We start from the raw sequence: 514,309 nt of genomic DNA, 5'->3' as shown, positions 1-514,309 counted from the left end.
AGAAAAAAAGTTATAAAATAAACCCATTGTATGGCCGTGAAATAAAAACAGGTTTTTTAGGTTTAGAGTTCTGGCACTCGACCAGGACTCAAGCTTTGCATTGATGAACCTGGAAAAGTCACAGAAGGACTCTGTGGCTGCCTTCCTGCTCCTCATTCACTGGACTCCCACCCAGCCCAGCCCTCCCTGGAGGTCCAGCCCTCGCTGGAATGGCCTTCTGCCACATTCCTGCTAGGTGAGCCCCCACCTCCTCCTGGGCTCCATGCAAGCATCTCCTGCACCAGAAGACTTTTCTAACCCTTCCTTTTTTTTAATTTTTAAAAATGTTTTTTTAAATCATGTTTTATTGTTATTCTGTTACAGTTGTTCCTAAAAATATATTTATGATTTTAGAGAGAGAGGAAGAGAGAGACATCGATATGAGAAACATTGATTGGTTGCCTCCTGTGTGTTCCCGGAACTGAACCTGTAACATTTTGGTGTACAGGATGACTCTCCAACCAACTGAACCACCTGGGCAGGGCTGACCCTTCCTTTTAAAAAGCCTCTACCCCCATAAGTTCTGGCCAAGATAGAGATGTAGGTAGACCCTTAGTTTCCTTGCAGAACCAAAAAGAGAAAAAACAACCAATCTAAAGTCAATAGACAACCAGAAGTGCCAGAAAATCAAACTGCATGGAACTCCATCAACCACGGAATTAAAGAAAAAAATCAACCAGAACAGTAAGGCAGTGGACAGAGGGAAACCATTGTGAGGACTGTGGGGACAGGGCTGGCTGCAGCAAGGTGGCAGGCTGCATGGGAGGGGCTGACTTAAGGGGAAGCTGAGACTCCAAGCTGACTGTGGACTACAGCAGTTCTGTGGTGGGAGAAACTCCCAGTCTCACAGAGAGTTCCTTGAAAAGTGCGCTAGAGCTGAGCAGGCGAGCTGCACTGTTCCCTCTCTGGCCCCTCCCCCACAGGCAGAGGGCAGCGCAGCAAGGAGGGCTGCCCTGCCTAAGGCAGGGTGAATACCTAAGACCTCACCCCCTGACAACTTATCAGGGACCTGGAGCAAAGAAATAGCGCCAAATGAAAGAACAGCAAAACCTCAGAGAGCTAAGCGAGGAGGATATAGCCAACCTATCTGATGGAGAATTTAAAGCCCTGGTAACAAAAATGCTCTCAGAACTGATTGAGCTTGGTCAAAAAATGAAAGAACAAATGAAAGATACCCAAAATGAAATAAAGCAAAATATTCTGGGAATCACCAGTGACAGGAAGGAAACCAGGATTCAAAGCAATGATTTGGAGTAAAGGGAAGAAATAAACATCCAACTAGAACAGAACAAAAAAACAAGAATCCAAAAAAATGAAGAGAGGCTGAGGAATATCTGGGACAACCTGAAATCTTCTAATATCCAGATTATATGGGTGCCTGAAGAAGAAGAGGAACAACAAGAAATTGAAAACTTATTTGACAAATAATGAAGGAAATCTTCCCCAACCTGGCAAAGGAAATAGACTTCCAGGAAGTCCAGGAAGCCCAGAGAGTCCCAAAGAAATTGAACCCAAAGAGGAACACACCAAGGCACATCATCATTAAGATACCCAAGACTACAGATGAGGAGAGAATCTTAAAAGCAGCAGGAGGGAAGGAAAGAATTATCTACGAAAGAGTGCCATCTGGTAAGGCTATCAGCTGATTTCTCAAAAGAAACTTTACAGGCAAGAAGGGGCTGTAAAGAAGTATTCCAAGTTATGGAAGGCAAGAACCTACATCCAAGATTGTTCTATCCAGCAAAGCTTTCATTTAGAATGGAAGAGCAGATAAAGTGTTTCCCAGATAAGGTCAAGTTAAAGGAGTTCATCATCACCCAGACTTTATTTTATGAAATGTTAAAGGGATTTATCTAAGAAAAGGAAGATCAAAAATATGAACAGTGAAATGACAACAAACTCACAACTATCAACAAATAAACCTAAAAAAAAAAACAATGAAAACAAAAAGTAAGCAAACAACTACAACAGGAACAGAATCAGAGAAATGGGGATCATGTGGAGGGTTTTCAATGGGGAGGGGAGGGGAGGGGAGGGGGGGAATGGGGGGAAAGGTCAGGAAAGAAGAAACATAATTGGTAGGCATGAAGTAGAAAGGGAGAGGTAAAAAATGGTATGGGGAACAGAGAACTCAAAGAACTTCCATGTACAACCTATGGACATGAACTAAGAGGGGGAAATGCTGAAGGTTTGGGAGGTGTAGGGTGGAGGGAAAATAAAGGAAAAATTGCAAAAACTGTAATAGCATAATAAAATATAATTTAAAAAAATTAAAAGCCCCTACCCAGCTCAATTTTTCTCCACAGCATCGATGACTGTCGGACAGGCTGCGCATTTTACATCTCCCTCTGGTTTTGTCTGCCCGCACTAGAATGCAAGCGTTATAATTTTGGTCTCTATCCCCAGTTTTCAGAACGGTGCCTTAGCTCACAATAAATATTTGTTGAATGCATGAATGAGTAGTTGAACAAATCACTGTACCTCAGTTTGTTCACTATTAAAATAGGATAAACAATATCTGTGAAATACAAATGTCAGTGGAAAACCCAGGATCTCAATGTGCTGGTCTAGCTCCAGAGTCCTCTAGTTACTGACGACTGCTTTGGCGCCAGGCATCAGCCAGAAACTGCTGAGGTGGAAACAGTGGGCAGACCAACTCTTGTCTTCACTCACACATGGAACGAGAGACACAAGGGTGCAGATACAAAGCTATGGGAATTCAGAGATTACATCCAGCATGGGGTAAGGGCCTCATTTGTACCCTTCCCTCTTCCCTGCCCACCCTACAGCAGGGCAGGACTGTGATCCCTGTTCCGTATGTTCCATGTGCTCCAATGACCTGGTCTTAATAGTGCCAATGTCTCCTGATTTGGGTGCAAGGCTACATCTCTCCATAATCTAGAAATGATCATGTCTAGAAATGAAGCATCATAAAACAGTGTGTAGGATTTTAGGGCCAAAGAAACTTTTCAATTCTCCTGGTGATTCTTAGAAGGCACCTGCTACTGTGTCCTCACCTGGTTGTCACCCAGGGCTGACCACTTTCTCAGGGATTGGAAAGGGTCCTCTCGGAGGCTGTCCTCAGTAACAGGAGAGAGCAAGGCAGGTGGAAAGAAGCAAGTTGACTTTAAAGATGTTGTTTCTATGATTTTTTTAAAAAAGGAAATGCATGCTGTACACATGAGAGACTCTGAGGCTGAGAGATGCTGTGGCAGTTGAGGTGCACCTGGGAGCTCCTAACTGCTCCCGGCCTCTGCTCTGAGGGGCGCCTGGGCAGCCATCGCACACAGCCCTCCAAGCGGGGCAGCCAGTCAAATCTCGGTGCTTGAGCCTCGTCTCCTCCCCCACAAGGGCCCTTCTTCCTCTCTTGGCAGAGGCTTTTCTGGTCTGTGGTATCTCCTCTGCCCTTCCCACCCCAGGACTGGGCCAGGTGCCCCAATTTGGTGTTTGCTGTACTCCTGCCTTGAAGGCACAATTGTGTGTGGACCTGCCACCCCTGACCAGGCTGACTTCCCGGTAGGTAGAGAGACATCTATTCCCATGGCCCCACATCGTCTTTTCTGTTTTGTGTATCTCAAGGTCCAGCCTCTATCCTTGTGCTCTCTCTGGAGCTCAGGAGCGGACCAACCACACTCCATTTACAAAAACTTTTAAAACCTTTTGGTGCACCAACAAATGTTTGTCTCTCCAGCTTCCTTGCTCCCAGATAAACTTCTGGCCAGGCTTAGGTCTCTGAGTCACATTCCTCCCCCCTCCCCACCCCCCAAGCCAGGCTGAGCTGCCACCAGAACTGCAAAAGCAAACTTAAGGGGAGGAAGTGGAAAACCAAACAATGGGGAGTCATGGCATAAAGCATCAATTTATAAATACCAAGAAAAATGACATACATTTCACCCTGAGTAAGTTTGAGTCAATTCAAAGACCAAGGCCAGGTCCAGCTCTGCCCTTTTCTGGCAAATGGCCTTCCAGCTGTGTTCTTTGGAGGGACGTTACTGGCCAGCAGCCCCCTGGACAGTGCTGGAATTTGAGTAATCACAGGACCAAGTGGTGCATGTGGGTCAGTGCATTGTTTGGTCTGGCTCACAGCCCTTGACACTCTGTAGCTATTTTAAACAGATCCTGCAGCCTTTCGTTTGCTTCACTAATTTCTCTAAAATAGAATTGTTTATCTGTGGGTCAAAATTAAAGAAGCTTGTTGTTCATCACCAAACCGCTCTTGGGCAAGACCAGCGACGGCACATGTACCCAAGCCCAGAAGGGTTTGGCACCTCCGGAGTGCTCAATCAGTTAGATAACAGAGAAATCGTGCATTGCCCCTCTGAACCCCCAGAACTCGTGGAGGCCACTCCGTAAAGAGCTACCGGTTTGAATATTTCTTCTCCTGCCCTAACTTCTCATCTGCACTACAGTCCTGTATTTCCACTGTCTACATGACATTTCCACATAAATGTGTTGTTTGAGGGGATGGCGTGACAGTGTTCCCTGATTTCTGCCAGTGGTGGGACTTGTCCGAGCTTTTGTTATTATCGTCACATATCCTGAAATCTCAGTGACTTACGTCCTTTCTCACTCATGCTACATGTCCATCAAAAGTTGGGGGCTGCTCTACTCTACATTGTTTTTGCTCCAGGGCCCAGACTGATGTGCACTGCTGATCATTGTAGCAGAGGGGAAAGCCAGACACCGAGTAACACGCTGGCTCCAAAGAACCAGACGTCACTTCAGGCACATTTCATTGGCTGATGTGCATCACATAACTAAGACTCCAGGGAGAGGGGACGAATATTTGGAAACATAGTACTAAACTTTGTGCCAACAACTATTCTAAGTACACTTTTAAATTACAGTTTAATTGTGATATAATTCACAACAAAATTCAGCCTTCTAAAATATACGATTATATCATTCTTAGTATATGCACAGAATTGTGTAGCCATCACCATTAGTGATAATGGTTCACACCATTCACATCAACATCATATTATTTTCATCCCCCTCAAAAAAAAAAAACAACCCTGTATCCGTCAGCAGTCACTCTCTCTCCCCATGCCCTCACTATGACTAGGCAACTACTTAATCTACCTTGTTTCTATGGATTTGCCCATTCGGGACATTTCCTATAAATGGGATTATATGACCTGTTATCCTTGTGTGTGTTTCACTTAGCATAACGTTTTTGAGACTCATTCACATTGTGGCATGTATTACTACTTCATTCCTTTATTTGCCTGAATAATATTCCAATATATGGGTATTCCACATTTTGTTTATCCATTCCTCAATTGGTAAACATTTCAGTTGATACTAGTTTTTTGCTGTTGAAAATGATACTGCTATGAGCACTCATGTACACATCTCTATGTGGACATAGGTTTTCATTTCTATTGGGTGTATACTTAGGGGCAGAATTTCATATGGTAAACTATCAAACTGTTTTAAGTGTCTGCAGTATTTTACAGCCCTACCAACAATATACGAGAGTTCTAGTTTCTCCATACTCTTCTCAACATTTATTGTCTTTTTTGTTTTAGTCATTTTAGTAGGTGTGAAGTGGTATTTCACTGTGGTTTTGCATTTCATAATGACTAATGATATTGACCATCTTTTCTGTGCTTACTGACCCTTTGTATATCTTCCTTGGAAATGTCTATTTAAATATTTGTCAATTCTTTAAAGACTTTTATGTATTTCTTCTTAGAGAGAGAGGAAAGGGGGAGGGAAAAGAGGGAAGAGAAAACCAGTGTGTGAGAGATACATCAATTGGTTGTTTCTCACATGCTCCCAACTGAGGACCTGACCCACAACCCAGGCATATCCCCTGACTGGGAATCGAACCTGCAACCTTTTGGTTTGCAGGCTGGGACTCAATCCTCTGAGCCACACCAGCCAGGGAAATACTTTGTCCATTTTTAATTGTTTTGTTTTTATGGTGAATTGTGAGAATCTTTATGTATTCTGCATAGAAGTCCCTTATCAGATAGATGATCCGCAAATATTTTCCCTATTCTATTAGCTATCTTTTCATTACTTAATGGTGTCCTTTGGAGCACAAAAGCGTTTAATTTTAAGTCCATTTTGTCTATTTTTCCTTTGGATGCTTGTGCATTTGGTATTACATCCAAGAACGCATTGCTTAATTCAGTGTCGCTGGTTTTCTTCTATGAGTTTCATAATTTTAACTTTTACATTTAAGTTTATATTCCATTTTTAACATGGTGTAAGGTAGGGGCAAAGTACATTATAAATCTTTTATTTTGGAATGATTTTAGATTTACAGAAAAGTTGCAAAGGCTGTACAGTTTCCATGAGTCCTTTTGCTTAGCTCCCCTAATGTCTAATGTAACTATAGTATACTTGTCAAAACAAGAAATTATTAATAGTACTATAGTTTTAACTAAACTACAGACTTTATTCAGATCCCACCAGTTTTTCCACTAATTTATTCTAGGATCTATTCATATGTAAACAATCAAACTGTTTTAAGTGTCTGCAGGATATATCCAGGATACCACATTGCTTTTAGCTAAGTACTTCTTATGTATTAAATCATTCAATCCTCAAACAATATAATGTCTTTCCTTTACAGATGAGGAAATTAAGGCACTGGAGAGTTAAGTAACTTGCCAAAGGTCATATAGCCAGTAAGTTGTAGAATTGCCCTTATCTCATCATTAGTCCCAAATTCTTGGTGAATTCCAGTACATCCTCTGGTTGCCTGCCAAGGAGGATCCAAGGGAGCTAAATACTGTGATATGTTGGTAGTCTGAAATGGTTTTACTTCTGTTTTACTGGTAGTTTGGACACTATGGCAGAGACTTCCTGATGCCCTCCAGTATCTTTGACTTCTGAAATCTCACAGTGGTCCCTTCATAGGCCTTTTTCTACTCACTGGGTTGGCTTTCCTGGATCTTTCAATAAGGAGATTTATGTCCTTTAGGTTTGGAAATATTTTTCTTATTTCTGTGATAATTTCCTTTCTCATTCTGTTAGTGAAGTGGTGGGGTCCCTGGATTTTTGTGCCTGTAATTTTTTTGTCTTTTTCTCTCCTGTTTATAATTTTTTAATTGATTAATTGATTTGAAAGAGAGAGTCACTGGCCTGTTGCTCCCACCCAGACTTGCCCTCACTGGTTGGTTCCTGCCACGCGCCCCCAACCGGGGCGAACCGCAGTCCAGAGGCATCTTGGTGATGCTCCAACCAGCGAGACACCCTTGCCCGAGCTCTCCTGTTTCTATTATTTGCTTATTTATGTAGCTTTCAAGTTGGGGATATATGCACACATTGTTGTGTGGCCTGCTTTTCTGAACTTACCCTTTTTTACATATTTCAATGGCAGTACATTAAATGAGCATTCTTTAATATAGTTAACCAGTATTCCACTGTCAGGACATACCTTCCCTATCATTGCCTTGAACCTGCATAAGGTTAAGTTGTGGCACACACCTTTATTTCCTTGTGATATATTACTAAAAGTAGAATTCCCAGATCAGAGGGTACATATATTTTAAATACTTTTTCTGATACCTATTGCTAATACACCCTCCACAAATTAACGATCTCACTAGTAATATAAAAGACTGTTCTTTTTCCTATAGAACATACTCTTGGAAACAAATAATCTAAACCAAACATGTATTTCATTAAACATGGGAACTTGAGATATAAAATACACAGGGGGAGTTTCCCTCTCTAATCTGAGCAATAGCTTCAGATATTATCACATTCATGCATATCATTCATATATTTTTGCTATTATGCCTCAACCATCCTTAGAATGAATAGTCTGGCATATGTGTGGAGTTATATTTCTCTGACTTACCTGAGGGCATCCCTGTCCTAAAGCCACAAACATAGGAATTAGATTAGGGAGGTCAGGGCACTCAAAACAGTAGGGTGGCTGAGGGCTTTCAACACCTGGTGACTTAGCATTTGCTGACATTAAATAAGCCTGCTTTAAATGTAGAAAACTCAACCAGTTTTCCATGAAAATGAAGGTATCACCTTCTTAATACATGATTTGTCAAGGACTATTGGGTAGCCAAGAAGACCTTAGTAGGGTTAATGCAAAAACAAAATTTGGAATGGCCACCTAGCACTTATAAAATTTAAAATCTTTTATAATTTTTATTTTTCTCAAAAGCTGTTGCTAAGAATAGTCCTTATTCTTTCCAGAGATATCCTGAAATATTTATAAAAGAAATGATGTGATATTTGGGATTTTGTTCAAAATAGTCAGGTGGAGGAGGGGAGTAGTGAATGGAGAGGTAAATGAAAGTTTAGCCACAGATTTACTGTTGAAGCTGGGTGATGGGTACATGGGGTACAGTTTACTATTCTATTTGCGTAAGTTTGATATTTTCCAGGAAAACAAAACAAAAACAATAAATCTCTGTTGCTGTGTGATGTGGACCCCAGCTGTGGGGTCCGTCCGTGTGTTGTGGATGTGGCGAACAAATTCACACGGACTGCAGAAGTTCTGTGGAGAAAAAGGATGGCATGGCCACTCTCTGAGAGAGAGAGAGGGCCCCGACCCCCTGCCTGGGACAGGCTTTTATTGCTTTTCTGGGTACAGTACATTCAGGATGGTCCTCATTTACTATGCACAGTTTCTCCCCCCCTCCCAAATTCTGTCTTTTATTCCTTTTTTAAAATTGTTTGTTCAAGTACTATGCCCAGTTTCAATGTAGGTGATTACCTTTTACAGATAACAAAGGAAAGAATATTGCTAATTACTTCAAAGAGGAGTATGTTGCAGATCAAGGGGAAAATGGTTGAACTGGTTACACTCTATACTTGGGAGGTTTTGCACAGATTTTAGGAAGTTACTTTAAAGATATGCAGTAAATATCTGCTGCCTCAATTCAGGGTGAGGGAGTTTTAGCAAAAAGCTAGTGTCATAGCAGCCTAGGTACAATGGCAGGCCTGGTTCCCCATGGGAAAACCGATCCATGGGCATGGGTCCTGTGTGCCAACTCACTCCCCAAGAGTTTTCCGAGTCAGGGGCTGGGCTACATTCACCATGCCACACAGATAGGTTCCCTATAGCTGTGAACTTCTGGAAAAATGGAGTCTGACCATTAGATTTGGTGATTTGAAGAGTCTGCAAGGCCAGATAACATCCCAGATGGGAGTTGGCACATCTGAGGCTCACTTAACCTTACAAACTATGGTCAATGGCCTAGATTTTTGTAGCTTCCAACCCAACTTCTAACCTAAGCAACTAATTCAAAAATATGAATTCAATCAAGCACCTGGAGTGCCAGGAATATTCTAGATCTTGACTTGGGTGCATATCTATCAAAATATTAACCAAGATATACTATTAAAATGTATGCACCTTTACTGTAACTATATAAATTATATATCAATGCAAGTTTATAAAAGAATAACATATCCAAGACATTATGTCTACAGCTGTTATAAGAATTGTCATGAATTAAATTAAGTCCAGCCAAGATGGAGTTAATTTATTTATTAATTAACTTCGCTTCCTCTGACAACCAGAAGAAGGATATGCTTCACTTCCTTGCATAACCAAAAGAAGGTTAACAACCAATCTAAAAACAAAAAACGAGAACTGCCAGAAAATTGAACTGTATGGAAGTCTGACAACCAAGAAGTTAAAGAAGTAACATCCACCCAGACTGGTAGGAGGGGCAGAGATGGGCAGCTGGGGTGGAAAAGATGTGTGGTGAGATAGTGGCTGGTGGTCTGGATGGTTCCACATTCACGTGCAGATAAAAACCAGGAGAGAGCAATCCCTGCCCCAGACAGACCATGCCACCCAGGGTTCCAGCACCAGGAAAATAAAGCCTCGGACCTCTTGGCTGTAAAAACCTGTGGCAGTTGTGCCTCACAGGAGAGTCCATTTGAGGGGACCACAGAATCCTAGAACATAAGCAAGCACACTCACTTGGGGAATCAGCACCAGGGCAGCAACTGGAAGGGCACCAGTTAGTTGTGGGAGGTGGGGGAAGTGACTGAAAGCAGGGTGAGAGCTGGGCAAGTGGCATTGTTGTCTCTCTGACCCTTCCCATACATACAGCACCACAGTGCAGTGAAGCAGGTTGCCCCACCTTGGCGAATACCTGAGGTTCCACCCCTTATAATGTAACAGGTGCACAGACAAATTGAAGAAACAAGGAAATATGACCCAAATGAAAGAACATGATTTTCTGGACTCCCAAAAGTCTAGAAAAACAACTAAGTGACAAGGAGATAGCCAACCTATCAGATGCAGAGTTCAAAACACTGGTGATCAGGATACTCACAGAAATGATTGAGTATGACCACAAAATAAAGGAGAAAGTGAAGGCTATACAAAGTGAAATAAATAAAAATATACAGGAAACCAACAGTGAAGGTAAGGAAACCGGGACTCAAATCAATGATTTGGAGCAGAAGGAAGAAATAAACATTCAACTGAAACAGAAAGAAAAAACAAGAATTCAAAAAATGAGGAGAGGCTTAGGAACCTCTGGAACAACTTTAAACATTCCAACATCCGCATCATAGGGGTGCCAGAAGGAGAAGAGGAAGAGCAAGAAACCGAAAACTTATTTGAACAAATAATGAAAGAAAAATTTCCCAATTTGGCAAAGGAAATAGACATACAATTCAGGAAGCTCAGAGAGTCCCAAACAAGTTGGACCCAAAGAGGAACACATGAAGACACAGCATAAGTAAAATGCCAAAGTTTAAAGATAAAGAGAGAATCTTAAAAGCAGCAAGAGAAGAGAAAAGAATAGAGTTACCTACAAAGAAGTCCCCATAAGATTATTGGCTAATTCTCAAAAGAAAAAAGAAACCTTGCAGACAAGAAAGGGCTGGAAAGGAGTATTCGAAAAGATTCAAAGCAAGGACCTGCATCCAAGATTACTCTATCAAAGCTAACATTTAGAACTGAAGGGCAAATAAAGTGCCTCCCAAACAAGGTAAAGCTAAAGGAGTTAATCATCTCCTTTATAAGGAGATGATGGTTCTCCTATAAGAAAAGCCAAGTCCTTATATTATATGAAAGGTTAAAGGGACTTATCTAAGAAAAAGAAGATGATCCAAACTGTGTACAGTAAAATGACAACAAACTCACAACTATCAACAACTGGACCTAAAAAAAAACACCCCAAAACTAAGCAAACAACTAGAACAGAAAGAGAATCACAGAAATGGAGATCACATGGAGGGTTGTCAGTGGGGGAGTGGGAGGGGGAGTGAGGGGAAAAAGACAATAAGCATAAATGTTAGATACAAAATAGACAGAGGGAGGTTAAGGATAGTATAGGAAATGGAGAAGCCAAAGAACTTACATGTACAACCCATGGACATAAACTAAGAGGGGAGGGGGGCTTGTTGGAGGAAATGGAGGTACTGGGAAAAGGGGAGCAAAGGGGAGAAAAAAATGGGACAACTGTAATAGCAAAATCAATAAAATATACTTAAAAAAAGAACTGCATATTACGAGCTCTGGTTGTTATAAACAAGAGCCTTTGTTGGCTTGTTTCCTCTACAGGCATGACTACACCTGGCAGAAGAGTGGCCTCCCGCTCATCCCAGCCTGAGTTAAAGACCATCTGGTGTCTTTGCTTATTGCAGGGGACAGTGTAACCAAAGAGTTAAGAGTCTGAGCTTTATTGTCAAATCCGCTTAGGTTTGAATCCCATTAACAGACTGTGTGACTTTGGGCAAAAGTAATGTCTCTAAGTCTCAGTTTCCTCATCCATAAAATAGGAATAATAATAATGATAATAATAACAACAATAACAACACAGCCTACCTCATAAGATTGTGGTGTTCAATGAAATAATGTGGGAAAAGGTCTTGGCACCATCTCATTATCAACAACAAATAAAAATTAGTTATTCACTGATTGACAAATTTCAAGCCTGGTTTCGGGCTAATATTGTATACAAGGAAGGAATAGACAGACTTTAGACATGACTTGTCGAGTATATGCCGGCATTACACTTTTCATTGCTTTGAAATTCCTCAACCTTAAGGTGTTTAGGCAGGAGAAGAGTACAGGCCAACTGCACAAGTTCAAGACGTATGAGAGGGGACCCCCAAAACAGAATTTATTTATAAAAAATTGTGTATGTATTCTTAATGTTTAAATTTCAGTCACCTTCAAAGTATTCTCCATCTGATGCAATACACCAATTGAGACTTTTTTCCCACTGCTCAAAACAGTTTTGAACTCATGATTTTGATGCCTTTTAGTGTTTCTGCTGTATTTTGTTTCATTGCTTTCACATTGGCAAAACACTTCCCTTTGAGGACTTTTTCATCTGGGGAAACAAAAAACTGTCACTCGTGGTGAGATCAGGTGAGTAAGGAGGGTGGGGAGTGGGGGTCATGCCATTTTTTTGTCGAAAATTGCTGGACACTCAGCACAGTGTGGGCAGATGCACTCGTAAATCTTCCATCATGAAATGAGCAAATGTGTTGAAACTTAAAAAAAATAAATAATCACTGCAACCTAATGCAGCCTCTCGCAACAGCAGCTGGTACACTGATACAGGTGGGTCCCTAGAACACTCACTTAGTAGAGGAAGCCTGTACTACAAAGGTCTCACCCTCCAGAATATAATTCTGGTTTTCTTGAGGTCCCCCCTTGTACACTCTATTCTGCTGCCCCCATTAATGCTTATATTAAATCTTTAAAAACCTAGGAGAGAAAATAATTTTCATAGATGAGTGAGACTACCCCTTTCTGTTGGGGGAAAAAAACAGAAAAGGAAGCACTATTCCATATGCATATAACATGGTTCTTTTATCTCAAACTAAGAACATCTAGATAAAACACTCTTGGCTAATCATTTGGCAGAAAGGTACAGCTATTGTTGTGTTGGTCTTTGTCATTTTTTCTTTAAATTTGACAGTCTAAGGGAAAAGAGTTCAGTGTCACCAACTAGTCAAATATTGCATGTTTTAAAATTTTTTTTTGCAGCGCACTGGCTGAAAAAATCACTGCTGTAGAGTGTGGCAGGAAGTAGTACTGCTCAAAGTTATGACTTCCGGGGTGTTAAGATTTTATTTTGATGTTCATATTTTAAAACTTTATGTTAAGGTTATGTTGATGCTGAATCTAGGTGGAATTATTTAGGTGTTCATTGTACTATTCTTTAAACTTTTCTGTATTGAAAATATAAAGTTGGAAAAAGTATTTTGTCCATGTTCTATATAAATATGACCTTTTAGGGTCTCATGTGTGTGCAACACAGACTCAAAACAATTTCTTCAGGGAAAGCTTACACCTGACTTTGGTTTTCCCTTGTAGATGAGAAAAGCTTTTCACATAGCCAGCTGTCCTTAGGTTCCTCAGCTTTCATAATAGGTCAAATTCTACCCTTGAATTGTCTATTAATAATGGCATATGGGTCTGAATTCAGACAACTCAGAGTAGCTGCATTCCAGGATTTGGCCAGGAGTATAATCTTATCCTGTCCACCGATATTGATTTGTAAACACTCAGCAGGGAGAAGCAATTTTCAGGGATGATTATTTGAAGCGTACATCAGCTTACACACTTTGCAGGCAGTCTAGTCGGAAACATCCATGGATTAAACCAGATCCCTAGACAGCTGGTACCTTACAGGCAGTGCCAGTTCCCAAAGTATAATTTTTAGCAAATTGCATTTTATATGAATGTCAACAATGTATACTGAGTGTTATGAGAAACATCAACTTTTGCATTTATTTTAAGGATGCATGAAAAAATTGTTCTTTTCTCTGACACAATACCACTTTTTAGGATCCCAGAGAGAAAGACTATATCTAATCTTGGTACCAATAATATTTAATAGTAATAGTTAATCTCAACTTTGTGATAAGAAAGAAAGGCAGAAAGGCAGACAGAGAGGATGAGAAAAGAAGGGAGGGAGGGAAGGAAGAAGGGAGGAAAGGAGGGAGGGAGGGAGGGAAGGAAGGAGGGAGGGAGGACATATCCATCTACCATCCCTGACTCCTTTTTCAGAGAATCCTAAGCAAAACAGAATTTTTCATTAGAAAAGGATGATGGAATATCCCCAAATAAAATGTCTTTCTTCAATCTAAGCTGCAAAATGATTCCCAAACCAGAAGCAAAAATGTCCTTGTACAAAAAGCAGACCACATCTGAAATTGGTAGAGTATATTGATACTCCAAAATCCTACCCCCAGACTCATATTACATGAATTTCAGATGCGTAGAGGAAAGTGTGCCGACTGGTTGTATCAGTCAGGGTTCTCCGGGGAAACAGAACCAGTAGGGTGCAGATGCACAGGGTCCGGCAGAAGTAAGGCCTGCCTGAGTGTGGTTGGTGGGGTAATAACATGGGTGTAATAATTTATAGTCTTAATTTGAACATTCACCCAAAATGTCGTATGGTGTGCTTGAGTGTGATATTGTTATGTTACAGAATTGCATGCTTATGAGTTTGTAATAAAAGACTTTGTAATAAAAAAGGGTGCATTATTTGTGCCAGACCCTATATATAAGAGGGAGGTTTATGAGAGGAATTGGTTTATGTGGTCGTGGAGGCCAAAAGGCGCCACCATCTGCAAGCTGGAGAACAAGGAAACCGGTGGTATAATCCAGTCTGTGCCATGTGAGGGTAGGGCAAGTGGTGATGGGGGAGGGGTGTCCACATGCCTGAGAACCAGTTGTTTCAATGTCCACAAGCAAGAAAGAACATGGACAACCCAGATCGAGATGAGTGGTGGGAGATATGAATTCACCCTTCCTCCTCCTTTGGTTCTATTAAAGCTTCAATGGAGTGGCTGATGCCAGCACACGTGAGTGAGGGTGGATCTTCTTTACTTAGTCTACTGATTCAAATGCAAATGGTTTCTGGAAATACCCTCACAAACACACCCGGAAAAAATGTTTTCCCAGCTATCAGGACATGCCTTCCCAGTCAAGTTGACACATAAAATTAACCCTCACACTGTTCAAAAGAAAAGTCCCCGTATGCCAGGCCAGGTGGCATCTCAGAGGCCTGGGATAGGAGAAAAGTGTTCTTCCTTCATTATTTGTCTCCTTTATTGACCTTCCCTGTTGTATTCATTCCTTGGTGGGATGAAGGAAAGCAGACACCCCTATATCCACCTCTGTACCCTACATGTAGCATAGCATATGACATTCAACCAGGGTTCAGTAAATATTGGTTGAAATGAAATGAATCGTACAACTGAGTCCACAAGCCTCTTCCTCCTCCTGTGGGACCAATGTGCCAGCGCCTGGCTGTGGCATCCTTCCAGCCTCAGTGGCTGTTTTTGACCTCAGCCTCCACACTGGTCACCAGGTTACTGTCTGAGGCAGAGTTCACCCTGGTGCTCTCCCTTGCATTTGCTTGTTGCCACCAAAACATTCATTCTCCCACTAGTGAGCAACAAGACTGTGAGGTGCACAAGCGAGTCCCTGATTTGCACAGAGCCCTCTTCATTTTTTCCTCAGATAGGGATTGAGGGTTTTCTGTAGGAATGTGTGTGTGAGCTTTATTTTTTAAATTATATTTTATTGATTATGCTATTACGATTGTCCAGATTTCTCTTCCTTTGCCCTCCACCCAGCACCCCCTACTGCCTCAGGAAATTACCACACCATTGTTCATGCCCATGGGTCACGCATATAAGTTCTTTGGCTACTCCATTTCCTATACTGCACTTTACATCCCCATGGCTTTTCTGTAACTACCTGTTTGTCCTTCTTAATCCCCTCACCCTCTTCACCCATTCCCCTACACCGCCCTCTCACAGAGCAGCCATCAAAACACTCTCCGTATCCATAATTCTGTCTCTGTTCTTGTTTGCCTAGTTTGTTTTTTTAGATTCAATTGTTAATAGATATGTATTTATTGCCATTTTATTGCTCATAGTTTTGATCTTCTTTTTCCCAAATAAGTCCCTTCAACATTTCAGAAAATAATGGTTTAGTGATGACAAACTCCTTTAGTTTTTTCTTGTCTGGGAAGCTATTTATCTGCCCTTTGATTCTAAATGTTAGCTTTGCTGGGCATAGCAATCTTAGCTGTAGATCCCTGCTTTTCATGACTTTGAATATGTCTTGCTAGTCCCTTCTAGCCTGCAAAGTTTCTTTTGAGAAATCAGCTAACAGTCTTGTGGAAATTCCCCTGTAGGTAACTAACTTATTTTCTCTTGCTGCTTTTAAGATTCTCTCTGTCTTTAACCTTTGGCATTTTAATCATGATGTGTCTTGGAGTGGGCCTGTTTGCCTCCATCTTGTCTGGTACTCTCTGTGCTTCTTGGACTTGCACGTCTATTTCCTTCACCAAGTTAGGGAAGCTTTCTTTCATTGTTTTATTTTTCAGATAGATTTCCAATTTCTTGCTCTTTCTATTCTCCTTCTGGCACCCCTATGATGCTAATGTTGCAATGCCTGAAGTTGTCCTAGAGACTGCTTATACTATCCTCATTTTTTTTTGGAGTCTTTTTTCTTCTTGTTGTTCTGATTACTTGTTTTTTTTCTTCCTTATGTTCCAAATCATTGATTTGATTCTCAGCTTCATCCACTCTACTGTTGTTTCCCTGTATATAGTTCTCTATTTTAATTAGTGTATCCTTTGTTTCTGACTGGATCTTTTTTATGCTGTTGAAGTCCTCACTAAGTTCCTTGAGCATCCTTATAACCAGTGTTTTGAACTCTGCATCTAAAATGGAGATTGCTTATGTCCATTTCATTTAGCTATTTTTCTGGAGTTTTGATGTGCAAAAACTGGTAGAGCTGCTTTGATTCCATGTTTTGATAGTATGTCCTAATGTAGTGGGTGTCCTGTAGGGTCCAGTGGCACAGCTTCCCCTATCACCCAAGCTGAAGTGTGCCCTTCATTTTGGACTGAGTACACCCTCCTCTTATAGTTGAGACTTGATTGCTGTTGGCATGTCAATGGGAGGGCTTTACCAAGGCCAGTCAGTTGCAAGGATTGGCTGTGACTGCTGACCACCACCTTCTGCCCTCTATGGAGGGTCAGCTGCGCATGGGCAGGATGGTAGTGCTCTGACGTGGTCTGTATCTGCCCACTGGGTGTGCTGGCCCTGGGGTTTCCAGGGTGGTGCAGACTAAGGTCAGCCCCTACCTGTGTTTTGCTTGGGGCCACCCTGCCTGAGCTGTAAAACAATCTGAGATGGCTGCTACTTGTGCCTGGGTAGAGATTCCCAGGTGAAGCCAAGCTGTGAATCTAGGCTGGCTGCTGCTAGTGTGGGACCTGGGGCTCACTGAGGTCAGCTGTTGCTTGTTTGAATTTAGTACCTTGGACAGCATGAGCCAGGATCAGTCATTCATAGGGAAGAGCAGCTTGGGTTATCCCATAAGTGGGGTGGAGCAGAGTCTCTGGGGATCTCCAGGGTGGGTCAAACAGTGTTAACCAGGTTGATGGGATCTCAGATATGGCACCAGCTTGCTGGCTCTGAGGGGGGAGGGTTTAGAAAAGGGACAATGGATTCTGCTCGCCTGGATGCCAGACACTTCAGTTCCTCCCTTTATGCCACTGGTGCCTTTTAAGCTGCTACCTCAGTGCTGGAGCTCAAAGGGAATGAGTTTGAGGAGGTGAGTACATGTGTGGGTTTTTAAAGAGAAACTGCTTGGGGCTCCAGCAGTTTCTTCTACTGACTCAGTTCTGGCTGGGTTTTGTAGCCAGAAGTTTTGGGGACTTATCTTCCTGACACTGGAACCCTGGCCTTGGGGGCCTGGTGTGAGGCTGGGACTCCTCTCTCCTAAGATATCCCTCCCAAATCCAACATACATGAATGTGTGACCAGCCCATTCCACATCTGCACCCCTCCTACCGGTCTGGATGGACTTGGTTTCTTTAATTGTGTACATGTCCAGCGTCCATTCAACTCAATTTCTTATGGTTCTGAGTGATGATTGTGTTATATTTTATTTGTAATTTTGATATGGTTGAGTGAAGAGGTGAGCCTATGCCACCATCTTGACCGGAAGTCTAGTGTGTTTTAATTAAAACTCAAATGAAAGCTCACCGTGGCTCCTACCACTAAATTGGCCCTTACCTGATAACAGGAACAGTTTAGAATATTTTAGGAACCGGCAATGATCCTTTGGCACTTGTCCATCAGCCTCAGCCTCAGCGATCTGCTTCACTTAATGGGGACATAGTCTGTGAAGCTGGAAGTGATTTTGGAAAGCCCAGAACCCAAGGCCTTCTGTGGTAGATGAGGTCTGTGAGCCAGGGAAAGGAGCCTGAGTTTCTCAGGTGGTTGGTCTTATGGGGAATGTCAGAAATTTACATTAATGTGCTTCTTGGCAAGTCATAGGCACTGCCAGAGTGCGTAAACTACTGCTCACACATCCAGGCCTACCTCCTGGACGCTGCCTAGGGTTTGCAGCCAGGCTGGCCTAGGTTTGAATCTCGACTCTGTCCAATTCTATCCTCTCTGGCAGTGTGATCTGAAGAAAGCCGTCTATTTTCACGGGCTTTTTATTGGGATGGTTCTAGACAATGTATGAAAGGGCCATGAAGTGTGCTTGGAGTATAGATAACAGTAAATGCCTACTCTGTGCTTCACACCTACTAACTTCTTGAATCAGTGCAGTGCAATAACCTGACATGGGTGCTAATGTTGTAACTATGTTTACAGATAAAGAAATTGAGGTACAGAGAAGGTAAAGAACTTGTCTAAGAATAATAAATGACAGAGCCAGAATTTCCAGACTATGATCATCTGGCTCGGAGGCAATGCATTTTTTTTTTTCTAGACAAAGGGGAAGGGAGGCAGGAGAGGGAGAGAAACATCAATGTGTGGCCTCCTCTCACATGCCCCACTGAGGACCTGGTCCACAACCCAGGCATGTGCCCCAACTGGGAACCAAATCGGTGATCCCTTGGTTTGCAGGCCAGCACTCAATCCACTGAACTACACCAGCCCGAGCTGAGAGGCTGTGCTTTTAATTACTACATTCAGCTCCTCCTCATTATTATGGTATTCAAAATTTTCCTTGGCAGGGGTGTAATTATTACACTCATTTGGGAAAATGGTTTGTCAACATGTGTTCATAAACTTTAAAATGTCCTTACACTTAAAAAAATGTTCTTACCTTTTGATACACTAATTCTACTTCTGGCAATCAATCCTAAAGAAAGAATTATACATACATAAAATCCCAAAAGCAGTTGCCCTGCCAGTGTGGCTCGGTTGGTTGGAACATGGTCCCAAACATCTAAATGTTGCAGGCTCAACCCCTGGTCAGGGCATGGACAGGAGGTAACCAATCGATGTTTCTCTCTCACATCAATTTTTTTTCTGTCTCTCTCCCTTTCTTTCTCTCTCTCTCACTTTCCTTCTCCCTTCCTCTTTCTAAAAGCAATAAAAAAATGTCCGTGGGTGAGGATAAAAAAAAGCCTTAAAGAAATAAATGCAGTTTTTTAAAAATTACAGCATCATTATATCAGGCAAGAAAACAATCCGAGTGTCCAGTAAAAGGTGGATAAAAAAATCATAACATATCACCTAAATGGACAATTATATGACCAAAGTATGCAAAAATATACATCTAAACTCTTTTTAAAAATTGGAAAAACACACTCCAAAATAGTACTAGTGGTTAGACTGGTTAAACTAAGGTGGCAGGTTATGGAAGTGTGTTTTAATACTTTCTTTCATCTACTTTCCAAATGTCCTATCATGTGGTGGTACTGCATTCAGCAGCTTATTCATTGAGTTGTTTTTTGTCCTTGTGATAATGCCAGAGAGCCTCGCCCTGCTGGGGCGATGGTTAGAAGCCTGCAGCAAGGGTGAGGATGTATGTTTGTCCGGTCCACCCAGGCAATGTCTCTGAAGGAAAGCTTGGGGTGCTCCCATGGGCTGATTCTCCGAGGCTCACGGTGGCCAGAGGTTTCCAGGAGCCTCAATCCCTATCTTACCTATAGGCATAGGGTCAGACATTCCCTGTAGGGGAGCTGTATTTTGTAATTTTTAAAAGTTACAATGTACAGACTTTACTGTTTTAAAGTGAAGTGTTTCATCTGGAGCAGAGTAAAATGATCACCAAACATCCTGGAAGAAATGATGAAAAACTTAAAAGAATAATAATTTTACATTTTCTCTCTTGTTACTTTTTCCATTCACCAAGTAAAATCTACTCCTTTTTTTTTTTTCCATAAAAGTTCACGCCGGGTGTGTTTCTATGAAGAGTCATCTCATGCTGCCCACACATAAGATGACACTTTATTCAGTCAATCTGTTCTTAGGAACAATGTAAAAATACATATGTAGTGAGGTTACCAATTTTTTTATTTGAACTCTAAACATGAAAGCTAACAGCACCCCTCTTCTTCAGATGTTTGAAATCCTTTATGTGAAGTTTAATTTACAATTTTTATAGTAATAGAGTATATTTTATAATGCATTGAAATTTAAATATACTGGTTCCAAAATGTTTTCTGAAAAAAAAATAGAGTTTTTCTTCATGTTTGAAAAGGTTCTGAATATTGTAATGAAATTGGGTCTTCCTCGTAGCATAAGTCTTATATTAATTTGCTTATCTCCAAATCTCTCCTTTACCCAATTTCCCAATGTTTGCATGTGTTGGTAAAAAAGTATTACCCACTTTCCGTAAGTGATGATATCACCAAATCTTATTCTGACTTATAATGTCATTTGAATTTTATTTTGATAGCCTGCTACTTGTAAGAGTAGAAAAAAGACCACTATATTACCTATTTAATATTTGAGTTAAGTCATGGCACAATTATCACTCTGCGTTTACTTTCCTTGAATTCATACAATTTACCAAAAACATGCAACTCATTTCTAACTATTCCCACAAAGATAGCTAATCCAAAGACAAAAATGAAATAATTTTTTTGACATGGTGGGGACCAAACCATGGCAGTATGACAGGGTGTGGTCACCATCTGACAAACCCTTCCTGTGCATGACATGAAGCCTGGTTTTATGCCTGGTCTTTAATGAAAATGTGACTTTTCATCATTGATTTTTATAACCTTTTCATTGTTTTTTAAGGGATATGAATTCTTTTGGCTTATGCTGTCTAAAACACTTTTTCTGGTATGTATCAAAGACCTTGAAAATATTCACTGTTGGATCCAGAAATTCCACCCCTAAAAATATGTCCTAAAGAAGCAGTTTAAAATGTGGACAAAGTGATACCCAGAAAATTTTTTATTGCATTATTTAAAATAGTGAAAAGTAAAAACAAGCTAAATACTAAGGCAAGGCAGTTGAGTAAATTGTAGTAATCCAGTTGATAGAACCCTTTTTATAGCAATAGAGAATAATGAGAGACGACATTGGATCAGGGAAGATGACTGCCTGCATATTTACTGAAGTGAGCGTTACTATAGAATAGCCTTGTTCAACTGAAGAAAATTTGAAAAATAAAGAAAGTAGGAAGAACTATTATTGTAATATTCAGTGAAATAAAGCAGAACACACATTTGTACCTATATGACTACAATTATGTTGTTGTTGTTGTTGTTTTTTAAGAAGCAGGGCAATGGACAAAAACTAGGGGGAGGGTGGTAATGGGAGGGAAGTGGGGAGGGTTGGGTGGGTGGGCTGGATTGGGAGTAAAAGGGAGAAAACTGTACTTGAACAATGATTAAAATAAAATTTAAAAAATTTTTAAAAAGCAGCAGAGCAAAGATACTGGAAAGCTGTTTTAGTAGACTTCCCACTTTTTCTTTATCAGATTATACCTAATATGATTTATGATGAAAAATACATTAAAAAATAAAACACCTCCTTTACATAGACAAAATCTCTTGTCTGACTTACAGGAGGGCTCCGTGCCCAGTCCCATCCTGTGATTTTTTTTCTTTTTACTGTATTTATTAAACACTGATTTTACTTACACAGTGTCTCCCACAGCTACTCGTGGGCCAGTAGTTCATGGTATTTGACACACAGAAGGCATTTCTCATTTAAAGAAGGTAAACTAAGTCCTAAAACAAGATATTTATTTAATTTCCCCCAAATAAATCCATAGAATATCTAGAAATGAAAACAGACCCTTAGTTCATTTTCTCTGATCTTTGATTTAAAAAAATAAAATCCAGTCCCTGTGAGTTGCTGTAACGAGGATAATCGAAGCAGGACATGGACTAAGGAGGTGAAACCTAGAACCCCCTCACTGGGAGCATTCTTCCGTTCTCAGTGCCCTGAGGCACCTGTGAAGACTGGAAGTTCAAGGACTGCTCCATGGTCTTGCGAGGTGGGGAGGTACTCTTACTTTATGGGTGAGACGATGAGGCTGGGAGAGCTGTGCTGACTTGCTCGGTGTCACAGGGGTAGTGGCTGGCAGCACAGGCATTGATGCCCACAAACGACTGTCTAAGAAAAAGCACAGGCTCTTTCCCCTCCCGGTAACACTGCTGAGAGGATCACATGAGGCAAACATTACAGAAATATGTGCCACAAATGGGGGCATCGCCCCTCTTTGTGGTTTCTGATCACCTACCTACCCTTCCTATGCCTCTCCTAAATAGAATAGAGATGTTAACTGTACAGCTCTGTGAAAAAAAAATAGACAAAACAAATACCATATCATTTCGCTGATATATGGAATCTAATGAACAAACCAGACTAACAAGCAAAATAGAGACAGGTTCATAGACAGAACAGGGTAAGAGCTATGGGGGTGGGGGAGGTTAGGGGGTGAAGGGATAGAGCAAAAAGGACTCATGGACATGGGCCACAGTGTGGCAATTGCAGTGGGGAGGGGGTATAAGGGAGTTAAATGCCAATGGAAAAAATACAATAACTGTTAAAAAGAAACTCTCAATATCCTGTTAGGATTTTCTTCTTTTTTAAAATTATTTTATTTTATTTTTAAAATATATTTATTTGTGAGTGAGGTTTATTTGAGAGTGAGGTGAAGAGAGGGAGAAACATTGACTGATGGTCTCTCACACACCCTCTACTGGGGACCTGGCCTGCAACCCAGCTATGTGCCCCTGACTGGGAATTGAACCTGCCATCTTTTAGTTTGCAGGCCAGCGTTCACTCCACTGAGCCACACCACCCAGGGCTCTTTCTTTTCTTTCTTTCTTTTTTTATTTCTTCCGTGTCTCAGATCTTTTATTGTAGGGAAATTCTGATCTATGAAATGCCTGCTTGAAATAAATGGTCCCTTGGCCAGAGCTTGGAAATGTTTGCCATTTGAAGAAGGCCATTTATTATTTAGCATCTACAGATATATTATTATTGTTATTTAATAGCAATTAGTAAGTTACTGATAAAAAATCAGTACATTTAACATCCTTTTCAGTGTAAATCAGTAATTATAGAAAATTATGCTCCAAACCTACATTCTTCTCATGATTAGATTTATTTCAGTTCCAAAGGAACATATGGGCGTAGGGATTTTTTCTAGCTTTTAAAAATTTGCACTGGGTGAGGGTGTCTTATTCTCTTTACTCTCAGGTTAGTAACAAATGAGAGGTAGCTTGGGGTAGTAGGAAGTCAGGTTCATTCTTTTTTTTTTTAATTGATTTGAGAGAGAGAGATCACTGTGTTCATCACTTTGTTATTCCACTCACTCATGCATTCATTTGTTGTTTCTCATAAGTGCCCTGATCGGGGATGGAACCCACACCCGTGGCATATCAGGATGATGCTCTAACCAAATAAGCCAGCCTGCCAGGGCTCAGGTTCATTCTATCATCATTTCCAGTCTAGGCTCCTGGTTGCTCTTTTGGCAAGTTTCTTAACCTCTCTGAGTGTCCCTCTTCTTACTTTTCTCTTCTGCTCTCCCTAAGTGTGGAAATAACATTTTAACACTATACAACTGGAAAATGACCTGATCTTGCTAGTTTAATATTTTTGATGTGTATTTATTTATTTATTTGAATTGGTAATAAAAGGGGGGATTTGGTGTCATCTCCCTCCCACCTGCTTCTCTCTGGTTGTTTCCCAGTCCCCAGTTTTATTTTAAAAACTCAGAGACTGGAATGGCCAAACAAAACAAGCCAATTACGTTTAATCTGAGTGAAATGGATTCATTCTAAGGTGCTATGCAAGGTGATTATTTGTCCCCATGTCTTCTGAGACCTTAAACAGCAACACTGAACTAAACTACTAAATAGTCACAGTGCCTTTTCAAGAAATTTTAACTTTGAACTTGCTAATGTGCAGAGGAAATGGTTCAAGCATTTCTCTAGAACTTGATTGATAAATTTTCTTTTGTCCCATTGATCATTCTCTTTTGAAGTTTTGCCCTTTTCTGCTTTACATAGGAAGGAAGGCATAAGGGAAAGATTTGGTTTGGACTGCTTTAAGATTTTTAGACCTTAGGCCAAGACAAAGCACACAAGAAATAAAAATTTAGCAAACTGTACTTAATCTCCTTTCAGCTAATTCAATTTATTTGTAATCATTCTGCCTGAGGTTGGTTACCTCTGCATTTACTTATAAAGGGTGTGCTGTACAGATGAACAGTAGTATGAAGAGGACAGCTAGGCACACAATTTAAGATGTGTGTCTAGTCAGTACCTGGCACATAGTAGGTGTACAGCCTTTGCTATATAAAACATTATTTATGAAAGCATGCTTGAAGCACTGTTGTGATAACCAAATATTTTCTGCAAATCTTCAGGTTTACAGTGCAAATTAGAAATCATTTTTAAAAAACATCCTCTCAGAAAAGGGCTCCAAGAGACTTCTTTTTTTCCATGACAACTTTGAGTTAATCTAGGACAGGATAGTTATTTTGCAAGAATTGAGGCGCACCACTCCCTTCTCCCCGTATCTGACACTGGAGACTCATTGTGCATGAAGTAGTGACCAAAATCTAAGTCAATTCATTTAGGAAAGCAATATAATTACGATGATGTCCACCCCTGTCAGGGGAGAGTTCAGGTTTAAATATATATACACGGAAGGCCACACTAGGGATCATGACATACAGCCTAGCGTTGGAGGTTGCTGCATTTGTTCAATTTATGGGTGAGATCTTAACTTTTCCAGTTCTATTAATAGAATTAATTAGTGACATTTATTCATTTACTCCATCCATACATTTGTTAAGAGACCACCAGGGACATAATGCTCTAGATCCGGTTGCTCACCCTCACGGAACACACTATGCCAGCGAAGATTTGCTTTTCAATAATCATCAGGGTATTGCTTGTATGGCGCTCTGCTGCTTCCCTTAAACCCAGGTGGTTTTTAAGGAAGAGTTTTAGGAGCCCGCCCTGAGCGAGATACGGCTCTCCCTCCCCAGCCCCGGCTGGGCGGGGTCAGCCGAGCAGCCACTGTCGCTGCACCCCCCTGCCCCCCTGCACGCTCGCTCCTCCTCTGTCTTTAATTTCGCAGCTCAGACCACCGGAAATTAGCCGCAGGCGCAGCGGACTGGCAGCCCCAGGCTGAGCGTGCGGTGGGGAAGGCGCGCCCGCCAGCCCCGCCGGGCGCCCTGGAGACGCGCCGCGAGCGTCCGCTCCACTGGGGGCTCGGCGCTCGCCCACCTCTTCCAAATTTAACCATTACCTAAATCCAAAGGGAAATGAGCAAACCTCTCGGATTGGGTGTCAAGGTATTTTCAGCCTCGCTGGGCGTATTTATCCCGAAGTGTTTCCACAACAAGCTATTTCGGGGCCGCGGGGCAGGTTTCGCTCTGCGGACACCGTGGACACTCTCCGGGCTCCAGGCGGGCGGCCGGCGGGCGGGTGATTCACGGCATAGAGCCGGGGGCGTTGTGGACCCAGCAGGAGGCGGGGTTGGTGGTGGCGGTGGAGGGGTCCGGGCCAGACGGGCGGGGAGACCTCCTCTGAGCTGGGCGCTTCCACTCCCGGAGCTCCAGTCAATCTGTGTCCTGAATCTGTGACTTCTTCTTGCTGCGGAAGTCTCCCAGGAGTCAAGAATAGTTCATTTTCTTTCTAGTCATTTCTAGTGTCTGGGTGCTCCGGGTCTCCCCACCCCCGCTGTCCCACAGAGAAACAACGGGGAAGGCCGGGGCTTCCGTCCACCTAGCCCCCAGCACAGGAGGAGCACGCCCCGCCGCCCGACTTGGGGGTGGCAGGTCTGAGAGGGCTAAGCGAGCTGCTCCTTAACGCTCAGGAAGTGAAGCTTGTGGTTTTGGGGGCTGAGCTCGGAAGGAGATTAAAAAAGAGAGAGAGAGAGAGAGAGACAGCGCGGTCTGTCCCGAAAGCAACTCAATTTGAAAACTCTCGGAGCGCGGTGCCCGCGCCCTGACCCCGCAGGTAGGTCCGCTGCGCCTGTTTTGCACCTCCTTCCCTGGCGGGGGCGACCACGAAAACCGGAGGACTTGGGCACTGCGGGGGGCAAACAGCCGGGCTGCTAAGTTCCCACCTGCCGTAGGCAGCTGTGCGGGAGCACAGAGAACTCTTTCAGCTGCGGCCTGGCGCGACCCGCAAGGTGGGACTGGGGATCTGGAGCCGGGACTTCCGGTGGATTTGCAGGGGAGAGAGATCCACCCGTGAAGAAAACATCTGGTGGGGAGGCGGAGGCAACTGGGTTCTGGAGGCTGCCCCTCTTGTGCCTCCAGCTCCCGCCTTCCCAGGCCCGGACCGTGAACAGCGGGCCGCGCTCACAGAGGGCCGCCCAGCCCCCGCTGCCAGCTGCTGAGCTAGGTTGCCTTCCCACGCACTGCCACTGCGCTGGGCCCTACCACCCCCTACTCACTCCACCCTCCCAGAAACCCGCAGAACCAGCCAGGGTGCAAGACAGGCATGCGGCTATGTTCCCGGTGGGGAGGCAGCCTCCAGTCCGATCCTGCACGGCCCCATAGAGTCCAGACCGAGTGGACGCGACAGCTCAACCCCTGCCCCCGCCAACCGCGGTTCGACTGCGCGCCACTGGGTACCCAAGGCGCAGCAGGCCCTAGGACCATTTCACCTCGTTTTCCTTTAACACTGAGTTTCATTGTTGTTTAAGGAATTGGTTTTCGCCTTCATAGTGTCTTATTATACGGCCGAAGCAGCGGCTCACACCGGGGCTCAGGGAAACCGAAGCAGCAGACCTGTGCCGCCTTAGGTCAGCCTAGCACCCCAAAGCCTCCTGAAGCTGCGACCTTTGGGGCTGACGGGGGCGGGCAACACCCTCATCCCTAGGAGGAACCTGGTGTTTAGGACGCGGGAAATGTCGTTTGGGGCTCTGCTACAAGTCCCAACTGTCTTTTCTTCCAAGCCTGTCCGCACTCCCCTCCCGGAGAAGGGAACACAGTGAGAGTGGAATGCTCTCGAGGGAAGCAGTCCTCTAGAAGTCTTTTTGAGCCCGGAGCGTTAATGGGCTGACCTAGACCGTGCCCTGCATCCAGCCCTGGGAGCCGTGCGGACTTGGCAGTCTAAGCCTCGCAAAGTCCAGGGACAGGGGGTCCTGCCCCGGCCCAGTATCCCCGGCACCCTTGTTTCTGAGCTAGCCACGGCCGCAGAGAGCTGCGGTGCTCGAAGAGCCTACAGCACTCAAGTGACCCAGCTCCCTTCGTCTTCACCCGGGGAGGGAGGCAGATTCATTTTCCCCAGATCTCCTAGCCTTCCTAGTTCCGCCCCCTCCCCCTCCCCCAGAGACCCAGCAGAGCTGAAGGCTCTACCCCGCCTCCCGCGAGGCTCAGGTTTCCACCCTGGGATTAGGTGAACTGATTGGGGGGTTAATGACAGGGGCGCATCCGGCATTTCGCTCTCTCACAGGCGTCCGCTGAACTGTTAGTTCTCCGCGGACTCCTGGACTCCGCGCGCTTCCGAGCCAGTGCGTGTGCCTCGGGGCTCGACTTCCACAAGACAAGGTTTTTGGTGAGCAGAGTGGAAAGTGGTTTTTGCTGGGACTTGGTTTTCAAGCTCAGGTCTCCATGGTCTGCGTATCTGGCCCCAGACCCTGTCTGCTCCCGCCGCAACCACGTCTCCAGGTCAACTTTTTCCCCCGAGGGGCAAGAGTGTGGAAGGAGTAAGATCACTGGGATTCGAGTTCCTCCCATGGCCAGGGTTGGCCCTCTGCCACTGCCCCTGCCTCACCTGTTTGTCCCTCTGCTCTCCTGCCGTCTTTCTCCAGCCCCTACTGCCCCTAGCCGGGTGCTGAGATACACCCCCGGCCCCGCCCCCCGTCTGCCCGCCGCGCTCCCTCTGCGCTCCCGTCTGTAGCCCGCTCTTCAAGGGCTTGGCAAGCCTCTTCCGGTCCGGACCGCCGACACATCCCCCAGCCCTTAACGTGTCCTTCGTCCCAGCCCTCTTCCCCAGCCGGAGAGCAGAACACAGTGGGCAGTGAATCGTCGAGTTGGAATAAGTGGCCCCTTCGGTACTGCAGCTCTTCCGAGAGTCTGCTTGCCGGAGCGAGTTTTGGTAGAGGAGGGGCGGGGCGGAGGGGCGTGTGCAAGGCAGAAGGAAGAGGCCTGAGCCCGGCCCGGGACGGGTTATACCGCTGAGCTGTGGCGGCGACGGCGGCAGGATCGCACCACCTGTCCGAGTGCCACCTGGTGAGCGTGGCGCAGCGGGGCCAAGCCCCTCCTCCCGCGGGCCTTTCTCGCTCCTCCCCGGCCCGAGTTCTGTCTCCGCCCGGCTGCCCATTCCCGGCCCGGAGCATACTGACCCGTGTTACCACCTGGTTCTCCTCTCGCAGGTCTCGCCTAGTTGGGGCTGAACAAAAACACTCGGGTGACAGTTTGGTGACAGAGGCTCCAGGGACCCTGGGAACAGCGTGGTGAGCGCGCCCGACCATCATGCCACGTTCGTTCCTCGTTAAGAGCAAGAAGGCTCACAGTTACCACCAGCCGCGTTCCCCCGGACCCGACTACTCCCTTCAGCAGGAGATCGTACAGGCGCCAGGCAAAGCAGGTGCGGAGCGCGCGCGCGCGGGCCGGGTGGGGCTGTTCTCAGGGACTTAGACTCTGAGCCCCGCCACTCCATCCCCCAGGAACTGGAGAGGGAAGCCCGATGGCCCTTTTGCTGCGTGTTTTGTTTCTTACAGTCTGGTCCCAAATCCCCCCCGCCCCCCTAATCCCGGGTCATCACGCAGGTGCCACGGCCTCTCTGCTCTCGCCCTCAGAGCCGGGAGCGTTCCGGCCAGGTGGGGGAGAGAGGGGGTCGCCCGGGTGCCAAGGTCTGGGGAGCGCCACTTCAGAACCGTGAGGCCCAGTCGGGCCCAACCTGAACCCCTATCCTCCCTCCTTTCCACAGACAGTACTTCGGACACATTGGAGGCAAAAGCAGAGCCCCGGGGCCGTTTGTCCCCCGAGTCGCAGCTGACCGAGGCCCCTGATAGAGCCTCCGTGTCCCCCGGCAGCTGTGAGGGCAGTGTCTGCGATCGGAGCTCGGAATTTGAGGACCTCTGGAGGCCTCCGTCGCCCTCTGTGTCTCCAGGTGGGAGTTCGGGGGCGCGGGCGGCAGGCACCTGTGGGCGAGGAAGGAACCCGCGCGGCTTTGGGCGCAGAAATGCTAAATGTATGGTGAACAGCCTTTTCCAGAGGAGCGTGTTCTTGCTGTGTAGGGTCCCACGGGAGGGCGTGCGGCTTCCCTGGGGCTGTGATGGCGTGCTTGCGGGGTCTGCTGCGGGGTCTGAGGTGGTGGGGCCTGAGCTGTTCATCCCACCTCATTTGTTTGCGCGGAGCGGGTGAGCGAGAGAAAAATAAATGGGTCGTCTCTACCGACAGCAATGTCGACGTTTCGTTTTCTGGCCAGAGTGGATTGTTTAGAAAGTTGGGCTGCCAGAATCCAGATCCCCCCCCTCCCCAGCCCCAAACAAATGGAGACCTGGGCAGTGTGAGCGGAAGGTGCCGGTACCGTTAAAAACTCCTCTCTCGCGGTGTGGGTCCTGGCAGAGCTGAGCGCCAAACGGGAGGGACCCATTCCAGAAGAAAATCTCGGCTCCCCTCTGGGTTTTAGCAGGCGCGGATTGGGGGCCCATTTTATTTTTTCGTTCTGCCTGGTCGGTCCAGTTCTGGGGACCGGCAGGCTGGTTTCATTTCCAACCAGCAGCCGAGTTTCGAGTAAACTGAGAGCACCTTGGGTGGGGCGTGCCTAAGTTTGGGCCGGGGGAAGGAGTGCGCAGAGCAGCCGGATCTGCCGAGGGCTGGCTATTTACAGACTGCATTTACTAGTTTTAAAATACACCCCCAATCCCGTTCCGCACTCAGTGCGTTCACTTGGGTAAAGCTCCGGCGAGTGTGTCTGGGAGGCAGAGACCCGAGGGTTCCTTTTGACTGTGCATGACACCACCCCGTGAGGACTGGGCGCCGCCGGCATCTCTCTGACGGAAACTCGGGGTGCAGCCTCTCTCAGCAGCGGCTAGCTTGGATTGCAGCCTGCAGTGTGTGAACAGATTTGTAAATCCGTATGTACTTAGAGAAAGTGTATGTTGGGAATCTGGTTTTAGCAAAATTCACGTTAGTTGGGGAGTGCAGAAAGCTGCGAACTGGGAAAGCTATTTCCCTTACAGTTGGGGCCAAACCTTAATTGTAAATTATTTCCTAAGAAATTTGGGTGGTTTTATTTCTGTCAAACTTGATGGGAGTGGGTAGTAATTGGCAGACAGTTCCAGCCCCAAGACCCCTTCCCGCTGTTCCTTTGTTACCTGCACTGGGTGGATACTTAATAACATAAGGAATGATAACGCCTTCCCGGTGTTTTTGTTTTGTTTCGTTTTGTTTCGTTTTTTTCTGTTTGTTTTCCAGGCAGATGCGTCTTGGGTAGGCTGGGCCACATTTCATTGGTCCTCTCCTTCCCTCCTTATTGATCCCGGAAAGAAAAGGGACAGGGTGGGAACACATAGGGGCTGGAGAGCGCCGGTTCTGGGCACTCTGCCCACGAGTGCTGTCCAGGGCCCCAATAGTGGCCGCCTTCTCCTCCCTCGCAGCTCAGCTCAGAGCATTTATTCAGCACAGACAGCGTGGCGCGCCTGTCTCTGTGGGACCACTTGGGACCACAAGGTGCGCTGGTCGAGCCAGGAAACACCCTCTAAACGTCATGAGCCTCCGCTGTCCTGTCGCAGGATTTACCTACCTCCTCACCCGAAGTCATTTAAATGATCTGTTCACTCTCTTGCTTGCAGTGGTCCTCGAGGCCCCAGGGGCCCAGCCTGTATTTTATTCTGGGGGAGTTCCTGGCGCAGAGCGTGGCATCCGGCGCACAGAGCGCTCCGGAAACGCTGAGTGCGTAGCAGCCCGTTTGAAGCCTGACCCGACGCCCTCTTGTGTCTCCGCAGCCTCAGAGAAGTCTGTGTGCCCATCGCTGGACGACACTCAGCCCTTTCCCCTGCCCTTCAAGCCATACTCGTGGAGCGGCCTGGCGAGTTCTGACCTGCGAAATTTGGTGCAGAGCTACCGGCCATGCACGGCCCTGGAGCGTGGCGCTGGCCTGGGCCTCTTCTGTGAGCGCACCCCGGAGCCAGGCCACCCCGCAGCACTGTACGGCCCAGAGCGGACAGCGGGCGGCGCGGGGGCCGGGGCGCCCGGGGGAGGTAGCGCAGGAGGCAGCGCGGGCCTGGGGCTCTACGGCGACTTCGGTCCGGCTGCGGCAGGGCTATACGATCGGACGACGGCGGCAGCAGGCGGGCTGTACCCAGAGCGTGGCCACGGGCTGCACGCGGACAAGGGCGCTGGTGTCAAGGTGGAGTCGGAGCTGCTGTGCACCCGCTTGCTGCTGGGCGGCGGCTCCTACAAGTGCATCAAATGCAGCAAGGTGAGGCTCCCACGCGCCCGGCTTGACCTACCCAGCGCCCGCGCCCCCAGTCCGCGCCCAGCCCCCGCCCGCCCCCCCAGGCCCCTCTCAGCGGCCTTCTCCCCGGCCCCACCCGCCTCAGGTGTTCTCCACGCCGCACGGGCTCGAGGTGCACGTGCGCAGGTCTCACAGCGGCACGAGACCCTTTGCGTGTGAGATATGCGGCAAGACCTTTGGGCACGCGGTGAGCCTGGAGCAGCACAAAGCCGTGCACTCGCAGGTAAGCGGGGATGGGGGGAGGGGTGCGCACGGCCTCACACGGCCCAGCTTAGGCTTTCGCCTTCTGGGATCATCTGCTTCTCTGTGCCGCTCTGGCCGCTCTCCACCCGGCGGCTTTCTCCTTGGACTTCCCCGGACTGCCCCCACTGTCCTCAGCCGTGTCCCCTAGCCTAGATGTAGGCGTGTAGGAAAGGGTGGGTGGTGGCCGGCTCAGTGCTCGAGTTTGGTGTCACGTCACTGTGAGCCTTCAGAGTGTGATTCTGATCATTACTTTGGGTTTGAGGAAAGTTTGGATGCACTCTTGCTGCTGATATATCATATTTACTAGCTCTGTTTCTTTCCCTCAGCTACTGCTGCTTTTTTTTTTTTTAACCAAATGCTGTCATTTAATTGACCCCTCCCGACTGCAAAGGAGAGCTCTTAGGTCGTTTAGAGCATCCAGTAGCATATTTGTCCTGCTATGCTTTCGTTCATTCGTTTAAAATATTTGTTGCCCAGCTTCCGGGTGGTAGACCCATGCGAATATTTTAACATACCGGGTCCCTGACAGGATGCCCCCACTGAGATCACAGTTTAGCTAACAGAAGGAAGATAAGCAAATCAGAACACAAGTAATTATTACAGGACAATGTTTATTCACAGATGCTTATTTACTAATAAGAGCATTTTCTCATCTCTCTCAACACCCATACTGGCGGGAGGGAGGGGGCATCTCAAGTGACTGAGGTCTAAGCCTCCTGTTGAGGAGGGTGGAGAAGTTATTGTAAATGGGTGTCAAAAAAGCAGGGTGGGGATACGTTTTTGCCATGGGGTGTGGAGGGTTGTGGGTGAAAAGTGTTTGGGTAGAAAAAATGTTAAAGGGGAAGAGGATCAGGGTGGGGAGGGTAGAGGTTGGAAGTACAGGGAGGAGAGAAAATAATGGGGCAGGCTGTTTGGAAAGGGAGTCTGACAGAAAGGGAAGCCCTGGCTTTGTCAGGCTCGTGGCAGGGAGAGCGGCAGCCTGCAGGGCTGCAATAGGAATGCCACATTTTTCTCTCTACAGGAACGGAGCTTTGACTGTAAGATTTGTGGCAAGAGTTTCAAGAGGTCATCGACGTTGTCCACACACCTCCTCATCCACTCTGACACCCGGCCCTACCCCTGTCAGTACTGTGGCAAGAGGTTCCACCAGAAGTCAGACATGAAAAAACACACCTTCATTCACACTGGTGAGCTGAAGGCCCTCAGCTTGTGGGAAACTGACAGTGAGGGATGGGGGGCAAGGGGCATGTTCTTTCCCCTGAGGCCAATATAATTCACCTTCTCTGTAATATTCTGGCCCCAAATGAGTGGGAAATGAGGCCTAATCACTGCAGTGTGTAAAAGAAAGTGAGGTCGATTCTCTTAGGTTCATTTACATACGTGGTGCTCCACAGAGGGGACTTGATTTGGGATTGTATCTGAAGAACACATCAGCTGCAGGTTCCCTATCCTTGCAAGGATATTTTGCTCTATTTTAGCAGCTGCTCCAATGCTGCCTGCTCTGGATGAAATATGAAGCTCTCAGAGTTTTTGCCGTAAATGCTTACCTAGAGATTGAGGACTTTCTCTTGGGCTCCCACCCAGCTTGTTGGAGGAGTGGTCTCTTGGCTGCATTTTTAGGAGTCTGAGAGGTTCTTCAGAGTGAGGGGGAAAAACAATGGTAAATGTTGTTAAGTTCTCTGCTAAGTACTTGGTAAATGCATTATCTCACTTAATGCTCACAGCAGTTCTGGAAGATAGAGACTTTTCCTGATTCCCATTTTAGAGATAAGGAAAGTAAGGTCCAGAAGGGTTAGGTAACATGTCCAGGGTCACATTGCCAGGATTTCATTTCAGTTCTGTCTGACCTCAAGTGTCTATGCCCTTGACCACTGTTTATTGTATTCTATTCTCAGAGTCATGGGGGCTGGTAGATATAAAAAGCTTCTATTCACTTACTGCCCTTGTAAAAATGTCAGCAAGTTCATAATAATGGTAATTCTTTACTTATCATAATGCCTTATAATTTCTGAAGTGCTTTCAAGTCCATCACTTTATTTGCTTCTTACTGCTGTCCTGTCCAAGGAGAAGGAGCTGACATTACCATCCTGAAACTCAGAGAGATGGAATGATTTACCAGCGGTCATGGGGCTGTGGAATGCTCTGGCTTCCAATTCTGTACTTGTTCCCTAATGTTTTGACTGTGTATAGGTGGCAGTTTTAATGCCAGGAGCACTGTCTTTAATAATCAACAAGACATTAGAACCAGAAATCTGACTTTTCTTCCAGAACATGAATGCCCATTTGAAATAAATTGCAGTGTTCCAATTAGCACTACAAACATACCCTTATTGTTTATAAATATGCCTGTATTGTGTAGATGCCCCTATCAGAAAACCCAGAAAAATAATCCTACTTTAATCATGCCCCGGTGCCTGAAATTTCCATGTAACACTCCTTTTCGTAGAGGTATTCAAGACATTTATCAAAATGCAACTAGGATCTTGACTGAATGAAACATTAAGCCCTTATCAAACATTTACATTATAGCTAGAATTCGTTTCTCAGATTTGTTTGACCCTAAAGAGATAGGATAAGTTTTGATGGGTGGTTCCTTATCAAGGAAATCTGAAGCATGCAGACAGAAAGGGGTGCAGTAGGAGGGGTGGAAGATTCCTCAAAAACAAACTTCATCTGTTTTGCATTTTTTCCAAGGTCAAGCCCTGACTATAATGCCATGCTGAGGCTATTTGGAAATCCATGCTATTTCCCCAAATGTTAAAACAGCTCATGAACTGGGGGAAAAGACAAAACATTTTTCAACCTGTCATTTATTCATCTGTGTTAAAGAGTTAACTTCTGATGAACCTCATAAAAAGAAAGTAAAATCAAGATAGAAAGGGATCAGCTAACTTAAATAATTCGTGGCTCAAATGTGGGTTTTTAAAAGTAAGACTCTGAAAAATGTCCATACTTCAGAGGCATTCTATTGCCCTCCCAGAGTAAGGAAGAAGATGGGCTCACTGTTCCATACACAGCTCCCTGCCCCCAGCTTGGAAACTCAGATTTGAAAACTTCCTCTGAAGTAGAACAGTCACATGGTTTGAAGGACAACCCCCACCCCCACCCTCACCCGCACCCCTTGTGTTGAACATCTGCTGTGGGAGCTCTCTGCTTCTAAAGTCAGGGGAGTCCTCCCAGGGTGGATTCAGCTGCGAGCCTGGGGAGGGCACGTGGTCTTTGCTGTGTTTCCTGTTAACAGGAAACGGTTTGAGGCCTTTGGCTGGGAACCCCCACTCAGAAAGTCTCCCTTTCACCTGGTGCACCCACGGCTTCTCAGGATTGTGTTGCAACACATCACCCTCCAAGTTACTTGAAGGCCTTAGACTGTGGTGCAGCCAGCTGCCACCAAGAGCATGTGGGTCACAGTGAGTCCCCTCTAGCTTCATCATAGACTCATACTTCCTCCCCTCACCCCCTCTGTTTCTGCAGGTGAGAAGCCCCACAAGTGCCAGGTGTGCGGCAAGGCATTCAGCCAGAGCTCCAACCTCATCACCCACAGCCGCAAGCACACTGGCTTCAAGCCCTTTGGCTGCGACTTGTGTGGGAAGGGCTTCCAGAGGAAGGTGGACCTCAGGCGGCACCGGGAGACGCAGCATGGGCTCAAGTGAGTGCCCTGGCTGGCCACAAGCAGCTGTAACACAACACTAGGGAGCACAGCCTCCCCACTTGCCACCACCCACCTCTGACTTCTCAGGCCCCCCAGTCCAGGCTGCAGATCGCAGCAGGTGATCCTTCTTCGCCTTACTTCCCAGAGCTGCTGGAGGGAATACGTTACCTTTTCAAAGTTCGCCCTGGAGTCGGAACCAAATGACTTACTGTACTTTGGACACGAAGAATGGGCTCCTCTACACCTGAAGACTCAAAGTCAAGAGGGGCTCAAATAAAATCTTGGGCCCCTCAGTCCTTCCTATTCCCAGCTGTGCTCCAAAATCAGGAGGGTCATTCCAGTTTCTTCCCTCCTCTTTCTGATCCACCCCAGATACTGGTGTGGAAGAAGAAGAATCACCTTTACAAGGTAGACAGACGCTAATTTTTAAAAATATAGAATGAAGAATGAGTGTTATTTTTCTTTTTTCCTTCTGGGGAGTCAGTTGACCCCTTTCTGTTGGGTGCTGCCTATAAATCTTGGAGGAATCATTTCTGCCACTGGAAGACTGGCTCAGAAACTGACTTGGGGAAGTAGTTTCATACTTCTGAAATTACAAGATACACTGTAGGGCCTGTCCCAAGAAAGAGCTGAAGAAAAGTGGGCCTGGTGTTGAGAAGAGATTAGAGGCCTCCAAGCTTGTGAAGGCTTCATCGGAGGAGGTGGAAGCACAGAGCAGCGGCCTTTGGACACAGTATCATCCATTCACAGCAAATATTTGTTGACCACTGGTTACCATGGTACCTGGCCCTATGCTAGGTACTGTGGAGCCAGAGATTAAGGTCTCAGCCTCTGCCCCCTGCATTTCAAAAACTAACATTCGCACCTCCAAGTGGCTGGATCTGTTCTTTCCGTCCAAAGGAATTCTGAGAAGGCAAAATAGTCTTGAACCTTCTCTTTTGACCCATTTGGCTTTTGTCAAGCATAAGAAAAAATAGCTGAACAAATACTTCAAAGATTTGTGTGTATATTCAGTTTTTTTATTGTTAAGCTGATTTTTTAAAGATGTCTAAGCTAGCAGGCATGTGGGAGTGAAGGCTCTGTCTTCCACCCTTCCCCCTTCTATGTGTACCGCAGAGAAGTGGTAATTTCCTTTCATGAAGTTTATAAATGTTTTTTAGGTCTTCTGAAATGCATTATGTTAATACGTATTTATTAGAGTGATGTTTTAAGTTAATAAAGTATTAAGACTCTTACATACTGCTTTTTCATGTGTGCAGGGGATTTGAGAAAGACCCTTGTTTTAGTCTGCAGGGGGAGTTGGCACTGAAGAAACTACAGAAGTAGCGCAGAGGAGCCAACATCCAGACGAGAGTAACATCCAGTTGCTCTGGTTTTCCTGTGCTTTTTTATTTTCTTCTATTCCTCAGAGATCCTTATTTCTTAATAGGAAATTTAGGAGCTCCACACTAAGCTCCAGCCTAGGAGACTCCCTGATGGTCCCATATGTGCACGGGCTCTTCTGTGTGTTTCAGGGCTGTTTTTTTTTAATAGGCCAGAAGGCTCTGGCATGAGTAAAGAAATCACAAGCCTTGGGTCCAGAGATCGAATCTTAGTCACAGCTCTACCACCAGTACCTCACGTAACTTGGTCAAATCCTTTGACCTCCCTGACACTGGTTTCCTTGATTTTAACCTTTAGACACGGATGTATCATCCCACTACAACCCTGACCACTTTGGTTCTGTGGAGAGTAGCAAGGAAAGATAGTATCTGAGATTGGTTAGCTGCCTCACCTGAGGTAAGTGGGCAATCTAAAGACACGTGAGGGGCAGTAAAATTGGGATCTGGGTTATTTCTGGCTCTATCCCACCTGTGGGAATTTCTTGCACAAATCAATCCCTTAAACTGGAATAAGGTCCTGGCCTAAACCCCAACTACCTGTGCTTTTTCTAACATTTCCCAGCCAGGGTATGAATGGCCCATGACGACCACCGGCAGACTGTCCATGTCTATTCCAATCAACCTCACACATTGATTGAACACCTGGTGTGTGCCTGGACTGTTCTCAGTTCTGGGATACAGCAGTGGCCACAATGTCCTGTGGAGTTCTATTTATTTGGTACTGCTGAACCTTCTAGAACCTGGCACACAGTAGAGATCAATAAATATTTGGTGAGGTCTTAAGTGACTAAGCAGACAAAATAAACTCCTGCTTGATCCTGGCTGCTCTGCACAGCACAAAGGGAAGAGAAATTGCTCGAAGGCCCAGGAAACAAACAGAACCTCGAGGACAGGGAGCTGGGGGTCCTGGGGCTTTGGCATTGCTTCTTTCCAGGTTCTCCAAAAATCTCAGTCCTTGGCTGTCCTCACTTAGTTTTCACGTCTTTCCATGTCTGTTTATTCTTGTTCAAAATTTAAACTTATGTGCTCCGTAATGCAATCTTAAGATAATTTTTCAGAACTGATGGGCGAACAGTTACAGGATCCAGGAACCTCTTTCTAGTGTTCTGGGAAGCAAAGTTCCCGGTGAATAAAGATCACAGACTTCCTTCCCACAGAATTCACCCCGCACACGGGTTGATTATTTCCTCCCTGGTTTGAAAAGTGGAGAAGTTGCGTGGAGGGGTAAGTAAAACTGATTGGAATATACTTGTTGGTCCTGTCCTGTTCTCCCCTTGTGACATTTAGAACTTTCGGTCCATTTTCATAATCCCTGTTTATGCTGTGCATGAGGAGTTTTAATTTTTATGTTCACGGTTTGCCTTTTTTGGAAGACAAAATGAACAAACAAACAAAAACCGTTTATCCCCAGTACAGAATCAAAACAAATTACTGCGCCTGTTACCGTGTGAAATTTGAAGATTGCAAATATCTCTCTTATTACTTGACTCCATTAAAAATAGATGGTGAATATTCCATGTCACATTATTCATGAGGCAGGCCCTATGCCTTTTGTCTGCCGGGGTAACAGGAGAAAGGGTAACAAGAGACGCTAGAGCACACCTTTGTTTCTTTCACTAAATTTTTAATAACATCTCCAGCTAGCCAGTTGGTGAAGCTCAGCTCTTGCATAAAAGTGGAAAAGCACAGCTATCTCTGAGAAGACCAACTCTTTCAGTAGCTAATTTGAGTTTGAGTTCATGTACACCAGAGATGATTAAATTACCTATCGAGTGTGCTGAGCTATCAGGATTCAGGCCACGTAAAAGGTGAATTTCATCTGATTGATTTGAGACACGAATGGAACAATTAAGTCTTAAAAGCCCCACCTTAATTAAAGGTACAGCAAAGTAGCTCTCCTAGGCGAGTTCTTGACTGCAATTACCCTTGAAAATTGGGTGGCAATAGTGATTTGACCCAAGTCATCTTGTCGTGCACCTATTTGTTTAACCGGATCGTTTTGCCGAAAGACAAAGTCAGTGGAAGGCCCAAAAGGACTTGTCTACTCTTTGCTCTGCATTTCTAGAGCTTTATTTGTTTCAATCTCTGCTGCTGTGTTATTCCTTCAGTAAACACTTTTCAGGAAGTACATGATACATTTATTTTAATAATATTTCATTCATTGAGTCAAATTTTAAAAATTAAATAGTTTGTGTGTTTGTGTGTGTTCCTTTCCAATTTTTACCCACCTGTGCACAGGCACATTTTTTATTTTTCTCCTGTCATCAGGGTATTTACAGTTTGTTTCTGGATAGCTTTCTTATTTGTATTAAGGACACACACCTCAAATGGAAATCCAGGGTGGGCAAAAGTAGCTTTACAGTTGTTCATATGGAAACTAATACAGTAATTAATAAGTAATAATATAAGAATAAACTGTTTCATGTAACCATAACTGTAAACTTACTTTTGCCAACCTTTATATTTCACAATGAGAGTTCTGACAATTTTTATGGTTAAATTTTAATGAAATCTGAGTATTTCTTAGGAATTTTATCAGTCATTAAGATAGTCTTTTCTGACGTTTTACCTTAAAGTTATTCACTTTTTAAATAAAACATTTCAATCATATGGGAAGTTACAGAGAATAATACAATAAAATTAGTATGCCATATTTACTTCTGATTTTATTTTTAAAATAAAATATTACAGGCATAGTTTAATATCTTCTGGAAAATGGTTTTCCCTCACCCCAGTCCCTTCCTGTCTCCACAGAGGCATCCACTCTACCAAAACTGGCACATATCATCACCATGAATATTTTTATACCTTTACTTTATACACATCCATATAAACAACATATAATACTGTTCAGCATATTTTAACTTAATACAAGTGTTATCACAGTGTATATATCTTTATGCACCTTGCATTTTAATTTTTCTTTGCTCAACACTTTGTTTCTGAGATGTATCCATGTTGGCATATGCATATTTGTTCATTTATTTTAACTGCTGTATATAGAATTCCATCACATGAATACTTGGTGACTATTTATGTATTTTGTTGGAAGAGTGTGGTTATTTCCAATTTTCCCTCTCACAAACAGTTCCAAAGTGAGCAACCTTTTACATATCTCCTTGTGAAGAGCTTCTTTTAGGGTATATTCCTGGAAATGCTGGATATTACCAAAGTGTTCTCCAAAGTGATTCTATCAGTTTACATTTCTACCAGTAGTGTAGGACTATTCCTGTTGCCCCACATCTTACCAACACTTGGTACTGTCGGATTTTAAAATGTGTGCCAATCAGATGGATGCAAAATGTTACTGCTGTTTGCATTTTCTTATTGCTAGTGAGGTTGACTAACTTTTCATGTTTATTGGCCTAATAGGTTTTCTTTCCTGTGAGATGCCTGTTTGTGTACTTTGTCTACTTTTTGGTTGAGTTGCTTCCTTTTTATTAATTTATTTTTTAAAATGTATTTTAAGTACTTACTGTTTTGTTGGTTAAATGTGTTGACACATCTCCTAGTCTGTCTCTTGCCTTTTCACTTAGGTTGAAGGGAGAATTTGTTTGTTTTGCTTTTGTGTTATTGTAGTCAAATGTATCAGTCTTTTCCTTTGTGTTTTATGCTTTTTATGTCTTAAGAAAACCTTCCTTTATTGGTGGTCATAAGCTCACCCCTGATTTTCTTCTAAAAGTGTTAAAACACTTGCTTATAATATTAGCTTTTTAATCTACTTTTGTCTATATGGTGTGAAATGGGATCTAATTTTTTTAAATTTCCCACATAGATAATAATTACTCCAACATTATCTATTGCAAATTACATTTTCCCCCTCAGTTTGTACTGGTGCCTCTGTCATAGGTCAAGTTTCTGTTTCTGTACGATTCTGTCTCTGAGCTTCCTGATCTAGTCCACAAGTCCTTTTGTCCATCTCTATGCAAATATCATATTGTTTCAATTAAACTTATGATAAAATCTTAGTTTTGAGTTGGGAAGGCTTCCTTCTAACTTGTTCCCACCTCTTCAGCAATATCTTGGCTACTTCAGGCCCTTTGCTCTGGCTTGAGAAAAACTCTGTTGGAATTTTCATTTGTGCCACATTTACTATTTAATGGGGAGAATTGAAATCATTTTGATATTGATTCTTCTCATCTTTAAATATGGTATATTGTTACATTTTTTAGGTCTTTTCTCTTTCAATGACATTTTATAATTTTGGCATAATTTTTTCTTTTCTTTTTTTCTTTCTTTTTTTTTCTTTGTTTACTACTCTCATAGTTCTATCTGCTGCTGTAGTGTGGAAACAAAATGATCAATTTTTTGTATGTTGATTTTGTATCCTGCAACTTTATCAAAACTTCTTAGTTTATGCAAATTATTTTAGATCTCCTATGTAAGATAATCATGTAATATGCAAAAAACTGCAGCTCCATTTTGCTGTTTCCAGTGTACTCTTCCTGACCTACTGTACTAGCCAAGGCTATAGTGAATAGGGAGTAAAAGCAGGCATCCTTGTCTTATTCCTAACTTCCAGGGAAATGCTTTTAATTTTTCATAGTTTAGTGTGATATTTTTGGGTACGTTTGGTAGATAACCTTTTAAAGATAAGATTAAGAATTTTTGTTTCTATTTGGTAAGAATTTCTGTTTGTGTGCATGGTTTTTATTTTTATTGTATGATTTTGGGGCATCTGTTGAGGAAGTGTGTTATTTAGTTTCTAAATCTTATGGCTTCAATTATTTAACTTGTGAATATGGCAAATGACATTTGTAGATTTTCTGATGTTAGATTATCCTTGTATTCTGGAGGGAACAAGCCCCAACTTGGTCATTTCAAAAAACTACATTGCTGACTTGGTTTGCTGAACTTTACTGAAGGTTTTTGTGTTCATGCTTATCAGCGAAATTGGCTTATAATCTTCCTTATACTGTCCACATGTGGCTTTTATGTCAAGGTTTAACTCATTTCAAAATGAATAGGCCAATACTTTCTTTTTCTCTGTTTCCTGGAACAGTTTGTGAACTTTTGGGATTATATGTTCTCTGGGTGTTTGATAGAGCTCATCTGGGCCTCTTGTTTTGGTAAAAAGAAGACAAGGGGAAGGGTATATCTTAAGCTGTAGTGACTATAGGTCTATTTATGTTTTCACTTTCTTTATAAAACCAGCTATAATAGATTGTATATTTTAGGAAATGTTCTGTTTCTTCTAAGTTTTCAAATTAATTGCCATAGTACTTAAAAATTAGTGAAAATAGTATAAAGTACAATGAAAAAATCATAGTATTCTCTGATTTAAAAAATATCTCTACTGTCTCTAAAATTATGTTCAATATTGTAATATTGTTTGTTTGTACTTTTTCTTATTAATTTTGCCAGAGGTCTCTATTTATTTGTTTTTGCAGTATGTTTACATTATATTTATTTCTGTGTCTTATTTAATAAGATGTCTTAGTTTTCAGATATATTTGAGTACATTTAACATTTTTAATCATTTTCAAGTAATTATTATTAAGGAGTTATAATTTAATTAAAGTTTGATTGGAGAATATGAACTGCATGAGATTGATTCTGTGATATTGGTTGAGGTTTATTTTGTAGCCTTGTCCATGGTCAGTTTTCACAGAGAATGTGTGCTTGAAAAGAATGCATGTATTCTAATTGCCAATAATAACAGCAATTCCCAGTTTTCTGTGGTTGTTTTTTACATAGTATTTTTTCTATCCTTTCATCTTAAATCTTTCTATGTCCTTATGTTTCAAGTATCTTTGTAAACAGCATCAACTAAATATTATTTACCTTTTTAAAGTCCTTCAAACATAACTAAAATATATTTTCCAACTGCAACTTTAATTTCTGATACCATTTGAGAGAGAGAAAGAGAGAGAGAGAGAGAGAGCGTGTGTGTGTGTGTGTGTTAAAACCCCTGGCCTTTTGATTACACACACAGGAGAGAAAAGTATTCAATTACTTTGGCCAAAAGAGTAAGATACCCCTTTCCTCAGCTAGTTCATTTTCTGGTATTTGAGGAAGGATCCTAATTTGCAAGGTTGGTTAGGCTTGAATTTGTTGTAACTGTAGAGGAGAAACAAAAGCAGGAAGTTAGATTGTCTTCTTGATGTTAAGTTTTATAAACTTAATTGAGGATTTTTTATTTTTGGTAAATTAGGAAGCGTAGTTTCAATTCTGCCTTTTAACATGAATTAGACAATTTCCTAGGTCACCCTTTCTGAGAAGTAGAACTGACTGGCATGACTCTATAAGATTTTGCTGCACTGGTGGTTCAGTAGTTGTTCTTAGGGTAAGGAAGGCCAACTGGATATCACCTATGCCTCTTTGGAAGAGCCAGGGACCATCCTTTCATTACCTGTTCATAGACTTGCCCACGTATCACCTCTTGGACATACCTTCCCAGAGATTTCACACAAACTCAACTTCCTCTTTCCTTGTTCTGCAACTACAGTTCAAGGGTCTCTAACAGTCAAGAGTAACAAGTTCTTAACTGAACTGAGGGAGTCCCACCACGGTATCATATTTTGGTATGTCCTCTCTCTTACTTATCTTTGCATGGTTATTGGTTACATCATGTGCTTAGGCACCATATGAAAAACATATAAAATAAAAAATTTTAAATAAAGATAAAATCAGATGAACTCTATTTTTTCCAGTCTGAAGGTTCTCTCATTTTAAGTCCTTCCTTTTTTTTCTGAGAGTTTACAATCTAAACTGAAAACTCTAGAGACATGTGCAAGTGTGTCTTCACTCAGAAGAGAGTTAACATTAGGCAGTTATGGGGGAAAAATCCAGATTATTCCATTTCACCTACTGCCCAAGCAGAAGCTTTGTGACTAGCTATTCCATCTAGAAATCTATCTTTTCATCTGTGATTCAGAGAGGACAGGAGTAATCAGTTGTAGTCAATAGATGCTTATAAGTTTGTGTCAGTGGACTGTGGTTTTATGTTTATATCACATATAAACTAGAACATTTAAAAAATCAGTCAGACCATAGCAAAGTCACAGAACACTAAAATTTAACTTTTATTTAATGATTTACAACTCAAACCTGAGCCTGAGGTCATTATTAGGTATGTAGAGGCACTGATGGAGACAGAGTCCTCTGGCTGACAGACAGCTGGACACATATATGCTGTTGCCAGGCACAAGGAATGAGGGTAGTAGACTGGGAGACACATTGCAGTCCAAGCAGCAGAGCTGAGGTTTAGCCAATTCCCCAGACACCCTCAAACTTACACTTCGAGTGTCAGTAAGAATCCCCTGGTGTCCACATGGAGATTTCTCTTTCAGTGCCCACTGTTGGTCCAAGACTGGGAAGTTCCAGGTATGGAAAGTAGGTATGAAGTTTCCTAAAGAATCTTCTATTAGCTTGGTGAAATAGAATAGTGAAAAAGATCATTGAATTGGGAGTCAGGAGCTCTGATACATAGTCTCCATGTTAGGGTTCTCCAGAGAAATGACCAATATGACATCTATCTGTTTATTTGTTTGTTTATGAGAACTTGGCTCGTGTGATATCATGGAGGCTGGGAAGTTCTAAGATCAGCAGTCAGCAAGCTGGAGGCCCAGGAAGGAGAGCCTGTGGTGTATGTAGTTCCAGTCTGATTCCAAACGCCTGAGAACCAGGAAAGCTAATTGTATAAGTCCTAGTCTAAGAGCCTAAAAAATAAATGACCCACCTCATTAGTCAGGCAACGTTTCCTTATAGCCTTTTGATTCTATTCAATTGGTTTGGTTTTTAATTGGTTAGGTGAGACCCACATACATTAGGAAGGAAAATGTGCTTTCCTCAGTCTACCAATTCAAATGTTAGTCTCACCCATAAAGAGCCTCACAGACAACCTAGAATTATGTTTGACTAAATGTCAGACTACCCTGTGACGTAGTTGACACAAATAAAATTAATTGTTACAGTCTCTAAACTGCCAGTGTATGTATCAGAGTAAATAAAAAGCACTAGTTGCTGTAACAAATAACTCTGAAGTTTCAGTGGCTTACAAAATAGTTTGTTATACATGTCACAATTGGTTTGAGTGTGATTGGGTTGCTGCTTTCATAAGCGATTGAGAGATCTCAGCACCTTCTATCTTGTGGTTGGTTGGTTGTGGTGTTGCCATTTTCCAGAGATTTTCTGGACTCACCCACTGGATGATCTGCAGTAAGCTGGCTAATGAATGAAGATAGTTGGTGATTAGAGAATCATATGAGACTTTTATAAAGACAGACTGGGCAATGGGTAAGTGACTTCTCTTCACATTTCATTGGCCAGAACACCAACAGATGGTCCCAATCTAACTGCGAAGGAGACTGAGAAATGTAATTTTCCTTTGTGTCAAGCAAGAAAAAAATGGGATCAGTGAGCATTTAGCCAGTCTTTTCAGAACCCTAACCAGCTTTTAAACTTGGGCTTATTCTCTCTCTGAGCTTGTTTCTTTCTTTATAAAGAGAGGAGGATGGACTACATGCTCTCTAAGGGATTTTCCAGCTCTGACCATCTAAATTCTATTACTGTCGAAACCCTGGCTGGACCCTGAAAACACCCATCTTAGACGTGATCTCTCCCAGTCCAAGAGGGAAGAACAGTAATCAGGGCTCCCCCAAGGATTTTCTAGCCCACACTTGTTTATACCTGCAAGATGAGGTTTATCCCTCTGGGAAGTTTATTTATTTCCTGAAGTTACCAAGAATCAAGATGACTGCCTTTCCCAGGGTGTAGTCTTACCCTAGGTCACGGTGCCAACAACCCAACCCACATACTGGGTGTGTGTGCAAATGCTCATGTGGCCATGAGACTTCCTCCTATCTCCTCTTCCAATTCTCATGCTGTGACGTCCTGTTGGGCTCCTTCCCTAAGGTTCTAGGCTACCAACAGGGAGGGGCCAAGGGTATGCACACCTCAGACCCAGGTAGCCTCAAAGAGGACTTTCCAAAAGGCTGGGCTGTGTCAGAATGATTGTGTTCACAAGTTACCTTCTTTTCTGTATTTTCTGATGATTTGTAGTTTACTTGTTTATTTTCTTGTTTATTATGTGACTCCCCATTGGTTATTAGCTTTATGATGAACAATCATGTTTGCTTTATTCAGTGCTGCATCTCCAGGGTCTATAACAGTGTCTGGCATAAAGTAGTTATTTTTTAATTAATATGATTTAAAATTGTTTAATTCAGTCTAAGTTCAGGGCAATAGAGTTTCTTGGGGGAAGGATGTTAATAAATGCATCCATATATTTACCTATTTAGTAATGTTTTCATTCAGTCTACTGTTGACACTAGGAAACTCAGTATAACAAACCAGAGGCCAATAACAGACCTCATGGTTTAACCTAAGCTGAGGGCCCAAGGAGGTTAAAACTGAGAATGCAAGTGCTGTTCATCCAGGCCAGGAAGCATCTGCTGTCAACGTTCAGTTGAGCTGTACTTTCTCCACATCATCGCAGTAGAGAATGTGCCAAACTGTACTTACGTGGACAATGGTCAGCTTCAGAGTATGAGCGGGCATTTCTAGACTAGAGAGTAGCTGTCTCTTTGGAGTGTTGGAATTGGCTTTACTCCTTATTTGTATATTAAATAAAATCTGAATGCCCTGAAGCACTTCTTTTCCTTGAAAAAGGTTGTGATTGATCTCTCTTTAGTTTATGCTTTCAGTTTCACTGTGATCATTGTCTCTTTAAAAAGTCTGATTTCCTTTACTCACCACCCTTCTTACAAATTAAACATAATTTGTAAGATAAATCTGCAGCAAAAAAAAAACAAACAAACAAAGGAAGCAAACACATATCACATATGTCAAAAGCCTGGTGCAGAGTAGGCACTCAATAAGTAGCCCTACCATTGTTAATATTTTTATTATTATCTTCTTATATTAGTAACTGCTACTTATTAAGATTTTCCCCTGTGCTAAGAACTGTGCTAAGTGCTCTGCATACATTTCCTCACCTGCTCCTAACAGTATTCCTATAAAATATCAAATTTCTCTTTCCAGAGGAAGAACCAGGCAGGCTGGCTCTCAAGTCTGATCTCAGATTCGTTGCATCCTTCTTTGGGGGCAGCTCATGACATTGGTTGATTTTATTTCTCAATTAGGTTATGACAAATTTTTATTCTGGAAACCAGATAATCTTACTATTGAATCACATTCATTGAATTAAGAGAAGTACATTTCTTTTCTAAAACAATCACAAGCATATTTAAGAAAGTAGCCATTCATCGCTGAGGGCTACAGTTTACAGTCCACCTCTCCCGAGCCTGAAACTGTTCCGTTCTCGGTGCCCTGGGACACCGAGTTGTTGTGTTGTCTGGTGGAGACCAGGCTTCTCTGGGTCCCGGAGTAAGTGCAGTTGTATGAAACATCTGATCTAGCAACTCACTGATGTCCAGGCAAAGCTACAATCTCTTCGTTCACCAACGTGCTGATTTGAAAATCAGAAGTGCAAATATGTTTGTTGGCAGCACTTGGGATGTGAGATTACATATGCCGGTTTTGTAGACAGAATCTCATTGCAGATCTCGAGTGGTCTCATTTTTATTGCTGGAACTCATGGAGCAATTTCCACTTCACTTAAAAAATTTGTACTATGTAACATTTGTTATATAAAGAATATATGTAGCCCTGGCTGGCATAGCTCAGTGGATTGAGCGCGGGCTGCGGACCAAAGCATCGCAGGTTCAATTCCCAGTCAGGGCACATGCCTGGGTTGCAGGCCACGGCCCCCAGCAACCGCACATTGATGTTTCCCTCTCTCTCCCTCCCTTCCCTCTCTAAAAATAAATAAATAAAATCTTTAAAAAATATATATGTAATGAAAACTGTAAGTTGTGAGTATAATAATGAATAACCATGACTGCAGCCCAAACTAAAAGCTAGAATTTTATTAATATCATTGATACTACCATATACCACCCTAGCCCATTTCCCTCAGCATCACTCTTAATTACTTCTTTTATTTGCATACTTTTTTGATACGACAATGAAGGCCTAAAATATTTTTGACTAAGAATAAGAAAAAAATCAGTTGTAGTTCTCTCCACAAACTTGGAAATAATAAGCATAATCTCCATGGCAGGCGCTCCCCTCCCCGAACCCTTGCTTCCCGTACCCTTAAATATAGGCTACAATTATTACTTCTCTATTTAGAGATTATTGTGGTTTCAGTCTTCATTGTGTCCTTGTGGGTTTTTCTGTTTTGGCTGCCATTATAAATGTCTCTTTTATTCCCCCATGTGGTCACTTTCTTAAATACCTTGTTTAGCACATCCTCAATGGAGTGTGGTTTGACTGCATGTCTGCCAGCCTCAGGGATATTCAGACACTTTTGTTCCTTTCCAAGTATAGAAAACATAATGATAATCTAGGCTCTGTGAACTGCGGGAGAAGGAAAGGGAACATTTATCTCTTAAACTCCTATAATGTGTCAAGTTTTTTGGCCTGTATTTTTCCAATTCACAATTCCTATTAGGAATTGCGGGGTCACACAGGCACTAAGTGGTGGAGCCAAGATTTGAATCCTGGTCTTCTGTAAGTATGATGGGAAGGGAGACAGATCAGCCTAATGAGTCAGGTGGTCTCACCCCTTGATATTTGACCCCACCCCCTGTTGGAAATGGTAATGCCAACCCTCTTCATTCACTTCACAGGGCCTTTGTGGGGCTTAGTAACACTGGCAGAGGATATACTATAACCACCAGGAGCACTGTTTATGTTATTCTCTGGTGCTCAGCCAGGCAGTGAGTGAACATATCATTCTGGATCATCCTTTTGTGTGGACACTGGCAAAGCAGAACTAATTCAGACCTGATCGCAAAGCTCAGGCCACGCCCGTGCTCACCCATTTCCATTTACCAAATCTGCTCACACAGACTCTGACTTGTGTATTTGTCCCTCTCCTACCCCCTGAAGTCCTCCACCAAAATGGTACAAAGACAGGACCCTGGGGAAGAAGGCTCCGAAACAAGACTCCTAGCACACAAACTCAATGCCATTCCTGACTCTTTTTTTCTTTTGGTCAAAGGATCTGAATATCTAAAAATGATTCTTCTCCACCTTCTCTCTGGTATTGGTTTTCTTCAACAACCTGCTGACTGGTCATGGCACTGAGAAACAGTGTGTGCGTGTTAGCATTCTGAAGGTGGTTTGGAGATTTACTCCCACTGAGTTGATGAACTTCCTCCTTCTTAACGGTTTTCTAGATGTCAATCCTAATCATCGCCTTCTTTCCAAATTCTCCATGTATGTTGCTCAGGAAGCACAAGTAGTTGTAAACCACAGAGATTTGTTCTTACCAACTGCTGGATTCAACCTGTAGAAAGCTGAACAAAGCACAGCCAGCCCTTTCAGGAGCCCAGAGCAGCTCCAAAGTCAAGAAAGTGAACTCAATTTATATTGTGTAAATTGTACCCCTGAACAGTCTCAGGAAGTATCACAGCTTCCTGATTGCAAACCCAGATAAAGTCAAAGGCCTCAGCTGCTAAGGACAAAAGCCACCAACCCCAAAAATGAAGAAAAAAACGACATCTCAAGGCTGCAGTTGCAAGAAAGTGTCATTAGGTACATTAGAGTCTGAAAGAGAATTCAGATGAAGGAATTAACTGTTTTTGTGTCTCATGCAAATAAAGATCACCTGCAGCTTTGGAAGTAGTAGGGAAACAGGAAGATCCTGGGGTTCTGACTACTGATGTTAGGAAGTCAGTTTCCACCTGACTGCCTCACTGCAGAGCATTTCAAATCTGATGAAGAACCCTGTCAGGGATATGGGTTGAGGTGATGGGAGCCTACATGTCGGGACACAGATGTGGAAGACCTTACCCCTTTGCCACTTTCAGTGCCTGCTGGTAAATACGAAAGTCAGTGTGTACGCTCAATATTGAGAAAAAAGACTCTTGAGTTTGAAAAGGAAGATCAGGATTGTTTGCAAAGAGCAGAGTTCATATTCCTTTGCTGACTACTTGTATGACTTTGAACAATTTAATCCTAGTTGCTTTATGTATTAAATGAAAAGAATAACACCTGCTTGTAGGGTTATTATGAGGATCAGAGATTGTACAATCAAAATGCCTGAAGAGGCATTGGAGATATAATAGTTATATTACTGTTAATCAGTGGCTCTGAAAGTTATTAACCAGCACCCAATTTGAAATTTAACAGGGCTGAAACTTATATTTCTTTTTTTAAAGTATATTTTATTGATTAGGCTATTACAATTTTCCCAATCCCCTCCCCTTATCCACTCTCAGCCCTGTACCTCCCAACCCTCCAGCATTCCCCCCCTTAGTTCATGTCCATGGGTTGTACGTGTAAGTTCTTTGAGTCCTCTGTTTCCTATACCATTCTTAACCTCCCCCTGTCTATTTCATGCCTACCAATTATGCTTCTTGTTCCCTGTACCTTTCCCTGCAATTCTCCCCCTCCCCACTGAAATCCCTCCATGTGATATCCATTTCTCTGATTCTGTTCCTGTTCTAGTTGTTTGCTTAGTTTTTGTTTTCATTTTTTTAGGCTCAGTTGTTGACAATTGTGAGTTGGTTTTCATTTAACTACTCACAGTTTTTGGTCTTCTTCTATTCCTTAAATAAATCCTTTTAGCATTTCATATAATAAGAGCTTGGTGATGACAAACTCCTTTAACTTTAACTTATCTGGGAAGCACTTTATCTGCCCTTCCATTCTAAATGATAGCTTTGCTGGAGAGAATAATCTTGGAAGTAAGTCCTTGCCTTTCCTGACTTGGAATACTTCTTGCCAGCTTCTTTTTGCCTGCAAGGTTTCTTTTGAGAAATCAGCTGATAATCTTCTGGGAACTCCTTTGTAGGTAACTGTCTTCTTTTCTCTTGCTGTTTTTAAGATTGTCTCTTTATCTTTAATCTTGGGTAACTTAATGATGATGTGCCTTGGTGTGTTCCTCTTTGGGAGTCTCTGGGCTCCCTGGACTTCCTGGAAGTCTACTTCCTTCACCAGATTGGGGAAGTTTTCCTTCATTATTTGTTCAAATAAGTTTTCAATTTCTTGCTCTTCCTCTTCTCCTTCTGGCACCCCTATGATTTGGATGTTGGAATGTTTGAAGTTGTCCCAAAGGATCCTAAGCCTCTCCTCATATTTTTGAATTCTTGTTTCTTCATTCTGTTCTGGTTGAATGTTTATATATTCCTTCTCCTCCAAATTGTTGATTTGAGTCCCAGTTTCCTCCCCTTCACTGCTGGTTCCCTGTACATTTTTCTTTATTTTGCTTTTCATAGCCTTCACTTTTTCTTCTGTTTTGTGTCCATACTCAACCATTTTTGTGAGCATCCTGATTACCAGTATTTTGAACTGTGCATCTGATAGGTTGGCTATCTCTTTATTGCTTAGTTGTTTTTCTGGAGCTTTGATTTGTTCTTTCATTTGGACCATATTTCTGTGTCTTGGTGCACTTGTCACATTGTAAGGGGTGGAGCCTTAGGTATTTGTCAGGGTGAGACAACCCACATTGCTGCACTGTGGTGCTGTATGTGGGGGGGGGCGGTCAGAGAGGGAACAATGCCACTTGCCTGGCTCTTGGACAGCTTTCATTCACTTTCCCCGCTACCCACAAACAAACTGGGCCCTTCTGGTGCTGATTCACATGTGGGTGGGTTTGTATACATTCTAGCACTCTGTGGGTATCTCCAGTGAACTCTCCTGTGAGGCTGGGAGTTTCTCCTGCCACTGAAACCCGCACAGGTTATTATAGCCAGAGGTTTTGAGGCTGTATTTCTCTGCACTGGAACCCTGGGTTGTGTAGTGTGTCTCACTCCCCATTTGTTCCTCCTTGATGAGGATCCCAGCTCCTGGGGTACTCGGCATTATGGATGAGATGAGACAAATTCACATGGACTACTGAGTCCTGTGGAGGAAAAGGGATGGTGTTGCTTCTCTCTCAAGAAGAGAAAAAGCCTCAAGCACCGTGGCCACCCTCTTAAGAGGAGAACACCTTGGCCCTTGCCTTGACAAGCTTTTATCAGGTTCAATTTGCACAGGAATACAATGTGTATATGTAAAGCTCATCAATCATTGTCAGGCAGGAATGATTAAATAATAGATAACATTCAAAGAACTCTGAGGACTTACTCTGAGTCAGGGTCAGATAGTTAAAGAGCCATAAAACTTTGGAGAACAAACTCACTTCCTGCTTGGACCCTCATCATTTAAATTGAGAGTACTAGCAAAGTAGGTTTCATAGGATTTTATGCATTCTTTCTAAGACCTGATTGCCCTAAGGAAACCACCCTTTGCAGCACAGGGTGGCATCCACCTCCAGTATTGTTTTGGGCTTAAGGCATTGTTTCAGGCTTAAGTCAGGCAGGGGAAGTAAGGCAGCCAAGAGATTAGGAGACTTCTTGCAGACAGAATGAGGACTTAGGCTATGTTAAAGCTGAGGGTTGAAGGTCCATCACCCCCTTTTTCTATAGCCCTCCCAAGTCCTTCCCTGAGGGCTCCTTCATGACTGTGCCTGTCTTAGATCGTCCCTCTTTTGAGGAATCTTACCTGTCATTGGCTAACCAGTCGTCTGCCCGGGACCAAGTAAGGTAAAGTAAAAGGGGGCAGAGGTGGTGCCCCTACTAGGAAGATAAGATTTGTCTCCTTAGTGGCTTATGGTCCCAAGGTCTTTCTACTCAGCCTTAGCCATGAGGGATTACAGCTTCTGAAACCAGGCAGGGTGGTTCCCAACACCTCTGGTTTATCCCACAGGCAAATGTGGGATCTCTAGTCACTGCTTTGCTATAGGTCCTCTCCACCCTGGCTGCCCATCTCCGCCCCTCCTACTAGTCTGGATAAATGTTTCTTCTTTAACTCCTTGGGTGTCAGACTTCCATACAGTTCTATTTTCTGGCAGTTCTGGTTGATTTAAAAAAAAGATGTTGTTGTCCTTTTGGTTGTGTGAAGAGGCAAAGTGTATCTACCGATGCCTCCATCTTGGACAGAAGTCTAAGCTAAAATTGTAACCTATTGTCTAGCACTCCAGGCAATTGAAAGAAAAAAATGCAAATTTCACTGGAGGGATTTAACTTTAATTCAGAGCTCAAAGAATTCATAAAGGTTGAATTCCAAGGAAAACGGGCAGCACATGAAGAGACTCTCAGTGTCATTAGTCATTAGGTAAATGCAAACTAAAACCACAATATAATACAACTACATATCTACTAGAATGGCTACAAGTAAAAAGCCTTATACTGCTACACGCTGGGGAGACAGAGCAACTGGAACTCTCAATCACTGCTGGTAGGAATGTAAAATGGTACAACCACTTTGGAAAACTTTTTGGTAGTATCTTTTTTTAAACAATTTTTAAAAGATTTTGTTTATTTTTAGAGAGGAAAGGGAGGAAGAGAGAGAGAAAGAGAAACATCAATATGCGGTTTCTGGGGGCCGTAGCCTGCAGCCCAGGCTTGTGCCCTGACTGGGAATCAAACCTGCGATGGTTTGGTCCACAGCCTGCACTCAGTCCACTGAGCTACTCCAGCCAGGGCTGGTAGTGTCTTTAAAAAAAAAGTTAAATATTCCATATTTAAAAAGTTAAACATATGCCTACCATATAATTTAACTATTCCATACCTAAATATTTACCCAAGAAAAATAAAGCACATGTTCATAACAAGATGTACATGAATGTTTATAGCAATTTATTTGTAATAGCTAAGAACTGGAAATGTCCAACAAGTGAGAAGATAAGCAAACTATGGTATGTCCATATAATGGAATATTACTCAGCAATAAAATAAATGGACAATTGATAGATCTAACAACATGGATGAACTTCAGAATAATTTTATTGAGTGAAAAAATCAGATAAAAAAGAAACATTATAATTCCTTATGTATGAAATTATAGAAAATGCAAATTAATCTATAATGACAGAAACAAATCACTGGTTGTTTGATAAGAGGTAGTAGTAGGGAGGCCATTGTGAAGGAGCATAAGGAAACTTTTGGGGATGAAGGATTTGCTTATTATCTTGGTTGTGGCAATGGTTTCATGAATGTGTACATATGTCAAATTTAGCAAAGTGTACACTTTAAATATGTGCAGTTTATTATGTTATTGATTACACCTCCATAAAGCTGTATAAAAAACCTCAGTGCATTCAAAAGAAACTAGACATAGCTGAAGAAAGAATTAGAAAACTGGATTTGAAGACATTATTCTTATACATTAGAGTGAGATGAAAAGGGGGACGTGTGATAAAGACACTAGAGTGTGAAGGTCCAACAAACATAGTTCCGAAGGATGTGTGAGGAGATAGAAAAGAGCCAGTATTTCTTGGGTCCAGGAAACCCCGTGAATCCCAAACATTATACATGAAAAGAAACTCTCCCCTAGACATATTATGATGAAACAGCAGGATACATATATATATATAGAGAGAGAGAGAAAATTTTAAATTAGCCAGAGAGAAAAGAAAAAAATAACAAAAAACTGGGCAATTCCACTGACAATTTGTAAGAGCAACTAAGAAAGAGAATACAGCTATCTAAACCTAAAATCCCACATCCAAGGAAGCTGCATCGCAAAGAAAAGGGATTATATGAGGACTATTTCCAGGCAAACAAAACAGAAAGTCAATGAAAACAACCTCTCCCCATCAATAACCCGAGAGAATGTGTCACCCAAGGACATCCACTAAAGGACATCCTAAAGGATGTACTTCAGCAGAATAAGAAATGAAAAGCCTGTGATGCAAGAAGGAATGCTGAGCAAGCATGTTGATCTGTATGAAGACGTGTCTCAGCTAACTCTGACTAGGGAACAACTACCACAGCCCTCCGATTTCGGAGGGAAATAGACTAGAATTGGTACTGGGCTTATCCTGGCATTGTAATTGTCCCAGGTTCTGATTACTTAGGAATAAGGTAAAGATACTATCTTCAGACTTTATGTTAAGTCTGTATGCTAAACTACTTAGTTTAATCCCTGAAGTAATAAACATAGTTCATATAATTTCTCTACAGTTAGAGGGACATGAAATTAGAAAAAGGAAAAAAAAATCAAGAGAAGGCAAAACTGGAAAGTGAAAAAAGTAACAGTACCAGGATCTGGAGCATTTAAAACAGTGCCTGGCGTATTATCATTATGTTATAAACTTATTTATAATATAATAATGTATTATTACAACTGCCATTTCTCTTTTGAGAAATCTCTCTGTAGCATTCATGACAAGGACCCTTATCAGGCAAGTTCCGACTAGTTCTGACAGTTCCTTGATAGGAACAAGTTGATAATGCTTATTAAAAGACAGGCGGTAATCTGGGGGAAACAATCTGGCCTTTGTTTCCTCCTCTGTAAAATGAGGGAGTTGAAGGGGTTTGTAGGAGAAGTTTGAATTGGAAGGTTCTGTCTTTCTAAATCCTCATTAACCAAATGAAAGAGGAAACGTGTTGACTCAGGCCACAAAAAAACCCAGATCAGAAATGGTTTGTCTGGGTGCACAGCCATCTCCCCGCAGGCACTGGCAAGTTCTCTTCCCGCCCAGCAGGAAGCTGTGGCTCTGCGCACTCCTAGCAGAGCCCGAGAAGCTTGGAGGTCACTGGGCCGGGACTAAGCAAAGACCCACTTGTCAGAGGCACTTTTCCCTTGGCAGGACGGAAGGCGTTCTGCAGGCTCGCGAGACAGCTGGCAGACTCAGAGCTCAGCACCGCAGCACTGGAGGTGGGCTGCCAGGCGATGGGAAGATCGCAGACGATCCGGCTCTCCCTTCCTCTAACTACACAAAGACTTTTTAAATGCACCTCCCTCCGCTGAACGTTTTAAATGTTGAATTTCTTGAATCCCCCTACCTGCCTTCCCGTGGTGACATGATAATGCCTTCCACATCCAGGCGTTGCAGAGGGAGCTGGGGACAGAAGGGGAGTGGCTCAGCTTCCAGGTACATGTCTGGCCTGTGGCGGCTGCTGAGGAGCAGGGCAGAGAGCCCCTTGGGAAGTTCCCTTGAATTTGGTGGTGATGTGATTTCCTTCTGTTCCCAAGTGTGGTTTTATCTAATCTGCCTTGAAACTGCTCTGTTGACTGACTGTTTTATCACTAAAAAAAAATCTGCTGAGCTCAAGTTCCTCCTCTGCAGCTTTTGAAGATGAGGTCTATCTAGTCTGGAAGCAGCATCATAAGCAAGAGGCTACGTGTACAAGGGTGTTCACCAGAGAGTTGTCTGAAACTGGAATATCAGCAAAGACCCTTCAGCAGAAAGGTTTTCAGCAGAAAAGTCATGGGCACATCTGTATATCATAACACAAGGGACTTGACATGTCACAAAGCAAGTCACTGAGTGGTATATAGAATATGATCCCATTCTGGTAAAGATTGATAGTAATAATAATAATATAGGTATATGTAGGGAGAAAAACTGGAGGAACACGCACCAAAATGTTATCAATGATTACTCGGGGATGGGGTGAAGTAGGATGGAATTTGGGAGACTTCACTGTATGGGTTATATCCACAATGTTTAAAGTTTATACGAGGGAGGACACCTCCCCCCCAAAAAACCCCCAGGATTATCTTCTGGAGGGTGGGCCCCTTGTAGTACAGTCTTCCCCACCTTGGAGAGTGTTCTAGGAGCCCTGTATCAATGTGCCTGCTGGTGTTGTGAGAGGCTGCTTTTGGCTTTGCTTTTGCCCATTTCATGATGGGTGATTTACGAGTGCACCTGTCCACACAGTGCTGAGTGTTCAACAGTTTTTGACCAAAAAAACAGAATGACCCCCATGCCGCGCCTTCCCTATTCACCTGACCTTGCTGTCCCAAGTGTCTTTTTTTATTGTTTCCCCAGAAGAAAAGAGTCCTCAAAGAGAAACACTTTGCCAACGTGGAAACAGTGAAACAAAAAACAACAGAAGTGCTGAAAGACATCCAAATCGATGAGCTGAAAAACTATTTGAGCAGTGGGAAAAAAAATCTCAATAGATGTATTGCATCAAATGGAGAGTACTTTGAAGGTGACTGAAGTTTACACGTGTCACAAATAAATACACAATTTTTAAATAAAAAATTCCTTTTTTTTGGAGAGTGTTCTAGGAGCACTCATGACTTTGTGTTGCTTTTGGATCAGAAGCAAAGGAAGAGGGGAGGAAGAAAAGAAAGAAAGGCGGTGTTAGAAACACTTCTTCATTCTCTGGCCCCTGGTCTTGATGTTGTAACCGCTCATTGGCCAACATGGGGATTTGGTTTGAGTTGCTTTCATGGTCAAATGCTTTTTTCCCCAAGACAGACACTTTCTCTCCACAGCTGCAAACCTTACCCTGCAGCACCCCCAGCAGCGGATTGCTGCCTTTTAGTTGCAATGGCTCTGTTCTCATCAGGACATGTGATGCCTGTGGGCATTTATGTATTAAAACATTTGAGATAGTTCACTGTGGTATTGGGCCATTGAATTTGAAATGTATTTATATATAATTTTAGTTAAATTAATAAAAGGTCATATTTTTATATCTTCAAGTTTAATTTTTTCAGCACTCAATATGTGAGGGTATCTATTGCAACAGAAAGAATGAAGAATTTTAAGGTGCTGAGATTCAAATCTGTTCTGGACTACTCCCTTAAAAATTAAAGATCCCCATGGCTCTTTAAATTTTAAACATGAGTACCCACATATAATTGGAAATTTTGACACCAAATTTTGACATCAAATATTGCCTCAGTTTTCTGGATGTTTCCAGGGAGGGTATGTTTTATTATTTATTATTATTACTTTTTAATCCCCACCAGGGGATATGTTTATTGATTCTAGAGAGAAAGGAGGGGAGAAAGGGGAGAGAGAGAAACATCAGTGTGAAAGAGAAACATCAATCAGTTGCCTCCAATATGTGCCCCGACTGGGGATCGAACCCACAACCCAGGTATGTGCCCTGACTGGGAAAGTAACCCACAGACTTTTTGGTGTGTGGGATGATGCTCCAACCAACTGAGCCATGTGGCCAGGTTTTTCCTTTTATTTTATATCTAGGAACCCAGCCTTACAAAACTGGGCATATTTTAATAGGTTGTTTGGGTTTTAATTTATTTCATTAATCCACTCATTTAATAAATATTATTATCATCATTAGTATTAAAAATAACTCACATTTAATAGCTATTACTATGTGCTGACAGTTAATATCAGCTAACATTGAATTCCCACTTATGACCTGCTTGTTGCTCTTTAATTAAATACTTTGTCTTTTCTTTCTTTCCTTTTTTTTTTTCTTCATCCTGGCATTGAGAAGGATACAAACATGACCTGGACCCCAAAGGTATATAAATAATCCAATATGGCTCTGGCTCTGAGCTCAAAAGGAGGGTGAGGTAATAGGTTATGTAGTTCCTAGACTAAATAAATGACTTCCCACCAAAGAAACTGAGAAAGCTTCAGGAGGGAGTTGGTATTACATCTGAGTCTTTAGGAAAAAATTTTGGCTATCTGAAGCAGGAGGAGGGACATTTCTCATAAAGACACAGGTAGGAATGTGCAGGGCATGTGCAAAATACTGGACGTACTGGGGCTGGAGCATGTGGTACGTGGAGGGAAGACATGAAAGAAGGCAAAATTGTTCCAGTTATAAGGGCCAGTGAGTCATTCATCCCAACACCCTCATTTTATGGATGAAGGCACTAAAGTCCACAAAGGCGGGGGTATAATTAGACCTCAAGCTCTCCTGGCTGCCACTCTTGAGCTTCCAGTTAGGCTGCGGCAGAGCAAGGAGTGCCTAGAAGGCTAGGCTAGAGCTCGGTGCTCACCTCAAAGCACAGGGGAGTCCCTGAAATTTTTGAGCAGGACGTGAGTAGCAAAGGTGAGGCAGGGCTGAGGTAATTATGAAGGTTTCTAGGCTAAGTGGCTTGGGAACTGGAGGTTATATTTTGGTAACCCTAACTTCGTATCACATGGTGTCTGTTAACACAAAATCGAATCTGCAAAACTAATGATTAGCTCAATTAACAAGTTGTTCTCAAATAACTATTTGATTGAATATGACCTCTTTTTTTAGTATCATTTAAAATTTTTTTTTATTTTAATCTTTGTTCAAGTACAGTTTTCTCCCTTTTACTCCCATTCCAGCCCACCCACCCAAGCCTCCCCACTTCCCTCCCATTACCACCCTCCCCCTAGTTTTTGTCCATGTGTCCTTTAAATTTGTTCTTGTAGACCCTACCCATTCTCCCCTGAAATTCCCTCTTCTCTCCCCTCTGGTCACTGTCAGTCTGTCCTCTATTAAGAATATGACCTCTTTTAAAGAGCCATATCTTTGGACACAGACTCTAGTTCAAAAGTACACTGAAGAAGGTTGGAGAAAGTGGGCGCATTCCGTAAAGGGTATCAGGTGCTCAGTTTGACACTCTGAGTCTTTGTTTCTGAACTTCCGGAGATGAAGACTCTGTCACTTCAGGTCACGTCCCCATATACCTTTTATTCTCTTTACACTTGACAAAGAGATTAAATACTGATTCCTTTTTTTTTTTTTTTAAGTTCTCTCCTAGGAACTTATTTTAGCTACATTTATTTTTAGTCTTACTTTCCTCAAAAATAGTATCTCCCAGCACCAGGTATGATAACAGGAATCAACAAAAAAAGGTCACCTTTGAACACACGCACTCAAAGCCTCCCAGTGAGTTGTATGAAGCTCTTTCCCCTCACCTGTAGAATTGCAGGCCAAAGCTGCACCTTACAATCACCTGAGCTCCTGACAGGAGGCGAAGACCAGAGAGAACGGTTCCAATCCCGGCTCTGCCACTCAAGAGTGGTAAAAGGGTGTGCCATACATTTCTGAAGCTGATTCTCATCTGTAAAATAAAGCCAGCTGACTTTCTTCCTGCGTTTGCACTGGTTGTTAGGATTGCTAGACGAAGGGCCAAGAGAGCTGACCTGAGCGCCAGGTGAGCGCCAGGTTCAATGCTCATTATGACTCGACCAACCCGACCAACCCGTACCTCGGGACTGACAGACAGCTCAGGAGCAGCTGCATTTTTGAGAGTTGTCAGTCCCCAAGAAACGGGTGTCTTATTTTAGATGACTTACAGAACTAAGGATGTAACAGAGCCACCGCACAGTGTATTTCTCAAGAGTCAATTGTTTTTGAGAGATTACTAAGAGCCTTTAAGGAAGACGTGTATTTCCACATCTCTGATTTATGGAAAACTCTCCACCCCAAACCGGAGCAGACCCTCTCTCCCCCGCAGCCGGGCCTGCCTCCCAGCTGTTCACAGGCCCTCCGGGCTGTTAGCAGCTCGGCTCGCAGCGCGGGAGCCGACGAGAGCAAACAGCTCGGCCAGGCAGGCACCCCACCCACCGTTTTATTTTCCTAAATCACTCCTTTAGCTAATATTTCAGCGACAGACACGCGACGCATCTGGCTCCAACCAAATATTTTCAGTCACTCGGATCCCAAAGCAAATATTTGCCAATTTGATGGCAGTAACAATGGCAGCGTGAATCAGGGGCCCATTTATCAAATTTCAGTGCCGGCCCGCACGCCCGCCCGCTCCGGAGTCTCGGCCCCGCCCACGTCCCGTGAAACCCCCACCCCGCACCCACCCCGCACCCGCCCCGCGCCCACCAGCCGCCTCTGCGGTTCAGTCTCGGTTTCAGGGTTTGGGGGTCTGCGTTTATCTGAGCCCATCAGGGCGAAGCCCGGGGGAAGAAAGGCCGCGCGGGGTTGCGAGTTGCTCCCTGTCAGGAGATCAGTTCAACAGGTGTCGCCTTTCCTTGGGCTCTGCGACTGGCCTGAGGGCTGCGTCCAGGGAGGGTTAGGAAGTCCCCAAGGAGGACTCGGGGCGACGGCGTGTTTTGAGGTGGAAGGACCAGGGAGATGCCCCCTAAAGCCTGTCCTATCACATAAATTGCCGCCTTAAGAAGCTCTTGACATTGGCCCAAGGTTTTGAGCTACAATGAAGCAACAGGGCCTTGGGCTTTGTGTCTTAAGTTATTTGCACTTCAATGAGAAAGAGTGTTATGAGCCTTTCTCTTCAAGAGGAACATTTTCAGCCCTGGCTGGCATAGCTCAGTGGATTGAGCGTGGGCTGTGAATCAAAATGTCGCAGGTTTGATTCCCAGTCAGGGTACATTCCTGGGTTGCAGGCCATAACCCCCAGCAACCCCACACTGATGTCTCTCTCTCTATCTCCCTCCCTTCACTCTCCAAAAATAAATAAGTAAAATCTTTTTTTTAAAAAAGAGGCACATTTTCTGTAGGAAGAATAATAAAGGGGATGAGGACTAGGAAAATCAGGGGGTAAGGTGAGCATGTATTAGAAGCAAATATCCTGTCTCATTCTGTGGCAGGGTTTCTTCACTTTTCCGGTGTCCTTTTGAGATTCTGTGAAAACTAAGGACCGTTTATTTCCCTGGGGAAAGATTTGTGAGCACAGTATTTTGTCCATAATCTGAGGAGATTCGTGGATCCCCGGAACCCATATGCAGACTCCCTTGGGGGAGCCATGGCCCCCAGTTTAGGAATGTAGGTACAGGACGTCCTGGTGCAGGACTGATGTGAGGAAATGCAGCACTTGCCCTGGGCAGAGTGTACAGGGGCATCCAAAAGTTCAGAAGTCAAGATAAGTAATGTACTGATGCAACATTCTAATCAATCAAATCTGGGAACTACTGCTATGGTTTGTCACCTATTGTAAGCACAACTTTATTCTAACCAGGGTCAGGGTGAGGATGACATGGGTGAGGGAGGGCTGCTCAAGCGCAGGGCCAGATTCTGTCTTTATTTTAAATGTAGATGTTTTATCACGATTTTTCGAATTTGTAAAATAGTGCATTAAGACATTATGTTTTGAATACTGAATTTTTGTGTTCCCCCTGCCCTTTAATTTTGTGCTGGATACTAATACCCTCTTTGCCTTACACTTGCCCAAGCTTGTGTCCAGGATGCTGTTCAATTAAAAACCACATGGAAGTGATCACTTGCTGTGTGCTGGGCCCTAAGCAGCCCCCCCCCCCCATTTCAAGACAGCACTGGTAGTGGGGGAAATGCTGGCTGCTCAAGACCATGGAAGTCTAGCCTCTGTCATGTCCTGTTGGATGGCCTCTGCTAGGTTATTTGACTTTTCTGAGCCTCTTCTTCCCTGCAGAATGAGAGGGTGAGACAGTACTTTCCAGTGCTGCCAATCTACGCTTTTGTGACTTTGAAAGATGCAACTAAGCCAGATTGTCCCTCATAGAACAGAGCCCTCAGTAAGCACCTAGTTCCACACCCCAGCTGTCTAAAGATTTCCTGCAATTGCTTCCTTGATGGAGAGGCTTTGTATACTACCGCCTATCTTTTGTCTTAGAGTGAGGGCCCTGACCATCAAGTATCTCCTGAACTTGAGTAGTGATTGCTCCAGTCAAAGATTTTGATAGGTGATGAGTAAAATGCATAGAAACAACTTTGTTTTAAGGATAATGAGGCTCAGGTGATGAGAGTTAGCTGAAACAGCACAATGTCAGATTCAGAACTAAAACCCCAGTCTCTGAGTGCCATCCAGCTTTCTTTCCACCTCACCACAATGAGAGATGATGCTTGCCTTCCTACTTCCTTCCAGAGAATTTCCCAAAAGTACTTTGCATTCTCTCTCTTAATGGGAGTCTCCCCAGCTCCTGTGTTTTGCTAGTTTCCTCATTAGGATGCTGCCTGCAACTCTGGAGCTTACCTAGTTCTGAGGGATTGGGAGCCAGAATTCTTTATCAGTCTTATCTTCAAAACCCTCTCTCTCCCAACCTCATCTTGGATTATTACATTTCTTTGGGGATTTATTTTTAAGTTGTGTGGACTTTGAGAAGGATATCTCTGCCAAGAAGAATTTCTCATGGTTAACTGGGCACAATTTGGAACCAGGAATCATGCAGCCATTGCCAACAGAAGCCTCTCACACACTCTGCATTTCAGGGAAAAGCCACAGAGCTTCCAGACTCCTGCACTGTGCTCCTGCTGACCGAGTCAACCCTTAAGAGTGAGGTCCTGGTACCAACTATCAACCAATAGGCTGACACCTACCCCATCCAATGTGGGTAGCTAGATCCTCATTTGCAGCTATATGGACCAATCAGAGTGACTCCTTAACATCCAATCAGAGCAGGTGAAGCCAATCAAGACAGTGATATTTTGACTAATCAGATGTGCAAATCTGGATCCCTTATTTACACAAAAAAGGACCAACCTGGAACCAGGGCTGGGATTTCTGTATAAAATCCGGCCTCCCCTTTGTCGTGAGGGAGTATACTTTTGGCTTCTACCAGAGCCTGAGTTTCCCTAGTTTGCAAACTGTTCTCTTGAATAAAGTTTCTCTTCTTTCCGCATCCCTGATTTGGGGCTTTTGTTGACATTAGATAGGTGGCAGTGAACTCTTCGTCAGCAACAGTGACAAGGTATATAATCTTAGAAAGCTCATTTCCCCCTTGTTTCTTTTGAAAGATATTTTTAACCATGGGGAGAACAAGTAATGCATAACAACTCTCTGAGGTAGGTACTGTTATTATTATTATTTTACTGATGAAGAAACTGAGGAACAAAAAAGCTAAGTAACTTGCCCCAGTTCTCTCAGCCAAGAATCAGAATCAGGATTCAAATCTGGGCATTTTGACTCCAGGATCCGAGGTTTTGACCTGCACACTGGCCTCTTCTGTAGACTCTTTGCCTCAGCTTCAACAGCTCCAGTGATGGGAGGCTGTTTCAGGAGACCCTTCTGTCGGCGGGCAGCTTTATCGGTTAGAATGCTTCTTTTCATTTGTTGGTACAAGCCATAGACAGTTGTCCAAAAATGGTTTCCTATTATTTAAATAAAAAGAAAAGGAGAGTGAAGAACACAAAAATAAAATCCGTGAGTCTGCCCTGCCCCCATCAAACATTCCTGACCTGCTTCCAGTTCTGTGGGTTTCCTGGAAAGACAACTGGAGGTTCCCTCTTCCAGTGGTGACTTTTGAAAGTAAAATCACCACCCTATGTGTTTATTTCTTGTTCCAGGAAAGATTTAATGCGCCCCAAATGGATTATAAAATTGATGAAGTAGCATAAATTGAAAGTATGTGGCCATGATCCAACAACTTTACTTTTAGGTATTTGTCCTTCAGAAAGAACACATTTTGCCATGTATAATGTGCACCCATGTTTTTGGCCCAAACTTTCAGGAAAAAACCTTTCATTTTAAATTTTAATTCAATTATTTATTTATTTATATTTAGAAACAAAACCTATCATCACATTCCAGGGTATTATTTTGCACAAGGATATAGCTATTGCTTTCTAGAGCTACACATTTAATGCATGAGCCTAAATAAAAGAGTTTAAAAAATTCACACACACGTGGAATTAGTACTACCAATGTAATGTGCATCCTTATTTTTCCTGCAAAAATTTGGGCAAGAAAGTATGCATTATATACAGCAAAATACGGTAGTTACAGGAGCTTACGAGGATAAATGTTCAAAGGTTTTTACTGTATTATTTTTGTAATTGTACAAAAAATTGTGGGCAATTTAAATGTACATCAATAAGAAAATGGCTAAATAAATAATAAATAATACAGAAACTTTACTTTGAAATATTCTATAACTGTGAAAAGGTAGCTTTTAATGCAGTAACATGGAAAAGATGTCAGTAACAGTGTAGAATTTAAAAAGTAATTTTTGTAACTATTTGTAAAAATAATACTTTTATATGGTGTACATTGAAACAGGTTTGGAAGCATATACTCCGCATTATTAACAATGGCTACCCCTGGGGTGGAAGTGATGATAGAAAAGGGTGAGAGGACTTCCAGGAGGTCAAGATCACCCCATTACATTTCAGGCTCAAATGCCTGGATTTCCTGAGCACCACAGCTCAGCTCCTACACCTCCTGAATGTTCAACTACTGTTTGTTGAATTGATTGGGAAGCTGGATCATATCTTCATCATGCACTGGTAACTTAAAGTTTATTACTGGTACTGTAAAGAGTCATGTTTAAAAAAAAATCTCTTCCAAGCCAGCCTCCCCCTAAAAAGTATCAGTGTTGCTTCTCTGCTATTTAGACTACTTTTAACTGTTTTCAGTGCATAGTATTCAGATAAAGTCCATACTTACTCTGAAGAAATCATTAACATTTTAAAAATTGGTGTTCAGTGACCTATTGTCACTTCCATTGTCATTCCAAGTGGAGATACAACAATCTAAAAAAAAAAAAACTACTTAAAAAACCTTCCAAACTTCATTGAAGAAAATGTGGAAAATAAAAGTGTAAAGAAGAAAACAAAAAACCTGTAATTTCATACTGTAGAGAACCTTTATGTGTCCTTTCCCCCATCTTTTCTTTCTATGTGCAGCACTTTTTTTAGTAGATTTTAAATTGTGATGACTATACATAACATAAAATTTACCATTTTAACCATTTTTGACTTTTAAAAAGTGAGGCAAAGTGTGTGTAATATTACATTAGTTTCAGGTGTACAACACCAAGATCCAACCCTTGTCTACACTGCAAAGGGACTACCATGTGTCTGGTTACTATCCATTACCACACAGTTGGTCCCCTTCACTCATGTGGTTTAGCCCCAGCCCCCTACAGTCAGATAACCACCTATCTGTTCTCTGGGTCTGTGAGTTTGGTTTTGTTTATTCTTTTGTTTTTTAGATTCCACGTATAAGTAAAATTATATTAGATTTGTCTTTCTCTGACTTATTTCGCTTAGCATAATACTCGTACAGTTCATGCTCGTTGTTGCAAATGGCAAGATTTCCTTCTTTTTTGTGGCTGAGTAGTATTCCATTCTCTTTGTGTATGTGTGTACAAAGTCTATCCAGAAAGCATCCAGCCATTGTTAATATAACAAGAACTGTTTGTGTAACAACACTGTAACCTGGCAGTCAAGAAGAGTGGACTGGAATGCACATGCATGAACAATGACAACTTTACTGTACTAGTCAGTGGGGGCGGTAGATGCCATCGAATGAGCATGTGACAGAGTGGCCATTGCGTTCAAAATGACTGAGCAAGGAGAGCAATGAATCAGCATCAAATTTTGCATTAAGCTTGAACACTCCTCTGCGGAAACTATTCAGATGATTCAGAGGGCTTCTGGGGACAATGCAATGAATGCAATGCAAATAAAAGTGTGGCACAAATGCCTCAAAGATGGTCAAGAATCTATTGAAAGTGATCCACATACTGGAAGGCCTGCAACAAGCAGAACACCTGAGAATGTTGAATGTGTATGGGCTACAATCAACAAAGATTGGCCACTGACAGTGTGAGAACTAGAAGCTGATCTGGGGGTTCCAAAAACTACAGTGTCTGAGATTTTGATGAAGGATCTTGGCATAAAATGTGTCATGGCAAAATTCATTCCACGGCTTCTGCTACCAGAGCAGAAGGAACATTGTGCTGCAGTTGCTAATGACTTGATTCAAACCTCTCCCAATGAACCAGATTTCCTCAAGAAGGTCATAACTGGAGATGAATCGTGGGCCTATGGCTGTGATTGGAAATGAAGTCCCAGTTGTCCCAATGGAAGTCTCCTGGTTCTCCATGAGCAAAGAAGGCATGGCAAAATCAAGACCATGTTTTGAACAGTGGAAGAGATGCTGGGAGAACTGTGTGAGGTCCCAAGTGGCCCACTTTGAAGGGGACTGAGGTGTCATTGTCCTATGTACAATGTTTCTTGTATCTTCTTCAATAAATGTCTCTATTTTTCATACTATGCAGCTGCATACTTTCTGGACAGACCTCAGTACAAGTGCATATGATCATCTTTCTCCACCCATTGATGGACATTTAGGTTGTTGTTAGATCTTGACTATGGTAAATTATGCTGCAGTGAACATAGGTGTGCATCTATATCTTTTCAAATTAGTGTTTTTGTTTTATTCAGGTAAGTACCCATAAGTGGAATAGTTGGATCAGACGGTAGTTCTAGCTTTAGTTTTCTGAGGAACTCCCATACTGTTTCCCACAGTGGCTGCACCAACTTACATTCCCACCAGCAGCGCATCAGGGTTCCCTTTTCCACATCCTCTCCCACACTTGTTACTTTTTGTTTTTTTGATAATAGCCCTTCTCACATGTGTGAAGTGGTATCTCATTGTGGTTTTGGTTCATATTTCCCTGATAATTAGTGATGTTGAAAGTTGTTTCATGTACCTGTTGGCCATCGTATATCTTCTTTAGGAAACTGTTGCAAGTGGCTGTCCAGTTTTCCCAACACCATTTATTTATTTTAATTTTTATTGAATTTATTGGCGTGACATTGGTTAATAAAATTGTATAGGTTGAAGGTATATAATTCCATAGTACATCATCTGTGTATTATGTTGTGTGTTCACCACCCCAAGTCAAGTCTCCTTCTGACACCATTTATTGAAGAGACTTTTCCCCCTCATTATGTATTCTTGGCTCCTTTGTCATAAATCAAGTGACCATATATGTGTGTGGATTTATTTCTGGGCTCTCTGTTCTTTTCCATTATCTATATATCTTTTTATGTGAATATCATACTATTTTGATTACTATAGCTTTAATATAGTTTGATATCAGGGAGTGTAATGCCTTTGCTTTCTGTCTCAAGATTGCTTTGGCTCTTTGTGGTTTGTAGTGGTCCCATACACATTTTAGAGTTGTTTGTTCTTTTTCTGTGAAAAATGCCATTGGAATTTTGATAGGGATTGCATCGAATCTGTAGATTGTTTTGGATAGTATGGATATTTTTAAGATGTTAATTCTTTTTTAAAACTAATTTCTTCAGTTACAGTTGACATACAATATTATATTAGTTTCAGGTGTATAACATAGTGATTAGACACTTATGTAACTTATGAAGTGATCACCCCAATCAATGTTCTTTTTAATTAACCCTTCAAGGGGAATTGTAATGATTATATTGGTCACATAGGAACGTCTGATACTATTTATTTATGAGACAGGAGTACATTGTAATCATGTACTTGCAAAGCCAAAGCAGAGACTGATTATTATCAGACACTAGGAGATGATTGTGAGACCATCTACAGTCACTCATTTATGAAAAAACAGTATCAGAAGCCGAGGAAACATCTGACTATGTATTTTGGTCCAATATGTTAGGGCTATTTTAAAACTCCATCGTTTTGGCTGATGAAATGTCATTTCCCTAATCCCTTTTTCATTTTACTACCTTTGCCCATCTTCTTTACTGATTTTTTTAAAAAGTAATGATACCGTGAAGACGTACAACTGCCCGAGGGGAAACTAGAAAAGACAAGTAGGGCTTAAACTTTAGTTAATACATTGGTATAGTTCTTAGTGATTGTAGTTATTCTAGGCTACATTTTCTGGATATTATTTAAATGCGTATTGCATGCATTCAAGCCACACATTTCCTCTTTGGCCAGTTAATAAATTAACTGGCAGTGGGATCAAGTCCTCGTCCACGGTGGCAGCTGGGCCCTTCCTTGGAGCCTCTCTACAATCCCTTCATTTACTGCTAATTGACTTCCTAATTCCCCATAGCAGCTGCTGTCAACCTTTTCTGTTTTCCTCCATCCCCTTAATCTTCTCCCTGCTCTCCACACACTGAGTGGCAGGTGATTCTCTTCCCACTGCCCTTCGGTCCTCTGCCACCCTCCCCTTGTCTCCTGGGGCCTCCATCCTCAGGAACCCCTTAGGGCCTCGCTCCGTCATTTACTCCCTTTCTCTCAGCTTCAATCTCTCCTTTTCCCCTCACCCATGAACAAGCTCAAATCCCCCTCAACCTATAGAAGCCCGACCACATTTCCCTTGAAGATAATTCCTTTCTTCAAGGGACTGAAGTTTTTCAATCCCTGGCAAGTTTTTATTTTTTTTCCTTATAATTCTGTAATATTGTAGTAGAAAAATTGGGAAATACAAATAATCCAACATGTTTCAAACACCCATAATCACACTTTGAGAAGTAACCAGCAATGTTAACATTCTGGTCTATCTCCTTCCATCTTACTTCTAATCACATATAAGATTAATTCGACGTTGAGAACATTCTGTTTTGTAACCTAACACTTTCTGTGTCAGTGGTAAGTGTTCTTTTACAACATGGTTTTTAATCATTGCATTAAAGTTTTCAACATATGGATGCACTGTAATTTTTTTAGCCATTTTAGGCCATAATCATGAGGTTAGTTCTGATTATTTGCTATAATTAACAATATAGTATAATCTTTGTTAATAAATCTTTGTATATATTCTTCATTATTTCTTTAGTACAAATTACTGATCAGAACTACCTGAGTGCATATTTTAAGTATTTGGATACATGTTTTATTGCAAAATAGAATCATCTTGGAAGAGCAGCCTACTAACATCACTTCAACTTTAACTCTCATTCATTAAATTCCAAGCAACCCTGGCTCTTCCACCACCTGAAGCCGCTCTGTCAAGAGGTCAATGTCAACATCAATGACTAATCACATGTCTTTGAGGCCTTTTCCTCCCCAGTCTCTTTGCAGCTGCAGCCACTTTGTCTTCTTGCTTTAAAGTACCTTTTCCCTCTGTTTACCTGGTTCCTTCTAGCTCTCTGGTAACACATTTTCAGGCTCTTGCTGGTTTCTTGTCTTCTGCCTGATCTTTTCCTTATTTTCTACTCTGACTCTAGATTTTCAGCTATTGAATTAATGCCAATGCCACATAGATCTCAGCACAAATCTGACTCAGTCCAGGGTCTGCTGCCTCTCCAGCCCCACACCTCACCTCGAGGCTCTGACGGCTGCCCTTCTCCCCAGCTCTGTGCTTTGTGCTTCAGTCATTCTGAACTGCTTGTGTTCCCCATGCCTTTGGTTATGCAGTGCTCTGTGCTTGGAAATTCCCCTCCCCTTCTTGCCTTGATAAAGCTTTACTTAGCCTTCAAGATTCACCTCTTTTGGGGAACTCCATGACAACCCTCCACTCTCACTTTTACACCTCTCTGCCCCTTAGCCTGGCTGAGTAGGGTGGCCCTCCTCTGGGCTCTCATGTTCATGCTCTTGCCTTGTGCTGTATTACAACCGTTTGTCTTCTTCTCTAGGCCGTGAGCTCCTGGAGGGCAGCAATTGTGACTTTGAGGGGTATGTCCCCAGAGTGTAGCATGGTACTTGTCATTCAGTAGACACTTGTAGTGCATGTCTTTCATCTCTTGGTCAAATCATATTCTGATTTGTCCTCTGCCTTACTCTAGAGTCATAGGTTTGGGTGGGACCGACTTAAACCCACCCTAATCCTGCAGGGGTACGTCCTTACTGGCCATGTTACCAATTACAGCAAATGACGAAAAAATTTTTTTGTTTTTTTGAAGAAAAGCATTCTTGCTGTTCTGTGACAGCTATAAGAAGAGACATATTTCTCTTTCCCTACATGATGCAATACAGAGATTTAAGGTAGAATTGTCTATCCGTTTTGCTAGCACAAAGGGGTGCCTGCCTGGAACTGCCTGAGAGCTGGTGGAAGATACAATCAGTGTCCTGGGAGACAGAGTGGAGACACTGTGCAAATCAGCGAACGCCTATGTGCGTGTATTATGTGATTAACAATCACGTGTGAGACTTCCGGCAAGATGGAGGCATAGGTGGACGCACTGTACCTCCACCCACAACCAAGATTGGAACAACAACAATTTAGAGGCAGAATAACTCCCAGAACTGACAGAGAATTTATCTGAATGGAAGTCGGACAGCCAAGAAGTAGAAATAGACCCGTTTATCCAGACCGGTAGGAGGGGCGGAGAGGAGCAGCCCGGTGCGGGTCGCCGTGTGGAGAACAGGGAGAATTGGGCTCTTAAGGCAACCGGGAGCTCATAAGGCATCTGGGGTGCGCCAGATCACAGTGGGTGGACCCTGAGTATGCAAGCGGCAGCTGGCAGACCCAGTGAGGCAGCGATTGTGGTCCAGGGCAGAGCGCGCAACCAAGGATCCCAGGAAAGGGACTGAGGTCCCACGGAGAACGGAACTACTGCCATTGTTCCCTCTTGACCCCGCCCTCACATACAACATCACAATCTAGCGCCTGGGGTGCCCAGCCCTGGTGAACACCCAAGGCTCCACCCCTCACTGTATAACAGGAGCGACCAGACCCCTCCCCCCCCAAAAAAGGCTCAAACAGAAGAACAAATCAGTGCCCCAGAAATCATCCTTCTGAGTGACCAAGAGATAGCTAACCTATCAGATGCACAGTTCAAGAGACTGGTAATCAGGAAGCTCACAGAATTTGTTGATTTTGGTCACAAATTAGATGAAAAAGTGCAGGTTACCATAAAAGAAATGAAGGAAAATGCGTAGAGAACCAATAGTGATGGGAAGGAAACTGGGGCTCAGAACAATAGAGTGGACCAGAAGGAAGAAAGAAACAACCAAACAGGAAAGAATGGAGAAATAAGAATTCAAAAAAACAAGGAGAAGCTTAGGAACCTCCATGACATCTTTAAACTTTCCAACATCTGAATTATAGGGGTACCAGAAGGGGAAGAGGTAGAGCAACAGATTGAAAACGTATTTGAACAAATAATAAAGGAGAACTTCCCCATTCTGGCAAAGGAAATAGACTTCCAGGAAGTACAGGGAGCTCAGAGAGTCCCAAAGAAGTTGGATCCAAGATGAAACACATCAAAGCACATCATAATTACATTAGCCAAGATTAAAATGAAGGAGAGAATCCTAGAAGCAGTAAGAGATAAGGGGACAGTCACCTACAAAGGAGTTCCCATCAGACTGTCAGCTGATTTCTCAAAAGAGACCTTACAGGCAAGAAGGGGCTGGAAAGAAGTATTCCAAGTCATGAAAGACAAGGATCTATATCCCAGATTACTCTATCCAGCAAAGCTTTCATTTAGAATGGAAGGGCAGATCAAGTGCTTCTCAGATAAGGTCAAGTTAAAGGAGTTCATCATCACCAAGCCCTTATTTTATGAAATGCTAAAGGGACTTATCTAAGAAAAGAAGATTAAAAAAAATCGTGTATAGTAAAAGGACAGCAAACTCACAATTATTAACAACCACACCTAAAACAAAACCAAAAGAAACGAAGCAAACAACTAGAACAGGAACAGAACTACAGAAATGGAGATCACATGGAGGGTTAGCAACAGGGGAGTGGGAGGAGGAGAGAGGGGGAAAAGGTATAGAGAATAAGTAGCATAGATTGTAGGTTGAAATAGATAGGGGGAAGATAAGAATAGTATGAGAAATGTAGAAGCTGAAGAACTTATAAGCATGACACATGAACATGAACTAAAGGGGGGAAGTGGGTGGGAGAGGGTGTACAGGTAGAGGGGAGTGAAGGGGGGAAATGGGACAACTGTAATAGCATAATCAATAAAATATATTAAAAAAACAATTATGTGTGTTATGTTTCTCATGAGCCAGGTGCTGTTATGTGCTTTATAAATATTAACTCATTTAATCATTATATCAGTCCTACGAAGTAGATACTATTATCATTCCTATTTTATGGAAGAGAAAAGCAATCCACAGAAAAGGCTAAATAACTTGCCCGAGGTCACAACGCTCACATATGGGAATTTGAAGCTGGCTTAGTCACCGATCTTATGCTGTCTGTCATTGGACAGGCGCACAGAAAGGGCTCGAAGAGCAGGGCTTTTTCTGAAGTTGCACATCGACTCAGCCTGCTACCCTTTCCCACCATGTTCGGGATCTGGGAGACCACAGGTCCTGCTCCTGGATGCGGAGTGTGGGAGTCACGGGCAGGCCTTAAGCTTTCTAGCCCATGGCTAATTAACACAGGCCTGTGATCTCCGAGAGAGATTTTTTTTTCCACACCTGAACGTTGGATTTACAAATTCCTCCTGCTCAGAAGAATCTAGGCAGGAGTCTGCCTCTCCATGTGGTTTATTGGATCATGGGACATGGTGAGGGCTGAAAGAGGCCCTTAGGAATGACCCCTCTGACTTTGTAAGTTGCTAATGGGAAAACAGAGGCCCACTGAGGAACTGCGGCTTGCTCAGGGTCAAAGAGAGAATGAGAGGTGCGCCACAACTGGTACCTTTCCCAGGATGCCGTGGTGTAGTATTTTTGCTGAACTGGTGGTTTGTAGCCTTTTCCCTTTGAGGAGACTTTCTAAAACTCAGTACGTTCCAGACCAGGCTGAGAGAATATAGTGACAGTTTTGGTCCTGCACCACTGGGCTCAGGAAGGGGCGCAGCTCAGCTCAGATGTAGCCATAAGCAGGACAGAGCCTCCGTTGTTTAACCCTCTTACCTAGCATTGTCGTGAGTGACACCTCCCAGGAAGCTCAGAGAGCTTGATGAGGGTGTTATGGTCACTTTTCAGTCTTCATCTTTCTTGACATCACAGAAATATTGGGTTGGCTGAAAAGTTCATTCGGTACCCCCATAAGATGGCTCAAATAGTGCTTAGTTGTCTTTAACATCATTCGAAATGATTTTGTTAGATTATATTGTGACAGCTGGCATATCAGCGTGAACTTAAAAAAGTTATCAAATTGGTGAATTTTTGTGTAGCTATTTTAATATTGAAGATGGAAGAGAATATGCAACATTTTTGGCATATTGTGCTTTATCATTTCAAGAAGGGTGAAAATGCAACTGAAATCTCCCCCAAAAGATTTATACAGTGTATGGAGAAGGTGCTGTGACTGATCGAACATGTCAAAAGTGGTTTTTGAAGTTTTGTGCTGGAGATTTCTCACTGGATGATGCTCCACAGTCAGGTAGACCAGTTGAAGTTGATAGTGATCAAATCAAGACATTATTTGAGAACAATCAATGTTATACCACCCAGGAGATAGCTGGCACACTCAAAATTATCCAAATCAATAAAGTTATAGGTGAAAATGAAAAGTGTGTCGTATTTTATGGAAAAAATCTAAGCAGACTCTCTGGCCAACCCAGTACTTGACACTGTTTTTCATCCTCTTCCAAACTGCTTTCCTCCCTGGCACTGTGACCTCCTGGTTTCCTTCCCGTTCCTCTCACTGCTCCCTCTCTGACACCTTTGTGACTTGTTTGCTCTCCACTGGACGGCTATGTTCATTCCAGACCCTCTCTCTGTTTCTCTTGCTCTATTCTTCCTGAGGATAGAGAGATGTCACCTGTCCTCGTGGTTTTAATGACTTGCATGCTGGTATTTCTCAAATTCATATCTCCTAACTGTTCATACCACATATGCCTGCAACCAGCTGGGTGGCCCCACACAGGTATCCCCTGGGCGCCTGAGCACCCACATATACAACACAGCTTGCATCGTCTCTCTCCCTCTTCTGCCCTCATGGTCTCTGTCTCAGTAAAGTTGCCACCATTCACACAGCTCTGCAGTCTTCTTCTTCTTTTTTTTTCATTTGTATTGAATTTATTGCAATGATGTTGGTTAATAAAATTATATAGGTTTCAAGTGTACAATCTATCACATATCATCTGTACACTGTATTGTGTGCTCACCACCCCAAGTCAAGTCTCCTGCCATCACCATTTATCCCCCCTTCACCCTCTTCTCCTCCCCCTACCCCTTGTGTAGTTACCATACTGTTGTCTGTGCCTGTGAGTTTTGGGGGTTTTTTTTGTTTCTTGTTTTTGCTTAATTCCTTCATCTTTTTCATTCCGCCTCCCAAACACCCTCCACTCTGACAGCTGTCAGTCTTTTCTCTGTATTTATGAGTCTGTTTTTATTTTGTTTATTTTGTTCATCAGATTCCACATATATGTGAAATCATATGGTATTTGTCTGTCTCTGACTGGCTTATGTCACTTAGCACAATACTCTCCAGGTTCATACGTGCTGTCGCCGAAGGTAAGATCTCCTTCTCTTTCAGTTCTACAGTCTTGCCACTCGACTTTTCCTTCTCTGCATCCCCACAGCCACTTACCTGGCTCAGGACTTCGTTGCCTGCGGTAGCCTTGTAACTGGTCTGCTTTAGACTCACCGCGTACCACCTTGTTCTACTCATTATAACCAAAATTAGCTTTTAAACATATTTTCAATAAAGTGTACTTTTTAATTACAAAATTGTTACGTACTTGTAAAAAATTTCAAACAATATAGTAGAATATAAAGTAAAAATTGAAAGTCTCCTCCCCCCATATTTCCGGCCTCAGTGTAAGTGACCAGTTTGGTGTGTTTTCTATCAGACTCTTCCCTTGCACACCAGGCAGATATTCACCAGGCATCTACTACAGCTCATTGCCACTTTATTTTCTAACAATCCAGAACTGCCATTTCTTTGCTCATGCCAGGATCTAGGTTCACTCCTTGACTTTGCTCTTTTCCTTTGCTCTTCCCTCACCATCCTTCCTCCAGCCATCCTTTAAGACTCTTCTCATGTGTCATCTCCTCCCTGCCAGCCCCCAACTCGGTGGGATATGGGGGGTAGATCCCCCTTCACCACTGGCACTGCATTTTCATGCTCCATCATTCTGTGCTCTTGTGTGCTGTTTTCTCCCACTGGGGTGGAACTTCTCAAGAAAGAAACTGTCCCTTATGTTCCATAGCATCCCCCACAATTAGCATAAGACCTGGCACAGTGTTTAATTCACATGACTGAGTGAATGTAACTCTTACTAGTGCCTGAGTGCCCTGAAGTGCAAGTGCATGGGTTGGGGAGGGTGATGTTCCAAGTGGAAGGGCCTATGAAGCTTCCCACAGTTCACAGCAAGAATAGGAGACACAACCAGAAAGGGGCTAAGAACAAAAGGGAGGATCCGGGAGTGGAGAAAAGTGCCTAGTGGCATCAAAGGAATGAAAGGAACTAGTATTTTTTAAAAGATTTTATTTATTTATTTTTAGGGAGGGAGGGGGAGAGAGAGAGAGAGAGAGAGAGAAATATCAATGTGTGGTTGCTGGGAGTTATGGCCTGCAACCCAGGAATGTACCTGGGTTGATTCCCAGCCCGCACTCCATCCACTGAGCTACGCCAGCCAGGGTGGTAGGAATTAGTATTTATAAAGGATTTTCACATTTACCACTATGTGTGTATCATCTCATTTAATCCTCTCAATAGTAGCACCCCCATTTTACAGGTGAGAATATTGAGGATCAGGAAACTTTGCTCAAGATCACACAGTGAGCAGCAGAGCTAAGGCCAAACCCAGTTCTGTGTGAGCTCAAATTGCAAGCTCTTCCTCACTGTGCACACTGGTGGTCAGGTAGGGATGGCATGGTGGGCACCTGCTATTTCCCTCGACCCTTCAGGGGTACCTGAAAAAAGTTTGTGTCCAGCAGCTTCTGCACAGAGACACGTAAAAGCCTTCAGCCTCTGGGGACACCGTGCTAGACACATCTGGATCTTCAGACACCGTGAGCCCTGAAAAGAGTGCTAAGGCTCAGGTTTATGCTGAAGGGAGTGGGTCTCCCAGGCTTCTGGCAGTGGCTGTCAAAGGCTTTGAGACCTCTTGCCCAGCCCAGCCTCCCCCAGATCCCTCTCAGGCCACCAGGACTCTCCTTAGTCTCCTCCTGGCCTGTCCCCAGCCCAGATCAGCCCTCGCTGCTGCGTCATTTCAGGCCCTGCTGGCCCGAACACAACTGTGGGGCAGAATCATCTCTGGAGGCCCAGCAGTCTGGGGCATCAGCCCTTTGCTGAGCTTTGGGTACTTCTTGGCATTTGAGCACCTTGAAATGGGGGAGGGCACCATGGACCAGGGCTGGGGGCTCAGGGACTGTTAGAATAAGGAGCTGTGTCCAGGGTGAGACCGACTCACAGGGGTTGCTAGTCCTTCAGCCCACAGATATTCACTGATGCTATGTAGGTATTGTTTGGTCTCTGGTCTTTGTGATCAGTTCAGGACTGCGGGGATACTCAGAAACAATAAACCAAGGAGAATCTAGAGGTGTTAAGAGTTACCAGAAGAGTCACCTTCTTTTCTATGATATGGAATGAGGAAAGGTGTAGATATACATTCCTGGCTATGAGCAACCTAGAATTTTGGAGAGAGGCAATGACAATAATAAGAGCTACTCTTTACCCAGATCATCCTTATGTCAGAGCCCGTAAAAACGTGCTGTCACTTCATCCTCCAATAACTCTGAGAGAGCTATTAAATAGCTGCATTTTATAGATTAGACAGTAAAAAACAAAACAACAACAACAACAACAACAACAAAACTCTTAGGAATTCAGAGAGGTTGCCCATAACCACTGAGGGAGCTGGAATTTGAACCCAATCCCAGATCTGTTTATCTCAAGCCTGCTAAACTGCCTAGGAACATAAATTCCATGCCCACCATTAAAGAGCTCACGGTCCTTGTCTGCTCTCTGCCCAGCCATTCAACATCGTCTCTCGTCATTGTGCATCCCACTCTGCTCCAGGTGTGCGAAACGCCGGCAGCTCCCGCATGCATCCTGTTATCTCTTATCTCCAGAGCTTTACACGTGCTGTTTGCTCTGCCCAGAATGTCTTCTACCCCTCCTTTCCTCTGCAAACTCCTTTCGATTCATCTCCTCTCCGGCTGCATGTCACCTGGCTGTCCAAGGCTGGGGCCTCACGCTTCCCTTCCATGGGGTCATTTGCTGGTTAGCTCTGCACTTCCATTTCCCCCCTTCTCTTGCAGGAAGTTCTTGGACTCCCCAGTTTGAGAAATTAACTCCCCCATAGTTAGCCTCCTAGTTGATGTGAGTGACGCTTCCCGCCCCCCAGCTCCAGGCGGGGGTCTGGTTGGTTAAGCCAATCAGCATGTCTCATTCTGCTTGTCACTCTGATCAGTGCAGGGCTAGGGGTATGCTCAGAAACAATAAACCAAGGAGAATCTTGATTTTTAAGAATTACCAGAAGAGTCACTTCCTTTTCTATGACATTGGATGAGGAAGGATGCGGGTACACAGCCTGGCCACGAGCAGCCCAGGATTTTAGAGAGGAGAGGGTCAACGCTGGCGGCCTGGAGGACTGTGGGAGAGGGCACTTGGCCTCCATCGTGAAAAACAGGCTGTTTTGTCCCCCATATTTATTCTTTGTTTACTTTCAGTTTTCAGAACCTTGGAGAAGAAGACGGGTGTTATTCGTGGAGACCCCTTGGAGACCCAACATAATCTTTGCAGACACACATGCACACACACACGCGGTCTCGGGACATTTAATACAATATACCCTGGATCATACTCACCTACCTTTTGAATAGAGATTACCTCTTAAAGTCTCGATTACAAACATTTTCCCAGATATTTTATTTCCCTGTAGCCTTTGTTTATAATACAAAAGTTGTGAACATTTTTATATAGTCAAATATTTTATCTTTCATCTTTCTTAGAGCCTTCAAGTTTCCAGTCTTTGTTAGGAAGTTCTCCCCTAGTCTCAGTTTGCATTGTAGCCTCCAAAATTTTCCAGCAATATTTTTTTCACTGTTTTACTTTTTACTTTTGTGTATTTTTTATTCATTTGGAAGTATATCCATTTGGAATTGTGTGTTCAGGGCACTGCGTTGATAGGGGTCGATCTCAATGGGAGCAGCTGCCACAGAGACCGAAAAACCAGTGGGTTAAACAGGATGACATTTGTCTTTACACAAAGGAAGTCTATTGCAGGCAATCCAGCTGCTATAGTCCTCAGGAACTCGGGCGCTTTTAGCTTTATGTTCTGTTACCCTTCAGATGTGGCCCTCATCATTGTGGCCCAAGGTCAACTCCAGGCGTCACATCCATGTTCCAAGCAGGAGGATGGAAGGAGGTGAAGGTGAGACAAAGAGGCCTGGTATAGCTTACAGAAATTTCCCAGAATCTGCCATGCAATAATACCCCTCTGCCCCTTGGCCATGACTGCGTTTATGGCCATGTCTGGCTCCAGGAGATTCTGGGAAATATTTTCATTCAAGATCAAAATTCTCAAGCATATAAAGATTTGTATTCCAAATCAAGATTCTAAGACAGTGATAATGGACACGGCGGGATTAGCAATGAGCCGTCTGGGGTGCAGGCACACTTGTGGGCTGGTGAGGGTACTCGATTTTCTTCTGTAGCTCTCAGCTACCAGGGCTGAAAGGAGACAGAGAAGGTGAACAGCACATGCAGGGAATCTGAGGGCGGGGGAAGAATAGGACACCAGGCTTGGAGGGTGCAGGCAGGTGAGCTGTGTGAGCTTGACTGGAAAGAAGATTGTTTGGAGGATGAAGGACCAAGAGAAAGAGGAGGGATCAAGGGATTAGTGGGCTCAGAGAGACCAAGAAAACATACAGAGCTAGAGGGTGGCAAGGCTGTGTTAAAGAATGGCGTATTAGACAGTGAGTGAGGGCGTGGAGAGAGCAGCAGTGGCTGGTGGGTGTGGAAAGGAGGTCAGGGTCACTCCGTGTAAGGAAGGTAAGGCCGGCGTGGGAGGGCTGCCTGTACACCGAACTGCTCCAGCAGAGCCTTGGAGGCAGGAGTAGGGGCAGAGGACACAGGGAAGCCGGTGAGCCATGTAGTGTGTGCGCCAAGGGAGTTACAGGGGCGGGAGGAAGTCATGGCCTTGAGGCACGCGGGAGTGTGAGGACACTGATGCCATCTACTGGCTTCATCCGCTGACCCAGGTAGACACAGGAGTGAGAGAACAAACAGGCATCCCTGAGGATGGCTGCAGGAGTTGGCTGTGATCAGGGATGACCATGTCTCGGGGGTCCAAGAAGAGGAAGCTTTCTGCGGGGAGGTGACACATGTGGGGAGGGGTTGCTTTTCCATGGAATGAGGAAAAGCTTAAGAGGGAAGAGGAGCAGCTGAGATTTGGGAGGAGAGACATGGAATAGTCTCTATGGGGCTGACAATGACAGAGAATGAATGAGAAGGCTTACGTTTTGGACAACGACTTGTCTACAATATGTAACGTCTGGGCATGGAGGGGCCACACGGGCACTGGGGTGAGGTCGTCTTGGGGGACCCAAGCTGTGACTCCAGAGTGAGCGGGGCTGCTGGCTGTGGGCCCACACCACGGATGTCCAAAGACTTAGATGTAGAACAGCACAGGACGAAAACAGATCCTTTCCTCCCTTGGAAGCCTCGTTGCTGGGCCCCTCTGGCTTCCAGAATAAAGCCTGAACCCGAATCCACGATCGCTCGCCCTGTCAGCTGCTAGAGACAATCCCGGCTGCCCAGCAGCGGCAGGAATCATGCTCTTCTAACATCCATTTTGATTTCAAATCTTTTATGTTTGAGATGGACTTTTCTCTGTTGACAATGGACTGGGTTTGGCCTGTTCATTAGGTGTGGTGCTCCCAGCTTGTGGTAAATCCTGATTCGAAAATGATATAAACACATCCTGGTAAATGTATAGATATATATGGATGTTGGTTGTTCCCCTCCCCACCACCAACATACACGGTAGAAGCAATTGGAAGCAATTTAGATGTGCTCAGCATCTGGCCCTCATAAAAGACCTTGGGTGAGTCATGATTTTGCACCGACAGCGAGGGCTTGTCCTGCTTGTGCAGAGAATTGTATTTACTTCCCATGGCGCCTGTGACCCTGTCTATTGCTTTATGATGATCAGTCTGATTTGTATGTAAAGGAAAATGATGAGGTCAGAATTTGGGGAGGGGAGCAAGAAGAGGAGAAAGACCCAGGCAGCTGTGTATTTAAGGCAAACCCACCAGTTTTAGAGAGAATGACCTATTTTTGCTTTTGAGAAGTCAGAAAAAAAAAGGGAAGATCCTCATTTTGTGACTTAGCAGAAGGCCTCTGCTACTCGCTGTTGGTCCTCAGTCTCCTGGCACCTCAGTTTGCCCATCTGAGCAGTGGGACCAGAGACGGCCGCCCTACACAATTGAGAGTGGAAAGCGGAGCTCTTGCTTTGAGAGCACGGTTGTGTGCCAGCTGTGGGCTGAGCTTAAAATGCCATCTCATTTAATGCCCAAGACACCCCATGAGGGAAGTGGCATCAAACCATTCCTCAGCCGAAGGAACTGAGACATGGAGAGGCTAAGTGGCTTGTCCAGGGTCACAAAACTTATCAGGACTCAAACCCACATTTCTCTGGCTCCAAATCCTGTGTGTGGCCCATTACTTCAGGCTAATATGAGGTCAACAGACATATTCCAGTCTCCCCCTGGGGAGGGGAAAAGCACAGGGTGGTCCCCCTGCTCCAAGGCCTGAGGTGTCTCTGTGTCCTTGGTCCCCACAGGAAGTCCAGCCAAGCCCAGTTCTATTTCCTCAGAGCCCTGCTCTCTGCTGTGGGAGCAGGTGGGTTGTTAATCTGATAAACGGCTTCCTGCTGAGGTGGGAGGGCAAGCTGAAGAGCTGCTGAATTGCCCTTCAGAGTGGCAGGTGGGAGACTCCAGTGTCTTCACCCATGGGATGGCGGTAGGACTATGTGATCTGGACGGATGAGGCCATTGGGGTCTGTCAGCCCTGGGTGGGCATCCTGGGTCTGCTTCTGGCTAGCATGTGACTTCCACTTGTCTTCAGTAAAATATAGAGAAGAATGCTCACCTGAGTTGTAAATATTAAATGAGATAATGTGGGAAATGCCCCTAGCATCCTGCGTCATGCATACATTACACACGACCAAGGAAGACGCAGCCGGTGTTCCCATGGAAGGACCTCCAGGGAAGCGTTTTAGGCACTGAGTCCCATCCCCTAAACCCACATCATAGTTGATCATAGTTTTCTATTTTTTTCAGAAAATGTGTTCAAACCACTGTGTGTCAGCTTCTGGGAAAAATCAGCTATGAGGCCAGCAGTGTCCTTGTCCTTATAGAGCTTACAGCTGAGCTGGAAGCAGGCGGCAGGGGAGTACCTGGCACGGTCAAAGGGAGCAGGGGCTGGGGAGCTAAGCCTGACCACCCCAATGCGGTCTGTTAGACAGTCTGGCATTTTCAAATCCTGGCCTCCCTTTAGGTGCTAATGGGGGTCTTCCTATGCAGTTGTGGGGCACACCCCTTCCTTAGTGGAGATGGGAAAGGCTGGGCTAACAGACTGCTGAGAAAAGGAGGAGGCAGAGTTCTGGGGGTGCATGGTCTCCAGGGCAGTTCTGGGGGTGCTTCCCAGCTTGTGCTGATGTAAACCCACCACCTTTGCCAGAGACAGACGGATGCCTCTAGCTCAGAGTTTATGAGATAATTTACTTGTTATCTGAGGCATTTATAGAGTGGTAGGTGTTGCCGTATCTACCATGGGTGGTAAATATTTCAGGGACCTGTTCTCACTCCAGCCCACTGACTTGCAGGTCACCTTGATGTTGGACAGACCAGCGAGCCCTCCTAGGAGGCAGTGTGATGGGTGCTTGCGTCCAGGCATGGACTCTGGAGAAAAGGCTCATTGCGGTCTTCTTGGTAGGAAGCCCAAGGTAGAGGTGTCCTGGTGATTGGGTAGTGGGGAGGCACAGAGTTGACACTTCTGGATTTTCCAGCTCTCCCATGATCCAGCCCATTCCTACCCCACTCTATCCCTTTGTCTTCCTTGTTTCTCAACAACCAACACGTACACCAAGCCAGCAGGCAATTCTTCATCAGGCCCCAAACACGTGGAAGCTCACTCCCATCATTGATTTTGTTTGCAATCGGTTGCAGTATGTTTCACTTTTTAGCCATAATAGCTCATCTCTCAAGCCCAGCCCTCATTCTGCCTCCTTCAGAAAGATTTTAAGTTCTGTAGCACATGCTGAGCTTTCCCCTCTCACATCTCTCCATTTCAGTGATTATGCATTAATTATCTCATTCATTAATTCATTCAATGTACTGGCAAGTCATACCTATTCTGTATGAAAACTAATTTGCAAATCCATCCATACCTCTCCATTTCTACTGCTTCTGGCCTAGTTACCTCTTGCTTGGATGACTAAGTATCCTTGTAACTGGTCTTGCTCTCACTCTGCTGCTTCTCTCCAGCCCCTCCATTATCTGTTAAGCATCCAGTGATCTGCGATAGAGGTAAATTAGCTCTGTCACTTCCCTGCTTACAACCTTCAGTAGTGTCCAAAACTCACTGCGGCTCTGCTAATTGGGCACTTGGGTGCCTTCTCAGTCTCTTTTCATCCCATCATTCCTCTTGCTCATTTTGCTTCAAGCACCTTAACCTTTCTATTCATCCAAAAAGTCAAACCATTACCACTGTCTCAACTCCTTTGCCCTTGTTGGGCCTTCTGCCTACAATGGCCTTAATGCTTACCCCCTCCTCATCACTCAGCGTTCTGTTCAGCTGCAACCTCCTCAGTGAGATCTTCCCTGAGCACCTGATCTAAAGTCACATGTTATATCATTACACTAGTTCCTTTATATTATTAACGTTTTCTGGATATTTTCTTTGTATTGTCTGCTGCTTTCTGTTAGAGAATTGCCTCCAGAGTAGAAATAGTAACTGTCTTGTTCACTGCTATTATCCTTAGAGTTTAGAATAGTGTTAACATATGTGAAACCAAAAAATATTGCTTAATAATTTATTATGTGGGTATTAAGTGTCTTCTATGCATGAAGCATCGAAAATCAGTAATTATGCCCATTGATTAGAGATACAAGTGCTTTTTCTTGGGACAGGCTTTCTCAGAGGTGGCCCCTGAAACCCTGGTGATCTAGGAAGGGGCTCAAAAGTGGTTTGATGGTTTTAGAAGAAAAACTGATGCAATGGTTTTTAACTAATTTAAAATGTAAGATTAATGAAGATTTCCATAGAAATTCTATTACCTTCTTAATAATTATTTTATGAAATTCACTCAAGGACACATCGGTCAGTTCATCATAGCTAATTTCAGTGATCAATTACGGATTATTTTGGATAATGCAATTCACATCATGATAGTGCTAAAATTCTTAATTATAAAAATATACAATTTGTCATTACTGTTATGTTGCTTAAATCTCTCAAGACTCAAAAATGGTTTACTGATGAGTAAAATTAATATTTTCAATCATGCAATACAGAGTAATTCTGTCAGTATAAATATTGAAGAGGGCTACAATATGAACATAAACCATGAGTCTATATGAGCTAGGACAAAAAATCTATACAAGTGTTGGTTTAACACAGTAGCTGAAAAAGAGCAGCTGCAGTTTAAGTGGGAAATATAGTGCTGGATGTTTGAAAGTTGGGGTTTATTGGTTGTAATGGTCCACAAGGACCTTGTTTCTTGTCCTTAGTGGACAAAGTCATCCCATTTTGATGCAACGATCAAAGTATGGTTACCTCTCTGGTAAGTCAAGTGATATTTCCAGAGTAAGTGTAGGAAACTGGTTGATTTTGTCAGTAAAGGTAGAAAAGAGACCAACACAACAGAGGGACTGTTCAAAGTTGTATCCCTCAGAGCAAAATCACATATAAGTCACATTACGGTGAAGATGCTTCAATTATCAGCTTAAGCAAAGTTAATTATAAGTATGGGGCTTGGAGAGAAAGCAGAATAAGCTTTTGTCACAATTTTTAAAATATATTTTATTGATTATGCTATTATAGTTGTCCCATGTTTTTCTCCCTTTTATTCCCCCTGCCCTGTACTGCCTCTGCCCGCCCAGCATTCCCCAACCTTAGTTCACGTCCATGGGTCATACATGTAAGTTCTTTGGCTTCTCCATTTCCCATACTATTATTAACCTCTCCCTGTCTATTTTGTACCTACCATTTAGGCTTCTTATTCCCTGTACCTTTGCCCCCATTCTCCCTTGTCCCCCTCCCCGCTGATAACCCTCCATGTGATCTCCATTTCTGGGATTCTGTTCCTGTTCTAGTTGTTTGCTTAGTTCATTTTTGTTTTCGTATTTTTAGTTTTGGTTGTTGGCAGTTGTGAGTTTATTGTCACTTTACTGTTTGTATTTTTGATCTTCTTTTTCTTAGATAAGTCTCTTTAACATTTCATATAATAAGGGCTTGGTAATGATGAACTCCTTTAACTCGACCTTATCTGGGAAGCACTTTATATGCCCTTCCCTTCTAAATGAAAGCTTTGCTGGCTAGAGTAATCTTGGATGTAGGTCCTTGCCTTTCATGACTGTGAATACTTCTTTCTATCTCCTTATTGCCTGTAAGGTTTCTTTTGAGAAATCAGTTGATAGTCTAATGGAAACTCCCTTGTAGGTAACCTGTGTCCTTTCCTCTTGCTGCTTTTAAGATTCTTTCCTTATCTTTAATCTTGGGTAATGTAATTATGATGTGCCTTGGTGTGTGCTTCCTTGGGTCCAACTTTTTTTGGACTCTCTGAGCTTCCTGGACTTCCTGGATGTTGATTTCCTTTGCCAGATTAGGGAAGTTCTCCTTCATTATGTTTTCAAATAAGTTTTCAAGTTCTTGCTTTTCCTCTTATCCTTCTGGCACCCTTATGATTTGGATGTTGGAACATTTAGAGTTGTCCTGGAGGTTCCTAAGCCTCTCCTCATTTTTTTTAATTCTTGTTTCTTCATTCTGTTCTGGTTGAATGTTTATTTCTTCCTCCTGCTCCAAATTGTTGATTTGCGTCCTGGTTTCCTTCCCTTCACTGTTGGTTCCTGTACATTTTTCTTTATTTCACTTTTCATAGCCTTCACTTTTCCCTCTATTTTGTAACCATACTCAACCATTTCTGTGAGCATCTTGCTTACCAGTGTTTTGAACTGTGCATCTGATAGGTTGGCTATCTCTTCAACGCTTAGTTGTATTTTTTTTCTGGAGCTTTGATTTGTTCTTTCATTTGGACCATATTTTTTTGTTTCTGCACACTTGTTACATAGGAAGGGGCAGAGCCTTAGATTTTGGCCAGGGTGGGGCCACCCACTTTGTTACATTGTGGCATTGTATGTCAGGGAGGGGTCCGAGAGAGAACAATACCACTTAATCAGCTCTCAGCCAGCTTTCAGTCACTTCCCCTGCTACCCATAAGCAAACTGGGTCCTTCTGGTGCTGACTCCTGGGTGGGTGGGCTTGTGTACACTCTAGGACCCTGTGGGTCTCTCCAACGAACTCTCCTGTGAGACTGGGAGTTTCTCTCACTGCTGCCTCAATTCCCACAGGTTTTTCCAGTCAGAGGTTTTGAGGCTTTATTTCCCTGTGCTGGAACCCTGGGTTGTGCAGCCTGTCTCGCTCCCCAGTTATTCCTCCTAGGTTATCTGCATGCAAATCTGGGACCACCCACTCTGCCAGCTGCTGCCTTGCCCGCCCCGGTCCTCCAGCCACAGCTTTGCTGCGTGTCTTCTCCAGCCAGCTGCCTGTCTCCACCCCTCCTACTGGTCTAGATGAATATTTCTTTTTCAACTCCTTGGTTGTCGACTTCCATACAGTTCAATTTTCTGGTAGTCCTGGTTATTTTTTGTTTTTAAATTTGTTGTCCTTCTTTTGGTTGTGCGAGGATGCAGAGTGTATCTGCTTATGCCTCCATCTTGGCCAGAAGTCTTGTTACAAGTTTCTAATCAAAAGGTCCTGCTGAAAGGAAATAAAGGAAGCAACTAGATGTGGAATCTGACTTATAGCTCAAGCTAATCCTCACTGAGCTGACTACAGTGTGACCTCGGGTAAGTCACAGCCTCTCTGTGCCTCAGTTACATCATTTGTTGAAAATTGGTGTAATAATTTACTTTCCTCAGAGGGTTGTTGCTAGGGTAAGCTAATTTTATCTATGTAAAATACTTGGAATAGTGCCTCTTTCATACAAAGAAATCAGTATGTGTTACTGTTATAATTACATACACAAGCATTACTTTGAAGCATATTAAAATAAAAATAAAAATTGTGCTGAATCTTGAAAGAGCTTTAACCTACTATTGGTGGTCTTTATGTCTTTATGTCCCATTAAATAACCTAGTGAAGAGTATACTTTATTATTCTCCATTTTCAAGTAAAGAAGCTGAGGCTCAGAGCAGTTAGCCACCTGGCGGAGATCAAGCAGCTAGTTATTGCCAATTGCCCCAATGTTAGCATTTCAATGGGGTGAATCTGGTCATGAATCCCAGCCATTTCCTATTTTGCCTTCCTGTGCAATGGCTACTGAATATTTTTATAAGCCCAAGGTAAACCATAAGTTCCTGTGGGGAGTGAGGAAGTACGCAGTGTGTCTCTCACTCTCTATGTGCCTCATAGAGAGACTGCATGGAGCACCATGGAAGGCCCTCACTTAGTGCATTGTCCTGGGTGGGAAGGCCTGGTGCATGGTAGGCGCTCAATAAACATTTGTCGAATGAATGAGTGAATGTGGGTGCTTGGTTCTGAAGCTCTGGGCAGATGTTAGGAAGTTCCTCAGGAATGCAGGTTGTGTATGGGGGTGGGGAGATGCTAAAACCTCTGCGCATGCTGCTTAGAGTCTATAAACACCTCAGGCTGCCCTGTCAGGCCTGCCACCCTCCAACCTTCCCCAGCCCAGCCCTCGTCCCAGGACTTGGAGGTAAACAAGATGAAGACTGAGTGTGACTGCATTTATTTGGCCAGTAAATTCCATATATTCCTGAAAAGTGATCTAGAAACCTTCGCAGACCCTCATATTAATGCTCATTTTATCACTCCCACTGCTTCAGAACCCTACTTCTATAGACCTATTACTCTCACAAGCAAGCCATCTTTCTTGGTGTGTGTGTCACATTCTACCAGACTCAAGGCTTTCATCACAGACAGAACAAAGTTGTGATAGGTGCGTTTGCTGGTTTTATGGAACCTCACCTCACAGAAGTGGGTGAGAAAGGTCTTCAGCAATAGCTTCCTCTCCCTTAGTAAATATTGCCAGAGGCTTTTCCTGAGAAACTCCTAATGATACGGAGTTGTTTTCCCAAACTGAAAAGGCAGGGCTGCTCAGAGGCTCCGCAGTTTCTCAATCTCTAACCAAACCTGGAGGCTCTTACCAAAGTTTCTGTGCCTTAGTTTCTGTGCCTTAAAACCAAATTTTACTCTGACTGAAACCAGACCCCCATCCACAAGTGCAGCTCTCCCTGAGGCAACCAGCCTGTCCTGCGACGGAAGTGGGGGTGGAGGTGGGGAATCTCAGTTTCGCTCACCCAGACAGGGTGGCTGCCCCAGTCCCAGGTGGGTTTTGATTGAAAGAGTCCCATTTTGAGCTCCTTCTCTCTCATCAAAGCTCACTGGGCTTTTCTGTTGCCATAGGTTAAAGAGTTTGATACTTGGTCTCGAGCAATGGCTCTGCTACAAGTGGTGGTCCTTGTGTCAGGTAAGCCTCTCGGTCTCAGTCAGTGCTGTTTGGAAGTAAGACATTTAGACCAGCTCGGTGATCTTCCAACTCTTTTCCCCAAGTAGCAGGACACTGTACAAAGGGACTCTGTCAGGATGGCCAATAGAGAAAAGAGGTGGGGCCACTCTGCTCTGCTGGACTTCGTAGGGGGGGACTCCTCATGTGTGGCCAGGCTGCATGTGGCTCTAAAATTCTGTGTTTAAATCCCCCTCCCAAGGTGGATAATATGTTAATAGGACAATGGGAAACGATAAGAAAAAGGGTGTGGGAGGGAGTGAGTTAACGGATCATGGGCTACGCTTCTCCATTAAAAATGTGGACATGTAAGATATTAGAAGTAAATTTTCTCTGAACTGCCTTAGAAGCTATGACATGAAATTACATTAAGTTGTATGTGCACTAACTTCAAAAGAATAACATTTTAGTACCTTAAATGGATACTGTCTTGGCCATATGGCCTTTGCAGGTAAGGGGTCAGCTGGGCACCGAGGGCTCTGGCTTTTCCTGCTCATTTGAATAATAAAAGCTTTCACTGCTGCAACTTCATCTTATTACTTTATTTCTGTCACAGGCCCTGTGAGCTTGGGTGGGTCAAGGGTTACCCAGAAAATAACCAGCTTCCACTTTCTTTAATTATGCAAACTACAGCTAGGTGACTGAGATCTTGCCTTTAGTCTGCAAGAGAGGGAGTTTTGTAAGCCCCAGGGGAGTGCAGAATTTCCTGAAGATGTTGCAAGGTGGCTGGCCTTCTTCTGAAGTCATAGAATATTCTCCTTCGGTTTAGTTATGACTGCAGAGGTGTGAGGAAGCAAACTGAAAACTAGCACCTTGGAGTGGGCTTCTTGATCAGCCCCAGAGGTGAGAGGCCAGCGTGTGTAGAGAGGAAGGAGGGAAAGGTACTGAGGCACGTGCACCTAAAGGGGGTTTGATCCAAGGCCATGGTAACCCATTTGCAAAAAGGTGCTTTTGCTGAGGGAAGGACACATGAAAGGCTTGGAAATTGATAGAGCAGATAGCTGGATGGACCGAGTTTTACAGAAGTTCCTATTTTGCTAGTTTAATTTGGAAAAGGATACAGGAATTCCCATAGAAAAGGAGTTTTATTGAGAAAGAAAAAGTTTTGTCAGGGTATTTCATCAGCAACCACATAGGCCATCTGTGTGCAGTCACTGCCCCATACCTCTTAGCCTCCAGGCTGGGCTGCTGGGGTGGAGGGTGTGGACGGCCAGCGCCAGCCCTGCTCAGGAACTCCCTCCGCAGAGGCGGGCTTCTAAACCTCTTCACTCTTCTTTTCTTCCCAGGGCTTATGATGTGAGGCTATTAGACATTTTCAAATTTCAGAATGGCATCACTTTTCCTGGGTTGAGGTAAATCTTTAGAGAATTGATCCTGTTCTGTAATGAGTAGGATCACCTGGTTTTTGGATATGACTATATTTGCAGAAGGTGCTAAATAACACCTTAGAGAGACTCCACTAAGTATGAGTGTATTAAGTCAGGCTGGGTTTTTAAGTGTTTGAAAGTCTTGTGTGGAATTATTCAAAGGACAAGGTGTGTGTTTTTTTAAGTCACATTCTCTGAATATAACAGCATATAAACTAGTTGTTTCTGAAGTATTTAAGTAGAAAGTGAAACTGAATCACACTGTTTACTTTTCATAGTAAAAGCTACTTAGAATTCAAGTCTTCTTCCCTGAAAGAGCAACAGGGTTTTCGTTCAACAGTGCCTCCCATTCTTTGAAATTTGGAGTTCACAAGAAAACCTGGGGGCTATGCCTTACTGAACGTGACATTTATTCAGTAATGAAGAATGCCACACAGGGGTCAGGGAGTGGTGTTCTGGAGAGGAGACAGTGTAGGCTGAGTCAGCAGAGCACATGACTGAACCACAGATTGGATCAGATACCCAAGACATAGGGAAGCAAGGATCTTTCTCAAGAAAATTGAATTCAGCCCTGGCTGGGTGGCTTCATTGGTTAGAGCATCACCCTGATATGTCAAGGTTCCAGGTTTGATCCCCAGTCAGGGCACATACAAAGAGCAACCAATGAATGCATAAATAAGTGGAACAACAGATTGATGTTTTTCTCTCTCTCCCTCTAAAATCAATATTATAAATTAACAACAAAAAAATTGAATTCATAGGTTTTTCATTTGTATGGTAGTGTAGTCACTTTCCCTATTTTCTGCTTGAAAATACATTACTGCTCCAGTAGAGTTCTGGTCCTTTTAGCCTGTTGAAACCCTAAGTTGACTCCATCTTCTTACTCATGTTTGTCACTTTTCTCAGAGTTTTCTCCAACTTCAGGCTTGTCTTAAAAGAACTCACCCTGGGTCTTACCTGCCCCTGGGCCTTTCCTCATGGGGCGCCCCTGCCTGGGCCAAACCTCTCCCTCCCACGCCCCTGACTCTCCCCACGTCAGCATCCCCCATCTCTGACCACACAGCACATTCCCTGTGCCTTTTAGGTGATGTGACCATGTAATGTAATGTCCAAATCTGAATACTTTTGAAAGTAAAAGCTTGTGATTAATAACAATGCTTTGCCAACAGGTGTAAACTAGGGACTGTCCCAGGCAAACCAGGACAGATGTGACTTTTCAGGGTGTCTGTCCTTAGCTGTGCCTCCTTCCCACGGGCAGGCTGAAGAGTGAGACCGGTGACTGTCTTGTCTTTGCACCCCTGCCTGTGTCTAGCCAGTAATTTTTTGAAACAAACTTTTTATTTTGAAAAAAGAAACCTTTAGATTTATAGAAAGTTGCGACGATAGTCCACAGTTCCTGTACACCCCTCACCCCATTTCCCCCATTGTTCATATTTTGTATTTCCACAGTACTTTTGTTAAAACTAAGAAACTGCGTTAGCTTATTATGACTGACTAAACTCCAGACTTTATTGGATTTCCCCAGCTTCTCCATTAATGTCCTTTTTCTTTTACGATCCAGACCAGGGCACCATCCTGCATTAGTTACACATCTCCCCTGGTCTGTGACAATTTTTCAGCCTGTCTGTTTTTCATGACTTTGAGTCTTGAGGGGTGCTGGCCGGGTTTCCTGCAGAAATATCTCCCCAACTGGATTCGTCTGTTTTCTCATGATTAGACTGAGGTTATGGTTTGTGGAAGAACACCACAGAGGTGAAGTGCCCTTCTCATCACACGTCAGGGGCCACATGACATGCACACGACACCACTGGGCCTGTGCACCTTTGTCACTTGAAGGTGGGGTTTTCCACTTCCCCATCCTTTGGGAGCAAGCCACCAAATTTAACCCTCCTGGACTAAGCTCCACTTCCTGGAAGGGACAGCGTCTATATATAGTGTTTATTCATTTACTTATGTTAAAACTGATATTTATTTCCACTTGCTGTTTAAGAGCCTATGGAAAAGCAACTTAAGACCGCCCTGCAGTTTTTCCTACCCAGTGAGCGGTCTGAGCAGTGGGAGCTGCAGCTGAGTCTTCAGCAGCAGGCACTCGCTTCCTTTCTGATACCACAAGATCTCCAGGCTCATCTTGTACTTTCCCTGTCCCAGCCTTTAGACTAGCTGTTTTCCCAAGAAGCCTTGGTTCCTTTTATTGGAAAATGGCATTGAGAAACCAAGATCTAGCACAGTGCTTTGAGCTGAACTGAATTCTGCTCTAGGCCTTGCAAGCTAACAGAAACCTGACAGGAGTGTGTGGGAGGCAGATACAGCACCCAAAAAAAGCTGCTGGCCCAGCTGTGACCTGGTGGCAGAGGTGGCAGAGGTGGCAGTGGTCTGTTTGGCTTCCTGGTGTTTCTACAGTGAGCTACTGGCCCCTCACCCGAGGGCCCCAGACCTGTGGAGTGTGGGAAATTCCTAGAGGTGTCTCTGGGCACAGAGGGGAGAATGGGACACAGCAGCTCCTTCTGTTCTTTACCTGGGGGAATTGTTATTCATAGGTCAGAGGGAGGGGCCCTGTCATTGTTTATGATTTTTTAAATTTTATTTTGAATTATTTGAGGTATAATTAACATATACCATGTTTCAGGTATACAACATAATAGTTCGATATTTGTATATATTGTGAAATGATCATCACACCAAGTCTAGTTGACATGTCACTATATATAGCCTTAAAATGTTATGATGGGAAGGTTTAAGATTTACTGTCTTAGCAACTTTCAAATATGCAATGCAGTATTAACTATAGTCATCATGTTATACATTACATCTCCACAATGTATGTGTTTATAACTGGAAGTTTGTACCTTTTGATCACCTTCACCCATTCTGCCAACTCCCCACCTCTGGCAACTACCAGTCTGTTCTGTGTATCTATGAACTTGGGATTTTTTGTTAATTAATTTTTAGAATCCACACATAAGTGTGAGCATATGGTATTTGTCCTTCTGTTTGACTTACTTCACTTAGCATAATGCCCCCAAGGACCATCAATATTTTTGAAAATGACAAGTTTCATCCCCATTAATGGCTAAATAGTATTTCATCGTATTCTTTATCCATTCATCCACTGATGGACACTTAGATTGCCTCCATGTCTTGACTATTGTAAATAATGCTGCAAGGAACATGGGAGTACGTATCTTTTCAAGTTAGTGTTTTTGTTTCCTTTGGGTAACTACCCAGGAGTGTAATTGCGGGATCATATCGTTCTATTTTTAATTTAAAAAAGATTTATTTTTAGAGAAAGGGAAGGGAAGGGAAGCAGAGAGGGAAACATTGATGTGAGGTAAGGCGGACTGCGGCCAGCAGTGTCCGCGGTGTTGTGGATGGGACGAACAAATTCACACGGACTGCAGAAGTCCTGTGGAGGAAGGGGGACAGCAAGGCCACTCTCTGAGAGAGAGAGGGCCTCAACCCTTGTCTGGACAGGCTTTTATTGGCTTTCTAATAGCATACATCAAAGAAGGTTCTCATTCATTATGCTCAGGTTTGCTTTAGGTTATTTTTACAGATAACAAAGGAAAGGATGTTACTGATTACTTCTCACAGATGAACAAGGAAAAAACGTTGCAAATGCGAGGGAACAATTAGAGTGATTGGTCTGGTTAAACTCCGCCCTTGGGAGAATTAGCACAGACTTCAGGAAGTTACTTTAAAGATATGCAGTAAGCATTTGCAGCTTCAACTAGGGTGAGGGAGTTTTAGCAAAAGGAAGCCTCAAAGCAGCCTAGGTACAATGCAGGCCTGGTTTCCCACGGGAAAGCTGATCCGTGGGTTTGGCTTCCTGTGTGCCAACTCATGCCTATCGGTTTTCCAATAGGGCTGGGCTACATTTGCCATTCCACTCGGATTGGTTCCCTATAGTGAGGGAAACATTGATCGGTTGCCTGTTGTACACGCCTTGACCAGTGATCGAACCTGCAACCAAGGCATATGCCCTGACCAGGATTGAACTGGAGACCTTTCCCTTTGTGGGATGATGCCGAACCAACTGAGCCACACCGCCCAGGACTATTTTTAATTTTTTGAGGAACTTTCATACTGTTTCCTATAATTGCTGTACCAATTTACAATCCCACCAGTACACAAGGGTTCCTTTTTCCACTTCCTTTCCAACACTTACTTCTTGTCTTTTTGATAATAGCCATTCTAACAGTTGTGAGGTCATATCCCATTGTGGTTTTGATTAGCATTTCCCTAAGAATGATATTGAGCATTTTTCCATGTACCTGTTGGCCATTTGTATGTCTTTGAAAAAATGTCTATTCAGATTATCTGCCTATTTTTTAATTGGATTGTTCTTCTTTTAGCTATTGAGTTGTATAATTTCTTTATATATTTTGGATATTAACCACTTGTCAGATACATGATTTGCAAATACCTTTTCCCACTCCATAGTTGCCTTTTTATTTGGTTGATTTCCTTTGATGTGCTGAAGTTCTTACGTTCAAGACTTTAATACATTTTAATTGTTGTGTATGATTGAAGAGGTCCGGTTTCATCTTTTTTGCATGTGGCTGCCCAGTTTCCCCAATGTCATTTATTCAAGAAACTATCCTTTCCCCATGTATATTCTGGTTCTGATGTTATAAATTGACCATATATGTGTGGGTTTACTTCTGGGCTCTGTATTCCGTTCCATTGATCTATGTCTTTTTTTTATGCCTATAATGTGCTGTTTTGATTACTATAGCCCTAATATAGTTTGAAATCAGGGAGCATGATGCCTCTGGCTCTGTTCTTCTCTCTCAAGACTGCTTTGGCTATTTGGGGTCTTTTGTGGTTCCTTACAAATTTTAGGATTGTTTATTCTATCTCTGTGAAAAATGCCATTGGGATTTTGATAGAAATTATATTGAAGCTGTAGATTATTTAGGGTAATATGGACATCGCTTATAACTTTTAGCAACTTTATTAAGACAATCTATATACATAAAATTCACCTGTTTTAAGCACATTAATCATTTAAAAAGTTTACTAAGTTGTACCCAAATCACAATTTAGTTTTAGAACATTTCATCACCCCAGAGAGATCCCTTGTGCCCATTAGCAGACAATTCCTGTTTCCACCACTGCCCATGCAACCACCAATCCAGTATGTTTTAGAGATTTTCCTTCTTTGATGTTTCATAAAATGGAATCATACCTCATATGGTTTATTGTGTCAGACTTTATTTCACTTAGCATAATGTTTCTGAGGTTCATCTGTTACAGCATATATCAGTATTCCACTGTATGGATTTTTGTTTGTCCATGTACCAGTCAATGGTCATTTGGGTTGTTTCCGTATATGGACAACACTGCTATGAATATTTGCCTGTACTTGTGAACATGTTTTCATTTCTTTTGGGATGGAGCACCAAGTGGAATTTTTTCTTATTGTTTATTCTATTAGTTATCTCATTTTCTTTCTTTTGCCCCCTCTCTACCCAGCCCACTCTTCTCATCTACAGTAAATAGCCTCTCCCTTGTCCATGAGTCATTCACACGCATTCTTTGACTAGTCCCTTCCCCTTCCTTCCACCATTTTCCCCCTATCCCCACCTACAGCTTTCAGTCTGTTCCATGTTTCTATGTCTCTGGTTCTATTTTTCTTGTTAGTTTATTGTGTTCCTTAGATTTCAGTTATAAGTCGGGTCATATGGTATTTGTCTTTCACTGCCTGGCTTATTTCACTTAGGATAATAGTCTCCAGTTCCACCCATGGTGTCACAAAAGGTAGGACTGACTTCTTTCTGCTGCATAGTATTCCATTGCATAAATGTACCAGTTTTTTAATCCACTCATTTACTGATGGGCACTTGGGCTGTTTACAACTCTTAGCTATTGTAAATGGCACTGCTATGAACATAGGGGTCCACAGGTTCTTTTGAATTGGGGTTTCAGGATTCTTAGGGTATATTCCCAGCAGTGGAATTGCTGGATCAAAAGGCAGTTCCATTTTTAGTTTTTTAAGGAAATTCCATACTGTTTTTCACTGTAGCTTCATCAGTCTGCATTTTGACCAACAGTGCACTAGGGTTCCCTTTTCTCCACATCCTTCCTAGCACTTGTTGTTTGTTAATTTATCAATGATAGCCATGCTGACAGGTGAGGTGATATCTCATCGTGGTTTTAATTTGCATCTCTCTAATGGCTAGTGATGTTGAGCATCCTTTCATATGCCTATGGGCCCTCTGTCCCCCTTGGAGAATTATGTATCCAGGTCCTTTGCTCATTTTTAAATTGGGTTGTTTGTCTTCCTGGTGTTGAGTCATATGAGTTATTTGTATACTTTGGAGATTAAACCCTTGTTCCACTTATCATTGGCAAATGTTCTTCAGTGCAGTTGGCCCACTTTTCATTTTGATGATGGTTCCTTTAGCCATGCAGAAACATCTTAATTTGATGTAGTTCCATTTGTTTATTTTTTCCTTTACTTCCCTTGCCCTAGATAGGGGTGTCCAACCTGTGGCCCATGGGCCACATGTGGCTTAGGATGGGTATGAATGCAGCCCAACACAAAATTGTATATTTACTTAAAACACTGAGATTTTTTTGTGATCACATGTCGCAATGTATTTAATGTGTGGTCCAAGATGACTCATCTTCTTCCAGTGTGGCTGAGACACCAAAAGGTTGCACACCCTTGCTAGGATATATATAGGCAAAAATATTGCTACATGGGATGTCTGAAATTTTACTGCCTATGTTTTCTGCTAGGACTTTTATGGTATCACAACTTACTTATGTCTTTTATCCATTTTGTGTTTATTCTGGTGTATGGTGAAAACTGGTGGCCTAGTTTCATTTTTTTGCATGTACCAGTTCAGACCTCCCAGTACCATTTATCAAAGAGACTGTTTTTACTCCACTGTATGCTCGTGCCCCCTTTGTTGAATATTAATTGGTCATAGAGACATGACTTTATTTCTGGGCTCTCTATTCTGTTTCATTGATCTATGTGTCTGTTCCTACGCCACTACCAGACTGTCTTGATTATGGTGGCCTTGTGGTATATTTTAATATCAGGTATTGTGATCCCTCCAAGTTCATTCTTTTCAGGATTGCTGAAGCTAGTTGGGGTCTTTTTTGGCTGCATATAAATTAGTATGGGCATTTTAATAATGTTAATTCTTCCAATCCATGAACACGGTATACGCTCCCATTTATTTCTATCTTCCTCACTTTCTCTCTTCAGTGTTCTACAGTTTTCCAAGTACAAGTCTTTTACCTCCTCAGTTAATTTTATTCCTATGTACTCCATTTTCTTCTTACTATAGTAAATGGGATGATGTTTTATTAAGTTTCTGATAATTCATTGTTGGTGTACAAGAATGCCATCAATCTCTCTGAATGTTGACTTTGTATCCCATTAATTTGTTGAATTCACTTATTAGATTGAGTCAAGTGGAAATTCTAGATCATGTGGTAAACTTATATTTAACTTAGGAAACCTCCACTGTTTTCCAAAGTAGCTGCACCATTTTATATTCCCACCAGCAATGCATTAGGGTTCCAGTTTCTCCAAATCTCACCAACATTATCTGTCCTTTTTATTATATTCATCCTAGTGGGTGTGAAGAGGTATCTAATTTTGGTTTTAACTTGCATTCCCTAATGACTAGTGATGGTGAGGATCTTTACATATTTGTGTATCTTCTTTGCTGAAATGTCTATTCAAATTTTGGCATTTTAAAACTCGAGTTGTCTCTTAAGAATTCTTAATACATGCATATTCTGGATTTGTCCTTCATAAAATGTGATTTGAAAATATTTTCTCGGTCTGTGGTTTATCATTTTCTGAATGATTTTTTAAGCGTACAAGTTTTAAATTTTGATAAAGTCCAACTTATTAATATTTTATTTTATGGATTGTGCTTTTTGGATCTTATCTAAAACTCTTTTCCTAAACCAAGGCCATGTAGGTTTTTTCCTGTTCTAAAAGTTTTATAGTTTCAGCTCTTATATTTAGGTCTCTGATCCACTTTGAATTTATTTTTGCACATGGTAGGTGTTAAGGTCTTACATTCATCTTTTTTGCTTCTGACACCCAAAGTCCCAGCACCTTAGTAAAAAAGTCAATTGACCATAAATATGAAGGCTTACTTCTAGACTCTCAGATTTTATTCCACTGATCTTTATGTCTGTATTTATATCAATATCACAGTGTCTTGATTACTGTAGCTGTGCAGTAAGTTTTTGAAATCAGGAACTGTTCCTCATTTTTAGAACTGTTTTGGCTATTCTGGATCCCTTGCCAATCCCTAGAAATTTTAGAATCAGCTTGCCAATTTTTCAAAAAAGTTTGCTGGGGTCTTGACAGGGTTTGCATCGATCTATAGGTCAATTTGGGGACAACTGCCATCTTAACAATATTGACGTTCTAATTCGTGAACATGAAATATCTCTACTTATATCTTTAATTTCTCTGTGTTCTAGTTTTCATTGTACAAGTCTTGTACATCCTTTGTTAAATTTATTCGTATGTATTTAATTCTTTTGGTGATATTGTGGATGAAATTGTTTTCTTCATTTCATTTTTGGATTTTTCCTTGCTAGTATACAAAAATCTACAATTGGTTTTTATATAGTGATGTTGTAACCTGTGACCTCACAGAGCTTTTGGATTCCTGTTTGTTGAGCTGCTCACTGTAGCAGGCTGCTTTCTGGCCTTCTTCTGTGGCTGGGACACTGGAAGTAGCTGTCATTTCTTCCAGTGTCCAAGAGTATAGATGTGATTGTTTTGTTTTTGTTCCTGCACTAAAGCTGCCCAAATTGTCTGAGGTCCCCTTAAACATCCAGGAGGCTCTGCTAACTTGCATGTTTCAATATACATGTTGAAGAAGCAGTGTAAATTCTAGAGATTCTTTTAAAAAAATTTCCTTGAGTCCAGAAAGTTCTGGGAAACTCCTGTTTTGGACTTGTGAGGTTAAACACAATACACCACAGTCAGCTTCTTTAAAAGAATGACTAGACTTCCAAAGGGCTTCATCTTTGATTGTACTTATTGACCTCTTTACTATTCTTTAGAATCTAGAGTTTAGTCTATGAGGCCAAAATAGAACTTTTCAAAATTTTTTGTCGAGTGATGTGATAGCTGGAATCATGTAGAAAAAAAATAAAAAGTCATTATATTTTCTTGAATATTCATATAAGACTTCAATTTTTATTTTCAAATAAAAATACTATGTCTTACAGCCAGGAATACAAGGAGTTGGTTATCCTTGTTGGAATAATGATTCTCCTCTATCTGGGAAATCACTCTGTACAGTTAGGGACCAGGAGGCAGGGAGCTGACATCTAAGAAGGTACAGGTTTTGCTCAGAATAAAGCTAGTTGTCAGTTACCAACAGACCATTACTGTGGCTAGAGTTCCAGAAATGGTGTACAGAAATTCATTTTCTATTCATTCTTCATGGATCATACCTGTGAAGTGAAAAAGGACAGTCTGAATAAGCACCTAAAGTATTTTACCAGCTCTTGGAAATATTGATTTTTCCCAAAATGCAGTCCATTTTTTTCTCACTATGTAGCAATAATGGTTTGGATAGAATAGACCCACATTCACATACAGCTTGAGGGGTAGGCTTTGATGGGTCAGCTCACAGCATTCCTGTAGCCATGTGGATTGGTTCAGGGATGCCCTGAATTAGTGTGAAGTTCAAGACTCTCAACTTGGATAGTGTCATATGCTATATTATACAGAATGAGGCAAAAGTATTTACAGTTGTGATTATGCAAAACAGTTTATTCTTGCATTACTTATTAATTATTGCATTATTTTCCATACGAACAACTAAACTACTTTTGCCCCATCCTGTATAAAGCTGGGACCTACTGTAGACTTACCGCCTACAGTAGACAGCTTCTAAAATGGCACCTAATGATATTGACTCTTGGTATTCATGCTCTTATACAATCCTCTCACCATAAGTGTGGGCTAGACCTAGAGTTCAGTTTATAACTAGTCATGGAATGCAGTAAAAGTGATGGGATGTCACTTTTGAGATTAGTCACAAAAAGAGTGTTTCCATCTTGGGTACTGTCTCACTTGCTCACTCTGAGGGAAGCCACAGGCCAAGTTGTAAGGTGCACTATGGAGAGACCCATAGCAAGGAGCTGTAAGAGGTCTCTAGAAAATGGTCAGTGAGAAACTGAAGCCCTGAGTTCAACAACCTGTAGGAACTAAAACCATCAACAACCAATGAATGAGCTTGGAGAATGGGATCTTTTGCCAGTTGGGCCTTTAGATGACATCATAGCCCTGGCAGAAAGCTTAACTACAACCTCATGAGGGACTCTGAGCAGGAGGCCCCAAGCTAAACTACGTCTAGATTCCTGACTCAGAAAAAAGGAGATAAAAAAATGCTTGTTGTTTTAAGCCACTGAGTTTTAAGAGTAACCTGTTAAGTAACAAAAGACTAATATATCACCACAAGAAAAAATAGTTTGAGCTGGATTTTTTTCCCTGCTATTAGCAACTGAAAGCATATTCATACACTAGCTAGTAGTAATTTAATCTTGAAAAGGTTATTAAACATTAAAACCTTTATATTCAAATGAACTTATAGGTTAAAAGGGCCATGCAAACAGAAAAAATCCATCCACCTACTCACAACCATCTCCATTCCTTGTATGAAAAATAAGGCAATAAGATCTCATTCACTCAGAAGAGAGTGGCCTGATATATTTGAAATGTTGAAAGAAAGTAACCTAGAATACTACTCCCAGCAAGGTGCTCATTCAGAATTGAAGGACAGTTTCCAAAACAAGCAAAAATGAATGGAATTCATCACTACTAACCCAGTTTTATAAGAAATGTTAAAGGATCTTCTTTAAGCAGAAAACAAAGGCCATAACAAGAAAAAAATTCATGAAAGAAAAAATTTCATGGGCAAAAGTAAAAATATAATAGACGCAGCAAATCAACCATTTAAAAAGTTAATAGGAAGACAAAAATAGCAAAATTAACTATAATAAATAGGGAATACACAAAACAGAAAGATCTAAAACACAACATCAAAAACATAGATCTTGGAGGGGAGAATAAAAATATTGTGTTTTCACACAACTCCATACCAGGAAGGCAAACAATGCAATTAAAAAAACAGGAATAGGACTTGAACAGTCACTTCTCCAAGGAGGATATACAGAGGGCTCAGAGACACATGAAAAGATGCTCAGTATCACTAGCCATCAGAGAGATGCAAATTAAAACCACAATGAGATATCACTTCATACCAGTCAGAATGGCCATCATAAACAAATCAACAAACAACAAGTGCTGGTGAGGTTGTAGAGAAAAGGGAACCCTAGTGCACTGTTGGTGAGAATGCAGACTGGTGCAGCCATTGTGAAAAACAGTATGGAATTTCCTCAAAAAACTAAAGATGGAACTGCCTTTTGATCTAGCAGTTCCACTGTTGGGATTATACCTTAAGAATCCTGAAACACCAATTCAAAAGAACCTATGCACCTTTATGTTCATAGCAGTGTTATTTACAATGGCTAAGTGCTGGAAGCAGCCTAAGTGCCCATTAGTAAATGAGTGGATTAAAAAACTGTGTATATTTACACAATGGAATACTACACCGCAGAAAGAAAGAACTCCTACCCTTCACAGCAGCATGGACGGAACTGGAGAGTATTATGCTAAGTGAAATAAGCCAGTGGTGAAAGACAAATACCATATGATCTCACCTATAAGTGGAATATAATCAACAAAACAAACCAACAAGCAAAAAACAACCAGACACATGGAAATAAAAAACAAACTGACAGGAGCCAGAGGAGAGGTAGGAGGGGGATAACAGGAGAAGAAAGGGAACATGTACAAAGGACCCAGGGACAAAGATAATGGCGTGGAGATCGTCTTTGGGAGCAGGAGTTGGATGGGGCATGAGAGAGCAATAGGGGAAAAACTGGGGGTTGGGGGGTGGACAGCTGTAACTGAAAAACAAAAAATAAAACAATAGTTTTTAGAATGCATTTGAACATAAATGCTTATCAGTTTAAAATAGACTGTTACAGATATAGGTGGATATATATGAACCTAATAGTAACCACAAAACAAAAAACTAGAAAAAGTAGGTTTCTCTATTTGTGTGTGTGTGTGTGTGTGTGTGTGTGTGTAAACAAAATGCTAAAAAGACAGCAAGCTATAAGGGAAGAGATTGAGAAAAGAACAGGAGAACTACAGAAACAATCACAAACAATAAAACAGCAACAAGTACATACCAATCTATAATTACTTTAAACAGTGGACTAAATGCTCCAATCAAAAGACTGGATTAGTTTTTAGAAGGATGTTATCAGTATAACTAGGGGAGCTAAAAGGATGAAAAAACAAACCCTAACTATATGCTGCTATAAGAAACTCACTTCAAATTGAAAGACACCTAGAGACTGAAAGTGAATGGATGGAAAAAGATATTCCACGCAAACAGAAATGAAAAGAAAGCTGAGGTAGCAATACTCATATGAGACAAAATAGTTTAAAACAAAGACTGTAAAAAGAAACAAACAAGGGCATTATATGAAGGGCCATTCCAACAACAGGATAGTAAAAATTGTAGACATCTATGCACCCAACATAAGAGCACCTACATACATACAGCAAATATAAGAGATATAAAGGGAGAAATGGACAGTGATACAACAGTAGGCGGGAACTTGAACATCCTACTTATATCAATGGTATGTCACTCAGGCAGAAATTCAATAAGGAAACAGTGGCCTTAAACATCACATTAGACCAGATCTACGTAATAGATATTTCTAGAACATTTCACCCCCAAAATGCACAATATACATGCTTTTCAAATGTACACAGAACATCTTCCAAGACTGTTCACATATTAGGTCACAAAGCAAGTCTCAATAAATTCAAGAAGACAGGCCAACACAAGCCTATTTTCCTACTACAACAGTGTGAAAGTAGAAATCAATTATAAACGTAAAACTGGAAAAAACAAAAACATGGGGAGACTAAAAAACATGCTACTAAACAACCAGTGACCAAATAAAAATCAAACAGGAAATCAAAAAATACCTTCAGCTAGATGAAAATGAAAACACAACTTTCCAAAATCAATGGGATGGAGCAAAAGAAGTTCTAAGAGGGAAGCTCACAGCTACACAGACCTATCTCAAGAAATAATAATTCCAAATAAACAACCTAACATTATACCTGAAGGAACCAGACAAATAAGAATGAATAGAAAAGACCAAAAAAGCTAAGTGCTTATTATTTGAAAGGATAAACAAAATTGGCAAACCTTTATCCAGACTCATTGAGAAAAGAAAAAGAGGGCCCAAATAAATAAAATCAGAAATGAAAATGGAGAAGTGACAACTGATACTACAGAAATACAAAGGTGATCATTCAAGAATACTATGAACAATATATGCTAACAAATTGGAGAACCTAGGAGAAAGGGATAAATTTTTAGAAACATATAATCTTCTGAGACGGAACCAGGAAGAAACAGGAAATCTGACTAGACCAACTACTAACTTCCAACAAACCAAGTCCAGAGCCAGATGACAGGTGAATTCTATAAAAAATTTCAAGAAGAATTAATACCTATCCTTCTCAAACTATTCTAAAAAAATTGAAGAGGAAGGAACACTTCCAAACTCATTGTATGAAGCCAAAATTACCCTAGTAACAAAATCAGAAAAAGATACTTTTGCAAAAAAAAAATCACAGGCCTAAATATACCTGAGGAACATAGATGCAGAAAGTCTCAACAAAATGTTAGCAAAATGAACTCAAAATACACTAAAAAGATCATACACCATAAAGTGGGATTTATTCTAGGGGTGTAAGGCTGATTCAACATCTCCAAGTCAATCAACGCAATACACCACATCAACAAAACCAGAGATAAAAATCATATGATCATTTCAAAGATGCAAAAAAACCATTTGACAAAACTCAACATCCATTTATGATAAACACTTTCAACAAAGTGGGTAGAGAGGGAACATATGTCAACATAATAAAGGCTACATGTGACAAACCTATAGCTAACATCATACTTAATGGTAAAAAGCTGAAAACTTTTTCTCTAAGATCAGGAACAAGACAAGGATGCCACTCTCACCACTTTTATTCAATATAGTATTGGAAGTCCTAGCCACAGCAACCAGGCAAGAAAAAGAAAGAAAAGGCATCCATTTGGAAAGGAAGAAGTAAACTGTCACTATTAGCAGATGACATAATACCCTAAAGATTCCACCAAATATCTATTGAAACTAATAAATAAATTGAGTAAAGTAGCAGGATATAAAATTAGTATACATAAATCTATTACATTTCTATAGACTTAATAACAATCAGGAGAAATTAAGAAAACAATCTCATTTACAACTGCATCAGAAATAGTAAGATACCAAAGAATAAAATTAACCAAGGAGGTAAAAGACTGTACACTGAAAACTACAAAATTTTGAAGAAATTGAAGAGGACACACACAAAAAATGGAAGGATATACCAGGCTCAGGGATTGGAAGGATTAATATCATTAAAATGTCCATACTGCCCAAAGGACTCTACTGATTCAATGCAGTCTCTATCAAAATACCAATGGCATTTTTTTCAGGACTAGAACAATAATCCTAAAATTTAAATAGAACCATAAAAGACCCCAAATAGCCAAAACAATCTTGGGAAAGAAGAACAAAGTTGAACTATCCTACTCCCTGATTTCAAACTATATTACAAAGCTGTAGTTACAAAAACATTGTAACACTGGCACAAAAACAGACCCACAGATCAATGGAACAGAATACAGAGCCCAGAAATAAACCCTCACTTATATGATTAATTAATCTATGACAAAGAAGGCAAAAATATAAAATGGAGAATGACAGTCTCTTTAATAAATGCTGTTACGAAAACTTGACAGACATATGCAAAAAAAGTAAAACTGGACCACTCTCCTATACCATACACAAAAATAAACTTAAAATATAGACTTAACTGTAAGATGCAAATCCAGAAAACTCCCAGAAGAAAACACAGGTAGTAAGCTGTTTGACAGCAGTCTTAGTAGTATCTTTTTGGCTATGTCTCCTCAGTCAAGGGAAACAAAACAAAAATAAATAGGACCTCATCAAACTAAAAACTTCTGAGCAGTGAAGGAAACCAATAAAATGAAAAGATAACTTACTGAATGGGAGAAGATATTCACAAATGATATGTACAATATAATTAATATCCAAAATATATAAGGAACTCATACAACTCAACATCAAAAAACCCCCCAAAACAACCAACCTGATTTAAAAAAACAAAATATCTGAACAGACATTTCTCCAAAGAGGACATACTGATTACCAGCAGAAATATAAAAAGGTGCTCAACATCAATAATTACCAGGGAAATACAAATCAAAACCACAGTGAGATTCCACCTCACACCCATCAGAATGACTGTCATCAAAAAGTCAACAAATAACAAGTGTTGCAAAGGATGTGGAGAAAAGGGAACCCTTGTGCACTATTGGTGGTATTGTAAACTGGTGCAGGCACTGTGAAACACAGTATGGAAATTTTCCTCAAAAAATTAGAAATAGAACTGCCACCCAAGCCAACAATTTCACTTATAGGTATTTATCTGGAAAAAAAAATCCCAAAATACTAATTTGAAAAGATATCATCACCCTTATGATCATTATAGCACTATTTACAATAGCCAAGGAAGCAACCTAGGTGTCAACTGATAGATGAATGGATATGGATAAAGGCGGTGTGGCGTAGATATGCAATGTAATATTACTTGGCCATTAAAAAGAATGAAATCTTGACATTTGCAACAACATGGATGGACTTAGAGAATACCACACTAAGTGAAATAAGTCAGATAGAAAAAGACAAATACTATATGATTTCCCTTACATGTGGAATCTAAAAAGCAAAATAAAGGAATAAACAAAACAAAAACCAGACTTGTAGATATGGAGAATAAGCTGATGGTGCCAGAGGGGAGCAGGTAGGGGAATTTGTAAAAACTGTGAAGGGAAATAAGAGATACAAACTTCCAGTCATAAAATAACTACACTACAGCCCTGAGTGGTGTTGCTCCGCGGGCTGAGCATTGCCCTGCAAACCGAAAGGCTGCCAGTTTGATTCCTCATCGGGGCACGTGTCTAAGCTGCTGGCTGGGGGCATGTGAGAGGCAACTGATGGATGTTTCTCTCTACTTCTCCCTCTCTTCCCCTCTATCTAAAAATAAATAAAATCTTTTAAAAATTATTAAAATAAGCAAGTTACAGAGATGTAGTATACAGCACAGGGAATACAGTCATGATGTTGTAATAACCTGGCATGGTGATAGATGGCTACTAGACATAGCGTGGTGATTACATCTGAAGGGATATAAATGTTCAGTCATTATGTTGTACACCCTAAACTAATACATTATTGTATGCCAACTCAACTTCGATAGAACATTTTAAAAAATTATCTGACCACTTGAGAGTATGTGAAATAAGCAGCAAGGAGAGGAAGAGATGAAGAGTTACAATTAAAACAGGATGGGGGATACATTCTGAAGGGCAGTTCTGAAAGAGTTAAGAACTTGGGGTAGTAGGGCATGGCTATGCACCTGGGAGCAGGGTTTGGATTCAACAGGGCCAGACTTGCAAACTGAACCTGCTTATCTGTATGGAAATTAACAGGGTATTGGCTGGGTTGGGGGTGATTTCCTTGAAGAGGGAAGTAGGATGAGAATGTTCTCCATGGATCATTGCAGTAGTTGGGTGGAAGTTACTTGCTACTTCCTGGGAAGAAGCTTATCAGATGGGACATGGGGGATGGTCTAAGTTTGAGTATGAAGGTAATAGTGGCAGTTTCCTGGATTGCAAGAAACAGAATTAATGAACTGTGGTACACCTACACAGGAGGAATGGTAGCAGGTATGGGGCGCAACGCAACAAGACTGGACAGGAGGCGAGTGGGGTAGCTGAGAACTAAGGGACACCATGTTCTCCCTTAGCAAGTTGAGGGCATTTTGAGGTCTGTACTTGATTTTTTAAATTTCCAAAATAAAAAAAAGAATTAAAACAGGCAGCAAATGAGAAACAAAGAAAAACACAATCCAACTCACCTCTCTGGTTAACAGCTGGTTTAAATATGATGGTTACATTTTCAAGGTCTTCATTCTTTAAATGCAATTCTTCAAGCAGGGTGGATATAAACTGTGTAAATACTGTATTTTCCTGAGAATGTTTCTCAATGCCAAGAATCGGGGTCAGTCTGAAACAACCAAAAATATAAATACATATCCATGAAATGGGAAGGACTAAGGGGCTTCTGTCTTCAACAAGCACAGGGGTTTTTTGTCATGACAGAGAGATGAAGTCTCTCTGATTTAAACAACATGCCCAGAGAGAGGCTTTACTAATAAAAGCAGAAGAGAAAAAAATGGAAAGATCAAGCATACTGTTAAGTGTAGAAAAAAGCCTAAAAACCTGAATCTGTAACATGTTCTTCATCATGCCAGCAAAAACTACCAAAATTCCACTCATAAAATTAATGAAGTCTTTCCCCTTGGGGAAAGGAGGTTGTGGAGAGAAGCTTAGAGCTCAGGGTTGCTTTAAAAACACAATATATATTGAATGTTTGAATTATATCACCTGAAAAAAAAACCCAATAAAAAAAAACAAGATTACTTTTTAGATGAAACCTTAACATTTTTATTATATTAAAATTATATCTTATAAGGCACTTAATGTAAACAAACCTTATTAGGAACACTCTGCTTTTTTCTCTAACCATTTCCAGTGTGTATTTAAAGACTGACTGCATAGAATAGATTCTTAAAAGTAATTTACATTGAAATGTGATTAGTAAGCATGATTTTTTAAAAAGTGACTAATCAGAAAGAGTAAAGACCATTAATTTCCATAAATATTTTTATCTCCAGAGATCAGGCTTTATAGAACCTCTGAATGTTACATTCCTGGAAAGCTTTTTGGGAGGAAATTCTTTTTCCCCAAATAGTCTTACATCTTGCATGAAACTCTTCCAGATGCTTATTTAATCTTGGTCATTGCCACTGGATACATCAAAATATAAACAAAATAACTCTGATTTAAATCAATAAAGGTAAAGAAATCAGAGCAGTGCAATTCTGCAGTAGTGTGTGTGGAATGGGAAATGCTTTCTGAGAGGCAGGTTTCATCCTGGCTTAGCCATTTCACACAGAAAGCAAAATTAAAAATTTGTCAGAATTGTCCAGAAATGGTCAGGACTTTGAGGAGATGGTAAATTCTCCAGTTACAGTATAGTGAAATCCAAAGAGTTCTAAATGAAAAACCACTGTAATGTATTCTTTTCCCATCTCTCTTGCAATTCTTTACAGTTAGAGGATGGAACACCAGGTTCTGACACTTCATGAGCTTTGTCTGTGGTTACTTCCCAAAGGTAGTTCATACTGGGAAATTGCGCTACCCAAGCCTTCCAAAGCCAAGCCCAACAAGGGCACTTGGCTGAATGTAGGCAGTTGTGGCCGGCTTTTTACTGAGGCTTCCTCCTGCAGAGAAGGTGGACTCCAGAAATCAGCTCTGGCTTTTCCCACACTTAGGTAACATTGACATTTAAAACATCAAGTTGCTGCTTCCTCATAATAAGACCAAAGATACTGGGGATGGGATAACATTGGCTAAAATAAAACCAAAAAGTCAGCAGAGGCAGATCAGATATATCAACTCCACAGAAATCTGGTTTCTGTGTGTACTTAAAATGAATTTATGGGACACATCTTAGAAAATCTTGGTTTCAGGGAGATCAATATTTGGTTCATATATGAAAGCAAAGTTTTCTCAATTATTTCTCTAAGTGTCATTAGGATGTTTTAAAACAACCCTCAAATTAGAAATGGTGACTACTAGAATTTTCTACCTGTGTGCTCATGAGAGCAGAAAACTGAGAAGAGTTATGGAGAAGCAGCTTATAAGAGAATTGTTCCATCAATTGCCCTAGTGGGAAACTATTTCAGAAATAGTAATACTTCTCTAGCAAACTTACAAGGGTATATTTACTCGATAAATTAGTAAGTTCATTATAAGATGTATTCATATTTACCTAATACTTTTGTTTATAAAGAAAACTAAGGTTAATAGAAAACTTGAGCTAGGAGTTAAAAAAAAAAAAAGCAACAAGGCAATCCTTCTCCATGCTCCTGAGCCCATGGCAAATACCGCTATTCAATCGGGCATTCTTTTCTTGATGAGCTCAGACTTGCTGGAGAATCCTCTGAGCAACCACTTTGACTATTTTAGAGCTGACTCCTGAGATGAAACCTATTCACTTCTCAGTCTAACTGCAAGCACCAGGAGAACTGTTTCTACACAGCTCTAATTCATGATTTGCCCAAATGGTTGTTATGATTTTGGGTAAGTTGGACATCAAAACCTTAGGATCTATATATAACATGGGACTATAAAAGTTATTATTGTAGCCCTGACCAGTGGCTCAGTTAGTTGGAGTGTCATCCTGTAAACCAAAAGGTCACAGGTTCGATTCCGGTCAGGCACATCCCTAAGTTGTGGATTCAGTCCCTATTCGAGAGTGTTCAGGAGGCAACCTATTATTGTTTCTCCCTCACGTTGTTGTTTCTCTCTCTCCCTCTCTCCCCCGTCTCTAGAACTGGTGAGCATTGTCCTTGGGTGAGGATAAAAAAACAGTTACTGCAAAATCCATGTAGGATACTGTAGATGAACAGGTTTTCAAAAAATTAGTATGATAGCCTTTCTGGCGCTGATACCTCCCCATAACAACACGCCTCTCACTAAGGATCTCCTTCATCCCTCTCCAGAAGAGAAGAAACACAAGAAAAAGCTCCTGGTGCAGAGCCCCAATTCCTACTCCATGGGTGTGAAATGCCCACAATGCTATAAAACCACCACTGTCTTTAGCCATGCACAGACGGTAGTTTTATGTGTTGGCTGCTCCACCGTCTTCTGTCAGCCTACAGGAGGAAAAGCAAGGCTGACAGAAGGCTGCTCCTTCAGATAGGAGCAGCACTAAAAGCACCCTGAATCAAGATGAGTGGGGAACCATCCCAATGAACACATTTTGGAGTAAAAAAAAAAAAACCAGTTATGGTAACAAACATCAACTAACATTTACCATCTGCTACCTATAATTACTATGTACATGTTCTAAGCATGAATTATTGCCTTTAACCGTGCAGTGATACTGAGGGAGTGTAGTTTTTGCTCCAATTTTTTGGATGAGGAAATGAAGGCACAAAAAGTTCTGAAGTACCTTCCTCCAGGTCACAAAGATAATAAGTAAGTGGAACGTCGGCTTTGCACCCAGGCAGTTTTCCTCAAAAGCCCATGCTCCTGGCTAATATGCCAGCTTTCATTCTTCGTAGGCTACAGAGCACTCTCTGTTTAATCTTTATGTTACCTGGCTGAGCTCTGAATGAATATGCAGAAGGAACAGAATGTTTTAAATCTGCTTTAGAGGACTAAGGACAACAAATATGAAAATGACAAGTAACTGGTAGGAAGTGCAGAGAGAGAAACCCCACAGGTTTGGTGTCTGTTGGCAGAGGGGAATATCTGCCTGGGGGACAGAGACTTCTGCAGCAAGTCGGCAAGCGGATAAACAGCAATACCGAGGCATCTGGAGCCAGGATTTCAAAGATGCACAAAGCTCTTCCAGATTTGTGGGCCAAATTGAGTTTGCTGCTTATTTTTGTAAATAAAGTTTTGTTGAAAAACAGCCACATCCACTTACGTATATATTCTATGGCTGCTTTTGCACTACTATAGTACAGTTGAGTAGTTGGAACTATAGGGGCAGCAAAGCTGAAATATTGACAATCTGGCCCTTTATAAGAAGTTTGCTAATCCTTATACTAGAAGACTATTGTGCACCAATTTTAATTTAAAACACTACTATGATGCTTTACATATTATTGTTCTGATGATGAGAACAAATAAAGCAGGAGATGAGAAGTCCAAAGGAACCATCTGGCTCTAGAATATTTTGTGTCTGGTCTGAGAAAGTATGGAAGATGCTTAAAGAAACCAAAAATATTTCATAAAATCTTCCACCTGGAGAGAGAACTTTCCCTGGCTTACTCCACTATAATCAAATTGACCAGCCTTGCCTCAGTTATGTCAAAGTTTAGTCTGTTCCCACTTCAGGAACTGGTGTTCTTTCTTGAGGATGCTCTTCCCCCAGATCTCTTCATGGTAGGCTCCTTCATGTGACTCACTTTTGTTTAAATGTCACCAACTGAAATTGATCCTCACTCTTACCCCCTACTTATTTTGCTTTATCTGTCTACATAGTTCCCACTCTTGTCTAATTCTATTACTAGTTTGCTGGTTTACTGTCTATCTCTGATCTAAAAGGTGACTTTCATGAGGACCATAACTTGTTCACTGTATCACTCATGCCTGGCACACTGCAGATGATCAATATTTACTTGCTGAACAAAGAAACAGCTTAAGCCCTGGCTAGGTGGCTCAGGTGGTTGGAGCATCATTCTGTACACCAAGAGGTTGTGGGTTCGATCCTTGTTGGGATGTATATGGAAGAAAACAGATCAATGTTTTTTACAATGATGTCTCTCTCTTAAATCAATAAATATATCCTCGAGTGAGGATTAAAAAAAAAAACAAGAGGCCACTTATTTATTGTACTTGCTAAAATGTTGTTTTTTTTTTTCCACAGAATTTTCCTCCTTTCCTTTTTATAGATCGGAAGGGAAGACATTTTCTTGACTCCTCCTCCTTGCACATAGTGGCACCTTCCTGCCAGAGTGTTTCAGAACATCTGTCCGTGAGGTGAGATGAGCCTCAAATTCATCAGGAAGACCAAGCATTAAATCAAAACTACCACTTGTTCCTGCATTTTCCTCCTCACTTCCACTTGTCCTGGAACTCAGTGTTGTCAGGGAAGTGCTAAGATTGGTCAAGAGTGAGTAGTGCTGTGCTAAGAGCCTCTGAACTGGCTCAGTTTACAGCTTAATTCACTTCCAGTCCCACAGAGGAAACTGTGGAGCAAGGGGTTGGCCCTGGAGTGGGTGCTTGGTATGTTCCTCACGAACAAAAATACTGTAGCCTCACAGGTGAAAACATAAAAGGAGAGGAAATTCTTTTCACTCTAAATGAGATACTTACTTGGCTAAAAGAAAGAACAATTTAGGATATCTATAACACACTAATATAGGTCTTTATTTCTGTGTATTTCCGGTTGTTTCTACTGTTCCTGAATGGGTGTATTCTTATTCTTTTTTAGGTCAATGAAAGTAGCAGAATGTAGCCACAAAAACAAGAACTCAGCTGTTTTTGGAATCTATACTTCCTTTCAGTTTCCTCCCATTAACAGTTAAATGATCTAAGAAAGATTCTAGATCCTTTCTTATGTAGTGATTTGGTTCCTTTACACAGACTGCAAATAAACTACTTCCCATAAACTTTAACACACATTTTCTTTTTTTTTAAAGATTTTATTTATTTATTTTTAGAGAGGGAAGGGAGGGAGAAAGAGAGAGAGAGAGAAACATCAATGTGCAAGTTGCTGGGGGCTGTGGCCTGCAACCCAGGCATGTGCCCTGACTGGGAATCGAACCTGCGACACTTTGGTTCGCAGCCCGTGCTCAATCCCTGAGCTACGTCAGCCAGGGGTTACTTCCCATAAACTTTAAATTCCAGACATGGTCTTATATATAATCTAATATCTCTTGCAGAATTTTATTTTCTCCTTCATAGAATTTTTTCAGGGGCAAGCTCATGATAGTTACTCCTTTGTAGTCTTGAAAATGGTTCTGAATTAATTCTAAGTCCTTTTAATCTTTCCTTGTAGATGTCATCTGACTACTCCTTATTCTGATTGGTATTCTTCCCTATACTCCCTTCCTAAAATGTAGTGCCCCAGAATATAAATATTGTCCAAAATCATTATCTGAAAACATAAAATGTATCTCCCACCCCACAGAAAAATATGACATAAAACCTGGCATGTCTAAGTGATTTTTGAAGTAAAATCTCAGGATCTTATCTGACATGCCCTGTCTTTTGTTAAATGGACTCTCCAGGCTCCTCCTTTCCCTGTAAACGTTTATCTGTACACTATTAATTATGATATATTAATCACTTAACAGTTTAACCTTTTCACTAAACAACTCCCACCCAATTATGTATTGAAAAAGACTCTAGCTTCTATTCCAGTCCTGCATCTTCTAATAGTGTGTATCAAAGAAACCACCATAAACTGGGCCCAAATAACTACTTCTATTTAAAAATAATTTACCACAGCTGGCATTTAACAATGTGTTTTATGTAGCAAATACCTTTAAAACAGTAGAAAATGTGATTGGCCATGAGTAAAAACAAAAGATTTTTATGTTTCAATTTATTTTCTTCAAGTTGTTTTAAGAATGAATACAATCTATAAGGGTGACACGGAAAAGACAGCTCACCACAAACAGTCTGTGTGCTGGAGAACAGAATTTGAAAAACAAAACAACATAACTTGCAATGTATAAATCACGAACGAGACAGGCAACTTTTCACAAAAACGCCACTGATTCACATCTCCAATCTGACAAGACAGGCAGCCTTCTAAAACTAGTTCTTTACCATATGGTAAATGGCATAGCAACAAAAGGAAAAAGCCAGTGTCAACTGTATCTCAATGATAAGACCTTTATTTAGCTGACTGCTCCACATATGCTGCACATCAAAAAGAGAGAATGCAAGGTCAGGTTAGGACAAGCACCCTCCATTTGTTATTACGGAGCTATCAAACAACATCTGGTTAACAGGAATTATACACAGTAAGAGGAGTTTCAAAGTTTGACAACTGAAACAAGAGAGGTTTTTAATTTACAAGTGGCATTTAAAAAAAAATCCTACATCCAAGGATTTAGAGCTGTTCAAACTCTTGATTAAGCCTCATAGTAAGTTACCTGTAATTTTGTGAGTCACTGGTTTGAATCTTATCAACAGAGAAAGCAATATAAAGAGTTAAAGTTGTGGTGTACTGAGCAAGCAGAGTTGAACAACTGATGGAATTCTGTTATCCATCTCCCAAATGAAAAATTAGTAATGAACTTGGATTTTTAAGTGGCCTTCCCAATAACTGTCCTTATTGTTTTGCGTACTGCCCTCATTCCCACTGGGGAATACACAAGGTGGCTCCAGAAACACTGGAAATCACAGCACAGTATGAATTATTCTTTCCTGAATAATCTGTGTGAAACATGTGGAGATCACACTTCCCTGAAATGACAGAGTGCAGACATCCTCTACCCTGACTCTCAAACTAAGAGAAGCAAAACTCTTGAGTTTCTGGAGAGTCCTTACTAATTTTCAAGCTTGCAGAATCAAACTGGTAGGGCTGTTGTAAAATGACAACGAACGACCACTCCTCATACTCAGTCTTAGGGAAGAAAAAGCTGTGAGAATGTTTAGGGGAATAAATGTCACCAGAAAGCATGCTTCTCTATGGTTTGGGGTTGGAGGAAGGGACAGGAAGTGAAAAGCCACACAGTTTCTGTACCTATCAGATTTGAGAAATTACTGGGTTCACACAGAGTTCTGTTGCAGGAGGAAAACCTGTTCTGCTGATTACCATGCATAAAGGTGATGAACATGCAGAGACTGCTAAAAGATATGTCGGACTTAAAAGAATTGTAACACTTACTTCATCCCTCAGAAGTTAGGGCTGGGAAGAAAGTAAGAGGAGTATTTCGTTAAACAAAAATACCTTCAATGTTTACATGCACAGGCACTATGCTTGTCCATTTATCAAATAAAATAAAACAGATAATACAATACCTGACCCTTTGGGGGCTTAGAAATCAAACAGATCTTCTGGGACGATGAGGTACCTTTATTAATAATAGCCTGGGTAAATGAAGAATCTAAAAGATGAGGTTTAACTGCATAACTTTATTTTTATGAGGCTATACTACCACTTAATTTCCTCAAGGGTGACTCGGTTTCAACCTAGCTAGTTTCCTTTCGACAGCTGAAGTAAATGAGGCTTTGGACAGTGCATGGGACTCATTGTCCAGGGTCGCAATGGTTGAGAACAGCGCTAAAATGGACATGTGCATCACAAAGTCATCTCGCTTACCTACCAAGTATCTCTATTCACTTCTTCCTGCATGACAGTGACAATCATCACTTTAGCCGTATTTTTGTCTTCTTGTAAAAAATGAGTTGGGATTTTCCTTCCTTCTCTACAGGGACAAGTGCTAAATGGTAAAGGATCAAACCAGAACACCTCTGCACAAACATACACTCAAAATTGAAACAAAGAGCTGTGACCAATAAGTAACACAAGGGTCAAAATGTCATCTTATTTTCAGAAATGTGAGGGCCCACACAAATCTAAGACATTTTGCAAAAATGCCTCTCTCAGATATTAAACAAATTCTAGTATAAACTTTCAAAGAAATTTTATCTGTATATTCAGAGCTTTTCACCACATACGTAGTTTGGATTCATATTTAACATAACTTTCTTTTCTGTCTCTTTGTTCTTACTAGGGAGAAGGCAGAAGAAGATTCAACTCTGTCAGCGACCCTATAAAAACATTTGTCTATCTGTGGCCCCTGGCTTCCTCTCTGAAGTAACAGAGAGGCACAAGGAAAGAAACAAAAAAGTCACCCTCCACTGTGGAAGAGCTTTCTTGTTCCATAAAATAGCATGGACTGGGCCATGTGCAGCAGTGACTACTTCATGACACTTTTCTAAGCTGCTGTGAATTTCGTTTTTAAGTAAACAGTAAACATGGCTTTACGACTGACAAGGAAACAAATGCTAGGTGGTCAGAGCTGAGTTTAAAAGTCAGATACTTCAAAATGCATGGTGGGTGGATCTCTAAATTAAAGGAAATTACTTTGTTTCCTTTGAAGAATGCCATTCTTTTCCTAGTCCCTTTGTGGCAAGATCTCAATCACTAAGTGAAATGTAAGAAGCATCAGTGATTTCCAAGTTTGCACAAAGATTTTTTTCTTTATGAAACTAACTTGTTGGTCTTCAACCTTTATGTGAAGTTGCAGCAAGTGTTAACTCCGCAGTGAGGTTCAAGTGACGTTCTTAAGGTCACGTAGTCAGCAAGAGATGAGCAAATAAGCCCCGAAGCACTCCCCACCAGTCTACACTTCTAACCACTATACCACACCAGCTCATGTCTGATTCATCTCCAGAAATGAGTATACTTTATGATTTCAAATGCTAACTTGTATATGTTCTTCAAATAATTTTTGAAATCTAGCACTACAAAATAAATTGTGCTGATGAAAACTGACAATTCTATTGTTTCTAATTCATCCTTTTCTCCTGACATCCAAGAAGCACCTTCCACACACCATTAACTAAATGAAGACTTAGGGGTGTCCAATCTTTTGGCATCTCTGGGCCACACTGGAAGAAGAGTTGTCTTGGGCCACATATTAAATACATAATACTAATGAAAACCAAACAAAATCTCATAATGTTTTAAGTAAATTTATAATTTTGTGTTGGGCTGTATGCATAGCCATCCTAAGCCACATGAAGCCCACAGGCCACAGGTTAAACACCTCTGCAAGAAGTGCCTCTAAGCAAGCAAGTTCTGGCAGACATAGCTACATGAACTGATTTAGCATACCTCTACCTGGCACACTAATACTTGCACTACAGTTAAGGATGGTAGTTTCTCAACTGTGTCTGCACAATTATAATCACCTGGGGAATTTAAAAAATACCTACGTCCAGGCTCTACCTCAGGCCAATGCATCAAAATCTTTGGATCAGGTATTGGTCTTTTCTAAAAGCTCCCTACATGGCCCTAGCTGGTGTGGCTCAGTGGATTGAGTGCTGGCCTCTAAACCAAAGGGTCACCGGTTCGATTCCCAGTCAGGGCACATGCCTGGGTTGTGGGTCAGGTCTCCATTAGGGGGTATGTGAGAGGCAACCACATTCTCCCTCTTTCTCCCTCCCTTCCCCTCTCTAAAATAAATAAATCTAAAATATAAAAGCTCCCTATGTGATTCTAATATACAACCACTATCAAAGTTTTGAAGTGGACTTCCAGTCAAGATGGAAGAGTAGGTAAACACAGCTTGCCTCCTCACACAACCACAGCAAAAATTACAACTAGAATACAAAACAAATTATCACCCAGAATCATCAGAACATCGATCGAGCTATATGGAAGTCTGACAACCAAGGAATTAAAGAAGTCACAGTTTTCCAGATGGGTAGCAGGGGTGGAGATGTGGAGATGTGGAATGGGCAGGCCCATACCCATGTGTGGTGGATAAAAATCGGGAGGGATACCTCAGGAGCGAGGGATCCTAGCCTCACACTAGACCACCCAGCCCAGGGCTCCAGTGCCAGAAGATAAGTCCCCATAACTTCTGGCTGTAAAAATCTATGGGAGTTAGGATGGCAGAAGAAACTGTGGGGTTCTTAGGAGTCTCCTCTTAAAGGGTCCATAACAGACTTAGGACTTATGCAAACTCATTCCCTTTGGGCTTCAACACCAAGGCAGCAAATGGAAGGTCACAAGTGGCATACAAGTGCCAGGGGACAGCTTCCTCCCAGACAAAACTTCAGAGGCCAGGCAGTAGCACTGTCTCTGTTCTGAGCCTTCCCCCATGCAAAGCCACAGAGTGGTAACACCCTATTGGAGACTCTATCAATCTGGTTCACACGGGTTGCACCGCCCTGGCAATTACCTAAAGCTCAGCCCTATCCAACTTACGGGTGCAGTTTTCTACTATAGGCCATGCCACTAAGATGGAGTCAAAACAGCTCTACCTAATATGTAGAAACAAACACAAGGAGGCTGACAAAATGAGGAGACAAAGCAATATGGTCCAAATAAAAGAACACAACAAAACCCCAGAAAAAGAATTAAACAAAATGGAGGAAAGCATTTTATCAGATGCAGAGTTCAAAATACTGGTTATTAGTGGAGTGGGTGAAACTGAGAATCAGATCAATGATTTGGAACATAAGGAAGAAAAAATTTCAATTCAAACAGCAAGAGAAAAGAATCCAAAACAACAAGGATAGGCTAAAGAGCAGTCTGGGAAGAAACTGAAATTCGAATCACAGGGGGTGCCAGAGAGAGGAAAGAGAAAGAGCAAAAAAATTAAAACCTTATTTGAAAAAGCAATGAAAGAAAACTTCCCAAATTTGGTGAAAGAATAGACATATACGTCCAAGAAGCAAAGATAGTCCCAAACAAGACAGACACAAAGAAGACCATACCAGACTCATCATACTTAGCCTGCCAATGGTTACAGATAAAGAGAGAATCTTAAAAATAGCAATAGAGAAGCAGATATCTACCTATAAAGGCGTTCCCATAAGACTGTCAGCTGATTTCTCAAAAGAAAACTTGCAGGCTAGAAGGGACTGGCAAGAAGTATTCAAAGTGATGAAAAGCAAGGACCTACAACTTTAGATTACCCTATCCGGCCAAGCTATCATTTAGAAGGGAAGGGCAGATAAAGTGCTTCCTATCACTATAGGAGTTCATTATCACCAAGCTATTATTACATGAAATGTTAAAGTTACTTATTTAAGAAAAAGAAGATCAAAACCATGAACATTAAAATGACAATAAATTCACAATAAGAACAAGTGAATCTAAAAAAACAATCTAAGCAAATAGGCAGAACGTAAAAAGAATCATAGATATGGAGATCATTTTTGAGGATTATCAGTTGGGGGGGTGGAGAATGGGGGAAAAGGTGTAGGGATTAAAAAATACAAATTGGTAGGTACAGAATAGACAGGGGGATATTACCAGTACAGAAAATGGAGAAGCCAAAGAACTTATATGCATGACCCATGGACATGAACTAGGTGGGGGACTGCTGGAGGGAATGGAGGGTACCAGGTAGAAAGGGGGAAGGGGGGAAAAATTGGGACAACTCTTATAGCATAATCAATAAAATACATTAAACTTTTTGAAGTGGACAAATATGTGCAGTTCTGATCATTTATTATACTTGTTAATTACACTGTTGGAAGAAAATGAAAGCAAAAGAAATGAGATCTTTACATAAATACCTATGTAACAAAGCAGAAGGTAATACAGTCCAAAAGAAAGGTCTCCTCTAAAGGAATTTATACAAGGAACATAATATTTCAGCTGCTAGGCAGTTAAAGGCTTCTAAGGAGACAGTAACATCTGAACATTTGACATTTGAGGACTAGGACTGGTGCACAATGCTAACAAAGATGCTTGTAGGGGAAACAGTGGACACAATATAAGGACACAAAAGTGAAATACTTTGGATAGGCATGATGGGGCCACTTTAGGAGGGTCTTAAATTCCAAGCAAAATGACATGATAGAAACTGGGCTATCACTAGGTTTCTGAACAAAGGCTGACCCTGATTAGAATTAAGCTTTAGTGAGCTTAATCTTGTGGCTGGAGGAAGGATGGACTAGTTGATGGCAGAAAGGAGCCTCGTTTTAAAAGGCTGCAACTGCAGCAGTCTAAGCAAGTAAGGAAAGCCTTATGAGGGCTTAGTAGCATTGGAAAGGTGAAACACAACTGGATAAGAGAAGTTAAAAAGGCAGGACTCAACAACTGAACAGATATGGAAGAAAAGGGCAACAGAAGCACCAAAGACAAAACAGATTTCAATTCTGGATAATCAGGAAGATGGAAATGTCACCAGAGAAGAAGAGACATTTGAAAGAGAAGATAAGCTCACTTTTCAGTTTGTGAGTTTGAACTGACTGACAGACATCCAAATGGAGATGCCCAGGGTGGGGGAAAAGGCCTTCAAACCTAGGAGAGATGTCAGAACTAAATATATTGTACAACTCTGGGGGAGGATACAAGATATATTTGACTGGGAAGACCAATTTTTTCTCTAAGAGAACTCCATCATTCTGTAACCAAGTGTGTCTATACTGATTTCTTGAACTAATTTCTTTCACCACCACTCTTCTGAATCTCTTGCATCCTTCTCTTAGCTTTCCTATTCATCAAAACTACAACTGGAGATTAATGCTATGACCTGCTTTCTTCACACCTACAACAGGACAGAGCAGAACTACTGAGGGGTGGGGAGTGGGAGAAAAAATGGACTCTGAAGATTGGTACCACTACAAATCCATGATCTTTGGCCTCATCTGGGCACTTGGTGTTAATTTTCTCTGGTCTTTGGCTAGTTACGTGTCCAGATCCTCTCACTGACTACTCTGTTACCACTACTTACACTGTCTACCCAACCACCACCTCTTTACTCTTAGAACACAACCTCATATCCTACATACTCCCTTGAACCGTGAGGTCAGGCATTTTAAAATCTCTTCCTTTAACTTACATATTTACCTATAACCACACAGTCTTCATTTTTTTCTTCCTGTCTCAGAAGGCGTGGTATTTCTCTCCTGTTCAAGCTATTCCATCTGCCTGTGACCAGGATTCCATTTCTTTGTGCCTCCTCTGGGACTCTGTCTCACTACGCATATCTACAATGCTGCACCCCTCACCCCACCACCTCCGCTTCACACTATTTCTTTACTGTCTCCCTCTCCATATCCTATCAACATGCTTAAGTCTCTCTTATCCAAAACAAAATGTTACAGTTCAATCTCTCTCCTTATCAAATTTCTAAAAAGAAATCTATATTCGCTGACTCTACTTCCTCATCTCAATCTGGGATATTAGGGTTCATATATTCCTTCAAATTACATAAATTTTTTCCAAATGTGTACTTTTTCCCCCTTGAGGAAAGAATAGATATCTTTATTCCTACCTTCAATATATAACTATATATCTCAATGTATAACCTTAGCTGCAGAGAACTTGTTAGTGACATTTAATTTTATAGTTTGGGGAATTTCAGAGCATGTGTAAGTATTAGTGTTTCTGGTAAGCAATGTCTTTCTGTGCACTGAAATCACAGGAATACTAGTTACAACCTGGTTGCTTTATTCTTTCAAAATATTTTTGCAGTGCAGCTGATTTGTCAGTCGCTGCACTGAAAAACCTCTATGTGATGAACAACATCATAATGTGGGGGCTGAAAAACTTATCAGAAAAAAAAAATCAGTAAATAACAAAACTGTGCAATAGCACAGACAATCCGGTTACTGTAATGTGATTTCCCCTCCACAGAAGCTGCAGGTATTCACCAGGCAGTTTGCAGCAGTTGAGCACAGCTGTCCCCCTGGAATACTGACATTAGTCTTGTGTGTTGTGACACGTCCTGTCTTTTCAGGCAGAGTATACCTGAGCTGCACTAAAATAAGCAGCCAATTCTCAAACTCCTCATTCAGAGTGAAGAGTGGGATAACACCAACACCCACAGTGAGACCCGGATAATATCAAGCCTCACTTTACCCTTTTGCCTTCATCAGTTGTTCTAAACCTCTGTAAAAATATTTAAACACTGAGTAAAATGGTAGCATTTGAATTTTGCTTATAAGAATCATATGACTTTATTGTTAACTAGAACTACCAGAATGAGAAGAGTCAGATGCAGGAAGAATATTTAAAAAGGTGTTAAGTCTCTATAATACACAATTTAAATGGGAGTATTTAAAGACAACAGAGAAAAGGACAACACTAGGAGCTTGAATTTAATAAGTACTCAATACATCTGAAAATAATCACTTTTTTCTCTTTGTACCTTTCAAGTTTGCAAGACTAGTTAGTATAATACAATCAGTAAAACTAGTTAAAAGAAGAGCTGGCCTCTAGAGTAAAATTTTCCATTAGGATCCATTAATATTTGATAAATGCTTCCAATTCAATGGACAAATACCAGCAAGTTTAAAGAATTCTACAGGACTGTATCTGTGATGCATCAGATAAAAGATTTAGTGCCATATCTACACACTTGGTGATTAACTGTTTATCAATCTACAGAAGATAAAAGAGTATAAGTCCATGGAAGACAAAAGAAAAGTAGTATTTGGAATAAAGTTTTTAAATCAAAGAAATGTTTTAAAAATTAATTGTTCACTAAATTTATGAGTTAAAAGATAATTTCACATTGACATCTAGCTTTGTTTGTTTTTTTGTTACTTTTATTAAAGATTTTACAAACTATATTTGCAAAAAAGCAATGCTACATTTGTTTAAAAGTGGCAATTCTTTTTAGCTCAGACATATTCCTTAGATCATACCCACCCTGGAAAACATGAATCATTAAAAAGACACAGGGTCATTCTCCCTCCTTTCATTCATAATAGTAAGCAACTAGTTTTGTTTTTCCCTGCATAATGAAATTTTTTAGAAAAGATTTTATTTATGTTTTAGAGAGAGTGCAAGGGAGGGAGAAGGAGAGAGGGAGAAACATCGATTGTTTGGCTCTCATAGGCACCCCGATCGGGGACTGAACCCACAACCTAGGCTTGTTGCCTGAATGGGAACTGAACCAGCAACCTTTTGGTTTGTGGACATCACCCAACCAACTGAGCCACACCAGTCAGGGCCGTCATACAGTGAAATTTTACCAATGCTACCAATTCTATATTTAGGTCCATAACATCAACAAAAATTTATCCACATTTTCCTGTCAGTTCATTCATTTGATTTATTCTACAATTATTAACGGAGTACTTATGAAACGTCAGATCGAGTGCTTGGCACTAGGGAGGCAAAAGTAATCTGGACAATGTCCTTGGCTGCATGGAGATCATGTTTTGGTAAGAAATCAGCTTCAAATTCACTTCACTTAATGTAGACATCTTTCCTGATTTAGTACTGTTCACACGTTGTCCAAACACAATTTTTTGACAAATGGAAAGTCTCTTATTCTCCCATAAAAATGTGTGTGTGTATTTTGTGAAGTATATGTAGTCGTCCCAAACACTGATTTGTAGGTTATAAAAGATGAGAGGGCAGAGAAGGTAAAAACCATACATACCAAAAAAAAAAAAGTCACCAGAATTCAACATAGTGGCTATATAAGTCAAATGCTGCCCTAAAGTAATTCTCCTAGGGTAGATCACTGACCTGTGGTAGAGGAAGTTAAGAAACAATCAGAGCAAGTAATGAAACAGTAATACTAATATGGATTTTCAGAAGGAGGAACATAAAAGATTTGGTTCATTCACTTCTGAAATTAATAGGCAAAATGTTACGAAATAACACCCACTTTCTAGGAAGAAACAGTGGGAAAGGGGGTGGGTGATGGGGATTAGGGAAGAAAAAAGGAAACCCAAAGTGTGGCCTGTGACAAAGTTTCTTCACAGGCCACAGTCGTCAGTCAGTCACCCTATGTCTTGTTAGCAATTCCAGCCCTGCCTAACACCGCCTTTCCCTGTGCTTCCAAGATGCTTAAGCCTCCACTATCCTGAGAAGTCTTCTGAAGATCTGCCATGTTAGATCTTTCTCCTTTTCTTTTCTGCCAACTCTATGAACATAAAGAGTGGTCAACATTTGCTACATGTAGTATCTTTACAACTGTTTACTACAGGAGACCAGATGGTCTCTACTCCTGTCCTTCTATAGGAACCGCTTTCATAAAGGTCACCTACAACCACCTAATTGCCAAAACCACAGCCTGTTTTCAGTCCTTGTTCGGCAGAGAAGAACTACTGCTTCTCAGAAAGGTAGTTGCCACCTTTCTTGAACTTCAGATTCCTTGGTAGTGTTTCGGTTGCATACATGCCTTCCTGAGGCACACTATGCACTGGAAAGTGCAAGCATTTTTGCCTTGGACAAAGTGCTTATCTTCCCAGAGTCTACCTACTTCCTTCCTCTGCAAGTGGGACATGACCACTGACCTCACTAATGTGAAGGTCAAATGAAACAGATTATACAAAGAGTCTAACACAGTATTTACACATCGTTGATATTCAGAAAATGACCATTTTCCCCCTTTCTCTTTGTCCTCAGGCATCCTTGGCATGGGTGTGGATGACTCCGCATTTAACACCCTTTACCTAGGCCATCCCACCTATCACCATGCCCCAAATCTAGCCCTCTGATTTTCCTTACCGTCCTTCAGCTCCAATTCCACATTTTTACTACCTACTAGGGAATCCACCCAACTGGATAACCTGTCTTAATATTGTGAAATCATGTTTGACTCTCCCCCACTCCACTGTTAAACTGTATAGATTCTGGAGCTACAATCTCTCTCAACAGGGTCTCTAACATTTCACTTCCATTACAATCATTTTAATTCACTGCCTCAGTGCTCGTTGGTTAACTAGACTGTTACTTGCAGAGGCTTTGAGAAAATTCATTCCATAAATTGTGTGGACAAGAGCCAGAATGTAAGGGACTAATGAAAAGCACTACAATCATGGACAATAGACTAGCTCTTCAAGAAGTTTGCTTAAGTGAACGGGTGGTAGTTTGAGAGTCAGTGAGATTAAGAATAAAGGATAGATGTTTTGTTGTTGTTGTTTGTTTTTGTTTTTATTTTAAAGATGAATAAGCACTTGCAGGCATTAGAAAAGGTGTCAACGAAGAGCAAGAAATGATTGCTTTCTAATTAATTTCATTCATTTATTCATTCTCTGCCAGATATTTATTGTAAATCTATGATATTCTAGGCACAATGCAAAGGGCTGAGTATATAATGTTGAATAAAATCAGTTATAGAACCAACCCCTAAAATCTTCAAGTTCAATGAGGGAGATAGATATTAATCAAGTAATCACACAAGTAAATATAAAACTGAAAATAGGACAAGTGCTAGAAAGGTAAGTGGTCTGGTAATTATAAGTTCTATTTATAAGGATATTTAATCTAGTCAGGGAAGTCGGGAAAGTTTCTTGAGGAAGAAACACTTCCTCAATTTCTGAAAGATGAAGGTAAATGAACCAAAGAAAATAAGGAGGGAAGAACATTCAGGCCAGAGGGGAACGACCTGTGTATTACGGTTGGAGAGAGTATGATGAGAAAGGGTGCAAGAAGGTGAGAGTGGCAGGAATGGGGAGAACAAGATAGGGTGATGTGAGATAAGGAGTCTGGAGAAGTGGCTGCACCATGCAGGGCCATCTGTGCAGGCCACCATAGAGTTGTTTCTTAAAGAGCCAGGAAGCCTTTGAAGGAACTGGTAGAAGGCGGAAGGCAGGATCAGATCTGACTTTGCAATGGACTGACCTTCCTGATGAAGACTGACAGGCTTCATGATGGTACTGTGTGTTCAAAACTTAAATGACTTTCACTGTCCACTGAAATAGGTTTACTTGCCATTAGAGGATCAATCTCTACAACAAACCCAACTTCCTAATCACTCTTTTCAGTTATCTTGTACTTTTACGTACAGCTCTTTTTTCTTTTTTCATACTATAATTCCTAGACTTGTCCCATCCTTTCATTTCTATTTTTTAAAACTCCTTCTCTCTTTTGGGCCCATCACAAATCCTACTTCTCTGCAACCTTTTTTTGATATTCCTAGCAGAGATCTTTGCTTCTTTGAATCCCCACAACAGTATGTACTTTTTTTTTTTTTTTGCCATTTAACACATTCAGCTTTTTATTGTAGTCACATGTGCACATGTGGATCTCCTCTTTTCTCAAGCTCCAGCAGGCTGTGCAGTGTTTGAGGGCAGGGGCTTTGTTTAACTTTTGTATCCCCTGCAGGGCCTAAGACACAGTCTTACCCACAGCAGTTGCTCAATAAATATTTGTGAGTGTATTTTGAGTCACATTTCTAAGTATTTGGAAACTTGGCCATTATTGTGTAGACATCAGGTTCTACACTGATTTCTAGTTATGATGCTATAGCAAAGTAGGAGTCTCAGCTTTTCTGGTTTACGTGGGCGCTACTTATGATGGTTTTCATGGCATGATATTAAAGACAAAAAAAAAATCCAAACAAACTCTTCAGAAAAAAAAATCAGGGTTGCAAGTAAGGTACTTATTAATCTGTTAATTAACAATTAGACAGTACTATCCCAGAGAAGAAACTCAAGTTACTCTCCTATACTTAGTTCAAAGAAGATGTACTAATGAATATTTGGGATCTTTTCATCATGAGAAAATAAAATGGAGGAAGCAACAAAGGGAAAACATTATCCTAGAATTACTTTTAAAATTTCCTTAAATGTGATCTGAACACAGAGTCAGAAACTCACATAAGTAATGTTTTAGATATCCCTATTCATTGATAAGACTTTTATTTCCAGAATAAAATATAAAAAATAATGTGGAAGGGAGGAAAAAAAGGCTCATAATTCTGGTGAGAATTCTGTAAGCAAAATATTTTCAAGTATATTTTTACATTAAAAAAATGAACTTACATACTTCATTTTGCTCTTTACCACCTTTAGTATAATGCTGGGGTACTAAACCACACCACTGCTTCCTTCTGCATCCAGGGAAGATTCCTCATCTTTGATGTGTAAAGCAATAAAATGTCAGCTAAGTCTGTAGTAGAGAGTAAAGGAGTCCCTGGGTGTTCCTCCCATTCACCTGCATGAGTACTCTGTAACCCTTCCACAGAAAGTGACTAGCCATATCATTCCAAGCGTGTCTCTGTTAAGCTTAATAATGACCAAGACATCTAACAAAGTAATATTTGGGCAGTGTCACCACGGCTCTCTTAGCACAATTCAATTGTTTCCTATGCTAAATGTATTCATCTTCATTGTCTCTTTCAATAGTCCCAAATTTGAAAACCAGGAGGCATGTGAGGATATTACTGTTAAGAAATTCTAAGAAAAATAAAGAAAGCAGACATGAGAACATAACACGAAGGAATATGTCATAGCCTTCTATTTCAGAACTACTATCTAGAAACTTGAGATAAAAACTTTGATTATACAAGACTATGACAGCCAAGTAAAATAAAAAGTTTTTCTTATAACAGATGGTTTATACCCTGATAATATTTGCATTTAATGCTTTAGGATTACCTATTAATAAGGAAGCAGGGATGCTTTCCATTGATATTTCCAATTCAAAAGAAATGAGTTCTTTGTAATTCACTTTGTAGTGATATATTACACACAGGTTTGTTTAAAGGGCTGGGCTGTAGTGATTAAAACTTTATATCTAAATCCTGTTTGTGACAGATCTACAGAGGAGCTTTGTAGATGAGTGCTGGAAAGCTTTTTGTCGTAACTTTTGCTATGTAACAATTCTCTCAGAATAGTGGCTCCAACTTTTTTTCAATGCCTTAAGATTGAAAAAATGCTCATACTCTTACAGTGCAGAACTCTGAGGCTGGAGAGAATAATGCCCTTAAGCCTCATGCTTCCAAGCCTTCCCTGCCTTGTCCCTTCAGTGAGCTCAGTCAGGATGTGATGATGTCATAGGTAGATATGGAGACCGACTCCTTAAGTCAAGGCTGTGACTTGCAAGAACAAGTATTACTTGCTATTGTACTTAGTGTTGCCATTGCCACTGCCACCGCTTGGGATGCACTTCTTCTTCTTTTTTTTTTTTTTTTTTTGCTGAGAAGCCTTGGTAACTTTAATATTTACTGTGGCCAGAGGTTGAGGACTCTCAGCCACTTATGGATTAAAACAAACAAAAAACCCCTAATATTATAAAATTGGCAAAAATATGGAGATTTCTGAGGGAAAAATTTTTTAAAGATTTTACTTACATATTTTTAGAGAGAGGGGTGGAAAGGAGAAAGAAAGGGAGAGAAACATCGATTCATTGCCTCTTGTACACCCTTCACCTGGGACCGAACCTGCATGTGTGCCCTGACCAAGAATTGAACCAGCAACTTTTAACTTTGAGGGACAAGACCACCAACTGAACCACATCAATCAGGGCACTGAGGGAAAAATTTTAAACAGTTACTATTTTTTCTTTAGAAAATATCTGGATTCTCACATAGTCCTGGTAGCTGAGGGTAAAGTTACTTCCATTAAAAATATTTATTTTTTAAAACATAGACTCTCAGCAATGAGTACAGGGAGGTTGAAAATAGTTTCAGTACTGTTTAATCCTCAGTAAATAGGTAAATAGGTAAACTTCACAATGACAAGGTGCTGTGATAGTAAACACTGTAAGATAAATCCAACATTTACACAAACAAGAAAAACAAACAAAAGGAATGCTATAGATGTAGAAGAATCCAAAATAAATACCACCAATTGTGGTTTAGGCATTTAATTTATGTGGTCTCATATTCAACACTATTATCTTTTTTTCCAGTGTGTGGGGGTTGCCCATAGGTACTCATTTGGCATATGTAGTAGGAATTCCCAGAACATAAGAATTTACTATCACAAGTCCATGAAAGTCTAAAATTAATTAGAATAGGCATATTTAAGTTTTAAAAAGTTGCAAATATAAGCCTCTAAAATGACTACTGGGTATGAGGCAAAAAGAGATGACCTTTGAAGTTCAGTCTATGGAGCCCTATACATTGCCAGTGGAAATTACAAACAGTGTAGCACTTCCTCAAAAGGTTAATCATAGTTACCATATGACCCAGTAATTCCGCTCCTAGGTACATATCCCAGAGAACTGAAAACATGTTCATACAAAAACTTATACATAAATATTCATAATAGCCAAAGTAGAAAAAAACTGAGCAATCAATAAATCAAATGCTGTATTACCCATAAAATGGAATATTACTCAGCCATAAAAAGTAATAAAGTACTGTTGTGTAGCAACAATATGAATGAACCTTGATGTCAAGCGAAAGAAGCCAAACACAAAACACTGCAAATTATATGATTCCAGCTATATGAGTTGTTCAGAAGAGATAAATTCACAGACATAGATTAGTGGTGGTCGGGGGATTCAGGAAGGGGAAATCGAGGATACACTAACAGATCTGAGGTTTCTTTTTGGAGTGACAGAAATGTTTTGAAATTCAATTAGGGTCATAGTTGTATAATATAGTGAATATATTAAAAACTAGTAAATTGTACACTTTAAAATGGTGACTTTTATATGAACTATATTTCAATAAAAATTCACCTAAGTACAATTCCCTAATTATAAGGAAACATTTTTTCCCAATGACCTATTATTGTCCCAAATACTCAGAACAAAATTGGGAATATTAAGAGAAAGGCTTTGGAATGCTTCTGAGAACCAATAAATTTCTAAGGAACCATCCCTTCATTTCTTCATTGTACGCTCACATATTTCTCTAAGGAAATTAGCGATGGGTGGGCTATCAAAAACAATAAGCTGAGGCAAAAAGCCTTAGTAACATCTTTCCATTCATGCCTGGTACCCGAGGGAAGTGACTCTCCTAAGCGTCTATCTCTATGATGGTTACCTAAAGTGGCTGCCCATGTCCAGTGAAGGCTTTTGTTGAGTGATCATGCTTAAGTTGAGCTTGTTTAAATACCATTTCCCAGGACTTACATGCTACTCCCTGAACGATGGGAATACTCAAAGCTTTTAGGAGGAATAAACTATTGCATGGTCTTTGCCTAGGAAGTGGGCCACAGATCACTGCAGACAGACAGTTCGGATAAATAAAATGAAAGCAGACATTTTTGGAGATGATCTTAAAAGCTTTCCATTTAAAAACAGCAAGGGCATAAAACTAGGAAACAGCATGTATCCATGTTAGACTATCACAAGTCACTCTCTACCCACTATTCTTTCTAATACAAAATATTCATCTCCTTCATTAGATAACCAAATCATTTCCATGGAACACAACACATATCTCTCTCCCTGGCTACCCACTAAGAGACATTTGACTCCTGTCTACAATTAACCATAGGAATCAACACAATACAATGTAGTGGCCTATTTACAAAGGTTCCATATTAAACGTGGATGGAAAAGTTACATTTTAAATATAAGAAGTCTTTGAGGAAACACATTCCCATTTCTGATATGTGGGCTGCACATAAAGAAAGACAGGTTTGGTCAACTTGCTTCTTGGTTGCCAAGAAGCTTGCTTCAAGGTTGTCAGCCTTGGTCTAGACCAGGGGTGTCAAACTCATTTTCACTGGGGGCCACATCAGCCTCACAGTTGCCTTCAAAGGGCCAAATATAGAGCTCCTTGCCCCTAGTTAAGGAGTAGTTACATTTATATAGTCCTAAAATTACATTCGGCCCTTTGAAGGTAACTGCAAGGCTGATGTGGGACCCGGTGAAAATGAGTTTGACGCCCCTGGTCTAGATTGTTCCCTAGAATCCTCAGCTTTAGATCAGCACCCCCGCAGTCCCTTCTTGTGTTATAGGCTCAAGTATAATGACAAAGTTCAAAGAAGACTAAAAACATTAAGAGCAAAGAGAAGAGTAGAAAGAAAAGGGATTGAGCTGAGGGAAGTGTCCTATAGCTATACATAAAATCTTCTCAAAAATACCAGTCAAAAATCTTTTGAAAAAAAAATGTTCTGAATACAGTGACCATGATGACAACTGATTTTTCAATTTTTGTTTTCCTGTATTAAGGGTAAGATGAAAATTATGAGGAATATAAAACCAAATATATGATATAATATGAAGAGGAATCATGAAATTCACTTGAGTGTAACTAATTATTATACTTTCTAATTTGGTATATAAACATGTCAAAATATATAAAGACATTAACTAGCTTTACACAATAGAGTATATAGTTACTAGAGTATTTATAGCAAACTATCTATACTTACAAACATTTTCATGAAAATCATGCATCAAGACTGTGAAAAGAGACTAATATCTCACTAGAGCATACTTATGTAGGAAAATCAGATTCAGCTTTGTATTATTTCAACATACAGTATGTAATACATAAAGTCTGATAAAGTTCAATTAAGATATAAAACTGCTATAACCACGTGCTTGAGCAATAATACCAATTACGAGATTAGTTTATTGCATTTGTAATCAATTATTTAAAAAAAACTGCGTCAATTATCACTATTATAGATATTCTATGGGTAAGTTCATAAGAGTCTTTGTTAATTATAACATTAAATAAAAATTAGAAAACTAAAGGAACATTCATTCCTTCACTATTAAGTAAATGTATACTACTTAAGCTCTGCTTTTAAAAGGGCTTTCCCCAGTATGGAGATACTTCAAAAAATTAGAAACAGATCTGCCTTTTGATCCAGCAATCCCACTTCTGGGAATATATCCACAGGAATCCAACACATTAATTCGAAAGAACATAAGCACCCCTATGTTCATTGCAGCATTATTTACAATCACCAAATATGGACGCAGGCAAAGTGTCCCTCAATAGATGAGTGGATAAAACAACTATGGGACATTTATACAATGGAATTCAACTCAGCTACAAAAAAGAGGAAAATTTTACCCTTTGCAACATTGGAGATAGACCTGGAGGACATTATGCTAAGTGCAATAAGCCAGCCAGAGAAAGACCAATACCATATGATTTCATTCATATGTGGAAGAATCTAATGAATGGATTGAACTAACAAGGAAAATGGGGACAGACTCATAGATGGAGAGCAGGATGACGGCTAGTGGTGGGAGGGAGGTGAGGGGATGGAGGAATTGAACAAAAAGGAAAAAGAACTCATGGACATGGTCAACAGTGCAGTGATTGCTGGGGGTGGGGGGTATAAGGGGACTAAAAGGTAATGTAAAAAAATACAATAAAGATTAATCTTTTTTTTTTTAAAAAAAGGTCTTTCCTTATGCTCTTGGTAACTATTTAGGACCTGAATACATAATATAAATATCAAAAAATGTTGCAGCCCCACTGGCCAGTCAAGTCCTATGAAAGTAGTGAGAAATCTAAATGAAGTGGGAATGGATCATGATGTCTTCTCACATACAGATGCATTTCATTGACTGTGCACAGCTCAAATGTAGCAATTTGATTTGATCAATTTCCTTCTTAGATTTTATGGGTATAACATTCTTATCAGAATACACTGATAAATTACACATTGTAGTTCCAATTTTTTAATGTTAACACATCTATGAAAGTACAAGGGAAGTTACCAGGAAAAGATGATTTGCTACAGAAACATCTTATTTACTTTTAAGAATACAGATGTAAGCCCTGGCTGGCATAGATCAGTGGATTGAGCACAGACTGCGAACCAGACATTGCAGTTTCGATTTCTCTCTTTCTCTCTCTCTCTCTCTCTCCCCTTCCCTTCCCTCTCTAAAAATAAATAAATAAAAAATCTTAAAAAAAAAAGAATACAGATGTGAGAATTCAAGACCCAGTTTTCATTCTACTGAACTATCATGTTTTGCTCAAAATGTTGACTTTTTTCCTCTAATAAGAATTAGATGTGAGCCAGTATAGCAACATACTAATAAAATTATGTAAGTGTATACAATGTGGGGCAAAAGTAGGTTTATGGTTTTTTGTATGGAAAATAATACAATAATTAATAAATAATACAAGAATAAACTGTTTTTGCATACTCACCTGTAAACCTACTTTTGCCTTACCTTGTATGTACCTTTTTCTAAGTTCTCATGAAGAATTTTGAAAACAGCTTTCATGCATTAAACAAACACTAATACAAATACTTTGCAATTTCATATACAAAGAATAGCATTGTTATAATACTGAACATATTATCTTATTACATTCATTTCAATGACTACAACCGCCATCCAGAATCTTTTTCCTGCCTATAAAAACTTTGAAGAAGTTAATTTTTTAACATAAATTCCACAAATGTCTACAAATAATGACTAAAAAAATTCCTTTGAAAATCTGAGAGTAGATGTGAAGGTTTTCTGAATCATAAGTATTTTAAAAGAAGATACTCCCATGTATGCCTATGTTCAAACCTACTGGCAAAAAGTTAAAAGGCTGAATGGTTGGGTTACTACTCCTAATCAAGTATGGACAATCCATACACAAATATATATGAGTGTGTTACCTCCTTTCTCTATATATGCATGTCTCTTTGGGTGTCTAAAATTTCCATATTGGCCCTGGCTGGGTACCTCAGTTGATTAGAGCATCACCCCGATACACCAAGGTTGAGGGTTCAATCCTCGGTGAGGATACAGACAAGAAGCAACCAATGAATGCATAAATAAGTGGTGCAATAAATCAATGTTTTCTCTCTCTGTCTCTCTTACTTTCTCCATCCCTCTTTTCTTTCTCTCTAAAATCAATGAATCAAAATTAAAGGAAAAAATCTCCATATTTTCACTGCATTAAAAGTTCTTTATGCAATGCTAGACCTCATGCCTAAATTTTCTTTTTCCAATGACAAAGGGCCTTCTTAAGTAATGGTGAACTCTAAGTGGGAAGAAAGAGGTACAAATATAAAGTATAATTCTACTTTATAGAAATCAATGGGATTAATTTTAACATGATGAACATGTATTTTAATTTTATCCCCATTTCATATAGTGACATTTATACTAAGAGGGTAATAAAAGGATAAAGCTGAGATTGAAAGGGGTTTCACTTGAGCCACAGATTCCTGTGGTGGGGTGGTGGCAGGGGTAGAAATATGAAAAGCCAAAGGGGACTTTCTGAGAAAAGAGGAAATAAGAAAATAATATGGGGGCAAGACACAGTAGTCTTAGGAGCTGATAACCAAAAAATGAGGAGATTCAGCTAGTGAAGATACCAGAATGCAAATGCAGAATGGAAATAATCAGTGACAACTTATAAGAAGGGCCAATGGCAAAAGCCAGAATTGTAAGAAAACAAGAGTTGAAAGACAAAAACCAAGTGCCATCTGACCTGGTGTCTATAGTGACTGAAGTTTTTAAAAGATTTTATTTATTCTTTTTAGAGAGGAAAAGGGAAGGAGAAAGGAGGGAGAGAAACATCAACATGTGGTGCCTCTGTGTGTCCTCAACTGGGGACCTGGTCTGCAACCCAGGCATGTGCCCTGATTGGGAATCGAACTGACAACCCTTTTGGTTCAGAGGCCGGCGCTCAATCCACTGAGCAACACCAACTAGGGCTGGAAGATTTTTTTAAAGCCAAAGGAAGGTTGGGGTGCGGGGAAGCAAAAAGGGTTCTAACTAGAAAGAATTTCAGTTGTCCTAGGTATCAAAAGGACCAAGGACTAGGAAAGATGGGTAGATCTAGCTGTAGGGGTTAGTGAGTAATGAAAGGATTCAAGGCAAATGACAAAAGGAAAGTTGGGTTTGCCTGCTAAACCTCAAGACCGATTGCACAATGTGAAACATGCAACACATCTAAGATGTGTGCAGCTCCTTTCTGGAATTGAATTAAGTTACTATTTTTATGGGTCACTGACCCTTGAAATAAGGTTCCCTACATTACATTTGAAGTTAGGAAAGTCAAATACTGCATAAAAGGACTAGGAAAGCTTTCAGTATTTTTTGCCACAGGGGTGCCTCTACCAAAATCAAACACTAGAGGTTTATTTTTATATGGAAAAATCATATGAAATTTTATGATAGCCTTTATTATTTCATTTTGCACACTTTATCTGATCCTTTCTATACCTTCTGGAGATGTGTGGAAAGAATTTGATACAAAAAAACAAGTAGGACCTAACATGTGTTCTTAGTAAGCAGCTGCTCATTAAGATAATACTTCCAGTTACTGGCTTAGAAAGCAAGATTCTGAGATTACTGCTGGACTTAGGCTTCTGACTTGTCAACCAAAAATGTTACTTCCTCTTTAGTATAATGAATTGCAGAAGTACAGTTAAACAGTTATCTGTGAGGGTTTATTAAAAGGCATAGGATATGGTGGGTGAGCAGATACTGATTTTTTTTCTTGCCATGACCAAAATATTTACGAATTTCATAAAGTGGAAAGAACTTTCTAAAAAATTAATAAGATCTGTTTCACAAATAACCAATTCAACTGGAACATTGAATAGTACAAATGATAAAAGATTTGTTCTTTTGGTTGATAAAAAATTCATATCAGGGCATTCAAGTAAAGTTATTTTCTGTGTTCTGATTTAATGAATCATGTGAGTGGTATCTGGCTGGGTGACATGAATGCCAGCTCAGTGAAGCCTACTCTAATGTCTCCCAGCACAGCCTTCCGGGGGACAGGAAAGCCAGAACATGTCAGACTAAAGTAGTATCAAAGGAAGAGAAAGCAGGGCTGGAGACACTGGGAGGCTGACTCATAACACTTCTTGACCTGTGAGTGTCCGGTATGTATTCAATGTCCTATGGGCTTCAATAACCTAACAAGCACCAAGTAGCAATGATAATGAAATAATGCATGGTCCTCCAAAAATACTTTTGCAATTCAAGCTGAAAAACACTACATTCAACTAGATGGTTTTGACCCTATTGAAAGACACCCTTAGAAACCACTAGTGATTTCTTAAAAGGTGAATGAGCATTAAATGTTTTACATATGCTTGTGTAGTATTTAGTTCTGTTAAATCTATTTTAAAGATATACATTAATTTGGAAAATGAAACTTTTCTGATGTTATCAATGATAAAATACGTTGAAGAAAAATGAAATAGCATTAGATATGTTGATAAAAATACAGACTTAAAATAATGAGGCCCATTTAATGTTAATAAAATGCACTCTTAAAAATAAAACTAAAGGACTATTCTATATATATTCCACATGGGGATGATGTTCTTGTGTTTTAAAAGATAATATTTGTGATGAAAAGGGCCCTCCAGAAAAAAGATGGTAAAAAAATATAGAGAATGATTAAAGCTTATCAAAATATAGCTTATCACTTTATATAAATTATTTATTGTAAGGGGAAAAATAAGGCACAAAACAGAGGAACAACATTTTCTAAGGATGTCTATAAAATCAATGAACAATTCTGTTTTTCCCTAGTCAAAATTCTTCATATTTAGTCGAGTTAAAATCTGAAAGAGTACTTACAATGACAGCAACACCACAGCAATTAAGGTCCATTCTGCAGGTTTGTGTATAATATTTCTATTTGTTAATCTGAAAGACAGTAAGGTAAAATTTACCAAAGGATTGTTACATTCTTCTATTTATAGAAAAGTTAGATTATTGACATCATATGTCAAGCACTATTTTATTCTTGTTATATATGATAGGAAAGTCAATAGCATAATAATGTGGCTTGATATTCAGTATCTGATAATGACCATCTCAAAAGTGCTCCAGTCCCAATTTTATATATTTATAACAATACTACTATTAGACAAAATGGAAAGCAACATGAGAACCTAAATTGCATGGTTTATTGAAATATACCTATGTAAATACCTCCTTAAAATCATATGCTCTATGTTTTCATCAATTGAATGTTTTATTAAACCTAACAAGGTAAGCAATCTCTGATTTTAATTTCAATTCATCTTTCGCACCTTTCCATATCGCACTAGGTTGGCAATAGGCAAGTGAGGGATGTCATAATCCGTAATTAACAGAAATGAGCATTTACTTAATAAAGTTTAAGACTAGGTTTTCATCAAGAAAATTTAAATTAAAAAAAAATCAGTAGTAAATTGAGAGCCTTCCAGTCAAGATGGAGATACAGGTACATGGCTTGCCTCCTTGCATAACCACATCAAAATTACAATGAAACTATAGAACAGCCATCACTCAGAACCATCAGAAACTGAATTGCATGGAAGTTCAACAATTTAAAGAAACCATATTAATCCAGGCAGGAGATGTGGAAATGTGGAGGCACTGAATGGGCTGGTCCCACATTCATGTGTGGTGGATAAAAATTCGGGAGGGATATCTCGGGAGTGAGGAGTCCCAGCCCCACACCAGGCTCCCCAGCCCAGGGTTCCAGTGCTAGGAAGGTAAGTCCCCATAATTCTGGCTGCAAACCCAGCAGAGATTATGCCAGTGGAAGACACTGATGGAGTCCCAAGCAGTTCCTCTGAAAGAACGCACACACAGACTTACACAGATTTACTCCCTCTGTATTCCAGCACCAGGGTAGCAGCTTGAAAGACACCACTGGTATATGGGGATGGGGACTGAAGTTCCTGGCATTAAGGCAAGAGCTGGGGGACAGCTTTCTCTCAGATAGAAAGGGGGGCAGGGGCCATTGTTACTTTTCTGAAACTTCCCCCCACAGAACCAGAGCTGGCAGTCAGGACATATTTGAGACTCCATCAACCTGGCTAACACTGTTTGCCTTACCTTGGAGATCCCCTGGGCCTTGCCCCACCCAAATTTTAGCTAACAGTGGCTTTTCCATATAAAAGGCTGGTCTTGGCTCATGCTTCACAACTTCCTAAATTCTCTCAGACAAGCAACAGCCAGCCTCAGTGAGCTGCCAGCCCTGGTACCTCTTGCTAACTGGCCCCAGGCCTGGCACTAACAGCAGAGAATCTAGATTCATAGTTTGGCTTCACCTGGAACCTCGAAGCCCAGCAAAAGTAGCAGCCATTTGTAGACTGCTTTTGTAGATCATGTAAGGTGGCCCCAGGAAGAACACAGGAGAGGGGTGACCTTGGCCTACACCACCTGGGAAACCTCAGGGCTTGTGCAGCCAGTGGACAGCTATAGACCACACTCAAGCACCAACACCCTGTCCCTGCATAGCTGATCATCCATAGAGGGTGGAAGTGGGTGGTCAGGAGTCAAACCAGTCCTTGCAGCTGACTGTCCTGGGTATATCCCTTCCACTGACCTGTCAACAGCAATCAAGGCTCAACAACAAGAGGAGGTGTACTCAGCCCACATGAAGGGCACACTTCAAGTACCCAGCTTGGATGATAGGGGAGGCTGTGCCACTGGATCCTATAGGACTCATACTACACTAGGCCACACTACCAAGATAGGCACTCATAGCAGCTCTATCTAACACATAGAAATAAACACAAGGAGGCTGCCAAAATGAGGAGACAAAGAAATATGGCCCAAATGAAAGAACAGATCAAAACTCCAGAAAAAGAGCTAAACAAAATGGATATAAGCTATCTACCAGATGTAGAGTTCAAAACACTGGTTATAAGGATGCTCAAGGAATTTAGTGAGGACCGCAACAACATAAAACGGATCCAGTCAGAAATGAAGGATACACTAATTGAATAAAGAAGAATTCACAGAGAAACAACAGTACAGTGGATGAAGCCAAGAATCAAATCAATGATTTGAAACATAAGAAAGCAAAAACAACCAGTCAGAACAACAAGAAAAAAAAATCTCCAAAAAAAGAAAAAGAAAAGAAAAAATAAAAGCCCAACCTGAGGACAGCATAAGGAACCTCTGGGACAACTTCAAGCATTTCAACATTTGCATCACAGGGGTACCAGAAGGAGAAGAGAAAAAGTAAAAAACTGGATATCTACTGAAAAATAATGAAAGAAAACTTCCCTAATTTAGTGAAGGAAATAGACATGAAAGTCCAGGAAGCACAGATTCCTAAACAAGATAGATGTAAATAGACCCATTCTAAGACACATCATAATTAAAATGAAGAAGATTAAAGATAAAAGAGAATCTTAAAAGCAGCAAGAGAGAAGTTAGTTGCCTACAACTGAGTTCCCATAAGACTGTCAGCTGATTTCTCAAAAGAAAATTTGCAGGCTAGAAGGGACTGACAAGAAATATTCAAAGTCATCAAAAGCAGGGACCTAGAGCCAAGACTGTTCTACCCAGCAAAGCTATCATTTAGAATCGAAGGGCAAATAAAGAGCTTCCCAGACAAGAAAAATTAAAGGAGTTTATCACCACTAAGCCATTATTATATGAAATGTTAAAGGGACTTATATAAGAAAAAGACCACAACGATATATAATAAAATGGCAATAAATACATATCTATCAACAATTAAATCTAAAAACAAAATAAGCGAACAAGAAGAACAGAGGCAGAATCATGGATATAGGCAGTGTTTTAATGACTGCTAGATGAGGGGTGGTTTGGGGGAATGGGTGAAGAGGTGAGGGGGTTAAGGAGTACACATTGGTAGTCACAGAATAGCCATTTGGATGTAAAGTACAGTATAGGAAATGGAGTAGCCAAAGAACTTGACCCATGGACATGAACAATGGTGTAGGGATTGCTGGAAGGAGTGGGGGATGCTGTGTGAAAGGAGCAAAGGAGGAAAAATTGGGACAACTCTAATAGCATAATCAATAAAATATAATTTAAAAAATCAGTAGTAAATTCTATCACTTATTCTGAGAAAATATGTTGTCATCAACTTAGTTTCCTGGAAAGCATTTAGAAAGATTGCTCTAAATAAAAAATAGTATCAATAAGAAAAAAAATAGCCAATTATATATGATAAAGGGCTGTTATCCAAAATATACAAAGAACTGTTAAAAATTTAATAGGAAAACAAACAGCATAACTAAAAAATGGGCCAAACATCTTAATAGACACCTCATTAAAGAAAAACAAGTGACATATAAGCAAATGAAAAGATGTTCTTTAAGTCATCTGAGAAGTGCAATTTAAAACAAGATACCAAGCAAAATTTTTAGGACAGGGAAAATACTCTATGATATTATAAAATGATGGATATATGTCATTATACATTTGTCCAAACCCATAGAATATACAAGCCCAAGAGTGAACTCTAATGTAAACCACGGACTCTAGTTGATAATGTTGTCAATGTACAGTCATCAACTGTAGTGAATGTATACTCTGGTGGGGAATGTTGATAATGAGGCAGGCGATATATGTGTGGGGGCAGAAGGAATATGGGAAATCTCTGTACCTTTATCTTAATGTTGCTATGAACTAAAACTGTTCTAAAAAATAAAGTCCTTAATAAAAACAGCCAATAAATAAATGGGCAAAGGATGTGAGCAGGCAATTTACAGAGGAGGAAAACTGAATTCAGTAAACATTTGAAAAAGAACTCAATCGCACTCAAATAGTAATCTGGGAAATTTAATATAAAAACAATAACTCACTCCATCTTATTGGTAAAAATAAAATATTGGCAATACCAAGCGTTGTTGAGAACAAGAGGAAGGAGCACTTCCAACATAGTGTTGATGTGAGCAATCAAACAATTTGGCGATATCTAATAAAACTAAAAAGGCACATAAATAGCTTAGTTATTCATACACATAAACTCTATAAACAAATTCTCTCACTTCTGCATAAGGAAATGTACATGCAGATAGTGTGACACTGCTTGTAATAAGAAAAAAATAGTAAGTTGTGGCACTTTTAAGGAATGCTAAATAGCTGTCAAAATGAATAAACTAGACTTACATATTTTGTTCATCATAATTTTAATGAAAGGCATCAAGTACGATAGCACATTATTTATATAAATCAAGAACAGACAATACTCAATATTATTTATGTACACATATATGCAGTAAAAATATAAAAACAAAGACTGGAAAGATACACATCAAATTCATATATCGGGCTTCTGGGGATGAAAGGACAATGGATAGGGGAAGGGGAGAAAGGGGACTTGTGCACTGGCTATTTCATCTGCCAGCAACCTTTCCCCAGACAAGTTTCTTTTGCATTGAGGCCCATCTGGACCACCCTATTAAAAAGTAAAAACTTCTCTCCACCTCCAAGCCCCAAATTTCTGACTTCCTTTCCCTGCTATATATTTTCCTTATTTCCCTGTACCACTTATCACCTTCTAACATACAATTATTGTTTATTATCTGTTTTCCCTGAGGGCAGGAATCTGTGCTCTTCACCTATTTATTCCAAATGCCCAGAACAAATGCCTCACAGTCAGTAGGCATTTAATTTTCTGTAAGCAAATGAATTAACCTAAAATATTTTATTTCTTTTATTTAAACATATATCTAAATATAAAATATTAAAACCTATTAATTCTGAGTAGAGTATGTGTATTTTTGTTAATCTGAATTTTTTCCATAGCTAACTGTTTTACAAAATTTTAGATTCTAGATGATATAAAAAGGAAGTATGTATAGTGGTTAAAAGTTTGACAGACCCGGATTCAGTACTCAGATCTGTTATTTAGTAGTGTTTCATCTTGGGCACATTCAATAGCTATAAAACTTTGTTCCAATTTAGTAAAACAGGAACAATAGTACTACCTACCTCACAGGGTTCTTGTGAGGATAAAACGTACAAAAGACATCCATGTTGCCCAATTCAATTTACATCTCTCAGTCTTCATCTTAATCTATCAGCAACATTTGACACAGTTGATCACTCCCTTTTCCTTGGAACACATTCTTCACTTGCCTCATTTCCCTCCCTCTCACCAGCATTCCTGCCCAGATCTTTTAATTTTGGATTGTCCCAGGATCTTTGCCCTTGGGTCTCTCATCTCCTCTATATATGATCACTGCTTTGATGTCATCCAATCTCACTGCTTTAAATATTAGGTACTATGTGCTGACAATTCCCAAATTTATTATCTCTAGCCTTGACCTCTTCCTTGAATTCTAGAGTTCTATAATTACCTACTTGACATTTCCACTTGAATGTAAAATAGGCTTCTCAAAACACAGTACAACAAAAGCTGAGCTCCTCATCTTTCCCCCACAAACCAGTACTCCTGCAGATAGCTACATCTCAGTAAATGGCTCCCTAATCCTTCCAGAATCCAGCTGCGCAAGCCAAAAGTCCTGAGGTTAACATGGTTCTCTTCATGTCCCGTGTCTAACAAACCAAGTCCTGATGGCTCTTTCTTCAAAAAAGAATCTGATTACTTATTACTTCCACTGCTTTCACCTTGGTCCACATCATTTCTTGCCTAGATTACCCAAACAACATCCTAAAACATCTTCCTCCCTCTGCCCATCTATTATACTTCTCAAATCACCAGCCAGAGCGATGCTGTTAAAAATCTGTCAGGTCTGTCATTCCCCTGTTCAAAATCCAACTGCTCTCCATCTCAGAGTAAAAGTCAAAGAATGACCATGGCTACAAGTCCTACATAGTCTATACAACACTGACTCCCTACCCTATACCTGTCTGACCATATCTCTTTGTACCTTTATCTCTGCTCAGTTTTCCACCCTCACCAACATCCTTAATGTTCTGTGAATACACCAGGCCTGCTCCTGCTCCACAGCCTTTGCACCTGCTGTTTCTGGTCTGATACATTTTAACAGATAACATGGCTTTCTCTCTTGCCAACTTTTATTTATTTATTTATTTATTTAATATATTTTATTGATTATGCTATTACAGTTGTCCCATTTCCCCCTTCACTCCCCTCCACCCTGTACCCTCTCTCCCACCCATGTTCCCCCCCCTTTAGTCCATGTCCATATGTCATACTTATGAGTTCTTTAGCTTCTACATTTCCCGTACTATTCTTGCCCTCCCCCTATCTATTTTCAACCTACATTCTATGCTACTTATTCTCTATACCTTTTCCCCCTCTCTCCTCCCTCCCACGCCTACTGCTAGCCCCCCATGTGCCCTCCATTTCTGTGGTTCTGTTCCTATTCTAGTTGTTTGCTTAGTTTCTTTTGGTTTTGCTTTAGGTGTGGTTGTTAATAATTGTGAGTTTGCTGCCCTTTTACTACACATGTCTTTTCTTTATCTTCTTTTCTTAGATAAGTCCCTTTAGCATTTCATAAAGTAAGGGCTTGGTGATGATGAACTCCTTTAATTTGACCTTATCTGAAAAGCACTTTATCTTCTCTTCCATTCTAAATGAGAGCTTTGCTGGATAGAGCAATCTGGGATGTAGGTCCTTGTCTTTCATGACTTGGAATATTTCTTTCCAGCCCCTTCTTGCCTGTAAGGTCTCTTTTGAAAAATCAGCTGACAGTCTGATGGGAACTCCTTTGTAGGTGACTGTCCCCTTATCTCTTGCTGCTTCTAGGATTCTCTCCTTCGTTTTTACCTTGGCTAAAGTAATTATGATGTGCCTTGGTGTGTTTCTTTTTGGGTCCAACTTCTTTGGGGCTCTCTGCGCTCCTTGGATTTCTTGGAAGACTGTTCCCTTTGCCAGTTTGGGGAAGTTCTCCTTTATTATTTGTTTAAATAACTTTTCCACTTGTTGGTCCTCCCCTTCTGATACCCCTATAATTCGGATGTTGGAACGTTTAAAGGTGTCCTCGATGGTCTTAAGCTTTTCTTTGATTTTTTGAATTCTTATTTCATCATGCTTTCCTGCTTGGTTGATTCTATCTTCCTTCTGGTCCACTGTGTTGTTTTGAGACTCAGATTCCTTCCTTTCACTATTGGCTCTCCTCCATATATGTTCCTGCATCCCTTTTATGGTAATCTGCATTTTTTCATGTAATTTGGATCCAAAATCCACCAGTTCCGTGAGCTTCCTGATCACCAGTGTTTTGAACTGTGCATCTGATAGATTGGCTATTTCTTGGTCACTCAAAAGGATGAGTCCTGGAGGACTGATCTGTTTTGCTGGAAACATGTCTTCTGTCTTTCCCTGTCTCTCCTATTATTTTATTTATTTATTTATTTTTTCTCCAGTCTGGTCGCTCTTGTTATGGTGGGGGGTGGAGTCTTAGGTGTTCACCGGGGCTGGGCGCCCCAGTCATTAGATTGTGACTTTATATGTGGGGGCAGGGGCGGGAACGGGGACAGGAGGGATCAATGGCGACCGTTCCATACTCCTGGAGCCAGACACTTCCCTGGGCTTCTGGGCCGTGAGCTCTGCCCTGGTCCACAATCGCTGCCCCACTGATTCCCCCAGCCGCTGCTTGCGTACTCAGGGATCACCACTGCACCGCTGCGCTCCCGCGCCCCGGATTGCTGTTGCGCCGACTCTGCGCCAAATTTCCCCCGACCTACACGCGCCTGCGACTCGTGCCAGCCCCGCGCCCGCTCGGCTCGCCATCCCCTACCGGTCTGGATGTACGGGTCTACTTCAACTTCTTGGCTGTCCAACTTCCATTTAGATAAATCCTCTGACAGTTCTGATATTATGACTGCAAATCATTGTTGTAAATTATTGTTGTTCTGTTCTTGGTTGTGCGAGGACGTACGGTGCGTCCACCTATTCCTCCATCTTGCCCTCTTGCCAACTTTTAAATCTTTATACAAATGGCATCTTCTCAATGTGGTATTCCCTGGCTAGCCTATTTAAAAAGACAACGTCCTCCCTCCTCAGTACCATCCCCATATGTTCCCTGCATCTGGGGAGAAAACGGGGAGGATGAACTGGGAAGGGCATAGCACCACATAATAATACATGCATTGTTTTATTAGACTAGTTCCATGAGAGAAGGAATTTTTGTGTTTTGTTCACTGCTCTGTCTGTAGCAAAACAGAATCTAGCACATAACCAAAAAAAGTCAAAGAATAAGCATTTAAGAGGAAAAATGACAGTCAAGTAGAAATTTCCTTTTTTATTGTATTCAAATCCTCCAAAGTTAAGACGAACTTAAGATTTAATTAATTTCTTATTTAACACCAATGCACCATGTGACTGCTCTATTTACACCACTGTCCCAGGCACTGAGAAAAATTTGGCCCGTGACAGACTTGCAAAATTTTACTCGCTTTCACATTTTCCTTCTGCTGAGTCAAAATAATTTCAAGCATAGATGCTAAATGAATTACACTGTTGTCTGAGTGATAATACATAAATGAAAACAGAAATATTTGAAAGCATTTAGGACTTCCGGCAAGATGGAGGAATAGGTGGACGCACCGTACCTCCTCGCACAACCAAGAACAGAACCACAATAATTTACAACAACGATTTGTAGTCATAATATCAGAACTGTCAGAGGATTTATCTAAATGGAAGTCGGACAGCCAAGAAGTTGAAGAAGACCCGTACATCCAGACTGGTAGGGGACGATGAGCTGAGCGAGCGGGCGCGGGGCTGGCGCCGGTCGCAGGCGCGTGTAGGTCGGGGGAAATTTGGTGCAGAATTGGCGCGACAGCGATCCGGGGCGCGGGAGTGCAGCGGTGCAGTGGTGATCCCTGAGTACGCAAGCAGCGGCTGGGGAAATCAGTGGGGCAGTGATTGTGGACCAGGGCAGAGCTCACGGCCCAGAAACCCAGGGAAGTGTCTGACTCCAGGAGAACGGAAGGGTCGCCATTGATCCCTCTTGTCCCCGCTCCCGCCCCTGCCCCCATATAGAACGTCACAATCTAGCGACTGGGGCGCCCAGCCCTGGTGAACACCTAAGGCTCCGCCCCCCACCATAACAAGAGCGACCAGACTGGAGAAAAAATAAATAAATAAATAAAATAATAGGAGAGACAGGGAAAGACAGAAGACATGTTTCCAGCAGAACAGATCAGTCCTCCAGGACTCATCCTTTTGAGTGACCAAGAAATAGCCAATCTATCAGATGCACAGTTCAAAACACTGGTGATCAGGAAGCTCACGGAACTGGTGGATTTTGGATCCAAATTACATGAAAAAATGCAGATTACCATAAAAGGGATGCAGGAAGACACGCGGAGGAGAGCCAATTGTGAAAGGAAGGAATCTGAGTCTCAAAACAACACAGTGGAACAGAAGGAAGATAGAATCAACCAAGCAGGAAAGCATGATGAAATAAGAATTCAAAAAATCGAAGAAAAGCTTAAGACCATCGAGGACACCTTTAAACGTTCCAACATCCGAATTATAGGGGTACCAGAAGGGGAAGACCAACAAGTGGAAAAGTTATTTGAACAAATAATAAAGGAGAACTTCCCCAAACTGGCAAAGGGAACAGTCTTCCAAGAAATCCAAGGAGCGCAGAGAGCCCCAAAGAAGTTGGACCCAAGAAGAAACACACCAAGGCACATCATAATTACATTAGCCAAGGTAAAAACGAAGGAGAGAATCCTAGAAGCAGCAAGAGATAAGGGGACAGTCACCTACAAAGGAGTTCCCATCAGACTGTCAGCTGATTTCTCCAAAGAGACCTTACAGGCAAGAAGGGGCTGGAAAGAAATATTCCAAGTCATGAAAGACAAGGACCTACATCCCAGATTGCTCTATCCAGCAAAGCTCTCATTTAGAATGGAAGAGAAGATAAAGTGCTTTTCAGATAAGGTCAAATTAAAGGAGTTCATCATCACCAAGCCCTTACTTTATGAAATGCTAAAGGGACTTATCTAAGAAAAGAAGATAAAGAAAAGACATGTATAGTAAAAGGACAGCAAATTCACAATTATTAACAACCACACCTAAAGCAAAACCAAAAGAAACTAAGTAAACAACTAGAATAGGAACAGAACCACAGAAATGGAGGGCACATGGGGGGGGGGGCTAGCAATAGGGGTGGGAGGAGGAGAGAGGGGGAAAAGGTATAGAGAATAAGTAGCATGGAATGTAGGTTGAAAATAGATAGGGGGAGGGCAAGAATAGTACGGGAAATGTAGAAGCTAAAGAACTCATAAGTATGACACATGGACATGGACTAAAGGGGGGGAACGTGGGTGGGAGAGGGGGCACAGGGTGGAGGGGAGTGAAGGGGGAAAATGGGACAACTGTAATAGCATAATCAATAAAATATATTAAAAAAAAAAGAAAGCATTTAAAAGCAGTTTTGAAATATAATTTGAAATTCAATACGGATATAGGGAAAAAGTCTGATTTATCACTGAAGAAATTTGAAAAGAACTTTGTGTCAAAACATAATTTCAATTCAAATCAGATTTAGAGAAGTATCTTGAGTCAACACTGAGGGCAGTGAATTATTACCAGGAAACTTCTGATGGAATCACTACGCCAGGGAAGTCAATGGACCATCCTGGATAAATGACTGTGGTACAATTCAGTGGGAAGGACAGCTCTAGTCACAGGGGAAAGATTCTTCAAAGAGCTGAAAAAGCTGCTTGGTAAGTTTTAAGTTCTCACAGGCTTTCCACTTTGGCTGCACATAAGAATTACCTTGGGAGCTGTTTAAAAATACTAATGTCTGAGCCCAACCACAATCAAAAGAGCCTCAACCTGCAGGGTTACAGCCAGGTACCTGCAGTTGTTAAAAGATCCCTGGGTAACTGTGATGCACAACTGGCTTGAGAATCACTGTCCTACAAGTTATTATTATTGATTACCATTTCAAAGAGAAGGATATGGTTATTTTTTGTCAACTCTTTTCCACTGACAGTATTGACTGAAATGATATCTCAACCCTAGTCACCGTCATCAATACGGTATTTTTTACTTATACTCCCTAGCCAACAAATAGTCACATACTGGTTGAAGTTGTCCTGCCATATATCTTTAGACCCCAAATGAGATATCATATCAAAGGTCATTCTGTACTTTTAACTAATCAACATTTTTCTAAAAAGCAGCAAAGTCAATTTAAGCAATTTTTATTAAAGCTAAAGATTTGACCTGCAGGTACTAAAAAGTAATGCTTTGAACAATAAATTAACATCAAGGGTTTTATAACATCTCCTATACCAAAGTAATACTTTGGTGGCTTATTTCCCCCCATGTTTTTGTTAAATATAAACACACATAAAAGTAGAGAGAATATAAAGTAAACTCCCATGTGGGGGAGCTTTGCCCACACAGCCCCCCATCTGCTCTGGATGAGAATAAGTCTACCAAGACATGATCTGCTTAGGGAGGAAGGGTGACCGAAACCTCAAAGGAGAAGGGCCAGGAGCCTTTTCAATGGGCTTTTACTGGGTTCAATTTGCACAGGAATACAGATAAAGTTCATTATTCATATCAGGCAGTAAGGATCAAACAATAGATAACATACAAAGAACTAAGAGGGCTTATTCTGAGTCAGGGTCAGTTAGGTAAAGGGCAATAAAACTTTGAGAAACAAACTCATTTCATGTTTGGACACTTATCAGAAAATGGAGAGCATTCTTAGCAAACAGGTTTCACAGGATTTTATGTATTCTTTCTTAGGCCTGATCTCCTTAGGGAACTGCCAATCCCTACCTAGGGCTGCACCACCCTGCAGCATTGTTTTAGGCTTAAGTCAGGCAAGGGAAGTAAGGCAGCCAAGAGATTAGGAGATTTCTTGCAGACAGAATGAGGACTCAGGCTATGTCAAAGCTGAGGGGTGAGGGTCCATCACCTCCCTTTCTATAGCCCCCCAAGTCCTTCCCTGAGGGGCCCCTTCATGACCATGCCTGTCTTATGTTGTCTCCCCCTTGAGGAATCTTATCAGTCATTGGGTAACCAGTCATCCACTGGGGGATAAACAGGGTGAAGTAAAAGGAGGAAGAGGCGGTGCCCCTGCCAGGGAGATAAACTTTGCCTCCTTAGTGGCTTATTGTCCCAACGTTTCTCACTCAGCCTTAGCCATAGGTGGGCAGGGGTGGGGGGGCGAGGGTTAGAGCTTCTGAAACCAGGCAAGGTGGTGGTTCCCAACACTCCCACAAATGCATCACTACTTCACTACTTTGGGAATTATTAATTCCTGACCAATCATGTTTTGTTGTTTAAAAAAAATCTTCACCCAAGGATATGTTTTATGGATTTTAGAGAGGAATGCATGCAGGCAGGAAAGAAAGAGAGAGGGAGAGAAACATCACCATGAGAAACATTGGTCAGTTGCCTCCTGTATACACCCTGACAGGGAATTGAACCCACAACCTTTTGGTGTACCAGATGATGCTCCAACCAACTGAGCCACCTGGCCAGGGCAAGCCAATCCCGTTTTATCTATATAGCCCCATATTCAACATCCCCGAATCTGGATAATTTTAAAGCAAGTCTCAGACATCATATCGTTTCAGCAAGGCTTTATTTTAATGCAAATAATGCAGAATGTAACTGAAAAGAACTTATACAACAAAAATGACAGGAAAAGTGATAAAATAATAGTTTATGACTATAAAAGGAAAATGACATTTGAAAGTCTCTTCATACCTCTAGCCTGTTAGCTACCTCTTAAGGATTGACAAACCCTGTGCCTTTGGTCTGGGCTAGCTGAGGTGTCACAGAAGGCTTAGTTTTATAGGTAATAAAACCTTCTTAAGTAGTGTTCTTGTTGGGGGTGTAGAGGGATGATAAATGAAATCACTTAAAAAAAAATCTTGATTCTAATGGATACCGAGACAACAAATGGCAGATTTCAAATTTTTTTCCAGTTTCACTGAGGTATAAATGGTGCATAGTAATTATATATATTTAAGGTATACAAGTTGATGTTGATATATGTATATATATAGTGAGATTATTTTTATGGTCCAGCTAATTAACATGTCTATCACCTCACAACCTCACAGATAGTTCCCCCTTTTTTGGGGGTGGGGGTGAGAATACTCAATATCTATCCTTTTCACTTAGACTTAGGGTTTAAAACCCAACTCTTAGTTGGGTGACTTGAGAGAGATTCCTGAAATTTCTCATCCATCATCTGTAAAATGGGATAATACCACTATTTTTTCGATATTGAATGAGATAAAATATGTAATATGCCAAGAATAACCTGGCACATACCAAGTATGGTAATGACTACATGTATTGACACGTTCAAACATTATTTTTTTTAAAGGATATTATTTTTAGACAGAGGGGAGGGGAGGGAGGAGAGGGAGATAAACATCAATGTGTGGTTGCCTCTCACACGCCCCCTACTGGGAACCTGGCCTGCAACCCAGGCATGTGCCCTGACTGGGAACTGAACCAGTGACCCTTTGGTTCATAGGCCAGTGCTCAATCCACTGAGCCACACCAGCCATGGTGACATGATCAAACATTATTAGCGAAAGACCAAAAATAACATGCTAGACAATAGTTTCTAACCTGAAATACCTAAATTCCTATAGCATATAAAAGTAATAATGGAGCAATCTTGCAGTTGTAGCCTAACACATTTTTCCAATGGGTTTCTACTAAGTTCTGAGAATTTCAAAGTAGTTTAAAAATACAAGCTAGCCTTGCCCTGGCTGGTGTGGCTCAGTGAACTGAGTGCTGGGCTGCAAAGCAAAGGGTCATCAGTTTCCTGGGTTATGGGCCAGGTCCCCAGTAGGGGGCATGTGAGAGGCAATCACAAACTAATGTTTCTCTCCCTTTCTTTTTCCCTCCCTTCTCTTCTCTCTAAAAATAAATAAGTAAAATCTTTAAAGAAAAAACCAGCTATCCAGTAGATCTATATAAAGGTAGATCTAGAAAATAGTCAAAGTAAATTAAATTGCTTGTTAATCTATTCTAAGTGGGTGAAATAAAAATGAAATACAAAATTTGCATTTGTAGTCCAAGATCAAAGGTCCTATTTTAATAATTCTTCTGAGATGTCTTCAGTGCCTTTACCAATTTGCTCAGAATGATGATTAAATAAACATTGTCTGCAAGAAACTGTATGGGAGGTCCTTTAAAAATCAATGAAACAGGGCACCTAGTCTTCAACTTCCCTCAATAACCTTTCTGTTAATATGATACTCACTTCCTGAAAAATCTTGAACAAATCCTAAATTTCAGTGCCTCCACATTGTATATATCTATTCAGACTTTATCATCAGTGTAGACAGTTGAAAAACTCATTTTTTTCCCCTTCTGGATGCATGGTTTTGTGATAGGCATGAGAATGGATCTAAAAAACAGACATCTCTCTTTTCATCACTAAGAGGGATACAGAGAAGTTTTACTTTGGTCTTAGTATTTGGCCCAAATCCTCTTTTTGATAAAGCTTTTAGTTAAGTCTTCAAAAGGCCTAGGTCAATTTGAGCATCACTTGTGGCATTCCTAAACTTGTATGTGATTAATGATCTTGTGATTGCATAGCTTCCATGATATTTAATGAGTGTAACAATCTCAGTAATTAGAACAATGTCATTCAGATTTACTGTTATGAACTGAACATTCACTTTCAGATATGAACATTATCTGAAGTGAAGTGAAAGTAGCCTTACGTGTTTATCAGTCAATAGCAGAATAAAATGCTGCAGTAATGAATGTTTGTGAAAATGGTTGATTTTATGTGTAAAATAGTAAAAACAGTCAATTATTTAGCAAAATAGATTGACAACACTACTAATATATTTAATAAGTTACTTTCTCAAGAACATTGTATCTTAGAAAAAAGTTTGTAAAAATTCAAATAATGTAAGAGAACAATGATGATTCGATTTTATAATTCAATCTTTGCAGAACTATATTGTATACTAGCATATATATTACAGAAAACAACATTTAAGAGTTGTATTTAAATTTTAATTAGTTATTTCCATTTAAGTCATAAGTCTTTCAAGAAGAAATCCTGTTGGGGAAGCCTTCACATCTTGTGATGATGAATTAAAAACAAGTCCCCTCAAAATATCAAGAGTTAGAAAAACATACAGATTATGTAAACAACAGATATGCAATGATGAAAATATGATCTCTATTCAAATAATAAAAAATGTTAAGACAAACTGTTGGAGAAGATTGAGGTACCTCAAAACATATTTTCTTTAGTCAAACCTTACAATAAAGACTCTACAAGAACCTGTTAAGACAACTCATATAGTCCTTGAGTCTATGATGGCTAAACATTTAAAATATAAAATGTTATACACAATCCTTTTCTGCCCCTGACAGAAAAAATTTCAAGATTTACCTAAATTATGAATCCTAGTTCCTTCTAGTAAATACCTTATTGAAAAATACCTTAGTGATATTATTAAGTGTGCTAGTTGAAAGTTAATGTATATTTGTTTTTTCTGATAACAGCAAGCAAAATCTACCAACTCAAGTGTGAAGAATTGTTTATGTACTATAATCTTAAACTTTTAAAATCTTTCTACCACTGTTGATAACAATAAACTGTAATAATAATTTTTGGGGTGAAATGATTCATCTACCCTAGAAGTTCATTCTATGTTAGTGCTATCTTGTTTTAGCCATAGGCAAATATTGATCTTAATATCTAGTCACTGGCATTTAGCCAAAATATATACCGGGTACACTTCTACTAATAGAGATTTAGAAGCCTATCCCTATGTTTCTCTGTAGAGAATCTAGTCCTTAGCCTGGTTGAATATTTTCACCACGATAGTTTTAGAAAAACCCCAACTGCTCTACTTCACAATTAATATCCTTTTTTTCTTTGTTCAACAATTAATATGCTCTATTCTTCCCTTCTTTGTACTTATCACTTCAAATCTGTTCCACACAATTCAGTATTAAATTATCCACCGTTGTGTACTGTTCACTGTGCTCACCTTACCTTCTCACAGGAAAGTCCTTCCTTGAGGGTATGGATGTAATTTAATATCGCACAATGCTTCTTTTTTTTTGTATTGTCCATGGTGCCTAGCACAGTGCTGGTCATTTGATATGTGTTTACTAGTCACTAAGATCCAAGATGTTTCTGGCTAACCATCTTTGTGTCTTAATATCATTTTCCTTCATAGTTTTAGGTTATTCTATAAATAAAGTACCCTAAGCTAAATATGTCAAGGTTTGAACAAATAAGGGATTGCATTTTAATAAAAGTCAAGTAATATTGTTTAGTGGTGGAGAAAATAGATGCTGTATTTAGATCTCAGGTACTGCAGCTAAGTCACTTTCTTCATGCCTTAGTCTCCCTATTGATTTTGCCAAGGCAACCACATTAAAGTTAAAATAACTGAAAAGAAAAATTGTAATATTAACACCAACCTGAAAGTTCGGACAAGGTTTTTAAGTTGTGGGTAAATATCTCCTAATGTAATCTGAAGAGGCCCCAAAAGTCCAGGCAATCTGAAATAAAAAATTACATTAAAAAAAAATATATATATATACTTTAATTACATAGATTATTTTTTAGGGGGAGAGGGTCTTGCCTAAGTCTGGATTTTCCACAGGTAATAATGGCACTTAGGTGGGAAGCAGTGAAGCGAGGTTATGACTGGTGAGAAGTCCATGAGAAAACAGTTCATAACAACCCCATACTCCACTTTGTGGTCTCTGCTTCAGTGTGAGGCACTGAAATTTAAAAATATTATTTGGCTGCTATCTATATTATCTGTGGTTTTCTTACGTCTTTACTTTCCAAATATTAGACCAAACAGAAAGCATATGAGGCCAGAGAAATTGCCCTCCAAATGCTCAATCTGGGAATGTGGTGTATTTCTCATTATTAAATCCTTATAGCACGAATAAAAATGGGTATATTCCAGAGAGTAAGTTGACAATATACGGTACATTTTAAATGTGTATATCCCTTGACCCACTAGCTCTTTAAAAAAAAAAAAATTACCCTACAGAAGTCATCACATAAACATTAAAAAGCTGCTTGTTGCAGAAATATTTTTAGTAGTGAAAAAAACTGAACAGTGTCATCAAGATGAACTAGTCAAATAAATTATGATACCTATGGTAATGGAATATAATAAAACCTTTAAATGATAATGTGAATCTATTTTTTAATGTGGAAAGATACTCATGGTTAAATGTTAAGTGAAAAAATGCACAGAGTATTGTCCCATTTTTAAAAAACATAAATATTATACAGTGCTATTGTAAAGAAGACATAGTTATGTCAGAAAAATGGTTCATTTCTTCCAGGTTTACACTACAATAGAAGGAGACAAAAAGGAATGACTATACATATTCACATATACACATATATTGCATGTATATCAAGTATAAAAATCAAATATTAACTGTGGTTATTGTTGAGTTGTGGGATAACAGGCAATTTTTAAGTTCCTTCTTTATATCATTTTTTGAAATGCTTAAATCTTCTGCAATAAGTATGTACTGTTTTTCTTTTTAAAACTTATGAAGTTTTAAAACAGGTCCAAAATACAGAAAATAGCAGAAATAACCCCACATATGTTTTCAGATTCAACTTCCAGTAATTTGTTACATATACTTACCTCATTTTTTCTTCCTTCCGTGGTTTTTGCTGTATATTTTAAAGTGAATCCCTGACCTCATGTCACAAGACCCTAAGTATTTCCTTTGGTATCTCTAATATGGAGGTATTTTCTTATACAACCACAGTAAAAGTATCATCATCATAATGAATAATTATTCACTATTCCAAATTAATATTCCTCATATCATCTAATACCCAGTTCCTGTTTCATTTCTTTGATTATCTAAAAAAATGCCCTTTTGCAACTGTCCCAATCAGAAAACAAAAAGTCTTAATTTTATGAGAAAAACTCATACTGCTTTTATAAACAACCAACTGACCAACCAAAAAAACCCCTATGTCATCATAATTACTTTGTTTTCAGTGTTCTTTGTGCTTTTAAGTTATTCACGTCTTCTCAAATTTAGTCTTGTGTTAACATCAAGAGACTTGGTTGTCTAGCAGGGTCCCTTGTTGATATCTTCGTTGTAGCCAAAATCCGAGGAACAAAAAAAACTCCTTCAATGACATGTCTGTGTGGTCTTAAATTTAAATTTGGGTACTTTTGTTAACTAAAATTCTGGAAAAACTATTTCAGATAAATCTCTATCTACTCATTATATACAGTATAGATAATCATCCCAACTTTTGAAAAACAATGTAACTAAAGTCAAGTCTTCTTCTAGGAATCAGAGAGATGATGCCTTATACTGTTTTCTAACCTAACATTTAACAGAAATAAATGTATATGTATTAGGAATACATAAAAGGCAAAATAACAGATTTACCATGTATGAAGAACCTAACATATAAAGACAATATTAAAGAGTTATTTAAAATGTAAATCTTAGAGGAATTAAGCTGCTCAAAATTTATGGCTTCCAAAAAGTGAGTTTTTGTTCTTTTTGAACTACAAAATTAAGACTTTTCCACATGCACAACACCTTAAGCAATGACTGAAAGAAAATGCAGGTTGAAAAGTTCAAACAGCTCTCACACCTCTGGAAAAAAGATTTTTAAGATTCTTTTCAAAGAGAAACCAAGACTGTAATTTTTAAATGTCATTTATAACTGGGTTAATTACAAGAACAGTAATTTCCACCACGGGAAGCTTAAAAGTAAAGTGCAAAGTTGAGTTTGAACAAAAACTCAAGTTGCTGAGTGTGAAATTATTTTATGAATATGTATGCAGAGTGAGTTAATAGACCGTTTAAAACTTTTATGTCTTATTCACATGTGAAACTGATGTGACACATTTACCACAAATCAGTATTTAAATGGGTCTAGCTTTGATATTTTTTCCCTTACTTCACTGGATTATTAAATTGAAGTGAGGCAGTTTGGTTTTCTACTCTCATAATCTCAAACTTCCTCTTTACTATGTGCCTCCTGTACACAAAACTTAAATTCAGTATTTCCTTGGTAGGATATCTTAAAAATCTAAATTCCTCAGGGGAAGAAATCCATGTAAACTTTTCATATTATACTTCACTGTGCAAAAATCAATAATTGCATCTATAATTATAAACCCATAATACGAAGTTAATTTAAAAACATTGTAAAAGTGGAATGACAATTACATACTTACACTTTACTCAATTTTTCAAGTACGATGCGTTTTCTAATCTGGTTCTGAGAACTTGAATCTATCAGTGGAAAGGTGGGATCATGCTGAATCACATTTTTAAACAAAACAAAATGAAATCATGAATTTACGTTCTTTATTTGATGAGAACAATTAACATTTAAACACAGAAGTTAATACTTGTGGTATGGTAGAATAAAAACTAAACTTGAAAATTATAAGATTTAAATTTAAGTAGCAGTTCACTCATTAGGCTGATGTGAACTTGCTCCAGTCATTTGCCTTCCTTCAAGACTGTTTTCACATCTATATAAAAGGAATACTAAGTGTATACAAAAAGACTTTGTAAACTGCTAAATGCTACATAATATAGGAAAGTAAAGATTAAAATTAGCAAATACTATAAATATATTGTGGGGAATTCCACTTCTAGAAATGGCAGACAAGATAATTTAAACCACCCCTCCTGCAGAGAACTGAAAAAGCTGGGAAAAAAAAACAACCCACATTTGTTTGAAAGAATCAGATTGCTAACAAGGCAGTAAAGAATTATGGCCTGAGATTCAGGAGAAGGTAAATTCCAGAGAGGCCACTGACTAACTTCAAAAGAGGCAATTTAGATACTGAGAGCCCAAGCATTGCTTTTCAACAAACACCAGAATTTGGGGCATGCCATGAAGGAAGAGGCAACGGCAACCCCCCCATGTTTGAGAACAGAACTTAGAAGGATCATGCTCTAGGAGTAGGAATGAATAGGAAAACAGACTGGATCTTATAGAGACTGAAGCTCAGCTTCAAATCATCTTAATTCCTGACTGGATTAATGTGATGTGGGACTGCCACAAATTATGGGCCAGAAGCAAAGGTAAATCCATTCTAGAGAAAGATAACATCAGCCTGGGTCTCAAGTCATCTCAGGAATGTTCAATATACAATGTTTGCCACATAATGAAAAATAAGACAATACAATCAAAATCTGAAACATCAGCCCATAGAATCAACCCTCAGGAAATCCAGACAATGAAGTTATCAGCTTTAAAATAACTGCATTAAATATACTTTTAAAAAAAATGACAAGAAAATTTCAGCAGAGAACTCAAAACTATATAAGAGAACCAAATAAAAATCCTAAAACGGAAAAATACAGTATTTAAAAGAACTCAAGGACAGATTTAACTGAAGAGAGAATGCTGACTTGGAAAATCCCAGAATGAAGCACAGTCACACCTATCACCCCTTCCCCTCCACATAATGCAAGCACAGAAAATATGAGACAAAGAAGATTACAGTGAAAAAGTCTAACATATCTATAACTGGAGTACCTGATAATATTTGAAAATATTCCATTAAGTCATAAATTCAAGTATTACTACAGCCAAAAAAACAAATATAATCACTATGCAAAGCATTTTAAAACTGAGGGTAACTAAAGAAAAAAGTCTTAAAAGTAGCTAAAGGAAGAGAAACACAGTATTTGTTTGTTTGTTTTTTTAAAGCAGCAATAAGAATATATAGAAGCCAAAGACAAGGAAATATTTTCAATGGGCTGATAGAAAATAATTGCTAATCTATAATTCAATATCTAGGAAAATATCTTTCAAAGTAAAAGTAAATAAAAATTTTTGTTACAGATAAAACTAAATCCTGACTAGTGTGGGTCAGTGGACTGAATGCTGGCCTACAAACCAAGGGGTCACCAGTTTAATTTCTGGTCAGGGCACATGCCTGGGTTGCAGGCCATAGCCCCCAGCAACCACACATTGATGTTTCTCTCCCTCTTTCTCCCTCCCTTCCTCTCTCTCTCCCTAAAAAGAAATAATAAATCTTTTTTAAAAAAGCTGAGAAAATTTATCACTAGTGAACTGGCACCAACAGAAACAAACGATATTCTTCTTTTTTCTTTTTTTTTTAACTGTTGTTTAAGTACAGTTGTCTCCATTGCCCCCCCAACCCCAGCCATCCTCCCCTCCCACTCTCAATCCCATCCCCCTTTGGCTTTGTCCATGTGTCCAGAAACAAAGGATATTCTTTAGGCCCAAGGTGAATGATCCCAGATGGAAGAATGGAGATGTAAGAAATGAAAAACAATGAAAGAGTAATTAACTACACAAATCCAACTGAATATTGATTATAAATCTTGTAGGAATTAAAATGTAGAGAGAACAAAAGCACACACAAGAGCACATAAGTAAAGAGAGGGTAAATGAAGGTAAAGTTCTGAAGTTCTAACTGTCCAGGAAGCAATAAAAGTATTAAGTTACATTAAACATTAATAAGACAAAGTTTCATGTTTTAATCTTTAGGGTAATAACGTAACAATTAGCAAAAAAATGTAAAAGAAGTTAATAGAGAGTAAAAAATGGAATAATTGTATTCAATACAAAAAAGTGAAAAAGGAAAGAAAGGGGAATACAGAACCGGTAGAATGCAGAAAGCAATAATGAGTGAGATGGTAAATTTAAATCCAATTATATCAATTATGACATTAAATGTAAATGGACTAAATCCTCCACATAAAGGAGAGAGATTATAACCCCAGATTTAAAAAGAAGATAGTCCTTGAAAATACTAATAAAGAATTGTACTGTCAGTGAAGCAGACTCTTAAGGGGAAAAATCAATGTAGAGAAAGGTTACTCCATAATGCTAAAGATTCAATTTTCAAGGAAGACTTACAATCTCAGATTTGTACCCAATAACATGGTCTCAAAGTATTAAAAGTAAAATTCATACAACTAAAAGGAGAAATAACAAATCCATAATTGTGGTAAGAGACTTTGACCTGCCTCTTCCACCTCTAATGGAGTGAGCAAACAAATAAAAATCAATAATGCTTCTCAAGCTCTGATGTATACCCATTTCCCAAAAGGAAAACGATGAAATCTGACCTATATTCCTCACAATAAACAAAAATCAATCACAACTGAACTTCAGGTATCAATGTGAAAGGAAAACAACAAAACTTCTAGAAAATTAAATAACCTGGGCTACGCAAATATTCAAGTCACTAGCCTGAAGACCCAGAATGAGAGTGAATGGGCAGTGAAAAGGCAAGTCTCAGAGTGAAAGATGGTATTCACAATAGACATAACTAAAAATGAACTTGAATCCTAAACAGATAAAAAATTCCTACAGATCAGTAAGAAAAAAAATACCTAGATATATTCAACAGGTAAATGGAAAAAAGATTTAGGCACTTCACAAAAGAGACTATCCAAATGGTCAGTAAGCAAAAAGTGCTCAATGGGAATTCTCAGACTGTGGTAGTAGAATATAAACTGCCACAACCATTTTGGAAAACCATTTGTCATTATGTATTATAGGTGCATATACCATACATTATGACCCAGAAATTCCAGTCTTAGATACATACCCAACAGAAATGCATGTACATTAGGAAAGAAATACAGGGTCTGGCACAAATAATGCCCCTATTTTATTACAAAATCACAGGCATGTAATTCTGTAACATAACAAAATCACACTTAAGCACACCATGTGACAATTTAGGTGAAATGTTCAAATTAAGATTATAAATTATTACACCCATAATTATCACTCTACCAACCACACTCATGCAGGCATTACTTCTGCCAGACCCTGTATACGAGGAAGTTCTTAACAGTAGTTCATAATAGCCCCAAAGTGAAACAGCCTAAAGGCTCATTAATATACATAAATTGTGGTGCATTTCTATAATGGAATGCTATGCAGCAATAAAGAAATAAAACTAGAGTTATAGGCAATAACACAAATGGTTCATGAACATAATGTTACATGAACTAAACTGGACACCAAAGAATATATACTGTGTGAACCCATTTACATATAGTTCAAAATGGCAAAACTTATTTGTGCTATTATAATAATCATTTTGGAAAGAGGTAATGACTAGTTGGAGAAATAGTGGGGCTCTGGTTCACCCAAATTTCTGTTTGGATACTGTCATTTGTGATAATTCAATGAGCTGTACACTTATTATTTGCACTATACCTCAATGAAAAGTTATATAACATTGTGCTGTTTTGGCTGGTGTGGCTCAGTGGATTGAATGTAGGCCTGCGAACTAAAGGGTTGCTGGTTCGATTCCCAGTCAGGGCACATGCCTGGGGTGCGGGCCGGGTCCCCAGTGGGGGTACATGAGAGGCAACTACACACTGATGTTTCTCTCCCTCCCTTCTCCTCTCTAAAATAAATAAAATATTTTAAAAAAACATACACAAATAGAGAGGTATCATTTAAAAAGTTATATAATGCTGTGCAACAGAGGAGCAGTCAAATTTCAGGGGTTAATTTTTCCTTCTTAAGGCTTATAAGCAAAGAAATGATTGAAACAACTTATGTACTAAGGTAAGCTTATGCAGTTGACAGAAATCAATGTTTCTCCAAACTTAATATAAAAGTTATGGATGCTAATAATACAATTGAAGTGATTCAAATACAGTACTGATTTAGGCAACATACTGTAGAAATACAGGAAATTCCTAAATTTTTACTATTTCCACTTTTACCTTCTTTATAATCTCAAATGTATTATTAAATTTAGAGCCACATTTACTCAGAAATCTTTAGTTAACAAAGTTTTGTGGTAAAAACCAGGATACTGCCTGCTCTTCTTCATGTCAAATGACTTAATTTCCCAAACTATACATCAACCAAAACTGGGTATTAGAAATACTGAAAAATCTCCCTAAATCTCAGTGGCATAAACTCAGTCTCTACATATAACTACTATTTACTGAGTACCAATTATATGTAAAGCACTGCAATAAATTATTTACATATATTATCTTTAAAATTCATAACAACTGAGCAAGGAAAGCTATTTATAGTCCCATTTATGGATATGCACTCAAACTCAAGAAACTATCTTTTCATAGAACTAGTAAATGACAGCAAATAGTCAAATATAGGTCTTACCTGAATATGTTCTTTCCATTTCCTCTCTATTATTTCCCAAGAGTCTCCTCTAATATATTATTTTCTTTTAAAACATTTTTAATATATTAAAATATATCTAAATATAGTTAATCTGTTTACATTTTAAATATATTATATAAATATATAAATATATATTATATAAATGCTTATTTAAATATTTTATTTATATATTTTAAAAGATATATTTTAAAATATAAGCTATATTAAATATATTTGATATAATTTTATATTAAGATATAATATTTTATTATATTCCCCATCCAGTGGGCATGTTTGTCAAATATTATACAAATGAATATTTCAACATTCAACTAGCAAATCTACTCCACTGTATACAGTCCCACTGGAAATAAAACACAAAGATACACACCCCATGAAGAAATCTGAAAGAATACATACCAATGAAGAGAATACAAGCCTCTTCAGAGGTTCTACTTATTATATAAAGAGCTAGGTTTAAAGAAAACTCTGTCCCATAATTCTAGGCTATATCTACATTAGAGAAAATTGTTCTACATGGATGAAAATTTTCAGGGGCAAACTTCAACTTATTTGTAAAATAGTAATGCCTATACTGGAGATGGTATTTTAAACCAAAAGACTGACTAAAGAAGCCTTCTGAAAATTTAACAATTATTTCTTCAGTATTTTACTTCCTGCTCCAAGATTTCCTTATGTTAGCAACATGGAAAACTAATTATCATTAACACATACCTCTTCTGAGTCTTGTGATTTGGTGGTTTCTTCATTTAAAATGTATCGCCCTCTATAAAACTCTCTGATCCTTAGGTTTAATGTTTCAGTTTCTTTTTTCAAGCTCTCATAACTTGGCAGTGGTTTAATGGCTGTATCTGAGGCCCTAAAAGGCAAAGACTCATCCAAGCTGTCCTGAGATTCCTGTAAGGCAGGCGAATGACTATCTGGGTCAGAGTTTACATCATCTTCATCAAATTCTTCTTTGACCAGAGGGGCAGAAGCATAATTCTGGCCATTCAAAAACCTCAAAGTTTCTTCGGTCCTCCACTCAATCAAAGTCTCCTTCAGAACTCTAAGTAAGTTTGCCTTTGCAACTTCAGGACACACCTGCAATGAACTAGAAGCTGACCTAGAAACTTGGTTTGATTTGGCAAATTTCTGCTTAAAATGCTCAGCACTTTTCTTACTTATGCCCACTAGAGTTATTTCTGAACTATTGTATTTATTTTCAGAAATTTCTGAAGCCTCTAATTTTTGTTGCAAAGGACTATTTGAAGAAATCTGACGATTTACTTTCTGTAAAGGAAGTTCACAAGCAGCAGCTTTTTCTTCATTATCTAATCTGCAATTGCCTAACTGCTCCGAGACATCTATTACTGTCTGTTCTTTGTGTTCTTGCTTGAAGTTAGCTTTTTGACCAGCTTTCTTTTTCATTATGCTTTTTTTGTGCAGCTGTGGCCTTATACCCGTTGCATTTGGTCTGTTTCCTGGTAGAATGGAGGAAACAAAGTCTTGTTCATTATCACTGCTACTATCACTATGAGTGCTAGAAGAACTAGATTCATACTGCTTCTCAAAATGGCTGGGATTGTCAATATCTGATGTTTTAATGGCTTTATTGCATAACTGTACTTCTTCTCCAGAATGGCCACTGTAGAAGAAAAGAAACAAAATAACTGTAACAGAAAAACAGAATGTCCTGCAGAATTCATACTTTGTACCATTCAAGGCAGAAATTTGTATTCCCTATGCAAAGCCTTATCCATAGGCTTATATTTATACAAGCCTGTACACATACACACACACTTCAGAAGAAAGCTCTAATTCTGTAATTTCTATATACCTTATTTATTTGATATAATTCTCTTCTTACCTTGTCCTTTTCCCCCATTTACTTTAATTTTTTTATCCTCACCCAAGGACATATTTCCATTGCTTTTTTAGAAAGAGAGGAAGGGGGTGGGAGAGAGAGACAGAGAGAAACATCAATAACAGAGAGAAACATCCACTGGTTGCCTCTCATAGATTCCCTGACTGGGGATTGAACCCACAACCTAGGTATGTGCCCTGACCAGGAATTGAACCCTCAACCTTGCAGTACATGGGACAATGCTCCAACCAACAGAGCCACACAGGCCCAGCCTCCCCATTTATTTTAAAAGTGTTAAAACAGAACAAGAAAAAGAAAAAAGGAAACATTTTTTAAAAGATTTTATTTATTTATTTTTAGAGAGAGGGGGAGGGAGATAGAGAGAGAGAGAGAGAGAAACATCAATGTGCAGTTGCTGAGGGTCATGGCCTGCAACCCAGGCATGTACCCTGACTGGGAATTGAACCTGCGACATGGGTTTGCAGCCCGTGCTCAATCCACTGAGCTGTACCAGCCAGGGCTTAAAAACAAAGAAACATCTGATAATGTCAACCTACTGAATTATTTTTGATTTTGGCCTGCTCCATTTCTGTGGCTGTTTCATATATCCCTTTTTTAAAAAAGGGTTTTTTTCTTTTGAAAACTTCATTAATGTTTTCTCAAACACATAAATACATGTATGTATACATACATGCACACATACTATAGAAACTATGTTTAGGCTTTGAAAGATAAAAAGAGATGTTTAAACATTTACCAATTCTGGTTGATAGTTATACAGAAAATTCCAAAGAATTAAAAATATAAAAAAATCAGTCACAGCAGAAAATAAAGTTGGCAAATCAACATTTATCAATGAAAGATATTTATATTCGAAAGTCCAGAATTACAATATAATGCTAAAATAAAAGACAACAGTTTTCCCTTTGACTATATTCCTTCAATTTTCAGGTTTGAAAAAGATTAAGAATTCTGAAAGAGTGAAGGCAAAGAGTAACTCTGTTAAGCAAACTTGAGGTAAAGAAGGATGGGTGAGCAGTTACTCTTAAGCAAATGCATATATCAGAACCATGAAGGATGTAGATGAAGAGGATTCTGGGTGAAGAAGTACATAATGGGCAGTCAGAGAGAGTATGGGAACTCTCTCCTTTTCATGCAATTTTTCTGTAAACTGAAAATTGCTCTCCCCCAAAAGGCTATTACATTTTTAGAAATGATTGTTTAAAATAAAATGAAATAAAAAATGGGGCAATTAAAAAAATGCTGGGTGGGGAGGTTGGGAGGGTATGTAAAAGAAAAAAACTAAGAGTTGAAAGTAAAATTGAGGATGGGAATGGAGAAAGTTTACTTTAGTATTAGATACGATTTTTTAGTTAGAATCTAGCCTACACTGTTATGGGACTTGCCTTTTGTTAAGTATAATTTCAAAAAAAGAGGAAAGAACAATTAAACTTTCATGTATTTCATACTTTCCCTTGAAATTTTATGGTATTATATTTTCTAAATTTTTAAAAATCCTCACCTGAGGATATGTTCATTGATTTTTAGAGAGAGAGGGGGGGTTGGGAAGAGAGCAGGGGAATAGGGGAGAGAGGGGGGAGGGGAGAGAAAGAGAGGACAGGGAGGGAGGGGGGAGGGAAGGAGAGAGAGAGAGGAGACAGACAGACATCAGTATTTGAGAGGAACTTGATCAGTTGCCTCCCATAAGCACCCAGACTAGAGACTGAACCCACAACCTAGGTATATGCCCTGACCAGGAATTGAACCCACAACCTTTTGATGTATGGGGCCATGCTCCAATCAACTAAGCCACCTAGTCAGGGCTGAAGGTATTATATTTTCTATACTACTTTCTAGAAATTAGACATACATAAATGAATAAATATCTCTCACTTGTGCTCAAGTCCATGTAACTAAGGTAATGACTAATAACCAGGACAATTTATTCTGGGAGGATAAAAGGACATGTTTTGAAAGATGATTATGGTTAGGCAAACAACACCATGAGGGGAGTTTAGAAAAAAAAATCAACAACTCAGGATTTTTATTAATGCTTTAGACACTCAACTAATTAAATAATTGATACACTAATATTTTGAAATCCTATAAAAATACAACTATAAAAACTTTTCAACAAGTGTAATTGGCACAATGTAGTTGACAAAGCAGCACAGTATCTCAGATGGAAGCTGGTTTGTGTCATATTTCAACAGGTTCAATTAGACTTTCTTGGTAGAAACAGCTGCACAATAAATCATACAGAGCAAACACATCATCTTACCATCACAAAGGAAAAAGCTGTACAAGGCAAATATTTCTTTGTGTGGGCTAGAATAGGCACTTACATAATGCATCAGCACAGGAAGTCCAAGAGCTCATACCACCTGGTTTACTCTTAATGTTTCTATTAACATAAATATAAAGAAGGTAAGTGACACTGATTCACCATACCTCTGTCCTTCCTGTAGCAGTTGAAATCAGGATGCCTGTGACAAAAACACAAATAAAAAACTGAAGGTAACTGATATGTCAAATACTTTGAGGTGTTTACAAATCAAGTAGACAGAAAATATAATTTAAAAACCAACGGTATATTTCACTAATCTAGAACAAATACTCCGAAAATTTACATGGAACCAAAAAAGACCCCAAATAGCCTCAGCAATCTTGAGAAAGAAGAACAAAGTTGGCGTGCTCACAATACCTGATATAAAACTAAACTATAAGGCCACTGTAATCAAAACAGCCTGGTACTGGCATAAGAACAGACACATAGATCAATGGAACAAAATAGAGTGCCCAGAAATAAATCTATGTCTCTATAGTCAATTAATATTTGACAAAGGGAGCATGAGCATACAATGGAGTAAAAATAGTCTCTCAATAAATGATGTTGGGAGAACTGGACTGGCACATGCAAAAAAAGAAAAAAAAAAAAAAGAAAAGAAACTAGACCACCATCTTACATCATATACCAGAATAAAACTCTAAATGGATAAAAAACTTTAAATAAAACTCCTAGCAAAAAACATAGGCAGTAAAATTTTAGATATCCACATAGCAATATTTTTGCCAATATATCTTTCTAGGGTAAGGGAAATAAAAAATAAATAGGACTACATCAAATTAAAAAGCTTCTACACAGCTAAAGAAACCATCATCGAAATGAAAAGGGAGCCAACCCTGTGGGAAAACATGTTTGTCAATGATACCTTGGACAAGAGTTTAATCTCCAAAATATATAAAGAACTCATACGATTCATCACCAGGAAGACAATAATCCAATTAAAAAAATGATCACAGAGGGCCCATAGACAGATGAAAAGATGCTCAACATCACTAGCCATCAGAGAGATGCAAATTAAAACCACAATGAGATATCACTTCATACTGTTAAAATCATTATCATTAACAAATCAACAAACAAGTGCTGACGAGGATGTGGAGAAAAAGGAACCCTAGCACACTTTGGTGGGACTGTAGACTGGTGTAGCCACTACGCAAAACAGTATGGAACTTCCTCATAAAATAAAAAATGGAACTGCCTTTTGACCCAGCAATTCCACTGCTGAGATTATACCCTAAAAATCCCAAAACACCAATTCAGAAGAACTAATGCACCCTTATGTTCACAGCAGCACTATTTATAATAACCAAGTACTGCAAACAGCCTAAGTACCAGTCAGTAAATGAGTGAGTCAAAAAACTGGTATATTTACACAATGGAATACTGCACAGCAGAAAGAAAGAAGGAGCTCCTACCCCTCATGACAGCATGGATGGAACTGGAGAATATTATGCTAAGTGAAATAAGCTGATAGTCGGTGATAGACAAATATACCATGTGATCTCACTTATAACAGGAATCTAATGAACAAAATAAACTAATGAGCAAAACAGAACCAGAGGCATGTTAACATGGAAGAGACTGACAGCAGCCAGAGGGGATGGGGGACGGGGATAAGGGTGGAAAGACGGAGAAGGGACTAAAGAACGTGTGAATGACCCATGTACATGGACAATAGTGTGGGGATGGACTGTGGGAGGGGGGTGGGTTGGGTGGAAGAGGACAAAAGGGAAAAAAATGGGACAACTATAATAGAATAACAATTAAAAAAAGAAGATATAATTAAAGGGATATAGCTCATATAAAGATTTTTTAAGAAAATCATGGGACAAAATATTATGAAATTCATCTCTAAGAAATAAGGATTAATATTTCTATCCAAAATTTACTATTTCAGAACTAAGTTCATATTCCATGAGGCAAATAGTTTTCCCTAACCTGTTGATGTAAATCACTCCCTTCTCTAAATTCCAAAGTATGTACAATTAATATATATTAATCAAGTACTCTAATTTATTATTAGATAATAAATCTAGATAATACTAAATTATCTAAATGTCTTACTTTTCATGTTTAATTCTGATTTCTTAAATAGAACACAAGCACTCTGAGAGCAGAAATTACATAAACTTTTGTATTTCCTTTATATGCTTAGTAAGGCTTTTTGCTCTAATTTCTGAGAAAGAAGTTGTATTGTAGTATGGATGTGAACTACGTAGAGAGGTGGTTTAATTTAATTCTAGAGATAATTCTGCTATGCAATATCAGAAATCACATTTAGCTGGGCATTATGATATTAAAAAGGGGGTAGGAAAAGCTCTCAGAAAGATAGCTATAAAAAAGGAGAAAATAAAATAGCAAATGAATTCAAGTATTTTACAAGAAGACTCTGTAAAAACTTCTGAAGTGACTCAGAAAAAATGTCTTTTAGAGACTATAAAATGGATTAAATGAAAGTATAAGAGAACTAAATGGAGTGATATTCTATGTTCATCAATAAGAAAACAATATTGTCAAGATGTCAGTTCATCTCAACTTGATGTACAGTCGATGCAATCCAACCATAATCTCAGGAAATTATTTTATGGATGTCGACAAACTGATTCTAAAGTTTTTATGGAGAGGCAAATACCCACATTAGTTAACACACTACTGAGGGAGAAGAACAAAGTTGAAGAACTGACATTACCTTTCTTGAAGACTTACTATTAATATAAAGCAACAGTACTGAAGACAGTGTGGTACTGGAGAGAAGAACACACAAACAGATAATTAGAATAGAACAGAAAGTCCTAGAAACAGACCTACATGATTATAGTCAACTTATCTCTGACAAAGGAGCAAAGGTGATACAACAGAAAAAAGATAGTCTTTTCAACAAGTGGTGCTGGAATGACTGAACATCCCACATGCGAAAAAAATGAATCTGTTCACAGACCTTACACCCTTCACACACACAAAAAATAACAAATAAATGAATAACTTCAAAATAGATCACTAACCTAAACATAAAATGTGAAAGTAAAAGCCACTAGAAGATCTCATAGGAGTAAACCTCCATGACTTTTAAGACATGACACCAAAGGCATGATCCATGAAAGAATCAATAAGCCAGACCACTGAAATTAAAAATTTCTGCTCTGCACAAGATAATGTCAAGAGAATGAGACAAGCAACAGACTAAGAGAAAAATAATTGCACAAGACATACCTGATAAAGAACTGTTATCCAAATATGAAAGAACTCTAAACCACAGCAAGAGAAAAAAACACTCAATTAAAAAATGACACCAAGGCGCTAGACAGGTGGCTCAGTTGGTTGGAGCATCATCCTGTACACCAGAAAGGTGGCTGGTTCAATTCCTAATCAAGGCACATAGCTAGGCTGCAGGTTCAGTCCACTTGGGGTTGGTATGGGAGGTAACCAATTGACGTCTCTCTCTCTCTCTCTCCCTGCCTTTCTGCCCTCCCTCCCCACCTTCCTCTCTCTAAAATCAATAAACATATCCTCGTGTGAGGATTAAAAAAAAAAAAGGACTGAAGACCTTAACAGATAACTCACCAATGAAGATACATAGAAAAAGAAAAAAAAAAGACATACAGATGGCAAATAAGCATATGTAAAGATGCTCTACATCATGTTACATATGTTATCAGGGAAATGCAAAATAAAATGATAAGAAACCACTATACACCTATTAGAATAGCTCAAATTCAGTACAGTGAATTTGATCCAAGGGTCTGTATGTTTTTGTCCACCGTGCCCACCCTCCACCCCCCACCCCAACTGATGTATTAAATCCTAATGCCCAATGTGATGGCATGAAGAGGTGGGCACTTTGGGGGGCGATTAGGTCATGCTGGCAAAGCCATCAATGGGATAAGTGCCCTTTATAAGAAACAATAGAAAGATCCTTCCCATTCCACAATGTAAGGACAAACTTAAGCCAGACAGGACAAACCCAGAAGAAGGGTCATTAACCAATGATACGACATCTTAATCTCAGACTTCCAGTATCCGTAACAATGAGTAGAAATTCCCATCGTTTCTAAGTCACCCAGTCTGCAATATTTTGTTACAGCAGCCTGAAGAGATTAAGACATGTACCAAAGGCATCTTCACCAAGAAGATATACATATGGTAGATAAGCATATGAAAAGATGCTCCACTTCAAATGCTATCAGAGAAATGCAAATTAAAATAAAAATGAGATACTACTACAAACCTGTTAAAACAGCCAAACTCCGGAACGCTGACATCAAATACTGATGAGGATATGAGGATGAACTGCTGGTGGAAATGCAAAATGGTACAGCCACTTTGGAAGACAGGATGATGACTTTTTTTTTAACTTTCACATATTTTAAAACATATTTTATTGATTATGCTATTACAGTTGTCCCATTTTTCTCCTCTTTATTTCCCTCCATTCTGCAACCCCCCCTCCTACCATCATTCCCCCACTTTAGCTCAAGTCCATGGGTCACACATATAAGTTCTTTGGCTTTTCCATTTCCCACACTATTCTTAACCTCCCCATGTCTATTTTGTGCCTACCATTTATGTTTATTCCCTGTACCTTTTCCCCCATTCTCCCCCACCCTCCCTGCTGATTACCCTCCATGTGATCTCTATTTCTGTGAATCTGTTCCTGTTCTAGTTGTTTGCTTTTTGTTGTTGTTGTTTTTTAGGTTTGGTTGTTAATAGTTGTGAGTTTGTTGTCATTTTACTGTTCTTAGTTTTGATCATCTTCTTTTTCTTAGATAAGTCCCTTTAACATTTCATATAATGAGGGCTTGGTGATGATGAACTCCTTTAACTTGACCTTATCTGGGAAGCACTTTATCTGCCCTTCCATTTTGAATGATAGCTTTGATGGACAGAGTAATCTTAGATTTAGGGCTTGCCTTTCATGACTTTGAATACCTCTTTCCAGTCCCTTCTTGCCTGCAAAGTTTCTTTGGAGAAATCACCTAACAGTCTTATGGGAACTCCTTTGTAGGTAACTGTCTCCTTTTCTCTTGCTGCTTTTAAGATTCCCTCCTTTACTTTCATCTTGGGTAATGGAATTATGATGTGCCTTGGTATACGTTTCCTTGTGTCCAACTTCTTTGGGACTCTGCTCTTGCTGGAAGTCTGTTTCCTTTGCCAGATTGGGGAAGTTCTCCTTCATTATTTTTTCAAGTTAAGTTTTCAATTTCGTGCTCTTCTACTTCTCCTCCTGGCACCCCAATGATTCGGATGTTGGAACGTTTAAAGTTGTACTGAGGTTCCTAAGCCTCTCCTCATTTTTTTGAATTCTTGTTTCTTCATTCTGTTCTGGTTGAATGTTTACTTCTTCCTTCTGGTCCAAACGTTGGTTTAAGTCCCAGTTTCCTTCTCTTCACTGTTGGTTCTCTGTACGTTTTCCTTTATTTCACTTTTCATAGCCTTCACTTCTTCCTCTATTTTGCAACCATAATTAACCATTTCTGAGAGCATCCCGATTACCAGTGTTTGAACTGTGAATCTAATAGGTTGGCTATTTGTTCATCGTTTAGTTGTGTTTTTCTGGAGTTTTGATCTGTTCTTTCACTTGGGCCGTATTTTTTGTACTGGCACACCTGTTAGGTTGTAAGGGGCAGAGCCTTAGGCATATGTCAGCGGGGGGCCACACTCTTGGCTGCGTTGTGGTGCTGTATGTAGGGGAGGGCCTAAGAGGGAACAATGCCACTTGCTCAGCTCTCAATGGACTTTCAGTCATTTTCCCTGCTACACACCAGCAAATTGGGCCCTTCTGGTACTGATTCCTGGGTGAGTGGTTTTTTTTTGTACATTCTAGGACCCTGTGGTGTCTCTCCAAGGAACTCTCCTGTGAGGCTGGGAGTTTCTTTGCGGCCTCAACCCCCACAGGTCTTTTCATTCAGAGATTTTGAGGCTTTACTTCCCTGCACGGAACCCTGGGTTAAGTGGTCTGCCTTGCTCCCTGTTGTTCCTCCCAGTTTATCTGCACCCAAATGTGGGCCTACCTGGTCCACCAGCTGCCACCTCGCCCAGTCTGCAAGCCACTGCCTACCCACCATAGTCCTTCAGCTGCTGCCTTGCCCAAGAGTCCTCTGTGCCTGGCTGCCCATCTGGATGAATGATTCTTCTTTAACTCCTTGGTAGTCAGACTTCCTACAGTTTGATTTCCTGGCAGTTCTGGTTGTTTTCTGTTTTTAATTTATTGTTGTCATTCTTTTGGTTGTGTAAGGAGGGCAACGTGTATCTATCTCCACCTCCGCCTTGGTCAGAAGTTCACCTTCACATGGTGGTGACTTCTTACAAAACTAAACAACTCTTACCATACAATCCACAAATCATGCAACCTTGGTTATTTATCCAAAAGAGTTGAAAACCTATTGTCCACACAAAAACCTACGCATGGATATTTGTAGCAGCTCTATTCATAGCTGCCAAAACTTGAAAGCAACTGGGATACCCTTCAGTAGGTGAACAGATAAACTGTGGTATAACCAGGCAATGGAATATTATTCAGCACTGAAAGAAATGAGTCATCAAGCTATGAAAAGACATAGAGGAAACTTAAGTGCATATTACTAAATAGAAGAAGCTAGTCTAAAAGGCTACATACTGTTAATAATTCCAACTATATAATATTCTGAAAAAGGTAAATATCAGGAGTTGTGGGGGAAGGAGAGCAGGGTGGAGAGAAAGGATTAGGTTGAGCACAGAGGATTCTTAGGGCATGATATTCCAAATGGTAGATACAAGTCATTACTCATTTGTCCAAACCCACAGAATGTACAATACCAAGAATTAACCCTAACGTAAACCATGGACTTTGGGTGATAATAACATACTGATGTAGGCTCATCAAATGTAATAAATGTACCACTTTGGAAGAGATGTTGCTAATAGGGGAGACTATGATTTGTGTGGGGGCAGCAGGCACATAGGAAATCTCTGTACCTTCTCCATTTTTGCTGTGAACCAAAAATTGCTCTAAAAAGTGAATTAATAGGAAAAAAGTAAATATAAGGTAGTAGGTGTGTATCAAAGAGAAGGCACTGAGCATAAATCCCACTTAAAGGGCAGAACAGGGCTGCAACGAAGGCCATGTTACAAAACACCGTCAATTAAAAAAAGTCAAGCTAAATGGACAGATAAAAGCAGAAGTCACTTGAGTTATGATATTTAAAGACTGCTAGTGAAAAATGTCAGAGTTATAAATATTTCCCTATACAAGTAATATCATAGCATCAATCATATAACTATTACCTAGATAATCTATTCATCTTTTGTTCAGTCTCCAGCACAGGAGGCCCTGCAGAGAACAGGCTCTCTCAGTGATCCTCTTAGTTATTGAAGACACTGCTAACTGACAAGGCATTCTTCCACTACACTCCTTTTCAGTCCCACACACCAGGCGGCATACAATATGAAACCAATATTGCCATCCTTGCTGTAGAGATTCCCTTGCAGTTCAGGAATTTCCCAAGATAGACGCTAAAAAAAATTTAGAGGGAAAAGGCAAAATAAGGCAATGGCAGTGAGTTGCCTGAGAGTAAAAATTTAATCTATTTTTTCTTCTTCCTTAGTCTCTCAGCCAATTGAGGTGTATCATTTCCCAATCATCCAAATTGTTCTGTTTACTCTACTTCTTCCCACTCACTAAAACTGTAGTCATAGAAGCTACGATGGTTTGCTATTGCTCAAAGAAAACAAATGACACTGCTTGGGTGGTGATTGGCCTTGAATGCTCCAGGGACACTTATAACTACCATTAAGATGTTTTTTGGCCTAAAAAATATGGTAATGCTTACAATAGAGTGTTTTATTACCTACTGACTATTTGCTCCCACTTTCGCTTATAGTTCTCTCACTTTTCCTATCCCATCTCCTGGCCCAAGTCTTCCTGCCTAAAATTATGAAGCTTCAGTATTATGCAGCTGTCTGGCATTTGGTCCTAAACTAGGGTTTGAGTATCACTGTAGGAAAGAAAGTATGTGTAGACACAGAGATTCTCAATTGGATTCTTACACTAAATGGCTAACCTGCAAATAGAATATATTCTATCATTCAGCAAATTCCTTCACTAATAAAATTATGAACTACTATATGCATGGACTATGCTAGGTGTGGTAATACAAAGAATAGGTTCCTATTCCTAAGGACCTTACAATTTTGTAAAAGGAATATGCATGTTCTAAGAGCTTTATAAATATTAATCCTTATAAGAATCATGTACCTTCTACTATCATCCCCACGACACAGATAAAAAGACTGAGTATCAAAAGAAGAAGTATTTGCTGAAAGTCACACAGCTTGTAAGTGGTAGAGCCAAGAATCAAATCCTGGCAGCATGGCTCATAGAACTAAACTGTTGCATTATGTAATTCAAGAGAGTATTTGATAAGTACCAGAAGAGATGTATGAGCTGTCACAGGAAATTAGAGAATTCTGAAACACTTCTTGCTGAGCCAATGAATTCAGAAAAGCTCAGATTCAGCTAGATCTATAAAAACAGATATAGTTTGTATATAAAGGCATTTGAGGCTAATTGTATGATTTCAGTTTGATGCTTTACTCCACAAGCCTCTCCCTTTTTTGTATATTTCTTTCTTTTTGTATATTTTCCTTTAGTAAATGTATCCTATCTCTTTAGACTCTGTCCTTCAATCATACAGCCCAGCTGCCTTTCACTGTAAGCCTTCTTTAAAGAAGTCTGCACTCATCATTTTCAATTCCTATTCAGCCATCAACTTTGCCTCCTGGAATCTCTAGGCATTACTCTACTGAAATAACTTGATAACATCACCAAATACTATAGGACTGCTAAATTAATGGTTATTTTTCAGGATTTTTTCCTTTTTAAAGTAGAAGAAAAAGAATCAATATAAAAAGAGCATGAAAGAGGAAGAAAATAAGAGTAAATCATAAAGCAAACCTTGGTGAGAGAACAGAATCAGTAACATAGAGGATACTCTATTAGCAATGAGGAGGGAGAGAAATGAGAGACCACATAAAAAAAAATGTTGAAGGAGACTGTCTTCAATCGTTTCAGTTAAGTGGTAGGTTAAATTATGTACTCAGAGTTGAGGGTCAGGTTCAAAGTTTAAGGAAAAGAAAAGGGTCTGAATGTATCAGAGTCAATAAAAAACAAAGGGAAAAAAAACCATGAGCACAAGGTGGAGAGGAGACAGGATGAACTGGAAACAGGGTCAAAGGAATGCAAAAAGAGCAGGCTTTGGGACAGACAAATCTAGGTTTAAATCCGAAATTGACAGATACGAGGTGATATATAGATGTGAGTCACTACACTTTTAGGGTGAGTCACTAAATTTTTCTGAGCCTCAGTTCCAGCATCAATAAAATGGATAGGAATACTTCCCCAGAGATATTGTAAGAGCTGAGTTAAATGAGATGGCTTGTCTAAAGTGCTAAGGTCTTATCTGAGAACTTTACCCAATAATGTTCAGCAACCTAGGCACAGAAGAAAAGAATGACATGTGAAAGCACACATGGTAGAAGGTTAAGGGAGAAAGAATCTGGGGTTATTTTAGAGAACAAGACTGTATAACTGATGACAGTAGAGCTCAAGGAAACAAATTTAATGAGGGTCTGCCAACCTAGAAGAATAGAGCTGAGCAGAGACAGGAGGTCAAAACGAGGTCACAAAGCACACTCAAGAGTGATATCTGTAGATGAGATAGAGGTTGTGGTCAGAGACGGAAAGCTCTCATTTCAAGATCTTGGAGGCTAATAGTTCCAAATAAGAATGAGGTTCAAGTATGGCTGAATCAAAGGGTAATCAAAATGCAGACATTATTCTAAATCATGCATACAATTTAAGATAGGTTGAGAAATCTCCAGTTATACAACTTGTTTTGTTTTTTTTTGAGAAAAACACTGAGTTAAAAGAAAATTCAATCTCTAAAGACAAGGAGAAAATTAGAATATAGTTAAGTGTCCACTACACAGTAGGTGCATTTTTTTTATTTGATAAAACACGTAAAAAATTTGTCCTTTTAACCCATTTTAAGTGTACAGTTCAGTGGCATTGAGTACATTCATATTGTTCTGCAACCATACCCAGCATCCATCTCCAGAACTTTTTTATTTTCCCACATTTTCTGCTAGATGGTTTTGTATATCATTTCATTTAATCTTTACATAACTTACATAACATTTATAAGGGAAAAAACTGAAATGAAGCTTTGGGAGATTAACTGACTTCCTAAGGTCAATATAGCTAACAAGTGGTAAATGTAGGATTTGAATTGAGGTGTTTTCAAAGTCCTAAGCTCTTTCTACAACATGCCACCTCTAACCAAAGTCAGAAAAGACCCAAGAAAATTGTGAGGATACCACCTTTGCTGAACCCCTCTCAAAAAACTCAATACAGTTTACAAGCTATTTTCTTCGCCTTTGTTTCATTTTTCCTATAGGTAAACTATAGGTAAACAAACAAAAAAACCTACACTAACATTGTTTCTAGATATTTATGAGTGACCTTAATACACTCCCTGATTCCTAATCTATAAAATGAAAATGGCACTCAAACACTAAATAAATTTAAATTTAATTAGGTCTTGGATAAATGTTCAGTATAAAACTGTTGTTTTTGCTATGAGCCGTTTTAAAAATGAGGCACCAAGTTAAGTTGCTCTTCTCTTCTATCATTTCTTAGATGAAATTCAAAAGCTATTTGTTCATTAAAAGTGTCACTTCAGGCCCTGGCTGTTATGGCTCAGCGGATTGAGTGCTGGCCTGTGAAACAAAAGTGTTACTTCTCTTCTAAGTATCATCTATTCCTTTCAAAATTTATGTTGCCCTGGAAATAATTCTTTACTTAATTGAGATAAGCTCAAATCAAAAACCAAAATAAGTAATCATGTTAAAGAATACCCTCAAGCTTGTTCTTCATAAATGTTTTCATGTTACTTTCACTAAAGTATAAATTAGATAATTATAACCTCAGCAAAGTAATTCTAAAACTAGAAATAATATACCAAAAAACCCTTTGTATGTATGTATGTATGTATGTATGTTAATTACTAAGAACACATATACTATAATGTAAACCAACAGAAGCAGCAGGCTACAGTTTCCCCTTGTAGTGGGTATTTTTCAAATGCGACTTGAGACATATTAAAACCTGGTTTAGATAAAAGTTTTTATTCTGTATACCAAGCAACAGAGTTGGCTGTTAAGGAAGAGGTTATAGAAGTTGTTCTGCAGAGGTTTTTGGCTTCCGCACCTCTGAGATTACACTATGTTTATTGCCAAGAAGTGTGTGTGAAAATCCCCTATTCTGAGCCACATGATGGCGCTTTTAGCTCTGTCAGCATTAACCATTCACTCCTATTTGATCTTTTAAATCATAATTTGATTGTCAACGTTCATCCTTCTTAGATTTAACTCCTGGTATTTTAGGTTACAATTCAAGAAACTTCCCTCCTTCAAAGACTTGTCAGACTAGTCAACCAAAGAGAATTTATAAATGCACCTACAGACTATCTAAATGAGCACACTGTCTCAGAGGAACAAAACTGTATGTGGTCTGTTTCTGGCCACCAAGTGGTAAAAAATTTCTAACTCACAACATGAGAAGCATCATACTGCATCATGACCCAGCCATCTAGGTCAATGTTTTGTCTTTCACAGGGCATCAGGAGACATTTTGTGAGAAGCACTACTGCTCTCCATGACATTAAGGATATACCACAGATATTTTTTTCATACCTTCATAATAAAAATGTGGGTCTAGAAAGCCTCTAAGACCCTTATGACTCCAAAGCCTCAATAAAAATACGGAGCTAGAATTCATAAGTTTGCCTAAATGTTTCTTAAATATATTTATACATTTTTTTTATCAGTGAGATAGTGAGCCTATTATGGTTATAAAACAATCTTCAGCATTGGAAGAGAAAAATATAGGTTTTAGTATTTTAGAACCTGGTAAAAAAGTATATATTTGCTTTCACTGTAATGTAAGAAAAACCGAATTGTGTCAAATTCAGTATTCTATTTCCAAATGGTGTGTTAAGATCATGTGTTTCACCTGGCTGGCGTAGCTCAGAGGATTGAGGGTGGGCTGCGAACCAAGTGTTGCAGGTTCAATTCCCAGTTAGGGTACATGCCTGGGTTGCAGGCCATGACCCCCAGCAACCGCACATTGATGTTTCTTTCTCTCTCTCTCTCTCTCTCTCCCTCCCTTCCTTCTCTAAAAATAAATAAATAAAATCTTAAAAAAAAAAAAAAAAAAAAGAATGCCTGTGCCAGCCTCAGGCAGAGGACTAAATATATTTTTTTAAATATTTTATTTATTTATTTTTAGAGAGGGAAGGGGGGAGAGAGAGAGAGAGAAAGAGAGAGAGAAACATCAATGTGCGGTTGCTGGGGGTTATGGACTACAACCTAGGAATGTACCCTGGCTGGAAATCGAACCCGGGACACTTTGGTTCCCAGCCCGCACTCAATCCACTGAGCTACGCCAGCCAGGGCTCCAGGACTAAATATATTTAAAAAAAAAAAAAAAAAAAAAAAAAAGATCATGTGTTTCTGCAGAAGTCAACTTAAAGTTGTTCTGGACATGGTATAAAGCATCCCTGCTTTTTCTTCATAATTTAACAACTTTGATCCAATCCTTTATGAGCCTTCATTTTTACAGACTGAAGAGTTAAAAATTATTTAAGTCAGTAACTTTTAGTCTAAATTCTTAAAGGTGACAGACTTCCTCACAATGACAAGGTAGGATAAGTTTCCTAGTCTTATGCTAATAATTTTTATCATTTTTATAAATAAGACATTCCCTGATCTAGTAAACTTTCACTATAACAGCAGATGGACTAAGAACTATAAAACATTAAAACTAAAGGGAACTAAGACCTTAAATGCAACTTTCTACTTTACAAATGAGGAAACTGAGGCTTAGTGCTGGTGGCAGTCTTTTCCATAGTGAAACAAAAAAACCTAATCTAGATCCAACAAAGCAGTGCTCTTAAAACTGCTAATCAAGATAACCAATTCAGTTGGTTGCTACCAGCATTTTAAAAAAGCAACAGTAAAGTACAAAATATCAGAGGCTTTTCATATAGTGAGGATAAGTATTGTTTCATAAAAACTTTGTTATATGTATGTGATGAATAATAATGTAACGTGTATTTATTATAGTAAAAAATGTTGGAAGTCACTGCAATAAAATTTAACTATTCGAGTACATTTTAAAATGTACTCTTATTTTAAAATTATGATTATTAAATAAGTACTCAATAATTAATAAAATATTAGTAATAAGATAACTACCATTAAATTACTGGGATGATGTGATTTACTTATTACGATTCAGTTTAAATTAATAAAAATACCTCCATATTAAATACTAAATGCAACCATTTGAAAGAAGCCTTTTTTCCCGCTTTGAAAGAAAATAGGTTCTGAATGTTATATACCCCATTTCATATTTGAACAGACTTTCTTTAAAATATCACATTTCTGTTGAGTTTGTTAAATGTGCAATAACTAGACAAACTTTTTAAAATACTGAATTCTAGAATTCTGATCATCAGCAAACATAAAATTATCAAACATTCTCTGTGAAAACACAGTGACATCTAGTGGATTCATTAAATAAACTGACATAATCTTTGCCCATAGAATTTAGAAATTAAGGTAACACTGATGCTGATATGGTTATATACTGGCAAGTATTATACATATTACACAAATTAGAGCTGCAGTTACAAGGGGGGACCCAAAAGAAACCTGGAATTATCTGCTGGAGAGTGGGCCCCTTGTAGTACACACTTCCCCACTAAGTGAGTGTTCTAGGAACCCACCAGTATCAGTGGATCAGCTGGCATTACGGTGACAGGCTGCATTTGGCTTCACTGAATTTTTTTGAAGACTCTTTCAATAGGTTTGCCATATCATGATGGGTGATTTACAAGTGCATCTGCACACACCAGCACTGAGCATTCAACAGTTTTTGACCAAAAAATGGCATGACCTCCATGACCCAACCTCCCTATTCATCCAATCTCTCCCCAGGTGACTTTTGTTTCCCTGGATAAAAAACATCCTCACAGAAATGTTTTGCAAATGTAGAAGAGGTGATATAAAAAACTGGAGAGCTCTAAAAGGCATCAAAGTCAGTGAGTTCAAAAACTGTTTTGAGTAGTAGAAAAAAATCTCAGTGGGTGTACTGTATCAAATGGAGAGTACTTTGAAAGTGACTGAAGTTTAAACATGTAAGAATACATAATTTTTAACAAATAAATTCCAGGTTTTTGGGGGGTCACTCCTCATATACTATGCGCAATGTGACAATTGTGTATTACAGACTCTATCAATAGCTTAAGAAATACTCTTACTCTTTCTGAGCTTGTTTGATAGAAGTTGGATTAAATTATCTCCAAGGACCCTTTTGGCTATTTAATTATGATCCTTTCTTCAATTCATGTATGCCAATGCCAGATTAAATTCGTTTAAAAACATTTGATGGCTCCTCAGTGCTTGAGGATGTACCAAACTCAGTTGGTCTCTTGTTATACATCATTATCTTCTATTTCTTCCCCCAAACATACCTTTTATTTCAAGTGAGCTAATGTCCTTATTACCTACTTCCAACACCCCAACTCACCCCTACAAGTTTATTTTCTCATATCTGCTTACAGTTTCTCATTGTCAAATATTTTATTCTCACTACTTACATAACAGGTCCCCATTAAAATAGGTACAAATTTGTTGTACTTGCACGTTTTTGCCGTCCCAATGAGATTTAAATTTAAACTCACAGAATGGGCTTCATTTATGTGTGTAACCTTGCAGGAACTAAGCACATACTACACATTTTAAATGTAAACTCAATTGATTAGCTTACATTAGGGAAACCAAGGCATTTTCATCTTTCTTTTTTAGTGAGATAGGGAGTGGCATACATATATATACATATATATATATATATATATATATATATAAGAACCACAAATATAAAGTGACAGAGCTTCATATTTTAGGAAAAAGTAGTCATTCTAAACATAAGATGGTAAGATTTAGAAAAACGTCGGAGGGACGATCGACTTTAAATTAGCTAAAGGAGTAACAATAACTATTTGAAGAACACGGAGATGACGGGAAAGGTGGTTTGGTAAATGGTTTTGCAGTGGCCAAAGCAGATATGATGACTGGCTAAATGAAAGGGCTAGGTTTAAGAAGTAGAGAAGATATGTTTGGAAGCAAAGTTAAGGAGAACGTCAGAAGACACTGGCTTTAACAGTGTAAAATGGGAAATGTTGCTAATGCAGGGCTAAGGAGGCAAAGGGCAGCTCTGGTAAAAGAAATATTAAGAAAGGAGAAATAGAATAATAGTTTAAAAGGTGCTTCATTGTCCAGTCGGACAATGCTACAATCTTTTATCCTCTAAATGAGAATGTCAAATAGAAGACATGAACAATTTAGTTGCTTTTATATTTAATTCAAATAACAAAAGCCATATATAGTTTACATATTCTAAACCACACAGGAATAAATCATCAGGCAAAGGTGTCTGCCAACAGAGATACTTCCATCAGTACAACTGATGTTAGGTGAATATATAGTAGTGTCATACTACACTGTGTATCAGATAAGACTAAGAACTGTTTTGTTTTTATAGGCAAAGACCTTTCATCAACTTGCATCTCAGTATACTTATGTCATTGACTTTATTTAGTACAGGTCCTATTTTACTACAAATAATATTGCCTTGTGTTGTTATATTCTCTACCAAACATGACTTATTTGCACATTACCTTATTAGTTTAAGCCTTTGTTTGGAATTTCTAGACAATATAGTTTAATTATATAACAATGATTTTTGTTACTGTTTTTACAAGATTATGCCATTTATTTGCCCTGCAATAGTAATTTTTTTCTCAAATTTGGCAACTACTAAAATGTTGTAAATGTTCAAATATTTTGCCAAGGCAAAATCCCAAGAATGTCCATAAACTTTTTCTTTTTTGCTAAAAGTGACTCTCAATTGGGATTCTTGAAATTATAAAACATTGTACTGATTTTTAATAAAGATTGAACAAATTAGTAATCTAAACTTTTTAATCTTAGTACACAGTTTCCTAACAAAAAAGTCTGTTAAGTTGGATCCCAAGATCCAGTATCTTCTGAAAAAATTTAACGTTCTTACTCCAGAACTACTATATTAATACAAATATTAAAAGAAATAACTGGCTGAGAGCACTCTTCTGTTCACTAGATGTGATGATGCTTGATTCATGAATCACTGAATACAATCAACTAAATCTTTAAAAAAAGAGAAGTAACTGCTCTAACAGGAAGCAAAGCTCAGGTTTGTGATTAAAACTAAAACAAAAACGAATAATATCTATATGAATTTCCTGAGTATAAAATCCTTTAAGTATAAAATCCTTAATAGCTATGCTTAAAATATAACCATTTCCCCACAATTAAAATGTATACAGTGGTAATATTCCAAAGTGGCTAGACCTATTCTCTGCATACCTCAAAAAGCAGAAAGAAATTTTTAGAATATGTGAATGAACGTATACATAATGATTTAAATTACCTTTCTTCTTCTCGAACCCACACTGGAGATTTAGGAATTTGTGCTTCAAAGAACTTAGATGCTTTGTAACAAAAATTGCTGCAGAAACACTGAAAAAAAATTTAAAACTAATTAGGATTTTTTAAAATTGTAAAACAGAACATGTATACAGAAAAGAGTATAAAACATAAATATGTAGTTCAAAGAAAATAATGAAACCCCTGAATCTACCACCCAGTGTAAGGAATAAGGTGTGGTAACTGTTGAAGGCCACTATGTCACGCTCCCGGATGGCATCACGCTCCACATTCCCAAGAGGTAATCGCTATCATACATTTTGTCACTCATGTCCTTGCTTTATTTTAGTTTTGCTACCTACATATGAGGTCTGTCCAGAAGGTATGCAGCCATGTAATATAAAAAACAGAGACATTTATTGAAGAAGATACAAGATACAAGAAACACTGTACCACAACACAATGATGCCTCAAAGTAGGCACCTTGGGACCTTACAAAGTTCTCCTAATCACCATTAGCTGCCCCGTCATATCTTCCTGAATCTCACTGATAATCTGAAATCTCTCCCCTTTCAAAGGTGATCTTAGCTTTGGGAAAAGCTAGAAGTTGCAGGGCACCAAATGTGGGCTGGAGGAGGGTTGAGTGACCCGGGTGATTTGATGTTTCACCAAAAAACTCTGCACAAGACATGATGTGTGAGCAGTCACGTTGTTGTGATGAAACTGCCAACCACCAGTTTCCCATAGCTGAGGTGTTCTGAATCATCCAAATATTTTCCACAGAGGAATGTCCAAGCTTAACTCAAAATCTGATGCAGAGTCACTGCTCTACTCTCTCAGTCATTTTGAATGTGATGGCCACACAGTACACATGCTCATTCAACAGTGTCTACCATCCCAGCTGACAAGTACAGTGAAGTCCTCATTGGTCATACATGTGCATTCCAGTCCACTCTCCTAGGCTGCTAGATTATATCAATGCCATGCAAACCATTCTTGTTATATTAACAATGACTGGACTTTTTCCAAACAGGCCTCATATAGTCTTATAAAATTTGTCACTCATATTTGCTTTTTAAACTCTGCCTGAATGGAATCATATTATTAATATATTCTTGTTGTTTCTTGTTCTACATTATGTTTTTTTTAGATTAATTCACAAAGCTGTAGCTTATTCATTTACATTGTGTCTTACATTACTCTGTGTAAGTACCCTACCCTTTATTTAATGTTTATGGACATTAGAGTTGTTTCTAATTTTGTTGCAATCACTACAGTGTTACCATGAACTCTTTTTTTTACAATTATTAAATTTTTTTAAAATGTGGTAAAATATGCAAAATTTACCATCTCAATCATTTTAAAGTGTATGGTTCAATGGCATTAGGTATCCTCTCACTGTTCTGCAACCATCACCACCAATCACCAGAACTCTCTTCATCTTGCAAAACTGAAACTCTACACCAACTAAACAGTAACTCTCCATATCTCTGCCTTCTCTGACAACCATTATTCTACTTTCTGTGTCATGAATTTGACTACTCTGGTTACCTCAGATAAATGGAAGCGTGTATTTGTCCTTTTGTGTTGGCTTGCTTCACTTACAACGTCTTTAAATTTCATCCATGTTGTAGCAAGTATCAGAATTTCCTACTTTTTAAGTTTTTAGGGGAAAATAAGATCCTATTTATGCATGTACAATATTTTATTTATCTAAGAACATTCATATACATATGTACTTGAGCACACAAGCAAGAATTTCCTTTGGATGTATACCAAAGAACAGAAAGGCTTGGTCACACAGAATATGCAAATTTGGCTTTACTAGATAATGCCAGTTTTTCAAAGAGGTTGTACCAATTTTCATTTGACCAGCAGTATACACAGTTACTAATACCAACAGATTTTATAATTTGGTTAATTTAGGGACTGTGAAAACAACTCAAATGTGTTTTTATTTGCTATTTTCCTGATTAAGGTTGAGTACGTTTTCATATGTTCATTAGTCATTCAAGTTGCTTTTATAAAATTTTTGTTAGGTTATTTACTTTTTTCTTATAGACTATATTTTTTGGTTATGAATCTGTGGTCAGATATGATAGTAATATAACTCCTTATTTGGAACTTATCTTTTCACTCTTTTTTTGGAAACCTCTAAGAAGCAAACATTAATTTTAGTGTACAAAAATTTATCAGCTTTTCCTCTACAGTCTGTAATTTCTTATTTAAGAAATTCTCTCTAGTACAAGTTTATAAAGATATTCTCCCATATTATCTTTGAAAAGGTTTGTCTTTTACACTTAGGTCCTTCATTAACCTAAAATTGGCCTCTTTGAGTGTACATTGAAATAGAGGTGAATTTTTGTTTTTTACATATGGATAACTAATTGTGTCAGTACTATTTATGGAGTAATACACCCTTTCCTGCTGTCATAATACTCCTGCTGTCATATATCAAGTGTCCACGTATGTGGAGAGTCTGTTTCTTCTTCTCTATTCAGTTCCATGATTTACTTACCTGAATTTGTGCCAATAAACACTTAATTTTTAAAAGTTCAAGAATTAATTAAAGCATCATAAGCAAAGAATGTTTTAAAATACCTTGAATAAAATATCTACAAATAAAAGTTTTTAATGTGACTATTTTCTAAAAGGCAAGACTTTAAAGTTATTTTTAGAATTTCATTTAGTTTAATATTAAAAATTAACTGCCAAATTGAAAACGTACTTTAAACTTACCTTTCTTTCAGTAATATCATAGACTTTGTTGGTTTTGGTAGAAATTTTATATTTCTGTTTTGGTACCTAAAGAGTAGAAAGTATAGCTTACAAAAGAATTCAAGTAATAAATTTAAACTTATATTACAAGTTATTTATGTATCATATCATTAATTCATGACCTCAGTTTCACTTCTTGTTCTTTCTACAAAGTATTTTGATATATATAAAAATTAAAAATCTCTTTCTATATAAATTACTTACAATTCCTAGCTTGTTGTGACATAAGGGATAACCACAGAGCTTAATAATAGAACGTTCATCCACAACATCGCTATAGTGAGCAGGTGTGATGAACTTCCCCTGTAATGACATAAAAGGGACACCCCCGCCCAGATTATTAGAAGGATTTCATTTAGCTCTCATCTGAAAACACAGCAATAATAGTACCTACCTCATAGGTTTGATGTTAGAATCAGAGGAGAAAAATATAGAAAAAGAACTTAGAAAAGTGGTCTTGATACAAAGAACTCAAAAATGTTAACAATTATTTAAAAAGAACAAAAATTAAAAACTTCTGCCACAGTAGACTATGCATCGTTGTAGATTATACAGTTCATAATTCTGGGCAGAAGGAAGCTATGGTGCAATACTGATGGTATCATTTTACTTTTAAAAAGTATTATTCAAAAAATAAACCACATAAAATAATAAGATATAATTTTACCTATTTTTAAAGCACAATCTTAAAAAACAAAGTATAACAAAGGTCACTGTAACTCCTATACAAATTTTTGTGCAAAATCTTCCAGCTTCTGTAAAAACTATACAGGAGGAAAGTGAAGTGATAGTTAATAAGCTAGTATCAAATTTTTCTCTATTGACATCTTCCTGTTCAAATAATGTCACTTCCTGACATTATTTTTGAAGGGACTGAAAACTTTTTATTCCAAGTGCTATAAGGTACCTTTTTCCAATGAAGCATTTCTGGTTTGTGTTTATCTTTAGAGTCATTATGAAGATTCTGATGCAGTTACCTATATCAATTTAAATGCTATATTTATATTCTTCTTGTTTAAAAAAATCTCTGAGACACACTAAGAATCACTTTTGCAATAGAAGCCCTGAGTTTTAATTGTTTTCTCTAAACAATTAAGAATATATAATAGAAATTCCCATTCAAAATTATACTGCAATAGAGCCATTTAGGAGAAAAAATACAGATTGTAATTTTCTTGTTATTTGTTAAGTCATAAAGGCTCTATATTTGAGGTTTTTAAAATATCCAGCCCTGGTCAGGTAACTCAGTTGCTTAGAGCATCGTCCTGATACACCAAGGTTGTGGGTTTGATATCTGGTCAGGGTACATATAAGAATCAAGCAATGAATACATAAATAAGTGGAACAACATATTAATGTTTCTCTCTCTCTTCTCCCCTTCCCTCCTTCTCTCTCTAAAATCAATAAATTAAAAAACTTTTTGCCCTAGTTCGTGTGACTCAGTGGACTGAGTGCCAGCCTGCAAACCAAAGGGTTGCTGGTTCAATTCCCAGTCAGGGCACAAGCCTGGGTTGCAGGTCAAGTTCCCAGTAGGGATGCGAGAGAGACAACCACACATTGATGTTTCCCTCCCTCTCTTCTCCTTTCTCCTCTGTCTAAAAATAAATAAAATCTTTTTTAAAAATTCAAATTAATGGAATTACATTAACAAAAATAATCTTCTGTTACTAAAATAGGACAACATACAGAATACAGAAAATAACAATGGGATCATTAGTGTACATGATGAAAATCAAGTGAGATTAGCAGACTGGTTAAAACAACTACTACTAAGGCATGTAATTTGTCATTAGTGCATTTCAAATCATTGTACAAAATGCAAAAATGATAATTTTAAAGTGCATGAATTATACCGCATGTTACCTGTACGTGGTGACTGAGAACAGATTCAAAGATTTCAATAAGCAGGTAAGTTTCATGTTGCACAGATTTAAAGATTTTCTACTATGATGAAAGTAATAATTTGTCAATACATACACACTCCTTTAAGAATTCTTCTGTAATATTTTCTTCTAAAAGCTGTTCAACAATATGTAGAGCTTTTCTCTCAAACTTAATCTTCCTTCTCACAATCTCCTCTAGTTCTGCTTTCCTAAAATTAAAAAAGAATTATTAAAATATACAAGGTATTGTACTTATAAGTTTTATCATAGCCAATTTTCTGTTTTTAAATACAACACTAACAACTTACTCTTTTGCTACTTAAATTTATATTTTTCATGCTGCTACTTTTGATCCAATATTTTTCAAAAAGGAAACAAGCTACTTGTTGCACTGTGCACATAGGAAGTCAGCCACAATAGGTAGATTATTTGATTTCCAGAACCCAGAGCACAAAAAAAAAAAAATAACTTGAGAGATTCCTACAGAAAAAAAAAGAACAAAAACAAGGTGAAATCTTTTTTTCAGTTAGAGTTTATTACTTTTGTGTGTACCTGAAAAGGGAGATTTTCCTCCAAAATCCTTATAAATAAGAGATCAGAGAGGAAAAATATAATTTTGGCTGTTTCTTATAAGCAAAAATTTATTTGTGTTGTCTCAAAAGTTAACAGATGGCCCAGACTGACAGGACAGAATCATGATTGCAAAGAAGGGTTTATTTTTTGTTGTACAGTCTTATTAAATAACTATACTGACATAACTATAGTTTAGGAAAACAGCAATCATCCTAGGAAGTCTGGTCCTTCCTAGGGAAGGACCAATGGGATTCTGGTCCCATTGTCCTGGCACCAATGGGACTCGTCAGCCTTTGCCTGCCCCACACATTATTGGAACAGAAAAGCACAGGCTATTGGATCCAACAACAGCTCTAGGGCAGTGGTTTTTAATCCTAGCTGATTGTTAGAATCATTTGAAGAGATTTTTTTTCAAAATGATACTATGCCCAGGTCCCACTACAGGCTCATTAAAACAGAATCTCTGAGGATGGGGATTGGTTGTTGGTGTTTTCTTAAAAGTGCTCTAAATACTAGTGTGCACCAGGGTTGAGGATCACTGCCATATGATCAAAGATACCAACTATCCTGGTGATGTATTTGCTCCTTTCCTGCACTTGCCTACTAGAACAACCTTTGCTGGCCTCCAGGACCTTGACGTGGCTCTCATATCTGGACCTGGAAAGCACTCCACTTTTCTCCCTAGCTTTAAAACTTTAGACTTCAATTTCTTGCCCGGAGCAATAGTTTTACAAAACAATTTGTAGCACTGACATGGGATAGCCAACCAGTAACAAATAAGGACATCAAAACAAGAATAAATTTACAGCTAACACCCATTTTCCCATCATTTCATAAAGGCCATAAGTAGATCAAATAAGTCTAAAAGACAGGAACACAGATTAAAAGGCAGTTCTTTATACTGACTATATTTAGCTTTATGAAAAATATTATTTTATTTTTCTTTTTCTGCTGCCAGTAAGAGCTATGTCATGTACTAAGACCAGTACATAACCTACATTAGGAATTGCCGATTTAATCGTTTACTATTTCAACCTGCATTAACAGCTACACTTCTCTTAATTAACGGATACCTACAGCTGCTTCCCACGGATAGCCAGGTCTCACAGTTGCCCTCTATCAGAAGTAATGACAGGTAGTGTGGTATACAGCAGTGGTTCTCAAACTTTTTGGTCTCAGCATTCCTTTACAGTCTTAAAATTAGAGCTTTTTGTTTATGTAAATTACATCTGCCAATAGTTACATATTAAGATCAAAAGTTAGAAAATTTTAAAGCATCTATTTATCAATAATATACCATTACATGTTAACATGTTTTTAAATTAAAAATTTAGTATTAAGAGTGGACTTTTTATACTTTTGCAGAGTTCTTTAATTTCTGGCTTAAAAGTATTCACCTGGACTGAATGTAGAAGTATTTTGCAGTTGGAATAAATTTATAAAGGACCACTCCCCTCAACAACTATTTGGTTACTCACATGCATGTTTAATTATTTCATCATCTTGTATGATCTACTAAAATTACATTTCAGCTTATCTATATTCCACAAATTGTAGTGCTCAAAATAAAATATAATCTCCTTAGGTTTGCAGTCAGATCCGTGCTGAAGAGAGTCGCAATATTACTCAAAGAGAAGTCAATATAATCATGCTGCTCCACAGGGAAATACAGGCATTCCTCGTTTCATTGCATTTCTCGTCATTGCACTTGGCAGGTACTGCATATTTTTTTTTTTTTTTTTTACAAATTGAAGTCAAAGGCCCTCCACCAGTAAAACGATGACAACTCGCTTTATTGTGGTGGTCAGAAACCGAACCTGTGATATCTCTTAGATATACCTGTATTTTCCAAAAACAGATCTCAAATCTATACAATTTCTCCATCCCAGGCGATCACCATCCTTAACACCTTAAGACTTTTAAAACTTAAATCCCATTACTTTATTAAAGTTTCCCCATTTGCATGTAGAAGATCTACATTTCTCACCATAGCCAGGTACTGTATAAATGGAATCCTGCCTTTCTAACCTTGCCCTATGCGCCTTTCTTCCCTGGGTCAGAATGCTACACACCACCCTTTGCATCTCATGTGCCTTTTCTTAAATGACCAAACCTTGTCACACATACTGCCATTTCTAGCTGGAGTTCTCCCTCTCCTCACTACTGTCTGGTTAATGCCTACTTTAGCCTCAGGTCTCAGCTTAATTACTTTCTGAGAAGCCCTTCCTTGAAAACCCGCCACCCTTCCTGCCAATGTCCAGCTAAATTAGACTCTGTTACGAGTTCCTCCTCATTTATAACACTTAACACAATTTGTAATTATGAATTTACTTGTGATAATACAATTGGTATTTCTGTTGCACTAGATAGGAATTGTGTCTATTTCTCTTCAAAATTACATCCTCAGGGCCTAACAGGTCTGGCATATCTTACACTAAGTAAACAATTTTTTTAAAAAATGAATAATTTAAGGCCAAAGTCTGTATTTCATAAAATATCATAGATACATGTTATTTTACTCATACTCATGGACAAGTCCTATTCTAGAAACCTTTTGTGACAAGCGGTAATTCTTGCCCTTTTAGGAAAAGCCAAGAGGCAGTACAAGACAACTTTCTTCTGAAAATATAGACATAATATAAACAAAAAACATAAAAGGTTTCTTGTAGTCTCTGGCGTATAAAGCAAAAAAAAAAAAAAGTCTCCAAAAAGGCAGCAAAGGAATATGTGGTTATTTCAGGAATGTTTATTCCCATAGACACCTTTCTACATATACTCATACCTTCATCAGCAATCTAAAAGTGTCTGACTTTGGTTTTCTTAAACCATGGAGTAGGGGCATGTAACAGTGTATGTGAGAATTTATAGTGCTTCCCAGATCTTCCCCTTCTGATAATAATTTTCTTTAAGGTAGCACCCATTACTGTTTTTAAATATGGTTCAATTAATAGGGGACAAACAGCCAAGCAAATGCAGTTGTCCAAATAGTTCCCCTACCTTTTAGAAGCATCTTCTTGTTTCAAGGTACTTGTCTGTTTAGTACCTAAAATTAAAAGAAAAAACAGCAGATCAAGTTTTACCCAAATACACTAGGTTACAGGCCATATTTCTTTCCAAACTATACCATCTTTTCTTCTTTCCCACATATTCCAATACTGTGTACAAATTATGTGAAATGGAATGGGAACCCAATTTGCTTTTGTAAATTAATGATTCCGAAGTATTCCTGGGCAACATGTTCCTCTTTCTAGGTTAGTTTTCTCTTGAAACATAGTTGCAGAGTTAAGCACTCCTGAAAATCTGAGATGTGGTTACTTTTAGGGGTACTTTCTCTCCGTCCCCCAAATATTCATTCCAGGGTAAGAGGGAAGGAAGTTCTCCCATACCTCGGGGAACCGGGGCGCCGAAGCAGCTGTACGAGTGGAAGGAGGACCTGCGCTAGCTAGTTCCAAGTGCAGGAGCACACAACCTGCCGACGCTGCCCTGGTCACTGGCTCACTCCGGCGACCCCAGCTCTAGGCTCCCAGGGCCTCTACAGCCCTTTCCCGCAGAGGCTGGAGTACAGCCCATTCCGAGGACAATCCTAGAATGCTAGAGTAAAGAGCTGGGGGTCCGACCGCAGGCCTTTCCCAGACCGCTCGAGGATGGCGGCGAGGCCCTTTCGGCCTTCTCTGCCTCGAAGACCTCCTCCCCTGCGGCAGCCTTTCAGGAGCGACTCGCGTGCCTCAGTCTGGAACTGTGTAGAGGCTCGTTCTCAGGGTCCAAACGTGAGAAGAGGCCCTTTTGCCTACCTGCAGCCTTTCGGGAAGCACGGGAGTCCCGAGACTTCTGGCGGGTCGAGGGCAGCCTGGCAGATTCAGCCATGGTGCCCGGTAGTCAGAACGCCAGGACCAAACCTGGCGTCTCCCTCCGAGGCTCCGCCTCCCCTAGCGTAGCGCGAGGCGGGGCCGGCAAGGGGCGGGGCCGACAGGGGCGGGGCCCGGAGAGCGGCCTGCGCGGCTGGAGGAGGTGGAGGTCGACGCTGAAGTGGCCACAGGCCAGGTAGTAAGTAGATGGCAAGGGAGGTCTCGGGCTTCTGGGGCTCGCAGCGGACCTGGAGCCGCGGAGATGCGGAGCCGCGGGCAGATTAGGCCCGGCGAGGCGGTGGGGCCTGAACGCCTAGGCGAACCCAAATCGGGAGAAATGGCTTCCTTGGGATGCCGCCCGCACTCTGTGTTTTATCCGCTCTGAAGCGCGCTGCGGTGAGGACCCGGCGGACCCGCGCTGGGACTGCTGGGCTAGGCGGCGGACCTGCGCTGGGACTGCTGGGCTAGGCTCGGGCTTACAGGCGGAAAGGATGGGCTGCGGGAACGGGAATCAGTTCCTCTGAAGGCCCCTGGTTGAGTTCACTGACGGGATTATTTTGGGGACTGCATCTCAAGGGAAATGCCCAGGTCACACTTGGGGTGGAGGGCATTGAACTTCCACTACTCCTGGTGAGTAGTGTTGACTTCAATTTTGTCAAGTCGGACATTAAAATATAAAAAAACTCCCTATTGATTATAGCTGATTTCAGGCTCACCTTTTGGAAAGGTTCTCAGAAATGAAATACTTTGCCTTTTTAATGTGCTTTGTTTTTGTTTAGTCCATGTTTGCAGTCTTCTTGGGAGTGCTCTAGAGGATTTCTCTTTTTCAATTATATCTTTCAGAACTACAGTAAGCAAAACTATGCTTAGAAAACCTAAAAGACACAGTTTTTTTTAAAGATTTTTCTTTTCTTAGGCTAACACACTAAGTTTCAATAAAAACATTGCAGCTTTAAAACTTTTTTCTTTACTGAATTTACTAATAATTCCTCAGAATGAAATATAACAATACTTAAATGTAATATTTCTGACAGTTAACAGTGTGCATTGTATTAGTATATTTCAGCATCAAAACTTAAAAATAAAGAAGAATGGCTGTGGAAGAACTTCAATCCATAATAAAGAGATGTGTAAGTAATTTTTCCCTTTTTTTGTTAACGTTAAATACCTTTCAAAATATGGGGAGGGCACAGATTATTTTTAATTACATTTGTGATCACTCAAATTGTTTATCTTTTTTAATCCTTGCTTTCTTTTGGACCTATGAATAAACAACATGAGGACAGGGAAGCAAATTGGGTTATTTTCCATGTGACATACACATCTAAATAGCCTTTAAAATTTTTGATACTGATCCTAACAGATTTCTTTGACACAGTGGTTTTCAAGATCATTCACTAAAGTACTTATTAGGCTAATCCTAATTTTCATGCATATACTAACCTAGGTGCACTAGGTGCAACTCACCTAGAATTTAAACACATTTAATAAATCAAGTAGTTCTGGAATTTTTATTTGCCTAAACATGTTTGTTTTTGTTTATTTTGTTTTGCCAGCAAATTCTAGAAGAGCAAGACTTTAAAGAAGAAGATTTTGGCCTATTTCAGTTAGCAGGCCAAAGGTGCATAGATGAAGGGTACATAGACCAGTTATTAGAAATTATTCAAAACGAAAAGAATAAGGTAAGTATGATCTTTGTGTGTGCTTTTCAGTCTTTACTAGGAAGAGAATATCCACATGATACTATTATCCATCTTTTCATTTACTCATCAAACATTTAAGAGTCAACTTAAATTTTCACAGTAGGGAACTGGAAAACAAAAGGAATTAGGACTACTCGTATACTTTAAGGTACTTATAGTCTGGTGGAAGAGAAAAACATGTAAACAACTAGCAGTAAAGAGGCAGAATAACTGAAATAAGTGCTATAATTGAAGTATAATTAAAGTGCTTTAGAAGAGCAGGGATTACTTCTGGTTAAGCACCAAAAATGACATTTGGATCATTAATTGCACTGAGAAACATAAATATCAGACAGACTAGATATTCACCTTTGGTGATCAGCACATTCTGTTCCTCCAGCCAGATTTATATAGTAAACAAATATCAAGTAAGATGATATTATGATGAGGATGGCTGACCAGTATCATATGGCTACAATTAATCTAGGAACTCATTCTCTACAATAGGAAAGGATCTTTTTGGGGTCGGAAATGACTTTTTCTCCGACACAGTGTTGGCAACATTGGACTTCATACACAAGGAATACCGTATTTTTTTCCATTTTTTTCATTTAGAATGCTTTTTCATTTATAATGCTGTTTATTTATACAGAAGTTTTCTTTGTTGCTATAACAATCTAGTCATGCTGCTGACCTCTGATTATATCCAGGGCACCTTGATTGTATTTGAAAGATTCCTAAAACTTTTTAATCATGTTATTATAGAACCTCTTAGTAGTTTAAAGGACTTACTTACCCTTTTTTAATAAAAATATTTTTTTTGAAAATTAGGACATTTTACTTAAAACATTTCTTTTTGATGTGCTTACAGTACCATTGTAGCCCAAAATAAAGTATATTTAATGTTTTCTTTAAGTCCTTGATTTTCCCCAATTGCATTCTGAGAGGATAACCTTCAAAAGTACTTTACTTTTAGCTAATAATAATAAAATTAACAGTAGCTGATATTTATTGAGTATCTAATGTGTGTCACATGCTGTCTTAAGTGCTTTACTTCTGTTAACTCATTTAGTCTCTCCAGAATCCCATAATGTACTACTATTAAATTCATTTTGTAGTTGAGGAAACAGTTGCTGAAAGGTAAATGACTTGCCCAAAAGTAACTGAGCTTTTATGTGAAATCCAGGATTCAGAGCTGTGCAGCCTGGTTTCAGAGGTCTTATGACTCTGCTCTGCCTCTCGGTTAGCACCATGTAGCTCTTACAAAGAAGCTTTAGGGTAGACTAGAGGGGACTCATTGATTGTAAGGGTGAGAGAGAGTGAAGTGAAAAAGATGGCTGGGTTTCTAAGAAGCCCCTGAGAGGACAGTATATCCCAAACAGAAAAGGGCAACCTAAAAAGAAGAGAAAGTTTCCTGAAGGGAAACAAGTAAGTTTATTTTAGAAATGCTGCTCTGTGATACAGCAGGCAGTTGAAAAGTGGTTCGGAGCTCAGGAGAAAAATAGGAGATTAAAATGTAGATTTGTGCATGACTAAGATTAGGTGATTGTAATAGATGTAAGCATAGTGAGGCTTACTTAGTCCTTATAGCTTGAGAATCTCCTTTGAAATGTATGGTCTGCTAAATTCAAAGGTTCAGATATTGATATTGATATTGATCAGATATTGAATAGAATGCAAGCAGTCTATTGATAAGACTGTTTAAAACTGACTTCAACTTAATTTTCTTGCCAGGTGATATAGTCAAGATTGATCAAGATTTACTATTAATTTGCTTTATGTAAAATATGTTTTTTAAATAAAGCCATATAAAGTTTGTCCTAAGACACTGTAGTGCAGGGTTTCTCATCATTGGCCCTATTGGTGTTTTATAGCAATTCTGACCCCCTTAATGATGATCAAACATGTCTCCAGACATTGCTGCATATTCCCTGATAGATATGGAACAAAATTGCCCCCATTGAAAACCATGAGTATAGTGGGAAAAAACATGGGCATTGGAGCTAGACAGACATATGCAAATCCTGGCTCTAGCACGTGTTAGTTGTTGGACATTGAGCATGTCAGTAATCTCTCAACTTTGGCATTCTCATCTGTCAATTCAGAATAATAATCTCACCCTGTAAGGTTGTTAGTATTAAACTAAACAAGTTGTAGCTTATGGGTAGCCAGTACTTATTTCCCTTCCTCATAACTATTCACTGTTTACCTAATGACTGGATACCTTGTAGCTGAGATTATATTTGTAAAATACTTTATCAAAATTATTTTTTAGCTCAGATATACAAAATCATATTCAAATCTTATAGTTAATTATTCTCAGAGACTCACCTATAGGGTAGAAAGGGAAAGAAGTGCTTAGTTGGAAAAGTAGTCTCACAGGAACTAGTTAAGTCTTCAAAAGTGAGTATAGGCTTATTTAATAAGTAGTAATGGAATAGAGATTTAATAATTTTGAAAAAAACTAACTGCATAACAGAAATGCCTGATGAGTAAAGACCTGATTATTAAAATTCAGGCCACACAAAAATGGAACAAATATCAAATCAGTGAATATCAAATATACTTAAAAGTAACAGACATCTTTCAACCTGTATTTATGAAATACCTATTTTGTGACAGGCTCTACTCCAGATGCTGGAAGCAAAAATCATTGCCCCTATGGATCTTAAATGTTAAGGAAGACAGGATGTATACATGATAAATAAATTATATAGTATGTTAGAAACTGATAAATACAATCGAGAAAAATAAAGCACAGTTGGGGGTTGGACTGTGATGGGTGAAATTACTTAGAGATTTGAAGGAAACGGGTATACTCATAAACTGTGGGACTATCTGGGAGAAGAGTGTGCCAGGCAGAAGAAATAACTAGTAGGAGAGAGAGAGATCAGTTGAATCAGTTGAACTGTTTACCCTGTTAGGTAAAAAGGTTATTTTGTTATTAGTTTTTTAAAGTCAATTTAAGTCTTCATTTTATGTCGTATTTCCAACATAATTCTTATGAATAAAAAGAAAGGTTAAACATCTTTTTTAGAAAAACTTAAATGAATGTTTATAAATCTAAAGGAGAAAATTTATTTTAGATCCCAAAGCAGAAAAGGGACCACCAAAAAAAAAAAAATCAATGTATTTTGCTGTGTAAAAATGACAACCAAAAACCCAAATAATTATTTGTCATAAATGCGCCTAAGTGAATATCAACATATAGGGAGCTCATGCAGATTGATAAAACAATTTTTTAGTGGCGGCATCCAGTTAATAAATGAGGAAAGATGTAAACAGTGTTTCCTCTCTTGTGAACTATGTGTTCATGTATTCTAGTGTATTCTGTTTGTTCTCTAGGACATGTTAAGTCTGATACCTTTACACATTGCTGTTATAGAGCCTTTAATGTATTTCCCACTTACTCTAGCTCTGACAAACTTTTGTTTCTGTAACAAGTCTTAGCTAAGCCATTGCCTCTTCTGGAAAACCTCTCTTGCCTTTCCAGATGGAACTGACTCTTCTGCTATATGTTATACTCTAGTGTTATTACTTTATAATTAGGGTCACAGAGAGGGTATCGTACCTATTTGTCTTCTTCCTACATGTGGTTTATTTTTTAAACAAATGAACTAGAATGTAAATTCTTTAAAGAGAGTTACTACCTGATATGTTCCTTGTTTTATTTTTGGCACCTAGAATATTCCAGAGACTTGGCATAGTACATGCTTGATAAACATTGTTGAGTTAAAATAGAATGCAAGACAGAGAAGTGTAGTGTATTATAGTTTTGAAAATCAGTACTTTTGATAATGAATGTGAATCACTAATTATAAAGATAAACGTACGTAGTAAGCATTCTAAAATGTCTTTGAAAATAGAAGCAACTTATATGAGGGGAGAGAAAATTAACAAAATGGCACCCTCTCTTTTTACCTAAGTTACATGATTTTAATATATTTAGAGATTGTCCAAGGAACCTTAAAAGATTTATGATCATTCAGCCCTGGCTGGCGTAGCTCAGTGGATTGAGCGTGGGCTGGGAACCAAAGTGTCCCAGGTTCGATTCCCAGCCAGGGTACATTCCTGGGTTGCAGGCCATAACCCCCAGCAACCGCACATTGATGTTTCTCTCTCTCTCTCTCTCTCTCTCTCTCTCTCTCTCTCTCTCTCTCTCTCTCTTCTCTCCCTCTCCCTCCCTCCCTCCCTCCCTTCCCTCTCTAAAAACAAATAAATAAAGTCTTTAAAAAAAAAAGATTTATGATCATTCCTGGATTTCTTTATGAATCAAGGGAGTAAAATTCTCCATGAAAATTTAAATACTTGCTCATGGTTAGCAAATTAAGTTTCTTGTTGGAAATAGAGCATTTATTTAAATCTTGGGAAAAACCAATTTACCTGATTAAAAGTGAAGTCTCGTTTGCCTTTTCTCAGTGAAAGTATTAAAAACACTATCTTAAAATATTAATATCTGTTAGCATAGGAAGTCAATGGTGACATGCTGTAGGTCTTGTTGCTTCATCTGTTCTATTTAGAGGAAATTCTAAGCTCCTCCAGGAAACCTCACTGTGAGAGTCCTATAGGTGGCAGAATTTGCTTCATTCTGAAAATGTTATTATAGGTCATCATCAAGAGTATGGGCTGGAATCTTGTTGGTCCTGTTGTTCGATGCCTTTTATGGAATGATAAGGAAGATGATAAAAGAAAATATTTTCTGATGCTTGATTTATTGATAAAGGTAAGTTAACAAAACTGACATTTTCTGTCACAATACACATTAATATTTTATAATTTCCTTTTATATTTAATGCTTGTTTTGTTTTTGATGAGGAAGCTGTTTGTTCATGAAAATAAAGGAGGGAACTCTTCGAAGAATGGTGCAAAGTGATTAGATGGGCAAGTCCATGTCAGTTTCCCCATATTTTCTGGATATAAGAATTGTCTAACCTCATCACAGACCCACTAATTCCGATCTCTGAGGGGAGACCTAATAAGCTTTATTTTTAATATTTTACAGGAGCTTATTGATGTGGAATTCAAAGTCTATAGATGTAGATCAAGGCCACACTGATCTTTTGGCAATGTAGGAAGTAAAATCAAATCTCAGTACACTTTACTCTGTGGTATATTCCCTAAAAGAATATGAAAAACCTAAAATGAAAGTGATCACAGTGAAAATAGGAATAGCGAGTAGATTAGTTGTGACTGGCAACTTTAGAAAGCAACTCTTGGTGAAAGGTTAATGGTATTATAAGTAGAAAGATAAATCTGAGAAAAATTACATTATAAGAATTTATTTAGGATTTCTAGTCAAGATGGTGGCATAGGTAAACACGGCTCACCTCCTCAAACACATCAAAACTACAACTAAATCATAGAACAACCATCACTCAGAACTGGCAGAAATCAAGTTGAATGAAAGTCTGACAACAGCAGATTAAAGAAACCACAACCATCCAGACTGCTAGGAGGGGCAGAGATGCAAAACAGGCTGATTCCACATCCACTCATGGATAAAACTTCGGGGGGAATATCTCGGGAGTGAGGAGTCCCAGGCCCCCCAGCCTAGGGTACCAGTGCCAGGAATATAAGTCCCCTTAACTTCTGCCTGGAAAAACCAGCAGGAATTGAGTCAGTGGAAGAAACATCTGGAGTCCCAAGCAGTTCCCTTAGAGAACCCACATATGAACTTGCTCAGACTCACTCCCTTTGGGCTCTAGCACCAGGGTAGCAGCTTGAAAGGCACCAACAGCATACAGGGAGGAACTGAAGTGTCTGGCACCAAGGCAGGAGTTAGGGGACAGCTTTCTCCAGATAGGAAGGTGAGCAGAGCCACAGAGCTGGCAAGCAGTGCCGTATGTGCGACTCCATCCACCTTGCTAACATTGTTTTTTTCTGCTTTGGAGATCCTCTGAGGCTCTGAAGCACCCAACTACCAGCTGTTAACAGTAGCTTTTCCATATGAATGGCTGCTCTTGGCTCAAGTTTCATAACTTCCTTAAATCTTCAAACAAGTAACAGCTGGCCTCAGTGAGCCTCCATCCCCTTTACCACTTGCTAAGCAGCCCTAGGCCCAGCACTAGCAGCAGCCAGCCTAGATTCACAGTTTGGCTGTGCCTAGGCATCTCCAAGCCCAGCACAAGTAGCAGCCAGCTCAAATTGCTCTATAGCTCAGGCAGGGTGGCCCCAGGCAAAACACAGGTGGCGGCTGACCTTGGCCTCTACCACCCAGGAAACCCCAGGTCCAGTGCACCTAGTGGACAGCTACAGACCACACTGGAGCACCACCACTCTTCTGATGCACAGCTGATCCTCCCCAGAGGGCAGAGGTTGGTGGTAGGTGGTCACAGCCAATCCTTGCAATTGACTGTCCTGTGTAAATCCCTCCCATTGACCTGCCAACAGCAACCTCGAGCTGCCAAGGCTCAACTACAAGAGGAGGATGTACTCAGACCACAAAATGGGGTGCACCTTGAGTATCCAGCTTAGGTGATAAGTGGGGCTGTGCCATTGGACTGTACAGGACCGTAACCTACTATGTTAGGCCACACTACTAAGACACAGACTAAAAGCAGCTCTACCTAATATATAGGAACAAATGGAGGCTGCCAAAATGAGGAGACAAAGAAACATGGCCCTCAAAAAAGAACAGATCAGAGCTGCAGAAAAAGAACTAAACAAAACGGAGATAAGCAATCTATCAGATGCAGAGTTCAAAACGCTGGCTATAAGGATGCTTAAGGAACTTAGTGAGGACCTCAACAGCAATCAGAACAAAGGATACACTAATTGAAATAAAGAACAATTTACAAGGAAACAACAATAGACTGGATAAAGCTGAGAATCAAAGCAATGATTTGGGTCATAAGGAAGCAAAAAACAACCAAAACAGAACCATAAGAAGAAGAAAGAACCCCCAAAATGAGGATAGTAGAACCAGCCTCTGTGACTTCAAGCATTCAAACATTCACATTATAGGGGTGCCAGAAGGAGAAGAGAAAGAGTAAGAAATTGGAAATCTATTTGAAAAAATAATGAAAACTTCTCTAAATAGACAATGTCCAGGAAGCACAGAGAATCTCAAACAAGATGAAAGCAAAGAGGCCCACTCCAAGTCACATCGTAATTAAAATGCCAAAGGTTAAAGTTAAAAAGAGATTTTAAAAGCAAGAGAAAAGAAGTTATCTACAGGTGAGTTCCCATAAGACCGTCAGTTGATTTCTCAAAAGAAACTTTGCAGGCTAGAAGGGACTGGCAAGAAATAAAAGTCATGAAAAGAAGGGACCTACAACCAAGATTGCTCCACCCAAAGATATCATTTAGAATCAAAGGGCAGATAGCAAGCTTCCCAGATAAGAAAAAACTAAGAGTTCATTGTCACTAAACCATTATTTTATGAAATGTTAAACATATTTAAGAAAAGATAAAAACAATGAACAATAAAATGGCAATAAATACATATCAATCAACAATTGAATCTAAAAATCAAACTAAGCACATAAGAACAGAGGCAAAATCATGGATACAGAGAGCGTTTTGATGGTTCCCAGGTGGGAGGGGAGTGTTGGAGAATTGCTGGAGAGGTGAGGGGATTAAGAAGTATAAATAGGCAGTTAAAGAATAGCTGTGGGGATGTAAAGTACATTACAGGAAATGGAGTAGCCATCGAACCTATATGCACAACCCATGGACATGACCAACGGGGTGGGGATTGCCTGAGGGAGTGGGGCGGGGGGCTAGGTAGAGGGGGACAATCGGGGAAAAATCAGGACAATTGTAATAGTATAATAAAATATATAAAATGATAAATGTAGAGATCAATGCAAATATATTTGGAAAAAGAGAACACTGCCTACATAGTAGTTATTAAGTATGAATGCTTTTTGAAAAACAAGGCATGAGGTGATAACATGGGCATTTAGAAAGCACTGCAAAGTTTCATTTGCTCAGGAAGGACAAAAGGGACTGCATTTATCTAAATATCATGACAATGTGAAATAAAAAGGTCCCCTTGCTGGGAACTCTGAGAACCCCAAACAGCCTTTAGAGGAGACAGACAAAGCTCAAAGGAAACCTCGGCTCTAGTGAGCAGACTCTCCTTTCCATTTCTGTAACTTTTTATATTTTTTTATCCTCTCCCAAGGAGATGCTTATTGATTTTAGGAGAGGGAAAGGGAAGGAGAGAGAGGGAGAGAAACCAATTGGTTGCCTCTCCAATATGCACCAACCAGGGACTGAACCCACAATGTAGGCATGTGCCTTGACTGGGAATCAAATCCACCACCTTTTGGTTTATGGAGTGATGCTCTAACCAACTGAGCCACACTGGCCAGTATGCTTCTTTTTAGTTTTACAGTGATTTGACAATCATGAATTCTATTCTGCTATTTTATGTAAATATATGTGTATTTCTTGTAAAACTGGGCCATTTTAATGTTCTTTACAATAAAATAAATCTCTTGATGGCTATAGACATGTAAACTGTTCTGATATTGTAGTATGGAGAAACATCACAGACTGGCTTGCCTGATTGGGGCATAGACTTCAATAATTACTAGGAGTTACTTGTATGAAACTACTGTCAAACCAGTAAGACTGCATCTATGTATCCATCGTGTTCAAGTTTATTGGTAACCTGGGCATGTTTTCCCCCAAATAACCTTGTCTCCTTATGTCACAAGTCCTGACTTGCTTACATTTACCTCAGTGACAGTACCTTTGGTAGTAACACCCAAAATTGTATAAAGTAGGAATGAGGGATTCTTCTTTGCACCACGTATTGGCAGGCAAAAGGTGGCTTTCAGTTCAGGATGCGTTATATGAGCCTTCTTGAAACAAGCCCATTGGCCTAATGAATCTCATGTTTAGTTGGTTTTTGAGTACAGCCATCTGCAACACAGCAGACTTTAGTAACCATCCTCTTTCATGCTTCTTTCTTTCTCTTTCCTGTTCAAATAACTTTTCATATCTCTGTTTCTCCCTGGGCATGAACTTTGCACAGAGGGACTTCCCATTTTCTCGCCTTCTCTTTTCATTTTTGTTTAGTCATATTGGAAAGTACTTTAGTTAGGGACTGTCCTTTTCTGTCTAGTAGATGGACAAGTACAGCTCCTTGTGGAGTCTTTCCGTTATTCTTTTGTTTGGTGTTTCTATTTCATGCCTCTTGATAGTCTTTTTCATTTGTATTTTCTCAGCATGGCACTGTTTATGGTAGAGCTTATCCTTCAGACCAGTCATCTTTTTTGCCTTCTTTGACCATTCATGAGCCTCTTGACCTACTTTCTCTTTTTCTCATGGTAATCTACACGAAATCCATAGCACTTACGGTGTAACTTAATATGCTCATTTTGTGGCATGGTTATGGCTGGGGTGCAGTCCTCCATGCATGAAGAAGCTTTCAACTTTTGGGTCTCAGAGACCCATAAACCAGCTCCATGCAACTTGTAGCAGGGAAGACTATTATATTTTTTAACAATTGTATGAGGTGCTTTACTGTTAAGCAAAAATAATTATATTTTCTCAGTATATACTCATTTTTTTAAAAAAATAGTAATCATGTGGCTTTAAATACAACTTGTATTAAACAGGTTCAATTGTGAATATTTTTATAGTTATGTAATCCAAAAGAATTATTGTTGGGTTTGCTTGAACTGATTGAAGAACCCTCTGGAAAACAGATATCCCAAATTATTCTTCTTTTACTTCAGCCATTACAAACAGGTAATGATTATTTTGATACCTAAATGTTTTTTATTCTCTGTGTAACTGCCTTGATATTACCCCCAAATATCAACAATATACCAAAGTAAAGTTTATGACTAATTATTGAGTACTCTGCTTAAACTGATAATAGCAGTGCCAATTTGAATCCTGCTGCTCATAGAAAGATAACAATACCTGAGACAAGGTGGGTACCTAGTAAATGTTTTGTTGAATGTCATGCTGTTTTTCATGTGCTGTGTTGTAACTGATAGCTTTTTGCCTAACCTCCGTATCTGCAACTTACATTCTAGAATTTATTCTATAATATATTTAAAAGATTACCTCTATGCTGTCTGCAATACTCAGTGTGATAGCATTGTGGTAGTCCTGTATCTTGGTTAAGGACAGTATTGGACAGGGCACTGCTCATCCTCAGCTTTGGGAGGTTAGAATTGAGAACAGTAAAAGTACTGCTGAAGAATGAAATAATAGGTATGGAAAGAAAAGGCTTCATGATTAGGTGTTGTAACAGTATTGTTAAGTAATAGACATTAGCAACCAAGGCAGACAGTATTTATCCATGGAAAGAGACTGCTTTTTAATTTTATGACCTACATGTAACTTTGGAGTGTGATATAAGAGCCCATAATCAAACTAGAGAAAATTTGTTTTAAATGTGAATGCCCAGCAGCTTTATACACCTTGACGTATTCAGTCTCCTCTATTTTTATAGTGCTTGATAGTTCACAAGACACTTGTTCTTATTTTATACTTAAACAACCAACCTATATGGAAAAAAGTGTTTCTGTCTTAAGTATGTACCTTTGTGAGCCTACCTAAGCAAGATTTCATGGTGTCTATTGTAAAGTGCCATAATTGTAAGATGCTCCATTATTTCATGCACCACTAAGAAAGGGGGGAAATACTGCACTGCCAATTAAGCTATCATATGTCATCCTGATTCCAGAGCTGTTAAAATATGAAAAAAGTTATAATTCTACATTAACTGAACTTCTTGTCTTATGTTTAGTGTGCTTGATGAGGCTACCTCAAGTAACAACTTGGTGTCTTTTAGTGATACGGAAACTTCACAGCAACAAGGCATATTCAGTTGGATTAGCATTGTCTACCATTTGGAGTCAGCTATCTCTTCTTCCTGTTCCATACTCAAAAGAACAAATACAGACAGATGACTATGGCCTTTGTCAATGTTGCAAGGCCTTAATAGAGTTTACTAAGCCTTTTGTGGAAGAAATCATTGATGACAAAGAAAACTCACTGGAAAATGAAAAGTTAAAGGATGAATTACTGAAATTGTAAGTATATTTTTAAGAGCAATTCACAATGGACCAAAGTATTGGTAGTTCAGTTATTTTATGTTTCTTTGTTTATTTGTTTGCAGTGGAAATACAAAATCTAGTTTCAAATTTTGAATTTTCAAAGACTATAGGGTTCAGTTAATGTAACAAGGACATTTTATAAGGTATTGATATTTTTAAAATTAAATGCCAAAATCCATTTGTTTACTTTACTTTTTATAATTACCTTCACTCATATTAGTAAATGAATAATAGAAGCTGGGAAAATAGGTAGTGTAGCTCAAAGGATCCAGTCTTGCTGTGGGGGAATTATGTTTTAACTCTTCCTTTGAAAGCAGAAGAAACACCAGACAGCTAAACATCTACCTTGACTGCAAAAAACAGTAGTGGAGTGCCTGATAGCATTCACTCCACTGTGCGGTATGGCTTTTGTTGACACATGGCTAATCCAAATTAAGATGTGCTCTAAGTGGAAAATACACTTGGAATTTGAAGACTTGTTATAAAAAAAACTCAATAATTTTACACTGATAAATTATTGAAATGATAATATTTTAGATGTATTAGGTTAATAAAATAAATTTAAATTATTCTTTTATTTCTTACTACTTTTTACATGTAAATGCTAAAAATTTTAAATTATGTATGGAGCTTGCATTATATTTCTGTTGAACAGTGCTGAATTAGAGTATTGAATTACATGGACCAGTAATTTTATTTTTTAATTTTTATTTACTTATTTTTTAGAGAGGGGAAAGGAGGTAGAAAGAGGAAAACATCAAAATGTGGATGCCTCTCATGCACCCCCACTGGGGATCTATGAAAGATATGTAAAGAAACAAGAAAAGCTTAATCAAAAAATAGTTTGGTTTTCTAAATAAAACAAATACAGCTTTATGAAAAAATTACTACATTGTCCCAATTTTTCCTTGAGCTAACAAAAATTACATCATGGACTAGCACTGGTCCTCAGACAAACATTCAGTATCCATTGGAATGGTCCAGAAACAGAACTGAAGCTTACCATATTGGGTCTAGCAAGGTGTTCTCATGCTCTTCCCATTGCTAGTAAGAAGGATTCTTACGTCACCAGTTTGACAGACCACTGAGTTATTGGTGCTATGTAATTTTCCATGTACAATTAACTTAGATATGTGTATAGAACTAGGCGCTTTATAGTCAGGAAGTGCTATATTCATAGTTACCCATTTCTTATACCTTAGTTGCTTCAAAAGCTTGAAATGCCCTTTGCTGACAGCACAATTCCCTGAACAGTCTGAAGAAGCTGAAAATGATCCTTTAAGGTGTTTTGCATCTGAAATAATAGTAAGTACAGCTAATTTAATCTGTATAAAATCTTCTAAAATGTAAAATGTTGTCCTGCTGTTTCTCATGTACTGCATGTGAGCATTTAAGTTGATAACATTTATTAATAAAGCAGTATGTATTTTTTGTAGAATATAAACAAAAGTAAAATAAATAGCAAGAATTTCATTACCCAAATATAAATAATATTAACACCGTCCAGATGTTTTTGGTTTTTATAGTCATAAATAAACACAACATAATATACAATGTTTTTCAAAAATTCTGTCATATTTGTCAACCACTTTTTTGTAATCTATTTTTGTTTCTCTTAGCATATTATGAACATTTCTCCACTGGTGAAATAGTATTTCACTGTGTAGATTTTGCATAATGTATTTAACCTGGGCCATGTGAGTTCAACATGTTGATTTTTAAAAATTTTCATTATTGTAAAATATACTAACTTTCTTTTTTTAACTAAATCTGTGATAAGAATCCCCTTAACCAAATCTTTGCATATTTCTTTTCTTTTTTTTACTTGACATGGCTTCTTTGCCTATTTCTCTAATTGTTAAATTACTAGAAGTAGGATTTCTATGCCAAAGAATATCCTTATTTTTAAGGATCATGATAAATATTTTCAAAACAACTAAAGAAAAAAGTACATTTTATTTTACTGATTGATTGAGAAGGAGAAATATTGATTTGTTTTTCCACTTATATATGCATTCATTGGCTGATTCATGTGTATACCCTGACTGGGGATTGAACCCACAACATTGGCCTATTGGGACAACACTCTTAACCACCTGAGCTACCTTGTCAGAGCAGTAAATTTTATTTGAAAAGCAACTTGTCTTTATGCATCAAGAGTATTTTAAATGTGCTAGGATTTTATATTAGGGAACTAATCTGAAATATAGAAGAATTGGTACTTGAGATTGATAGTCATGAATTTCAAGTTAGAGCTGTAATTATGGCTGCTGGTTTTCATTACCACATTCATCTGCCCAAATGCAGGTATAGTGTAGGTGGAAAATTGGATTTAATTAGGTCAGAGTTTTGAGAACTGTGTGAGTTCTATAGTACAAATCAAGGCATTGAGCATGCCATGCAGGGGAATACCTAATGATGGACCATAGCGTTTAAGCTCAGTAAGGCAGGAAGTTAGGATACACTAAATGTGAGACACTGAAAAGATGATAGGATCACTAGATTGTTGGTCCTGGCCTGAGTCACAAAGTGTTGGAGTTAGGTTACTGAAAGGAGTGAGCTGAAAACATCAGCATTGAAAAAACAGGATGCCTGAAATTTTCTTTAGGGGCCTCTGAAGGATGAGATACACATAAATGGCAGGAAAGCCATTCTGTGGGCTCCATGAGCACAAGAACTTTGTCTTAGTCACCTGGGGTATCCTTTACACCATGGAAATACACCTGGGTATATCCCTCCCATTGACCTGCTAACAGCAATCAAGGCTAAACTACAAGAGGAAGGTATACTCAGACCACATGGAGGGCGCACCTCAAGTACCCAGCTTGGATGATAGGGAAGGCTGTGCCACTGAACCCTACAGGACACCTACTACATTAGGCCACACTGCCAAGACACAGAGTCAAAGCAGCTCTACCTAATACATAGGAACAAACACAGAGAGGCTGCCAAAATGAGGAGACAAAGAAGCATGACCCCACAAAAAGAACATATCAGAACTCCAGAAAAAGAACTAAACAAAATGGAAATAAGCAATCTATCAGATGCAGGGTTCAAAACGCTGGCTATAAGGATGCTTAAGGAACTTAGTGAGGACCTCAACAGCATAAAAGGAATCCAGTCAGAAATGAAGGATACACTAACTAAAATAAGGAACAATTTACAAGGAAACAACAATAGACTGGATAAAGCTGAGAATCAAAGCAATGATTTGGGTCATAAGGAAGCAAAAAACAACCAATCAGAACAACAAGAAAAAAGAATCCAAAAAATGAAAGTAGAAGCAGCCTCTGTTACAACTTCAAGCATTATAACATTCACATCATAGGGGTGCCTGAAAGAAAAGAGAAAGAGCAACAAATGGGTCTACTTGAAAGAACAATGAAAGAAAACTTCCCTAATTTGGTGAAGGAAATAGACATGAAAGTCGAGGAAACACAGAGACTCCAAAACACAATGGATGCAAAGAGGCCCACTCCAAGACAAATCATAATTAAAATGCCAATGGTTACAGATAGAGAATCTTAAAAGCAGCAATGGAAAGATAGTTGCCTAGGGGAGTGCTGATAAGACTGTCAGCTGAGTTTTCAAAAGAAACTTTGAAAGCTAGAAGGGATTGGTGAGAAATATTCAAAGTCATCAAAAGCAGGGACCTACAGCCAAAATTGCTCTACCTAGAAAAGGTATTATTTAGAATGGAAGGGCAGATAATAAGCTTCCCAGACAAGAAAAAAACTAAAGGAGTTCATCATTACCAAACCACTGTTATATGAAATGTTAAAGGGACTTATTTAAGAAAGGAAGGTCAAAACTATGAACAATGAAATAGCAGTGAATACATATCTATCAACAATTGAATCTAAAAAATCAAACTAAGTAAACAAGAACAAGAGGCAGAATCGTGGATACAGAGAGCCTTTTGATGGTTGCCAGATGAGAGGAAGGTGTGGGGGAATGGTGAAGAGGTCATAGGATTAAGAGGTACAATAGGTAGTTACAGAATAGCCACAGGGATATAAACTACAGTATAAGAAATGGAATAGCCACCTGGCTGGTGTAGCTCAGTGGATTGAGCACGAAGCACAGGTTGCGAACCAAAGGGTCACCAGTTCGATTCCCAGTCAGGACACATGCCTGGGTTGTGAGCCAGGTCCCCAGTAGGGGGCATGCAGGAAGCAGCCACACATTGATGTTTCTCTCCCTCTTTCTCCTTCCCTTCATCTCTCTCTAAAAAAATAAATAAATAACATCTTTAAAATAAAGTTAATAAAAAAGAAATGGAGTAACCAAAGAACTTATACAAGACCCATAGACATGAACAATGGTGTGAGGATTGCCTGAGGGAGTCGGGGGTGCTGGGTGGAGGTGGGCACGGGGGAAAATCAGGACAACTGTAATATCATAATCAATGAAATATAATTTAAACAATGAAAGAGTATAGGCCTCTTCGTTGTTACTAATGCTAGAGTACAGTATAATCTAGATACAGTATAAACACCATCATTCATATGTACCCTATTTTGAGAGATAGAATGAAAGTTGGAAACAGTTAAAGGGTTTTAAGCCTGGCGGTAACATAATCAAATTGTGTTTTGGATTCATCACTTTAATGGAGGATGAACTTAACTGAGATAAGATTGGAAGTAGGGAGACCAGTTAGGTGTCTTTGGAGTTAAATAAGAATGATGAAAGCCTGAGTATGGAAAACGTGGTGGAGAGAAAGAGGAGCAGGACAATTTGAGAACTTTATTGTAGGTAAAATTTTAAAAATTTGGTTAATTTGATTTAGAAGCATAGTAAAAAGATTGGGTCATGGGTAAGTATTTGCATGGGAAGCTGGGCAGATGAAGATGTCGATAATTGAAATAGAGAATACAGAGCTAGGAGCAGGGGGATTTTGTACTTTAAAAATATGTTTTGTATTATGGACATTTTAAAACATTCAGAAAAGTAGAAAGAAGAGTAATGTACCCTCATGCACCCTTTACCCAACTTTAGCAACCATTGACATTTTGCCCGTCTTGTTTTGTCCCTGCTCTTTTTTGCTATAGTATTATTTTAAAGATTTTATTTACCAATTTTTAGAGCAAGGGGAAGGGAGGTAGAAAGAGAGGGAGAGAAACATTGATGTGAAAGAGAAACATTGATCAGTTGTGTCTTGCATGCGCCCCCACCTGAGACTGAACCTGCAACCCAGGATTTTGCCCTGACCTGGCATCAAACTGGTGACCTTTCTGCTGTGCAGGACACTGCCCAACCAGCTGAGCTACACCAGTCAGGGCCTGCTGTAGTATTTTATAGCAAGTCTTAGATTTATTATATCCATAGGTCTTTAAGTATGCTTCTCTAATTGGTAAGGACTTTAAAAAAAAAACTACAATGTCATTATGACACCTAACAAGATTAACAATAATTTTTCAATATGTAATACCCAGGGAGAGCAGGTTTTTAAGGAATACATTTTTAATTTATTTTTTATTTTTTTAAATTTTTATTTAAGGAATAAATTTTGATTAAGAGGGGGTGAGATCACCTAAAGAGATCACTGTGAGAAGAGAAAAGGGCTCAGGACTGAACTCTGCAGCACTTAAGAAGAGCCCACCAAAGAGACTAGGGAAGAAGAGTAGTAGACATATAACAGAAACTGGGGTAGCAGTGTTTCAGGAAGAGAAAAGTGATTGATATTGTTAAGTGCAGTAGAGAGAGCCTGTAAAGTAAGAGTTGAAAAGTATCCATTGGAGGTAGGAAGTAAGATCACATTGGTAATCTCAGCAAGAACAATTTGAATGGAGTATTAGAAACAAAAATATTGGAGTGGATAAAGGAGTGCATGAAAAATGAGAAAAAGGAGATGGCTAGTATAGGCTATTCTTTCAAAGAGTTCAGAAGTATAAGGAAGAAGAGAAGCAACAGCTATGGGCTTGGGGTAGGAAGGTAACCGGGGAGGTAGGGAGGATTGAGCATGCTTATCGCCTGAAAGGGTGAAAGACTTGTTCGGGGATAACTGAAATAATGTGGCTTGAGGAGAGCAGACAGCTGGGCGTAGGATCAAGGACACCTGGAGAGAAGGTCAGAATGGGCACGTGTGTAGAGAAATTTGTAGTAGGAATGTAATATTATAATTGAGGGGAATCAGACCCACTAGCCTCAGATTTCTAGGTAAAGAAGATTTCTTAAGAATGAAGAGGTAGAAATGGGGATTGAATAAGGAGCTTCAGGAAACTGGTAAAGGTTTGGAATACTGAGGGGAAAAGAGAGATGGTAGAAGATGATGGAAACTTGGCTGGTTGGAGACCACAACTGTGGTAATAACAATCTGTAATTTTGTGTGATTTTCTACATTTAGCTACCTGGGTGTGGAAGTGGAAAAGGTAGAGGACAGCTATTTTTTCAAGGCTAGTATTTTATTGGGTAGATGCAGCTAAAGGAAATACAGGGTACAGATAGCTCAAATGACCAATAGTGTATTGGTGGATAGGGAAGAAAGGGGAATCAGGAGGGGACATAAGGATAGATTAAAATGAAGGGACTACAGGACTGGGAAGTCAGAGGTAGAAAAGCAGGTTGGTAGGAGAGAAGGGATTAGAGGTAGTGGTCAGAAAATGAGATGATGGAGTTAGGTGCCAAAATGGATTAGAAGTTAAGGTCACTAGAATCTGGAAAGCAAGAATCATGAGGCTGGCCTGTTAGAAGAGTTATCTACATGAACATTCAACTTTCCCAGAGTTATAGCAGGAATTGGATAGAGATAATGATTGTGAGCAGGTACCACAGTCTTTAGTGAATGTTGAGAAATAAGGACAGATGAAAGGCAGTATGATAGCTGCCTCAAAGGAAAAATATGCTTTTCTTTGAGAGTGCTGAAAGAACCAAAATAATACTAAGCCTCTACCGATACCACCCTTCCCCACTGCTGCCTTCCTGGCTGTACACTGTAAGAGGTATGAGGGTATGAGCAGTTCCCACCAGAAATCAGTCAGACGTAATTCAGTCAGTGAGATAGAGCAAGCATCTTGTGTAGAGGTTGAAGGTGTGGGGGAGAGTTTCTAAGATCACAGTGGAAGGAAGGAGCATTACAAGTAGAAAGAGCCAGCAGTGAGGAAGCGCGAAGCAGTCAAGAATGAGAGGTGAAATCAGGGTGAGAGAGGAAGTGAGGAGGTGCCTTCTGTTTTATGCTCAGCTAACTGGCATGCTAGAGTTTGATGGCCTCAGCTATCCCTCCTTTGGCACAAGTTATTTTGGTGGAGAACTGTTGGAATGTCTGATAGGCTGCGGCCTAGAAACATTTCTGAAAGGGCGGAGGCTGCCGTGAAAAATTGTAGAGTGGCAGATATATCCTGGGTCTGAGCAAGACTGCTGGATGGTGTGTGGATAGTGAAGGCCGTGGTTTAGAACAGCACTGTAGAATGTGGTTAATTAGGATGATTTTTAAACAGGCCGACCGTACTCTGGGTGGGCGGGGACACATGTAGCATTGACTGAATGAAGAAATGGAGCTTCGTGGTTAAGAGGATATTTGGAATCTGAGCATAGGAAACTTGGTGTTACAACTATAACAAGAATGTATAGCTTTGAAAATCAGTACAGCTGTATATATATTTAGCCTCTCCCCGATGAATAGCAGTCTCCTGTAACTGAGGGTGATTTTCCATTCTTCCTTTTTGTGTTCTGAAATGACTTATGAAGCCATCTGGAATCAGCAGGTTTTAAAGTTTTATTTGGTTTTATAATTCCCAACTGTGTCTGGCCCAGTATGTAGTACTCAAGCATTTATTGAATAAATAAGTGAATAAATCAGAAGGTATTCATCCTGATTTAGCCATTTTGATTATTCCCTTTTATTATTTTTATTTTTAACTTTTAATTGAATCTATTAGGGTAACATTGGTTAATAAAATTATATAGGTTTCAAGTGTACAGTTCTATAATAACATCATTTGTATATTGTATTGTGCGTTCACTATATCATCCCTTTTTGATTCCTGCGTAGTAGTTTGTTGTGACCCTAACTTTCTTGTACTTTTTTTGTGAAGCTTCTTAATACTTGACATATTAAGAAGCTTCTGTCATTTTCTATATATGGATACTGAGAGAAGTTAGGTAACTCATCCAGTGTCTCACAGCTAATAAGTGGTGGAACCAAAATTCAAATAAACTCCACTGGATTCTGAAGGTCAGGTGCTTTCTAGTAGTATACCAAAAGTAGAAATAGAATAAGAGGCATGGGAGTGACCTTATACTTTGAACCTGTTTTTTCCTCTTTTTCTTTCCTTAATAAAAAGATAAAACTGTAATCTTATCCACTCATGCAGGAATGCTTCTCTCTTTGATGTCTCAAGAGCCCATAGAATCTGAGATACCAGCAATGTTTCCTTAACCTTTGCTGCCATTGAGCAGTGTTCCTCCTGCCCACTCTGTATCTAGGTGGACAGTGGTCATTGGAGCATTGCAGTAGAGTATTCTTCACCTGAGTCATTAACTGTTAGTTCATGATATTTGTATGTCTCACATATGTAGATTGCTCCCAAAAATCTCTGAGGCACTTTGGTTTAAAAAAATGTAATAAAATATACATGACAAAATTTACCATTTTAACTGTTTTTAAGTATACAGTTCAGTGGCATTAAGTACATTCACAATTGCTCTGCAACCATCACCACCATCCATCTCCAGAACTTTTTCATCTTCCTACTCAGTTCTTTCAGGTTGTGGGCACAATTTATTTTCTTGAAGCTACAGAATTGAAGTCCCCATTTTCTTGCTGACTGTTGGCCAGGGACCACTTTCAGCTCCTAGAGGCTGCCTGTAGTTCCTTGCCACACAGCCTTTTCCAGAGGCTCTCTCATGACATAGCAGCTTAGTTCTTCAAAGTCAGCAGTGGTGGGTTTCTGACTCTCAAGGAAGGCCTGGACCCTCTTTTTAAAACCCACCTAGTTAAGGCAGGCTCACCAAAAAATGTCTCCCTTTTCAGTAACTCAGACTCAACTGACTTGGGACCTTAATTAACATCTGCAAAAATTCCTTCACTTCTCTCAGGTAACATAATCTGATAGAGGGAAGCATCTTGCAGGTTCTTTTGGTTAAAAGCAACTCTCACAAGTCCCACCACACTCAAGGGGAGGGGATTATACAGGGTGTGCATATGGAGGGGCACACCAGAGTCTGTCTGCTACAGCTTCCTTTTTTTATCCATTTCACAGGGTTTTTTATCAGCAATTGGATACCCTTTCCCCAAAATGATTTTTAATCATGGAAGGAAAAAGAGGACTTGGGATTATCTTGAATTTGAAGAAGAAGAAGAAAAACAATTAGCAGACTCTCTGGCTTCTCTGGCATATCTAGTATTTGTGCAGGGCATCAGCATTGATCAGCTGCCAATGGTCTTAAGGTAGGAGATGGTGTTTAGTTTATTCATATATCGTAAAGGGACAATCATCAAGCTCATTTATCTAATCCAATATATGTTCATTACCAAACTAATGTATTTTAAATGAAGTATAAACAAAAGCGCTCTTTAAGTAATACTGCCTGTAATTCATTAAAGCCAGTAGTTAAGTATTGAAAAGGGGTCGGGGTGGTGATGACAGAGACAGGAGGGAGTGACCGAGACAAGAGAGAGAAAGTGTTAAATTGGGCGTGGTGTTGAAGCTGTTGGGACCACCCTGTACTGTAAGGGGGGTGCTGGCCAGTTACCCATGGGGTAGTCTGAATCACCATCATCTTTTCTCCGGATTCTTGATGTAATCCTGAGTAGGTATTTATCAGTCCCTTAATGAAAACCCTTCAGTGGCTTCTTTCTGCTCTGAGAGTGAAGTCTCAGTGCCTTCACATGAGACAAGCTTATGAATAACCTCATGTTTGGTTGTTCTGGTTCACCCACACCACCATTTTTCTTGTTTATTATGCTCCAATAACAGACCTTCTTTTGGTTTCTTGTTCTCATATATCATGAACTTTCCTTGCTGTAGGACCTTTGTATATGCTTAGAACCATCTTTATCCTTAAATGTCACTTTCTGAGGAAAAAGCTGCCTTTCATCACCTTGTTTAGGTTGGATCTTCCTGTTAATATTAACTTGACCTTTTCCTTTTCCCATAAAGTATATAAAAAAATTTTAAATAAATATATAATTTTTATAATACAATACTTTTTGGGTTTTAAGGTCCTCAGTAAGGGTTATGTACATGTCTTCCAGGCCTTGAGTGTATTCCTTTGTGTACATTTGTATGTTTGTGTAAGAAATACCTGGGATATGTTTGTACGTAAATACTACAGTAATGGCTAGCACTTGCATGCTCACCATGTTTTAAACACTATGCTAACAGTTTTATATGCACTACCTAATATGAATTATCTCATTTTATAGAGGAGAATAACAGACTTAAACAAGTTAAGACACCACCTAAGACCACACAACTAATTAGTGGAATCAGTGGAATTTAAACAGTTCCGTCTGACCCAGAGCCTGTACTCTTCAGCACATTGTGCCACCAGAGTGACTTCAATACGTATATTAGTTTGCTGGGGCCACCATAACAAAGTACCACAAACTGGGTAGCTTGAAATAACAAAAATATATTGTTTCACAGTTCTGGAGGCTAGAAGTTTGAGGGGTCAAGAACAGGATTGGTTCCTTCTGAGGTCTGGTGAAGGAGAATCTGTTACATGTCTCCTGGCCTTGCTTCTGATGGTTTGCTGGCAATCCTTGATGTTCCCTGGCTTGTAGATGCAACACTCCCTTCTCTGCTTTTGTGTTCCTAGGTGCTCTCCCTGTATGCATATCTCTGTCAGCGTTTCCTTTTTTCATTTTGTAAGCATACCATTCATATTGGATTAGGACTCACACTAATTATCTCAGTTTAACTTAATTACCTCCAGGGTAGGGGGTTCGTGCTCTGCCCCCACCCATTCCTTTCCCAATTGAAAAAAAAAAGACCTTATCTCTAAATAAGGTCATATGCTGAGGTAGAGGTGGTAGAGGTTTGACTCGGAGACCAGCCTGCAGTGGTGTTATGGATGAGACAAAATAAATTCACACAGACTACCGAGTCCTGTGGAGGAAAAGGGATGGCATGACTTCTCTCTCAAGGGGAGAGCAAGCCTTGGAGTGCCTCGGCCACCCTCTCGCGGAGAGCCCCGGACCCTGGCCTTGAAAAGCTTTTACTGGATTCAGTTTGCATAGGATACAGGGTGTATACGTAAAGCTCATGATTAATGAGCTTTACGTAATGGCAGTAAGGATCAAACAATAGATAACATACAAAAAACTCTAAGGGCCTATTTTTAGTCAGGGTCAGATAGCTACATGGCCATTAGACTTTGTGGAAAAAACTCACTTCCTGCTTGGACCCTTATTTAATTGAGAACATTCTAAACAAAGCAGGTTTCACAGGATTTTATGCATTCTTTCTTAGGCCTGATCACCCTAGGGAACCTGCCCTTTCCAGCACAGGGCTGCATCTACCACTGGCATTGTTTCAGGCTCAAGTCATTGTTTTAGGCTTGAATCAGGCAGGGGAAGTAAGGCAGCCAAGAGATTAGGAGACTTCTTGCAGACAGAATGAAGGCTCAGGCTATGTCAAAGCCAAGGGGCGAGGGCCCATCACCCGTTTTCTGTAGTCCTCAAGTCCTTCCCAGGGGGCCCCTGTGATCGTGCCTGTCTTAGATCATATCTCCCTTGAGGAATCTTACTCATCATTGACTAACTGATCAAGCATTGGGGGCCAGGCAGGGTGAAGTAAAAGAGGCAGAGGTGGTGCCCCTGCCGGGAGATAAACTTTGTCTCCTCAGTGGCTTATGGTTGGAAGGTCACTCACTCAGCCTCAGTCATGTGGGGGGGGCGGGGGGCGGTTACAGCTCCTGAAACCAGGCAGGGCAGTTCCCAACAGAGGTTAGGATTCCACTGTATCTTTTTTTGAGGGAGACAATTCAACTCATAACTTTATGTATATCAAATTTCTAAAAATACATACATATGTGTATTTTTCTTCTATTTTAGCCCATCATACCTTTTGCGATTTAATATGGGGCATATTGAAGTCTTTTTGCAAAGGTAAGATCATTTACATGGCATATCAGAATTAAGTAATATTGAAATAGTCCTTGTCAAGATCAGGGGCAACTACCTTCTATTTTCTAGGCCTTAATTCTTTGGTTATTTTTATAAAACAATGAAGCACATATGTACAACAAAGACAGAAGTGAGTCAAAAATTTTTCATATCAAAATCTCTTTTATATAAGGGGATCTCCAGTCTTCAACTTCTGGGGTTTCTTCCCTTATTTCAGAAGTTGGTAAATTAAAACACCTCTATTCCCCTGTAGCTCCTCTAAGGAGGGGTGGTCAGTTAAAACAATTAATTTGTGTTTTTGCTTCTTGGATACAACCTGTGCATCAAAAGGAAGGAGGTGTCTTGAATCCAACTGTTAAAACTTAGATTGACAAAAACTTAGTGATATCATTCAACAATTTTTTCAAAAGCAAGACTTTCTCTTTTTAAAAAATTACAAAGTAACTTTAAGAATTTTGCAAACCTATATGTTGTGTTTTCTTTTCCTATAACACGTATAAATTATCTCGAGATCAGTCAGGGCCTTTCAGTACTCTCTAGGAACACTAGTGATCGTTTATCAATCCTACCTCTTCCCAGGTGAAGCAAAATTTTTAACGGCAAATGTCCGAAGCCTCAGCCTACAAGGCAGAAGTTTCTAAGGGTCTCCTGGCACAAGTAGTTATTAACTCTTAAATTTACTGTATTTGTATGTCTTAATGATTTTACATTCTTTTTATTTAGTTTCTGTTACACTCATACAATGAGAGTGTGTATTGACTTGAATCTTAAGTTCTACTATATTCTTCAGATTTCCAAACTGTTTAGTCATTGAGCCGAAAACAACACTTTTAACTCCTTGCATGGTTAGAAAAAGAACCTAAAGCCTAACGTAATATTTTCTTGCCAATCTTAAATATTTAGTTAACAATGATTATAAACCTTTAAAAATATTATTACAAATGGAAACCATTTAATCTTTTTATATAAAAAGAATTGAGAAGATTTTTCAGATTAATCAACTGGAATACTCGGTACTATATTGGGTATAATCACTTCTTAGCACTTGCTGTGTGAAGATCTGTTGGTTTGATACCATGAAACAGGCCTGTATGAGCTGATTTTCATCATATTTGGATGTCATTAGCCAAAGCAAAAAATCACCAATGTAAGAATTTTGACTAAGTTCTTTAACAGAATTTCTCCTTAATGATACATGTTTCAAGTCTTTAAATTTCAATTTTTAGTTTCTATTTCCTAAAACAAAGAGTCAATCTAAAGAAATTTAAAAAGTCATGTCAGTAAATTTTAATATTCTCTTCCAGAACAGAAGAATCAGTTTTGTCCAAAGGACTGGTAAGATTTGTTTTCACCCATTATATTTTAATTTCATAGTCATGCCAACAAATACAACTGTTGACTTTACCATGTATGTATTTCTGCATATGTTTTAATCTGTAGGATCTGTTGGAGAACGGTTTGTTGAGAATAGAAGACAATAGTCTACTTCACCAGTACTTAGAAATCAAGAGTTTTCTGACTGTACCTCAGGTAAGTAAAATACTGATTCTAATCTTAAAAATAACCCCTTTCCTATTCTGAATTTAAGTAAAGGAGTGGTCTTTTGAGGCCCCTCTCCCACTGTGTTCTCCATATCCTTTGAAAACTTCAGTGCCATGCTGACCAGCAGGACTCTCTGGTGTGAAAGTGTCCTGTTACCTGTAAGGTACAGTATGGAAGCCACTAGCCACACTGAGCGCTGGAAATGTGGCTGGTGTGACTAAGGAGCTGAATTTTTAATTTAATGTAATTTAAATTAATTAAACTTAAATTAGCTATATGTGGTTAGTGGCTACCATAGTTGACAGCATTAGCTTCTAATGGAAAATAAAACTTTCTTCTTTAACATTTTGTTTCTCTAGGAGCCTTGGAAAATGAAGCTCCTTTACTTTTATTATAATTGAAGTCCTTAAAGCTTCATCAAGGCATACATTGTCCTTTCTAGAAAGACATTTTGTTTTTCCCCCTAAAGATAGACTTTGCCTAGTACTGTCTGTTATCATAGCCAAGTAGGTCCTTAGCTGTCTCCCTCGAGACTTGTTCTTCCACTATTTAAATAGAAAAACATGGCTTTTGTTAGTATATTAAGTCTAAATATTTTTAATGATGGGTTATATTTCTGCATGTTTGGTACCATTTTTGGCCACTCTTCCTATAATTAAAAATTAGCATTCACCTCTAAGCTTACAATTTTGCAGGACCACACTCAGTATCACAAAAAGGACTGTGCTTAGCTTCCTGTAGACATATATATAATGGAATGAAAGGTTTTGGGGAAAATTATTTCATTTTTATATCACTTCTCTGAATTTTTAGTATCTACCATTGATGATATACTTGTTTCTTTGAAGTCAGAATGAGCTATTCACATCTGAATTATAAAAATCTTTTTATTTCCAGAGCTTAGTCAAAGTAATGACACTCTGCCCTGTTGAGACATTGGTATGTAAATGTTTTGACTAAATTAATGAGTTACACTGAGAAATTTTAATAGAAAATTTAATCTTTATTCAGTTTATATAACTATTATTTCTTCCATTTTAGAGGAAAAAGGGTTTGGCTATGCTTCAGCTGTATATTAACAAGTTGGATGCTCAAGGCAAATACACGTTATTTAGGTATGTATCATGAATGGTTAGTTGCGAAGTGTATGGTTGATTTAAAAACCAAATTAATACTATTTAATTTTTCCAGGTTATATTATGTCATTATGTTTTAAATGCAATTATGGCTCTACTTAGAAGCCATATTATAATGAATTCTGTCCTCCGTGATGGATCGAGAAGGGTTAATCAGATATTACAAATACATATAGACGCACATATATACGACATGAATAATAGTATATATTTTCTTCAGTTAATTGAGATACTGTAAAACTAAAAAAAGACTTAAAAGATTAAGCGGATTGTTAAGGGTCCTGCTAGAACTTTACATATGTCAATAATTTCCATTGTTCACAGTTTGAAATTAATGGCTCTGGAGTCATTAGAGACTATTTGCTTTAAGTTTATAGTTGAGCTTATTAATAATGGTATTTGAGGAGAAAAGTAACACTGAGTTAAAGAAGAGCCAAGTTTCTATAAAAGGCCAAATAGTAACTGTAGGCTTTATGGGCTAGTCTCTGTTGCAGCTGCTCAATTTTGTCTTTGTAGTGAGGGTAGGTGTGTTCCAAGAAAACAAACCACAGGCTGAATTTGCCCTGAAGATCTTACTTTGTTGACATTTAGGTGATAAAAATTAGTTAAAAACAGATTTGGGCATCATTAAAGTGTTAAGAAGTCATCTTTGGGATTGTCCAGAATGAATACTCTTGATCCTATCTTTTCTTCATTTCTGTTGATAGAGTCAGAGCAGGTATATGAAATCTCAGTTTTGTGCTTCAGTTTGATGCCTCTGTGCTCTACCTGGATTCCTCAGATTGGTTTTCCTTTCTTTGTAATTAAGTTAGTCAACCAGGCCCTGGCTGGCGTAGCTCAGTGGAATGAGCGTGGGCTGTGAACCAAAGTGTCACAGGTTTGATTCCCAGTCAGGGTACATGCCTGGGTTGCAGGCCATGGCCCCCAGCAACCGCTCATTGATGTTTCTCTCTCTCTCTCTTTCTCCCTCCCTTCCCTCTCTAAAAATAAATAAATAAAATCTTAAAAAATAAAAAAAGAAAAGTTACATTTAAACAAAAAAAGTCAAACAGATTAGTCTACTTTCATAGGAAATAATTTGGGGAGTTTTTAGGTGATTATACTAGTTCCCATTCTTGCCATATTAAATCATTGCAACGATATGCATAAAAAGATTCAAATTTGATTTGAGCCAGTTAAAATAAAATTTGCTAGCTAGAGCAATAACCATAATAGGTGGCTTTATAGTTGGTTAACACCTTGCTAATTGTCTCTACTGGTTTTTGTATTCCTAGAAATAGAACATGACCCATTTGAATTTGTAAAATCTGTATCATTATTATAATGCAGTCCAGGATAATTTCAAATATATTTTTATTTTGCTTTCAAGGTGCTTATTGAATACAAGTAATCACTCCGGTGTGGAGGCCTTCGTTATTCAAAATATCAAAAATCAAATCGACATATCATTAAAGGTAAGAGCATAGCTAAGGTATCAGTTATCAATTTATTTTATTTTTGTAGGATTTATTTATTTGTGGAATACATTAATACGGATTTTTACCCTATGGATTTTTTTTTCTATTTCTATCATTAGGGTATATATTTTTTCTATTTCTTTTTTAAAAACCTGAATTTTGAAACTTTCTTAATTATAGATTTAAATTATATTCTTTGTGCTGATAACATGACTTCTTTTTGTTTTGCTGCACACTTCTGAAATATTAGTGGAAACTGAAATCTAATCTGTTTGTGAATAGTCAGTAATTGCATTTAGAAAAGAGAGAGAAAAAGAATGCCCCAGTGTCCACACACTGGCAGAGTTTGTGCCAGGTGTCTGGAAATAGTAAATGACAGAGTGGAAATTAAAGATAGATAGATAGATAGATAGATGATATGTGTGTGTAATAGTGTATTTTTATATTGTCAAGGTATTATAAAACATATTTATGAAACTATTATTTAAAGCCTTTCTCGCCCTGGCTGGTGTAGCTCAGTGGATTGAGCGCGGGCTGGGAACCAAAGTGTCCCAGGTTTGATTCCCAGCCAGGGTACATGCCTGGGTTGCAGGCCTTAACCCCCAGCAACCGCACATTGACGTTTCTCTCTCTCTCTCTCTCTCTATCTCCTTCCCTTCCCTCTCTAAAAATAAGTAAATAAAATCTTAAAAAAAAAAAAAAGAAATATAGATTAAAAAAAAAAAAGCCTTTCTCAGTTTTTCTTTTGCTTTACAGAGAACACATAACAACAAATGGTTTACAGGACCACAGCTAATTTCCCTTCTAGATTTGGTACTCTTTCTCCCAGAGGGTGCTGAAACAGATCTACTGCAAAACTCAGATAGGTGAGGTGATCACTACTAAGGTTCACAAAGTAAATAGAGAATAAAGTGGGAAACGTAAAGTAATAAACCGTATTTTCCTGATTTTACGTGATCTGTGGTTAATTCATAGAAGTACTAAAGATTTTCATATGTAAGTAGTTAGGTACTATGTAAAAATATAATAAAAAACCCTTCTTTCCAGACATATGACCAGCAGTATGATTTTGTACCTTTAACATGCCCAGCATTCCCGTATAGCTCATAGAGATCTGCAGCCTCAGTGACTAAAAACTAAGGATCTCATGTGTATAATTCATGCAAAGCGTTTGTGTTTAGGTTTTATTTTTTTGTTTTCTAGGACATCATGTTTTTTTCATATAGAACATGTCATTTCACTTTAATTATGCTGTTGTAGAATGGTTATTGAGAAATGGTCATATGTATTTATAAAAGGAACCTTAAAATTCAGGAAACAACCAGCGATATACTCAAATATTAAGGATAACAAGGCTTGCTTGGGAGGAAAAACAATAGTGTTTTTAGTATTTTGTGAAGTTGGAGAACAAGAATGATAAGTTATTACTACTTCAAAAGATATGTTAAAGGGAATACACAGTTACACACAGATTTTCAGCTGCATAGTTTGGCACCTCTAACCATTGCTCAAGGGTCACTTGTACATTTAAGGGTAAACATAATTATAAAAATATACTCTAGGTTTTAGCTTACTTTATTCATTGAAGTTGCTGTTGATTTTATAAAACTGTGCTGTAAGTAACAAATTATATATTTTTTAATTAACAGGATAATGGCTTCATTAAATTTATTGAGATATTTGGTTATCAAAGATAATGAAAATGACAATCAAGTAAGTTTTTTGTGAGTATATTCATAATGCATAAGAAGTGTTTCAGATTTTCTTATCAATATCTACCTAAGCCCAGTATTTCATATCTTACTTAGCTACAAAGGCTGGAAGAAGTGCCAACAATTATTCTGAAACCTGAAGTTAATTCCCAGAAGCCCTTACCACCCCACATCCAGCTTCCCTTTCCTTTTCTTGTTGTACCTCTGCTCTCTCGCTATAAGCATTGCTGAGACCTGGTAGGTAGGGAGGTTAGAGGTCCTAAGTCATCTAACCTTTTGAGACTCAACATACATTTGGGTGTCTTCTTCAGTTGCCTCACACTTATTAGTTAGTCATGACTTCAATCTGAGCTATGAATAATAAAACCATCTGATAATTGGATGTCCCCTCATCAGACATGACAGATTGAAGCATTTTCAGCACTAAAATCTGTTAATAGCACCTTTTGGATAATGTGTAGGAAGTTTGATTTATTTTTGATAGTGTATCATTAGAAGTGTTCAATAAATAGAAAACTATTTGAGGGAGTTTTGTCATACAGTAAAATTACATTTGCTTTTTATCATCTCTCTTTCCACCTACTCTATTCTAATAGTTGCTTTCCCTATGTGTCATATCTATTAAGTTTAACTACCTGAATCACATGTGCTGTTAATCTGTTTCTTGTTTTAGAAAGTAATAAAAGAAAGTAATTGACTTTTATACAGATGCCAAAGAGATTTTTTTTTAAGTAAATCATGATTTGGAATAAAGAGTTTATGAAAAAAGTAGCAGTTTGCTTCCCTCTCGATTAAATCTAGTCCACTCAGTGATTTCACCTATTCATAGTCCCTCTTCTGCCAAAAACAGTTATTTGCTATCATTGACTAGTGTTCAGTCTGTGCCTTGATGTCTTGTTCTTTTCTAACTTTGTATTGTGAAATTTTTCAAACATACAGCCAAGTTGAAAGGGTGTTACAGTGATCACTATTTCCTCTTTTTTTTCGTACTCTTATCATGTATCCACCCATCAGTCTCTTAAATTTTTTGACACATTTCAAGGTAAACTGCAAACATTAGCATACTTCCCCCTAAATATTTCAGCATGTATTTCATTGAGTTAAATATCTGTGTGTAGTTATTCTTTGAATTAAAATTTACATAAAATGAAATGCACAGATTTTAAGTGTATATTCACGGAGTTTTAACAAATGCATAGATCTATATTTTCCAAATCCATATTAAATATAGAATATTACTGTCATCACATGAAGTTCCCTGTTTCCCAACCTAGTTAATTTTGACCTCATCACTCCACACCCTTCCCTCCCCCCTGCCAGTGGCAACCACCGTTCTGGCCAGGTGCTGTAATATATCATTTATTCTTCACAATGCTGTACTCTTTTTTACTTTTCATAGGTGACATAGGTTCAGAAAGGATTTTTAATTTGCACAAGGACACACCTAGTGTCCAGAACCTTTGAATCACAAACTAGTAAATCCTAATGCCTAAAGGGGTTTCTGATAAAAGTAGAAAAGATAACAAGTAAAGTTCAACATCAGGGAAGGCCCTTTTTCAGGAAGGTGTCCTTAGGGTGAGGTTAGAGTGTTTACTTTTCTAGTAATCCAGAAAGGCCTTGCCTATAGATGATCTGATTTGCTTGATAGGAAGACAAAGCATATTCTTGGTTAAGAGTTACAGATTTATCAGGTGTGGAGCACCGTGTACTATAGGGGCAGCAATGGGCCTCTGCCTGGAGAGGGAAGACAGTGCAGTTTAGCGTTATGTGATGTCAGCTATGGTATTCACCGCTAATGCTTCACTTTTATTTGGCTTGAACATTATATGGTGAAGAAAAGGATATAACCAGCTTATAAGATTTTCTTATTTAAATGTTTTTAAAATTTGTTCTTAGGGATCAAATATTCCAAAGTATGGCCATGCAAGTTAGCGTAAGAATTATAGTACCAAGGAAATTGGCAAAAAACCCAGGCCAAGATGGCAACTTGTATCTTTTCAGGCAACTTAAGAGCCTTTTCTTCATGGAAGCATTTCTCCCAAGTGCAGTAGGTCATGTGTATAAATGAGAGGCAGATCTGCTTGCTGTGTTTAATAAAAAAAAAACGACAGCTTCTACGTTTTAGAAATTTTTATTAAAGGGGAAATAAGATACCCTGGTAATTATGAATTGTGGGCAGTTGTATTCAAAAGAACTACCAGTACCCATTTTTGAGCAGTTAAGTGTGCTGAGAGTATAACTACTCAGATGAAAAGCTGAATAGCAGCCCTGGCTGTGTGGCTCAATGGATGGAGCGCCAACCTGAGAACCAAAGGGTTGCCAGTTGGATTCCAAGTCAGAACACATCCCTGAGTTTCAGGCCAGGTCCCCAGTAGGGGGCATGCGAGAGGCAACCACATGATATTTCTCTCCCTTCCTTTCTTTGTCCCTTCCCCTTTCTCTAAAAATAAATAAATAAATAATCTTATTTTTTACAAAAGCTGAAAAGCAATTCAGAAAGTTGTATAGGAAAATTAAATAAAAACCAGAGTCTTTCAATACAAAATAAAGTGATTCATAATTGAATAATAATCCATTTCTTTTCCTGCTATTGTGGGTGTCTGTCAGATGGCTTATTCTTTTCATAAGTCATTCCCCTCCTTATCCTACTGTTTCATGCCTCTTTATTTCTGTGCATAAGTTAGAGGCATCTTCTCCCGCACTTCATTTTCATATAACTTTTCTTGAACTTTGAACTTCATTTTACTAGTAAAACCAACTTAGCTTTTATACCTGATGTTCTCTATCATTTGGCAGGTATCTTTAAATGTGGGTTAGTTGTTTTGAATTTTAATGATATTCTAATACTAATTGTATCTATTACCACTGTACTTTCTATTTATATCCTTTCCCATCCGCCCGCTTACACCCATTCTTTTTCTTAAGTCGTGATTGTAATATGTAGAATGAAAGCAAAATCAAGGGAAGCAATGTGAGATTGTAAAGGCCACAAGTATCGGGAATTTTTAGAAACTGTATTATGTAATTATGAATATGTGCTTTTTATTTAGGAAAAATCTATAAATATCTGGCATATATACACATATAATTCTATATAATCCATTTGGGGTTCTATTTCTTTCTCCAAGATTACACATGCCCCTTATGTGTCATTTGCAGAACCAGATGACTTAGTGATAAACATTACTTAATAGTCAAATGATAGAAGTTCTACAATATTACTTCATAAGTAAAAGTCATACGGATTAGCAGAAAGGGATAAACTAGTTATGCATTTTCTTTTTATTTGTTCATTTATATGGTTGACTATGTCCTTTGTAAGGTCCCTGTTTGTTCTGGTAATAAATTTTATTGTGGCGTGGAACTACCTAGTCTTCCTTTTGTGAGCATATGTTGCAGTGAATTTTGCAATGTTCGTTAAGCTTTAGAACTGAAAAAGTTTCAGAACTATTTCGTCAGTGAGACTACTTGTATTGAAAGCAAGCATTTGTGAACATTTCAAATTTTTATCTTTATAACCGTTTTTTAGAACATTAAGTTCCTTTTTGTAGATATTCAAGATAAATCTTAAAATTACTTTCTTTGTAATTTTTAAAAAGCTCTAGTAACCTTAATGTTAGTTGTGAAGCTAAATATAACACTTTCTATAAAATTGTCAAGTTTTGTAATCAGATTATATTGATAATCTTTGTATTTTAAAAATGAATTTTATTGAGGGAGATATTTTTTCCTCAGATTCATGGCAATTACAAAACTTTCATCTAGCATGTATAAAATTGTATTCAAAAATTTTTAATTGAATTTATTGGGGTGACATTGATTAATAAAATTATATAGGTTCCAGTGTACAATTTTATAACACATCATCTGTACACTGTATTGTGTGCTCACCACCCCAAGTCAAGTCTCCTTCCATCACCATTTATCCCCCCTTCCCCTCTGGTAATCATTATATTGTTGTCTGCATCTATGAGGGTGTTTTGTTTTGTTTTTTGCTTAATCCGTTCAGGTTTTTTCACCCAGTCCTACAACTTGCCTCCCCTCTGACAGCTGTCAATCTGTTCTCTACCTATGAGTCTGTTTCTATTATGTTTGTTAGTTTATTTTGTTCGTTAGATTCTACATATGAGTGAAATCATATAGTACTCATTTTTTTTTTGACTGGTTCATTTCACTTAGCAATAATGCTCTCTAGGTCCATCCATACTGTTGCAAAGTGTAAGATTTCCTTCTTTTTAATAACTGAGTGTATTTCATTGTGTAAACATACCACAGCAGTGCCCTGGCTGCTGTAGCTCAGTGGATTGAGCGCAGGCTGGGAACCAAAGTGTCCAGGTTCGATTCCCAGCCAAGGTACATGCCTGGGTTGCAGGCCATAACCCCCAGCAACCGCCGCACATTGATGTTTCTCTCTATCTCCCTCCCTTCCCTCTCTAGAAATAAATAAATAAAATCTTAAAAAAAAAAAAAAAAAGAAAGAAAAACATACCACAGCCTTTTATCCATGCATCTACTGATGGACATTTGGGCTGCTTCCAAATCTTGGTGATTTTAAATAACAGAGCATTGAACATAGGGGTCCATCTATTCTTTTAAATGAGTGTTTCAGGTTTCTTTAGATGTATTCCCAGATCAAAATCTTTTTTATAGAAGAAAAATAATATAAAAATACAAAACCATGTTCAAGTTCAACTAGTGATCTGAAACTTTAAATAGTGACAATATTCAGAAATATATTGACTCTCTAATTAGTAAACTTTGACTTTGAGCCACATTTTAGAAAGCGCAAGACTTTAAAGTTAGAATTATGTAAAATACAATTTCATCAAAACTAAATGTCTAATGAAAATGATAGACTAACATGTTGTAAGTTTGCCAGTACTTACTGAATTGGAAGTAAACTATGGGTCTTTAAAATGTAAAAGTGGGAGTTTTTGACAAGAGTGACAAGTGACAGCGGAAGTCTAGCAGTTATCTTTTCATCAAAAACACTACCAGAGTTGTTTGAAATCAGTGTAATTCATTTTGGAAAGCATTGGTATCTAAGGAAATCCCTCTAGAGCTTACATATTGTAAAGGTGGTGAAAATTATTAATTTTAAAAGTTCACCAAGTAGCCACTATTAAAACTTTTTCAGTGATCAGAGCTAAGCATGACCACTGTATCGTATCAAAGTTCATTTATTGTTCCTTTGGAAAGTTCTAGGTAGGACATGTGAACTCAGGAATAATATATTTTTCTAATAGAAAAGCAATTATCATTTGGCAAATATTTTCAAAAACCGAGTAGGAAAGTTGACATATATGTCTGATTTTCTGGCATGCATAAGAAATGAAATTTGAAACTAGAGGGAAACATGATATTTCCATATGTTAAACTTATTTATGGGTTGCAAAGGACTTTATTATTATAGAGGCTAGGCTTAAATGTAATTGCTTTAAGTACTATATGTTCCTGGCATTAAAGAATAGAGTATTAATAATGAATATAGTCTGAATATAGTAAAATTAGATAGATTGTTACATCTCATTTCTCATAAACTTTTAATCATTGCTTTCTAAGGGAGAAATTTAAAACATTTAAGAAAAATGTTTGATAACAGACAGATATGTTTGCTTTTTAAAATCCTGTATCAGTGAGTAAATAGGGTAAACTTGGCTGAAGAGAATTGATGAAGTTTAGTTCTTCATTTACACCAAAGATTGACTGTAAAGCATTAACTTTATCATCATTTTGGGAGTAAGATCTCAGAGAATTTCTGTAACTAATTAAAAGTGAATGGGTGAAAGAAAAAATTTCAACTTAGAGCAGTTTTTAGAAAAGGAAACCTTCTCCTGTCCTTAATAGGTATGGTTTTGTAAATATTTTCTTCCAAAGAGAAGCAGTTTTTAATTCGATGTAATCCAGTATATCAATTTTATTGTTTTATATGGTTTATACTATTTAGGTTCTGTGAAATCTTTGCTTAACCCAAGGTCACAAAAAAATTTTAACAGTATTTCCTTTTTTTATTTTAAATTTTACTTTTCAATTACAGTTTCCATTCACTATTCTTTTGTATTAGTTTCAGGTGTACAGCATAGTGGTTAGACAATCACATACTTTATGAAGTGTTCCCCCTGATTTTTCCAGTATACATAGTTATTACAATATTATTTTTAGAAGGTTTTATTTATTTGGTTTTTAGAGAGATGGGAAGGGAGGTAGAGAGGGAGAGAAATATCAGTGTGTGGTTGTCTCTCAAGTGCCCCCTACTGGGGACCTGGCCCTCAACCTAGGCATGTTTTCTGACTGGGAATCCAGTCTGTAACCCTTTGGTTTGCAGGCACCCAATCCACTGAACCACACCATCCAGGGCTCAATAGTTCGCCTTTTTTAAGTGAACGCAGTAAATGTTTACATTTGACAAAACTAGGTGTGAGTAAAAGGGTGTTTTCTCTATACTCTGTTTTATTTGAATGTGCTTTGATTTGTAGGTGGTCATCAGTAACCTTTGTAGCCTTGAAAGCCTTCAGTGATACTGGTTAGTAATAGCGTATTGTACCTGTGAGCTTAGAGGGAAGAAGAAGATTAAAGGGTGTGGGGCGATGGAGAAAGGTGAAAGACCAGAGATAGGGACGAACAGAGAACTGAGAGCAGTGGCTGTGTGCGGTAATGTGCCCAATATCCTGTGTGATAGCACTGGTTGAAGAAGTGCCTGCCACACTACCACATACCCCGTGTTTTCCATGGGAGGACAAGAAAACTTTGTATCATGGAGATGAGAGTTTAAAAACAAAATTTAAAATGTTTTTAAAAGTATACAGTTAAAACAGGTTCCTTGTTTAAAAATCAAGTTAAATAAAGCAAAAAAGAAAATCCTACAGTCAATCTTTATAAATATCTTTGTAAACATCTCTGCTATGGAGTCATTACAACATACATTTTAGAAAAGATCTGATTTATTTTTAGAGGGAGGGGAAAGGAGGGAATAGAGAAGGAAACATGATGTGTGCGAGAAACAGTTATCGGTTGCCCCTCTCAAACCCCCAGCTGGGGACCTGGCCTGCAACCCAGCATGTGTCCTGACTGGGAAATGAACCAGCAACCTTTCTGTCCACAGGCCAGCTCTCAATCCACTGAGCCACACTAGCCAGGGCACAACATACATTTTTAAATACTTCCCCAGGATAAGTTCATAGATGCTGAGTGAAAATGTATGCATATCTTTGAAGTTATAGGTTCTCGATAGTTCCTCTCAAGAACTTCATGTTTCCTACATTGTAAGAGTAATGAGAAAGGACAGATTTAAAAGAATATGTGTGACAGTCACTGAAGTTATCAATTAGTCAACATAGATATGGAGAGATTTTATCTGGAGGACTATATAGAAAATGTCAGTACTTGGATCAAAAGAAGTTCATTACAAAATAGGTTTTCAAGTAGTCTAATTCTAGTTAAGGATCAGTGGTTTCCTAAATTTCCTTTCTTTTTTTATTTTACTTTCATTTTTTATTTTTCAATTAAAATTGACATACAATATTATATTAGTTTTAGGTGTGCGACCCAGTGATTAGACATTGTATAACTTACTAAATTATCACCCCTGTAAATCTGGTACCCATCTGATATCAGGGGTGTCAAACTCATTTTCACTGGGGGCCACATCAGCCTTACAGTTGCTTCAAAGGGCTGAAATAATTTTAGGACTGTATAAATGTAACTACTCCTTAACTGCTAAGGAGTTGAAATTACATTCAGCCCTTTGAAGGTGACTGCAAGGCTCGCGTGGCCCCCGTGAAAATGGGTTTGACACCCCCGCCATACATTGTTACTACAATATTATTGACTGTATTCCCTATTCTGTACATTACATCCCCATGACTATTCTTTAACTACTATTCTGTAATTTATTTCTTAATCGCTTCACCTTTTTTACCCAATCCCCTAAGCCTTCCTTCCATTTTAAAGAAGACCCTTTAACTTTTCTTGTAATTCTGGTTTGGTGGTGATGAACTCTTTCAGCTTTTTCTTATCTAGGAAACCCTTTATTTGTCCTTTGAATTTAAATAATAGCTTTGCTGGGTAATCTTGGTTGTAGATCTGTGCTTTTCTTTTTTTTTTTTTAAAGGGAACTTTCCTTTTTTTTAAGGTTTTATTTATTTATTTTATTTTTAGGGAGGGAGGGAAGGAAGGGGGAGGGGGAGAGAGACAGACAGACAGACAGACAGACAGACATCAATGTGCGGTTGCTGGGGGTTCTGGCCTGCAACCCAGGAATGTACCCTGGCTGGGAATCGAACCTGGGACACTTTGGTTCCCAGCCCGCACTCAATCCACTGAGCTACGCCAGCCAGGGCTAGATCTGTGCTTTTCATCAAGTTGAATATTTTTTGCCACTCCCTTGTGGCCTACAAAGTTCCTGTTGAGAAACCAGCTGGCAGTCTTACGGGATCTCCCTTGTAGGAATTTCTTTTTTCTTGGTTGGTAACTTCTTTTCTCTTGCTGCTTTTAAGATTCTCTCTTTGTCTTCAACCTTTTGTATTTTATTTATAATGTGTCTTGGTGTGGGCCTCTTTGGGTTCATCTTGTTTGGGACTCTGCACTTCCTGGACTTGTATGTATATTTCCTTCACCAGGTTATGGAAGTTTTCTGTGATTATTTTTCACATAGGTTTTCAATTCCTTGCTTTCTCTTCACCTTTTGGTAACCCCATGATGTGAGTGGTGGTATGCCTGAAGTTGTCCCAGGGGTTCCTTATAGTATCTTCTTTGGGGGTGGGGAGGGGTGGATTCTTTTTTAGTTTTGCTGTTCTGATGGGGTGTGCTTTGCTTCATCTTCCAAATTGCTTCATCTACACCACTGTTGATTCCCTGTAATGTATTCATTTCAGTTAGTGTATCTTTCATTTCTGACTAGAGCTTTTTTATGGTTTCTAGTTCTGTTTTTAGGTTTCCTATCTCTATTGATCTCACTAAGTTCATCTGCTCTTCCCCTAAGTTCACTGAGCATCCTTATAACTAGTGTTTTGAACTCTGCATCTGATAGATTACATGGCTCCACTCAGTATAGTTCTTTTTCTGTGGTCTGTTCTTAAATTTAAATTTGGGACACATTTCTTTGCCTCCTCACTTTGGCTGCCTCCCTGTGTTTGTTTCTATGTATTAGATAGAGCTGCTGCATCTCCTGGGCTTGGTAGAAGGACCTTATGTAGTGGGTGTCCTGTAGGGCGCAGTGTCACACCCTCCCCAGTTACCCAGGCTAGGCACTCCAGGTGTGCCCCCTTTGTGGGCTATATACACCTTTCTGTTGTAGTTGAGCCTTGATTGCTGTTGGCGTATCAGTGGGAGTAGTTTACCCCAGACAGATCAGCTGCAAGGACTGGTTGTGACCACCATGGAGATCATCTATGCAGGGGCCTACCCCATGGAACAGGACTTCAGCAGGACTCGGGTGCCCACGGAGTCTGCCCCTTGAGTGTGTCACTTGTGGAGGTGGCTCTGGGAGTCACAGGAGATGCAGACCAAGGCCAGTGGTTACCTGTGTTCTGCCCGGGGCCACTCAACATGAGCTATAAAGCAATTTGCAGATAGCTGCTACTTGCACTGAGCTTGGAGGTGCCCAGGAGAGGTCAAGCTACTAAGCCAAGTTGCTGTCACTGGGGCCACTTAGCAAGAGATATGGGGCATGCTGAGGCCAGATGCTGCTTGTTTGAGAGATTTTAGGAAAATCTGAAGCATGAGCCAAGACAGGCAGTTAGTATGGAAAAGCTACTGGAAACAGTTTGTGTGGGGTCCACAAATTGGGTGGAGTGGGGTTTCCAAATCACCAGGGCAGGGTGAACTAATAGTCAGGTTCATAAGATGCCTACCTGTCCACTCTCTAGGAGAAGGACTCAGAAAAGGAATAGTGGCCTCTGCCTGCACTTTTGAGAGAAGGCTGCCCCCTCGCCCTCATTTTGATGCCACTCAGTTTCTTCCTGTATGTCCCTGGTGCCTTTCGAGCTCCTGCAGCACTACTGGGGCTCAGAATGAGTCCAAATGCATGTGCTAGTCCTTTAAGAGGAACACTTGGAGCTCCAGCAGCCCTCCTGTCTCAGCCACAATCCCTGCTGATTTTTGTAGCAAGATGTTATGGGGACTTCTCTTCCTGGCATGGGAAGCCTGGGCTAGGGGCCTGCTTTTGGTATGGGAACGCTCACTACTCGGGGTAGCTCTGCAGCCAAGGTATCCCTCCTGATTGTAAACTACCACAGGTGGGTGTGGGACTAGTGCACATCTATTCTCGTACCAGTCTCAATGTGGTTTCTTTATAACCTTAGTTGTAGGACTTCTGTTCAGCTAGATTACAGTCAGTTCTGAATGGTGGTTCTATAGTTTAGTGTAATTTTTGATGTGGTTGTGAAAGGAATCGAGCACCAAATTACCTACGCCAACATCTTGACCAGAACTTCCTAAGTTTCCTCTTTTATATCTAAAATATTTTCCTTTGTAAAGAATACCTGGAAACTTAGTAATATCAATGAACTTGATTATTCTTTTTTTTAAAATTCAGACTGTATGACTCCCTCCTTTAGTACCATGGGAAGAAATACTCTTGGAATAAAAATGTCTAATATGTATGACCAAATAAACCTAAGTTGTCCCAGGCAGTTAAAATCTCCATTTACATTTATCACCAAGAAAGTCCATTGATCAGCTTTGTGTTAGAAAAGTTTCCATCAAAAGGGAAGGAAAAGAATCCTCTAGAACTAGATCTGTGAGAAGGGTATCCTGGAAAGATCGAGAGTGGAAGGGATATATAAGGTAGAGTCACTGTGGGAGTGTTTCCAGGGAAAGAGAAACGGCGTAGACCATGTGTATTATCTCCAAATAACTTTCTCCTGGCTGAAACTTGTAAGTTACAGATCTCAAAACTAGGAGCTGCCAACATGGCACAGCTATAAGTGTAGTGACCAGAATAAATTTTTGTTTTGTTTGGTATTCACATAAAATAACTAGATGTAGTAATGAATGTATTATTAAATAGTAAATTCTACCTTACAAGGCAAGGATCCTGTCTTAATTCTTGTTTCTCCAACTCTTAAACAAATGTTTAGTAATAGGTAATCAATAAATGTTATACCAAGTAATTTTTTCATTAATTCTTCTGAACAGACTGGATTATGGACAGAACTTGGAAAAATTGAGAATAATTACTTAAAGCCACTCCATACAGGACTTAATATGTCAAAAGCACATTATGAAGCAGAAATTAAAAATAGCCAAGAAAATAGCCAAGGTTGGTAATGTGCAATTTCATTTTTGCTTAAGTCTAAAAATCAGCCAAGTTTTAAAACTATATTCAGAATAAAGAACTTCTTTTTTCTTGTACTTGTCTAACAGCAAACAAGGAACTATGACAGTAGTCATTTTATTTATAATATAAATTATTCTTAGCAGGTCTATAAGCCAGTTAACACTGAAATTGGATTAACAAAGATTTAAACCAATTGGAACATATTCTGGTTTAAAAATCTGAAGTCCTAATTAGGAATCTAACTATTACAGGTATTTGTTTTGGATATCACTGTGTTGCTGTGGTGTTGTTTGGGCCAGTCCTCCACCCCACCCTCAAGTAAATCTGTACAAATTATGAAAAAGAATCTTAGGTCCAGAATTACTTTTTAAAGTCAGTAGTTCTACAATAATTTTTTATCTTTTCCGTATAGCTATGGTAATATTTCTATAGGCATTACTAGAAATTCTTTTTTAGTATAATGTGTATAATTCTGATTACAAACTGAAGAAAAAAGTTTATAAATTTTCATTCATCCTGTACATGCCAAAATGATGCCAGCTACTTAAAGAAACATTAATTCACATGTTACAAATTTTGATGTTTTTATTTGCTAATAGCTTGATTTAAGCATACCCTGAGCTATTAAACACTAAGACAAGTTTACACAAATAATGGACATGTTTTTTTAAAGGAATGATGAAAGTCGCTTTCAAATTTATTTTTGAAATCTGAGAGTTGTTTTAATGGTTAAGCGTGACATGTGACTTTTTTTTTCTTCTCTTTCAGAATTCCAGAATTCTAAAGGCTTTTGTTCTGTAACTGTAGGTGGAGAAGAGATCCCTAATATGCCTCCTGAAATGCAGCTTAAGGTAGATCTGAAATTTCCTAAGCTACACAGACCTGAAGTATTTTATTTTTTGCTTTGTTTTATTTTGAAATTCAAACTTAATAACACTAATTTTATTGGCTTTGTAGGTCCTACATTCAGCACTTTACACATTTGATTTGATTGAAAGTGTTCTGGCTCGAGTAGAAGAACTCATCGAAATAAAAACAAAGTCTACCTCTGGAGAAAATACTGGGATAAAGTGAAAGCTCTGTTTCCTAAAAAGAAGTTAGTAAAATACTATATTTTCCAATATGATTTAATACCTTTACAAAAAACTTTTCTGTAAAACACTGATATAAAAATAAATGTAGCTTTTCTTATCTGTTTCTGTAATGACACATTATGTATGAGTAGTATTCTGTGGATTTAAAAAGATAATCTAATAAATAATACCCATATATAATAAATACTGTTAATTTCATAAAATATAGTTGCATTGCCTTTATGCAATCATATCGTTTAATGAGTTTATTAAAATACTGATATATTTTTTGTTCCAGTTAGATGCTATGTTATAGTTAGAACTCCTAGTGTTAAATTGGGTATCACACCTTTTTTTCCTAAACATTGTTAAAGGAATTATTCAACAAAACTTCTAAAAATAAAATGACTTTTAATTGTATGTATTTTATTATTTTAAATTTTAAAAAGCTTTAACCTATATATTTGAACATTATAATTCAACCAGTCTAATTATTTTAATATTCTTCCAAAAGAACTTTTATAATTGATACTCTAATTTGGGTTAAATGAATCACTGAGATTTATCTTTTGAAGAGTTTTCCAAACAGGACTGTGCTCAATGATGTAAGCTTTAGTTGCTATCATTCTGTAGCAGATGTTGTCTATGTATGGCTTGGAAGTGATCTGGAAAAAGATAAAAACATGCAATGTTATTTATAGAAATAAGGTCTTTTTACAGAGTCAAATAAAAAAATCCTAACTTTTGCCCTGGCCAGGTGGCTACTTTGGTTGGAGCATCGTCCATTATACCAAAAGGTTGTGGGTTTGAGTCCCAGTCAGGGCACATACCTATGTTTTCAGGTTCAAGCCCCAGTCATCACACATACAGGAGGCAACCAATTGATGTTTCCCCCTCTCCTTCCCCCTTCCTCTCTCTAAAATCAATAAAACATATCCTTGGGCAAGGATTTGAAAAACACCTACCTTTCAATTATAAGAATTTCAAACATGAAAACCAAAAAGTAGAATTCTGTAAGAGCTGCTTTAATGGAGACCTATTCCAAATTTGAATAAGGGACATGTGGTGGCCTAGGGAAGTCAGGGCACAGGAAGATAAGCGTGAAAAGAAAGTGGACAGCTGGTAGAGTGCCTTCCCTAAAACTGTATGTTTGTACTCGACAGTTGATGACTACAGCCTGACCAATATTTATACTTTAGAATTTTGAAGTAAGATTTAAGTAACCAATAGGGCCAACATAATATATATATGACCAAATGCTCTTTTAGCTGAAATGAGTCGTTCTGGTAGTGGCTACCAGAAATAAATCGAGAAGACTTGAGAGGCTGAGTTCAGGCTTAGGAGAGAATCACGGTACATGCTGAAATAGCAACTTCGTTCAGGGGAACTGAAGCAGAGTATTTGTCAGCCCTCCGCAAGAAGGTTTGCATTTTGGAGTGTGTGAGTGTGTGTTTATGTGTCATTTTCCATAGGTGACTCACCTTTGCTATAGTGCACATAAGATTAACAGCATTTACTGTGTTGTGTACTGGAAGTATCCGTAATTTACTACCCAGGAATCTGAAAAAACAATTCATAAGTTAAACAGATCATATGATTTATTAACATCTTCTATCTTAAGTAAGTGAATAAAGAGACAAACCTCTTATTGCTTGTTTTTTTTGTTTGTTTTTAATTCATTCATGCCCTGCCTTATTTCACAGAGGAATTGATAATGGTTTTGTAGTCAGAACTTAAATGAATAAAATTGTTCACTTTTGGTTTGGTCTTGAAGGAGAATCCCAGAAGTCAGCATGAACTTTGAAATTGTCACTCTGATTCACAGAATAGCCATTTGGCCTGCACTTTATTAAATATGACAGGTTAACATTATAAAGGTTATCTTTTGGGAAAATACAACTCATCTGCCTAAAAACAATTAAGAACTGAAGTAAACACAATATAATTTAGGAAAAATAAATCCTAGTGCTCTTCCCTACCTCTGCTGAATCCTGAACATCAGTTTCCATTCCTCAAGCCCGTGGAAGGCAGCAGATACAATCAAAAAACTATTTTGGTGAATGTTAATAAACTTCTCAATTTTGGCTAGAAATATTTCTTCAGCTGACAAAAAGCATTCTTTAGCATCCATCAATAAAAATGCAACTCCTAGGAAAGATGAATGTAATATAAAACATCACTTCATCATGAAAATCAAATTTTTTATAAACTCACTAAAATCAATAAAAGTAGATGTAAGTACAGCATAGCTTTAGGTGTCCAGGCCCTAAACCTATAAGGAGTAGCAATTAACGAAATTCGTATACAGCAATATAATTTAGGTAGTTCTTTGAAGTGCTCTGTGGAAAAGGATGATTTATTCTAAATATGTAAGGGAAAAAAACTTTGTTGGTCAGTAACCATTTTCTTTTTCAGACTAAGGCACAATGAAGGGAAATGCCTAATTTTACATAAAAGCTAACTTTCCATGTTATGATTTTTAAAAGCTAAACTAAATCAACTAAACAAAGGTAGTCTTAAGCAAGCCTTTATTTCTTGAAAAAACCTTTGTACTAGAACACAAACTATTATATAAATTAATACACTCAGTAAGCAGATACCTAGAATCTCTGAAATAGTATCAGGCTTATAAGAATTGTCCAGAAGGGAAACTTGATCTAATTAGCTCTTTAAAAGGTGATAAAGTTAGTTCTTTAAAAGATATCATCTGCCCTGGCTGGCGTAGCTCAGTGGATTGAGCTCGGGCTGGGAACCAAAGTGTCCCAGGTTCGATTCCCAGCCAGGGTACATTCCTGGGTTGCAGGCCATAACCCCCAGCAACCGCACATTGATGTCTGTCTGTCTGTCTGTCTGTCTCTCTCCCTCCCTCCCCCCCCCCCCCCCGCCTTTCTTCCCTAAAAATAAATAAATAAAATCTTTAAAAAAAAAAAAAAAAAGATATCATCTAGTCCTGGCTGGTGTAGCTCAGTCCATTGAGCACTGGCCTGTGAAGCAAAGTGTCGCTGGTTCAATTCCCAGAGCCACATGCCTGGGCTGCAGGCCAGGATCCCAGTGCGGGGTACGCACGAGAGGCAACCACACACTGATGTTTCTCTCCTCTTTCTCCCTCTCTTCCCCTTGCTCTAAAAAGTAAATAAATAAAATCTTAAAAAAAAGATACAAGGAAATTGACTGTAATTATATGCTAACTAAGGAACTTGGGCAATTTATATAACCTCTCTGAACCTAAGTCACCTCATCTGTAAGACGGGAATAATAATAATTCTTAAATAGGTTTGCTGAAAGGATTAAAGATTAGATAATGTATATAAAGTGGTGAAGGCACATAGTAGGTGAGTATTCACCAAAAATATCTTACTTTTCCCTAGAGGGCTCCATTTTAACCGGGGATGATGAGTTTGAGGTTGGAGTGACTACTTCCATCCTGTAGGTTTGTTTCTAGGAGCTTTTGAAAGTGCCTGTCTTCCAAAACCTCAGGTAGTGTCAGCTCCCCCTAATAAAATCCTTCATCTCCACCTCTTACCACTTGTATAGTTTCCCAGGCACAAGTGGAACTGCCCCTTTCTCATATCCTAATCTGATTCCTCCCCATACTTTGCCCATGACTTATAGTTAGTTGTATGGTATTATAATTTAAGGAACATTGGTGTGTCCTTATTTGGTTCTTTTGGTTAGTATTTGTTTACATTATATCACCAAACTCTTGTACAAAATCATAAAAAACACTCTCCCATATTGGTCTGTGTATGGGTTTTGACCAATACTGTGTTGTCAGCTTCTTTTTTAACATAGGTAATACTTTAATACAAGTGTTAGTTATCAGGGAGGTGGCTTTGTTCTATTTTCATATTAGTTCCCAAGCAATAACCAAGTTTTACACATGTAACTTTCTCCAAAAAGATAGTACCTTAAGCTTATTACTTGGTTAATAAACCACCAAATTATTAGAATTTATACCCACATATTTTATAAGAAACTTAAATCAAGGCAGTTAGCAAATATACTGTACCAGTACAAGAAAATATAATTGATCCACTTTCCACTGCATTTGAATACCGAACTTTGTGGCTTCGATTTTCTAGGGCAGTTGCAACTTCACAATTCTTAAAAAAATTTTCAGAAATACAAACTTAAGACATGCTTAGAATGTTTTTTATTAAAACTAATATATTAAAATAAGTTTAAGAGCTTATTTTATAACTATACCTCTTAAAGATTTGATCATCAAGAGACACTAAATGTTCTCTCTATGGAGGAAAAAAAATATTTAGTTCTGCCCATACACATTCATTGCAGTTTTAGAAATGAGCTGTGTACTATAGTTATGTTACTTAGGGACAGAAATCAAGGATATAATGAAAAATTATGAAAACTAGAGCAAATACAAACTTTAAAAACAACAACAACTTAGAGACGGATTCTGACGTGCACTAATGTATAAACAGGAATGTGGGTGATGGTGTGTTTTTCAGATGGTCGACAGAACCCTGAAGTGCCAGGCACAGAATGCCACAAAGAGAACCAATTCTCAAGTTCATCTGTTTACTTTACAGTTACTTTTAGTATACTTTTAAAGTGTCTCTAAGCCTTAGGTGAGCCAGAAAACATGTATGAAACAGCAACTAAACTTTTAAGTACTAATCATTTCAAACTTCATTTCTGATTCCACCAAGTAATTAGATCATAATACCCAAGATACTAAAATATAAGTGGTTAATAGTGTTTCCTGATTGGTCAAAACTTAAGCCTGTTTTTCTCCAAGTACATAAAAAAAAATCCATTAAGTATATTTTTTCCTCAGATCATATATGTTTTAAGCACACCAGCTGGAATTGGGTATAAAATATATGTATGCTTCCTTTCTTTCCTAAAAGGAGTATTTTGTGACATTCAAACAGATCCTGACCTAGAGTTCAACTGTGACACTTCCATGAGTTTCTTCCGCTGTTTTAAAATTATACATTGCTTCCAGCAATGGCAGACAAAGTAATTTAGGCCAACCCTCCTGCTGAAGGCAACTGAAAAGCTGGACCATTTTTAAAATCTGCTTGAATGCATTAGAGAGCTAGCAGGTTAAAATTATAGGACCAAGATCAACGCAGAAATTTAAAGATATGAGACCGGCATTTAGGCCATTTTTTCCCTGAGGGCATCTATCTGCCAATTCAGGAAAAGAGAGATGAGAGGCTGAACACAGCCTCTGACAAAAGTAGAACAGCTCTCACAGGGACTGCAGCCTAGCTTCAAATCATTTCAATGCTTGAAATTGTATTAAGTTGATACTGTATTACTAGTGCTCCCAAGTACCTTGCACAAGCACACTCGAGAGCAAGCTTTCTCCATCAGGTCTTCTCATTTGAACTACAGAACACAGTGATTTGGGTGACTGTTTTCTCAATTCTCCTATACTAGTACCATTCTAGATGCATTGGAAATAAGTTCATTTTTACACATAATAGACACCTTAGGGCTTCGGTTGCTACACTAACAAATAAAAGCACAGAACACCCAGTTAAATTTGAATTTCAGATAACATAATTTTTAGCATAAGTATGTCCCATGCAATATTTGGGAGGTACTTATACTAAACTCATTGTTTATCTGAAACTCGTATTTAACTGAGTGTCCTATATTTTGCCTGGCAACCTTAGGGCATTAGAGGTTTACTTCTGTTGTAGGATCAAGACTTCTCTAAAGGCATAGAACACTATTTTAGGCCTCAGATTATTCCTAGAAACAATTTTGCAAATACAAATTCCAACACAATAAAAAGGAATCAGACATACCAAGAGACAAGATTACATGAAAGAGAACCATCAGGAACATCGGGAAGTATAAACAGACACAGGGAATACATATAGTGAAGTTTTTGGATAGATACCTTAAAATAGCTGTTTCCTGTGTTCACAAGATAAAAGATGAGGTAGAGAATTTTGACAAAGAACCAGAAACTATATATAAAGGTGTGTTGTGACAGATGTGAACAGGTCAGGAAAGCTTCATAAAATTTGAGTCAGATCTTCAAAGTGGAAAGCAGTGCCCCGACTGGGGTGGCTCAATGGGTTGGGTGGTGTTGGGCATGCAAGAGGCAACCAGTCGATGTTTCTGTCATACATCAATGTTTTTCTCCCTCTCTCTCTCCCTTCCTCTCTCTAAAAATAAATAAAAATCTTAAAATGTTTTTTAAAAAGTAGAAAGTACTTTTATTAAGTAGACAAATGAAGGAAGAAGACAAGTATGAGAACAGCCTGGACAGCAAGAGTAACATAGGCAAAGGCATTCAGAGCTGAAAGTATGATTCTTATATGGTAAGTATGTAAGGTGTATATGTGGTGTTCATGAGGTGTATATTTAATTTGGGGACGGTGTTAGAGTAACTGCCTGCAGGCTGTGAGGACTCATGTATGCCATACTAATGAATTTCAATACTATCCTATTGGGAGGGCCAACTAAAAAAATTATAGAGCCAACTAAAAGAACATAATAGAAGAAAATAAGATAAAATTAGCCCTGGCTGGTGTAGCTCAGTGGATTGAGTGTGGGCCTGCAAACCAAAGGGTGGCTAGTTGAATTCCCAGTCAGGGCACATGCCTGGGTTGTGGGCCAGGTCCCCATTAGGGGACCCATGAGAGGCAACCACACATTGATGATTCTGTCCCTCTCTCCTTCCTGTCCTCTCTCTCTAAAAATAAATACATAAAATTTTAAGATAAAATTAGAACTTAAGAGAAAATATGTAAACTGAAGAGTTAATTTTTCAGAATAACCAGGAGCCAAGACTAGATTTACAAAATACAGTGGTGGGCTAAAAAGTAGGTTTACAGTTGTTTGGGAAAAGACATGCAGGTTATGATTATTATAATAGCTTTATTAACTCAAAAGAATGTCACAATGGCACAGGCAACCTACTTTTGCCCACCCCTGTTTGTTTCATGGAATATTAGCCCCATAAGATACTGAAAGATGTTCCTTATTCAAATAATATTGGAAAAGACTTGAAATATATAATTTATGAAAATAGAGTCACAACATAGTACAAAACCTAATAGAGCAAAACCCCTAAAAACCACTATTTTCTATGTTTCTTAAATATTACCAGCACAGAAAATTTACAGGAAAACTCTTAATACTTTAAGGAAGAAATAATTTTCATACTATGTAAACTGCCTAAACAAAAGGTATTTAAAAAAGAAAAACTCACCACTTACAAAAACAGCATAAAAAGAAAACCACAGCTGAATCTTTAATAGATAACTCAAAAATAAAATCTTAGCAAACAGAATTCTAAGAGAATATAAAAGAAAAGTCAACAATGATCAACAACTTGAATGAACAATGCAAAGATTAGTCCCTTGGGTTCTTCTCAATGGATAGAACACAATGCATTTGAAAAACTGTACACTTATTTCTGATTAAGAGAAAAAATGCCATTAATTAGGCTTAAATGAATATTAATATTTATAGCAATAGGTAACATCATAAATAATAAAACATTGAAGGTATTCCCACTGAAATGAGAAACACTGTTTTGTATGCTCTGTAGACAGCAAAAGCTAGTGAAATGAAAGTAAGAGATACAGCTGTCAGAAATTCTCATCAATTACAAATTATAATTACCTACCTTGAAAATACAATAGAATCAACTGATAATATACTATGGAAATTAGGTGAAGTAACAAAATACAAAATAACTTACCACAAATTGAAGTTTCCTTATGTGCATAGATTGAAAACATGGGGAAAGCAGTATTTCATAATAGCAACAAAGCATCAACTATCTAACTACTTAAAAAAATATATGAAAAGGACTTCCAGCCAAGATGGAAGCATAGGTAAATACACTTTGCATCCTTGCACAACCACAAGAGGGACAACAACAAATTTAAAACAAAACATAACCAGAACTGCCAGAAAATCATACTGTATAGAAGTCTGACAACCAAGCAGTTAAGAAAGAAACATTCATCCAGACCAGTAGGCGAGGCGGAAATGGGCAGCCGGGATGGTGAGGATTTCCCACAAGGTGGGAACTGGAGAACCCAGGTGGGCAAGCCAGTGGCTGGCAGAGCTGGTGGTCCCACATTTGTGTGCGGATAAACCAGGAAGAACAACTGGGGAGCAAGACAGACCACACAACCCAGGGTTCCAGCACAGGGAAATAACACCTCAAAACCTCTAACTGAAAAAACTGTGGGGCTTGAGGCAGCAGGAGAAACTCCCAGCCTCACGGGAGAATTCGCTGGAGAGACCCACAGGGTCCTAGAACATACATAAATTGCACCCCTGCCCCCCAACATAATCAGCACCAGAAGGGCCCAATTTGCTTGTGGATAGCAGAGAAAGTGACTGAACAATGGAGGAGAGTGGAGCAAGCAGCATTGTTTCCTCTTGGACCCCTGCCCCACTGACAGTGCCACAATGCAGGGGTTGTTCACCTAAGGCTCCACCCCTTACTACATAGCAGGCCTGCTGAGACAAAAAAAAAAAAAAATGAACAGATCAAATGAAAAGACAGATCAAAGCTCCAGAAAAAATATAACTAAGTGACAAAGAGACAGCCAATCTATCAGATGCACAGTTCAAAACACTGGTAATCAGGATGCTCTCAGAAATGGTTAAGTATAGTCGAAAAATAGAGGAAGAACTAAAGGCTATGAAAAGTGAAATAAAGGAAAACATACAGGGAACCAACAGTGAAGGGAAAGAAACTGGGACTCAAATCAATGATTTGGACCAGAAGGAAGAAATAAACATTCAGCCAGAACAGAATGAAGAAACAAGAATTCAAGAAGGTGAGGAGAGGCTTAGGAACCTCAGTACAACTTTAAACATTCCAACATCCAAATCGTAGGGGTGCCAGAAGGAGAAGTAGAAGAGCAATAAATTGAAAACTTACTTGAAAACATAATGAAGGAGAACTTCCCCAATCTAGCAAAGGCAATAGACTTCCAGGAAGTCCAGGAAGCTGAGTCCCAAAGAAGGTGGACCCAAGGAAGCACACACCAAAGCACAGCATAATTATATTACCCAAGATTAACAGGAAGGAGAGGATCTTAAAAGCAGCAAGAGAAAAGGAGACAGTCACCTACAAAGGAGTTCCCATAACACTATCAGCTGATTGCTCAAAAGGAACCTTGCAGGCAAGAAGGGGTTGGAAAGAAGTATTCAAAGTCATGGAAGGCAAGGACCAACATCCAAGATTACTCTATCCAGCAAAGCTCTCATTTAGAATGCAAGGGCAGATGAAGTGTGTCCCAGATAAGGTCAAGTTAAAGGAGTTCATCGTCACCAAGCCCATATTATATAAAATGTTAAAGGGATTTATCTAAGAAAAAGAATAAGATAAAAAAAAACAAACAATAAAATGACAATGAACTCACTACTATCAACAACCAAACCTAAAAACAAAAGCAAAAACAAAATAAAAATGAACTAAGCAAGCAACGGGAACAGGAATGGATTCACAGAAATAGAGATCACATAGAGGGTTATCAGTGGGGAGGGGGTTGGGGAAGAATGGGTGAAGAGGTACAGTGAATAAGAAGCATAAATAGTAGGTACAAAATAGACAGGGGGAGGTTAAGAATAGTGTGGGAAATGGAGAAGCCAAAGAGCTTATATGTATAGCCCGTGGACATGAACTAAGGTGGAGGAATGATGGTGTGTAGGGGTGTATACGATGGAAAGGAATAAAGGGGAGAAAAAATGTGACAACTGTAATAGCATATTCAATAAAATATATTTTTAAAAATAGGAACAATATAAAGAAAAAATAAAGACCTGAAAAATAAATACAGTGATATAGGCAGGGGTGTCAAACTCATTTTCTCCAGGGGCCACAGCAGCCTCACAGTTGCCTTCAAAGGGTCGAATGTAATTTCAACTGACAAAGTGTGTGTGATCACAGAATGGGAAAAATAAAGTTTTCCCTAATTTAATAAGTTAGTTCAATTCAAAGCAAGTATAATGGAACTTTTATGAACTTTCCACACTACACAAACTGCCAGGATATAAACAGAAGGTATTTAACAAGAAAAAGAATGAACAAAATTTGACAAATTTTTTCAGCAGGAGGCCAGCTTGTAAATATTGTAAATAGGCTTTTCAGGATGCATATGACCTGTCACATTTTTTTTCTTCCTTTCTCCCTACCTGCCTCCCCTTCCTCTTCCATTTCCTGCCCTATTTCCCTCCTTTCCTTTCCCTCCCTTTCTCTCTGGCTCTTTCTTTCTCTCTCTCTCTCTTTTTTAACAAGACTTTAAAAATGTAAAAACCATCCTTAACTCACAGGCTGGGCAAAAATTTGCTATAGGCCAGGCCACAGGCCATAGTTTGTTGATTTTCTGGTCTGGAAGAGTAAATGTTTTAAAAAAACATGTAGTATGGAAAGAACATACCTTATCAGGTTTTAAAATATATCACAAAACAAAAATGAATTGAAAAGCGTGGCAATGATTCAGTATTCACTACACAAATCAAACTAACAGAACAGAATCAGACTCAAGACTATATAATACGTAATGGTTATTTGTATTTGAGCATGTGTACATGTGTATGACATACTTATCTAAGTTTTAGATATACATTTTCTTTCATAAGAATAAGAGCTACTTAACAAATCTCAAAAGGAAAGGATTAAAAAGATGAATACTGACATGGAAGCTAGAACTGATGAAATTACCTACAGTGTAGCCTAAAAACAAAATAAAGGTAAAAGAGAGCTCAAAATGCATAGAGAATATTGTGAGACAATCTAACGCACATACAATTCTTAAGAGGGGTAGGAGTGGGGGAACAGGACAGCGGTGATATTAAAGATAATGAATAAAAACTTGATAAATGACACCAATTCACAGGTTCATGAAACTTCAAAAGAAAAAAAAAATCATACTTCATAGAGTGTCAAAATCTGAAATGCAGTCAGAGAGGGATGATAGGTAATCACCAAGAAAGTGACAATTAAACTGACTGTTTCTCCCAATGCCACAAGACTAGGCATATCAGTTTGTGTTTATCTCTCAAAAAATCTTAAATAATATTTATGTGCACGTTTTACTGTTTCTGGAATTTCTTAACATCTCTATTAGAACAGGCTTAGAGAGAAAAAAATAATTTCAGAAAATTTCCAACCCTCAAATATTTAGAGAAGTAGGGTGTTGAAAACAGATGCAGTAAAGTTTATAATTTAATCTTAAAAGTGCATTTAACTTACATAATTGCTGATCCACACAACTTTAGATAATCAAGCTAAGGATCTTTTAAAATACTGTTCTATCGCTTTTAATGTTTTAATTAAAGATCGGAGGCCCAAATGCCTCTTTACCTTGAGAGAGGAGCTAATAATGATGGTGGTTGTCCATTTTACTTTTTCTTTCTCAGCACTTTCAGCCATTTGTCTTTTGATCAACCAAGCTTCTAATGTGACACAATCTGAGAAAAATAAGAGCAAAAAGAATACACAACATTTTTGCTTGATGAATGAGTAAATTAAGGATACAAATAAAACTAGGGTAATGGAGACACTCTAAAAAAATAACTGAAAGTCAAAATCTGACACTGAAAAAGGATGTGTCTTACTGCACATTAGGCTTATGCATCAATATGCTGCTTCCTATTAACAATTACTAAAAAGAATGGTTCCTACTTCAGAGAACCATAAGGAAAGACCTGTGTCAAGAGTGAAACTTCTGCTTACAAACTAGCTAGCTCGCCTACTTGAAAGCTAAATAGTCAGAGTTTTATGGATACAACAAAAGACATAAGGCTCTTGGATTAGAGAGAAAGGCCAGTTTTTTACTCACAGCAATAGGACTAATGGTTTTCTTGTTGCAGTTCCCGAAGTCCAATTCCCACTGAGTGATGGGACAAGGCCCTTAGCAGCACAAACAGCGATTGTATTACAGGAAAGGAGCGCTGAGCAAAGGAAACCCCAACCTTTTATAATGACCTGCAAGAAAACCTGCTCTCTGCTCTAGAAAGAAATTCTATCTCTAACTTACGAAGTTTTCACTACACAAACATCCTTCAACAGATAGTTCTGGAGTGGAGCTAGGATGTTTGCACTTCTAACAAGTACATTGGTGATATTACTGATGCTGGTCTGGGGACCACACTTTAAAAATCACTGCACTGAGAGAAGGAAAAACCTTTTAGGCAACCAAAATGACAACTTTGGCAACCAGATAATAAGAGAAAATAGTGTAATAAGAGAATTTCAAAAAGTTTGGTACACTAAAGTTTAAGGTATACATGTCTGAGATGAGTGGGGGGAAAAGGTAAAAATTACTGCAAAACTAGTAGCATAAAATAGAATTTCATTGTGGTCTAAACTCGGCACTTTCCTGATCTTTACTGAGACTGAACAATCTTAAGCCATGCTTCCACTTCTGTGAAACGCGTCTTTTGTGTACTTTTCTACTGGATTTTCTTTTTGCATTCATTTGTAGGATTTCATTATATATGTTCTAGGTATTAATCTGTAGCAGCTATGAGTTTTTATCTCCCAATTTGGACTTGTCTTTTTGCCATCTTTATGGTGACAGTTAATAAATAGAACTTAAAATTTTCAATATTGTTAAATTTATCAATCTTAATTTATTACTGCTTTTTGTTTCTTATTCAAGAAATCCTTCCTTACTCCAGAGTCACAGATGTTCTCATTCTCTTCCACTATCTTCTAATGTTTTAGTTTGGCTTTTTCAATTTAAGTCTTTAATCCATCCAAATTTTTATATAAAGTGCCAAGTAGAAAATAAATTTCATTTTTTAAAAATATGGCTGTCTAGTTGCCCCAACACAATTTATTCAGTACTCCTTCCTCCCACTGGTCATTTGCAATGCTGCCATAGTCCTATATTATTTCCATATATATGTAGGTCTGTTTCTTGCTTCTCTATTCCATTCCATTAGTCAGTTTAATTATTGCTATTAAATAATTATATTAAGTGTGAATGGATAAAATGTTCCAGTCCAAGAAAAATCCAACCATATGCTGCCTTTATATTCAAGGATGTAAGTACATTGAAAGTAATAAAACAAAAAAGATAGACCATGCAAAAAGTAACCATAAGAGAGACAGAGTGGCTATAGTTAATAAAAAGCAAAATAAACTCCAAGAAATATCACCAGAGACAAAGATACATGCTTTACAATGATAAAAGGGCCAGGAATATATAACAATTATAAATGTATATTCACTTAATGGCAACCCAAAATATGAGGCGAACTAAAAAAGAATAGAACATATTAAAAATTGTGTATTTATTCTTATACATTTAAACTTCAGTCACCTTCAAAGTGCTCTCCATTTAATGCACTACACCTATCAACACATTTTTTCCACTGCTCAAGACAGTTTTTGAACTCGATTTTGATGCCTTTTAATGCTTCTGCCATTTTTTGTTTCACCTCTTCCACATTGGCAAAACATTTCCCTTTGAAGACTTTTTTCATCCGGGGGAAAAAAAAGTCACTCAGGGCAAGATCAGGTGGATGGGGAGGGTGGGGCATGACAGACATGTCATTTTTGGTCAAAAACTGCTGAACACCCAGAGTAGTGTGGGCAGGTGTGTTTGTAAATTGCCCATCATGAAATTGACAAAGATGTTTAAAAGTCTTCCAAAAACATTCACTGAAGCAGAACACAGCCTCTCACAACAATGCCAGCTGGTACACTGATACAGATGGGTTCCTACAACACTCACCTAGCAAGGGAAACCTGTACTACAAAGGGCCTGCCCTCCATAAGATAATTCTGTTTTGGGAGGGTGTCCCTCCATATAAATGTATCAAAACATTAGCACAGGTGTTCAACATTGGAACTATTTTAAAAATTTCCTGTGGTGAGGTTCTAAAATCTGCAGCAATTCTAGCTACTCTCTTACTAGTTATTTATTCTTGCTGCTACAGAAAACAAAATTAATTGCTGGAAGCTGAAATCAAGCAAAGAAGGCAAAACTAATTTTTGTTATAAAAGTGAAAAATAACTTTTTAAAAAAATTATACTTTATTGATTATGCTATTACAGTTTTCCCAATTCTTCCCCTTTATCCCCCCTCCACCCTGTCCCCCAACTCTCCAGCATTCCTCCCACCTTAGTTCATGTCCATGGGTTGTACATGTAAGTTCGTTGAGTTCTGTTTCCTATACCATTTTTGCCCTCTCCCCATCTATTTAATGCCTACCAATTATGCTTCTTCTTCCCTGTACCTTTCCCCCATTCCTCCCCTCCCCACTGAAATCCCTCCATGTGATGTCCATTTCTCTGATTCTGTTCCTGTTCTAGTTGTTTGTTTAGTTTTTGTTTTCATTGTTTTTCTTTAATTTTTTTAGCTTTGTTGATAGTTGTGAGTTTGTTGTCATTTTGCTGTTTATATCTTTGATCTCCCTTTTCTTAGATAAGTCCTTTTAACATGTCAATATAATAATGGCTTGGTGATGATGAACTCCTTTAACTTGACCTTGTCTGGGAAGCACTTTATCTGCCCTTCCATTCTAAATGAGAGCTTTGTTGGATAGATAATCTTGGATGTAGGTCCTTGCCTTTCATGACGTTGAATACTTCTTCCCAACCCCTTCTTGCCTGCAAGGTTTCTTTTGAGAAATAAGCTGATAGCCTTATAGGAACTCCTTTGTAGGTAACTCTTTCCTTCCCTCTCTCTCGCTGCTTTTAAGATTGCCTCTTTGTCTTTAATTTTGAGTAACTTAATGATGATGTGCCTTGGTGTGTTCCTCTTTGGGTGCAACTTCTTTGGGACTCTCTGGGCTCCCTGGACTTCCTGGAAGTCTATTTCTTTCACCAGATTGGGGAAGTTTTCCTTCATTATTTGTTCAAATAAGTTTTCAATTTCTTGCTCTTCCTCTTCTCCTTCTAGCACCCCGAATAATTCAGATATTGGAATGTTTCAGGTTGTCCCAGAGGTTCCTCAGCCTCTCTTCATTTTTTTGGATTCTTGTTTCTTTGTTCTGATCCAGTTGGATGTTTATTTCTTCCTTTTGTTCCAAATTGTTGCTTTCAACTGCCACAGTCCACAACCACCTCTGAATCTCAGTATTCCCTTAAGTCAGCCCCTCCCGTGCAGCCTGCCACCACACTGCAGCCGCCTCCCCCCCTCCCCCGCCCCCAGTCTGCTGCCTCACCAGTTTCTCTCCGTTTGCCACCTTACAGGTCTGGTTGTTCTCTTTGACTGTTTCTTTAATTCTGTGGTTGTCAGAGTTCCATGCAGTTCAATTTTCTGGCACTTCTTGTTGTTTATTGATTTTAGATTGTTGTTTTTCTCCTTGTGGTTGTGCGAGGAAGCGAAGGGTTTCTACCTACACCTCCATCTTGGCCAGAACTCAGAAAATAACCTTTCTGAAACAACTAGATTATCACTAAAAGAGGCCCCAGAAGTTACCATATCCCAATTATTTCTCATATTTTTAGATAAAATAACCTGCTCTGGTTGTAAGGCTAGGAAAAAAACCCCAACAACTTTGCTGTTACAGTATCTTCTTTCAGTGGTAAGATCTTTTACCATAGTATTAAATGGAAGGGTTCTAACTATCAAAACAGGGAAAGCCACCATTTCTGTAAGCAGAAAGTATTTTCCACTTTCTTAAATCATGTATATCATGAAGATGAGGATACAATGATGATAAGTTCCTAGTCCATGGAGGAAAGGAGAGGTGGCAATAAGGAGTCCCCAAATAAGCATGCCTTTAGAGATTGGGAATTGAGACACACTCAGAAGAGCACAATGTTTATCTGGCTGGGAGGTTTACCCAGTATGGCTTTGAGAGCTACAGATATTAAGATTTCTCAAACATTAAACCAAAACCTAACATAGGATCAAGGCTATTTAGATTTTTAAAAAGTTAAAAAATGCACTAAAGATTAGACTTGTTATCTTCAGAGCAGTATAACATGATGGTTAAGAGCACAAATTCTGGAGTTGGAGTACCTAGATTAAAATCCGTACCTAGATTACAGTTCCGTCACTTACTAGGGGTGTTCACCTGGGCAAGCCACTTAACCTGTCTAAACTTCTGTCTCAGTCCTTCTTTTACAACACTCTGTGAGGATTAAATCAGATAGTAAAGCAGCAAGACAGCACATGGCTAAAAACATGGCTTGGGAGTCAAGCTCCCTGATTTGAACACTTGGCTCTGCTACCTACTAGTTGTCAAAGACTTGACCTTGGGCAAATCACTTAACTTCTATGCCTCAGGTTAAGAAGAATAGGTTAACTTCTATGCACTTGTTAAAGAAGGATAGTAATATTTTCTGCCTCATAGGGCTATTAAAATTAATGTCTTATTATACATAAAGTGCTTAAAAACAGTGGAGCACATAATAAGTGAAGCAGTAGCCTCTTGAAATGTACTTGTATCCCTGGCTAGTAGCTTAGCTGGTTGGAGCATCATCCCGATATATCAAGGTTGTGGCTTCCATCCTTGGTCAGGGCACATACAGGAATCAACCAATGAGTGTATGAATAAGTGGAAGAACAAATTGATGTCTCTCTCTCTAAAGTCAACTTTAAAAGATGTATTTTGCAAATAGTGTCAATAAATGTTAACTATCATTATTAAACAAAAGGTACTATGCACACCAGACTGTTAATTCTAAATGTAGTTATATAGTTTTTAAAGAGAATCCTTGGGTGTTCAAAGTAGGAAAAGGAGAGCTGCCCTGCCCTGGCCAGTGTGGCTCAGTTGGTTGGAGCATTGTCCCATAAACTGAAGGTAATGAGTTTGATTCCCAGACAGAGCACATGACTAGGCTGTGGGTTTGCTCCCAAATTGGGATGTTTCTCTCTCACATCAACATTTCTCACTCTGTCTCTAAAATCAATAAGCATGTGTTCAGGTGAGGATAAAAAAATAAAAGGATAGCTGTCCCTTGTTTTATAAGTAACATTTTTTCACATGTTACTTCCACTCCTCTTAGAATGTTCAAATCCCATGGTTATTTTGTAGTTTAGATTATACCTCAACATTTCCTTGAAGCTTTCACTAAAAATATTTCAATTTTTAATCTTCTGCCATACTAGCCTCACAGTAGATATTTAATAACTATTTTGTTAATTAATTGGGTAACTGAGGCATCCACATCCAGTTTTCAGGGAGGCAAGAGGAGAGACAGGAAGCCAGAATGAACCAAACTTGGTAATAAAATTAAAGGCTGCTCAAAACGGAGACACAACTATCACAAAAGATCAGTTAGAAGTGAAATGAGTATGTGTGTATACATATACTTAAATATATTTTATAATATGAAGAATACTCAAAGAAATAAAATACAACTTCAGTTTTGGGTAGAGTTTGAACAAATGTGAAAAATAAAATATTTATATAATTTAACACTTTAGCAAATTCAGGATGAGAGAGAAAGGTGCCAAAGGTCATATACACCTACAGAGTGAAAATGAGTGGGTTCACTTTGGGTAATATGGACAAGTCTTCCAATTCACGGACATAAGATGTATTTCCATTTATTTGTCTTCTATTTCTTTCATCAGTGTTTTATAGTTTTCAGTATACAAGTCTTTCACCTACTTTTCCTCCTAAGTATTTTATTTTTTTGGTGCTATTGTAAAATGCGATATCATTTTCTTTTTATATAATTCACTGTTAGTGTATAGAAATGCAACTAATTTTTATGTTGTTTGTATCCTGCAACTTTACTTATTTTAACAGTTTTTTGTTTATTTGTTTTACGGAGTCTTTAGGACTTTCTATATATGAGATTGAAAGAGCATGGGGACTTGGGTCCAGGGCTGAAGGAATGCCAGATGGCCAAAAAGAACACCAGATAAGCTAAATGCGGGGAAAAAAGTCACCACCTAAGTTCCTCCTTGCCCAAGAAAACAGAGTAGCCTTCTTTACTTTCCTTCTGACCCCTTACTTCTTTGCAGATGTTAAAACCACAGTTCCACATGTACAGCTGCTCAAGGTTTGATGGCTATATGACCTTCTTGGGGTGATGGTAGGGAACAGTCTTCCATCTTGGTCCTCACAAGGCAGATGGGAAGATAGTTGCTAAGCAACCCAACAGGAAGAAGTAGCTCCACTCTGACACAGGAAATTCCACAAGCCTGCCTTTTTCTTTTTTCTTTTCTTTTCTTTTCAAAATTTTATTTTTTAGAGAAGGGAAGGGAATGAGAGAGAGAGGGAGAGAAACATCAATATCTGTTTGCCTTTCATGTGCCCCCTACTGGGGACTTGACCCAAAACCCAGGCATGTGCCCTGACTGGGAATCTAACCAGTGACCCTTTGGTTCTCAGGCCAGCACTCAATCCACTGAACCACACCAGCCAGGGCAAGCCTACCTTTTGCAAAAAGCCCGCCATTTCACACAAGGCTGCTGTGTCCCCAGCTTATAAAAGCAGCCAAGCAGAGCCAGCCTGGTGTCAGTTTGGAGGATCTTCCTCTGTGCTGCCTCCATCGTGCTCAACATAAGTTTTAATAAAATTTGTCCAGAATTTTCTCTGGCAGCTCCTGTTAATGTCTATCTTAGGGAACCAAAGGACCCCAAATGCCAATAAGAAGCTCATGTTGTCTACAAACTGGGACAATTTTACTTTTTCCTTAACAATTTGGATGCCTTTAAAAATTATTTTTCTTGACTAACTGATCTGGCTAGGAGGTATCCCAATACTCTGTTGAAAAGAAATGGCAAGAGTGGGCATATTTGCCTTGTTCCTGATCATCAGTTTTTCCCCTTTGAGTATGTTATTAGCTTTGGGCTTGTCATATTGATATAGCGATCCAATCAGATCACTGGGGAAGAATAGGGAGGGGCCACAGGAGAAGGCAATGGTAAACCTTCTAGGACACGGTAGGCTGAGAAGCTGAATGCCTCCAGAGTGCAAGGAATTATGGGCTAGATTTGAAGAGAAGGGCTCTTGGGCTCTCGGACTCTCTTTGTCAGGGATGCCTGGATGATCGTGCTTCAGCTGCCTGCATTTCCCAATGGACGGTATTTTGAATGGGGAGGAACTCTGGGCACCCCCGAGGATCGAGCTACCCTGGCAGAGGGTGGCAGGTTTATGCTTTGAGTGTTCTAGTGGGAATAGGTAGGCTCTGACGCAGAAGCCTGCCATTCTTCCAATATTGTGTAGCTTTTTAATTTTGTTGTTTATCTAACCCTATAGAAATAAGATAATTAAAACCAACAGGTGGAATGACAGGAGAACTCAGGTGTTAAAGAGTTTAGCCTTAACTGATAGGCTTAAGTGACTAATTCATGTGGAAAGCTGTTATTCCAAAATTTGCCTCTGGAATTTTGCCTAGAGGGTGGCAGCGAGCAGCAGGACCCCAATTGCTGTTCAGTAACAATATATCGCCTTTATTGTACAGTCATGTGCCACAAAATAATATTTCGGTCAACAACAGACTGCATATATTACAGTGGTCCCATAAGATTATAATGAAGCTGAAAAATTCTTATCACCTAGTAACCATCCTTTGGTTTTTCAACCATAGCGCAAAGGTTGCAAAAATCAACAAGATAGTGGTTGAAATGGCAAACAACTTCAACCTAGGTGTGGATGGGGATGACATGGAAGAGCTCCTAGAGGTGGTTCTCGAGGGACTCATGAGAAGTTGTCCAAACAGAAACAGAAACACATTGCTAAAAAGATGCAAGAAGAAAGGAAACTACAGAAGGAAGAATTTCCTGAAAATTCACAGTGAAATGTTTAGCAGAACTTTTACAGACTTCAACAAGCCCCCTAAAAAGTTTAAAAACAGGGACCCCCAACACCCCAAAACAGGGACCCAACATTCAAAACAGTTTTTGAATAGTAGAGAAGAATGTTTATGGTATAGTATTGCTTTATCAGCAAATCTGTGATGAAAAAAGAGAAAAGCTAACCACTATGGATGTATTTCTGAAAAAAGTGACATTTCCTCAAGGGCAGGTCCTTTAGGAGGTGTTCCAGAAGAAGGCATGTTATCATAGGAGATAATTCTCCATGCACATTATTGCCCTTGAAGATCTTGCAGCGGAACAAGATATGGAGATGGGAGACGGTGACACTGGTGATCCTGACTCTGTGAAGGCCAATGCTAATGTCTGTTTGTCATACTAAGATTTCCAGGTTAAAAAAGAGTCAAAGTTTAAAAAAAAGTTAAAAAGTTTTTGTGGTAAAGTAAAAAGTTACAGCATGCTAAGTGGCTGAAGAAAGAAAAAAAATTTAAAAATAAATTTAGGGTAACCTAAGCATACAGTAGTGTGCAATAAGGTCGTAGGCCTACACGTTCACTCACCACTCAATCACTGGCTCACCAGAGCAACTTTTAGTCCCACAAGCTCTATTCATGATAAGTGCCCTATACAGGTAGTACCATTTAAAATCTTTTATTCTGTATTTTTATTGTATCTTTTCTATGTTTAGTCTTCCACTCAGTATTCCTATTAACACAACCAACTGTATGTGCATCCATCTAGGTCCACTTGTGTTATTCCCACACATCTAACCTCTGGAGGGAGGGCGGGGGCAGGGGAGCCAACAGGAACCTGAAACTTTGGCGAATGCTTTTGCCTGAATTTTCAAAAATGCTGTTTCTAATCCAGTATCTTCTGCTAATATCAATAAAACATTAACAGGCTAGTTTGCTAACTTGAAAGCTGGATAAAATCTCAGACTTTTCATAGTTCCTGACAGATATCATTTACTCAATTGAAGATACACATAAACCATAACCAAGCAATTCTACTCCTAAATTGATACCTAGAAGAAATGCATGCAGCCCTGGCTGGCATAGCTCAGTGGATTGAGCGCGGGCTGTGAACCAAAGTGTCGCAGGTTCGATTCCCAGTCAGGGTACATACCTGGGTTGCAGGCCATGACCCCCAGCAACCGCACATTGATGTTTCTCTCTCTCTCTCTTTCTCCCTCCCTTCCCTCTCTAAAAATAAATAAAATCTTTAAAAAAAAATGCATGCAATGTATACTAGGAGACTTGTACAAGAATGTCTATTACAACATTCTTTTTTTACTTTATTCTTCATTCTTTTGTTTAAATTTTCTTTTTAATCCTACCTTTCGAGGATAGAATGATCCAGGTGGTAATGAAATAGAGCTGGCAGCATTAGTATGAACCCATTGTTAGCCTGATATAGATACAGATAAATACATAAAGAACTACTACTACTTACAGAACATACAGAACTATTACAGATATGTGTGTAAACAGGGATTACTATGCACAAGTATACATGCATTTATTTCTTTGCTTTGTCAGTTGAAAGGAGCCTAAAAGAAATGATACTCTAGCTGGACTTCGGTTTCTAATACCCTTGCCCAATAAAAGTAACCTTTGGAGAAATAGTTGATTCCAGAATGGGGACAGGAAATATACAAGATGAGCCTAGAGCAATTTGTAGTGCCAGAAAGTTAAGGAAGTGATTAAAAACAAAACAAACAAACAAACAAAAAAAAACCCTGCACTGAGAGTGGAATGTTAAAAGAGTGGAGGAGCCCTGGCTAGCATGGCTCAGTTGCTTGGAGCACCATGCCCTTAGCCAAGGGCTGCAGATTCAGTCCCTGGAAAGGGTGAGAGTGTGGGAGGCAACCAATTGATGTCTCTCTCTCATATCGATGTTTCTTTTCCTCTCTCTCTCCCTCCCTTCCTCTCTCCCTGAAAGCAATGAAAAAAATGTACTCAGATGAGGATTAAAAAAAAAAAAAAGTGGAGGAATCAACTGAAAGAGATCCCAATGGCCAAGGCTGGACCAAACTGAGCAACAAAATAAAATACTATTACCTTATAACTCAAAGTATAAAATAAATATCCATAAGTCCATACTGATTAAATTAATAAATGGGAGCACGAGGTAAATCTGACATACTCAATGAACCACTGGAGAAGCCAGACAAACTGGCTCAGCCAGGTGGTCAAAGTTGACATCCCCATTCATAAATATGTTTATAGTATGTACCCTTGATATGATATATTCTCCCTTTCAATAACCCATAACCCCAGTCCTGTCTTGAGAAAAACACCAAACAAATTCCAGTAGTGGGGCATCCTACAAAATATCTAACCAGCATTCCTCAAAACTGTCAAAGTCATTAAAAACAAATAAGGTCTGAGAAAATGCCACAGTCAAGAGGAACCTAGAAAAACATTGTAACTACTGGTATACTAGTTGGAATTCTGGAACAGAAAAAAAAGGACCTTAGGCAAAAAAACCAAAAACACAAAACTAAGGAAATCTGAATAAACTATGGACTTTGGTTAATAATAATGTAATAATATTACATTATTCATTGTAACAAAGGTACCATACTAATGTAACCTGTTATTTAATATGGAAAACTAGTTACAGAGTATATGAGAATACACTGTACTATTTCCTCATTTTTCCTACAAATCTAAACTGTTCTAAAAAATAAAGTCTATTAAAAAGTCCCACCTCTCCTTCAAGACCTGTTAGAAATCCTGCCTCCTGCAAGAAACTATCCCTGGTCCCCTCAAACTAAGTAAGACCTGGCCTCCTCAGAATCCACCTTACAACACCTCTGTTGAGCACTTCCCATACTGCAGCTAACAAAATTATTTTAAAACATACTTCATTTCCCTTAATTCATAAGTTTCTAATGTCAACCAAATTTATAGTCTCCATGTTACTCAACACAAAATTAGGTCGAAGCAATATTTAGAAACAAACTCATCCAAATGAAAGTCACTTTCAGTGATAGTGAGTTAGTATCTCCTAAGGCGGTTTCATGCTCCTTTGGAACAACTCTGATAATTAGAAAAGTTCTTCCTGCTGGGTTGAAATCAGCTGCTCTATACTCTCCTCATTTATTGCATGAATGAATGAATGAATGACAATTTAACTAGTTCTAAGAGGAAGGACACCCGTTTTATCTAATGCTGTATCTCCAACACCTGGCACACGATCACCATTCAACAATATTTGTTTCTTAATATTGTGCTGGGGGAAGGGCTGTGACTAAATAAAATTTAGTATACTGTCTAGCGGAAGAAAATCCACCTGAAAATACACTCCCACAATATATACTGATTTAAATCTTTACATTCTTACACGTAGGTTTTATAAATAATCTTAACTAATTTAACTAAACTAAGGTTAAGTGATACGTTGCATTTATAACGAGAAAGGAACGGGGATCAGTAGATCCCCAAGAGTGTACTGTTAAAGACTACGCGTGAATCAGAAAATCAGGGCTGAGGCAGCACGGCTCCCTCCCTAAATCCGGGGAACAGCTCCTGCGGGACGCGCTCCCCAGAGCCACGTGACTGTGGACACGCCCCTTCTCTAGTCCACCGCCGCCGCTGTCTCGTCAGAAAACAGAAAGCTTCGGCCTGACGGCTTTCGCCAGTTCCAAAGCCCTAGTATTCTGGGCTTTCGTTGTTATGGGTTGGTTTGTTTTTCCCAAGTTTTCAAATTTAAATAAATGCAATAATGCAAAATAATCTTTGTAAGCCCTCCTTCCCTCCATCCACAATCTCCTCAGTTCTCAAATGTGAGAGGTTGGCCTACAAAGATTTTCATGGCCCCTTCCATTCTTTACTTTTTAAGATTTCTTTTTCTAGAGGGTGGAGGAGGCAAGAGATTACAAACAACCCCTATATTACATAAAATTTAAAATCACTGGGTATATGACCAGGCTTCTTAAAAGAAGTAGGTCTACAACCCTAGAAACAGGTCTTGAGAAGAAAGAAAGGTCCTCTCTCACTCCACCCGAGCCCTGAGGAAAAGATTCAATCTTGGCAAGTCAGAAAGGAAACACATCTCCAGAAGCACAAAGAATAAAGAACGGAAAGTGCCCGGACCTCAGAAGCCTCACTCAGGTCCAAGGCTACAAATGTACCCGATCAGCAGGTCCTTGGGGCCAGCTACACGGCTTCCAAGCTTCCAGAACCTTCCCTTACAGCAAGAAGCACTGCTGGCGGAGCTGAGAGGCCCAAGTGTTTTCCCTGGCCGCTCTCGTCCAAGGAGCACCTTCTCCACGCCCTAGGCTTCTGCGCAGCCGCAGATGCAGCCACCGTGGCCCACTCACGCCGTGCCGCATGTTTTTTACACTTCATGCCGTAAATTTGCATGAACTGTTAAGTGGTTCGAAAAGCAGAGTTTTGGGTGGGAGGGTGGGGTGTGTGTGTGTGTGTGTGTGTGTAAGACTTAATTGCCTGGAATTGATTTTTCAGTTTTCGAAATTCTTGGCCTACATTTATAACAACATAAAACCAAAGTGTCCTTTGGTTTACCCAAATATTGAGAAAATAAAGACTAACATATTCATTACTGCTTATTAGTATAACATAGAGGCCTGTGTATTTGCAATTTGGGACTCCATTGTTGTCAGACCTGAAGCTCAGCAAGTTATTAGGCGCTGGTGTCTGCAATTGTAAACATTTAACAGGAAAGAAAAAGAAAATCCACCACTTGCCTGGAGCCTAATGGTTAGGGTACAAAACTGTTTATGTGTCTTACTTTATAAACATGTATTCCTGGGGTGGGGAGCAAAAAAGAAACAGTGCTCCAGGAAAAACCCTTTGCAGCACACTTGTAATATGGATTAATTAATTATTCCCTGGGATAATAATTTTGTAAATTTGGAGTTTGGTATAACTGATACTATTAAAATTAAGTGCATTCTTTTGCAGCCCCTGTTGGGTAGTTTGTTAAGGACAGTTCAGAGGAGACCTGGCTCCAGCCACACCTCAAGGAATTGACTCAATGACTGGTGAGGCCAGAAGTTTGGTGTTGCCAGAGGACCCTCCTTGGAAGTCTTCTCTGTTTCAGAGCAGGCTGATAGCAGAGGGGTAGAGGAGGCATCCAAGATTAGGTAGCAGAGGGTCTCAATGAGTAGAGTGTAAGACAGCATTCCTTCTCCACCCGTGACTACAAGGAGACTTAGCTGTGTTGACAGCAGAGACTACAGTTCTGGTAATGAAATGGGCAAGTGCAAAGAAGGATCCATTCTGGGGAGGGTAATGAAGTTTTGGGCAACTCACCAGAATAGGGAGGGAGAACAAAACTAACTTACTGAGAACCTACTTTATACCAGATACTTAAGATACACGATTCTATTAATCTTCTCCATAAATGCTGTTAAGTACATGTTGTCCTCATTTTAAAGATGAGAAACTGGGATTCAGAGAGATTAAGTTACTTGGCCAAGATAACATAGCTAGTGAGAAAAGAACTGGGATTCAAATCTAAGTCTGTCAGATGTCTAGGTCACATCCCTACCTGTACAGCTCCTCCTGCACACATGGATCCAGTTACAAGATTTGGATCACAGCACTTAGGGTCACATGAGTAGCAAAAATGACTTACAGAAATCCACAAATCATAGAAATAACATTGTTTTTTCCTTTTTAAAAATTTATCCTTCATTTATTCAATCCACAATTATTTAATTGTGTAGAAGAAAGAGCCTAGTATCTGGAGTCAAAAAGCCTGATATAAAAGCCATGATAAATGCCAAAAGGCTTTATATGGTATGTCCACCATTCAGTTAGGTACGTGACTACAGGTAAGTAACAACTCAGTTTTCTTATCCTAAAATAAGGATAATAATTGTACCAGTTCATAGGTCAATAAATGGAAGTCTTTTAAAATAATGTGTAAAACAAAAGTGCTCAATATTTACCTGCTATTGTTATTATTGAAATGTTTCTTTAATGTTACCTGTCAATTGTACTATTATCTGGCCAGTCCATTCATTCTTCCACTCTCCTAGATAACTGTTTCATACTTTCTCTTCAAATCTTCAGCATCATCTCTTCCTTATCCTCACTTTCAGCTGAAGCTCTTGCTTACTTTTTAAATGAGATAGAAATACCCAAAAATGAACTTCCACTGATGCTCACAAGCACATTTATCCATATACTACCATTTGTACCCACTGTTTGCTTTTTCTCCAATTATAGTAGATGAACTGTGCAGGCTCATATAAGGCCAACCTTCCAGGTGGAAACCTGATCCCACCTCTTCCTGTTTATTCAAGAATATAGTTCTAACAGTTCTCTCCTGTCTAACAACATGAATTTTCTCCTCTCCACTGATGATTCTTACAAGCAAATAAATATGTTGTTGTTTCTCCAATCTTAATATACCTTGATCCTGCTTCCCACTCCAGCTATCCCATTTATTTGCTCTATTTTACAGTAAAACTCAAAAGGATTGTCTACAATTTCTATTTCTAGTGCCTCTTCTCCCATTCTTTCTTAAACTTACTCCATTCAGGTTTTTTCATTATCACCACACCACAGAAATTGCTCTTGTCAAGGAGCAATTTCCTAAATCCAGCAGACAATTTTCAATACTAATTTTACTTGGTCAGTCAGCAGAATTTGTTGCTGGTCACTTCCTCATCTTGGAAACATTTCCTCCCCTTGGCTTTCCTATACTATGCTCTCATGGTTTTCCTCTGAACTCACTGGCCACTTCTCAACATCCCCTATTGTTTTTTCCCCAATACCAAACCTCTTGGGAGTGTCCCAAATGGAATTCCTGGGCCTCTTCTCTGGCTATGTTCACTCCCTTGGTCCTCATCAACTCATGGCTTTAAATGTAATCCATATGCTGATACATCCCAAATTTCCACCTCTAGCTTTAGCCTTTGCCCTGAACTCCAGATTGGTGTAAGCAACTGCTTATTTAATTTCCACTAACAGGCATTTCAAATTTCACATGTCCAAAACAACTTCTAATTTTCCCCTGTAAATTTGTACTACCCACAGACTTGCTCATCTCTGTTAATAACTCACATTTTTCCTGTTGTCAAATTTACATATTTTGCCTATCTCTGATATGCCCCATCTCATCTATCAGAAAATCTTGTTGCCTGTACCTTCAAAGTTTATCCAGAGCCTGACCACCTGCCTGGTCTAAACCACCATCAACTCTCACCTGGATTATTGCAATAGCCTCCTAACTGGTATCCCTGTTTATGTCTCGCCCACCTAGAGTCCTTTTTCAAGATGTGAACGAGGGTAATCCTGTTAAAATAGAAGTCAGAATTAAAGCTAAGTTCTTTATGATGACTTACAAGGACCCAACTGATCCAATTGCCCTATTACCTATCTAAACTCTTCTGCTACTATCTCCCTCATTTCCTATGTTCCAGCCACACTGGCCCCCTTGCTGTCTCATACATGCCAGGCATGCTCTTGCCATAGGGCTTTCTACTAGCTTTTCTGGCTAAAGTGCTCTCCTCCCAAATATATTTTAGTTCATTCTCTCTCAATCTTAGATCAACTATTGTCTTTCCAATAAAGCCCAGCTTGACTTCCTAATTTAAAATACTGGAACCACTCCTCATCCCTCTTAGCCTAGTTTTTTTTTTTTTTTTTAATAGCACTAATCACCTTCTAACATACTGATGCAGACACTGGCCCACAGTGTCTGAATCATTATGGATGAAATGAGACATTCACATGGACTACTGAGTCCGGTGGAGGAAAAGGGATAGCATGGCTTTTCTCTCAAGAGGAGCAAAAGCCTTGGCCCTTGCTGTGACCAGCCTTTATTGGGTTTCTCAGCACATTACATGATGGTCCTCCTTTACTATGCACAGGTTCACTTTGGGTGGTTACTTTTTACAGAAAACAAAGGAGCCAATGCTGCTAATCGTATCACAGAAGAGGGGTATTTGCAAATGAAAAGGCAAAAGTGGTTGAACTGGTTACACACATCCTTGGAAGGTTTAGCATGGATCTTAGGAAGTTACTTTGCAGTAAATATCCTTAATTCAGGGTGAGGGAGTTTAGCAAAAGCAAGACTCAAAGTGGCTGAGGCACATTGCAGGCCTGATTCCTCACAGGAGAACCTATCCGTGGGTGTGGGTCCTGTGCATCTCCGAGTGGGAGCTGGGCCCTATGCCTCTCTGAGTGGGAGCTGGGCCCATGCCACACAGAACAGTCTCCTACAATATACTATATAGTGTTTGTACTTCTAATTTTTATTGTTTATAGAGTTACTCCTTCCACTAGAGTATACGGAAATTCCACAAGAGCAGGGAATTTTGTCTGATGAATCTCTAGCACTTAGAATAATGTCTAGCACCTATTAACCACTAATAAATATAATCAAAGGTTGAAGTATCATTCAAGCTCACATATCACACTTCATTGAATAATAATATATCACACTTCAATGATTATTAGTAAGATAAATAGTAGGGAACTTCTGGCCAAGATGGAGGTGTAAGTAGATACACTTTGCCTCCTCGCACAACCAAAAGAATGACAACAACAAATTTAAGAGCAAAAAAGTAACCAGAACTGCCAGAAAATCGAACTGTGTGGAGGTCTGACAACCAAGGAGTTAAAGAAGAAACATTCATTCAGACTGGTAGGAGGGATGGAGACAGGCAACCAGGGGTGGCAAGACGGTGGCTGGAGGATTAAGTGGGTGAGGCAGTGGCTGGCAGACCGGGTGGTCCCACATTTGTGTGGGTAAACCAGGAGGAACAACTGTGGAGCGAGACAGACTGCCTAACCCATGGTTCTAGCACAGGGAAAGGGAAGCTTCAAAACTTCTAACTGCAAAAACCTGTCGGGGTGGCAGGAGAAACTCATAGCCTCACAGGAGAGTTTGCTAGAGAAACCCACAGGGTCCTAGAATGTACACAAAACCACCCACCTGGGAATCAGCACCAGAAGGGCCCAATTTGCTTGTGGGAACTAGGGGAAGTGACTGAAAGCTGGCCAAGAACTAAGCAAGTGGCACTGTTCCCTCTCTGACACCTCCCCCACATACAGCACCACAATGCAGCAATGTGGACTGCCCCGCCCTGGCGAATACCTAAGGCTCTGCCCCCTTACAACCTAACAGGCATGCCTGGACAAACAAATATGGCCCAAATGAAAGAACAGATCAAAGCTCCAAAAACAGAATCAAGCAATGAAGAGCTAGCCAACCTATCAGATGCAGAGGTCAAAGCACTGGTAATCAGAATGCTCTCAGAAATGGCTGAGTAGGGTCACAAAATAGAGGAAGAAGTGAAGGCTATGAAAAGTAAAATAAAGGAAAATGTACAGGGAACCAACAGTGAAGGGAAGGAAACTGGGACTCAAATCAATGATTTGGACCAGAAGGAAGAAGTAAACACTCAGCTAGAACACAGAATGTAGAAATAAGAATTCAAGAAAGTGAGGAGAGGCTCAGGAACCTCCAGAACAACTTTAAATGTTCCAACATCTGAATCATAGGGGCGCCAGGGGAAGAAGAGGAAGAGCAAGAAATTGAAAACTTACTTGAACAAATAATGAAGGAGAACTTCCCCAATCTGGCCAAGGAAATAGACTTCCAGGAAGTCCAGCAAGGTCAGAGAGTCCCAAAGAAGTTGAATCCAAGGAAGCACACACCAAGGGACATCATAATTCCATTACCCAAGATTAAAGAGAAGGAGAGAACCTTAAAAGCAGCAAGAGAAAAGGAGACAGTTACCTACAAAGGAGTTCCCAGAAAATTATCAGCTGATTTCATAAGAGAAATACTGCAGGCAAGAAGGAGCTGGAAAGAAGTATTCACAGTCATGAAAGGCAAGCCCTAAATCTAAGATTACTCTATCCAGCAAAGCTATCATTTAAAACGGAAGGGCAGATAAATTGCTTCCCAGATAAGGTCAGGTGAAAGGAGTTCATCATCACCAAGCCCTTATTATATGAAACATTAAAGGAACCTATCTAAGAAAAAGAAGATGATAAAAAATATGAACAGTAAAATGACAACATATTCACAACTATCAACAACTGAACCTAAAACAAAAACAAAGACAAACTAAGCAAACAACTACAATAGGAACAGGATCCCAGAAATGGAGATCACATGGAAGGTTATCAGCAGGGAGGGGGAGGGGGAGAATGGGGGAAAGGTACAGGGAATAAGAAGCATAATGGTAGGTGCAAACTAGATAGGTGACGGTTAAGAATAGTACAGGAAATGGAGAAGCCAAAGAACTTATATGTCTGACCCATGAACATGAACTAAGGAAGAGGGAATGCTGGTGGGAGGGGGATACAGAGGGGAGGGGAACAAAGCAGAAAAAATGAGACAACTGTAATAGCATAATCAATAAAATATATTTAAAAAATAATAGGAATGGGGTCTTATATTTTTTAAAAAAATTCTTAGCCTTATTACTTTAGGCATAAACTAATTTATTTCAAGCTTTGATCTTCTGGATATAATCTAACTAATTTGTCTGAATGATATTGGCTGGAAATAAATGTTTAACAGCTAACTTTGCTAACAAGTTTTCATTCAGGAGGCTTATTATGTATTACCATGATTCATTCACTACCAGGAAAAATAAGGCTGTTTGAATGTGCTTTTAAACGTGTCTATATGATTCAGGTTCACATATATTGAAACTGAATACACATATATCTGGCAATTCTGTAACAGCCCCACTTCCTGATTCACTACTCCTTAGAATTTCCACACAGAATTGAACACATTGAAATATGTTCAATTTACATTCTTGTTTAGCGTCAGGACATTCCTAATTCAGCAACTGTGAGAAAGTTATAATGAAAAATTAATTCCATAAATTATTGATTCCTGAATTGAAAATATAAACCTCAACTTGAAAGTATAGAATCAATAAAAATATATATTTTATAAACCTCGCAATGTCATATTTCCAAAATTTTTTGCAGAATGACAAGCTGTTACAAGACTGTACAAAGAATAGCTTAATGATTTTTGTGAGATGCTTTGGTTTCTTAAACAGCAACCAACCCCTTAATATATTCAGTGGATTAAATGCTTTCATAGAGCTACAATAATGAATGTACTTCAATATTTTCCCTTTTCAGTCAGTTAAAATGTTGAACAAGCATTTTCTTTTGAGGTTCTGTGGCATGTTTATTTTGTTATCTGCTTTATTACTGATGTCCTGACCGTGATGTTGTAACCTGTCAAAAGGAAATACAGAAGATGGTGGCATAGGTAAACATGGCTTGCCTCCTCATACAGCCACATAAAAATTACAACTAAACTATATAGAACAATCGTCATTCAGAATCACCAGAAAGTGAGCTGAATGGAAGTCCTAGAACTAGGGAAAAGAAGGAAAAACTACATCCAGACATGGAATAGGCTGGTCCCACACCCTCATGTGGTCGATAAAAATTGGGGAGGGGCATCTCAAGAGTGAGGGGTACCATTCTCACACCAGGCCTGCCAGGCTGGGGTTCCAGTGCCATGAAGATAAGTCTCCATTACTTGTGGTTGTAAAAACCAGTGGGGATTCAGGCTGTGGAAGACAAAAACTGCTAAGAGTCTCAGGCAGTTCCTCTTAAAGGGTATGCATACAGACTGTCTTGGACTCACTCCATCTGAGCTCTGTCACTCTGAGTTCCAATGTAGGGGCAGCAGGTTGAAAGGCATCAGAGACATATAGGGAGAAACTGAACTGTGCAGCATCAAGGCAAGAGTTTTCAGGGGTAGCATTCTTCCAGACAAAAGTACTGGTAGAGGCTATGTTCCTTTTCTGAGTACAAAGAGCCACAGAGCTGGTAGGTGGGTGCCATTATCTGAGACTCCATCAATCTGGCTCAGTTTGCCCCACTCTGGTGATCTCATGAGGCTCTGACCCTCCCAATTTTCTGGCCCACCCAGACTGTTACAGCAAATGGCTTAGCTTGGCCCATGCTTCACATTTTCCTAAATTCTCTCAAACAAATAGCATCTGGCCTCAGTGTTCCCTATGCCTATTGCTAAGTGGCCCCAGGCCCAGCACTACCAGCAAAACAGCTGGCCTTGATTTACAGATTGGATCCACTTGGGCACTTCTAAGCCCAACACAAGTTGCAGCCAAATACAGATTGTTGTGCAGCTTATTTGGGTGGCCCTGGACAGAACACAGGGTGGCTGACCTTGGCCTTCACCCCCTGGGAGGCCCCAGAGCCTGCTCACTGGATGGACAGCTACAGACCGTGTTGGAACACTACCACCTAACCACCTCCACAAGTGACACTTACTGTACCTAATTTATAAATTAAGCTTTATCAGTTATGTAGGTATGGGAAAAACCATAGTACATATAGTGTTCAGTATTATCCGTGGCTTCAGACACCCACTGGGGAATCTTGGAACATATCCCCTGTGGATTACTGTACCACTCAGCACTTTTATTTATGTCTCATTGGTCAGAATCTAGTCACATGCTTACAACTATCTGCAAGAAGGGTAGGGTAATATAGTCTTTACTCCAAGTAGCCAATGGCCCAGCTATAAAATTCAGAGTTATATTTGGAAGGAAAAGGAGGATAATTACTAGGTTAGGCTATTAGTAGTTGTACCAGTCAGGGTTTTTTCAGAGAACCCTAGAAGGGTTATATATTGGATTGTGAAGACTGGAAAGTCTGAAATTTGTAGGGCAGCCTGTTGATACTTGGGCAGGTGTTGATACTTCAGTCTTGAGGCAGAATATTTTCTTCTCTGGGAAGCCTCAGTTTGTATTCTTAAGGCCTTCAACTGACTGAATGAGGCCTACTCAGTTTATCAAGGATAATCTCCTTTACTTAAAGTCAAGTGATTGGAGAGGCTAAATACCTCTATAAAATACCTTCACAGCAACTCCTAGATTACTGTTTGATTAAATCACTAGGTAGTGTGTCCTAGCCAATTTGACACATAAGACTATTACAGCAGTCTTTATCATAAATAGATTATACTGCATATATGCATTTATACCTAATTCCTTCACTTTATTGTGAGCATACCCCAAATCATATTCTAGCAGACATGATGTATTTATTAAGGTGGCTTACTAGCCTGACATGTCAAAATAACTTATTTATCCATTCCTATATTTCAAGACTTTAAAAATATTATATACACATGTATATTTTTAACTTTGATTATTCATTAAGTTTCTACAGGTGAGATCATCAAGCTGATTATTATAAAGGTTTTTAAGGCTCTTATTCCTATTGCCAAAGTGTTTTCCAGAAAGTTGGCACTAATTTACGCTTAAACTAACACAGGTGAATTCAATGCCCATCTCACTGTACTCCAGGAAACTTTCATTTATAATTTTATCTATTAAATAGATACATGTTTTGTTTTATCTCTTTACTAATGAGTATATTTAAACATTTTATTATCCTCTGTATATTTGAGCATTCCTATTTCTATTTGTATTAATTTTGTTTTTAATTTTTGCCTATGTTTTTTACTGGGTTGTTAGCATTCTTCTGATTCACTTAGAAGAGGTATTTATATATTAAGAATGTCAAATTTCTTGCAAATATGACCCTAATTTGCTTTCCTACGTTTTTCTGATAACAAACTGAACTAACTAGGAAAATGGGGACAGACTCATAGATGGAGAGCAGGATGACAGCTAGTGGGGGTGGCGGATTTGAGCAAAAAGGAAAAAAACCTCATGGACATGGACAACAGTGTGGTGATTGCTGGGGGGAGGGGCATATAAGGGGTACTAAATGGTAATGGAAAAAATACAATAAAAATTAAATTAAAAAAGAAAACTAATGCACAAAAAGGTTAGATAATTTTCCCAAGGTCATTTAGTAAGTTGGAATTTAAATCCAGGTTGTCTGGGTACACATATACATAGAAAAGACTGGAAAATATAAATTACAGGTGATTTTTTAAATTTTTGCTTGTTTCTATTTTCTAATTTTTTTCCACAAGAACATGTGTTTCTATAATGTAAAAATTTTTATTAATATACTAACCTATAGAAATAGAGGAAATGAGTTTCTGAAACTCAAAGCACTGTAGTGTAGAATCCCATCGGCTGATATGTTAAAGTGTGCAGCAACAAACTGGGAACATTTTAGAAATGATTAGATTAATTGCTATGGTAGCCATTTAAGCAATTCTTTACAGAAAGAGTAATACAGAAACGAGGTCAATGAGATTTAACTGGATAGATTCAATTAACTTTAGACCATTTTGAAACTTACTCCATTTTCAAGGAGAAACATAACCATTACTAAAGTTTTCTTAATTAGAATCCTGGGAAATTTTATAACAGAGTAAAAGCTCTTACTCTTAAAAAAAATTATGTAGACTTATGGCAAGTTTCTCTTTTTTTTTTTTTTTGACAGTTTCTCTTAATTGCTGCCAAGTGACCAATGAAGCTCACTTATTTTTCATGAAAAGTAAATTATTAAATTTATGTAGAATGAAAGTTATAGTTTAGCTATTTTAACTTGCATTCTTGGTAGTAATGAGAGCTAGAGATCAAATGAGCAAAGAGCATTTACAGGAAGATAGTAAATTTCTCTGCTGCTAACTAAGTAAATGTAACCCAAGATGGGCATGGAGAATATCACTATATTCCAGATTGTTATCTTAGATACAATCATAAGATAACATAAGCACCACAGATGGAAGAACCGTTCTGAAAACATTAAATAAGAGAAATAGTGAAAAAAAAGATTTTAGGATATAAATTACTTAATCTAAGACATTACATATACTTCAACTTTCACTTACGGCAAATAATAAAAATTCATAAAGATAAGGATTTTTTAAAATTAATAAAGATATAATCATATTATTGGTGACTAAAAAAGAAAAATAAAATATTAAAATGAAATTATTTTCATACACAAGCATTGTTCCCACAGATGACTCAGGTAGCCAGTCACATCTTTCCAAAAATAATACTTGAGAAAGCTCAAAATTTTTTCCCTTATGAATTCTTACCTATGTAAGATTTTTCTTCATTTAAGAGTATTACTTAACTTCAGAATCTACTGACTAAATTGTTGTTTCTAAGTTGTCAAGTCAATGTTATGTTCAAATAAATTTTAAGATTATCAGTAATTCCTATGAAAAAGATTATGAGAGAAAGAATTAAATCTTGTAAGATGATTTCTATCCTGTTTAAAAGGGATTAAAAAATTAAAAAGCAGTAAATAAGGGTGTTAAATCTGTGATGGCAGTACATGACAGTGACATGTTGCAAATAAATCTGTGTGGCAATATAAACTGGCTCAGGCATTTGTGCCACATATGACAGCCTAACACGCTTTCATTTCCTCCTTAGTGGTTTTTCAGATTTTCTTATCTCATTGACTATGAAAAGCACAATCATCTCACAGACTGCTTTTGAATTGAGATTTAATGTAATCTGCCCAAAATTTTAGCTTAATTTTAAGAATTGTAAGTGAAATTGAATTCCAAGCAAGTTATCTAATTTGATCAATACCTTAAATTTGTATAGTATAATAATACTTTGAATTGTCTTTCTACTTTAATATATTCCAACTGGTTAGTTGAGTCAGATTAACTCCAATATTCATAATGTTGGCAAAGTATCTAATTTGTTTTCATTTGTTATCCCTGAGTAATTAAAACAGGTTAATGGAAATTCAATTATTTACTTATAATATTCTCAGTTATCAAGTTTATCACTTGTTGAATCTATTCATATTTTTAAAAATCCCTTTTATGATTTTTCCCCAAAATATAACTCACGCAATATTAACGTGATAGAAATGTACACTGCCAATATCTAGTGAAGCTGGATTCAAAGTAGTATAAATGTTTATACTACTTTTCTACTACATATAATGGTACTTTAAGAATACTACATATATCATTTTTATACTACTTGGTGTAAAAATTTGCAATATGAAAATAGTATAAAAATCACTGGAGTATGTAGACAATACCAACTCCAAAACAGCTTTTGCAGTAGATTATTAAACTGAGCCAAACCTAGTCCTCACCTTCTCCCATAAGCCCCCCTCAAACCCCTCCCCCCAAACTCCAAAAGCCTAACAGAGTGAAAAAGATGACAGTTGGTCCAGTTTCTACATTTTGAAAGACATTATATTGTGTACCTTGACCATCTCAGCTGCATCCTAAATGTGACATGTCCAAATTTAAAATGAACTTTTTCCAGCCAGGAATCATCAGCCTTCCATTTTTTACTTGTTAGAATTCTGAGATTTGGGGCAGGAATCATCCTTATACATTCTTTCAAGTCTTCACAGCCAGTTGGCATCCACATCTTGTCCATTCTACTTCTTAATTTTTTATCAAATCCATTCTCTTATTTCTATGCTAACTACTTCCTTAGTTTTGGGCTTTTTTGATTTTTGTTTCCAATAACCCCCTTACAATTCTTTGCTTTTCCAGTCTCTTGTCTTTCAAAAATATTTTCACACTATACAGCTCGAGTAATCTTAATAGTCTATAATGCGTTTACATTTGATTTAAAAATTTTAAATATGTTTGCCTAAATGGCTTGCTCACAGGGTTCTTAATGTTTTGGCCCACCTGCACTTTTTCAGCTTCACGCCCCACTGCTGTCTCATATGCATTCATCACTTACGTCATATTAAACACCTGAAGTTCCTAGAAATGGAACTGTTCCTGTAGCAGTTAGTATTCTTTGTGTTTGATCCTGCCTCTTGCCTTTTCCTTGATGGTCCCTGGATTACTGATTATTCCCAAATTATTTTCAAACTACTTAAGTTACTTTTATCTTAAAAACAACAGTACCTTCACACTACCAGTCTCTTTTTCAGTCAGGATCCTTGAAAAAATAGCTTTTACTTCTTTACGTTCTGCTCACCTTTCAACCCACTGCAGTCTAGTTGCTGCCCTTACAACTATTTTAAAATCTAAAAAATAGCAATAAAAACTACCAATAAAATGCTAATGTCCAAATCCAATGGACTAGTGCACCTGACACCTCGAATATCATTTGACACTGTTAACCGCTACTAGTTATCTATAAACAAATATACCAACTCACTTATTTTTGTGCTTTGTAAACATAAAAAATGTGTTAAAAGATAAAAATAATAAGCACCACTTAACCATAAGCATCACTAACATTTTTACTTATTTCCTTCAAGTCTCTTTTTCTATGTACCTATAAGTATAGAAAAAATGGATATTACATTTATAAATATATATTCTACTCTTTACTTATAAGTATCTTCCTTTGGCATTAAACAGATATTTGGGAAATGATCTTGATCACTACATAATGTGTTTTATAGACAGACCATAATTTACTTAGCCTTTGTCCTGTTGACATTTAGCTAGTTTTCAATTTTCATTAATATATCTAGCTCTCTTATAAACATTTTGAGAGACAAATCTTTGCCTCAGATTCTTACTTTATTTATTGATTTTAGAGAGAAAGAGGAAGAGAGAGACAGAAACATTGATTTGCTGTTCCACTTATTTATGCATTCATTGGTTGATTTTTTTGTATGTGTCCTGACCAGAGATTGAACCTGCAAGCTTGGCATATCAGGACAAAGCTCACTGCGTATGCTCAGGCTTTTCTTTTTCTGGTTATTCCACAGTATTTTTGTCCTCAGCCCCTTAAATGCTCCACAGGCATCTCAGACTCATTATGTCCTAAATTAATCTCATCCTCCATCTTAAACTTGCTTCAATTTTTGGTTAATGACATCATCAACCACCCAGGTATCCCAGTCAGAAACCTGAATCTTTTAAGATGACTTCCTCCTCTCATCTTATCAGTGACTAAGTTTCTCCAATTCACATCTTAAATCTCTCAAATATATCCACTCCTCTCTATCTCCACAACCAGTGCCCAAACTCAAGCCTTTATTATTGTTAACACTCATCACCAGTCTCCCTGCCTTGTCACCCTGCTCCATTCCATCCTACATACTGCTTCCACAATGCTCTTTCTAAATTGCAAACCGGACGGTGTTACTCTTTAGACTGAACATCCCTATTCAACTTCGTCTCTTCCCTTTCCATCCATTCCCTTCTCTTCAGTGATATGGGATGATCAGAATTCCTCACTACCTCTAAACTCTTTTTCTGCCAAAAGTATGCCTCTTCCTTTGTCTTGTGAATTCCTGCAAATCCTAACATAGTAAGGTAGCCTATTGAAGTGTCATTGCATCCTTTTCCTCACCTTTATCCACTGATTACACTTCATATAGAGTTTTATTATTACACATTACAGTTTTATAATTCTTGTTTAACAATCTCTCTTTTTCACCTGAGATGCTGAAGGTCGGATACTATGCCATTCATTTTTTCAATCCCCAACACTAGCATGATCTGGAATGTATTAGGCCCTCACATGTATGGAGTAAATGTTATTTTTGATAGCAACTTAAAAATTTCTTTCCATCTTCTCCCATCATCTAATTATTCACCAAGTTCTATAATCTCAGTTCTATCTAATATCTCTGTTACTAAATCCTCCTCCATTTCCCATTTCTAAAGTTAACAAAACTATTGTAACTGCATTCTGAGATTTGGGTGCTTCTACAAAACAGGCCATCTTCAGATACTGCTGACAAGTATCTTTCTAAAAACACTTGGTTACATTACGTAACTACTTAAAGAAAAAACAACTTGGATGACTACCCACTGTGAGTTGGAGGTGGTTATTTCCCAAGAAGAAGGAAACAGATCATCCACTGAGAATTAAAAATAATTAAATGAAAGCATAATGGGAAGACATAGGCACCTACCAAATCAGGGCTTTGTCTACTTAAACATAGCATCTGGTAACATTCAGAATTCAACTCCAGCTCAGCTATTTAGCCTGATATCCAACGCACATCCTGGTCACCATCCTTCAATATGCAGTTGTGGCCAGAATGTCCCATTGCCAAGAAAATTCTTATTCATCCTTGAAAGCTAGTATCAGTTATTACCTGATTGCTCCAAGAGATAGTATAAAGGAACTTTAGGCTCTCTCCATAATGTTCATCAATCCTCCCCAAGCAACCCAAATCAAAATAAATTTAATAAGAGTATATTTTGGTATGGATTTGGTATAGAAATTTTGCAATCACATCCAAACTAGTATAAAACCATCTTTTAAAAACATTTCTACTTTTATTGACTTGCAAAATACAATCTAAGTAAAAAGCAAAGTACTTTCTATACAAGTACATCTTCAAGACAAGTCTCCTAGCCTATGCTTCCAAATAGATTGCAGCCACTAAGCCTCTTTATAGAAATTCTGAAGCAGTCATTATTACTTGCTCTAAGAAGCTTTCTGTAATCTCTGACAAGCTGTTCATAGCTCCTCTGTCTGAGCTCCCACAATTCTTACCATCTATAGCTGTTATCTTACCAAATAATAGTATAATGTTTTATTTCTCTTAGTTGCTTTCACTAGGGTAGTTCATCCAGGGTTAGAACACTACATCAATTTTCTCATGTGTAAAATAAAGATAATAAGAAGACATTCTCACAGAACTGCTGTGAGCATTAAATGTTATGCATATTTAAAGCACTTGGTACAGTGTCTAACATATAAATGCTAAATAAATGTTAGCAATTATTTTTCAATATGTTTGCTGAATGATGAAGAACTAGCCCAAAGAGTCCCACAACAAACAAGCTGGTAGATGTACCATTTACAAAAGAGCATGGTAAGAAAACACCCATGTTCTGAAATTACCGAAGGGACCATTACTTAAACAAAATACCTTTCCTATAGTCTATTTGCAGATGAGAGATGAAATTGAATAGCTTTTTAATGTATAGTAGTTTTAAAAAAATTTTAAAGACATTGACACTGGGAAAGAGATAAAGTTTCAATTATAAATTTCTGAACTCCTGAGGTCATTTATTGAAAATAACACTTGATCTTCTGGCCAAGATGGAGGCATAGGTAGATATACTTCCTTCCTTGCACAACCAAAAGAAGGATAACAACCAATTTAAAAACAAAAACCAAACCAGAACTGCCAGAAAATAGAACTGTATGGAAGTCTAATAACCAAGGCGTTAGAGAAGAAAATTTCATCCAGATAGGTAGGAGGGGTGGAGAGGATAAACAGCAAGGCAGCAGCTGGCAGACTGGACAGTGCCACATTCATGTGCAGGTAAACTGGGAGAACAACTCAGGAGACAGACAGACTGAGCAACCCAGGGTTCCAGTGCCAGGAAAAGAAAACATAGAAACCTCTGGCTATAAAAACCTGTGGGGGTTGTGGCAGTGGGAGAAACTGCCAGTTTTATAGGAGAATCCATTGGAGGGGCCCACAGGGTCACAGAATATACACAAGCCCACCTACCCAAGAATCAGTACCAGGACAGCACCTGGAAGGGCGCAATTCATGTGTGGGAAGCAGGGGAAGTGACTGAATGCGGGTGAGAGATGAGCAAGCAGCATTGTCCCCTCCCTGACCCCTCTAGCACATACAGCACCACAATGCTGCAAGGTGGGTTGCCCCACCCAAGCAAATACCTATGCCTCCACCCCTTACAATGTAACAGGTGTGCCAAGACAAAGAAATATGGCCCAAATGAAGGAACATATCAAAGCTCCAGAGAAGAACTAAACAGTAAGGAGATAGCCAACCCATCAGATGTGAAGTTCAAAACACTGGTAATTAAGATGCTCAGGGAAATGATTGAGTGTGGCCACAAAATAAAGGAAGTGAAGGCTACAAAAAGTGAAATAAAGAAAAATATACAAGGAACCAACAGTGAAGGGAAGGAAACCAGGACTCAAGTCAACAATTTGGAGAAGGAAGAAATAAACATTCAACCAGAACACAATGAAGAGACAGGCTTTCAAAAAAATGAGAAGAGGCTCAGTAACCTCCAGAACAACTTTAAATGTTCCAACATCCAAATCACAGGGGTGCCAGAAGAAGAGGAGGAAGAGTAAGAAATTGAAAACTTATCTGAAAAGTAATGAAGGAGAACTTCCCCAATTTGGCAAAGGAAATAGACACACAAGTGCAGGAAGCTCAGAGTCCCAAACAAGTTGAACCCAAATAGGTCCACACCAAGACATTTCATACTTAAACTGCCAAAGATAAAAGATAAGGTGAGAATCTTAAAAGCAACAAAAGAAAAGGGGCGCTCATAAGACTATCAGCTGATTTCTCAAAAGAAAGCTTGCAGGCAAAAAGGGGCTGAAAAGGCGTATTTGAAGTCATTAAAAGCAAGTATCTACATCCAAGATTACCCTATCCAGCGAAGCCATCATTGAGAGTGGAAGGGCAGATAAAATGCTTCTCAGATAAGGTCAAGTTAAGGAGTTCATCATCACCAAGCCCTTATTATATGAAATGTTAAAGGGATTTATCTAAGAAAAAGATGATCAAAACTATGAACAGTAAAATGACAACAAACTCACAACTATCAACAAGCAAACCTAGAAAAACAAAACAAACTAATCAAACAACTAGAAAAGGAAGAGAATCACAGAAATGGAGATCACATGGAGGGTTATCAGCAGGGAGCAGTGAGGTGGAGAACGGGGGAAAGGTACAGGGAATAAGAAACATAATTGGTAGGCACAAAATAGACAGGGGGAGGTTAAGAACAGCATAAGAAATGGAGAAGCCGAAGAACTTATATGTACAATCCATGGACATTTACTAAGGGGGAGGGAATGGGGATACCAAGCAGAGGGGGATAAAGGGGAGAAAAAAATGGGACAACTATAATAGCATAATCAGTAAAATATACTTAAAGAAAATAACACAAAATGATTTCACATTTGGAGAAAAAGAAAATGCAAAATCTTGGGAATTTATGCTGTCCCTGACATCATATATTAATCCTTTATACTATAAACTATCTGTAAATGTATTTGTTCTCACATTTTATAATAAGAATCAAATGAAGTGTGTTGTGGAGTAGAAATACTATCAAACTGAAATGAGAAATACTGGATTTAGCCCACAATTTAGCTGTGGGATCTTGGGCAATCTTTTAAATCCTCTGGGATTTAGAGAGTCATCCTTTGGAATTTGAAAGGATTAGACTAATGCCTAAATCTAGCTCTAAAACACAAAGTTCTTACAATAATGCATTTAACCTTTTTCTTATTTGTTTTTTAATCTTCACCTGAGGACCTGCTTATTGATTTTAGAGAGAGGGGAAGGGAGGGAGGAAGAGAAACATCAATGTGTGGTTGCCTCTTGAGTGCCCCCTCCTGGGGACCTGGCCTGCAACCCAGGCATGTGCCCTGACAGGGAATTGAACTGGTAACCCCTTGGTTCGCAGGCTGGCACTCAACCCACTGACCCACACCAGCCAGGGCCAATGCCTATTTCTTGACTCTTTGAATGAATGCCCACTGCAGAACTTCCAGTTAAAAAAGGCATAACAAATTTATGGTATAACAGGTTAGTAGCTAATGTTTACATAAGTTTATAAGAGTAACAACTGGTGTGCATTTATGATTTTTGACATTCAATATACAGATTCTCTCTATTGTTAATCATTTGAAGATTTGTTCATTTAGAAAAGAAATTCTAAACCAAAAAGTTTCTTTACGTCTGACATATTTTAGAGAAATTATCAGTTACAAAGCTTTTCGGAGAGGCTAATTCTACTAAATGTCATCATCAGAAGGGCCATGTCCACCAATATCAAATAGGCATCCAAGTGTTTACTCCCCAGTAGCATTTTTAGGAAAAAAATTTTTATCTTTGCCATGCTACAAAAATTGCAGACTGAAAGACAATTTGATCAATATCTTATGGAAGCAGAGTATACAGACACCTGGAGAAGACAAACATACACGTGTGCATACACAGTTTAACTGAGTAACTTGAGTGCCTCATGTATCCATTTTCGAGTTAATATTTAGTGCAGGCATTTATTGCAGGTGCAGTTCCAAAATATCTCTACCATGGAATGTAAAATGGGAGTAATTAACTAACTATAAAGGGAGTCTATATTGGTAAAACAGAGGGAGAACTTTCCCACTTCTTTTGAAAAAGGGCAGATGTCTCTCTCTGGATATACCCCCAAAATTTAGAGTTAAAAGGAATTCCATTTCTCTGTTTTATAACAATGTAATTGAAATTTGAGATGCATTTACTTCACAATTTCCTAGACCTGAACTATTAGGAAAGTGAAGGGTTTTTTCTTTTTAAAAATTATTTTTTAAATTTTATTTTTCAATTACAGTTGGCATTCATTTTATGTTAGTTTCAGGTGTGCACAGCATAGTGGTTAGATGATCATATACTTTATAAAGTACTCACCCTGATAAATCTAGTGCGCATTTGACAACACGCATAGTTATTACAATATTATTGACTATATTCCCTATGCTGCAATTTACATTATTGTGACTATTCTGTAACAACCAATTTGTACTTCTTAATCCCTTCACATTTTCACCCAGCCCCCAACCCCTGTCCCCTCTGGCAACCATTAGTTTGCTCTCTGTATCTATGAGTCTATTTGTTTTGTTTGTTCATTAATTTTGTTCTTTAGATTCCACATATAAGTGAGATCATACAGTATTTGACTTTCTCTGTCTGACATATTTCACTTAGCATAATGTTCTCAAGGCTTTTTTTTTATATTCAGCCACCAGCCTCAACTACACCAATTCACCAAGCCAAGTCTGAATGTTACTCACTGGTTAATGCTACATAAACTGAGACAAGCACAATATATTTTTTATTGTTAAATTATTATGTTACCATATGCAGAGCAAAAAGTAAAGGAACAGATCTACTTGTGCATTCACATTTTCAGTTCTTGAATGGTAAGTGAACAAATGATCAGTTAGGAAAGGAAACTGAAGGAAGGGCTTCCTTATAGTCTTCTAATTTTTCCAATAATAAAACATGCTAAAAAAATTTAGAAAAACTTGTTTTCTACATGTGATATCATATTAATAAACAATGTTTACTTCAATAAACTGTAAAGACTCCCTCAATAGTAAGGGCAGTGCATCTCTAGCTAATGTAATTATCATTTGGATATAACATAAACATCAAAAAATAAAGGGGTGGTATAGTTGAGTATTTTCCAAAGTGTTAGTACTCTTAATGCTGAGTTTCCAGTTCCAGAATTGTCCATTCCCCTTGGGGTGAACAATCTTCAGAGGAAAAACTAGCCATGGTGATGCTTGCAGAGGAATCAAGTGGAGAGGTTAGTTCACTCCATCTGTTCAAAGTGTCAACATGTGCTTTACCCTGAGGTTTTGAGCTGTCTCGTGCTAAAAGTAGTGTCTGATTGATTAGATACTGTGCTAAATTTAAGTCTTCAGGAACAGAATTTGTAATATTTAAGTTTGAATCCTGTTCAGAAAGCAGTTGCTTTAATAATGTCCAATCTTGTTTTGCAAAGTGTTGATCATCTTCCAAATCCATGTCTGTGATATGTGTTTCTGATTCCATTTTCTGCTCAAATGCTTCTATTACATCCATCTCGTATATTGGAGAGAGGCTTTTTGAAGGTCGATGGTCATACATGTAGGTTTGTGCCACTGTATCACAATCATCTATGTCTCCTGAAATAATTCATAATACTACACAATGTAAAAATTGCACATGTTGGTACCCTCAGAGTTTTGTAACAATGTAACAGTTACAGTCCAAAAAAAACAACAAAAAAACCCAGAATGGGAAAAAATAATATTTATACAAATTGACAAGATTTTTGAGGCATTTCTTTTTCTATCTTAAAAAAAACAACTCAAGAATGTTTAGCAGCAAAATCAAAATTGGCAACTAACAATAATTTTCAATAATTTGAAAACTTGTGATACAGAAAACAACAGAAATTATTTAAACATAAGCATAGAATATGCACATATATCTAATTCACTACAATAAAAACTTAAAGAAGAAAAAAGGACATGGTTATTTGATGGTGACTTTTAGGGTAAGTCAGTTCCAAAAGGAGAATAAATACATTTTATCTAAAGCCTTATTTGTATATTGCACATGCAAAGGAGGATGCAAGCAAGGACAAACAAAAAAGTACAACTTTAAGGAGCTCCCTATTCTTGTGATGTTGGTGAACAGGGGCTATTGATCCATATTTTTTAGTTCTAATATACAATAGCTACTCGGTCAGTGACTATTGCATATTTTAAATTACTATACTAAGGAAGACAAACACAAAACAATTAAGACAGAAAATCATCTATACATATGAAGTAAGCCTGGTCTATTTCATATATTATCATTGCTTCTAAATATAATCTCTTTTAAGGAAATTTATCTTTTTACTTGAAAATTTTAGAATAGAATTATAGTGACCCTTAAAGTCTTGATCTTTGTAAAATGTATATAAATTGTAATAATTAATCTAGTTAAAATAGTTCAATGTTTTTAGTTACATATTACTATAGTTATTGCACAGACCTCTTAAGATATATACTAGCATAGTCCATAAATCATATCTAATGTATAATAAAATTTCTAATAGTCAAGAATCCCTATGTTAAATTAGATATAAATAACTAAATAATAGCAAACTAAGCTTTTCTCTTTATTCTTTTATGTAAAATCTCTTATGAGTAAGTTAGCTCTAATAATCAAAATTTTTACTAGATATTGATTCTGCACTAGGATTTTAAGTGAACAATAAAGAGTAACTAGTTAATTTTAATATTATTAGGAAATTAAGTTTTCATTTAAAATTTGAATCTGTTGCTTAAATAATTATTCTAACTAAAATATAACATTCAAGGCTAAATACAACTTTAAAATTTTGTAAACTGATTTTCTTATGGATTTAACATTTCTATTTCTGTACATTACCTGCAGATAAAGCAATATTAGCTTTTTCAGTAGCTGTAGAATGGCTCTCTTTCACTTGACCTCCCTGAGGCAGAAGCTGACTCCGACAGGAGTCCAGAGATTTTGTAGAGCTGTTCTTTGGTATGTCAGAATTGGGTTCTCTTTGATGAAGCTCCAAATGACATGGTCTTTCTTGAGATTTTATATCACCATCTGAGAGTTTGCTGTGTTGCTGAAAGTCATTATCTACAGTGCTCCCATTGCTTACTTTCTTATTTTCCGTAAGAAGATGCCTGCCTTCTTTGGGCAGGACATCAATGGTATACTTTTTTTCTGTAACAGACGCACTCTGTTTATCTTTTCTTGAAGGGCCAATACTACTAACACCCAAGAGAAAGCTTTCCTTTTTACATACATTGTTGCCTTTATCTCGTTTACATTCTAAAATACTACCTTCATTTCCCTGTATATTTCTAGAATAGCAGGTCCTTCTAGGATGTTCATGAGAAAAGCCATCAAAAACATCAGAAGGTGAAAGAGAATCTATAGAAGGCAGAAAGGGAGTATGGACTTCCCCTTCATCAGATCCCAGTTCTTCACATTCATCTACTGAAAGTAAAACTGACCTTTTAAAATTTTTGCTTGTAGAAAACTCATGACTTTCATTTTCAGTTGCATCTTCAAAAGCTAAGTTAATTATCCCCTGAAAATGCTGAGGAGCTGAATTAGACACAGAGAAATTTTCTGCAACATTTTCAGCTTCAGATCTTTCATCTTCTGTTTCATCTGCTGAGGAAGAAACTTGATCTACTTCCTGAGCAAACTGGACACTGCCTCGTAGAATATTTTCTTTTTCCCTAGGGTGGACTATTGTAGATCGAGACCAAATTTCTGGCCTTTTTCTAGGAATCTCATCATCACTTGTTGAATTAACTTGGAAAGGATCATTACTACTTTGCTTTTTCATTTTCACTTCAATTCTTAAGTTACTATCATACATTTTTAATTCTTCAGGAGTACTAGTATCACTGCTACTTCTTCCAAGAAAATCATGGCATAGCATAGTGCCACATTTAGAAATACCTCTGTCATTTGACCCATCATCATCCTGAGACCCTCCAGCATCATAGTCTTCAGACCTGGGCTTTATGTCATCAGAGGATGTGGTAGCACTGCCACTGTCAGATTCAGGACTGTCTCTCTGATGCAGAACACTGGTACTCAAATTCCAGTCACTCGTGAATGGAGCTTCTCTATTTTTCTCTGGAATTTCTGTTGCTTCCGTATCTTTAGGAGAATTTTTTCCTGATATTTGTTCTAAAAAACACTTGGAGGAACTATCTGAGTCTGCTGTAGCATATTTGTCTTCATTCATGGCAGAGCCATCAGATAACTGACTAGGAATTGTCTGCTCTACATGAAATGTAGGTTTTCCATCAACTTGAATAGTATGTAAGTTATCCATTGTCCTTTCAGGAACACAAGGTACATCTTTCACACATTCAATGCTTGATTTTTTGTTCATGTCTTTTCTCTCTATGTGTTTCTCCTTATCTAATACTGAATGGATTTGCTCTGCATTTGTTGAATCCAAATCACAAACTGGATTAGAGTTCAAGAGGTTTTCATTTGGATTTAAAATCATGGATTTTATGGCAGTGGTGCTGTAAAATTCTGGATCTATATTTTCACTTCCATTAGTATGACAGTGTAGTTGAGCTGGGTTGCAGTGATCTATTTCTCTGTGACTGGACAATTTTGTTTCAATTTTTCCTGAACAAATCTGTCTTGATTCCAATTCATGTTTTATTGATTTATCCATATTTGAAATCTTTTGGCATTCTAATACCAGTTTCTCTTTTTCTTGATTGTTTAATGGCTTTTGTGGGCCAGGTGTGCATGATGACTGGAATGCTTCTATACCAATGATTTCAGCTGTGAGGTTAATTAGAGGTTCATGAGGCTTCTGTTCAGTAACACTGCCACTGTTGTTACATTTTTGGACAACAGATGTTTCACTTTTTAAAGATCTTTGAGAAGAAGATTGAGCCTTCAATATGATCTGTCCAGGAACCATTTTCTGTTTTGAATCTTTATTATTTAAAGTTTCACCTTTCTTAGATTGATTTACGTTTTTAGGTATTGCCACCATTTTTGCATTAACTTTAGGCAAAGTTGTGTGCCCTTGCTTGACAATTTTTCTCTTAGGTGTTTGTTTTTCTGTTGTACTGTGGTCCAACTTCGTTACATTTCCATCAGACTGCCTTGAAGATTTCACTGAATTTGGTGATTCTCCTTGGCATCCTAAGAAAAGAAATTCAAAAGTGTAATATACCTTTCAATTTTTGAATAAAATTATTTGTTTTTCAATTATTTTAGAAGAAATAAAATAAATAAAACAATGGAATGGTAACATACCTACAATCAAATGGACAATTACAGAATAGGAGTTAGTCACATAATAAAATAAAAAAGGAAAATATTTTTTTTCTTATACCAAAAGAGCAGCCAGAGACTTGCCTTTGAAGTTTTTTTGGGGGGAAAAAGACTATATTCCATACAGCTGAAAAGGGGGATCAAGATTAACATAAAATAGAAATATTAAAACTGCTCCATTTTTTTCCCTCAACCATGAAGAAAACCAATTTCTTTCTCATAACCAAATCATTATTATTATTGTAGCTCATTAGGGTTAACAATTTAGATATGCAGTTGAAACTAAAACTGGTAACTGAAAAAAAAAGAGGATTCATTTTGGGAATCTATTTGTTTATACTGGTTCAAGTCCTAGAGATCACATTTTGAGCCCTGTCAAACAGAATTACCAAGTATTTTGAAATATTTAACTTTAGCTAGAACATGAATAATTTTCCTCTGCCTTATTTTTTATTTACTTTCAGTATTATTCATTATGTAACTCAACATTGTTTTTAGGATTTTACAAACTACTAATGCATATAACAAATTAATTTTTAAAATCAGTTAGTATGTTAGCAAATTATGCAATTTGACCGGCACTCTTTTCTTTCTTAGAATGGGGAACAGATTCCAAAGGAAATATTCTCCCTCCTGTGAGGTTGTGGAGAAAAGGGAACCCTAGCGCACTGTTGGTAGGAATGCAGACTGGTGCAGCCACTGTGGAAAACAGTATGGAATTTCCTCAGAAAACTAAAAATGGAACTGTCTTTTTATCTGGAAATTCCACTGCCGGGATTATACCCTAAGAATCCTGAAATACTATTTCAAAAGAATCTATGCACCCCAATGTTCATAGCAGCAAAACTCACAATAGCGAAGTGTTGGAAGCAACCTAGGTACCCATCGGTAAATGAGTGGATCAAAAAACTGTGGTACATTTACACAATGGAATACCACACAGCAGAGAGAAAGAAGGAGCCCCTACCCTTTGTGAGGGCATGGACAGATCTAGAAAGCATTATGCTAAGCGAAATAAGCCAGGCGGTGAAAGACAAATACCATATGATCTCACCTTTAACAGGAACCTAATCAACAAAACAAACAAACAACAAGCAAAATATAACCAGAGACATTAAATTAAGAACAAACTGACAGTAACCAGAGGGGAGAAGAGAGAGGATAATGGGGAAAAGGGGAAGGGTCATTAAGGAACAGGTCTAAAGGAGCCATGGACAAAGCCAAAGGGGGTTAGGATCGAGGGTGGGAGATGGGGATGTGTGGGGTGGGAGGATGTGTGGGGGGGGAATGGAGACAACTGTACTTGAATTACAATAAAAAACTATAAAAATAAAAATAAAATTAAAAAGTAATAAAACTCAAAAAAGAGAGAAAAATTCTTCCTTCTATGTATTATAGCTCTCTAGACTGCACCATTACTTTTTAAAGAAGACTTTAGTGCTGATTTTGCAGATGGAATTCCTAGTTATCAAGGAAACTTTGAAGAAACCTGGCCATAATATATAAAAGGACCAGAAATGCAGATAGTAGGGACTCCCTTAATTATTTCTCTCACAAAAGACAATAAAAACCAAACCAACACCCCAGAATACCAAAATACTGCACTTCTTTGAAATGTAAAAATATAAAATCTCATTTCTACAGCATGAAACGAATGTAAAATGAGTGAAACCATGTTATATATTGCTTATTTGCTGCTCAAGTTCCAATCAGAGTTCTGTTTATTCAATTTAAACAAGGAAGGAACACCAGGATTATGTCAGGTTTACCTTGAGTTTTAGCAAGATTAGATGGGGCATTCTTTGTCCTCTGCTGAGCTGTAGCGCATACATTGTCATGTCCTCTTTTCTTTAAAATTGCCTGTGGTACTGGATCACTATATCCTTTGCTAGTGACCTTCTTTAGCACACTAAGAAAAATGATATGCATTCAGTATTATATTGAAATTCCCAAACATGAGCTTTTAAAAGACTCATACACAAAATAATTTTTTTCTCAAAGAAATAAAAAAAATCTCTTTTTTAAAAATAAAAAGACCAGATGCCCATATGTCTTTAAGGTTCTAAAACTGTAGATCAAGTATGGTAAAGCAATGTATAATCAAGTGTGACAAATGTAAATTATTTGCATCAATCATTTTGCATAAATATACTTTTTAGTAAATAAGAAATGTTTTAAAATGCTATGTAAATACTTTAGTTTTTCTAAAAAGAAGATATTTTAAAATATTTAGCTAGAAGTCAGTATATAATTAACTTTCAGAGAAAGCTAACATATATGTAAAACAATGAAGACTTACCTATTATTTATATTAGTTTCTTGTTCATGAATGCTTTTTTTATTGGAAGTTCCATTGGTAACTTTTGAAACAGGTTGAGATTTCACAGCTGTAAGTTAAGAAAAAGGAAGTCAAGAGACAGAACACTAAATATGTAACAATTATGTACAAAGTCATTGATCAGACAGATACTATATACAAAATTAAATGGCAACATGGGAAGAACTGTGTTTTCTTTGTTTGCATGAATACATGTAAGTAAATACTTTTTTTTGCATTGAAACTAAATAAAAGTCCCAAACAAGTCATTTTTTCTAGGAACTTTTAACTGTCAGAAGGTATTAAAGATTAGAGTGCTAAAACCCACCTACAGTGGAAGTTTTGATACTTTCTACACTGTTTTTCACTGTCTGTCCTGGAGATTCACAAAAGGACAGTTTATGACCAGATGGCTTCTCTTCTGTTGATCCATTTTCTTTTGGTTCATCCAGACTTTCAGTGGAAACCAGTAATTCCATACTTGAATTTGTAGATCTGCTGGAGCGTTCTATGATGCCAAGGCATGGAGAATCTTTTCCTGTCTTCAAAGGCTTTGCTCTGGCTTGCACATTTAAGTTTCCAGTGAGTACCTTGGGTCTGGCACCTGTAACTTGTCCTTCTTGATTTCTCACTCCTTTTCCATTTAATGTGTTTTTATGTCCATTTGCTGCTGCTGTTGCTGATCTTTCCACAAGTTGTCTAGATGATATGTTTGCTGACTTTGCATTATCATTGTTTTCTGTTTTGGGTTTTATTATTGCTTTGGGCTTTCCAGAAACATTTTTCCCTGCAGATTTTAATTCTTTTGTAATCTTAGATGCTGTTTTTGTATCACCCTTCTCTTTTAAGTCATCATGCTTCGAAGTTTTATTTATAGTATTTCTATTCGTACTTGATGAATGTCCAGATGCTCCTAGTCCATCAGATTTCATCTTTTGATTAGTAGAGGGACAACTCCAACACTTTTTCTTATTATTTTCTCTCAAAGATTTGTTTTTTATAACACCAGAGTCAGAAACTTGTCTTCTTTGCTACAAAGAAGAAAAAGTACCTTGTAACTTGACTGAATTCTTTGACATACAAATACTTTACACTTTAATAAGCCAGTTTTTCAAAGAAAACGAACCCTAGCAAAGTTTGTATTATAATTTAGATCCACTCAAAACTTGAATTATCTTTGGTCATTTTGAGCAATACTTTCAATGTGTCTTTGATCACATTATATGAATCAAATGTAAAATACAGCACAAAATGTTTAAGGTCTATACTATTTTAAAAGACATGTCACTTTATGAAGTTAAGATAGGGAATTAATACCTAACAGGGTCTAGATGCCTTGAGTGAACGATAACAATATCCAGTACTTTTAAGGGTCCAATCCCAGGTTCTGTGCTAAAAGCCTTTTCATACATCATCTGACTTAATCCTCACAACAGTACTGTGAGATAGCTCCTGTTGCTATCTCTATTTCTTAGGCAAGGAACTGTGGATTAAAGCAAGTATGTGATTTACCCACGATCACATACTGATAGGGATGGAACAGGGACTTGACCCCATGATTTACTGCTTTAAGTAGGTAGTCATCCCTATGGCATAATTTGAGAGACTATCAAGATATTCACCAAAAGTTCTCTCTTTAACCCAAATGCCAGAACTTTTATCCTCTGTGGTAAGAATTTACTTGGAGTTCTCATTTAAAAAACAAACAAACAAACAAACAAACAAAATTCTGAGAACTATATCACATCTGAAAAGTCTGATTTTTAAAAGAAACAAGATAGTGATACAGAAAAAGAAGGCAGTAATAAAGGATTGGTTGTCTGGAGGAAGTGGAGGACAAGGGGTGGCTCCTAAAAATAGGTGAAATAGGTAGAAAGGGGAAAATGGAAAGACACTGAAGACAAATGCACCTATTTCATCATTTTGTTTAGAACCAACCTTGATATGGAAGGGAACAAAAAATTTTTAAAAATTGGTAGGAATTTTATACAGAGGGTAGAGACTGGTACTATTAAGTGCAATTTCTAGGATTCTGTGTAATATTTATAAAGTGTAAATAGGCTTAGGTCTCATTTTTTGTTTCCTTAATAAATCTTAGCTCAAAAATATTTTTATTTAAAAAAATTCTTTATTTTTAGTACCTTAAACCAGGTGGACCTCTTCCCACCTATAAAACCAATCCTACTTAATCTATTTTACCATATTCTATCTATTTTAAAGTATCATGTTATGGGCAAGATCTCTATTCCACTCTTTTAGAAATTTTACATTAACATAGTACAAAATTATGATGATTCAATGTATATGCATTTCTAGGCATCCTCTAACTTAGCTCTAAAAAATTTACCTATATTACCTTTACACAAATGGACAAATTATCATGGTCACCATATGCTACTGACAAATGAAGAAAAAGTAGGTAATCCCCTAAAGCAATCCTCTTGGACACCTTTTAGGTTCTAGTACTATTCCCTCTTGTTTTGATTTTTAGCTTTTTGATATAGAAAAATTTAAACAATCAAAAGAAGATAGAACATTATAATGAATCCCCATGTACCTATTACCCAGCTTTAACAATAATCAACTCTGGGTCAATTTTGTTTAATATATAACTACCCCTATTTTATTTTAAAGCAAATCCCAGACATCATATATTGGTACTAGCAATCTTTTAAAACTTTTTTCTCTGCCTTATTAACTTTCTCCTACCTCCAAAAGATCTCACCTTTTCTGGAAAACATATTTATTTGTTCCACATTTATTGAGCATTTACTACATACCAGATAACTGCACATAAATTATTCCATTTAAATTTCACAATAATACTGCTAGGTTGTATCATTTCATGTTATAGATAAGCATAGGAGGACTCACACATGACACAGATAATAATTGTAAACTCAACGTTTAAACACTTCTGATTCCATGACCAACACCCATTTTGGAATACTACTGCCTTTCTGAGGGAACCATATTACCATTTTTTTTTCCTAGTGGTTAAGAGTATAAACCTTTGGGCAACATGAAAGTCAGGGGAATTAGGAAGAACTAGACTTTGATCATTTTGTTGTAAGGCAAGGAAGGAGGAAAAGCCTGGTTGATGTAGTTAGTAGAACGGGAAAGGAAGGCAGGTAGACTAAGTCTTGGGGCCTTTAAAAAAAACCCTAGAGGGGATAACAGGGTATATAGAAAAAACATGCTGAAGTGTATTTTGTAGAATATGTTCAGTGTAACCATACAATATGCCTAAAAGGGGACAATGGGGAGTCTAGTGCTGTTTTGTGATAACAGTTGGGGAAATTTTGGGTAAAACAGAATCCAACAGTGTTTCTCAGAGCTTTTAAGGTGTTAGTGTACGTCATCAGTCTCTAAGAGGAGCTACGGTGTGCGGTAATTCTAAAATTTAGTTGATGCTACATGTTCTTAGGTAGACATATGAGGGAGCACATACTTTGGGAAATAGTCCCAGGAAGTTTACTGGCAAAAAACTTCAGCATCCCACAGTTTTTCACAGAAGACATTTGAAACTTGACCTCTGCCTCAAGCCATGAGAGCTGTTAGCTGTAGCTTAGAGTTGTGTGAGTTCTTTATGTACTGGCTGGTCAGGAAGAAAAGATTCCCTATCCCACTCTGCAAGGGCAGGTAGTGTGTTCTTTGCATTCAAAACTGAAACTCATTGTGTATCTCTGTATCACTGTACTGCACGTACTAGGTTAGTATAATTTTGTGCTTCAAATATACTATTAAGTAACAATCTTTAAGGTAGCTAGCTTAGAACTAACCATCAATAACATTTTTGGAGAAAAAAGTATTTCACATTATAATAAATACACCAAGTAATTTATGTGTGTGATAAAAAATAAATAACAAAGTTTACCATCTTAACCACTGTTAAGTGGGTAGTACAGTACTGTTAACTATACACTCTTTGTTGTACAACAGATCTCTAGAGCTTTTTCATTTTGCAAAACTAAACCTACAGCCAATGAAAAGCAATTCTCCTTTTCCCTGTCCCTGAAGCCGCTGGCAATCACGATTCTACCTTCTGTTTCTAAGGGTTGGACTACTTTAGATACTTCATGTAAGTATACTAATTAACTTTCAAAGTAAAGCACAACTTGGTACTAATTGACTTTTTCACATGAAATATTTACCACATGAATTAAAATCTTAGTGTAGAGAAAACTGGGACAACCAACATTATTCTCTTGTAAGAAATAGGTTAATTAGAAAAATAGACATTGAATTAGGTCTAGAATTCTAGACAGTTTCTGATCTACTGGAATAGCTCCAGTATGTTCATCGCCAAAAAGGTTTTCAAGGAAATAAAGAAGGTGGAGAATATTACACTTTCTATGCCAGCTGGATATCAAAAATTAACATCATTTAAAAATGTATGAAATGTTCACTTGATTAAAAAAAGACTCAAAATTATTTCTATTAAGAAATAGCTTTAGTTAATGTAAGAATAAATTTTTAAAATTATTTTGAAGTATAAGATAATGAAATTTAAATTATTTGCTATCCTTTTTCATTTGGACCTGTAAAATTTTAAAAGTTTACCTGAGAGCTACTGAATATAGGCTTTTTACCAAGTCTTCGATTATCACCTTTGTCAAATGCAGCTGTAAAAAGAAACAGCAATATATTTTTATAGAAGGCAGTACTATGAACACAGAATTAGAAGGAAAATATATGATTAGAAAAGTTATGTCTCAGTAGAAAATAACTTTAAAATAGCTAAAACCAATCTAACACACAGATAATTCCCTACTCTAGTAAAACAAATATTTTTAAAGAACCACACTTTCATTCTTATTTTCTGATTCCTATGAATTTTGTTATTAAAATTAATAAATGAGAACTATAAAAATCTCACAGAGAAGATTCATACATTTATAAAAACGAAAATTTTCTGAAGCTGTAAAATTTTAGAAATAACTGGTTTCATTTAGTATTCCAAATTTTAAAAAATTACAGATTGTGGCAAATGTAATATTTTATAAACTATTAAATATGAGAAAAATGTTTATCCTAAGTTGTAAAATTATTGTTGGAATTAACCATAAATATTATCTGGTTTATAGTTATAGTGTGAGGAAGGAAGAAAGAAAAAAACATAAGGTTCTTTTAAAAGTAAAACAAGAAACAATCCTCAAACTCATATTCTTTTTAGAATTACATAAACATTCATTTTATAGATTAGGTTGAATGGCAATTATTAGAGAACTCATGTTTACATTCTTCAAATAAGAATTTGAATGACATCAGGGAAATATATAGGAATAATGGTATAAGAGCTATGAATACAGTTTAGCTAATGCATTTTTGCCTTTTGAAAGTTATGGGGCTCTAAAATATACTTTGAAGAAATACATATAATTTCCAAAAATTACTTTTTTATTAAAGCAACTGTAGAAAAATATATTAAATTATCTGTAACTCTACCATGCATCTTCTAATATTTCTATTCTATAGAATCTATCCTATACGATAAAAGCAGGATCCTAGAAATGGCACTGTCAGGACTGACTTATAGTTAGCAAATGACTTTGCACAATAATACACAGGAAGAAATTAATGTATGATTTCTCCCAAAGGTCAGTAACTCAAACTAGAATAAAGAAAAATTATAATAAAGACAACCTACAATCACCCCTTCCTCTGGGGTTTCTCAATACATAATTATCCATACGCCAGGAATCACTATAATTCAACACATTTAAGATTTAAAAAACATTATTTTTACACTGGTGTAAATGTAATAGATTGAAAAGTTCTCTTTGACAGTTAGTTGGGTTACCAGTATTTTGTTTTAGATATGTGTATATGTGTGTATATACATATGTATTTACATGTCATTTTAATTAGCACTTTGAAAAATTAAGAAAAAAACACTGAAGCTCAACTTAATTATGAAATCCTCTCAAATGAAGAAAAATAAAGTTTACTGCCAATCAGAAGAGAGTTAAATGACATCTGCTCATGGAATGTCAATCTTTTTCTTCACATTGTACAGATTTCATAGTGAAGTTATTGTCATCTAAAAATCAGTATAGAGTCACAAGGAAAAAATTTCTAATTTCTAAAGACTTCATGATTTTCATTGTTTCATGATTTTGTTGTTTTATTTATTTTTTTGAATTTCTTTGAAAAGTGTTCTCAAGATCACATCTAGGTACACAGTTATGTTATACTAATAACACAAGACAGAGCAAATCATATTCTGACCAAATCAGTAAAGAATTTAATGTATCTATGAACTATCTAGAATGTATTATGCCACATATGGCTTCCATGTTTTATAATACAAAAATGTTTGCTTCATAAAATATAGTTTCTAGTCTCTTAACTTAAAATGTTTAAAAGTATACTTGCTCAATCTGCCAATATTTTTTCTAAGGCACCTGCTTTAAGCCAAAAATAGTCATGAAGCCATTTTTAGTTCCATATCCTCAACATTTTATTTTCATGTTTTTGAAACAAATACACATTTTGAGCAATATACACCTTTTGTTTAATGCTAATGTTTCAAATGGTACCTATCAGATGTCAGAAACCACTGTGTGGCTCCTGAGGGACACCCTGCAATAGCACACACGGTATCACTGAACCGATCAATTGTGAAATTAAGCCATCTATTGTAGGCAAAAACCACAAGAAATGGTATCATATGCAAAAGATGGAAAAGCTTTGTGGAAAAATACATTTTAAAAGGGAGAGAAAGTGTGTTTGGTCATCTGTTTTATATGGATTATATTTTCCTACACTTCTAATCTCTCTAAGTAAAACAAGAATGCTTTTAAGCAAATTTGGCTGGAACATTATTGCCAATATAAAGTAAGATAAAAAATTTATACATACATATATATGTATATATATATGAAATGAGTTTCATTTTCTACGAACAGCAAAAAAGCATGATTTATTAAAACTGCCTAAACATACTATCAGTAGTTTCAATCAAGAAGCTATTATTGAACAGAAGCAAACAAACATTAATCCTACCACTTACTAGAATCCTCTCAAAACATCCCTTCTCACAAAGATTATAATATAATAAAAAATCTCAAAGGTAACATACCTGCTTGGATTTTCTGTTGATGATCTGTACTCATCAGCTTCCAGCTTTCTGTGTGACGAACAGCATAGAAAGACTGAACCAGGAAGATCCACAGCTTATCACGCAGAGCCTGGATCTTGCACGTAAAACCCTGCGTTCAAGCAACAAATCAGCAGCTGGTGAGAGCCACATTGTCATAGCAACCAGTCATTATTCCTTTCCGAATCTACTTATTCCTAAACTAGATCAATGATGTCATCACTTAGATTTTCAAGATTGTCAGGTACATGTTATTTATGAAGCCTTACTCTTCACAACAGAATTTTACAGTGAACATGAAGCTAAACCTTATTCTTTCAACCAAACATTATTTTAAACCACCAATGCCTTTACATGAATACCTTACACAGCCGTTTCAAATCCACTATGACATTACAAGGTCAAATACTCTATGCAATCGTAATAAATATGAAAATTTTTAAATCATTATTGTTGAATACAAAATGTCAGTAGGTTACAATTAGTTTAGTAATTACCATTATTAACTGCATTTAACAATAAGTAATATTTTAATTTTTGCTTTTCCCTAGTCAGTCCTTTCCCCAGTCATTGCTTTATTTTAAATGTGATTATTTTAGACAAAAAGGAATTAAGAATATACTATAAAATAAAAGATACTGATGATTAAAATTTCTAAAAAATTATTTTAAATTGTTCTATATTTAGGAAGTTTAATGTAGTGATCAAGGAGAAATACTAGAGTTACACAATACCAATGAATATTGTTAACTACTTAATTATGTTTAGAATTAACCAGTAAAATTGCCAAATTCTAAACTTTCATAATATGCTCACTTGGAGGTAAATAAAAATTTAAAATGTATTATAAAAAATTTCCAAATATACATAAAAGTAGACTATAACCAACCCTTAGGTTTCCATTACCTAGTTTCAATGAAACATGGAACATTTAAAATGTGCATATATTTTAAAATCTTAAAAATAATTCAAATGTTTTAATGAACTATATTACATTCAATACCATTTCTTTTGTACTGTCAGAGTTCAGTAACATGTCCAGAGTCATAAGAAGAGAGCAACTATTCTCAGTGGTAATATTTTCTTCAATTGCTTTTAAAATTTTGTCCAACAGATCAGTTGTGCTGCTCATTGCTTGTGACTATAAAACACAGAAATTGATATTTAATAGGAATACATGTAAAATGTGTAACAAATGTGAAAGTCTGGCATAAGAGCAGACCCTTCATCATAACTGGCTGTATGAAATCAACCAGAAATATTATTTCCTCTGTTAATAATAATAATTATTATAATAGTTACTATAATTATCATTCTTTTCCTTTGTTAAAAAATCTGCATACCTGCATACACACAAACTGTTATGAAGAGCCTAATCATCCTAAAAACAGAGCTTGGAAGTAAGTAGTATCAGTTCTTTTTAATTCCTAAATTTAGAAAAAGTGGATCCCCAGGAAAACAAAGAATTTTGCATGGACCATAATTGTATTAGCGACCAAAACAATATCTTTCTGACTTTGGTTTCTAAAATATGGCTTATGCTGATAGAGAGCCAGAGTTGGCCAGAGTTACACTGGACCTTGCCAGGGTACTCAAACATGTCCCCTCCTGCCTTCATTATCTTGTGAGCCAAAAATCCTGTCCATCACTGCTCTAAATCCTATGCAAACCTGCCATCTGCTATGGAATTTACTTAAGCCATACTAATTTAATCAAAGACAACCTGCATTTAAAAACTTGTGCATAATTATAATCAGAACACAAAGATGGAACTAAATATAGGATATAATCTTCAACATAGTACCTGTAAAAAAAGAGCAAAATTTTCACTTTGAACGATCTTCGGGAAGTTTTCTATAGTAAATGCAATACATTCTTCTTGTAGCCGAGATGCCATAGTCAGTGCTGTTTCTGTCCACTTCACTCTGGGTAAACTGATGATTAGCCTGTCACTTTCCATCAGAAGAAATGCAGCATTCTTATCATTCTTACAATTTAAAAAATATTGAAAAAAGTTAGATTACTGCTCATAAAGTAATTTTCTAAGAAAATCAAATGCTTTTGTTTTCTTGCAATGTTTCCTGCAAAAAAACAAAATTTCAGACAGGTAATATCTTTATCATTAGTTTCACATGTAATATTTATTCATTCATTCAAAATTACCCAAAAGGGAAAACTTTGAGCTTGTTAGAAAAGACCTTTAAAGGGTAGCTGAAACAAACTTGAAAGCAAAGTTATAACTACAAAGAAAAACTTGACTTTCCTGAGATTTTTCACTACTGAATTAATTTTTGTCCCTATAGACATCATTCATAATTGCATGGCTATACGAGCATAACCTTAATTCTTTTATGACTGTAAAATATGTGTTACTACAAATTTAGAAAGGCTAAAAATTACTTATAATATGCAATGACTTTTTTTGACCTCTCTAATTAGGTAAGCCCCCTCATTTTATGTTTTATTCATTTAATGATGACTCACAAATACTAATCTCTATGGAAAATGGAATGACAAATATGCAAATATCATGGGCTTCAAGGAAAAGAAAAACAGCAACTAATAAATTACTATATCTTATTCATGTTTGATTTTCTAGTTGTTTTTATCAGTAATTACTTTACTATTTATTGTATTTCTCCACTACAATTTATACTCCCCACCCTCTTCCACCTCCACCCCACCCCCTGGAATCACCACATTGTTGTCAGTGTCCATGATTGACTTCTAGTTGTTAAAACAATGCTTGCTAATAATTATTACTGAATAATTACCCAACAGAGACTGCAATAGGTGGAAAAACATAGCCACAATTTTGTTGTAGCTCCATCCATCAAAAGGTGAAATCTAATTCCTCATCCCTTGTGTCTAGACTGTGCCTTTTCACATGCTCACACAGAGTGGTGTTGTCCAAGTTCCAGAGCCTATGCCTCAAAAGCACTGCAGCTCCACCTTTACCCCCCTAGATCTTCTGGGACCATGAGGCCATAGAGAAGCCTCGTAAAAGAGACCACATGGAGCAGGAGGCCCAGCCTCCTATCTAGTTATCAGTTGAAAGCAGGCACAGGACTAAGCTCAGGCAAGATCAGCAAAAGAATCACCCGGTCAAACCATAGAATTGCGAGAAATGAACTTTAGTTTTAAGCCACTTAGTTTTGAGATGGTTTGTTACTCAGCAATAGATAACTGATAAATCTGGAAACAACAGCCAGAAATCCTTAACATACGCTGTCTGATGTAAACTTTGCACACCCTCTGTAGCTTTCAGATCTCAACTCAAGCACTATTCTTTTCTTGGTTCCTGTACCTACATCAGGTCCTTTTTACACATGCCATCAGAGAATCTGTCCCTTACTAATTCATTTTCAATTGTTCAATAATTAACATAACTATTTGATTAATATCCATCTCTCTCATTAGACTGTATGTTTACTGAGTGTGAAACCATCTGTTTTTGGCTCACCCTTGTATCCCCTGGGCCTATACAGAAATGGGTCACAGCAGACACTCAAATATTTGTTGATCCCTTGGCATTACGAGAGACTTCAAGTCTGTAAGTGAATTCCTAAGCTAAATTAAGTTTAATTCTTGAACATCAAGACTTTAAAATTTTTAACCATTTATCAAGAATTTTTTTTATTTTATTTTAATCATTGTTCAAGTACAGTTTTCTCCCACTTACTCCCATTCCAGCCCACCCACCCAACCCTATCAAGAATTTTTTAAAAACATATACTTCCCCTGATTTTATTTATTAGAGTTAAAAACATACTTTGCTAATTCAAGTCTTTTTAAATCATTTTAGTACTATCATCCTTTTCTCATCTGGTGACTTCCTGAGTAACTGCAATTACTAAGAGTTTTAGGCAATAATCCCAATTTGATCTACTATAGGTATTTTCCTGCTAATAGTACCAAATATAGGGTATTCAAATAAACTTGGCAGGTATCTACAAAATGTGTACTACACACATATGTTATGTGCTCTGACAGTAGTATCTTTTTCAAAATACAGATATAGAGTATAGTTGTCACAATTTTGCTTGTAATCTATTAAAAAACTAAAATATAAATATAAGTGATAACACAGGTGGTATGTGATCTTATTCTATACTGGTCTGAATCTACAATAACATTAAATATCATAGTAGCCTGAGGTTCAAAGAAGGAGGAGAATGTAACACACTTCTAGACCAAACACATAAAGTTTTAATAGTTAACAGAACACATAATTAAAACTTCAAAAAATATATACCAGGTATTACCAAGAAAAGTCTTCCTCTCTCCCAAGCTACCCATTTTCCCTTGTTCCAGTCAATATTATTTATTTTCTATTTCTTTCCAGAGTTAGGTACATATAAACACAAATAAATATAATTTTTACCTTATTTCACTCAAATGGAGGCATTTATATGCACAGTACTCTGTACCTTTCCTTTTATACTTAGCATACATCTGAAATATTTTTCTTCTCAGAATATAAGGAACTTTGTTATTGTTTTAACAACTGTGTAATACTCTATAGTATGGATGTGCCCTAAGTCCTTCAACCAGTCCTCTTATAGATATTTATGTCACTTCCATTTTTTTTTTGCTACTTTTAATGTAATAACATTGTAGATAACATTATTTCACATACTGTAAATATACTATAGGATAAGTTCCTAGAAATAGAATTTCTGGGTCAAAACTGCTTGTCTTAGATTGGGTCTGCCTAATAACTGAGCCTGAGAAACAGGCTTGTATGCACACAGTTTATTTTGAGAAGTGATTCTAAGAGAATCTGAGGCAATGGGAGAGGGAAACCAATGGAAGGGTATGTTTTCTAATTCCTTGCTACTCAAAGTATTATCCCCAGCATCAATACCACCTAAAGGTTGTTGGAGTTGAATCTCAGGCTCCATCCCTGACTTAGCAAATTAGTATCTACATTTAACCAAGATCCTGAAGTGTTTTAAATATACATTAAAGTTTGAGAAGCACTGATGTAGCAACTAGGGCTCAGTCTTTCTGGGGCCTAGTTGCTACATCAGAGTCACAGAGACTGCACTTAGATTATTCTTCCAAAAGACAGACTGGGGAACATTTAACCACTGGCTCCCATATCACACTGGTCAGGGCTTGTCCACTGGGGTGTTAATTTCCTTTTACTTCTAGGTTTACAAAGTATCAGAACTTCAGAGTTGTAGGTACCCTGTGTGGAGTAGCAGTTAAGTCTCAGGTAAGAAATAAGTGTGATGTGGCTGAAAGAAAGTGATGTCAGATTATACCTGTGTGATGATGAATGCTGCAGCAATGGCTGAAATACACATGTGGGCCGAGAGGATATGAGGAGGGGCACTTGAGTACCTAAAACATTAGCAACGTGTCCTCAATGGAGCACTGTTTTCCAAACTGTAGATTTCTTTCCCGTAAAACTGGAGAGCATTATGCTAAGTGAAATAAGCCAGGAGGCTAAAGACAAATACTGTATGATCTCACCTACAAGTGGAACCTAATCAACAAAACAAATACGCAAGCAAAATATAACCAGAAATATTGAAATAAAGAACAAAGTAACAGTAACCAGAGGGGAGGGGGAATAGGATGGGGGAATATAGGGGAAGGGCCATCAAGGAACATGCACAAAGGACACATGGACAAAGCCAAAGGAGGTAGGTTTGAGGGTGGGAGGTAGGAATGGGTGGGGCAGGGGGCTGTGGTCAGGTGAAAATGGAGACAACTGTACTTGAACAATAAAAATTATTTAAAAAATAAAGTAAAATAAAATGTCAGGTACATGTACTAAAAAAAACCACTTTTATTTTCAAATTCAAAAAAAAAGAAATATTTTTAGTGATTCACAGTGTTACAAGTAAAAAATGAGAAAGAAAAAGAGACAGAGAAAGAAGACAAAAATAGCAAATATCAGTACATTATATATAATAATGGTTAGTATTCTTCTAGAAAAATTTCCATTCTACATGTGTGAGTGTACTGGGTTACACTGTTGAAAAAAAAGAAACTACTTACTTTGGGTCACTGTCAAAAAAGTTTGAAAAACACAGCAAAAGGTGTGCTAATTTATACCCTTCCCAGAAATGAATAAAAGTTCTTATTCCCTACATCCTTATTAACTTAGTAAAAATTTTCTTCTTTTTTCATTCTAAAAGGTAGAAAATAGTCTGACACTGTAATTTTAATATCCATTTCTTTTTAATAAAGTTGATAATTTGTTCATCAAATTAAGAGATGTTTGTATTTTCTTTATCAAATCTTATCCTATGTTTGGCTGTTTTTTTAATCAGGTTGTAGGAACTCTGTACATTAGAAAATTAGAAGCATGAGTATGATATGAACAGCCTTTTAACTTTGCTTGTGGTTTTTTTTTACTATATAAAAAGTTTGCATTTTTTATGTAATCAAATTTTTTATGACTCCTGAATTTTGTATTACTATGCCCTACTGAAGTCATAAAATAATGCTCCCAGGACTACTGCAGTATTTTAAATGGTTTTTCTTACATTCAAATCTTTGATCCATTTGGAATACATCTTAGCATATCAGGATGTGAGGTACAGATTCAAATTAAATTTTTTACAACTAACTTCCTGATTATCCTAACACCATATACTGAATAAACCCAATGCCTCATATTATTTCTTAATCCTTATTGTGTTAATCAAATAGGGCTTCAGCTATCCTTTGGTCTTAAGACTCACAGTAGTACATGAAGTCTGTCTGGAAAAAGTCCAGCCATTGTTAATACAATAAGAAGGGTTTGTGCAACACCAATGTAACCTGGCAGCCAAGGAGAATGGACTGGAATGTGCGCATGTGAACAATGATAACTTCACTATACTACTCTATGGGGGCGGTAGACACCATTGAGTGAACATGTGTACTGTGTGGCCATTGTGTTCAAATTGACTGAGTGAGCAATGAATCTACATCAAATTTTGCATTAAGCTTCAACTTCCTCCACAGCAACTATATGAATAATTTAGGAGGCTTATACGAATGATGCAATGAGTGCAGCATAAATAAAAGTGTGGCACCAACACTTCAAAAATGGTTGAGAATATTCTGAAAGTGATCCATATTCTGGAAGGCCTGAAATAATCAGAACACCCGAGAATGTTGAACTGCAATCAACAAAGATCAGCAACTGACAGTACGAGAACCAGAAGTTAATCTGGGGGTTCCAAAAACCACTCTGCCCAAGATTTTGATGCATGATCTTGGCATGGAACATTGTGGCAAAATTCATTCTACAGTGACTTGATTCAAACTGCTACCACTGAACCATATTTCCTCAAGAAGGTCATAACCAGAGATGAATCATGGATCTTAATGCTATGATTCAGAAATGAAGGCCCAATCATCCCAATGGAAGTTGCCAAGTTCTCCATACCTGAAGAAGGCATGGCAAAGTTGCAGCAAGATCAAGACCATGTTAACTGTGTTTTTTGATTGGGAAGGTGTTGTTCATCATAAATACACCTTTCCAGGCCAAACAATAAGGAGTATTACCTCAATGTTCTTCATCGACTGAGAGATGCAATACAGCAAAAATGGCCACAGCTATGAGCAACTGTTGATTGGCAGCTTCGTCATGACAACGGGCCTGCTCACCTATCCCATCTCAAGCAGAATTTTCTGGTGAAACATCAAGTCACCCAGGTGACTGAGCCCCTCTACAGGCCAGATTTGGTGCCCCGTGTCTTCTGGCTTTTCCCAAAATTGAAATCACCTTTGAAATGGAAGAGATTTCAGACTGTTGACGAGATTTAGGAAAATATGACATGGCAGCTGATGGTGATTCCAACAAAGAATTTTGCAGTGTCTTAAACAGTGGAAGAGATGCGGGGAGAATGGTATGAGGTCCCCAGGTGCCTACTTTGAAGGGGACTGAGGCATCACTGTCTTATGTACAATGTTTCTAGTATCTTCTTCAATAAATGCCACTATTTTTCGTATTACATGGCTGAACACATGGCTGGATGCTTTCTAGACAAACCATTATATATATATAAATATAACTTTAGTTTTACCCTAGTGATCATCCCCACTTACATATAACTCTCCCAAATTTAAAAACTTCATCATTTGTCTTTTTCAGGGCTTAAAAAAAGCATTTGAAACAGAAAAATGTAATCATCTTTTGAAACAATTCAAGTAATTACATTATAAAGTCCTAACTTTTCTCTGCAGTGTCTCTCTCCCAAAAGCAATGGTTTGCACTTGGTAGAAAGGAGCAGCCACATCTCACTGAAACATTATATAGTGACCAAGAAAGGGAAAAACCTTACAGTTGCCACTCTTTTACCTCCCCCACTCCCTTCTCTCTGATAATCATCATACTGTTGTCTATGTGATATATATATGTATAATCTCTTCTTTCATTCAGTCCTCCAACCCACATTCCCTCTGACAGATAATCATCAGTCTGGTCTCTGTAACTAGGAGTCTGTTTCTATTTTGTTTATTTTGTTCATTAGAGTCCATATATAAGTGAAATTATATGGCATTTGTCTTTCTCTGACTGGCTTATTTCACTTTGCATAATACTCCCCAGGTCCATCCATGCTGCACAAAAGGTAAGATTTCCTCCTTTTTTATGGTCAAGTAGTAGTTCATTGTGTAAATGCACCACAGCTTTTTTATCCACTCATCTACTGATGAACATTTGGGTGCTTCCAAATCTTGGCTATTATAAATAATTCTGCAATGAATATAGGGTTGCCTATATTCTTCTGAATTAGTATTTTGGGTTTCTTCAGATACTAACATATTCCCAGAAGTAGAACTGCTAGTTCATAAGGCAGTTCCATTTTTAATTTTTGAGGAAACTCCATACTGTTTTCCACAGTGGGTGTGCCAATCTGCATTCCCACCAACAGTTCACATCCTCACCAATATTTGTTTTTTGTTGATTTATTGATGATAGCCATTCTGACTGGTATGAGGTGGTATCTCATTGTGGTTTTAATTTACATTTCTCTGATGATTAGTGACACTGAGCATCTCTTCATATGTCTATTGGCCATCTGTATGTCTTCTTTGGAGAAGTATCTATTCAGGACCTTTGCCCATTTTTAAATTTGATTGTTTGTTTTTTTTTGGTATTGAGTTTTATAAGTTCTTTATAAATTTTGGATATCAACCGCTTATCAGATGTTTCATTGGCAAATATGTTCTCCCATTCAGTGGGTGGTCTTTTCATTTTGTTGATGGTTTCCTTTGCTGTGCAAAACCCTTTGAAGGCTGTAGGGAAGGCAGCTGAGAAGGGAAGATGGACATAAAATGAAGAATAAGAACAAGCTGATACTCAAGAACACAAGTCGTAATCCACAGGTTGGACTCATTTCAGCTCTTACTGACTCCAGCATGCATGAAATAGGTGTCCTTCACGAGATGTTGGCACTCTTCATCATGGAGATAAACATATCCCTGGCCCGGGGAAGAGGGTACAGGGCAAAGTGAAGCAGCTGCAGGCCTGGCTGCTGTTCCATGCCAAGGTGAGCCAGTAAACATGCAAAATGTATAAGCTAAAAGAGCCTGCTCCAATCTTCCTGCCAAAAAGACTGCTGCTTCACCTCTACTGTACAAATCTCATACTAAATTGTCTTTTGTGGCCACTATAACTGGAAATATACAAAGAAAGAAATTCTGAGAAGTACAGTTCATTCAATACAAGCTGATACATTACAAAACCACTAGAGTCCACCTCTTGTCAACTGGCACCCACACATCTCCTTAAACTGTATTTAATTCCCAAATGGAGATAATAACGAAGACGTGCTTTTGCCTAACATAACTATCTCCTATACAACAAACATGCTAACTCCTTAAAAGAAGATAAAAATTCTCTTGTGTTGTCTGAGTGATGTTCATTGTTCTTCAAATTGACTCACACTCCCCTTTGGTATCTTGTAACTTACATATGGAGATATAAAGTTAACTAATATTACCATGTCATATTAAATGCTAGGGGAATGGGACTGGAAAAAATACAATATTTGGTTTAATATATATACAAATATTCATATAAAAAGGGAAATGGATTAGTTTATATCATAATTATTATGGTGCTCATTTCTATACCTAATCACTTGCTCATAGGTGGTATTTATAACTACCTTTTCCCACTACCACTGCATATTCCCTTAGCCCTCAGCAAGTAGCTCTGCTACTTGTTGTTCTTTATCTGGGAGTGTGGCCCAAACTTTTATTCCTTAAGAATCTGGGTCATTATCAGTGTTACCTAAAGTGGGTTGTTAGTTTTCTATTAATTTTAATCATAGGACATGGGAGTACAGCATTCCAAGTGTACTCCTCATTATCCACATTATATAGTAGCAACACAATTTCCCCTTGTTAGGCTCAATCTACCAATAATTCCCCTTCTTTGCATATTAGTTTACAAAGTGTCCAGAAGGAAGAAGTCTCAATGGAATTATTGTTGTGTCCCCAGATGGAAGGATTTTCCAGGATCCACAGAAACTAAAGTTGCAGAGGCAGGAAGCAAAACTTTTGCTACTGGGTCACTAGGAATAATTGTATGTGGAACCACTCTCGTTTCTAGTTTCCTGACCCATGTGTTCTATTATAGGAGAAACAGCAACATAAATCAAAAACTAATTTAGCATATACAACCTCCTAAAGGGCACTGCACCAACTCTAGAAGATACTGCTACCTTTCTGGTGCTGTGAGTCTTCAGAAGGCCATTCCTCTGCATTATTAAGCCAGCTGCTTCAGGATGACAGAAAACATAAGGCCAGTGAAATTGTGAGCATGAGCCTACTGCTATACTTCATATGCTGTGGAGTTCCTTAGTAAGAAATGATGCTGTGTAAAATACCACGATGGTGGAAAAAGCATTCTATTAAGTCCATGGATAGCAGCTTTGGCAGAAACACTAGGAGCAATGAAGGCAAATTCATATCCAGAGCAAATGTTATGTCTATTCCACTGAGAGCACAGTACTGCCTTTTCCATGATGGAGTAGTCCAATGTAATTAACCTGCCAGCAGGTAGATAGCTGTTTCCCCCTTCAGGAATGTTGCCATAGAGAAGTTTCAATGTTATACCCAAATTCACTTTAGTGAGTAGAAGCCCATGTTGCTGAGTCAATGCATAATCTCCACCCCTGGTACCATGTATCTTTTGTTCACAAAACACGTGTCTCCCTGCTTCTCTGACTAAAACTTGACCAATGAATTTGGTACACAGAAACAATCATAAGGATAGGTCCTCGAATTGGTTCTGGGTTACCTGGAATTGGTTCTCTAATTTTCTTTTATAATATGTTTCTACATTTATATTTAAAATATTGAAATTACCTATACAAAGATACATAAACTTTTTGAAGACAAACACAAACAAGGGTATTCAGGTTATACTTACTAAGGACTGAATCAACATGTTAAGACAACGTTCCTGAATCTCAGGAGGTACATTTGCAAAGCTTCTCTCAGACCAAAACCTTGCAAAATGTTTTACAATCCACCTGTTATAAATCAAAGAATCACAAATTAGAAAGTAAAAATATTTGTATTATAATATTTCATTATAATATTCCATAATATTTGCATTTTAAATTTATACATATATGTACTAACCCTTATAGTTAATTTTGTTAGCTCTGTAATAAACTTAAGTATGCTTTCTTTTTGGTAAACATATATTTTAAATCCACTTTGGGTTCATGTGCATGGGTTTTAACATAAGTTACAATGGTTAAACTAACATGATATTGACCCCAAGCATCCTGAGTAATATCTAAATCAATACTTCTTTTCAATTGTTACAACTAGTTAAGCATTACACTACATATATTGTGCCTGAGAAAATCAGCCAAGTCTAAAATTTCCCAGAAAATGAAGAGAATGGAAGAACAAAATCCCTAAATTAACAGCATCAGCACTACTTCAGATCACTTACTTCATGCAGTCAGCAAAAAGACTTTCCACTCCAACTGAATGAGCAATAGTCAGACATTCTAGTATAGATGTCAGTCTTCTGGGGACAGGCTGAGATTGACAAAAAACATTATATTTATCCTTATTCAACCTACAGAAGCTGAAAGTATTTGGTTCATACAGATGATATGACTTATGTACCTAAACTGCAGAATAAATATATATAATTGAAAATGTACTATTCTTTTAAAGAAAGTATCACTAATAACTTCTAGTTTTATAGAATAGCATTTCAGCTCTTTTAGCTACCGGAATGCACATAAGTTCTATTCTAATTTCATTTAGCTTAAATTTTCTAAAAAATAAAAGTGGTACAATAATTTCTAGCACATCACATTGCAAAACAATCATTTGATCTAATCTGTATTCTAAAGTAAAACCTTAAGTACATGGGTAATGGAAGGTCCAACACTAACCTCAGATAAAATGATAGAATTTAATTACATCGTAGTTATATAACACATATTTTCAAAGCACATATATAGAAGTAATGAACTAAAATAACAAGTAAAATGTAGACACCAGTAGTGAAAACAACTCACAGCTCTTGGTGTTGAGCCTCTGGGCTACAAGTTGCCCATGTAACATATTTTCAGTTTTTGGACTATGTTCCTAAGCACATCTATTGCCCATTAGGGTGAACAGAGTTAAACCTCTGTTTGTACACATTAATTAATTGTGATTTAGGGTTCATTCACTTAATAAATACCAGCAATCTATGTATTTGTGTGCATAGTCCCTACATGTGTTCTACTGAAGATTCCCTACTCTCAGAGAAGAGCAAAAGTTTCTTCAGAAATGTCTCCAGCAGAGTCCTAATGATGGCAGTGGTTTACAACTTTTAAATTACGAATTGCTATTAATTTGATTGTCTAATACTCTTCTCCTTAATGTGTTTTAATAGTGTTTAAGAAATTTAAAATAAATAGTTTGCATTGCATATTAACAACTGAGTTGTTCCCTTTGGATAACTGGAGGTACTGTAAAGTTGTCCTAAAATCAGAAATGACGATCTCAGTATATATAGATTTTACAGTGATAACTCTATAAAGTTAAATATGTTGGCTTTCTGACCCACTTCAGACAAGAATATTAAACTAGTATGAGGCACTGTGGAAAGCAGTATAGAGACACCTCAAAAATTTAAAAATGGATCTGCCTTTCAACCCAGCTATCCCACTTCTGGGAATATATCCAAAGGAACCCAGATCACTAATCTGAAAGAACATAAGCACCTCTATGTTCACTGCAGCATTATTTACAAGCAGTCCAAGTATCCATCAGTATTATGAGTGGATAAAACAACCATGGGACATTTACACAATGGTATACTACTCAGCCATAAAGGAGGAGAAAATTTTACTTTTTCAGACAGTATGGATGGACCTGGAGAACATTATGCTGAGTGAAACAAGACAGTCAGAGAAAGACAAATACCACCTGATTTCACTCATATGTACAATCAAATGAGTAAACTGAACAAACAAGGAAAATGGGGACCAACTCATAGATGGAGAGCAGGATGTCAGCTTAGGGGTGTGGATGTTAGGGGGTGGAGGGATTGAGCAAAAAGGAAAAAGGACTCATGGACATGGACAACAGTGTGGTAATTGCTGGGCAGGGGTATAAGGGGACTAAATGGTAATGGGAAAATACATAATAAAGATTAAATTAAAAAAAAAATTAGTGTGAGGGGACAGATTACTGGTACACACATACTTGATAACCTAAAAGCTCCCAGAAGTCTGAAAAATTTTTTAAGTAAATATAAGAGTTAAAAAGCCCAACAGTCTAATTTTATTTAGGAATGGCCAACCCTCTACAACAAAGTCTACTAACTGATACACAACTTAAGAATAATTTCCATAAAATTATTAAAATACAAAATAATTTACTGCTTAAAGCAGAGACTGGCAAACTGTAGCTTGTAGGCCAAATCTAGCCTATCTTTGTTTTTGTGAATGAAGTTTTATTGGAACACTGCTGTGTTGTTTCATTCACATACTGTCTATAGCTGCTAATGCTCTACAACAGCAGAACTGAGTACTTATGATAGAGACCATACCCACAAAGTCTAGAATATTTACTGTCTGGCCTTTTACAGAAAACGTTTACTGACCTCTGGCTTAAAGGGTTAACTTTAGCTTACTGAGAAGTTTACTTATATGAAAATGCTGATTCCCAAGTGTTTTTGTAATAGGATAACTGACATTTTGTTATTTTTAAAACCTGCAGGTAGAATGTGAAAAGATATATATTTAAATCATTACCTAAAAATAAAAATTTAAATTAGTGGCCAAAAAATGCAAATCCCATTATAATCCTATAAAGTCCAAAAAAATCATGTAAAAGCAAGATAATAAAATTAATAAAATGACTGAAGCTAGCTTGCCATGAGTTCCAGGACCTATTAGTAAAGAGTGTGCTATTAAAGGTTTACTGTATTTAAGTTGCTGTCAAGAAACTGAGTAACTGAGATCTGGAAGGTAAAATTATATATTAAAGATATGCTCACACAAATATATACTTATTATCAAAATATGTAAAGCAAATAATTTAAAAATCAGGTCAATAAAAACAGAAATTATTATCTCAAATATCTGTTATTACTACAGTAATATAGACTTTATTAAAATAAGAAAATAAGGTAAAAAGTTTTCAACAAAAAACCATGTTAATAATTTTTTAAAAAATTGCTTTTCTGTTGTTTTAATGACAACTAACATGCCTTTTGCGTTTTAAGAATTAAGTGGATTATTGAAAGCAAAATATAATAAGTTGCATATAACCTGTAAGACCATCTATAAAAGAGATTTTTTTTAAATGTTAGATTAGTTGGTCTATTATGGACTCTCAGTTCAGAAGCGATACTAACATAAAACTTATGCTCAGCTAGCATCCTTAACCATGCTGTGTCAAGTTCCCCACTTTTCCACCCCTTAATGCCACTGTATGCCGATTTCAGTACTTTGTGGTCACTGTTGTATTGACATTCAGTATAGTACTGTTGAACACCTATCTCATATCTGACTTAAATCACTGACTACATTTATAGTGGGACATATGGAATAGGGACTACAGCATGGTCTGGTCACCTGTTCCTGCATTTTCTAGGTTTAACTCCTGTGGAAGAGGACAATGGATGGCTATGGTCACCTTACGTAACTAACCAGGGATCAACATGGTAGTAAGGAGATGTCCTTGACTGCTCTAATTCAAAAGCTGGTGACCTTTGCTGATGTGGTGGCTCTTTTAGGGACAGACTGAAGTTCACACTAGTCTCTCAATAGACAAAGATTCTTCTGGTGGTTCATGATGTATAATGACTCCCTAGGTGGGACACAGTGTCACTTGCCCTATATAAGTGTCCTCTAATCTTCATGAATTACTGAGATCCTCCTCCTTCTCTGTGTGTGCACTGTGTATAACAGGTATAAGGTGAACTACCCATACTTTCTACTATTTATGACAATAACTATTGTCCCTAACCACCAGGTGAGTGCTGGCTCACAGCAAGCCTCCTTTTCCCCTTAGAAATCTCCACACTCAAGTATACTCTCATTGGCTTCTGAGGCATATTCCAGGCTCTCCCAAGAAATCTCTTACCACTTTTTTTTTTCTTTAATAGAAGCTCTGGAGTGGGCCGGTTTTACAAATACAGCAGAAGCCCCTCTGGGGCATGAGAAGACATTATCTCCTCATTACAGATAGCCTCTGCCTTTAATCTTTATTTGGGTTATGCTTGGATCTTCCTCCTAACTTTTACTTGGCTGCAAAGATGGGAGAAGCAGATGAAAGAAAAGGAAAATCTTTCACCAGAATACTTTACTTTCTACAAAGCTGAGGATACCACCACCAAACTGCCCTCCTTCTTCTAGACCCCTTATCTATAGAGGGTAGAATAAACACTTGAGTAAAGGTAGCTGAGAAGTCTCACTGTTTCTCAGTAAAACGTAAAGGAGGGTGGTGGTGGTGATGGTGCAGGACCCATGATTCCTGTTTTAGTGCATAGGGTGCTTCCTTGTCTACAACCTATAGAGAACTAGGAAAAGTCTACTGAACACAAAAAAGCTAAATTCAAGTATTATTGAAATTATTAAAATTACCAAATTACAATTCATACAATGTATATTGTGACTTAGAGCACCCAATAAGAGGGGAATATTGACATAAACAATTCTTTGTCCTTTGTTGATTATAATAATAATATGTATCATTGTAGAAAATTTAGAAAATGTAGAAAAGTGTAAATAAGAAAATAAAAAAATAACCTACAGTCACAGAGTAAATTAAAACAATAAAGAATCTAAAAACAATGTACAAATATATGGCATGGGAACTTTCTCTAGACAATAATTTAAAAGTCAGTATTTATATTCTACCTGGGCACACAGGGAGCAGAAAAATATATTCCACCCCAAGTACATGGTATAAAGAGAGGTGGTAGAAAAAGGAGTACAATTTCAGGGAAAAGAATCGATGAAGCACTGTGATAAATGCACCTTGATAAATAGAGAAGGTAACCTTGGTTCCCGATTTCCTTTCTCTTAGTTCCAAACCCTGAGTACTAGCTGTACACTCCACCTTTGAAGTTATAGAGGAAACTCCTATATCCTTTTAATAACCTCCTACCTCAATTTCATATAATTTTAAATGATTTAATTTATTTTTTGTAAGTACAGCACATGAGGTTTTCTCAACTTAAGTCCTCATTAGTTAAATTAATTTAATATTCTTAAGATATAAAGAACATTTACTACCACAGTTAAAGTGAGTAATAATGGGTGACTTTAAGCATTGGGTAGATTTTTGAGACTCAATAATTACCTTCTGAAAGAAATTACAGTAATCTCTTCTTAAAATATAGATTGCTACTTCTTTTAATCCTTCTAGTCCATACATATCAGCCATATTGAGTATTTTACTAAAATAAAAATAAACATGGCATTAATTTTCCAGTTTAAAAACCAAGGCATAATACACAGTAATTTCCTAATAATATATAGTCTGTTTAGAAAAAAGAAAAATCTGAATTATTTTAATTTTTAACTCTCTGCCCTACATAATAAATAATCTTTAAGGATTATAAAAAGGCCAAAAGTTGAAAGCTGTCACATAATTTGAATAGTGGAGAATAACAAGAAAATTTGAAAATGTTTCAATCAAATTCCCCTCAGATACTCTCTCTCTCTCTCTCTTTAAATATATATATACACATATACATACATACATACATACATACACACACACCAAAGTCCAGGGCACTACTTTGAAGGCTGTTTAAAGTTAAAAAACACTTTGCAACAAATTTGTATAATGAAAGATTGGGGGGAGGGCAATTAACTGATGCTTATCAAATTGAAAATGTTTACAAATGATCCTAAGATTAAAGACAGCATCCAATTATTCGGAAGGTTTCCATTGCTTCTTTCACTTGGCACCCATACATACTTTAGGTACTTAGGAAGCCTACAAACCTTGACAGCATGATAAAGTTCATCTAGGTTTCCAGGGGAAACTTCAGTACTTAATCATTGTGATTCACGATATTTTCTCCCCCAAATCACATTTATTCAGTTGCAATTAAAAGAACCAATAAATATTTAAAATTAAAAGAACAGCTTTTCATTTTGATGTAAGAATAACAATTAAAGGAGAGGACATCCAGAAAATTACAAGAGCAGGACCTTTCCAGTAGGATTTCAGCAATTTAAGTGACATTTCATTGTAGGTCACTTTAGAATCACATCGTTGTTGATCTTTAGGATGCTTATATTTTTAAATTAATTTTAAGGTTTTTCTTTTGCTGTTTAAAGAGGCAGCCTAAAGTTTAAAAATAAAGTAGAAAAATAATTGTTCAAAATTTGATAACGGTTCATTCAGTTTTATTTTATAAAATCCTCTCATTTACTTTCTAAAATACAAGGTTTTTCTAACATAAGTCTAATAAAGACTTTTCTTAATCTTATTACTGTTAGTTGCTAGAACATTTTTACTTCTAAAAACAGTGACACTGTTGATACAGTACTCCCAAATGCACACAAGATCTGGCAAAAGGGGCAATAAAAGTAAAGTTTCCACTTCACTGACACTTTGAAACATAGATCAACAAAGCAGAAATCAAAAATATTAATACTTTTATATTTAAAATCATTAAAAATTAATACATACCCAACATTAGCTTTGTCTGGAAAGTCCAAAGTTCCTCCATATATAAAATGCATCATAACATTCATTTCTACATGGTTTATACTGAAAAAAAAAAAAAGAAAAGAAAACTCAAATCCAGAAATAATTAAGGCTTAACTGGTATTTATGATACATTCTATTTTCCCCTAAACTTTTAGTCAAGATAAAGTCTTAAGCTCATTTTTATCTAAAGGATATATTCTTCAAATACTACGCATGCAGGTATGCCATTAATTTAATATGAAGTATGATTACAGCTATGGCTTTTTATATACATTATAAAATGTTATTCATACATTATCACATCATTGATTACTTATTGAGCATCCTGTATAATAGACTAGGAGTTAGAAAGGACCTTAGAAGTCACAGTCCTACCTCTGTCTCACTAAGAAATCTTCTCCTCAGCATCTCTGACAAATGGCCTCTGGTCTTGCTTAAATCCTCAGATGGACATCTCTACTCACTAGAAAGATTCTTGTTAGGTTTGTACAGATTTCTTGATTAGTAATATTTATCCAGTGGTTCTAGCTTGACCAACATCATTATATTTTTATGTGCTACTGACTACTGGATCTCATAAAGGAAGGTGAATTCATAATCACCTTCCTTTTCCCTGCATCTCCCAACACCCCAAACTGGCCCTATTTCTTTTATTCCTATTTGGTTCATTAAGAGACTTCTTGCTTCTTGTCCTGCCCTCTATATCAGGATCAAGTGGAGTGAATCATCTGGCTTGTGGACAACCACCACTGGTTGTTGGTGAAACTTGAGAGAAGTAATTTGGTTCCTTTTATCCTTTCTTCTCTGCTGAAGCAGAAGGAAGAGGTGTTGGGGGAAAAGCGCTTCTGCTATCCAAATTCAGACCTTCTTTTAAGTGGGCTGTTTTAGAAGGGAAATAGTTAATCAAATCAACTCTGGCTCTTGCATTAAAGCACATTTTACTGCTTTAACAGCTTTTATCAATAATAAAAAAAAGTTTTCTTATTTCATCTCCTGATTCTTTTGTTTTATTTTGAACAGGAAGAAAGTATATTACTACTTATTAGGCCCCCTCAAAACTCTAACAATATCTAGGTTACTATCTAGTTACCTAAGTCAGAGCCTGAGGTTCATCTTAATCCTCTCCCTCGTTATATTCCATCATCTATACCCTCAAAAGTTTCTTGAGTTCAGCCTCTGTTGTCTATTTCCCCTCTCAATGCCCTGGTTTAGCCTCTCATTTTTTCTCATTTGTACTATGACAATATCCTTTCATATGGGTTTCCTGCCTAAAATAATCTCCTTGCATCTCATTTCCCACATCACTATTAGAGTGACTTCGCTAAAATATAAATCTGATATAGTCCTCCACTTTGAAAACCCTTCAACAATTCTCCATAGTCCACAGAAAAAAAAGTCCAAAATTCCTTAGCTTGGTGTACAGTGTTGATTATCATCTGACCTCTGGCTCTCCCTCTCTAGTAGCTGTTCCAAGTGAATTACTAATTTCCTATACCTGAACTGCTTATGATTTCTTATACATCCATGCCTTAACAACATACTTTTCACTTGGCTTACAATGCTCTACCTCTCTGCTTACTTCATCTTTCATATACAAGACATGCAATTCTTTACCTCTGATTGTTTCCTTAATGTCCCTAAGGCAAAAAAAAAATCACTGACTGTTATACACAGTAATAACTAACATCTATATTGAGCACTTATTATGAGCCAGTACTGAGCTAATAAGCATTTTGAATGCCATTAGCATATTTAATCATCTTAACAGCTCAACAGTAGATACCATTATTAGCCTCATTTTATAGATTAAAAAAAGACTAAATTAAGTAACTTGCCCCAAGTCAAATTGCTAGTGATGTCCTGGAATTTAAATCCAGGAAGACTGACTCCAAAGTCTCCGTCTAAAGAAGTATGCTATATATACTTCCATTATCACATTTATCAAACTGACTTGTAATATCTTTGTTTACATATTTGTTTCTCCTTCTAGACTGAGTTCTGTGAAGGGAGGGTCTATATCATAGTTATCCTTGCATCTCTAGCACCAGTAGAATGTCAGCATTGATTCACTGTTTCCAGGATGAAAAGATTTTCCATTTCCTACACAATACTGGAGCTATATAGTGGAATTAGAACGTGGACATTGTTGATAAGACCCTCATAGTTTGTTAAGCATTGTGCCTAAACATCTGCCAAAAGAAGAAAAGGAGGAAGGCACGAAGAAACGAATGGAATCCCACAGGGCAGTACTCAAAAAGGTGTTTGCTTTGCGTCTATGGTCTTAAATAATACATGCTTGATAAATGTTTGAGGAATGTTTAAATAAATGGCTTACTAGGGCACTTACAGCATCTTACCAAACCTTCAGAGGAACACACTGAGTTAAAATATATAAATACTTTTCAATTAATTTTATAAACATAAACTGGCCCTTACTATGGCTTCTGGTTTCCATTAATTCAAAACTCCAGGCGTTACAAGCAAAATAATATAACCAAAGGCACTGAAATTGAGAACAGGCTGACAGTGACCAGATGGGAAAGGGGAGGGAATTTCAGGGGAAAAGGGTGAAGGGTTTGCAGGAACAATTATAAAGGACACGTGGACAATACCGGGGGTGGTGGTGGAAACAGGGGAGAGAGGTGGGGAAGGCTGGGGTGTTGGGCAGGGGTGGGGAAAAAAGGCAGAAAATTGTACTTAAACAATAATTAAAAAAAAGATCAGTAAACTAAATGAACTTTTTAAAAATAAACTTCAAAAAACCCACAAAACTTCAAGCTTTACTTAAACACTCAGGAAAAAAGTCAATCTCTAAATATTCTCATTTATACACTATCAATATGACAAGGGTAATTATAACATATTATCTGTAGTCTGTTAATTTAAACACTAGCATAATTACCAGAAATATATACTACTCCATACACTTTTCCTTAAATATACAGAGCCATTCTTGTCAACGTTACTGAGAATTGGCCATTTTTGTCGAAAGGATAGTTCCTTTTAACATTTGACATATTTAAGCAAAAAAATAATGACTAAATAAAAACAAAAGTAGTTTTATTAATAATAAAATCTAGACATTTGAGCCTTTGTATCAGTATATATGATAACTATAAAAACAGCAAGAAACCTTTTTCCTGCTGTCCTGACAGATGTTTTACTAAACTGCATTCTCAGTATTGTGTTGTAAGTCATTTGTATTTTTATTAAAAGCATTTTTATAAAGGCATGATCAACTAACCTAGAAAAACGAGTTACTCTAATAGCTCACAGTTTAAATGGAAAAAGTTGAAGCAGTATTATCATTTAAACATAATCACAATAAAAGCTTGTAGGAGATGACAACATTACATATACTCAGAAAAAAGAAAAATGTATGAGAGGACAGAAATCTAAGATCAGAGAGCAAACACACCTCTAGTCTACTAAAGTCTGTGTGCTTCCTAGAGTTACAGGTTCCCATGTATGTGGGCTAAAGTAACATAGGGACATTCATTCATTCACTAACTTCTTCATATTCAAAATTTACTGAATAACAGGCTCTATTCTTGACCTTGAGGACACAAGAAGCTTGCATTCTATAGGGAGGACATGGACAATACATATGTAAACAAATAGAGAAGATAATTTTAATAGTGAAAAGTGCAACGAAGACAATACAACAGGATAACAGACAGTAACTAGAGATTTTGGCTGTAGCTGCTTTAGGTGGGATAGTCGAGAGAAAATCCAGGGGCCAAACCATATAGGGTCTTGTAAATTATGGTACAGGTTTGGATTTAATTCTAATTGCAATGAGCAGGCATCAAAGATTTTGGTCAGAAGAGAAATATGATCTGATTTATAGTTCAAAAGGTCATGCTGAAGGTGCAGAGCATCCCAGGAAATCTCCCAAGGGAGATGAGTAAATCCAATTTCATGCTTCAAAGCCCCAAGCCACCACTGTAAGAATTCTATTTATATAAAATGGAAATATGTGGGGATTCTTTACAAAAATATTGTCTGCAGTTCAATTTTCAGTAGAGGAAGTGGAAAATTTCTTCCGGCTTCTACCCAAACAGGAGAACTTCTTCCAACTATACCCTTCCACCTCCCAACTATGGGGCATGGGAAGAACTAGATTGTAGGACTCTACTATTCCTACCTCAATTTATTGAAGGTCCTCCCACTTGAAAAATATTACATACATTATATCTTGGAGTTCATTAAAAATTCATTAAAAATGCTGTGGTTCTTTTCTGTGAGGACAGACAGGCTTTCATTCTAACCTACAGCATAAAAATGTCCTGCTGATGTGCAACAGTGGCACAGTCCCAAAAGAGGCTGCTGCTGAAGCAAAGCAGGCACTGTTGTTCTGGTATTGGTAATGACCCTCACTTGAACCCACTTCTTTCTAGAAAATGAGAACAATCTAATTTAGAGAAAGAAAAACATAAGACAAATATTATTGAGCATTATATACAAGTACTATGCCAGCTTCCTTTCTTGCTGTATCTCATTTAATCTTTTCAACAACCTCAGGAAATTCAAGGAAGGTAAGCAGTGTTCCTAGAGTTATATACAAAGCTAGGACTGGATGTAGGAGTGCCTATAAAAAACACCATAGTCCACTAATTTCCTACTATACCACACCACCCCTGGAAACATCTACCCAGGTTTACAATGTAAGTTAATATGAAAACAATTTGTTTTGTAGGTTACTTTGTTACAATATAAAAATTCCTAAAAGATGTGATTTTTTTAAAGTAAAACTCCTAAATCCCTTTTACTCTTCCTATGGCTTTAAATACCATGATACTAACAACATTTTAGGTAGTAATCTGAGACAGTTAGTTTGATATGTGATACAAGAGAAAAAAGAAAAACATATTGTGTAATAATAATAATAATAAAGGATGTAGAAAGAACCCAATATCTGTCAGGAGATAAATTCTTCTTTCATTTTAGTATTAGAAAACCTTGCTTTATCAAGTAAGATAAAAGGAATGTATCTCATTTCCAACATGCTAGCATTAGAAGTGAATAAGCTGATTGGGAGTGAGCCCCCACTGCGGATACAGCAGCACTGGTTAAGATGAACCAGTCAGGAGCAGAACCTTGCTCACTGCAACAGAAGTGAAGGTAAAATAACATAAGAAGAGCAAGCCTGGTCATTGGTGGCACTACTGCATGGTACAGTCTACTCATTTGGATGACACTTGAAAACAAATTTCATTACTTCTATTTGGCTTTCCCTTAAACAAGCTATTAAAGTCAGTTAGTAGCCAAGCCACATTATAAGAGGAGGTATTTATCCATTACTTCCATCATGATCAAAGACAGAAATTATAGGTGAGGGAATAGAGACCAATAGTTGATTTCACTAGTTCTTTCTTGTCTACTGAACTCTTAATGAACAGACTTCATTTTTAAAAGCCTGTGTATTTTGGATGTTTAATCTGAAGGCTCATGAGGGTTGATTAAGGATTGCCTTTATTCCTATAGCTACACTCAGAAGTCATCTTGAATATAAAACAGATAAAGGTGGAGCAGCCCTGCTTGAAGAGGTATGCCTTTCCAAAAGACCTTCCCCTCAGATCCCAATCCCACACCTGTGTTCCCTAATATGCCTACCAGGATCTTTAGGGTCCTGTGGGATAAAGTTTGAAAAATCACTGATTTAAACAGCAGAAGACTGTTTAGCTAGTTCAAGAATGCATGCCAAAAGGGAATTTCTAATATCTTTAGTGACTGTGATGGAATGGAGTCTGAATAAAAACATGTAATTTATATTTAGCATAAGCACTTATTTATCAAATGACCCCAGGAAAACACTGTACTTAATCTGATCTTGTTTTCATCTGTAATAAGTAAATAGACCTGCTCTCTCAATGACTGATGCTAAAAATTAAAGGGCATACTAAATGTGAAAGAAGTCTAGAAAATATATGATGTTATTATAGGGATGTTCTTATTGATGCTGAGGACAGAGTCTATTTGGAGACAGAAACAAAGCTATTTAATTGCAGGTATCATTAAATACACAAGGATGTAAGATTTCTTCCAAGAAAAAAATTGGACACATGCTTTCTGTAAATTACTTTCCCCCTCTGTGGAATAAAGTTCCATAATCATACACTTTTTTTTTGAGAATTTTTAAAAATGTTTATTGCAACAAGATTTCAACTCTTTTAACAATAATTAATACAAGGCATTACATTTAACACCTAAATGGCAGATGTCATCATCTTTGACTTCCAGCATAATTTTTCTTCAATTTTGTTTTTCAGTCACCATATTATTTTATATTAGTTTCAGGTATACAACACAGTAGTTAGACAATCATCTACTTTACAAAGTAGTCTACCCAGCTGGTACCATACATAATTATTACAGTATTATTGGCTATATTCCCTATGCTGTACTTTATATCCCCATGATTATTTTGTAACTGTACTTCTGTACTATACAGTATCAATCTGTACAGTATCAATCTGTACTTCTTAATTCCTGCACCTTTTTCACCCCACCCCCCAAACCCTTTCCTGTCTGGTAACCATCAGTCTGTTCTCTGTATTTATGAGTCTGTTTCTGTTTTGTTTGTTCATTTATATTGTTCTTTAGATTTACATATAAGTGAAATCATATGGTATTTGTCTTTCTCTGACTTACTTCACTTAGCATAATACCCTCTAAGTCCATCCATGCTGTCCCAAATGGTAAGATTTCAGTTTTTTATGAGTAATATTCCATTATATATAGGTACTATTGCTTTTTAAAATGTATTGTTATTGTTGACAGTATTACAGGTGTTCCCATTCCCCCCACTTTGCCCACCTCCACCCAGCCCCGGCCCCACTTCCCTAAGGCCATCACTGCACTGTTGTCTGTGTCTCTGGGTTGTACCACCACTTTCTGTATCCATTCATCTACTGATAGGTGCTTGGGTTGCTACTGTAAATAATGCTGCAGTGAACATAAAGGTACATATATTCTTTTGAATTACTGCTTAGGGGTTCTTCAGATATAGACCCAGAAGTGGAATCACTGGGTCATAGATTCCATTTCTAATTTTCTGAGGACCCTCCATACTGTTTTCCACAGTGGCTGCACGAATCTGCATTCACACCAGCAGTGCACTAGGGCTCCCTTTTCTTCAAATCCTCACCAACACATGGTTGTTAATTTATTGATGACAGCCATTCTGACAGGTGTGAGATGATATCTTACTGTGGCTTTAATTTGCATTTCTCTGATGCATAATCATATATTTCTTTTGACCTTTATCTTACTACACAGAAGCACATGATTTCCAAAGAATGCATGCCAAAAAACTGCATCCTGAGTTAAGCTAGTGTTTTCTCTCCATTTACATTTTTATTGAATTCAGTTCTAATGAGAGTGGATTAATAATTTTTTTTAAAATGATGTCTAAAACATCTGAAACATAGTTGTCCCTGGACAAATTTCCAAAATTACACCACAGTGATTATCCCTAGGACTAGGGATTACAGAGACTCTGATCTTTTCTAGTACTATCCTCCTTCTTATACTCAGGGGATACTTTAAATTTGTCACCAAGGAAGAGATCTTACTAGTAGGATACATATGTCTTTTAGGTTATCACTACTTCATCCATCTACACAGTACCTTTACCCACAGGATAAAAACTTTTTAGCTTGTTTAAAATCTCCCATAATCAGAAGCTATGTGGTTGCCAGAGGAAGGGGTAAAGGGGTGAACAAAATATGTAAAGGTAGTCAAAAGGTACAAACTTACAGTTACAAGAAAATTAAATCCTGGGGATGTAATGTGCATGGTGATTATAGTTAACAGTATTGTATTTTATATTTGAAAATTGCTAGGAAAATAGATCCTAAAAGTTCTTACCACAAGAAAAAGAACTATAACTCTGGGGTAATGAATGTTAACTATCATTTCACAATATATACATATATCAAATTATTAGTTGTATCCCTATAAATATGTTATATAATACCTCAATAAATATTTTATTTTTTAAATACGTATTTTAAAGATTTATATATTTATTTTTAGAGAGAGGAGAAGGGAGGGAGAAAGAGAGGGAGAAAAACATCAGTGTGGTTGCCTCTCACATATCCCCTACTGGGGACCTGGCCCACAACCCAGGCTTATGTCCTGATCAAGATTCAACCAAAAACCCTTTGGTTTGCAAGCCGGCACTCAGTCCAGTGAGCCACACCAGCCAGGGTTTCAATAAATATTTTTAAATGAATAAAAGAAACTCAGATACAGAGATAACAGGGTTACTTAGACGCAAACTTTTCTTAATATCATCAAGCAATTCATGTTATATTTTGATGCTATATTAGTGGGAGAAAAACAGAAGAAAAACAAACTTTCCATGTGTAAGTATTTTATGCATGCAGGGGACAGATTAGGGAAGAAGTTTATTTCAGTAGTAGTATCAACTAACAACTTGGTGATTATATGTGTGTTGTATGTGTGTGTCTGTACACACAAGGTCTGGCAGAAGTAATGCCTGCTTGAGTGTGGTTGGTAGGGTAATAATATGGGTGTAATAATTTATAGTTTTAATTTGAACATTTCATGTAAAATGTCATATGGTATGGCTGAGTGTGATATTATGTTACAGAATTATATGCTTATGATTTTATTATAAAAAAGGGGTGTTATTTGTGCTGGACCCTGTATATTTATACCCTACATTATTTTTCTTTATTACTATTTCATTAGTCTAGCATTTTTGCTTAAAAAAATACACTGTAATAAAGGAATACAAGTGATTCCATGGATGCATAACTGAAATCACTAACAGTGGCAGTTGCTGAACCTACACCTAAAAGTTAGGCTGCAAAATATTTCATTGTGCTTTGTGTATTATGTTTATTGAAATTGTGGTAATATAATTAAAATGTGACCCTGGTATGAACGAAAATGGCTTGGGTTCTTTTTTATATGTGTTTCATTTTTATTATGTAAATAAAATATGAAAAAATAAAGTAAACACGCATTACATATTTATACAAATGTTTCAAAATTCTATGTTTTATAGAGTGAAACATTATAAAATGGGAGGCATTTGGGGAATATAAAATCTCCCATATTCAGAAACTACCTAGTTGCCAGAAGCAGGAGGTAGAGAATGAAGGTAGTCAAAAGATGCTTTTATAGTTAGTAAATGGAACCAGATTGTTATAACCTAGAAGGCTCAAGATTATAGGCCTGTGTAGAAAAAAAGATGGTCAGTAAAAATTTATTAATACTTTCTATGTATCCACTGCTATGGAATTGCAAGTATCACCTCGAGCCTCTTGCTAAGTAACCCAATCAAGGAAACATCTATGGTGAAAACGATGTAGAACTGAGAAGCTCCCTCAAAATTCCCAGCAATTTTCCTATTGAGAAAGCCCTCCCCCATACTGTACACTATAGAATCTCACAGTTATTACTATGACCAAAAAATGTTCCATTTCACCATTTAAGGAAGTAGTTCATCTCTTAGTAATAGTCTTGGCAGTTTAAGCAAACTGCCACTAAATGTGTAGATGCACCATTGTACTATCATAGATCACTGAAATCCATACCTATCCGAATTATACTTTAAAGAAGAAAAATAAGGGAAAAAAAGGAAACTATACCTGTTACAGACTGAATATTTGGTTCCCCCACCCACCAAAATTCATATATTGAACCCTAATTCCCCAGTGTGGCTATATTTGGAGATGGAGCTTCTAAGGAAGTAATTAAGGTTAAATGAGGTAATAAGGGTGGGGCTCTGCCCTGATATGATAGGATTAGTGCCCTCACAAGAAACACCAAAGCACTCTCTTCCTCCACTTTCCTTTCACTGCCCCCCAGACCCCCGTACACTGAGGAAAGGCCATTTGAGCACACAGTGGTAAGAGGCTGTCTGCGACCCAAGGACCCAAGGTGAGACCTCTCACTAGACACCAACTTTGTTGGCATTTTGATCTTGCAGAACTGAGAAAATGAATTTCTGTTGTTTAAATCACCAGTCTGTGGTACTCTGTTATTGCAATCTGAAAAGACTAACACACTATCTCTATTATTACTAAATATTCCCTACTTCCTCATGTTTTCAGAAAATATACTTTGTAAGATTCTACCACATGAGAAATAGCTCACTGAACTTACAGGGAAATCAGATTGATAAAAGTGCTTGTATCATTTGCAATCATTTACAGTCAAACTGTCTTGTAAAAATCATGCTTACCCTTGAAGAGGAATGTACTCTTGTGAGCTTTCAGCCCAACAGCCACTCAGCATTGCAGCAAAATAACTAGACCTGGCACTTAAAATGGCTCTAAAGGGAAGAGGAGGAAAAAACACAGGTAAACACTTATTTATTATGTGAAACATAATTTTTATGAAACTCTACATTTTTAAATATAATCAATTTGTTGTTTGTATTTACTGATAGCATCATTATAATAAAATTATATTTATACCTAGGCATTTTTGATTGCTTGATTATAACATTAATTCCAATGTCATCCTCATTTTTTAAATAAAATTGAAATTCTTTCCATTAAGAGTAATAAACCATCTAAAAATAAAGAAATAAAGACCAAAAGATGTTAATTTCTTGAGGAAATATTTTATCAATAAGAGAGAGATTAGCATCCTGCAGGATCTGAGTTCAAATTCAGAACTTACACTAATTATGCTCAAGAATGGCTATATTTAGATTGGTGAAAATGATAGTAAAGCCATTTTCTTTTGAATTTCAGTACTATCTTCTCAGATAAAATACCAATTCATTCATTCTTTAATTCACAAGTATATACTGACTTCTATTCTGTGCTATGCACTATTTTAGATGCTGGAAATACAGATATAAATGAGATACTACAAAGAACAATGTTATATACTAGTGGAAAATGGGCTCAAATAGTGGAGGGGGAGAGGGAGAAGAGAAAGACACTTTTGGCAATGGCCTACTAGGTTGTCTCAGACCAACACTCCTGCTGGAAACAGCCAGGAGAATAGGCAAAATATATACCTTAAAAAGTAAAGAAATAAAGCATGATTTGAAGGCATCAAAAAGCTACTGTGGTAGCAGATTTTGAGACAAATTATGAGAGAGAAGACAAAAGAGGTGATCCAAGTATTTGAGGTCACCTCTTTGATTGAGGTAACGTTTTCCATTGAGGCAATTGCCAAATCTGAAGGCAAAAGCAATGGTCGAGAGGCTAAAAGCTGAGCATAGCTTCTAACAACCTTCACAGGCGTACAGGCACACAAGTTGGAATTTGGTGTCTATCAAAGAGGGGAGGCTTTCTTTGGTGGATACCCATGGTTACAGTTGGACTGTAAAGGGCTACACATTAGAAAGAAGAATACATGGGAAATAGACAAGCCCTTATTAGAACTGAAGTCCTGCTTTGAGTCAGCTGAGTCCCCAACTGGATGAAAGTGGTCTGCATCTAGCCTAACTGCTGGCCAGAAGCAGAATGAAATCTAGTATTCATGAAAATAACTTTACCCAGAGTGTCAAACTATTTTTATAAATTTTCGATAAAATATCTAGCAATCACCCAAAGGTAATCAGGAATAATAATCAACAAGTAGAAAATAAAGGAAATTCATTTACACTAATATCTAAAATGTCAAATAGAACGAATAAACAAAAAAGCAACACCTCTACATTAAAAGCTATAAAACACTGTTGAGATAATTTTAAAAGACCTAAGAGAGAGCTAAACTGCACTCATGGATTTGAAGACCTAAAACTGTAAACATGTCCATTGTGCCTAAATTAATTTCTAGATTCCACACAATCTTGATCAAGTTTTTTTCATGGCAATCTTCTTATTTATTTAGTCCTCACTTGGAGACATGTCTTTATTTTATTTTGTTGACTATGCTATTACAGTTGTCCCAATTTTTCCCCCTTTGTTCCCTTCCTCTTGGTACTCCCCTTCCTACCAGCATTACCCCCTGTTAGTTCATGTCCACAGGTCATACATATAAGTTCTTTGGCTTCTCCATTTCCTATACTATTCTTAACACCCCCCTGTCTATTTTGTGCCTACCAATTACACTTCTTAATCCCTGTACCTTTTCACCCATTGTCCCTCTTCCCCCTCCCAGCTGATAACCCTCCATGTGATCTCCATTTCTGTGATTCTGTTCCTGTTCTAGTTGTTTGCTTAGTTTTTTGGTTTTTTTTTTATGGTTCTATTTATATGATAGTCTAGAAAAGGCAAAGCTATGGAGACAATAAAAAATTGCCAGAGGTCTGGGAGGGGGAAAAGTTGAAGAGTTCAATTATAAGAATTTTTAAGTTGAAACTAGTCTGTATGATATTGTAATGGTAGGTGTAGAGCAATATGCATTTATAAAAACCCATAAAACTTTACAGCACAAGGGAATCTTAGTGTATACAAATTAAAACAAAAATACTAAAAGAAGGTCAGATCAGGGGAATCTCACGATGAAATGCAGACTGTGACAAAAGAATCTAACTGTATTCCCAATATATAATAAAATGACCTCACTGAAGGGAATGGGACAGAAAGGTGCTGGCCCAAAAAACTTTGGAAATGAGTAGAGATTATAAGAATAAAAGCAAAGGAACTTTATAAAAGCCACTGTACTCTGGTTGGTAAAGTTATTTCCCATGGAGGTATGGGTCAACAATTCTGAAACTACCATACATGAATGCTGGAACTGAACAATTAAGTTCTACATGTTGGATAATGAAACCCAGGTTTCTCACTGCTATAGTGGAAGATTACAGACAATCAAGGAGTAAGACTAGGATGATCCATGTGGTAATAGATTAGTGTTGGAGACACCAATATGAACTCATGTTTAGCTTAATATAAAGAGGATTCACATAGAAATATTCTTAGATATGTACATATTTGAAGACTAATATATATACACATATATTTTTTTGCTCTGTCAGCTGAGAGGGCCTAAAGGAAACAAGCACCCCCAGTGTCCAGATATTAGTTTCTAATACCATTAGAATAAAAGTAACCAGGGTTTATTAGAGAAACAGTTGATGCTGGGACAGATGAGCCTAGACTCTTTTAGAGTTAGAAAGTAAGAAGATGCCACACACACACACAAACTGATGGGGGGGTGTATATCTAAAACCAATTGAAATGAGAACAACATCAGATAAATTCAAATTGGGGGACACTATACAAAATACTTGCCCAATATTCCTCAAACCATCAAGATCATCAAAAACAAAGTCTGAGAAACTGTCACAGCCAAGAGAAGCTTAAGGAGACATAACCACTAAATGTGTTATGGTACCCTCAATGAGATCTAATAATAGAAAAGGACATTAGGCAAAAACTAAGGAAGTCTGAATAAACTATAGACTTCAGTTAATAACAATGTCTCAATATTGGTTAATTATACCAAATGCAATATACTAAGATCTATCTTTATCTCTGTCCATATCTGTGTTAATAGGGGAACTGAATGTGGGGCTTTATGGGAATTTTCTGGGTTCTCTTCTAAATTTTGCTGTAAATTTATAACTGTTCTAAAAATTATGTACACTAAGAAAAATTAGGGATTCTGCTCCATCCCATGAGAGACAAGTGTGAAACTTGCCTAACCTCCATTAACAAGTAGAAAAATAAATAAAGTATGACACTAAAAAAGCAGTATAGGAACTCTGCTTCCTAAGAGAAGGAAAACTAATTAGGTAAATCCATAATCATGGTGCTTTTCTTCCTGAAAACAATTTTTACATCATGGCACAGGGAGGACAAACAAGCAGAACCAGGCTGTCTTGCTGGGTTGAAAAGACAAATACAGAAGCCCTGGGAAGATGAGTCAGTCAGAATTTATGGGGAATATTACTATAGAAGAGGGAGTTTTGAAGAAAAAGAGCTACATAAGTTAGTGGAGGGATCCCTTGAGTCTTTGGACATAATCTGAACATTGGGTGAAATTCCATGAGGCCAGGCAAAGAGTAAAGGACCAGGGAGCTATAAGCCTGATCACACAGGGCTGGCAGACATTCAAGTTCCTATTAGCCAGAATAGAATATGTGGGGCACTCAGAAAAGATCCCTGAAGGATCATGTGTCAACATTTAGAGCTATACAACATTTAGAGCAAAAGCTACTGTAAATCCACACTAATGATGATTAAAAAACAAGTTTCATAAAGATAAAGCTGATCCACAATAACTTGTCTGCTAAAACAAAGTTCAACACTCTTGTAGAAGAAAGGTAACAAAATTCAAACACTTAACAATGTAATATTCATAACATTCTGCATGTAATAAAAAATTATCAGGTATGTGCAGTAGTAGCAAAATATGAACTATAACTAGCTGAAAAATAAGTCAATAGAAACAGACCCAGAAATGAAAGATGTGATGAACTTAGCAGACAAAGAATTTTTAAAGCTATTACAGATATGCTTGAGGATTTTTAAATAAGAAACATAATGGAGAAATAAAAGCTGTTTTTCTTAAAAAAAGAACTTTTAAGAGATGAGCTACATAATATCTGAAATTTAAAAATTCATACATGAACCTAAAAGAAGATTAGATACTAAAGAAGAAAAGATCAGTGCCTATCCACATAGCAATACAAATTATCCAAATAAAACATAGGAAAAAAATAAACTAAAAAAAAAAGAAGCTTAAGTGAGGTGTGGGACTAACACACATATTAGTTGGAGTGCCACGTAGAAAGAAGAGATAAAAAGGGGACTTCAAAAAAAATTTTTTAAATGATGGTTGTAAATTTTTCAAATTTCTTATAAACTACAAACCCACAGATCCAATAGCTCAATAATTCAAAAACAGGACAAACATAAAGAAAAGCATAAATGATCAAACTGCTGAAAACCCATTATAGAGAAATAAAATTAAAAAGCAGCCATAGAAAAAAGGCACATCACATACTGACAAGCAAAGCTAGGCATGATCACAGACTTCTAATCAGAGACAATGTAAGCCAGATGACAATAAAACTACACCTTTAAGGCACTGAAAGAAATAAAAAACTGCCAAATTATAATTTTGAATCCAGCAAAATTATCTTTCAAAAATGAAAGCTAAATGAAGACTTTTCTAGTAAACAAGAGCTGAGAAAAGTCATTGCCAGCTGACCTGCATTACAGAAAGTTTTTAAAAAGTTCTTAGGCTGAAGGAAAATTGTAACAGAAACCTGGAACTGCACAAAAGAGAAAATGCTAGAAATGTGGGGAAATATGAAATACGTTCTTTCGTATTTAAAAAAGAACTCAAAGATAATTATTTAAAACAATTACAATTTATAGTGGAGTTAAAATATATATGTAGAAATGAGGTGACTCCCAGTCAAGATGGAAACATAGGTAAACATGCCTTGCCTCCTCCCACAACCACAGCAAAAATTACAAATACATTATAAAACAAGTATCACCCACAATTCTCAGAAAATCAGTTGTATGGAAGTCTGTCAACCAAGGACTTCAGGAAGCCACATTCATACAGATGAGTAGGAGGGCATGGAGAGGTGTGGGAGAGGTGTGAGAGAGGTGGAGAGGCACTGAGACATGGAATGAGTGGTCTCACATCCATGTGTGGTGGATAAAAATCAGGAAGAATACCTCTGAGCAAGAGATCCCAGACCAGACCACCGAGCCCAGGATTCCAGCACCAGGAAGATAAGTCCCCATAATTTCTGCCTGTAAAAACCAGTGGGGGTTGGGACTACAGAAGAAACTGGGATGCTCAAAAGACTCCTCATAAAGGGCCTGCAACAGATGTAGGACTCATACATTCAGCACCAGCGGAACAGCTAAAAGGGCACCAGTGGCAAACAAGGAGAAATTGAAGTGACTGGTAACAGGGCAAGTGCTAGAAGACAACTTCCTCCTGGGCAAAACTCCAGAGGCCAGGTAGCAGCCACTGTCCATTTTCTTAGCCCTCCCACACACAGAGCCACAGAGTGGTAACAACATATCTGAGACTCCATCAACCCGGTTCACAAAGGTTGCCCCATCCTGGTAATTACTTAAGGCTCTGCCCCATCCAACTTATGGGTGTGCTTTTGTCCAATAGGCCATACTACCGAGATAGGGAGTCAAAGAAACTCTACCTAATACTAGAAACAAACACAGGGAGGCTGCCAAAATGAGGAGACAAAAAAACATGGACCAAATGAAAGAACAGATCAAAACTCCAGAAAAAGAGCTAAATAAAATGGAGATAAGCAATCTATCAGATGCAGAGTTCAAAACACTGGTTATAAGGATATTCATAGAAATGACTGACTATGACCACAAAATAAAGAAAGAAGAGAATCCTAGAAGAAGCAAGAGATAAGGAGACAGTTACCTACAAAGGAGTTCCCATCAGACTGTCAGCTGACTTCTCAAAAGAGACCTTGCAGGCAAGAAGGGGCTGGAAAGAAGTATTCAAAGTCATGAAAGGCAAGGACCTACATCCAAAATTTACTCTGTCCAGCAAAGCTATCATTTAGAATGGAAGGGCAGATAAAATGATTCCCAGATAAGGTAAAGTTAAAGGAGTTCATCATCACCAAGACCTTATTATATGAAATATCTAAGACGAAGAAGATTAAAACTATGAACAATAAAATGACAACAAACTCACAACTATCAACAACTGAACCTAAGGAAAAAAAAGACAAAAACAAACTACACAAATACCCAGAACAGGAACAGAATCATAGAAATAGAGATCACACGGAGGGCTATCAGTGGGGAGGGGGAAAGGGAGGGTGGGAGAAAAGATACAGGGAATTAGAAGCATAAATGGTAGGTACAAAATAAACGGGGAAGTTAAGAACAGTATGGGAAATGGAGGAGACAAAGAACTTATGTGTATGGCCCATGGACATGAACTAAGTGGGATGGGCCATGCTGGAGGGAATGGGATACCAGGTGAAGGGGACAAGGGGGAAAAAATGGGACAACTATAATAGCACAATCAATAAAATAACCTTAAAAAATAAATAAAACCTTCAAGAAACCTAAAAACAACCCACTTACGTATATGCACACACACAATACAACTATCAACAGTATGACAAAAGTAAAAACAGCTCTGGCTAGTGTGGCTCAGCTAGAGTGGCTCTATTAATATCAAACAAAGCACTTCAAAACAAAGGACATTATCTATGGTAAAGAGTGATATGTTATAATGAAAATAGAGTCAATTCAACAAGAGAAAATAGCAATCCTAAATGTATGTGTACCAAATAACAAACCTTCAAAAGACATTGAGCAAAAACTGATAAAGCTGAAGGATGAAACAGACAAATTCACAATCGTATCTGGAAATATCAACATTCTCAGTAATTAACAGAATGAGTAGACCAAAAAATCAGTTAAGGGTATGGAAGACTTGAGCAACATTATCAGCCACCATAACATTTACTGTCCCTCTACCCCAGTATAGCAGAACACACATTCTTTTCAAGTACATGTGGAACAGTCACTAAGATAGATATTCTGGGTCATAAAACATGTTTCAAATTTAAGTGAACTAATATAGAATATATTCTATGACTACAATGGAATTAAATTATAAATTAATTATGGAGAAATATCTGTAAAATTTTCAAGTATTTGGAAGTAAATCACACATCCAAATAATCCATGGATCAAAGAGAAAATTATAAAATGTTTACTCGAATAAAAATAAAAATACAATATACCAAAATTTGTGGAATGTAGTTAAAACAGTACCTAGAGATAATTTTTTAGCTTTTAAATGCTCATCTTAGAAAAGGAAAAGGTTTCAAATCTATAACCCAAGATGCCACCTTAAGAGACTATAAAAAGAAACACAAATCATACCTACAATAAGCAGAAGGAAGAGAAAAAGAATCTGACAATCAAGTGCAATGGAATTTTAATTTTTCTATAAGAAGACAAAGATGTTAACCTTAGAGTATGATTGAACCTATACAAAAACATAAAAAACATTAAGCAATCTACAATTCTTTCCTCAAGCATGGAAAGCTAAAATAAAAAAAAAATTAAATTATAAAAATAATTTTTGCTTGGGATAAACTGCAATACAGAATCTTAAAAAGTAAACATTTTAAGTCTACAGAAATAACCACTATTAACAATTTATTGGATATCCTGCCAGACCCTTTTCTATGGCAGTCTCTTCTAATACATCAATTATGCTGAATTTTAATAATCTATCTGATCCTCTGCACTTCATGCTTTACTTCTGTATGGATCTCAGTCTAAGCACAAAACACAGTACCTAGCATATAAGTGCTCACTAAATAATTATTTTTAGTTGAATTTATTGGGTTGACATTGGTTTGCAAAACCATACAGGTTTCAAGTATACAACTCAACAAAACATCATCTCCACACTGCTTCAGTTTCCCATCATCCCAAGCAGTCTTTTTCTATTGCCATCCCCCCCTGCCCACCTCCACCTACTCTAAATAATTCTTAATGAGGAATACTATTAGAATTCTATCCCCCCATCTATTTACTTTATCTGACTATACCTAATGGTAAAGATATATAAATACACAGTATGTCATGATTTACACATGTGGCTAATCACAGGAATGCATCTTTTTGATCTTTGACTATATAACTGACCTATGTGGCCCAGCTATAGCACTCTGAAATCTATACCACATTGGTCCCAAGCCTACTTCTCACTGCCTGTTCCCTGCCCAGTGATTGAGCTTATCGGGGATACTGAAGTAGTCCCATTCCTGGGAGACAGGGTTGCTCTGATAGGTAACTTTGGCTTGTAAATTTTCCATCAGTCTGTTGACCTTTCCTTAGAACTACATTGCAATCTAAGATTCTTCTACCCAAGCTTCCTTCCTTTCCTTTCTCCTTCACTCAGGGTTAGATTAACATTTCAGTTTAACAGCTCTCCTAGTCATCTCTAAATTCCTTCCCATGTCCTCTCACATGCATTTACCTTAATAAATTTCTTGCAAGTCTAAACCCAACTTTGTGTCTTGCTTCCCAGAAGACTTGAACACAGCATGTTAACTATTTCCACTGAAGAATAAAAGCTTAAACAATCACCCTCATTCTGAGACAGAAACTTAGAAAACATTCCAATTTAATCAGAACACAAGTCTAAGTTTAAAAAATAATGTTGTAGATTGCATGGTATGTTAAAAAATTTTTGCCAGATTTTTCATTTTCCAGCATGCCAAAAACTATTTTCTCCTTTTGATTAAATTTAATTTCAACTGACAAGGCTGCTTCTGGCTCTGCTGAGATGCCCTAATTTTCCCCTTGCTCTTGCTTTAGTACATCACTATTCAATACTTCCTGGTGTTAGCTGAACTAGATTCACTACTCCAGGCAGAACAATGGCCTGGATTACTCAGAGAAGCTCTAAAGAAGAAATTTTTACCAGGACTATTTTCTAAAGTACTCTTGCTTCCAAGAATATACTTTTCCTTTTTATTTCCACATAAATTCATAAGGATTAAACCCAGAGTAGTGAACCCAACTTTGTGGAGCTGTCACTATTACCCAGTCCACTTCTTGGCAAATATTTTAGAGAACATAAACTTTAATATAATACTTTTCATTTAAAAAAGGAAAGTTAGCTTTCTTTGGAGACATCCACTGACTATAGCTTTCACAGGATTAGCCTTTCCAAAGTTAAACAATTATTTATCAAGTGTAGAGGATGCCGTATAATCCAAGACAGGACTGATAGTTGCTTGGGTAATCAAAAAATCTGGAAAGAATTTTAAAAATAATTTTCATATATCATAATCATTTTATTCTAATTTAAAATATAAATATGTATTCAATCACAAATCTTTCATCATAAGGCCAATCTTTTTTTAATGTGGGTTCACTAATGGGAGCCTCATATTTCTTGGAAAAACTCTAGCCATATATGCTCTCTAGGATTTCTAAACTCTTCTAAAGTGACGAAGAAAATTTAAAATTTTTTGAAGCAGTCTGAATTATAGAATCATTCTATATTTTTATAACTTCTCCTCAAACTTTTATAATCTTTCATCTATACTGAATACAACATTTTAAAAGTGTCTCTCCTTTATTAAGTCATTCCCAAGCATTCAGTTTAGTTTTCACTGGAAAAGTAACTCTCCTTTCCATTGGTTTACATGCTATGTGATTAAGTTATGCCATCAAAATAATAAATTCAAATGGCATCAAACAGGTTTGGTAACCTAAGTGACCCCTGGAAGACACAAACTCAATAATAGGAATGGGAATGTGTAGTTATGCTAGAGAACAGCCTCCTCAGCCTTGAGGGCTCTGCAAACATTGTTAGCAGGTTCTACAGAGAACATCTAAAGGTCTAGTCAAATTTAGTTAAGGAGCTTCTACAATACAGAGATGGTTTGTTTCTTTTCAGGCACCCAGTGCCTTTTGCTTTGCCCATTACAACTGCCCTCAAATACCTGTGACCAAGGAATTTCACCTGTTTCCCCCCTATTGTTCCCACACATAATTTATTGTTATTGTAAGCCTCTCAAGTGGACAGCATTGACCATTTGTCACTAATAATTAGTATTAAGACATTAGTAAGTCACTTTATTTTATGGTAATTTGGAAATTTATTAAGCTTGCTGGCAAACATAGTAAGGGAGGGGATAGCAAACTTTTTTGGTAAAGGGCCAGATAGTAAACATCTGACATAAATACAGATTCCTGTTCCATATTCTCTATGTTTTTTGTTGTTTTTTATTTTAAAAAGGGCCACTTTTAGGATTCGGGCCATGGTTTGCCAATCCCTGCTATAAGGTAAGGTACAACAGCCAAAAATGTGCCTCCCTTCCAAATATCTAGTAAACATTCATAGCACCTAACATTCACTGAAAGTTTACAGTGTGCCAAGTACTGTGCTAAGTGTTTTGAGTGCATTATCTAAGTCAATCCTCTCAGTCATTCTATACTATTAATTACTATTGTTATTTCTTCTATAGACAAATAAATTAAGACCTGGAGAGATTAAGTAACCCTCAACCATTCCACAAACAGTGGAACCAGAATCTAAACCCAGAAAGACTGACCTCTGATTCATTACACTACGTGCCTCTGAAAAGCTTTCAGTTGATGTACCCCAAGAACATTAGTGGCATAGTCCAGACTAGAACATTGACCTCCTGACTCAGTGACGAACTACTAGTCAAAGAAATCTGCATTTTAAAGGGAGATTTAGCAATGTTTTAATGCAATGAATGAATATCTCTAATGATATAATATCAGGTACTGAAAAGAAAGGTATTTTAGAAGGGGTATCAGACCTGGAGTGTCACAAAGCTAAAATTAGGAATCACTGCCCTGCTTTTTCAATAAAAGCACAAATGAATCTTAACTATGGAACATAGAAATGCAAGAAATAAATTATCTTAAAAATCTAACAGATTCAATTCCTCTCAGAAAACACAAAAATAATATACAATAATATAAAATGGGAGAATAGCAATAGAGTAGATCAGATAGGTGCTTAGGGGTAGGCTGAAGGTGACAGGAGGAAATACAAGCAGAGAGAAATGAGTAATATCCAGATGGTATTCATCTGGCGATTGAGAGCAATTTAAGCAGGAAAGTAATGTTACAGAGATCTACGAAAAGGAGTATAATGTGTGGCAGTGTCCCAGGAAGTAATCCAGAAACATAGTAACATAACAACAAATGGGATCAATGAACTCGAATAGGTCCTTCTTTTATAATATCCTCCTTCCCCTCATATAAAAAAAGCTCTCTTCATTTCTTCCTTAAGCAGAAGTATTGGAGTTAAGCAGCACAACAAAGATGTGGGAGGGGGTGGAGATGAATGCATCAGAGAGAGAAAGGTCTGTGTAGATGGAGAGGAATGTGATTATGTGACTTTCCCTGGAGGCCTAATGCTATCCCATTCTTTCTTGGATTAGGGGAAAAGATAAACTATTCAAATCACATTTCTCTGCTTGCTCCATGTAAGTAAAGGTCATACAGGCAGTTTACAGAAAAGCTTATAGTAAAGGCCTATCACTGGGATGATGATATCAAACACTTCCATAGTAGTTACTATGTGCCAGGTACTGTTTAAAAACTTTGAATGAAATAAGTAATTTAGTCTCACAATCACCCTGTGACAGAGGAACTTCTATAATACTCGTGTTTGATGAGGGCCCTGAAGCACCGAATGGTTAAATGACTTGCTTAAATTCACACAGCTCAAAGATTGTGGAGCTAGAATTCAAACCCAGTTAGACAGGCTCCACATAGTCCACATACTCTTAACCACTCTGTTATAAATAACTTCTTGGGCTCAGTTGTGCCATCACAAGCAAGTGATTGGCATCAAACTGTCTTGCAGCATATAAAGGGCTCCAGGCACTGGGCTGGGGATCAAGATGATGACTGGAAAGAGCAACTAGCAATTGGAGAGAGATTCTAGGAAAAACTGGGGTATCAGGGATGTTTTCCAGGAAGGAACTTGAGCATGAGAGGAATACAATGACTCAAAGAAAAAAACACCTCATTATCATACCAATTTGAACATGTTAAACTAACAACCTAAGCTGTTCTGAAAATTGAGACCTAAACTGAATGTAAGTCTGATCTTCAATCCTGGTCTTTGTGAGTACTTGCATTGATCTTTCAATATATAAGTACATATAATTTAAAAATTAAAGTAGGCACATTACAAATGAATTTTTAGCCATACCGCAATAGTAGAATAAATGTTGACATCGATCTAGCAGAAAGTTCTATGTTGGGCTTCAGACTACATTACATGAGTATGTATTTTTAAAACTATTGACATAATATTCCTTGAACTAAATAATAAAATTAATATGTATTAAACATAGAGATGTTTGAGTATGGACTACAAAGGTAATCTTGGGATTTAGAATTTGCCAATTTGCCACTGTAACTCAGGTATCTGCATTATAGGGATGCCAGAAGGAGAAGAGAGGGCACAAGAAATTGGAAGCTTATTTGAAAAAATAATGAAGGAAAACTTCCCTAACTTGGTGCAGGAAATAGACATGCAAGTCCAGGAATCACAGAGAGTCCCAAACAAGATGGATGCAAAGAGGCCCACTCTAAGACACATCATAATTAAAATGCCAAAGGTTAAATACAAAAAGAGACTCTGAAAAGGAGCAAGAGAAAAGCAGATAGTTACCTACAAAGGAGCCCCCATAAGACTGTCAGCTGATTTCTCAAAGAAACTTTGCAGGCCAGAAGGGAGTAGCACAAAATATTTAAAGTGGTAAAAAGCAAAAAACTTCAACCAAGATTATTCTAACCAGCAAAGGTATAATTTAGTGTGATGGATACCATCCAGCAGTATCCATCAATGCTGCAGATGCTCGTCGAAACACGAGAGAAACATTCACATGGACAACTGAGTCCTATGGAGAAATAGGGATGAAATGGCCACTCTCTAGTGGAGAGCATGCAGTTCTCCTGCCTGAGCAGGCTTTTATTAAGAATACAGATACAGTTTGTGAATTACAGTCTGACAGGGAAGATAAAACAAGTAGGTAGTTTTCAAAGGGGCTGGCAGATCTCCTGCTGGGATTCTGGGCTGAGATTTTGGGGTTTTATCACTTAAAAAGACTATAGGACCTAAAAGACTAGTTGCATTTCCTGCCCGTGCCTTCATATTCTAATTCAAGACCATCCTCCAGCAAGCAGATCTCACAGGATCTTGCATATTCTATGTCCCAGGCCTGATTATCCTGGGGGTCCGCCAACTCTGGTCTGAACTGCACTGCCTGTGTTATTTCTGCAGGCCTGAGTCGGGCAGAGGAGACAAAGGCAGCGGGGAGACTTGGATTTCTCAAGGACTCAGGCCTTGACAAAGCCAAGGGGGCAGGGGTCAATGTTGATCACCCCTTCATTTCCACAGCCCCTTGAGTCTCTTCCCTGAGACCTCCACATGAGCATGCCTGTCTTAGGCAATTCCCCCCTTGGGAAATCTTACCCATCATTGGATAACTGATCAAGCATTGGGGTCCGGCACAGAACAGGCAGCATTCATGCCAGGGAAATAAGTTTTGTCTCCTTAGTGTCTCCTGGTTTGGAGGTCTCTTACTCAGCCTTAGCCACTGGGGCGGGGGGGGGGGGGGGGGGGGGGGGAATGCGGGGTGGGGGTGGGGGCGGTTACAGCTTCCTGAGACCAGGAAGAGTGGACCTCAACAGTTTAGAATTGAAGGACAGATAAGAGCTTCCCAGATAAGAAAAAGCTAAAGGTGTTTCATTATCACCAAACCAGTATTATAAAAGAAATGTTAAAGGGTCTTCTTTTAAAACAAGATCAAAACTCGAACAATAAAATGGTAATAAACACATATCTATCAACAATTGAATCTAAAAAACAAAATAGCCCTGGCTGGTGTAGCTCAGTGGATTGAGCGTGGGCTGGGAACCAAAGTGTCCCAGGTTCGATTCCCAGCCAGGGTACATTCCTGGGTTGCAGGCCAGAACCCCCAGCAACCACACATTGATGTTTCTCTCTCTCTCTCTCTTTCTCTCTCTCTCTCTCTCCCCCCTTCCCTCCCTAAAAATAAATAAATAAATAAATAATAAATAAATAAAAATAAAAAACAAAATAAACAAACAAGCAGAACAGAAACAGAATCATAGATACAGAGAATGCTTTGATGGTTGCCTGATGGGATGGGGTTGGGGAGATGGGTGAAAAAGTTGAAGGGATTAAGAAGCACAAATTGGTAGTTATGAAATAGTCATGGGAATGTAAGTACAGCATAGGAAATAGAGTAGCCAAAGAACACATATCCATGATCTATGGCCATGGACAACAGTGTGGATCATAGGATTGCCTGAGGGAGTGGGGGAGGGGTTGGGTGAAAGGGCACAAAGGCGGAAAAACTGGGACTTTATTAGCATAAAGAATAAAATATGCCCTTGATGGTGTGGCTCAGTAGATTGAGTGCCAGCCAGCAAACCAAAGGGTAGCTGGTTCAATTTCCTGTCAGGGAACATGACTAGGTTGTGGGCCAGGTCCCCAGTAGGGGGCACGCAAGAGGCAACCATACATTGAAGTTTCTCTCCCTTTCTTTCTCCCTGCCTTCCTCTCTCTCTGAAAACAAATTAAACCTTTTTTTAACATAATTACAAAAATAATTCTCCATTGTAACTCACATAAGGGCACTAACAAAAATGTAGGAACACTTAAACCAGATCCTCTTGAAATATATCCTTAGGAAATTGCCTAATTAATGTGTTCATTTTTTATTGGTAGATAAATAAAATAGGAATGTGAGCAAGAGATGCCCTGGAATACAAATATAATAATATTCTAGACCCAGCTCCTAAAACACAGTCCATTGTCGAGCTGCACAAAAAGAGAGGCCAAATATAGACACTGTCTGAGGACATATTACAAATGGTCATAGGGTCCCGCTTTCCCTGTGATAACAATAGTCTTAGGGCTCTATCAGCATTACTTTATTAGGATGCCCATGTCGTATCAAGAAAAACCTGGACACAGAATTAAATCTATTTTTAAAATAAAATTGTGTGGGCTCCTCCCCACCAAAAAGAAACACACACACACACCTACCATTAACTAGGAAATACACTAGTATATCCAGGACACAGAAAATATATTGATAATTCTGTATTATACTGTCTTTTATTATGTATTATACAGACTTTATAAAAATTAGAGAGGTGTATATGTGTATACATGTAATTAAAAACGTATGTTCCCAGAGAGAAAAGTTCAAATTCTGAATGGTGAATAGTCTGGATGAAACTGGCAAACCTCAAGTTTAGCAGCGTACTGCTGTCGATTAACTGGCAAAACCAGTATGATTTTTGAAAGCACAGACATCACTACAGTTTGGCTTGGCAGATTCCTGAAATCTAAACCCACTGCTAATATTATTAAGGTCATGCACCCTTGAACCTTGAAGACTGCTTCTTGCCACTGTGAAGAGTCTGATTCTTCCTCTTCAGGAGCACCAGAATAACTTACCAACATTCTATCTGAAACAGAGAGGGAAAGAGAAGAGCTGTCTGGTTTCCTCAGATTTCTGGTTGCAATTCTAGTCCACTGTGAGGCCCAGCTATACTTCTTTCTCTTGAGTTCCAACAGAAAAATCTGTATTTCTTATTAATTTTTTTTTACTTCTTTTAAGCTGATTTTAGTTACTTGCAAAAAAGAACCTGACCAAAATAGGCAGTAGGCTTTAATTTGAAATCTAAAAGCCTGGAATGTCTAAGCAGCCCAATTTTAAAGGAGAATAATGTTTTTTTAGTACATTGAAATATTAGACCTCCTAATCAATGCTATTCATGAGAATCATCCATTTTGAATGAAAGATTCAGCCAAAATGCATTCAGAGAAAATACATGTCATTCATGTGGAAATAATCATTCTCAATACTACAATGCCTGTGAAATTAAAAACTGCATTTAATTACATATCTGTGACCGTGGCTTTCAAACCTACTTTAGGCAACAGAATATTTTCTTCTAATGAAATCTTAGGTTCATGCCCAATGCAAAACATAGATGTGCTCTGGCTGAAGCATATGCATGTCTGGGTAGGGGCACGTGGACATGTGTGCACCTGCAGGCAGAAAATTCTGCCTGATGGCCGACCTCTTCCCTCTCAGAAACCCCCTGAGGCAATACCATGGAACCCGTGTGGCCTGTCTAAATCACAGCTTGAAAGCCACTGGGCTAGAAAAAAAGAGTCACCCTTTTACACTTTATACTGTCACAACCAAGACACCAAATTAATCACATGCCTATTTACCTGTGAGTTTTAAAACTTTTTCCATCAACATAAAAATCAATATCTGGGCAACAATGTTTCACGTAAAGTTTCAATAAGTCTTCTCCTAATTCAGATGCAGGTTCCAAGTCATAAACATCTTCTAAAAAGAAAAAAAACTAAAAATTAGTTTAATATTAGAAATATCCTAGAAATGTGTATTATAATATCAACAAGAGATTTTTCCACATGGTTACACTGATTAGCTATTGAAAAAGAGCAAAACTGACAGAAATATTTAAGTGGTAAATTAAAAACAAACATTTGCCCTGACTGGTGTGGTTGAGTCCGTTAGGCATCATTCCACAAAGCAAAAAGTTGTTGGATCGATTCCCAGTCAGGGCATATGCCTGGGTTGTGGGTTTGGTCCCCAGTTGGGGTGGGTGCAAGAGGCAAGTCATCGATGTTTCCCTCTCACATCAATGTTTCTCTCTGCTTCTTTCTCCCTCCCTTCCCAACTCTCTAAAAATAAATAAAATCTTTTAAAAATAAAACAACATTAAAAATCATCTATACTTTCTGCTTTGAAATAAATATTTCCACTTACATTTAAAAATACAGATATACATTTAAATATAGGTAATGTTATCATAAAATTATACACCAAAATTGAAGCCAATGCATGAACATCTGACTTAGAAAGTTAGAAAATTTTTCAATTTTGGTATTTTTCACTCTTAATCCCTTCCTATTGTTCCTATTTTCACTATAAATCCCTTCCATTTATAGCTAGAATGATGTGTGAACCAATAGAAATTCAACTGAAATTAATGTAATTTACAATACTATGAGTTTAGTACTATACACAGTATGGAGAGGTATACAAAATAAGTTATTTTACAAACTACCTCTAGTTCAAAGGATTCACAATTTAGGTAGTGGGAAGTAAAATATAAAACATGTATATATTCATATGTAGGTATATGTATATGTGAGTATGGAAGGAACTGTGAGGCAAGGGCAACAGCTGAGATTTAGGATTGGATAGTTTGAATAACTCTGTGTCGGGGAATGGGGGGTTATAGGCTATATAGGTGGTCTCTAGTTGTCTGGTTCCTGGCCCTGGAATGATTAAGGCAGAGAAATACAAGGTCTGTCCAGAAAGTATCTAGCCATGTAATGTGAAAAATTGAGACATTTATTGAAGAAGATACATGATACAAGAAACATTGCACATAGGACAATGGCACCTCAGTCCCCTTCAAAGTAGGCACCTTGGGACCTCACACAGTCCTCTCAATTGCCATCAGCTGCCCTGTCATATTTTCCTGAATCTCATAGACGGCCTGCAATCTCTGCCCTTTCAAAGGTAATTTTAGTTTTGGGAAAAGCCAGATGTCACAGGGCACCAAATCTGGGCTATAGGCGGGGCTGAATCACCTGGTGATTTGATGTGTTGCCAAAACACTCTGCAGAAGATGTGAGGCATAAGTGGGTGTACTGTCATGATGAAGCTGCCAATCACCCATAGCTGCCAAGCTGCCCATAGCTGTGGCCTTCTGAATCATACAAATAGTTTCCATGGAGAATGTTCAGTTTTAATGCAAAATCTGATGCAGATTTGTTGTTCTACTCCCTCAGTCATTTTGAATGTGATGGCCACACAGTACATACACTCATTCAATATTGTCTACTACCCCCAATGACTAGTTCAGTGAGGTCGTAATTGTTCACACATGTGCATTCCAGGCACTCTCCTTGGCTGCCAGGTTACATCAATGTCATGCAAACCTTTCTTGTTATATTAACAATGGCTGGACTTTTTCTGGGCATAATATATACATATGAAAAACACTACACTGTATATTATGGCTTTGGCAGTCCAAAACTTTCATCAGTACACCTGGTAAGCACCAGTCATGCGGGACAGATTCCTACTAACCAAATTTACAAATTAAGTATTTATAAACCAGAATGCCAATATTGGCTCTACTATGAAAGGAGATCCATAATCCGACCTCTGCTCAATATCTCCACTGCTACCACCCTAGTCCAAGCCACTATCGTCACTTGCAATTTGATTTCTGCAGTAACTTCCTAATAGGTTTCCTACTCTTGACCCCAACAATCTTTTTTAATTTTTATTCATTGATTTAGAGAGGAGAAGAGGAGAGAGACACATACACACACATCAATTTGTTGTTCCACTTATTTATGCATTTACTGGTTGATTCTTGTATGTGCCCTAAAATAAGGGATCAAACCCACAACCTTGGTATATCAGGACAAAGCTCTAAACAACTGAACTTCCTGGTCAGGGCCCCCCACAGACTATTTTAAACAAAGCATTTAGAGGCATGTTTTAAAATGTAATTTAGATCTTGGCCCCAAACCATCCCTGTTTGAAACCATTTGGCGCTCTCCATTTCTTTTACAGTAAAGCCAAAGTCTTACAATGGCTTACCCGGCTCCACAACATCTGACTCCTTATTATCTCCCTGACCTCACTGGCAACTCTTTTGCTTATTTCCACACTGAACTCTTCCTCATTCCTCTAAGTGGCAGGTTATGTTTCTATGTTAGGATATTTTCACTGCCATGTCTTCTGCCTTGAATCTCCTCTCCCAGATAACTACTTGGCTGACTTTCTTACTGAATTTGTTTTTATTTTTTTTTTAATTTTCTTTTATCATTGTTCAATTATAGTTGTCCCCAATTTTCCTCTTATTTAAGCTTGGTCTAAATGTCACATTTTCAATGAGGCTGACTCTGACCACCCATCTATAATTACAATTCCCATCACTAGTGCTGTGTTGGGGAGAAAAAAATTACTCTTCCAGGTTATTTCAGCTGGTCTAATAATTACATCAAGATGAGACAAATTAACAAGAGAAAATAACCAAATTTAATTATATACATACACATGGGACTACCACATACCTGAGAGGTTCAGAGACAGAAAGGTAAAATGAGTTTAAACTACATTCTGAGCTAGGGAATGAGATAAAGTGCTTGGAGCTTCAGAGGAGAGAACAATAATTAAAGGGATGATAAAAAGAGCAGATGCTCCGGAATTAGATGTTTGCCCTGTAACATAGATAAGTCATAAAAAGTTATTTCTGATAACAACTCTTATTATGGGCAAGGCCCACAATTTAAACTGTTTAAGGGAGAGGTAAAAGTTTCTCTTTACTGCACAGTCTCAGTTGCCTTCAGCTCCAAATAATCCACATGCCAAAGTGGCACATCTTGGGGATGCCTGTCCTGCACACCTTCAGCTTCCAACCCCCCTTTCTTTGTCCTGTTTTTATCACAGCATGTCACCTTCTAATGTCCTTACTATGTTTATTGTCTATCTCCACCCCACTTTACCTTCTTTAATCAGAATGTAAGTTCCAAAAATGTTGAAAATCCATTTTAGTCACTGAAGTATCCCTCAGACTTAGAACAGTATCTGACACATAGTAGGTCCTCAATATATATGTGTTGAATAAATTATGTAGTAAATTCTACATAATGAAGATTTTTGAAGGAAAAACATAAAAGTACCACCAGAAATAGGCAGGGGAAAAGGAAAGATCCTACTATTCCTAGATATTCCTATAGAAAAATTAAAGCTCATAAATTAATGGGGCACACTTAGAAGGAATAGCCTTCATTTTGATGATTCAAAGATTGGAGTCTGATTTTTGACACAACAGAAAAATCCAGAAACTTTTCAAAAGGACCAAGTGCCCTGGCCAGATGTCTCAGCTGGATGGAGTATTGCCCCTATGTGCCAAGGTTACCAGTCTAATCCCTGTTCAGGGCACATTACATGAGTCAACCAATGAATGCTTGAGTGAGTGGAAAAACAAATCAGTATTTCTCTCTCTCCCTTCCTCTTTCTCTAAAATCAATAAATAAAAAAAAGAAAAAAGAACAAAAAGAAAAACCAAGTTAATTTGATAGATTGTTATCTATCTCAAGTGCCATTATGTATTCAAATGACCTACAGAACTTGAATGTAATAAAAATATGTATTTGGTCTTCATTCTCTGGTTCCTGGCACAGAGCTCCTAAAACTCTCAGCATTTCCTAAGTTACAAGAAAACCTTTTGGTATTCATAATAAGCCCCTTTCAACCACACCTGAGTTTATACTAATGAGGTGACCACTAGATGACCCCTAGATGAACTCATGATGGGGGCTGGTCACCAGAAAGACCAAACATGATTTCAAAGTGGGAATTCTCAGTGCTGATTGGTGTAGTTTATTTGGTCGGGCATCATCCTGCAAATTGAAAGGTTGCCAGTGTGATTCTCAGTCAGGGCACATGCCTGGGTTGCGGGCCAGGTCCCCATTTGGGGGTGTGCAAAAGGCAGCCAATTGATGTTTCTCTTTCTCTCTTTCTCCCTCCCTTCCCCTCTGAAAATGAATAAATAAATAAATTTTTTAAAGTGGGAACTTTTAGCCCCAGTGCCCCCTACACCCCCCACACTCCTGGGGATGAAAAGGGACTGGAGGTTAAGTTATAAAAACACTTGCTCAATGAGATTCAGAGAGCTACTGGGTTGCTCAGCACATTGACATGCTGGAAGGGTGGCACACATGGAGAAGGCATGGACATTTGTTCTGTATACTGTCCTTTCCCGCCCATACCTCACCATATGCATCTTTTCCATTGGGCTGTTCCTGACTTGTATGTTTTAAAATAAATAAACTTAATGAAATGTTTTTATGACTTCTGTTAGTCCAACAAAGTATTAAACCTTGAAGGGAGCTTGTGGGAAATCCTGTATTTGTAATTGCTGGGCACAACTGTAGGTAGTGAATGTGTCACTCCAAAATATGTCACTTTAACTTGAGCATTTTGAGCTAAAGGCAACTGGGAACCAGCAAATGCAGGAAAAGCTCTTTATTGCACCCCACCCCCCAAAAACAAAGTATAAATTTTCCCTCTGGTAAAGAAAATTTATATTTATAAAGCAAAGTTCCATTTGTAAATGTATCTCCTTACAAGGAAGAAACAATTCTCAGCACTTGGCTCATCTACATAACAATACAACCCTTATTTACCATACATTTTCTTCTCTCACCTTTCCATAATTTGCTTCAACCACCCAGTAGCTCAAAACTGTTTTGTTTTTTTTTGTTTTTTTGGTTTTTTTAGCCTAAAAGGATATATAAGCCTCAATCATCTGGCCACCTCCTTGAATCTCATTTCTTTGTGAAACTCCTGGGGCAAAAATAAGTACATAATAAAAATCTTTTTTTCCCCTCCAATTAATCCATTTTATCTCAGTTTAATTCTTAGGCCAGCCACAGAACTCAAGGAGGTAAAGGGAACTTTTTCCTGTCTTACAGTAGCCTACGCGCCCCATTTGTGGCTTGTTGGGAACCACCCTGCCTGGTTTCAGAAGCTGTAACCCCCCATGGCTAAGGCTGAGTAAGAGAGCTTGGGACAATAAACCACTAAGGAGGCAAAGCTTATCTCCCTAGCAGGGGCACTGCCTCTGCCCTCTTTTACTTTATCCTGCTTAGCCCCAGGTGGATGACCAGTTAGCCAATGACAGGTAAGATTCCTCAAGGGAGGGAAGACCTAAGACTGGCATGGTCGTGAAGGGGCCCTTAGGGAAGGACTTGGGGGGCTATAGAAAAAGGGGGTGATAGACCCTCGCCCCTCAGCTTTGACACAGCCTGAGTCCTTATTCTGTCTGCAAGAAGTCTCCTAATCTCTTGGCTGCCTTACTTCCACTGCCTGATTTAAGCCTGAAGCAATGCTGCAGGGTGGTGCAGGAATGGGCAGTTCCCTGCGGAAATCGGGCCTAAGAAAGAATGCATAAAATCCTGTGAAACCTGCTTTGCTAAGAATGTCCTCAGTTTTCTGATAAAGGTCCTAGCAGGAAATGAGTTTGTTTCCCAAGGTTTTATGGCCCTTTAGCTAACTGACCCTGATTCAGAATAACCCCTCAGAGTTCTCTGAATGTTATCTATTGTTTGATCCTTACTGCCTGACAATGATGAATGAAGACCTTCCTTGAGGGAATGCTCCCAGAAAGCAAAAAAAGCCTGTCCAGGCAAGGGTCAGGGTACTCTCAGACAGAGAGAGTGGCCACACCCTCCCTTTTCTCCACAGGACTTCTGCAGTCTGTGTGAATTTGTTCGTCTCATCCACAACATATGGACCCTGCTGGACGGAGTCCACATTGGTGGCTAGCATCTGAAGTGGGCACAATCTTCTGTGAGTAAGCCCTTAATCTGTGAGGTCTGTGGTGACTCTGGATAGTTAGTATCAGAACTGGATTGTTGGGTACCTAGTTAATATCAGAGAATTGGTTGGTAACCACACACGTTTGGTGTCAGAAGTGGTAGCAGGGAAAAAAGACAGAATCATAGAAACCCAAAACTCAATGTTCTTCAATTTGAAGTCACCAACCTACTCTACCCTTAACTTACTCTGCTTATACTTTATCAGCCTACAAAATAGTACCACCCAAACTCCTTAAGGTGGTTTATAAGTAAGGTGACCTCATGTCATGGTTAGCCTGGGACAGTCCTGTTAATGCCTGTTGCCCTGGAACATTTGTCAACAGCAATAATAATTTTCTCCCTTTCACTCTTTCAAAAGGGTCCCAGATTGGACAATAAAATATAAGGTCAACCTTTATATAAGGCTGTTCATGATCTGCCTTCTGCTTATACCTCCAGGCTCATTTCTTTCTGTGGCCATTTCTATCCTCTACTCCACTCTCACAACAAACCATTTCCAATTTTCCAAATATGCTATATACTTGGATCTCTCTGCCTCCAGGCATGTTGTATCCTTTGCCTGGAATAATTCCCAAAACTGCTTTTTCTTTTCGGACTCAATTCAGACATCACTCTCTCCACATAGTTTTCTCCAGAAGCCTGAGTCCAGGTAACATGTGCCCAACTTGTGTCCTCATCACACTCTGTACATAACCCACCTATCTCCTACTAAACTGCAGGACAGGAATGCCACCTGTTTTGTTCACTCGTAAATCTTCAAAACCTAGCACAGAGTCAATACTCAATTAAATAATGTGATGAATAATTAGAATGGTATTCCAGGAACAAATAGCAAGTGCTAAAGCAAATGGTAACTAAATATAGTTCTTTGGAGGGCAAAGCCAAGCAATTCAGTAAGACAGGAGAAGACAGGAGTTTACGGGGACCAGGAGTGTTTTGAAAACAGGGTAACATGGAGTTCTGAAAGGCAGTAGCCAGGTCACAAAATCCCTTTATACCACAGGAAAGAATTTGAGATTTATATTAAGGCTATGGGAGACCTCTAAAGAATTTTAATGAGAGGAGTGCCATGATCAGACTTGCAATGAACAGACATTGTTCAATGATATTAATGGAGGGTGGCTCAACGAGAGGCCTGGCAAGTGGCTGGTGTACAAATTTTCAAGGTAAATAGCAAAGTCCTGAAATAAAGAAATGGCAAGAGAATATAAAAGAGACATATTTAAGAATATTTAGGAGATAAATCAATATATATGGTCATGAATAAAGAGAGTAAATGAGTAGAAAACAGTGATAATTCACACTACTAGAGTATTCAAACAAAGAGCAGGTTGGGAGAGGCAGGTGGCTAAGTCAGTTTGGGAAAAATTAAATTTTGAGATATTTAAGATATACAGGGAGGAACAAAAGTAGGTTTACACTTGTGGGTACAAAGAGGTTATTCTTATATTGATAGTTGCTAATTATTTTATTATGTTCCATACAAACAACTGTAAACCAACTTTTTCCCCACTCTGTATTTAGACAGGTATATCTATTTAGCAGTTAGGTATAAAGCTCAAAAAAATTGGGAATATTAATTACCTAAAGGGCAGAAAGATGATGTGCTAGTAAAGAAGAATGAGGAGTGGCCAAGATGGAAAATAAAGAGAACACAATGTCACTGAACACAAAGGAAGTGTTAAAAAGGGCAGCACTGAGAGTATGAAAGACTGCAAAGAAATGAATGAAATACGGACAAGTGTCTGTAAACTGGTAACAGGAAGGTTTCCATGGAGTGATGGAGAAAGTAGTAAAAAGGCAGGAGGTTGAGGGGTAAAAGAACTCTTTTCAGTTATACTTACACTTTGTTTGCCTGCTTTAATGGTTGTGCTGGGGCCATGGCAGAGCTCTAGACTAGAGGCAGGAAAAATGGGTATCAAAATACCAGCTCCACCAACTGGTCTATATGTATGGCCTTGGGAATGTCCCTTATACTTTGAGTCTTAGAGTCCTATTTATAAAATCAGTCTGTAACCACTTACTCTTAGGGTTATCTGAGACTAAAGGAGATAAAATATATGAATGGATTTATCTCAAGCCTAGAATAGACATACATTCATTCATTCACCATAACATAATTAGGTATGCTGAATGTATATCATAGGAATCTGAGCTTAAATCACTGTTAGTATTATTGCACTAAACTTCAGTAACAAAAGCCATTAGTTAACTGACACTTTCATATAAATACATTCAATTCTGCTGTAAAATACTTGTTTTAAAAACATAAATGTGATCTAACACAACTGATATATTAGGGAACATTCTGAGCATAAGATGGAATTTGCATTTGCTTAGGTTCAAGTTCATCCATGAGAAACACTAGGTCAATGCAGAACTGAGTCATGTAAGGATACACAAAACACACATAAACACCTTAAACAGCAGACCCTTTTCATGAAGATGGTGCCCAAAGCAAAGAAGGAAGCCCTTGTCCCTCTCAAAACTGAAGCCAAGGTAAAGGTTTTGCAGGCAAAGAAAGCAGTGCTAAAAGGTGTCCACAGCCACCAAAAAAAAAAAAAAAAAAAAGATGATCCACACATCACCCCCCTTCCAGAGGCCTAAGACACTGAGGCTCTGAGGGCAGCCTCAATATCCTCAGAAGAGGGCCCCCAAGAGAAACAGGTTTAACCACTACGCCATCAAGTTCCCCCTGACTATGGAGTCAGCCATGAAGAAGATAGAAGACAACAATACACTTGTGTTCATTGAGGATGTCAAGGCCAACAAGCACCAGATCAAGCAGGTTATGAAGAAGCTGTATGACACTGACGTGGCCAAGTTCAACACCCTGATCAGGCCCGATGAGGGGAAGAAGGCCTATGTTTGACTGGCTCCAGACTAAGATGCTTTGGATGTTGCCAAAAAAAAGTGCGATCATCTAAACTGTGTCCAGCTGGCTAATTCTAAATATAAAAATTTTATACTAAAAAATAAAAAAAACAATAAACTCCTAAAACATCTACTAGATACCTCAGTTCACCGCATGTTATGAGTCACACTCATCCATATCTGGTTTTACAAATTTCCACCTTATTTTAGATGTATTTCAACCAATATTTGGGAGATCATTTTCTATTAATATATTTGTGCTTCTGTATGATCTGGCCTTTCAGAGAAGAGCACTGGCAAATTTGATAAAGGATTATTAAATAGTAAACATGCCTTAGAAACTAGAGATAATGTGATACCCCCAAAAGATTTAGAGACTTTCCTCACCCCCAAACTGTAACAGAACCACTGGGTTCTATTGCCTGCTGCCAGTAAGAACTGTGACTCCTAATACCAGAGTCTTATGAAAAGGAAAGGAACTATTTATTCAAAAGTTATACAGGTTTAGAATAGTGACGGAATTAGGCCATTAAATCCCAAAATCCCTTTAGAAACAAAAGAATACCGGTAATCACACAGTCCTGCCTCTGCGTAGGTGCAGTAACCTGGGAACCTCCTCCCAGGTGCATCATGGGTTAGAATTATGCATGTCTCCCTGGCTCTAAAAGTAGCAGGCACAGCTACTTAACATTACTAAAACACTGGCCAGTTTCTCTAGATATGCAAAGTAACTCTCAATGGCCCTGCTCTGCTTCCCTTCCCCTTAGCCATGTTAGTAGGGGACTGTTATATATTCCTAGGCACCCCAAATTCTGAATACCTGTTACAAAACCACTTATTTCCTTATACACCAGGGTAGTGAAGCTACTTTCCTTTCCCCTCACCAGAGAAAATTTATTTGCCTTCCAAAGTGAAGTTCTATCTGCTCATCTGGTCTGTCTCTCTCTCTTTTTAGGAGGATAGGCAAATCCTCCAGCAGCCTATAAAACCTTCCTAATTTCTGTGCTTCTCTTTGTGGTGTAATCCCAACGCATGTCGAAAATCCTCACCACGTAGCCTAATGGGGGCTGGGGATTGGGAACTAGCACTAAGATGCTCTGTAAGCAATAAACAGTTTGTCTCTGATCCAGAGATCTCAGTTTCCTGTTACCATATTTAATATATCTATATATCTATATGTTTCTATCTTTAGTATCTTCCTCCCATCAATTCACAATAACTCACAAGCTGCAACCCCCTGACATCCACTTCCACAAACTAACTAAAGGTCCTTTTCAAGGTCAAATGCCATATTTATTCTAGTATTTATAGATTTCTTCACCTTTTAACATGTTCGTAACTAAGCTACTATTTTCATTACGTTCCTACCTTTTTAAAATGTGCCGTGACAAAATTTCCAGTAACTTTTTGTGTGTCATGACAAAAAGTAATGGTGATTTTTGTGTTGCATGGTATTTTTTAAGAAATGCATATACTGTGTAACAGAACTGAGTCTATAGCCTGGTAAAGCTTTTATTGGCATAGATTAGAATAAGGATTATAACATGTGAAAACTTAAAAGAAGAATTGTAAATTATATATATATTAATTCATAATAGCTCCATCTCCAATTATTGGGGAATGCTGAGAGTTGACCATACTATTATTTTCATTTACTCACAAAATTTACTTTCATTTACTTATTATAAAAAGAACAGTAGAGCTGGTTTTTGAAGTCTGCTTTCTCTAATGTATCAGAATACATTATCATGTCTATAATCAGAAAGTATCATGTCTATAAAATTTTATAAAAATCAACAAATAAAATGACTCACCACTGGATATAAAATTGTCCTCTCCGTCACTGGTATCTGGAGTTTCATGCTTCAGAAGAGAACAACCAGGTGATTTTTCATCTAAGAACTCTATAGGTGGTCTTCCATCATTGTCCGTATACTTTTGAAAATTGAAGTCATGTTCTGTTTGTGGTATCCCACTCTCTACTCTCTTTTTCCTAAGAATTTCATTTTCATAGTTTTTTATGTTTCTGTCTGATGAGTATACAATCCTAGAAGACAAAATATAAAATATCAATAAAAATAATGGTGATTCTTATAAGCTAGTTTCCCATGTGCAACCTTCATATACAACAATTACATAATTTTAAAACCATTTAAAATCTGGAGCAACTGTAAAAAAGTCAATCTAAAATAGCAGAAAGTTGAAAAAGCAGTCTATAAAATTTTTGAATGTTAAAAAGGAATATATAATGCCGACACATTGGATAAGCTGGATGAAGCGGACAATTCCCAGAAAGGCACACATTACAAAATCTGACTTAAGAAGAAACAGAACACTGAATTAGTAATTGAAATATTCCACAAAAAAGGGACAAGGTGCCTTCACTGGTGAATTCTACTGAATGTTTACAGAATCAACACCAATCCATCACAAACTTACAAAGAGAATAAAGCACTTCCCAACTTATTCTGTGAGTTCTATATTATCCTGATACAAAAGCAGATGCAGACATCACAAGAAAAGAAAACCATAGACTAATATTCTTTATTAATACAGATGAAAATATTCTCAATAAGATAATAGCAAATTGAACCCAGCAACATATAAAAAGAATTATACACCATGACTAACTGGGATTTATCTTAGGAAATCAAGGGTAGTTCAACATATGAAAACCAACATTATACATCATATTCTATGGTGTGAATATCTGTGTCCCACCTCCAAAATTCAAATGTTAAAGCTTCATGTTCAATGTGTATTAGGAGGAGAGGTGATAAGGTCAGAGCCCTCATGAATGGGATTAGTGCCTTTAAAAAAGAAGCTCCAAAGAGATCCCTTGCCTCTCTCCACCAAGTCAGGGCATTGTGAAAAGTCAGCAGTCTGCAACCCAGAACAGGGCCTTCACCAGAACCCTACCATGCTGGCACTTAGATTTCCAGCCTCCAGAACTGTGGGAGATAAATTTCTGTTGTTGATAGCCATCTAGTCTGTGGTATTTTCTTATAGCAGCCTGAATGGACTGAGACACCACATCAGTAGGACAAAACTTACATAATCATCTTAATAAATACAAGAAAATGCATTTGAAAAAATCCAGTGCCGTATCATGATAAAACACTAAATGAACTAGAAGTAGAAGGGAATATGCTCAATCTGATAGAGGGCATATTTTAAAAAATCATAGCTGCCCTGGCTGGCGTAGCTCAGTAAATTGAGTGCGGGCTGCGAACCAAAGCATCGCAGGTTCAATTCCCAGTCAGGGTACATGCCTGGGTTGTAGGCCACGGCCCCCAGCAACTGCACATTGATGTTTCTCTCCCTCTCTCTTTCTCCCTCCCTTCCCTCTCTAAAAATAAATAAATAAAATATTTTTAAAAAATCATAGCTAACATCATACTTAATGGTGAAAGACTGAAAAGTTTTCCTTCTAAGATCAGCAAGGATGTCTGTTCTCACCACTTCTACTCAATATTTAGTTGGAGATTCTAGCAGAGGCAATTAGGCAAGAAAAAGAAATAAATCTGGATTGGAAAGGAATACATAAAGCTATCTCTATTTACAGATGACAAACCTGTACACAGAGGTTAAATTAATTGTCAATGGTCAATGACTTGCTCACTCACGCCTCCATAAAAACCTTAGAGGATGGGGTCTATGGAGCCTTCAGGCTGCTGAACACATGAAGATACTGGGAGGGTGGTATGCCCAGAGAGGGCATGGAAGCTCTGTGTCCTTCCCCACATACCTAACTCTGTTCATCTCTCCCATCTGGATATTCCTGAGTTATACCCTTTTATAATAAAATGGTAATCTAAGTAAGGAAAATGTTTTCCTGAGTTGCATGAGCTGCTTTAGCAAATTAATTGACCATAAAGTAAGAGTCATGGGAACCTCCAAGTTACAGCCAGTTGGCCAGAAGCATAGCTAACAACCTAGACCTGACATTGGCTTCTGAATAGGGGAATGGGGAGCAGACTTGCGGGAATGAGCCTTGAACCTGTGGTATATGTTGTCAGAATTTAGTTAACTCTAAAGGACAGCCAGTATCTGGAGAATCTCAGAACTGCTTGGTGTAGGGAACCCCCCCGACACACACACCCATCTAGTGACCAGAAGCGTCAGAACTAAAGTGTTCTATGAGTAGAGTATTAAGAGTGGAAGAGACACACAGGAGAGTGTTCTTCCTTTACAGGTATCAGATAATCCAATGAGAAAACAACAGCCTCTTCAAAAAAATGGTGCTGAAACAACTGAATATGCAAATGTAGAAAAATAAAGATGGACCCCAGGTTCACACTATCTACAAAAATTAACTTAGTCAAAGATCTAATGTAAGAACTAAAAGTATAAAAATATAAATCTTTATGATCTTGGATTAGGCAATAGTTTCTTAGACGCGACATCAAAAGCACAAGTAACAAAAGAGAAGGTAGATAAAATAGAAATCATAGAAATGTAAATTTTTTATGCTTTCAAGGATTCCACCAAAGAAGTTAAAAGACAACCACGGGCCCTGGCTAGTGTGGCTCAGTGGATTGAGTGCGGGCTGTGAACCAAAGGATTGCTGATTTGGTTACCAGTCAGGGCACATGCCTGGGTTGTGGGCCAGGTCCCCAGTAGGGGGTGCATGAGAGGCAACCACATATTGATATTTCTGTCCCTCTCTCTCTCCTTCCTTTCCCCTCTCTTTAAAAAATAAAAAATAACTTTAAAAAAAATTTTAAAAAAGACAACCCACAGAATGGGAGAAAACTTTTGCACATAATTTATCTGATAAGAGACTTGTATATAGAATACATAAGAAAATTTGACAGTAAAAATAAAGACAAAACCCCCAATTTTAAAATAGGCAAAGAATAGATAATTCTCCAAATAAGATATATAATCAGCCAATATAGACACTAAGGGATGTTCAAAATCATTACCCACCAGTGGAATGCAAGTCAAAACCACAAGATACCACTTCATACCCACTAGGGTGGCCATAATAAAAAATATACATAATAATTTTTGTTGAGAATATGGAACAATTGGAATCCTCAGACACGGAGGTATGAGTGTGAAATGGTGTAGCCTCTTGGGAAAACAGTCTGGCAATTCCTCAAAAGTTTACCATATGACCCAGAAATATAACATATGCTGACCCCAAAACTTGCACATAATGTTCACAGAATTTTTCATTAGGTCAAAACCACCCAAATGTCTATCAACTGATGAATGGATAAACAAAATATGGTATATACACATGTACAGAAGAGTTAACATAGCAGTTCTATTATCCTCTGTAAGACTTGCAAGATCAGCCTTTGGCTGGTATCTGAAAACATGATTTTGGGGGTATTCCTGGCATTTTCTAAATGACAAGGATGGCTCATTATGCATATAAATAATTGGCTTATACTAAACATCTCCTCTCCTTCAAGGAGTCTGGAATATGGGTATGTGTTAGGCAAAGGATGCATATGTAACCAACCCCCAAAAAAACCCTGGGTGTTGAGCCTTTAATGAGCTCCCTGGTTGGCACCATTTCAGAAATGTCACAACTCACTGCTAGGGAGATTAAGCATGTCCTGTATGACTCCACTGGGAAAGGACCCTTGGAAGCTTGTGTCTGGTTTCCTGTGGACTTCACTCTATGTGTCTTTTCTCTTTATTTTGTAATAAGTTATAGCCTAGAGTATGACTATATGCTCAGTCTTGTGAGTCCTCATGAAATCGTCAAACCTGAGATGGTCTTGGTGATATTCCCAGCCATAAAAAGGAGTGAGGTACTAATGAACCACCACAACATGGAGGAACCTTGAAAATATACCAAGTTTAAAAAGCCAATCATAAGAGGCCATATACTATATGATGTCACTTATATGAAATGCCCAGAATAGGCAAAACCATAAAAACATATATTATTGGTTGTCAGGAATTAGAGGGGAAGAAAGAGTGGGAAGTGACTGCTCATGGGTATGGTGTTTCTTTTTAGGATGATGAAAATATTCTGGAATTAGGCAATGATAAATTGTTGCACAACATTGTGAATACAGTAGACTCTTGAATAGCCTGGGTTTGAATTAGTGTTTAAATGGACCTGTGCTATTCAAACCTCCATTGTTCAAGGGTCAACTGTATTCTAAAACCACTGAATAATATACTTTAAAAGTGGATTTTATAATATGTGAATATATCAATTTTTAAAAAGGAGAATGGAACTGGGAATGTGATAGATAACTCTTGAGATCTGATATGAGAGGGACCAGAGCATTAGGGTATTAGCTGGTAGAGTATTAGCTGGAGGGGAAGTGGGGTAAGAAGGTTTTGTTTTTTTAGGTGAGGGTATGAATACCATGTTTATATGCTAATGGTAAAATCCAAGAAAAAAGAAATTTGTTTTTTTAAAAGTTAAAATTGCTGAAGCAATGTCTCTGAGTAGATGAAGAGGAATAGGATGAGATATAGTGGACAAGTGGAGGAATTAATTTTAAAAGCTCTGACAGCTTATCAATAGTAACGTGAGGAAAGACAAAGCATATGGTACAGATGCAAGTGAGTAGATGTGGGAGAAATTTGTGCAAGTTCTCTGGCAATTGCCTTGATTTTCTCAATGAAGTAGAAAACAAAGTAATGAAGTGAGAATGAAGGTAAGGGAAGAGCAACTAAAAATTCAAGAAAGAGGAGGCATAAAATATCCTCAAGGACGGTGGGAGAACAAATGAAACTAGGGAAATATAATATGATTGCATGTAGTATGACCAACAGCACTAACTGCCTACTTGAGGTTCATGGTCAAGATTTAAAAAAAGAATGATTAGCATGTGTTTCTCTCCTGTCTTATTCCACTATATGGATATAGGAATGGGATAGTCAAAGAGTTGCATTTAAGGTTTGTAGGTTTAACATGCAAATAAGACAAATTCAGAGGAGACAAAGGAACAGAGGCTATATGTAAAGGAAGTGATACAATAACAGGAATTTAAGTAGAGTAAGGATGGAAATGAGAACATGAGAGGATTGGAAACAATAAAAATGTGGTAAGATTAATTGCAAGTCCTGGTGGAGTTGATTATTAGAATTGGAGTTTTAAGAGAGTAAGGTAAAAAGATAGAAAGTAGAAGTCAAGAGAGTGAGATGCTTGGAATCAGACTGTGCTGGGTTGCAGTTATTGAGAATAACTTAATTTAGGATTTCACATGGTATTGCGTGGCTGAGGTATAACAGAAAACAAGATCACCAGAAGACAGGAATTAAAGGAACTAGAGGCCATGATAGTAAAAACACCATCTATGTGGCAAATGCGATTAGCAAAATTTGTTACAAGAGAAACTGACAACAGTCAGTTTCATTAAGTAATGAGGCTGACTGACCGGGGGTCTCTACACGACTGGCTAGTGGTATATAGACTTGTTAAGATGAGATTCAAAGATTGGGGGAGGGGGGTTTGGAAGAAGAGAGGGAAAAGGTCTGGGGACAGTATAAAGTTCACAAGCATTTTGAAATGTACTTGGGAATTTGGTTTTATTGAGGTATGGTGAGGTCAACAGATCAGGAGATGATTGCCACTGAAAAAACAGTTACAGTTCCCAAGAGGAGTGGGGCACATCACACCAGGTAGGGCCAAATGGGGAAACAGAGTGGGTCTAGAGGCAGAAGGAGCAAGGGCAAAGTGTGGGCAAAAAATTTTACTGTGGTTTGGTTGGAAAGAACCATGAAGCAAGGGAAGCAGCTAAACAGATTTAGGATTGGAGAGTTTGAATAACTGTGTGGGAGTAGGGGGTTATAGGCTATAAAGGTAGTCTCTAGTTGTCTGGTACCTGGCCCTGGAATGATTAGGGCAGAGGAATATGAGGTCTGTCCATAAAGTATCCAGCCATGTAATATGAAAAACAGACATTTAATTCAAGAAGATACAAGAAACATTATACACAGGACAATGACACTTCAGTCCCCTTCCAAGTAGGCACCTTGGGACCTCACGGTTCTCCAAATGCCATCAGCTGCCCTGTCATATTTTCCTGAATCTCATCGATGGCCTGAAATCTCTGCCCTTTCAAAGGTGATTTTAGTTTTGGGAAAAGCCAGAAGTCGCAGGGCGCCAACTCTGGGCTTTAGGGAGACTGAGTCACCTGGGTGATTTGATGTTTCGCTGAAAAACTCTGCACAAGATGTGATGCATGAGCAGGCACACTGTCATGATGAAGCTACCAATCACCTGGCCACACGTGAAGCTACCAATCTACCAGAAGGCCACAGCTGTGGCCTTCTGAATCATGCGAATCATCTGAATAGTTTCCATGGAGGGATGTTAAACAACGCAATATTTGATGCATATACATTGCTCTACTTGCTCAGTCATTTTGAATGTGATGGCCACATAGTACACACGCTCGTTGAATGGCATCTACAACCCCTGACTAGTACAGTGACAGCATCATTGCTCATGCATGCACCTTCCAGTTTATTCTCCTTGGCTGCCAGGTTACATCATGTGGAGCAAACTGTTCTTGTCACATTGACAATGGCTGGACTTTTTCTGGACAGACCCCATATTGCTTTCTGGAGTGTAAGAACCAGATGAAGGAGATGGGTGTCCAAGTGAACTCTGGATTGGTTGGTTTCCTTATCAAAGGCATGCTTACAGGAATTCGCTAACCCTGGGAAGAGCAATCTCTCCTCCATCAGGATCAGTATCCCAAATACCAAAGCATCAAGCACTCAGAAAATGAAAAAAAAATCTAGTTAAATATAATTAATACAACAGTGTACCTATTCCACCCACTTCCAGCTCTAATAGTATAAAGGATATGGGAGAGAAAATAGCTACCACCTGAGAAAACTGCAGGGGAAATGGAATTCTTTGTTTTGTGCTGTTTTGTGTGTTTACCTGTATGACACTTTATTCTAGCATCTCCCAGTAATTGACGTTAAACTGAAAATTCAGAGGTCTGACCTCTTTTCTTTCCTTCATACACACATATGCACACATACAAACATACACACACTCACACAAGTACAACAGGGGAAGTCTTATGGGAAATCAATGATTTTTATGATCCTGAGTTGAATTTTAATCACAAGGTCATAAAGCAAGCATTACTTTGCACTGTTAATTATTTGATCTACATCTGCAGTTGGTGTATAAAAAACAACTTTTCGAAGACTGTATTTCCAGTCTAATCTGTAGTATACACCAAAGGACTCTAAAATAAGTAGAATATCTCAAAATCTTTATTGATTATTTAAAGAAAAAGAATATACTGAAGACACTTAAAAGGAGTATGTTTCACATAGTAAAAACTCAAAAATCTATTTTATCAGACTTTTTACTAAAAAAAGATTGTAAAGATTTAAAGATTTTAATCTCATATTTTACATTATAACCCTGTACTTATGCCTTGTATTAATATAGACAAGTTTCAATGCAAAGAGCTAAAAACGAGGGGGTACATTATGAACACTTTCTATGTGCAAGAGAATAGAGATACCACTGGGTTGTTCATATCAATGAGATTATCTAATCTCAAGGAGCTTACACAACCACAGATATATGTGACTAAACAAATACAAAACAGAATGTGATCAAGTGCTTAAAAGAGACTGTGAAATGCTGTGAAGCACAAAGCCATTTACTCCAAACTCCTGTTCTAAATACATATGAAAAAAAAAGCTAAAAGAAATCATAAAACAAGAAAATGCACAGCCAGAAGGCAGATCTCTACCTTGTCAAGTCCAGTGCTTCCTCTACTCTACCATGCTGTCTCTCATTCATTTTTTTTCTATCAGTTTTATTTATTTTAACTATAGTATTATTATTGTTTTATTATTAAGGAATCCACTTATACAACGGTCATGAAACCCAGGCTGGGTTAACTAACAAGTTCTGGAGGTAATTACACTCCACTCTGGACTTTCTGGTTACAACCACTATCTTCTCTATCTCAGCTGAAAGCCAGACTCAGGAAGCCTCAATCTCTGCCCTCCCATTCCTGTAAGATGCCAAAGGCAAATATATAGGAGGCTTTTTCAGAGGAGAAGATGACTGTCTTCCCAGAAGACAAACCCTCTACTTTGCTTTATAAGGTAGATAGCAACCCAAACCACAGAGAGGTTGGGGCCTGCAAAGATCTCACTTCCATTACTTTTAATGATAACAAATAAAAGATAACATTGATGCAATTTCTTCCTTTCTCTAATATATAAAAATTTGACCTATCCAAACATCTTCTTATAAACATACGCTTAATAGCTGAAGAAATGTATAATTTCATAGGGCCAACTACTATGAATAACACTTATTAAAACGTAGTCAGTGCTTCCAGGTCACTGTGCTAAGTGCTTTATGAGCATTATTTAACCTCACAACAACACTTTGAGGTAGGTATTATTATGTCTATTTTTCGATTGAGGAAACTAATGACAAGTGATTAGTTCAAGTTCATACAATTAGAAGTGGCAGACCTGGCTTGACTACAAACCTGCTCTTACAATGCCACTACACTACCTACTAGCGGAAAAAAGTATGCATTTAAAATCAATAAGTCTATGATGTATACTAGAAAATAACAATGATTTTCTAAATTGCTCTTAAAGTATCTGTTTAAATTATATATGTCACCCTGTCTTTACACATGGAGGGACACCAAGAATAAGCAATTTTCCATTTATACTTATAGGAGCTTCAAATAACAAACTCTGAAATAAAGAAAAATAGAAAATTCAAGTTAACAGACAGAACATAAAATGAAGAAAAATAAGCTAAATCACACAAATATACTAAAAATTTTTACACGATTTTATTTTTATTTATTTTTAGAGGGAACAGAAAGAAGGGAGAGAGGGAGAGAAACATCAATGCACAAGACTGACTGCCCTCACACATTCCCAACTGGGGACCTGGCCAGGAATCGAACCGGTGACCTTTCAGTTTGCAGGATGACACCCAATCCACTGAACCACATCAGTCAGGGCAAATATACTTACTCATATTTTTTGGACCATAAGGTGCACCTAGGTTTTAGAGGAAGAAAATAGGAAAAAAAATTTTGAAGCAAAAATTGTGGTAAAATGTTTAATAACATAAATAACATAATATTTCACCAATGTAAATGTAAACAGAACTCAACAGCAGCATTAATAACCATTATTCCTCCCAAATTTTGGGGGGAGGGATGCATCTTATAGTCCAAAAAACACGGTAAAACTTAGTCACCCAAAAAGAATTTTCTACACTAAAGTCAATATAATTTTGATTATAGGCAAGAACTATGTCAGCAAATAGTTAAAAGGCTAGCATTTAAAAGACTAGCATTTAAAAGACACCTAGGATCCAGGACATAAACACACAAAAATCCCACTAATTTCTCATAAAAGTTAAACTGGTAACTGGCACTGGCATTAAGGACAGACATTCAGACCAATGGAATAAAACTGAGAGACCAGAAATAAACCCTAACATTTATGTGTCAGCTTGGGCTGCCATAACAAAATATCATAGACTAGTGGCTTATACAACAGAAATTTATTACTCACAATTCTGAAGGTTGGAAGTCCAAGATCAAGGTGTCACAATGGTCAGGTTCTGGTGAGAACTCTCTTCATGGACTGTAGTTGGTCTCCTTCTTCTGTGTCCTCAAGTGGCAGAGAGACAGAGCAAGCTCTCTGATATCTCTTCTTATAAGGGCACAATTCCCATCATGAGGATCCCACCCTCATGACCTCATCTAAACCTAATTACCTCCCAAAGGCACAGTACAGTCTCTAAATATCATCACACTGGAGGTTATGACTTTAACATACAAAGTTTGGAGTGAAACAATTCAGTCCATAGCAATGAGTGACTGATTTCCAAGGAGGATGTACAGGCAATCCAATGGGGAAAGAACAGTCTCTTAAAAAACGGTGCTGGAACAATTAGATATCACACACAAAAGAATGAAGTCTGCTCCCTTCTTTACACTATACAAAAAAAATTAACTCATAATGAATTATAATCCTAAACGTTAAGAGCTAAAAGCACAAAACCATGGACATGTTGCCTGCTTTAGGCACCTAATGCTGTTGCTTGATGGTGGTTTAGATTTCATACCCCAGAAACTGGCCCTTTCCTGAGTAGTATATGATTCCATAAACCAGAAAGAAGAAAGAAAGGAAGAACATAAAACCATAAAATTTTTAGAAGAAAATTAAGAATAAATCTTTGTGATCCTGGATTAGATAGCAGGTTCTTATCTACTGTATATACCAAAAGCACACATGACAAAAAATTAAATGAATTAGACTACATTAAAATCTAAAACTTTTGTGCTAAAAATAATACTATCAAGATAATGAAAAGACAGAGAAACATTTGCAAATCATAGGTCTGATAAGAGACTATATATATATAAAGAACTCATAACTTTATAATAAAGACAATCCAACTGAAAACTGGACAAAGGATGTGAACAGAGAGTTGTCCAAAGAATATACACAAATTGCAAACAGGCACATGAAAATCAGCCATCTATGAAATACAAATAAAAACCACAATGAGATACCACTTTATATTCACTATGATGACTATTATTGGTTAAAAAGGCAGAAGATAATAACTAGTGTTATGAGGATGTAAAGAAACTAAAATCCTTATACACTGCTAGTAGGAATGTAAAATGGTATAGCCTCCTTAGAAAAAGAGTCTGGCAGTTCCTCAAGAAGTTAAATACGGAGTTACTATATGACCCAGCAATTCCACTCTTAAGTATAATATACCCAAGATAAATGAAAACACAGGTTCATACAAAAATTTGCATATGAATGTTCATAGCATCATGAGTTATACAGCCCCAAGGTAGAAACAACATAAATGTCCACTAACTGATAAATTAACAAACAAAATGTGGTATAGCCATATAATGAAATATTATTTGGCAATAAAAAATAAAGTGCTGATACATGTAACAACATGGACAAATCTTGATAACATAATGCTAAGTAAAATGTCAGTCACAAAAGACCACAAATTGTATGATTCCATTTACATGAGATGTCCAGGATAGGCAAACTCACAGACACAGACAATAGATTCCATGCTGCCTAGGGCAGGGGTTGAGGGAATGGAGAGTGACAGATAATGGGTAGAAGGTTTCTTTCTGGGGTATTAAAAATGCTCTAAAGTTAAATTATAATCATAGATACACAACTGCAGAAATACTAAAACCATTGAATTGTACACATTAAATGGGTGAATTATATTTATGATATGTGAGTTTTTTTCAATAAAGATGTTTTTGAAGTACGTTTCTAGTCAATAGATAGGATGATGCCCAATTCATGAATTACTTCAAAAATCGAATTAGAGCTTCAAAAAAATAATAGTAAAGGTTTTTAAAAAACTGGTAGCTGACAAATTTGTAGCACTATACAATGGCATAACTGCCAGTATTAGCTCCAAAACTTAGTTCTTCATTTATTTATGTGGGGGGCTCAGAACAAGCCACCCCAAGATTTGCCTCAGTTATATCTGGATTATTTTGAACTAAGGGCAATTTTAACTTCAGGCTCAAGAGAAACTTCTACCTTTCCCTTTAGTTACCTAGAACTTGAGGTTTTGCCTATAAAAAAATATTATCAGCAATAGCCTTTTTGACCCACCTATATGGCAGTGCAATAAACATCTGCTCTTCTTATAATCCTGTGATGACCCTTTGAGGACCCCAAGATGTATTACCTCATCCCTAGCTCAGAATGTCTTATATATTGCAATCCCCCCTTTCTATCTTTGGACCTCTCACATATGTGGGGTCTCTGACTCTCTCATGTATGTTGGGTTCCCATGTGCATGAGAGTAAATTTATTTTCTCTTGCCAATCTATCATCTGTTGATTTGATTATTTGGCCAGCCAAAAGAACCAGAGGAGGGAAAGGGAAAATCTTCCCTTCCTCACACTTATTATTATCAATCACCCCCTAAATCAAAAATCACTAACCAGCCCTGGCTCATGCGGCTCAGTAGATTTAGTACTGGCCTGTGAACCAAAACATCACTGGTTTGATTCCCAGTCAGGGCATCCCCAGTTGGGGGTGGGGGGTACGAGAGGCAACCAATTGATGTATCTTTTGCACATTGATGTTTCTCTCTCTCACTCCCTTCCCCTCTCTCTAAAAATAAAATCTTTAAGAAAAAATCACTAACCAGTTCAAATCTAGCCCTTCACACAGGGCCTCACCCAAAACAGGGCACAATAAATATCTACTGAGTAAGTGTATGTGAAGGGTGGTAGAACAGAAAACCACTAAAATATTATTAGAATGATATTAACTTCAATGTATTAGAGAAAGGGAAGAAATTATAGGATGGCAATATTTAAATTACCAAAATGAAATACAAATAAACACCTCAAGATTTACAAACCTAAAAAAAACTTAGTTAACCGTTTTTATGGTACTTACTGTGCCGTGACCGACAGCTGGATCAGTCAGGTCCCAAGGGAAGGTGATGGGGGGTTAAGAAATAAAGAGACATTTCAGGGGAATTTCAGGGGATAAGGGCAAGGGTTTATAGGAACAAGTATAAAGGACACATGAACAAAAACTAGGGGCGGGTGAAAATGGGAGGGAGGTGGGAAGGGTTGGGTGGGTGGGCTGGGACGGGAGTAAAAGACAGAAAATTGTACTTGAACAATAATTAAAATAAAAAACTTTTTAAAAAAAGAAATAAAGAGACAGAGTCAAAGCAAGGTCAGGTGGAGTCCCTTCTCTGGGATACAGAGGAGGGAACTGTTTATTGGTGAAGTCAGGCTGTATATATTGAGCCAGCTTTGAAGCAGAGTGTGAGAAAGACAAACCACAAGGCTAGGTACATTTTATTTAAGAACATTTGCTGCTCCTTCTTGGTACAGTGATATAGCAAGCAGCCAAGTCATTCTTTTCTTACAACAATCTATCAGGCAGTCTTCTGTGCCCTAGGGCAGCTGTGCTGAACCTGAGGCCTGCTTCCAACTCACCTGGCATGCATTATCCTGCTTGGCTCTCCACATTATTGTATGGCAGGCATTTTACAATTAAAGAAAGTCCAGGCACACAGGGGTTCAGTTTAAGGCACATAGCTACCAAATGGCAGAGTGGGGAATTTGAACCTAGGCATTCTAAGTTCTTAAACACTAAGTTATTTAAGACCTCTCTAAAATAACTTAAATAGGTTTTTAAAAAAGATAATTTTGAGGAAGTACTCTAGAAAGTACTTCTCTCCTGGATACATTAGCAAAAACTAGTGTCAAATAATTACACATTTTGCAGATAACAGCAAAGCATTAAAACAGAATTCTATTCAATTAGAAATGGGAATTAATATAAATTAGTTTATCCCATTATTTAGCTAATGACAATTTTTTAAGTTCACCAAATACCAGTTCAATGGAAGTCATTTTCAAAAATTTTGACCACATATAAGCCACGAGAATGAAAAGTTATGATCACATATTTTTATAAATATACATAATTTACTTAATGCTTTATCAATATCAATAATATAGAATTCAGTATAGCAATGGTTCTCAACAGGGGGCAATTTTACATGCCTCCCCCCTTCCCACTCCCACCCAGAGGTCTTCTGGCAAGGTCTGGATTCATTTTGGTTGTCACAACCTGGGGGCGAAGGGCTCTAGGAAGGGTAGGGAGGGGAAGTGCTACTGGTATCTAGTGGCTAAAGGCCAGGGATGCTGCTAAACATCCTAAAATGCACAGCACTGCCCTCATAACAAAGAATGATCTAACCCACAATGTCAATAGTGCCACTGTTAAGAAATTCTGGCATATAGTAATTCATTCAGATTTACCAAAAGCAGACTATTCATTTCTTCTGTCTCAGGCTCAATCTCAAGTTAGTACTTAGTTTCTCCCAATACTAAGTTTCTAATACTTAGCCTCTACTAATACTAATTTAAGATAATTTGAATTTAAATGAATAGATTTTTCTTAGAAGTTTACAAAACAGATATAAAAATACATGAAATAAAAACATACATATGTTTTACAAATAATTACATTAGACTTAAATATAAAAGAAAAAAGATAAAGCACTTACTGTAAAAATGTTCTAAATTCTGAAGCTTCAAAGTTCTCCACAGCAATAGGTTCATAATTTGTTAAATTATTTGATGTCTGTCCAATACTATGAAAATAGAAGTTAGGAACTCTCGCTAAAAGGACAGCTCTGTGTGCTTTGAATAAAGTACAACCTACAGAAAAAGTAACATCTGTATGGATTTCTTCCCTTAGAAGCCTGTCAGGAATAAAAAGAAACCCTAGTTTAATTAGTGTTTCTCATAAGTACATATGATACCTATTTTTATAAAATAAGTTTTAAAAATAACACCAACTAAAAAACACAGAGGTAACATAAAATAAATGGTAATAAAAAATGAGTTTGTTCTCAGTTAATTTCAAATAATATTTAATATTGGTTTAGAATCTAATTTTCTAAAAGTTATACATGAAAACAAAAGTAATTTCACTTGAAGAGTAGGACTTCTTTTTTTAAAAAAATCTTTTTCATTCCATCCCCTAATTAAATTTACCTTCTGCTATTAATGTTGATTTTCTATTTGAGATTTATTTTGAAAAAACAATACAAAATAGTTAATAGTTGACTACTGTGCAGAATCAATTTTTTAAAATCTTACTAAAATGGAAGCAACAAAAGTAAACAGTAAACAACACCAGCAAAGCAGATGTTACAACAGACAATACAGATTAGAAACTGGTACACTTTATTCTAACTATTGTTAAATACCAAGTTTGAAATGCAGGCTTGGCATCAAGAACGTGATGTTTAAGTACTTTTCCATTCCCCCCACCCCAAACACAACTAACCATGTTCTAATCTATTATTAAAATGATTTGAAATCCATTCAAATCCCTTTACTAATGCGCAGACACAGTACATATGCCCATTGATTACGTATGTAAGAAAGTGATGGAAGAACAGAAATCAGCATCATAATCGAAATTGTCATAATATAATCTGTCTCTGTGGTTAACTACATATTTTTTCTCTCTATATTAAATACTTCATATTACTATAACATTATCATCAGCAAGGTATGTATTCTCAGAGGACTTGTACATTGCGGAATATAATTGGCAATCACACCATTCACTCTAGGAGGTACAAGAAATGGATAAAGCTATCCATTACAATGAAAGCTTAAAATGCTGCTGTTGACACACTCCCCAAGACCAAGTTAATAGCTCCTTCCTCTGATCTCATCACACTCATTACATACCTCTATTACAGTACTTCTGTCAGTGCATCATCATTTTTATGTCTTTCTCCCTATTAAACCATGAGCTCTCCAAAGGCAAGAACTGTATCTCCAGTATATAACAAGAGCTCAGTATCTGCTTGTTAAATTTTGTTGTATTTTTATACTGAACAAAACAAATGCTTCAGAACAAAGCTTTTAGAATCTTGGAAACAATGTACAAGCAGATGCATTTTAGTCAATATTTGCATCAATAAGTTATTTTCATAAGTGATTTTTAAAGTTATGCAAAAAAATTAATAAAAACTCAAATTGTACAAATAATTTGTTCCTCCCTTCCACCCACTTTCTTCCCATCCCCCACATCTTCTCATCTCCCATTTTTCCCATCCCCCATCTCTTGCCAAGTAAATAAGGAAAATTGCAGCTTGTCTGTCTTGCTCATAATAGTTGCTCACCAGTATTTGTTAAAAAAAGTCCAAGTGTTTAAAAATTGTTCGTATGAAAACATAGTGCTTTTGTTTTATAAAGCTGCTTGTATCAGTTACAAGTAACAATATCTGATTCAGACCTCTTAAACATTAAGGGAAGTTTACTGGCTCATCTAAGAAACAATAGGTTGGCCCAAAGCCTTAATGATGTCAAGGCTCAGCTTCCGTCCACATCATTTCTCCACCAACAACTACTGTATGACCCTATCTAAAGCATTTTAGACTGCCGACTAAACCTAGTTATCACTAAAAATTTATTGAGCAAGTACTACATACTAACCACTAGGGACATAAATATGCCTAACACATAATATCAGCCCTCATGGAGTGTATAGAATAAAAGTAGGGAGGCCATGCCTGAAAATTGAAGAGCATGATATATTCAATAGCACAAATAAGTAAATTTTTTCAGAGACAGACATAAGAGAAGATCTTACAAAGGACATGAAAACCCAACGGTTTATTTAAAGATTGAATAAGAGTTGATCAGGCAAGCAAAGCAAGATAGCAAGGTGTCCCGGACTCCATATTTGTTACAATGGTATACGTGAGGGTGGAGCTACAAATTGGTCAGCATGGAGTATTGAGAAGATAAGAACTGGAAGATGAAGCTGTAGGGATAAAGAATAAGAGGCAAAGAGCTACACTCTATCTTGAAGTTGAAGAGGAATCACCAAATGGTTTGAAACACAAATTTATTTTTCAAAGTATCGCCTGTTAGTTGCGTAGAAGAGGAATTAGGGGAAAATGAGAATGAAAATTAGAAAACAACTATATAGCACAGATGAATGATAATAAATTAAAGGGCTTGACCCAAGAGAAGGTGAATAGTGACAGGGAATAAGGATGAAATTAATATATATTTAGGCAATAAAACTGGCAATAGTTGGTGACTGGACGTAGAAGGTGAAAAGAAAGGAATAATCTAGGATCTCTCCAATATTTAGTTTGAACAACTGGGTGCCGGTGATGCCACCAGCCTTTAAATCTATCTGCTCTTCCAACTATGCTCCTAAACTCCAGACATATTTCCAACTGTCTCTTTGATGTGGCTTCCTGAACATTCACCATGCTCATCCCTTTCAAATGTCCTAAGATTTGGCACCATCATCTATACTTTCCTTTCCTTCACCTTCCACATGTAATTGATCACCAAGCTCATCAGTTGCACATAAGAATCCCTTTTACCTTTTCCATTTCCATCACCATTATGTTTCTCTCGACTATTACAAAATCTCCTGGCTGGTTCCTTTGTTTACAATTTCTCTTTCCTCAATTTGAGACCCAAATATGTCGATCCTCTATTTAAAAACAAAAACAAAAACACAATAAAAGAACCTAACAGGTACACCTGAAACTAATATAATACCAAGTATCAAAAACACACACACACAAAAAAACCCACCAATGGCTTTTCACTGCCTCCAAAATATATTCCAAACTCTTCACTGAAAAAAGGCCTCCATGATGTACTGTTAGCTTAGCCATTGGTCCTCATCTACTGTCACTTTGAGTGCCTACCATACCCACAATTCCTTCCCAAATTCATTTATTATTTATCTATGGCCCTTCTTTGTACCACATGATCCTGATGTTCTTAACCACATATGAGTGGGCAATAGACAGGGCCAAGGTTAGCCATCAGCCAACGTGGTAACTAAACAAGTAAACTCTGGCAGAAATGCTCTATAGTAAATAGCAACCAACTGATCTCACTCAAAAAGTTGCAAAGCTAACCCAAGGCAGAGTAAGAAAAAGAAATGTGTAAGGAGAGAAGTGAAGATGAAGGAACAAAGTAACCAGAAGACAAGTTTATATAACTACTGTAGAGAAGGCAGACTGGGATCAAATTCTGGTCGTGTGACCGTGCGCAGGTCACTTTAACATTCTTACTCTGACTCCCCACTTCTTCTCTACTGCTGTTTCCTTATTTGTTAAATGGGAAAAATAACACTTACCTCATAGAGGAGTAAGTAGACCATTACATGTCAGCCCAAAGTCTAGTAGGATGGCAATAAGTATTAGGTATTTTTATTTTTACTACAGTTGCCCTGAATAATGGTTCATTTTTCAATGAGGTCTTTCTGTACAGGTGCTGTCAAATTCCCAGCAACTTTCCAATTCTACTTCAGATCTGGCTTTTTTTTATTTTGAAACTGCTTCCTGTTTTTCCTTACTTCTTCATATATCCTATTACCTCAGGTAACCCAGAGGTGTCTCTGTTCCCTACTGTTTGGAAGAATCCAATACAACTTGCCTTCCCAAACTATATCAAGCTCTTTCAAATTTCAGTGCCTTTGTAAAAGCCATTCCCCTTGTTTAGATCCCCTCTGACTTCTCCCTTCCTAACCTCTACCTAACCAATTTTAATCAACCCCAAGAGATAATTCAAATGTGACCCAATAAAGCCTTCCACAACACACCTGGGGCCCAACGTTTTAGTTTGGTTATAATCTCGCACTGCAGTGTAAGCACAAACACCAAAGCCGTGTCTTATTAATCTTTGATTTATCAGGACCTCGTTCAGAGCGAGGTATATAGTAGGTACTAGCTATTTTATTAATGCTTGTAGAATAAAATGACGATACTGCTGTGCTTAAAGACTACTAGTATTTAAGGTTGCTGGGTGAGTATATTACATTTTTTTACAGTTAAAAAAATGCACTCCGGCTGGCGTAGCTCAGTGGATTGAGCGCGGGCTGCGAACCAAAGTATCTCAGGTTCGATTCCCAGTCAGGGCACATGCCTGGGTAGCAGGCCACGGTCCCCAGCAACTGCACATTGATGTTTCTCTCCCTCTTTCTCCCTCCCTTCCCTTTCTAAAAATAAATAAATAAATCTTTAAAAAAATGCTACACCTATTTTCCTTGTAATAAAAAATTGGGAGTTCAGGGTCCTAATCCTTAGTTGTTGCTAGGATGAAGATAAATTGCCCACCTGCTATACTTTAACCTCATTTTCTTTACATAAATTAGATGTGTTATCTTCCTTTTAAATCCATGACACTTTATGCTCACAATACCACCAGAAGAATAAAGCCACTGAAGAGGAGCACCTCATCCTCAGAGGCTCACCCTAGAAACAGAACAACTTGTCTTCTTTTTTCCATCTTTTACATTAATCCACCACTGGGAGACAAAGGAGCCTCTCTGGTAGACAGGCCCAAATTAAAAGGAAATATTTTTACCTTATTAAGTTCAGTTTATAGCTACTGAACCAACTGAATCAGAACTATGGTCTGGGACCCAGTAAATCTAAATTTTAACAAGCCCTCCTGATGATTCTGATGCACACTAAAGTTCAAGAATCAATGTTTGGGTGAAAATGGAAATTAGCTAGGAAATACTTCTAAGCTTCATTTTCTTTATAAATTGAGATGACTTTAGCTCGATTCACCATAGCCTGGGGCAAATTTCACAACAGTCCTCCATCTGCTTGCATCTTCACTGAGCTAGGAGTTGCATGGAGCTCCAGGGTGTTGTTCTAGGTGTACGTGGGAAGCCAACTCGCAATCAGAGGTATTTCTATGTAAGCGTTTCCGGTAAATTATTTAAAGAGTTGAGAAGAAAGAGACCTCCAGAGCTCCAGCAATTTGTTTTTCCTCATTCCAAATAAATATTCACTTTTTTCTGCCTAGTTTTATCATTTTTCTTAAAATTGCTTAAGCTTATAAAAACTTATGTACGTTTCAGGACCTAGAAACCTGGAGGCACCTGACCTTAGGGTTAAGTCTTTGAAGATCTAAACCGTGTTAGAGTACTTTGGCATAGACTGGTGCTGCCCGTAAATACCTGTAACATTGATTTTGGTTTTCTTTTTGAACCTGGTTCATGGTTTCTGAAAGTCGGGGTCGGTTGTTTAGGGAGACCAAACCCACTTCACAGGGAGGGGACTGGCGAACCTCCCGAGGCGGCCTGAGGCAAGGAGAACACGGTGGGGAGGAATAGAGACACGAAGGAGCGACGGCTTCAGTGGCGGAGGTGGGTGCCTTAGGAACTGAAGCAGCCAGAGTTCCCGCCTCCTCCTACCTGAGCAGATCCTGGCTGAGCTGCTCCGACACCAACGCCTTCAGCCTGCGCCGCTCATACTGCCCCTTCCTTTGCAACCCCTTACTGCAATCTCCAGGGGACCCCCAAGGTACCAGCGTTGCCGCGCTACCCTCCCCACAGCGGGCCATGTGACACAAAAGCACCTCGACGCCCTGCACGTTCCGCACTGTCTCACTCTGTGCCTTAAAAAGAAATGGGCGTCTCCGACGGAACGCTCGGCCCCTACCGAAATCCGCCCCCTAAAGGAAAAGGTTGACGCCTTTCGTCAGTTTGTCGATGGCCCTTGCAGCCGCCGAACTGCAGTCCGGGAAAACCTGGGAGGAGCGGCTGCGCTGACACGTGACCCTGGAAGGCTGTGCGCAGGCGTAGTAGCTCTGTTTACTTCCGCGGGCTAGTACCCCGCCCCTCAGTGTGCTGGGGGCAAACAGTCTTCGTAGGAGTAAGGTATCCTACCAGTGGCTTTTTCCCGTTGATCTTCTTAGCTTTCGCTTGGTGCTAAGCATCCATTTCAATAGGTGTTTTATTGAGAGCCAACTTTCTACTCTATGTGGGATGTCAATGCGTTTTTCCCCCAGAAGAGACGGGTTCACAAGATCTTTCCAGCGGCGAGTGGCACTCCCTTAGTTACTGGCTTTCGGCAAGAAAAGTTGGGGGAAGAACATAAAATCAGCAGAAGTCAGAACGCTCCTGACTCTCCTGCAAAGGCTGTATACGGCATCTGCAGTGGTGCATGTAACTGATCTTTGCTTTCCCAGGTTCTCAAGACCTTTCCAGCAGCGAATGGGGAAGTGGGAGGATTGATGAGTTAGAGAATTTTGAATATTTTGGCCTGAAGAAAATAACTGGAATGGAATCATTTAAAAGGTCTTTTGTTTCTTTTAAAAAAATTGAATACTTCCTCCAAAGGAAGAAAGCTCATTCATTCTACTTTATTCAGAAGCTCCGTAGAAGGTAACGAACGGAATCCTAATTGCTTGGAAAACATATGGACCTTGTACCATAAGATTGGCCAAGAAGTAGCCATTTCTCCAAATAATACCCTCTCAGTTATTCAGATACCTTAATCAAAACTTAATTGGATAATTAATTCTTAATTATTGGTATAGAAAAGAGAAGTGTCAGAGGTAATATGATAGTTAATATTTATCAAATGCTTATTAGGTGAGAAAACTGTTCTAGCTGTTTTATAAGTATTAATTCAATTAATCCTCACAACCACCATTTAGGGAGACAATTTTGAGCACAAATTACACAAAACTATGCACATTTAGATGATAAAAATGTAAAGAAACACAACCTGAAAATACAAAAGTCAGGGGGGAGGTAGAAAAGACTATAGAGGGATAAAAGGTGATAGAAAGATACTTGGAGTGGTGAACACGCAATATACAGATGATGTATTATAGAATTATAGACCTTAAACCTATGTAATTTTATTAACCAATGTCACCCCAATAAATTCAGTAAAAAAAAATAAAGACTATGTTAAAAGAAGAAAATATAAAAGTCAGAAAAGTAGTTTAATTTTGGAAAGAAGGGGAAGGTTGTAATTATGAAAGGGGATGGAAAAGTTTTACATTTTACCCAAGTGTTAAACTACTTGGAGTGCCAGTGTTCATCTTAATAATAAAGACTATATTTGTTGAATATATACTTATATATAATTATTAGCTACAGATTGGTTTCATCTGTATTTGATTTACAATAAAAAGGGTTTTAAGTGTTATGAATTGAAGGATTAAATAAAGTTATGTCAAACATTTTGAGGTTAAAATCTAGAATATAATAGCCCTGGCTGGTGTGGCTCAGTGGATTGAGTGCTGGCCTACAAACTGAAAGGTTGCTGGTTCAATTCCCAGCCAGGGCACATGCTTGGGTTGTGGGCCAGGTCCCCAGTTGGGGGTGTGCAAGAGGCAAGCGATCAATATATCTCTTGTACATCAATGTTTCTCTCCCTTTCTTTCTCCCTCTCTCTAAAAATAAATAGGTAAAATCTTTAAAATATAATAAATGCCTTGAAATTCGGCTTTCAGTCAGATGGAGGTGGCTTTTCTGAGGGTCACACTGATCTGAAGTGGCTTCAGGGGCATCTTTAGGAGTCAGCAACACAGCAGAATATATCAAGACCAAAATCAGGAACTACCAGACTGCCTCTCTGGACAGCCTTTTCCCCAGTCAGAAGCAGACTAGGAACTGTTGGCAGAACTACCTTGACTTCCACCTCTGTCAGAAGATGATGACGCTAAAGGACGTGATGTCTTCATGTGCAAGTCCTTCTGCCCCATATCCTGGGTGTTGGCCTGGGATGGCTGCCAGGCAGAAGGCAGTTTCCTGGGAAGATATGAACTGGCTACATCCCACCTCTCCTCTGGGGGGCCTGGGTACATCCTACCCTGGAACCTGAATCATGGCTTAACTACTACTAAATACTTGTGGGAACAGTGAAAAATCAAAAATAAAAAATGACCCTGATTTTTTGTATAGCTCATTTTCTTTTCTTTTTTTTTTTTAAAATTTCAATCATTGTTCAAGTACAGTTTTCTCCCCCCTACTCCCGTTCCAGCCCCTCCACCCAACCCTCCCCCCTTCCCCCCATTACCCCCCACCCCTAGTTTTTGTCCATGTGTCCTCCAAATTTGTTCCTGTAATCCCAACCCATTCCCCCCTGAAATTCCCTCTTCCCTCCCCTCTGGCCACTGTGAGACTATCTCCTATTTCAGTGTCTTTGGTTATATTTTGCTAGTTTTTTGTTTTGTTTTGTTTTGTTGTTTAGATTCCTGTTAAAGGTGATATCATGTGGTATTTGTCTTTCACTGCCTGGCTTGTTTCACTTAGCATAATGCTTTCCAGCTCCATCCATGCTGTTGCAAAGGGTATGAGCTCCTTCTTTCTTTCTGCTGCATAGAATTCCATTGTGTAAATGTACCATAGTTTTTTGATCCATTCATTTACTGATGGGCATCTAGGTTGCTTCCAGCACCTAGTTATTGTAAATTGTGCTGCTATGAACATCGGGGTGCAAAGGTTCTTTTGTATTGGTGTTTTAGTGTTCTTAGGATAGAGTCCCAGCAATGGAATTGCTGGGTCAAAAGGCAGATCCATTTTTAGTTTTCTGAGGAAGTTCCAAACTGCTTTCCATAATGGTTGTACCAGTCTGCAGTCCCACCAACAGTGCACTAGGGACCCCGTTTCTCCACATCCTCTCCAACACTTGTTGTTTGTTGCTTTGTTTATGATGGCCATTCTGACTGGTGTGAAGTGGTATCTCATTGTGGTTTTAATCTGCATCTCTCTGATGGCTAGCGATATTGAACATCGCTTCATGTGTCTTTGGATTTTCTGTATGTCCTCCTTGGAGAAGTGTCTGTTCAAGTCCTTTGCCCATGTTTTAATTGGGTTACTTGTCTTCTTAGAGTGGAGTCGTGTAAGTTCTTTATATATTTTGGAGATTAAACCCTTGTCTGAGGTATCATTAGCAAATATGTTTTCCCATACAGTTGGTTCTCCTTTTATTTTGATACTGTTTTCCTTAGCTGTGCAAAAGCTTTTAATTTTGATGAGGTCCCATTTGTTTATTCTTTCCTTTATGTCCCTTGCTCTAGGAGACAAGTCAGTAAAAAAGTTTCTGCGTGAAATATCTGAGATTTTCCTACCTACGTTCTCTTCTAGGACTTTAATGGTGTCACGCTTTATATTTAAGTCTTTTATCCACCTTGAATCTATTTTTGTATAAGGTGTAAGTTGGTGCTCGAGTTTCATTTTTTTGCACGTAGCTGTCCAGTTCTCCCAACACCATTTGTTGAAGAGGCTATTTTTATTCCATTTTATGTTGCTGCTTCCTTTGTCAAATATTAATTGACCGTAGAGGCTTGGGTTTATTTCTGGGCTCTCTGTTCTGTTCCATTGGTCCATGTGCCTGTTTTTATGCCAGTACCAGGCTGTTTTGATTACAGTGGCCTTGTAGTATAGTTTAGTGTCAGGTATTGTGATTCCTCCTACTTTACTCTTCTTTCTCAAAATTGCAGCAGCTATTCGGGGTCGTTTATGGTTCCATATAAATTGTTGAAGTGTTTGTTCTATGTCTGTGAAATATACCATTGGTACTTTAATAGGTATTGCATTGAATGTGTAGATTGCTTTTGGTAGTATGGACATTTTAATGATATTAATTCTTCCAATCCATGAACACGGTATATGTTTCCATTTGTTTGTGTCTTCCTTGATTTCTCTCCTCAGTGTTATGTAGTTTTCTGAGTACAGGTCTTTTACCTCTTTGGTTAGGTTTATTCCTAGGTATTTTATTTTCCTTTTTGCTATTTCAAATGGGATTTTTTTCTTGATTTCTGCTTCTGCTGTTTCATTGTTGGTGTACAGAAATGCCTTTGATTTCTGGATATTGACTTTGTATCCCGCTGTTTTACCAAATTCATTTAGTAGGTCAAGCAGTTTTTTGGTGGAGTCTATAGGATTTTCTATGTACACTATCATGTCATCTGCAAACAGTGACAGTTTTGTTTCCTCCTTTCTGATTTGGATTCCTTTTATTTCTTTTTCTTGTCTGATTGCTGTGGCTAGAACCTCCAGTACTATATTGAATAGAAGTGGTGAAAGTGGACATCCTTGTCTTGTTCCTGTTCTTAGTGGAAAAGATTTTAATTTTTGCCCATTGAGTATAATGTTGGCTGTAGGTTTCTCATATATGGCCTTTATTATGTTGAGGAATGCTCCCTCTATTCCCACTTTACTGAGTGTTTTTATCATAAATGGGTGCTGTACCTTATCAAATGCTTTTTCTGCATCTATTGATATGATCATGTGGTTTTTGTCTTTGCTTTTGTTTATGTGATGTATTACATTTACTGATTTGCGTATATTGTACCATCCTTGCATCCCTGGAATGAATCCAACTTGGTCATGGTGTATGATCTTCTTAATGTACTGTTGGATGCGGTTTGCCAGTATCTTGTTGAGGATTTTAGCGTCAATGTTCATCAGCGATATTAGCCTGTAGTTTTCTTTCTTTGTTGTGTCTTTATCTGGTTTTGGGATTAAGATGATGTTGGCCTCATAAAAAGAGTTTGGTAGTCTTCCATCTTTTTGGATTTTTTGAAATAGTCTGTGAAGGATAGGTGTTAGTTCTTCCTTAAATGCTTTGTAGAATTCTCCTGTGAAACCATCTGGTCCAGGGCTTTTGTGTGTTGGGAGTTTTTGGATTACTGCTTCAATTTCTTTTGCTGTTATTGGTTTGTTCAGGTTTTCTGCTTCCATTTTATTGAGTTTTGGAAGGTTATATTTTTCTAGAAATTTGTCCATTTCATCTAGGTTTTCAAATTTCTTGGCATACAGCTCTTTGTAGTAATTTGTTACAATCCTTTGTATTTCTGTGGTATCTGTTGTAATCTCTCCTCTTTCATTTTTGATTGTGTTTATTTGGGTTTTCTCTCTTTTTTTCTTGATGAGTCTGCTTAAAGGCTTGTCGATTTTGTTTATCTTTTCAAAGAACCAACTCTTGGATTCATTGATCTTTAGAATTGTGCTTTTAGTCTCTATGTCATTTAATTCTGCTCTGGTCTTGGTTATTTCCTTCCTTCTGCTTGCTCTGGGCTGTCTTTGTTGTTGTTCCACGAGTTCTTGTAGACGTAGGGTTAGGTTGTTTGTTTGAAATGTTTTTAACTTTTTTAGGTGGGCCTGTATCGCTATGATCTTCCCTCTCAGGACTGCCTTGGCTGTGTACCATAAGTTTTGGGTTGTTGTGAGTTCGTTTTCATTTGTTTCCAAAAACCGTTTGATTTCTTCCCTAATATCATTCTTGACCCATTCATTGTTTAATAGCATGCTGTTTAATCTCCATGAATTTGAGTGTTTTGGGGTTTTTTCCTTGTGGTTGGTTTCTAGTTTCAGTCCCTTGTGATCCGAGAAATTGCTTGGTATGATTTCAATTTTTTTTAAATTGTTGAGGCTTGTTTTGTGTCCTATCATGTGGTCAATCTTTGAAAATGTTCCATGTACATTTGAAAAAAATGTGTATTTAGCTTCTTTGGGATGGAGGGTTCTGTAAATATCAGTAAAGCCCAGTTCGTCTAGGGTATTGTTCAATGCCACAATATCTTTGTTGATGTTTTGTTTGGAAGATCTGTCCATTTTTGATAGAGGGGTGTTAAAATCCCCCACAATAATTGTGTTGCTGTCCATATCTTTCTTGAAGTCCTCTAAGATTTTCTTTATGTATTTAGGTGCTCCTATGTTGGGTGCATATATATTTACTATGTTTATGTCTTCTTGGTGAACTCTTCCCTTGAGTATTATGAAATGACCTTCTGGGTCTCTCTTTATGGATCTTCTTTGGAAGTCTATTTTGTCAGATATGAGTATTGCTACCCCGGCTTTTTTCTCCTGTCCATTTGCTTGGAAAATTTATTTCCAGCCCTTCACTTTCAACCTGTGCAGATCTTTTATCCTGAGGTAGGTCTCTTGTAGACAGCATATGTGTGGGTCATGTTTTCTTATCCAACCAGCTATTCTATGTCTTTTGATTGGAGCGTTTAGTCCATTTACGTTTAAGGTTATTATTGATAAGTACTTATTCATTGCCTTTTATGTACGTGTGATCCTCTCTGACTCTTTTCCTTTCTTTCCTTAAAGCAGTCCCTTCAGCATCTCTTGCAGAGCTGGTTTGGTGGAGGTGTATTCTTTTAGACTTCTTTTGTCTGAGAAGCTTCTTATTTGGCCTTCTATCTTAATTGAGAGCCTTGCTGGGTAAAGTAGTCGTGGTTGCAGGCCTCTGGTTCTCATTACTTGGATTATTTCTTGCCATTCTCTTCTGGCTTGGAGTGTTTCCATTGAGAAGTCAGCTGTTAGCCTTATTGGGGCCCCCTTGTATGTTACTTCCTTCTTCTCCCTTGCTGCCTTTAAGATTCTCTCTTTGTCTTGAAATTTTGCCATTTTAATTATGATGTGTCTTGAGGTGGGCCTCCTTGGGTTCCTCTTGATTGGGACTCTCTGTGTTTCCTGTATTTGTGTGACTTTTTGTTTCATCAAATTAGGGAAGTTTTCCATCATCACTTGTTCAACTAGGTTTTCTATCCCTTGTTCTTCTTCTTCTCCTTCTGGTATCCCTATTATACGGATATTATTACGTTTCATATTGTCTTGCATTTCTCTTAATCCCTCTTCATTCTTTCTGAGCCTCTTTTCCCTTTCTTGCTCTTTCTGGGTGTTTTCTTCTATTTTGTCCTCTAGCTCGCTGATCCAATCTTCTGCTTCATCAATCCTGCTTTTCATTCCTTCTACTGTGTTCTTCATTTCAGAGATTGTATTCTTCATTTCCTCTTGGCCCTTGTTGAGAGTTTCTATTTCCTTTTTTATGCTGATGTAGTTTTCATTGAGTTCATTGTAGCTTCCCTGTAGTTTCTCGTAGCTCATTGTTAGCTCATTGAGCTTCCTGACAATCACTGCTTTGAATTCAATATCTGATAGTTGAATTGCCTCTGTTTCATTTAGCATTCTTTTTGAGGCTTCCTCCTTTCCTTTCATTTGGGGAGTATTTCTTTGTCTTCCCATTGTTTGTGAGACTCTTCTTGTTCACCTCAGCTTCTTATATTGATCTGTTCTGGCTCCCTCGGTTTATGATGTGAACTTCTTTAGTAGAGTAGCAGTGAGTTTCAGTGGTGCTGTTTCCTTGACCCCCCAAGCTCGCTGGTCTTGGGCTGTTGTTTAAGTTGGCTTTGTGTTTGCCTTTGGGTTCTGATTGTTGTTGAGTCTTTCTTTGGTGGTTCCTTCCCACCAGCTGGTTAAATGTGGGTCACTCTGTCCACCACCTTCTATATTTTGTTGTGCTGGTGAGGGCAGGTTGTGTTGAGGCTGGTTCTTCTGTGTGTACAAGGTTTAAAGAAATCTTGTTCAGTTGTTTGTATTGGGTACTGTCTCTACTGTTTAGTTGTATTTCCAGATAAGCCCTGGATTGAGGTTTGTGTGGTTACTACTCCCTCCTTCACCTTCTTCTGCTGTTATCTGTTAGTGGTTCCTTTGTTGTTGGGTTTCCTCTTCCAGTGGGTATCCTGGTGTTCACCTCCTCCACCTATTCTTTTTTGTCATCAGATGGAGGGGAAGGCAAAATGGTTTAAGACAGCAACCGAGAATTCTATGCTATTTACAGTAGTAGCAAGTAGGGAAGATATAGGAGATCCTTTCACTATGTATAGTGTTAACCGTGGTCTTCCACCCAGCTAGCTGATTTTTAGAAAGGATGGAAAGAAGATAATACTCTTGTTGGGGGAGGAAGGATTGTGAGTTGGATCTATAAAGCAGAGAGGTTGTGTGTGGTCAGATTCTGGGGTAAGGTGAGAGTAAAGGATAGTAAATAGGTGTAGTGTGTGAGAGAATAGAGTTAACCACTACAGTAATAGAGTTCAGGAAACTTTGAAATGGGCTACGATCTGGGGGGGGGGGGTGTTGTGAAGTAATTACAATTGCATGGAACAGCAGTTATTTACAATAATATTATGGCAACATTCATATGGCAGAGTCTATGAAATCTAGGTAACAAGGATAGGGAGTACAGAACATCGAGTAGTATGCTGATGGGACACAGGTGAGTTAATGGACAGTAGATTAGTAATACAGTATAGAAAGATATATCAGGGGAAAGCTGTCAGGTCATACAATAAAACCAGCCTAGCAAAGCAGGCTATACAAAAATAAGAGGGATATAAAAATATTGTTAAAAAAAAAAGATGTAGGAACACTGGAAAAATAATAATAATACAAATATGCAATAACTTGCAGGTTCTCTGTAATAGCAGAGTGACATTTATCTCACTGTCCCAGCTGTTGTGATGCCCCTTCTTTGGGTTCAACTTTGGTCTTTTCACCGATCCAGGATTTTGTCTCACTTGTAGGTATTTAGGAAAAAATTTAAAAAAGAAAAAAATAGAAAAGGCAGACGAAGGCAGGAAGAAGAGATAAAATTGGAGGACAGGAAGGAGGAAGGAATAAAACAAGAAATCAGGTAAGAGAGGAAAAAGAAATCAAAAGAGAATAAAAACAATAAAACTTAAAAAATTAAAAATTGTTAAAAAAAAATAGAATCAAATTAAAAAGTCTCTTGATTTCAAAGTGGCCAAACCGGTTTTTCTGCTCTTGCTGGCTGAGGCAGTCTGAAGGATGACTTGTTTGGCTTTTCTTCCTAGGCCCGTGGGGTTTGCACTGGCTCCGCGGCCCGTCCGCCGCCCTGCGCGACCCGCGCTCCCGTGAGCGGGCGCGGCCCGTCTGCTGCACGCACGGCCGTCTGCCGCATGCCGGTGCCCCCACGGGTGGGCGGGCGCGGCCCCCCCGCAGCCTGCACGCTCACAGCTGGGGAGCAAACAGGCCAGAGCCACTGATCACTTCAGGAGAATTCCCCAAACAGTGTCTGTGTCCATTCACTCCTTCCTCTTGGGAAATTCCTCCCGATCGAGCCCACCGTTCTCCACAGTGGCCCGGCTACTCTCACCGCCAAAGCTCCAGCCAGAACGGTGACCCTGGGAGTCCGGGTCCGCAACGCGACTCGGCTCTGGCGTTCACCACCCGGTGGGCCCGCCAGCACCTGGACTCCTCCCAGAGCCGCCCAGACCGTGCTCGGCTGGGGAGGGAACAGCCGACCTGGCTCTCTCCCACTAACCCTACGGCAAATCCAGCCGTGGCCCCCGGGCCTGGGGCTGCAGCCCCGGGACCACACGCCTGTCCCGGGAGCCTACCTTGATGCAGCGATCCGTTCTTTGTTCTTTCGGTTCTGCCACAATCCTTGGTCCTCCGTTCTCAAAAATGCTGAAATATGTTGGTTGCTTGCCTTTCCACTCCAAAGATCGGTCAGGACTCTCTCCCCTGAGCAGAGGAAAGCCAAATCTGCTCCTTCCTACTCCGACGCCATCTTAGATCCTCCTGAAGTCATTTTCTAATTAGAAACTATTTTTTGGGTGGGTGGGCTGGAATGGGAGTGGGGGGAGAAAACTGTACTTGAACAATGATTAAAATAAAAAAAATAAATAAAAAAAGAAACTATTTTAAAATTAAGCTGATGTTTGAGTAATCGTGCCATTGTTATAGTACCAAAGATATATATAACTTGGCAAGTAGTTTTAAGTAAAACTCCCTTATCTACATGACTATTTTCCAGTACATCTTAAAAATCATTGTATTTAAATTACATGCATATGCATTACTATCGTGGGAATAACAAGCTGGGTGGATGCTATAGAGTGAATATTTGTGTTCTCCCAAAATTCATATATGGAAACCTAATCCCCCATGTGATGGTATGGGGCCTTTAGGAGGTAATCGGGTCATGAGGGTGGAGCTCTCATGAATGGGATTAGCACCTTATGAAAGACACTTCAGAAAGGTCTCACTGTCCCACTTTTACTATGTGAGGACACAGGGAAAAGGTAGCCATCTGCACCCCATGAAGCTTTCACTAGACATCAAATCTGCCAGTACGTTGATCTTGAACACCCCAGCCTCCAGAACCATGAGAAGTGAATGTTTAATCTACCCCTTTTATGGTATTTTTGCTATGGCAGCCCAAGTGGAGTGAGACAGGATTATGAAATATGACTTATTCATATTGCTACAGAACAGAGCAGGGGGATGAATGATATAAAAGACCCCCACTTTTTCTCCAGGGGTTCCTCCCCACCTACTGGGTTCGTTTTGCCCACCACCTGAGGAAAGATGTCTCTTAATACCAGAGATCAGTGAAAAGGAAAGGAATTTATTATTTATTTGAAATAACACAAACTAAAGTTCCCCACAAATGCACACAGTCCTCCCCCCCCCTCCACATGGCAAAAGGGAGCACTTCCAAAGCCTCGTGGGTCTGATTCTTACCCAAGCTGCATGGTCCCAACCAAGACACCAAAGCCGCCTGGTCCTAAACAGACACATAGTCCCAAAAAGAGAGACACCCAATGGCTGCCATGCCTTTGTTTAAATCCCAGCACCAGTCTTCCTCTGCAGGTCCATTTCCAGCTCCTCTCATAATTGGACACAGCTGCCAGCATTCTGAGCAGGTGTGGCCCTGTGGTGTGGAGCCAATTATCTCTAAGTTCTTCTGGACCCTATTTCAAATCCCTATTTGGGGCTCCCCTCTTGGCTGTACCCTGTTACAATATCATCTCTTCGGGTGAGAAATACATGGAAATGATCTGAAAACAATATTTGGCTTTTTTCTTTCCCTTTCCTTAAGCTTTCCCCACCTGCTCACCTTTCTTGAATTCATTCATCTCTTCTGCCTTTCTGCTCAAAATACCAGGAAGGTCACAAAGTTTAAGCTTTAGGGCCCCAACTTGCACAAGCCCATTCCAAGTCTCTAGTAGTGTCCCTAGAAATGTGTCTACTTGGGTATGTTTTTTGCAAGTTTGCAAAAATAAGAGAGTTTGACCATAAATGATTGAGACTTTCTTTTCCCTTAGTCCAATGTCCCCTTAAATCTGGTGACACTGAATGACTACAGGCATTTTGGGGATTTAGCCACAATGAAATTATAGTAGTTTGGATTAGCAAGACATATTTATTGATTCACAATAACTTCCGCATCTGGATAAGTTGCTCCCCATCCTGGTTTAGAAATGGCTTCCAGGAATACTTCACTGATTCATCCCACATGGTGACATGAAGTGATAGAGCTCATGGTCACATCATTATATGAAAACATCTTATAGCAAAGGGTGCTGGAAATATATGCATAGTGAAGGGGGTACACTGATGTGGACTCCAGCCTGCAGGGTCCATATGTTGTGGCTGTGATGAACAAATTCACACGGATTGCAGAAGTCCTGTGGAGAAAAAGGGGCGGCGTGGTTGCTCTCTAAGTGAGAGAGAGGGCCCCAACCCCTGCCTGGACAAGCTTTTATTGCTTTTCTGGGTACATTACATCAGGGATGGTCCTCATTTACTATGCACAGCTTCACTGTAGGTGATTACCTTTTACAGATAACAAAGGAAAGAATGTTGCTAATTACTTCAAAGACAAGGATGTTGCAGATCAAGAGGAAAAGTGGTTGAACTCCATACTTGGGAGGTTTAGCACAGATTTTAGGAAGTTACTTTAGAGATATGCAGTAAACATTTGCTGCCTCAATTCAAGGCAAGGGGGTTTTAGCAAAAGTAAGCCTCAAAGCAGCCTAGGTATAATGCAGGCCTGTTTTCCCATGTGAAAGCTGATCCATGGGTTTGGATTCCTTGTGTGCCGACTCACACCTGTCAGTTTTCCAGTATGGCTAGGCTACATTCTCCACGCCAAGTGGATTGGTTTCCTATAATACACAACAATAAGTAGAACATTCAGTTCTCATTGTGCCTAGTCAGAACAAAAGGAATGTTCTCAGTAATGCAGAACATGGAGTTTTCCCTTTCTTTGAGAATCATACAAAATAGAATTTGTTAGAATTCTTGTGTTTATAACCTGTGTTTGTGATATTAGCTTTCCAGAAATTGTACTTGGTTGTGATTTTCTTTCTCATTCTAAATAACCACTCTCATACCTAAGAAAATAATAATAAAGAGCAGCCATACCATATATAATTATTTCAGTGGTATTCCCAATACTATATCATCCTCTTGTTTATTTTTATTTGGTTTTACAAAATAACATTTGGGCTACTTTGAGAAACAGGAAAGAGGCATTTATCCAGCAGATATTTTTTAGAGAGAATAAAAAAAGATAATTTAATATATTTATTTATTGCCAGTGAAGTTTTAAAATATTTTCTCTGTAAAAAGGAGTGGTGATGGATGATAATGCTATGTTCTTCTGGCTTTACTTGAGCAAAATAAAGGCCCTAACTAGAGTGATAGTGAGTGAACAAGGTTTATGACTAGAGCTCCTGTTCTTCTACCATTAAGTTCACGATACAGAACAAACATTTCAAAAATTTATATGGAACCCAAAAAGGCCCCAAAGAGTCTCAGCAATCTTGACAAAGAAGAAAAAAGTTGAAGGGAATCACAATACCTGATATAAAACTAAACTACAAGGACACTGTAATCAAAACAGCCTAGTACTAGCATAAGAACAGATACATAGATCAGTGTAACAGAATAGAGAGCCCAGAAATAAACCCATGTCTCTATGGTCAATTAATATTTGACAAAGGGGCAGGAACATAAAATGGAGTAAAAATGGCCTCTTCAACAAATGGTGCTGGGAGATCTGGACAGCTAAATGCAAAAAAATGAAACTTGACCACCAACTTATACCATCCACCAAAATAAACTAAAGATGGATAAAAGACTTAAATATAACTCATGACACCATAAAAGTCCTAGAGAACATAGGCAGGAAAATCTCAGATTTTCCATGCAGCAGTATTTTGACTGATATGTCCCCTAGAACAAGGGATATAGAGGAAAGAATAAACAAATGGGACTTCATCAAATTAAAAAGCTTCTGCACGGCTATAGAAAATATCAACAAAATGAAAAGGAAACCAACCATATGAGAAAATATATTTACCAATGACACCTTGGACAGGATTTGATCTCCAAAATATATAAAGAACTCACACAACTTCACACCAGGAAGACAAACAATCCAATGAAAAAATGAGTAAAGGACTTAAATAGACACTTCTCCAAGGAGGACATACAGGGGGCCCAGACATAAGAAAGGATAATCAGCATCACTAGCCATCAGAGAGGCACAAATTGAAACCACAATGATACCACTTCACACTGGTCAGAATGACCATCATAACCAAATGAAGAAGCAAGTGCTGGCTAGGTTGTGGAGAAGAGGGAACCCTAGTACTCTGTTGGTCAGAATGCAGACTGGTGCAGTCACTGTGGAAAACAGTATGGAATTTCTCAGAAAACTGAAAATGGAACTGCCTTTGAACCCAGCAATTCCACTGCTGGGATTATATCCTAAGAATACTGAAACACCAATTCAAAAGAACCTACACACCTCAATGTTCACAGCAACACAATTTACAATAGCCAAGTACAGGAGACAGCCTAAGTGCCCATCAGTAAATGAGTGGGTTAAAAAACTGTGGTACATTTACACAATGGAATACTATGCAGGAGAAAGGAGGAAGGAACTCCTACCCTTTGCAACAACATGGATGAAACTGGAGAGCATTATGCTAAGTGAAGTAAGCCAGGCAGTGAAAGACAAATACCATATGATCTCACCTATAAGTGGAACCTAATCAACAAAACAAACAAGCAAGGAAAATATAACCAGAGACATGGAAATAAAGAACAGACAGTAACCAGAGGGGAGGGGCAGGGAGAGGGGGATAACAGGACAAAGAAGGGGAAGGGTCATCAAGGACATGGGTGAAGGACCCATGGACAGAGACAAGGTAAGGGGTGGAGGATTGAATGTGGGAGGTGGGGGTAGGTAGGGCAGGGGAGAGTAATGGGGTAAAATGGGGACAACTGTAATTGCACAACAATAAAAAAAGTTACATTGAAATAAGCTTATTGACCCAAGAAGTATGGCGTTTGCACTGTGGAGAGTGACTCAGCACGGGGATCCTTGTGGCTGTTGCTTTGGCTTTCTTCCAAGAGCCACAGGCCCCAGTCTCTCCTCACAAGACTCCCGATGACCTTTCTCTGCCAGAGCCCAGGATGCCCAGAAGTTGTGTTGCAGCACAGCAAAGTAGATTCCATTGAACTAACCATCCTACTGATAATAATTTAAAAAGCTAAAGAAACAAGTAAAAAAAAAATAAAAATAAAAAAATAAAAATTTGAATGCCCTAGAGAGGAGCCCAATTAAATAGAAACTGGTGGCTATGATCCAAGAAAGGAAGCCCATAGATGTTACAAATAGAGTCCACGTGACCAAAGGAGATGTCAACCCCATGCACGAAGAAGTGGAGAAAAGGTAACAATCCATTCCATGTACGTGTGTCACAATAAACTTGTAGACTGACAGAGGGTAGGCACACACGGACTTTACATAATGGGAAGGAAACTGATGAACAACTGGTGATGCTATTGTAAGGTACTTTTCATACGGAAAAAAGTATAAAATGGACTATAGAATTGAACAACTAACCTCACATGATAGAATTTTAAACAGACATATATTTCAAATGTCCATATACTGCTCATTTGCTCAGAGTAAAAACAAAAGTTCGAAGTTCACATGTATAACATTCCATTGGCCAGTCTGTCATTACTACTGAGAACATGTTTCCACCATGTACATTTGTTAGGCTGTCAGTTACTGCCAACAATCCATAATGGTAGAGCATCAAAACAATCTAGTTAAAAATAACTTTCATGAGAAAAAAAACTATTATCTAGAATCAATGAGCATTAGCTATTCTGGACATATGAGAAGGGCAGAGAGCTGATGGTTGGGCAGACTGCGAAGATGGCAATGGTGATTGAGGGTGTCAGGGTGACTCCTGACCCCTTTTCTGTGTCTGAGTATGCCGCTGTTCTGACTCTTGGTCACCAGCCTTCTCCTCAGACATGCATTTACTGCTTCTCATCACCACACATGACACTTACCTGTACTTCCTAGATTCTAAAGTATACATTTTCTCACATTTACACATCTAAAATAATTATTACATACCTTTTAAAACAGGTATTTCCCTGGCTGGCGTAGCTCAGTGGATTGAGCGCGGGCTGGGAACCAAAGTGTCCCAGGTTCGATTCCCAGCCAGGGTACATGCCTGGGTTGCAGGCCATAACCCCTAGCAACCACACATTGATGTTTCTCTCTCTCTCTATCTCCCTCCCTTCCCTCTCTAAAAAATAAATTAATTAAATATTTAAAAAAAAAACAGGTATCAAGAGTTGTTTTATAATAGGTGTACACATTTGAGGATCTCTTTCTTCTTTTCCCTAATCTTACACTTCTTAGTATCTTAAATTTTTAAAAAATGACATATTTACTAATATTGCTGCTAAAGGGGCAATTATATCTACCTTAAGTTTTACTGCTCAAGAAAAAAGAAAAGAAAAAATTAGGCACTATAAAATCTTTTATATATATGTATATGTATACACACATATACATATATACACACATATATATGTATTCCTCAAACACATTTTAAATATCATAATTAAGTGTCCAAGCCACTAGAGTAAAAACTATTTTGTTTTTTCTCAAATAAATATTTTTGTTTCAGTTTCTGCCTGGACTTGCACCATTCTCAGGGCTGATTTTAACATTTAAATACAGTGATTAAACTTGTACTTGTGTTAATACATGTATATATAGGTTGCCTGGAGGTCTAAGTATGACTTAAATAATTTGGCATATTCTGCATGCTTCAAGGCAAATTTCTGAAAGTTCTTGTATGAAATGTACTCAGAGTTCCATCTAGCTATTCCCTTACAGAGTCCGGAAACATCAAGATCTGGCACTCCAGCAGCTTCCTAAAGTATAACAGCTAACTCCTGTTCTGTCATGAAACCATCCTCATCCAGATCAAAAAGCATTAAAAGACATTTGCAGGATCTTTTCAGTGTCAGCAGGATTGCATAGGACAATCAGGACCTATCACATACTCTCTGAAATTTATGCTGTCATCCTTATTCCTGTCAAAAAGGACAAAAGATTGTCTCCAGTGTCCTGTAATTAGGAGTTTTAAGTAATTTGAGAATTCTTCAATTTCTGTCTTCCCTCCTTTTGCAGCAACTGCGATTGCAACATATTCACCCAAATGCTGATGGATATTATCCCAATCTAATTTCAATTTCTGGCTAAGTTTTGTAAATTCCACCAAACCAGCTTCCATGGGTAGTTGGAGGTTACCTGTGGTAATCATCAATCTGCAGTCTTCAGAAGTATGGTCTGTCACAGGTACCCCCAGGGCATTTGCCATGTTGATCCTCACTGTATTGGCAGAAAGGATGGGTCTTTTTTCTCTCCGCCATTTAGGATGTAAACAGGCATAAACTCTACTTCTTCCCTGATGAAGAGTTTACTCAGGGTCCAGCAACCAGACACATGCAATGGGGTACACCCTCTTTTTAGGAAAACCAGGATTTGTGGCCACTTTGTTTTAGATGTCACTAGCTTCAGAATTTCACCCCGGGTAGTCTTCCTGGAATTGTGGTCCTCTCTAGTTACAAGCACCGGCTGTGGTGATAACCATGGGATCTGTGTGTTTTGACTTACAGACCACCAAGGGTAACCCTGCCCCAACACACATGATGGCACCACAGAAAGTGGAGCGTGATGCCATACGGAGATAGGGGCTTCATCTCCAGATGCCCCTTCACTTTAACCTGGAACTGAGCTACAAAGAAAGTCACCTGAAACAAGAATCTGAGGGCTGTTTTCACCAATTTTCTTCTCCAACTCTTAGCAGGCTTGGCTGGGTGAGCAGAACAGCCTGTGGTAGACAGCACGACCACAGGCCAGGGGATGGTGATACAGGCAGGACACGTGCACAGGCACCCAGCACGGTGCCCATGAAGATGATGCAGGCCCAGCGCCATGCACTGATGTGCTTCTGCTGCACCAAGGGGTTGGCCATCGCTGGCGGGAATAAGGACTTGCTCTTCCCCAGGTGAAGGAGGACTCCCACACCTCCAACTCCCAGTTCGGGGGACCACTGGGCCATGAGGCTGACTCTTCAGCAATCTCAAGACACAGGTAGCTGGGATAGGGGGTCGGCCCAAAGAGCCCACTCCTTCCAAGTGGTGCTCTTTCTATTCACACATAACTAGAACTTAGAAGCAGTTGTGTATTAATAAGAAATGATGTATTACCTTTAAAAGTTGAAAAATTAAAAATGGTAAATGTTGCAGTAGGAGAATTAGAATCGTATCACTAATATACTCTTTATTGCTTTTTGTAAATGTCTTCCTTTTGATATATATGCTTAATAAATTATTTTCATATATATAGCAATTTCTGACATTTATATTGAGCATATAGTATATAGCTACTAGGGATATATTAAATATATGAATATTTATGACAATTTTTAAATTTGAATGCCATTATTATTACAGTTCACTTCCTGTGAGATGCTTTGGCAACTGGTAAATCAAATTTATTTTCTCTCCCTACAAATTGATTTCTACAGAGACAGTAATATCCCTTTATGCTAAAAGGTTTAACTGATGGCACTCTCTAGCCTTTGTATCTGTTACAGACACTCTTCCACATCCATTGAGAATTAGAATATACCATTATCATAAGCCAGAATCAGCCGTGGTGTGATTGATTCACATACTTAACATTAGTCCACATGCACCAGTCAGCATTCCAAACTGACGTAAGTAACACCAAAAAAACCTTGAGATCACCTTTGTCAGTAACAGTTTTTCATTAAAATAAGTCAGGATTAATTAATCAGTTCATTGCATCAATACACAAAGTCAACAAACTCTGTCCCTTCCTTTTATTGCTATACTTTGGAAATGATCAAGAGGGACGCATAATCAAAGCTGTGTGAACCTCTGTACTTTGTAGCATTTGCAACTCTGACAGTGCTATATGGAATATTCCTGTGTTTGCTAATTGCTTATTTAAATTCCTTTTCTCAGAATTAAAAGTCAAATTGAAGGTTTCTGAGAGATGTTTCTATTTCTTGCAGCACACCAGGATAGCAATAAACAGGAAGAGCAGTGTGGACACTGGAACCAGTTAAACAGACATAATCACAGTGTAAAGGTTATGGGCTTTACACCTGATGCATCTAGGTCAGATCCTGGTTCCAACACTCAACACTGTGGGCATTGGCCAACTTCATTTTCACATCTGTAAATTGGCAATACTCCCTACCTTGCAATGTTATTATGAGGCAAAGTATAATGTATATTAAAAAAATGGGCTTTTATTAGTAAACACAAGCTGCTAGGTACAATGATAAGAATTCTTAGGGATATTCCCCTTTCTTCTATCACTGTTAGAACTATATTAGTGAAGGAAACATTCCTTCGGCCAAAGAAACACAGTTGTAGTTTCTAAGGAGCCATGATTTGGCAATGTTATTGGAGTCTCCCTTGCCAAGGAGAGCAACCCAAGAGAATGAGTAACCCCTTGAGGTGGTATTGTTCTCAATTCTATAACTCTTTCCACTCTTATTCATATATGCACTACTATTCTTGAATCCTGTTTAACTACATTCTGTGTATACTTTTTAAGGGAAAGTTCTATATGACCATGTCATCTTTTCTTTATAGTTCTCCCACAGTGCTTAGCAGTGCATCAGATACATTATTTATCTATTAAGCAAATATTTGAGTTCCTACAATGAGCCAGCCCCTTTTGCTAGGTGCTGGGTGTAAGTCAGTTAATAAAACAATAAAAAGTCTCTGCCCTGTGGAGCTTAGACTCTAGAGCACAGGGGAAGTATGGTATTCGATTCTTGTTGCACTGAGTGGGGCAAAAGGACATTTTGATGCTTTTCCTAAATCTCTGACCAACTTAGCTGGAGAACTGAGATAAGTAATCTAATAATGGATATGCTTCCCTATTTTGCATTGTTTAAAAAAATACATGTATATATGAGAATCTTCACATTATCTCTTGTTAATCTTCCCAGTATAAGTAGTACTTATGGCATATTTTAAGAGTGCATATTCATCTAGTCATATCTGGCTTCAAACCAATTAATACACTATATATCCAAGAGATTTGAAAATAGAATTTTTAATGGTTAAAATAGTTAAAAGAACTTTTAACCAATAAAATAAAAATTTATACCATTGCAGGTTTGCCTTTCAATATGGCTAAACTTTAACATGCATATGTAAAAGGCACTATATGTTAACAGGGTAAAGAATGCAAGAAACCAAAACTGAGCCTTTCTCCAACTTCCTTTCTGTACAAGTGTATACATTTTAAGGAAGGTGTTTTTCTGTGTGAAATACAACAGAAGAAAATCAACATTATGTTACAAATTCATACACGTTCTCAGATTTTTTTCAGTAACATTTGTCAGGATACTTATTTATAATAAAGCATGTTAAAACAATTTTTCCTAGTGAAGGTTAAAGAAGTTGATGAACAATTTTAAAAAATCACTTAGACATTTTATTACAGACCCCTCATACAAGATATAGAAAGTCAATCTTTTTTTCTTGTTTCTTCTTTCAGAAATGTCCAGATCAATTTGTTCACTATGTCAGGTTGTTCCTGCTGAAGCCAATGGCTGGCTTCTGACAAAATAATTAGCCTGAAATAGTTTTTAACATAAGTCTTTGTGACTTCAGCCATCTCAGCCTCCATAAATGTGTCTTTCTCTCCCCACAGCAGCAGTGTCGGAGTGGTCACCATGTGATGTTTGAGCGGCAGGCAGCTATAAAAACAAAACATATGGGCTTCAGATTCATTTTGAAAGTTAAAACACTTTTTTCATAATGTTCACTTAAGCCACACATTCTCAGAGGGGGATATATCATGACCAAAGATGAAAATGGGTTCTTGTGAGAGTGAAAAAACATCTTAGTCTCTCTCTGTATAAACTATAGATATATATGCATTACATAAGCAGATATTACAATTTCATGGAGTGGGGGCAACTAGGGGAAATGTCTACAAAGGCTCCTTAGAGATGTGATGGTGAAAAAATGGTTGAGAAATACTGCTTTAGGCAATTGATCTACACCATAAAATATTCAAAAAGCTATTCAAGAAAGAGCCCAATAAAATTTTTAATCAGATGAGGCTAGCAAAATTTATGAGACCTATAAATTAAATATGAAATTCATCACTATGAGGAATAATTTGCTTTAAAAGGATGCTAGAATTTCTCAATGGTGTGATGAAAGAGAGGTTTAAACAGTGTTATTGTTTAAATATACTTTAAATTGTTTGTTAGATAACCTAATGTATTTTGCATGAAAAGTCAGAAAATATATGTTGACTAAGATTTAATATTACATAACACTATATTTTGTAAGAAGAATCTTTTTAAAGCAAAGTTTTATTGTATATTTTCTTAAATACAGAAAAGTATAAAAAATAATATCATGCATAATTCCATCAGTAAAAGATAATTTTTTGTCATTTTCTATGCATATACTTAAAGCCATATGATAAATACAATGCAACAAATATGCATAATACACATATGCAAATTTCACATTAAATTGTAACTTTAAAACATTCTCATTTCATAAAGTTTTTCAAAAATAACTGTAAAAGATACTATTTTATGGCATACTAATTCATAAACAACTTGACTCTTCTCTTATAATTGAATATTTAGATCACCCTGTTGTTTTAAGTGATAATATCATGATCATTCTGTGGACAAATCTTTGTTGGCATTTCAGATCATTCCTTTGGGTAGCCCTGAAAGAGGAATTTCTGAAGGAACCAGTATACATATTCTTAAAGCTTTGACACCTTCTGCTACACTATTTTTCAGAAAGGTGGGGTGGTATTAATCACACTCCTATTGATAAGAAAGGAATGAACATCTAAGTAGACATTCTCCAGTACTGACTTATATTTTCTCTACTTATCAAAAAGTTTGACTTGTGGCTACTTGGGGCTGCTCGGTGCTGCTGGAATGTGCAGGACCCCACACACATCCACCAAGGACTTGCCTTTTGCCTCCCATGCTAGTGGTCATCATTTGGTTGTAATGCTCCTAAAAATTCTTTGTGAATGGCTAAACTGATAGAAAAATATATTCTATACTTAATTATTAAGACATGAATTACTATAAAAACTTGCAAGCCACTTAAATTCTAGAGCTCATAAAATGTTCAACGATAAAACATTTTTAACAATTGTCTGCATATTTAACAATATCTGAGCCAGTTATAATTGAATCAGTAAGATGAGAGTTTAAAAAGGCTTTAGTTAAAAAACAAAGAGAAACATAACTTCCTCACCAGATCAAATTGAAATTAAAAGGGAGGGGTTTCCAGAAAACTAAAAGAAACACATATTCTCTGGTCCTGTGATTTCAAATTGCTAAATTTCACATGAAATATAAGTTACATGTAAAACAATGTATGTATAGTTTGGTGGCTACAGTTAACAATACTGTATTGCATATTTGAAAGTTGCTAAGAGAGAAGGTCTTAAAAGTTCTCATCACAACTAAATTTTATAACTGTGTATGGTGATTAATATTAACTACTTATTTGGTAATCATTTTGCAATATACAGAAATACCAAATCATTTTGTTATATACCAAAAACTAATATAATGTAATATGTCAGTTATACCTCAATAAAAATAAGTAGTAAAATAAAACAAGGTAAAGCATTAAATATTTTAATAAAGTAGCATTTAATATGTTAAACTAAAGAACATATTGGGAAACATGATAAAAATTTCTGACTAACAATGATTGATCTTAGTAAGTATAAAAACAATTTGAAAGACCTATAAAACTGTAACAAGTAGTAACAATTATTACTATATATTGTTAATCACTTAACCTGTAAAATGTATTTTGACATATTTCTTTCAAATTAGTCTGAATTTAACATTACTCCTCCAAAGTCTGAGTAATCAGCTGATTTGTTAGTATTGAGGCAGTATTTTCCAGAGTGTTACATACTCCATCATTACTTTTGTGTGTGGAAATACTTAATTATCTTGATTAAAAAGAAAATGTAGAAAATAGTAACACCCACCACTCAGCCCAAGAAATCAAACACTGAAAATATAATTACATCTTTCTGCTTACCTTTCCTTGAAACCATTTCTTTTCTTCATCTCATCCTAAGGCAGTGGTTCTCAGAGCGTGGTCACCAGACTAACACCAACAGCATCAACTGTGACTTTGTCAGAAATGCCAGTTCTTGGGCCCCATCCCAGATCACTGAATCAGAAATTCTAAAGGTGGGGTTGAGCCATGCATGATATAACATGCCCTCTAGGAGATCCTGATACAAGCTAGAGTGAGGAATCACTGCCTTAGGAGTAATGACTATGTTGAATTTGGTTCTTAACAATCCCCATGAATATTTTTGAACTTATATGTGTTAGGATATCTCTACCCCATTCCTCTGGTTCCTTAAGGAGAGATTTTCTCTAAACCTTCCTGGATCTTCACCCTACCTTTGATTGGTGAGTGATAGTTGCTGGTTTGGGGTTCTGGGCTAGATGGTTTGATCAAATAGTATGTCCTCAGAGTAAAAGATTTAATTTCTTTCTCCTTCCCTTTCTACCTGATTGGTTGGAGGCAGTGACCTGAGAGGCAGGGGAAGTCTAGTTTGCTGCGCAAACTTTCCTACAGGCAAACTGCTCTAAAGTCTGTACTGGCAGTAGGGAGTTAGCAAGACCTTTTCAGTTCTCATATTAAGCCATAGCCTTCAACCTATCCTTGGTCAGTAATGAAGGGGATATTTTGGCTTTCATCTATTGACTCATTTGATTTCTCAACTAGTTCAGAAATTGGGCAGGAAAAGAAGGTGCTATTTGTCAGATCCCCCACATACAGTACATATGTTTCTGTAAACAATATCTGGCAGTGTTTTTGCATTTTTAAAACTTTATGAAATAGTATATTGCACATATCCTTCTACAACTTGCTTTTGTGCCCCAATGTTATATTTTTAAGATTTATTCGCTGATGATACAGGTAATTCTTCATTTTCACTCTCATGTGAAATTCCATCATATTATTGTACCACAATTGATCCATTCTCCAGTTAATGGGTATTTAAAATTTTCCAATTATTTTGATAATTCAAATAATATTGAACTCATTCCTGTACATGACCACTTGTATACACGTGGAAGAGTTTCCTTATAGTATATCGCAGAAACAGAACTGCTTCCTCAGAGAGTATGTACATCTTCAGCCTTACTTGGTATTGTCAAGTTGTTTTCCAAACTGATTGTGGGCTCCACAAGCAGCATATAAGAGTTCACTTTGCTCCACATCATTGCCGACACTTGTTCTCAAAAGTTTAATTTTTTCCCAATCAAATGAGTGTGAAACACTCTTCGTTGACCTGATGTGGTGGAGAGTGCTCTCCCCAAACTTCTTCCCTTCCACTATAGTGATAGAAAATCCAATCCAATGTAGCTGGACAAAGGGCTACCCAGAATAATGACTGACAACGTTGCCAGGCTTCTCGCAGCAAAGTGAGGATACATGGTTTTATCAGCAGTAATGTGTGCAATTTCTAACTTGTGCCCAATTGACCCCCCTCCTCACTTGTCCCACTTTCTACTGATTAAAATACAGATGTGGTGGTAAACCGTCTTGGACCACACAGACAAGGGCAACACCTAGGAATGGCAGAAGAACAAGACAGAAAGTGCCTATCTCTGCCAAAGACTGATGTAACAACTTTGATAATTTCACAGAGCACAGCCTACACTTTCACTTGTGAGAGAAATAAATTTCCTTTTTTTAATGCCACTATTGCTTTAGCTCTCTATCACAAGCAGTAAAAACTATGTTCTATATCTGACTACCAGTGAGGTTGAGCACATTTTATGTTACTGAGCATTAGATTCCTCTTCTGTGAATTATCTTTTATTGTCTTTTACCCTTTTTTTGATTGGGCTTCCTTTCTCTTACTGCTTGGAGGCATTCTTTATAAACTCTAGATATTAATTCATTATTTATTATATATTTCAAATAACTTATCCCTGTTTGAGGCTGCTTCATTATTTTATAATATCTTTTGATATATAGATCTTCTTAATTTTAATGTGGTAAAATTAATCAGTCTCCTTCATAATTTGAGCTGTTTGTGTCTTATTAAAGAAATCTTTACTACTTGAGGTCATGAATGTTTTCTCTTAATATTATCTTTTTGAAAAAATTTACTTACTGATTTTTTAGAGAAAGGAAGGAGGGGAAAGAGAGAGAAGCACTGATTAGTTGTTTCACTTACCGATGCATTCATTGGTTGATTCTTTTGTGTGTCTTAACAGGGAATCAAACCTGCTCCTTGGTGTATTGGGATGACACTCTAACCAACTGAGCCACTCAGACAGGGCTCTGAGATTATCTTCTAAACATTCAAAATTTTGCTTACCATATTCAGTTATTTTATTTTATTTTATTTTTGTTTGGTAAATGGGATCTAATTTCATTTTAATCTATATGGATATCCAATTATTTCAACAAAATGTATTGAATCCTTTTACCACTGGCTTGAAATTCTCTGTTACACCAAATTTCCACATACATGGTTCCATTTTTGGGCTTACTTCTCTGTTCCACTAGTCAATTTGTCTATCTCCAAGTCAATACCTCATTATAAGTCTTAATATCTAACAGGGCTAGTTATTCTCCTATTTTCTTTAAAATTATGTTGGACATTTTCAATCTTATGCTCTCCCATACAATCAGCTTGTCAAGCTTCATGGCAAACTGTAGTTTTGATCAAAATTGCATTAAATTTATAGATTTGAGAGAAATCAAGAACTTTATGATTTTGAAGTTTTTCACTAATGAACATGATAAACTGGGGCTAATTTTCAGTAGTTTACACCAGCAAGTCTGTATCAACTATTAAAATATTAAAATACTTCTCTACTTGTTAGTAAACACCATTGCCCTGAGCCTATGTTCTTTACTGCTTCCAATAAATTTTGATAATCCATAAAGGTTATCTTTTTTAGTCATTCCTATAGATATAATATTTTTGTTGTTATGCAAGCATATCGGTTTTTAAAATATATTTTCTAACTGATGGTTTATAAAATCATAATTTTTATATATTAAACTTATGCACATCAACTTTGCTGAACTATTTTTGTTATAATAATTTTTCTGTTGATTCTCCATTTTTCTAGATATATAACCACATTGTCTATAAAATATCATGGTTTTGTTTCTTCCTTTCCCAATGCTTACACTTTTTCAGTTTTTTTTTTTTCTTATCCTATGTGCTGGCTAAGACTTCCAATACTGTGGTGAACAGAAGTCGTCATAGCAGCCAAGTCTATCATTACCATATTCTCCCATGTATAATGTACACCCACATTTTTGGCCCAAACTTTCAGGAAAAAATCTTTTGATTTAATTTTTTAATTCAATGTTTTATTTATTTATACTTAGAAACAAAACTGACTATCATATTCCAGGATTTTCACATCACATTTTGCATGTGGATATCATTATTGTTTTCTAGAGTTACACTTTTAGTGCATAAGCACAAATAAATGAATTAAAACCACTTGTATAGATATGGAATTAGTACTACCCATGTATAACCTGCATCTTTACTTTTCCCTCAAAAATTTGTGCAAAAAAGTGCACATTTTACACAGCAAGATACAGTAGTCTTTATTTTTAAAGGGAATGCTTTTAGTGTGTTTCGTCACACAGTAGGATATTTGCTACAAGTTGTGGTACACAGAGGTTCCCTTCTGCATTGTTGTCACAATGAAACCACAAGATGATAAATAGAAAGAGACTAACAGATCCAGAATTTATCAAGTTTAATGGCAAAGGTAAAGGAAACTTACAAAGATGGTTTTATAAAGCAGGAGATATGTTTTTGTCTTAGAAAGAGGTAGGACTTCCCAGATCTGCCAGTTTCCCATGGAAATGCAGCTATGGATAATGCCATAAAGTATTTTGCCCTTTTAATGGAGGTTTAAAAAAAAAAATCTCCATTTGTCTTCTTGTTCTTGACTCCTAAAATACCATTTTAATGTGCCTACCAGCTCTCCAGGAGCAAATAAACACTGCAAAATACCTACAATATCTAATTTTTTTTCTTGGATAATTGAGTAAAACTAAGGTCAATTTCCCAGAAATATCCCTTCAGGAGACTCAAGTTTACCTGGCCTATCTGAGGTCCACTCTTAAATCCTCTATTTCTAGATTTCTAAGAGTTGTGGCATGAGTGTCTATCCTTTATCAAATGCTTTTCTATATTTAAATGATATTTTCTACTCATTCATTAAATCTGTTAATGTGGTGAATTAAATTAACCCTTTATTTATTAATGTGGTGAATTAAATTAATGGCTATTTAATGCTAAATTTGGTTTAATTTGATACATGCTGGATTCAGTTTGAATTTATGGATCTATATTTATAATTTAATTTGACCAATAATTTTCCTGTTTTATACAATCCTTGTCTTGTTTTGGTATAAAAGTTATACCAGTCTTATAAAACTGAAGCCTATACTTTCTTTTTACAATATCTGAAAGAATTCTTTTAAGAATGGGCTTTTCTGTGGTAGAACTTACCTGTTAAACCATCCAAGCCTATCTGTGTGGCTGTGTATTTGTATGTGCATATGTTTTTCTAGACAAATAGCTTTAAATTAATAAACTAATTTCTTTAATGGCTATGTCCATTCAGGTTTTCTAATTTTTCTTGAGTCAGTTTTGGGTGTTATGTTTTTCTTAAAAACAGCTCATTTTATCAAAGTTCTCAAATTTGTTTACCTTAATTTTATATTTTAATGTCTGTTATGTTTGTAGTTATGCTTACTTTATACCTCCTAATATTGTTTATTTGTGCCATTTTTTTACCAATATTGCCAAAAATTTATCTGTGTTAATAGTATTCAAAAAATCTGTTTTTGGCTTCTTTGATTTTTCTCTACTGTATTTTTTATATTGTATTAACTTCTGCTTTTTATCAAATTTAAATGATCTCTTTCTAATTTATTATATTTGTATGTTGCTTTTCTATCTTCTTAAATTGGACTCTTAGCTCACTAATTTCAGAACATAATCTGTATGATACTGACCCTTTTTGATTGGTTAAGATTTAAGATTTGCTTTTTGGTCCAGTATTTAATCAATCTTTGTAAACATTTGTATGTCCTTAAATATATTGAGTATGCCCCATTTGTTGGGTACAGGACTCTAGAATTGTTCATCAGATCAAAGGTCTGATGGAGTTGTTCAAATTTTCTATATCCTTATTACCTTATTTCTGTTTGATTAATTCAGTGAGAGGTAGATTAAAATATCCAATAGTAATTGTGGACTTTTATTTTTCCTTGTAGGTCTACCAGTTTTTGCTTCATTACTTGATGCTTTGTTATACATTTATACTTATTCATCTTTTTTGCAGGCTAGGTCTCATTGCTAGTCCAATTCCTAGTTCATTTTGGCTCCTTAGCTTCCAATTTTGAAAAGTCTTTGATGAGGCTATAATCCTGGGGAACCCTAGTGTAATAAATAAGGGTGATTTTCACATCTGAATATAATGTAGTATACTTTATTTATAATCATTATATATTGTAGAACCCTGTTTTAAGTGATGTACTTGATCTTGATTACCCTACATAAAGAAAAGTTGGAGGGAGTCAGCTGAACTTGGAGAAATTCTGATATTACCTTCACCCGGCTAGATTTAACTTATAACAATCCAGGCAAAAACTGCCTTTGCTTTTATATGAAATTGTGAGTTTTGACCTTCCCAGGCTTGCTTTTTTACCCCCTTTCTATGCTAATTAACAGGATTCTAGAGCTTATTCTTGGGAATGCAGGTCCTCCTAACGAACAAATTGTTAGTAAAAGACCCTCAGCAAGATGAAAATAATTTCCCTCCTTCCTGAGAGCTGCTTAAAACATATGGTTTTGCACCGCAAAGCTAGCTCTGATAAAGGGATAAACTGAGAATGTTTAAAAACTACCATTCCTGTCTCCTGTCCAAATTTAGACTTACATGAAAATGTGTCATTCTATTTTTCACTCATACTTGTCTTTACAAATGTTATTTGTAAACAACAACAACAAAAAAACAGAACATGGACTTCAGACAGTGTTGCTATAGCCTATAAAATGTCACTGTCTATAGACATAGACATAGACACAGACATAGAAATAGATATAGATAGATACAGATATAGACATAGGCATAGATATATATAGACATAGACAGATATAGATACAGATACATAGACGTAGACACAGATATAGATACAGACATAGATATACAAGTCTTGTTGTTTGTCAAAAAAGAAAGTTTGGATTTTCCTTTTCTCCCCTCATAAAATCTCATGACTCCCCTTGGATTCTATATTCAAAGACTTTGAGAGATTTATTTAAAATAGCAAGTGCTATTTTTTCCATACACTTACTTTCAACTGTGTGTGCTCTTATGCTTTAATTGTGACTAAATCCAAATGCTATTTTCTGTTTTTTAACTGGCAAGTTTAATACATTAATATTTATTAAGCATACTGATATATTGAAATTGTTGTTGTCATCTAATTTTTGCTTTCTATTTATCCCACTTGGATTTCTTCTTCTCCTTTCTTGCTTTTCTTAATTGATAGTTTTCTTGTCCTCTTCTACGAGTTTGAAAATAATATATCCTATTTCTATTATTTTATTTTGTCAGAAAAAATTATTAGTATACATGATATATATGAATGACTTCTAATTATCTATGTACCAATAATTCTATCTTTCATGTCAAATATAACCTTTCTTTTATATTTTTCAGTTCTTTATCTCTCTAAGCTACATTTTAGGTAATTTTTGGAAGATCTACCTTCCAACTCATAATTCTGTTTAGTTTGTCTGGTCTGCTATTTAACTCACGTATGGAATTTTAGATTTCAATAACTGTATTTTTCATTTCTAGAAGTTCTTTTGATCCTTTTTCAGATCTTTCTGGTTTGTCTTGATATTATCTTAATTTTTCTCATGTTTTTTATTCTTCCATGTATTTAATGATTCAAATATGCTTTGTAGTCTCTGTTAGTTCTATTATTTGAAATTTGTAGGTGTCTGCTGCAATTAGATTCTGACTCATTAATGGTGTGCTGGTATGGTGGGTAATTTGGATTATGAACTAATCTTCAGGGAACTTTATCTTGGGGAAGAGAGGGAGTCTGAGTTGAGATGTATCTTCAAGAAAGGCTTTTTGCTTGTTTGTTTGTTTCTGCCAGGCTTCTTACAGAACATTACTAACTTAAGACCATTTGTTAAAATATAGTTTTCCCCAAGAATTCCAATATTATGGAGGTAACATAAATTCAATCTCCTAAACCTTTTTAAGGCAGGCTGTAGATTCCAATTCTTTTTTTAATAATATATTTCACTGATTATGCTATTTTCCCCCTTTTATTGCCCTCCCTGCACACCCCCTCCTACCCACATCCCCCACCCCCAAAGTTCATGTCCATGGGTCATACATATAAGTTCTTTGGCTTCTACATTTCCTATGCCATTCTTAACCTCTCCCTGTCTATTTTCTACCTACCTTTTATGCTACTTATTCTCTGTACCTTTTCTCCCTCTCTCCCCCTCCCACTCTCCTGTTGATAACCCTCCATGTGATCTCCATTTCTGTGATTCCGTTCCTATTCTAGTTGTTTGCTTAGTTTGTTTTTCATTTTGGTTTGGGTGTGTCTGTTAATAACTGTGACTTTGCTGTCATTTTACTGTACATATTTTTTATCTTCTTTTTCTTAGATAAGTCCCTTTAACATTTCATATAATAAGGCTTGGTAATGATGAACTCCTTTAACTTGACCTTATCTCAGAAGCACTTTATCTGTCCTTCCATTCTAAATGAAAGCTTTGCTGGATAAAAGCAATCTTGGATGTAGGTCCTTGTCTTTCATGACTTGGAATACTTCTTTCCAGCTCCTTCTTGCCTGTAAGGTCTCTTTTGAGAAATCAGCTGACAGTCTGATGGGAACTCCTTTGTAGGTAACTGTCTCTTTTTCTCTTGCTGCTTTTAAGATTATCTCCTTATCTTTAATCTTGGGTAATGTCATTATGATGCTCCTTGGTGTGTTCCTCCTTGGGTCCAACTTCTTTGGGACTCTCTGAGCTTCTTGGATTTCTTGGAAGTCTCTTTCCTTTGCCAGATTGGAAAAGTTCTCCTTTATTATTTGCTCAAATAAGTTTTCAATTTCTTGCTCTTCCTCTTCCCCTTCTGGTACCCCTATAATTTGGATGTTGGAACATTCAAAGATGTTCTGGAGGTTCCTAAGTCTCTCCGGATTTTTTTGAATTCTTGTTTCTTCATTCTGTTCTGGTTGAATGTTTCTTTCTTTCTTCTGCTCCAAACTGTTGATTTGAGTCCTGGTTTCCTTCCTGTCACTGTTGGATCCCTGTACATTTTCCTTTACTTCATTCAGTGTAGCCTTCATTTTTTCATCTAATTTGCAACCAAATTCAACCAATTCTGTGAGCATCCTGATTACCAGTGTTATAAACTATGCATCTGATAGGCTGGCTATCTCTTCCTCGCTTAGTTGCATTTTTTCTGGAGATTTGATCTCTTTCCTTTGGGCCATTTTTTTTTTTTTTGTCTTGGCTCATCTGAGCCACAAAAGGTTAAGTGCCTAAGGCAGGTTTCCCTGAAAGGACTGATACCCCTGACTGACTCAGAACGTGCAGGTAAAAATGCTGGAATAACTCGTCCCAGTGTAAAAGGTCTATCCACATCCATACAACTGCAGTTCCTTAAAAGAAAGTAGATTCTCAGTGGAAGGGATCACAGATCTTTTCTTTCCAAGTTTTCCTGTAGTTCCCAATTCTCAAGGGATATTCTTTTTCTCCTATCTGGAGTCCAAACCCAAACAGAGAAGCCCCATGTCTTACATTTTATTCTATACTTTCTCCCTTGATAATACCTTCTGAAATGAAACCTTGAGTTGTCTCTGTCAGTGATTCCAAGGTTTTACATATCCCAGATTCTCTTCTGAGTTCCAGACCCTAGCATCCAACTACCTACTTGAATGTCTAAGGTACCACCTCAAATTCAATTAGTTTAAGATCAATAATATTCATGACCTTCCCTTCAAAAGTAGTTCCCTTCTAATGTTCTCTATTTCAGTGAATGGTGTGACTACTCATAGAGTTTGTTCATTCCACAAATCAGGAGCCATTCTTGACATCTCTCTTCTCATCACCTGAACCAACCTATCACCAACCCCTATCAATTTTACCTCTTAAATATCTCTTAAATCTACCCATTCTCCCCATCTTCACTGCTTTCAGACTAGTTTAAGCTGCACCATCTTTACTCTGCTGGTTCCCCACATTCATTCCTCCAGTACATTCTCCATGATAAGTGAATTCAAACACAAATTGGATTGTTTCTCTTTTGCTTTACATTCATCGCTCTTAAGACTTTAATATGGTCTACTTGGCTTTGTGAGACCAAAGCTGCCTTCCTCTTGGACCCAGACTCATACAATTCTCTTCTTCCCACTCTCACTTTCTATACTCCAGACACACTGGCCCTCACTGTGTTACTTAAAACCATAGCCCTCCATCTTCCCACATAGCTCTGGTACAAGCTCTTTCCTTTTCCTGGAATGCCAATTCCCCTACCCCAAACTTGGTCTAGTCAACACTTAACTCATCCTTTATTTCTTTGTTCAAACATCATTTCTTCAGTTTTCATCCCTTCTTTCAAAGTCTTTATGTTAGTTCATAACCGCATATTCATTACTGTAAATGTTTGCTTGATGTCTGTTTCCCCCACTGTTTTATGAGATCAGGGACCTTGTCTAGTTCTGTTCAGGAGTATACCCTGAGTTTTGGGATGGCCATAACACAAAGACTGCTTAGTAAGTATTTCTCGAACAAATAAATGATCACTAAAATATATATGTATTCAAATAATCTCAAAGGAGAGATGAAGGGAACAGAATTATGGACAAAACTAGTGACAACTATATTGAGATCCATTATATTATTCTATCTACTTTTCCATACATTTGAAATTTTCCATAAAAAGATTATTCAATTTACTAAATTAAAATACTTAATTTGAGTTTAATAAGTGGTGAATTTAATATTAAAAATAGGTATCACCTCTTTAGGAAATGTTTTGGAACTGCCCTGCCCAGTTTCAGAAACTGTAGCCTGCCATGGTTAAGGCTGAGTAAAAAGACCTTGGGACCATGAGCCACTTAGGGACCATAAGCCCCTTTAGAGGGGAGCCACCTCTGTCTGCTTTACTTCACCCTGCTTCGCCCCAGGCAGATGACTGGTTAGCCAATGATAGGTAAGATTCCTCAAGGGGAGATGACCCAAGACAGGCACAGTGGCAAAGGGGCCCTCAGGGAAGGACTTGAGGGGCTACAGAAAAAGGGGGTGATGGACCCTTGCCCCTCAGCTTTGACATAGCCTGAGTCCTCATTCTGTCTGCAAGAAGCCTCCTAATCTCTTGGCTGCTTTACTTCCCCTGCCTGACTTAAGCCTGAAACAATGCTGGAGGTGGGTGCAGCCCTATGCTGGAAAGGGCAGGTTTTCCCTAGGGTGATCAGGCCTAAGAAAGAATGCGTAAAATCCTATGAAACCTACTTTGCTAATACTCTCAATTTAAATGATAAGGGTCCAAGCATGAAGTGAATTTGTTCCCCAAAGTTTTATGGCCCTTTAACTACCTGACCCTGACTCAGAATAAGCCCTCAGAGTTCTTTGAATGTTATCTATTGTTTAATCATTTCTGCCTGACAATGATTGATGAGTTTTACATATATGCCCTGTATTCCTATGCAAATTAAACCCAATAAAAACCCATTGAGGAACAGGCTCTTGGCCCTACTCCTTTGAGAGATTGGCCACCTTTCCTCCCCAAGCAGATCATGTCTTGGTAGACTTATTCTCATCCGTGGCAGCTGGTGGGACCCTGTGGGAAGAGGCCCCCACCACAGAAATGAATATTTTATTTAACTATGAAGAAATTATACTGACCTGAAGATATTTCGGTAATGGTTAATTGGACCACTTAATGCTCCAGGCTGGGAAAATACATAAATATGAGCTTCAAGATCTTCTGTTGTTAATCGAAATCCTTTTCTTCCAATGCCAGTGCTATGGCTGGTAAACAGGTGTTTCAAAGCCTAATATAAGTGAAAGAGAATAATTAAAACTTGTTTGTTACCTAATGATACACTAAATCTTTGGCTTTTGAAAGAGAATGATGGTCAATGTGCGTTGACAACTCATTCCTGTTCAGTAGAGGTTGGAGACCTCGCTGGTTACAAACACATTTTACAGATTTCTGCTTTACTGGCTTTACTTCTCGTGTTCCCTTCTAATACCCCATGCACACTTCACCTTTTTGAAAAGTGTCCTGTCTTCTTGGTGCCCATTCACATTCTACAAGGCCAACCTCAACTACTATCCCAACCCCGAAGTCTTCCTCAACACTCCAGCTAACTGTGGTTCACCCGTTTATGGACAACCAGTTCTCCCCCCAGTTGTATGAACTTTTTTTGATTACCACCCAGAGTAACAAACACATTTTACATGCTGATCCAGGTCATACTTTTAAATATATATCTCTGAAACAAAAGTTTTAAAGAAGTATTTCTTACTCTCATTATACTGTGCACTGCTATTTTCAATTCAATTCTGTTCTACTTTATTTTTAAAAATTCAAACTGCAAGCCACTAAATTGATTTCATGACTCACTAATGGCTTCCCCACCTACAACTTGAAAAACACTGCTCTGTACAAGCATTTCTGAAAGTATGGATCTAAACCACCTGCATCAGGATTATTGGGATTCTTGTTCAAAATGCAGATCCTGTACCCCAAAACACACTTAAAAAATATGAAATGACATATGTATGAGGTGATTAACTGTAACATTGTAGTAAAAAAAGACTGGAAACAAATCAAATGTCCATCAATGGGAGATTAGTTGAATAAACTATGGTTTAGCCACACAGTGGTGTATTATATGTTCTTAGTACTTCAAAAAAGGGTAAAGATAACCTATATGCTGAAATGAAGTGATCTCCAGAAAATATTAAGAGGAAAAAAAAACAAGAGTGGGAAACAGTGTTTATAGGATATTACCTTTTGTGTAACAAGAGGGAGATAAATATATATATATTCAATATATAAATAATATATTAGAATTAATATAACACAATATATCATTGTGTATATATTAATAAATTAATAACCAATTGATATATTAATTATGTGTTGATAATATATGAAATACATATTAAAATTTTTATTTATTTATTTTTAGAGGGGGAAAGGAGGAAGAAAGCGAGGGAGAGAAACACCAATGTGTGGTTGCCTCTGGAGTGCCCCCTAATGGGGACCTGGCCCACAGCCCAGGCGTTTGTCCTAGACTGGTAATCAAATCCACTGAGCCACACCAACCAGAGCATTTGCTTATATTTTAAAAAGAAAAAAGAAAAAGGTGAAACAAAAACTAATGAAATTTTTCTTTGTGAGACAGGGAAGAAATAGAGAAGACAGAGGACATAAACATGTAAGTGGACCTCTCTGAATGTACATTGTTTTAGAGTTTTGACTTGAAACCACATCAATGTTTCATATAAAATCATAGAAGTTAAGTAATAACACTGCAGTCATAAATTTGCTTTGGAAATATGAGTAAGAACTCATGATTGTGTGTAAAAATTTGGTCCAATAGAAAGATCTAGAACAATGAAAAGATCTAGTAAAATAACAATCACCTGGATACCCAGAGTATGGCCTCTAAATACCATTTTCTATTAAAAGGAGCCAAAGTTCCTTTCCTAAATGAATGGTTCCAGATGTAGGGAAGAAAATAAAAGATAAACCTAGGTCATTAAAGAAGCAAGCTATCACTGACAAAAGGGCTTTTGTCAAAAGGACACAAGAGCCAACCTGAAAGAGTTTCCACTGTCCTAATATGAGATAATTTGGGCACCAAAGAGAATAATGACTGTAATTGATGGATACATATTAAATATTAAAAAAACACTTCATGAGCTCACAATGATATGAAAAAAACCCTCATTTCTAAAGTACCAACTCATTACTCTGGAAAGTTGTTTAATAGAAGAAAAGAAGAAGCATTTATCCTAACATTCTTGTGTGAACTGTATTTCAGAATAACCAAATAGTACATGAGCAAAATTCTTCTTTATAGAAGAATTCCAGTTAATAAAAGCAGAAAGAATGATACAATTTGAAAATCACCATTTTGCAAACCCTAATGAAATAATGGGCCTAGCCAATGATAATGAAGTTGTGCTAAAATTATTTGGTGAAAGGTTGTTAGGAAGTTTTTGGACAGGCATGCCTACTTTGTGTTAGGGTTTTGTTTACCTCCCAGGGCTTCTGCTTCTGCTGCTGTCCAACTCTCTCCCCTGGCATTCCTGTTCCCTTATCTCCCCATGGAATGTTCTCTAATAAGAGGTATGCCTAGGGGAACAGGCTCTCAAAACAACTGAACAACAGCGAGGCACTCACATATACAAACACAGATTTTAAAAATAAGTAAGCCTATAGATGAAGCCTTAGAAGCATTTATTAAGTTTTAGTATTTGTCTATTTTTCTTTCTTAAGTACGGACTTTAATTTAAAATAGTTCCTTTTTTGCATAGGAGCAAATGCCTAACAGTGCATAGCATATAACAGATGTACAATAAATAAGTTTAGAACAAAACAAAACAAAAACATAAGTGGATCAGTTCTTTTCTTTTTTTAGTGCTTCAGTCTGTATTTTTAACTTCCTAATTTTGTCATTCTCTTGGGGCACCAGCCTTTTTTTTTTTAAATTGAGATATAACTGACTTATAACATTAGTATTAGTTTCAGGAGTTTAGCATAATGATTTGGTATTGTATACATTGCAAAATGATCACTGCAATAAGTACTGGTTAACATCCATCAACTATGTTTGACTTACCTTGAAATCATTTATTGAGAACATAAATTCTGGGAACCATGGTATTTGGAAGAAGTAATAATAGCCGGATTTGAACAGCTGAGCAGGGTGTTGTAAAATGTATTCTGAAATTAAAATGCCATGTTAGACCTTATTCAAGGAGTATAAATCTTTAAAAGAAATTTTTAAGGCAATTTCACCTTTGAGATAATTCCATAAAAGAATCTATAAACAGGATTTCTGTGTATTTCTCTTTGGAACAATTTCTATGTTCTTATAGTTTATTATGAGTATTTCTGGTATTTAGAAAATTTATAGCACTTTAAATAAACAGAAAGTTCCACTTGATGAAGTTCTGACTCAGAAAGGAAGAGGAAACCCAAACCCACTGCCGTCCTTTAAGGTCTGATCAGTGACCTAACACTTTTCCTAGGGATACATAGGGAGATCATTTTCTCTTGTTCAAAAGATTTTCCTTATTGGTTGATTTGAATACCTTATCCATTTGACTTCAACAGAAAACAAAGTGTTTCCTATAAATTCACTCATGTATCCAGAGAATTCATTCATTCAATTAATATTTGAATATCTACTGTGTTTAAGGAGGTTTGCAGTAAACAAGGCAAAAGATGTTCTCATTAACTTATAAAAAATAAATGACTAATAAATACTTAAAAGATCATTTTGATAGCAATAATACCATAAAGGAAACAAAACAAGGTAATCCGATTAAGAGTGATGGTTGGGTAGTATGAAGGAACAAGTATTTAGCAGATGTTGTCAGAATAGGCTTCTCTGGCCTGAACCCAGAATGGTAAGAAGGAATCAGCCATGCAAAGATCTAAGAACAGCATATTGGAACAGGAGTTCCTGGGTCTGGCACACTCAGGAAGCAGAAAGAGGCTAATGTGGCTGGTGTGCAGTGAATGAGGAGGGGAAGTGGCATGAAATGAGTCAGAAAGAAAAGCAGAAGCTTGGTCAGATAGGGCCAAACAATAAGGATTTAAAGTGCCTTGGGGAGACACTCAAGTTTTAAACTGAAAAGTAATGAAATCATACACATTAAATGTGTATATTCTCAAGTAAGTGGAGCATTGTCATCATTGGGCAAGATTTTTCAGCCTGCACTAAAAAATATGCAGGCTGAAATACATATTAAAGATAAAATATAGGCACATTACTTAAAGACCCCATTTTGACCTGACTCAAGTTGAACCTATTACTAATAAAACAGTTTCAGAAATATTCCAAGTATGCTTTTGCTGAAATGACCAGCTGCAGTTTGTCCAAAATAGCATTTACTCTGTGGTCCTGATCAATTGAGCAAGCATGTAGTATGACTTCTGCTGACTAATGGAACTGAGAAAAACATGATGTTTCTCAGTGTGATATTTGAATCCTAAACATCCATCCTATTGCCTCAACAGAGATAGGTCAGATGGATATGTATCTAAAATTAAACTCTTACACTTATAATATTTAGGCATTCACAGTCCCTTTCTCCTTCAATTGCTCAATTTTGAGGAAGAAACAGTAAAATGTTGTTTTGAATTTTTTTCCCCCAGAGGCTGCTGTGGGTTGTAACAGTACCTGAACCCCAGAAAACATGACAAAGCTAGTTAAAGAGGACAAAATTATAACTTATGCCAAAACCAAATAAAAATGTTCCTGCCCATTGTTCACAGGCTTTTAATTACTTTTAAGATTTTATAAATTCCCTTTATAGAAGAGGTTCTCAAAGTATAGTCCATGTACTCCCCTGGGGATCCCAAGGACCTTTTTAAGGAATCTGTATTGTCAAAACTATTTCATAGGAAAAAATAAGACATTGTTAGCTTTTCTCATTTGTTTGACATTTGCATGGATGGCACAAAAGCAATGGTAGATAAAACCATTAGCTGCCTGGGCACAAATCAAGGCAGCGACACGAAACAATGCTGGTAGCCACCACATTCTTCATTGGCACACACACACACTAAACAAATACATACATCAAACTAAATGCCAGTTTCACTAAATGACATCCTTGATGAGACAGCAAAAATTATGTTTATTCTATTTCAACCTTTGAGTGCAGGTCTTTTACATTGCAATGAAATAGAAAGTACACATAAAGCAGTCCTCTTGCACACTCAAAGACAATAGTTGTCTTGAGGAAAAGCACTTCTGCAATTATTTTGAGTTGATAAGTTGAATTACCTGCATTTTTTAAATGGAAAACTACTTTTAGTTGAAAGGATGAATAACAAACTATCACCAGTCAGACCTGGATATCTGGCAGATAGACTCTTGAAAATGAACAAAACGAGGGAAATAGAACTTCCAGCCAAGATGGAAGTGTAGGTAGATATGCTTCATTTCCTTGTACAACCAAAAAAAAGGATAACAACCAATTTAAAAACAAAAAACAACCAGAACTGCCAGAAAATCAAATATATGGAAACCCAACTATCAAAGTGTTGAAGAAGAAACATTCATCTAGACTGGTAGGAGGGGTGGAGATGGGCAGTCAGGGTGCAGAGGACATGCAGCAAGGCAGCAAAGTGGTGATGGTGGACTAGGTGGGTGAGGAGGCAGCTGGTGGGCTGAGTGGTCCCACATTCTCATATAGATAAAACAGGAGAAGCAATGGGGGACAGACTATGCAACCCAGGGATTCAGCTCCAGGAAATAAAGCCTCAAAACCTCTGGCTGTAAAAACCTATGGGGGTTGTGGTGGCAGGAGAAAGTGCCAGTCTCACAGGAGAGTCCTTTGGAGGGGTTCTTGGGGTCTTAGATCATACACAAGCCCACCCACATGGGAAATCAGCATCAGGGCAGCACTTGGAGGGGTGAAAATCACTTGTGGGATGTGTGAGAAGTGACTGAAAGCTGAGTGAGAGCTGAGCAAGCAGCATTGTTCCCTCTCTGACCCCTCCCCCATATACTACACCAAAATGCTGAAAAGTAGGTGGCCCTGCCCTGGTGAGTACCAAAGGCTCTTCCCCTTACAATGTAACAGGTGCTTTGAAACAAAGAAATATGGCCCAAATGAAAGAACAGATCAAAACTCCAGAAAGAGAACGAAGCAACAAGTAGATAGCCAATCTATCAGATGCAGAGTTCAAAACACTGGTAATCAGGATGCTCAAAGAACTGATCAAGTACAGCTGTAAAATAAAGGAAGAAGTAAAGGCTGTACAAAGTGAAATAAAGCAAAATATACAGGGAACCAAGAGTATAGGGAAGGACTGGGACTCAAATCAATGATTTGGACAAGAAGGAAGAAATAAACATTCAACTAGAACAGAATGAAGGAACAAGATTTCAAAAAAATGAGGAGAGGCTTAGGAACCTGAGGGACAACTTTAAATGTTCCAACATCGGAATCACAGGGGTGCCAGAAGGAGAAGAGGAAGAACAAGAAATTGAAAACTTACTTGGAAAAATAATGAAAGAAAACGTCTCCAATTTGGCAAAGGAAATAGACATACATGTCCAGAAAGTTCATAGTCCCAAACAAGATGGACCCAAAGAGGAACACACTAAGACACATCATAATTAAATTGTCACATATTAAAGGTAAGGAGATAATCTTGAAAGCAGCAAGAGAAAAGGAGAGTTACCTACAAAGGAGTTCCCATAAGACTGTCAGCTGATTTCTCAAAAGAAACCTTGCAGGCAAGAATGGGCTGGAAGGAAGTATTCCAAGTCATGAAAGGGAAGGACCTACATCCAAGACTGCTCTATCCAGCAAAGCTATCATTTAGAATGGAAGGGCAGATAAAGTGCTTCCCAGATAAGGTCAAGTTCAAGGAGTTTATCATCACCAAGCCCTTATTATATGAAATGTTAAAGGAACTTATCTTCTCCCTGGCTGGCATAGCTCAGTGGATTGAGCGCAGGCTGCGAACCAAAGTGTCACAGGTTTGATTCCCAGTCAGGGCACATGCCTGGGTTGCAGGCCATGACCCCCAGCAACCGCACATTGATGTTTCTCTCTCTCTCTCTTTCTCCCTCCCTTCCCTCTCTAAAAATAAAATAAAATAAAATAAAGACTCCTCCCTTTTCCAATTACAAATCTTTGAAGATTTCTTCATATACTTCCATTTAAACAACATGTTGCAACAGATTGAATGCAAAAGCAGATATGAAAAATAGCTGACTTCTATTAAGTCAAAAATTAAAGAGGTTTGCAAATATTGTAGACAATGACACTATTTTCAGTAAAATTTTGTTTTGAAAGATGTATCTAGTTTTCATTAAAATGTGTTAACATGTACTGGAGTTATTATTTTTTGATAAATTAATACATATATTTAAAAAATTATCATTTAAAATTTCCAATACAGTGAATATTTATAGATATAGCTCATATAAACAAAAGCTCAATGGGTCTATAATAATTTTTAAGATATAAAGGAGTTCTAAGAGTAAAAATTTGAAACCTACTTCTTTAAAAAATACTGCCATTTTTTGATAGCCAAAGCTGTCAGGCCAGAGGAAAATTTATTTCTAGGCTATCAAAATGTATTGCCATCAAAGTAATGTCACTGCATTTCCCTCCTTTATCCTTTTAACCCAAAGTTAGCAGTAAAATGTTTTCTAAAAATAAATGAAATTATGCAAGCAAATACAAAGTGACTGTTTCTTAGACTCTTTAAATATTAAGTGTTTAAAGCACACTTTCATGTGTTAATATCATATTTTAGTCATTTAATTTTAAAAATATCATGTTAATCAAATTTTGCTGTTTGTAATCCAAAGTGTCAGGAACAATAGTGAATTGTCATGTTGGCAAAGATGCTTTAATGAAACTTTAAACTCACCTGTAAATACATTTGGATGAGGGAAGTTAATAACAATAAGCTTCATCACCATTTCTGGATAACAGATGGCAAACAGCCAAGCAATCATGCCGCCCCAGTCATGGCCAATAAGAACACATTTGCTATAGCCTGTAATCAAGAAATAAATGCTGACATTGAAAAGAAACAGGTGGGTGCATCATTGACTCACATAAAATAGGTACACTTCTGACGCTAATCTTTCCACTCTTCTACCCTAATTATGCAGTTTGTACAGACACTGAATTTGGTATTGTTAAAACTCGTATGTCCAAATCACCTAGGTAGCTTTTTAGAAAATTCAGATGCCCAGGCTCCACTCTAGACATGCAAATTCAAAATGTGTCCCAGGAATGAATATATACTCACACATACACACACATCTGAAATAGTTTGGAAACCATGATTAAGACTGCATAATTAGGTCATAAGAAAGAGTAATTTGAGTTATTTTTGAATGCTGGAAAATTTTTAGTTACAGTAAAATCATAAATGTCTTATCTATGTCCAACTGGTAAATCTTTATTTCAAAAACCATCTATTTCTCCCTAATGTCACAAATTCAATGTTACAATTCAACACAGTGAAATATCAGTAATTTTTTTTTATCCTCATCCAAGGACATTTTTTTCACTGCTTTTAGAGAGAGGAATGGAGAAAGACAGAAAGGAGAGAGAGAGAGAGAAACATCAATGTAAGAGAAAATATTTACTAGTTTTTTTCCTGTAGGTGCCCTGACTGGGGGTTGAACCTGAAACCTAGGTATGTGCCCTGAATGAGGATCGAACCTGTACCTTTTCAGTTTATGGCATGACACTTCAACCAACTGAGCCACACTGGCCAGGAATAAAACATCACTAATTTGGAACTGTAAAGTCAAAGTGATTTAGTGGAAAGTCTTAATTACAGTACCAATTATAAACAAGTTTCATTTCATGTAATCAGTATGGTAATTTAAGTTAGGTTAAAATATTGATTAGTACTGATTCCTACAGGATTTCCTTTGTATGAATAGATAAGATTGATTTGTAATTTATTTCTACAGTACTTAAAATTAATTTTTTCAAGTAAGTATTTTTCGCCATCATCCCACCACTACACACACACACAGAAACATCTAGTTTATATATTAATTTGCCTAGAAAATTGCATGATAAATTTAGGCCAGGTCTGGCTGAATTACCACAAAATGAAAAATGAATGAAAAATGGCTGTTGGAAATTAGTGTCACTGAGTCTATTTTATTGTAATCAGACTAAATGACAACACTGCACTGACACCACCAGAATCATCCATTTTTTTTCTCCTCTAAGAATATTGACCTGATGTATGCTTTCATTAGATTGTTATAGAAAGGGACTTTAATTTTATTTCATGGATTTCTCACTGGCTCCATTACATACCAGTGGTATAGCTGGGTTTCAGTCAGAAGGGATATAGTGAATTAGACTGTTGTTAAAAAAGCATTTACTCTCCCCTTTTCCCCACTGCCATAGAAGGAGTGTACTTTGCTGTTGCTTTGATGTTAGCCTGGACCATGTGATTTGCTTTGCTCTTGCAATGGGTATATGACTAGATCATGGGCTCAGCCATACGACTTGCTCTGGCCAGTGGGCTGCTAGTAAAGACCTAAAACATGTGTGTGCAGCTGAGCTCACACTCTTGCCATTTCTGCCACTGCCAGGAAAAGAGCTTCCCTCAGGTAGCTTCTCCCCTTTAGCTTGGGTTCTAACCCAGCTCACAGTGGGAAGCCAGTCCTAGCTGCAACTATGGGCCAGCCTGAGGAAAAAACCCAGAAGTGTCCAGCCTACAGTTGCTCTGTAGATTCATGAGAATAAGAATAAATGTGTATGGCTATATGCCAGTGAGTATGGGGTAGTTTGTTATCTAATATTACTGTGGCACTAACTGATCAATACAAGAAAGATAATGCAAATGCTATTGCACCTTGTAACATTTTAAAATAAATATTTAGATGTGTTTTCTGAAGATAAATTTTCTGAGTATAAGACTCAAATTTCCAATAATTAGTTCTGAAATTAATAAATAGTAACATTTGGTCTATTTTTAAAAACAAGTTTTCAAAGTCATTCTTGGCTGGTGGACTGAACAATTATTCTGGATGTATTATTTTAAATGTCCTGTATTTATTAGTATTTTGGTCTATATTCCCGAAACCATGGTGACAGAATCCAGAAAATAACTCGAGAAATGCATCCTCTCAAGAAATGAGGTTATCAGTTCACAATGTCTTGAATGTTAGTCCTTTAAAAATAATTAATATTGTTCTTTAATGTAACCTACCTAAAGAGTCTAAAATATCTCTTATATCTGTAATTAGACAGTCCAATTTATAATTCTCTCGATGAATGGGAGCATCTGTTTCGCCATAGCCTCTCAAATCCAGTGCTACAACTCGGTATTCACTTTTAAATTCCCTTAGCTGGTGACGCCAAGAATACCTGCAGGACATAGGAAACATTAAAAATACCACAGTAACCAACACAAATAGCAATATTACAGATATTCTAAGTGGAAAACTATAAGAAACTCCTTGTTTTGAGAAAGGCTGTAGAGCTGAGCACAAGCAGAAAAGAACTGTTTGAGAAGAGAGCACTGACATTCCTTATTAAAATTATTTTATTTCTTTTTACCAGCTCCAGTGAGGTATAACAAAAGGCCAGTATCTACAAAAACTACAAAATATCAGGCACTAAAATCAATATATATTTTATGTACTTAATGAATCAATTTTCTATAATTTGTGCAGCTATCAGGGAATCTATATCTACAAATGCTTCTGTATTGCAGAACCATTTGATTCTCTGAAAAAAAATGTATGAAATGAAAACTTACTCCCCTGAAAAAGTAGATTTGACTCATCTTACTCCACTGTCAAACAGGGTCAGTGTTTTTTTAGTAATAACATTTTGCTTATGAATGAAAAAAATCTGTAGATTACAGAAAGGTTATGACTTAAAGAATCCAGTAAAACAAATGGTTAATACAAACCACTTCTTGCTAAAACAAAATTCTCCTGTGGAGAAGATCCTACACCATGAATACAATCAAGCGCGATAGTAAAAATACGAAACAACCAAAATGGCGCTGGCGCTGACCAATTAAAATGTCCATATGCGATTCATCTCCACTCTGAGCTGACTTCTCTGGGCGGGTTTCCCCCAGCTCCTCACTTCATATATCATTCAATATTCAGCAACTCTTACAAACCGTAGGGGCATGCAGAGCACATGGTGCAGCAGCTATTCTGTAGTAGTCCATCAACTATTGGTTTACTGGTTTATAAAATAGAAGATAAGAAGGCACAACTATAACTGCTATAATGAGGATAATGCAAAGTCAGCAAGAGACACCTAGGAGGCAAAATACAGACAATGAAAGAATTAAAAGAGGTTGAAAAGGCCAAACTGCATGCCAGATTCCCCAAAATTCAAGGCACTTTGTGACTCTAAAAGAGTGGCTTAAACTGCCTTCATGCTACATAGGAAGTGAATTTTGTAAAAGGAGCAGAAGCAGAGTCATGCTTTCTTTAAAACAAAACAAAACAAAACAAAACATCTCTATGGTCTCAGGAGGGAAATAATCCAAGTCCCAAGGAGACCAACTCTGAAGGTCACTTTTCTTCCTTGAACCTCAGTCAGGAGGTAGAAAGTAATGAGGAGCAAGATGTGGTTTTAGCAACCAAGGAGCATACACCCTGATCCTTGGCTGGTAAAAGAGGACACAAAAGAAGGTGGCTTCAGAGGAAGCCATCTTCCAGCAGGAATCATTCAGGGTGAGAACCAAGGAAGGCACTCGAGAATTTTTCTGTATCTAAGAAAAAAAAAAAAGCACCTGCAATAAACTTCACTTAAGTTTTGGAGAAAAAAATGGCCATATAGCTATAGCTGAGTCCTGGAGGCCTCTGCTGGGCCAGGCTTTCCCCTTGTGTTTGATCATGGAATGGGAGATTTAATTTAGATACAGAGATCCATGAGATTTTCTTCTTCAAATAAGCAAAGTGATTTTGGATAACAAACAGAAAATAAGACATAGCTTTTTCAAACTGATTTATTATGTTATGGAATGCAAAATATGTTCGGAACTGCCCTGACTGGTTTCAGAAGCTGTAATCCCCCATGGCTAAGGCTGAGTAAGAGACCTTGGGACCATAAACCACTAAGGAGACAAAGCTTGTCTACCTGGGAGGGGTGCTGCCTCTGCCCTCTTTTCCTTTATCCTGCTTGGCCCCAGGTGGATGACCGGTTAGCCAATGACAGGTAAGATTCCTCAAGGGAGGGAAGACTTAAGACTGGCATGGTTGTGAAGGGGCCCCTCAGGGAAGAACTTGGGGGGCTATAGAAAAAGGGGGTAATGGGCCCTTGTCCCTGAGCTTTGACATAGCCTGAGTCCTCATTCTGTCTGCAAGAAGTCTCCTAATCTCTTGGCTGCCTTACTCCCCCTGCCTGACTTAAGCCTGAAACAATGACAGAGGGTGGTGCAGCCCTGTGCTGAAAAGGGCAGTTCCCTGGGGAAATCAGGCCTAAGAAAGAATGCATAAAATCCTGTGAAACATGCTTTGCTAACAGTGTCCTCAGTTTTCTGATAAAGGTCCTAGCAGGAAATGAGTTTGTTTCCCAAAGTTTTATGGCCCTTTAGCTAACTGACCCTGACTCAGAATAAGCCCTCAGAGTTCTTTGAATGTTATCTATTGTTTGATCTTTACTGCCTGACAATGATGAATGAAGACCTTCCTTGAGGGAATGCTCCCAGAAAAGCAATAAAAGCCTGTCCAGGCAGGGGTCAGGACACTCTCTCTCTCAGAGAGTGGCTGTGCTGTCCCTTTTTCTCCACAGGACTTCTGTAGTCCATGTGAATTTGTTCATCTCATCCATAACACCATGGACACCGCTGGTTGGAGTTCTCATCAAAAATATGCATTAAGAATTTGTGTGCACATCTGTTCATGAATACACCATGTAAAATAATCTGACATAAGCCAAATAAGCAATCATTGTCTGAAAAGATTTTCAGAGTGCAACAGGCAAGTGAACACAGTGATCTGAGACTACAAGCCAACAGTGAGGGGGGACTGCAATGCAAAATGACACAGAGCAAAAGAACCAATGAAACAGATCAACCACTTTTCATCAACAGACATTATTAGGAAGAGTGTCAGACACAGATTTGGAATTAATAATGGATCCAGAATATTTGATATATTAGTAGGTTATCTATGATTTATGAAAATCTGCAAAATCATTACCAATTAAAATGGATTTGAATATGTTAATAAAAAGTGTCTTTCTTAGGTAGGCCATAGCAATATTGCTAGTCTTGCCTCTGGGTTGTAACAAACAAATAAAGCACTTTGTTTCCTTAAAGATACTCATCTGTCAATGCATATGATATTATTTTCTCATTAGCCTTACTTAAAATTTTGAATTGATTTTTTTATGTCTTTGTCATTGAAGCCCAACTCTTCCCTGCATATAATCCATCATGCCCAATCAATAAAGTTCTGGAGATTTAACCTCTTAAATATTTATTTAATCACTTTTCTGTCCATCTCTGCATCATTGTCTTAATTCAGGACTCCATTAATGCAGCAACCTATTGATTGGTCTATGTCCATTCCCTTCAGTTCTGCCTTCTATGAAACCAAAGTGATGTAGCAAAACCACAAACTCTCGCATGTAATTTCCTGCTTAAAATATTTTCTAAACACCTTATTACTCATAATGTGAACCCAACCTCCTTCTGGCAGACAAAACCTTCAAGATTTGACTATTACCCAATCTTTCAGCCTGATTACTTCACTCTCAGTCATTCACTATAATAAAAAGAGTTGCATCTGTATCATTCTCACAGCGTGCCTGACACAATGCTAAGTGCTTCACATATAGTAGTATTGATCTTCAAAACAATACTATGAAGCAGGTATTATTATCATCCCCACTTTAGAGTTGAAGAAACAGAGGCACAGAGAGGTTAATTGATGTACCAAAGGTCACAGAATTAGCAAATAGCAGAGAGCAAGATTCAAATCCTGCTGCTTCTGGGCACTAAGCTACTTGTAGTAAAGAAACACAGTATTGGTTTTTTACTTTTATAGCTTTGTTCCTATGATCTCCTTTGTCTGAAACATTATCCCTCCCCATCATATCCCTACTCCCCCAAATCCTAACCTTCATGCTCACAGAACTCCTCTTCACACTGCACGTCTCCCCTTCTAGGAGGCTTGCCAGGCTTCCTCCTTTACAAGCAGGCTGGGTTGCTCCTTTCTATTCTCTCCCACCTGTACATACAGTCTTCAGTATACTGGCCATGTGCTTTATAATGATTTGTTAGTGTCTGGTGCTTCTACTCATTTGTGAGCTCCCCAAGTTGTCTGGTGGAATATCTAGATCATGTACATGTGCAACAGAGATTTGTTGAAAAAGTGAAAGAACAAACAAGTGGAAGCACTGAATCATGGTAGTACTTGAAACAAAGACAACAAAAGTCCCCAAATTCCTGTTGGGGAATTTATAGTCAATTTCTGTAAAAATGTGCATTTATTTTTCAATTAAAGTTTAATTTCAATATTATTTTATATTGATTTCAGGTGAACAGTATAGTGGTTAGACTATCATATACTTTATGAAGAATCCCTGCGATATTTCCAGTACCTACCTGGCACTATATATAGTTATTGTAATATTATTGACTATATTCCCTATGCTGTACTTTATATCCCCTGACTGTTTAATAACTACCAATCTGTACTTCTTAATCCCTGCCCCTTTTACCTAGCTCCTACCCCCATAAAAATGTGCATTGTTTTAATATTTTAAGTATCTGTGTCTTCATTTAGAATTCATTTAGTTAGAGATTTCAAGGTAGAAGTTTGATTGAATATAATGTGTACAATCTCACAATATTTTACATTTAAAATTGTATTAGATATTATGCAGATATAATACCTACATATTTCATTACCATAGTAATAATTTAAATTGCCTTACAAATAACTATAGCATTGTCATTATCAATGAGTGGAGTCAAACAACACCTTAAGAAATAGGACAACTGTTATCTTAATACACTGCAAAAGAATAATTTTTAAATATAATCTTCCTGGAGTTCATAAATAAAGTGTATTTGATTTATACTTTAAACTGAAAAGGAAATCACACCTCTGCTAGACTGATGGGCATGTCATTCTTATGATTAAAACAAAACACCCCCTTTGATACAAGAATGAGACATATTACAAAATCAGTAACTGATAAAATATTATAAATAAACAAAACAAGCTATTTTCATACATATTTTTTTCAGGTAGATTTTGGCGATAACAGGGAACTCTAAAAAAGCAACCTCAGAGATCCAAGATGACAGAAGAGTAAGTGGAAGCTACACTCGCCTCCTCCCAGGACCAATCTGTAATCACAACTACATAGTAGAGAAATCATCCTGAATAACCTACTAAACACTAGCTTGAGAGAGGTCTTATAACCAAGGACAGACAGAAGAAGCCACATCACCAAACAAGACTGGTAGGGAGTGTGGAGGAGGCATGAGAGGGCTGGCTGGGCTCCCACAGGCGTCAACTGAAGTGCTAGAGGAATATTTCAGAGGCCAGGGGTTCCTCCTGAGAAGTGTGGGGTCTAAATCCCAAGTGAGGCTCCTAGCCTACAGCATCACAACTAGAAAAGAGCCCAGAAACATCCAGCTGTGAAAAGCAGCAGGGTTTATGCCTGCCAGGGAGAGATGGCTGGAGACAGAGAGAGCCTCTTAAAGGGCCAACACACAGAATTTCATTTGCAGCCACTTACCCTGAGCTCTGGCAGAGGGAGGGCAGAGTAGATTAGAGATGTTTGAGGGGATTCTGGGGTTGGTGGTTCTAGGAAGAGACCTTCCAGGAATAGCCACCAGGATCCCTGTGCTGAGTCATTCCTTGTACTGCAGAAGCCATCTTCCTCAGGTAGAGTATTCCTGAGGGGAAGCAATAGCTCCACCAGCAGTAATTACTCTGCCCCACCCTGTGGAGCTTAAGCAGGGCTCCTGATTACAGCGTAAGGATATTTTATTGATTAGTTTAACAACTAAGGTGTAAAATACAAAGAAGCAGCCAAAAAGGCATGATAAAGAAATGACCCCAAATGAAAGGACAAGAGAATACTCCAAAAAAAAAACCCCACAAAAACCTAGATGAAAGGGAAGCAAACAATTTATAAGATAGAGATTTTAGAGTAATGATTATAAAGATACTCAACAACATGAAAAAAAGACATAGAAACCATAAAAAAGGGTTAGCAATCTCTTTCCTAGTAATTACTCAATGTAAAAAGGCTTTCTGGCTTCCCAGGCTAGCCATTTTCAGAGGCAGAATATCCCTTTCCCCTTCAGTGGTGATCAGCCTCTGTGCTCAGCTGTGTGAAGAGCCCTCATTTGCCTTAGCACTTGAATAATGATGAATGCATTCCATACAGCTGGTGATGAACATGACTCAAAGAAATTGCCTGCATCAGCTCAGAATATTTTTAAAAGCAATGCAAATATAGGTAGAGAGAGAGTGGTGAAAAAAGTCATCTTTTAACAGCCTCATTTTGGGTTAATTTAAGTAAAGTTCTCACAGATGTGTATCTTGTTTGATCTTTCCTTTCAATTTTAAAAACAATGACCCACGATTTTATTTTTCCTGTATAACATCTAATAATATACATTGAATGTCACCAATTTTCAATGGCTGTTCTTAGGTCAGGACAACAAATTCGGATAATGCTTTTCTATTTAAAAAGCACTTTTACACACATTGCCAATTTATGATTACTTTGTTTTTATTATGTCAAATAGTTCGATGTACTTGATCTACAAATAAGGTTATTATTTCTTCTGTATTTAGGCCAAATGACTAATAGAGGAATAATATTTACATGTATAATGTACATTGAAATTGGTTTGAGGAAACTCCATACTGCTTTCCACAGTAGCTGCATCAATCTGCATTCCCACCAACAGCACAGCTGATGGTTCCTTTTCTTCTACATCCTCACCCACACTTGTTTGTTGATTTACTGATGATAGCCATTCTGACAGGTGTGATGTAACATTTCATCATGATTTTAACTTGTATTTTGCTGATGATTAATGACATTGAGCATCTTTTCAAGTGTCTCTTGGCCATCTGTATGTCCTCTTTGGAGAACTGTCTATTCACGTCCTTTGCCCATTTTATAATTGGATTGTTCATTTTTTGGTACTTAGTTTATAAGTTCTTTGTAAATTTTGGATATCAACCCCTGATCAGATGTATACTTGGCAAATATGTTCTCCCATTCTGTGGGTTGTCTTTTCATTTTGTTGATGGTTTCCTTTGCTGTGAAAAGATTTTTTTAGTTGATGTAGTCCCATTTTTTAATTTTTTCTTTTGTTTCCCTTGTCTGAGGAGATACATTGTAAAAAATACTCCTATGATCAATGTCCAAGATTTTGATGCCTATGTTTTCTTTTAGGATTTTTATGGTTTCAAGTTTTACATTTAAGTCTTTAATGAATTTTGAGTTTATTCTTGTGTATGGTGTAAGAAGTTGGTCTAACTTTATTTTATTTTTGTATGTATCTGTCCATTTTTCCCAGCACTATTTACTGAATAGACTATCTTTACTCTATTGTATGTTTTTGCCTCCTTTGTCAAATATTAATTTGATCATAAAGGCATGGGTTTTTTTTTTCTGGGCTCTCTGTTCTGTTCCATTAATCTATATGTGTTATTACACCAGTATCATGCTCTTTTGATTACTATGGCCTTGTAGTATAGTTTAGGTAGCATGATTCCTTGTAGTATAGTATAGGTAGCATGATTCCTTCAACTTTGTTCTTCTCTCTCAACATTGCTGTGGTCATTTCGGGTCTTTTGTGGCTCCACATAAATTTTTGGAATATTTGTCTAGTTCTGTAAAATATGTCATTAGAATCTTGATAGGCATGGCACTGAATCTATAGATTGCTTTGGGTAGTACAGACATTTTAATGGTGTTAATTCTTCCTATCCACTTCTCAGGATATATCCAAAGAAATAGGAAACACTGATTTGAAAGAATATATGTACCCTTATGTTCATTGCAGCATTATATACAATAGCCAAGATTTGGAAGCAGCCCAAGTGTCCAACAGTAGATAAGTGGCTAAAAAAGCTAAGGCACATTTACTCAATGGAACACTACTCACCTTTTAAAAAGAAGGAAATTTTGCAACAGCAAAATTTTGCAACAGCATGTATGGACCTAGAGAGTATTATACTAAGTAAAATAAGCCAGTCAGAGAAAGACAAATATCATATAATTTCACTTATATGTGGAATCTAATGAACAACATAAGCTAACAAACAAAATAGAAACACACTCACAGATACAGAGAACACATGGATAGATGTCAGAGGTCTGAGGCATCCAGGGGCTGGGTGAAAGAAGTGAAGGGACTAGCAAAAACAAAACAAACAGAACAACTCACAGACACAGACAATGGTACACTGATCACCAGAAGGAAAGGAGTTGGGAGGAGGTAGAAGACGATAAAGGGGGTATAATTGGTAATGGAAGGAGACTTGACTTTGGGCATTGCACACACAATACAATATACAGATAATACATTATAGAATTGTATACTAGAAATCTATATAATTTTACTAACCAATGTCACCGGATAGATTCAATAAAAATTTTTAAAATTAGATTTGTTGTAAACTCCACTTTGAGTTGACATTTTCCTGATTGGCACTCTGAATGAAATTGACTAGAGTCCATAATGGATAATAGTGGCAATTTGTTTGGAAGGAAAGACAGAGTAAGCCTTGACATAAAGGTCTTAGTTTGGGTATGACATAGTCAGAGGGTTTTCATTACCAGCAATCTCCATGTAGTTGTTTTTGGAATCTCCCTGAACAGTTAGGTAGTTTTCAAATTAATGGTCAGCAAAGTTTGGTGAATTCAATATAGTGTATTTGAGTAACTGACTTATCAGGAATTTGTTATGTTGTTTTGACTCATAGCAAGGCTCTGCTGGAGTAACAAGTGGTGGTTTTGGTGACTAGAATGGACTCATTCCTGTGATCTGCTACTACTTCCTAATCTATGCTCTTCAGAGTGAAAGCACCTCTAGGAGTTTTTCAAAATTAAACCATGCCTCATAATGACCAGATCCCTTTTGGACACATCCAAGACTTGAATTTGCTGGAGCAAATGGGACTGATTGATATCCAAGAACCAGTGCTGGGCCCTTCCTAAGCTGTTTGATCCAATGAAAGTTTTAGGACAAGTACAAGAATCAAGAGGCATTTTCATTTTGTAAAAGTGCTCTCATAAAGAGTAAATAATGGGATAACACTGTAAAAAAAGTGCAAAAGTATAATATCTTAAAATATGAACAGCATCCACTGTTCCTGCATTGAATGGATATTGTTGCTATTTTCTGGAACTTCTGAACACAATTACCAAGTGGTTTTAGGTTTGTTTTATCTTTGCATAGATTGTTTCACATGTAAAGAAGTGAAGTTCCAGGAGGAAAAAGACCACAGACAAGTATTGGAGTTGGTATGAGGTAGAAAAATAGAATAATCTTTAAATCTTTTCTTTCTAAAAAGTTACATATCAACCCCCAATTCAGATCATGAACTGTATTCAGAATGATGATATAAAATATTATAGTAAGATATCATTATATTGTTGGCTTTTAGTACCCTTTTGGATGTTTCCATAAGGTGTGAAATTTGAAGGGTAAAAATCCATGTACCACTGTTTCTATATACTGAGAACCAACAGCAGAGGTTAGCTATAAAGTTTAAGAACAAGGTGTGCCTTACTTTCTGGCACTGGCAATTTGGGAGGGTAGCTATGAGGCTTAAATGATATGATACATGTAAAACATGTAGAAGAGCCCCTGACAGTTCCACATTCCCATGCAGATAAATTGGGAGGAGCAACTAGGGAGTGAGAAAGACCGCATGACCCAGAGTTTCAGAGCGGAGAAATAAAACTGCAAAGCCTCTGACTGAAAACACCTGTGGGAGTTGAGGCGCCAGTAGAAGAAACTCCCAGCCTCACAGAAGAGTTCCTTGGAGAGACCCACAGGGTCCTGGAACATACACAAACCCACCCACCCATGAATCAGCACCAGAAGGGCCCAATTTGCTTGTGAGTAGCCTGGGAAGTGACTGAAAACCAACAGAGAGTGGAGCAAGCACCATTGTTCCTTCTCGGATCCCTGCCCCACATACAGCATCACAATGCAGTGGCATGGGTTGCCCCACACTGGTGAACACCTAAGGTTCCTCCCCTGCTACATAACAGGAGCACTGAGACCAAAAAAAAATAATAAAATAAAAAAAAGGCCTAAATGAAAGAACAGATTAAAGCTCCAGAAAAAATACAACCAAGCAACAAAGAGATAGCCAAACTATCATATGCACAGTTCAAAACACTGGTTATTGGGATGCTCCAGGAATTCGCTGGGTACTTTAAAAGCATAAAAAAAAAGACCGAGGCAGCAATGAAGGTTGCATTATGTGAAATAAAGAAACATCTACAGGGAACCAACAGCAACAGGGAGGAAACCAGGACTCAAATCAATGGTTTGGAGCAAAAGGAAGAAGGCAACATACAACCAGAACAGAATAAAGAAACAAGAATTTAAAAAAATCCAGAGAGACTTAGGAACCTCCAGGACATCTTTAAACGTTCCAACATCCAAATCATAAGGTACCAGAAGGGGTAGAGGAAGAGCAAGAAATCAAAAACTTATTTGAGCAAATAATGAAGGAGAACTTTTCCAATCTGGCAAAGGAAATAGACTTCCAGGAAGTCCAGGAAGCTCAAAGCGTCCCAAAGAAGTTGGACCCAAGAAGGAACACACCAAGGCACATCATAATGACTCAAGACTAAAGATAAGGTAAGAATCTTAAAAGCAGCAAGAGAAAAGGAGACAGTTACCTACAAAGGGGTTCCCATTAGACTATCAGCTGATTTCTCAAAAGAAACCTTACAGACAAGAAGGGGCTGGAAAGAAATATTCCAAGTCATGAAAGGGAAGGACCTACATCCAAGATTACTCTCTCCAGCAAAGCTATCATTTAGAATGGAAGGACAGATAAAGTGCTTCTCAGATAAGGTCAAGTTAAAGGAGTTCATCATCACCCAGCCCTTATTATAAGAATTGTTAAAGGGACTTATCTAAGAAAAAGAAGATAAAAAATATGAACACTAAAATGGCAAGAAACTCACAGCTATTAACAACTGAACCTAAAACAAAAACAAAAACTAAGCAAACAACTAGAACAGGAACAGAATCACAGAAATGGAGATCACATGGAGGTTTATCAGTGGGGGCAGTGGGAGGGGGAGAAGGGGGAAAAGGTACAGAGAATAAGTAGCATAAATGGTAGGTAGAAAATAGACAGGGGGAGGTTAAGAATAGTATAGGAAATGTAGAAGCCAAAGAACTTATATGTATGACTCATGGACATGAACTAAGGGGTGGGGGGAATGTGGGTGGGAGGGTGTGTGCAGGGCGAAGGGGAATAAAGGGGGGAAAATGGGACAACTGTAATAGCATAATCAATAAAGTATATTTCTTAAAAAAAGAGCCCCTGATACATAGTAAATATTCAGTATATGTTAACTATCATCACCACCATCATCATCTTCTGACAGAATTAGAAAATTAATTTTTAAAGGTCTCAGACAATGCCCTGTCCCCAAATTTCTCCCTTACTATTGCTTTTACCACTTAGAATCCCACAATTACATATACACCTCCTTTAGAGTTTTGAAGGTTTTTAAAAATATATTTTATTTATTTATTTTTAGAGATAGGGGAAGGGAGGGAGAAAGAGAGGGAGAGAAACATCAGTGTGTGGTTGCCTCTCACATGCCCTCCACCAGGGACCTGGCCCACACCCCAGGCATGTGCCCTGACTGGGAATTGAACCAGCAACTATTTGGTTTGCAGGCTAGCGCTGGATCTACTGAGCCACACCAGGCAGGGCAGAGTTTTAAAGGTTTTGTGCTATCCAAAGTCCTGATTTAAAGTGTACCTAGCTCTGGAAAAGGTACTACCTTGATACACTCTAATATTTTATGAATAAAAGGTACTTTATTAATAAATGCATTGAGGATGTTAGTACTGGCACACGGATCTCCACACTGAATGAATGGAAATGAAGAAAAAACTGGACACTTAGTGAGTATTCACTGGGACCATGTGAAAGGTCTTTCATATATTTTGACTTTCTTTATCCTCATGACTCTGCAAGCAACTAAGTGACTGAGCCAAAATTCACTGCCTGTGTTACTTTATGCAGATTTGACTAATGCTTCAGACTTACCTTTTATTGTGAGCCAATTATGTCAAATACTCCACTAAAGAAGCCTATATATACATGTTGGTTTGCATGGGCTGTTTACCACCCAATTAAGTTGTTTCCAGATGAATAAAATAAAAGTTTGACATGAAAAAGACTTATATTTATTTAGGCAGGTAAATCCAGAGTGGAGAAAAATTTTTACGTAGTAAGTATTTTCTCCGGAGAGTATCTTCTCCAGAGAGTATCTTCTCAAGAATTTGTACTCTGAAAAACTGAAGTAGATGGGTTTTTGCCATCCTCCATTCTTTTCTTTAATGCCTAGTGTACTAGCTTCCTCAATGCACTTATTACTAAAGTCTCAGTATGTATAACACTCTGATAAGCAAAGTCTTAAATACAAATGAAAAAGTTAATTGGTGAGTTTACCAGAATTCTGGAAATCCATGAAGTAGCAGCATAAGTGGTTTGCCTCTTTCTCCAGCAGCAACATAATGAAATCTTAACCCCGAATCCTGCCGTAGCAAATAGAGGGCATACAATTTTAGTGCTGATCTGTGTTGATTGTCAAAGCAGTACATTTAGTATTTTTATTTCATTAAAAACACACTTGTATTATTTTTAATAATGAGCAATAAAATAAATATTAATTTTTTGAGAAGAAAAACCTTCATGATTTGTCAGGAGGGTAAACTGACAGGTGTACTTTTGTCAACATTCCCTTTATAGTACCTGCCTTTCTTCTACGCACAAGGGCAATTTCTATATCATGAGCTTCTGAAACAATGTCACAATCTGTGACTTTTCTCTTACTGCTGCGTCACATTTTGTCTCATTCAAATTCTACAGGCCGTCTAAATAATTCTGATTTGAATTAATATTCCTGCCATGTTTACCTCCTAGCCATGTATTTTCTCAGCTTGCCTGTCAAGAGCTGTGCCATCAGTTATATAATTCACACCTCCTTTCCATATTTTTAGTTCCCTCCTTCCCACATTATTTTAAGTTGACGGTTGCACGTACAGTTCCCTTCGCTGCCTGCTCTTCACGTCACATCAATGTATTTGTAACAGCAGAATGCTCTGAGTGTTCAAGACTTCATCTACATGTAGGAGACAAGACTGCCCAAGGGAAATAAAAAGCATGGGGATGAGTCAGGAATACAGTGGATACAAAGCAAACTGAAGAGAGGAAACTGGTGAAAAAAAGCAAGAAAGAGAAACAAAAACCCAGGGGAAAAAATGAGGAAAGAAACCAAGAACCAAAAGGTGAGCATGGACACTGGGTTTTATCTTACGTTACCCAAGCAATTGGGTATTTAGGTGTGAAAAAATCTTAAAGGTCATCTAGTCCAACGCCATAATTTTTGCAGATTTAGAAACTGAGGCCAAATATGTTAACACAGATCATGAGGTTGGTTGGGAGTAGGTCTGTGAGTAGAACCCCCATCAAGTCCCACTTCCCAAGACAATATTCTTTCCATTCCTTGGTTCTGTCTCCTGGGAAACTGTTTAGCTGACTGATGAGAAAGGCATTATGGGGAATTTCAGATGATTTTTTAAAAATATTTTTTTCTCCTCACATTGGATGAAGATAATAAATTTCACTTTGCCCTCAACTACAGAATGTCTTCCTAGTTCAATAACTTATTGGTATTTTGTCTTGGAAGATAAAATACTGTGGGCACTTAATTGGATTTAGTGAACAAATTGCTTTTTTTGTACCTACTATGTGCCAGACACTGGTCTTTTTTGTTGTTGTTGTTTCACAAATATTAACTCATTTAATTCTCATATCAATCCTAAACTGAATAAAGGTAAGAAAGGCATATCCCTTGGTCTTCTGAACTTTAGCTGCTGGACAATCTAGCTCCTAATAGGAATCCCCCACTTGGCGACATAAATGTACCCTCCCTCCTTTCGAAAGGCCTGTGAGTCAGACCGTAGGGTGCACCACAAAGGGCACCACCTGGAGCCTCAGGAAACAGAATATCTGTGGGCTGTGAGGAGGCTTGGGACACAAGCATGGACAATTAAAGAGTGCTTGCATGCCTGACATTTACTTTTTATTCCATTCCTTTGGTCTCTAACTTCAAAAGTCGGCTTCCTTCTCCACAAATACACACCATTTATTTACTGCTTCATGCTGCTTAGGTCATCTGTGAATGCTCCATTCTGCTGACCTAAAACTCTGGTTTGTGACGACTTACTCTCTTCACTCTCTCAATCTCTAATATTTGAGCAAGGACAGACTTCTGAGACAGTAGGGCTCACCAGGAACAATTCCCTACAGCCGATCTGAGTTCTGAAGGGCAAAAAGGTGACGGGAAATAGCTTTCCCTTACATTAGAAATGGCAACAAATTATTCTGGATTGTGGTGGAGGGTGGGACACTAATATAATAGGACCCTGATTACAGAAACTCCACATAACCTTCTCTCTCTCTCTCCCTCTCTCCCTTCCCCCACCCCCTCCACCTCCTCTCCCACTCCCTCCCTCCCCCTCCCTCCCTCTCTCTCCTCCCCCACCTATTCCTTCTTCTACCATCCCCCCCAAAACGAAACGGGGAACATTAACACACAAACAGTCCGACACCTCTCCAGCCACACCGCGCCCCTCTCGCCTCCCCCTGGCATCTCAGTCGTCCCCGCCGCGCGCCCTGCAAGCCTGACACACTAGGGGATGCCTGGCACGTGTCATGGAAGGAGCAGCCCCGCGCCCTTTGCTCTCACTGCCATCACGTTCCCTCCCAAACACGCAGCGGTTGCGCCGACCTTCACCTTGATCCTTACGTAGCAGTGGGTACCCAAGGAAGGGTCGTTCAAGCATGGGGGAGGGTGTTCCCGGGAGACCCTCCGGAAGGTCTGCGCAGGTCCCTTGCCGATGCTCCACAAAAGTTTAAGCAGGTAGATGGAGGTGCAGAGCCCGCAGTAGCAGTAGATCAGGGACCAGAAGAGCAGCGACCGAATCGTGACCATCAGGCGGGGCAGGCAATCCCGGAGCCTCGCCATCGGGCAGTGGAGGCGGCGGCGGAGCCCACAGCGCCTCTGAGGCACTGGAGTTAGGCGGTGAGCCCGGTGGCGCGTCAGGCCAGCCCGCCTTCGAGTCTGTCCGAGGTCGCGGGCTCCGCGCACACCTCCCCGTGGGCCGCCCGGCATCAGCGCCCGGCAGGGGGACAGAGTCAGCCTCGGGCTCTTGCACTCACCGCGCTCCGGAGCTGCTGCGCCCGGGCTGCGAGGTCCGCCCGGGACTAGACAAGGGCGAAAACCCAGTCTTCCTCTGCAAGGTGAAATCCCATGTGAGGAAGTGAAGGCGAGACTCTCAAATCGCTCCAGTTACCGCGGAGGGAAGCGCCAGTCTTGTTTTGACCGGTGTTCAAATCCTCTCATTGTCCATTCAACTTGGAATTTCATTAGGACCATAAAATTATGGGGCGTGGAGAGGCGGGGGGAGTAACTGGTTTTCATACTATGCAACAGACATTATAATTTTACCCCTAACACTTCTGAAGGTGTTGATATTCCTCATCTAGTTCACATCCATTATATATAGTCAAGGGTGGAAAGCCCTGGTCTGTTCTCTGCTCCTGTTTTTGCTTTACAAGAATATTGTATAAATGGAATCATATAGTATGTAACCTTTTGTTTTGGCTACTTACACTTAACATTATGCTCAGATTCAACTGTGCTGTTATGTGTATTGCTCATTAATGTTTCATTGAATGGCTGTATCATACTGTTTATCTGTTCCCTACTTAAGGGACAGTTGAGTTTCTTCCAATTTTGGTGGTTATGAATAGAGCCACTATAAACATTCGTATAAAGGTGTTCGTGTGTGTATGTGTGTGTGTGTGTGTGTGTGTGTGACTCTAAGTTTTCATTTCACTTTAGTAAATACTTAGAAATGAGATTGCTGGGTCAGGTGGCAAGTATGCATTCAGCTTACGAGAAACTGACAAACTGGTTTCCAAATTGGATGCACAATCTTGAGTTTACATGGGCAATGTGTAAGAGTTATGGTTATGTTATATTCTTGCAAGCACTGGGGATTGTCAAAGAAATCCTTTTAATTTTAGCCATTCTAAGAAGTATGTAGTGGTATCATTGAAATTTAAATTTCCATTTCCCTAATGATTAATGTTGAACATCTTTAGGTACTTGTGTGCCACTCAAATATATTCTTCTTTGACTGCTTTTACTTGTTACTGGTGGTAGGAAGTGCAGACAGCAGAGGGGCATTCTCTGCTGTCCTAAGGCAGCCTCATAGTCAGGCAGTATGTCCGTGGATATCATAGTGGAGGCTTCTTAATAATCCTTCCCTGCCCCCAGTGGCAAGGTGTCCCTGGTATTCTGCACCTATGATGTATTTCTTGCCCCTCTCCCAGGACTAGAAGGCTTAGTATTTCTATTTCCTTCCCCCAGCTGCTGTAGGTCTTCATCAATGCCCTAAAGGTGGTAAGCTTTGCTGTTCCTGCCCCTTGAGGTTTGTATTTGTTGGGAAGATAGGGGAGAAGGAGAGGGGAGGAAGGACAGTTTTCTTTTCTTACACCTGCTGCTGTTCTCCACGCCTGCGTCAGGGGGATGACCTTCTCAGAACCCTCATCCTGCACCCCAGATCCGCCTTGTAAAGCACTAGTGAGGTCTGTGGAGAAGAGGCTGCGTGTGGTTTCAGATTTCTCTTGTGCTCCCAAGGGATCTATCTTCTCAAGCTAGCCCATACGCAGCCTCTAGCAATTTGATACAACTCTTAGATGATTTTTGTTGTTGTTACCAGATTACATAGCATTTGGTGGTATCTGCCTCAGGCAAGCCAGTACTTATGTCCTGTTTCTACTTGAATGTGTTTGTCTTTTCTTAGATTTCAGGTTATTTGGTTACCTTGCAATCTCAGCCCTCAGATTATTTTAAGAGAAGTGACTTTAAAGATTGTCTTGCTTTTAAATTTGTTGTAATGATGGGAGAAATGCTTTCTTCAGCTTTCGAGATTTCCAAGCAGAAGTCTGAATTCCCTAATTTTTCAGAATTGGGAGATGAAGGTGTGGGCAAAACTAGGTTTATAGTTAGTTGTTCATATGGAAAGTAATATCATAGTGTCACCCCAATAAATTCAATAAAAAATTCAATAAAATTATACACAGTGGCAGAAAAGAAAAATACAATAATTAATAAATGATAATACAAAAATAAACTTTTACGTACTCACAACTATAAACCTACTTTTGCTCACCATTCTATTTGTATTAGTTTTTATTGGTATTTGTTTTAGGTATATGATATAATGATTTGATATATGTATATATTGTGAAATGATTACCATGATAAGTTTTGAATTTTTGTAATGTTGAGTATTACTTTTTTAAATTAATTTACAAAATTAGATCATTGTAAATTTATATGCTACCATAAGAGAAGTAGTGTACACTGTGTACATTTAATCCATTCTACTTTACACTTTATAATTTTATCATACATATAACTTTGTGTATCTGCCAACAAAGTCAAGAATACAGAATATTTCTATAATCACAAGGATCCCTCATGTTGGCATTTTGTAATCACATATACACCTGATCCCTAATTTCTGGCAAACATTCATCTGTTTCCAAAATTTTGTCATTTCAAAAATGTTATATAAATGAAATCATATAGTTTATTGATGCGGACTCTGTCCAGCAGGGTCCATATGTTGTGGATGAGATAAACAAATTCACATGGACTACAGAAGTCCTGTAGAGAAAAAGGGATAGCACAGCTACTCTCTGAGAGAGAGAGAGAGAGAGAGAGAGAGAGAGAGTGTCCTGACCCCTGCCTAGACAGGCTTTTATTGCTTTTCTGGGAGCATTCCCTCAAGGAAGGTCTTCATTCGTCATTGTCAGGCAGTAAGGATCAAACAATAGATAACATTGAAAGAACTCTGAGGGCTTATTCTGAGTCAGGGTCAGTTAGCTAAAGGGCCATAAAACTTTGGGAAACAAACTCATTTCCTGCTAGGACCTGTATCAGAAAACTGAGGACACTGTTAGCAAAGCATGTTTCACAGGATTTTATGCATTCTTTCTTAGGCCTGATTTCCCCAGGGAACTGCCCTTTTCAGCACAGGGCTGCACCACCCTCTGTCATTGTTTCAGGCTTAAGTCAGGCAGGGGGAGTAAGGCAGCCAAGAGATTAGGAGACTTCTTGCAGACAGAATGAGGACTCAGGCTATGTCAAAGCTCAGGGATGAGGGCCCATGACTCCCTTTTTCTATAGCCCCCCAAGTCTTTCCCTGAGGGCCCCTTCATGTCCATGCCTGTCTTGGGTTGTCCCTCCCTTGAGGAATCTTACTTGTCATTGGTGAAGTAAAGGGGACAGTTATATGGCTTTGGATGTTTTGTTTATAAGAAACTGCCAGCTAGTTTCTAGAGTGGCTGTATCATTTTACATTACCGCCAGCAAGATGTTGGTGATTCAGTTTCTCTGCATCTTTGTCAGCATTTTGTATTGTCACTATTTTTTATTTTAACCTTTCTGGTAGGTGTGCTGTGTTATCTAATTGTGGTTAAATTTACATGTCTCTTATGGCTAATGATGGTAAACATGCTTTTATATATGAGGTCTGTCTGGAAGAAGTCCAACCACATTAAAATAATGAGAATGGTTTGTGTGACCTCAATGTAACCTGGCACCCAAAGAGAGTGGACTGGAATGCATATGTGTAAATAATGACAACTTCACTGTGCTAGTCAGTGGGGGTGGTAAACACTGTTGAGTGAGGATGTGTACTGTGTGGACAATGCATTCAAAATGACTGAGCGAGTAGAGCAATGGATCTGCATCAGATTTTGTGTTAAGCTTGCACATTCCTTTGTGGAAACTATTTGGATGATTCAGAAGGCTGCAGCTATGGGCAACTGGTGATTGGCAGCTTCATCACGACAATGTGCCAACTCATGCATTGTATCTTGTGCAGGGTATTTGGGCAAAATATCAAATCACCCAGGTGACTCAGTCCCTCTACAGGCCAAATTTAGTGCCCTGCAACTTCTGGCTTTTCCCAAAACTAAAATCACCTTTGAAAGGGAAGAGATTTCAGACCATCAAGATTCAGGAAAATATGATGAGGCAGCTGATGGTGACTGGGAAAACTATGTGAAGTCCCTAGGTGCCTACTTTGAAGGGGACTAAGGCACCATTGTCCTGTGTACAATGTTTCTTATATCTTCTATTTTTCATAGTACATGGTTGGATACTTTCTGGACAGACCTCAGATGTATTTGCCGTATCTATATCCTCTTTGGTGAAATTTTGTTCATTTTTTTTTTGCCTATTTTTTAGTTAAATAGTTTAGTTTTTACTATTGAGTTTTGGGAGTTCTTTATATGTTGTATATGCTGTTTCTTTGTCAGATATGAGGTTTGCAGATATTTTGTCCTAATCTGTATCTTATCTTTTCACAGAGCAAAGTTTTAATTTTGGTGAGAAATTCAGCAGCTATTCCTCAAAGCTTAATTAATTCAGAAACTGCTTAAACATTAATTACACAAAATACTATAGCCTATGGTGAAATCCTGTAGTCATTTACTTTGGAATTGGAAATAAGAATGACTTATATTGCTTTAATTATTTAACCGTATCCTGGGAAATTATTGTTAATGAAATAAACAAACAAAAATAACCAAAACCAAAACTAGAGACAGTTTCCAATCTGTGTGACCTTTGTTTTTCTTGTTTTATTACATTGGCTAAAAGTTCTAGGACTATACTGAATAAGAGTGGTGACAGTGGACATCCTTGCCTTGTTTCCAAATGTAGGGGAAAAGCATTGAATCTTTCACAATTAAATAGAAGCTGTAGATTTTTTGTAGATAATTCTTGAAATTAATTTTCCTGTGTTTCTAACTTGCTGATTTTTTAAAAAAAATCATGAATGTGGACTTCCGGCAAGATGGAGGAATAGGTGGACGCACAGTGCCTCCTCACACAACCAAGATTAGAAAACCAATAATTTACAACAATAATTTACTATCAGAATAACACCCAGATCCGGCAGAGGATTTATCTGAATGGAAGTCAGGCAGCCAAGAAGTTGAAGTAGACGTGTTCATCCGGACTGGTAGGAGAAGACGAGCCAGTGGGCGTGGGGCTGGCTCGGGTTGGAGGCGCGCGGAGGTCGGGGGAAGGTTTGGCGCGAAATCGGCGCAAAAGCCATCCGGCGCGCAAGAAGGCAGCGGTGATCCCTGAGTACGCAAGCTGCGGCTGGCAGACCCAGAGGGGTAGCGATTGTGGACCAGGGCAGAACTCGCGGCCCAGAAGCCCAGACAAGGGTCTGAGTCCAGGGGAACGGAACTACCGCCATTGTTTTCTCCCGCCCCGCCCCCACATATAACGTCACAATCTAGCGACTGGGGTGCCCAGCCCCGGTGAGCACCTAAGGCTCCGCCCTCCATCGTAACAAGAGCAACCAGACCGGAAAAAAAAAAAAAAAAGGGAGAGACGGGGAAAACAAAAAACAAAAAACAAAAAACCATGTTTTCAACAGAGCAGATCAGTCCCCCAGGACTCATCCTTTTGAGCGACCAAGAACTAGCCAATCTATCAGATGCGCAGTTCAAAACACTGGTGATCAGAAAGCTCACGGAACTGGTTGATTTTGGATGAAATTTAGATGAAAGAATGCAGATTACCATAAAACAGATGCAGGAAGACACGCGGAGGAGAGCCAATAGTGAAAGGAAGGAATATGAGTCTCAAAACAATACAGTGGACCAGAAGGAAGATAGAATCAACCAAGCAGGAAAGCATGATGAAATAAGAATTCAAAAAATTGAGGAAAAGATTAAGAGCATCCAAGACACCTTTAAACGTTCCAATATCCGAATTATAGGGGTACCAGAATCAGAAGGGGAAAAGCAACAGATTGAGCACATATTTGAACAAATAATAAAGGAGAACTTCCCCAATCTGGCAAAGGGAACAGTCTTCCAAGAAATCCAAGAAGTTCAGAGAGCCCCAAAGAAGTTGGACCCAAGAAGAAACACACCAAGGCACATCATAATTACATTAGCCAAGGTAAAAACGAAGGAGAGAATCCTAGAAGCAGCAAGAGGTAAGGGGACAGTCACCTACAAAGGAGTTCCCATCAGACTGTCAGCTGATTTCTCCAAAGAGACCTTACAGGCAAGAAGGGGCTGGAAAGAAATATTCCAAGTCATGAAAGACAAGGACCTACAACCCAGATTGCTCTATCCAGCAAAGCTTTCATTTAGAATGGAAGGGCAGATAAAGTGCTTCTCAGATAAGGTCAAGTTAAAGGAGTTCATCATCACCAAGCCCTTATTTTATGAAATGCTAAAGGGACTTATCTAAGAAAAGAAGATAAAGAAAAGACATGTATAGTAAAAGGACAGCAAACTCACAAATATTAACAACCACACCTAAAGCAAAACCAAAAGAAACTAAGTAAACAATTAGAACAGGAACAGAACCACAGAAATGGAGGGAACATGGAGGGTTAGCAGCAGGGGGGTGGGAGGAGGAGAGCGGGGGAAAAGGTATAGAGAATAAGTAGCATAGAATGTAGGTTGAAAATAGATAGGGGGAGGGCAAGAATAGTATGGGAAATGTAGAAACTAAAGAACTCATAAGTATGACACATGGACATGAACTAAAGGGGGAAATGTGGGTGGGAGGGGGGTACAGGGTGGAGGGGAGAGAAGGGGGGAAATGGGACAACTGTAATAGCATAATCAATAAAATATATTAAAAAAAATCATGAATGTGAGTTGGATTTTGCCAAATGCCTTTTCTCTCCATTGATATAATCATGCATTTTCCTTCTTTAGCTTGTTGATATGATGAATTATACTGATTTTCAAATTTTGAGTCAGTCTCACATACATGGAATAATCACACTTAGTCATGAAGTACAATTCTTTTTATGGTATTTTGTTGAAGACATTTTTGTCTAAGTTCATTGGAGGTAATGGTTTGCAGCTTTATTTTGGTACTGTCTTTGGTTATAGTATCAGGGTTATACTGACCTTGTAAAATGAATTGGGAAGTGTTCCTTCTTTGTGCTGATAAAACTTACAAAACTTTTCATTTTTATCCTCTTGACAATTACAGAATAGACCGATTTCTGGAAGAGGCATTTCCCAGAATAGATTTTCTAGAAGAGATTGTCTTAAATTGACATTAATCCTTAACTTAAATGTTTGGTATAATTCTCTAGTGAAACCACATAACAGCACAAGGCTATTCAGATTATTTCATGTCTACCGAGTTTGGGGTGGTTTATGGGTTTTGAGGAACTGGTTTAGTTCTTCAAATTTATGAGTGTAGAATTATTCATAGTATTCCCTTCTACTTTTTTCATGGTTGTCAAATGTATGGTGATATTCACTATTTCATTGCTGCCTTGATTTGTGTCTTATTTTTATTAGTCTTGCTAGGGTGTTATGTATGTTATATTCCCCCTCCCCCACCCCAAGAACCAGTTCTTTTTAAAAAATCAGATTTTTCTCTTGTTTTCAATTTTATTGATCTCTGCTCTGGTCCTGCTATGGGCTTATTCTTTTTCTAGGTTGAATGAGGAACTAAGATTATTGATTTGAGACCTATCCTTATTTCTAACACAAGCACTTAGGTCTTACAATATCTCTTTCAATAGCATCCCACATATTTCAATGTTATGTGCATTTTGATATAGCTTTTAAAAAATCTTTAAGATTTTCTCTTTGACACATTATTTGTAATTGTATTATTTATGTGTTTAGAGATTTTACTATTGTGTATTATTGGTTTTTCTTCTGATACTATACAAAGGACTAGTCTATATTTCATTCTTTTAAATGCTTCATGACCCAGATACGGTCTGTTTTGGTGAATGCCAAAGATTAGTGGATAAGCATAAATGCAGCACAATTACTTCAGGTCATTATTCATATTGCACACAAACTAACCAATGAATGTCATCTGAAAAATGCAGTTAGCAGTGAGGTGCATACAGCTTTTCCCTTTGCCCCCCTCAAAAAAAAAATTTAACACAAACTTAGAATCTAATCAACATACACTGTGACAAATGATTCAGACATGACAGTGCAATGAAACTATATGCTAACATTTTGTGCAACCTTTTGAGAAAACAAGCAGACATAATGATTAATATACATAGTTCCTGATAATTAGTTGTCCCCTAAGGGGCATTATTAAGAGAAATAGTGCTGCAGAGAAAACCTACATATACACATGATGAGAAGATAAACTTCAAGATTAACATATGCATGTTTAATACTGGAAACATTACAGTCTTCCAAAGTTTCTGCACATGTTAAGTGGACGGTTATTTTTCTCTCAAAAATTTAAAGATTTAGTTCTACTCTTTCTGGTGGTCATTGTTGCTGGTAACTCATTATTTCTATTTGGTGGAAACTTTTCTCTGGCTGCTTGAAAAATCTTCTTTTGTTAATGGTATTGTGCAGGCCATGGAAAAATGTCATAGGTATGGATTTAAAAAAAGTTATCCTGCTTGGTATGTTGTATTTTTAGGGTAAAAAGATTCAATTTACTTAATATTAAGAAATCACAATTATTGTCTCCTCAGATGATGACCCTCCTTGTTCTTTTTGTTGGTCCCAAGGACTCTAATCAGACATGTTAGGCCTTTTCAGCCCTGGTTAGTGTAGCTCAGTGGATTGAGTATGAGCTGCAAACCAAAGGGTTGTTGGTTCGATTCCCAGTCAGGGCACATGCCTGGGTTGTGGGCCAGGTCCCCAGTAGAGGATGTATGAGAGGCAACCACACACTGATGTTTCTCTTCCTCTCTTTCCCCCACCCTTCCCATCTCTCTAAAAATAAATAAATAAAATCTTAAAAAAAAAAAAGATATGTTAGACCTTTTCAATTTATCTTCTAGATCAGAAGTTGACAGGCTTTCTCAGTAAGAGCTCAGATGGTAAGTATTTTAGGCTTTGGAGACCAGTCTGTTATGCCTACTGAATTCTTCCATTACAACACAAAAGCAACTATAGACAGCATGTATTTAAATAAACAGCTTTATCTGTACTCCAATAAAACCTAAAACAGGCAAGCTGGCTTTGACATGTGGGCTGTAGTTTGCCAGCCTGTTCTAGATTTAATATCTCTTTTGCATTTTCATTCTCAATGTCTGTATCACATCCTGTGTTTTATTTGGATATATTTTCCAGCTAATTTTCTTTAGTTGTGTCTAATTGTTTTAACCCAAATAAAACCCTGTTGAGGTTTTATTTCAACACTTTCCTTTCTGTAAATCTTTTTTTCCAAATTCTGTCCATTCCCAATTTTACCTCTTTAAACATTTTACAAATACCTATTATTCTACAACAGCCCTTAACAGATGAAGGAATAAGGTATCAATCTCTGTTCATTGTTTCTGCTGAGTTCCACACATTGTGGCTTGCTTTTTTTTTTTTTTAAAAAAAATGTTCATCCTTGATCATGAGCTAATTTCTTATAGCAATCCTGCTTCTGCCTATGGCCAGCCTGGGACCTAGTCAGCCTTTTGAAGACCTCCCCTCACCTTTACTACCTCACCATTGGTCTGTGGCACAATTAACATAACATGGCTCCTAGCATCTTATTTCTAAGAAGCCCTACCATCCCAACTAATTGGTTACTATTCCCCTCCCAACTAATTGTGGGGTGAAGGATTCTGAGAGAACTCATGCCTCTCTGTGACTTCCAATGCTTCTAAAAATGGGTCCATAAAGGATACATTTATAATACTAGAAACAAAATTGGTAGGCCTCAGTTCTGATCTAATTCCAGCCAAAATTCTGTGTTTTAATTTCACTCAAATTTTACAAATTAGGTAATTGATTCTAAAATTATAGTGTGACAGCTATTGTAATTCAGAGGTTCAATAAGTAGCCTGTGGTAGCAGAATTGATAATTGTCTTAGAGAAAAAGAAATATGGTCCCCTACCTCATACCATATTAAAAGAACATCTTTAATCCATCTGGACTTTTAATGTAAAAATTAATTAGTCAAAGAATATGAGGGCAGTAACATCCAGTGCTGGTGTGGATAATGGGAAAATGGAACTTTCAAACTTAGAGGAATGTGACCTGCTCTACTGTTTTTTGGAACAGTTATCTGGCACCAGGTATGATAATTAAAACTACATACTCTCTTTGACTATAACTTGTGATCCAGCAACCCCATTTTAGGAGTTCTACTCTTTAGAAATAGAAGCACGATTATGTAAGGCTATATAAGCAGGATATTTACTTCAGCATTGTTGTGGTGGGAAGACTGACATCAACTGAATAAATACGAGATTAATTTTGTGAATTACAGGATAGGTCTTCTAAGTAATGGCATCAGAATAGACTAGTCTGTATCCATCTGAAGGCCTAGATAGATGCTCATGATGTCTTAAAACCAGTTTTCAAACATGTATAAATGATCATGTTTTTAAAAAAACAAGTCTCTGAAAGTCTCTACATGTCCAACATAAATGAGCAAACAAGTTTAATTTCCAAATAGTTGGGGAGAGTAAAGGGAAATTCTTACAGTCTCTACATTTTGTCTTTAAATTATATCTTAAAACTTTGTAATTTTAAAATGAGGCACTACAAAATATATAATTAGTTATAATACATATACATCACTAGTAACATGACTTTTAGACTGACAAATTGACCTCAACTCTTGATTTCTACAATGTAGAAATTAACAAATGTGGCAATTAGAAATATTTATAATGAAATGTTAATATCCAGAATATGTGAAGATAAAAGCCCCCCACAAATTTCCATAGTTGACTATATTAAAAACCACTAAATTATACTTTGAAGGGTGAGTTGTATCTTAATAATTTTAAAATTCCTATAAAGAAAAAAATTGTAGATCCTAGATTGATGAAGGGAGGGTGGTATTGGTTGGAGATCTGAACACAGTGGAGACGTAAAAGAACTGACTGCCTAGGGAGAGTGAATGGACCATGGAAATCCAAAGATTTCTTGGCAGCTACGACTAAGCTGAGATTATGCTCATGGATTTTGAAACTGGTTATTAGCTTCATTAGTGCAGAGCAGGCAGTCAGATTTAATAAGGATTTGAGTTTGGCCAAGTGACTGCAACCAGGAAAGGAGTAGTGCAATGGAGAGTGTATGCAAGGGAATGATTATAAATAACAATATACTACAAACTTGGAATAAGGATTGAAGGGAGAGCAGCTGTGAGAAGGCACTAGGATATGATTGCTGGAGTCAGGGGAGTAAGCTAGAAAAAGAGGAGGTTTTAGTGAGAGACTAGGGTGCTTGACATTGAGACTAAGAAAGGGTGTTAGGTATTTATTGGTAATGACAAAGGAGTAGCTAAGGTTGGTTGATATAAAGGTCATTAGTAGACAAATCAAGAGTTTCAGAAGTGTTTAAGAGTGACAGTGAAACAGACTAAAATCTCTGGGGGAACAAGTAGTGAAACAGGGATGGCAAATGACTACAGGTGATATAGTCCTGTGATCATGAAAACCATAAAATTAGAGTATTTAGGGAGGAGGGAGAATGGTCTGTAAGTGGTACTCCAAGAGTAAGAAAAACATTCCTGAAAACCAGGCACTCAAGGAAAGTCTGCCGGAGAGAGCCGGTTTCGTTACAGCAGTGACTCTCAACCTTGAGGGGCTTGTTCAGCTATACAGACTGCTGGACTCCATACCCCAGAGTTTCTGATTTACTAAGTCTAGAGTTTGAGAATTTGCATTTCTAAAGCATCCCCACATGATGCTGAGACAGATGTTCCAGGGACCACAGTTCCAGAACAACAAAAGAACAAAAAGAAGGAAAAAACAAGCAAAAAAGGTTGATTGTGTGGGAAATTGATGGGGACAGAAAGGGATCTGTGGTAAACCAGGCTTTGGTTGAAGGCTAATTTGCATTCAATATTTCATGCATGAAGTTAACAAAAGTAAACTCCACTGTAAGAAGAGAAGCCAAACGATCTTTACTAAAAAATAATGCATCAGTTATACATTGACATTTTTCTCTGCTGAACTGACTTTAACCACCTACCAAAAGTTTGTTGAGCATCTATGGTGATCCCTCACCTATTGCAGGAGTTACATTCCAGAGATCCCGCGATAGGTGAAAATCTGTGATGTAGCGGTGTTATATTTATTTATTTATATTTTAAGGCTTTATAAACCCTTTCCACACTCCTATAAACCTTTCCCATTCTCTTATTAACCTTGCCCACACTCTATTATAAATACTTCATATGTTCTTAAACACTTTCTACACTCTTAAACCTACATAATTTTAACAACATATAAATTTCTATATGGGTACTCACCAGTGAAGTATACAAAATCCCGTGATATAGTGAAAACTCCACAATACAGAATTAGATATATATTTTTTTGAAAAACCCTCAATACAGTGAAGCCGCAATAAGTGAACCACGATATAGCAAGGGATGACTGTACTGTGTCAGGCCCCTTCAGACTGAGCAATGGTTAAAATTGGTTCAAGTAAATGCTAATAACCATATCATAGCTCTCTAAGGGCTACTCCAAGTGTTTATATGAAAACCTCAAGAAAGCAATTATTTTTAAATATAAAAGGATATATTAATAAAGCTAAGGTTTCTTGTTTAAGCTGTAGAGGACAAAGATAACTTACTAATCCATTTTATTAATTAAAGACAATTGAAAGGCTGAGTATGTGCATTTGACAGAAGTAAATTCTTATTTACTATCCTCATTTTTCTCTTCAAAATGGAAAATTTCCCAGATATTAAAAGTATAACATAGTTGATATTAAAGAACCATAAAATGCTGAAAAGTGTAAAGAAAATGAAATAAAAACCTGTAATTCTATTAACTAGAGGTAACCACTATTTTGATGTATCTTTCTTTCCTGCTTTTTTTTTTTTTTTGGTCTTCCCCGTGGAACTCCACCATAGCTTCTCAGTCAAATTTGTCTTCTGGAAAGACTCCATGTTGGATAGCTTCTTCAAATTTAGTGTCTTAAAACAACAGGAACCTATTTTCTCATAGTTCTGGAGGTCAGAAGTCCAAAATGATTCTCACTAAACTCAAGGTGTTGGCAGGGCTGTGCTCTTTTCTGGAGGCTGCGAGAACATCTGTTTTCTTGCTTTTTCCAGTTCCTAGGGGTCTCCTGCACCCCCCTTTCCATCTTGAAAGCCAGCAATGGCCTGTCCAGTCTTTCTTACATCGAATCCCTCTGACCTGTAGTATCTTTCTAATCTGTATACACACACACACACAGATTATATATAGATATACCTCATCTATATCTATGTGATCTTTTAGAAAAATAACATAATTATACTATTAGTATATGCATATTAATTTCTTGGTTAAATATAGGTATAGTCGAATAGGTATGACTATTACTTTAATACTGGCTATTTTGTGAAGGTATCACCATCATTTTAGCCATTAGTTAATTGTGTTTATTAAATGGGCAATGGTTTAAAGATATTTCCAAAAATATACTGATTATTTAAAAAATGAACAAGGAAACTCTTTTTCTTTCTATGATACATGCATATTTTTAATCAGGGGTGTCCAACCTATGGCCTGAGGGCCGCTTGTAGCCCAGGATGGCTGTGAATGCGGCCCAACAGAAAATCTTAAATTTACTTAAAAAACTATGAGATTATTTTGTGATTATGTGTCAAAATGTATTTAATGTGTGGTCCAAGACAACTCTTTTTTCCAGTGTGGTGCAGAGATGCCAAAAGGTTGCACACCCCTGCTTTAGATGGTATCAGAGTAGTGCCTGAATTGTGTTACTCTTCAAGGGTCAAAAATTTTAAAATACATGGAGCTGAAACACATGATTTATACATAACAGCAACTTGAGAATGATGAAAACTATTTTACAGATTTAAATTTTAAAAACTATGAGATTTAAACATTCATTGCTATCACATATATATGTTAAGAAATGCTCTCTACGTTCTTATAGAGACTTATATACATAATTCATATCTGTTATTTTGTCTCCAATTTAACATCTTTCAAACCATAGGTAATATTTTCTTTAAACTAAATTTCAATATAAATTTTGAATATATAATCAGCAGCAAATCTTATGTAACCTGGCAATGAAAGAAACCAAGAATTATTTGTTAGAGGTTGTAAATATTTTTGAAGGCAGACAATATTTGTTTTAAAAGTTAAAACTCCATATAAACTATATTTTTCATACACCTTTATATGTTCTTCATTTTTAAATAAACAGAGACTTTTTATTTTTGGATTTTCATTGCTAAGAAAAGGCCTATAATACATACAGACAATTATTAGTAAAATAAATAACACCTGGGAGTTTTAATTTTAGGAATCTAATATTATAAAATTTCCTATAATTATGCCATTAAAAAAGGAACATATACCTATTAAGAAATTTAAGTGCAAATTGTTTAATCATTTTAGAGCAATCAAAATACAACATTAAGATTGGTATCTTGGTGTCTGAAAGCAATCATTTTACCACATGCATTTTAATATTTTATATCATTCATTTTTAAGTTGATGGTTAATTTAAAACTGAGTTTTAATCAAAGTTGTTTTCAAACATTGTCATAATGTCGCTCTGAAGAGTCATATCAATGGTACCAGCCATCTATAAAAAAAGAAGAAAAGTTTAAATGTTACTTTAAAAATTTATCCCTTCGTTACATCTATATAAACATTATGCAACATTTAGAACACATCATACAATATGAATACAACTTATTTAACATAATGAATTCGTATAATTTTTATTTCTACTTACATACTAAATTTGTTAAAATATTGCACATGTGATAAATAAAAATCAAAACTTACAACAACACGAAGAACAAGTTTAACCTTTCTTGCCAAGTGAGAGAAAACTCTCAGTGTTGGCAAAGTTGGTATTAATAAGAACAGGAACTGAGATTACATTATTTCATGTATCTCTGTAACCAACATAGTGCTAGACACATCAAATTACTGGTATTTTCTGAATGAACCAGTATGTTACCAATGTAAGAACACTATATGTTAAAGCTATAGACTTTCCTTGATTCTGCTAGTTAATAACTAAGTAATGTAAGGTAAAATATTTAACCAAGTTTATTTTATATGTAGGTATTTATGAAGATCAAACCAGACTGCATGTAGAACACTCAGTATATATTTTTTTAAATTAAATGATAAGGAGCCATTAAAAATAAGCTAAAGCAAAGAAAAGGCTAATTAAGACAAAAGCAACAAATGCTTACTATATTTTGGAGCCTTCTCTAAATGCCCCTGTGATACAGGTTAAATATTCTCTGGCATCTGAAATGATACCAACTATGAAAGTTCAAAAATATTTTTTATCAGTAAACTGTAACAGCCCAGAGTAGTGGGTAAAATCATCAATTTTGCAACTGGTTGGTTGACTTCCCAGGTGGGAATTAGTGTTCTCATTGGCTATCTGGGAAAAGATTTGGAATTCTTACTTATCTACCAAAAGTGTATTAAAAAGTTATGTGTTGGACTTCTGGCAAGATGAAGGCATAGGTGGACGCACCATACCTCCACGCACAACCAACATTAGAACAACAACAATTTAGAGGTAGAATAACACCCAGAGCTGACAGAGAATTTATCTGAATGGAAGTTGGACAGCCAAGAAGTTGAAGTAGACCCATACATCCAGACCGGTAGGAGGGGCGGAGAGGAGCAGCCTGGCGAGGGTCGCGGCACTCGGAGAACAGGGAGAACTGGGCACACAAGGCAACCGAGAGCACGTAAGGCATCCAGGGCGCACAACCCAGGATCCCAGAGAAGGGACTGAGGTCCCAGGAGAACGGAGCTACTGCCATTGTGCCCTCCCACCCCCATACAATGTCACACTCTCGCGACTGGGGTGCCCAGCCCTGGTGAACACCTAAGGCTCTGCCCCTCACCATAACAGGAGTGACCAGACCCCCCCCCCCAAAAAAAAAAAGAGAGAGAGAGAGAGACATGTCTCAAACAGAAGAACAATCTATCAGATGCACAGTTCAAAACACTGGTGATCAGGAAGGTCATACAATTGGTTGATTTGGGGCTCAAATTAGATGAAAAAAATGCAGGTTACCATAAAAGAGATGAAGGAAGATGCACGGAGAACCAATAGTGATGGGAAGGAAACTGGGACTCAAAACAATAGAGTGGACCAGAAGGAAGAAAAAAAAAAAAACCCAAACAGGAAATAGTGAAGAAATAAGAATTCAAAAAAATGAGGAGAAGCTTAGGAACCTCCAGGACATCTTTAAATGTTCCAACATCCGAATTACAGGGGTACCAGAAGGGGAAGAGGAAAAGCAACAGATTGAACACGTATTTGAACAAATAATAAAGGAGAACTTCCCCATCCTGGCAAAGGAAATAGACTTCCAGAAAATCCAGGAAGCTCAGAGAGCCCCAAAGAACTTGAACCCAAGAAGAAACACACCAAGGCACATCATAATTCCATTAGCCAAGGTAAAAATGAAGGAGAGAATCCTAGAAGCAGCAAGAGATAAAGGGAGTTCCCATCAGACTGTCAGCTGATTTCTCAAAAGAGACCTTACAGGCAAGAAGGGGCTGGAAAGAAATATTCCAAGTCATGAAAGGGAAGGACCTACATCCAAGATAACTCTCTCCAGCAAAGCTATCATTTAGAATGGAAGGACAGATAAAGTGCTTCTCAGATAAGGTCAAGTTAAAGGAGTTCATCATTACCAAGCCCTTATTTTATGAAATGTTAAAGGGACTTATCTAAGAAAAGAAGATAAAGAAAAAACATGTATAGTAGAAGGACAGCAAACTCACAATTATTAACAACCACACCTAAAGCAAAACCAAAAGAAACTAAGCAAACAACTAGAACAGGAACAGAACCACAGAAATGGAGATCACATGGAGGGTTAGCAACAGGGGAGTGGGAGGAGGAGAGAGGGGGAAATGGTACAGAGAATAAGTAGCATAGATTGTGGGTTGAAAATAGATAGGGGGAGGGTAAGAATAGTATGGGAAATGTAGAAGCTAAAGAACTTTTAAGTATGACACATGGACATGACTAAATGGGGGGATATGGGTGGGAGAGGGTGTACAGGGTGGAGGGGAGTGAAGGGGGGAAATGGGACAACTGTAATAGCATAGTCAATAAAATATATTAAAATTAAGTAAAATTTATTAGCTAGTCTCTATTATATTTAATTGCATAGGTAAAGTATATTTCTATCATCGTAAGAATTCTATAATACCACACTACTTTAAGGTAAGCTCCACTATACGCTACAACATTGCTAAATGCAATTTGTCCCTGCCTTAGTATTATAAAATGAGAAGCTGACAAAACTTTTGTACATTCTTTCCTATGAACTTAATTTGTATTATAATGAGTAGTTCAGCCAAAGCCAATGGCTCTTTTCTTCTCAAACTAATATTCCTGTATGTCCTAGGAATTCACAAGTATTTCCCAGGATTACAAAAATATTTAGTACTCAGCAAGTTAAAATTCACATCTGGCATCAGTGATTACCAGGTAAGGAAGGAAGCAGAAAAATATTATCCATAAGAGGAGACTAATCACTCTCAATCAATTGAAACTAACTGGAACTGACACAGATGTCAGAATTAGCAGAGAAGCCCATTAAAACAATTTTGATAACTGTTTCCCATATGATCAGAAGTTTAATAGATACAAAAAAATATATAGAAGGTCCAAATCAAACTTCTGGAGATAATTACAGTGTCTGAGAAGAAAAATATACTGAATAGAATCTATAGCAGATTAGATATCAAATAAAAGATTAATGAATTTATCCAAAATGAAACTCAGAGGTAAAAAAAATAATTTAAACATGAAAAGAGTATCCTTGAGCAACAGACAACTTCAAGTGGTCTAATGAGTAACAAGTCACTACAAGTAGAAAAAGATGGAAAAAAAGTAATAGAAATAATCCCAGCAATTTTTCCAAGCTTGATGAAAACTATAAACATACATCTCCAATATGATCAACAAAGGACAAGACACACGAAGAAAACAATTGCTGAAAACAGTAATAAATAAAACTGTTAAAAAGTAGCCATCTGGAGGCATGTTTTATACAGGGGAACAAACATATCAAATTTCTCATTGGAAACAAAGCAAACAACACAATGAAGGAATATCTTTAAAGCACTGACAAAAAAAATCTAGAATATTATATCCAACAAAAACATAGTTACAAAACTGAAGGCAAATTGAAAATGTGTCCCTACAAAAACCTGCATACCAGTGTTCAAAGCAGCTTTATTATAATTGCTATAAGCAATGAAGCTCATGGCATCTTAGAAGCAACGAAGGTATTCTTTGGGTGAACAGATAAACCATGGTACATCCATACAGTGGATTTTCATTACTAAAAGGAAATGAGCTATCATTCTATAATAAGACATCGAGGAATCTTAAGTGCAAATTATTAAGTGAAAGAAGCCAATGTGAAAAGGCTATCTACTGCATGACTCCAACTATATGACATTCTGGAAAAGGCAAAAAGAAGTATGGAGACAGTAAAAATATCAGAGATTAGCAGGGGTTCCGGAAGGAGAGATGAATAGGAGGAGCACAGGGGACTTTTAGGAAAGGGAAATTATTCTGATGGTTGTCAAAATACATAAAGTATAACATAAAGAGTAAAAAATAATTTAATAAAAAAATTAGGGTAGAACATAAAAGAGAGAGTGAACTCTGATGGAAAATGTGGACTTTGCTTGATAAGCTAGAGTTGACAACCATATGCCAATAAGCCAATGTTGGTTCAGTGACTGTGTGTGTATAATGTGGGATTGCTGACATGAGGGAAGTCGTGTTGATGGGGAGAGGGGAGGAGTTTATGGGAACTCTATGTGCTTTTGGTTCAATATTGCTGTGAATCTAAAATGCTCTAAAAATAAAGTCTAATAGATTTTATTTTTGAAAAAAAAAGGTCAAATAAAGATATTCTCAGATATACAAAAGCTGAAAGAACTCATCACCAGCTGATTCACATTATAAGAAATATTACGAGGAAGTCCTTCAGAGAAAAGGAAAATTATGCCATTTGGAAATCTGGATCTAAAATGAATGAAGAGCACTAGAAGTGATAACTACATAGGTAAATATAGTATTTTTTTGTATCAAATTTTTTAGAGATAATTTGACTGCTTTAAACAACAGCATAAAGGCTGGGAGGGAAGAAATAAAAGTACACTGTTGAAACTATTATACCAAATATGAAGTGGTAGAACTCAAAGGAAACTGTGATAGGCTGAGGTTTATAGTATAAAACCTAAAGCAACCACTAAAATAACAAAAGAAAGTGTTACTGATAATAAACCAATGAAGGCAATAAAATGGAATAATAAAAAAATCTAAAAGAATGCAGAAAAAAGATAAGAACAGATGAGACAAACAGAAAAGAAATAGTAAGATGATGGATTGAAACTCAACCATTTTAATAATCATTTTGAACTTAATTGGTCTAAATACTCCTGTAAAAGGCAGAGATTGGACTTAACAAAAAAGCAAGACCTCACTACACATTGCCTGCAAAGAACTCACTTTAAATATAAAAATATGGGTTATAAGTAAAAGGATAGAAAAATTTTTATGCCATACAAGCACTAGTGGTAAAAAGGGAAAGTAGTTATATTTCAGGGTAAATAATATTACCAGGAATAAAGAAGATCATTTTGTAAGGGGTCAATTAATCAAGAGCACATAATACTAAATGTTTAGATACCTAATAACAGAACTTCAGAATACACAAAATAAGCCCTGGCTGGTGTGGCTCAGTGGATTGAGTGCCAGCCTGCAAACTGAAAGGTAGCTGGTTCAATTCCTGGTCAGGGCACATGCCTTGTTTATGGGCCTGGTTCCCCAGGTGGGGTGTGCAAGAGAGGCAACAGATCAATGTTCCCCTCCCCCTCTCTCCCTCCCTTTAAAAATAAATAAAATAAAATCTTTAAAAAAATACATGAAATAAACCTGATAGAATGAATTATAAGGATATTACAAACAGGTAGAAAATCAGCAAGAACATAGTAGACTTAAATAACATTAGTAACTAACTTGGCATGTTTAATTCTCTAACCGTCAGCAACAGAATACACATTCTTCTTAAATGTACACAGAATATTTACCAAGGCAGACCATGATCTAGGCCATACAACAAGTCTCAATGAATTTAAAAAATTTCAAGACAGACCTTGTATGTTGTCTGACCACAGTCATTAACAGAAATCACTAGCCAGAATATTCCCAAATTTTGGAGAACTATTTAGTTTAGTGTATGTGCTGCTGAAGAGAGCATGAGAACTATTTAGTTTAAATAACACACTTTTACTTTAGTTCTAAGTAATCCATGGAAAAAAGAAGGAAATCAATTTCAGTTTTTAAAACATCATGTTCTGTATATTAGCACTCATAAACACAAGTTAACTTATTTTTTCTTTCCAGGCTTATTAAAATATAATTGACCTAATAATACAAGCCACCTTCTTCATTTAGTGTTCAGCTAAAGAAACAGAAACTGGGACACATGGCATAAATTTTTCAAGAGCAGTAACAGTTCAGAGTTCTGGCCAAGATGGAGGCATAGGTAGAAACCCTTCACTTCCTCTCACAACCAAAAGGAGGGTAACAACCAATCTAAAATCAATAAGCAACCAGAAGCACAAGAAAATCAAACTGCATGGAACTCTGAAAACCAATAAATTAAAGAAAAAATAAATTAGAACAAGCAGATCAATGCATTAAGACAAAGAAATATGGCCCAAATGAAAGAACACAGCAAAACCTCAGAACTAAGCGATGAGGACATTGCCAACCTAACTGATAGAGAATTTAAAACCCTGGTAATCAAAATGCTCACAGATCTGATTGAACTTGGCTAGAAAAATGAAAGAACAAATGAAAGATACCTAAAATGAAATAAAGCAAAATATTCAGGGAACCAACAGTGAAAGGAAGGACATCAGTATTCAAAGCAATGATTTGGAACAAATGGAAGAAATAACATCCAACTGGATCAGAAGGAAGAAACAAGAATCCCCTCAAAATGAAGAGAGGCTGAGGACTCTCTGGGACAACCTGAAACATTCCAATAGCCAAATTATAGGGGTTCCAGAAGGAGAAGTGCAACAGCAAGAAATTAAAAACTTATTTTAACAAATAATGAAGGAAAACTTCCCCAATCTGGTCAAGAAAATAGACTTCCAGGAAATCCAGGAAGTCCAGAGACTCCCAAAGAAGTTGTACCCAAAGAGGAACACACCAAGGCACATCATCATTATATTATCCAAGATTAAAGACAAGAGGAAATCCTAAGAGCAGCAGGAGAAAAGAAGACAGTTATCTACAAAGGAGTTCCCATAAGACTCTCAGATGATTTCTCAAAAGAAACCTTACAGGCAAGAAGGGGCTGGAAAGAAGTATTTGAAATCATGAAAGGCAAGGACCTATATCTGAGATTATTCTATCTAACAAAGCTTTCATTTAGAATGGAAGGGCAGATAAAGTGCTTCCCAGATAAGGTCAAGTTAAAAGAGTTCATCATCACCAAGCCCTTACTATATGAAACGTTAAAGGGGTTTATCTAAGAAAAAAGAAGATAAAAAATATGAACAATAAAATGACAACAAACTATAACTATCAACAAATGAACCTAAAAGAAAAGAAAAACGATGAAAACAAAAACTAAGCAAACAGCCAGAACATGAGCAGAACCAGAGAAATGGACATCACCCAGAGAGACCTCAGTGGGGAGGAGGAAGGGAGGAATAGGGGGGAAAAGGTACAGGGAAGAAGAAGTATAATTAGTAGGCATAAAATAGACGGGGAAAGATGAAAAATGGTATAGGAAACAGAGGACTCAAATAACTTATATGTACAACTCATGGACATGAACTAAGGGGGGTGGGGAATGCTGGAGGGTTGGGGGGCAGGGTGGAGGTGGGATAAAGGGGAAAAATTGGGGAAACTGTAATAGCATAATCAATAAAAAATACTTAAAAAAAACAAGAGCAGTAACAGTTAAGTGATAAATCACTTTCCCTATGTGCCAGGTATTTTCCTACATGTTTAATATATTTAAATTCTTTTTATTTTCACAATAGACATTATTCTTCTCATTTCACAGATGAGGAAATTGACGCACACAGAGGTTAAATAGCTAGCACAGACCAAAAAGTCTAGTAAATGACAGACCAGGTTTTCAACTGTATGGTGTAGTCGCTCCAGGGTGTCTTGAGTTTGAAAATTTTATTTAAAAAGGCCTTGATTTTAGAACCTGATCCTCAATAAAAAGGTTTAACTCCACTGGAAAAGCACCTCAAATACATCTTTATTTCATTTTTAGGTTTTTAAATTCTTATTTTTAAATATTTTATTTATTTATTTTTTAGAGAGAGGGCAAGGGAAGGAGAAAGAGAGGGAGAGAAACATCAGTTGGTTGCCTCTCGCATGCCCCCAGCTTACAACCTAAGCATATACCCTGACTGGGAATCAAACCGGCAACCTTTTGGTTTGTAGGCCAGCACTCAGTCCACTGAGCCATGCCAGCCAGGGCTCAAATACATCTTTTAACATGTGAAGACACTGCTCTGTTAAATCTTTCCTTTATTAGTTAGATTTAGTAAACTAAATTTCACTTACTGCTTCTCTCCTTCTCCGCTCTTGCTCTTTCTCTCTTGCTAAATTGCGGTCTTTGAGAAGCCAGAGTTTACTCTTATCTTGAACTTCCAATGACTGCTGATGCTCTTTATTCTCTTCTCCAAGGCATTTGTTTTGCATCTTATTTGAAAAAGATTCTAGACTGAAGGCAGGGTCCCTGAAAGAAACAGTAGAGCTCAAAGTAGGTTTCAAGTTCTTTAAAAGTTATTATAAAGATGTTATTAAATGATAAATATAAAAAATGTTCTAGATTCCCCTTCTCATATATTATAACATTACTTTTACTTTTAATTTTTTATATCTAACAAAGAGAAGGTTTTGGAAAACTGTGACCAAGGTATACTACTATTTTCTTATGCACAGAATGGAAACAATATTAAGACATTTCTGAAAAACTATATAAATGTATATATTTATCATTTAGAAATATTAGTATCTTATTAACTTAATAACTTGATTATTTCTATCCCTTTCAAAGCAGATCATTACTTATCAACAAAAGTCAATACAAATTCACTCTTTTGCAATTATAATTTTCTGTGTTCTGCTAAATAGCTGAATCATAGTCACTTGACAAAACAGAAATTTAATATATTTTATTTTAAATTTATTGATTAATTTTGAGAAAGAGAAACATCAATTTGTTGTTCCATTTGTTTATGCATTCATTGGTTGATTCTTGTATGTACTTTGGGGATCAAACCCACAACTGCGGCATATCAGTATGACACTAACCAACTCAGCTACCTGGCTAGGGCTTATAAATTTAATACACTTGAAATACATGTCTAGGTCTCTCAAGGCCTCCTTTAATTCAATAAATTACAAACCTCCGATTTTCTTGAAATACATTTTTTTCCTTTGTATTGTGTTCCAGATGTTTCCGTATCAGTTCCTGTGTTCGAGCTTTTATTTCCTTTTCTATTGCTGCTTTTCTAAATTGGTTGAAGAGTTCATCTGAGGATTTCCGTACACCTGAAGTTTTGACTGGTTTGCCCAAACTTTTCCAGGAGTCTGCATTCTTGATTTTTATATCCTAAAACAAATATTTGATTCAGTCTATGTCTACAGATGTCAACCATATTTTGGAAGGAAAACAGTATTTTTTGATATAGTAGTAGATCAAATTAAAACTCCAAAGCCTTCATGTAATTTTACTAAACTTCTAAAGTAAAAGGTTACTACAGTAAAAAAAAAAAAAAAAAGAAAACAAATAAGCTACACTCAATTATTCATCTAAAACCAAATTAAAATAATGTGCTTGACAATTATTTCAGTTTAATGTAAAACGTGTATTAAGGGTTATAACCATCTGCAAAATATATTTAAAAAACTGTCACCATAATGATAATATTTATGATCCTACAAGAAAAATAAAGCAAATATATACAAAGGATTAATAAGAGACAAAATAAGATGATGCCATAAGTAAGGCACATAATTTGTTCAGAACCTTCTGGCACAGCTATGTCTCCTCTCCTTGGTATGAGGAATAAATGAACCGACTGTGACCACCATTCTGAAACGAGCTATATGCCATGTGCTAGATCAGTGCTGCCCACCAGAAATACATGGAGCTTAAAATCTCCCAGTGTCACATTAAAAAGTTTTTTTAAAAAGTAAAATTTTAATGATATATTTTATTTATTTAACCAAATATACCCAAAGCATTATTATTAGCATGCAATTAATATGAAAGACTGAAGAGACGGGAAGGAGGGAAGGAAGGGGTGAATAGGCAGAACAAAGATTTTTCCAGCAGTAAAAATATTCTGTAGCACACTGTAATACTGGATACATGCCATCATGTATTTACCCACAGAATGTACAACACCAAAAGCACACCTTAATGTAAATTATGAGTTTTTGGTGATAATGATGTGTCAGTGTAGGTTCATCAGTCGTAACAAATGCAATACTCTGGTGGGGTATGTTGACGATGGAGAAGCCTATGCATATGTTGGGGTAGGGGCATAAGGGAAATCTCTGTACCTTCCTCTCAATTTCATTATGCATCTAAAACTGCACACACAGAAAACCTTTAAATAAAAAATCACACAAAAGAAAATATGTAACTCTAAAAAAAGACTGAGGATATTGTTTTTTTCATATTACATCTTTGAAATTGATGTGTATTTCAACATATAGCACATCTCAATTCAAATGCTAAGTTTTGATTAGAAACAATTATCTGTAATCAGGTTTTATAAAATTTACAATTGAAAAAGTAAGAATGTATAATCAAGCTGTTCAAAACATACCTAAGTTTCCCAGTAACTGAGTTGAGTATCAGTTTTTAAATTTACTTTAAAAAACAAGTTTTAAAACTTAGTTCCTTAGTTGCACTATACACATTTCAAGGGCTCAATAATCGTATGTGGCTCAGTGGCTACAATATTGAACATTGGATATTACAAGACTAGATGGCCTTTCACTGAGTTTACCTGCCATGTTATCCAAGATAGATCACATGTTATGCCAATAAAGAAGTTATAATAGATTTAAGACTGAAATCATATCAAGTATCTTCCCTGACCACAATGGTATAAAACTAGAAATTATAAGAAGAAAACTGGAGAATCCACAAATCTGTGGAAATTAAACATGCTACTGAACAACCAATGGGTAAAAGAAGAAATCAAAAGAGAAATAAAGTACACTGAGATAAATGGTAATGGGAATACAACATACTAAAATGTATGAGATGTGGCAAAACCAGTTTTAAGAGAGACATTCATAGTGATAAATGCCTACATATCAAAAAACTAAAAATCTCACATAAACAACCTAACTTTATACCTCAAGATACTAGAAAAAGAACAAATGAGGCCCAAGGTTAGTAGAAGGAAATAAAAAGATCAGAGTGGAAATAAAACAGAGACTAAAAAGACAACAGAAAAGATTGATGAAACTAAAAGTTGCTTTTTTTTAAAGATTTAATTATTTATTTTTAGAGAGGGAAGGGAGGGAGAAAGAGAGAGAGAAACATGAATGTGCGGTTGCTGGGGGCTGTGGCCTGCAACCCTGGCATGTGCCCTGGCTGGGAATTGAACCTGTGACACTTTGGTTCGCAGCCCGCGCTCAATCCACTGAGCTACACCAGCCAGGGCTCAAAAAGTTGCTTTAAAAAAAATATGAAAAATAGACAAACTTTTAGCTAGATTCACCAAGAACAAAAGAGGAGACTCAAATAAAATAAGACACAATTGAAGAGGAACTGTGCCACAGAAACACAAAGGATCATAAGAGTCTGCTATGAACAATTATATGCCAAAAAAGTGGGCAACCCAGAAGAAACGGATAATGCCTAGAAACATACAACCTTGCCAAACTGAATCATGAAGAAATAGAACATTTGGACAGGCTGATCACTAGTGAGGACATTGAGTCAGTAATCAAGCAAACAAAAGTCCAGGACCAGATGGCTTCACTGGTGAATTCTACCAAATATTTTAAAAATTAATACCAATCTTTCTTAACATATTTCAAAAAAGTAGAAGAAGAGGGAACTTTCAAATTTGTTTTATAAAACCAGCATTACCCTGGTACCAAAAACATAGAGATACCACAAGAAAAGAAAATTACAGACTAATGTCCCAGGATGAACATAGGTGCAAAAATCCTCAACAAAATATTTGTAAGCCAAATTTAGCAATATGTTATAATCAAGCTGGATTTATTCCAGGGATGCAAGGATAGTTTAACACCCTCAAATCAGTCAATATTATATACCACATTAGCAAAATGAAGGATAAAAATCGTATGATCATGTGAATATATCCAGAAAAAGCATGACAAAATTCGACACCCATATATAATAAAAACTCTCAACAAAATGGGTATAGAGGGAATGTATATAATAAAGACCACATATGACAAACCCACATATAATATCATGCTCAAAAATGAAAGGCTGAAAGCTTTTCCTTTAAAATCAGGAACAAGACAAGGACATCAGTCTCACCATTTCTTTTCAACACCCTTAAACAATAGGGGACAGATGACACTTCCATTGTTAAAACAAGAAGACCCAATAAATTAAATTAATAGCAGTTATCAGAAAAGGCACTTTATAAATGTTTCTTATCAATAACAAAATACTCGAACAGTTAATCTTTTCTTTGATAGTAATTATTACTAGAGTATCTGTTGAAAGAATGATCAGTGTGTGGTGTGACATGAAGTGTACAAAAGACTCTTGTAGGAAATTCCCCACAACAGATTCTAAAAGATAGTTGTTCATTTTTTTTTAAAGGGTTTATTTATTTTCAGAAAGAAGGGAAGGGAAAGAGAAAGAGAGAGAGAGAAACATCAGTGTATGGTTGCCTCTTGCTCACCCCCAACTGGGAACCTGGCTAGTAAGCCAGGCATGCACCCTCATAAGGAATCAAACCAATGACCTTTCAGTTTGTTTGCTAGTGCTCAATCCACTAAGCTACACCAGCTAGAGCTAAAAGATAGTTTTATAACATGCTTCAAGATCAGGATATCTGGCAAATACCAGCATTATAGAATTTATAATTAAATATAATCATGAGAACGAAGGGTGGGAAGGGGTTCACATATAACAAAAAAATTGTCAAAAATTAGGTTTAGGAATCCAATATCTCATTCAAGTTAGGTTTTAAAATACTTTTTTGTGCCACTTCTATATTAAATTTTAAATCCCTTCAATATTTGTAAGTAAAAAAACCCAAACATTACTTTTACCTTCTGCTCAGGAACTCGACCTTCAGATTCCAAAACCACTGTGTTATCACCAGACTGACGTATCACCGTTAGGCCATTCAAGCATTTTTCAGGATCACCTAGATGCACACATTTTTAGAATAGTATAATCAAGATATTTCATCTTACTTGTCCAGAATTTGACTTTTTCCCCCTCTCTAGGTCAGACACTATGAAAACAAAATGATTTTTTTATGCTTCTCAACTTTGGAGTACCTAGCTGGGAATCATCACACTGTAAAATACACATTTTTCACTTGAAATTCACCATGTCTATTTCTGTATCTCTCTTTTTTGGGGGTCACCATAAAGTATAGCTGACATTGGGGTTCACCCACCAAAATCTATGTTATCTGTCCCAACAGGACAGCATCCTCCAGTCTGTAGAGTGACCTCAGCTCCAGAGATGGGCCTTCACTAGCCAAGCCGATCATGGTAATCCTGCCCCCTACCAGTGAATCATTTAAGAAAGAGAAGGCCTAAGCCAAGGCAGGGCTTCCAGGGAAGGCCACTTCCTGGTGGCCAAATTGAGAACAAAGAAACACAAAGAATAGAAGAAATAAGACACCAGAAACCTGTAACAGCTAACAAGGAGATGGGAATAAGAAATGCAAAAGGTTGGTTTGACTCTGAGGTGAACAGAACAAACTATGCAGTCCTTTAATGGTCAGGCTTTCATACAAATGTTTCATTTATTATGGGTGAAGATATCTAGAGAGAGAGGGACAGGTTGAGCCTTGGTTAAACCATGCCTAAACAACTGACCTACATTTGGACTATTCGTTATGTATATTATTAACAAAATTCCTTATTATTTAAGACAGTTTGAGCTGAGTTTTCTGTCATTTCTTACCAAATGCATCCTGATACATGAAACTTAATAGGGTCATTCTGTTTTAATTCTCTTTAGTTATTGTCTACAGATCCTAACTAGTGGCAGAAGGATAGAGGGAACAAAGAAAAACTGAATGAATTGTTATCTTTGTTAACTGACTGAAGCACACAAAATCCTGGCCACTTACACAGTGTAGTAACTTATATTTAAGTTTCCACCACCCATCAACCCCTTGACAGATCCCCTGGCTAAATCACACTGGTTGAAATTGAGGCTTGAAGAAGAGAGGAACATTAAGGGATAGGAGTGAGCAAAGGAGGATGAGACATAACACTGTCAAAGAATGTATGAATGAAGGAACAAAGTTTAAAGGTATATGTTCCTATATGGCCCAATGTACCTATGTTTTCTCAGTTCAACAAGTAATGGAAAAAAATTAGAGAGGAAAGATGTAAGTACAAAACTACATTCCTTCCCTGCTTGAAGCCAGATCTTATTAAGAAGTAGAAAGAGCATATATGTCAGATACAGTAAAAGTAAATTTTAAATGACTCTGCTAGCCCTAAATTAGTAAGTGGTGGACAGTGCCATTATCAATAATTAAACAAGAAAGATTTTTAAATTTGGGGATTCAAAAGGGGAAATTAGCTTTTGAGATGCTGGTTAACACACTTCTGTTACATTTGAGATGTTTAGTAGAGTTCTATAAACATGTCTGGTGCTTGGATGCCTGAATTGTGAAACTGAGACTAGAAGTCACAGACACCAAGGCAATCACCAGGAAGTATATGTACAGGTCACTGCATCCTGGAGTAAATGGAAGTGTGCTCCAAGCCTACTGCTACGACAGCGGATCCCTAGCTAAGTAAGACTATGCTTTGGAACATGACTGAAAAGCCCTGCGGGTGTAAAACAACACGAGTTTTAAGAATGTAACTCAGAGTATTACCAATGTTTAAAGGTAGGCAGATAGAGATGTCTGTAGGGAATATTCAGGTATGGTATGGTCAAGAGAATAGTGTCACAGAAGCCTAGCAAGTGTGTCGAAAGTCCAACTCTGAAAAACGTTTTCATCTGGATGACCTCTGGTACTTCAGAATACTACAAAACTCATCTTTCCTTACACATCTATGTTCCAGTTTTATCAGCCTGGACCAGTATCCAGCTAGCATCCTCTGAGCCACCAAAGCTATATTCCTCTGTTATTAAAACTTAGCATGTATTCATCTTCTGCAGACCCACTCACTCTACCCTTGTACTTTCTTTCAACTTTCCCCCTTTGTGTCCTTCCATCACTTACTTTAATTGCTCCCTCCTATTACAACAGTCCAGTTGGTCCCTTCCTCCTCTGGTCTCTATGCCCCATTCCTCCAAAGACGTGCATAATATCGGCAGATTAAGTACCTTGATGCATACCCTTCTGCTCAAAAAACCTTCATTGGCTACCCACTGACTATACCATTTCTATCATGTCCAAAGTCTCTAGATAGCAAAGTTCTTTATTATATGAACATGATCTACGTTTCAAAATTAATTTCCTTGTATTTCTATTTATCCAACCAAAGCTGTAATCATATAGAATTATTCATTTCCCAAATACCTTCATTCTTGTTGTGTCCACCATACAAAATGCCTTCCAATCCTAGATATACATAAATATGTATTATTTTTTCTCCAGTATCCAGCTCAAATCATATTTATTTATTCTGTAAAACATATATCTAGCAGAGATAAAGTTATTCTGCCTTCCCACCTCCTCAAATTTCATTTTTGCTTCTTTTAGGGCATATTATTTTATTTTATTTATTTTTTAATCCTCACCCAAAGATGTTTATTGATTTTACAGAAAGAAGGGAGAGAGAGAGAGAGAGAGAAACATTGATGTGAGGGAAGAACATCTATCAGCTGCCTCCTGTACACTCCCCAACCGGGGATTGAACATACAACCTTTTTGGTGCACAAGAGGATACTTCAACCAACTGGGCCCCTTGGCTAGGGCACATTATTTTTTTAGTTTATATTCCAGTTGTTTATTTCTGATACTAGATGAAAAACTGTTTGATTTACTTGTTCATTTGCCATGCTCATCCACATTGATATGACAGCATAAGTATTGGTTTTTTAAAAAACTCTTAATAAAGCCTTGGCTGGTGTAGGTCAGTAGGTTGAGCACCAGCCTGCAAACAAAAGGGTTGCTGTTCAATCCCCAGTCAGGGTACATGTCTGGGTTGTGGGCCAGGTCCCCGGTAGAGGGTGTGTGAGAGACAACTGATTGATGTATCTCTTACACAGTGATGTTTCTCTCCGTCTCTTTCTCCCTCCCTACTCCTACTCTAAAAGTAAATAAATAGTCTTTTTCTTTTAAAGAAAGCTTCAGTAAATTTTTCTTTTACTTTCATTGTGTAAAGGTTTAAACCAAAATTTCTTTCAATGGAGATTAAAGTCCAGAGAAGTAAAATTCTAAATACATTTTATAGTTTATAAATATTTGCAGTTTCTCTTGGGCATAGTGCCACCTTCAGTTGGCAAATGCAAAAACCATGTTGCTTCTGAAAAATTGGTTAAGTGCAACAGAATAGCCAGCCATTCTAACATCATGCACACTTTCCCTTTATACGTTATGTTACACTCACATATAAATAGAAATTGAAGTAATACAATAACTGATTCCAACTGAAGACAGATATTTAAAGGCTAACTTTTCATAGATAGAATTTTTTTAAAAACCATCTTGAGTGCATTTTTCCATTGTTTTTCATTCTTTTTTTCTTCAAAACTATCCCTACCTTTCTTCTATTGTAATGAAAACAGCAACTTTTCCCTACTCTGATTCTTTCTGACCAAACTTCAAATATGTTCAAATATCTGATTCAAAAACTAAAAATAAAACAACCTATCCCAGTCTTACAAAAAAAAATCTACTATTAAAGCCACAGGCATCTTCCCTTCCTTCTTGAAAGGCTGCTTCACCAACACACTTCTTGAAAGGCTGGTTTATTATATTCAGATTCCATTATTTCTCAATTTATAATTATGTGGTTTTGAGTCCCAATGACAATGACCACTAAAAGAACTTTTGCAAAAGCAAAATAATCTCCTATTGCCAGTTTCAATCCTCTCTCATTCCATATCCTACTTTAATGCTTTGTAGTCTGTGATATTTTTGGTGATATTTGCCTTCTAAACACCCCTCTTCCTGGACTTCTATTATACCATTTTCCCATTTCTTCTACCTTTGATTACCTCTTCTTTTAATTATTTTTTTCTACTTTTTAAATAGATTTTATTTATTTATTTTTAGAGAGAGGGAAAGGGAGGAATAAAAAGAGGGAGAGAAACATCTATGTGCAAGAGATACATTAATAGGTTGCCTCTCACACACCCCCAGCTGGGGATCTAGCTCACAACCCAAGTTGTGCCCTAACCAGGATTTGAACTGGCAACCTTTCAGTTTTCAGGTCAGCACTCAGTTCACTGAGCCACACCAGCCAGGGCAAATTTTTTTTCCTACTTTTACTGAGGAAATTCTGTTTCCTAAAATTTTGTCCTTGATCTTTCTCCTCCAGCTCTGCACACTTCCCTGGGTATCTTGATTCATTCATTCTCATGGCTTCAGGTAGCTTCTACATACTAATAATTCTTTAAAAAAAAGATTTTATTTATTCATTTTTAGAGAGAAGGGAAGGGAAGGGAAAGAAAGGAGAAAGGGAGAGAAACATTGATGTACAGTTGCCTCTTACACACCCCCTACTTGGGACCTGGCCCACAACCCAAGCATGTGCCCTGACTGGGAATTGAACCAGCAACCTCCTGGTCCACAGACTGGCGCTCAGTCCACTGAGCCACACCAGCCAGGGACATACTAATAATTCTTATATTATAGTTGCCACCTATTTCTGGTTGTATATTTCCAATTATTAGATATTCTGTAGTACCTCACATGTCCAAAACGAGCACTTCCTGTTATTTTCATCCCAGCTGTTGTATAAAACCCTGGTAAGGCATTAATTCTAACAAAGCCTATCAATTCTGTCATAAAAATATATTGCTAATTATCTACATCTTGTTTTGAGATAATACTTACTGCCTTAGTTTTTTGGTCTTCATAATTTCTTTCTTAAACTATAGCACTCAAATTTCCTACTTGGTCCTAACTATGTCAGAGCATCTTTATCTCAATCCACTCTCCATAGTAAGCAGCAATCTCTTCCTAAATATAAAATCTGATTTTGTTGTTTCTGATTGAAGCTACTTGTTTACAAAATAAAAGAGCCACATGTAGCACTGGTATTCAAGATAATTCATGATCTAGAACTACTACACCTTCAGTAATTCTCCTGAGTATCTTGAAAACCTTTTTTCAGACAAAAATAAATATCTTATACTTTGGATCTTTTGTTATTCTTCTTCCTAGGATGCCCTCCAGTGTTGCCTTAGGTATTTTCTCTCTTGACTTCCCTCTCCACAATGAGACTATCACTCAAGTTAAATACACATAAAATGGAATACTTAAATACAGAATTTGTAGGGAGCTTTTATTGGAATCAATAAAGGAGGATCAAAACTCTGTTCCACCTAATCTGTGCTGCAGAAAAAAATAGCTTAGAAATTTTTGGTTTGGAGAAACCTCTGCCCTCAGAAGGCCAAGTGGAAACCTGGGAACAGCCTAGAGGAATGGAGACATGCATAAGGAATACCCACACCTGCCTCTAGTCCCAGCCCCAATATGTTAGAATCTCAAGATTTAAGGCCTCCCTAGACTGGGCTCATCACTGTTGGAGAAGTATCCTTTGTGCCATATATCCCCAGAAGAACCATGCTGAGACAGGCAATACCTCCACTCCTGACAACCTAATAGGATATTTATAAAGTCAAATGAATCTACCAACATAAAAGGTGAGGCACTTTTGGAAGATGTTCCTGGTAAATAAGAACCATCATTATGCAAGTATTTCTAGCCCAAGCTTCCTAACTGTAAACTATTTCTAATGTATATAATTTTATTTCTCTATCTATGGAATAGATATCTTTTCCTTATCCCATCCTACCTTTCCAAACTATATAGAGCATAAGTGTCATAGAAATTAAAAGCAGCATTTCCCAAGTCTGTTCAGAACTTGGTAGTCCAGGCTCTGGCAGTGACAGGTTTTTATACTCATATATGGCACACATGCTAATGTATATAATGTATATGAAAGTAAGCTGCATGTGAAGTGCACATATAATTTTTCATTCAAATATGATGAATACCCTTAGGTATGAGCCAGATAATTTCTAACAATGTGTTTCAGTGATTATCTCTAACCTAAAATTTACTAGTGACAATTTTCAGTATCCCAGATTTGTAACAGTTAAGACATCTTTAGTATTTCACATGCAGATTTAGAAGTCAGTTTCTCATTTGCAGTCATTTACTTCCTAATTTGTTACCTGAGGGAGGCTGGATTTGTAAAGGTGGAATATTTTTCACATTTTGTTTATGTTCTAATTCCTGATGATTAAATGCTAACTGGTGGTGATTTGGTGGTATTCCACTTGACTGCATAGTCTGATGAACAAGGGTAGTAGAACTAGAGATAGCACCTTGCATAGAAGATTGTATCTGTTAAGACAAAGTTAAATAAAATTACCTTCAGAGTTTTAATCACACAAGAAATATAACTAAGAATATAGAAACATGAAGCAAATATAATTTAACACTATCTTTGAATATGATAAATGATATGAATGATATTTTAAGTCATACAAATTTTTAAGGTTTAATTATTCCTATCTTACAAATGAGAAAGCTAAGGTTTAAAAAGATTAAATATCTTGGCCATCTTATAGCTTATAAGTAGAGTTGCTCAAAGCTTAAAATCTTAGTTTGATAACATACACATAGACTTGCATGTATATTATCAAGTAGTGCTGCTTATCTTCAAGTGCTTTCCTGTGATCTACTGCAAATAAAAACTTGGCTTTTAAACCAAATCTAGGGATAAATCCTCTTTTTATTTACTGAATTATAGACCTAAAGGGAGGTGGGTTAAAATTTCATGCTGCTTGACCCATAAGACTATCAACAAATTCTGGTTCAGTATTCAGTTAACTATCACGTAAAAACTGTATTATAATAGCTAACACTTATATAATGCTTACAATATGCAAGGCACCAGGCTAAGCCCTTTACATAGTTCTTTAATTCTCGCAATAATCCTATGAGTTCATAAAATTAGTTGCTCATTTACAGTTTACAATAAGACTTAGATATAGTAAAAGCAACTTACCTAAAATCTCACATCTAATTCAGTGGCAAGCTAAGTTATGATACCAAAGAGCCCAGGTACCTTATCTACTAAGTTTTGAGCTGTAGGTAATACAGAGATTAATATGACAGTCTTTGTCCTTCCTCTAAAGGTTAGAGTAGTGAGTAGACAAGGTAAGAGTTTGAATACCTATGTTAACTTGAACAAAACTAATGCCATAGGAATGTTTATCCCCACATAGTAGACCCAAACTTAAAGTCAAACGCTAGGTTGACTTTAAGGTTTAAATCAGCAAAAAATCATGTTCTCAAACACACACACACACACTTATTTATTTATTTATTTATTTATTTATTAAGAATCCTAACTATATTCCTCTTTTATCATAAATGGGTATCTTGTTCCTCAGTGAGTGACACTAGAAAATTTTGGCCACAAACAGATCATAAAGGTAGTGTTCTACATGCTATGTATTAAGGCTTACAAAGTTTGTTCATAACTCTCTATAATTTTCTAATTTCACTAGTGCCTATGCCAGGACTGACCATCTGTATCTTTCTTCTACTCAAAACCCTTTGAGAGCTCACTTCTGCCTACCAAGTTAAGTAGGATTAACACTTCACCTAGGTGTTCAAAGCCCTCCCTGTTATATTTCCCAAAACAACTAATCCCTTACAAACACCCTGTGCTACCTATTTACAAACACCTGGTGCTGAACGCACCTCCTGTGCATTCACTTCTCTTCAGGCTACTTACTTCCTTTTTTAAAAATAGGCCCCTCATCTGTAATGTTAACATACTAACCATTTTGCCCCTTTCCCTGTAATTTAAAACCCATTTTAAGCATTCCCTTCTTCAAGTAGTAGGAATATATATTCCTACTTCATATATTCCAGTAGAAAGAATATATATTCCTTCTTCATTTTCTTAATAAATTATGAATATAAATTACTGTAGCCCTAATCATACAATCTCTCAATTGTTTGACTAGATCACTTCTCACAACTTCCAGCTCCTTCAAGACAGTGTGATTTATGTTGTATTCCACAACCTAGTTAGGTACTGTTAAATATGTTTATAATTTAATAAAGGCATATACCTGTAATTCCATATTTGGGGGTAGGTACACAGGGTTATAAATTTTATGATAACAATCTGAATTAGTAAAAGATAAAATCACTTCTATACTTTTCAAAACATGTCAACCACTAACCAAACATGGAGGTACTAAAATAGCTGGTAACTGTAAGCTTTATCTTTAGAAACCCAACTACCATTCTCCTCCTATGTCTTTTTCTGAGAAATTTCACCTTACCGTGCATACCCTACTGCGGGGAAGGTCGCCCTCTGTATTTAGACTCACAATACTAAGCTCAAAATTCTATAATTTGTTCTACTTATCTGTTTCACTTATATAATAGTTTTATCTTATTAGAAAAATGTACCAAGTACTTTCTCTAAGATTTCTCTTAGTGAGAAATCTTTAAACATTTAGTTGACAAATGAAGAGTGACAACTGTTTGCATAAATCAAATAAAAACCAATTGTAAAGAAAGCTACTATTATATTAGTGAATTATAACATACATAATTTTTTAAATTCTAAGGTAAAAATGAATTAACTTACTTTTACTTGCTTTTTAGGAGAATCATTCCATTTCACTTCAGTAAATTTAGGTGACATTTCTGCAAATATATAAATAAACATTTCAATGTTTGCCAGCTTAAAATTATCACCTAAATTACAATTTTTTTTTTCATATTAGAAAATGGCAATCTCAAGAAAAGGGCTTTCATACCAGCTTCTTAAATCAAGAGGCTCTTATAGTTTCCAGGGATTTGCTTTTAAAAGGGACATTTTCTTTCCCACATAATGGAATAAATATCCACTCACAAATTTCAGTTTGTATTATTTAGGCAAAAAAGGACAGTGTTACTTCGCAGTTAAGAGCTTGAATTCATGATAGTTTAAAAAGGAGCAAGTCACAAAAGAGAGAGGTTTTAATTAAACATGCAATACTAATTATACTAAATCATCATTTACCAAGTAGCCATAAATATAGCAATAAGGGGTTTAATTAAAATAAGAATTTACTATAAGAGTATATTATGAAAGGATACAGCCTTTCATTAAAAGTGAAGCTATTTGATTTCATAGTAAAGTCTACTCTGCTTGCTAATAAGTATTATAATAAAGATCCCATCTAATTAACACTCTAGTTACATCTAAGCTATTTGGCAGCCTCACCTATATTGGCAACAAATACCTTTGATAGTAACTCATTTACCTTTACAAATACCTTTACAGCTAACATTGACTGTAGAGCTCTCTCTGTTACAGTACCCATTGTTCCTCTCTCTTTAGCCTAAAATTGAACCTGGTGCTATCCTCCCCAGTCACAAGTGTAGGCCCAGGTGGGAAAGCACCAGACTGGTGGTAAATGCCTTGACCCACTCTTCAAGTCAGCTTTCGTGAGCAACCTGATCATTATTTGCTTCAGGTTCCAGGGTACTAAGGCTGGTCAACACCAAATCTTACTCAAACTTAAGACATTCTAATTTTAATGTTTTCTGCCTCCTGAAATGCCATTAGTTTTCATTAGATATGTTAGTGTTCTTTCCTTTCCTTCAATGTTTGATGCTAAACATTGTTAAAATTGCTAAAATGCCATCAATAACGTGTTTTTCTTTTTAGTTATCAACATAAAGTTTATTAAGTAAACGGCAATTAAGTACAAATAAGGTAAAAGTATAAATAAACATGAACTTAAAAATAAGCAATTGCCTATGTAAAAAGAAATATTAGTTAATAAACTCTTAGGGGAATACAATGTACTCATATCTTATGTTAGAAAGCTGTTGTGTAAACGAGTAACACCAATAATGGTTGACAGTCTAGCTTCAAAAATTCATAGGACAAAAGGAATATTCCCAGGGAAGATCAGTGTTTTTATGCCTGAAAAGCTCAATGGCCTTTTCTCTTTGAGTGATGGGGGTGTTCTCTTTTGTTCTCGAAAAGCATAACCATACATACTGATCTGAAATCACTGAGATTAGTGGCTGTGTCCATGGTGAAAGCCTGAAGCCAGCAATTGATGTTAATATATTGAAAGCCAAGCATGTTTTGAAAGAGTGTGGTGGGCTCATGAAGTGTGGACACTGACAATACTCTAAGGCAAGTGAGCAAAATCCCCAAAGGAAAAAGAAATGGCTTTATTTTTTACATATCCTATCAAATACCAATTTTGTGGCTATCAAGCAAATCAAAATGATTAGAGCTGCTGCAGAGATGTTATGAGTGTGTGCATGCATGTGTAAGCAAGCAAGACCTTTCTCTTTCCAAGAGGAAAGGTATTTCTATATTCACTTAAACGAAAGACTTCTGATTACAATCCAATTGGGAAGGTTCTCTTTTTCCATATGCCCACAGACACAGAAAAAGCCTGAAGGAGGGTGATGCAGGCAGGGGTTGAGGCCTGATTTTTATCTCCTCGGTGCCTGACTTCCTGGACCTTGCCTGGTGTGTGGTTGCTATTATGCCTCTGAAGTATTTTGTGTTTGAGTTGGTACAGCCAGGTTACATGCTATGGCCTCCAGCTGTTCATGAGGTCTGTCCCAGAGCTCTGAAACCTATGAGCTGGTGAATAACGTGCTTTTATTTAAAAAATTCAAGTATTTAAAATGATATGAACCATATCAATGTCACTTCACTAAGTATTATTTAAGTATTGGGTGTTTGGTGGAAGGAGAAGGGAAGATGACAGACTGCAAAGATTGAGGATATAGATCCAGGCAGCTTTTACATTTAGAGGACAAATTATGGTTTCATCTTTGAACAAAACCAGACTCTGTTAATATAATCATAATATATGCCATCTATACACTTGTCTGAATTGTTTAGATATGTACCTAAACTATATTATTCTATTATATAAACTCAAGTATAATAAAAATGACACACTACACTAATATTCTACTAAAAATTCAAGGGTAGTATCTTAGTTTTCTGACATAAGAAACTCAAGTTCTGAATTATAAAAATCAGCACCTCAAAATCCAAAGACACTAGCAAAAGGCATTGAAGAATTTCAGTTTTAAAAAATCAAAGCCAGGAGCACTCCTCTTTGAGCATGCCCACACCCTTTTCTCAGGCATGTACCTTTGCTTCCTCTCTCCTGAGCTCTAAGGGCTCCAATGAGACTTACAACCAGGAGAGCAGTGGGCAGCGGCAGCTTGTCCTAGTCTTTACCCCCTGATTCTGTCTCCAAAGACCCTTCTTTTGCCTCACTATCCTTCAATGTCTGTTTATTTATGAGTTCCTGGTCTTTGGAGTTCAAAGATAAACATATACATTTCACTCTCAAACAAGATCACATTTTAATTAGCAAAGAAGCCTACTGGGTCTTGTGAACACAAATAAAATAGTGTTATAATGACAACAGGTACACTGCCAACTAATTTCTCCAGAGAAGTGTGATAACATCCATACCTACCTTTATGAGGATCAAATTAGATAATATATGTAGTACACTACTAAACAAATCCATAATATACATGTCATGTAATGTGTTCTGTTTTCATTTCTCTCCCAAAACTCAATATAAAAGTTTCATTGGGAAGTTTTCATTTTAAAGTAAGGCAAAAAACAAACAAAAAAATTTAACCATAGGAAAAAAGGGAGCTGGAATGAGATATTTGATTAAAGGATTTGTTTAAAACCCACCACCTATCAGGCTCTGAGATAAATGCTCCAGAATTACTATATATTATTATCAGTAAGCCAATACACACTTAAAAATGTGGTAAGTTGAATACAGATATTGATATTAATATCACAATGCAAAACCAGAATGTAATGCCATATACAGCAGAAATAATTACTGAAGGTTTTTAAATTAGAAAAACAAATCACACTCCTGTTACATATGACAGGGACAGAAACATGATGGGAAGTAGCTACCTGGTTCTGCTACCTTATTTTACAGGAAAGAAGGCATGTTCGGAGATGCTGAATGATTATCCAAGCTTATCACCTAAACCATGTTCTATTGATAAAAATCAAGCAATGTGTTTTTGAACTGAAAACATTTGTTCCCTTTAAAGAATGTTTTGGCAGTTTTCACTGAATTGCTTGGTACTTACTTTAATATAGAAGAACAAACTGATTATAAACTGTCTGTTCCTTTTACCCAGGTCATTTTAATGAAAATTAGAAAGTGTAAACAAGACAAATAAACCTAGATTGATATTAGAAAACTTTCCATTCAGTTCAGATTTGGATACTTTTCAAAAAAAAAAGTGTTTTACAGGTGTTTCTAATGGACTACCAAGGATGAGAAACACTATTCTACACAATCCGTTTATTCAAAGGTCCAGGTAGAACAGAAAAAATTAAAATATCCAAGACAAAACTTATCACAATTAATAGACTCAAGGCTCAAGTATGGATCTCAATATATGCAAATTTTTTATTAAGCCTGAGTCCTTAAATTTATCCTTTTGGTACTTTATTTTTTAAAAAGATTTTATTATTTATTTTTAGAGAGAGGGGTAGGGAGGGTGAAAGAGAGACGAGACAGAGAAACGCCTCTCCCATGCCCCCAACTGGGGATCTGGCCCTCAACCCAGTCAGGTGCTCTGATTAGGAATTGAACCAGAGACTCTTTGGTTCGCAGGCCAGCACTCACTCCACTGAGCCACACAAGCCAGGGCCTTTTGGTACTTTAAAAAACACTTTGAGCCCTGGCTGGTGTGGTTCTAGACTGAGTGCCCTCCAACCAACTTAAAGGTCACTGATTAGATTCCCTGTCAAGGCACATGCCTGGGTTGCTGGCCAGGTCCCCAGTTAGGAGCATTCGAGAGGCAACTGATTGATGTTTCTCTCCCTTTCATTGTCCCTTCCTTCCCCTCTCTCTGAAAATAAATAAAAATCTTTTAAAAAATTACTTTAATGAGAACCTAATACAAGTTTTAAAAATTTAAACTATGAACTCTTATCATTTCTCTTAAACTTTCTAGATTGAATGGCAAGGATTACTCCAAAGCTGCTATTCTGTACTTCCTACATTTACTAAACCTCCTCCCTAAAAAAGTAACATGTTTGCCCCTTTTCCCTTGTATTAAAAAAAAAAATCACATCCTTGCTACTTCTACAGAAGACCTAGGCTGTATTACTAAAAAGAAATCTTATTTTACTCTTTCTTTTATTTTCTCACCTATAACTAAAAAAGCCATTTTTAAAAGAAACAATTGTTAATTAAAGAACATAACACAAAACCAATAAATAAAAAGTTCATGAAGTGGCACATTCACTTTGTCTTAACCAGATAAAGAATTGACACCATAAGCTTTAAGTTTCTTTACGTATACTGTTTGGCAATTGAAACTATAAACATTCCTGAAAATTGTTCTATGCCACATTAATCAAATATGTGAGCTCACAGTTGACAATTCCTGAAGTTATTTCCTATTGGGTGTCAATCAAAAGCACTATTTACCAGTGAGCTGCTTCATTTGATCATTTCACAATAATATTAGATACAAGATTAAATCTAGTAATTATATTGCTCCCTATTTCATCATTCACAAAAGCCCAGGTTATTGAACATTAGAAAACTCTCAATAGCTAATGTGAGCATACAAGCACAGCCTAGCTTACATAGGATATATGCATCTGTAATTCATTTTATTGTCAAGCCTCCTTCACATCTTTGATCTGACATTTAATGAGATTTCATGGTGAGGAAAAAGTTTAAAAAGGTTTTATATTTATACCAATGTTTAATAAATTATCTTCACTTATCTGCACATGATAATTTGTATATACTTATGTCAGTCAAGAACACAATTTAAATAAAGTTAAATCACATCAAAGTTTGCAATTAAGTACTGCTTCTAGTTACAGATTTCTGATTTACATGTTTCAAAGATCTGGGATTTCATTACAACTCTATCTTACAACTGACTTAATATCTTGTTTGAAATGAGAATTAAAGAATTTTTTCAAGTAAAATTTTTTTTGGAAATCACCGCTCTGTCATTAATGTATCCTACTTAACAAATCAGAATTAAGTCCATATTTTTCGAAAGTGTATAAAATAATATCTGAGAAGACAGAGAAGATAATTATTTAGGCAATGGGGATAAACAGCTCTAACACTATTTACTTCACTTAAATGTCTTTTACAGATGTTACGCGTAAAATAATTTGGTACACCTAAACAGAATGATACTGCAATAAAGGGACCAACTTATAATACAGGATAACTATAAGAAGAACCTTGAGAATTAATGTTAAGGAATTAAAAAATCTTAATTTAGAGGCTTGTTCCTGATAATCAAAATTGTAAAAATTGTGGCTTAAGAAAACTGCATAAAATTAAATTGCTATAAAAATCCAGAAAAGGTATTAAAAAGATTAATAAAAATTACTAAAGATCAGTATCTTTCTATTAAAAAATAATTTTTTCACAGAGGCTGTTAGAGAAGTTTCCACTAATAAAATTTGAAGAAATGAAATTATATTCATATCTTTTATGAATAATCAAAAGCTTTGTAAACTAGAATTTTAGGAGTTAAGATATTACAACTGTAAGTTTCAGTTTTGGACAAATCACAGTAAATTTTAAACCTATAAAATCTTGGTGCTCTCTCTCTATCTCTTCCTCTCTCTGCCCACCATGCCATTCCCTTCGTCCCACCCTACTAAGGGCGTTACTTTTGCCTTTATCTCTCTTAACATCCAGGGGTCCTTTTCTTTTGCTTCTGTTAATTCATTTCCTGAGGCTACACAGCCCAGCTGGTTCATTTCTACTACCTCTATGACTTTCTAAATAAACATTCTCTTATAATTTGATAAAAACTACAAAATCTTATTGGTATTTTCAGTTAATTTTTACTTATGTAACAAAGTTTCTGCTAATATACCTCATTTTCAAAAATTATATTTTCTCAGCAAATAGTCCCATTCCCCCCACCTTTAAACTCAGACTTGGGATTTGCCATTTGTGCCTTGAAAATATCACGTCATAATTGGTAGATGATTTACTTATTTTAAAAATAGGTATTGTTATTGATATGGTCTGACAATTATTCTTCATTATTCACAATCCCTTTATTTATAGTTTCTGTTCTCAGGAAAACTAAAAAATGTTCTTAATTTACATAGTACAACTTAAGAGTCTTACAGTATTTAAATGAGTACAACTGAAGTTAAAATTTAGGACAAAAGGTCCTATTGCTTTCATTTACTAATTTATTAAGCAAAAATATAATTGTTTTTCCAATAAAGTACATAGTTTGAATGTTCACAAAACAATAAAAATTTCAAAGATGATAACTCATACTATCACATTAAAAGTCAAACTGACCTTTGTGTCACCGACCTACACACGATCATAACGTAGGATGAAATATAAAACTGTGCTAATTTGATCTTAAAATACACTGCCAAATAAAATAGGACTGGAGGCATGGGTACATGGAAAAGACTTGATAGATCTCAGAGGGAACGGTGGGAGAGAACTGCAAGAGATTAGCCACAGAACATATATGCATAGCCCATGGGCACTGACAACAAGGTGGTGAAGGCCAAGAGCAGAGCAGAAGGGGGTGGGAATGGGTAAAATCTCTAATAGTGTCAGCAATGAAAAAAATGAATAAAAATTAAATAGCCCCTGTTACTTGAAAATGATGACATTAAACAAGAATGTCGTAAAATAAAAATTCAACCCAGTATTTTAAAATTAGAATTCTGAGGCTGAGTTATCCTGGTAGGAAGTTAGGAAAACATAATAAATATTATACCAGAGGGAAGGGGGAAGATAATAAAAAGTTAAAGGGGGTCAAATATAGGGTAATGGTAGAATATTTGACTTTGGATAGTGAACACACAATACAATATACAGATGATGTATCACAGAAATGTACCTTTGAATGTATAATTTTAACCAATGTCTCCCCAATAAATTTAATAAAAATATATTAAAGACTTTGTGTAAAGTTAAAGTTCATCATTACCAAGCCCTTATTACATGAAATGTTAAAGGGATTTATCTAAGAAAGAGAAGATCAAAAACTATGAACAGAAACTAGGGGGAGGGTGGTAATGGGAGGGAAGTGGGGAGGGATTAGTGGGTGGGCTGGATTGGGAGTAAAAGGGAGAAAACTGTACTTGAACAATGATTAAAATAAAATAAAATAAAAAACTATGAACAGTCAAGTGACAACAAACTCATAACTATCAACTGAACCAAAAACAAACACACCAAAAACTAAAACTAAGCAAACAACTACAACAGGAACAGAATCAGAGAAGTGGACATCACATGGAGGGTTTTCAGTGCGGAAGGGGAGGGGAAGAATGTGGGGGGGAGGTACAGGGAAGAAGAAGCATAATTGGTAGGCATTAAATAGATGGAGAGAGGGAAAAACTGGTATAGGAAACAGAGAAATCAAAGAACTTATATGTACAACCCATGGACATGAACTAAGGGGTGGGGAACTGGAGGGTTGGGGGTGCAGGGTGGAGGGGAGATAAAGGGGAAAAAAATGGGAAAACTGTAATAGCATAATCAATAAAATATACTTAAAAATAAAATGTCAAATTTGCTTCAATTAAAAAACTTGGCAAAAGAAAAAATATCTGAGAATATCATTTAAGAACACAAAGTGGGTGATAAACATTTTTTCCTTCATATAATATATTGAAAGACTATCAGAAACTGATCATTCAAATTAGAATTAAGTTACTTTATTGAAGCACTCTGTATATACTACTTTTCCTCTAATACTGAAGGCATTTACTGATCAGAAGTCAATATATAAATAAATAATTCAAACAGTTTCAATGTAAGCTTTATCCTACAAATAAAAGACAAAGTACAACCTCTGGCCAAGAGGGAGGTGTAGGTAGATACACTTTGCTTCCTTGCACAACCAAAAGAAGGACAACAACAAATTTATAAGCAAAAGATAACAAGAACTGCCAGAAAATCGAACTGTATGGAAGTCCTACCATCAAGGAGTCAAAGAAGAAACACTCATCCAGACCAGCAGGAGGCACACCTGCTGTGGAGAGGACTTGTGTCCAGGTGGTAGCTGGTGGACTGGGTGGTCCCACATTTGTGTGCAGATAAACCAGGAGGAACAAACAACTGGGGAGTGAGACAGACCACCCAATCCATGGTTCCAGCACCGGGGAAAGAAAGTCTCAAAACCTCTGACTGAAAAAACCTGTAGGGGTTGTGGCAGCAGGAGAAACTCCCAGCCTCACAGGAGAGTTCATTGGAGAGACCCACAGGGTCCTAGAACTTACATAAAACCACCCACATGGGAATCAGCACCAGAAGGGCCCAGTTTGCTTGTGGGTAGCAGAGGGGGTAACTGAAAGCTGGCTAAGAGCCCAGCAAGTGGCATTTTTCCCTTTTGGATTCTTCCCCACATACAGTGCCACAATGCAGCAGAGGGGGTTGCTGTATCCTGGCTGATTACCTTAGGCTCCGCCCTTTACAACCTAACAGGCACACTGAGACAAACAGATATGGCCCAAATGAAAGAACACGTCAAGCTCCAAAAATAGAACTAAGCAGTGAAGAGATAGCCAACCTATCAGACACAGAGTTCAAAGCACTGGTAATCAGGATGCTCTCAGAAATGGCTGAGTATGGTCACAAAATAGAAGACAATGTGAAGGCTATGCAAAGTTGAAATAAAGGAAAATGTACAGGGAACCAACAGTGACAGCAAGCAAACCAGGACTCAAATCAACCAGATTTGGACCAGAAAGAAGAAATAATCACTCAACCAAAACAGAATGAAGAAACAAGAACTCAAAAAATAAAAAATAAATAGATAAAATGAGGAGAAGCTTAGGAACCCCCAAAACAACTCTAAACATTACAACATTCGAATGATAGGGGTGCCAGAAGAAGAAGATGAAGGAGCAAGAAATTGAAACCTTACTTGAAAAAAATAATGAAGGAGAACTTCCCCTATCTGGCAAAGGAAATAGACTTCCAGGATGTCCAAGAAGCTCAGAGAGCCCCAAAGAAGTGGGGCCCAAGGAAGAACTCACCAATGCACATCACAATTGCATTACCCAAGATTAAAGGTAAGGAGAGTATCTTAAAAGCAGCAAGAGAAAAGGAGACAGTTACCTACAGAGGAGTGCCCATAAGACTATCAGCTGATTTATCCAAAGAAACCTTACAAGGCAAGAAGTGGCTGGAAAGAAGTATTCGAAGTCACTAAAGGCAAGGACCTACATCCAAGATTACTCTACCCAGCAAAGCTATCATTTAAAACTGAAGGGCAGATAAAGTGCTTCCCAGATAAGGTCAAATTCAAGGAGTTCATCATCACCAACCCCTTATTATATGAAATGTTAAAGGGAATTATCTAAGAAAAATGATAAAAAGAAGATAAAAAAATATCATCTTCTAAGAAGATGATAAAATATATGAACGGTAAAATGACAGCAAACTCACAACTACCAACAACTGAACCTAAAACCCCCCCACAAAAACAAAAACAAACTAAGCAAACAACTAGAGTAGGAACAGAATCACAGAAATGGAGATCACATGGAGGGTTATCAGCAGGGAGGTGGTTGGGGGAGAATGGGGGTAAAGGTAAAGGAATAAGAAGTATAAATAGTAGGTACAAAATGGACAGGGGGAGGTTAAAAATAGTATAGGAAATGGAGAAGCCAAAGAACTTGTATGTATGATCCATGGACATGAACTAAGGGTGGGGGGGGAATGCTGGTGGGAGGAGGGTGCAGGGTGAAGGGGAAGAAAAGGGAGAAAAAAATGGGACAACTGTAATAGCATAATCAACAAAATACATTTAAAAAAGACAAAGTGCTCTAACTAATTAGGCCGCAGATGCTTTAGTAGATGAAATTATAAATGCTAATTACAATTATTTTATTTATTTTTTTATTTTTAATTGTTCAAGCACAGTTTTCTGTCTTTTACTCCCATCCCAGCCGACCCCCCACCCAGTGCTCTCCACCTCTCTCCCATTTCCAGCCCCCCCCTAGTTTTTGTCCATGTGTCCTTTATACTTGTTCCTGTAATTACAATTAAAATACTAAATACAATGTGAGAATTTCTCTAGCATTGTTTTATGCTTAAAAGTCAAATATAAGGAAATAATGTATAATCTGAGCCCTAAATTAAATTTTTTTCTTGTATGACAAATTCCAACACAATTAAAAGTCTTTATTCTAACAAAAATGTTTACCACTATGTACTTTAGAAATGTAAAAACAAAATACAGGAATAAGCACCACAGAAATGTAAATTAAATAGAACCAAAACTGAAAACCGAATATAGTGCAAGCCAGCAGACCCTTACTACCAGACTAAAATAATAGGGATGTCTTAAAATGCTAGGAATGCCTGAGGTGACAATGCTCTGTGTGGGATGTCTTTAAAAAAGAGAACTGAATTTCACAACAAACAAATATCTGTAAAATAAAGCAAAATTTTAGGCACAAAAGTGTTCTATGTTCTGAATTTGTCTTTTGGTGAACAATGAAGGAATGACAGAGCCAGGTCTGGCTCATTGGGGCAGAGACTACTTTTCAACTACATAACCATCAATGAAGGAGAATGAAGAAAACATGAATGAGGTAATTTTGGTATAGCTGACAAACTATACAAGGTAATATGGTAGTTTAGTATAACTAGTATGAATTTAAAGTACAATTCTTTATAAATAGAACATAATATTCTATAGTGAAGAAAATATAGAAGTGAAAAAAAAACCACTTTACAGTTTCTAGGATGACTGGTTTCTTAATTCAAAATGATTATTTGATTCAGAATATAGTGTCACAACAGGACATGCTTTGCAACATCAGAGTGATCTGATATATCATGGAGAGTAAAGTGAAAGATGTCCTCAAATAATCTTTTATCTTATTAAAAAAAGATCAGCATTTTATTATGTGATACTTTCTGGTATTAATGATCTGATCTGGTATTATATACTAAGAGGCTATCCAACTTTTAGTAGTATTACTTTCAACATTACAAGCCTGTAAGTCACATACATATAATATGAAGTTTCATTTTACATAGTGTCACTTAAGGAAAATAGTGAGATCATCAATATGCAATTAAGTAGTAAGTATGGCTTTAAGCGATTTGTTCTGGATAAGTAACAGAAGTTTTTCAAAATGTGTCAATATTACAAGAAAAAATTTTTTTCCACAACCAGAGGTGCATTTACGGGGACAGCTAACCTGATTCGGAGTCACTGCTGTGTGAAGAGCTTGAATCACTGCTACTACTTTCAGGCTCTGATGAGCTACTGCTGCTTTCACTCAGTCGGGAACCAATTCCAACAACGGCCATGGATGATGGAGTTTTCTCAGCTACAAAACAGGGAAACCCATTAAAATGACAGTAGATTTTATTAAAGAGTCACAGGAAGATTTGAAAACTGCCACCTACATTTTGTTTGACATTTTCTGGAATTTAATGGATTACTGACATCCAGAAATCGCTTTTCCAACTCCTGTTTTTTCTGTGAATGAAGTTCTTCTTTGGACTTCATCATTTCCTTACCTGTGTGATTTAGGACACACACAAAAAAAGTGAGCATAACTCAAAACTAATGAATGCCAGACTGACAGCTACTAATACAGGATTACATACCATGAGGTTTTAGTGGTCTTTTTCTTAGACATGCAGAAACGTATTTTTCGAGTTCTCTCAGTGTTGTTGTTTTCAGTGTTTCAAAGTCTATCTCTATCTCATCAGGGTTAGAATTTCTCATTGAAGGCTCTCTTGATTGTATTATCTGAACAATTTTCCCAAGTTTATCTCCAGGGATTTTGTTTATATCCAAACTTAACCGCCTTTTCTCATCATAGCTCATAGGTTTAGTATTATCTGCATCCTCAGATTTCAGAGCCAACATTGGTTGTTTCTTTTTCTTTGGCTGACTGCAACGAAAATGAAATTTTGTCAAATTAATTTTAGATAATATTATTTTTTATTTTTATTTTTATTTTTTAATCAAGCTGTTTTTATTTTAATTGTTGTTAGATAATATTATTTTTTAAATAAGCCATCATACAAGATACTTACTTGCTCTTGGACTTTTCCTTTAATTTCATTTGCTTAAACTTTTTTCTTGGATTTTCATCTCTGTTATTAACCTTTTCTTTTTTCTTTTCCGCTTTTGACTTCTCATTCTTTTTCTTTACCTTATGGAAAGGTACTTGCGATAGAACCTGTAGTTGTTGGTGAACAGCTTTAAGCTGATAAAGGAAAAAATTCTTTAAACATCAGGGCTCTAAATAATTAAAGACACAGAAAAATGCACTCAAAAGTCAAGAGTATTCTTCATATTACATTTTAAATTCATTTCACATTACATTTTCTTCAGGTTCTTATTTCATTTCACAAATTCATTATTTTAAATGGTGTAGATTTACTCAACCCATTAACTTAAATATTCATCTAAAATCAGATCAAGAATAATTAACATTTCCAGGTAGTGTTGTTTTTAATCATTGGTTTTTCAGGTTTCAGGTTATAGTAGGTTAATATTTCATCATAAAAGATAGCAAATATTATATAAATATCTCACCTATAAAATATCTCATAACATGTCATATAAATCATTTCAATGCAAATCAACTCATTGTGTTTAAGAATACAAATAACAGAATTTCAAGATACAGATATTTTAGCAGGAAAGACTATTAAATGTTACAAATATGTCAAGAGGTAAAGCTAAATGATCTAAATATAATATCTTTCAATCTATAAGAAGTATTTTATAATAGATCAGCAGCAACAACTCATAGAAAGAACATAAAAACTTCTATCAATACAACCTGCTCCTGAAGCTTTGCAAGACACTGAACTTGTTCATCTTCAGAATCATGAGAAGAGCTATCTTCTTCAGAGGAAGCTTCACTACTGCTTTCTCTTCCATGTGTTTTTGTGGTGTCTGTTTGACTGTTACATATAGGCACAATCTCAACAGGTTCATCTGGGATCTTGGCAAAATGCATTTCAAAAACATCCTATAATAGAAAATTAGATAGTTAATGTTTTTCTGAATTTTTAATGTAATGCAGAAAACAAAAAGTACATTTTAGTATCATATTTTGATGACAATGCAGTTTTTCCTTATGATCATTTTATAATATATACATTTATCAAATTATGTTGTGTACCTTAAACTCATATAATGTTAAATGTCACATCACTATAAAACTAGATAAAAATTACCAGAAGGAGAAATATAAGACTCATGCTTCCCTGCCTGACAAACTTAGCAACTTTTCTCACTTTTTTCAGGTAATACAGACCTCTTAAGTTATTTGGGGCGCCTTCTTTCAAGGATCCCCTGCCCTGTGGTTGGTATACCACTCTACTACCTCTCAATGGCTCAGCCTCAAAAGGCCTTAAGCCTTTCCTTCAGTGGAACACGGGCTCCAGTCAAACTTCTTTCAGATATCTACTGTACCCTCTTCACTAATATTTTCCCCAGTATCTTCTATGTGCAGGGCAGCTTCATTAAAAGATTTGTTTTAAATTTTTTAATTAATTATTTTATTGTTGTTCAAGTAGTTGCTGCATTTACCTACCACTCCCCCCATCCCAGCCATCCCCTCTTCCCCTCCCATTTCCACCTCCACTTGGTTTTGTCCACATGCCCTTTATAGCTGTTCCTGAAAACCCTCTCCCTTCCCCCCCATTATACTAAAGAATGCTATACCTCCAAAAACAAATAAATAATCCTGCCAATTTTAAGAGTATAATTTATAAATTGTGGCTTACTACTTGGGAATGGGTATTATTCTTTATCTCTTAACTTATGGTTCTAAAATTTCTAAACCATGTTCAGGTGAAAATCACTTTTAGAGCACAGGTAACAACTCACCTGGAGTGTTCTTGCCATCGTCACTACTTCATGATCTGGAGGATTGTATCTGTAGCAATTCATGAACATTAATCTAACATCTGCAGCAAATTCATATGCATCCTTATATTCTTGGTTGTCCATTTTCCTCTAAATAAAGAAAAAAGTTACAGGATTCACAAACAACATAGTTCAATAATTATTCAAGCACCTATGTTAAGTGTTTATATTATGAATTCAAACATACAGAATAATACAGACAATGCCAAAACAAATGCCCATCATCTAGATTTATAAATGTAAAAATTCTGCTTTATCTGTTTTATATTATTAGACTTTGAAAAAAATCCAATGGATTTTGACAAGTGGAGATAAGGAAGGAGGGCATTTCAAGTAAAGACAAAAAAAGAACAGGAACAAAACCACAAAAGCAGGAAAACAGGGTGTGTTCAGATAATCTTGGATATACAAGTTTGATCACAGAAAAGCAGTGAAAAGATAACTCCTTAAACTAACCTTGAGTATCTAAAGGTAAGATTTATATTAAAATTTCCTATGAATGAAAAGACATTTAAAAATGAACAGAAAAAAATTATTCAGCATAGGCTACATTTTTTAGGTAGTTGCATTTATAAAGTATATAGAAGAATAGGGATATAGAGTAGCCAGTTAGGCAGACACTACAAAACTATAAAAACAACTGAAGAGAGAAGAAAATCCTTTTAGACTTCTGGGCAAAACATGTGTGTGTGTTAATAAATAATTCGTAAAGAAATACAAAAGGCCAATAAATAAATGCAACATGCCAGACCTCATTTGTAATTAAAAAATGCAAAACTGGTGTTCGCAGCCGCCGTCGCTCTCTAATGCCAGCACCTCCTCCAGCTCGCGAGCTCCAGCCAAAGCAGAAGAGGGGAAAGTAAAGAGGTCCCTATACCATGGCTCGTACAAAGCAGACTGCCCACAAATCGACAGGTGGTAAAGCATCGAGTAAGCAACTGGCTACCAAAGCCGCTCGCAAGAGTGCGCCCTCTACTGGAGGGGTGAAGAAACCTCATCGTTACAGGCCTGGTACTGTGGCACTTCGTGAAATTAGACGTTATCAGAAGTCCACTGAACTTATGATCCGCAAACTTCCCTTCCAGCGTCTGGTGCGAGAAATTGCTCAGGACTTCAAAACAGATCTATGCTTCCAGAGTGCAGCTATTGGTGCTTTGCAGGAGGCAAGTGAAGCCTATCTGGTTGGCCTTTTTAAAGACACCAACCTGTGTGTTATCCATGCCAAACGTGTAACAATTATGCCAAAAGACATCCAGCTAGCACGCCGCATACGTGGAGAACGTGCTTAAGAATCCACTATGATGGGAAACATTTCATTCTTTAAAAAAAAAAAAAATTCTCTTCTTCCTGTTATTGGTAGTTCTGACCGTTAGATATTTTTTTTCCATGGGGTCAAAAAGGTACCTAAGTATATGATTGCAAGTGGAAAATAGGGGACAGAAATCAGATATTGGCCATTTTTCCATTTTCATTTGTGTGTGAATTTTTTAAATATAAATGCGGGACATAAAGCATTAATGCAAGTCAAGGTGTTTCAGTGAACAAGTTTCAGGCAGTTCAACTTTATAACAATATAAATAAACCTGTTAAATTTTTCTGGACAATGCCAGCATTTGGATTTTTTTAAAGCAAGTAAATTTCTTATTGATGGCAACTAAATGGTGTTTGTAGCATTTTTATCATACAGTAGATTCCATCCATTCACTATACTTTTCTAACTGAGTTGTCCTACATGCAAGTATGTTTTTAATGTTGTCTGTCTTCTGTGCTGTTCCTATAAGTTTGCTATTAAAATACATTAAACTATAAAAAAAATGCAAAACTAAAACATGAAACAATTTTCTACCAATTAGATTACTGGAGATTGGAAGGATTTTGGAGAATTAAAATGAAGTCATACTCTTCTTACCCTTGGAATCCTAAACAGCCTCCTAACCAATCTTCACACTGCTGCTACAGAAATCATTCTATGAATCAAGTATGAAGGCATAGTTCTCATGTTTAATGGCAATTCTTGGCCTTTACCATGAAGGTCTTTGGTGTTCAAGCTCTTTCCCCTCTGGTTTCATTTTTCCCTAGTTATTGTTTCCTATTCTTCATGTTCCATGTTGTCCTGTATACAGCATTCTGAATATGCTTTTGTCACCTCAGTGCCTTCCAAGTTGATCCCCTAATGCCCTATAATTTACTAAGTCCTATTTATCCTTTAAGGTTTAGCTCAGGTTTACTTAGTTTAGGTAATATTTCATGACATATTATTAGTGTACTATGGTAGCATACTTGGAGAAATAAAAGCATATTTTGAAAAGAAAATGGTTACCGCATTTTGCCATGTATAACGCACTCCTCTGTATTATGCACACACATATTTTGGTTCCAAACTTTGAGAAAAAAACCTTTCATTTTAATTTTTTTAATTTAATATTTTATTTATTTATATTTAGATACTTGTTTTTTTGTATTATAAAGGAATTTTGGGATTCACTTTGAACATACTATGGTACAAGGAATTTTATGTAACAAATAACTACAAAACAGAGGAACAGATACAAGGTATTTCAGGTACTACCCATGTATAATGCACATCCTTACTTTCCCCTCAAAAATATGGGCAAAAAGTGCACATTACACATGGCAAAGTATGTTAAATGTTCTTTTCAAAACTGAAAACATGAGCTTCAGATCGAAAGTTAATTTCCAATCGGGATGAATAAAATTTACTCATCTTTACAACTAGAGAGAGGAAGACAGATTACCTCCAGAAGGACAAGCACTCGGACAGCAGATTTCTTATCAGCAACAATAGAGGCCAGAAGATAACTTCCTAATACCGAGGGAAATAATTGTCATCCTAGAAATCCATACTCATTTAAAGAATCATTCAAGAATAAAGATAAAAATAGGGCTTCTGGTCAAAATAGTAGAGTAGGTAAATGCAATGCTCACAACCTCCTTCAAGCACATGAAAATTACAACTAAACTGCAGAGCAACCATCATGCAGAACTGCATGAAATCTAGGTGAACAGAAGTCCCATTACTAAGGATATAAGGAGTAAGCCATATTGAGACAAGTAGAAGGGGTGGAGACGTAGACCTGACTGGTCCTGCACCCATGTATAGTGGTTAAAAATCAAGAGGGACATATCGCTTGCAGAGGTCCCCCCACGGGAGTGAGGGGTCCCAGCTCCACAACAGGACCCATGGTTCCAGTGCTGGGAAGTCCCCATAACTTGTGGCTGTGAAAATAAACAAGTATTGTGGCTGAATAAAACAGAGGGCTGCTGGAAATCCAGGTGTTCTTCTGAAACAGCCTGTGCATGAACTGACTTGGATGTACTTACTCTGAGTTCCAGTGCTGGGACAGCAGCTCATAAGGTGCCTGGGACATATGTGGAGGAACTGAGTCATCTGGCATCAAGACAAGGGCTAGAGTAGCAGCTTTCTCCCAGGCAGAAGTAGTGGCAAAAGCTATTGTTCCTTTGCTGAGAATGAGAACTCCCCCCACAGAGTGGCAGACAGGTGTCATGTCTGAATCTCCATCAACCTGGCTAACATGGTTCACTCCACCTGAGACCCAGTGAAGCCACTCCTAGTGACCTTTCCACACAAATGGCTTGTCTTGGCTCAATCTTCAGACTTCCCTAAAATTTCTCAAAGCAGTATGTGGCCTTGGCATGCCCAGTACCTCTTCCTACATGGTCCCATGCCTGCCACCAGCAGTAGTGAGGTTGGTTTGCAACTTGGCCTCTCCAGGACATCCCCCAAACCTAGTACCAGTAGGAACCAACAGCAGACCACTTTGTATCTCATACCAGGTGGCCCCTGGGCAGGTTACAGATAGCAGCAAACTTTGACCTGCACCTCCTAAAAGGACCCAGAGTCAGCATACCTGGTGGATAGCTTCAGACCATGCCAAAGCACCACCCAACCACCTCCATGAGTGACACATTCAAGGGGTGGACTCAGTGGAAAACAGGGCCCCACTAAAGTGCATCCTGCTCCTTGGGGTTAGCCTCTGCACAACAGATTCTCCACTAGGGTATCAGCCAGTGCTTGCAACTGATCAGCCTGGGAGTAAATCCCTCCCATTAGGATATCAACAACAATCAAGTCCCAACTACAACAGGAGGGTGCACACAGTCCACACATGGGTTATACTTGGAGTGCCCAGGGGACGCTGAATCAGCACTGTAGGACATCTATTACATAAGGCAACACTACCAAGACCAGGAGACATAGCAGCTCTACCTAATATATAGAAACAAACACAGGGAGGCTGACAAAATGAGAAGACAAAGAAACATGGTCCAAAAGAAAGAACAGATCAAAACTCCAGAAAAAAGTACTAAACAACATGGAGAAGAGCAATCTAGCTGATGCAGAGCTCAAAACATTGGTTATAAGGATGCTTAAAAAACTTAATGAGGACCTCAGCAGCATAAAAAAGATCCAGTCAGAAATGAAGGATACACTAATTGAAATACAGAACATTTATAGGGAAACAACAGTAGTGTGGATGAAGCTGAGAATCAAATCAATGAATTGGAAAAGAAAACAAACAAAAAAAAACACTAATCAAAACAATAAAAAGAAAAAAGTTTCAAAAAAAATGAGAATAGTATAAGGAGCCTCTGGGAGAAATTCAACAGGTCCAACATTTGCATAATAGGGGTGCCGGAAGGATAAGAGAAAGAGCAAGAAATTGGAAATTTATTTGAAAAAAATCATCAAAGAAAAATCCCCAAATTTGGAGAAGGAAAGAGACAAGCACATCCAGGAAGCACAGAGAGTCCCAAACAAGATGGATGCAAAGAGGCCCACACCAAGACACACCATAATTAAAATGCCAAAAGTTAAAGATAAAATCTTAAAGTAGCAAGAGAAAAGCAGTTAGTTACCTACAGGTGAGTTCCCATAAGACTGTCAGTTGATTTCTCAAAAGATACTTTGCAGGCTAGAAGGGATTGGCAAGAAATATTCAAAGTCATGAAAAGCAAGGACCTACAGCCAAGATTGCTCTACCCAGCAGAGCTAACATTTGGAATTGAACGGCAGATAAAGAACATCCCAGATAAGAAAAAAACTAAAGGAGTTCATCATCACCACACCATTATTAGATGAAATGTTAAAGGAACTTATTTAAGAAAAAGATCAAAACTATGAACAATAAAATGGCAAAAAATACAAATCTATCAACAATTGATTCTAAAAAACAAATTAAGCAAACAAAAAGAACAGAGACAGAATCATGGATATGGAGAGCATTTTGATGGTTGCCAGACTGTTGGGGGTGGCGGGGGTGGGGGGAGGTAATGCATGAAGAGGTGAGGAGATTAAGAAGCACAAATAAGTAGTTACAGAATAGCCATGGGGATATAAAGTACAATACAGGAGATGGAGTAGGCAAAGAAATGATAATACATGACCAATGGACATGAACAAGGTATGGGGATTGCCTGAGGGAGCGGGGGTGCTGGGTATAGGGAGGCAAGAGGGAAAAATGGGGATGACTATAATAGCTTAATCAGTAAAATATAATTAAAAACAAACAAAAAGAACTAGTCAGAAATAAAGGAGACATTAACTGAAATGAAGAATAATATATAGGGAATTAACAGTAGAGTAGATAAAGGAGAAAATCAAATCAGCAATTAATTTGGGAGAGAAGGAAGCAGAAAACACCCAATCAGAACAGCAAAAGAACCCAAAAGCGTAATGACAGTTTAAGGACCCTCTGGGACAGCTTCACGCATATCAATATTCACATCACATGGGTGCCAGAAGGGGAGAAGAAAGAACAAAAAATTGAAAACCTATTTGAAAAAATAATGGTAGCAAAATTATCTAACCTAGTAAAGTAAACACACATGCAAGTCTGGTATACTCTGAGAGTCACAAACAAGATGAACCCAAACAGGCCCACACCAAGACACATCATAATTAAAATGCCAAATGTCAAAGAAAAAGAGAGATCTTAAAAGCAAGAGAAAAGCAGTTACCTACAAGGGAGCTCCCAGAAGACTGTCAGCTGATTCCTCAATAGAAACTTTGCAGGCCAGAAGGGAATGGCAAGAAATACTTAAAGTAATAAAAAGCAAGAACCTATAATCAAGATTACTCTGAGACCCAGAAAGGCTATCATTTAGAACTGATGGACAGATAAAGAGCTTCCCAGACAAGAAACAGCTAAAGGAGTTCAACATCACCAAACCAGTATTACAAGAAATGTTAAAGGGTCTTCTTTAAGAAGAATGGGGTGGGGGGAGTTTGAATAATAAAATGACAATAAATACATACCTATCAACAATGAATTTAAATGCAAATGGATTAAATGTGCCAATCAAAAGACATAGGGTGGCTGGATGGATAACAACACCCTTACAAATGCTGTCTATAAGAGTCTCACTTCAGATCAAAAGATACACACTGACTGAAAGCAAATGGATAGAAAAGGGTATTTCATGAAAATGGAAACGAACAATGAAAACAGCTGGGGTAGGAGTAATACTTATACCAGACAAAACAGACTTTAAAACAAAAGTTATAACAAGAGACAAAGAAGGGTCCAGCAATTTCACTTCTGGTTATTTATCTAATGAAATCCAAAACACTAAATTGAAGACGTATACATCCATATGTTCATTGCAACATTATTTACTTGTAGCATTATCTACTATAGCCAAAATATGGAAGGATCCTAAGTGTCCATCAGTAGATGAATGGATGAAAAAGTGGTGCATATATACAATGGAATATGATTCAACCATAAAAGAATGAAATCTTGACATCTACAACAACATCAATGAACCTGGAGGGTTGTACTGAGTGAAATAAGTCAGACAGAGAAAGACAAAAATCATGTGAAACAGACTCACAGATACAGAGAACATTTTGACAGTTGCCAGATGGGAGAGGGGTAGGGCTGGGTGAAAAGGTGGATTATAAAGTACAATTTGATAGTTACAGAATAGTCATGGTGATATAAATTTAGGATAGGGAATATAATGATATTGTAATAACTATGCATAAAAAGTATTTTTAAAAAATGACGACAAAATACTGACACCTAAGTGCTCATGGAAGAAACAGAGTTCGCAATTTGGCAAACCCAGAGTGAAAGATTTAGGTGACAAAAATGAGGGTGAGCATAAAAATCAGTAACATGTTACTAAACTTAATGTTCATGATAAAAATTAAAAACAACTGTGTTTAGAAGAACCAAACCGCCAACCAGTGCTTCTCAACTGATGTTCCACAGCACAGTGTGCTGCAAGAATTTCTAAAACACGCAACACCTGACTATTTAGACAGAGGCACTGACCTCTTTTTCCTCCAATTGTCAAATTAAAAAAATGATAGCATCTAACACAACAATAGCCATCTGGTATAAATGAATCAAAATCATATTTATTTTCTTTTGTCAGATTGGCAAAATATATATACTTCAGTGTGCCATGGAATATTAGTAATTAGTTTGTGTACCATGAGATGAAAAAGGATGAAAGTAAAAAGCAATATTTACTGTTCTAGACAATAAATATGGAGTACAATGAGTAGTCATTCATGAGGAAGATTGATAATTTTGTAAATGCTACAGTTCTGTTCTCTTAGTAATTTCCCTTAAAATTAACAAATATAAATTTTGCCAATAATTTAAAACTTCCAAATCAGCAATAAAAAAAAGCTTACCATGAAGAGAGGGTTAGAAACTATATAAATGGTTTACCAAAAACATTTTTGCATTAGAATTATGCATTTATTAAAGTTTTGAATATATATTTGAGACAATGTCCAAAATATAGTAAGTAAAAATTCAGGGTACAGTTACATACTGTAACTCAAATATTGTTGTAAAGAACCATGGTTATATTTGAATAGGAGAAAATAAAAGATACATTTTAAATGTTCCCATGATTCACTCCAGGTGATGTGACTACAGGTGATTTTATTTTCTTTTTTATTATTTTCTAAATTTTAAATTTCTTTACAAGGACAAAATCACTTTGCTAATCAGGAATAGAAGTCCCTCCTATTAAGACACTTACCTTGATAGTTCCAAGATCCATTGGATTCTTCACAACATCATAATAATTATGGAGTCCCAGTCCATTAACATCAACAGGGTTGTAAAAGGGCCATGCATATGAATAGTGTTTCTTTGCAAGCATTTCTCTAAGAATCTCACTACAGTGTCTTAATTGTTGGATTACTGTAACATTTTTTACAACTTTATATTGTTGCTGAGAGTCTGCCAAAACATTGTTCCACACAGTTTCTTTTACAGGTGGCATTTTGGCTGGTCTTTTTTCTGTAAGTATTGGGGAAGATTCACGACTTGCTCTAACTACTGAAGTTGTAGGAGTTGTTGTATCCGCTTTCCTCTTCACACCCCTTGTAACCTAAAACAAACAATTCAAAACAATAACAACAAAAAACTATAAGGTGATATTCAGAATGAGTTCTTAAACAAACAAACAAACAAACAAAAACCCAGATTACTAGCACCAAGTCTTACATATGTTAAATATTAGTAAAAGTTAATTTCTCTTTTACAGGCAAAATAAATAGCTCACATTATTTTCCTAATATGACAAGGTTGTGTGTTTGATCCCCAGTTAGGGCACATACAGGAATCAAATAATGAATGCATAAATAAGTGGAACAACAAATTGATGTCCCTCTCTGTCTCTCTCTCTCAAATCAATAAATAATTTAAAAGTTTTTTAATTAAAAAAAAGTAGGGCCCTGGCTGGTATAGTTCAGTGGAATGAGCACTGGCCTGTGAACCAAAAGGTCACTGGTTTGAGTTCCAGTCAGGGCACATGCCTAGGTTGTGGGCCAGGTCCCTAGTTGGGGGTGTGCGAGAGGCAACCGATTAATCTATCTCTCACACACTAATGTCTCTCTCCCTATCTTTCTTCCTCTCTTCCCCTCTCTAAAAGTAAATAAATAAAATCTTTGTTTAAAAAAGTATAGGCATCAATCAAACTTACATTGAAATGTTTTAAAGCTACAGTAAACTTACCTGAGCAACTGTTTGTGAGGTAGAGTTGGGTGGCCATATTTCTCCTTGTGCCATATTTGAAGGAGAAACAGAGGTTTCAGAAAATACAGAGGGACTCACTTGCTGCTTCAATACTTTTTCCAATGCTTTAGGAGACTGTTTTTCCTTAACAGAAGAAACTGCTACATTCTTTCGAGTGCCTAGTGAAGTGTGAAGCAGAGTCAATATTTGAGTAAAATATAAAACTAACATTTTCCTCTTAGTATTCTATTTTAATCCATTTAGTTCAGCTTTTTAAAAATATAAACATAGTGCATTCCCATTCCCCTTTGAAAACCTCCCACACACCTACATGTAGTGATAGACCAGTTTAGATATAATATCAAAGACTTGAAAATCTGTTAGTAATCTGTTAGAGGTTTATCAATTTTACTCCAAAAAATGTCTGACATAAACTCAGACTAATAGGTAGTTGTAAACACAAGCAAAAACTTCAGATGTCTTGGAGACAACTATATAATACTATGTAAGGCCTTCAGAATGCTCTGCGTAAATATCTAAGGACTTCAAAATTGTTACAGATAATCTATCACTGGTTGACACAGAACAACAGATGTGGACATGATTCTCTTATCATCAATATATCGTCCAAATGATTCTGGCAAAGGAACAAGTGTACATGTTCTTCTGCCCTGTATGTTCCCACAGAATGCTATGACCTAAGACATTTGGATGACATCATTCTGAAATTTATTATTTCAAAATTCCATCTGCCTATCAAGGCAACTCCATTCCTCTAATTGCTCAAGCCAAAAAATCTTGTAGTCAATCATCTTTGATTCCACTCTCAAACCCAATAGCCAATCTATCAGCAAACCCTTTTGGTTCTATCTTCATATCCAAAATCCAACTATATACTTTTCACAAATGGTATAATCACTCTGGGACAAGGCATCATCAGTTTTCAACTGGATTAGTATACTAGCACCCTAACAGGCTTTCCTTCTTCTGTGTTTATATCCTATATTCTCAAAATAGCAATCAGATCAAAGAGATCTTTTAAATTTTAAATAAGATTATGATAACTTATGCTCAACGCAAATGACTTGTAGTTTTCTCTCCAAGAGCCAAAGTCCTCACAATGGCTTGTAAGCACATGCACAATCCCTTTGCCTTCTCACTACATCTGCCCTTTTTCCAACCTCACTTCCATCACTCCCCACCTCACTTATTTCACTCCATCTACTGGCTGGGCTGTCCTCAAATTTGTTAAGCATAAGCAGACTATCTGCTCTGCCTGGAAGTGCATATCCTCATGGCTCACTTCAAAAATCTTTTCAGGCCTCCCTTACTCGAATGTTCCATTCTCAAGCCAGCTTACATAAAACAACTCTCTCACTCTACCCTCACCACTCTCCAGTTCTCTTACCCCTACCAAGCTCTCATCACATGTGAAATACAACACGTAGATATTCCTGACTCTCCAAATTATTGCTAACCAAGCCCAGGAATCAAATAGATTTGAACATATTTTAAGATAGGGCTGGTATTCCTCAATCTCTGAGTTCTCACTACTCACTAAAACTTAGGAATCAATAAGATTCAGATGGGAAGTCTAATATCCTTTGATATCTTCCCAACTGTTGTTCTTTGACCTCTGGAGCTAAACAGGTATGTGTAATGAGGAATACTTATATTTATTTAATTTTATCTATTTCCTCAAGCAAGACAAAAAGTTCTGTGAGGGGAAGGAGACTTTGTTTTGGTCTTCATTGTATCTCTTGTGCCTAATTCAGTACTTGGAACACAAGAGGGATCAATAAATATTTATTGCTTGCCTATTATGTGTCAGGCCACCATTCTAGTTGCTGGACACAAAAATGAACAAGACTTCATTCTTCCATGGGAAGCCAAGGGCAGCCCAAGACAGATGAATGGCATGTTTTAGTTTATTTTTAACAGATCACTTTTGTTATCATATACAGAAGAGACCAGCCAGGAAAATCAGGACCACTAAAAGTAGATGGTAGCCTGTCCTCTGATAGTTGCAAGGGCAATTTGGAGGCTGAATCCAAATGACTTACTAATTAACCGAGTATGACAAAGAATCAAAACAAGGAAGGAGTCAAGGACAGCTTCTAGTAATTTGGCTTGAACACCTGTGTATTCTTACACCTGTGTAAGAATTTGTCTATTCTTATTTTCTGTTACAAGGAATGATTGCAGAAAGATCAGTGCTGAAATGAGCATGTTAAGAGAAATGTGTATAAGACATCCAAGTGAACATGTCTGGTGGCTGGGAGATAAGAATTGGGTGCTCAGAGAAGGCTATCTAGGAGACATAAATTTGGAGATTAATGACACAAAGATGGAATTTAGGAAGAATATCTAATATCAGGCACTGAAAACAAACCCATATACAGAGTGAAAGAGGATGATAAGGTCAAGAGGACAGTGTGGGAAGCAAATTCACACAACTGGAGTAGGCACCAAGAACTAAAGGCACTTCGAGAAAGAGACAATAAGCTTCTTAAGCAAATACTGATAGAGGTCACCTAAATGAAGGGAGAAAATTTTTTCTCCCTTAGTTAAATTTAGCAACATGAAGATAACAAATGACCCTGACTGTCAAGAACCTTTTTATTGGTGCAGTAAAGCTACAGCCTATGCTGAAGTGAGTTCATGAGTATATAACAGGAAAGCAAAAGGGTATGAGGGGGGACCCCCCAAAATTGGAATTTATTTATAAAAAAGTTGTGTATTTATTTTTGTTTTTAAACTTCAGTCACCTTCAAAGTATTCTCCATTTGATGCAATACACTTATTGAGATGCTTTTCCCACCATTCAAAGCAGTTTTTGAACTTGATTTTGATGCCTTTCAGTGTTTCTGCCATTTTTGTTTCATCTCTTCCACACTGACAAAATGTTTCCCTTTGAGGACCTTTTTCATCCAAGGAACCAAAAAAAAGGTCTCTCTGGGTGAGACCACGTAAATAGGGAGGGTGGAGCATATAGCAGTCATGCTGTTTTGGTCAAAAACTGCTGAACAAGGAGTGTGATGTGGGCAGGTGCGCTCATAAATCACCCAACAAGAAATGGGCAAACGTGTTGAAAGGACCTTCAAAAAAATTCACTGAAACCAAATACAGCCACCTATAAGAATGCCAGCTGGTACACTGATACAGAGGAGTTCCTAGAACACTCACCTAGTGGGGAAATCCAGAAGAACTACAAGGGGCTTACCCTCTAGAACATAATTCTGATTTTATTTTTTAATTTATTGGGGTGACATTTATTCACAAAACCAGATAGGTTTCAAGTGTACAACTCAACAAAACATCATCTGCACAATCAATCTGTGCATATTGCTCAAAGGAAAGTCTCTTACCATTCCCATTTATCCCTTCTTTGCCCACCTCCATCTACCCCCCACCCCCTTCCCCCTATCACCACACTATTGTCTGTGTTACACATATATTCTTTGACTAATGATCTCTCCACCTGCTTTCATCAGCCTTCCAATTCTCCCTCCCCTCTGATAGCTGTCAGTCTGTTCTCTATATATGACTGTTTCTACTGTGTTCATCTGTTTATTTTGTTCATCAGATTCCACATATAAGTGAGATCATATGGTATTTGTCTTTCTCTGACTAGCTTATTTCACTGTCACAAATGGTAAGATTTCCTTCTTTTTATGGCTGGGGAGCATTCAGTTGTGGAAATGTACCAAAGCTTTTTTATCCACTCATCTATTGATGGGCACTTGGGCTGTTTCCAGATCTTGGCTACTGTAAATAATGCTAAAATGAACATAGGGGTGCATATATTCTTTCAATTTAGTGTTTTGGACTTATTCAGATATATTTCCAGAAGTGGAATTGTTAGGTCAAAGGCAGTTCCATTTTTAGTTTTTTGACATACCACATAATGTTTTCCACAGTGGCTGCACCAGTCTGCATTCCTATCAAAAGTGCACAAGGGTTCCCTTTTCTCTACATTCTCTTCAACACTTGTGTTGATTTATTGATTATGGCCATTTTGATAGGAGTGGGGTGATATCTCATTGTAGTTTTAAGCTGCATTTCTCTTATGATTAGTGATGCTGAGCATTTTTCATATTTCTTTATGTCCTCTTTAGAGAAATGTCTATTCATATAATTTGTCTATTCTTATAATTTTTAAATTGGGTTGTCTTCTTGGTGTTCAGTTATATGAGTTCTCTATATATTTTGAAAATTAGCCCTTTATCAGGTGTATCATTGGTGAATATGTTGTCCCATTCAAGTAGACTGTTTTTTCATTTTGTTGATGATTTCCTTTGCCGGGCAAAACCTTTTTAGTTTGATATAGTCTCATTTGTTTATTTTTGTTTCCCTTGCCATAGGAGGTATGTCAGAAATCACTTGAGAAATATCTGACATTTTACTGCCTATGTTTTCTTCTAGGATTTTATGATTTTGAGTTTTACATTTAAGTCTTTAATCCATTTTGAGTTTATTCTTGTATATGGTGTAATAAGGTGGTCCAGTTTCTTTTTTTTTTCATGCATGCATCTGTTCAATTTTCCCAACACCATTTATTGAATAGATTGTCTTTATTTACCCTATTGTAAGTTCTTGCCTCCTTTGTCAACTATTAATTGACCATAAAGGCGTGGGTTTATTTCTGGGCTCTGTATTCTGTTCTATTGATCTATATGCCTGTTCTTATGTAAAAGGTAAATTTTATTTTAATTTTTTATTTATTGATTTAAGAGAGAGAGAGAGAGACAGAGACAGAGAGACAGATAGATTTCTTGCTCCATTTACTTATTAATTCATTGGTTGCTTCTTGTGTGTGCCCTGACTGGAGATTGAACCCATAACCTTGGTGTATGGGGACAATGCTTTAAGCAACTGAGCTATCTGGCCAGGGCTAAAAGGTCAATTGTGAAGATCAGATACTAGGGCATACTTATGCATATTTATAGAGTAATAAGACTAACCCCATAGAGGGGATGTTAATGATGCACAAAACAAAAGGTTAATAAAAAATAAAATAAAATTTTTCAGAAAGTAAGGAGAGATGCAAGATTCAGGTTACAAATAAAGGCAATAGCCCAGAGTAACAGAGGAGGAAAGAATCTTATTATAGGTTCTTGCTCTATATATATGAAAGAGAGAGAAAGGGAACATAAATCTTTTCTGGCTTACCTTTCCTTATTCTTCCCTTACCACTCACAACTTTCTCTTCTCGTGGCATGTGTAATATTTTCTGTTTAAACAACTTCTCTAGAGCTTGTGCCATAAGAACAATGTCATCTCCAGGCTAGAAAATATATAAAATACAACCATAAAGTTACACAATATGGTCACTATACCAAGCACTTCTTAATTGTACTTAAATTCACTGTTTTTTTAAATAATGGTATATTAATCTTATGGTTTTCAAGAAGACATTATGTTAGTACTAAATTTCTGTAAGTCAGGCTATTTTATAGAAGGCAGTAACATAATACATTCATTAAATGGTATTGGGTTGGCCAAAAAGTCTGTATGTTTTTTTTCTGTAAAATAAACAGTTTTCATTTTCATCAATAACTTTATTGATTTGCATATTTTGATTATGTCAGCTATCTCCTGCCTGGTATAATGTTGTCAATAATGTCTCAATTTGATCGCTATCAACTTCAACTGGTCTACCCAATGGTAGACCATCGTCCAGTGAGAAATCTCCAGCACAAAACTTCACAAACCACCTTATATCAGTCACAGCACCTTCTCTATACACTGTACAAATCTTTTTTTGCATTTGAGTTGCATTTTTACTTTCCTTGAAATAATAAAGCATAGTATGCTAAAAATGTACCATATTTTCTTTCATCTTCAATATTAAAATGACTACACAAAAACTCACCAATTTTGATAAGTTTTTTAAAAAAATACCTACTGATATGACAGCTGTCACAATACAATCTAAAAAATTGTTTTGAGTGAAGTTAAAGGCAACTGTGTGCTACTACAGCCATCTTACTGGGAAAAAAAATGAACTTTTTGGCCAACCCAATATTTATTAAACAGTATTTATCACTTCTAAATTAATTTTAGAAAAGTGTAGGGGCTCATATTTTAAATTCTAACACCTTCCCCTTTAACTTCTAAAAAGGACCCACGATGCCCTGAGCATTAGAGAGTTGCAATTCAACCAATACCACTAATACAAAGGCATTAGAAATTGAAACTTCTACCTCACAAATGGGTTAAAACAAAACTTATTCCTGGCTATCAAAGTTCTTCATGATTTGACTTGTCCCAATTCAGTTTCCAATGAACTAAATGATAAAATGACACCAAAGAACTTAATTTTTAAATCTTAACGACCTGCTTAGAAGTCTTCCTTTGCTTTACTTTGCTACTGAGGGGGAAAAAAAAAGAACTAAATTACAAAGCAAAAGCCTAAAGCAGAAAACACTTATTTCTAAGGTAGTTCAGGAGAATTGCTGAACTTTAGTTTTAAATGTTAAAATGTGAAAGGACCCTTTAGAATTGTTAAATTAAAGTTGCCAGTGTTACTTTGAGAGTATCATTGGTTCTGATTTTTTTTTTAAATGACATCAGCTAACAGTCAAATATTTTATACATATATGGTGGCACTGATAGTTCTTGGGAAGCAAATCAAAATTTCTATTACATGTCAGTGTTACTAGTGATTCTGAATAAATGAGGTATAAATTTTAAAATGTTTAGATATTATACAAGAGTTTGAAAATGATGCAGTATTCTTGGAAACAGGAATACTATATGGAGAAAAAAACAGAATACGCAAGTGCAATTTTTTGAATGAAAGCAAATGTGAAGATTACATTCAAAATGCTCACATACACTATCAAACAAGCTAACGAATTAACAGAGATGCAAATACTACTACTGAAATACAACAAAGAATGTATCTGATCTTAAATGTGTCGTGTAGTATAGATGTATGTAATATGGTTTCCTAGGTTATGGCCAAGGATTCGTACCATGAAAATCTAAGCCAAGATTAGTATATAATAAGGTTTATCATCTTACAACTGAAATAGTAGAAGTGCAAGAGAGAATATTTTGAAATAATGCTTTATTCACAGAAACAAGCTATTATTGACATTTCATTTCTTAAAGCATAGTAAGTCATTACAGCTCTTTAGGCAGAAATAGAGCAAATACACTAAACTAATATTGATAGATGAAAATTTTAAAAACTGATAAAAAATCATTCTCAAAAGTATGTAAAATATTCCAAAGCAAGTCTTGAAATCTGAAATGAGTGCACATCTCCAATATGTAACAGCATGGAATTAGCAAGTATAGTAAGGCTTACATACCTTGTTGTATGAATAGCAATTTGAGAACATCGTATTGAAGTCTTCTATACATTCTGAAGCCTGCACATAATACTTATGTTCCAAGCGCTTCTTAATTGTACTTAAATCCATTGGGTTTTTAATAAGGGTATAATAATCCTATGGTTTTCAAGAAGATATTATAAGTGTTAGTATTAAGAATGAAATACAATTGACAAACAAGGAAATTTAAGAAACTGTAGTGTAACAAGAGAGAAGTGATTACCTTAAAAAAGCATATTCTAGAAAGCAAAACCATCAGTAATGAGAAAGAAAGCTAACTAGAGAGAACTCATCATCTTTTAAAAGGCAAAAATCTGCCCTGGCTGGTGTGGCTCAGTGGGTTGAGTGCTGGCCTGTGAACCAAAAGGTTACCAGTTCAATTCCCAGTCAGGGCACATGCCCGGGGTGTGGGCCAGGTCCCCATTTAGGGGTGTGCAAGAGGCAACCAACTGATGTATCTCTCAAACATTGTTTCTCTCCTCTTTCTCCCTCTCTCCAAAAACAAATAAACTTTTTTTAAAAAAAGGTATAATCTAGAAACCAAAACCATCAGAATGAGAAAAAAAGCTGATTTCCATAGCATTATTTTTGCAAAGGAAAAAAGCCAATAAATAAAGAATAACAAACACAAGAATGTAAAAGAACAATTCTGGAAAATAAAAAGTAAAAGGCCATAAAGAAAAATAAACTAGTATTTATCAAATATTACAGATCCAAAGTATAATCCCAGTTCCATGGTTTACTAGCTTACACAATACTTAGCTGTTCTGTTATTAGATAACTAGCTAAAAATTCTTAAGACCTACAGTTGAATTCCATGTGTGAAGCAACAGTTTGCCAGGAACTATCAAGAGAGACTTTAAGGCCCTGGCCAGGTGTTCAGTTGATTGGAACATCATCCTGTACACCAAAAGGCTGCAGGCAATTCCTGGTCAGGGCATATAGCTAGGTTGCTGGTTCAGCCCCTGATAGTACAGGAGGCAAGAGACTGATGTTTCCCTTTCACAGGGATGTTTCTCTCTCACTTTCCCTTCCTCTCTCTATCAAATCAATTTAAAATATATATATATATATCTCCCCAGGTGAGTATTAGAAAAAAAAAGAGACTTTATGGAGGTAACATTTGCAAAAACTCTGTATTAAAAGGTCAAGTGACATATATAACAAGAAAGCATGTACTATAATTTAACACAAAATGTTACAATAAGAATCTTAATAACTCAGAAAAAAGAGCTTTGTCATTTAGGGAAAAATACTCACTGGTGCTGAATAAATCAAGTTTTTATTAATGACATTTTATAATACTACAGACTAGTTTATTTCAAACATTTACAGGGCTTTCTTTCTCTTTTTTAAATACTTACAGGCAAATTTAGTTTCACAGCATCCACAGGTTGCTGAAAAGGCCAGGAAAAACTATGCCTCCATAAAGCCTTCAGGACAATTCTTTGTAGATACTGCAGTTGATTTGTCAATTGCCCATTTCCCTTAGCATTTATATATTCTGGTGGTGGGGGGTTAACAATAGTTGTTTGTCTACTTGGCAGAGACATTTCTTAACTGCTTCAAATCCTGATATTCTAAGGTCTACCAGCAGATATCCTAAAAAAAGGAAAAACTGAGTTACCTTCAAAGTACTTTTAAAATGTTCTATAAGAACTGAAAAGTGCCCTGCTGGTGTGGCTCAGTGGATTGAGTGCTCGCTGGTGAACCAAAGGGTTGCCAGTTCGGTTCCCTGTCAGGGCAGATATGCCTGGGTTGCAGGCCACATCCCCAATAGTGGGTGTGTGAGAGGCAATCACACATTAATGTTTCTCTCCCTCTTTCTCCTTCCCTTCCCCTCTCTTAAAAACAAACAAACAAACAAACAATCTTTAAGAACTGAAAAGTATTATTCAAGAGAAACAAATATATTTCATTTTAAAGCACATTGTTACTTTTAAAAAGCCAAATGATAAGCAAATTTTTAAACAAATACAAACCTTTTTCTATACAAGTACTAAAAGTTGTTTCATTATGTATGCCTTAATTTTAGATGATTTAGGTTATTTCAGTCGTTCACAGTATTTCTTTCTGCTTTTCTAAAACACAAATTGAGGTCTTAGCAGGAAAAGTCTGTAAGTTCCTGGAAAAATAAAACAACAGAGAATGTTAAAGACAATATTAGCATACAGTTATTCCACTGCAATTACTTCAAAGAAGGGAGAAAGGCAAAATAAAGAATTTTTCTGGCTTTTTTGAATATAATGATTTATTTTAAAACAATTACTAGGCCCTGGCCAGGTAGCTCAGTTGGCTGGAGCACTGTCCTGACTCTCCAACATTGGGGGTTCAGTCTTTGGTCAGGGTAGATACAAGAAGCAACTGATGAATGAATGGATAAGTGGGACAACAAATATGTTCCTCTCTCTTGCTCACTCTTTCTCAAATCAATTAGGAAAAAAAATGACAAGTGTTAGAGTGCTACTCCTAGTGCACATTACTACACCTAAAAAGAAAATACTTTAAAATTTCACAACTATTTCAGAAAGACAGTATCTAACATATTAGATCACATCTTTGTTACTTTAAGGATCAGAGAGCAAAGGTACTATCAAGTATGACAGCAAAGAGGAAAGTATGATTATCAAGAAACCATCCTTTAGAGATCAGTGTTACATTGAGCCAATATCTTTGTTGCATTAAAGCAGCATTGGGTCCTGACAAGTGTGGTTCAGTGGAATGTGTGGCGACTTGTGAACCAAAAGGTCACTGGTTTGATTCACAGTCAGGGCACATGTCTGGGTTGTGGGCTGGTCCCTCTCCAGTTAGGCATGTGGAAGAGCCAGTTTCCCTCCTCTTCTTTCTCCCTCCCTTCCCTTTTCTCTAAAGATAAAAATAAAACCTTTTAAAAAATAAAAGTGTTTGTTCTCAACATTTTAAAAAATTATTAATACATATAAAATGTACCATCTGAACCATTTAAAAATGTTACATGCTACATTTAAACAAAAGATTATTTACTGATATGAGAAGGAGCAATGAAGAGAGAGACCAAGACAGGGGGAGAGATTTGTTGTTCCACTTATTTATGCATTCATTGGTTGATTCTTGTATGTGCCCTGACCAGGGATCAAAACTATAAACTTGGCGTATAGAGACGAAGCTCTAACTGACAGAGCTACCCAGCCAGGGCCTGAACCATTTTTAAGTGTACAGTTCAGTAGTGTTCAGTATATTCATATTTTGGGGTAACTAATTTCCAGACCTTTTTAATCTCACAAAATAAACTCTAAACCTATTAAACAACTCCTCATACTCCCCACTCTCCAACTCCTTGTGGCCACATCCTACTTGCTGCTTCTATGAATTTGACTCCAGGTATCTCATAAATGGAATCATAGTGTATTTCTTTCTGTGACTGCCTTACTGATCTTAGCATGATGCTCTCAAGGTTCATCCATAGTGTAACATATGTCAGAATGTCCTTTGTTTTATAAAGTTCAATAATATTCCAGTATATGTTTGCGCCACATTTTGCTTATACTTTCACGGATAGGCACTTTGCCTACTGTGAAGTGTCATGAACATGAGTATGTAAATATTTCTTCAAGACTTTGCTTTCAGAAATGTGTAAGTGGAATTGCTAGATCATATGGCAATTCTATTTGGCTTTTTTTTTTTAGGATCACTAACTGGTTTTTGTAGTGGCAGCACCATTTTACCTTCCTACCAACATTCTACAGGGTTCCAGTTCTTCCACATCTGCACTGTTTTCTAGGTGTTTATTTTTGTTTGTTTAAAAGTAGCCATCCTAATGGGTGTGATGTTTTGTCAATCATTTAAAAAATAGCAGTGCTCAGGCCTGCTCAGGCCCCAAACTCTGGAGCAGGCACTTGGGAATCAGTTTTGTTTGTTTGCTTTTTCAAGTTCCTTGGTGTTTCTGATGTGTAGCCAGGATTACGAATCTTTACATTAAAATAAATTAAGGAGGTGGTTACCTATCTTATAATTTATTTCATCTCATGATTTCACTTTTCTTATGTTATGCATATATGAACTAGAACTCTTAAGTCATCGAGAACAAAGGAGATATTCTAGAATGTCCCAACTAAAAATGGCCCTTATCCTGGCATTCTGATTACTTAAAGCTAGACTACTTTTTTGAGTGTCCCAATTATTACACCTTCCCTCCTCCACAAGATAACCACTATAACTTCTATCATCATAGAAAGTGACTGTTTTTGAAATTTGTTGTTTTACTATGTATTACATTGTATCTGGCTTCCTTTCACTAATGTTTGTGAGATTTAGCTACTTTATTACTAATGTTGTTCTTTATTGTGTGGTATTCTACTATAGAATTAAACCACAATTTAACCATTCCTCTTGGGATCTTTGTGTTGTTTCCACTTAATTGACTGTGACAATTAGTGCTGTTATAAATGGGTATGTTGTGTATGTGTCATATTGGGTATAAACCCAGAGGTAAAATTACTGAATCATGGGTGATATTATATCCAACTAAGGAGAAACTGCTCTAAATTAAGACATAACCAAACTCGTTGTATATCAATCTTTGCAATAAGCTACTAAATACATGATTAGGACTAGGGAAACTTAGGGACTTGTTCATTTTGATAGATGTGAGGACAATATGGTGATTATGTTGGAAAAATGTTTAAATGTATGGTCAAAAAAAATTGATGTGAACAGTCATGCCTGTATATGTTAAATGGTTTGGGAATAAAACCTATATAGAGAAGCAAACATGGCAAAATGTTGACAATTGTTGGTAGATAGTCTCCTTGTATATACAGTATTCAGCACAAAAAACACCCCTTTTTATTACAAAATCATAACCATGTAATTCTGTAACATAACAATATTACAACCAAGCACACCATGACATTTTTAAGTGAAATGTTCAAATTGCTGTCCATCCTGTGGGAGACATGCACATACCCTGGCAACCACAGTCAAGTAGGCGTTACTTCTGCTGGACCCTGTATATATGTATATATATTACTCTTTGTACTATTCTTTATACTGTTTTTCTATATGTTAAAAATAATAATAAAAACTTAAAGTGCACTGTGGTTGAGGGCTACAGATGGCCTTGAACAACCGCTCTGATAATTATCACTGGGCAAAAGAATAGTCAATATTGACAATCTGATGATCTTCTCAAGCAATCTGCACAACCTGGCTGGAAGTCCTGGTTTCTAGTGTAAGGTAAAGCTCTCTGTCCAGCAACAGAGGAGTATATTGTTCCCTTTACAAAATATTCTTTGTGATTATCCTAGTCTTACTGTTCAAAGTATTTTAATTTTTTATTCACAAAGTTTTTAAAAAATAGCTTATGTGTCTTTTTATGATACTTGGCAATTTCTGAGTTAGCTGTTAATTCACTATTTTTTTACTTTCTCTAAGGCCTTTCTTTCATTATTATTCTTATTAATAGAAAACAGAAAATGCTGACATAATGGCCCAGCAACACAACCTAAGAGATTTTCACCTTATTTTCACATAATAGTGGTTCCACAAGCAGTTGTAAGGTATCAGAAATATTTGTTTTTCATTTAAATAAATTGGTTATTTCAAGTTTTTCTCTAAAATCACACACACTCCAACGTAGTAAAGTATGGAGTTACAAATACTGGCCACTATGTATATGAAATTCCACTGTTGTTTCTAGTGTTTATGGTGACTTGTCATTTGATTGTTATTTCTGCATTCAAAAGTTTTTACCAATGGATACATTTCTAAAAAGAAAGATGGCATGGGCAGATAAAATCCCATGTCAATAAGAACTGAATATTATGTTAACAATCACCAGTTACAGTTGCTCAAACAATGTATCATAAATGATTGCTTAAAGTTCTGGTTTACTTTGATAAAAATGATCACATAATAACAGCTTGTCAAATCATTCTTGAACCTGGAAGGCTCAATTTTAGACATAGTTGCATTTCTTGAGGTTTTGAGTAAGGAACGTTTAAAAAATATTTTCCATCCATTTCAATAAAAGGCAGAGAATAAGTTACTACTCTGCTGTGCGGTGGCACTTCTGGCTGGACTTCACAGCCGATCTTCCTCATGCAGGGCAACAGTACAGCCCAGAGCTGAAGAGTCTGGGTTTTGGGTATCAGATGGCTCCAGGCCTCAGAAACATCAAAAGTAATCTGCCCTGTGATGAACTCAAACACTCTAAATCCAGCATCATCATACGAGCTGTCTCCAATTCAACGGAGAAAATGGCGTCTTCAAATAAAATCAGGCTTCAGTTTAAGTCAAAACAGAAATCTAGAAAATGCACATTCTTCACAATGACTCAATCTTCTCATTTGCTCCTCTCTACAGTTTAATAATGAGGCATCTTTCCTGCCCAGACCTCTTCTCAGGTCTCTAGTTAATGACCCCCCTCCGGAAGGTCCCTGCTCTTTCTTGACACATCTTCAACATTTCTGTCCTAGCTTACCCTCCAACATAAACTTTCTCGTGTCCCTAAAATTCTTCTCTTGATCCTATTGTTTTCTTACAGCCTCAATCTTCTCTCTTCTGTACCCCACAACAGAGCATCCTTAAAAATGACATTGTCCTTACTTCCCACCTCACACTCCACTTCTCACCATTTCTCTAAAACTCTCTTAAAGTTAATGCCATACTTAGTTGTTAAATCCATGGACTTTTTTCTGAATCTTGTTACTTTACCTCTCAGCAACATCTGCTGCTAAACTATTGTGACTCTGTCAAAACTCTCCTCTAGTTTCCAGGATACATTTTTTTCCCCAGATTCTATTTGTTGATTTATTAAATATTTATAAAGCTCCTGCAATAGTGCCAAGCCCTGAATTGGAATTTAGGGATACAATCTCTTTACAGAAACTGATAGGCAACTGCAACATCATACCTGTACTTACTGCAATGACCAAGATAAGAACTGTTGTTTAAACAAAGAAAAAGAACAGGTTTTAAGGAAACCTGATAAAGGAGGGTCAGAGTGGAATTCCAGATGTTACCTCCCTCATAATCCCATCTCCTGCTAATCCATTAACCTTCCCCTGTTCTTTCGTCCGCTGTCCGTCTCAGCAGACGCGTCTCCCGCTCCCCGCGACCCCGGGGGTCCCCCGATGCGCGCGCGCCAGCCGCACGGACGCCGCAGCCCCGACCCCGCGCCCGGCGCCCCGACTGCGCGGCCCGCCCTGGGCCTCCTCTCGCTCGTCAGGCCGCGCCCGGGCTTCCACCTGTTTCTCCAGGCGCGGGTGTCGTCGCCGCCCCGAGAAGCCTCCTCGCGCCCCGAAGCGCCGCACACACCTCGGCCTCGCCCCGCGCACCGGCCGCGAGGCCCCCGAGGCGGCGGGAGCAGCGCGGGCTCCGGCCCGGCGTCCCTCGGACGGGCCGGCGACTCCCCGGCTGGACGCCCCGTCCCGAAGGCGGACGTCGGGGCACCACGAGGAACCCACCGGGGCGTCCTCGCCTGCGCCCGACCCTGCGGGGCGAGGGGCCGCGGGCGCACCCGGGGCGCCCGGCCGTCTGTCCGTCCATCCATCCGTGTCCATCCGTCCGTCCGTCCGTCCGTCGAGGTGGCGCAGGCGGCCGCCCGACGGGCCTCCCTGGACCTGCCGCTCCCGCCCCGTCCTCGGGGAACCCACCACAACAGACAGACAGACAGGCAGGCAGGCAGACAGACAGCCATAACGGTTCAGGGAAAAGCCGCCCCCAAAGCACATTCTTGAGGGGCCCTCGAGGAGCCAGCTGCGCCGGCGGGGAGGCCCGAGGACGCGACCGCCGGCCCCGACGGACGGACGGACGGACGGACGGCCAACTGCCCCGGCCGCCGACGGGAGCGGGCGGAGGGGCAGACGGGTCCCCCGGGCCCCACGCTCGGCGGAGACCCCAGGGCAGTGCTCCCCAAAGAAGGTCTCTTACCTCCTACAAAAAGGATCGTCCCCTTGAGCTTGCACACGATGAAATGGTGCAGGGCGGCGGTTCTCCACCAACCGTCGCCGCCAGCTCTTGCCCGAATGGCGGCTCCCGGCGGGCAGCGACTTGCGCCTTTATAGGCGACCGCCTGCAGGCGGCCCGCTCATTGGCCCCAGCGAGTCACGTGGCCACGCCACGCCCCCTGCTGCAGAGGTGCGAGAGGTCTGCACTCGGTGACCACAGGGCCTGGAGTGCCGGTTGCACAGTTGTTGAGCGCCTACTGAATGCGAGGCCCAGTGCAGAGAGCTGGGGGATTGTGAGTAGGAGCGCCGCCCTGGAGGCATTCACCATTAAAACAGCATCGCTAAGCTGTTATTTTGGAGGTTCATGAGTTTGGCTTGAGGTGTTTCAATCATTCTCATACCTTTCTCCAGCCCACCCCAAAGCTTTTGTCTGTTATACGCTACTATTGGGTGGCAGCTGCGGTTGGATCCAACATGAGCTCATGGGGTTTTAAATGGCAGTTACAAGCTGTTTCACAACAGCTGCCTGAGGAAAGTGAGTTAAAATTTTGAGAGTCCTGATGACTACCTCCTCATAATTTGTAGACACGTATTAGATGGATGTAAATATTTAGCACAGTAGTTGCCTTTTGGAGCCAATGGCAGTGTTTCTAAATTCTTAATATAGGCATTCTTAGACGGATGACTGGATGGGAGAATGAATGGCGCGGGGCGGACAAAAACAGCTGAGGAGCTGCCAGATAAACCGTGGAAGCCAATCAATCTCCAGTTTCCTGAAGCACAAATCTGGAGATCATTACAGACCTTGGCACATCCTAATTCGGTCACTTTTATTTGAGAGTAAAGGTCCCTGGGACCAAGTATTCACAAGAAAGCAACACACTAGTAGAGGTCACATAAGTAACTGGAACTGCAGGCGTTTTTTTACATTAGAATGGGTCTTCTTATTCAAAACCCTGAAAATGGCTTTCTTTAGTAAAAGAATGGATTAGAAGGCCTTATTTCTAACTAACTCAAAGGCAAAAAAAAATGTCAAATTTAAGCAAATGATGGAAAAGTCAATACCATAGTATCTACTTTATTTAGATTTAGTACTTGTGTTCTTGTTTTGGTTGTTTAAAATCTCATTATGAAGGGGGAAGGAAAAAATGTAGGGTGTGACTGAGGCACAGGGCTAGGTGTGGCCCTCTCTCCACGAAAGGTCTAAGGGAGGTCAAAGAAAGTGAAAGCCAGCAATGACTTGGTAAAAATGCAAATTTCTTCAAACAGTCAACTTTTGGGCTTTCCTCCTAAAGACCAATAGAAGGGAAAAGTGCATGGTCCACAGAATAGCCTGAGTGGTCTTTAAAAAAGCTAAATCTCATCTTTGTGAAGACCCTTAAAACAGTTCAATTACTTTTCATTACTCTTAAGATAATAAAGATTAAAACCCTTGTGGTGAAATTATTTATCTTCAGTTCCCAGCACCCTTCCAGCCATACCCCATCTCCAGCCAAACCCCCATCTCCAGCCACACCTACCTGTCAGGTTTCCCAGTTTCCCAGTGCTCTGCCTTCTCCCAAGGCTCTTATAATGGGCTTTTCCCTTTCCTTTCATCCCACACCCAGGTGTCAGTGTAACGTCATTGCCTCAAGTAGGCCTCCACTAGATTAGGTCTTCCTGTTACGCACTCTCATTACAACCTATTAGGAAGCACTTATTACAACTGCAATTATATAGCCAAAGTTATATTTAACATCTATTCTTCCCACTCGGTAGTAAGCATTGTAAGTGCAAAGTATCAAAAGCCTGTAAAAGTGAATAATATTATCATTGAGTACAACGTCCTTTAATCTTGTCAGGTGTTAAAGACTGAGAAATCAGATTTAATTAAGGGTGTGGATGAGTAGGGTGGGGGAGAGTGACAAAACCAGATCTGAGTTAAAAAAAGACACTTAAAATGGTTGTAAAATAAAGTGTATGAAGGAGGGGTTTCTTTGGTGTTGGAGTAAATGGGAAGATTATTTGGGTTCCATGGCTTGAGCCCCTGGAGGAGAGCACTACTACTGGTAAGGAAGTTGTAGGAGGCAGGCAAGTTGGAAGGAAGGGGAAAGATCACTAGTTCAGTTTTGAACAGAATGAATTCTGGATGCCTGTGAGATATTTGGGTGGAGATTGTATTTATTTTTTTATTGATTGATTTTAGAGACAGAGAAGAAGAAAGAGAGAGAGACATCAGTTTATTGTTGCACTCATCTACGCATTCATAAATTGTGGAACAACAAATCTCTCTCTCTCATACACACGCACACAAATCAGTCAATAAAAATATATGTATACTGAAAAGAAAGTGGCTGAAGACCAGGATAATAAGGCTAGGATATTACAGAGCTATTCTTTGTAATGTGGAAATAGTTGTAATTATGGTTAAATTATTTTTTCTTTTATTCATTCCAGAGACAGGAAGGGAGAGAGATAGAGCATCAATTGATTGCCTCTTGCATGTGCCCCACCTGGGAACTGAACCCAAAACCCAGGCCTGTGCCCTGACCTGGGACTCAAACCCACAGCCTTTCAGTCTGCTGGATAATGCCCAATCAACTGAGCCACACCAGCCAGGACCATAATTATGTTTTAGTTTAAGCGTCAAACATAGGTACATGAAGTATGCATTTTTGTCAAAATCGAGATATCACATGAATATAGCTGAAAGACGTTTTAAAGTTTTCATCATTCTAGCATCAGACCCAACAAGAGGAAGTCCATTTTTCTTGTCTCCTATGGATTCCCATGTCCCTGGAACTCAGTTAAAGAATTTAACTTTGTAAACAGTTTTGTATAGGAATTAGGAGGCAAATAATACATTTAACATAGGAGATGATTTATGCTAAAAACAAAAGTATCTGTTACCTCTGTGTTGCTAAATCCAAAAGTCGGTTCTTGCTAGTTCCTTCTTAATCTTCCATTCTCAGTGTTCGAAGGCTCCGGTGCTCAGTCCTTGGACCTTCTCTTTACTGGGACATGCTTAAGAGCACATCCAGTCTCAAGGCTTATCTGCTATTGGCTCCTAAATCTGTATGTCTATCCTCAACCTTTTTCCTGAACCTGAACTCCAGGCTTACACATCCAACTGTCTATTGGATATCTCCATATGAAAGTCTAACGAGCAGTTCTCTGAAACTTAGCTTGTCCAAATTTGAACACCAGATATCTCTCTTCAAACTGCTCCACCTACATTCTTCCCCATTTTAGTAAATGGCGACTCCAATCCTAAACTCGCGCAGACCAAAAACTTCCCAGTCATCCTGTCACACCTTTCAGTCAATCAAGCCCAGTAAATCTTTTATGGCTACTTTAAAAAAAAATCCTCACCTGAGGATATATATTTATTGATTTGAGAGAGAGAGGAGAGGGAAGGAGGGAGGGATGGGAGGAGAGAGAAAGGGAGAGACTTGAACATCATAGATTTTGGTGTCTATGAGGGGTCTTGCAAACAATCCCCTGTGGATACTGATGGAAAACTGTAGTTAAGTTTTGGAGGAGTCAGAAGTTATACTCAGATTTTTCAACAGGGGTAGGGGTGTTTTTTCAAGTGTTAACAACAACAACAACAACAACAATAGAATAGCTAAAGGAGTTTCTAAACATTTGCTGGGATGCCTAGCAATTTAAATAGGTTACCAACTTTCAGATATTGTTGAAATTACCAAAATTCTGTGCACCTAACCCCCTAGTAATTGGCTGGAAGTTCGCAAATATATGCTTTATCACACTGAAAAAGCAAACTAACCAAAGGAAAACTTATGCATGGAACAATGACCTAGTCTTTTGTCTGGCTTCGACAATTATAATCCATGTCAGGGGACTGAAGAAGATACCATCAGTGATCCAGTGGGTCTTTCCCGTAACTAAATTCTTTGATCAGGACTAAAATAAGCGGTTTATAAGGAGGGAAGTCTCTGACAGAATCAGAGAAAAGAGCCATGGTAGCAAAATTAGTTACAGCGTTTAAAACAAATTCAAAGGAAAACAAACCAATTTGTCAAAATAAAATTATTTTATTGCATATTCATTTATTTCTTATGAGCTTATTAATTTTAGTAAATTCTGGCCCCTTGTCCAGACTTAATAAATTCTAAAGATATGTTGCTGTTAGAGAATTACACGTAACTCAGCCACCTCTTACATTGTGATTGACATATAGGTAACTTTTACAGCATACACAGACTCTGGAGGTACATATAAGCATTAGAAGAATTTTATTTTCACAAATTGGAGTACAGGTCAAGAAAGGGGCCCTGGCTGGTGTGGTTCAGTGGATTGAGTGCTGGCCTGTGAACCAAAGGGTTGCCAGTTCGATTCCCAGTCAGAGCATGTGCCTGGTTACCAGCCAGGTCCCCAGTGCAGGGCACATGAGAGGCAACCACACATTGATGTTTCTCTGCCTCTCTTTCTCCCTTCCTTCCCCCTGTCTAAAAAAATAAAGTAAATGAAATCTTAAAAAAAAAGGGGGAAAATTCTTATTTGTTTTGGTTTGTATTCCTTTAAATTTATTTTATTGCACTTTTGAGAGATAACTTTTGACAGATACATTTTTAAATATTATTAGTGGTTAAAAAAGATTTTGGCTATATTTAAATTAAAAAAATTATGTAGCTACAGTCTCAAACATATAGGCTTTGTGTATTTATTTACCTAGAGATGTTGATTGAGATTCTCAGATAAGTCAGAATGAATATGCTTATATTTCTTAATCCTAAATTTTACCAGAAAGTGAAGCAATTCACACTATAAGTGAGTTTTATTGCTTATTAATTTGTTTCTTAGGCTAATAGAATAAACAAGTCATCTCTCAAAAGTACAATTAGATAACATAGTATTCAGAGAAGTAATTACTAATGCCATTAATTTGGAAACATGTGCCTTTCAGTCTGTTTTAATCAGTGTTGTTGATGTCTATTTTATAAAAGAAAACCATGGAGATTTCTGTGAGTTTATTTGAGCCACAATAAACAACAGGCGCTGGGGGAGCAAGATCTCCAATGCTCCCAAGAATAGCAGTTTTTCAGCTTGTTTTACGCATTTGAACCCGAAGAAGATTACTTGGAGGTGGGGAAAAGCAAGGCAGGAACTGGATTCTAGGATGACGAACAGTTTATGTGCTCTCTTGAGGGTGATTATGGCTTATTTCAAAGGTGTATTAACCTCAATGAACAGAAACAATGGACAGGGCTTCCTTAAGGCAAAGAAACCTTTAATGAAAAATTATATGCCAAATAAATAAATAAAAAGTTATATGGCTGGGGTGTGACTACCCACCATTAACTGCCCAGTTAGGAATTTATGACCAGATCACCCTATGAAGTTAATTTCATTGAACTCCTTTTTTAAAAATCCACATTTCTATGCAATAATTGTTGAAAAATAGTTTTGTTATTTTTCACCATAATTTATGTAACAAATACCTGAGTATAGAACCTAATTGGTGAACCTACCTTTTTTTAACTTTTAAGTAATTACCTTTTATTACATTTAAGTAATAAGCTACTTAAATGGGTGACATATAAGTAACTTATTAAGGTCAATTAAAAAAACAACTTAGTATCCCAGGTGGGAGGTTTAGAGTGTTGGATCACATCCCCCCGCTGTGCCCATGCCAAAATGCCTGTTCTGGGAAGGCAGGAAACCTTTCTCCACCCAGGCCCTGCAGGGCATTTGGTGCAAACTGATGAGGTCAGTAGTGCAAAGGGCTCTGAAGCAGCTGAAACAGGGTTCTGTTATCTTTTCCAAGAATTAGTTCCCTTTTCAGGCTAAGGGTCAGAAAAGGGGAAACTAGAAATGAGGTTGCCCAGCTGGTAGGACAAGAGAAAGGCAAGGGATATAGAAGTTATGAGAGGGAAGAACGGTTCAACACACTGGAGGGAGTGAGGGAAGGAGAGGGCTGTGATTGGAGAAAGCTTCCCTTGAGATCCTGGAGGTCAGGCAGTTCTGCATGAGGACCAAGTGTCCAAGGTGGGTAGTTGAACAGCAGTGGAAGTGAAAGTCTCTGGAGTTTAGGAGATTGAGAAACTGGGAAGCAAGAGTGTCCTGTGAGAACGTCCATCTCTGAGGTTCTCCTTCTAAACATATTCATCCATTTTCTTCCATCCTTGTCTTCTCTGTCTCTAGTTTTCCTTTAGTTCAAAAACACTTAACTAAAGTAACTGATGGCATAAAGTCAGGTTTTGAATTGAAATCTAGATTGAAATTGCTGCAAATCAATAGACCAACTTGCAGAAAGTGTTTCACCAGTGACTTGAGATATTTCATATACAACAGCATTAAATAACAGGGAATCAAATTATTCTAATGCTTGGTTCTCTTTCAGTCTCTCTTGTTAAACCCAGGAGAATATCTCAGTTTGGGACTGGTATATCTTGAACACAAGATTCAGGAAAGAACATTATTATTTTTTTTCTTTTTGTAAAGATTTTTTATTGTTTATTTTTTAGAGAGAGGGTAAATGAGGGAGAAAGAGGGGGAAAACATCTGTATATGAGATACATCAGTTGGTTGCGTCTTGCACATCCCCAACTGGGGGACCTGGCTCGCAGCCCTGACTGGAAATAGAACTGGCTACCTTTTGGTTTGCAGGACCAATCTGCTGAGCCACACCAGTCAGGGCAGGAAATAGCATTCTGCTGTAGAAATCCATAGGCAGCACTTTGGCCTAGACCAATCCAAAATTTTGACCAACTACCTGATTAGCATATACCCACAATGTTTATGTAATGAGTGATATGGTTGAAGCAATGCTTTTACACATGATTATTGTTTTTTAAAAATCTTGTTTAACAATTTGTGATATGACAATTTAAGTTTATTCAGTTTATTTTGGTATTTAGTTTTAATGGAGTCCTAGCTAATAAAGATACTCACCAAGCTAGACAGATTCAAATAGAAATACATTGTTGTCCATAGTTATTAAATTTTGATACTCATTTGGTAACTCAATTTGCCGATTTTGCAAAGTTTCTGTTAATTCTGGCTGGTAGATTTCCCTCTTTCCTGGTGTGTCAATAGATGTTTTGTGAACTAACTAGAAGATTATGCCTTTTTTTTTATGTTTTAACAAATAGTTTCAAAACCCACTGAAACTTCTAAACAAATGATGTCTCCAAGTGTTTTTACTATGCAGGTGAGACTTTAGAAGTAACAAGTTACATCATTTTAGGTTAAAAATTACCAAAAATTAAAAATAGTTTTATACATCAATTTTCAAAATGTTCTTTTCACAGCATGAGTTCTTTCTTTCTTTCTTTCTTTCTTTCTTTCTTTCATTATTGTTTGGGAGGATGAGTTTCTTTTTAAAAGCAGATACTTTCTTATTCATTAGATGACTGCTTGTACTATATTATGAGATTATCATACTGTTTTTACTTGGCTGGTGAAAAGCTTCTGTCAGTTTTGTCATTTGGAAGCCACATGGAAGAGACACACAGGGAGAGACAGGGGCAGTGGTGAGGGGCTGACTCTTGGCGACCCCACCTCAGCACTGGTGCTGAGCAGTGGGGAGCACTCTGAATGTCCTTCTTTATGAGTTTTTATGAGTTTAATTTAATCTCTAGGACCCCTGCCCCTCCCTGGAGGTCAAAGTGGGGCTGAAGATTCCAACCCTCTAATCAGGTGTTTGGCCTTTTGGGAATAAACTCTTAACCTGAGGCTGTCTAAGCGACCTCACCCTCCTCTACCTTGTTAGCATAAACTCAGGTGTGGTTGCCAGGGGCTTTTAATTAACAAAAGCCATTCCTAACATTCCCATCACTCAGGAAATTCCTAGGGTCTCAGAAGCTCTGTGCTAGGAAGAGGAAAAAGTCCAAATGGTTATATTTTTATTACACTACGTAATATTCTATATGGGTCTTAACCAGGCCCAGTATAAACTGAAGACAGAAAAAATTCAGAAGAAAAAATTTTGTAGCTGCATGAGGGGATGGATGTTAACTAAACTTATTGTGGTGATCATTTTGCAGGACACAGACTATATCAACTCATTAGCTGCACACTTATACAATGGTATATGCCAATTATATCTCAATAAAATGGGAAGAAAATAAAAGCAAAAACAATTTCTAGATCAAAAGTGATGTGTATACCTTCTTAGATACAAAGATGATACATCTTTCTGGCCCCAAATAGTGTAGTTGCATCTTCTTTGTGCCAGCACTGTCCATGCATGCATTGTATGTCACCCAAAAGGGGTATGTTTTAAAGAGAAAAAACAAAGACCAAAGTATATCAATTTCTGCTCCCCCTCCCTGCAAAGACCTTCCCATCACTCCTGCTCCGGGATTTCCCACTGGATATCTCTTCTTGCGCTCCTCCCTGCCTGTCAGCATAGTTGGAATCTCAGTGTCTGCCTCTGTGGGCCTCCTGCTCAGGTGTGCAAGGCCAGACCTCCTCGCCTTTGCCAGTGTTGGGCCCACGTTATTGTTGCCTCCAACTACTGGCCAGTGTCTCTCCCGAGGGCTGGTTACTATACGAGTTCTGTACCCAATTTTCTAAATCAGTAAGCAATTCTTGGCCACTGGCAAGGTGTCTGAGAATTTAACTCAATCCTGGACACTGTCTACCCAGAGCTAGCATCAGATTCCACAGGTTGGGAGCTGAGTCCTCCCAGCCCCACTTCAGGTGCCAGTCGAAAGCCCAGGTCATTCCTTGTGCTTCTGACCAACTGGCTATAAATCAGAGCTTCCCACATACCCTCTTTACATTTGATCAATTTGCTAGAGTGATTCACAGAACTTAGGGAAAAAATTTACTTACATGTACTGTTTCATTACAAAAAGATATGATAAAGGACACAGATGAACATCCGGGCGGAAGAGATGCATGTTGCAAGGTGTGAGGGGAGGGACTCAGAGCTTCCATGCCCTCTCCCACCACACCACCCTCCCAGCACCTCCATGTGTTCATCGGCCTGGGACTTACCTGAACTTTGGGATTTTTAAGGAGTCTTCATCCATAAGCATAATTGATCATTAACTCCATTTTTAAGCCCCATTCCCTTCTCAAGAGAATTTGGAGTGGGGTTGAAAATTCCAAGCTTCTAATCATGGCTTGGTTTTCCCTGTGACCAGCCCTTATCCAGGAGCCTCATTAGAACAAAAATGTTCCTATCACCCAGGAAATTATGAAGGTTTCAGGAGGCCTGGATCAGGAACTAGTGGTAAAAAATAATTTTAGAACAAAGGGTTTCAGGAGCTCTGTGGCAGGGACTGGGGGCAGAGGCCAACTTCCAGGATCTCACACCTGTTTACTTGCTTCCCTCTCACTGACCACGCAGCTGCTGGGCCTGTGTCCCAACCCTGAGGCTCCATTCCAACCTGCTCAATAATGCCGAGAAGTCCGTAGGCTCACTGTCACCTTCTGGATGTGGATGTGCAAAGGCAATGGGCTCAAACCCAGGCCCCTTTGTTGTAGGTTCAGCTCTGTGGTGAACCAGTGGGATTTCGGTTGATTTCATTTTCCTCTTTTGTAAAACCAGAGAGCTGAACTTAACCTTCAATTTTTTTTAAGTATTATTCTTTTTTTTTTTAAGATTTTATTTATTTATTTTTAGAGAGGGAAGGGAGGGAGATAGAGAGAGAGAGAAACATCAATGTGCGGTTGCTGGGGGTTATAGCCTGCAACCCAGGCATGTATCCTGGCTGGTAATCGAACCTGCGACACTTTGGTTCGCACGCAGCCCGCACTCAATCCACTGAGCTACACCAGCCAGGGCTTTAACCTTCAATTTTACTTCCAGTTCTTTCCTTTTATTTTTAAATTGAGGTATGATTGACATATAACGTTGTATTAGTTTCAGGTATACAACATAATGACTCAATATTTGTACATATTGCAAAATGACCACTGCAATAAGTCCACACAGCATCTGACACCACACATAGTTACAAATATTCCTTTTGTAGTGTTGAGTTTCTTCCAGTTCTAAAATTCTGTGAGTCTGTAATCCCAGGCACAGCATCGTGACTTTCTGGATTTTGTCCTAGACCCAGGCCACCTGTCCTGCTCCCTCCTCTGTCCTGTTTTCCCTGCCTCAGCCCCGCCCAGCGTGCACCCCTGAGGCTCATTCCTCAGCACAGCCCCCTCCTTCTAAATGCGGTGTGGCCTGTCCTTTGGCATTTATGTTATGTTATCTTTTGTGTGCAGGTGTTTTATCCCCTTGGATGCATTTCCATGTGAGAGCCCTGCCTTGTAACCCTTACTGACCTTTCCAGGTCACCTGGACTGTTAGCAAATATTAATTTCCTCATTGAAGAGTGTCTTGAGAATATATGCACCATTGTTATGAATGCTTTAAAAACAAACAAACAACTAAATGCTGAGTAAAAATAGTTTTGGCTTGCCTGACTGCACTTGTTTCAGTGTACAGATACTATGCATTCTTCCTTTATCATCCTCCCTGTGAGTTCCCTTCAAAGAGCTGTTTCTATAAGCCTTTCAAAAAATTTGTATTCTTATGGAGACTACTCCTCCCCAAGCATCCCATTAAACCTGTCTGTTGGGTTATTTGGTATTTTATTTTGTTAGAGCACTACTCAGAATTGTTAGGTCATTCATTGCCCTACTCAAAACCCTCCAGTGCCTCCCCCTCCCCCTCCCTCTCAGAGCCCCCAGTGCCAAGTGAGAGTCTCTAACGCTGACCTGCACCGAACTGGACCCCTGCCCCTCCACCTCTCTGACCTTGTCACCCCCTTGTTCTCTGCTGCCCTGGCCTCCTGGCTGCTCTTCAATGATGCCAAACATATTTCTCCTTCCGTTCCCTTGGCCTGAAATACTCTTGGCCCCCAAATATCAGCATGGTTTGTCCCTTCACTTCAGGCCTTTTATTGAGAGGCCTTCCCTGATAACTCCCTGTGAAGAGGGACACACGCCGCCTTGCCAGTCACTCTCCATCATCCCTGCTCTGCTCTGTCTCTCTCCATAGAATTCATTATCGACTATCTCATTTCACGTTGACTCACTGTCTCCCAACCAGTACAACGTCCATTGAAAACAGGAGCTTTGCTTGTTTCTTTTTCTATTCTTGGCACAAATTAGCAACCAATAATTACTCTCATGTTAAATGACTATATGATGAGAAAAATTGTCTTAAAAAATATTGTGCTAAGGAAGGTCATACATTTTAGTTTAATAAGTTAAACTAAATTTATTTCAGTAAGTATGTTTCTGTTGTTAGTTTTTCTGCTGCATTAGTGGTATAATATTGATAGAATGAGTAAAGGTTAATAAAAATTGGATAAATTGAGAGAATTGCTTCAAAGTTCTAAAAATATCAACAAGTTTCATTTCATTGATTTTAACACCAGAAGTGGTTAAAAATGACTTCTCCATGTGGCCACTAGGTGGCAGGATAAGCACACATACTTAGCAAAAGGGCATTTGACGTTCACCAAGAGCTGACAATAATAGTAATATTAATCTCTTCTATTTGAATGGTACTTTCTAGAAGACAAAATGCTTTCACAAGCAATGTCTCATGATGCTCCTGTGAAGTAGGGAATACAGGTGTTTTTATCTGTTTATTTTTAAACTATTTTCTATTAAACAGGTTAAACTGAGGCTCAGAGTTCAAGGGCTTTGCCCAAGGAAGTGAACAGCAGAGCTGGATCTAGAGCCAGTGTCCTGGGTTCCTCCTCCAGGGCTCTTTTCACAACTCACTCATGAGGGGGAAGGCGACCTTTCAGAAAATGTGATTTTGGCTCTAAACTTGCCCCCATGAAATAGTCTGAAAATAACAATCCTTTTTAGCTTAAAAACAAAACAAAACAAACCTAAACCATTAAATATTTCCAAACTCTCCTTTGGGTTTGGGATGGATCCTGAAATGCATCTCCTTTCAGATATCCTCGAACATCAGGGGGTTTGGGGGGGGTTAGTGTAAGTTATGAAGCTTCCACAGAATGTCAGCAGACAGTCACAGTGGGTAGCAGTGTGTCTAGTTATGTGACAACATGGGTTTCTGCCTCTTACACGGTTGAGGGCTGTGGGTGTAATTTCGTGTGAAAAACAGGGGTGTGCAATTCCCATTAGTATTAATGGGAACTGCAGCGAGCCTTGGATGGTTTTGGAACATTAAAGTGGAATAGCAGCAAAATCACCTACATGTAAAAAATATGATTAAATCCATTAAATGTTGCTGTTAGGTTTCCTAAGTTTATGACAAGCAATTTACTGGTGCATTTTTAAGCATAGGTTTCCATTGGCAGAAATGTGATTTAACAAAGTTTACTTCATCAGTTGTTCTTGCTGTAGTGTTGTGTTGCATATTAAAAATAACATAGGGTTTGAGGCAGAATTCCGGGGTGTGGTCCTGGTTTAGCTACTTACTGGCTGCGTGACCTTCAGCACAAAGATCTAACTCCTCTGAGGCCCACTTTCCTTGTGTGCAAAACTGGTATAACACTACCTGCTTTACAGAGTTGGTATGAAGATACAATGAGATAATAGTTGTAAAAACAGTTTATAAACGAAAATCCCTGTAGGTAAGGTGATTGTTATTATCACAGAAGTGGGGAAAAAAATTTTTTAAGCTGGAGGACCTCGGCTTTGTCATTACTTGCTTTTGTCCTTGGGTTACTTCATTCAGATTGCTGGACCTCAGTGTTCTTGCTGGGAAAAAAAAAATGAATTAATCAACAACTCATTTATTGAGTTATTTTCTAAGTGCTAGAGACTTAGGTCTTTATTATATATGAGTTCTTTATGTAACATCTAACTTAATTTCTATAAACCTTTCTGAAGTAGATTTGTTAAAACTGATTGATTATTAAAAATCCCAGCATTTTAGAGTTAGAAGAGCCTTACAAATAATATAGTGTAAGCACTTTATTTTACACACTAAGAAAATAAACTCCAGAGGCTAGGTAAAGTGCTTGAAGTCACACACCGATTGTGGACAGCACCAGTGGCCAGGCTTCAGGATATCTCTCTGTCTCAACTCCTGTAATGATCAATTCAGAGAAGCATGAAGCAGAGAGGGGCTCTTAGACCTTTCAGTCCAGTTGGAGGGATAAGTGAAGACGGCCTGAGGCAGCGACACTGTGGTACATGCAGCTCAGCAGAGAGCTGAGAGGTGGGAAAAAATAACGCAGGTGGAGTGACAACAGAGGGCTTCCTGGAAGAGAAGAGATTTGAACTGGGCCCAGAAAAGCAACTGTGCTGGAGGAAGCAAAAAGAGAGAGTAGATAATCCAACAGGAGAAAATGGCTTACATCAAAGAGGGGAGGAAGTTAAGAAGAGGGAATTTGCACGAGTTAAACTTCCTGTGAAGGAGATATGGCAAACTGGGCAGGATAAGTGGTAGGCAGAGACTGGAGGCCAGGGACCTGGAATACCAGGCAAGGTTTCTTCTTAATTCTACAATCCACAGGAGCTATTGATTAATTAATCCAATCATGTGTTTAACACAGATTTATTGGGCATCTACCGTGTGCTCAGCCAGGCACTGGATATGTAATGCTAATCAAAAGGGGCTTTGTCCCTACTCTTAGGCAGGTTCAATCTAGTGTGGAGAGATGGATGATAAACTGGTAAATGAATTACATATTGAGAAATGCTTTGGAAGTCATGGACAGGGTACTATGTTAGAGAGTAGCAAAGAATGCTTTCTTACACAGGTCAGCCAGAGACAACTTCTCTGAACAATTAGTAGGAGGTCCGTGTAGCTAGAACTCTATGATCATGAGGGGCTGGAGGAAAGGCTGGGAAGAGAGCTGGGGCTGAATAATGCCTGGCTGCACTGCAAGTGCGAATGAACTAAGTGCACTGGAGGTTTTGAAGCAGGTAGGTGATATGGTCTGATGTGTATCTATCTATCTATCTATCTATATCTATCTATCTATCTATCTATCTATCTATCTATCTATCTATCTATCTATCTATGAATGACTCTTCTTGGCTGCATGGTAGGGAATGAACTGTGGAGGGAGAGTGCTAAAAATGGAAGCAGGGGGCCATGGTAGAAATTCCCAACAGAGACAAATGTATCTTGAATCAGTATCATAGCAATGGAGCATAGCATCTTGATAGCAATGAGTGTGGATAAGTTGGCTGAGAGATAACATTTAAAGGTAACTTCTCTAGGGTTTATGTATGAATTGGCTGTGAGAGGTATTGGAGAGTACAGTGGATTAAATGATGGCCCCCCAAAAGATATGTCCATGTCTTAAACCCCAGAGCCTGAGAATGTGACCTAATTTGGAAAAAAAAAAAAAAAGGTCTTTGCAGATGTAATTAAGTTAAGGATCTCCGAATAAGATCATTCTGGGCTATCTACATAAACCCCAATTCTATGATGAGTGTCCTCATACAGAGAAAAGACACAGAGAAAAGTGGAGAAGCCCAAGGGAAGACAGGTGCAGAGGCTGGAGTGAGGTAGCATCGGAACTCCCAGAGCCTCAGGAAGCTGGACAAGACAAGGAAGTGTTCTCCCCAAGAGCCCCACAGCCCTGCTGACACCTTATTTTCAGACTTCTGGCCTCCAGGACAGTGAGAAAATAAATGTCTGTTGTTTTAAGCCACCAAGTTTGTGGGGCCGAGTTATGGCATCCACAGGAAACTACTACAGGGAGGGAGAGATACTGCTACTACCAGGATGGCCCCAGGTCTCTGGGTGTTTGGTGTCACTATTACCGTGTTGGGGAGGTCTGGGTTTGGAGGGTGGTTGGTGGTGCGGAGATCAACAGTTAGAGTTTCGTGCCCTGACCAGGTAGGCTAGTTGGTTAGAGCATCGTCCTGATACTCCAAGGTATGGGCCTCTGTCAAGGCCCATACAAAAATCAACCAATGAATGCGTAAATAAGTGGAATCAATGAACTGATGTTTCTCTCTCTAGCCAATCAATAAAATTTAAAAAAAAACATTTAGAGTTTGAACATGTAAAGTTTAAATGCTTGTGAAATGTTCAAGCAGAGAAGGCCGGTAAATAGCTGGATGGAGGAGTCTGGAGGTCAGGGGAGGGTCAGGAGAAAAGAGACAAATTCAGAATCGTCAGTGTACAGATTACATTTAAACCCCAGAAATCGAGAACTCTCCTAGAAGGAGGGTGTAGAGTAGAGCTGTGGAAGATCTCTGAACTGAGGCATGAGCTTTTCAGCCCATTTGTGGGAAACTGGTCAATCCTTCGCTTTCTGTTTTTGTTTTTATTTTTTTTTCCCTTTTTCCCACTTCCACTGTCTGCCTGCTGCAAGAGAGGCAGAAAGAGCATGGCTAACTGGTAAGGCAGTGTAATTTCAGGGCAAAACTATGTGATTCTGCCTTCCCAAAGACTTTCTCCATCTGCCAACTGATGCCTGGCTTTCCATGATTAGAGATTCATCCCTTTAGGCATTAAAACCTACATATTCTTTGGGAGAAGCCCATCACAACCTTTTCCTTCTCATTTTAGTGAGAATTTGTTTATCAGATGCTTTCCTCAGAGCATGCTATGATGCAGTGGGCGATAGGAGTGTGGGGGAACAAAAGCATGAAGTTTGGGGCATACGCTGGGCAGGCTGAGTAGGAAAGGGCAATCCCGAGAATGTGGGGACACTGAAGCCTGACCGTGTCTGCTCTGCAGCTTCACATGGGAGGGAAAAGCCCACCGCAAAAAGATTTCTCTCTTCCCTGCTGTGGCCTGAAAACTCAGCCGCAAACTCCTTCCCTCACCCGCTGTGCACCACTGATGGAATCTAAGCTGAAATGCCCTTCTCCAGAACGAGAAGTGAAAGGAGCACCGGTGACATACAACAGATGGCTTTACAATATTCAAGAGGAAATCTATCACATGGACTCTGCAGTGTTTTAAGGGCCATTCTGAAGTTTCTGCTTTCTTTAAGGGGACGGTTGTTTTTATTGGCCTGTGGATGTTACCTCCTCTTGTCTCCACTGCTACATTCATCGGTCTAGCACCAGCCCTGCTGTGCCTCCTCACCAGGCTCCCCGAACCCCCAGACCTGCTCCCAGACCATTCTGCTAGCTCTGCTCTCA

At 38.0% G+C, this 514,309-nt stretch overlaps 8 protein-coding genes and 3 pseudogenes across 16 annotated transcripts; 5 read left to right on the top strand and 6 right to left on the bottom strand.

The window, feature by feature from the left end:
- Positions 1–26,110: 26,110 nt before the first annotated feature.
- GFI1 (growth factor independent 1 transcriptional repressor) lies at positions 26,111–37,814 on the top strand. Of its 3 annotated transcripts, none has more exons than XM_036026420.1 (7): positions 26,111–26,213; positions 28,582–28,796; positions 29,139–29,321; positions 31,162–31,637; positions 31,759–31,896; positions 32,938–33,103; positions 35,388–37,814. In XM_036026420.1, the coding sequence occupies exons 2-7, from the start codon at positions 28,682–28,684 to the stop codon at positions 35,564–35,566; spliced, it is 1,257 nt and encodes a 418-aa protein (XP_035882313.1). In that variant the 5' UTR covers positions 26,111–26,213; positions 28,582–28,681; the 3' UTR covers positions 35,567–37,814. The 3 variants fall into 3 exon arrangements, with proteins under 3 accessions (XP_035882313.1, XP_035882314.1, XP_028369032.1); XM_036026421.1 differs by lacking the exon at positions 26,111–26,213 and adding an exon at positions 28,360–28,438; XM_028513231.2 differs by lacking the exon at positions 26,111–26,213 and having other exon boundaries at positions 28,480–28,796.
- Positions 37,815–98,243: 60,429 nt separating this feature from the next.
- Positions 98,244–189,026, bottom strand: RPAP2 (RNA polymerase II associated protein 2). The gene is given in 14 exon segments (XM_036026419.1): positions 98,244–98,682; positions 106,370–106,518; positions 134,902–134,970; positions 151,415–151,495; positions 154,186–154,268; positions 159,837–160,749; positions 163,420–163,441; positions 163,444–163,454; positions 179,883–179,971; positions 182,618–182,683; positions 182,861–182,959; positions 184,634–184,748; positions 188,110–188,155; positions 188,904–189,026. Coding segments are annotated over 14 exon segments (1,836 nt in total). The 5' UTR covers positions 188,977–189,026; the 3' UTR covers positions 98,244–98,662.
- LOC114496128 (40S ribosomal protein S27-like) lies at positions 108,887–109,361 on the top strand. The gene has a single exon (XM_028511441.2). It carries the CDS (start codon positions 109,006–109,008, stop codon positions 109,279–109,281), a length of 276 nt encoding a protein of 91 aa, XP_028367242.1. The 5' UTR covers positions 108,887–109,005; the 3' UTR covers positions 109,282–109,361.
- Positions 189,027–189,070: 44 nt separating the features above from the next.
- On the top strand, positions 189,071–233,579 carry GLMN (glomulin, FKBP associated protein). Of its 5 annotated transcripts, none has more exons than XM_028513046.2 (19): positions 189,071–189,156; positions 190,014–190,087; positions 190,514–190,639; positions 195,246–195,362; positions 200,236–200,344; positions 201,402–201,642; positions 202,869–202,971; positions 210,867–211,054; positions 213,665–213,718; positions 215,041–215,071; positions 215,177–215,266; positions 216,176–216,217; positions 216,320–216,393; positions 217,784–217,868; positions 218,628–218,737; positions 219,521–219,584; positions 230,720–230,843; positions 231,630–231,712; positions 231,819–233,579. In XM_028513046.2, exons 2-19 carry the CDS (start codon positions 190,049–190,051, stop codon positions 231,933–231,935), a joined length of 1,797 nt encoding a protein of 598 aa, XP_028368847.1. In that variant the 5' UTR covers positions 189,071–189,156; positions 190,014–190,048; the 3' UTR covers positions 231,936–233,579. The 5 variants fall into 5 exon arrangements, with proteins under 5 accessions (XP_028368847.1, XP_028368845.1, XP_035882309.1 ...); XM_028513044.2 differs by having other exon boundaries at positions 189,072–189,156; positions 189,992–190,087; XM_036026416.1 differs by having other exon boundaries at positions 189,080–189,151; positions 190,013–190,087; positions 231,819–232,354.
- On the bottom strand, positions 198,853–200,119 carry LOC114497338 (annotated as a pseudogene).
- BTBD8 (BTB domain containing 8) lies at positions 231,996–365,374 on the bottom strand. Of its 3 annotated transcripts, XM_036026415.1 has the most exons (22): positions 364,934–365,374; positions 359,235–359,432; positions 344,995–345,227; positions 334,097–334,214; positions 317,604–317,693; positions 307,361–307,441; positions 306,017–306,113; positions 301,152–301,240; positions 300,615–300,717; positions 291,030–291,212; positions 290,229–290,366; positions 289,208–289,337; positions 286,687–286,748; positions 282,452–283,154; positions 282,106–282,193; positions 281,576–281,715; positions 277,392–279,674; positions 243,258–243,364; positions 235,944–236,037; positions 233,914–234,082; positions 233,416–233,494; positions 231,996–232,599 (listed from the first exon to the last, which is right to left on the bottom strand). In XM_036026415.1, the coding sequence occupies exons 1-22, from the start codon at positions 365,080–365,082 to the stop codon at positions 232,468–232,470; spliced, it is 5,466 nt and encodes a 1,821-aa protein (XP_035882308.1). In that variant the 5' UTR covers positions 365,083–365,374; the 3' UTR covers positions 231,996–232,467. The 3 variants fall into 3 exon arrangements, with proteins under 3 accessions (XP_035882308.1, XP_035882307.1, XP_028368217.2); XM_036026414.1 differs by lacking the exon at positions 231,996–232,599 and having other exon boundaries at positions 233,257–233,494; XM_028512416.2 differs by lacking the exons at positions 231,996–232,599; positions 233,416–233,494; positions 233,914–234,082; positions 235,944–236,037; positions 243,258–243,364 and adding an exon at positions 275,274–276,133 and having other exon boundaries at positions 364,934–365,362.
- A 1,648-nt stretch (positions 365,375–367,022) lies between these two features.
- Positions 367,023–367,420, top strand: LOC118500945 (annotated as a pseudogene).
- A 13,649-nt stretch (positions 367,421–381,069) lies between these two features.
- Positions 381,070–382,777, bottom strand: LOC114496234 (annotated as a pseudogene).
- Positions 382,778–384,632: 1,855 nt separating this feature from the next.
- EPHX4 (epoxide hydrolase 4) lies at positions 384,633–424,303 on the bottom strand. Its single transcript, XM_028513403.2, has 7 exons — positions 423,372–424,303; positions 421,022–421,107; positions 408,556–408,713; positions 406,234–406,362; positions 401,447–401,550; positions 398,493–398,641; positions 384,633–385,218 (listed from the first exon to the last, which is right to left on the bottom strand). The coding sequence occupies exons 1-7, from the start codon at positions 423,747–423,749 to the stop codon at positions 384,987–384,989; spliced, it is 1,236 nt and encodes a 411-aa protein (XP_028369204.2). The 5' UTR covers positions 423,750–424,303; the 3' UTR covers positions 384,633–384,986.
- Positions 424,304–438,137: 13,834 nt separating this feature from the next.
- Positions 438,138–491,949, bottom strand: BRDT (bromodomain testis associated). The gene is made up of 17 exons (XM_028513088.2): positions 491,753–491,949; positions 490,368–490,505; positions 488,218–488,332; positions 483,046–483,224; positions 482,066–482,419; positions 473,981–474,109; positions 472,926–473,117; positions 472,171–472,343; positions 471,736–472,025; positions 471,532–471,645; positions 471,321–471,452; positions 459,696–459,754; positions 457,252–457,423; positions 450,969–451,066; positions 447,089–447,294; positions 446,241–446,415; positions 438,138–438,206 (listed from the first exon to the last, which is right to left on the bottom strand). The coding sequence occupies exons 1-17, from the start codon at positions 491,939–491,941 to the stop codon at positions 438,138–438,140; spliced, it is 2,784 nt and encodes a 927-aa protein (XP_028368889.1). The 5' UTR covers positions 491,942–491,949.
- On the top strand, positions 474,883–475,678 carry LOC114497373 (histone H3.3A-like). Its single transcript, XM_028513092.2, has one exon. The coding sequence runs from the start codon at positions 474,898–474,900 to the stop codon at positions 475,306–475,308; it is 411 nt and encodes a 136-aa protein (XP_028368893.1). The 5' UTR covers positions 474,883–474,897; the 3' UTR covers positions 475,309–475,678.
- Positions 491,950–514,309: the final 22,360 nt, after the last annotated feature.

Source organism: Phyllostomus discolor, chromosome 5, assembly GCF_004126475.2.
Source record: "Phyllostomus discolor isolate MPI-MPIP mPhyDis1 chromosome 5, mPhyDis1.pri.v3, whole genome shotgun sequence".
Lineage (NCBI taxonomy): Eukaryota > Metazoa > Chordata > Mammalia > Chiroptera > Phyllostomidae > Phyllostomus > Phyllostomus discolor.
Note: the sequence above shows the minus strand (reverse complement) of the source record. Positions and strands in the feature narration are given on the sequence as shown.

What these genes read in the sequence shown, in the direction of transcription:
- GFI1 (XM_036026420.1), top strand. Translation starts at nt 28,682, where the DNA reads ATGCCACGTTCGTTCCTCGTTAAGAGCAAGAAGGCTCACAGTTACCAC. An exon ending in GTCGCCCTCTGTGTCTCCAG is followed by an intron (nt 29,322 to 31,161) that starts GTGGGAGTTCGG and finishes GTGTCTCCGCAG; the next exon opens with CCTCAGAGAAGTCTGTGTGC. An exon ending in AGTGCATCAAATGCAGCAAG is followed by an intron (nt 31,638 to 31,758) that starts GTGAGGCTCCCA and finishes CACCCGCCTCAG; the next exon opens with GTGTTCTCCACGCCGCACGG.
- LOC114496128 (XM_028511441.2), top strand. Translation starts at nt 109,006, where the DNA reads ATGATAGCCTTTCTGGCGCTGATACCTCCCCATAACAACACGCCTCTC.
- GLMN (XM_028513046.2), top strand. Translation starts at nt 190,049, where the DNA reads ATGGCTGTGGAAGAACTTCAATCCATAATAAAGAGATGT. An exon ending in TTCAAAACGAAAAGAATAAG is followed by an intron (nt 190,640 to 195,245) that starts GTAAGTATGATC and finishes ATGTTATTATAG; the next exon opens with GTCATCATCAAGAGTATGGG. An exon ending in CAGTTTTGTCCAAAGGACTG is followed by an intron (nt 215,072 to 215,176) that starts GTAAGATTTGTT and finishes TTTAATCTGTAG; the next exon opens with GATCTGTTGGAGAACGGTTT.
- BTBD8 (XM_036026414.1), bottom strand. Translation starts at nt 365,082, where the DNA reads ATGGCCCGCTGTGGGGAGGGTAGCGCGGCAACGCTGGTACCTTGGGGG. An exon ending in GAGTACATTCCTCTTCAAGG is followed by an intron (nt 307,442 to 317,603) that starts GTAAGCATGATT and finishes TTTTTTTTTCAG; the next exon opens with TATAAACCATGTAGAAATGA. An exon ending in TCAACAGAAAATCCAAGCAG is followed by an intron (nt 286,749 to 289,207) that starts GTATGTTACCTT and finishes TTCTTTTTACAG; the next exon opens with CTGCATTTGACAAAGGTGAT.
- EPHX4 (XM_028513403.2), bottom strand. Translation starts at nt 423,749, where the DNA reads ATGCCGGGCGGCCCACGGGGAGGTGTGCGCGGAGCCCGCGACCTCGGA. An exon ending in AGATATTTTAGACTCTTTAG is followed by an intron (nt 406,363 to 408,555) that starts GTAGGTTACATT and finishes TCTTGATTACAG; the next exon opens with GCTATAGCAAATGTGTTCTT. An exon ending in TCATCCAAATGTATTTACAG is followed by an intron (nt 401,551 to 406,233) that starts GTGAGTTTAAAG and finishes TTTTAATTTCAG; the next exon opens with AATACATTTTACAACACCCT.
- LOC114497373 (XM_028513092.2), top strand. Translation starts at nt 474,898, where the DNA reads ATGGCTCGTACAAAGCAGACTGCCCACAAATCGACAGGTGGTAAAGCA.
- BRDT (XM_028513088.2), bottom strand. Translation starts at nt 491,941, where the DNA reads ATGTCTCTGCCAAGTAGACAAACAACTATTGTTAACCCCCCACCACCA. An exon ending in CCTCACAAACAGTTGCTCAG is followed by an intron (nt 482,420 to 483,045) that starts GTAAGTTTACTG and finishes TGTTTGTTTTAG; the next exon opens with GTTACAAGGGGTGTGAAGAG. An exon ending in CGATGGCAAGAACACTCCAG is followed by an intron (nt 473,118 to 473,980) that starts GTGAGTTGTTAC and finishes TTTCTATTATAG; the next exon opens with GATGTTTTTGAAATGCATTT.